General features: G+C 36.5%; 3 protein-coding genes, 1 long non-coding RNA gene and 2 pseudogenes across 21 annotated transcripts, besides 9 other annotated features; 3 read left to right on the plus strand and 3 right to left on the minus strand.

Annotated features, from left to right (window-relative positions):
* Positions 1-6,089: 6,089 nt before the first annotated feature.
* LOC105377008 (uncharacterized) lies at positions 6,090-53,873 on the minus strand. The gene is made up of 3 exons (XR_940674.3): positions 53,667-53,873; positions 49,674-49,951; positions 6,090-8,235 (listed from the first exon to the last, which is right to left on the minus strand). It is a non-coding gene; the product is annotated as an uncharacterized LOC105377008 (long non-coding RNA).
* Positions 68,631-68,700: a silencer, noted in NCBI's record as "silent region_14155". NCBI's record gives its function as "represses an Ori minimal core promoter by ATAC-STARR-seq in GM12878 lymphoblastoid cells {active_cell/tissue: GM12878}" and the evidence as "EXISTENCE:reporter gene assay evidence [ECO:0000049][PMID:35858748]".
* Positions 89,059-89,148: an enhancer, noted in NCBI's record as "active region_19620". NCBI's record gives its function as "activates an Ori minimal core promoter by ATAC-STARR-seq in GM12878 lymphoblastoid cells {active_cell/tissue: GM12878}" and the evidence as "EXISTENCE:reporter gene assay evidence [ECO:0000049][PMID:35858748]".
* Positions 115,907-117,106: an enhancer, noted in NCBI's record as "BRD4-independent group 4 enhancer chr3:28240525-28241724 (GRCh37/hg19 assembly coordinates)". NCBI's record gives its function as "activates an origin of replication core promoter dependent on BRD2, P300/CBP, MED14 and CDK7 cofactors, and independent of BRD4, by STARR-seq in HCT116 cells {active_cell/tissue: HCT116}" and the evidence as "EXISTENCE:reporter gene assay evidence [ECO:0000049][PMID:35650434]".
* CMC1 (C-X9-C motif containing 1) lies at positions 158,492-242,015 on the plus strand. 7 transcript variants are annotated; one of them, NM_001331185.2, is made up of 6 exons: positions 158,492-158,685; positions 169,862-169,958; positions 170,604-170,638; positions 180,164-180,253; positions 233,206-233,296; positions 236,382-242,015. In NM_001331185.2, exons 1-6 carry the CDS (start codon positions 158,667-158,669, stop codon positions 236,500-236,502), a joined length of 453 nt encoding a protein of 150 aa, NP_001318114.1. In that variant the 5' UTR covers positions 158,492-158,666; the 3' UTR covers positions 236,503-242,015. The 7 variants fall into 7 exon arrangements, 6 of the variants coding, with proteins under 6 accessions (NP_001318114.1, NP_001318118.1, NP_001318115.1 ...); NM_001331189.2 differs by lacking the exon at positions 169,862-169,958; NM_001331186.2 differs by lacking the exons at positions 169,862-169,958; positions 170,604-170,638 and adding an exon at positions 211,307-211,402.
* Positions 158,705-158,784: a silencer, noted in NCBI's record as "silent region_14156". NCBI's record gives its function as "represses an Ori minimal core promoter by ATAC-STARR-seq in GM12878 lymphoblastoid cells {active_cell/tissue: GM12878}" and the evidence as "EXISTENCE:reporter gene assay evidence [ECO:0000049][PMID:35858748]".
* AZI2 (5-azacytidine induced 2) lies at positions 237,920-265,697 on the minus strand. 9 transcript variants are annotated; one of them, NM_001271650.2, is made up of 9 exons: positions 265,474-265,697; positions 258,385-258,469; positions 257,275-257,474; positions 255,366-255,488; positions 254,810-254,909; positions 253,610-253,758; positions 249,242-249,300; positions 243,705-243,823; positions 237,920-241,327 (listed from the first exon to the last, which is right to left on the minus strand). In NM_001271650.2, exons 4-9 carry the CDS (start codon positions 255,366-255,368, stop codon positions 240,915-240,917), a joined length of 843 nt encoding a protein of 280 aa, NP_001258579.1. In that variant the 5' UTR covers positions 255,369-255,488; positions 257,275-257,474; positions 258,385-258,469; positions 265,474-265,697; the 3' UTR covers positions 237,920-240,914. The 9 variants fall into 9 exon arrangements, with proteins under 9 accessions (NP_001258579.1, XP_005265449.1, XP_047304674.1 ...); XM_005265392.4 differs by having other exon boundaries at positions 257,275-257,495; XM_047448718.1 differs by having other exon boundaries at positions 257,275-257,495; positions 265,034-265,527.
* Positions 265,564-265,623: an enhancer, noted in NCBI's record as "active region_19621". NCBI's record gives its function as "activates an Ori minimal core promoter by ATAC-STARR-seq in GM12878 lymphoblastoid cells {active_cell/tissue: GM12878}" and the evidence as "EXISTENCE:reporter gene assay evidence [ECO:0000049][PMID:35858748]".
* ZCWPW2 (zinc finger CW-type and PWWP domain containing 2) lies at positions 265,594-443,231 on the plus strand. Of its 4 annotated transcripts, NM_001040432.4 has the most exons (10): positions 265,594-266,076; positions 307,371-307,490; positions 329,929-330,273; positions 351,983-352,142; positions 395,687-395,804; positions 409,000-409,046; positions 430,937-430,995; positions 432,427-432,494; positions 437,865-437,989; positions 441,400-443,231. In NM_001040432.4, the coding sequence occupies exons 3-10, from the start codon at positions 329,942-329,944 to the stop codon at positions 441,559-441,561; spliced, it is 1,071 nt and encodes a 356-aa protein (NP_001035522.1). In that variant the 5' UTR covers positions 265,594-266,076; positions 307,371-307,490; positions 329,929-329,941; the 3' UTR covers positions 441,562-443,231. The 4 variants fall into 4 exon arrangements, 3 of the variants coding, with proteins under 3 accessions (NP_001035522.1, NP_001311098.1, NP_001311099.1); NM_001324169.2 differs by lacking the exon at positions 307,371-307,490; NR_136708.2 differs by lacking the exons at positions 307,371-307,490; positions 395,687-395,804.
* Positions 265,811-266,791: an enhancer, noted in NCBI's record as "NANOG-H3K27ac-H3K4me1 hESC enhancer chr3:28390429-28391409 (GRCh37/hg19 assembly coordinates)". NCBI's record gives its function as "activates a minimal SCP1, AML or CMV promoter by ChIP-STARR-seq in naive H9 embryonic stem cells {active_cell/tissue: H9 hESC(naive)}" and the evidence as "EXISTENCE:reporter gene assay evidence [ECO:0000049][PMID:30033119]".
* Positions 265,891-266,185: an enhancer, noted in NCBI's record as "tiled region #24; K562 Activating DNase unmatched - State 1:Tss". NCBI's record gives its function as "activates a minimal TATA promoter and a strong SV40 promoter by Sharpr-MPRA in K562 cells {active_cell/tissue: K562}" and the evidence as "EXISTENCE:reporter gene assay evidence [ECO:0000049][PMID:27701403]".
* Positions 266,224-266,303: an enhancer, noted in NCBI's record as "active region_19622". NCBI's record gives its function as "activates an Ori minimal core promoter by ATAC-STARR-seq in GM12878 lymphoblastoid cells {active_cell/tissue: GM12878}" and the evidence as "EXISTENCE:reporter gene assay evidence [ECO:0000049][PMID:35858748]".
* Positions 344,836-345,317, minus strand: CIAO2AP1 (CIAO2A pseudogene 1; annotated as a pseudogene).
* Positions 364,567-364,988, plus strand: RPL34P11 (ribosomal protein L34 pseudogene 11; annotated as a pseudogene).
* Positions 421,651-422,583: an enhancer, noted in NCBI's record as "OCT4-NANOG hESC enhancer chr3:28546269-28547201 (GRCh37/hg19 assembly coordinates)". NCBI's record gives its function as "activates a minimal SCP1, AML or CMV promoter by ChIP-STARR-seq in naive H9 embryonic stem cells {active_cell/tissue: H9 hESC(naive)}" and the evidence as "EXISTENCE:reporter gene assay evidence [ECO:0000049][PMID:30033119]".
* Positions 443,232-473,455: the final 30,224 nt, after the last annotated feature.

Genomic DNA, 473,455 nt, shown 5'->3' on the forward strand with positions numbered 1-473,455 from the left:
AAATTTTGACAGCCAATGGTCTAAAATCAAAGATAAAATTATGCCCTCTCTTTTCCCTTCAAATTGAGCCCTTTCACCACTTTTAAAACAGGTCTTTGATGTGCAAGAGAAATGCTTTAACACTGCTATTGAAAGATAACTCTTAGACAAGATCAGGTGCATTCAGGGTGGTATGGCCATAGACAGCTAATGGCTCCTCTAAAGACTAACTTTATTCTCTTCTAGTAATTATGTCTTTAGCTATAAGCTTACTGAGAATACAAACCGTGACTTACTTTGTATAATATCAGATTTCAGGCAAACCAAAGGGCTTGGGCCAGCATCAATGCTTAACCAATGTTTGTAATTAATGATAAATTACTGATAATAAGTGAAAGCTCAGAATTCTGCCTTCTCTGTGCTATTCATTTTTTTGTACATTTCAATTATGGAAGACATTGTTAGGATTATATCTCTTCATAAATATTAGAAGCTCTTTGAAATGCAGGAACACATTACTTCTTCTCCCCCCCATCCAAATATATAATATATTAATAAATACAGAGCATATATTCAGTGACTCTAAATCTCATTTAATATCCTTAAGTTTTGATGAAACTAGAAGGCAGGATTTTTACATAAGAACATTTGAATTTTTGTAATTATGAAGCATGCATTACTGGGAGTTTGCTGCATTTTACATAAGAACTTTTTAATTAATGAGAATTCCTCAGGAATGAAAAAACAGCTGTCAATAATAATTTTCTTAAAACTAATGTCTTCTAAGATATGTCATAGATTTAGAATATATTCAACAGAGTACACTGCACTTTACTTTCTATAAATCTGTGCAGTGAGTTTCTGTGTTTGGAATGATTACACTAGACAAGGGGTTGGCAAATGTTTTCTGTAAAGGACCAGGTAGTAATTTTTTTTTCTTTGTTTCACCAGCCATGCAGCCTCTGTCACACCTATCTACTCTGATATTGAAAACAGCCGTAGACAATAAGTAAGCAAATTCTTGTACTTGTGTCCTAAAAAACATTATGAGAACAGGTGGATTTGGCCCACAGGATATAGTTTTTCAACCCCTACAGCTGGATTATGTTAAGAGGTAAATGTGGAGTAAATTATACTTACAAAGGCAAAATAAATTAGTTTTGGTAGAAACTAGAGTATAAACAACTGCCAAACAATGCAAACACACATACTTAGATACTATTTTCACAGAGAAAAGGAAACTATAAATCCTTACCAAATCTTTCAGAGCTAATGTGGGGGTGGAGAGTGAGAAAATGCTCTGTTAACTTGTAACCTTAAGAAATATATAATTAACCAGGACATGATATTACTCAAATAGTCATATTATTCACAATTTTCTGTAAAGATCGTAGCAACAAAAGACTGTAGGATGACTTCTTCTCCACTATGGAGAGAATCAAGTGATGACTTCAGTAAGTGAACTGGAAACATAACCCACCTTAGTTTTCCAGCGGAAGTAGGGCAACGAGAAAGTCAGCCAGGAGCTGATGGAAACACCTATAGTCAAAATAATGTCTGTTATACTGTAAAAGCTCTTAGTCTTTTGATTTGTGCATTGATCAAAGACCATTTCAGGGTTGAAACTGTTGAATCCTAAGTGGATAGGTAAAGAGCTTCAGGTTCCCTGGTAATTTGGAGATTCCTTCCCTCAGAGGACATAGTAATTAGCCAGGAGGATACTCAGCCAAACCTAGTATGCTATTGTGGGTCTCTTAACAATGTCTAACTCAATGGCCTTCACCACTCATGACACCAAATGCACACACAAGAAAATGGATTTCTCTAGCAAATAAGATGTTAAAATATTAGCTTGGTCTTAACAGATGGTCCTCCAAGTTTAATCTGGTTTGATAATTTCAGAAGACATAAATTTTTGTTTGATCAGAATTGATTATCAGAGCACACTCCTGGTTAAATATTCTGGATTTGAAAAAGAAATTTAGTTTCACTCAGGGGTTCAGCAAGCTGGTGTCTGGTTTGTTGTTGTGATGGTGGTAGTGGTTTTCTTGTGGGGTTCGGTTTAAGACCCACCTATTAAGCTCTTTACCATCTCCTTCTTTCTTCCTCATTCTAGAAGTATTTCTCCTCCAGAGCAGAAGGTGTTTAAACAACACGTGCTAATGAGCTAGAAAGAAGCATCTATTAATTTGGTAACGGACAAGCAGTAGTTACATATTTCGGCCTGAGAATTGGATGTTGCTTTAGAGGCGATGAAGAATCTCTAAGGAAGTTTCTTAGATTTAAACCTCCCTTACAATTTCTGGCTTCATGTTAAATATGTAACAGTTTCCCTCTCATACCATTTTGTGGAAATTGGTAATGTAGATGGCCATTTACAAAATGGGAACTGGGGTGAATACACACATGACTTTGCCTGGGACATCTCACATTTCTATGCCAATTATTTTATTAAATTCTCACAATATCCCTTGGAGAGTTTACCTTTGGTTTTCACTTTATAGATGAGGAAACTTAGTATAAGAGAACTGGAGTTACATGGATTGTAAATAGCAAAACCTAGATCTTAACCTATGAGAATGATTCTAAAAGAATGTTCAACCACAATGCTCCATTTCTCAATTAAAAGCTACAGTATACTGCAAAGTGCCAGGGAATTGTTCATCTCTTCTGTTTGGGAGAAATTGTATTTGGAGAGTAGGTAAGAGACAAAGTTAGAAAGAAAGGTGGAAGCTGCATAAATATAATTTTATAAGCAATATTAAAATTTCTACATCTTTATTCTCCTTAGTTGGCTTAGTCTGGGATATGACATGAAGTTAAAACGTGCATTTCTAGAGGGGGTTGTGCACATATGTATACATCCAGGTCTGTAGGTGAAGAAGAAACTGTGAAGAAACTAGCAAGAGACAAGGTGGTATTTGCCATTAAGTTTACAATGAGGACCGTAATGTGTTCCAGTTAATACCTGTTGTAGATCAAATACTATGTCTTCATTATTTTAGTGCCTTTTCCCCCTTTCACTCTCAAACATTTCCCAGTTTGGGCAATAAATTGTATTGCAGTCGTATCTATAATAAAATATTCAAATAATTTCATTTTTGTTTAAGTGCTTTTGAGGCTTTATTGAAATCTTAATGTATCCTTAAATATTTCTTGGAATATTTTATTTCTAGGAAAACAGACTTGATCATTCCTTCAGATATTTGTTGAAAGCACTGAAACAGCCACTGAAGGGTGGGAATGAATCCACAAATGAAGGTGACAGCCTATGAGCAAAAGCGATAATGACGAGATGATTATAACAGAGGTAGGTAGAGCCATTTCCGGAAAGAAGAGGTTTGATCAAGGATAGGAGCTTTGTCCTGGACATAAAATATGTGAACAAGAGTTTATGTGGTGGTCGTTGTAGCCGAAGAATATTGTAGAAAAACAAGTGAGCAAAAACATACAAGCCCTCAGCAAACTGAAGGCTATCATGGGCCAGAGTAAGGGGCCAGCTCTTTCTGCCTCCAACGCCGAGCGGCAAGAGGATAGAGAGAGGGGAAAAAAGCAGCAGGAACTTCTTTCAGTTTCTCTGGTCATACATAAGGACTCTCCTTTCTTGGAGTTTTGGATACCTGACCAGCCACCACTGCAATTGTCACCACCACTGCCATAGAATTTCCTGGGAGATAGAACAGTAGAAAACATAAATTCTCTTTGATCCCATGAGGCCCCCTTTCTCCTTCTTTAGACTAAAATTAAGTGGGTTTTCTTGGAGTTCATTTTGTCTGTACCTGATGTATAGTTCCTGTTTTCCAGCTGTCTCGGTCCTGCAGCAGGAGATGCCAGAGGGGAAAAGTGGTTCAGTAGTACTTCAGGTTCTGGTTTCTTTCGTTAATCTACCTGCTGCTACTTACTTTACAGGCTCCTCAGAGAAATGCTACATACATTCCATCCAGGGTTTTAACTTCCTTCATAGAGAGAGACAGAGTGGAATATGTTTACTCCACCTTGACTAGACATCCCAGAAAGGACGGGATATCCCAGAAAGGATGTCTTCATTACTGTAAGAAGATTGGCTTCATGACTAAAAGTATCCAGAAACTTTTTATCTGAAACTTGAGAAAGTCATTGGACCCATCTTAGATTTCACCCGAGAGCTGGGGGAGAAAAGAATAAAGTTGTTTTATGAAGTGTCTTTCAACTTAATGCTTCCATATGGTTAAATTTTTAAAAGGAATATTTACAAGTATTTCACCTTAGTAATCAATTCTACAGAGCCAGCAGGAAAAAAAAAAAGTCAGTCTGAAAATACTTGAAATGCTTAATTATTTTTCAGAGTAGACAGTAAGGAAGAAAAGGCCCCAGATCCTAACTTTGGCTCTCCGCTTCACTGAATTACCAAAATAAGGGAAGTCTTCAGCCATGGCTTCAGATCAGGACAAGAAGGGAACTTCATCATGCCCGTGTTATTGTTGGGGGATTGATCCAAAAAGAAAAGACCTAAGTTTCAGCTGGTCCCAAACCATGGAGAATTTTACCCACACAAAGCCCCCATTTGCCAATGCAAATCTGGTAATTGGACACTTAATTACCCTATTTGCACACATAAATGAGGGGTGTTCCTGCAAGAAATCAGAGTCCACTCTTACAACTTTGGCCGCAAGCAATGAAACCACATGCTTTTGTCAACAGTTAAGTTGATTAGAATTGTGTTTATTTCTGCTCGTGTTAGGCCACATGTATTTTCATTGGAGCCTGATGTCTATTGAGTTAAAAGCTTAGTTTAAAAAACCTATGTTATGCAGAAAACCTAGATAGTAATTGCCAACTATGTGCCAAGAATCCTTTCATCATGTAGAGAATACAAGGTCTGAATAAAAAGAAATATTCTTTGCAACCTCATATGCTTGGGCAGACTCAGCAGTCTTATCGTCATAATAAAGACAGAAGGGCCTTTTAAAAGAATACTTTCAGCAAAATTTCCAGCATGGATTACTCTTTTGGGTAAATGGCTCAAACATTGAATTTTCCCATTTCCCTAGGGCAGGTAAAGGAGTGAATTTTCTCTGAATATCTTCTAGCTAGACAGTGTCCTAACAATGTCCTTAGGGGGAAAAACGTTCTTTCATTTGGAAGCATGTATTGTGAGTAGGCCCATCTGGGTTTCCTCCCTGTGAATAGAAACACCAAGATTTGGCCGTTTTCTGATCTTTGATTATATGCAGGCCTGAGTTCTAGTCCTGGCTCTAACTCAAACTGTGTACTATTGGGGACAGATTCAGTTCCTTACAAGTGCTGAAAAAAAAATGGTGAAGGGAAAGCTTGCCAGGGAGAATCAAGCAGTAAGTCTGGGAAATGGAGGCAGGCACGGGAGGCCTCTAAGGTAGCAATGGTGGAGGAAGATGAGCAGTAAGGAATGATCATTAGATTTGGTGATTTGAAGGTCAATAGTAACTTTTTTCTGTCTTGGTCACTAGGTGCTTAATAAATATATTTTGAGTGAATGACTTAATTATCAGCACAATTTGTTGAGCACCCCTTGCCCAGGAAGCACCATGCAAGGAGTCCAGAGTACTCAGAAAAAGAAAATGGGCTCCTGCCTACAAGAGAGTTGTGAGAGTACTCGCCAAAGAGTAAAAACTAGCCAAGGTGAAACAACTGAGCAAGACAGTCAAAGATGTAATGTGAAATGAGGGAGCAAGATGAGTTCTTACATAGTGATAGGATGCCTAGTGTGTATTGCATTCCATAGAGGGGCTCCCCTCCCTCCTGAAGTACAGGGGAACAAACTATGGAAAGACGGAAGCTGGCTTGTCTTTACCACTGCTGTGATCACCTAAGGTTCAGTAGATGCCAACCAGTGCAGAAAAGCTGTGCACCCGGGGAGGCCCCACCCCAACACGGTGAAAACCAGAGGACTCTGGAACCAGGCCTGGATTCTGGCGGCCCAGAGGTAGAGTACTTGATTTCATCACTTCTTTGTCTCTCTGCATTATGGGGCATCAGGACTCTCTTACTTGGGCTCCATCTTCTTTCATTATTTCTCATGTGGACATGTGGGATACACACACACACAGACACACACACACACACACTCTATATATAATAAATATAATAAATGCTATATTATTATTGTTTTATTTCCAAGGCAAATATTCAAAAGAAATTCTACTAATGTGTTATGTGTGAAAACGGTTATGTGTGAAAACTGTTAGTTTGAGAACAGAAACAGAAGTACGGGCCCTGTCTGTCACATCCATCACTATAATCAACTTCCTCACCATCCCATCCCTCAATAAGACATGTTTTAAAATCTTCATCATGATTTTTTTCCTTCTTTCCTCCTTCAATTCTCTTTCTTCCTTTCTTTCTCTCTCTTTCTTTCTTTTCTTTTGAGAAGCTGCAAGTGCTATTGTGATGGGCTTGACCGGAAATTACTGAAAAGTGACTCTTTTAGTTGAACATAGAAGTAACAGTGCTTAAAGATGTTTTATCAGTGGCTAAACACTCTGACCAAACTTTAGAGGTCAGGGGGTTAAGAAAAATATTTTTTCACTTTTACAAACCTGTGAACTTCAGCTGTGTCCTGTTGGTTTAGAAGCGGAAGAGAGGAGAAGAAATTACCTTTAGTAAGTGTTGACTAGATTTCAGGCTCATTAACCAAATTATCTCAGTTAACTCTCTCTGCCACCTTCAGGTAGGTATTAATATTTACTTTATAGATGAAGAAGAGTGTTGTTTAGAGAAGATTGGCAACTTGCATAGGATTACCTAGGGAAGGAAAAAAATCAGAAGGCGTGTTCTATGACCTTAAAACACATCCAAAATATTGGTGTTTTTTCAAGCTGTGGGTCAATAAGTCAATTTAATGTATCATGACTAGAGATTTTTAATTAAAAAACAGACTAAAATATATTTGAAAATATCCAAGTACCATTTCCTAAAGCTTTTGCTTTATCTAGTGTATGTGTGTGTGTGTGTGCGTGTGTGTGTGTGTGTGTGTGTGTGTGTGTGTGTACTACGTTATGATGAAAAATGTATTTCTCCCTGAGTTGTAGTCAAGTTTGAAAGCCACTGCAATTGCCCATACTGGTGCTATACAGTAAGAAAAAAAATGTCTAGTTAATTGTCATTAGGGTAATTACATAATTTATAATCCAAACAAGAACACTTCGGAAAATGAAGGAAATTTTATCATTAACTACAGGAGGTTAGCAGACTTAACAGGGATTGTTCTGGGAAAAGTTAAATGAGCATTCACCCCAATAAACATTGCTATGGTCTGAATGTTTGTGTTCCTCCAAAATTCATATGTTGAAGATTAATCCCCAATGTGTTAGTATTAAGAAGTAGGGTCTTTGGGGAGGTGATTAAGTCATGAGAGTGGAGCCCTCACAAATAATATTAGTGCCCTTGTAAAAGAGGGCTGGGGGAGTTTGTTTGCTCCTTCCACCATGTGAAGATATAGCAAGAAGGATGGAGCCCTCGCCAGCCAAACCCCACCACAGCCTTGATCTTGGACTTTCCAGCCCCCAGAACTGTGAGAAATAAATTCCTGTTGTTTATAAATTACCCAGTCTAAGGTATTTTAGTTATAGAAGCCCAAAAGGACGGAGACAATCACCCACATCCCATCCCCATATCTTACATTTTAGCAACAAAATGACTGGTAAAAATAGAGAATACATTTAGGAGAGAATGTGTGACATATTTTGTACTCAGGGAGGTAAAACAACTATTTCAGGTTACAGATACATGTTTTTTCCCCAGCACACTATTAAAGTTCTAAATCATTGTATAATGGTGCAAAGAATATATTCTTTCTCCTATTCAGAGACTGCAATGTTTGTCAGCACAATCTGGCATTATTAATGCTTTGTTAGTAATTAAACTATGAAAATATCGAATAAATACCCATAATGTAAAATGACAACTTTCTTGTAACAGGGGCATATAGGGTATCACAGTTTTGTGCTTGTAACTAATTCTATGCAATACCTATTGCATTTTTATGGATAACAGCAAAAGCATTGTAAGTTTAACTTCACCCGTTTATCTTCACTACATTTTACAACATGTGTGTGATATCAGTATAAAGGCTGACATTCTAAAGTAAATGGCTGGATAGCAATACATGGAGGATCAAAGATCATATGACTTATACTATGTGAAAATATGAATGTTCCATCTGCAGACAGTGCTTAGTGACTTTTGGAGAATGTGTGGTCTTTCATCATTCCCTGCTCCTCTTCTGCTCACCATTGATACCTGCAGGAAAAGAATAAAAAATGTCAAGTTATTGGGAGTACCCAGCTTTTTTGCTACCATATTCCATCCGGGTTTTTTTTCCTGTAATTTGTTCATTTAATAGATGTAATTATGATCTATATGCTAGTTACTGTGCTAAAACACTAGGAATAGAAAAATGAATTAGAATTTTTCTCAGCCCTTGAAGGTTGTATAGTCCAGAGAGAGAGGAGGAGAAAGAGAGAGAGAGAGAACAGATAAAACACCACACAATATGACAAAAGCTATAAGAAATGAGCAGAATTCTGTGGACACTCAGATTGCTAAAGAGACTCTGCTGTGGACTGAATGTGTCTACTCCAAAATTCATATGTTGAAACTTATCCCCAATTTGATGATACTTGAAGGTGGGGCCTTTGGGAAGTAATTAGGTCATGAGAGTGGAACCCTCATGAATGGGATTAGTGCCCTTACGAAAATAAGAGACATGAGCTCTTTCTTTCTGCTCTGTGCCATGTGAGGCTACAACAAGAAGGTGGCCATCTACAAACCAGGAAGTGGGTCCTCATCAGACACCAAATCTGCCGGAACTTTTATCTTGGGACTTTCTCACCTCCAAAACTGTGAGAAATAAATGTTTGTCATTTAAGCCATCCAGTCTATGGTAATTTATTATTGCAGCCCACACTAAGACAGACCACCTCTGCCTAGGGAAGTCAAGAAGGCACAGAAAGAAAGAGAGAGAGAGAAAGGGGAGGTGGGGTGGGGGTTGGGCAAAGAGAATGTATTGTTTCTAGCAGAGGAAAAAACATGTGCATGGCCTGGAGTCCTGAAATGATAAGGTATGTTCTGAGACTGGTATAGCTTCTTACAGAGGAGTACTGGAAGTGAGGTTTAGAATACAAAGTGGTGCTAGATTGTGAAAAGTTATGTTACAAAGCCCATGTGTATTGCACAGATAGAAGTCAGATAATAGATAATGTCAAGTGTGGGAGGAAAATAATCGAGATTAATTTTTATCTTTAATAGAAAGAGAACTTCATAGGAGGATGGTTGATGGGCTGTAATTGTAAGAGTCTGTGATATTATGTCCAGCAGGAGATGAGAGCTACAGCAGGTTAAAAATAGCTAGGTAGAGAAGAAGGTCCATTCCTCTCTCCTTGAATCACTGACTGCTTTGACAAATGGATTACAACCAAAGTGTCACTGTACCTAATTCAGACCTAGCCATTAAGAGGACTGGAATCTTCTGCCTTTGACTATTGAAATTCTCAATCGCCACATAAGAAATCCAACTACATTGCATGGAGAAGCCACAAGTCCACAGTCCACAAGTATTGATAAATTACAATTAATTAAATGTCATAGCTTGCTCAGATTTTCTTAGTTTTTACCTAATGTCCTTTTTCTGTCCCAAGTTCCCATCCAGGATACCAGATGACATTTAGTTGTCATGCACCTTAGGCTCCTCTTAGCTATGACAGTTCCTCAGGCTTTCCCTGTTTTTGATGACCTGACAGTGTTGAAGAGCACTGGTCAGGTACATTGTAGGAATGCCTCTATATTAGAATTTGGTATTTTCTCATGATTAGACTGGGATATGAATTTTTGGGAGAAAGATCACAGAGGTAAAGTCTTTGATCCACTTTGAGTTAACTTTTGTATGTGGTGTGAGGTAGGGACTCAATTTCATTCTTTTCCCATGGATATACAGTTGCCCCAGCACCATTTGTGACAAAAACTTTGTTTTACCTTTTTAAATATTTTTTTTTGAGAGGAGGAGGAGTATTCTGGATGATTTACATTTTTATGTGAATTTTGGGGTCACCTCGTCAATTTTGGCAAAATTAGTTAGGATTTTTATGGAAATGGTGTTGAATCTGTAGGTCACTTTGGGGAGTATTGCAATAGTAATAATATTAAGTCTTTCAATCCTTGAACACAAGATGTCTTTCCATTTATTTAGGCCTTCTTAAGTTTCTTTCAAAATGTTTTCTTAATTTTATTTTCTGATTGTTCATGCCACGTATATAGAAGTACAATTAATTTTGTATGTTGATCTTGTGTCTTTCAATTTTGCTGAACTTTATTCATTATAATAGTTTTAGTGAAATCCTTAGGATTTTTCATATTCAAGATTATGTCATCTGCAATTATAGTTTCACTAATTTCTTTCTAGATGCCTTTTATTTCATTTTCCTTCCTAATTTCCCTGACTAGAAATGTAACTGCCCAATGGTCAGAGGCGTTTGAACCAGAGCAACTCCATCTTGAATATGGTCTGAGTGAAATGAGGCTGAGATCTACTGGGCTGAATCCCTAGACAGGCATTCTAAGTCACAGGATGAGATAGGAGGTTGGCACAAGATATGGGTCATAAAGACCTTGCTGATAAAACAGGTTGCAGTAAAGAAGCCAGCTAAGACCCATCAAAACCAAGATGGTGATGAGAGTGACCTCTGGTCATCCTCACTGCTACACTCCCACCAGCACCATGACAGTTTACAAATGCCATGGCAATGTCAGGAAGTTACCCTATATGGTCTAAAAAGGAAAGACATGAATAATCCACCCCCTTTAAAGCACATAATCAAGAAATAACCATAAAAATGGGCCACCAGCAACCCTTGGTGCTGCTCTGTCTATGGAGTAGACATTCTTTTATTCCTTTATTTTCTTAATAAACTTGCTTTCACTTTACAAACTCAACCTGAATTCTTTCTTGTGCGAGATCCAAGAACCCTCTCTTGGGGTCTGGATCTGGTCCCCTTTCCAATAACACAATGAGTTCATTTTTGCCTACTGCCCAGATGGAGCCTACTTACCAAGGCAGGGGAATTGCAATAGAGAAAGAGTTTAATTCAAACAGTGCTGGCTGAACAGGAGACTAGAGTTTTATTATTATTCAGATCAACCTTTCTGAAAATTGAAAATCAACCTTTCTGAAATGGCTAGTTTGGTGGGCAAGTGAATAGGTGCTGCTGATTGGCTGGGGGTGCAATCATAAGGATATGGAAAATAGTTCTCATGTGCTGAGTCCACTTCTGGGTGGGACCACAGGGCTGGCTCAAGTGGAGCTACTGGTGGTCATAAATGCAAAAACTGGAAATGACATCTCAAAAGGCTAATCTTAGGTTCTGCAATAGCGATGTTATCTGCAGGGATAATTGGGGAAGTTGCAAATCTTGTGACCTCTGGAATAAAGGCTGCTAATTTTTTATATCTACACCTTAGCAGAATTCCGGCTACTGTCATACTTCTAACCTGATGGTCTTTTATTAGCTTTACAAAGGTGGTTTAGTTTGGGGGAAGGGCCATTATTATTTAAACTATAAACTAAATTTCTCCCAAAGTTAGCTTGGCCCAAGCCCAGAAAAGCCTGAAAACAGTTTGGAGGTTAAAGGCCGGAGACTTGGTTAGATCAGATCTCTTTCATGACATAATTTTCTCACTATTACAAATTTTGCAAAGGTGGTTTCAGAAACTCCAGTAAAATTTTAATAGAAGGGATGACAGCACATACTGTTGTCTTGCTCCTGATTTTAGCAGAAAGCCATTCAGTTTCTTGCTGTCAAGTATGATATTATTGTGAATTTTTGTAGATCTAAATTATTAGATTCAGAAAGTTTCTTTCTACTCTTAGTTTGTTGTATTTTTATCATGAAGTGGTACAAGTTTTGTCAAATACTTTTGCTGTAATCTGATGATTATGTGGTTTTAGTACTTTATTGTATTAATATGTTTATTACATTATTGATTATCAGATGCTAATTCAAACTTACATTGTTGGGATAAATCTCACTTAGTCATGGTATGTAATGTTTTTATATGTTGCAGGATTAGGTTTGCTAGTATTGTGTTGAGGATTTTTGCCATGTATGTTTATAAGAGATGTTGGTCTGTAATTTTATTTTCTTGTGATGTCTTAACATGTTGTTTTTTTTTTAATACTTTAAGTTCTGGGGTACATGTGCACAATGTGCAGGTTTGTTACACACGTATACATGTGCCATGTTGGTTTGCTGCACCCATTAACTCATCATTTACATTAGGTATTTCTCCTAATGCTATCCTTCCCCCACCCCCCTCACCCCATGACAGGCCCTGGTGTGTGAAGTTCCCTGCCCTGTGTCCAAGTGTTCTCATTGTTCAATTCCCACCTATGAGTGAGAACATGTGGTGTTTGGTTTTCTGTCCTTGCAATAGTTTGCTCAGAATGATGGTTTCCAGTTTCATCCATGTCACTACAAAGGACATGAACTCATCCTTTTTTATGGCTGCATAGTATTCCATGGTGTATATGTGCCACATTTTCTTAACCTGTTTTGTTTTGTTTTAAATCAGAGTAATATTAACCTCACAGAATGGATTGTGAAGTATACTTTATTTTCTTTTCTTTTTTCTTCTTCTTTTTTTTTTTTTTTTGAGACAGGGTCTCACTCTGTCACCCAGGCTGAAGAGCAGTAGCACCATTATGGCTCACTACAGCCTCAACCTCCTGGGCTCAGGTGATTCTCCCACTTCAGCCTCCCAAGTAGCTGGAACTAAAGGCACATGCCACCATGCCCAGCTAATTTTTTGTATTTTTTGTAGAGATGGAGTTTCACCATGTTGCCCAAGCTGGTCTTGAACTCCTAGGCTCAAGTGGTTCACTCACCTCAGCTTTGCAAAGTGCTGGGATTACAGGCATGAGCTACCATGCCTGATTTCTTTTCTATTTTTTGAAAGATTATTATTAATTTTTCTGTAAACATTTGGTAGAATTCACTAGTAAACTGATATGAGCCATGGCTTTTCTTTGCAGAAAGTGTTTTGTTGACTAATCATATCTCTATTTTTTTATAAATATACTCAGATCTTCTGTTTATTCTTGAAAAAGTTTATGTAGTTTGTCTTTCTAGGAACTTATTCATTTCATCTAGATTATCTAATTTGTTGGTATACATTTCCTCATACTGTTCTTTTTAATCCATTTTTTTATTTCTGTAAAATTAATAGCAATATTCCCTTCTTTATTCCTGATTTTAGCAACTTGAGTATTCTATTTTTTCCCTTTTGTCAGTCTAGCCAATAGTTTGTCAATTTCATTGGTCTCCTGAAATAACCAAGTTTGGTTTTGTTGATTTTTCTCCTTTTTTTATTTCCCATCTTATTAATTTTATTCTAATCTTTATTATTCCTGATTTTTCTCTGTTGCTTTTCTATTTCCCATTTTATTAATTTCATTCTAATTTTTATTATTGCTTTTCTTCTGCTAGATTTGGATTTAATTTGTTCTCTTTTTTTCAGCTTTTTGAGGTGGAACTTTGTTATTGATTTGAGACTTTTTTTCTTTCCTAATCTAAACATTTAGTGCTATAAAATTTTCTCTTGGCATTGTTTTAGCTGCATCCCATAAGTTTTATGTGTTTTGTATTTATTTTCTAAACCTCAAAGAATTTTCTAACTTCTTAAGATTTCTTTTTAGACCTATTGGTTATTTAGGAGAGTGTTGCTTAATTTTCACATATTTGTGATTTTCCCTATTGTCTTTCCATTATTAATATCTACTTTCATGCCACTGTTATCGAAGAACATCTTTTGTATGATTCCAATTCTTTTAAAAGTATTGAGATTTGCATTATGGCCTAGCATAGAGTCTATCCTGGAGAATTTTCCATGTGCACTTGAGAAGAATGTGTGTTCTAATCCTGTTAAGTAGAGTGTTCGATAGACATAGATTGTAGTTTATTCGTAGTGTTTTTCAGATCTTCTATTTCCTTATTGATCTTCTGCTTAGTTGTTTTATCCATTATTGAAAGTGGAGTGTTGAAGTCTTCGACTATTATTGTTGAATTGTGCATTTCTACTTTAAATTCTGTCAGAGATTGCTTTGTTTATTTTGAGGTTTTGCTGTTAGGTCTATGAATGTTTATTATTATTATTATTATATCTTCCTGATGGATTAACTCTTTAATTATTATCTCATGTTCTTCTCTATCTGTAGTAGCATTTTAAACCTCTTTTAAAAATATTATTATAACTACACAAGCTTTCATGTGGCTGCTGTGTACATGATCAATCTTTTTCCACCCTTTTACTTTCAACTATTTGTGTCTTTGTATCTAAATTTTGTCTCCTATTGATGACATTATAATTGGATCATGTTTTTATACCCAGTCTATTTCTGCCTTTTGATTGGGTTGTTTAATCTATTCACATTTAATGTTTTTGTTGATATAGTTAGATTTATGCCAGCCATTTTGCTTTTTGGTTTCTATATGTCTTCTGGCTTTTTCCTCCTTTCCTCTTTTACTATTGTGTTTTGCACTGAATGCATATTTTCTACTGTAACATTTTAATTCCTATAATTTTTTTGGAGTTGTAATTTATTTATTTATTTTATTTTTATTATACTTTAAGTTCTAGGGTACATGTGCACAACGTGCAGATTTGTTACATACGTACACATGTGCCATGTTGGTGTGCTGCACCCATTAACTCGTCATTTATATTAGGTAGATCTAATGTTTTCCCTCCCCCCTCCCCCAACCCCATGACAGGCCCTGGTGTGTGATGTTCCCCTTCCTGTGTCCAGGTGTTCCAACTACAGCTTTTAACTTATTTTCTTAGGGGTTGTTCTTGAGCTTAACATATACATCTTACCATAACCTACTTAAGATATATATTGTCTCGATTCCAGAGAGATAAAGAAATGTTACTCCCATAGAGCTCCATTCCCTTTCCCCTTTTTTTGTGCTATTGTTACATATATATTACATCCATATATATTACAAACCAAACAATACATTATTATAATTATTACTTTATATAACTTTATGTCTATTAAAGAAGCTGAGGAAAGAAAGGAGAACAAATATATGTTTACAGTTTGTTATACTAACCTTCTTTTGAAATGTTTCTTGTTATTTTAATTTGTTCCTGTGGATTCAAGTTACCATCTGGTGTCATTTTCTTACTTCCATACACCTTTACTATCATTCGCCTACTTTGTAATGTTAATTGTCAAGTATATTATATCTTTATGTTTTAGGCTCAACAGTTTAATTATATAGTTTTATTAAACTACTTTTTAAATCACTGAAGACATTGAAAGAAAGAAAATATACATTTATACTGTCTTTTAATAGTGCCTTTATTGGTACTTTTTAAAAATGGATTCAAATGACCATCTGGAATTATAGCTTTCAGCCTGAAAACTTCTTATAGTATTTTCTGTAAAGTATATCAGCTACCAATAAATTCTATCAGTTTTTGCCTATCTGATAATGTTTTTATTTCACTTTTGGTTTTGAAGGATAGTTTTACTGAATGTAAGTCTCTTGGTTGACACACTGTTGAGATTTTTTTTTTCCTTCCAGCACTTTTGATACAATTGACCTCTGAACAACACATGCTTGACTGTATTTGTCCACTTACACATGGATTTTCTTCTACCTCTACCAACCCTGAGATAGCAAGACCTCTTCCTACTTCCCCCTAGCCTATGTAATGTGATGACAATAAGAATGAAGACTTTTATGATGACCTAATTCCACTTAATGAATAGTAAATATATTTTCTTTTTCTTATGATTTTCTTTTTTTGTTTGTTTCTTTAAGACAGAGTCTCGCTCTGTTGCCCAGGCTGGAGTGCAGTGGTGTAATCTTGGCTCACTGCAACCTCTGCCTTCTGGGTTCAAGTGATTCTCCTGCCTCAGCCTCCTGAGTAGCTGGGATTACAGGCGTTCACCACTAGGCATGGCTAATTTTTATATTTGTAGTACAGACAGCATTTCACTATGTTGGCCAGGCTGGTCTCAAACTCCTGACCTCAAATGATCTGCCCACCTTGGTCTCCCAAAGTGCTGGGAATACAGGCGTGAGGCACCACACCTAGCTCTTTGTTATGATTTTCTTAATAACATGTTTTCTCTACCTTACTTTATTGTGGAAAGAGAGTATAAAATACATATAACATACAAAATATGTGTTAACCGACTTTATTTTAATAGTATGGCTTTTGGTCAAGAGTAGGCTATTAGTAGTTAAGTTTTAGGAAAGTCAAAAGTTATATGAGGATTTTTCTCTTAACAGGAGATTGGTGCCCCTAACTTGCGTGTTGTTCAAGGGTCAACTGTATATTGTCCCACTGCCTTCTGACTCTCATTGTTTTTTATGAGCAGTCAGCTGTTTATATTATTGGAATTCTGTCATATGTGTTGTCATTTTTCTCTTTGATACTTTCAGAACTTTGTCTTTCAGCATTTTTCTATGATGTATACTAATGTAAATTTATTTGTGTTTGTCTTACTTGGAGTTTATGGAGCTTCTTGGATGTGCAGATTAATATTTTCAGCCAATTTGGAAGATTCCAGTCATTATTTCTTCAATTTTTTTTTTAAAATTATCTCTTCTTCTTCTGGTACTCCTATTATCATATGTTGATGCTCTTAATGGTATTACATATTTCTGTGAGGCTTTATTCATTTTTCTTCTTTTTTTCTTTCTATTCTTCAGATTTTATAATCTCTATCAATGTATCTTCAAGTAAATAGATTCCTTTTGTCTGTCAGTTCAAACCTGCTGCTGAAACCCTCTAGTGAATTTTTTATTTTGGTTATTATGCTTTTCAACTCCAGAATTACCACTTGGTTCTTTTTTATAATTTTCTTATCTCTTTTTTTGTTGTTCTCTATTTAATGAGATGTTGTCACATCTTCTTTCACCTCTTTAGACATATTTTCTTTTAGTTCTTTGAATATATTTAAAATGGCTCTTTTAAAGTCTTTGTTAAATCTGACATTTGGGCCCTTTTACAGTTAGTTTTTGTTGCCCTCTTTTTTCCTATGTATGGGTCACAATTTTCCGTTTCTTTGCATGTCTTGTGATTTCGTTAATTGTTGTTGAAAACTGGAAATTTGTTAAAGCAGCTCTGGATACTAATTCACTTCTGTCCTCACCAGAGTTTGTTTTTGTTGCAGTTTGGTTGTTTTTTGTTTGTTTGTTAGTTTGTTTTTTGTGACTTCACTAACCTATTTTAGTGAGATCTCTTTCCTCTGAAATGTAGCCTCTGTTCTAATTTCTCAAGGGTGTAGTCTTGAGTATCTGCACAGACAACCTGGGATGACTGATTTTGGTAGCACTCTCTTTGAGTGTTTCTTTTATGATCTTTCTGTTAAGTTGTCTGCCTTTGGTATTACACCCAGCTGTTTTGTCAGTAAGGGTATAGCCAGGCAGATTCTACCATTTAGTGAATTGAACTTAGGCCAGTTAGTTGCCTCTCTAAGCCTTACTTTCAGAGTGATATTAGTCAAATGACTAATAATACACATTCTAATATATTATGCCAGTTAAATTAAATCATGGAAATAAAATCATCACCATAGGATCCTTGGCCCAATGCACGTAGTTAATGCTTAGTCCCTGTTATCCAGACTTCCTCAGTACATATAAAGTTGATGAGTGCATAATAACAAGACTTCAAAATTCTAAACCACAAGTATTACAGAAATAATGATTTTCTTCCCAAATCTGGTTTGGCTATCTGCTTTATTGGCTGATAGCAAATATCAACTAGAATTAAGCTTCTCATTTCTACTCTATATTCATTGGGTATCAGGGAAGTTCCAGGATGTATTTTGTTCAACATTTGCATATAGCAGGTTAACAGTCAGATTCATCTGAAAAAAAAATCTTTACTGTTAGTAATTATTGATATGTTCTTCCCTAAAGCATCAGCAGAATCAGATTTCTCCTTTAGAGGAAAAATAGTAATGCTAGTCATTCACTGAACAATTATTAAGTATCTGGTATGTTTGAGGGAAAAAAAGATGCTAGAGATAAGGGAATAGAAAAGGCAAATATTGCTCTATCCTCATGAAACTTATAATCCAGCAGAGTCCAAGCATCAAGGTATTTCAGAAGCACAAAATTTAACTGCTTATGAAACTAAAATTTTTCTCAAGAATTGAGATCAAATTAATGTTTTTGTAATGATATCTTTATAGTCCTGAACAGGGTTTATAAGATATATGGGAAATGGCCTATAGCATTTGGAAGGTAGAGCCAAACTTTTACTTCAGTTGAAGTCTCAAATTGCCTAAAATTCAAAGATGAATAACATATACTATCATCTACCTCCAGGAAATTTTGAATTCATGTGGGAGATAGGCAAATAACATCAAAACTACATAGCAGTGCCCCTGGCACAAAATGATATGTTCAATAATGGAAACAAATATAATTACTACTTTCTAAGTGTAGAAAGGTGCTTGAGGAATAAAATGTAAGGTGCTTATGCCATATGAAGTATGATCAAACTTGACCTCTGGGCACAAAGGAAACAAGAGTCATCTAGATTTGCATTAATTGTGTACCTTTACTTGTTCAGCACTACAATGGGAACTCTGGGGAAGATAAAACCACCTGTCTTCAAGGTGATTATACTGATGAAAAGGACTCAGGACAGAGAACTCAGAGCCAGACCAGTTGCTCAACAACGAGTTTTAGAACTATGAAGACTTTATCTACTCTGAGCTTCCATTTCCTTGTCTGTAAAGTTAGAGTAAACATATGATCACCCAGAGCTGTTGTAAAGATTAAGTGCAATAATGGATTTAAAAGGCATGTGAAAATGTGTTCTGCAAATGTGGAGGTTATTGTTATAATCCAACAGGAGAAATGCTGAGTTCCTTTTAAGCCAATGAGGCCATCTCTGAAGACCTGAACTCTGTGTGCTCATATAAAGTAACCAAGTTACCACATCAAACATGCCTGCCCTTATTGGAGGTTATTGTTACAATCCAGGAGGAGAAATGCTGAGTTCCTTTTAAACCAATGAGGCCATCTCTGAAGAACTGTACTCTGTGTGCTCACATAAAGTAACGAAGTTACCACATCAAACATGCCTGCCCTTCTTTCTCTAACCAGCTCTATAGTCCTCATTCAATGTAAATCCAACATTGATCATGTGGATGAAATGAATCTAAATGTGGTAGCTTTTCTCCACTTGGAAGCTTGAGCCTGAACATGGCTAATTCTGTACCCACTCCATACTGTCCAATTTCCATCCCCTCTATCCCCACCAATAATTTGGTTTCATTCTCCCATATTAAAGTCACACCCCACCAAATTATATGCTCCCCAAAGAGTCACTCTCTTCTTGCATTCATCTCTTCATCTTCCAGGGTTCATAGCAGAGTGATTTGCATGTAACTCGTGCTCAATATTACTTTTAATAAACTTACAAAAGAAAAGACCATTTTAGCTGCTGGTGTTTAGTAAAGTTATCTCCAGTATTGTTTGATGCTAGCTCTTATGTTTTCTGATGTGTTACAACTAGTATGCAACATTAGCCAGAGGGATAATTCATTAGTTCTAATAATATTTGTTGAGTTTGAACTACATGATAAGTGTTAGGGTTACAATAGTGAGCAAAGCCAAACCTGACTCTGCTTTCATAGAGCTCAGGTTCTGTTTGTTGTTCATTGTAAACGAAAACCAAGAAAAATTTAGAAGCAGACTTGGCATTTAGCTAGAACACACAAGTACAGCTGTGTATATGGCCAGAATCTATCTCAGCCAGTGCTTAGGCAACAAGGCTTAGGACATATTTTTATTATCACTTCTAACCAAATATTAACTCTTTAATTCAAAATGTCTACTGCAAAATAGATAAAAATGGCACCACTGATCTGGCCACTTGTAAATAGAATGTTTCAAACATTTTGATTTACAGTATTAGGTGTAAGATGACTTCTCCTGAATGGTCAATGTCAGCCTATTCCTGAACAAATGCAATGCAAATGGGGACTCACGTCCATTGTAAATGTACCCAATCAGATAACCTCTTTTACCTGGTTCGAGAAAGTGTTTCCTAGGGTATATACTTTGTAAACTATCCTCAAGAAATGCTTTTCAAAGCATTCCATGATCAAAATTAGAGAAAAAAAAAATCTATATATGTAAGAGAACACATGAAAGCCCTGAAAAGTGCTACGGTAAAATTAAATTTTAAAAAAGGTTTGACTTATAACCCAGGTCTCAAAACATTTATTTCACCACAGAACCATTTTCCCAAAACACACATATAAGTATACTGAAAAAGTAATATTCTAGGCAAGGTACTTTTGGATACTCTGCTTTAACTTATTCAGATCCTACTCTGGTAATTTTCTTTCTTTCTTTTTTTAAATTGCCATCATAGGATCTGCATAAATGCATTGAGTTGTTCTCTAAGTTCATTTTGATCAGTTATGTCATTTGCCGAAGTGGCAATCAAAATCCTATTTTGTCTTTTAATAGAGTAAGCAGTTGAGATGAGAGCAATAATAATGGCTGTTTAACACCAGAAAAAGCCAGAGAATGATTCTTTTCTACCTGGATATGTACAGAAACCTGCAGAGGATTCATCCTGCAAGTTCATATGCAATTCATTTTCATACTTTTATTTCATATTTATTTTTATTGTACTCTTCTTTACTTTGGCAATCTTAGATTAAGTTTCCAATTTTCCAAAATTGCCTGCGGTGAACTCCTATCCCCAGAGATTTTTTTTTTATTAGTCTCTTAAGCAAGTTATACAATTCAAATCACCTCTCCCTGTCCACCCATCTGCTTGTTTTTGCTTTTCTTCCTCTCTGCTGGATTCAGTGTAGAAATCCTCTATGCCTCCTCTCTCCCCTCCCTGTCCACTGCCCTAAACTCTCCCCCACCGTTCTGTCTATCCTCTCTGTCAGGGTCCAGGGGCCCCTTCTGTTCACATGGCTCTGGGCCCACCTGTACCGGCCCCATCTGTCAGCAAAGCAGCCTCAGCATCCCACAAACCTGGTGGAGGAAATTCTCCTCTGAAGAATTGACGTCACTAGGTGTTCTCCTGAGAGTTGTGCCCTGAAAAATTAGCTACATTGAGAAAGAATAAAGGGCATTTCAGCATGGAATAGAGGTGTTCATCCCACTGGCATTAATAAAATACTTCTTCCACACGGGACCACATTTCAGTCTTTCATTTTGAGCATTATTTAACATCAACCTGACAATTTTTTAAAAGCAGGAATTTAAAAAAGATAATACCTTCAGGATAAACAGAAGTTTTAAAATGATTATTTCTATTATTAAAAATGCATTTTATTTACTAGACCTCCTTATGCAATGTAATTATTTAGAAAATACATTTTTATTAGACCTCTTTATGCAATATAAATAATTAAAAATTATAAGTAAAAATATAAATAATTATTTATATTGCATAAGGAAGCCTAGTAAACAAAATGTATTTTCTGAACCTATCATGACAAAACATATTTGCAAAATTATTTCCTCATATTCTTCCAATTCAAGTAATGCAGTAATCTTTTTGGAAGAAGTCATTCAGTTATAGTTCCTTGGCACTATTTGTAAAGGAGTCAAGGAATCATATCCCAAAGGAAGTGTTTCCTTGAAAGAAAAGCTTATCTCTGATATTTAAAATCCCCTGTCCCCAAAACATATACGCAGTGAAAAAAGTGAAGATCTACAATTGAATAATACAGTAAGCCTTGGCTCCCTTTTTCCTGTCTGAAATTTGATTCATATTTAACCCAGATTTGTGTGTCGATTTAGAGACCAAAGTGCCAAGAGGAGAACAGAATGGTCACAGCCAGCCATTGTAGAGAGTATTTGGTGCCAGGACTGAACAAGGTCTCAAAAATGTTGATGGCACCTGAAATTCATACATTAGAACCCTTGATGTACAAGCCGGTCTCTTGGTTCTGATGTTCCCTTGCCTGTTTCCTGCATGTGAGAGAAGTGCTGCAGCGACCCTGTTTATCTGGCCCCTGCACAACATTGTCAGGACACATTTCCATTTTCCAAGTGACTGCTGCCACTGGGCCGCAGTCTGTGCTCATTTCTCGAGTAGCTAAACCCTTTGACACTGTGGTTTTTAATTAAAATTACATTAAAGTTAATCAACCAGAAAGAGGCTGCTGTAGAAGGAGGTTTGATTGCAACCTGCAAAGGGCACGAAGGCTGCCAACTTGCTAAAGATGTGCCTGCAGATGCCAATCTGCGCACATGAGCCCCACGGTTACAGAGCTGCCGAGGAGAGGTCAGTTCTGTTTGCATTTTCCCTGGAACTGTCAAAAAAATTGCGATGGCCGTGGCATGGCATAAAGTTAAAAAAACAGGCAAGCCTCTTCAAAGCACACCATTCCAGCATTTCTGCTACTGCCCCAAACCACTGATGTGAAGCTGTCATGTCCCAACTGCTTCCTCTTCAGATGCAGTTAGGCTCAACTGAGAGCCATTAGGTTTGTTGTTTGAGGAGGCTATAGATACTCTTAGAAGATCTTGTCTTCTACAGGCTAGGTTTCTGGCATATGATGCTGTGATTGGCTTTGCTTTGCTTTGAAAGGGCCAGAGAAAATACTTGAATGCTTCGGGATTCCTTGTTCATCTTCAAGTTCTTTGCAAAAGGGATTCACTGGAAACTGATTACTCATAGCACAGCATATCTTTATGCATTCTGAACCAAGACACTATCAAATAAAAATTCATACATAGGACTTTTTATTTGACACTTACTAAATGTTGCAATGGTGTTGAGTCTAAAATATAAATTATTTTATGTTCATTTCTTATATGATTAATTTACTTATATCTAGTTCTTGAAGTACCTCACACTTGGTGAGAGATTGGTTTTAGATAAATGAACAAATGAATGAATGAGTGAATGAATTAAAAGAGTGCATCATCTGTCAGAACTAATTCTATCTGTACTTCTTCTCTAAAGCTATATAGTCATGTACCATGTAACGATGTTTTGGTAAATGATGGACCACATGCAACTGTGGTCCCATAAGGTTATAATGGAGCTGAGGAATTCCTATTGTCTAGTGATATCATAGCAATCATAACATCATAGCACAATGTATTACTCATGTGTTTGCAATGATGCTGGTGTAAAGAAATCTATGCTGCCAGTCATACATGTATAGCAATTTTGTAGAGCACATAATACTTGACAATGATAATAAATGACTATTAGTGATTTATGTATTTATTATATAATTTATTATTATTTTAGAGTGTACTCCTTCTACTTATTAAAAAAAAGTTAACTGTAAACAGCCTGAGGCAGGTCTTTCAGCAGGTAGTAACAATGCCACAAGAAGGCATTGTTATCATAGGTGACAGCTCCATGTGTGTTATTGCCCCTGAAGACTTTCACTGGGACAAGATGTGGAGGTGGAAGACAGTGATCTTGATGATCCTGACCCTGTGTGCCTAGGCTAAACTATGTGTCTGTGTCTTAGTTTTTAACAAAAACAGTTTTAAAAAATAAAAATAACTAATAGAATAAGGAATAAGGATATAAAGACATGTTTTTGTACAGCTGTACAATGTGTTTGTGTTTTAAGCTAAGTGTTATTACAAAAGAGTTAAAAAGTAAAAATGTTACAGTAAGCTAAGAATAATTTGTTATTGGAGAAATAAAAAGGAAAATATTTTCCATAAATATAATGTAGCCTAAGTGTACAGTGCTTATGAAGTCTACAGTAGTAAACAGTAATGTCCTAGGCCTTCACGATTCACTCGCCCTTCACTCACTAGTTCACCTAGAGCAACTTCCAGTCTGGCTAGCTCCATTCATGGTAAGTCCCTTATAAAAGTAAACTATTTTTAATATTTTATACCATGTTTTTACTGCACTTCTATATTTAGATACACAAATACTAATTATTGTGTTACAGTTGCCTCACTATTTGGTACAGTAACATTCTGTACAGGTTTGTAGCCTTGGTACAAAAGGCTATACCATATAGCCTAGGTGTATAATAGGCTATACCATCTAGGTTTGTGTAAGTGCACTCCATGATGTTTACACAATAACAAAATCACTAAAAATGCACTTCTCATTAAGTGACTGTAAAACCACCATTACTACAAAAAGTTAGATGTCATTTTAAGTGTCAACTCTATTCATATCTGATGCCTAAATCACTATTCTAAGAATTCTGAGGTTGTATCCAAGTAATAAAGCAGAGAGAATGATTTCTGTCAAGGACTATTCTAGTGCTATGGTTTGGGGAACAATAGAAAGATTCTACCAGAATTCCATGGTTGCTTGGGAGCAAGTGGACAAAGCCTCATTGCATGAGGCTTTCTACAGGAAAGGGAAGAATGAACTTTGAAGAGGAAATGTAACTAACTTTACTGAGTTTCAAGCTCTGAAAGCTGGCAAACATTTTCTTCTATATATCCCTGAGAGGCTTCCTGAGTCCATTCCTGATTCTGATTAATCCATTGGTCCCGATATTATTTACTTGCCTATGTATATCTATGGGTCTGTCTGGGTGCTCCATTCAGTAGCAAGTTTCTTGAATCAGGTGAGCCCCAGGTGCCATGCATACCATAGCTGTGAATGTTAAAGAGTGGCAAAGTGTCTCCCCATAAAAAGCTATTTATAAAAACACAGTTTTGTTCTTTGAAAAAGTTAATTCTTTTGCTATAATGTTTAACATTCCTTGGAATCTCAGAAAAGAATTTTTGTGTATGGATATGGTTAATTCATCATCACAGTATCCTCTCCTTATTGATCATATCACGAAAAAAATTGAACTAAACTCTTAAATACCTCTTTCTTTTAATGAAAACTTATAATCTTTTACTCATAAAATCAGTCAGTATAAATGTTCTTTAAACAGACTTTTAGGGATAACACTTAGAAATAAATTGTCTTCTCTCTTTCATAAAACTGATTTTTTAAAAACAGAAATAAAATGTAAGTTTCTCAATTAGACGTTAACATTTTCTATCCTCTCTAAATCACATCCCTGATGAGATCCATATAAATATATGATTTTCAATACAATTTCTAGGTCAAGCAAAGTATAATGTAGTATGGCCACATCCTCCAGCTTACCAGAGAAAAGTCGAGTTATTAAGTATTACAAATATTACAAAGTACATTAAGTCAACCAGCTAATACTTACTGACCATCTACCATGGGGTAGGTACTCTTTGGTGTGAAAAGCATAGCAGTGGTTAAAGATGATGATGTTCTGCTCCCATGGAGTTTACAGGCTACATATGAGAGAGCAGCTATATAAAATGGCTGTCCTGGAAGCACTATAGGCCAGCTACCCATTAGACATTTCCTTGCTAATAGAATTTCAGTTTGGTTTGGGAAGGCATTACTACCAACATGGCTGCCCCCTTCATTTCAACCACATGATACTTCCCAGCTTTGAGCTTGGGATGGCCATGTGACCCAGTTCTAGCCAATGAGATCTACTAGGAAGTCTGCTGGTAGGGAAGTGGGTTCTTCAAAATATATTTTCATCTCTAATAACAAGAGAATAACCCCTGCCAGGAGTTATTCCTTGCCTCCCTTACCAGCCCACTGTCTCTGCCTTTGATGGAGCCATCCTGTAATCATGGGGCACAAGCACCAAGACAAAAAGCCAAATTCTGAGGATAGTAAAACAGAAGGATGGAAACTTGGGGTTTCAACAACATTTTAAACTGCAGCCTCCAAACCTGAACTTCTAGATTTCTTGTTACATAAAACAATTAAATGTCTATCCCTTAAGCTAGTGTTAGTTGGGGATCTATTATTTGCAGCTAAAAGAATCCTAATTGATATAATTGTCTTGTTTTCCAACATAGAAAATAAAACCTTCCAATCCCATAGTCTACTCCACTTCTTCCACTTTAACATTTTACTTATACTGTATCTGTATATCATGCTACATCAAAAATCTGTCTGTTCCTTATGGAAGTCCCTAATGGAGAAACATATCAAAGGTTAGCTCTTTTTACCTGAGCAGGTTTTTGGAGTAATATCTCTGTATAGGTCTTTGGCAGGCCTCCAAAAGCTTTCCCCAGTTAATATATACATTTTTTTTTCTCTTTTCTTGCTTTAAATCAAATAGGAATTCTCTTGTCCATAAGAATGTAATTTTCCCATGCCTCCATATGAATGAACCAATCAGATCATTCTCTGGATTTTGAGCAAAGGCATTAAAGAGGCTGAGGACATATGTGATTAGTTGGGCAGGCTACAATTCATGAAGGAACAGAAGGATGAGGTTGAACTTGTCATAGGCAACATCTGAAAGCATTATGACTATTCCAGGCAAGATTTTGAGTCCTACTACTACTCAGGTATGCTGGCCATAAGAACCATCTGGAAAGCTGACAAATTTTGACACCTACATTGACAGACTGAACTAAAAATATCTACCTATATGGTTTTCACAAGAGACTCCTGTAGGGTATAAAGACACAGAAAATTGAAAATTACAGATCAGAAAAATACTAAGTATAAGAAAGCTGAAATAGGCTGGGCGCAGTGGCTCTCGCCTGTAACCTCAGCAATTTGGGAGGCTGAGGCAGGTGGATCACCTGAGGTCAGGAGTTCGAGACCAGCCTGACCAAAATGGTAAAACCCCACCTCAACTAAAAATACAAAAAAATTAGCCAGGCATGGTAGCAGGCGTCTGTAATCCCAGCTACTCAGGAGGTAAGGCAGGAGAATCCCTTGAACTTGGGAGGCAGACGTTGCAGTGAACTGAAATGGTACCATTGCACTCCAGCCTGGGCAACAAGAATGAAACTCCGTTTCAGAAAAAAAAAATTCAACTGAATTGCCCAGATATGTAAATATTTGATATCATAGTGAGCATCTGGGAAGTGACTCAACTCCCTCCAATGGTGAGATCAAAGTGGAATGTTTGCTTTGGGAATGGCCTTCCCATGCTTCAACTCTGGAAGTGAGTTGAAGCTCCAGTTAGCCAGTTGAAAAGGCAAGAAAGGAAAAATAGATGATTCTTCCCCAATGGCAGTTGGCCTATGTGCAACTAGTCTTAGCTCTTGGTGGAAAGGTTTAGAGAGTGGTAAAAATTTTTTTTTTGATGACAAATAAAAGGAAGATTAAAGTATTGATTAATACTATAAAATAAGACACAACACAACACAACAAAAACCTCCCATGAAACTATAAATAGAGCTCATAGTTATGTATTTAATGGTGTAAAATATAAGGTTTTTATTTTGGGAATATTAATAATATGACTAGGGTGAGCCAGAACAGGTAACCTATTGAGAAGTCTGTGGGTTTGAATACTCCTTATCATTTGTGTCACATCTGAATTTTTGTTACTGGTTAGTATTATGAGGTGTTACAGTTTGGATTCTCTCGAACAGCAGATGCTAAGACAGAGTTTAGATTATAGAATATTTATAAGAGCTGAAATCAACCCAAGTAAAAGGAAAGGGGAGTATCTTGGTCTATTTTTTGCTGCTGTAACAGAATACCACAAGTTATGTAATTTATAAAGAAAAAAAGTTTATTTGAGGCACAGTCTGGGGGCTGGGAAGTTCAAGAGCATAGCATCTGGTCAGCACTGGTGAGGGACTTCTTGCTGTGTCAAAACATGGCAGAAAAGCAAGTAAGTGAGCACTCAAGACAGAAAGTGAAATGGGGCCAAACTTATCCTTTTATCAGGAGCCCACTCCCATAATAACTAAGCTACTCCCATAATAACGGCATTAATCAATTCCTTAGGGCTTCACCCCCAGGAAGTAATCACCTCTTAAAAGTCCTACCTCTAAATACTCTCACAATGGCAATTAAATTTCAATGTGAGTTTTGGTGTCATTCAAGCTATAGCAGGGAGAAAGCAAGCTTAAGCAGAGGGAAATGTCAAACTGGGAAGCAGACCTGACAGATCCTTGGCCAACCTGGCAGGGTACTCTGGCTCAGCATTTCTCTGTCTTGGGCCAGAATGTGTGGGCCTGTACACCACTGTCTTGCTCAGCCATAAGATGCAAGATGCCACAGAAAGGATGTGACCTCAACCAGGTCAGCTCTCTGCAACTGAGGCCAACCCTAAAAGAGCTGCCAGCTGGAGGTAAAATTATGAATGCATATTGTTAACTATTCCAAGTGACAGTGGCTGTTTCTGATTTCCTTTCTTTATTGAGCTAGTCAAGATATTATTTGCCAAATAAATGACTACATACCATGTTTTGGAGGCCCTATTTATCTGCAGTAGCAAAGATCACATTCAGCATAATGGCTGCAATCAGAGCTAATACTTCATTGTGCTAATGGTACTTTTCAGTAGGATTTCTCAACCTCAGCACTACTGACATTTTGGGCCATATAATTCTTTGTCATAGGTGGCTGTTCTTTATATCATAGGATACTTAGCAGCAACCCTGGATTCAATCCACTAAATGCCAGTAGCATCACTACACATATACACAGTGGTGACAACCAAAATGACTCCTGATATTGCAAATGACCCCTGGGGTTCAAAATCACCACCAGTTAAGAATCACTGATTTCAAGTTGCCCTTCAGAATTCATCTGGTTTCTGCAGCACCAGAATGCTCAGTCAGATGAAGATATGTTGGAAATGATTACCCCTGCATCCCTTAAATCTTTAAAGTTATTACTAATCTGTACTGTAGGCTTCCCGCTTCCAGGATGCAATATTGATTTTGATTAACTATCTTGGTCATTGGGTGGGCAAATTTCAAGGCTTCTACTTGGCTTTCTCCACTATGATTGCTCTTACTCCATAGACCACAAAATCCCAATATGGGGGTCACAGAATCTGACAATATGTCCAACTCAATGACAATTCAGGGGCAAGGGAAGCAACTTCCAGGAGGTCTATAGACCCAGTGGATCCTGTAAGAAATATGGTGGCCAGGACTCCATTTATCACCTGCCTGCCATTTGTTCCTACTCTATCCAGGGGAACATGATGACACTTCATGTCTTTGGCCATCAGCGTCAACTCAGACCCTATGTCCATACATCTTCAAAAAGTATGGAAATTATCCTTACCTCAGTGAACAGCTGCCCAAGTAAGTGGCCATAAGTACCTTTTAAGGACTGAGGGAGTAATTATCATGTATACCTGTTATGGTATTATAGGATCTTCCCTGCTTTGGACCAGTTCACCTCTTTGGTCAATGGATTCTGAGTTTGAAACTGGAATGGGGATTGTGACTTTTCAGTGGGGGTCTGCTCTCATTTTCCTGGTCAACAGCTCTTGATTTCTCCTGCTGGTACAAGCTGAGTAATACCTTTGTTGGATACCTCTTTTGTCCTTAGTACTCACATTACATTAGCTGTCTCAAAACTCTCTGCAAGTCAAGCTGTCATGGCTAGCACTTCAACTTTGCCAGTCATAATAATAATTGTGCCCCTGGCTTCTGGGGGTCGAGCATCACCACTGACCTCTGTTTTTTGTGTTCCATTATACCCATTGCTATTTGGGAGTCAAGTTCTGTAACAGCCTTTCTTATCATCAGTCCTGGCAATCCCTACAGCTGGGAAGAAAATGCTGTTTTGACAGAGATGTGAGCTGCACATCTCTGTGTCTACAACATAGGGTTTCATTTTAATCATACTAGATAATGTAATTATTAATTTAAGATGTTTTGCTATCTAAAGTCACCATTGAACTTTCTATTACCTATGGAAAAACCTGAGTCCAGAATTTTTCCCAGAGTCAGGGAAAATTTCTCCCCAGTGAATATATTTCAAAGACTAGAAGAAAAAAATAAGGATGCATTTTTATTGCCTCTCGTGAGACATGCTTGTTTAAGCGTCTGTTTACCTATGGTAATATCGGACAAAACACTCTCTAAGGCTAAAACCATTACTAGAGATAAAGACAGACATTTTCTAATAATAAAACATACAATTCATGGGAATATTTCTTAAAGTCTAAACTTTTATGGACATAATAACACACCCTAAAATATATGAAGCAGGCCAGGCATAGTGGCTCATGCCAGTAATCTCAGCACTTTGGGAGGCCGCGGCGGGCAGATCACAGGGTCAGGAGATCGAGACCATCCTAGCTAACACAGTGAAACCCCATCTCTACTAAAAATACAAAACATTAGCCGGGCGTGGTGGTGCATGCCTGTAGTCCCAGCTACTTGGGAGGCTGAGGCAGGATAATCACTTGAACCCAGGAGGTGGAGGTTGCAGTGAGCCGAGATCACACCACTGCACTCCAGCCTGGGCGACAGCGAAACTCTGTCTCTCTCTGTCTCTCTCTCTCTTCATATATATATATATATATATATATATATATATATGAAGCAAAAACTAAAAGAAGTAAAAATACAAATTTACAAATCCACAATCGTGGCATGATTTTACCATACTCACTGTCACAGTTAACAAACAAATAGATCAATAAGCCTATAGAAAACTTGAACATCATAATGACTGTCCTGATCTTATAAGCATATATAGAATCCCAAAACCAATGATTAAACAGTACACATCCTAGACAGAAAGTTTATGAAAATTCATCACTTGCTAGTCTACAAAACAAATCTCAAAATGTTTTGATACCAGGTGTCATGCAGATTATGTTCTCTAACCACAATGCAAAAGAGATGATTTTTTTTTAATCTAAAAAGCCAACATGTTTAGTAAATGAAAAAACACATTTCTAAGTAAGTCAAAAAATATATACTGGAAATTGTATGGGCCATTATAGACCATCCTAAACTAATGCCTTCATATTAAAAATGGTGAAACCAACACCCGGGGTAGTTAAATAAATTGCTCACACTCACATTGTAAGTTGGTAGCAAATAAGGGGACAGCAGTGTGTAGTTCAGTGCACAGGATTTAGGGCACAGGCCATGACTTCAGACTAGTTCCTAATCCTCCATTTACTAACACTGTACCCTGGGACAAGTGACAAACCTCTCTGAACCTGTGTTTTCAGTTAAGATAACAGTATCTCCTTTGGAGGCTTGCTTTGAAAATAAATCGACACAATGAATGTAAAAGCCTAGAAGGCAATTGAGAAGGGGAATTGCCTTTAGCAGACCCCAGAAAGTGTGGGAACGTTGCCAGTGATCCCAACTGAGCTGAAGTTTAAAGGGCTAGGTCCAAATTAAACGTGCAGTGGGGCAGAGAATGCAGTCAGCAGAAACCAAGAGCATCCCCTGGAATGAAGTGGACAAAGGCATGCATAGGCAAGGCAAGACAACGTAAGGTAGGTGGCCATACAGCTGGGAAGGTACAGGCCATGCGTCTGGCATACCCATGGAAACCATAGGCAAAAGAGCAGCCACAAGTCTGAGGCCACCAACACCAGCCCTGCCTGAGAGCTCCAAGGATGTGGGGGTGATGTCAGTAGTTTCCATTTTGGCTCCCCAGGAAAGTTGGCCACAAGGCCTTCCTATGGAATCTCTAGGGAGAATTATTTCTAATTTTTAATATTTATGGAAATGCAACCTTCTAAAGAAATGTCTCTCACATAACATCAAGTATAGTGTATTCAGTGAATAAGTTTACTTATTTGTAAATTCAGTAAATATTTCTGGAGCCCCTTCTATGGGAGAGATATGATGTTAAGTACATAGGAACTCAATATCAGTTGCTTGATTAGCATTGCCCTCTAAGAATCTTTGCAGCCAATTGCACGAAAACAACATTAAGGGCTATATTTGTTGTTTATTGCCGCAATAATACTGTGTAACAAGAAACTACCAAACCTCAGTGGCATACAACCATAAACGTACATTTTGTTCACAAATGTATGGGTTGGCTGGTGGTTTTGATGATTTGCTCTGGGATCAGCTGGTCTCAAATGAGCTGGCTCATGCATCAGCAGTTAGCTGACAGATTGACAGGTCTAGGATGTCCTCAATGGGGGGACTCAGCTCTGTTCCGTGTGGTCTCCATCCTTTAGCAGGCTGGGCTAGGCTCATTCACGTGGTGAAAGGTCCAAGAGACAGAGCGAAAGTACACAAGGCTCAGGCTCAGTGTTTGCAGTGTTCTGTTGACTAAAGCAAGTCACAAGGTCAGCCCAGCTTCAAAGAGTCAAGGAGTGGGGAAATAGAATCTACTTCTTGAGAGGAGGTGCAAAGTCACGTGGCAAACAGCAAGGACAGAGAGAGGGGTAGAGAATTTGGAAACATTTTTGCAATCAATCTATCACCAGGGCTAAATTACTCCTTGGCAGAAGCTACAATGGTGATGACATAGAAAGTAAAGTGGATGTATATCTCATAAGAAGAGTGAGTATTCCCTTAAAAAGCTGCATGTGTTTTCCACTTAAAGCAGGGGTCCCCAACCCCAGGGCTGCAGACTGATACTAGTCCCTGGCCTGTTAGGAACCAGGCTGCACAGCAGGAAGTGAGCAGGGGTGAGTAAGCATTACCACCTGAGCTCTGCCTCCTGTCAGATCAGCAGTGGCATTAGATTCTCATAGGAGTACATACCCTATTGTGAACTGCACATGTGGAGGATCTAGATTGAGTGCACCTTATGAGAATCTAATGCCTGATGATCTGAGGTGGAGCAGTTTCATCCCCAAAACCATCCTTCCAATCCTACCTTCCCGTCTGTGGAAAAATTGTCTTCCAAGAAACCAGTTCCTGGTGCCAAAAACGGTGAGGAACCACTGCTTTAAAGGAATCCATACCTCCAAACAAAGGTCAGATACAAAGAACTAAGTTGATATATGAAATAATAATCAATGAAAGAAATATAAAAACAGTTGCTGAGGTTTCATGAGCTAGGACAAATCTAACTTTAGACTTGAAGATCTGAATCAAATTATTCTGTACAGAAAGATAACATTTCTAAAACCCAACTTGTTTGGGTTGGATACAGAGCAAAATATTGACAGACAAATTAATGAATGTGAATGGCAACATATTTTGGGTAAATATTCTCATTTAGACTGCATGGTTCTAACATTTAAATAGTAATAATCTTTTAAGGACTATGCCTTCTGGTTCAGAAAATAAAGTCTCTGCTTTTTGACTGAATATCTAAATTATATAATGAGTCTGGAATATCACATCTTATGCAGTTTTTATGGATGCAAGTGCCTTTTTGTATTGTATGTTTGGTACAAAGACATAGCATTTATTACAGCATGGGAGAATAAAGGTAGAAATCCTTATGAGCATAAAACAGCATGAGAAATGTAATTTTCACTTCCAGCACACTGAAAGATACATTATAAACACTCTTGAAGATGCTGTCAACCACCTATCCAAGAACCAGGATTCCAGAGGGATCAATCTATACATTTTAAAAAGTAATTTTTAACTCGTTAAATAGTACATTTAAAATTCCTGATAAGCAAGACTTTATATTTTGAGGAACAAATTAAAATATATTTATTATTTTTTAATTATAATTTCAACTTCTATTTTAGATTTGGGGGTACATGAGCAGGTTTGTTACATGGGTATATTGCATGATGCTGAGAACCTCTTTTTTTAGAGCAAACAACATGTCATGTAATTTTGCTTGGCTTCTTGCACATTTGTTCAAACTTTGCCCCACTCTCCACTTGTAAGAAATAAAAATTACGGAATAAACATTATCTAAAAAGAAATGCTTATACAACTCTTTTCAGGAACAACAGTAAACTGTATTACTGACAGAATCAGCAACTTAATTAAAAGTCTATTAATGCTGGTGTTAATAAACCTGGCATATTTTCAGTTTAGATTGACACTACTCAAACTGATACTTGGTAATATGTCACAAAATCTGGATGAGAATATTGGCTATATGAATTAAGCTTTGATTACTTGAAAAATCTTAGAGGCTATTACAGATGCTCCATAATCAAATTGTATTTTTTAATAAATATACTCTACTTAGGAAGCCAAAATGAAGTAATGGGCTGTGTACTATTTACCTTCTGATTAGAGAAAAGTCACCAATACAAAATTATTCATGACATTAAAGTTTTAAGTAAACAAACAAATTTATTTTTTTAAGGATGGATATGTGCACTGTTTGGATTTCAAAACTGAATAAGTGGTTTATTACTTTCATTCCTTTTGCAAGTACTTACTGAGCTCCTATTATGTGCCCGGAACTTTTGTAGAGGTCAGAGAAATTGTGGAGTAGGAGACAAAGATGTCATGCTCATGTAATTTACATCCTAGAGATTTTATTATTAAATTTTAATGAGCCTTATTAAAGAATGACTGGAACACTGTAGTAACACGATGGCTTGTTGGAAAGCTATGATGATGATCTAAAATAAAAGTTTTGACAAAGGTTCAAGTATTTCTAAAGAGTTGTGTCAAATAAACCTGTATGTCAGTTAGCACCTCCTTGCCTCTAATGTCCTCAACCGCTAGCAATTCCTATGTTCCAGAAGTTCAAAGTACTATATAAAGTTTCTGAGTTGAGAGAGGGAAATGATGGCTTGTATTCTCAGAGCTAGCGCAAGTTTCAGACCCCTGAATTCTAGAAGTTTTTTCTCTTCTACTAATTTCACTATATGGAACTCAGTCCTGCCTTACTTTCCACAACGATGATGTGCATCATTTCCTAAAACTGCCTGTTTGCACTGCTCTCAAGGCACACTGTCCTGTTTTCTGTTTCTTAAAGGTGCCAAATGACTTCAACTTCAGGGGCCTTTCACTTGCTGTTCCCTCAGCCTGGGATGGGATCCTCCCAGATATCTGCTCAGGTTGCGCCCTCACTGCATCTGGATTACCACTGAAATGCCACCTCCTCTGACCCCCCTATCTAAAGTAACACACATGCACCCTCCCACTCTCTACCTCAATACCCTGCTTTATTTCTCTTTATAATATTTGATAGTAGCTAACATGCTGTATATTTATTTATCTGTTTACCCTCTCTTCCCAACTAGAATATAAGCTCCATGAGATCACAGACCTGGACATAGTCACTGCTGTAACCTCAAAGGCTAGAATATGCTGAGAACATAAAATTTGTTCAATTAATATTTGTCAAGTAAATGAATGAATACAAAAACAAATGAAAATAAGTTTAACAGACTTTCTTGAAAAGTTCTGGGCTAAGATGAAAGAGGAGCTCAAACTACACTAAGGTAAATAAACTTAAAGGGAATTCTAAGCATCCACACTCTTAAAAATGTCCTGTGGCCACTCACTTCCCTTTCCCTTTGAGATGCAAAACAACATACTCCTGCCCTTGTTTTACAGCTGAGTTCCTCCCTTCCTTAGAAGTTCCAGCACCAACTCACACCGAGACTCTCTAAGGGCTCACCTTCTGCACAGTCACTTCTTCATGTATTTTTCCAAAGACAGTTCATTCCTTTAGAGAAAATTACTAAGATCTACTATTTAAAAGTTAAAAATCTTCTTCACCTCATTGCATGATTAATTAAAAGCAATGCAAAATCTAATTTTTGAGTTAAACATTTTTCCAGATAGAAACCATTTGTCTGGTTAAGACATGTATGTCAAAGACTATCCTAATTCCATCAAGTGGGACTTTAAACCATATTTACAGCTTGAATTTTTCTGGGGGGAAAAACATATTTAGATGAGTCTAAGATAGTGGGAGCAGTGAATAAGACACCAGGGGATAGAACTGCTGAGTGAGAAGTAGCACAGGGAGTTTCCTTGTAATGATAAAAGAGCTCTGTGTCTTGATTGTGGCTGCATGAATCAATACACAGGATAAAATTACATAGAACCACACACATGCATGCACACGCAGGGAAATGAGTTCATGTAAGAATTGGCAAAGTCTGAATACTACTCAGTTTTGTATTGTATTTTACCAATGTCAGTTTCCTGATTTTGATATTGTACTATAGTTATGCATGATACTGCTATTGGGAGAAGCTGGGTAATGAGTACCCAGGGATCTCTGTATTATTTTTGCAGTTTCCTGTGAGTCGGTATTTGTTTCAAAATAAAAAGTATAAAACAAAACACAAAACCACAATTGAAGTATCTGTGAAAGAAGTTTCAAAAAATCTATTTCAGACCTAAATTGTGATTCCAAATATAAATATATGAACTGTCAAAAATTTTACAAATCTTTTGGAAAAACAGGGCACACAAGGCATGAATGAGAATGAATTGCATATTTTCTTTTCTTACACAACTGTCCAAACTAAAGGCCTTCCTTCACTGAACCTGCGTTTGGTATCACCACATTTCAGGATGCAGAGAAAAGTGTTAGGCCTGGGAAGGGGTTATTCCCATCAATCTACAGGGGTTGGGAAGCCAATTTGTGGCTCTTAGTGTCCTGCCTATTGGACGTTGGTGTCTTCTATTCTTTGGGGCCAGAGTTGACAAATTTTAGAGGATCATTATATTCACGTGCTGATAATATATTAACCAGCTGTAGTGACAATTGCTGTGATGTAATATAATGTTCTTTGATTATTTTCAAAGCCAAAATTCCCTTTGCCTTATGTGTCTTTAGAAGGATTGGACTTCCCTTAAGAATGCATCTTTCTTGTATGTCAAGAAAGATCAATATTTTAAAGAAAAGTTCTTAACCATCTTACTAGGAGTATGATGACTACACTAGAACGAAGCCCTAATAAATATCTGATCGTATTGTTCAGTGAGATAGAATGCTTCATTTTGTTCATCCTAAATTTGGAATATGTTACCTGTAAACTATAAATGCATCTGGAAGAAGAGAAAGAAATAGATTAGGATGAGAATAAATTGGAAGAAAGGAGAAAAATCCAGACAGTGAAATCCAAATAAGGTCTATATTTTAGTTAACAGTTTATTCAAATATCAATTTCCTGGTTTACACGACATAATATAGTTATATGGCATCTTTGGGTGAAGCTGGGTGAAGGGTGTATGGAAATTATTTGTGCAAATTCCTGTGAGTCTTAAACTATTTCAAAATAAAAAATGATTTAAAAAATTAGAAAGCAAAGAAGCTAAAAATACAGGGTAACTCCCAACACCCACAAATTAATTTACTGAAAAAAGCTTCATATACTGCCCTTAGCTACAGATGGCCAGTGACTCCAAAGCAGATTTTACAGTAATAACATCTATTTTCTTTTACTGGCTTCTTATTAAGAGCCAAACACTATGCTAAATGCTTTATACACATTTTATTTAATCTCCACAACAACCCTCTCATAGGATCAGTTAATCTTCCAAAGAGCTATTATTCTCATCTTCACCGTACCGACAAAGAAACCAAGATTTATACAGGTTCATTTTCCAAAGCCATGTAGCCAATAAGTCATGGGTGTAGGAATTGGAGCCAGTCTCTGTGACTTTGAACTTCATGTGCTTTGTGGCACAAGGGACTTAACTTCCTTCCTTTCTTTTGCTAAGATTAATTTTGCATTATCTTTAATTGGCACATAATAATTATACACATTTATGGGATACAGTGTGATATTTCAATACCTGTATACAATGTGTAATGATCAAAATCAGGGTAATTAGTACATTACCTCAAACAATGATCACTTTTTGGAGTTGGGAACATTAAAAATCCTCTCTTCTAGCTATTTGAAAATATAAACTAAATAATAACTGCTAATGATAGTTACCCTACTGTGCTGTAGAAAAATTAGAACTTATTCCTCCTACCTAGCTATAATGTTCTATCCATTAACCAGTCTCTCCCTATCTCCCTCGCTGTATCCTTCCCTATCTCTAGTAATTACTATTATATTCTCTATTTGTGTGTGATCAACTTATTCAGCTTCCACATAGGAGTAAGATGTAGTATTTATCTTACCCATGCCTGGCTTATTTTACTTAACATAATGTCTTCCATGCTCATCCATGTTGCCACAAATAACAGGATTTCATTCTGTTTTTTTAGTGACCATACTTTCTTGATACCTACCCAGTGGCTTAGATAAAGAAAGTAAAATTATTTTGTTTTCCTATGGAGAATATACAGATTTAATCAGACAGGCTCTAGCAAATCCTCATTTCCTTACATAGGCCCAGGGAGGGAGAAGGCAATGTCCCCTTTGAAGAAAGTGGTCACAGATGGTTCCTTCCTCATAGGTTTCTCTCCTTTGTGTCCTATGGACATAATACACTGCCCATAGCTCACACGACCATGAATTCATAATGTAACATAGACTACCAACTCTGTTGTTGAGGCTGCTAAGTCTGAAGTTTGGTTGACTCTGATGCACATCAAATTGGGGTCCTGAGTTCAAACTAAGAGAGTCCAGCTGCTTATGATATGGAATGGTGTGGGAACTCTGCCCAGCTGTAGTGCTCAGTATTAGGTGGTTATTAAGTAACTCAATTATATCTTCCTTTGAGGAATTTTGAATACTAAACACACAAAGAGAAACAGACACAGCAGAGCGAATCAGAAACAGGAAAAAGCAAGTCCTGAGAATAGCGTTGTCTTCAGGCAAAAGGTCAATGACCACAAGCTGCTGAGAGAATGGCTAGATTTTTAAAGATACCCCTGAGTCATAAATTGCAATTATTGATGCTCCGAGGTTCCAAAGGTCTGATTATGTCATTTTTTCTAGTTTTCCTTACTTTTTGTAAATCCTCACCTATTTTGGTTTTATAAATAGGAGTTTCTCTGAAATTGGAGAAACAGAGAGAGAAGTTCCTTGCAGTTAAGAAATAGAAATCAAAAGAACATACTTCTATATAAAATTCTTAAATATTTTTCACAACCAAAATAGTATTGTGTCCAAGATTATAAAATCATACATTTGTTTTCACACAAAGCAACTGTTTTAACTTTTTTTGAAACTATTTCAAACATAAATTATAAGAATAGTACAAAGAGATTTTACCTAGATTTACCCATTGTTAACATTTTGCCACACTTGCCTGATCATTCTTGCTTTAACTGTATATATGCATACTGATTTTTCTGAACCATTTGAGAATAAATTGCCAATATCATTCCCTATTACCCCTTAATCATCATTATTTATTTCTTAACAGTATTATTTTCACTTAAGCACGATGTAGTTATTGTATTTAAAAAATTTAACATTGATACAATATAGATATTAGATAATATAGATATTAGCTATTAGATAATATCTAATCTATAGTAAATATCTCAGTTTCACTAACTGTCCCAATATGTCTTTATAGGAAACTTTTCTGGTTCAATATCCAGTCTAAAACCACACACTGCGTTTAGTTGTCCTATTTTTTAGGGCGCCTGTAATCTGTAACGGTTTCCCAGCCTTCCCTCTTCTTTCATGATATTGACATTTTTAAGATTACAGACAATTTCTTTCATAGTACACTCTCAACTTTTGGCTTGTCTGATGTTTTCTCATGATTAGACTCAAGTTTTTTTTGGCAGGAGCACTATATATGCAATTTCCTTCTTCGTGCATCACATAAGAGGCATATGAAGTAAGCTTGAAAACCACCACTGTTGCAAACTTCATGGTAATATTTGACCCAGACAAGAATTATCAGTGGATGCTAAGTTAGTGTGTAAAAATTTGATGAGAAACAGAATATTTACACAATCTCAAAGTATCTCCTTATAAATACTTACTAATCTTAAAAAAAGAAATAGTAGTTTTGCAACGGAGAAAGATGGTAGATACCACCTTAGCAAAGTGATCAGAATCATATATTCTTAAAGATAATAACTAAGTACATAGAATATTCCTTGAATATGTTTCTCGTTTTATTTTGTATCATCTACATGGAAAATTACATACAGAAATGAAAACTAACAAGAAGAGATAGTGAGACAAAATACAGCAGCAAAGAAATAGCACCTTCCTTTCACATAAATCCTAAGTAAATGGATCTTATAAGGTGAGATATTTCTACATTAAGTTTCTAGACTAACTAGAAAATAAGTACCCAGAAGTCTGCCTGATAAATTTCAAAACCAGAAAGGGCATGCATCTGACTCCTATGTTCTTCATTTGTAATAACACTTGTAGCCCCAGGGATGGGAAGGGGGCTAAGATGTGATATTCAGAAACTACTGGGTTTCTGAGCAAAGGTACTATGTGGGCCTTAAAGAGAAAAAGGAAAACAAAGACAGCCAGAAGACCTGTAATTAATAGCTGTACCTGCAAAACCAAAAGACTTGAAAAGAGCATGGAAAGATCTGCTGGTCACATTTCCATTTCAAGCAGAAATAGCATACAGCACTGTTCAATAAATACTTACCATCTTTTATGTGCCAAACAATGGGATACCCTTGGGAATCCAAACATTTAAAAAATATCAACCCTTTCCCCTAGATTTTACCCTTTAGGAGGGAGAGTGAATTGGAAGCATTTGGCTGGGGGAAAGCCAATATTATAGGCACTGTGATGAGAAAAGTCGAGAGTCCAAGACTATGAAGTATTCAAAACGCCTTCATAGAGCAGGTAATGGTTGATCTGGCCTATTGGGGAAATTGATAGCAGTTCAATGTGGCTAAAGAATTACTCTTCTCATGACACTTCTTAGGCAATTATTATGAGGCTTTGTCCTAATCAATTTGCACATGTTAATCCATGTAACTCATAGCAATTGAGGAGATAGATGCTATTATTATCTCTCCATTTTACAAATGAAAGTGCTAGAGGAGTGGGATGAAGTGTTGTGCTTAAAGTTTTAATCAAGAGTCAAATTATGGAAAGATACATGTCCTATACTAAAAGGTTTGAAGTTTATCCTACAGTCTGTAGGATAAAATGTATTGTAGATTTTTTAGAACAGAAGTGACATGTTTAGATTTGCATTTTAGAAATTTATTCTGGCAGCTGTGTAAATGGTGAATTAGAGTTAGGCAAGACTGGGAAAAAAGGAGCCAACAAGAAAAGAGAGGAGACAATTACAATAGTCCTATAGAACAAGAAGAGGACATAAACTATGGCAGAAGAAGAGGGCTAGAGAGGATGGTTTGATAACAAAAGTTGTATCAGTGGGATTCATGATTGATAGGAATTCCAATAAAGGAATTTACAATTTTTCCCAGGATCTAGTTTAGTCTATTAAATGGTTTCTAGTGCAACTGATTGAGTCTAAGTTTATTGGTCCAGTGCCCACATATGGTCATTAGCTTGGATTAATCTCTCTGGTCACAGACCACACCACTTATCAGACTTCAGTTATAAGGGGCACTGGGTGACACCGGATGTTTCTGGACAAATCACTGCCTCTGATAGGGAGGAACATCCAAAATACATATTAAAATGTAAGCAGGTCTGTCAGATCAGTAGAATCACCTTATTATATGGAGTGCAGTGCATGTCAGAAACTTCAGGGAAAGTGTTGAACACAACTTATTTCTGCATGTCTTGTGAGCCATGCACTCTCCAACCTTTTCCCAGAATATCATTTCAAAGATTTTTGTATAATGAAAATCCTTGGAAGATGGAGATCATATCTCCCTCCAGGGCAAAGGGTAGGTTTGCTTATAGCTTCGGAAGCCAATATCTTCCTCCAAAGTGAAGGGCTGATATGTTTATTGGCCAGCAAAAATAAATTCACATTCCCTAAGCTCAGGGCTGCTCTCCTGTAACACAACCTACTGCATCCGTCTAGGCCCGTATTGCCCTTGTGGGACTTAAGGACAAAGAGAACAGGCCAAATATGCAGATACTCATGCTGCCTGCTGTGCCGTGCCTAATAAAGTCCTCTGTCTCTGACCCAGAGAGTCTCATGTTTTCTACCAGCATCCATGAAATTGTGGCAGGCTAACTTATGAGGTTTTAAGGAGGTTAACATCATGGACACTTTACAGTACTTGCTAGAAAGTTACTCAAGATTCCTAATCGTGGCACACTCAGTGTGAAAGAGTGACCAAACTAAATAGTTATTGAGCTTAACAAATTGTACAGTCTTTTCTGTAAACCTTTGCTGAAACCATATCCCCATACGAGCCCAGAATCTTGCCTAAGATGTAAATAAACTCACTTTCTTGGTGATTGATTTCAATTTTCGTAATTTTTTAATAGAAGTGATAATGAGCAAGTTTGACCTGCCAAAAAACCCTCACAGAAAAACAGGAAATGATGGCAATTCTCAGATGTCTATTTCAGTATTCACTAGTGGAGACTGTTCTTCTTTTCTAAAGGAACAAATTCCCTGGGGGTCTGAAGATGACTTAGAAAGTGCACAAATAACTTACCTTGAGATTAAATGTACAATGGCTGTTATCTGAAATGAATTTCCTTTGAATTTCAGCTAATATACAGAGGTGCTAAGCGGGGAGGCTTGTTCTTAGACTTATTTAACCATATTATGCGTGTGGCAAGATGGTGGCAACTGAGACTGGATCTTAAGAATGTTGGAAACATCAATGAGTTGATTCTGGAAAAACTGTCACTTAAAAGTTATAAAGCTCTTCTACCTTTTGTGAGGTAGAGACTAGAATTTATTTTTGAAGCTGTTTGACTTTTTGTTTGGGGAAAATGACACACATGTAGAGAAAGATTTATGAAATGCAAATATTTGAGAAGGGCAGTTCCAAAAGCCACACTGTTCTGAGAAATGATGTAAAACCTTATTTTTATAGTGATTACAATGCATCTCTTAGATTATATTGTTAAAATAATTGAAAATGTTTGTTTTTTGGAGCAGGTTTAGGTTTACAGAAACAATGAGCAGAAAATACAGAGTTTCTGTATGTCCTCTCACCCCTCCACAGACAGTTTCCTCTATTGTTAACATCTTGCATTAGTATGGGACATTTGTGACAATTGATGAGCTAATATCGATACATTAACTAAAGTCTACAGTTTACATTAAGTTCATTCTTATTGTTGCACATTCTTTGGATTTTGGCAAATATACAATGACATGCATCCACCATTACAGTATCATACAGAATAGTCTTACTGCCCTAAAATTTCCCTGTGTTCCACCTATTCATCCCTCACTCCTCCCATCCCAGCTTCTGGCAACCACTGGCTTTTTTTTTTTTTTTTTTTTTTTTTTTGAGACGGAGTCTCGCTCTGTCGCCCAGGCCAGACTGCGGACTGCAGTGGCGCAATCTCGGCTCACTGCAAGCTCCGCTTCCCGGGTTCACGCCATTCTCCTGCCTCAGCCTCCCGAGTAGCTGGGACTACAGGCGCCCGCCACCGCGCCCGGCTAATTTTTTGTATATTTAGTAGAGACGGGGTTTCACCTTGTTAGCCAGGATGGTCTCGATCTCCTGACCTCATGATCCACCCGCCTCGGCCTCCCAAAGTGCTGGGATTACAGGCGTGAGCCACCGCGCCCGGCCCAACCACTGGCTTTTTTACTATCTCCATTGTTTTGCCTTTTCCAGAACGTCATATATTTGATATAATACAATAGATAGCCTTTTCAGATTGGCTTCTTTCACTTAGCATTATCCACTTAAATTTCCTCCATGTCTTTATGTGGTTCATTAGCTTATTTATTTATTTATTTATTTATTGAGACAGAGTCTTGCTCTGTCACTCAGGCTGGAGTGCAGTGGCATGATCTTGGCTCATTGCAATTTCCGCCTCCCAGGTTCAAGTGATTCTCCTGCCTCAGCCTCCCGAGTAGCTGGGATCACAAGTGCCCGCCACCATGCCCAGCTAATTTTTGTACTTTTAGTAGAGACAGGGTTTCACCATGTTGGCCAGGCTCGAACCCCTGACCTCAGGTGATTCGCCCACCTCAGCCTCTCAAAGTGCTGGGATTACAGGCGTGAGCCACTGCATCTGGCCTATTTATTTATTTATTTATTTATTTATTTATATTTCCTGAAGGACACCTTGATTGCTTCCAAATTTTGATGATTATGAATAAAGCTGCTATAAACATCCATATGAAGGGTTTTGTGTGGATGTAGGTCTTCACTTCGTTTGGGTGAATACTAAGGAGTATGACTACTGGAGCCTATGCTTAATTTTGTAAGAAACTACCAAACTACTTTTAAAGTGGCTATATATTTTGCATTCACAACAGGTAATTTTTTTTTAAGGTATTGATTTAGACTGTCTTCTATCTGTATTTTCCTTAGGAAGTGTGTGTGTGTGTGTGTGTGTTTTCAAACAATTATTCCTAAAGGATTAGGACAAGAGATTCCAAGACAGCTAAAAGATATTGTGATAGGCAGAATAATGCCCCGCACAAAGTGGCTGTGCCAGAATCTGTGAATATGCTATGTTATGGTACATGTAAGGCAGAATCAAGATTGCAGTTGAAATTAAGGTTGATAATTAGATGACCTTAAAATAAAGAGATTATCTTAGATTACTTGGGTGGGCCAAATGTAACCACAAGAGTCCTTTAAATGTGGAAGAGAGAGTCAGAGTTACAGTGATGCAGCGTGAGAAAACAGGGGGCTTTGAAGAGGGAAGTGAGCCACAAGCCGAGCAATACAGGCAGCTTCCAGAAGCTGGAAAAGGCAAAGAAAGAGATTACCCTCTAGAACCCACCAACACCTGGTTTTTAGCTCAGAGAAATCCATTTTGGACTTCTGACCTCCGGAACTGAAAGATAATAAATTTGTGTTGTTTTAAGTGTAAATTTATAGTTTGTTACTACAGATATGTAGCCTAATCTTCCTATCATCTCGAACTGGGGGAGAGATTTTGAAAAGGGTCTAGGTTGGACTGTTCATGACCCACATGTAATTCCAAGATTGAATGACTCAGAATTAAAAACATATGTCTACATAAAAACTTGTACACAAATGTTCATAGGAGCACTATTCACAATAACTAAAAAGTAGAAATAACCCAAATGTTTATTAGCTGATGAGTGGATGAAAAAATGTGGTGTATCCACACAATTGAATATTATTCAGTCATAAAAAATAATGAAGTGTAGATACATGTTACAGCATGGATGAACCTTGAAGACACTGTGCGAACGAGCCTGGTTGGAAAAGGTCACAAACAGTAGGATTTCACTTATATGAAATGTCCAGAATAGGCAAATTCATAGAGACAGAAAGTGGTTGGAAGAAGCTGAAAGTAGGGAGTTATAAATGGGAGTGACTGCTAATTGAGTATAGGGGGTTTTTTGGGGATGATTAAATGTTCTAAAATTAGATAATGGTAATGATTGCACAACTTTGTGAATATACTAAAAACTACTAAATTATATATGCTAAAAGGGTGAATTGTATGATGTATGAATTATATCCCATTCTATCTCAATAAAGCCATTATTAATTTAGAAAACCCCCACATTTTTGGAAATGTATTAATGATCAGTTACTGAGTTCTGATGTGAGTTGGTAACAGGATTTTCTCTGGGAGAAATGAACAAAGGAATTTCTCACTTGTAATCATTTGGGAGGCAGGTCTTGGACTGTTGTGAAAGAAAAACTGTTTTCACTTTTCTGACCTTCAGGTTATTGGGAGCTTAGATTCTGGATGTGTCAGTCAATTTAAGTTAAGGTATATCACATAAATACCAAATAAAACAAAACAAAAACTAAATTAGAGACTCTTAATAGCACAAGTTTATTCCCTGCTCATCCTTTATGTCATCACAGGTCATCAGGCGACTCTATTCCTTGTCTTTTTCCCTAGAACTTGGATTGATGGTACAGCCATCATTCCAAAAATTGTTTAGCTCACAGCAGAGGGGTCAAGCTCTTGAGTTCTTACAGTGACAATTACATGCTTTAGCCTGCATGAGTTACAAGTTACTTTTACTCAGTGGCCATAGCTAGCTGCATCCTCCACCCAACCAAAGGTAGTCAGGTAGTGCAATATTACCATTGCCCAGAAGAGTACAAATTGGAAACATTTGGGGAATAACACCAAAGACTACAGTTGTAGGCTGAATAATAGCTCACAAAGATATCAGGTTCTAATCCTTGGAATCTGTAAATGTTACATTATTGGAAAAGAGTCTTTGCCAATGTGATTAAGCTAAGGATCTTAAGAGTGGGAGATCATCGAATTAGGCCCTAAATGACACAGTATGCATCTTTATAAAAGGAAGGCAGAGAGAGATTTGACACAGGCAGAAGGGGAAGAGGCAACGTGACCATGGAGGCAGAGACTGGAGTCAGGCAGTGAAACAGTTGGTCACCAGAAGCTGAAAGAGGTAAGAAATTTTCCCCTAGCACCTCCAGAGGGAACGCAGACCTGCTGATACCTTGATTTCCACCCAGTGAAATCTGATTTTGGACTTCCAGTTTCTAGAACAGTGAGAGACTACATTTGTGTTGTTGTAAGCCACCAAACTTGTAGTACTTTGTTACAGCAGCCACAGGAAGCTAATATAACTGTCATATTAGATATGGTAGCTGTGTTTTGGGTACTTTATTTAGGACAACTAAACTCATCCCTTTTGCATAGTCATATGTCCATAACCACACTAAAGCCAAGCAAAAGAGCTAAAGAAAGAGGAACCCAATAGTGACCCACAATCAAAAAACTTAAACCTGTGAACTCACAGGACTGACAGAATCAAACCAGTCACTTTTCACTGGAATCACACTGCACTATCCTCCAGACCTTAGGAAACTCTCACTGAAGGTTATGGTGCTGTCTTTACTAAAAATAAGAAGGTGGCCTAAAATCGACAAGAAGAGAACAGCAATAATTATATTGCCTTGGCCTGTGGTCAGAGCAAGTCAGTTGGCTGAAATGACAAATGACAACCATTCTGGATCTTGGAACATATAGGCATTCCTCAAGTATTCCTTGAAATAATTGGGAAAGAAAACATTGTCAACATACGGATTTCCTGATGTCTGTCAAGCAAAATGGAATTCAAGCTGTACTGGCTTGGGATATTTAAAGGAAGTGTGACACTATAATAAACTTAAATTTTTAAATAGAGGTGCCCTTGGAGGAACATTTAGCACTATTAATTCATTATGCTAATGAAAAACCAAAGCTCGCAGGAATTGTTAGAGCCTCAGTTCCTCGATCTTTAAAATAGAAAGTTTGACAAGACCATCTTAAGTAATTCAATTCTTAAAGACTTGGGACTCTATAAATTAACTTGATAACAAGCTCTAGCATTCAATATTGGAAAGAAATCCAAAGTAGACCTGGATACTTTAAAATTGTGCATATGAGATAAAATTAGCATGCTTTTTAATTTTTTCTTCTTTCTTTCTTTCTTTCTCTCTCTCTCTCTCTCTCTTTCTCTCTTTCTTTCTTTCTTAGAGTGCAGTGGTATGGCTGACTGCATCCTCAAATTCCTGGGCTCAAGCAATCCTCCTGCTTCAGCTTCCTGAGTAGCTGGGACTACAGGTGTGCATCAGCATGCCTGGGTGATTTTTGCTTTTTTTTTTTTTTTTTTAGATATGGGGTCTTTCTCTGTTGCCCAGGCTGGTCTCCAGCTCCTGGGCTCAAACAATCCTCCCACCTCAGCCTCCCAAAGCATTGGGATCACAGCATAAGCCACCACACCTGGCCTCATAAGCAGTTTTCTTTCTTCTCAGGAATGTTTCTGGGGTCAAAAGTGATTATTATAGAAGTAATAATCATCATTAAGGATGGTTTAATGCTAAATATAAAGTGGCAAATTACTAAAAAAAAAGCTTATGAAAATATGCCTTGGAACATTTTGGTAAATAGTGGATGAGCAAGGGAGTGAGTGGGCAAATAACATTTTTAAAAATCTCGAAAACAAAAGCATATAGTCATAGTCTTTCATCTAAAGTGCTTTAGAAAATATGGCTCTACCTCCAAAATATGTATAAATCTGATCACTTACCACCTTCACCGTTTCATGTTGATCTAACCACCATCATTTCTTGCCTGTGTTATTTCAGTCTTAAACGGTTCCCTGTTTCCACTCAAGCCCTATAGTCTATTCTTAATACCACAGCCAGAGGTATCCTTTAAAAATGTATCAGATTGTCACTCCTTTGCTTAAATGTCCCTTCACCCAAATAGCTTCTCATCTCATGCAGATTAAAGCTAAAGTCCTTCCAATGCTTACAAGTCTCCTCTGAGCTGGCTGCCCACTACCTCATTAGCTCTTTCCTACCACTCTCCTCACTCACTGGCTTTGGTCTAATCACACAGGCCACTTCTATTCTTCAAACACACCATGCAAGCTCTCACCTCAGAGCATTTACATTTCTCGTCCCTCTGCCCAAATGCTATTTCAAGTCACATAGTGGCATGACTCCCTCCCTCATTTCCTTTATTCCTGCTTAAATGTCACTTTTTCCTTACGGTCTTCCCTGATCACCTTATGTAAAACAGCAACAATAACCCCTCCCCAGCTTGGCACTCTCTATTTCTCCTCACTTAGCTTTTTCTCCATTGTGCTAATCACACAATGAATATGTTCATTGTCTGTCGCTTTCTGTTAAAATGGATATAAGAACTGTGTTTTATTCACTGCTGTATCCCTAGAGCTTAGAACAAAGTCTAGGACAAAAGGGATACTCCATAAATATTTGTTGAATGAATAAATGAATGCAACTTATTTATTTGTTTGTTTGTTTGTTTGAGACACGTCTTGCTCTGTCGCCCAGGCTGGACTGCAGTGGTGCAATCATGACTCACTGCAGCCTCCATCTCTACAGCTCAGTTGATTCTCCCACTTCAGCCTCCTGAATAGCTGGGACTACAGGCACGTGCCACCACATCAGGCTAATTTTTAAATTTTTTTGTGGTGACAGGGTCTTCCTATGTTGCACAGGCTGGTCTTGAACTCCTGATTTCAACAGATCCTCCCACCTTGGCCTCCCAAAGCATTGGGATTATAGGCATGAGCCACCATGCCTGGCCACTAATGCAGTTAAATATTAGGAATTTGTTATATAATATTACAAGAAGTTAAGAGGTAATTTTCCACAAGTCTGTCTCAGTTGTTCAATGGTGTCATCAAAGACCTTCCACTATGCCATCTTCAGGGTGCTGGCTCCTGTCATATGGGTTGCTTCAAGGTTGCAAAATGGCTGCTGCAGTTCTAACCATCACAGTCACTCACAAATATTTGCATGCAATCATTCAGTTAGTAAGTAAATTTTATGAGACAGTACTAAATACCAGGCATTATTGTAAGCATGGGAACATAACCATAAACAAAACTGAGGAAGTCACTACTCTCATGAAGCGAGCCGGGCTGGAGTACAGTGGCACAATCACAACTCACTGCAGCTATGACCTCCCAGGCTCAAGCCATCCTCTTGCCCCAGTCTGCCAAGTAGCTGGAATTGCAGGTGTGCACCATCCTGCCTGGCTAACTTTTGTGTTTTTTGTAGAGACGAGGTCCCACTATTTTGACCAAGCTGGTCTGGAACTCCTGGGCTCAAGCAATCTGCCCACCTCAGCCTCTCCAAGTGCTGGGATTTCAAGCATGAGCCACCGTACCTGGCCCTCTTTATATAACTTTTAATCATGAAGAAAAATATTTCTCTGAAGCCACCAAACTTCCTTCATGGGTCAGCATTATGTCACATGAGTAACCCTCCTTATAAAGGAAGCTGGGAAAGCAAGTCTCCAAAATTTTCGGCCTCTATCATGACAGGTGGTCATGATAGAGGAAAGAAGAAGTAAAGGGAACAGCTGCCCAAGAGGCAACCAACAGTATTTGCTACAAATCATGCTAAGCATAGGTAGTCATTCAGTATCTGCTTTTTGATAAAGCATTAAGGTTGACAATTATTGCCCTGTGGCTGAAATTTAATATTTCTCTCTGAAAGTTTTTGCCTTCTAAGTTTCTGTCACTTATTCTAACAGCCTTAATCATGCAGCAGCTCCAACATTCTAACAAACATGCTTTGGAAATTCACCAAGAAATGCTGGCTTGCTCCCAGGACTAAGTGATGGCATTTAATTTGCTCACCTGGAAAGAAGGACAATTCCAGAAAAGACCATTTCTTCTTGTATTACTTATTGGTCAACCAGCAACCTTTAAGTCAAAGCTGTGAATATATATAATCTGTCAGGCTTCTCTATGTTTTCTTCAGGACCAAGCCTCAGTTTCAAACTTCTTTTGTCCAGTGTAACTGCAAGACCCACTTTAGACTCTTCACTTCGCTTCTCCGTGGGCAATAAAGCAGCAGTTCCATCACCATTGTCCAAACAGCAAATGAGAAGTGATGTTTCAATATAAGCTACTGTCTGGAAAAGAAGAGAAAGAGGCAGCTTTTCTGACAGAGCCGTTCACACTTTTCCTGCACAGCTGGGAGACATTAGCTGAATTTCCCCAGACTGGTCTGCTTTCTGGCATGGTAAATTAAAAACCCTGAGAGCCTCCAAGGTAAGCTGGATTTCTATCATACACATTTAGCAGCTAAATCACCAAAAGTCACTTTCGAAAATTCACGCAAAGCTGCATCTTTACCCAAGGTCAAGAGTTCAGCAGAAGTTAGCACAAAGGGGATTGTGGGCAGGAGGCAAGAAAAGGGAGAGAAAATATCGATAGATTATCTCTATTCAAAAGCTGCTTTTATTTTGAGGAACTTTGTGCTCAGAAAAGTAGATAGAAGATAGTTCTGCAATAAATAGTATAGGACATATATGAAAAGAATAAATAATATTTCAATGTATGTCAATTTCCATTTCTGCCACCATATTAAGGAGATGGGAAGAGCATTAAAAGAGCCATAGGCCCATCACATTGGTTCATGCCTATAATTCCAGCACTTTGGGAGGCCAATGTGGGAGGATCACCTGAGGTCAGGAGTTTGAGACCAGCCTGGCCAACATAGTGAAACTCCATCTCTATTAAAAATACAAAAACTTAGCCGGGTGTGGTGTCGGGCACCTGTAATCCCAGCTACTTGGGAGGCTGAGGCAGAAGAATCGCTTGAACCTAGGAGGTGGAGATTGCAGTGGGCCAAGGTCATTCCACTGCACTCCAGCCTGGGTGACAGAGTGAGACTCTGTCTCAAAAAAAAAAAAAGCTAGATTTTGGTCCCACATCATGACTAATTAACAGTGAGATTTTGAACATGTCATTTAGCTATGGGGCTCAAAGTCCTATCCCCTTCACTTTATGGGAATTTAGTTATGAAAAATTCTATTTCCCCAGGTATTTTGTGATCTATTATCAGCTTTTGATTCCATAGATAAGGACAATCTCTGGGCTTTTTGTTTACATTCTGCCTTATTCCACAAGGAATCTCAGGCTGCTCTGTGGGCCAACTTACATGACTTTGGTGTAGATCTCAGATTTTAAATGTTTATCTAAATCAATATGGCAATACCAGAATGGATTTTGAAAGAGTCAATTCTAATTTTAAATGGCTTAAAACCAGACTGCACCTAAACATTTTTATTTATAATTTTTGCCTAAGTAATTTATTCTGGCTCAAAAGATCTATATATTTTCTCCTATATATGCCCCAACATATAGATAAACATAGAGACAAGCATCCTTCCCTATGCTGATGATGTAATCTTACTATTATAAGAATATCCTCAAGAAAAATGGAACCTGCTGGCAAATTGCCAATTTGAATTTAAAGAAAAAAAGAATCTTATCACAAAGAGACCATACTTTTTGCATTTAGATCTGTGGTTTCTCTATTTTGTGAACAGGGGGATCTCTGGGGCAGGGCTAAAGAGAAAGAGAAGAGGCAAGTGGTTGTGGCTCCAGCCTCACCCCACCCCGAAAGAGGAGTGTTTTTGTTTGGTCATGTGTTTATTTATTAGACTTCTACACAAATGTTATTCAAAAAAAGGAACTCACTGATTTAAAAAAAAATCTGATCTAGGTGAAAAGAGGCAAAATCAGGAGCCACTGGAATGAATCTTGCCCATGGAATTTTTTGTCCTGTAATACATCATTAAAATGTTTAGATATGTTGCCAATATTTAATTATTTTACATAAAAATTCTGGATTTCTGGGTCTTTTGACAATTGGGGAGGACTGGAAACACTGAGATGCATTCCCACACAACAATGAACTGGAGCTGTGTATTAGCTGAACAGCTTTAGAAAGTCACACACTTTCTAATTCACTATGTCCCCGCTACTCCCTAGTTTTTATCCACCTAATTGTATTCACACATTTATTTCACTTGTCTCACACTTGGGGGAATTCTGGGAGGTGGCCCTAATCTACATGTATCTCAACACCAGTACATTCTGGTATGTTGACTGGGATGTGCTCCTACTTAAAATTAAACTTCTGAGTTGGCCACATTGAGTCTATGGGACAGGATTCAGTAGCTTCAACAAAGGGTTTGTTTCAGCATTTGAACAGATCCATGGACTTTGCCCTGCCTTAGCTGCTTTGAAGTGTTTTATGAAGAGGAACTGGTTCCATCTGGGCATAACTTCAAGTGGAACTAGGAGGCCGTCAGTTTTCTCATAATCTCTAAAGAGGTATGATTGCAAATCTGCCTTTAAACAGCAGCTCAGAGCTTCTTCACCCTTCTACACTGTACAGCAATCTCAGACAGAATCGTAGTCAAGAGGAGACATACTGGAAAATTGTCTAAAGCAGTGCTTTTCAAACTTGTTTTTACTACAACGTGCAGTAAGGGATGTATTCAGCCACAGGTATACACACTTCCACATGCACACACACACACTCATATACACACACACAAGTTTTATGTTACAGTACTTACCCTTAATACAAATACTCTATTTGTACACATGTACATATGAATACATATGAAATCCATTTTTTCATTCCTTAAAGTGCTGTTGGTAACCTACTATCTAGATCTCACAAATTGTAGGTCATAATTTGCAGTTTGGAAAACATAGGTTTAAAGAACATGCTGTTAATTCATCTCCTAGATTTTTAAAGTTCTCTCTTCATATTAGCTAAATTATAAAAACATGCCTATATGATATTATTTTAGTTCTCTATGGACCTGCATCTCTGAATTATGAACTAATATATTACCCTTGCTTTTCATCAGGTGCTGTGATAAGAAATGGCCATTTTCTTGCCAAGTGTCCCTTGTAGGGCAATATTCCTTTATAGTGTGACATACTGTGTTCCTCTTGGAGTCCAAGAAAAGTTGATTTTCCTGACTGGTGTGTAATCTTCTACTAGATAATCATTATTGAATAACATCTTTTATTTCCCATTTTACCGTAACTGTTAGCAAACTTACAACTTTAGTACTTGCCTGTTGTAGCTTTTCTTCACCTAGATTCTCTAGTCTTATTATTTCTTTCTCCATGTCTGCAATCTAACTGCCTTTGCTTTCGTCAGTTCTCATCTAAATTACTACAATAGTTTCTAGTCACTTTCCCTGCCTCCTCTCATTCTAATCCTTATTCCACACTGCTGTGGAATGATTTTTCTAAGACACAAATGTGATGACCTAAAGAGAAAAGATTATTCCCCTGCTTCAAATTCTTCCATGGACCTCCTTGAACATCAGTTTCAAGTGCTGTGGCTTGCACGTAAGGATTTTTTTGGAAACTAGGTTCGATAAATATTGCTTATGTAATATTAACATTTGTAATTCTCAAAAAACTTTGATAGAAAAAAGAAAAACATCTAAAGGGCCAATAAACAATGTTGATCAAATGATTGTGATATGATTTTTGGTATGTGCATACGGAAGTTTAAAATGATGCCTATATACCTAAGAATATTCTTAACTATCCAACGAAAGAAAAAAGTCTACATATGGATCTTAAACTAGCAACTCAAAAGCCAGATTCATCCCTCGTTTAGCTTGTCATGAACAATGTTTTAGATATTGGATATCTTTACATGGGCACTTGGTTTCTAGTTCACTACTCTCAAGCTTCCTACACATAGTTCATCACATTCATTTTAGTTACCTGCCAGATCCCTAGTGGCTTCAGAATTTATCGTATTTGTTAGAAAGTTGAAAGGTTCAAGAGAGGTTTTCTCACCTTAATCTGTTCTTCTCCCAAATGTTGGTTTTGCTTCTGCTTTTTGTATCCTTTCCAGGTTTGATTCTAAAAGCATCTGAAATCCTAAAGATAACAGAGTTGTCTTCCTATCAGCTCAGGAAAAAAGAAAAACAAATAAAAACTTAGGTAAAGTTTTTGAAAAAGGCGTCTCTGATGAAGTGGCATTTAAGCTGAGAAATGAAGAATGAGGAGGAATGGGCTATGCAAAGCAACAAAGGATGTTCTAAGAGAGGTAACAGCAAGGGCAAAGGGCCTGAGACAGGAAAGAGGTTAGTGTGTTAGGTCAATGTGAGCTGGACTTAGTAAGAAACAGAAAGAACTGGTAGCATGTTAAAAAACATTGCCAAGGTTGGGAACATGAAGCACTCCATAGGCCATGATAAGGAGTGTAGATTTTGTTCAACATGCAACAGGAACCCTTCAATACTTTTGGGTAAGGAGTAATTGGTATGATTTCAGTTTTTAAAAGATTATTCTGCTGCCATGCAGAGAATGGCTTGTACAGGGCTAATAAAGGAAGCTAGGAGACCTTCTAGGAGGCTACTGCAATAGAATAGGTGAAGGATGATGGTGGCTTGAGCTAGGTGACAGCGGTGGAGGTGGAAAAAGTAGATGGACTTGACATATATTCTGGAATATAAATTGTAGGAATTGCTGATTGGCTACATGTGAAGGTGATATTTAAAAAAGGACTAATTTCAGGACCATTTCCCTGGTTTCAGGTATTATTAACTGAGTGGATGATGGTAACATTTACCATGAGAAAACTGAGGAAGGATGAAGGTGTATGGCAACTGTGGCCAGGGAGCAGGGAACAGCCATGGCTAAGCATTTTATTCTAAGCATGTTCAGTCTGAAATCTATCAGTCATCAGATAGATGGGATTTAGAGGAGAAGTTCTAGTCTTGAAACACAGATTTTACAACAGATAAAGACAATTTTGAACCTTAGTCAGAGAGTATAAATAGGAAAACAAAGGGAGGAACTCAATCCAAGATCAGTGAAACTACAACAGTAAGAGTTGGAGTAAAGGAAGGAGAGCCAGCAAATACTACTGAGAAAGTGCAGCTAAAAAAGAAAGAAGAAAACAAGAAGACTCTGGTGCCACCAAAACCATCTAGAAGGAAAAGTTTTTAACCTTACTGAATGATGCTGAAAAGTTAAGGTAAGATCTGCATAGGATTTTGCAAACTGAAGGTGGTTGGTGAGTAGTAGAATGGAAGCCAAATAGAAAGGGGTTGAGGAGAAAACGTTAAGTGAAAAACTGGTGATGGCATATGTAGGGATAAGCTGAGCTTCTCAATGAGTAGCTTTGCATATCTGCATGGGCTCCTTGGGTAGCTTAAAGCATTACGAAAATATGAAGTTGCAGAACATGGTTTTACTATGTATTTACCATGAGAGTGCCTTTCAGTTTGAAGTCACGTTTTCTCTTGATTCAGTTGCTGCTAATGTTTTTCATCCAGCTATTCTTTTCAAAGACAGTTTTACAACTTGGCTGAGATCATTCTGCTTGTCGATACACTTCAGGGCCTGAGGTTATCTCAAGATGGTATGTTGGAGTCTGTACAAGTTTCATTTATTTAAAACTTGGACTTGGTAAAAGAATCTCATGAGATTTAACACCTCGCTCCCCTGGCAGGCTTGGGGAGGGGGAAAAAATCATACACAGCAAGTATCATTTACACCATTCTAACACATTCATAGCACTCTTACCAAATCCTAACGAAGGAAGAAAGAATGTACATGCAATAGGGAAGTTTGATAAATGAGAACTATATGGTTATTTTAAGAATGTATAAACAAATGAGAAAGGGAAAGATACTGACTAAAATAAACAATGTTCTTTTTTTATCTTGAAGAGATATAAGTATTTAGAATGTCAAGATCTAAAAATAAAGTGGATTCTGTACCTCTAAACAAGAGAAAATACTATCATTTTGTACCTTTCAGTATCTAAGCAGCTATTCTCTTCTCTGAAAATGATGCATGAATCACACTGGCCAGTAGAGTTGTAATGGTTAGACTTTTAATATTCCTCATTTTAGAAATTTGGATCTAGCCAGAACATTGCAATTTATCTAAACGCAAATTAAGTCCATTTTAAGATAAGAGAAGAAATTTGTATCTTGATCCTCAGACTACCCTATTGTAGAATCACAGGAACTTCAACTGGAAGAAATCCTAGACATATCTAATCCAAGTTCCTACCTGAAGAACAGAGGTCATCCCAATTCTGCATGAAAATCTTCATGATGGGGCATTCACTACCTCATAGAGATTTTGAGCAGATCTCATTAATAGCAAGTTTGCTGTTATTTCACTAATAATGTCCTCTGTACACGCATCACAAAAAGTCTCTCCATTAAAATGCTTCTTCTTCTGTGCAAATAAAGATGACAAATAATTGTTATCATTTTTGAATGTTTACATGCCATGGAAATTATTTCACGTTTCTTCCCACTTAATATTTACAGTAATATTCTGAGATGTACAAGAGGGCAGGTCTCCAGATGACAGATCATGTTGGCTGACCCAGATCTTCCCTCTCTTGCATGTAATTCTCAGGCAGAATGTACCGAGAATTCAACATCCTGAGATAAGGAGGAAATGCCCAGAACAACCCAAACTGTGTCCTCGTTTCTCCTAGAACAGGATGTTCTGCAATGCTTGAGCTTAGCGTGCCAAATGTCACCCAGGTTATATAAACCCAGGGCAGCATGCTTTTCAGGGTCCCTCAGTTGTGGTGCAACATGGGACATGCACACACGGAACTCCATCCACCCTGGGCAGCTTTCCTGAGCCTTAGGAAGCTGGCTTGCTCTGGTTTCTAGGCTTCTGTTTATCCTTGCTGCCTATAATAAATCTGTGATAAAATAATAATCTACTTTGTCCTACTTGTACATGTATTCTATCTCATCGGACTTAAGCAATTGGTAGACAGCCTTTGCAATGCCGGTGTGTTCAGCTTTGTTAGTGCCATCTTTCTTGCCTGTTCTCCAGCTAAAGAGGATATCAAACCAAATACTTTGTTTCCCAGCCTCTCTTACAGCTAGAAGTGGCCTTGGAATTCCATTTTGGCTACGAAGGCATAGAAGAACATCTGCTAGAGGGATTCTTGGAAACATTTTTTCTTCCTTTGAAAAGAAGAGAGACATGTTTGGAGGGTTTTCTCTCTGTCTTACACCCCCACCTGGTCTCACTTCTTCCAGATTTTGGACTTGAAATTATGAAAATGAGATTTCTGGAGCCACCACTGCCATTTTCAACAGTGGAGGTAAAGTCGGGAAAATCATAGAGAACCTAGAATCCTCACATTGTGGAACCACCAGACTAACCCTAAGCCATGTACTTCTAGATTTCTCATTAAGTAAACAAGTGACGTCTTTGTGAACTGAGCCAAATTACCTGGCTTTTCCATTACCTGAAGCTATAATTATACTAATTGATATAGTAGGCAATGTTATTATCTTTGTTTCATATGTGAGGAAACAGAACAAAGAAATAAAGTAAAAATATTCCAAGGTTGCACGGAGGGCAAAGAGCAGAACCATGACTCAAGCTTACATAGCCTCAGAACAAACACGTAATCTCCTCCAGTTTGTTGAATCAATTTTCACGTATTGTGTTTTTCAGATTCTGCATTATGCTGAATAGCCACATGTTGTCATATTTGGCTTTCTCAATATCTCTCCTAAGTGAGGTTGTTAAAGCCAAGTACAGTCACTCCTAAATCAAAGTAGTGTAGAGAGTAGCAGAGATTATCTTGTTCTGAATACTTACATGAACACAGGCTGGAATCCTATGGGCTTTTTACTCAGTCTCATCACCCTCATATCAACTCAGGTCAAGCTTTATTTTGGCCAGGTGCAGTGGCTCGCGCCTGTCATCCCAGCACTTTGGGAGCCTGAGGTGGGCATATCACTTGAGCACAGGAATTTGAGACCAGCCTAGGAAACACAGCAAAACTCCATCTCTAAAAAAAGTTTTATAATTAACTAGGCACGGTGGCGCATGCCTGTGGTCCCAGCTACTCTGGAGGCTGAGGAGGGAGGATTGATTGAGCCCAGGACATCAAGGCTGCAGTGAGCTGAGATTGCACCACTGCACTCCAGCCTTGGTGACAGTGTGAGACCCTGTCTCAAAAAAACAACAAAAAAAAAGCTTTATTTTTTTTCCCCTCAAGTCCTTCTCACTCTTTAATATTTAGGTAATGAAAATAACTTTAGAGAATTGAAAGAGGTTGCTGAAGAAGCATTTCCTTTACTCATTTGCCTTCACACATACATGCAAGATAATACATAATTCTTTCCAAGGAAATGATAGTCTCTCAATCTTTAAAGGCACAGGGATTCCTAATCTCACTTCACTGCTCCAGTGTTTAAAATTTTTATGATCTTCATTAACTGTATCAGTAAAATGTAAGCACCACAAATGCAGGGAATTTTTGTCCCTCTGCTGTATCCTCGGCATTTTAGTATAATATTTGGCACATATTAGGCACTCAGTAAACATTGATTGAATGTGAATGAGTCTAAGAAATTCTTTCTTCTATTCAGTTTAAGTTTTATTTCACTATATTTTTTGCAAGTGGAAATCCCAAAAGGAATGGCCTAAGGTACAGATGCCTTGTGAAACCCTGATTAGCAGATGGCTATATCTATGCCTTTAATTTGTTCTCTCTTTAATCCATCATCCAGGGAAAGTTTAATACCATTTTGTACACCACTGATGACACTATTTCCTAAGACATTCCATCTAACCAGTCGTTTTTGGATCTCTAGCTGCTGATCTGTCCAAAACACATGGTTGGTCAATGAATATGTCACATGGGATAGAATCAAGAGCTATGTTGGAGCCAGTGAACAGGCTGAATGAGCAAATGAATGAATAAAACCAAGATCTATGCAGTTATAATTTCTGTTTGGTCTTCAGTCTTATCTCCTATCACAAGAGGATTTGTTTCTAACCAAACCTTTTGGTATTTTCCTAATACTCACGTCTCTTTTTTATGTTCTCCTATTGATGCCCACTGTTTTCATAGAAATCTAAATTAGATCTAAGTTTTCCTTGCCTCCCCTAATAACACATTACTCTTCCTTAACCAATCTTAAAAATTTTCACTATTTTTTAATAGTAAAAAAGTATTGATCTCCATGAGTAGGTAATTGCACTGAGATTAGCCAAGGAGTCAGTCCTTTATCTCAGATTTCAGAAGATCCTGTAAAAGTGAATCCATTTACTCCTCGCATCACTTTAATCAACTTTCACCCCTTTTGTTCAATTATTGTACTTAGTCTTTCATGGGAAGCCTATCCTAATTTTTGACCCACTTGCTGTGATTAGGAAAACCCTTTAGCCTAAAAGCCAAATCGAGGCTGAGAGAAGCATATCTAAAGTACCTAGAGTTATGAAAAGAGCTCATCAAAACTGAAACTAGGAAGGGATTTAGGAAATAATGAATTTATAAAGAATGTTTGTATTATTTGAAGTGTGCCCTCTTAACTGGTAAAGATGATCTCAGATAAGGAAAACTAAGATGTGGGTTTCTCTGAGAACATACTCAGAAATATTTTATTGCTCTGAATTTAATCTAACCTAATTGAGTGTTGTACCATTTGAGGATCCTCTTCATAAGCAACAATTACAACTTGGTTTGCCTGCCCAGTGGGTGGAAAAATGTGTGAACTCTTGACCTAGTTGAAGAAGAACCCAGAGTTTGAAGCTACACATCTAAAGTCTTAAGCTAACAGAAACCCAGGTAACTATGGAAACAAAGGATACCCGAACATTGTTAAAATATTACTGGTGCCATTTATCTTTAAGACATTATATGAGTTAAACACCTAAAGGAAAGACAATCATTGCATGCCCTAAGGTTGTGGTTAAATTTCCAACATACCATAGGTAAAGGGGCTTGTCACAAGAGCCACCACCCAGGACTCCCTGTGCCAGAGAATTACTCTAATGAAGTGTTTCCTGGACACTATTTATTAGAAGAATTTCTAACATCCTGACCTACACTTCCAGGGTTCTGGTGGAAGATTCTATGCCACCCCTAAAAACATAAAACCAAACACAGACATTTTTACAAAGTGGAAATAAAAGGACGATGAGTCAGGAAAATGACAGCGTTCTGTTAAATTTTGGCAGGGAGAATTACAGAAAAATCAAAAGTGAAGAAGATGTTGGTAACAGTACTGTAAATGTGTTCCTAGTCTTCTTTCAAATAGATCAAAGTTCCAGGGAAATACATATGTTTGCCAGATACAGCTGTCACATATTCTTGGTGGGAATGGAAATTGATGCAACTTCATTGAAGGGAAATTTACCCAAATTCATAAAAATTTAAAATGTGCTTCCCTTTGGCTGAGCAACTTTATTTTTAGTAGTCTATGCAACAGATATCATCTACATTTTCAAAACTGTATACGTACTGCTTATAAGAATGAAAAGTGATAATATGATAAATGCCCATCAGTACAGAACTGGTTAAAGAAATTAAGGTACATTCAAAAAGTGGAATCCTATATGTCCTTAAAAATATGAGTGATAGGACACAAGCTCCAAATATATTAAGTGAACCAGTAAAATCCATAGCTTTCTCCCCCTCTCTTGTATATGCAGTGAATTTTTCTAGAAGGTGGCACACAACTGTAACTGCTTCTGGACGGGGAAACTAGGAGACTGGAGGAAGAAGAGGAAGGAAGATTGCATTTCACTATACAACAGTTGAGATTTTTAACATGTTTATGTATTTCTAATTTTAAAAATTAATTTAATAAATGTATGTGTCACCATATTCAGAACTTACCAGAGGAGACACCTCACCATAAAATGGTGTCATCAAAACCCCTAGGGGAGAAAGTTTTCACAGGCCAAAATATCTAGACTCCTGAGGAGCACAGACACTATAAAACAGACAAACTGAGCACATGAGGCAGATCTGTGGGGCTAAGGGCTTCATAGATAAATGAGAGTTTTAGTAATTTTAAATAGAACACAATAGCATTGAAATTCAATAGGCAGCAGAAATCATGCCTACTGTCAAGGGAGACAAGTTTGTCACTCATTTGCCATTAAGTCCATGATGAAAGCTAAATATTAGTAAAGTTGCCATAGTTTTTGCAAACTATTCTCTGAGGTATTAATAAAAGAGCTAGAAGAGGGGGCCCAGAGTAATAAAAACCAACCAAGCCAAGAACCAAACAACAGCCACAGTTAGTATCAATCATGGAGGGCCTCCTAGAGCAGGGCTACGAATTAGAGCTTTAAGATGGAGAAAAATAGGGGTTGATAGAAAAATAAAGAGGTTCAGGCAGACAGACAATATGGATGACAATACAAAGGTAGGGCTGAAAAAAAAATCCAGACTTGAAAATAGTCTGACTTGAGCTGAAAAAGTATTAAGAAGAATGAGAAAAGAAGAAAACATTGATGTCAGTTATTGAATAAAAGATTCAGTTCAGATTTTATATGCTAGGCAAAAGGAAGCTACGAGAGATTCTTAAGCAGGTAATTGATAGATTTCCATTTTACAACTCTTATATAGAGGAGAAAAAATACACTTAAAATCACATTCTCAGGCTTCCATTTTAAATCTGCCCTCATTAATGACCTAACATCAGCTATACTATTAAAGTCCTAAGAAATCACCAGTTTTCTGTTGGAAGACATGGTGGGAAACACAGGAGTTTTAAGATTTCAATGGTAATATATTCGGATTTTTCTTCTTAGTAAATCTCAGTTTCCAGAAAATTCACCCTAAAAAAGATTACTCTTAGAATTTTTGTATAACTATTGACATCCTAAAATGTCATGGTCAAGATGTTAGGTTTTACTGGTATTAAGTCATCTTTGACAAATTGAACATGAAAAAGTATTTCTTGCCAGTCAATTAGGTAGTTTTCTCTGCATGCTTAATGATTTCAGGAGTCTTTATTGTGAATTCTGAAGGTAAGATTTGAAGTGTGACTATAGTTGCTTTATAAAAGGCACGGTTGTATTGTATTCATGATAGCTATGCATTTTGTGCTGTTTTCAAATCCAACCATGAATAAAGGCTCATACACTTATTAATTACTATTTTTCACTTCATACTATAACCTGTATATATATATGTGTGTGTGTGTATATATATAAGGTATATATATATGTGTGTGTGTGTGTGTGTGTATATATATATAGGTGTATGTGTGTGTGTGTGTATATATATATATATACACACACACCTTATAATTGGGTAGTTCCCAGGTTTGGGGCCCCAGAATTGTTTGTTTATGTATTTATTCTCTAAACTGAGAGTTTGATAAGAATTGAATATTAAATAATTTGAGGTTATTTTCTTGGAAAGGGTTTTTTCATTTCTTTTTAGCATATAGTACATTCAAGTAATTTTAGATGTCAGAGTGCTAAAAAGGCTTCTAATAAAAACCCAGCCATTTCTTGTTGCCTCTCTTCCCCACCCTTCATTCCTGTGCCCAGAGTAATTTCTGGCTTTTTTCATTTTCTCCTCTGGCATTTGCATCAATATTTTAAAGTAACATACACAACCTGTTTGTTCTAGATTCTGCCTAGAAACCAGACAGAGCTTCTGTTGAATAAGATTAATTTACTTCTTATTCTTGTTTTTTTAAAATGTAACCACTTTTCAAGATTTTTTTTTGTCTCTAATGTTCTGAAATTTCACAATCACATGCCAGGGTATAGCTTTCTCATGCTTTGTATTAGTACTCATCTTTCAGTTTTGAGAAATATTCTCGTATTTCTTTCTCATTATTTTCTTTATTTTTCCCCCTGGAACTTCTATTTATCAGATATTGCACTTCTAGTTTTCTTGACTATTCCCCTATTATTTGTTTTTGTTTGTTTGTTTTTGTTTAACTTTTGGGGAGATTTTCTCATCTTTATCTTCCAAAGCTTCTTTGGGTTTATTCTATTTACTTTTATATTTTAAATTTCTCATTTATTGTATTTATTTTAATAGTATCTCATTCTTGTTTTATTTGTGCAATATTTCTCTTATATTTTGTGTTTTCTTTGAAGTTTTCCTCTTCTTACATTTTCTTTTCTTTTTTTTTTTTCGTGAGCTCTATTTTTCTCCCTTTGCTTGTTTCGGTCTCTTTCTTCTTGGAGATTATCCTCAAATATCTGGTTATCACTGACTGTCCTTTTATGTTCAAGAGCGAAGCGCTAAGAAATTGACTGACATCTTCTTGTACAAGGGTGGCGTTGTATGATGGTGGGTTACACTGCAGGGCAATAGAGAGGCAGCTGGCTTTTTACTTGTGAATCTTCTATGTCAATATTAGTATATCTTTTCTCTGGAGTTATTGTCTCCACAAAAGGAGATTCCAGCTCCTATTTGGGAGATGAAGTGGTGACAAGAAAAGATAAATACACTGGCTGCTGGTGCTCTTCTGGTGCTGGGTAGGGAAAGGAAACAGGATTATCAACATTCAGAACTTTCTTATTCACCTAGTTATACTGTTGTCAGTATGCCACTGCCTTCCACTACCTGTCTGCTGTGCCTGGTGTTTCCAATCCAGAACCTCTACTTTGGTTAATCTAGAGAATAAACATCCAATTTCCTGCTGGAGTAGAGTAAAGGAAGCACTGTGACAGTGCAGGATAGAAGTGACAAGAAATGATCCCATTTTCAGAACCTACCTCCAATCTCTCAGGCTGTCTCAGGTCTATACAAAATATCTGCTTGCTCCTGGTTGTCACCCTCCAAATGTGTGCACACACATCCACACTCACTTAGACGTGGACCTTCCTCCCACCTGCTACATCATTTATGATGACTCCATCTTTTTTCTGTGTTCATGTTTTATTTGAATTAAACATCTCTTGTCTCATTGGCAATGGAATATGTGTTTTTGTTTCTTGTTCCTGTTATTGTTTGGGGATGATCTTTGAAGACGAGGAGTCAAAGGTATTTTAATTAAGCTACCTTGAAATAAAAACTTCCTGGAACATGATTGAAGAGTAGATAATTTCTGTGACTGTTGAGGACTGCCTCAGTTTTAGATCAGCATTGTCCAAAAAAAATTTTTGAGGGAACAAAAATATTGTATTCTGGCACTGTACAATATGGCAAATACTAGCTATATATGGAAATTAAACACTGAAATGTGACTGAGGAACTGAATTTTTTATTAGATTTCATTTTTATTAAGTTAAACATTAATTTAATACCCACATGTGGCTACTAGCTACTGTATTGGGCTGTGCAGTTTTAGACAGTAAATAAGTTGAGAAGCCAAACCAAGATTCCAGGTAGATAGATAGCTGTTTCCAATCTGGCTGTAGATTTGGTCTGTTCTCACTCATAAATGTTTAATTCAATTCCCAAAGTACTATCCTCTACACTTCTACAATATTGTGGAGATTACTTTTTTCCCCCATATCTTAATGCTCAGAAGAAATTACTCTATGCTGCAAGTCCTATTTGTCATTCGTCACCTCTATATAAAATGTCATGAGCATGCCAACAGAATATTTAATTATTTTTAAGAAACTTTTTAAAAAATGGCCAGAATTAATTGACTACCAGTGGCCCTCACCTCTCCAAAGTATGAATTAACTTTTCTACTATAGGAATAATATTGACTATGTATTAACTAAATTTTAGATAAAATGTGCTAAAATTAACTTTTTAGTTTCAGAATAATTAATATTAAATTATCTTATGGCACTTATTGAAGAATCCTTTATTCTCTGAGGCACCTCAACATTCACTGTCATAAAAACACATAATTTATATACAGAAGAAATATTATTTGTTCTACCTGTTGTAGTCAAGAGGCATATATTTACATAATTCTAAAGCAGTTTAAATCATTGAGATACAGGATTAAGAAAAGTACAAATAGGATGGGTGAGGTAGCTCATACCTTTAATCTCGGTACTTTGGGAGGCTGAGGCAGGCAGATCATTTGAGGTCAGGAGTTCGAGACCAGCCTGGCCAACATGGTAAAACTCCCATCTCTACCAAAAACACAAAAATTAGCTGGGTTTGGTGGTGGACGCCTGTAGTCCCAGGGAAGTTGCGGCATGAGAATCGCTTGAACCCAGGAGGTGGAGGTTGCAGTGAGCTGAGATCACACCACTGCACTCCAGCCTGGGTGACAGAGTGAGTAAGACTCCATCTCAAAAACAAGAAGAAAAGAAAACTACAAATACCACAGCTCCATTTTGAGCTCAAAAGAGTAAACAGACTATTTCTGTGGAGTCTAATTCTCATATTAGTGACTAGTAAATAGGTTTCAGGGAATTTTAAGTAACTAGGAGTCTGTATTGATTCTTTGCGAGTCATTCGTTATAGTTCCTACCTCTGGAACCAAATACCAAGGAGATGTATATAAAAGTTGAAAAACATATTATAATAATTATAATGTTATAATAATATAATATATGCTGTAATTATAACAAAATAATAATTTTTAACAGATTTCTCCATGGGATAATAAAGTATAAAAGCATAATCAATGATGAAAGAGCCATTCCAGAGACCTGCTTCCTCTGTGTAAACTATTAGCCTGGGAGACCCAGACTTGCAGGTCATTTAGGAGTCAGCTGGAATAATGTAAAGCTGGGATTTTCATCAAATCGATAGTTCCACACTTGGGGAGTCATGAAATATTATCTTTTTATTTGTAATAAGAAAAAATTATACTGTTAATATTGTACTCATGGAATCCTAACTACATTCACTGTTCTTCAGTAAAAATTTCTTATCACAGTTTAGTTGTTAACAATAATCATTTTTGATACAAAGGTAAACAGAAATACCAAAGAAGCATTTTTTGCATTACCAGGGCCTGATGGTGACTGCTTTGTTATATGTAATATTTGTGTTAAAATTGAAAAGCTGAATACTTATTAGATTCTGCAATTGAGAATATTACCAAAAACATGAATTTTGGTCCCACTTTTAAGCTATTATTCTATTGTGATAATTTGTTAGTCTAAATAAAGGTCTACATCTAAATCCCAGAAAATGATGGCCTAAACCTGGGCCCCTGTGCAATGGGAGTGATGTGTGAATCAAACACACTTATGAAACCCAAGTGTTCTCTGTATACTGAAGGGTACTAATGACTTTAATAAGACTGAAACGTTGTGCTTAAAGCAAACTGATTGACCTTGACAACAGAAGTGTAAACAAGAGTCTAATGAATATTAATTTTTCTTCTTTCCTGCATTAGCTGTAGCTGTTGACTGATTAGCTCTGACACCTACATGGTCAAATTAACAAGCACATTTGTAAGACATTTTCCATTGTTTATAATGTCAACAAAATTTCTGAACCTTGGTAGGTGACTATTAGTAAGTTATCATCATTTCTTAGAAATCTACCAGATTACATTTAAAACAATCGCATATTTTAGCTCCCATAATGTATAAGATGCATATTTTGAAATGGATGCATATAGTTCCAATAATTTATGATGGGATTTCAGAGGCTAAGCCAAAATGTAATAATTATTCCATTATTAGACTTACACATGAGCTGGATTAGTTATCAGCAGCATTGATGCAGGGCAGGTTTGATGTATCCTGAGCTACCATATTGAACTAAGTGCCATTTCCCATTGTGCCCTTGCCATCTGTATAATGACATCAAAGGAGAGAAGGCAGGAGCAGATGGCATCAATGGCATACAAGAGCAAAAGTCACACCCACAGCATGCTGCTGAGTAATGAAAGTGAGGTGATGTGCAGGCAGAGAGCAGACGGAAATTAAGAAAGGTCATGGTGGTGCTATGGACTGCTTAGCTCCTACCATCATTACAAGAGCAGCATGCTCCACTCATTCCTACCTTCCTTTTTATGAGAAATGCTCTTCTACCATTCCTAGCATGTGCTTCTAGCAGGGGTTGTCGTGTTTTACAGGACCCCCTTCTTTCTGGCCATAGTTGATTATCCAGGAGGTCAGACCCTGACCCCATTTGGACCCCTTTTGTCCAGAATTTGAACTAGGTAAAAAGAAGTATTCTCTCTTCAATTAAGGAGGGACACAAGATGAAAATGTGCGATCTGTCAGTAGTCATGTCTCCAGCCATGAGTAGAGACCCATTCATTCTACAGTGAGAATGACAAATGACATCACCATGAGGTGAAAAGCGAAGACAGGAAATATTTGAGGCTGGGTTTCAAAGAGTAAAAAATATCTGAAATGGAATAGAGATGGAACTCAGTTGAAACTGTTTCTATTGATCCCTGTTCATGCAAGTAAAGACATAAACTTTTACAGGCCATAGTGGAAATGTGTAAAAACTACAGCCTCCAACCTTGTCAGCAACAGTCAAGACTGGCCAGAGCAGCACCTAGATCATTTTCTTCCCCCTATCTAAACCTGTAAAATAGGCTGGGCCTTTTTATAGTTAGCCACTTTTCTCCCAACAAGGAAGACAATTTAGCTTATGCCCAACAATGCCTGACTGTCTTCAAATTTTACTTCATTCAGAAAACTGATTTGGGACTCTTGAAGTGTTTGATTAATACTCTAGATCTAGTAGAAGCAGACCACTACTATAAATAGATCCTTAGAGATCAAAACATTGGAATGGTTGGGTTCTCTGTTGTAAGCATAATGTGGGTTATCTCTGCAGAGGATTAGAGTTAGGGAGAGAGGTAGTAAGCAAGAGGGAATCTTCAGTGCATCTATATTGATTTCATTATTTTATAGTGATAACATTGTAATAATGATGTGTGAAGTTTCCTGGTAAATAATGTATATATATTACTTCATTATATTCTGGCAACAACCCCATAAGGCCAATACTAAAATCATCACCATTTTATAGATGAGGAAACTGGGCCACTGCCAGATGAACTTACTCAAGGTCATATGACTAATAATTGACAGATCCCAGGTGCTAACAAGATAATCTAGAGTCTGTGCCCTTAACTGCTATGTCCTACTATGTCTAACATGAAGGAAATTTATTCATGTATTAGTTTTGTTAATATCAAAGTAATAAAGGCTTTATATTTTTATAAGTTTGGAAACATGTACACCAAAATGTGAACAGTAGAAATCAATTTTTAAATATTAGGGATAATTGTTATTTTATTTATTATTTTAAAAATTGTTATTTATTCTTTCCAAATAGGTATGCTTTACTTCTGCAATAAGAAAAAATACCATAAGTTTTCATAGTAACACAATTCAAACCATCTTGTGAGACTTTCCACTCTGTCACAAGGGAACTCTAAAGTATGCAGCAGCTTCCTTTCCAACTGGTAATTGGGTCATTCTGTTCTATGCTGATTGGCAGCAAGAGTAAGATTTTGCAGAGATGTTGCACATGTTCTTTTTAACCCCTCTGGCACAGTGTGCTATTTGGGAAAATGTATGTTATACCAAATAAATATGAAGATAGATGTAACAAGGTTGGTTTGCAACTGATACCTGATTAATACTATAAAGTATGAGCCCTGAAAATTTTCTCATGGTACAGTGAATATAATATCTGTAATTTCTGTAATCTCTGTCTGGGAAAAGTCATGCCTAACAACTTGACTAATACGGAGTAGCAGCATGAAACTGAAAAGAACATGAGATTGGGAATTAGCAGACTGAGATTTATGGAGAATGGGTAATTTATCCTGTTAGAAAAGGTTTTAATTCCAACGGACCTTAAATTTTGTGACCTTGTGCAAGCCATTTAATCCTGTTGGCTCTTAGTTTTCTTGTAAATATTTAGTAGATTTTAATTTTAAAATTATAATATTCCATGATTATATGCTAATATATTTGGTCATGTCTGAGGAACTCACTGTTATACTTTTGATTAAAAGTGAAATTTCCTGATCATTCAAAAACTGAAATTTCCCATCTTTTGGACAGATGTATAACACTCCCTCAGGGAAACAGGCTGCTATAGTTACTTAAATGTGTTTTTTTTTTTTTATCTAAATGAAAGTCAAGTATACACATCTGAAAAGGCAGGGCTGGCTGGTGAAAGTAACCCATGAGACATGTGAGTTTCAGGCTTGTTATCAACAGCACAATGGATGCCAGCTTTCAGCTCACATAGAGTAAGCAGCATTTAATATTGATAGCTTCAAGTCAATGGTTTCTGACACAGATTCTAGCAGAAAAGAAAACAGACATGTATAAATATTAGTTTCTGCCTGAAGACAGTTTATTTAGTAATGGGATGGCCTATTTCTAAAAAACTTTATTTATCTCTCTAAAAAGAAAACTGAAAGTAAAAGGGATCAGTTCTCAAAACATGGAAATTGCTAATGAACACAGGGGAACTTGAGAGTAAAGGAAATGTTCTATTTCTTGATTATGGTGGTGGTTACATAAGTGTATACATTTGCCAAAACATTTAACTGTATAATTAAGGTGGCTGTATTTGATTATATCAATAAAGTTGATTTTTTAAAGAAACCTCATGGGTACATGTCAGCATATTCATATAGATTCCTTTTCATTTATTTGTGCTAAAGATAATCAAAAATCCCAAAATGCTTAACTTAAAATATGCCTACCTTTCAACTCAGAAATTTCAGCTCAATAAATTATCATTGTAACGAAACACTAACTGATGAGAACTAAAATTTATTTTCAAGGATGTTCCCTGCAATGCTGCTTATAATAGCAAAAAAAAAAAAAAGATACAATGTAAATTAACTATGGAGAATGGCAGCCGGGTGAATAATTAAGACCCCAGACACTGAAGCCAGGATCTTCAGTTCAAATCCTAACTGTTGCTTAGTAGCTGGAAACGTTAACAGTTTCTTAACATCTCTTGCCTTAGTTTCCACATTTCTAAAATGGGGTTAATAATGGTGCCTATTTAGCGGTATTATTATGAGGATTAAATAAGTTAATATTTGGAAAGTGCTTAAAACCATGCCTCACATATAATAAGTGCTGAATATGCATCATTAAAGTGAGCAGTGTTTTTCTTCTTAAAAAGCAGGGTTCTAGCCTTACAATAGTTAAATTTAATATAATTTCTTCCACTAGGTCTATGCTAACATAATAATCTTATACTAAGTGGATCTGAATTTTAAGAATAAAAATAATATGTTATTTTTATTAAATAACTTTTTTAATGAGTAGTACCTTAAGATTTGTGAAGATCTGATATGTGGAACTTTATTTAAGAGCAGTCTAAATGCTGTCTTCTTCAGAATAGTATGTATACTGTGCTATCTTTTTGTAAAAAAGGAGGAATATAAAGGTACTTGTGATTTTTTTAAATGAATGAGTAAACCGAAAATAAATATAAATGGTTATCTATCTATAAGGTGAGATGAAAGAGATGAAAGCTAAACTTTTCTGAAAGCAATTAGTTTTATACCTTTGTCTTTGGACTCATGTAAATGTTTTATATAACAAAAAAATTAACCTAACATTTAAAAAAATTTCTAAAAAATAAATAAAAATGAAACAAATCAATATAACTATGTAAGTTGTTGGCTTAACCACACAGATAGTAATTAGTCTAATGACTTTAATTATGTATATGCTTTATCTGTAACTATAAATCTATATATTTATAAGTATATTTACATATAATTAAAATAAACATTGATATATCACATGTATATTTAGTAACACATATTTAGTGGAATACTAAAGACAAAAACTATAAATAAATCAAACAATATTTAGTAATTATATTGCTGGTAATAATATTGGTATATAATTTTGAAGTTTTACATTGCTAGCATAAAGCAAAGAAATAATACATTTATGTCATTAATAACAGATTTTTCAGTATATGAGAAAGGAACTACAACTGTAAAATCAAATAAGTTAAATAAAAATTCTGAATTTATGTTGGAAATATTACTATGAACTCATGATGTAATTTTTTGAAAACGTAAATATTTTCTACTTCTGTCTGTTGGAAAGGCCTAGAAACAGTGACCAATCCTGTGGCAATGAGCACCTTTAGTGCTCAGATTATGGTTTCTAAAGACCACTTCCCATTGAAAGGAAACAGGGTTCCTTGGAGAAATGGCTGATTGTAGACATGAGTAAGTACAAAATGAGGCTCTTGTCATTCCAGAAAGCAAGGAATCCCATGAAGATATCAGAGGAGAGTCAAAAGGAACATAAAGCCAACTTGAAGGACTCCCTTAGGGCAAAGATGGACAAATTTGTGCATTTAAAATATATGTTATTTTATTTCAATGTATTGAAGCACATCAAAAATTTTTAAAAATCCATGAATTGCTAATAGACAATTTTTAAATATCCTGATTAAGCATTTCTTCTATACTTCTTTAGTAAACTATTGCCTCAAGGTAATGGCCAACTTTAAAACAGTTGGATCAGACTAACAGCATGTGAATTCAATCATCATCACCAAAAAAAGAGATAACCAGACATTAAATACCTCCTGATATTACATAGTAAGACTCAGCCCCACTCATGAACTATTCTTGAAGAAAAAAATCTAATCTAATCAAGCCTCTAAGTCTAATTATTGGTTTGTTGGAAACTCAGGGGCTAGGATAACATGTTACATAACAATTAATCAGTAAATCCAGAAAGTGGAAATTTATACATAACAAATGCCCTGGTTCTTCACAAAATAAATAGCAAGCAAAAAAAATAAAAACAGTGAAGAATCTATAAATTAAATGAGACTTAAGAAGTATATCAACCTATTTCATGTGTGATTCTTATTGCATCTTCATTTGAACAACAACAAAGGAAAACTGCCATCAAATAAAAATTATAAGACAACTGGAGAAATTTGAACAATAACTAGATATTTAGTGAATTGATGAATTATTGTTACTTTTATTTTACATATCATAATGGCAATCTATCTGTTTTTTAAAAGTTCTCTTTTAAAGATAAATATTGAAGTATTTATATGTGAAATAATAGGATGCCTGAGATTTGCTTTAAAATAATCTAGGTTGAGTATCAAGGGTAAAAAGTAGGTGTGGTTATAAATGAAACAAGTTATGTCATGTGATAATAATTATAGAAACTTAGTGATGGGTTCATGGAGTTTTTATACTAGTCTTCCTACTTTCATACGTATATATTTGAAAAAATCCATAATTAAAAGGAACCACCTTTTTCTGATTTCTAATCTGGTTTTTAGATTCTTTGTTCTTTTTGGACTATTCCTGGTTTAGGGTAGATGTTTATAATTAAATTGTCGGCTGATGCTTCTTACAATTGAATCAAAACAAGGCATGGGAATGGAGTGATATGTAGGAAGCCACAGGTATATTAAACCTAAAAATCTTCTAGCTTCCAAGTAACTATATATTACTATATAATTACGTGTGTCCTCACTTTTGTTTGACTTCAAATGAAGCTGCATTTCTTCAATTGCCTGCCACTGGATAATAGTGTGAGATGAATGTCAAACATAATTAAAACATAGCAGAGCACAACGAGAGACATTGTCAGCAGCCAGTGAATACAGTGCTGTTCTCAACCAGTAAAAAACTGTGCCACAGGCAGATGAACAGATGCTACATTTACCTCAAAAGGGTTTATAGTAAAAGGAAGCAATTTCACAATACAGTATAACCCTGTTCATTTCATCTCCTGGTCCTTATTAACTGAACTATTCAGAGGGTCTCTTACCTGTTTTCCTTGCTTCGAGACTTTCCCACTCTAATTCTTATTTTCCTAAAATTTGCCTGGCTCAGATCCTGCCCTTGGATACTCAGATCCCGTACAACCTGCTCAAGTCAATTCTGTTCCTTATCCTATCATTCAAAGCCTTCCACCATCTGTCTGGAACCTTTGTTTCGGGTCCTAACTCCAGCTACTCATTATTTCCTGATCACAACCAAACTCTTCTTGTAGAATTGCCACCAAGTTATACCCATTTACTCCCCAACTTTACACTTCACTTCCTACCTCCCCCAAACCATAGTCACTCCATTTACTCTGAAAGCTTCTTTAAGAAAGCAAACAAGACAGACAAAAAAAGCTTCCAATTTTTAGCTTATGTCAGTTCCTATCTCAATGTCTGCCAGTAGTCTTTCAACGTCATATATAAATATGAAATCAACTTTCTCCTTCAAATTCCAAAGCCATCTGTCAGTGTTATTTTATTTTCCTTATATCCTTTTTCTCCTGCCAGTTCCTTCTTTCTAGTCAAACTCCCATTTCACCCTGTATTTGGTGGGTTCGTATATTCTTCCTCTGTGATAATTACTTGAACAATGTGTATCTCCCCAACTAAACTATAAATTCTACATGGCAAGGACTATGTTTGTCTTTTTCACATTGTAATCCCAGGACCTAGAGCAAAGAGACAAAACAAGTATTTTCAGTGATTGAATAAATTCAGCAACATAAACATAATTTTCATCCAATATTAATTTTGTTTTCTCCTTATGTTAGGAATCATCTCACTCTATATCACGAATCATCTTTTTCTTTCCTTTTCTCATTCGAAAACATTTTTAAAATAGAAAGTTCCTTTATAAAATTTTTTTTCAAACGGAGTTTGTATGAACTCCAGCAATCCTAAAACACCCAAAAAGCATATTTTCTTTCCCTTATATATCCATATTAAGGCTCCACAATAGAAAAATTGTAAAATAAATACAGGTGACCCTCTAACAATCTAAGAGTTAGGGGCACCAACCCCTACACAGTCAAAAATTGTAATATAACTTTTGACTCCCCAAAGCTTAATTACTAATAGCTTACTTTTGACCAAAAGCCTTACTAGAAACATATGATCAATTAACACATATTTGGTATGTTATGCATTATGTACTGTATTCTTTTTTTTTTCTTTTCTTTTCTTTCCTTTTTTTTTTTTTTTTTGAGACGGAGTCATGCTCTGTCACCCAAGCTGGAGTGCAGTGGCACCATCTCGGCTCACTGCAAGCTCTGCCTCCCAGGTTCACGCCATTCTCCCGCCTCAGCCTCCTGAGTAGCTGAGACTACAGGCGCCCGCCACCACGCCTGGCTAATTTTTTGTTATTTTTCAGTAAAGACGGGGTTTCACCGTGTTAACCAGGATGGTCTCGATCTCCTGACACGTGATCCGCCCGCCTCGGCTTCCCAAAGTGCTGGGATTACAGGCATGAGCCACTGCGCCCAGCGTATGTACTGTATTCTTACAAGAAAGTAAGCTAGAGAAAAGAAAATGCTATTAAGAAAGTCATATAGCCAGGCATGGTGGCATACACCTGTAGTCTCAACTACTCAGGAGGCAAAGGCAGAAGGATGGATTGAGCCCAGGAGTTCCTGAATTTAAATACAGCTTGGGGAACATAATGAAACCTCATCTCTTAAAAAAAGACAATCATAAGGAAGAGAAAATATATTTACTATTCATTAAGTAGAAGTGGATCACCATAAAGGTCTTCATTCTTGTCATCTTCATGTTGAGTAGGCTGAAGAGGAGGAGAAAGATGAACAACTGGTCTTTCTGTCTCAGGGGTGGTAGAGGCAGAAGAAAATCCATATCTGGACCCTGGCGGTTCATGCCCATGTTGTTCAAGGGTCAACTTTTTATGTTTGGGGTAAAGTTAAACCTAACCAATGACAGTGATATGTGTATAGACTTATTATGGTCCCAGCATGGTGGTATAGACACAAGCTGGTTTCACTCCCCTATACAGAAAACTAAAAACAAATGCACAATGCTGAAATTATTACCAGCAATACCCAAGAATTCAAATGTGAAGATGAGACAGTTCCCAGAGAACTGAAAAAGAGAAGTGAAAAAACTCCAAGCAGACAGGAAGAGAGTCAGGCTTCCACATTTGAGACCTCCTTCCCACATTCTCCCTGGCACCAAGCACGAAGAAAATTTTCCTTCAACTTAGCTTCTATGCTGGAAAAAGTGAGATCAAGGTGAACAGCCAGTAGACATCTTGGAATTGAGACGTATGTTTGCTGAACTGAAAAATTCAATGGCAGAATGAATCAAACAAAGAAAGGAACAGTGAGCTCAAAGACAAGCTATTCAGAAATATACAGAGGACAAAAAACAATAAAAAGCAACAAAGAATGCCTATGAGATATAAAAAATTACCTAAAATGAGCAACCACCAAACAAAGAAAAAACAAGCAAAAAAAACTTCTACATGTTAACTTCACCCCCCTCCCCACATTTTGACTTTTGTCACAATTTATATATTTTTATATTACTCAATAATAGCTATAGGTCCCTGTAGCTATTATTGTTTTTGATAAATTTATCTTTTGGGCTTCACACTAGAGTTATGAGTGGACTGCCACACCACAATTACAAAATTAGAGTTCTGGGTTTCTCTGTTGTACTTCATTATATCAGTGGGTTTTATACTTTCAATTTTTTTTGCATGTTAGTATTTTATGGGTATTTTTCTAATGACATCAATGCTGAATTATACCAAACATTTAAAGAACTATTCCAAATCTGCTCAAACTCTTCAAAAAATCTAAGAGGAGATAATACTTCTAAATACATTCTGCAATGCTAGCATTATCCTTGATAATAAAACCAAACAAAGACACAACAACAACAGAAAAACTACAGGCCAATAACACTAACGCACATACATGCAAGAAAGCCAAATTCAGCAACACATTAAAAAGATCATTCACCATGATTGAGTGGGATTCATCCCAAGAATGCAGGGATGGTTCAACATACTGTATCAAATCAACAAACATGATACATCACATTAACAGAAGTGAAACAAGAACTATGTGATTATTTTAATAGATGCTTTAAAATCAATAAAATTGTACATCTCTTTATAATAAAAACCCTCACTAAACTGGGTATAAAAGAAATATACCTCTAAAAATTAAAGGCCATATTTGACAAACTGACTGCTAAGATCACATAAAATTAGGAAAAATTGTATACTTTTCTTCTAAGATCTGGAACAAGACAAAAGAAGGCCACGTTTATCACTTGTATTCAATGTAGTACTGGAAGTCCTGGCAAGAGCAATTGGGCCAAGTAAAGAAACAAAGGACATCCAGGTTAGAAAAAAAAGAAGTTAAATTAGCCTTGTTTTCAGATGCCATTATCTTATACTTAGAAAAATCTAAAGACCACCAAAAAACTGTCCGAACTGATTAAAAAGTTCAGTAAAGTTGCAGGATACAAAATCAACATACAAAAATCAGTAGCATTTATCTACACCAACAGTGAACAATCTGAAAAAGGAATCAGGAAAGCAATTCCATTTGCAATGGCTTCAAAAAATATAAAATACCGAAAAATATATGTAACCAAAGAAGTGAAAGTTCTATAGAAGAAAAGCTATGAAATGATAAAAGAAATTAAAGAGGATACAAAAAATTGGACAGATAGTCAATGTTCATGGATTGGAAAAAGCAATATTCTTAAAATGGCAATACTTTCCAAAGCAATTTACAGATTCAATGCAATCCCTATCAAAATACGAATGACATTCTTCACAGAAGTAGAAAAAAACAATTCCAAAATGTATATGGAACCATAAAAGACCCTAAATAGTCGAAGCAATCCGGAGAAAAAAGAACAAAGCTGACAGCATCATACTATTTGATATAGTTTGGAAATCACTACAATGCTGCCATGTGAAGAAGGACATGTTTTCTTCCCCTTCTGCCATGATTGTAAATTTCCTGTGGTCTCCCCAGCTCTGCAGAACTGTGAACAACTAAACCTCTTTACTGTATAAATTACCCAGTCTCAGGTATGTCTTTATTAGCAGCATGAGAATGGGCTAATATAGTAATCAACCTAAGTGTTCATCAACAAATGAATAAATAAAGAAAATGTGGTATATATACACAATGAAATATTATTTAGCCATAAAAAAGAATGAAATCCTGTCATGTGCAGCAACATGGATGGAACTGGAATTATGCTAAGTGAAATAAGCCAAGCAGCGGAAGACAAATATCACTTGTTCTCACTCATATGTAGGAGCTAAAAAAGTGACTTTCATGAAGATAGAGGTATATTGAAAGAAAATCAGGCAGAAATTCTGGAACTGAAGAATTCATTGAGGGAAATACATTCAAAACCTTCAACAGTAGACTAGACCAAGCAGAATAAATCATTTCAGAACTTGAAGAAAGGTATTTTGAAATAATCCAGTCAGACAAAAATAATTTTAAAAGAATAAAAAAGAATGAACAAAGCCTTTAAGGCATTTGGAACAATATAAAGTGACTGAATTTATGAATTATTAGTGTTCTAGAAAGGAAAGAGAGATAAAAATGTTTAGAAAACCTATTTAACGAAATAGTAGATAAATACTTCCCAAGCCCAGCAAGAGATTTAGACATCCAGATAAGTAGGCTCAGCGATTCCCATGCAGAAACAATGAAATAAGGACTTCACCACAGCACATCAGAGTGACATAAGACTGTCTAAAGGCAAAGGGGAAATAGTGAATTGTAGAAACAGCAAGAGAAAAGTGTCTGGTCACCTGTAAAGGAAATCTCATCAGACTAACAGTGAACTTCTCAGCATAACCTCACAGGCCAGAAGAGAATGGGATGATATATTCAACGTGCTAAAGAAGAAAAAAATAACTGGCAGTCAATAATTTTATATGCAGCAAGATTAGCATTTATAAATGCAGGAGAAATAAAGAGTTTTCCAGACACGCAAATCATGTGGGAATTTTCATGACTAGACTAGATCTACAAGAACTACTGGGAGTCCTAATCTTGGAAATGAATAGACTTGCTATGATTAAAAAAAAAAAAAAAAAGAAAATATAAAACTCATTAGTAAAGCAATCACACAAAGGAGGAAGAGAAAGGAGTCCAATGATACCACTACAGAATTCTAACCACAATGACAAACACTAAGAGAAAAAGAAAGAAAGAATTTATAAAACAACTAGAAAATAATGGCAATATGACAAGAACAAAAGTTCACATATCAATAATAACTTTGAATGTAAATGAATTAAACACTCCACTTATAAGAAATAGATTGGCTGAATGGATTTTTTTTAAAAGATCCAACTATATACTACTTACAAGAAACTCACTTTACATGTAAAGACACATAAAGACTCAAATTAAAGAGTTGGAAAAATATATTGCATGTAAACACAAACCAGAAGCAAGTAGGAATAGTTATACTTACATCAGATAAAACAGACTTTAAGTCACAAATGATAAATAAAATTTAAAAAAAGACAAAGTAGATATTATTTAGTGGTGCAGTTATCAATTCAGCAAGAGCATATAACAATTCTAAATTTCTATGCAGACAACACTGGAGCATCCAGGTTCATAAAGCAAATATTACTAGACCTAAAGAGAAGGACACACCACAACACAATAATTGTGGGGGACTTCAACACCCAATTCATAGCACTAGATAGATCACCTAGAAAAAAACAACAACAAAGAAACATTGGACTTAAACTGGACTTTAGACCAACTGAAACTTACAGACATTTACAGAACATTCTAACTAACAACTGCAGAATGTACATTCTTTTTATCAGCAGATGGAACATTCTCCAAGATAGATCATATGTTAGGTCACAAAACAAGTCCCATCAAATTTTTAGAAATGAAAATCATATCAAGTATCTTCTCAGACCACAGTGGAATAAAACTAAAAAATAATACCAAAGGGACCTTCAGAAATTATAGATACATAGAACTCAAACAACATGCTCCTGAATGACCCTTCAGTCAATGAAGAAACTAAGAAATAAGAAAAAATTTTGAAACAAATCAAAATGGAGACACAACATACCAAAACCTGTGGGATACAGTAAACAGTGCTAAGAGGTAGATTTATAGCATGAAATGCCTAAACCCAACAAGTAGAAAGTTTACTAATTAACAATCTAATTATGCACCTCAAGGAACCAGAAAAGCAAGAATAACTCAAACCCCAAATAAGCAGAAGAAAAAAAATAGCGAAGATCAGAGCAGAACTAAATAAAATAGAGACTAAGAAAACAAAACAAAGATTCAACAAGACAATAAGTTGGTTCTTAAAAAAGATAAATAAAATTGATAAACTGCTAGCTAGACTAACCAAGAAAAGAAAAAAATAAACAAACTCAAAAATGAAAAAGGAGACATTACAACTGATACCATAGAAATACAAAAAAAAGATTATCAGAGACTTATGAATAACTATATGCTCACGAACCAGAAAATCTAGAGGAAGTGGATAAATTCCTGGAAACATACAACCTCCCACAATTGAACCAGGAAGAAATGGAAAACCTGAACAGACCAATAATGATTTCATCAGTAATTTTAAAATCTCCCAACAAAGAGAAACCCAGGACCAGATAGATTCAAATTCATGCCAAATTCTACCAAATGTACAAAGAACTAATATCAGTCCTCCTGAAAGTATTCCAAGAGTTGAGGAGGAGGGAATTCCCTCTAACTCATTCTACAAGCCCAGTATCATCCTGATACCAAAACCAGACAAGGACAAAACAAAAAGATAATATCCTTGATGAATATAGAAACACAAATCTTCAACAAATTACCAAAGTGAATCCAACATTACATCAAAAAGATAATGTACCATTATCAAGTGGGGCTTATACCAGTAATTCAAGGATAGGTCAACATACATGAATTAATAAGTGTGATAAATCACATTAACAGAATTGAGGACAAAAACCATATGATCATCCTAACAATACAGAAAAACATTTGATAAAATTCAACATCCTTTTCAACAACTGGGGAAAAAAAAATCCAGCAATGCTTTATGATAAAACCCTCAACTGGACATAGAAGAAACATACTTCAAAATAATAAAGATAATTTATAGGCCAGGTGCTGTAGCTCACTCCTATAATCCCAGCACTTTGGGGGGCCGAGGTGGGCAGATCAGCAGGTCAGGATATCAAGACCAGCCTGGCCAAGACGCTGAAACCCTGTCTGTACTAAAAATACAAAAAAATTAGCTGGGCATGGCAGCACGCGCCTGTAGTCCTAGCTGTGCTGGAGGCTGAGGCAGGAGAATCGCTTGAACCCTGAAGGCGGAGGTTGCAGTGAGTCGAGATCGCACCACTGCACTCCAGCGTGGGCGACAGAGCGAGACTCTGTCTCAAAAATAATAATAATAATAATAATAAAAAGGTAATTTACGAAAAACCCAAAGGTAACATCATACTGAATGGGGAAAACTGAAAGCATTTCTTCTAAGAACTGGAATAAGACAAAGATTCCCACTTTCACCATTTCTATTAACATAATATTGGAAATCGTAGCTAGAGCAATCAGGCAAAAGAAAAAGTAAAATACATTAAATTTAGAAAAGAAGAAGTCAAATTATCCCTGTTTGCTGATGATATGATCTTGTTTACAAAAATCTAAAGACTACATTGAAAAATTCTTAGATTTGATAAATGAATAAATAAAGTTGCAGGATACAATATCAATGTGCACAAACCATAGCATTTCTAAACATCAATAATGATCTAGCTGAGAAAGAAATCAGGAAAGCAATCCCATTTACAAGAGCTACAAAAATATAAAGTACCTAGGAATAAATGTAACCAATGCAGAAAAAAACCTCTACAAGGAAAACTACAAAACATTTTGAATATAACACAAATGGAAAAATGCTGCATGCTCATGGATAGAAAGAATTAATATTGTTAAAATGATCATGCTGCTCAAAACATTGTACAGACTTAATGTAATCCCTATCAAAACACCAACTTCATATTTCACAGAATTAGAAAAAAATCCTAAAATTCATATGGAACCAAAATTAGCTCAAATAGCCAAAGCAATCCTGAGCATAAAGAACAAAACTGGAGGTATCACACTACCTCACTTCAGAATACATTACAAAGCTATGGTAACCAAACAACATAGTACTGGTAAAACAAACAAAACAGACACATAGATCAATGGAACAGAATAGAGAACCCAGAAACAAAGCCACATATTTATAGCCAACTAATCTTCAACGAAGCCAACAAGAATATACATTGGGAGAAGTCAGTAAACGGTGCCAGGAAAATTGGATATTCATATGCAGAAGAAAGAAACTGGATCCATACCTCTCACTATACACAAATATCAACTCAAGGTGGATTAAAGACTTAAATGAAGACCTGAAACTAAACAAATACTAGAAGAAAACCTAGAAAAAACTCTTCTGTACATTTGTTGAGATGAAGAATTTATGACTAAGACCTCAAAAGCACAGGCAACAGAAATAAAAACAGACGAATGGGACTTAAACTAAAAACCTCTGCACAGCAAAATAACCAATGGAGTAAAGAGACAACATGTTGAGTGGGAGAAAATATTTGCAAACTTTGCATCCAGCGGGGACAAATATCCAGAATATACAAGGAACTCAAAAAACTCAACAACAAGAGCAAAACCCCCACAACTATTCCCATTAAAAAGTGAGCAAAGGGCATGATAGATGTTTTTCAAAAGAAGATATACAAATAACCAACAACTATTTGAAAACTGCTCATCATCCCTAATCATCAGAGAAATGCAAATTAAAACCACAATGAGATATCATCTTACTCCAATCAGAATGGCTATTATTAAAAAGACAAAAATAACAGGTGTTGGTGAGGATGTGTAGAAAAGGAAACTCTTATACAGTATTGGTAAGAATGTAAAATATGCATACATTTAATATATGTATATATGTGTATATATATATATGTATATGTGTATATATATATATACACAATGGAATACTATTCAGCCATTAAAGTAATGAAATCATGTCTTTTGCAGCCACATGGATGGAACTGGTGGTTGTTATACGAAGTGAAATAAGCCAGACACAAAAAGACAACTATTGCATGTTCTCATTCGTAAATGTTTGCTCAAAAACGTATTCACATGGATGTAGAGAGTGGAATGATAGATAACGGAGACTTAGAAGCGTGAGGAGGGTGGAAGAGGGGAGGATGATGAGAAATTGCTTAATGGGTACAGAATACATTATTCAGGTGATTAATACCCTAAAAGCCCTGACTTGACCACTACTCAATCTGTGCATGTAACAAAACCGCACACGTATCCTATAAATTTGTATAAATAAATAGGAAATAAAAGCCACAGTCATTCACTTACATATTGTTTATAGCTGCTTTTGCACTACAATGACAGAATTTTTTTTTTTTTTTTTTTTTTTTTTGAGACGGAGTCTCGCTCTGTCGCCCAGGCTGGAGTGCAGTGGCGCGATCTCGGCTCATTGCAAGCTCCACCTCCCGGGTTCACGCCATTCTCCTGCCTCAGCCTCCAGAGTAGCTGGGACTACAGGCACCTGCCACCACGCCCGGCTAATTTTTTGCATTTTTCAGTAGAGATGGGGTTTCACCATGTTAGCCAGGATGGTCTAGATCTCCTGACCTCGTGATCTGGCTACCTCGGCCTCCCAAAGTGCTGGGATTACAGGCGTGAGCCACCACGCCCAGCCACAATGACAGAATTGAGTAGTTACAACAGAGACCTTGTTGCTCAAGCAGCCTAAAATGTTTACTCTCTGTTCCTTTAGAGAAAAACCTGTGGTATAAAAAAATTAGTTTTTGAAAGATGATGCTGAAAGGAATTGTGACTCAGTCCCTACCAGGGAGAAAGACATTTCAAGGTAATACAGTTTTAGCTATATACAGATCTCAGTGAACTCTTTGCAATGTCTAGTAAACTCCTCAATAAAAAGGAAAAAAATTAAGATGTAATGTTATAAGGAAAAGATATATGCCTAAAGGAAAATAGTTCATTGTTAGAAAAACAGCAATAACAACAGAGATGCTGTTTCCAGTTTGAGAGAACTTGTGAAGTATTTCCAATAATTTTCCAAGGAAATTATTCCAAACCCACATTATTGTCAAGTGTGCTGCCCTGAATTATCGGAGAGTTTGCTTTTGATGTTAAACTAGCGGTTTTTTGGTGATTTGGTGGACAATTCTCAGAATCACAATTATATTAGGAAACCAAGGAATAGAAGAAAGTAGTGAGCAGAGAATGAAAAGTGTAGAGGGGGCACACAGCTGGTTGTCCTTGGGCAAATGAGTTCACCAACAACTCTGAGCCTTCATTACTGCACATGTGAGATGGGAGATAACATTACATAAAAGCTTAAAGAAGAAAATGTATGGGAAAGTGTCTGGCATAATTAAATAAATATATCTGGCTAGACTAAGTGGAACACTACAATTGATAACGAATGGTTTTGTAATAATCATGGATAGTGACAGAGTAAACTCTCCATAAATAATAGTGTTTATTTTTACAGTAAGAATATGTATAAATGTCCATACAGGGTTGCTTTTCCTCAACCAGCCATAGAAGCAAAAGTATTGTACTGTTTCTTATATGATGTGGGTAGTAACCGAGCATTGTCTCACAGACATGACAACTTGCCATTTTTTAGTACTAATTACCATGATATCCTCTCTGTGAAACTGTACTATCGCTTCTGTCTAAATGATTAATTTTATGAATCCTCCTACTCCCCAATAACCTGGAATTAGTGTTACATTGTCCCCCGATCTCCAAAGTCACGTAAGAAAATACTGACCATGTGAAATTAAATAAACAAGTAGTATTACCTACTTCACAGTCTTTCCTGCTCTTCCTTTAAGAAAATCTCTGTTCTGTTTGACAATGACTCCTCTAGAAGACCAAGGAATTGCACTTAAATGGCATTTTTCTTTGCCCTTCTACAGGGAGCAAGATTTCATTGGTTCATTGATGGTGCACAATGTGCCAGAAAGTCTTCTAAGTGCACAATACTGAATGTTCATATTTCTTTTTTCCTTTTCTTTTTCTTTTTCTTTTGAGAGGGAGTCTTGCTCTGTCGCCCAGGCTGGAGTGCAGTGGCATGATCTCGGCTCGCTGCAACCTCCACCTCCCAGGTTTAAGCAATTCTCCTGCCTCAGCCTCCCTAGTAGCTGGGATTACAGGCACATGCCACCACACCTGGCTATTTTTTTTGTTTTTGGTAAAGATGGGGTTTCACCGTGTTAGCCAGGATGGTCTCAATCTCCTGAACCTCGTGATCTGCCCACCTTGGCCTCCCAAAGTGCTGGGATTACAGGCGTGAGCCACCATGCCTGGCCAAATATTCATTTTTCTTAAGGTAATGCAAGCTGCTGTAATGAATAAAACTCCAGATCTCATTGGTTTAAACAAACAAACATGTATTTCAAATGAATGTGTATTTCTGGCTTCTGTAAAGTCTAATCACGGGAAGGAGAAGGGGGCACTCTGCTCCACACGCTAATTCAGGGATCAGGATGATAGAGGCCTTGCCAACTTCTATACATACATTCCAAAAAGGTCCTAAGCTTTGACATTCAGCTAGCAGATTAAAGATAAGATAGCAAGAAGGATGGTCCAGAGATATTATAGGACAGGTCTGGAAAGGGGTATACCCTACTTCCATCCACTTTCCACTGGCCAGAGTTTAGCCATGTGGCTCCACTAAGATTCAGAACATGCTGAAAAATGGTGTATAGGGCTGGAAACTCCTTTCCTGCAACAATTCTATGCTGTTAAAGGGCAATATGAACTTTTGCCAAGGGCTGACCATACTGCAACCTTCCCTATAAATGTGAGGCACTATTAACAGTGACATGCATAAATATGTACATGGGATCTGAGTTCTGAAAAAAGCAAGCTTGTCAAAGAAATGCAGAAGTTCACATTTTCTATCACAAAAAGGCTCACTGAGAAATTTTAGTATGCTGTATCAAAGCTTCTGAATGCAACCCATAGGTGATTTCACACCAAAAGCAGAAGAGGACAGGTAGGCATAAAACAAAGGTTAATACGGGTTTTTCTTTTTTTTAGTGTAACTTTATTTTACCACTTTTATTAGATCATTTGGTTGTTTTCTCAAAATTTTTCCTTCTTGGATTTATTACTATAAACTCAGAGGATGCTTGAATGAATAAATAAATAAATCTCTGTTGGAGATTTGCTTGATGAGCATCTGTCACGGTGTTTAATTATATATTAACAGTAACCCAAAAAAAGTCTTAATGGCTCTTTCAATTTTGAACTGTTCATCATGAAATTGTGTTGATCATGCGTTGTTGTACTATGAAGTTTTTGTCAGGAAAAAAAAAGAAGTTTCTGATATCACAGGAATTCTGGGTCCTAATTAAGCAATCAGATTCAACAAAGTGTATATTAATTTAAGATCACATACCTCAGGGGCATTGAAAAGCTGAAGGCTGTTCTCTGAAAGTCATTTACAATTTGTAGTGTCACAATATCGCTGTAAAGTGTCCTAAATTGTAACTGAAAGTATCTCCAGAGGTAAGCAAAGGGAGAATATTTTAATCCTGTCACTGTAGGTCACTCAGTCTGAAAGAAATTTACTTCTTGATCCATATATAATTTTATTGTGTAATAGTTCTGTCTGCTTTTACCTAACAATGTAAGTATGTAATTATTTATTGATGTCCCTTTTACGTTACATTATGCCAGGTAATGTTATTTGTCAGCTATAATGATGAAATACAAAAAGATATAATATTTAGAAAAGAACACATTTACTGACAGACGGTATGTTTCAACAGGAGCAATAATGTTCCTTCAGGGTCTTCAGAAATATGTGAGGGCATATTTGGTTGTCCCAATTATTGGAAGACACTACCTAGTGGGCAGTGTCCAGGAATGTGAGACATCCTGCAATGTGCAGAACACTTCTATGGAATGCAGAATTGTCCAGGAGTTCACATAGCTTTAGCATCCCTCCAGACATCCATGAAGATGACATACCTTCATTACATAAGCTTAGAAGCTAACTTTGTTTTATATATTAACACAAAGTCTATCTTTGCACAATTTAAAGTTTTTTATTTATTTCTTTATTTTATTTATTTATTTATGATGGAGGCAGAGTCTCCCTGTGGTGCCCGGGCTGATCTCAAACTCCTAGTTTCCAGTGATCCTCCCATCTTGGCCTCCCAAAGTGCTGGGGTTACAGGCATGAGTCACCGCACCTGACCTATGCTTGCACAATTTATAGATTCACAGACCTTTCCAGAAATGTAACTACCCTGTAAACTGATAGAAGATTACTTTTTGTTTTGTGCAGAACTTTACAAAGAAATATTTATTTCAAAATACCATATATATCATTTCAACAAATTATGTTTCTAACTGCAATGCTGGTTATGGTATTTGAATCATCAGTACTGGACAGTCAGCATTGTTAGCTCTACCATTTGTGTGGACTCTAATTTTAAGTAAACATGTGACTACATTTTTGTTTTCTTATACAGTCTATGCCTGAACTTTCGTAATTCTTTTATTATATACTACTATCCTTTTATTTTCTTTTATCATTTATTTGTTGGTAGGGTTTTATAGTTTTGGGGTTTTTTAACATACAAATATCAGAAGACTTAAAAATCTTTGTGGCACTGAATCTGAGAGAATTGAGAACCACTGTTTAGGACAGTGTAGGTTTTCAGGATTGCAATGAAATCATAATTATAATAATAGCTGCAATTTATTGATTGTTGACTATGTACCAAGCACTGTGCTGATCAGTTAACCACTCTGGAAAAGATTGATTATTGACTGAGGGAATAACCAAAAGCAAGTAATAACTGTAAGTCTGAACTATCATTGCTTTCAGTGCAGCAAAACTATTATAGTCTCCTAATTTCAGGAGATGAGAAAGACCCTAAAAAGTACTACTCAAACTTACCTGTGTACTGCTGAACACACTCACCTGGGGATCTTATTAAAATGTAGATTCTGATTCAGTAGGTGGCTGCTGGTCTACAAATCACTTTCTAAGAAGCAAAGATCTAAAAATAAGTTTCAAATATTAATGCATCACAGGTGTACAAAATTGTTAATATTAATATAATTAAAGGAATTTTTAAATGCAAATTAAAAAGGACATGCAACACTTTCAACTTTTTCATAAATGAACATTTGCATTACTATGAGGTAAAAAATAAGAAAATACACTAGAACAAATCAGAGAAGTTAGTGAACATAACATAGAACTTGTATATATAATGAGGGACTCTCACCAAAACCTCAAAACATAAGCCCCCAAATTAGCATATATTTAACATAGAAAAATATAAATATTAGGCAAATACAATATATACTAGCATATATATAAAAATAATAAAATATGTCAATTGATCTAATATAAATATATTAAATATTATTTATTAGACTAAAACATATTAAAATAAGCAATTAGCCATAATTTTGCTCCCAGTATGCTAGCTAAAATATAGATACATATCTACTAACTTAAAGCCAGTTAAGCTGTGGAAAAATGTGTACATTGGAATTTCTGGTTGCAATATAAACAAATGTGAATATTTTGTTAGGATACTCCCAACTATTATTAAAAACCATTAAAAAGTTCATACTCTATGACTAAAAATTATTTTTATACTAAGCTACTTACAGTACCCAATAATTTACTCTGAGAAAAGAATTCACAAGAGAAAAAGATGTCTAGCGCCATAGATTAACAAATATTAATTGAGTACCTACTGTGGTCTATGCTTGAGGCATTGTTGTAGGTACCTGGGGTACACTGGTGAATGAAAAAGGTGAAGGTCTCTGCCTAGCCAGGGGAACCAGGCAATAAATGAAAAATGTAACAAGGAAATTTTATTATAGTATGTTAGAATGTGATCAGTGCTGTAGAAGAAAAAGAAAGCAGAGGAGGTTAAGAAGCATCAGACTTTTAAGATGAGGGTATAGTCAGGCACTGTGGTGCATGCCTGTAGTCCCAGCTACACAGGAGGCTGAGGCAGGAGGATCACTTGAGTGCAGGAGTTGGAGGCTGCAGTGAGCTATGATTGAGCCAACTCACTCTGGGCAACAGAGTGAGACCCTGTCTCTATAAAAAAAGGAAGAAGAAAAGAAGATAAAGGGCTAGGGTGAGGCGGGCAGGGATTATCTCAGGTTTTTAAGCTGCATGCAACATAGAACCCTTGTAGGGTCCTGAGCAGAGGAGGAGCAACAATAGTTATAATATTGCAAAAATAAAAACAACTGACAATGTGTGTTAAAACAAATGACACTGTTCGAACACAGAAGAAGAGTTTAAGACTTTGAAGATAATAGACTCCATGGAAAAATACAAAGTATTTACAATAAAATAAAAAATAACAGCACTATTTCTAGATTGAAATCATGGGACATGGAAAAGATAAAATAAAATTGAATATAATCTTTGTTTATCACCATATTGAAGTAAGAGATAAGATAGTAAAAAACAGGAGTAAGTGAATTTTTTTACATACATATAGTATAGGTGTTTTTACCTGACCAAGTGGCAAAATAAAGAAAAAAAGAAAAGAAAAGGAAAAGAAAATCTCTACATCAACCAAGTAAGTCCTCAAACTAGTAGCACTGTACGTGTGACAGCATAACATCAAAGTCACCATGACACACATTCCTATGGTCTTCTTTCCACACACTAAAAGTAGATACATTCAGGCCAAATATACAACAAAATTAAATCTTTCTTAAGGTCTGCAGAGTTCTTCCCCCTTGGACTCTTTTTTCACCTTTATATTTTACAGTGATAGATATAAGTTTCTTTCTAACTAAAAATCTATGATTCTTTGGTACTTTTACAATTAATTTAGGTGCAAACCTCTGATCTCTATCTCTGTGGCACCTATGGCAAGGCTCAAAGCTATCAGGAGAGGCAGAAAGAAGAGCTACGGGTATACAGAGTTAACAACAAACTTCAAGTATAGCTGCTTCTCCCAATTTAAAAGTAAAAATGCAACAGAAGTCTCCAAGGTCAAAATCTCCTCTGTTCTGCTCTTCTCCATGAACAACTTCTTTTTATACTCACGCAAAACCTTTGACCCCTAAGAAGCCTAACAGCCTTCATAATGATGTCTCAAAAATAACTCTTTATATGGTATCCAGTGCATAATGGATTCAGAGACATGAATAAAACATCTTAATTTTCAAGTATTTCTTTTTAAATTAATTTTTGAAAGAAAAATGTCTTGTAAAGAAAGAAGGTTTTTTTAAGGCATGCAGCTCTTGCATAGAAGGATATAGTTTTCATGGCCTGTCTTGTTAAAAATGTCCTAGTACCCATCTGATGCACACTTATTTATGGATTTTAGACTAAAAGCTCTTTTTTGCCGGTTTTCTTCACAAGCACTTATCTCGACATCCTCATTAGGTGTTTTTTTTTTCTTTTCTTTTTTGTTGAGGCCTAGTCATGCCCTTGGTACTCTCTTTTGTTCCATGCTGCAAAAGGAATGGTTTTTAAAGGCTCCCTCTCCACCAGTCCCACCTTTTTTTTCTTTGTAATTAGCCTTATTTGAGGACCAGAAAAGCAAAAGACTGGAAAAAATACAAAAACTATTGAACAAAAGATAGGATGTTTTTTCCCCCAACCATATGCCGTACAGCTCATGTACAACCTGGGTCAGATGACTTGCATATATGCCTTTAAAATGAAAAGTGAAAGAAAAAAGAAAGGAAAGGCATTGACTTACACAGCAGCTGCATTGGTATAAACAGGCTCAGAGTAAATGTCACAATGAAAGGAGAATAATACATTTTATCTTTATTGCAAAAGTAATTCACTTTAAAACCAAAGAACATGATGAAACTAGGTGCCTGATGACAATACTTGCAGGTAGCCATTTGAAATATCTTAATATTAATTTGGTTTAATTAGAATGAGAGAAACAATTTTCTTTCTTCAAATGCAAATGCTTTTTTATTGGAGCAACACACAACTGAAATTGTTCAGCTCTTTCCTTTAAAATGGGTTCATTAGAATTGTTTTGATGCAGTGATGATTAATGAAACATTTTTTCTGCCTTCTCTTTCCTTAGTTTACTTACTATTTAACAGCCTATGTCTAAGTAAAGGGCCAAGGGATTTATACTATCCTTGCCTCTAGAAACAAAATTCTAGCTTTCAAAATATTAAAATTTATAAATAATAACTGGACTTTTGGGCCTATAATAGAGTTGCTCACTTCAAAAAAAATTTTTTTGTACAAATATGGTTCTATGAAAATGATTATCAAAGGCAGCTTTAATGAGAGAAATGTTAGGAAAACTAAGGATTCTGGAAATACAGTTGTCAAGAAGCCAACCAGTCTTCTTCCCTCCTCTAATCCATGAAGAAAATACTTTATCAAAATATGGGCTTTCTTTGTTGTTTGTTTTCCATGCTGATTAGGCAAGCATGAGTCAATATCCAGAAGGAAACATAAGGCATACTCTCACTGGGTAATTTAAGGAGAGTTCAATACACAGACTATCTCCAAAGCTATGAAACAGGTTCAGGAAAACCAAAAAGGGGTAGTGTTGATATCAACTTCCAATCCTAGGCCTGAAGGGGAAAAAGAAAGAAACCACTATTGAATCTACAGAGGTAACTATGTGAAATAAATATGGCCTTTGAAAGAGACTTGTGGGCAACCCACAAGACTTGGCAATGCAGAAGGTAAAGGAACACATGCACCATCCATTCTCTCCTCCTGCCCTCTGATTTTCTGCAGATGTTTCACATTAGACAATCTCACCTGGGAACCAAAGAACAAGGAAAGCCATCCACATAGATAAACGTTCCAGGCATCAAGCAGTTGGAGACAGAATCAGAAGCAAATTAACGTTATCCTTATTTTTTTTAAGTCATCAATAAGTACCTCTTTTTCTCTGCTTTTTATTATAGATACAGCCATCTATTCTCCTTAAGCTTTCTTTTCTTTTTACATCAAATCAGTTTAATTAAATTTTTTAGGAACAATTTTGAACAGTGAGCTTATATCCTCTTAATTATTTTAGCAATTCAAAGAGCTCAAGATACCTAAAAATGTTAATGCTTTCTTCTCACCCCTATTGGGTGTACATTGATTAATGGATATAGCCATTTCACTCAGCAAGTATTTATTGAGTACTTACCATATGCAAGGCACTATCCGAGAACCATGGGGTACACAAAGGTAAATCAAGTAAGGATGCTATCACTAGCATATATCTCTGGTTTTCTCTTTCCTGCATCCCTTTCTGTTTTTTTTTCTGCCACCCATGATCAGACACAAGATTGGGCACATGATTTAGGCCTGACAATCAGTATGCCCCTTCCTCCTGACCAAAGTGATAAGCCAAGACAGACAAATTGCCTAAGTTAGATCACTACAGTTTTATTTGGAACTTTCCTGCCATATTTATCAAGAAAGAGGTACTCTTTCAAATGGAATTGTTCAGTGAAAAACATGCAGTCAAACTGAGATAAAGAGCTGAAAAGGAGAGAGAGACTAAGACTCCAGCCCAGCTATTCCTGGCCCCCATTCAACTTCTCAGTGTTCTGAGACAGTAAATTATCTTGTTTGGGATAATACGTTAGTCAAATCTTATCTGGTTACAAGGGATAAAATCATATGATTTTATCCGTTGTTACCAGATAAGATTTGACTAACGTATTATCCTCAAGAAGTTTATATGTAATAGATAAGATATGTGTGTATGCAAAACACAAAATATAGTTATAAATGGATTTTTTAAAAGATAGAGTTCAACCATTTGATTCAGCACTCCCACAACTGGGCATCTACCCAGAGGAAAAGAAGTCATTATACGAACAAGATTCTTGCACACACATGTTTATAGCAGCACAATTCATGATTGCAAAAACATGGAACCAACCCAAATGCCCATCAATCAATGAGTGGATAAAGAAACTCTGAGAGGTACATATATATATATATGACGGAATACTACTGAGCCATAAAAAGGAATAAATTAATGACATTTGCAGCGATCTCGATGAGATTAGAGACTATTATCCTAAGTGAAATAATTCAGGAATGGAAAACCAAACACTGTATGTTCTCACTTTTAAGTGGGAACTAAGCTATGAGGATGCAAAGGCATAAGAATGACACAATGGACTTTGGGGACTCAGAGGGAAAGGGTGGGAAGGGGTGAGGGATAAAAGACTACAAATAGGGTGCAGTGTATACTGCTTGGATGATGGGTGCACCACAGTCTCACAAATCACAACTAAAGAACTTACTCATGTAACCAAACACCACCTGTTCCCCAATAACCTATGGAAATAAAAAATTTTAAAAAAATAAAATAAAAGATAGAGTTCAAGGAGGCTAGGTTTACTTACAGAAGCAATTATCTGAACAGTCGAGGCAATTAAGATGTCATCTGAACTAAGACCTAAATCATAGATGAAATTGTGGGCAAGTTGTTCATTGGGGGGAGGGGCACAGAAAGAGGTAGCAGATGTGGTATTTGTGTATTTGTATTTCACAAAGAAAGTGAGGTGAATAATACAGTGGGGAACATGTTACAATCTATTACTTGTGAGAACACAAACATTTAAACAATGTATATGACTCCAAGAATATATAGAACATTATTTAACAATGGTTGAATTTTGATAGTAGGACTGCATATAATTTTTTTTCTTTGTGCTTTTCTACTTTTCAGACTGCAGTTTGGAATAAGTAGAAAATAGAATTATTTATTACATGAAAAAATGCCAAAATCTATCAAAAAAGGGGAGGGTGTCACAATTAATGTTGAGTTTTAGAAATATTAATTCTTAAGCTCATTTAGTTTTGAATTGTTTGAAGACTGACGGTGCATTGGTCAACAACAGTTCTTAATTTCACGCCCACAAATTCAAGGGTAGAATTCACTCAGACCATTGCAGCTCTAGGCTTCATGCCACTTACTGTTTTTACAGGTTGCCTAAGATCAATGTATGTGTCAGGGAACTTGTTATCACACTTTTTTATCACTTTAGGAAACTAGATTTTTAGTACACAGTTTTATCAAGGAGAGCCCAAAATTCAAAGAACATAATGGCATGAACCTAACAAAACCATCAAAACCTGATAAATTCAAGCAGATTATGTAAGTGGTGGGGCTGCATCAAAAACTAGGAAGAGTTTGAGCATTCGTTTACATGAGGGAAAAATTGATTTTATTTGTGTAAAACTAAACAGGACTAAATGTGAACATACCAGCCTCCATCCATTTGAACTGACAAAGTGAAAACAAAATGCCTTTAAAAATTAATTGAGGTATTTTAAAGACTATGCCCAGTTTAGACTCAAGAGGAGTTAACAATCTTCTCTCTTCTGTCACTCCTGAAAAATATTTTTTAAAAAGCCCTCCAGTGTATCTTAGGCTGTTATAGACACTATTATTTTATCAATTAACCTAAACAGGCTTATAATCAGAATTTAGAAAATAAATTATTAGCATCCTTCCTCCCCAGCCGACTTTAATCTTCTCAACAGTCTTCTTTTTCCTTTAGTTTTAGGTGGTACTCATTAGCTTTTAAGGGCTAGGGAGTTTGGGAAAGCAGAAAGAGAAGGATTTAGATCCCTCAGAAAATAAAATTGAAGACTATTTTATGGACATCACAGAAATATTTTGTCAGGTTAATCTTTATTATTTCTTTCAGGTATTGTTTGTTTTGCTACTAGAGCTTCTTTTTATAGTTCCAAGATGAAATATGATTTGTATGTATTTCTTTTACAAAATGTCTAAGTATGCATTAGTATTTTGTTGGTCCAAATGTAATTGCGGCTTTTTGCCATTAAAGTGGCAAAAACACTAATCTGATAGATTAGACAGATATATATATGTATATATATACATATATATATACATACATATATACACACATATATATATATAACCCTGCTGTTTGACATATAGGATTTAATTATTTCAAATTTTGGAGTGGGCTGAACAATTAACATCACTATGCTAAAGAAAGACTCATGATAATTTCAAGAACCATGCTAATGTATGAACAGAAAAAAAAATCAATGGAAGAAATAGTGTCTGAAAACAATCTAGGTAACTTTCAGGGTCTTAATAGCATTTTAAGAAAGCAAGAAAATGGCAAATTATTCAATAAATAGTTTGGGGACAATTGGTTATCCACTTGGAAAAATAATAATATAACCTTTACAAAAACAACCTCCAGCTAAATAAATATTTAAACCTATTTTTTGAACTGTGAATGTTCTAAAAGAAAATATACTAAAATAATTTTTAAATCTTATTATAGGAAAAATCATTAAAAACTTTGCCAAAAAATGTAAAAAACATGAAGGAAAACTCTAATTCCTGACTTTATAAAATTTTATTTTTTATCTTTGTAAATTGAAAGACACCATAACCAAAAATATGTGGTTTATATATCAATACATTGGAATAAAATATTTTGCATACTTATCTCAAAGGGCTAATATTCTTAATACATAAATGCTTCTTAAAATCAATAGTGAGAAAAGCAAACAACCCAATTAAAAATGGTCCCAGAAGAGAGAAAAGTAGGTGTTAAACTCATATAAAGATATTTAATGCCACTCATCAAAGAACTCTTGTTAAAATAGAGCTTCTAAAAATATAGAAGCTTAATAACAGAGTATTGGCAAGGATGTAGAGAAATAAGCAATGTAATCAAGTATTGGTATAAGTATAAATTGAAATAGACCTTAGGAAGACATTATGACACTATCAATATGTTAAATCCACATTCTCAACTACCCAGTAATCTCACCAGGGAGATTCTATGTTATAGAAATACAGGCATGAGTGTGCAAACATATCTATAAAAGAATGATGATTAGATCTTGTTTAAAATAGCAGAAAAAGTACTAATTTATATATTAATAAGACACTAGAAAAATGAATTATATTGTATCTATGTGTTTCAGTCATCTATTACTGTCTAATAACACTCCAAAACTTATGGCTTAACACAACAATTCTGTGGGTTGGGAATATAGACAGTTCTTCCTTTCTATGTAGTATTGACTATGGCCAATCGCATGCCACAACAGCTGGTGACTGGCCCATGCTGGAATTTCCAAAAGCCTTCACTCATTCATGTCTGGTGCCTCAATGCTTCTCCACATGACCTTGTATTAGGCCATTCTTTGCACTGCTATAAACAAATACCTAAGACTGGGTAATTTATAAAGAAAATAAATTTAATTGGCTCATGGTTCTGCAAGTTGTACAAGCATGGCATCAGCATTTGCTCAGCTTCTGGGGAGACCACAGGAGTTTTACTCATGGCAGATGGTGAAACGGGAGCAGGCACTTCACATGCCACACACTTTTAAACAACTAGATCTTGCAATAATTCACTTACTATTGGGAGGACAGCACCAAGCCATGAGACATCTGTCCCCACAGACCCAACACCTCACACCAGGTCCCATCTCCAACATTGGAGATTATATTTTACCATAAGATTTGGGTGGAACAAATATCAAAACCATATCAGCCTAGTTGAGCTTCCACACATCATCTCACAATAGTCAGACTTCTCACATGGCAGATGACTTTCAAGAGAGAGCATTCCAAGAAGATAAGCCCTGACATAGAAGTTCTTATCAAGTTTTGCTATCCCATCAGTCAAAGCAAGTAACATGGCCAACCACAGCATCAGTGTATGCTGATGCAGCATCAGCATCAGAGCAACCTCAACTACATATAGGCATCATTACCAGGAGGTGTGATTCTTTAGGTATCACTAACATAATAGTCTCCTAAACATGCAACAGAAAATAGCAGAGCCATTTTTTTAAAGGAGTAAGACATTTGTATATTTTTTGATAAATAGAAACTTGTTCTGGATGTATTTTTAAGTGCAAAAAGCAAGTTATAGAACAATATTCATAGTCTGATCACATTTGGTTTTTCTAAAAAGCAAAATTACTGCATGTGTATATAATACATATGATATATATATATGTGTATACACATGTATGCATGTGCATGGGTATACACACACAAATAGATATTGAGAGAGAGAGAGAGTGATCAAAAAGGATATGCTCCATATACTCCAAGCTGGTATTAATGGTGATTACTGGGGATTAGGATTGGAATGAACAAAGGTTTTTTAAAACAATTATTGTTTGACTTGGGTTATAATTTTTATTTTATCTCTTGTATTCTTTAAATTTAGTACAACTAGCATACGTTATTTCTGTGTTTTTTAAAGAGAAAGTATTCAGAACAATCTTTAGTTCATGCTACAGACCTATAAGCAGCTGCAATAAATCATGTTGATTGTGGTCTGCCAAAGCAGGGCACTAAAGAAGGGTGACAGGTTAGTAAAATAGTACAGGCTCATCAATTATGACAGGACAATCTACCATAATATCTCTTTAAACAGCTTTAAAGCATGAAGAGTTACTTTGATAATTTCTCCCTTTCCTGAAAGTGATTTGTCTTAGGCAAAACCCAAGTATAATTTTGGTAGTAATTAAAATTTTATTTGTTTTGACACACACACACAAAATCTACTAGATGAACTTTTAATTTCTCTTTCCTTGTCGACTGTGTAATAACTAGAATGGAATGATGATGGTGATGATGATGATGATGATGTTGATGATGATAATGACAAAAATAGTGCTTACTTACTAAGCATGTCACCTGCACAACAACCTGATAGGGTATCTACTACTGTTATGTGCATTTTGCAATCAAGGAAACTGACACTCTATATCATATAGCCAGCATTGTGGAAACTGAGATGTGACCTCAGGTAGCCCTGGTCCAGAGCTCTTTTTATACTGCTTCTCCTGGGAATGATGATAGATGATCTCTGTGTATATACAAATATCCTTAAAGAATCAGGAGTCCTATTTTTAATACAAATGAAGAAAGAGTAATAAAAGTTTTCGCTATTTAAAATCCATTTCCGATTACCTTTTAGGGTATAACTAGTAGAGGTTAAGCATTCATTTATGCCTATGATCTTGGTTTTGGCATCACACTAAGTCAAAGACAACTCAAGTTGTCTAGGCTGCTTCTATAACCACATATAAGTCTCTCTGTGCCATAAGAATTCTCTGTGCCAGGCTGAATTCAATCTACCAATATTCTAACACTGAAATTAGAGAGCTCAAACAACAGCTGATTGCACACCGTGAGATCCACTAAAATCTGACAGCAGGTGCATTCACCAACTTTGACCATAATGATGGCAATAAGGAGACTCTGTTAAAGGGACAAGAGCACAGATATCTGGCACCAGGACCTGGAAAAAAGCAAGACAGTTTTAAACAAGTACCACATGTGGTGACTCATTAGATGTTGAGAGCTAATAAGAGGCTGAAGATTTTTAGCTTAGCACTGATGCTGTGGACAGCAGGATATCGTAACATCTAGAAATTGAGAATGAATCAGGAGGTAGTGATAAATCCTGTGCTGATACCTGGTATGTAGAATGGTTATATTTTCAGGATAAATGCAAAGATGTAAAAATTAAAGAGCATGCTGGAGTGAAGCAAATATACAGCGAGATCTGCACATTTGTGGATTCATTCATTCACTAAGCAAGTACTATTTGATGGTAGCATCCCAGGTTTCAAAACATAGAAGCAGACCAAAAAGACATGGCCCTTTTCTTATGGAGCTGAGAGTTTAACAGAAATGAAACAACCAGATAATGATTATAATGTGCAATGGGTGTTATGATACTAGAAATATAGGATATCATGGGACCATTGTCTAGAGAAGTGAAGAAATTCCAATGGAGGTGTGGGTCCAGGACAAGGACAAGGAAAAATGCATTCATGGAGAAAAAGCCCATAAATGTGGATATCAGCATGTAAGGAGGTCAGAGATGTCAGGAGCTAGGTCATAAGTGGTGAGAAATGAGGAGATGGAGAGATGGACAGGGGCCAGATGTTGGTGTTCCATGAAAAAGCATCTCTGTTTTTACAGACATGAAAATTATTTTAATAGCTACTTTTATTTAGAAGCAGCCAGCAAACCAATATTTATGAAACTACTATGTGCCTCACAGTGAACAAGACAGTCTCTGTCCTCAAGGAGCTTATCTATTAGTGGAGGGATCCAGACAAAAAAAAAAAAAAAAACTCATAGAAAATACAAATAAATATCTAGCAAGTGTTAAGAAGAAGAAGAAATCAAATTCTATGAAGAAGAATGAGTGAAGGGGCACATTTTAGCTCCCGTGGTCAAGAATGACCTCTCTAGTGGAAGAAATATTTGAATTGAGATCTGAACAACTGAGAAAGAGGGAGGCACGTGAAGGTCTCGAGAGAGCATTCAACGCAGAAGGAACAGCAAGGGCAAACAAAGGGGGGATCAAAGCAAGTGTGTGTTCAAAGCTCAGAAATTAGGCCAATGTGGCCAAAGACAGTGAATGAAAGGAGGTGTAAGGGAGTTGATGTCAGAGAAATAGCTAAAGGACAGATCAGGTAGAACCTTAAAGAAAGACCAGCTAAGCATCTCACTTGCCCAAGATTATCCCAGTTACCATTCTTTAGCTCTGTTTAGTTAAGAAAGCCCATGCTTTACTCAGAAGTTTATAGGGTATGGCAAAGAGCTTAGACATTGCAGTTCTGATGAAAGTCACTGGAGGGTTTTAAGCAAGACAACAACATGATCTGATTCACACCTTAGAAAAGTTGCTTTGGTTGGTTTTGAGTGAGTTTCTTAATCCTGAGTTCTAGTTTGATTGCACTGTGGTCTGAGAGACAGTTTCTTATAATTTCTGTTCTTTTACATTTTCTGAGGAGTGCTTTACTTCCAACTATGTGGTCAATTTTTGAATAAGTGCGATGTGGTGCTGAGAAAAATGTATATTTTGTTGATTTAGGGTGGAGAGTTCTGTAGATGTCTATTAGGTCCGCTTGGTGCAGAGCTGAGTTTAATTCCTGGATATCCTTGTTAACTTTCTGTCTCATTGATCTAATGTTGACAGTGGGTGGTTAAATTCTCCTATTATTATTGTGTGGGAGTCTAAGTCTCTTTGTAGGTCTCTAAGGACTTGCTTTATGAATCTGGGTGCTCCTGTATTGGGTGTATATATATTTAGGATTATTGGCTCTTCTTGTTGAATTGATCCCTTTACCATTATGTAATGGCCTTCTTTGTCTCTTTTGATCTTTGTTGGTTTAAAGTCTGTTTTATCAGAGACTAGGATTGCAACCCCTGCCTTTTTTTGTTTTCCATTTGCTTGGTAGATCTTCCTCCATCCCTTTCTTTTGAGCCTATGTGTTTCTCTGCACATGAGATTGGTCTCCTGAATACAGCACACTGATGGGTCTTGACTCTTTATCCAATTTGCCAGTCTGTGTCTTTTAATTGGAGCATTTAGCCCATTTACATTTGAGGTTAATATTGTTATGTGTGAATTTCATCCTGTCATTATGATGTTAGCTGGTTATTTTGCTCATTATTCGATGCAGTTTCTTCCTAGCATCAATGGTCTTTACAATTTGGCATGTTTTTGCAGTGGCTGGTGCCAGTTGTTCCTTTCCATGTTTAGTGCTTCCCTTCAGGAGCTCTTGTAGGGCAGGCCTGGTGGTGACAAAATCTCTCAGCATTTGCTTGTCTGTAGAGGATTTTATTTCTCCTTCACTTATGAAGCTTAGTTTGGCTGGATATGAAATTCTGGGTTGAAAATTCTTTTCTTTAAGAATGTTAAATATTGGACCCCACTCTCTTCTGGCTTGTAGAGTTTCTGCTCAGAGATCTGCTGTTAGTCTGATGGGCTTCCCTTTGTGGGTAACCCGACCTTTCTCTCTGGCTGCCCTTAACATTTTTTCCTTCATTTCAACTTTGGTGAATCTGACAATTATATGTCTTGGAGTTGCTCCTCTCGAGGAGTATCTTTGTGGCATTCTCTGTATTTCCTGAATTTGAATGTTGGCCTGCCTTGCTAGGTTGGGGAAGTTCTCCTGGAAAATATCCTGCAGAGTGTTTTCCAACTTGGTTCCATTCTCCCAGTCACTTTCAGGTACACCAAAAAACTCACTCAAAACCACTCAACTACATGGAAACTGAACAACCTGCTCCTAAATGACTACTGAGTACAAAACGAAATGAAGGCAGAAATAAAGATGTTCTTTGAAACCGAAATGAGAACAAAGACACAACATACCAGAATCTCTGGGACACATTTAAAGCAGTGTGTAGAGGGAAATTTATAGCACTAAATGTCACAAGAGAAAGCAGGAAAGATCTAAAATTGACACGCTAACATCACAATTAAAAGAACTAGAGAAGCAAGAGCAAACATATTCAAAAGCTAGCAGAAGGCAAGAAATAACTAAGATCAGAGCAGAACTGAAGGAGATAGAGACACAAAACACCCTTCAAAAAATCAATGAATCCAGGAGCTAGTTTTTTGAAAAGATCAACAAAATTGATAGACCACTAGCAAGACTAATAAAGAAGCAAAGAGAGAAGAATCAAATAGAAACAATAAAAAATGATAAAGGGGATATCACTACCGATCCCACAGAAATACAAACTACCATCAGGGAATACTATAAATACCTCTATGCAAATAAACTAGAAAATCTAGAAGAAATGGATAAATTCCTGTACACATACACCCTCCCAAGACTAAACCAGGAAGAAGTGGAATCCTTGAATAGACCAATAACAGGCTCTGAAATTGAGACAATAATTAATAGCTTACCAACCAAAAAAAATGTCCAGGACTAGATGGATTCACAGCCAAATTCTACCAGAGGTACAATGAGGAGCTGGTACCATTTCTTCTGAAACTATTCCAATCAATAGAAAAAGAGGGAATCCTCCCTAACTCATTTTATGGGGCCAGCATCATCCTGATAACAAAGTCTGGCAGAGACACAACAAAAAATGAGAATTTTAGACCAATATCCCTGATGAACATTGATGCAAAAATCCTCAATAAAATACTGGCAAACCGAATCCAGCAGCACATCAAAAAGCTTATCCACCATGATCAAGTGGGCTTCATCCCTGGGATGCAAGGCCAATTCAACATACACAAATCAATAAACGTAATCCAGCATAGAAACAGAATCAAAAACAAAAACCACATGATTATCTCAATAGATGAAGAAAAGGCCTTTGACAAAATTCAACAGCGCTTCATGCTAAAAACTCTCAATAAATTAGGTATTGATGGGACGTATCTCAAAATAATAAGAGCTATTTATGACTAACCCACAGCCAATATCATACTGAATGGGCAAAAACTGGAAGCATTCCCTTTGAAAACTGGCACAAGATAGGGATGCCCTCTCTCACCACTGCTATTCAACATAGTGTTGGAAGTTCTGGCCAGGGCAATCAGGCAGGAGAAAGAAATAAAGGGTATTCAATTAGGAAAAGAGGAAGTCAAATTGTCCCTGTTTGCAGATGACATGATTATATGGTGGTGATTCCTCAAGGATCTAGAACTAGAAACATCATTTGACTCAGCCATCCCATTACTGGGTATATACCCAAAGGATTACAAATCATGCTGCTATAAAGACACATGCACACGTATGTTTATTGCAGCACTATTCACAATAATAAAGACTTGGAACAAACCCAAATGTCCATCAATGATAGACTGGATTAAGAAAATGTGGCACATATATACCATGCAATACTATGCAGCCATAAAAAAGGATGAGTTCATGTCCTTTGTAGAGAGATAGATGAAGCTGGAAGCCATCATTCTCTGCAAACTATCACAAGGACAAAAAAAACAAACTGCATATTCTCACTCATAGGTGGAAATTGAACAATGAGAACACTTGGACACAGGAAGAGGAACATTACACATTGGGGCCTGTTGTGGGGTGGGGGGAGGGGGAAGGGACAGCATTAGGAGATATACCTAATGTAAATGTCGAATTAATGGGTGCAGCACACCAACATGGCACATGTATACATATGTAACAAACATGCACGTTGTGCACATGTACCCTAGAACTTAAAGTACAATAAAAAAAAAAAAAAAAAAGAAAAGTTGCTTTGGCTACAATTTGAAAACGTTCTGTAAGGAGGAAGGACAAGGCTAAGAGCTTACACTTTCATTAATTCTGTTTAAGGCCCAGATACCCAAATAACTTTTTTGATTTCTCACAGAACTCCAGAATCTTGGAATTTGGAAATAATTTTGGAGTTTACTTTCTCTATTCTCCTATATCCTGTAAGAATGCCTCATACAATAGCTGATGCCTATAACTGGCTTTAATGAAACAGAAATCAGTGTCAGATTTTAAAGAGAAAACTTCCACTGGATAAAAAGGCAGGAGACTTAAAATAAAAAGAGCACGGTCATTGGAGAAAGACAGAGCCAGATGTGTGTCCTGACTGGTTAGAAGCTTTTTAACCTTAGGCAAATTTCTTAACCATTCTGAATATTCAATTTGCCATTGTCAAAATCAGGCACACCAAAGGAAACTTTTATATAGTTTCATAATACGGAAAGAAGAAAATTATTGAAGGTCTCTAGCAATCACTGCAATAATGTTTTGCAGGCCATATGAATTTTTTGTCCTGAAAAATCTAGACAGGGCTGACTGTTGATGAAATATACATTCGCATGGTCTCCTTTACTGTTACAACTAGGATAAGGCAACCCAAATCTGTGTGATTTACCACTGGTGCCAAGAGACTAGACCACAATCATCAACACCTCAAGGGGCCTCCTTTTTCAGAAAAATATACTAGCTCTAGTAAGTCACCATGAAGATATTATAGACACTTATATTAGTTTTCTAGAGCTGCCATAACAAAGTACCACAAACGAAGTGGCTTAAACAACTAAATTTATTGTCTCATAGTTCTGGAGGCTAGAAGTCTAAGATCAAGGTGTTGGCAGAGTTGGTTCCTTCTGAGGGCTGTGAGAAAGGATCTGTTCGGTGCCTCTTTCCTAACTCCTGGTGGTTTGCATCTTTGGCATCCATTGGCTTATACATGCATTGCCCCAATCTTTGTTTTCATGTTCACATGATGTTCTCCCTGTGTTTGTGTCTGTCTCTTCAAACGGAATTATTTTCGAATGGACACCAATCATATTGAATTATGGGCCCACTTTACTCGGTATGACCTCATTTTACCTTAATAAATTACATCTGCAATGACCCTATTCCCAAATAAGGTTACATCTTATTTGGAAGTACTGGGAGTTAGGACTTCAATATATGAATTAGGGGGCAGGAGAAAATTCAATCCATAACAATGCTGAAATAAATCATCTTTATTTTACGTTAGTTGATGTCCCCTAACCCCCAAAAAACATTCTGTTTAAACTTTTCTAGTGAAGAAAAAAACATTTTTAGAATTACTTAGGACATTCTGTTTTAAAAATATTTTCTAAAAGCATCTACCTTGTTAAAAAATATATATACAACATTATAAAAAGGAATTAAAAATGGAGATGAATTTGATGCAGACCTCCCCACAGGGCTACCACTGCCACCACTTGTTCTCAACATTGACATTTGAATCTCAAGGGCAATCACAAACATGGAACTCATTCTGAAAATCTCTGTTGCCCTGTTGGAACAACTGTTCGTGTTTATAAGGCACATGGTATGATGAAGATTATATTTATTTTATATTAGTCTGGGGGCTGGCATTGTTGTTCTAAAAGTCTGAAGATGAAATTACAAATTTAAATAGTTCCTCTTTGTAGCAAAGCCTGCTGTTTGCTATAGCAGATGCTGACAGTGTTCTGCCCATATCCTATAGGCACTCATTCTACTGAAAGCACCTGTGAGTCTCTGCCAGAAGGCTTTCTTTAAGCCTGTGTGTAGCGCAGACTAGAAGTGCTGGGGGTTAACACCACTGGGAGCACCCCTCAGCCAATGCTAGATGGGAGTTGGCAGATAAATGCTCCATTTTCTTTGCAACTTGGTTGGAAAATGTCTGCACTGACTTCCAGCAACTCTAAGAAATGTCTACCCTGACTTGCAGTGTTCCCAGCTGCATTAAGCTTCCGTTGCCCATTCTTGCAACTTGATTTATAATGTACCTTTTTTTAGCCGCCTTCCTTTTCTTCTCTCACTTCCCTACATACCCAGAATTTCCTAGTTTCATCCCCTAAATAAACCACCTATACAGTTGATCCTTGAATAAAACAGGTTTTAACAATGTGGGGTCCACTTATATGCAGACTTTTTTCAATATATTAGAAAACCTTTTGGAGATTCGAGACAATTTGAAAAAACTTGCAATGAACTGCATGGCCTAGAAATATTGAAAAATTTAAGAAAGTCAGGTATGTCTATTTTATCATTTGCTATCATAAAATGAACACAAATCTATTATAAAAATTAAAAGTTATTAAAACATATGCACACAAACACAGATTACACATGGAACTATTCACTGTCAAGAGAAATGTAAACAAGTGTGATGATGCAATATTAAATCATAACTGCATAAAATTAACTATAGTACATATTGTACTACTTTAAAAATGTTATAGCCACCTCCTGTTGCTATTATGGTAAGCTCAAGTGTTGTATTTGCTTAAAATTCCATGTGTATTAGTCCATTCTCATGCTGCTATGAAGAAATACCTGAAACTGGGTAATTTATAAAGGAAAGAGGTTAAATTGAGTCTCAGTTCCACATGGATGGGGAGGCCTCAGGAAACTTACAATCATGGTGGAAGGTAAAGGGGAAGCAAGGCATCTTCTTCACAAGGCAGCAGGAAGGAGAATGAATGCAGGAGAAAATACCAAGCACTTATAAAACCATCAAATCTCATGAGAACTCACTATCACAAGAACAGCATGAGGGAAAATGCCCCCATGATCCAATCACTTCTCACCAGATCCCTCCCACGACACGTGGGGATTATGGGAACTACAGTGAGGACACAGCCAAACCATATCACATGTGAGGCTAATCATTACCGCATGAGCAGTTCATCTCTCCAGTAAATTTCATTTTGCAGTAAAGAGTGATCTCTTGCAGTTCTCACGTATTTTTCATTGTGTTTAGTGCAATTTCATAAACCTTCAAAAACACCAGGGGACCCATAAAAGCTACCACTAGTGATGTTGGAAGTGCTCCCAACAAACAGAGAAAAGTCATGACATTAACAAGGAAAAGTTGAATTGTTTGATATGTACCATAGATTGAGATCTGCAGCTGTGGTTGCCCGCCATTTTGAGATAAACGAATATAGTGTAAAAATCATTGTTTAAAAAAAAAAAAAAACAGAAAAGGAAAAGAAATTAGGGAAGCTGTCTCTGCAGCTATGCCAGCAGGTGTGAAAACTTTGCACTTTTTGTGTGAAATACTTTATCTCATATTGAAAATGCAGCTTTATATGGGTGAGGATTGCTATTAAAAAGGCATACCTACAGACTCAAACATAATACAACAAAACATGGTTGGCTGGGCATGATGGCTCAGGCCTGTAATCCCAGAGCTTTGGGAGGCAGAGGCAGGAAGACCATTTGAGCCCAGGAGTTCATGACCAGCCTGGCCAGCGACCCCCACCTCTACAAAAATTTTTAAAAATTAGCCAGGTGTAGTGCTGTACACCTGTGGTTCCAGCTAATCAAGAGGCTTAGGTGGGAGGATCACTTACGCCTGGGAAGTCAAGGCTGCAGTTAGCTGTGATTATACCACTGTACCCCAGCCTGAGTGACGAAGCGAGACCTTGTCTCAAAAAAAGAAGAAGAGGAAAAGAGGAGTCATTATATGACAACTTAGAGCAAAAGGAAGGTGAAGGATCTAAAGTGAGAGAATTTAATGCCAGCACAGGATTGTCTGATAATTTTAGAAAGAGGTTTGTCTTTAAAAATGTCAAGATAGTAGGAGGAGCAGCAGCAGACAAGTTCTATGACTATATGCCATTAAGAAAATTGAGAAAAAAGGATATCTGCCTGAAGAGGTTTTTAATGCAGATGAAAGTGCCTTATTCTGGGGGAAAAGTGCCACAAAGGACATTTCTTAGTCAGGAAGAGAAGTGAGCACCAGAATTTAAGGCAGGAAAGGATAGGCTAACTCTAGTGTTTTGTGCAATTGCAGTCAGGGTTATCATCAGAACTCCCTTATCTATAGAGCTGCTAATCCCAGAGCCTTGAAGAGAAAAGATAAACACAAGTTGCCAATCTTTTGGTTGTACCAGAAGTAGTCCTGGACAATAAGAACACTTTTTCTGGATTGGTTCTATTGATGCTCTGTCCCTGAAGTCTGGAAGTACCTTGACAGTAAGAGACTGCCTTTTAAAGTACTTTTGATATTGAACAATGCCCCTGGTAACCCATAATCCTATGAGTCAACACCAAGGGAGTTGAAGTGGTCTACTTCTTCCAAAATGCAACATCTGTAAATCAGCCTCTAAATCAGGAAGTCATAAAGATCTTTAAAGTTCATTACACAGAGTACTCTATGGAAAGGATTAAGGTCTGCGGTCAGCATTACGAAAGAAAACCCCCCAATATAGAGAACATCCTAAAAGTCTGCAGAGATTAACCATTGAAGATGCTATTGTAGTTATAGAAAAAGTTGTGAAAGCCATCAAGTTTGAAACAATAAATTCCTGCTGGAGAAAATTGTGTCTAGATGTTGTGCATGTCTTCACAAGATTTGTGACAGAGATACTCAAGGAAATCATGAAAGAGATTCTGGATATGGCCCCCCAAAAATGGTAGGGAGTGAAGGATTTCAAAATATGGATCTTGGAGAAATTCAAGAGCTAATAGACACCACATTAGAGGAATTAACAGATGATGACTTGATGGAGATGAGTGCTTCCGAACAAACGCCACATGATGTGGAAGAAGATGTAGAAGAAGCAGTGCAGGAAACAAATGGACATTAGGTAATCCAGCAGAAGAGTTCCAATTATTCAAGACTGCTTTCGACTTCTTTTACAACATGAACCCCTTCTTTGATACAGGCACTGAAACTAAAGAAAATGGTGGAAAAAAGGTTTGTACCATATAGAAACTTTTAGAGAAATAAAATAGCAGAAAAGTCAGACAGAAATTATGATGTTATATTGAGTATGCCTGCCTCTCCTGTTTCCCATTCCGCTTCCTCTACCTCTTCCACCTCTGCCACTCTTGAGACAGCAAGAACAACTCCTCCTGCTCCTCCTCTGCCTCAGCCTACTCAGAGATAAGACAATGAGAATGAAGATCTTTATGATGATCCACTTCCACTTAATGAATAGAAAATACATTTTATGATTTTCTTAATAACATTCTTTTTTCTCTAGCTTACTTTATTGTAAGAATACAGTATATAATACATGTGATATACAAAATATGTGTTAACTTACTGTTTAGTCATTGATAAGGCTTCGGGTCAACAGGAGGCTATTAGTTAAGTTTTGGGGAAGTTAAATATTAGGCATGGGTTCTTTTATTGCAATGGGGGAATTGGCACTCCTAAACCCCTTGTTGTTTGAGGGTCAACTGTACATTGTTTAAGCATTTGCCTCTGGCATAATTCAAACTAAGACCATTATCTTCTTAACAGCTATTCCCTTCTTCCTTATTTACATGACTTCAATTTTGTGAAGTTCCTATCCTCCTCTGCAGTGCCATAGACTTTAAGAAAGGTTGGCCCAGTCCCATCTCTGGAAAGCATCCTGAGTGATCTAAATTGATAATGATTTCTTATTTTTCTAGGCATGAGCAGGCAGCTCAGTTATGACCAATGAGAGACATGCAGGAAAGTCAGCTATAGGACTCTGGAGACATAGAAAACACCAGTTTATTTTCAGCCTCTGGATTTTGTCATGTCTAGATGAGATGCTAAAACTGTTGCAGCCATCTTGCAACGATGAAAAGAGGTATTGGGAGGACAGAGCCAACACAGTGGTAGGGGCAGAGCCATGAGAATACCCAAGAAGAGCCGGAGCTCTAGTTACACTGAACCTGGAGCTGCCCTTTCTTTAGAATTCTTGTTATGTGAAATAACTCTCATGCTTCTGATCAGTCTAGTCAGGGTTTTTTGTTACTTCAGGCAGTAAGCATCTAATTAATACATTTATGAGTAGAGAAAAAAACTTCACAATCCTTAGGCTGTGTAGAAGCTGGATGTGGCCACTGAAGCAGAAATCAAGAGCCAAAAGGGGTCAAACAGACATCAGGACAAACAGACCATGGGCAGGAGGAGAAAATAGGGAATAATGGTCAACAAGTAATAATGGTGAACAAAGCTAAAATGCACAGACTCCAAAAAAGTAGGCATCGAGGTTGGAGAATCTTACAACCTGTCTTATTTCTTTCCTCCCTTCCTTCAACTATCATTCACTGAGCACATACTGTATTCCAGTGCACATTTAGGAACTGGACATTCAGAGGTGGACAGGAACAATGGGGCCAGAGCCCTTGGGAGGCTTGCATCCAAGAGAATCACTGGCAAGTTAGGGCCTAGGATTACATTCTGGAGCAAGAAAAAGGAAAGTGGACACATGCACAGGCCCAGATAAAACTCTGGTTGCAGCTGAGATGCTATTTCTGCTGCTGTCTTCCACATGTGGATACCTCCATCTAGGCTTCAAAGGAGCCAAGAATGACTTCTGACCGCAGACAAAAATATTAGGGAATAAGCCATGCTAAAGAAAGAAAACTCTTCAGAAGGCCACTATGGAAACCCTGATATTGGTAAAACAGCCCTCAGAGAGAGAAAAGTCACTTTTATTAAAAATATAACATGAGGTGGATAGTGGTGCTTGGCAAACTATTTTTCTCCTCAGGTAAGCAATAGTCTAAGTTGAGGAGGTCAAATAAGATCAACTGAACAGCTCCGTGGAAATCTGTTGGTAAGTTCATTCTCAGTAGGAGAAAAAAATGGCAGTAATGTCTGCCATGGGTACAGAAAAAATGGCAGCCATTTGGAAACCCATTTGCAATAGCCTAACTGCAGGAAAATGTGAAATAAGAGAAGTTTTGACTCCCATTCCTATGGGAGAAATTATTTTGTAGCTGAGAGAAAAACAGAGCCAAAATATAAAACTATACTTATTTTTCTTCTTGTGGTCAAACTTATGCCATAAAAACTGCGAATCTTGACATTGGCAAGTACGCATTCCTGAGTGTTGAGCAAAAAAATGAATCAGTTGACCTAAGCATCTCTTAAATGCAAAGTACAATATTACTTATACAATTTAAAAGTAGATTTTACCATATTATTTATGATCCTGTGAGATTTACTTAAAGTGTACTGAATGTTTATCATTTGTACATTAAATCTGATAACACCTTTTCTTTGCATTGAATTGCAAATGGCTGTGTTACCTAATGTCGTTCTACTTTGCATATGCTCTACTTTATTTACAAACATATTAAAAATATCCACTTATACACATTTATGCTCTCTTTTCAAGGCAATATGGCTAAGCATTTTATTAAAATGTATAATTATTGCTAAAAATAATTGTGTTTGTTAGCACATTATGAGAGCATAAAGACTAGTTTTTATTCATTTATTTATTCACTCATTCAACAAATATTTGTGGAATACCTATTAATTGCCAGGTGTGAGAACACTGGGTTAAAAGCTAGATTTATCACCAAAAGTCTGTTTATAAACCTAATTTTCTACTGCAGCCTTATGATGGAACCAGTTAACCATGAATTATTTGTACCAAGGTCTAAATAATGAATCAACACAAGACAAAAAAAAACCTTGATGGGACATGAGAACTAAGTTTTGGGGGCAAAAGCAGAGTTGGGGCAAGGCCAGATTCAGATCCTGAGAGTATTAGAATGAACAATACAAGATAGCGGCTGGACATGGTGGCTCATGCCTGTAATCCCAGCACTTTGGGAAGCTGAGGCAGGTGGATCACCTGAGGTCAGGAGTTGGAGACCAACCTGGCCAACATGGTGAAACCCCATCTCTACAAAAAAAACACACAAAAAAATTAGCTGGGCATGGTGGTGCACACCTGTAATCCCAGCTACTCTGGAGGCTGAGGTGAGAGAATCACTTGAACCCAGGAGGCAGAGTTTGCAATGAGCGGAGTTCACGCCACTGCACTCCAGCCTGGGCGATAAATCGAGATGCTGTTTAAAAAAAAAAAAAAAATACAAGATAGAAATAATCAAAAGAGACTATGAAGACCATGGAAAAATCTAAAGCCAATGACTACAGAAACTTACAAATAGCAAGGAAAGCACACTTTAATCTGTGCTTGGTTTGTGTGAGCAAATTCTCATTGACAGAGAACTGTGTTGAAAGCTCTGAGCTCCATTCTCTGAGAGGTGCATCTAGTAGCACCTACAAAGTACTATTTTCAACTACTTGAGACTTTACCACTTTGTCACAGAAAGCTAATCCTTCTATAATCTCTGTTTTATGTTTGTTCCTATCAAGTTTCAGTTGATTTCCAATTCAGATGCAGAATTCTGACACTATTAGAAAAGGTGTGATACGTATTTCTTCTCCCACATTAGACTATGGTACATCTTCTTTGACTCATGACCTAGCATTCACTTAAGCAAACATCCCTATCCTCTAAGATGCAAAAAACAGAATATTATATCATCAAAGCCAACAAGTTAGAAAAAGGGAGACTTGAAAACAGTAACAAGTTCCAAATTAAAATAAGCTCATATAAATGTACAAGGCTTAATGGGTTGGGTAGAAAAGGTTGGCAGGCTAATACTCAGCGAGTCCTGGAATTGAAAAGGCAAACTCTGAGGCCGGGCACAGTGGCTCACGCTTGTAATCCCAGCACTTTGGGAGGCCAAGGTGGGTGGATCACTTGAGGTCAGGAGTTCAAGACCAGCCTGATCAACATGGAGAAACCCCATCTCTACTAAAAATACAAAATTAGCCAGACATGGTGGCACACGCCTATAATCCCAGCTACTTGGAAGGCTGAGGCAGAAGAATCCCTTGAACCCATGAGGCGGAGGTTGCAGTGAACTGAGATTGTGCCATTGCACTCTAGCCTGGGCAACAAGAGCAAAACTTTGTCTCAAAAAAAAAAAAAAAAAAAAAAAAGGAAAAGGAAAACTCTGTTCAATGGTATAGACACAGAAATTCTTTATTATTATTGTTCTCAGAGCTAATCAGGCCCTAGAAGCCGACATATATTAACTATCTCAGAAGAGATAGAACTATGTATCAGTAAGTCAATTACTTTTTTATGAGAAGAAATGGTCAATATCCTTACATCTCCTTTCCCAATTTCAAGGTATTTCTAAATCTCATCAACAGTTTTTTTGGGGATCACAAACTAAAAATAACAAAAGTCAAAGTTTCTTGATGAGTCTTTTATTCAGGCCTGGTGATATGACCATTCCATGTCATTAAACTCTCATGCCTAGCAGGTGGGGCTGTGGGGCTCTGAATAAGGCTTCATTTCCAAGTCCTACAGTTTTAAGAGTCAAGAATGAATACTGGAATGGTGTTGAGCTGACCCAGAAACTAGTTTGTATGAAGCAAGTAGAGAGATAAAGATGGAGGTTTTCAAAAGGAAAGTCATAACTGAGAAAAAGGAATAATTAATCTTTGAATAGACAGGAAATAAAGTCCAGAGGGAGACTCAAAGTGCTGGGTTAGAGTCCAGGACTCTTTCCTGGGGGCACTTATGGGCCTCATCAATAAATGGAAAAGATCTGTCGAGGTTGCCAAGTAGTTCAGATACATGACACGGGAATTCCATTGACTGGAAACTTTGTGCTCCTGGAGTCTGTTGGATTAAAACTGACAGACTTACCTTCTGTTTTATTAAAGTCTGAAAATCACTACCTTTCTTTATACAACCTATGAATTTTATTAAACATTAATGGCAAGGCCGAAGTACCAAAAAGGATGGACCTGACAAGCTGCTTGCTCAGTTTTACTATGCAATCCTGATGACATGAAAAAATAGATGATAAAAGTATTTAGTAGTATATTCTCATAGGCATTTTAAAGATTATGGATTAAGCCCAATACAGCACACAGATTATCTCTGCTAGATGTTCTGTGTTTGCCCCTCAGCATCCACTCTGTACCTCATCCACTCTACCCTGTGCTGCAGGAAGCTGACATTTATGGATACATCAACCAGGTTAGCTCCTCTTCTGCCTTCCACTTCTGTCTGGCAGATGGGAACTACTAGCAGTAAATCAGAAAGTGGAAGAAGGATGAGATTATAGCAGCATAATTGAAAGACTGTGGCCTCAGAACTTATTAATACCCTTAAAAATTGTGTTCATTGATAAGAGAAACTAAGACAAAAATTATATCTATTGATTTTACCATATGAGAAATTAAAACAGAAAAATTTACATTGATATAATTTATTTTAAAAAACAAACTCATTGTACATTAATATAAATAACATGTTTATATGAAAAGTAACTCTATTTTCCCACACAATAGCAATTAAATTGGCATTGTTTTATGTTTTTGCAAATCTTCTTAATACCTAGCTTAATATAAAACAGCAGGATTTTCATATCTACTTCTGCATTCAATCCGTTGCAATATTACATCATGTGGTCCCTGGAAAACTCCACCATACTCTCATGAGAACATTAGAGAAAATAAGGCAAATAACATCTCAGTATTAGTATAAAGATATTTTTGAAAATAGTTATCAGAGGTCTTGAGAACATCCAGGAGTCCCCAAAAAAACTGCTGGTTAGACTATGCCCCTGGGTCCGCTCTGCCAAGCTGCAAGTTGGCAGTGGCAATGTTCCCTTATCAAAACTGCATCTCCTATTGGGCAGCCAACCCTCTCCTATAGTTATAGGATAAATATTCCATCCCCTAGCCCTCTCTCCAAACCCCGGGGGTGATAAAGGCTCCCTGTTGTTGCTAGTCCTAGGGTGTTTCAAGATTCCTTGACTTGCCTTAATCTTGCCCATACCTTTGTAAGTAGGCCCTTAATTAAACTCTCCTCAATCTTTTGTATGTATGCCGGTGGTAGACAGATGTAAGTTGGACCTCAATGATCTCCATCTCCTAGTATGTGCCTTTGTGTAATCTCATCCTCTTGAGTGAGGGAGGACTTGTGACTTGCTTCTAACCCACAGAATGTGGCAAAGATGATGAGACTTCACTTCCATAGTTTTATTGTGTTGTGCAAGACTCTGTCTTGCTAACAGATGCATTCTAGTGATGGACTTGCTGACTTGATGAAGTAAGTGACCATGTTTGGAGATGTGGCCATATGTCAAGGAGCTGTAGGCAGCCTCCAGAAGTACAAGGCAACTTCTAGCCAACAGCCAGCAAGATGCTGGACCTCAGTCCTGCAGCCACAAGTGAATAAAATGTGCCAACAATGTGACAGAACTTGAAAGCAATTCTTTCCCAGTTGACTCTCCAGATAAAAACACAGCCTCATCAATACTTTGATTGCAACCCTAATAAGACTCAAAGAGAGGAGCTGCCAAAAATGTACCCAGATTCCCTGATTCACAGAAACTGTGAGATACTAAATGCATATTGTTTTAAGGTGCTAAATTTGTGGTAATTTTTTACACAACAATAGATAACACAGTGCCATTTTCTCCCTAAAACCCTAACTCAATACACACCAATTAAAAAAAAAATTCTTTTTACCACTGTCTTCCTATTTTTATCAGCCTTTCCATTTATTTACATATTACCTAATGTCTACAAAGCCACTAGCAACTAAAAATGTGAAGAAGTATGTAGTGATGTTGGAGTTAAGCATTTTAATCATTTAAAATCTTGCTCCAGTTGACTTTTTCCTGAGTTGAAAAAATTTAGTATATACTAGTCATACAAGCAAGGCCCATTTGTTTTTAACTTAACAATTATTCATTATTCATTTACTCAACACATATTTATTGAAGGCTTACTTTAGATCAGGAAGTATTATAGGAACTGTGAATGCAGGAGTGAACAAAACAAGCCAGCTAATCTCATAGAATTAATGTTCTACCAGATGGAGACAGGCAGTAAACAAGAAAAATAGGTAAACTATATAACACATTGGAAACTGATCAATACAGTCAAAGAAACAATGTCATACAAGGAAGGAGCATAGGGTGCATTGGGGTGAGGAAAGAGGTACAATTTTAAATTAGTTGGCCAGGGAAGTATTATCTGAGAAGAAGACATCTGAGTAAAGTCCTGCAAGGAGGTAATAAAGGAGCCACGAGAAATCTGTAGGAAGAACAATCCAGGAAGACCAAATAGCAAGTGCAACAGCCCAGAGATGGTAGCACATCTGGTGTGGCTGAGCAAGGGTAAGAGTAATGGAGTTACAATCTGTAAAAGGGGAATGGAGATCAAATAGGGCATTTAGGTCATTGAAAGGACATTGACTTTTACTCCAAATGACACAGGAAGCCATTGAAAGGTTTTGAGCAGAAGTATGATATGACTTGACATGTATTTTTAAATGCATCACTGGCTGCTGGGTTGAGATAGTCTACAGGGGACCAAAGAGGGAGCAGGGAAATGTTTAGGAAGTAAAGGCAATAATTTAGGCAATGGATGATGTTGGGTAAACCTGAATGATAACAGTAAAGGTGATGGGATTTCTAGACTGAGCAGCAGGGTTTGCTGGTAGACTGGTTGTTGGTGGAGAAGGTGGCAAACGTGTGAGAAAAAGAGAGTTGCCAAAGATGACTCCACCTTTTTTGGCTTGAGCAACTGGAAGGGTAGAGGTGGCATCAGTTGAGCTGGGAAAGGGTGTAGAAAGGGTAGGTTTGAGAAATAGTCAGAGAGAAGTTTGGATATGTTAAGTTTGAAATATCCATTAGATGTCCATATGGAGATGTTAAATGCTCACTTGTATATATGAGAATGAACCTCAGCACTATCGGCATTGGGCCAGGTAATTTTTTGTTGTTGAGTGTCGTCCTGTGCATTGTTAGATGTTTAGTGACATCTTTGCCCTATGCCCACTAGATGCAAGTAGCACCTTTCCCCCCATCCTCCAGTTGTGACAGCCAAAAAGGCTCCAGGCATCCCTAAGTATCCCCCAGGTTCAGGGGTGAGGGACATAATTGTCCTGAAGTAAGAACCACTGTAATGAAATGAAGTTATGAAGAGAAGTCTGGCTGAAGATATAAATTTGAAAGTCATCAGCATAAAGGTGATATTTGAAAGCATTAGACCAGTTGATAGCACCAAAGTGTAGCAGAAAGAAAAAGAGGTTAAAGAACTCCAATATCTGGAAGTCAAAGAAATGAGGAGGGACCAGCAGAGGTTCAGCAAAAGAAACATATAAGGAGCAGTCATGTGTGAGGAAAACTAAGAGACTGTAATGTCAAGCATGGGGGAAAAGATGTGCACAAAAGAGAGAATGTACAACTGTGTCAAATACTGTTGATAAATCAAGTAAAATAAGAACTGAGAGTTAATCGTTGGGCTTAACACAAAGGTTACTGATCATGACATTATCTATTTCTGGAGTAAATGGAGCAAAAATACATCCTAATTGATTTCAGAAAGAACAAATTATAGACATTGACTAAAACCATATAAAAATAATGATAGATGTTGACTATTTTTTCAATGAGTTTGCTATGAAGGGAAAGAGGGAAATCAGGCATCAACTAGAAGGATAAATGAAATGATGGGGAAAACAGAAGAGCATGTTTTGGTACTGATGCAAAGAAAAATTCAGTTCAAAGAAAAAAATTTGAAGCTGCAGAAGAGAGGAGAAAATTATTAGAGTGATATCATTGGATAAGCAAGAGATAATTGACCATGACATGTAAGTCATAATATATACATGTCAGTATATATAGTAGATGCCAAGGATGTTAAGTTTGAGATGCATATAGCAAATGCCCATGTTCTCTTGGCACTCTCCATCCTATACATGCCACAGCTCCTACCTCACGCACAACATGAGGGCCTTCACTAACTGGAAGAGCAAGTTTAGTCCACAGGTGTTGACCTCATCTCTTCCAAGCGGCCCTCAGCCAATGACAGATGGGTACTGGATATAAATACCTAAGGAAGTTTCTGTACCATCTCTTAGAGGTCTCCAGTAGACCTGGGCTCCAGTTGTCCATGGCAGCAATCTGCTCATTAGCACACATTTCACTTGCTGCTTTCCCTTCTCTGTCTGACTTCATCTGCTGATAGCGCTAGTGCTTCCCGGGATCACCTCCCAAATAAGCTACCTACACTCAGACCCTTGTCTCGGTGCCTGTATCTGGGGAAACCCCACCCAAGACAGTGTAAACTCAAATGATTTTTAACTAAGCCCTACCTACTAGTTAGTAGTACAGTCCTTCCTGTAAGAAAAATTGTCATTCCAGGCTAACTTCAAACAATGCCTTTCTGCCTTAACAAATTTCAATCCAGACTATAACACAATGGATTATTTATCTTGACTAAAATGGCCCCATATCTGTGCTTGAGTGTCAGTCTTTGTCACATCAGTGTGATAGCACTAAGTGTTTAGCTCGAATAAAGTGGTTCCCCGTCCTTTGATAATACAACATGGGTCCAGAGTTCTCTTCGCTACAATTTTCAGCTCCATCAAGAGTAGCCTAAGACATCTCAGAATTCCCAGAGATTTTCAAAGTGTGTTTCATTTATTCTATTATGCACTCATTCTGCCTTGTCCGTTTGAACTGGATTCACCAGGGAATACAATTTAGTTAGCCATTTTTTTTTCTTTTTGCACTCTCTAGCCTGCCATTTTATTTTTACTTTAAATTGCGCTGCTTCCTCATTCTTCACCCACTCCACCTCACTCAACCTACACTTAAAATCTCATAGAGTTGGACAACTATAATGTAGTTCCTTCTCTTTTCTTAACACCTGAAATTTCAGTTTGCATAGTTAGGTAATACCAATATTTATGTAGTGCTTCATACGTGCCAGACACTGTTTTAAATGAATCAATTTTTTCTTCACATCAACAGGTACTATTATTATCTCCATTTTACAAAATTGAATTACTACTGATTTTAATTGGGATTTTGAATTTCATAGCACCTCAGGGCTAGAACTAACCTTGAAAGTTTTGTGTCTGGAATTGGTGGGTTCTTGGTCTCACTGACTTCAAGAATGAAGCCACGGGCCCTCGCGGTGAGTGTTACAGTTCTTAAAGGTGGCGTGTCCGAGTTTGTTCCTTCTGATGTTCAGATGTGTTCCCCTTCTGGTAGGTTTGTGGTCTCGCTGGCTCAGGAGTGAAGCTGTAGACCTTCGCGGTGAGTGTTACAGCTCTTAGGGCGGCGCATACTGGAGTTGTTCGTTCCTCCCGCTGGGCTCGTTCTTCTCGCTGGCTTCAGGAGTGAAGCTGCAGACCTTAGGGGTGAGTGTTACAGCTCATAAAGGCAGTGTGGACCCAAAGAGTGAGCAGTAGCAAGACTTATTGCAAAGAGCAAAAGAACAAATCGTCCACAGCGTGGAAGGGGACCGGAGAGGGTTGCCACTGCTGGCTGGGGCGGCCTGCTTTTATTCTCTTATCTGGCCCCACCCACGTCCTGCTGATTGGTAGAGCGGAGTGGTCTGTTTTGACAGAGCGCTGATTGGTGCCTTTACAATCCCGGAGCTAGACACAAAGGTTCTCCACGTCCCCACCAGATTAGCTAGATACAGAGTGTACACACAAAGGTTCTCCACATCCCCACTAGATTGGCTAGATACAGTGTGGATTGGTGCATTCACAAACCCTGAGCTAGACACAGGGTGCTGATTGGTGTGTTTACAAATCTTGAGCTAGATACAGAGTGCCGATTGGTGTATTTACAATCCCCGAGCTAGATATAAAGGTTCTCCAAGGCCCCACCAGAGTAGCTAGATACAGAGTGTCCATTGGTGCATTCACAAACCCTAAGCTAGACACAGGGTGCTGATTGGTGTATTTACAATCCCTGAGCCAGACATAAAGGTTCTCCACGTCCCCACCAGACTCAGGAGCCCAGCTGGCTTCACTCAGTGGATCCCCCACCGGGGCGTGCAGGTGGAGCTGCCTGCCAGTCCTGCGCCGTGCGCCCGCATTCCTCAGCCCTTGGGTGGTCGATGGGACTGGGCGCCGTGGAGCAGGGGGCGGCGCTCATCGGGGACGCTCCGCCGCACAGGAGCCCACGGAGGGGGTAGGAGGCTCAGGCATGGCGGGCTGCAGGTCCCGAGCCCTGCCCGGCGGGAAGGCAGCTAAGGCCCGGCGAGAAGTCGAGCGCAGCGCCGGTGGGCTGGTACTGCTGGGGGACCCAGTACACCGTCCGCAGCCGCTGGCCCGGGTGCTAAGCCCCTTATTGTCCGGGGCCGGCAGGGCCGGCTGGCGGCTCCGAGTGCGGGACCCGCCAAGCCCACGCCCACCCGGAACTCCAGCTGGCCCGCAAGCGCCAGCGCGCAGCCCCAGTTCCCGCTCACGCCTCTCCCTCCACACCTCCCTGCAAGCTGAGGGAGCCGGCTCCGGCCTTGGCCAGCCCAGAAACGGGCTCCCACAGTGCAGCGGTGGGCTGAAGGGCTTCTCAAGTGCCGCCAAAGTGGGAGCCCAGGCAGAGGAGGCGCCAAGAGCAAGCGAGGGCTGTGAGGACTGCCAGCACGCTGTCAACTCTCAGTTTGTTTAGGTAAGCTTTTCTTTTCTTTTTTTTTTTTTCTTTTTGGAGACCAAGTCTTGCTCTGTCACCAGGCTGGAGTGCAGCGGTGCAATCTCGGCTCACTGCAACCTCCACCTCCCGGGTTCAAGCGATTCCCCTGCCTCAGCCTCCCGAGTAGCTGGGACTACAAGCACACACCACCACGCCCAGCTAATTTTTTTTGTATTTCAGTAGAGACCGGGTTTCACCATGTTGGCCAGGATGGTCTTGATCTCCTGACCTTGTGATCTGCCCACCTCAGCCTAGGTAAGCTTTTCTTGATAGAGATGTGTCCAAGCACCTCTAGGATAATTATAGACCTAAATCTTATTAATAGCCTGCAGATTTCTGTAAGACTTAGCCTGGCCTTTCTGTCCTGCCAATCTGCCATAAATGCTCCTTTGCTCTAACGCTTCAGTCACAGTGGCCTCATTCTGTTTCTCCAGTGAGAGAAGCTCCCTCAATTTCAGGATTTTGATCAATGCTTTCCCCTCTGCCTGCCACTCTGTAGTAGACATAATAATAGCCTGCAAAGAAGTCCATGTCCTAATCTTCAAAATCTGTGACTATGTTACTTCATGTGACAAAGGGACTTTAAAATATGATTAAGCATCCTGAAATGGGAAGTTTATCTTGGATTATTCAGGTGGGGCCAATGTAACCACCAGAGTCCTTATGAGAGGGAGGCAGGAGAATTAGAGTCAGTAAAGAAGATATGATCACAGAAGTAGTGGTCAGAGTGTTGCCATCACTAGAAGAGAGACTTTAGCCCTGGGATGTGAGCAGTCTCTAGAAGCTGAAAAAACAAGGAAACAGATTCTCTCCTAGAGCCCCCAGAAAGAATGCAGCCCTGCTGATCCATTTTAGAATCTAAACTCCATAACTGTAAGATAATAAATTTGTATTCATTTATGCCACTACGTTTGTGATAATTTGTTACAGCAGCAATAGAAACAAAAACACTCTATTTCACCCATCTCCCCTCTTCATTTTCCCTCTTACTAGTCTTTTAGACTAATAAGACTAAATATCTCTTCCTCAAGGACACTACCTTTATCACATAAACTCACCAAGAAATGCCCCTGTTACATTTTCAAAGCATTCCATACTTTCCCTTCATGATACTCAACAATACTGTTTGATTATTTAATTAATATCTTTGTAACCTACCAGACCACAATTTCCATGAGGGTAGAGTCTATTATGTTTTTTTCTCATCATTATATTCCAGGCATCTCACACAGTAATATCACAAGCAGTCAATAAAGTGTTGTTTAATGAATAATTAAATAAGCAAAGTAATTAATATAGGATCTGAAAATGATTTGATAGCTCTAAGGCATGTAAAGATTATTGTTATAACTAACTGGTTAGCCCTCCAAACGAGAATCAATGCTATATACCAAGGGTACCCTAGGAGGGCAGGGCCAAGATGGCTGACTAGAAGCAGCCTCTGACCATCAGAGGCTCCCATTGAAAAGAACCATAATACTGTGTGAATCCCGCACTGTCAACCAAGGTATCCAGGTTCTCCCAACAGGAATGATTAGGCAGCTGCTGTGATCCACAGAGAGGAAAAAAGAGCAGTGTGGTGTGGCAGCCCACCTGAGAGCCACACAGGTCAGGGGAGCCCTTACCCCCCAGCTAAGGGAGGTGGTGAGTGAGCATGCTACCCAGCCAGGGAAACTGTGCTTTTTATATAGAACTGTGTAACCCCTGGATCAGAAGATCCCACTTGCAAACCCATGCCATTGGGGCCTAGGGTCCCAACTCTGGAGCCATGCAGATTCTCAACAGCCTCTAAACTAGAATATGCTTAAGCCTGCTGAGTTCACAGCGGGGAGGGGGCAACCAGTACCACATCTGTGGCTTCCTGCTCTCTAAGCCATTTCAGCTTCTTGGGGAAGGGACAGCAGCCAGCACTGGGACTCATAACTACCTAACATGATAAGCTCCCTGCACTGGGGAAAGGCAGCATGCATCTCTATAGCTCCAGGCCACACTTTTCCTCTGTTGGAGCCAGTGAGGCTGGACAACTTGGTCCCAAGAGGTGTCCCCCACAGCCCAACATACCAGCTGTGGCAGACTGTGGCCAGAATGCCTCTTTAGGACTGACCCTGACCCATCCTTCCACACTGGAATGGACCTCCCTGCAAGAAATCTAACAACTCCAGCCAGAGGCTCAGGGACAGAACCCTTATCTCCCTGGGCCTGAGCCCCTAGTGGGAGGGGCAGCTGCAGTCTCTGTGGACCAGCAGACTTAGCCTTTCCTCCTCGTAGTTCTGAGGAATCCAGGCAGCCCAGACAAGTGGGTTCCCTCCAGAGAAACACACTCCCTCCACCAAGGGACAGTCAAAGTGCTTCGTTAAATAGGTCCTGTTCCCTATGCCACCTGACCGGGTGAGACCCTCCAACAGGAGTTGTCAGACACCCTATACAGGAACAATCCTACTGGCATCAGATTGGTGCCTCTCAAGGTCAGAGATTCCAGAAGAAGGGGAAGGCACCCATCTTTGCTCTTCTCCAGCCTCGAGTGACATCTCCAGGTGTGGGAGCAAATCAGACGAATAGGGCCTGAAGTGAACCCCCTGCAAATTTTGGCAGCCCTACAGAAGAGGGACCTGACCATTGAAAGGAAAACAAACAAACAGAAAGCAATAACAACAGCATCATCAACAACAAAAACGTCCCCACAAAAAACCCATCCAAGAGTCATCAGTCCTAAAGATCGAAACTGACAAACTCATGAAGATGAGAATCAATGAAAAACTGCTGAAAACCCAAAAGACTCTTCACCTCCAAAAGATCTCAGTACCTGGCCAGCAAGGGCACAGAACTGGATGGAGGATGAGATGGATGAATTGACAGAAGCAGGCTTCAGAAGATGGGTAATTAAAAACTCCACTGAACTAAAAGAGCATGTTCTATCCCAATGAAAACAAGCTAAGAACTTTGATAAAATGTAAGAGGAGCTGCTAACTGGAATAACCACTTTAGAGAGGAACATAAATGACTTCTTGGAGCTGAAAAACACAGCACAAGAATTTTGTGAAGCATACACAAGTATCAATAGCTGAACTGAACAAGCAGAAGAAAGGATAGCAGAGTTTGAAGACCACCTTGCCAAAATAAGGCATGCAGACAAGATTAGAAAAAAAAAAATGAAAAAGAATGAACAAAGCCTGCAAGAAATACGGGACTATGTAAAAAGACCAAACCTACAATTGATTGGAGTACCTGAAGGAGACAAGGAGAATGGTTACAAGCTGGAAAACACACTTCAGTATATTATCCAGGAGAACTTCCCCAACCTAGCAAGACAGGCCAACATGCAAATTCAGAAAATACAGAGAACACCACTAAGAGACTCCATGAGAAGATCAACCCCAAGACACATAATCATCAGATTCTCCAAGGTCGAAATGAAGGAAAAAATGTTAAGGGCAGCCAGAGAGAAAGGCCAGGTCACCTACAAAGCAAAGCCCATCAGACTAACAGTGGGTCTCTCAGCAGAAACCCTACATACCAGAAGAGATTGGGAGCCAATATTCAACATTCCTAAGGAAAAGAATTTTCAATCCAGAATTTCATATTCAGCCAAACTAAGCTTCATAAGCAAAGGAGAAATAAAATCCTTTCCAGACAAGCAAATGCTAAGGAATTTTGTCACCACCAGGCCTGCCTTCCAAAAGCTCCTGAAGAAAGCACTAAATATAAAAAATGAAAAACCAGTAGCAGCCACTGCAAAAACACACCAAAATATAAAGACCAATGACACTATGAAGAAACTGCATCAACTAATGGGCAAAATAACCAGATAGCACCATGATGACAGGATCAAATTCACGCATAACAATAGTTACCTTAAATGTACATGGGCTAAATGCCACAATTAAAAGACACAGACTGGCAAATTGAATAAAGAGTCAAGACCCATTGGTGTGCTGTATTCAGGAGACCCATCTCATGTGCAAAGACACACATAGGCTCAAAATAAAGAGATAGAGGACAATTTACCAAGCAAATGGAAATACAAAAAAAGGAGGGGTTGCAATCCTAGTCTCTGACAAAACATTTTAAGCCAACAAAGATCAAAAAAGACTAAGAAGGGCATTACATAATGGTAAAAGGATCCATTCAACAAGAAGAGCTAACTAGTCTAAATATATATGCACCCAATACAGGAGCACCCAGATTCATAAACCAAGTTCTTAGGGACATACAAAGAGACTTAGGCTCCCACACAATAATAGTGGGAGACTTTAACACCCCACTGTCAATATTATACAGATCAATGAGATAGAAAATTAACAAGGATATTCAGGACTTGAACTCAGCTCTGGATTAAGTGGACCTAACAGACATCTACAGAACTCTTCACCCCAAAGCAACAGAATATACATTTTTCTCAGTGCCACGTGGCATTTATTCTAAAATCAACCACATAACTGGAAGTAAAACACTCCTCAGCAAATGCAGAAGAATGGAAATCATAAACAATCTCTCAGACCACAGTGCAATCAAATTAGAACTCAGGATTAAGAAACTCACTAAAAAACAGACAATTACATGGAAATTGAACAACCTGCTCCTGAATGACTCCTACTCCTGGGTAAATAATGAAATTAAGGCAGAAATCAAGAAGTTCTATGAAATTGATGAGAACAAAGAGACAATGTACCAGAATCTCTGGGACACAGCTAAAGCAGTGTTAAGAGGGAAACTGATGGCACTGAATACCCATATCAGAAAGTTAAGAAAGATCTCAACTGGACACCCTAACATCACAATTAAAAGAGCTAGAGAAACAAGAGCAAACTAATCCAAACGCTAATAGAAGACAAGACATAACTAAGATCAGAGTAGCACACGTATAACTATGTAACCAACCTGCATGTTCTGTATGTGTATCCCAAAACTTAAAGTAAAATTTTGTTAAAAGGCACCTTGTCTATAAAGCGTTATTCCTATATTTAAAAGGTACCAGAGGATGGGCACAGTGGCTCATGCCTGTAATCATAGCACTTCGGAAGGCCGAGGCAGGTGGATCACCTGAGGTCAGGAATTTGAGACCAGCCTTGCCAACACAGTGAAACCCTGTCTCTACCAAAAATACAAAAATTAGCGGGCATGGTGGCGCACACCTATAGTCGCAGCTACTCGGGAGGCTGAGGCACGAGAATCGCTTGAACCCTGGAGATGGAGGTTGCAGTGAGCTGAGATTGCTCCACTGCACTCCAGCTTGGGTGACAGAGTGAGACTCCATCTCAAAAAAAAAAAAAAAAAAAAAATAGGCATCAGAAGTTTATGGTCAGAAACATTGCTGGTTAATGAGAAATTGGAAACTCCTGCCTTGATTCCCTTGATCACATTTCAATGTTTCTGTTTCTAAATTGTGTATTTTTCTTGTTTCCACCAATTCAAATAAATGAAAATTTTGAAAAGAACGTTAGTTCTGTAACTGCTTTAATAACTCTATTAGTCAAGATAATCCCTGCTATTTAGTAAAAAAAATCCCCAAGTCTCACCAGTTTTATACACAGATAAAATTATTTCCTGTGCTTACAAAGGCTGAAGAGAGTCAGCAGAGTTGTTCTCTGTCTGTGATTCAAGAATTCAGAGTCCTTTCACCCTGTGATGCCACCATTTCAACCTCTGACTTCCAAGGCTATTGTGTCAGGCAAAGTACAAAGAACTCGTAGTTCTTGACTGCCTTGGTCCAGAGGTGACACAAATCCTTCCACTCACAAGACATTGGCCAGAACTTGAAACTTGGCCCAACCTAACTACAAGGTAGTCTGGGAAATTTAAGGGGACACCGGGAATATTTGGTAAGCATCATTTTCTTTTCTACAATAGTTATAAATGTTTTTGGCAATGTTTCACTATTTATAAGTGAAACAAAATGTTGCTTCTCCAAGTATATTTTAATGCACATAGAAAATTCCAGCTCTTCAAAGAAGTACAGTGACACATTTGTAAACAGTCTTTTTGAATAATCATTTCAAATTTTTCTCTTTTAATGAAAGATGTGTTCATATTGGCTTTTCTTAAAATAGCATATGCAGAGATGTGCTGGAGCTGGCTCGCACTAGTTCTGAAGCTGATTTTGCACCTCTTCGTAACTCCCAACTTCGTGTTAGGTGATATCGTAATGGTAGCTTGAACGTGGTCACAAGTGAAAGTATTTACACCATGGAAATCAGCAAATGCAACAAATCAGGACTTTTGTTTGTTTTTCAAAGAGTCAGTTGTTAAACATTTGCTAGCATGCTACTATGTACACTGGTATTTAAAATGATTGTTTGCTCCTGGAAATCAGATTGTAACAGTGTTAAAATGACTGAGTTCTAAAATTTTAAGACCAAATTTTTTGTTCCTGTGTGTCTGGCAATGCAGCATAGTAAAAGGCTCTAGTAGAAGGGTCAGAAAATCAAATCTATTCCACATTTCGCCACTAATCATTCATGAGTCCTTCACCAAATCAATCTCTCTTGGATGCGGTTTCTCTAGTGTAAAAGAAGGAGATTGTGACAGCTAATCTCCCAAGCCCAGTTCCAGGCTGAGTCAAAACATGACCTCTTACTCTGTGTTAAGATTGAAGCTACCTAGAAACACCTAATTATTTCAAGGGCAGAATATTGCAGTTTATTTCTGGATGTTTCTGTTAGAATTTGTTTTTTACTCTAGAAGTAGTGTGTGGGAATAGCACAAATATATATATATATATGAAATAATGGTGCTGTGTTATTGCAAATTGAATAAAACATTAACATTGCAAGGAATTCACAATTTAAGCTCTGTCGTCTTGAGAATTAATCTACCACATCAGCAGCATTTCTTTTTTCTTTTCGATCATGTTCCTTTATTGGCTTTTGTTTTAACTATACATTGCTGCATAATATCATCCCCAGACTTAATTACTTAAAACATAAACTCGTTTACTACAATTCACAATTTTCTGGGTCAGGGATTCAGGCATCAAATAGGATTGGTAGGTGGTATTCAGCTGGTGCTCGGCTGATCTAGACTATCCAAGATGGCTTTATTGATGTGCCTGGTAAATTGTCAGGGACAGTGGCAGGGCTGGGTTCACCTTGGCCTCTCTTTCATTCTCCAGCAAGATAGTCAGACTGCTATATGGCATCTCAAGTTTTCCAGAGACCAAAGCTGAAGATGCCAGTTCTTGAAAAGGCCAGGTCTGAAATGGACATATGTCACTTCTCCCATATGCTTTTATTGAAGCAGCCACAAGCCAGCCCAGATTCAGTGGGAGCAATGTCAAGTAATTTGTGAGCACTTTTAATCTTCTATAAAATCAAGACATATCTTAATACCACCAAGCCTTCATGAAGACCCTCTGCAATCCTGACTTCTCCCAAATATGCCACTGCCACCAACAACAGCAGAGAGAATAAATCTCTCTCTTAAGCTCCCACTACATCACAATTCCTGTTTTAAGGCCTGTGTTTTTTTATTATAGCTACTTTGCATTCTTGCCTTAGTGTCACCATTCATGTTAGGTGTTAACACTATGCTTTGCCCCTCTATACAAGCTTTGCTGCGTTTACCACAATATTAGTATATAGTAATTATACAAAAACATGTTAATTGTATCAATACATTACAAAATATTGTTTGTCTACAAAATTGTATATATTATGGCTAGAAACCCTGGTGCTTTATTTAACTTCTAGTAAAGAAAATATAGAATACACCCATGACCTTGCCAAAAATTTTGACAAAATCAAAATTTAAATAAATCTGTATCACAAAATACCATAAACAAAGTTCAAAGAGACATGAAAGATTTGGAGAAAATATTTGTAACGTATATGATTAGAACATGAATTAGTATCCAAATTTTACAAGAAAACCTACAAAACAATAGAAAAAGATAAACCACACAAGAGAAAAATGTGCAAAGGATATAAATAAACCATTCACAAAAGTAAAAATACAAATGACCAAGAAAAGATGCTAAATCTCACTAATAAACAGGGATTTGCAAATTACAATCACGATAATAGCATTCTGCATTTTAAAACTTGGCAATATCAATTCTTAGCAATACTCTAAAGAAATGGGAACTGCTATATAGAAAGCAATATTCTAAAGAAATGAGAACTGCTGATAGAACTGAAATTGGTACAGATACTTTGGAAGCTAATTCAGCGGTATTTATTGAAACAAAAAATATATATATATACACCCTCTGTGACCCAGTAATTCCACTTCTCATTAACTTTCCTTGTTCCCATGCAAAAGGAAACATTTTTATATTGTCAAAATTATTGACAAAGTTTATTATATTTTACTATACTTTAAAATAGCAGTTAAATAAAATGCCTGTTGTACTAGCCATAACCTACACATTTTTGTAGGCAGGTATTATCTTGAGTGTATTAATATAATTGATCTCTTTCATATAATTATTATGTGTAAAGAATTATGTTAAAAGTTAGTAAGTTATATAGAATTATTTTTAAACATGAAAAAAAAAAAAAACAACCAGAAACAACCTAAATGATCATCAATAAGGGAAGTGCTAAACAAAAGTTATTATAATCTCAGGTTTTAAAATGGGGGTATATTTTTGTGTATTAACATGTACTGGTCTCCAGGACAAATTACCAAGTAAAGTAGAACATGGTAGAACATGGTAGAACATTATATATATAATTCATATATATATATATATATATGAATTCTATTTATGTTAAATAAAAACAATACAATACTATATATTGTTATGATTTTGTAATAATGACATGTAAGTGCAAAGAATAAGGTCTGGAAGAATATTTAGAGAGTTGTTTATAGCGGTGAACTGGAGAGACAGTGAGAGGGGCTGAAATTCAAAGCAGAGATTAAAAAAGGACTTTAGTCCCATGTTTCAGTTTCTACTAAGACAATATATTTATTTGTGACAAGTAAAAATAATTTTTAAAATTAATCACAAATATTTTTATTTCAGAACATTTGAAGAGGTAGGTTACTATATATCAGTAACAAAATGAGATGTCCACGTTTTATTTTTAAGTGAACAAAGTATGTTTCAGAGCAATTTGTGTAATACAACTTCATTTGACTAAAGAAGGAGAAAAAAATCTGTTACATTGACATGTGTTGTATTTAAGTGGGAAATACATGGAAATGGAAAGATTCCCACAAACTGGTGTTGGTGATTACTTTGTAGGGGAAGAGAGTTAAGATGATAGGTAGAGAGGACAGGAGAAGATTTTTTTTTTAAGTGCTTCTGTACTGTTTCAATTTTATGAGCATGTACTATTCTTATAATTTTTAAAAATCCAATTTAAAAAGTTAATTCAGGGTAGCCTACATGGCTAGTTATAAAACATCCTAAATTTCACATCTAAACCATGGACTATTTACAGGTCTCATTTTTGCTTAAAAGATGGAAGCATTTGTATGTAAGGGACTGACTTGAAGTTTATGCATTAAATCAATAGACAACAATCTTCTCAGTTCATGTGTTCACTGATCGGCCTCCTCCATCAGGAGTGAAGGAAATAGAAAAATGCAATGATTCTTTTCTAACGGTTAGGGAAAATGCTCTAAAAGGGACTCATGGCTGGGTGTGGTGGCTCATGCCTATAAACCCAACACTTTGGGAGGTTGAGGCAGGCAGATCACTTGAGGTCAGGAGTTCAAGACCAGCCTGGCACATGGTGAAACCCTGTATCCACCAAAAAAATACAAAAATTAACTGGGCATGGTGGCATGTGCCTGTAGTTCCATTTACTCAGAGGCTGAGGCAGGAGAATTGCTTGAACCTGGGAGGCAGAGGTTGCAGAGAGTGGAGATTGCCCCACTGCACTCCAGCCTGGGCAATAGAGTGAGACTCCATCTCAAAAAAATAAAAATAAATAAATAAATAAATAAATAAAAGGGACTCATTACTTTTTATTATGATTGCTTTGTAAATCTTCAGGCAAAGGGTGTAAGAGCTAAATAATCTGAACAAAATCTGGATCAAAAAATTTGATATAGACCAAATTATAAAGCAAGTATTGGAAGAGACTGTAGTAATTGTGCAATCACCTTAATTAACATAGTCACTAAGGGGTAAGTGTATAAACTGACATTGTTACTGTCCCACCCCTTTTTGCCCTCAGAAAAAGAAAAAGAGTTTTACAGAAAGTGTCTGTTTTGATGGTATCAAACATGGTAGGAAGAGCCTCTTCCTTTTATCATTTCCTGTTTGTCAGTTTTCTATCTAGGTGTCAGGTTTAAATTTGGTACATGCAGTATGCAGTGAATTATTCTCAAGCAAAAAAAGGCAAAGACAAAGAAACAACACCTCAGATTATGCATTTGAAAATAAAATATAATTTAATGCATAAAGCAATGTTATTTTTTATAGTTTAATAACTAATCTGCTATAAATTGAGTTAAAATACGTAATGCCAGTGAGTGCCAGAATTAAATATGGCTCTAATTGTTTGTAAATTGTGAGACTGTGATTTGAAGCTTGATTTGGGAAATGCTGACATTGCAAGATTATAAAGTAAAAGTCATAATGAAGAATGATAAATTCCAAAATGGAGAAAAGTCAAAGTTGAAATGCCAAGAGAAAATATAAGGCAAGAACCTCCAAAGAAAATGATAAGAAGTGAAAGATGGCCAAGCACAGTGACTCACACCTGTAATCTCAGCACTTTGGGCAGGCCAAGCTGAAGATTGCTTGATCCCAGGAGTTTGAGGTTAAAGTAAGCTATGATTGCACCACTGCACTCCAGCCTGGGTGACAGAATAAGACCCTGTCTCTAAACAAACAAACAAACAAACAATAAAACAGTGAAAGAGTATTCTAACAGAAAATAAGAAATACAATAGCACTGATCAAATCACAGGATTTGTATTGGATTCACATGTACAAAAATGTAGCTCCCTCTTAGCTATTATGCAGAGAAAAGGAAGAGGGAAAAACCCTATTAGGTCTTCCTGATGATTGACCCTAAGAATAATGAAGCACTAAGAGAATTTTCTCTATGCCTGTGATATGGTTTGGCTGTGTCCTCAACCAAATCTCATCTTGAATTGTAGCTCCCGTAATTCCCACATGTTGTAGGAGGGACCTGGTGGGAGATAATTGAATCATGAGGGTGGTTCCCCCATATTGTTCTCATGATGGCAAATAAGTCTTACGAGATTGCATGGTTTTATAAGGGGTTTCCCTTTTCACTTGGCTTTTATTCTTTCTTCCCTGCCACCATATAAGACATGTCTTTGGCCTTCTGCCATGATTGTGAGGCCTCCCCAGCCATGTGGAACTGTGAGCCCATTAAATATCTTTTTCTTTATAAATTATTCAGTCTCAGGTATATTTTTATCAGCAGCATGAAAATGGACTAATAAAGCCTGTGTGTGCCTGAGTAAATAGTAGAGTATAGCCATATCTGGATTTTCTAGTACAATACCAGTTTATTTATTTTTAAATGTGAAATAATTGACACAGTCAAATGCACAAACCTTTAGTGTATAGCACAATTAATTTTACATATGTATACATCCATGTAACTATTATCCAGGTCAATATATAAAAGATCCTATCACTATAGAAGATTTTTTAAAGTGATCCTTCCTAGTCATTTCCTTTTCCTCCAAAGGTAACCAGCCATACAACTCCTGTTATCGTAGTTTAATTTGCATGTTTTTGAACTTAATATCAATGAAATCATACAGTATGTAGACTCATGTGTTTGGCTTCATTCATTGTTTAATGACATTTCCATTGTTTCCATTTGGGAATCATTATGAATGAAGCTACTATGAGCATTCTTTAAGAGTGTTTTGGTGGACATATGTCTTTATTTGATATTCTTTGAGTATATACATAAGAGTAAAATTGCTGACTCATAGGTCGGATGTATGTTTAACTTTATTAGAAATTGACAAAATTTTCCAAATTAAGAATTGTGGTATGCATTATATATTAGCCTCATTCCTGATCCTATTTTCTGCTCATCCTTGATTTTTCATATATATTTCTCATACTTTCATACTTTTTTTACCTTACTCTTTATCATGACTGGCTAGGTATTTAATTTTCAGAGGTGGAAAGATAACCAACAACTCAATGATAAATTTATAATTCATATGTCATGGTTTTCTGGTTATCTATTGTTGTATAACAAACTCCTCCAAAATTTAGTATCTTGAAACAACAAAAATTATTTGTTTTGCTCACAAATCTGCAATTTTGTTAAGGCCCATTGGAAATAGCTTGTCTCTACTCATCAGCTTGAATGACTCAGCTGTGGCTGGAGGGTCCACTTCCAAGACAGCTCACTCACATGGTTGACAGGTTGATGCTTATTTCAGATGGGTGCTCAATTGAAGCTGTTAGACAGGGATCTGGATATCTTTCCCTGTGGGAAACCGTTTCTCCATAGGGTTGCTTGAGCTTCCTCACATCATGGCAACTGGTTTCTAAGAATAAATGTTTTGGAAGAAAATAAGGAAATGGAAATTCCGATTTCTTAAGGCCTGGACCCAAAACTGACAAGTGTCACTTCTGTATTCTATTGGTCAAAACAGTCATGGAGCCTCCCCAGATTCAAGGGGAAGGGATATGAATGCCTACCCCTCAATGGGGGAAATAGCAAAGAATTCTCAGTCACTTTAATCCACACCATATACTCTTTGGCAAAAAATAAAAATTATTTATATTCCCCCCACATGTAAAATACACTCATTCTCTGCCAAGAATGTCTTAGCCCATTACAGCATCAGCCTCAGGCTCAAGGCATTAAATATTGTCATCTAAATAAGGTTGTATTACCTAGCTCAGGTCGCCATAAAAAAATACCATGGACTGGATGCCTTAAACAACAGAAATATTTTTTCTCACAGTTCTGGAAGCTGCAAAGTCCAAGATCAAGATTCAACAATGTTCATTTCTGGTGAAGGCTCTCTTTCTGGACTGCAGATGACTGCAATCTCTCAATGTCATCACATGGCAGAGAGAGAGAGAGAGAGAGAAAGCGCTCTCTTCTTCTCTTCCTCTTCTTATAAGGCCATAGTCCTATTGAATCAGAAGCTCACCCTTATGACCTCATTTATCCTTGATTACCTCCTAAGACCCTATCATCAGATATAGTCCCACTGAGGGTTAGGGCTTTATCATATTAATTTTGGGTAACACAGTCCAATCTATAGCACACATCTAGCTGCTGATACTCAGGTAACGTTTCTTGAGTATAGGTCACTGAGTGTAGATCCTGTTGATGAGAACCTGTAAGTTAACAAGAAAAGTGTTCTCAACCTATAATAGTGAGAAAGAGATTGGATAACTGTAATAGACAGTCCCACTCAAAAAGGAAGGGAACAAAAGCATAGCAGTCACAGATCCACAGCAATTCTGAAGCCCAATCTGGCACATGGCACCAGTCCCTTTGATAAGGGTCTAGTTCTGCTGTGAGTGATTAACCGTGGCTCTTAGCTTTGACCTCTGGGCTCTAGGATCTTCCCTCTGAATTATTTCACATCAATTTAAAAAGGTCTGTGTTTGCAGCAAGGTAGATATCTTAGCCTGCTTCTTAACCATATAAATTAATTTTATGTTATCTCTCATTCCAAGCTGCTTTGATTCCTTTAACAATTTTATAGAGTTGTATATCAATTTATAAAAAACTCCCATAAACAAAGGTACGCTTACATTTTTCTGAGATGAGTCCTTCTATATCTGGGCCATGTGTAAGTCTGCTGTGGAGCAATAACTTTAAGATTTCTAAAATCCATATTCTTTAGCTGAACGGTCTATAAAAGGCTGTCTTTAAATCTTTTTGAGATATTAACAAAGGGTCTTACATCTACATACTTGAAATATTTACTCTGAAATCATGTTCTGATGATAGCTCTAGATTTTATCTTGCTGTTTATTACTCTGAAATATTTTACTGCAAGACACAGGGGATGGAAAACAGTTTTATCTTCAAGACAAGCAAGTCCTGAATATTTTCTATTTCCTCTAAATTTGACTCAAAAACTTAACAGTTAATTCTTCATTTCCTCTCTCTCTTCTTACAAGCAGTTAAGAAGTTAACTTATAAATTATCACAATCAGTAGAAGCAGCCAGTTGGAACTTTCTACATTCTGCCTGGAAATCTCCACAGCCAAGTCCATGAGTGCTTTATATATTTATTCTTTCTATTTTCCCAGTTACCACAGACAGCAGTGTTGACAAACCATGTGACACAACATAACAAGGATCGTTTTCCCCTCATTCTCAAATAGCACTTTCCTCCCCTCATTCTCAAATAGCACTTTCCTCCTCATCATAGGAGCCCTCAGCAGTGGCCTCTTGAGGCCCTTTGAGCTTTCGTTTCCAGTCTCCTTGAGGCTCTTTCAACATTCACCCACTGCCCAGTTCCAAAGCCAATATCATATGTTTAACGTTTTTGTTATGGAGCATCCCTTTTCCAGGAACCATTGCTGTACAAGAAATTATGCCAAAATGTAATGGTTTTGAACAACAGTCATTTAATTATACCTCATTTTTTTGTGGGTCAGGAATTTTGGCAGGGCTCAGCAGAGTGATTCTTCTGCTCCATGTTACATTGACTGAGCTAACTCAGTGGTACTGAGTTGCAGCAAATGGGTTGGTTTGGAAGGTCCAAGACAGCTTCTTCATATGTCTGAAGCATTTTGATGGGGGTGGCTGGAAGTCTGGACTTAACTTGAGTACCTACATGTGACCTCTCCGGCATAACTGCCTCAGGGAGTTGGAATTCTTACAAAGCACATTAGGACTTCCGGTGAATGTATTCCAAGGAACCAAAGCAGAAGCTCCTAAGCTTATTCTGACCTGGGCTTGGAAGACCTACAATGTATTCCTTCTGCCACATTCTACTAGCTATGAGTGAGTCACAGGACCTGAAGGCCAAGGGCGAGGGGGTGAAGAGAAACAAGGAAGTTTGGTTCATTGGGGGACAATCTTTGGACACTTGATATATGGTACAAAATTAGTATGTTACTTGAAGACTAATAAGAAGCATTGCAATGTCACCATTCTTTATCCAACCAACAAATTAGCATGGCCTACTTTTAGCTATTATGGGCATTCTCTGTGTTGTGTAATCACGGGTAAATTATTTCAACTTTCTGTAATTCATTTTTGTCATTTGTTAAGTGTGGTTGATAATACCTATGTCATAAATTTGTTGGGAGATTATAAAGTGTTTAGTTGAGTGTCTAGCACAGAGTACATGTGAGGCATAAAATATAAATATGCAATATTATTCATCATTATTCCTATAGGAATTCTATCAAAAAGGAATTATATGTAACATAATAAACAAAAAAAACAAACACAGAGAAAGTACTGAGAGCTAACAAAAGTGATTTTGTTTTATTGTTGAATCTCAGATATTTATAAATGGTATTTATAAATAGTGAGTAGAAAAGTGAAAGGGCATTGATACAGTTGAGCTTACCTTAGGGCAATACTAATTTATACTTCTAAATCTCTCAATGATGCTGGTAGGTCTCAAAATTGTTCTGGAGAATGTTCCAAAGATGAGGTAAAAAGAAGATTCATGTCATCCATAGAGTCTTCTCTGGTTTAGACTATTCCTAAGAATGAAAAGTCATCTGCTTTACACCCTCAGGGAACTAGTCTGTTTAAGAACCAATTGTAAATTTAAGAGGAACTTCAGAGTTATTAAATTTTTTACCCCAAATCTGAGAGCCTATAGATAATGAGGCCAGCCAATGTTTGCTCTAATGAGCACATTGTTAAATGTGATGCTCTTATGAAAGTGTGCTCTACTTTTGGAGTTGGTCAAAGCATTCAAAATCTTTTCTCTTTTGTTTTCTTTCGTTTTCTTGAGATGGAGTCTCCTTCTGTCACCAGGCTGGAGTGCAGTGGCACAATCTCGGCTCACTGCAACCTCTGCCTCCCGGGTTCAAGCGATTCTCCTGCCTCACCCTCCCAAGTAGCTGGGACTACAGGCATGTGCTACCACACCCAGCTAATTTTTGTATTTTTAGTAGAGACGGGGTTTCACCATGTTGGCCAGGATTGTCTTGATCTCTTAACCTCGTGATCTGCCTGCCTCGGCCTCCCAAAGTACTGGGATTACAGGCATGAGCCACCACGCCCAGCCAGCATTCAAAATCTTAATCCTCAAGATTTCCTCCAAAGGAAGACATCTTCATTTCCAAGACCGCAAACAGACCTTTCTCTCAACCCATTTGCACTTGCTCTCTCTTAGGTCTGCAGATGGCCAAGTAGTAGGGCTGAAATAAGCTCATGAGGGCATGGCACTCCCCTTCCTCAGGAGACATGCTCAATGAAGACGAAGTTTCTTTTCTGGAATCTCTTTGAGAGGCACGAGTCACTGGTCTTGGTCACATTTCCCTCTCTTCTTTTCAACCAATTTTCTCTCAACACAGACATGTTTGCTGTCATAAAGTTGTAAACATATCTGTGATGCTGCTGGAGCTAAGCATTTTCAGATGTGTGGTTAATTGAGGCCTTCTAGGAAGGTCAGATTAGGCCTGAGAACTAAAGTGTCCTACATGTAAGGGGGGTCATGGTGATAAATTATAGTCATTCTTATTTATTGACTGGTAGTACAGTAGCATGGAGTTGAGAATTTAGATTAGGAAAGAGTAACTAAATATGAATTGACTAGCCCATGTGCAATGATGCAAAATAATATGTTACCAACAGACTGATTAGAAATGTGGGAATGCTATGCTCCTGGTCCAGCTACTTGGATTTTTATCTCATTTTTCTTCTACCAAAAACCTAGTGGCTTGAATTTGCTTGCCTTATGTCATACCCAAACCAAGAGGAAAGGAGCAATTTGGGGCTATGGATTTATAATGGGAGGCACTTAGAAAACAGTTGGAAAGGCATTGACCCAAGCTTGCAGATCTCTGAGCAACAACCTTGTCTGAGTGTCTTTCCATACAGAACCATGCCTGGAAGAATATTTGCATCCACATATCTAAAGAAGCAAGAAAGCATATGAGATGAAAGAGTCATTTTTCTGAATGAGAGAAGCAAATTTTAGTTCATTTTCAGTGCTTGGTTTACGTTTTAAAGAAGACTAACAACATTAATGATCAAGTGTAGGACCGAAGCTAATACTAATCTAGAAATTGTTATCTTTCATGGTGGATTAAAATCTGAGCTTATTTTTACTTCAAAAATGAATGTGGTTAAAGGTCAACTTCTATCCCTTAGTGTCTCATTTCAGTCACGACACCCTTCACATCAAAGCTAATTCACTGAAATAGAAAAATCAGATCTCCAAAGAAGTGATGAGGCAGATTCTAAATTAACAGACTTCATCATTAGGGTAAGGGAGCAGCAGCAAATCAAAAGTCAGTTGGAGAGCTCATTATTATTATTGTGCTTATAATAATAAGTTCTCCATTATTATATTTTCATTATTATTTTGAGTTACTTGACTGCTTAGAAGTTTCGCTGTATTTAATTAACCTTTCAGAGGACAAGTCTATAATTTCTGACTTTGCCCTATTGAAGTTATAGCAATTGTTAAAACCTGAAAAAGAGTTTCTGTTCCATTTTCTAATTCCATGAAAGACTGACTCATTTGTAAAATGCCTCCACATTTGTAACTGAAGATATGCACCAATTCACTCAGGAAACAAGCCTTGCTATACATGAGAGATCAATTGTTTTATGAAATGAAATTAAAAGTGTAAATGCTGTTAATGTTTTAAAGATCAATTGAAAGTACTCCTTAAGCTCATTTGACCAAGCAGTTTTTTTCCCATTTTTTGAAATCACACCTGTGTTAAGGCATGCACTCTTTTCCTCTATCTGGTAAGCACAAGGTGTGGGAACTGGTGCAATAGATAATTAATCTCTATTGCTATCTATAGTTTCATAGTTAACACTGTCTTAGCAGAAGTGTGAAAACACATTCACACCTTTGAAAATGGATGATTAACTAATCAAATGACAATATGAATGTCAGACAAAATTACAGAAATGACTGCAAGGCAGAGCTATTTATGATTATAACATTCTATTTAATTATTAAGGGTGGATTGTTCAGTATAATCTGTGCTCCTCAAACATCTAGGCAGATTCTCAACTTTTTAATTGCAGGACTCCTCAAAAAAGAATGAAGAAAATTTTAGATTTCCCCTTAATTAAGGAGTTTTAAATACAAGAGGTTAAAAAGGAAAAGAGAGGTACAGTTCAAGACCACCTGCAAAAGGGAGCCAAGAAGCGATAATCACATTTGAGTGAACTGTCAATTTTTTCCTCTGGACTTTGTAATTTCCATTTAAAATGCAGAATAATCTGAATACATATTTGAATATTCAGTCTATCACAGCAAAGTCTCTTTTGATAGTCTGATGTGTAAAAATCTAAATTGGGAGGTGTATTAGTTCATTTTCAAGTTGCTAATAAAGACATACTCGAGAATAAGTAACTCTTAAAGAAAAAAGTTTAATTGAGTCACAGTTCCACAGGGCTTGGGAGGCCTCAGGAAACTTACAGTCATGGCACAAGGGGAAGCAAACATGTCCTTCTTCACATAAGGGCAGGAAGGAAAGAATGAGAGCAGAGCAAAGTGGGAAGCCCCTTGTAAAACCATCAGATCTTGTGAGAACTTACTATCACGAGAATAGCATGGGGAAAACTGCCCCCATGATTCAATTACCTCCCACCTGGTCCCTCCCACCACACATGGAAATTATTGGAACTACAATTCAAGATGAGATTTGGGTGGAGACATAGCCAAACCATATAAGGAGGTAGGACCCTATATTCATTATCTTGCTAATTTTCTAAGTTAACTGTGTGTAAAGTTTAAGAAATGATCATTGGAAAAAGACAATGACACTCTTGGAGGAATGCAGATCTAATAATCGAATGTTTAAAACCAATATTCCATGTACCTTGTATTAAAAGCCTTTAGAATAAAAGTATCTATCCATATTTATATTTTAAAGCCAAAGTGTATATTAGTGGCTCATATATCATATTGCCTTATAGTGTAGTATTTTAAGGACATCTTAACTGCCCTCTAATGCCTTGAAATCTGGCTACATATCTGACTTATTACCCTGCCCCTAATTAGTAGTGTTTCATACTAAGTAAGCACTCTCGTCTATTGAATAAATGCTAATGGTAAATGATGAGACAAAAGTTGCCATCAAGTTGCATTTTTATGAAAAAAAGTGGTTATGAAAAGCAAGAAAAAGCATGATTTTCAATTTATAAATTAGTCACACATTTCTTTGTTATACAGAAAATAAAAATTATACTAATTAGCAATCATTTATTAGCACCAAGTGAATATTCTGTCAGCTGTTTGACCTTGTAGTTATTATTGCCCACCTTGAATGTGTGTAGTGATGTAGGTATATACACATACCTATTTTCCCACCTGCAACCCACTGGTAACTTCTGTTGCCCTTTCTTTCCTGAGACCACCCTGGTCCAGATCTTTCCCATTTTTCTTCACCTTGACTTCTTAATAACATTCGACACCACACAATATCCTTCCTTTTTGAAACATTAGTTTCTCACCTCCAACATCAGAGATTATAATTCCACATGAGATTTGGTGGGGACAGATCCAAACCATATCACATACACATGTACACATGCATGCACGCATACTTAGGGCACCACTCTCTGCTCCCAAGCCTACACCTACACTAGGCTTTCTGCTCTTGGTGACTGAAGAGCTATTCATTCAGCCACCTGGGTGGATACCTAGGTGTCGCCCTTTACACTTCCCGCTCATGCACCCACACACCTAATCTCTCACCATGTTCTATTAATTCTACCTCCCAAACATTTCTTGGATTTGTCCCCTTCCATTCATCCTCACTGGCCTGCCCCAGTCTGGGCAATACCTGTCTTGCTTCATATATCACAACATCCTACTAGCATGTCTTGTTGCTTACATCTTGCCCCTTTCTGTTCATTCTCCTAACCAAGCCAAATGTCCAACAATGATAGACTGGAAAATGTGGCACATATACACCATGGAATACTATGCAGCCATAAAAAATGATGAGTTCATGTCCTTTGTAGGGAAGTGGATGAAGCTGGAAACCGTCATTCTCAGCAAACTATCGCAAGGACAAAAAACCAAACACCGCATGTTCTCACTCATAGGTGGGAATTGAACAATGAGAACATATGGACACAGGAAGGGGAACATCACACACCGGGGCCTGTTGTGGGGTGGGGGGAGGGGGAGGGATAGCATTAGGAGATATACCTAATGTTAAATGACGAGTTAATGGGTGCAGCACACCAACATGGCACATGTATACATATGTAACTAACCTGCACGTTGTGCACATGTACCCTAAAACTTAAAGTATAATAAAAAAAGAAAAAAAAATTTAAAATGAAAAAAATTAAAATAAAAGATTTTTTAAACGGTGGTCTTTAAGCTTTTTTGCCTACAAACCCCCCAATAGAAATTTTCAAAATTATATGTAATGTTTAATTATATGTAATGTTTAAGTAAAACTTATTTTACTGTAAATTTAAATAATTTCAAAGGCTAGAATATCTGATACAATGTAAACAGTGATACAGAAAATATAAAGAACATTTATTTGGATACATTCAAAAGAGGACACAGTTGTGTCCTCAAAAGTCATTTAATGCCTGCCATTGGCCTCTTTAAAAATACCTGAACAAGTTCACAAGTTCTTCTCTAAGAGTTAGTGATTTTATGGTTTTTTTCTCAAACTTATATTTCTATTATACTTCCTCCACAGATTTTATCTTAACAGAATAATTTTTAGTCTTTTATTGATTATTCTGTTACTGCAGCAAAAGCATATATATATATATATATATATATATATATATATATATATATGCTGAAGTTTTCATTTCCTGTGTCCATAAGGCTCTAAGTATTAAATAATTTCTTACAGATTGATTTACTATTATTCATATCATTCAATATAATTAATGAAAACAACAAATATATATTTAGAAAAATGCTTACTAAATATAAGTAAAATATTACATGAAAACCACCTCTTAATGAGATAAATATCTTTTTTAAATTAGTTTATGTGCCTATGGATAAACATTACTTATTTCTAGAATTAGGATTCAGAATAAATTCTATGCCTATGTTTGACCTTATACATATAATTTTTGAGAAGCATTGATCCCATAAATACCTATATGGGCCAAGAAAGAATTTTATTATAGCAATGACAGCTATTTATTTAAATGTTTTCCAAGTAACATACCAAAAATCACATGATAAGTTATTTAAAATTACTTTACAATGATTTATGAGTTAGCAACTTAATTAGGTCCTCCTTTAATCTTATGAAAAGCAAACCATTGGACATCCTGTAACTTGTGAGTTTTACCAGTCATTAGAGTTCTTTACTTGGCCAATATCTGAGAAGTATACTAAAAAAGCTTCAGCTAAACTCATATGACAATTAGTTTTACTCTTTCATTTGAAGATGTCTTATTCATGATTCTAAAATTAGTCAAAGTCAGGCACATGCTTGTACTCTCTCTCTCTATGTGTGTGTGTGTATATATATCTATATATATTCCCACATTTCACATTAGGGTATTTTCTGTCATCTGTTTAAGAAAATATCTTAGCATTTGTGCTGTGGTTTAGTTTTCCAGGTCATTTCCTGATGCTTTAAAAAGCATAGCAGGTTGACATGAAGATAGGCTCTTGAGAATTATTATATTTAGATAGTACAGTAACGTAATTTCATGGTGAAAAATACAGAACTAGAGCAGCAAATGCACATTTGAGACAGTAGAATTAATCATAATAAATGGAGGCAGATTTTAGGTTCAGGACATTGGATAAATGTATTTTGCAAAAATTAGTAGCAAACAGAAGAGAGGGTATCGCCATGTATTAATGATGGCTGGTCAATGTATTATTTATAGTATAAGCTACAACATATTTATTTTGTTATTCTTATTGTAATAAATAGGAGGAATGTATAGATGACTAAAGATGTTGATGACTGACAGCAGGAACCTTGGTCAAGTAAAAAGTTAGTGTGTTTACAGTATTCAGTAATTTCTTAGGAAAAATAATGAAATTGTTTCTCCACAATCTGAATCAAAATGTAAAACAGAAACTTACCTTTGTTATATGTTCCTTTCACTGAAGCTGTAAAATCTTTAGAAAATGAATCAATTATTTTCCACTCTTTTCTCCTTGAAATCAGACCAACAAGACAGCTGAAAACACAGGTGAAGGGGAATTCTCTCGTTGGTATTGGTATTCTTTCTCCTTACCCAGGAGGGGGAAAATATCCAGAGGGTTCACTCTGTTGCAGATGCTTACTTCCTATGATGCTTTTTACAATTTGGAATGCTCCAATACTAAAATAGATAAAGCAGGGATCTTTGACTTGCATTGTTTCCTGGATGAAGTGAGGTGCCACCCTCATCAATGTGTTTAATCAAATTTTTTTTCTTTTCAGGTGCATTGCATTCTTTGATGATAGTTCAGGAATGAAAGAGACAAAACCAATAGGTAAAAATTATCATTACTCCAGCATCTTTGCTCTGCAAGATATCTGATTCCAAAACATTCTAACACCCTATTTCTGATACCACATTTTGCCCCTAATAAAAATATTTTTAATACAAGGACAAATCTCAAATCTTCCAAGTGAGTTTATTGTGTCTTGACAAGAGGAGTCTTCACCAGTACCAGTATTCTGAATTGTCCATCTGTTTGGTGCCCCTGGATAACTCACCAAAGCAAGGTTCAGAATGAATGAGTGATATGCCTCATAAAAAAATAATAATAAATAAAAATAAAAGAGGGAGAAAGATAATTATGCTAGGGCAAGAGGAAAAGGAAAACCATATGATGCCTTCATCACAAGTGTGTGCATTCTCTAGTAGAAGGAGTACAAAAGGAAGGTGACCACCTTAAAATTAATTACAAAAAACTGTTCATGCCTCTGACACCTTGAACCCCAGTGAATGAGCCTACCCCATTTGGAAATCTTTTGTTCTAAAGACAATTTCATATCATCTCACTGCTTAACATTTAAGTGGCCTCCCTTTGCTGTCAGGATCAAGGCCAACCCCATTAATTTTGCCTATAAAGTAAAGAGGTCCACTTTAACCTCTTCCTGTGTTTGCAACCTCGCCTTTTACCCTTGCACTTGATCAGCCAGATTGAAGTTCCTCAGACTTTTCCAAACCTACCAAGACTTCTTTCCTTGAGAGTCTTTGCACACTTTCCTCAGTTTGGAACATTTTTCTCTTCTGTTCTTTTTAGCTTGACTTGCTCCTGTTGGTCTTGCGTTTTCAATGTTAATTCCTCTTAAAAACCTTTCTGAACTGTCCACCCCTAGCCACATCCCAATCACTGAACTGGATTAGGCATTTATCCTATGCACTATGTGCTGTTATTGCCTCCTATCCCCACAAGGCATTACCCACTTGTATTAGTCCATTTTCACGCTGCTGATAAAGACATACCCAAGACTGGGCAATTAATAAAAGAAAGGTAGTTATTGGACTTACAGTTCTACATGGCTGGGAAGGCTTCACAATCATGGTGGAAGGTGAAAAACACATCTCACCTGGTGGCAGACAAGAGATGTGTGGGGAAACTCCCCTTTTTAAAACCATCAGATCTTGTGAGACATAGTCACTATCATGAGAATAGCATGGGAAAGATCTGCCCCCATGATTCAATTACCTCCCACCAGGTCCCTCCCACAACATGTGGGAATTGTGGGCGTTATGATTCAAGATGAGGTTTGGGTCGGGGCACAGCCAAACAGTATAACCGATTATCAACTTTATTGTAATAATTAAAATCTTACTTGTAGACATAGCATCTTAGGGCCAGGAGCACTGTTTTATTCACCACTCTATCATCAACTCCCATGCCAATGTCTAACATATAAGACTTATTCAATATTGAGCGTAGTTTTCAACAGACATAGAGAATTTACATATTCAAATAAATCCAGACTTTCAAAGTACTTTTTTTCTTTCTGTTTATTTTGTTGTTGTTGTTGTTATTAATATCAACAAAAATGAGCTTAAACAAAGTGGTAACACTATCTTTTAAAATTATTTTTATTTATTTATTATTATTATTTTTTGAGTTGGAGTCTCACTGTATCATCCAGGCTGGAGTGCAGTGGCGTGATCCTGGCTCACTGCAACCTCTGCCTCCTTGGTTCTAGTGATTCTCCAGCCTCAGCCTCCCAAGTAGCTGGGATTGCAGGTGGGTGCCACCATGCCCAGCTAATTTTTGTATTTTTAGTAGAGACAGGGATTCACTATGTTGGTCAGGCTGGTCACAAACTCCTGACTTCAAATGATCTGCCCACCTTGGCTTCCCAAAGTGCTGGGATTACAGGCATGAGCCACAGTGCCTGGCCTCAAGCTATCGTTTTATTCCATTGCTTAAAAATGGGAATTCCTCAGCATGAAACATACACAAACCAGTTATAATGATCCCAAGAATGCCTATTAGGAATTCTGGGTTCTAGGCTTGACTTTGTCACAGACTACATTTCCACTGGGTAAGGCATTTAGGATCTACGTACCACTCCACTTTTAAGTCCTGTAGTTTCTTCCTACTGTTTTACTTTAATGTATATGGTCACCAAACTCAGCTATGGGCCATGAACACAGACTGAGATGCCTCACATGTACATGGAGAGACTTAGTAGGCAACATGGTGCTACTTTGTATTTGTGGAAATAGTTGGTCTTTAAAGAAGGGGTATGTAATCATGATGAAGTGTCCTGGAAGAAAACAAAGTATCTCAAAAATGTTTTGGAGCTATTTCATTCTTCCTTTTAAGAGCCACCACTTTTCTGAAACTTTCTGTAAATGCAATAAATTGAGGGTCCAGAAGGATAGTGATAAGTAAGAAGGAATAAGATTATAAAATAAAGTTATGCCACATGTAGGCCTGTTGGGCCTGTAAGTTTGGAAAATCTGGAATCATTGAAAGGTTTTGGCAAGTAATAACATCATGAGATGAAAAAGGAGTTTAAAGGGTTTAATCTGGCTGGGCATAGAAGGAATTGGAGAAAGAAAGCCTAAAGGTCTGAAATAGTTGGGAGGCTACAAAAATAGTCCAAGTGGAAAGGGGTGTGGTCCGCACAAAAACATTGACTGTGAGAAAATAAAAATATATGGTATTAGAGAAGGTTACGCAACATGATTTGGATTTAGGGAGTGAAGTGCAGAACTTAGGTTCAAAGATAATTGAGGTTTAAAATATGAGTTGCGTTGAGAATATTGAGAGAAATATGGATGACAGAGAGTAAGACTTTTTTCAATGTGCTAAATTTGAGGTATCAATACAACATTTAAATTATTCAGTAAAGAGCTAGAGATGTAAACTTAAAATTGAGAGAAATCAAAATTCTAGTGTTATTTGGGAAACCTCCACATAAAATGCAACAGTTGCAGTCCCCAAGATGAATCAATCTAAGAGAAAGACCACAGAGAAGGTCCAATTTCTCAAGATAAAACACAGTAGAATGGTCAATGTTTAAAAATGAAAAAGGGTGACTCAGAGAGTAAAAAACAAAACACGAAAACAAACAAACAAAAACAGAATTCATGGTAGAAGTAGGTGAGTCTAGTTCAGAGGAACAAAAAGGTTTTCAAAAAGCCCAGGCTTGGTGGTGGTGCATGCCTGTAATCCCAGTTAATCAGGAGGTTGAGGTTGGAGAATTGCTTGTGCCCAGGAGGTCAAGGCTGCAGTAAGTGATGTTCATACCACTAGCCTCTAGCCTGAGCGACAGAGTGAGAGCCTTTCTCAAAAAAAAATTAATAAATAAAAAATAAAAAAAAGAGAAAGAAAGAAAGGAAGAACCTTAAGCTCCCTATATAACTGAGAAATACCATAATACCTGGGAGTAAGGACTTTCTAAGTGAATTTATTTGGTCCAAGTACAGTTAAAACTTGTAGTTTGAAACATGATGCAGTGGCTTAGCTGTCATCAGTAACATCTAGTTCACTAGAAGTTGACAGTTTTTCTTTGTTGTTTTTAAGTTATTTAGCTTATAGGGGAAATATACTATCATTTATACTTAAACCTGACCTACATATTAAAAATAACCTACTAGTTCAATAAGGTGTATTTCAACCTGAAAGTAAATAATGTATGCAATCTTCATGGCAAGCAATTTATATAATTGGAACACTTTCACTATAATTAGTGAAGAGTTGAGTTATTCTTCTTTTCTGAGAACTCATCTGCTGCTGCCCTCTTAATGCTAAGTTGAAGAGGCTGTCATTAGCAATATTTCACAGGTGGGTTGTGATTAAAATTTATTTATTTATTTTTGTATGCCCAGACTTTTTTCCCTTTTATGATTTCAGAGTAATAAGTAGCTTAAACCAGAAATATAAAGCCATACCTATTGTCTCCTGCAAGCCATGAGTCGAAAAATGAATTGAAGAATTATTCAACAATAAATCAAGGTCAGGAAAATGTGTTGAAGAAGAGCATTAGGGAAAAGGGAAAAAGGAGGGAAGGGAGGGAGTCTCAAGCAGGGGCTTTCCTCCAGATGACACTAACCGTAGCTGGATAGGCATTCATCTAGTGGTTATAGCTGATTTCAAAATTCAGGAATCAATGAGCCAAATCAGATCAAGCAAAGTGGTTGTGCTATTTTGGTAGGAAGTGGAGGTCCAAGAGGCAAGTGAACGGAAAGCTAGAGAACCTAGTTTGAACCTCAAGAAGCAAAGGTATAAGCCAGAGAAAAGGCTGGACAGTGCTAGACAAAAGAATGATCAGCAAAGCCTGGGACAGAAGTCAGCTGCATAGGCATGTTGAATGTAAGAGCTGATGAATAACGCAGTAGCTGAAAGGAGTTGAAATGCTCCTTGGTAGAGTTTTTAGTCAGATTCTAACAGAGTGAAAGGAACTTTAGAAGATGTCAGAGTGATCATATATCTCATACATGATTGAACCCTTTTACAAATAATTAAGTTAAATTAACTTTTAATTAAATACTAACGTAATATAGGCCAAGGACCTATTCTTTCCAGACAGTATGTGAATCATCAGAAATACAAAAGTGAGGTATGATCCCTATTGTTAAACCTCATAGTCTAATGAAAGAGAAAGCCTTGAAAACAATCTAAATAAAGCATTAATATAAAACATTGATACGAACACAGTGTGGGATTATCATTAGACTACCCTAAGAAAGTAAGGGAAAACTGGAGAGAGGAGGAGTATATGAGCTGGGTAGAAAAGACACTTTGTCAGGTATGAAGGCATTCAGTACAACAGTGGCTGAAGTGCTCTAGGCGTGGAGAAAACATGGGGGTGGAGTGTGAGGCATATGATGTGAGTGGAGTGCAGATTGATAATTGGGAGAAGCAAACTAGAGCCAGACAGAGGCAAGAGCTGCAGTTAGTCTTATCCATAAGGCAGCAGTTCTCAGAGTGTGATCCCAGGTTCAGCAGTGTTAGCATCACCTGGGAACCAGTTAGATATGCAAATACTCAGGACTCAAGCCAGCGCTAGGAAATTACAAACTCTGGCGAAGTAGGTGGGGCCCAACAATCTGTGTTTTAATGATTCTTCTAGGTAATTCTGATGCACAATGAAGTTTGAAAACTACTGTGCAGGGAAAAGTGAAACCGTAGAAAGTAGTTTAGCAAGGCAATGAGAAGGTCTTATTTTCTTAGGATGAAAACTAGCCAAAGTATGGAGACTGGACTAAATGAGTGGCTGAAGACTATGGCAACTGCAAAATACAAGAAAGAGACGGTAAAATTCAAATACCTTAAATGAGAAAATATGAGTCAGAATTTGACATGGTGTGGCTAAGAAGGTACTTTATGGTCCGGCAGTGATTTGAAGTCTGTTAATTAGGGGAGCACCAAATAATCTTCTCTCGACATGTTTTTAGTCGTTGAAGCACTACTTTTTATTAAAAAAAATTTCTCATACCTTTCATTTCAACTTTTTCTATTTCTTATTTCTTACATAATTGGACACAAATGACAGCCTAACTTTAAGAAGGGGAGTTCAGGAAGCCCTGGAGAGCCCTGCAGTCCTGCCTAGGGTAGATTCCCCTAAATCTTTGTGTCTTTATAATAAGCCGTGGAAATCTATTTGTCACAGATGAAGTTATGTCCCCTGCCTTAAAGCTCACATGTTGAAGCTGTAACCCTCGATGTGACTGTGTTTGGAGACAGGGCCTGAAAAGAGGCAACTAAGGTTAGATAATGTCATAAAGGCAGGACTTTAATTCAATAGGACTGGTGTCATTATAAGAAAAGGAAGAGACACCAGATCTCTCTCTCTCTCTCTCTCTCTCTTTTCCTGTGTGCACGCAGAGAAGAGGCCATCTCAGAATACAGTAAGAAGGTGACCCTATAAGCCAGGAAGAGAGGCCTCACCAGAAACTAATCCTGATGGCGTCTTGACCTTGGACTTCTAGCCCCCAGAAATGTGAGCAAATAAATGTATGTTGTTCAAGCCACCCAGCCTGTGGTATTTTGCTGTGGAAGCCTGAGCTGATTAATTATTATAGTAAAAAGAACGTGGCCTCTGAACCAAACAGATGCGACTTTAAATCCTAGCTCTGTCATTCATTAGTTGTATCTTTGTGTCCCAGTTTCCTTATTGTCAATATAGGCAACGAGGATAGTATTGCCTCCTATGGTCATTTATTTATTCAACAAGTATTTACTGAGTGCTTTTTATGTACCAGGTACTCAACAAATAATTGCTGTGCTCTTGAGGCTACAATGGCAATTAAGAACAAAAATAATCCTTTCCTTCCTGGAACTTATGATAGAGAAAGAAACAGATAACAAATGAATCTCACAAATTTATGTTAGTTTGTAAGTATAATCAGTGCTACAGCTTCTATTAAAAAAGCATGTCTTTTCCAAAGCCATGCCCCCTTTCCTAGAGCAGCCTTCTATCAATGATCGGTTAATGCAGTAGTACAAAGTCCGGCTCCCTTGCTCCAATTCAGGACAATTGTGAAGGGCCATCCCAGCTTTAGAGCTTTATGTGGAGTTGGCTTAGTTCTTATTATGACTGTACCACAGCTCAACTTCTCCCTCTCCCTAATGCTGTTTCTTTCCCTTCTTTTCCATAAGTATTAGCTTTCCAAAAGTAGAGCACTCACTAACAAATTTCCATGTGTTAATCTTCACCTCAGAGTGTGCTTCCCAGGGTCTGACCTGAAATAGCAGGTTCATAAGGAATAAATGTAAACTTGCTCTGCAACCAAGATGGGAAATGAAGATTCTTTAGCTAAACCTGAGAGTGGGATATGGGCTCCCTCCCACAGCCCATTCCTCATCTGACTGCCCACAAACTAGAAGCCAGCAACCACAGACCAGGAATAGACAGGCAGGTGACACTGTTCCTTGTCCTGACATGGACAGGTCACATATCCTGTTTTGCACCTTTGGTAAGTCCAGTGGTCAGATGTGCAGAAACAAAGTCTCAATCTGGAAAAGATGAAAATATCATGTGTACCCTCACCTTATCTATCTAGAATTTCTGTCAGTTGAAAAGACCAGGATACATTCACAGAAATAAGCAGGGAGATGGACAGAATAAATAGTCTAGAAACAGGCCCATGATGAGAGAAAGAACTGAAAAGGAAATGGTAAATTATTCAGTAAATATATCTAGAAAAATAGTGTTAAAAATTTGGTTAGTTATTTGGAGAAAAATTAAGGTAGATATTCAATTCTCACCATAAATAAACAGAAATAAAGGTAAGAAAAGAAGGTAGATGTAAAATAGAAATCTATTTCTTTCTTTAATTTGTGGGGCTTTTTTATGCCGCTTTAAGTTCTGGGATATATGTACAGAAAGTGCAGGTTTGTTACATAGGTATACATGTGCCATGGTGGTTTGCTGCACCTATCAACCCGTCATCTTGGTTTTAAGCCCCTCATGCATTAGGTATCTGTCCTAATGCTCTCCCTCCCCTTACCCTGGAAATCTATTTTTTTTTAAAAAGAAAATATTGGGGACAGGATGGGTTATCTCTCTCTAAGAATTAAACAAATCAAAATTACAAAGGAAAATACTCTATACATGTGTAAGTCTGTCAAATTAGTATAAGTAAAAGAAAAACAATTACAAAGAATTAATGCTGCAAAAAGGATAGAAAAAGACAATACCCTTGACATAGAAAGACAATATATAAATCAGTAAAGAAATAGAAATAGTATAAATTAAAATGGGAAAGAATATAGATCGACATTTCACAGAAGGCCAATTAAAGGGCTAGTAAATACATAAAAATGTTTATCAGTACTAATAAAAAGTAAAAGGTTGTAACAATATGCCTGTTTGTAGCAATTTTACAAAAATATTTAAGATGACTTTACCTATTGCTAACAATTTATCCATAGTAATTAGCAAAATAATTTTACTCCTAAGAATTATCCTTCAGAAATAAACAGAGCTAGAGATAAAAGCTTTATTTTTAGAATATTTATCTCGGTGTTAATTGTGAAAGAAAATTTAGAAACAACCTAAAACATCAACAATAAGTAAAAAGTGAAATAAATTTTGGTATCCATGTACAGCTTTGACGAAGACTTTAATTTTTTCTAAGCTTCTAATAATACAACTAAAAGGAAGTATGTATAGATATATTCAGTATATGTTTTATATGATTGATAATGATTCAAGCATAATCAAGTGAATGATTATTTCCCTTTAATCTTTGCTTTTAAGTACCCAGAAATCAATACCTTTATAAATTTATCCAACAGATATTTGGTGAGTGGCTTCTATGTCTTAGGCACTGGGAGAAATGCTAGGTGAGGGGCTTTGGCATTTGTGAGTCTTTGGGTCTCTAGCTTACTGGCCACCATATGATATGGAGCTGAACTATGTATATAGAACCAAATCCAGAGAAAGTGTGACTGTCACACCTGGAGTAGCATAACACATGGGTCTTCAAAGAAAGAAGGCCTGGCATGAGTATTGAGAGCTAAAGTATTGAGAGCTAAGGGATTTTCAGCCAGAGAAGGTGAAAGCAAAGAAGAGCAGATTACAACAGGCAAAGAATAGGCAAATAGTAATATGGGGTCATCCCGACAAACTAGTAGGCTGCTTCCTGTGCTTGGATTTTCATGTATTCTCATCCAGTTCTGTTGCTTGTATGATCTTATTCTATGGGCATTGAGAGAACCATTGCAGGTCTTTGTATTAATTATGACAATGTTTTTGAGTAGCAAGAGGCAGGAACCAACTTAAACAAACATGGGAAACAACGAGCAAGTGTTCTTTTAGACCAGATTGCATGCAGATTGATTGTCTTGGAATATAATCCCAAGAAGCAGGAGTGAGGAAGAGGGAAGAGTGAAAGAGGGAAGGACAGAAAGATAATACATGAATGTATCATTAAGTTTCCTACTTCACAGGTGACTGGTGTGGTTTACCACGAGACCTTTGCAGGAATCTTTAAAATGTGTTTCAAGATTGTCTGCCTGGGGAATTAAAAAATGGCGCACATTTATCCATTGGATTCCATTCACTATTAATCAAGGTAGTCCTACCGGCGTTAACTTCCCCTACACTTCTAGATTGTATATGAACTGCTACTGAGAGGGTGCCTGTGCATGTTCCATGGTGTAGTGTCAGAAGCAAGTGAGAGGCACAAGGCTGAGGCAAGGTGCTGTCAAGTTGCACCTACATGAAGAAGGTTGAAGGAAGCTTGAAAAGAACCAGCCCCATGTATAAGATTTGGGCCAAAAGTATTTGAAGTGGTGCACAAGAGGTGTCCTATGTATGTCTGTTGTGGCTCAACAAAGAGCAAAGACACAGAAAGGCAGATATAGAGCTGAGCCTCACAGAAACTGCAACTGGAAACCAAACTTCTTCTGGACTTTCTCAGTCTTAAGTCTCTGTATCTCTTTGGTTGGGCTTCACCTTTTTCCTCTCCCTATAGGTAGCTTTCACTACATGGCAAAAACTAGTCTTTTAATGACTTCTACATATTTTGCATTTAACAATTGCAGACTCAGAATACAAACTGAGATGTTAGACTCACATCTATAATTTCTAGGACAGAGTTTCATCAGCCTTTCATAGGCCAGGTATCCATTTTTGGACCAATGAATATGGGTAAAGAGAGATGTCATGTAAGGACACGAGGACACTGGTAGAAACCATATAATAAAGTAGGGAAGGAACAGAAGAGCAAGATGCCAAGCAGACAATACCAGAAATGTGTACCTCATGTCCTGAGTTAAGAAAACATCTCTTAAAGTATATAGAACCTGGAAGTACCTATAGCAAATAACCAGAAAGGACGAAAATAGTGTCAGAATTAAGGCAGGAGTTAGGGACAGGGAAAAGAACAGAAATGATATTAATAAAGAATAATTGATGGGCCATGTGACCCACTTCAGTTTTACATGGTGCCCTTACATTCTCCATTAACAGGAATTTGTGCAAGAAGCATTTATGATGCCAAGTCCTGTGAGAAATGTAGGGGACTACCATAGCACATAAGACACAATCTCTTTCCTCAGAAAGCAGATAGTCATGTGACTTAGTAACAACAGCAATACCTTATTTTTATAGGACATCTTTCATCTACACTTTGAGATCCCTGGCTCCATGACACAGAATCAAATTAATAGAAGTTAACATAAACACTCTTCTTTACTAAAGGTCAAGGCCTGAGTTCTTTGGGATGTCTTCATTTGGACTTAATGCTTCATGTCTAATTGGTAAAGATACCAGAATCAGTGATGTGGGATTGTTTTGTTTGAGCATAGCACTGGGAAGAAAGCATTGAAACTTGATAGCAATACTTAACATTAGATTTTTTTTTTCTTGTATCTTCTTTGGCTCCAAATAGTAGTGGATAATCTAGCTATTTTAACCATATTCATAGGGCATGGCACTAATCCCACACCTATTCTACATGGTAAAAGCTTTGTCAATGAGGACTCCATTTGCCTTTCTCTTGTTGAAAATCTAATTATTCTTTAAGACCTACTCGAACATAAGCAAGTATATAAAGTCTTCTGAAAGTCAAATTAATTTATCCATTCTTTGGGCTCCCATATCATCATCTATCAGTTGAATTGTAATTATTTGTTCATATATTTTTCTATCTCCCTCTAGACTTTGAGTCCTTAAAGGCAGAAACCTCATCTTACTGATCTTTATTTTCCCAGGATTCAGTACAGTGAGCGGCATACAGAAAATTCTCTGATCTGAAGGAGGAATGGTGCTCAATTAAGACATTTGTCTTCTTTCAGATTAGCAGGGTGGAGATACTTGGTGTTAAGTCACTAAAGTTTTCATAACTTTGTTTCCTCTAAATGAGCAAAAGGTCTCTGACTTGTTTTCAGTGCAGTTGACCCACTAACTGGTATGTCATTGATGTTTCAGGCTCGGTGTACAACAAAAAACACTCCTGTGTTTTCTTCGTCAGTTCCTATGAGAAATTCTACAGAGGATCATAGCACCCACACAAAGCCAAAATAGGAGAAATCCAAGATAAGTCATGTCATAGTATTATTATTACTTTTGAAAATTATTTCATTTTCTAGGAATAGAGCCTCTGACCCCAGAGAATATTGTGGTCTGTCTCAAAGGAGGCCACCCAGAAAACCATACACAGTAAAAACAAAACATAAAATATAGAAAGCCTTCTGCAGAGGTGAGAGGTGATATTTCACACTTTTTTTTCTCACCTGATAAATGATAGGGCACACTGCTAAATCTCCTTTCTTCATTTGAAGGTTGTTTCACATAATACTGATTTAAACCCATTGTTGTCTAGATTTCAATCCTGAAGGCAGAGTAGCTCTGAATAAAACATTTTTAAAAACTACATATCCTGTAATAATAGTTTGAAAGAACAGTTTTCAAAAGTGAAAATAGAGAGGACAATCATCATAGTAACAATTACTATAGTTTAAGAATGGCCTACTGTGTGCTGGACACCACTGTCAGCGTTTGTAACAGGGCATCATTAAGGCTCAAATCAATCATGCGGAGGTGGGTTATATTTGTACAGATGAAAAAATTGAGGCTCAGGAGGATAAACAATTTACCAAAAGTTACATTTAAAGTAGCAGAGCAGCTATCTCTATATATACAACAACATGAATAAATCTCATAACCATGAAGTTGAGCAAAAAAAAGCCAGATAGGAAAGACTACACACTGTATGATTACATTTATATAAAGATCAAAAACAGGCAAAACTAATCAATGCTCAGAGAAGTTATGAGAGTAGCTACTTTTGTAGAGAGAGGTTTTACTAAAAGGAGATAAAAAGGAAAGTTCTGGATGACTAGAAATGTTCTATATTTTGACAGAACATTATTCTGGGTGGTAGTTCAAAGTGTATAAACATGTAAATGTTCTATATTTTGACAGAGCATTATTTTGGGTGGTAGTTCAAAGTGTATAAATACGTAAATACTTAGCTGCACAAAGATTTGTAGTCTTTACTGTATATAAGTTATATCTCAATTTAAAAAGTTAAGTAAAGTAGGGGAGAAAAATGAGTTTAGCTCTGTGTATTAGGCCATTCTCACGTTGCTCTAAAGAAATACTAAGACTGGATAATTTATACCAAAAAGAAGTGTAACTGGCTCATAGGTTGGATAGGAAGCATGATGCTGGTATCTGCTTGGCTTCTGGGGAGCCTTCAGGAAACTTATAATCATAGTGGAAGGTGAAGGAGGAGCAGACATGTCACATGGCCAGAGCAGGAGTGGGAGAGAGAGGAGGTGCCACACACTTTTAAACAGATCTCACAAGATCTCATTCACTATCGCAAGGACAGTACCAAGAGGATGGTGCTAAAGCATTCATGAGAAATCTGCCCCCATGATCCAATCACCTCCCAACAGGCCCCACCTCAAATATAGGGGATTACATTCAGCATGAGATTTGGGTGAGTACATACATCCAAATTATATCACTCTGTTTAGTTCCAATGGTCCTAGTGAAAACTAGATACTTTTTCTGCATCAGTTTCAAGTTTTTATATTAACTACAAACTCTTACCCATTTTTCCAGGATAGCCCAAAGAAGTCTTTACAGGTAATTTAATAAACCATTGTATGTAAGTTAATGTAGCAGAAATTGCAGATTACAAGGAGGTTGGTTACGAAAAGTTGATATAGTAATCTGGGACTAAGTTTATAAAGAGTTTTGTGAACCTTACTAAAAGAAGGGGTTTGAATTTTATTTATATAAGGAACTACTGAGGATTTATATATGTATGTATGTATGCATGTATTTGTTTCAACTGGCAAGTTAGATAGTATATATTTATAGTGTACATCATGACGTTTAAAATACATATTGTGGAATGACAAAATAAAGTTATTTAACATATGCATTACTCTACATACTTATCTTTTTTTTGTAATGGGAATACATAAAATTTATTACAGAGTAGCAGTTTTCAAATAGACAATATATTGTTACTAACTGAAGTGATCATGATGTACAGTAGATCTCTTGAACTTATCCTTCCTGTCTAATGGAAATTTTCTATTTTTTTAATTAACATTTCCCCAAGGTCCCCAAACCCCTAGCTTCTGGTTACCACCATTTTACTCTCTGTTTCTATAAGTTTGGTTTTTTCACACTGCACATATAAGTAAGATCATGCGGTATTTTTCTTTCTGTGCTGAGCTTATTTCACGCAAGAGTCTTTCAAAATTGAAGGACACATAATGTCCTTCAGGTTCATCCATGTTGTTGCAAATGACAGAATTTCTCTTTTTAGAGCTGAACAGTATTCCATTGTGTATATATACCATGTTTTCTTTATCCATTCGTCTATTGATGGACCCTTAGGATGATTCCATGTCTTGGCTATTGTGAATTATGCTGCAATAAAACATGGGAGTGCAGATATCTCTTCAGCATGTTGCTTTCATATCCTTTGAATATATACCCAGTAGTGGGACTGCTGGATCATATGATAGTTCTGTTCTTAAGTTTCTGGGGAGCCTCCAGACTGTTTTCCATAATGGCTGTACTAATTTACATTCCCACCAGCAGTGTGTAAGTGTTCTCTTTTCTCTATATCGTCATAAATGTTTATTATCTTCCTGTATTTCTGCTATTCTAACAGATCTTAAGTGATATCTCATTGTGGTTTTAATTTGAATTTCCCTGATGATTAATGATGTTGAACATTTTTTCACATACTTATCATTTATATGTCTCCTTTTGAGAAATGCCTATTAATGTCCTTTGCCCATTTTTATATTGGGTTATTTGTTTTCTTGCTATGGAGTTGTTTGAATTCCTTATATATTTTGGATATTAGCTCCTTATCATTTGTATGATTTGCAAATATATTCTCCCATTCCATAGGTTGTCTCTTACTGGGAATTTTATATAAGAAATTTTATAATCATATTTGCTGTTGTGGGTGACATGGAATAGAGAGAATAAGTGGGAGGAAGAAATGCCTAGGAACAGAGAGCCAGTTCAGAACTATTACAATAATATCAGCACAAATGGGCAGACCTTGGACTAGGAGTTATGACTCTGATTGGCAGATGAAATAAAGATATATTAAGGAAGGAGAACTGACTACATGTTTTGATCAATCAGATGTAGAGAAGGGACAGTCAGGAGCTGATTGAAGTGGATAGGTGAACTGAGTCAGATTAAAACAGGCCCTATTCAACAGCCAGGAAAACAGGGACAAAGTATTTTATTCTGGTGACAGGCTAACACTAGACAGGTTCTCAGGGCTCTAGTGAAGTGATTTGGGATTCAGGGAATAATTGTAGTCCTTTAAAAATATTTCAATGCTTTTATCAGTTGAACTGTGTCTCCCAAAATTCTTGTGTTGAAGTCCTAGCCCCCAGCACCTCAGAATGTGACTGCATTTGGAGATACGGTTTTAAAAGAGGTAGTTTAGACAAAATGAGGCCATTAGGATATTCATTAGAGTTGGTCCCAATCCAATATGGCTGATGTCCTTACAAGAAGACATTAGGAGACACAGCCACACAGAGGGAAGACCATGTGAAGACACAGGAGAAGATGCCATGTACAAATCAAGAAGAGAGGCCTCAGGAGAAAGCAACTCTGCCGACATTTTTGATCTCAGACTTCTAACCTGCAATTGTGAGAAAATATTTCTGTTGTTTAAGCTACCCAGACTGTGGCACTTCATTATGACCACCCTAGCAAATAATAGAAATGTCAACATGGACCTAAGTCCTTTTAAACCAGAGAAGGCACAAGCCATGCAAACTGGGTGCTAAATAATACAGCTCAGAAAGTAGGCAGGGCCACCAGGGACCCTTGATTAGTGATCTTCTGGCCGAGAACTACTTCTAAATCCTATCCTCTGGTAGAGATGAGGCGTCTAATATTCTTTCAAGTTTGATTCTTACTGACTCAAATTTGAAATCTCATTGATTTCAAGTTTTATTCTCATCTGTAGCAGAGCCAAGCTGCAGATGAAAAGTCTTTACTTCTGATGCTAAGAAGAGGCAGAAGCAAGGAGGGGCTGACTGATAATCTCAATTTCAAAAAACAACTAGCTGCATATCAACATATAGCATAAAGGAATGTTAGATCCAATTCAGAATTGACTCAAAAATAATCAAGATACTTGTTTCTACTTGCACATTCCTTTGCCTTCACATACAAAGAGAAATTCACTGTGGTTCAACTACTGTTATTACCCTGCATTACTGCAAATTTCTCTGAACTGATCTTTCTGTTTCATTATCGCCACTGTTAGCCCCCAATAATGAGGATCAAGGCAGATCATTTCAGGCATGAATAGGCACATTGCCATGATTTTCTCATTTGTCTGTATACATTTGCCAAAAAAAGGAATTATCCAGAAATCTTGACTCTTTGTCTTAGTCTTCTAAATCCAATTTCAAAGGATAGATTCTTCCTTTGCAATTACTCTCACATCCATCCTTTTATATATCCCAGTTGAGGCTCTTTTCATATCTTGCCCAAACCAGTACAATAGCCTCCTTACTTTTCTGCTTGCCTTTTAGCTCTTTCCTCGCTGCCTACATTCATCCTGCGCAAAACTTTTATAAAACACCTTTAGAAAATTTTGACCACAATGCTCTTTTCCTATATATTAACCTTCAACAGATTCTGGTTGCTTATAGTAACACATTCAAACACACCTCTGTCTAGTGTTTAAGGCTGTGGGAATCTGGACTTTTCTAGCCAATGCATAACTGCCCTAGCTTCCCAAATCCTAAAATGCATTGAAGTAGTTTCAAGCATTGCCCACCACATGCCTGCCACACAGCCCCGTGGTGCTTCCTGCCACACAGCTGGGTGCTTCCCACCCCTGTGCTTTTGTTCATGTGATTCCATTCCTTAGCCTGTACTCTGCCATGCTCCACCATGCTCTTTCAAGAACAGTTCAAATCCCAGATGCTTTTGCTCTCATTTTTCTCCCAGCATGAGATGCCCTTTTTTCTGTCTACTCATTGTACCCATCGTTCAAGGCCGAGCATAACTTCTAACTTATCTCTGAAGTCTTTCCTAACCATTGCGGCATTCAATCCTTTGAGAAAGGCTTTTGTGGGGTCACCAGTTACCAGACGTTGCCTGAGCTCTAGGGATCACAGCTGGGTAAGACACTGTTCCTAATTTCCAGGATGATGTCCTCTCCTCTTTCCTTGAGCTCCTTTTGCAGTTACTACCCAAAGAATTGCCTATTAATAATGCGATGCCTCAGGAAATTTCTTCTGTTTTTAATTGCCAATTACATTCGCTTAACTTAAAAAATGACTTATCTTCCCTAGGTATAGATTGTAAAGACTCAGTTTCCCCCCAAAGTATCTGGTTTAACATGGGAGTAGAGAGAGATATACTATTATGTATCAGGTATTGGGCTACCGTTTTTGCTAGTGCTTCTCCTGGTGTGATACGTCTAGCAGTTCATTCTATGGGGCACACAAAACCCATGATATTACAGATACTGTTGCTTAGGATAAGGCTAAAGTAAATAGTGCCTATTTAAGTGTTTTTAAAAATGTGTTGATTTAAAAACAAATGTTAAATAGTAATGTTTCAAGTAATAGCTATGGCAGAAATGGTAGAAGTGGTCCTTTAAAGTCTTTCAAATGCATTGTATGATATCACATTTATTCCTCAGAACAACCTTGTAAATTGGAAACCAAAGTCCAGAAAAATAATAGAACTTACTCAACTCACTAAGATAACAGATCAAACTTTCCTCCTTTACCATAATACCCTTTTGCATATAGAAAGATTTAGTTTAATTCTTGAATATGGGTGTCTGACCTGTGTTTTCATACTCCATCTCCTCAAAAAGATTGCTTTAGCTTTCTAAATCAAATCCTTCACCTTCAGAACAATAAAAGAGGCATACCAGAGTCATTTTGGTGTATTTCTAAGCATATTTACAAAATATACAAGGAAAAGGACCTGATTCCCTGGCTGGGTGAGTGAAACGTTAATTCTTCACCTTGGCACCTCAACCTACAGCTGTAATAAGGGCCGTTATGCCCAAATAGGCCCTTAAACGGAAGACCTGCTGAGCAGAGACCCACTTTCCCAGCCCTGCTCAACTGCCTCAGCTTTTCTGCCAACTGACCAGGCGGAAGCAGCAGCAGGGGAGGAGGGACTGCAGGTAGGTGGGGAGGGGATCATTTTGAAAGCCCTGAATCCCTTGCAGGGAAGAAGCAGCTGCTCCTTGTTTTTCTAAACATCTGTCCCATCTGTCCCAGGCCTCAGCTCACCCTTTCGTGGCTCGAGCCAGTTAAACGTGAATTTGACAAGGAAGCACTTCTGAAGGCTGGTTTGTGAGTGGAAATGAACCTAAGTGCCACCTAGAAAGTTTCTTCTATTGAGAAGAGGTGAGTAGTGGGTCTTCAGCGGGACGGCTATTACCTTCCTTCATTTTACTCTCACAAAACATACAGCTTTTACTGATAGAGGCAGGATTTGTAACATCACCCAAATCATACTGTACGTCCTGAGGATATTATTTCACAACATAGAGGTACTTCTAGAGCCCATATTTTAACGTCTAGGAGAGCCACAGTCTTTGATTTGAAGGAGAAATAACGATATTGCACACACCATATCACCTTTATGGTAGAACAAGCTGTGAACAACTAGTGCGTGTGGCGTTTATCACATTTAACAGCGTGTTGCTTTTATTTGTCTCCTCTGCCACACTGCTCCTTGAGAACAGGGACGTTATTTTTATTGTTATTTTCCCCTCGTATTCAGAACCGTGGCTGGAACTTGGCAGGCATGAAATAGACATTTATGAATGAATGAACGTTAACGAAGAAAAAAAAAGGAACTGGATGATTCATTTGGTTCTCCGAAGGCGGGTATGGGGGACGGGGCTCGGACTTTGGCCCAGTCACCGAGTGAGGCACAGTCCCAAAGTCCTGCAGGTCCGCCTCCAGTCACGGCCGACCCGGGTCTGCAACTGGTGCACAAGCCTCCTGAAGCGAGGCTGCGCGCGTCCTGCACGGTCCCGCCCCAAAGGCACGCAGACACGCCCCCTTTCCTGGTCATTCCCCCTGCGAAGTCAGTTCCACTCTAGTTACAGGATTGGGGCGGGGCCAGAAAGGCGCAGGCGCAACGGGCGGCGGAAGTAGGAGCCTGGGAAGGAAGAGGGAACGGGTCCTGGCGGTGCTTTGCAAAGGGCCCGTGTTTCTGTTGCGGGAAGCTCCCGGGGGTCGCACGTGCGTCCGAGCCCAAGCCCCTCCCCTCCACTCCCCTTCCTGCGTGCCCCGGAGCCGCCAAGCGGCTACGTTCTTCTCGGCCCGCCGAGATGGCGCTCGACCCCGCAGGTACCGGGGCGGGAAGCGGGGTTTGCCGAGGGGCCTCGCCCCGGGTCTCACGCCGCGGGCCATGCGGGCTGGATGCCGACCTGGGAAAGGTGCAGAGCTCTGGGTAGCATTGCTTCCACCAGCGTCTCCTCATACCCGGCGGCTGCTTCGCCCGGTCTGAGGTCATCTTCTCACTTGTTGGGGATTATGGTTATCTGAGGTTGCGTTTGTTGTCTAAAGTATCATCCATTGTGGTTTCCAACTTAACGCGACTAGTCTCTTCATTGTCACCCTCTTTTCGCCCCTTAAGGTCACAGATGCATTTAATGTATGCTGCAGACACTCTGGCCCCAGAAAAATTTGTATATTTGTTCTGGCGCACAGTTTTACATTTCTGTTTGGGAGTTCATGGACCCCGAGTTCATCCTTGTAACCCAACTTAAAAACATATTTCAAAGGATCCATCACTATGGCAGGAGTCAGTTTCTTTGGAAAGGATCTTCAAAATCTTGAATGTTGTTTTAATCTCTTTGCTTCCAGCCACTTCCGTTTGCAGCAATAGTTAACTTACCCTCGAATTCCCGTCCTTGTGGAAGGTCACCTGCAGTATCTTTGCGTTAGGCTATTTTTGCAAGGGAATAGATAACATTTTTGGAGGGAATGGTAGTTGGTCTAGTCCATTTCTTTCATTTTATGGATACAAAAAGTCAAAACATTGAGAGGTAAATGGCGTCAAACTTGGGAGATTCAGAAATGGAAAATGCTCTTTCGGAGCCTTCAAGGAGCATGGAAAATATATGTAGCACAGAAATAATGTTTTAATTGAACATGTTATTACCATGCTAAGTGTTCTCTATTATCCAACAATAATATGTGGTATGGTAGGTCCTTTTAGCTCCATTTTACAGATTAGGAAACTGAGGCGAAGAGAAGTTAAGTGACTAGTCCAGCAGGTAGTGGTAGATCAGGGAGTACTCTAATTTGAAGCATAGAGGAGTTCTGGAACATAATGATCATATTCATTTTGGACTAGGTGGTTATGAAGCAGTTAGCAGTTGATCTGGGCTTTGAGGGATGGAATTTCCAGTGGTTGGAGCTGGAGAAGAGGCAGCCCTATGAGCAAAGGTTTAGATAGTAAGGTGCACTGTGCGATGCTTGGTTTCAGGATGACTACCATGATTTGGTTCTTGAGGGTAGAAGGGGTAGAGTATAAGTGAGGGGTGAGTAAGGAAGGTTCAAGTTTAGGCCCATATAATTTATGGTATCTTTTTTTTTTATTTTACTGAAACGGAGTCTCACTGTCGCCCAGGCTGGAGTGCAGTGGCGCTATCTCGGCTCACTGTAGCCTCCGCCTACTGGGTTCAAGCAATTCTCCCACCGCAGCCTCCTGAGTAGCTGGGATTACGGGCGCCCGCCACCACGGCCGGCTAATTTTTGTATTTTTAGTAGAGATGAGGTTTCGCCGTGTTCGCCATGCTGGTCTGGAACTCCTGACCTCAAGTGATCTGCCTGACTTGGCCTCCCAAAGTGCTGGGATTACAGGTGTGAGCCACCGCACCCAGCCTAATTATGGTACTTCTGAACTTGAAGTGACCTTTAAAGTAATCTCATACGGATGAGGAGACTGAGAATGAGAGAGGTTAAAGATTTCCATATATCTACACTTTTTGAATTTAGACAAGGAAATTTGGGAAAAAAGTCTTCATACTTGCTCTCTTCACTTGCTTACCTTCCAGTTACTCATAAGCCACTCCAATCTTGTGTTGTACCCAAGGCCACACAGCTAGTTGCTGGTAGAGTCAAGTCTGGTTAGAACCTAGGTAATTTCATTTCCAGTCCAGTGCTGTAGACCATGCCACCTTTTGAGTATTGATTAAACAAAGACTTGTTGAGTGTCTGGTATATGTCCCATATTGTTCTGGACCCTAGGGAACAGTAGTACATAGGACAAACAAAATTCCTGCTCCCAATAAAGCTTATCTAGTGGTAGAAAAAACAATTAACACCCCCTTTTCCCCCTACACAGACACGTGCGTGGGCACACACACATACACACACACATTTTTACAGATTGTGATAAACATGAAGAAAATAATGTCATGTGGTAGATGGTGAAGAGATTAGTCAGTGAAGAGCTTTATGAGGAAGTGTCATTTGAATTGGAATCTGAGGGATGAGAGGAAGCTAGGCAGAGTGTGCTTGGCCATCAGGTAGCAAATACTTAAAATATTTAACTTGAACGTGGGTCAGAGTGTGGAGGGGATCCATAAGGAAAGATATTGGGAAAGTAGGTAGTCACTAAATGCCTAGATATTGCAGAGGCTGCAAGTCCTCAAAGGCTGGCTGTGATAATAAAGCATTTGGATTTTTTCTAATGGCATCAAATGCCTTTAGAATCTTTTAAAGAGGGCAGTAACATAATTTATGTGTTTATTATCCTCGCTACAGTGGTAGCATGCATTGTAGAGGGGTCAGGTCATAAGTGGAAGAAGGGAGACAGGTTAAGGGATAGGAGCAGTAGTCCAGGCCAAATATGTTTGTATCTTAGCCCAAGATGGTAATAGACAGATGGAAAGAAATATACAGCGTCATGAGGAGAAATTGACAGGACCTGTGGTTGCATTGAATAAGGATGGTGAGAGAAAGGGAGGAAACAGTGGGCACCGTGGCTCATGCCCTTAATCCCAGTGCTTTGGGAGGCCGAGGCAGGCAGATCGCATGAGCTCAGGAGTTTGAGACCACCCTGGGCAACATGGTGAAAATCCATCTCTACTAAAATACAAAAAATTTAGCCAGGCATGGTGGCACACGCCTGTAGTCCCAGCTACTCAGGAGGCTGAGGAATGAGAATTTGAGCCTGGAAGGCAGCGGTTGCAGTGAGCCGAGGTTGCGCCACTGCACTCCAGCTTGGGCCACAGAGTGAGACTTCGTCTCAAAAAAAAAAAAAAGAGGAAATAGGGATAATTCCAGTTTTTGTACGTCAGCAGCTGGGTGGAAGGTCATGGTCAAATCTAACAATGTGATTATTGGAAACTTCATCAAAGGAAGGAATGGAAGCAATGGAGAGTAAAAAAGTGGAGTCAGCAAGTAGGAAGGTTTTTTTTTTTTTCCCTAAATTGTTTTGTCTGTTTAAATTCCAGAATAAAATGTATGGAAGCCAGTTTTTTTTTTTTTTTAATTTCGTGTTTATTTGGTTCATACGTTGAAGCTTAGTTTCACATTTTGATGTTTTACTGCTTTGTACAGCCCACGATGGTATTTGCCCATATTGAGTAAGTGAATAATAGATACACCAATTGAGGTTCATTTAGCAAAATCTGTTTTCCTATTGGTTTATTTTGTATTTTCTGTGATCTTTATAGAAGCTTGATTTTCATTTGGCAGCAACTTTTAATTAACTTTGTAGGGTCTCTGTTTTCCTCAAGAAACTGTGAACCCAGCGAAAAAATGCAGGTTACATGCTTATACATAGTTTTATTTACATTATTTTCCTTTTTTTTGTTAATGTAGCAGTAATAACAGCAATCTTTGCTTATTGCCATGTTCCGGACAAATTTTCAGACATGATTATATTCTCAGATGATGGCCCATAGGAACCTGCACCTGATAAATTTGATTTTTCACTTTCTCTATCAACTAAAGTAATTCCTTTCTCCCTTCTTTGACCTTTCCCCTTTTTAGTTAGGTTCTCTTCCCTCTGTCAACATAGATTCATTCTCTACTTATGCAGAATGGGGCATGGCAGCCTAAGGGAAGTTTCCTTAATCAGGTGTGTGTGTGTCCCTGTGTCCTTCTATTGCTGTTTTTTTCCGGGAACTTAATAAAAGGAGGAAGATGGGACAGAGATAGGGCTTAGGGGGTGGAAAGTGGGTTCAAGAATTTCATGACATTCCATGAGAAGGTGTTTAAGGTATATGTGTCTTGGGAAGATTTAATTATGGATGTTCTTGGAACATTTGGGTTGCAGTACTCCAAGTTGGGGTTCTTTCAGTGGTTCCTGTGGGAATGTAGGTAAATTACCTTTAGGGGTACAGGAACAGTACTAGCCCTTACATTTACTAGAAAATTTTAAGTTAGACATGTAAACAAACTTGAAGAATCTTTTTTGAGCATTGTATGTTTAATATGTAAAAGGTTGTGGAGTTGATTAGAAAAATTTTTTATTTTTTTTAGTGATGGGGTTTCACCATGTCGCTTAGGCTGCACTTGAACTCCTTGCTCAGGAGCACTTGAACTCCTGGGCTCAAGTAATCTGCCCACCTCGGCCTCCCAAAGTGCTGGGATTATAGGCATAAGCCACCCTGCCTGGCCTATAAGAAAAATTTTGATTTTATTATTGCCGCCATATCTCTAGAGTATCTTCTTAGACATAAATTACGTTGGTGGCTCAGAACAAAAAAAAAAAGACCTAACATCTACATTTTGTATATTTATAAATTAAAAGCATATTTGCCATAGAAAATACATTATTTTTGTCTCATCGGATTAACAACTCTCTGATGGTTGCTCTGTGAAATTTGAAAAACACAGGCTTAAGCAAAGACAATAAGAAAGAAGAATTGAGATCAAAGAGGAGTATGTGCCATGGCAGTGGGTTGGGGGTTGGGATTTCAGTTTTGAAGCATGAAATGATCTGTAAACCATTTCAAGGATTTTGAATTTTATACTAAGAACAATGGGAAGACACTGCAAGTTTTTAGGTAACGGAGTGACAAACAGAACTCTCCTTATTTTGTGTTGATCTGACTTTTGTTTAGATCAAGAATAACCTTGATCTCAGCCACATACTGCATACATGATGTGTCTTTCCAGAGTATCCCATCTGGAGGTACATGGGTATCTGTCTCTCGTAGGTGATGTTAATTTTGATTACCCACTCAAGGTTTTGCCCTGTTTTGTTGCCGTATTTTCTCTGTTTTGCAATTAGTAACTAATCTGTGGGAAGGTTAAGACCTTGTAAATATTTGCTTCTCATCAAATATTTCTCTTTGATTTGGGGTCCATTGATTTTTTTTTTTTTTTTTTTTACCTGATTCAGTCTTTCCCATAATGGTTGCAAAATAATGATTTTCTACCTCCAGCACACTCCCTTCACATTTACTAGATGGTTGTTGACATTTTACTGTAAGCAAGAGATTGCTTTGTTTCATTTTCATTGATTTATGAATTTATTATTGGTATTTTTGGTAAGGACTCATGAACTGCTGTATTTTCAATCGTTTGTACTCTGTTAATGTACATAAGTATTTTTTGTGTTCAAATTTCCCCAGATTTGGCCAGAGTTCCCTTTAAGCTAGCTTCTGGATCTTTGTCATATACTCTCACCATTTTTTTGAGCATTTCCTTTTTATTCCCTCACACAAGGTATCACTGCTTCATCTTGTACCTACCCTGGCCAATCCATACAATTAGTTATTTCTCTGAGAAGCCCTGGTTCCTTTTATTTGGGCACAGTATTAGAGAGTAAGAGCTGGTCACTAGAACTGCATGTAATTTGGGTGGTTTATTAATAGATTGCCTTTAGGAAAAGAAAAAAAAAACCCTTAAGAGAGTAAGGAAAATAGGAGACGGGAGGGGAAAAATCTGAGCAAGGATGTGGTTTCAGGTCTTAACCTAATCAGCTCTGGTGTACCACATGGTACATACAGTTTATTGTGCCTTGGAGGCAAGGGAGCTGGGCTTTCATGCCCTTTTTCAGTCATTGGTTACTGTAGTAGTTGGGAGAGGGACAGCAGCAAGGAAAACAGCAAAGGGCTACCATGGCCAGGGGCAGTCCTGAGAAGGTTGCAGATGTGAATGCTCCAACATTCTCTGCTGCAGGAGGGATACCAGCTCTATCCTAAAAATAATTTATCTGAATCTGTTAGGAATCTTAGTTGGATAGTAAGAGTTTTGATAGTAGTGAGAGTTCAGATAGTGACAGGTCAGATAGGAATGGGTACTTGCACACATGTATACATACACACAGGTGTGTGTACTGCATCCAGTAAAGTGTCACAGGTTGTGGTTAACAAGTTTGAATAACACTGGCTTAAGATATACCTAAGGTAGGCTAAGCTGTACTTTTTTTTTTGTCTTCTAGGCCATCGTACATGCTGTTCTCTCTAGAATTTCTCCCATCTTCCCTATCCCCAGGTCTACTGAATTCTTGTTCATTTTTCACAACTCAATTTAAAATCAGTTTCTTAGGAGAGTTTTCCTGATTGCCACCACCTCCAGTTAAACATTTTTTTTTAAGGTTTAGGATTAAAAACTCCACCAAAATATCATATAACCTATGTATAGAGTTGTTTTCCTTTTAGATATAAAATCCTTTTCTTTGACGAATAAAAGGAAACCTTTTATTCAGATATGATGCGCCTATATGTAACAAATAATTGGAGAAATAAAGAAAAACATAATTTGAAGAATGGGAATGTTCTACCTGTGTAATAAATAGTAAATATTTTTCATATGAATCCACCTCTTTAAATTCATTAGAGACCAGATAAAAGGATAGGTCAGTTAATTTCACCTAGATTATAGAAGATTGGCCACCTCCTCCCAGGGAGGTAGTGTACTGTTGTGGAATCAACACCGAATTTGGGAGTTAGTAAGACTGACTTATTGTCTCAGACTTTGTCATTAACCTGTCCTTAATGACATAATATGAGGTTTGAGGATGAGAAGTAGGGAAAGAGATGTATCAGATAATTGCTAAGGTTGCTTCAAGCCTTGAACTTTTATGATTCTAAATATTAATACTTGTCATAGGTCTCAAGGGGTTCTTGACTCCACACAGAAATAAATTCAAGTTTGTGTCTTGTTGCCTGGATTAGTATCTTTTTTAATTTTTTGTTTGGGGTGTTAAAATCATATGTGTAAAATTCTGTAGATGTCAAAAATATGAGAAGTATTACCTTGTACTTGATATAAGTGGACCAAACAAAATTGTGCCCAAATAAAACTATTGATACCCAAGTTAACATTCTCCCCGACAATCCTCTGTTCTATTTTTGCATTTTTTCTTTTTTTTTGAGACAGAGTCTCGCTCTGTTGCCCAGGCTGGAGTGCAGTGGCGTGATCTCAGCTCACTGCAAGCTCCGCTTCCTGGGTTTGTGCCATTCTTCTGCCTCAGTCTCCTAAGTAGCTGGGACTACAGGCGCCCACCACCATGTCCGGCTAATTTTTTTGTATTTTTAGTAGAGATGGGGTTTCACTGTGTTAGCCAGGATGGTCTCGATCTCCTGACCTTGTGATCTGCCTGCCTCAGCCTCCCAAAGTGCTGGGATTACAGGCGTGAGCCACTGCGCCCAGCCTATTTTTGCATTTTTAAGTAAGAAGATTGAAGGAAAAAATTGCTAAGAATGTGGTGTTTACCATCCTGCATTGTGTTTTGCTAAAGAACTGTTACTGGGAGATTCTTACAGATCAAAAGATATGTTAATTACCTAAACATGACTAATTGGAATGTAGAGTATCACATGTTTATGCTGCAGAGTAAGGAACCTTGCTTGACTGATTCATTATTGTATACACAATCCCTGGTGTGGTGATTGGTACATAATAGGTACATACGTATTTGTTTACAGTGTATCTGTAACTATCAAATACTAAAACTCTTTTAAATATACGTGTCATTTGTTAAACAGTTAAAACAATTTTATTGCATATTTACCATATGCTAGGAGTTAGAGGGAATTACAAAGATGAGTTAGACGTGGTCTCTGACCTCATTAAAGTTAACTTTTACTTGCAGTAGTTCTCAGTCTAGCTGCATATTATAATTATTTGGGGAGCCTTAAAAAATATCAATGCCTGGCTTTTACCCCAGCATTTCTGATTTAACTGGTCTGGGGTGGGGCCCAAGCATTAAGAATTTTGTACAGCCCTCTCAGGTGGTTCTTGGGTACAGCCAGGGTTGAGAGCTTCTGGTACCAAAATCTGTCTTAGTCTACTCAGGCTGCCATAACAAAATCCCATAGACTGACTTGAGTGACCCACACAACATAGACTGGGTGGCTTAAAAAATGTACATTAATTTTTTTTACTATTCTGGAGGCTAGGAAGTTCAAGACCAAGATTCAAGGAGATCTGGTTGCTGACAAGGACTCTCTTCCTGACTTGCAGATGGCTGCCTTCTCCCTGTGTGTTTACATGGCAGTGAGCGGGGAGGGATGGGGGAAGAGGAGGTTGAGGGAGGAGGAGGAGAGAACGAGAAGGAGAGAGAGCCCTCTGCTTCTTATGAGGCCACTAATCCTATCGAATTAAGGCCTCACCTTTATGACCGCATTTGACCTTAATTACCTCCCAAAAGCACTGTCTCCACATACAGTCACATTGAGGGTTAGGGATTCAACATATGAATTTGGAGAATGGTAAACACAATTCAACTCATGCCAACCACTGATCTAGCAGGAGAAGATTGGATATATAGTGTGATGTGATGTGTTTAAGTCCAGGTGTGATTATAGCAACAGAACGAGTGCAGGCAAAATCTTGGGGTTAGAGGAAGGAGAAATCACTTTTTAGTGCTGGAGGTCAGGAAGAACTTTGGGATGGAGAAATGTTGAATTGAGTTTTAAATAAGTAAACTTTGATAACAAAAAATAAGAGGTTGAAGATGGAAAATAAAGACTGAGATTGAACTAGAGTTTGGCTTTACCTGTTACTTGCCGGGTAATGCTGCAAGATTGCTTTGAGCTTTCTGAGTCTTAATTTCTTTGTATCTGCTTCTAAATGAGATGATGTTTGTAAACCAGTTCCATCCACCACCCTTTTCTTCTTTCTGTAAATATTTATCGTGTTGCTTCTGTGTACTATATAACTATAAGCCGATTTTTCAGGTAAGAAGGGTAACATAACCACTAGGTTGGCAAAATGAAGGTTTACATTGTAGGAAATTTAAGTTGGAATTGAGCTGCTGGTGGGACTTAGAAACCACCAGTAGATAGTTGAAAATGTGGAAAGTTGGAGATGGAGATGAGCACTGAGAACTCAGTATCATAAACACTATCTTTAAAGGTGGAACCTTGTGGGATTGCCCCAGGAGGATTAAGTACAGATATTACCTTGGAAGTGTGTATAGTTCTAGTATTGTTACCATTGTTCAGGATATTTTTGAAACTCCTTTAAGATTTCCCTTTGGATTCTTCAGTACACTCGTCTTAATATCCTCATTTTGGCAAATCTTTGTTCTGAAAGTTAATTTGAATTTCAGCCAAGGTTTAACCAGAGACAGTCTGGTGAAGGTGATAGACGATCATCCTGGGAAATGCTGCCTCTTCCCTTGTCTCAGTTTGTTTTATGTTGCTATAAATGAATACCTTAGGATGAGTAATTTATAAAGAAAGAAGTGTATTTAGCTCACAGTTCTGCAAGCTATACAGGAAGCATGGCATCTGCTTGGCTTCTGATGAGAACATTTATGCTGTGTCAGAACATGGCAGAGAAGATCAAAGGGGAAGCGGGCATGTGTGAAGAGGGACCAAACGTGAGAGGTGTCCTGACTTTTACAACAATCCAGTCTCTTGGGAACTAGTCATTTTCTCTGAGAACCAGCCCACTCTGAAGAACTAGTCCACTCCAGCAAGAGCAGGAATTCATTACTGCTAGAAGGGCACAAAGCTGTTCATGAGACATCTGCCCTCGTGTCCCAAACACATCCCATTAGGGACCACCTCCTTACACTGCCACACTGGGGATCAGATTTCAACATGAGATTTGGTGGGGACAAACCATATCCAAACCATATTGCTCCCACCCCAAAAAAGTTATATTATGGAACTGGTTTTCATGTTTACTTCAGATTAGCTCTGAAGCCATACCAAGAAAGATGATGTGATTTGAGCAAAGGCTGAGTCTTTGAAATAAGTGAAAAACCCTTCAATATAAAAATAATTCTCCTATTCCATTATCAAAGTATTATATTTTCTTTATAGGAATTCTATGAAATATTGTAAGATAAAAGAAGAACCAGTAGTAACATGGTGGAGAGAGGCTTGAGGAACATTCATAGGATTGAGAATATTACACAATCTTCTAGATTTATATGAGGAAAAAAAGTAAATCAGGCAATGTATTGCTAAGAAGGCCACAGGTATGCTGTCATTTATTACTTTCTCAAATGTCTGCTCCTGTCCCATAACACTGCTGATTTTCTGCCGGATATCAGTGGGAAATTGTGCTTGTAGGCGCAAAGACAGTCTTGAAGTTTTACCAAATAAAGTAAATGTGAAACTTGTTCATTTAAGAAATTATGGCCACAATGGCGGTTGTAACACAGTTCTAAAATTGGCATGTCTTATTGCATAAGTTAATTTCCTGCTTTGGTATACTTTTAAATATGTTGTCCCTTTCTGGCCTCCTCTTGGTTAAAGCAGTGTGGGTGGAAGAGGAACTTTTCACACCTAGCAATCTGCAGAATCTGAGGTCCAAGAAATAGGTGCTATTGGGAAATGGGCACATCTAGTGTGAACAAGGTGGTTAATTAACAGTGAAAGCTGATAGGACAGAGAAGCTCAGATGAAGCATACTATTGTGGGATATGGGTGTTACTTGACCCAGAAGCTAAGCAGAAATAGGCACATCTACCTCACTGATGTACTTTCCGTATTTTGTAAGCGTTTGAGCTTATACAAAATTAGATTGTTAGTGGCTGACCTAATATTTGATGTTTATTCTCTTTGAATGTGTTTTTCAGCCAGCTGACAAATTGCTCCCCTTGCTTTTAAAAATATTTTTTTCCCGTGGTAGGAAGCAGAATCAGAATTCCCTTTGATTTTACTTTCTGATAAAAAATTGAGAACTGAATTTTCAAATTTTGCTGGTTCAAATGGTGCTTCTGAAACACAAACTTACTGTCTAAAGGTTGTTTCCCTGCTTCAGCATAACTGTGGAAGCTCATTTAGCCTTGTTTGCTTAAGTCTCCTAAGGCCCCCACTCCATGTGCATGGTGGTGTCATTGAAGGTTTAGAGCCTGGGTTACATGATCTTGGCATTGGCACTTTATTAGAAGCTTGGGTCATTTCACCTCTGTGAGCCTCCACTTCTTTATCTGCAAAATGAAATCAAAATACTTACCTGAGAGAACTGTTATGAAGACTGTATGTATTCATTGCCCTCATCTTCAGGTTTCACAGACAGGCAGGCTGGAGCATTGCGGGGAAGAAAACATCTCTCCTACTCTTGATTTCCCTTTTTGTTTTTGTTTTGTCAGTTCTAGTATGGCTTGAAGGAAAGAAGGTGAATTTTCCTATTTTAAGATGTCTCTTCGTCTACCCTTCCTCATTTTACTCTGTCGTTATAGCAAGAAGGTATGAACAAACTGGCAAGAGGAATATCTGGTCATGAGCATACATATCTTTGTGCTGTTGAGAAAAACTGGAGTCTGCCTAGATTCCTGGTGTGAAGCACTTAGTGAGAACTAACAATTGAGAACGCTGGTCTCATTGTATTGTATATCATGCCTTCTTCCCGGGGCTCTGCCTTTTGAGACTCTTCATAGCTAGTAAAGAAGAGGGACCAGTCGGACGTGGCAGCTCACTCCTGTAATCCCAGCATTGGGGAGGCTGAAGTGGGTGGATCGCTTGAGTCCAGGAGTTTGAGACCAGCCTGGGAAACATAGTGAGATCCCATCTCTATAAAGTACACATAAAAAAATTAGCTTGATGTGGTGGTGTGTGCCTGTGTTTCCAACTACTTGGGAGGCTGAGATAGGAGGATCACTTAAACCTGGGAGGTAGAAGCTGCAGTGAGCTGTGATCACGCCATTGCGCCCTATCCTGGGTGACAGAATAGTATTCTGTCTCAAAAAACAAAAACCAAAACCAAAAAACCCCCCAAAAAACTCCCCCCAAAAAGCTAAACAAACAAAGAAGAGGGATCCAAATATAGAAACTATTGCTAATGAGAACACTGTTGCAAGTTTATTACAAGCATTTTTCATGTTTTTCCTACAGAGTAAACAGTAGCACCAAACTGTCTTCAGGAGCAAGTAAGTGTTAACTAGTAAATTTTTTAAAAAATGGCATTACCTAAGTAAGTATCAAATTAGTTAAATTAGAATGTTTTCATTATTGAAAGGGCATAACTTGCCCTTCATATATCACATTCTTTGCTATTAAAGACTCTGTAATATTCTTATTTGCTTCACTGTTGTCTTTGTGGATTCATAGCAAGTGCTGTTGTCAGTAGCCTTATAATCTAGCACTGCCATATTGCAAGAACACATGAGCCCCAAAGCAAAATATGAGCTAACAAATTCAGCCAGTGAAAAAGGTGAAAATTGACTTCCAGGTGATGATAGAATGTTGAGAAGTTAGAGCTTTGGAAATTTTCCCTGATGGTGTTATCCTGATTCTTTAATTCAGTATAAATTTATGTGACTATACAGTAGCAAACTTTCAAAATTTAATTTTTAGTTTTGCAACCTCTGTACAAATGTATAACATATATACACCAGATTGAGATTAAGAGAATCACTTTGTAATATTGTGAATCAAAATTGCCATTTCTATAATATTTGTAATGTTGAAGATAGCTTTTTCAAAAATTATAATTAATAAATCATTGATATTTAGTGGCTGGTATGCTATCAAGTGGGAAAATCTTTAGTAGAATTTTCATATTTTTAATACTGTCATTTCTGATTTAATACCAAGAATTTGGAAAATTGAAATCAATATTAATACAATTCTGGAATTATTTATTTGCCCTAGGAAGTTTTAGAAGAAGGATCAGATGTCTTGACAAGCCGTTTTAAAAATGTGTTTGATAGGAATATTATAGCTTAGAATTCGTAATGTAGGTAAATTTCTGTTATAATTTATTTTTGGAAAAATGGTTTGATATTACACATCTATGTCTGTATTCAAGGAATTGATTCAAAATAATATTGCCTTAGTTATTTAAGACCATTGGAAGATTTATAGAGCAAATAGAAGATTCATCAGGATGCATTATGAATAAGTTGTATAGATGAAAATTATATATGTGAAAAAAAGTAACAATTTGAAATTAATTTTGTAAATTTTGAAAAAATTTTGTAATTTTGTATAATCCAATGTCTTCTAATCTGTTTAGTAATTACACTGAATAGTTACTGATGTCTAGTTATGATTTATTCTGTAGGCAAGGCAAAGAGGAATTTGTGGAGATAGTCTCAGTTTTATTCTTTTCTCTGTAAGTAAGCATCAGCTTTCCACTCTACAAGATGTGTCACACAGTCCCTTCAAATTCCACAGGTCCGCAACTGAATTTCTCTCTTATCTGATCCTTCTTTTGTATTCCCTATCTCAATAAATGGTCATATCCTTTTACTTGAGGCCAGAAAACTAGCAGTCCTCCTTGAATCATCCCTTTCCCTCATCCCCTTTAGGCACCATCAAGCTTATAGGACCTCCCTCTGAATTTGTCCTTTTCTCTCCAACCATGCTTCCAGTTCCTTCTCAGTGCTTTGTTTTGTTTCCTCTTTTTTTTTTTTTTTTTGAGACAGAGTCTCGCTCTGTCTCCTAGGCTGGAGTGCAGTGGCATGATCTCGGCTCACTGCAACCTCCGCCTCCCGGGTTCAAGCAATTCTCTTGCCTTAGCCTCCTGAGAAGCTGGGACTATAGATGCGCGCCACCATGCCTGGGTGATTTTTGTAGTTTTTTTTCACTAGAGACAGAGTTTCATCATATTGGCCAGGCTGGTCTTGAACTCCTGGCCTCAAGTGAGCCGCCTGCTTCAGCCTCCCAAAGTGCTGGGATTACAGGCATGAACCACTGTGCCCGGCCTGTTTCCGGTAGCTTCTGGCAAAGCTAAGGAAAAAGAGAATGTGTAAATAAATGATACAGCAAAGAGTTCAGCAAATTATGACCTATGGGCTAAATCTGGAAAGGCCTATAAGCTAGGAACGGTTAGTAACATTTTTGAAACGTTGTTAAAAAAAATGTATATATATACATGTACATACACACACACACACACACACACACACACACACGCGACAGAGATGATATGTAAAGCTTAAAATGTTTATACTCTGGTTCTTAGCAGAAATAGTTTGTCTACCTTTACATAGGCAATGAAAATTAGAATACAACCACAGGTGTTGTAAAGAGAAAAAAAGTCATGTGAACACCTTCATATCATTTTTTTGTTTGAAAATTAAGGCGAAATAGATAGGGTCATTGAGAAATATAATTTTGCTAAAACTTCAGCTGACTCTAGAATTAGTAAAAAGCCCTTACAAAATTGAAACAATAGTTACAATTCTCTTTGTGCCTGTGTGTCTTACACATGCACACATACATACACCAAAACGCAAGCCCTGATAGGTTGTGTATTGGTCAGGATTCCACCATGGAAATAATCAGTAGGAGAAAAAACATATATATATATCTTAAGATGGGTATATATATATACACACATATGCATATATGTGTGTGTGTATATATATATATATATGTATACGTGTCAAGAGATCTTGCAAGAAATTGGTTTATGTGATTGTAGGGACCAGTTGGGCAAATCTGAAATGCACAGGGCAGGCTGTCAGGAAGGGCAGGCTTGGAATTCTTGATCTTGAGCTGAAGCTGCAGTCAGCAAGTGTAATTCTTCAGGAAAACCTCAATTCTACTCTTAAGGCCTTTGAACTGATTGTATTAGACCCACCCAAATAATCTTTGATAATCTTCTTTATGTGAATCTGCAAAATACCTTCACAGCATCACCTGAATTAATGTTTGCGTGAATAACTGGGGGCTATAACCCAGCCGAACTGACACATAAAACTGACCATCACAGGTGGTTTTTAACAAACTTTCAAGGAACTGAGAATAATCTTTGTTTTATACACAATGTTCTAGATAATATAAAGGGAGAGGAAGGTCCCTAATTTATTGTTTAAATAATGCAACTTTAACACCAAAACAATGCAAAGATAAGGGAGGAGAGTCATAGGCAAACACCGACATGGTGACAACTTGAAAAGATTTTAAACAAAATTTGAGCATCCAAGACAGAGGTCTTGCTAGTTACTACTTAACCACTTTTCTAAAGGATGTAGCCAGCAAGAATTAAAAAAGAGGATGCAAAACTGTTTCTGATTGTCTACATAGAAATTGGAAGAGAATCTTTTGTCAGAATATTAAAATTGAGAGAGGTTTTATTGATTATAAGGACAACATAAAAAATCAATTGAACCTAAACACTAGCAGTAAATAATTACAACAGGTTATTTATGGAAAGATATATTTACCAATAGAAATCTAATGAAAGATGAACAGTAACTTTAAGGAGAAAATTATGAATCTTTTTGTCTACTTAGTAACCTAATTTCTAATAGTTATGTGTTGAAATCTCCCACTATGAGTGCAGATTTCTATAAATTTTTAAGCTAATCGATTTTAAATTGAGGTAAAATATACAGTGAAATTTACAGATCTTAAATGAGTTTTCATAAATGTATATATCCTAATTAAGACATTTTTCAGAGAGTACCTTTTCAGCTCCCATATATAACCACTGTTGTAATTTTTATCACCATAGATTAACTTTGCATGTCCTTGAATCATGGCAGTATGTACTCCTTTGTCTGCTTTCTTTTGCTCAAATGTTTTTGAGATTCACCTAGGATAGATCACCTATCCTACTGATAGTAGTGGTATACAAATAGTATCATTGTTTTTTATCACTAAGTAGTTTTTGGCTATTCTGAATAATGCTTCTCTAAATAGACTTGTACAAGTTGTCTTCTGGACTTATATTTTCTTTTTTTTGTTTTTGAGACTGAGTCTCACTCTGTCGCCAGGCTGGAGTGCAGTGATGCCATCTTGGCTGACTGCAACCTCCGCCTCCTGGGTTCAAGCGATTTTCCTGCCTCAGCCTCCCGAATGGCTGGGACTTTAGGCGCACGCCACCATGCCCAGCTAATTTTTGTATTTTTAGTAGGGACAGGGTTTCACCATGTTGGCCAGGATGGTCTCGATCTCTTGACCTCGTGATCTGCCCGCCTCGGCCTCCTAAAGTGTTGGGACTACAGGCGTGAGTGAGCCAGGACTTATATTTTCATTTATCTTGCATAAGTGAATACCTAGGAGTGGAACATATTTAACTTTATAACTCAGCAGTTTTCCAGAGAAATGTATCATTTCACAGTCCCATCAGCAAGATATGAAAGTTGCAGATGCTTCACATTCTCTCCAACGTTGGTGTTGTCATTATTTTTAATTTTAGTCATTCTTGTGCATACAAAATGATATAAGGGGTTTCATTTGCAGTCTCTTGATTAATGATTTTGAGCACCTTTATATATATATATATATATATATATACTTACAATTTGCATATCATCTTTTGTGATGTGTCCATTCAAGCCTTTTGTCCATCTTTTATTGAGTTTTTATTATTGATAGTTAGGGGTTCTTGATATATTCTGGACTCAAGTCCTTTGTTATATATATATGAAATAAATTTTTCTTCCTGGTCTGTGGCATGCCTTTTTAAAATTTTCTTAATTGTGTCTTTTGATAAACAAATGATTTCATATTAGTGAAGTCAAATTTATAATTTGTATAATTTATTTTTACTGCCTTATGCCCTTTTTGAGAAACTGTCTACTCCAAGGAATTGAAGGGTCTTTTTTGTTTAATAGTTTTAGTTTTTACATTAGGCTTATGATCCATTGCTAATTAATTTTTGTGGTTACTGTGAAGTAGGGGGTCAAAGGGTTTAGCTTTTTTTTTTTTTCCATGTTAATACGGTTCTGCCACCATTTGTCGAAAATAATTTTATTTCTTCATAAACTAGCCTTGGTGCATTTGCCAATAAATTGATCGTATATACATGGAAGTATTTCTGGATTTTTTTTTTTTTTTTTTTTTTTGAGATGGAATCTCGCACTGTCACCCAGGCTGGAGTTCAGTGGTGAGATCTCAGCTCACTGCAAGCTCTGCCTCCCGGGTTCATGCCATTCTCCTGCCTCAGCCTCCGGAGTAGCTGGGACTACAGGCACCCGCCACCAAGTCCGGGTCATTTTTTATATTTTTTTTTAGTAGAGACAGGGTTTCACTGTGTTAGCCAGGATGGTCTCGATTTCCTGACCTCGTGATCCGCCCGCCTCGGCCTCCCAAAGTGCTGGGATTACAGGCGTGAGCCACTGTGCCTGGCCTTGTGGATTCTTTTGTTCTCTTTTGTTACATTACTCTTTTTGGCTACCCAAATTATGCCAGCACTACGTCGTCTTGACTTCTGTAGTTTTGTAGTATGACTTGTAATCGGGTAGTTGCTGCATAGCATCTAAATTTGTTCTTCTGTTTTAGTGTTGTTTTGGCTATTCTATGTCCTTTGTGCTTCCTTGTATGTTTTTTCACTTTTTTATTATAACTTTATTTTTTAATAATATAATAATAATAATAGGAAACTACAAAATCATGCAGTTTCCATGTACCTGCCTTCTTCCCTTTCCCTAATGATGCTATCTTACATAACCATGATATGTATATTCTCAGTGGGTGTGATAACTGCCTTCAAAAGGATAACAATTGACATTGGTGGAGACAGAAATATTACTCTCTTAATGTATAAAACAATGTTACACCCGCAGTGCATAAACATATATGCTATATCTGTGATATTAACATTTCATAGGGGTACATTAGGAAAAAATGTCAAAAAAGGGTCCTTTTAGGGCAAAAATTAAAAAAGGTTGGGACAGGCTCCTATAATTAAATGTGGACAAGGAAACTGGGAATTGGCAATGGTATAATATTGTTGATTCAGGTACTAATCTTAGTCGAATTTCACCACTTTTTACATGCATTTTTTTTGTTGTTCTGTAATTATATGACATCTGCATCATGAGGATTTTCTCCTGTGATTGTTTCTAGAAGTTTTTTTCTTTAACTTTTTATTTTGAAATATAGACTCACATAAAATTGTGAAAAATGCTATATAGTCTTGAGTGTCCATCTCATAGCTTTCCCCAGTGGTGACATCTTATATATCTGTAGTACAATATCAAAACCAGGAAACTGAAGTTGATACAATACTGTTAACTAGATTATAGATCTTTTCAGTTTTCACCAGTTTTTACGTGTACTCATATGTGTGTGTGTATAATTCTGTGTAATTTTATACCATGTTTCTTTTTTTATAGGGAAAGCGTTCAGAGTTTTAGTATTAAGTATGATGTAAGCTAGAAGATTTTTTGTAGATGCCCTTCATTAAAGAAGTTCTCTTCTGTTCCACGTATACTGATTTTGTTTTTTATGAATGCATGTAGAATTTTGTCCAATTTTTTTTGGCATCGATATGATTATATGGTTTTCCTTTTTTGGACTGTTAATATATCTCATGGATTACATGGTTTGAATTTTGAATGGTGAACCACCCTTGCCTCCCTGGAATAAGTCCAACATTTTTGTTATGTGTCTTTCTTTTTATGTATTGCTGAGTTTGATTTGTTAATATTTTGTTGAGGATTTTTGCATCTGTGTTCATGAGGCATACTGGTGTGTAGATTTGGTGTGTGTGTGTATGTGTTTTGTAAATACCGTTCTTGCTTTTAGTATCAAGGTATCTGTGCCTTCTTGAGTGAGCTTTGGTTGGTTTGTAGTTTTTTTAAAGGAATTTATTCATTTCATTCTAGTTGTCAAGTTCATTGGCCTAAATTTGTTCATAATATTCCCTTATTATTTAAAAATATTTATCATTTCTGATGTTTGAAATTTGTGACCTTAGTCTGGCTAGTGGTTTATAAATTTTATTGATCTTATCCTCTCGAACCAGCTTTAATTTCATTGTTTTTTTTTTCTTTTATTTGTGTGGTATTCTTTATTTCATTGATTTATATTTTGATATTTATCTTTTCCTCTTTTGCTTGCTTTGTGTTTATTTTACCCTTTTTCTGGTTTCTCAAGGTAGAAACTTAAGTTAATACAAGACCTTTTTTCTTTTTCTAGATAGGTTTTTAGTGCTACAAATTTCCTGCCAAGTACTGTTTTAGCTGCATCACATAAATTTTGATATATTGTGTTTTTATTTTCATTCATATCAAAATACTTTCGCATTTCCTTTTTGGCATTTTCTTAGATCCATGGGTTATTTAAAAGTGCGTTATTTAGCTTACAAATATTTGGCGATTATCCGGAGATCTGTTATTGGTTGCTAATTTAATTACATTGGTGTCAGGGAACATAGTTTGTAGGGCTTGAAATTCCTTCAGATTTATTGAGATTTGTTTTATAGCCAGATTGTGGTTTATCTTAGTAGATGTTCTGCTGTTATTAGGTAGAGTATTCTATAAATGTTAGTTAGGTCAAGTTAGTTGATAATGTTGTTCAAGTACTTCACAGTTTTAACGAACTTAAATATATGTTTTTGTAATATGACATATATTTTACATTTGTATATCATGCGTTCAGTTTTTTTTTTTCTATCAGAGCATATTCTCTGTTACATCTTGTGAGAGATTTTATTTTACAAAGAAGGTTACAAAATTATCTCCCATTCTTCATGCTTTTCTGTAGTGTGGTTTTGTTACCAAGAATAGAATCTGATTTCCTTCCACCTGAGTGTGGGCTATCCTTAATGACTTGAAATCAGTATAGTGTAGCATGAACGAATGGTGTTGCATGGCTCCAGGTAGAGAGGCCATTGGTAGATGTTCTGGTTTACAGTCCTAACTGAGCACTTCTTTTGGCCATTCCAGGCCAGATGTCAGATACATATATGAAAAAAGAAGTAATTTTGGAAGTAAATCCTCCAGCCCCAGCTTTTGTAGCTGGTGGGACTCTAGAGCAGGTGTTCAATTTGCCATTTTAGTCCAATTTTGGAAGTTGTGTTTAAAATGCACACCAGAGCCACCGGAACTTTGAGTCTTCCCAGATCAGGCCCCTCTGACCCATAGTTTATTGTTTATTGTTTTACATCACTAAATTTGATGAGTAGTTGTTGCACATAGTAGTCATTCCCCAGTGTACGAAGGGGATTGGTTTCAGGAGCCCCATATTTACCAAAACCTGTGCATTCTCAAGTCCCACCATGGGCCCCTCAGAACCCATGTGTATGAAAAGTTGGCCTGAAAAGTTGGTATACCATATAGGTTCGCATCTCCAAAATATTGTATTTTCAATCTGCATTTGGTTGGATAATATCTGAGTATTAAGTGGACCCCCACAGTTCAAACCCGTGTCGTTCAAGGATCAACTGTAATAAGGAGATTACTTCTTTTTCTGTAGGGTTTGAAGGTGGTAAGCATTTTAGTTCCTATATATCTGAATGTCCTTAACCTCACTCATAATTGGTAGTTTAGAGACTCTAGAATTCTTTGTAATTCTTTATAATTCTCTCTCAGAACTTTGAAGTTATTTCTCCATTGTCTTGTTGCATCATGTCTTGCCAGTGAGCCATGATGTAAATCTGATTCTCATTCCTTTATGTAGGCAGTGTTTATTCCCTTTTGAAGCTTTTAGGATTTTGGGGTTTCAGACATTTCATCAGAGTGCATTTAGGTAATCCATGGTCCATTGCTGTCTGAGGACTCAGGTCTTTGTATTTGCCTCAGTATATTTATTATACTTAATAATAATCTAAAATCTTCTTTCCTATATTCTTTTAATGGGAAACTTTCTGGTCTTTTGGGGATAAATACCTATATATACTTTTTTCACCCGTGGCCTGAAGGCAGCAGAGGAGGTGACCATTTGGCTCCTACTGAGTCACTTTAATTAATAACTGTTTAGTTTCCTCCAGGGAAGTTTTCTTGCTTTCCATATTTGCTGCTTCAGAGCATGGAGCAGCACCCACTTTTGGCATGCGTGTTTTTCCTGGATACTCTATAGTAATATGATTACCTCATTTAATCTGATCTAATCTGCCTTTTTTTCTTTCAGAGATTCCTCATCTTTTTTGGTTCACTGAAGGCACTTATCCTTTGTTTATTTTTCAGGACTCTCTTAGCATTTAAGGAGCAGGTGGGACTCTAGAGCAGGTGTTCAATTTGCCATTTTAGTCCAGTTGTGGAAGTTGTGTTTAAAATGCAGAGAAATCACACACGCTTTGTTTTCATATGGACTTGTAGTTCCACCTTTTCTTCTGTTAGTTCTTTTTTAGGCTACTCTTACTACTAGGTAGAAAAACTACTTGTGTGTCTCTTAATCTTGTATCTCTTCATCTATTCTTGGATCTCAGTATCGGTGAAAATCCTCTTTTGTGGATTATATTAATAAGGGAATGATTTAGATGCCAACTTTGACAAGATTGCATGGAATATGTTATAAAGTAAAGATGTTGTAGTATAGTTTGCAGAAATTTTAAGAAACATGTTGCTTGTATTCCTCACATTTTTGTTGTTGTATATAAAAAAACATTGCAAATAGGATGAGTTTTAATGACTAAAATAATCACAATTTCATAAGGTTGTAAGTTTTGAGTATATTTGCATAGGCTTTTATTTTAAGTAAACCAGAGTCTTATTTTTCCTTTAATCTGGTGATTTGCTTGAGACTTTATTAAAGAAAGATCTTTTTTTTTTCAGACCAGCATCTCAGACATGTCGAAAAAGATGTTTTGATCCCTAAAATAATGAGAGAAAAGGCCAAAGAGAGGTGTTCTGAACAAGTTCAAGGTAACATTCAAATATTCATGTAAAGATCAAATTTATTTTTAATAATATGATCTGAATTTAATCCTTAGCCCCAGAATCAAGTAGTCAATGAATTAATATGTATGAATTGCTTCTCACCCTTTCGCTGAAATACCAGTATTTCAGCTTTCAGAACTTCCAGTGATGTTCAATTCATTTACAGTTTAAAAATATTTCCCTAAATTACTAGTAAAAAACATTTTTTGTTTTTTTACCCTCAGAGGTACAGTTATATACATGGAAAAACTTGGTATGAGTAATTTGGAGAAACAAGTTACTCTTACGATTTTTATAGGGGAGGAAGAAACATCAAATCTAACATATACCTGTTTCCCATCTGTCACCATATTCGCATACATATATATATTCTAAGGTGATTTTCTTTGGTGTCATTGTCTATTACTGAATTGTTAATAGAATCCTGATAGGACTTACAGTGAGTCTGGGGTTTTTGTTTTGTTTTATGTTTCTAAGTGGAAGATATTTATGTAAATACATACACTAGACAGCTACAAGTGTATGTTTTCTTTGGAAAATGTTTTAACATGAAATACTCCTATAGATCTAGAGACATCAGTGATTAATATGTAATATTCTAGTGAAACATGTAAAGAAAGCAGTGAAAGGTGAATAGTGAGGCCATAATACATTTGTAAATGATGAGTTATTAGAAAAGCACATGGCAATATTACTTTAGAAATATCTTTAAAAAATTCTGTCTCTTGGAAGGGCCATCAAAAAGAAGTAATAAACTTTTATGGGCATAGGCTATTTTCCTGGCTTTACTTCTTCACTTTCCCTGTGGTCATCTTTATTGAGGGACCACAATAATTTTTAGTGAGGATGATGGGCTGCACTTCCACTGCAAGCTTCACTACAGGGGAGCAGGGCTGTGTCAACTCTAATTTCAGGACTGGGTCAATAACATTTGGATACTAGGAACGCTTTTGTTCCCTTCCCTGTCCTCTGCCCTTAGAGAGGACCTTTGCAATTGATGAATGGAGGCAATAAAATAAAGAGTAGTTCTTTGGAATCAACAATGTGTGATGGTAATTTTTGTTTCTTCAATAACTTATTATGACCTATTCCATTTTAAAACTCATATAAATAACCATCCAATGGTTTTACTCTTGATTCTTGTGAGTTAGTTTAATCAGAGTACCTTTCTTTAACACCTACCCCCAGATGTCTTGAGACGTCAACCTATTGACACCTGCAGGTAGTGCATGTATGGCATTGGTAGGTGTCATGTTTATGGTCACAAGAGGTACATCCTGCACATTCCTCATACAACTTAAAAAATATATATCCTGATTCAGGTGAGGGGAGATAAAACTTAAAAACCCTATAATAAAGTTGTAGGGCTTTTTACTGCTAGGAAAATTTACTTATTACTGATATATCAGTCTAAAGTTACACATATAAGTTGTATGTGTGCTGTCATGTAGCATATTGTCTTTATACCTAGAATGAAAGAAAGCTAGCTAACTCAATTACAGATTTAATTTTTACTGACATAATTCCAAGGAAAATGCAGAATGATTGTATGACTTTGAGTTTTATTTTTGGTTTTTGAAATGAAAGCGTAGAGTATAACTTTAAAATATTTATTTGTGTTACAAAACTAGTGTTTTATAATGGTACAGAAAATAAAGTGTTTAATTTTCACTTCATCAAAAGTTAAGTTGTTTAGGATGTTGACGTAGTTAAGTTTTTGCTGTTTTAATATACTTACGGTTTCTGAAGACTGAAAGCATCTTAAAATCTGTGACTCATTTGGATTATTTAAATGTATTCATCTATATTAGAATGTAATAATATAATTTGAATATCTTATAGATAATTATGTATTGATTTTTTAGGCCATGTGATTCAAAACAATATTTTAGAATCTAAAATTGATAAGAGAATAAGAAGTCTTTAGTATTTTCTAACCATATAAATTAGGAAATCATATACATTAGAATTATTCAAGCAGCAGAAGAAAACTTCATTTAAACTCAACAGTTATACATAATTTAGAATCGGGACATTTCCATTGTAGTTTATTTACTGTTTATAGCTTTTGCTTTATTAAATAATTATAGGATTTTATATAAAAGCATTATATATGCCAATTGTATGGTTCTTAGATAAAAGATACAGGAATTTTAATAAGTGATCTGACTTTCTGCTAAATGCCTAAAACATGATTATGTAGGAAAGCTTTTCCGTTAGATTTTTTTTTTAATGTCATTTCAACCCAGCTGATCATAAGAATTGGGTCAGACTGCCAGCAACTTAGGTTTGTGAAGGGAATGGAACAGCTTTTCCATGGACAAAGAGAAATGAAATCACTTTCAATGAAAGAAAGATGCCTCATTATAGTCACCAACAGCAGTTATTGACAGCTACACTTCCTATTAACAAGGAGCATTTAACTAAGAGTTTGGCTGTTGGATCTTTGGACTTGATCTAATTTGCTAGCATTAATTAGTTTCTTTTGAGCACAGACACTTGGTGCTCACAGCTATAGATTTGCAGGGCTAATTAGGATAGAAAATTGAACAGAATTGGGTAAGGCATTAACCTTCAACCATTACCAGCTGGGACACTGATAAAGCCCACAGAGTCCAAATGTTACCTATTGATGTGAGGAGTACCCTAATGAATATCAATTTCAGCCAGGTTGCTATATTCTTACTAGTTCTGTCTTCATTTTAATTTTTTAACCAGCTTACATGATACCCTCTTTATCTATACACCATTGGTTTTTACTTAATGTACACTGAATTAGTCTGAGTTGCATATTTCACCTAATGTTTAAATACAGTTAAAATTTGTCTTAAGCAATAGATAACATTTAGAATGTTTCATCATTATATACCCTTATACTTCTAAAATTTAATTTTAATCTGGAATTACATGATTCTAATTCTACAGTGAATTTGTATAAGTTCCAGTAACTATGCCATTTCAGTATAATGAAAACTATAACGTAATACAAAAAAATTTTAGCTTTTGGGTGACAAATAGTGTTCATATTATTTAAATGGTGTCAACTCTTGAATCTTGGTCTTTATAAAATATATTTTTAATAATGTAAAATAAACACAAAAGTATATGGTTTTTTTTTTTCCTTTTTCTTTGAAATGGAGTCTCACTATGTTGTGCAGACTGGTCACCAACTCCTGGGCTCAAACAAGTCTCCCACCTTGGCCTCCCAAAGTGCTGGGATTGCAGGCGTGGACTACTGCGCTCAACCTATGTTTCTTTTTGAAGAGAAGAATAGTGCTTAGCACCTTTCCTTTTTGAACTTTGATTTGATTACAAAGGAGAATCCTGATCTTGCTATTGGGGAAACTTTGACAAGATTATAAACTCTGTTGATATCAAAAGAAAAATTAATTGATTTAAATATAAAATTTAATTTTATAGTATTCTTTCTTTGCTAGTGATATTGTTGGTGGTGAATAAAGCCGCTAAAATAAATGACTGAAGTATACTGGTAGATATTAACACAGTGAACACTGAGTACATTGGGAATGGAACTGAAGGAAAACCCTAGAATGGCCAAATCGCTTTCTTACTTCCTCCCACTTTCCTCACCTTCCAAAAGCCAAAACAGTAACCTCCCACCAACTGTAATGATGAAATCATTGCTTTTTCTTGGATCTAGGAGTTAGCACCTTGTGTCTTAGGGAGATGGTTTGACAAACTCTGGATTTCAACTTTTGTCTTTTTCTAGCTGTTTGACTTCACTAATTAAATGATTTATGTTTTCTGTTAGTAATATTTAAAAAATATTGTTTGCCGTATATAGGTAAAGTGTGCATACTAGTATTAATACATTTTTCTCCATAAGAGGAAGAGTCACTGAATTGTATAGTGTTTTGTAAAAATTCCTCATTATATTTCTTTGCTTTTTTTGAAGTGCATAGTTGACATTTGCTATAAAGTCTCTATATTGGATAATGACGTTTGCTTTAGAAATAATAACAGCCCTTTCTCTTTTTTCCTTTTGCTATCACAGGTAAAGACAGAAAAGTATTTTGTCATCAGGGATGGGCTGGAACTTTCTTTAACCTAGCTGTATTCTCTTACTGACTCCTTTCATCCCTTGGGCCCTCTTTTCCCTTATTTTAATGTTTCTTTTGTATTTATGTTGCAGTCTTTATGATCTGTTGTCCAATAAGTGGGATATAGCTCTGAAAGAATTACATAAAGTACAAGGAAGCATGGGTTATTTGTTTGTTTGAAACATCACAGAGCTGTAGGTAAATAACAAAGAAGCTTGATAAAATGCGCTCTTCTGTCAATCACACAGAACTGAAGTATGTTGTATTTTGTGAAATTCCAAAGATAAGTGAATGAACAAAAAACAATCAAGTCAAGAATGCTTAGAATGTTCTTTAGGAAGTTTACAGGCAGGTAATTATCAGAACAGCATTGAAATAGGTTGCAGGGCTGCAGACTATATACATGGTCAAAGTAATCACTCTTCTGTCCAACTGTGTTACTTGAAGCTGCCAAAAATCTGCCTTTTTATTTGTTGTTTGAGGTGTACCACTCTTATTACATGTATTTTTGTCATTAACCAGTGCACCAGTATTAACTAATGCTGAAGTGGATATGCAACACATCTTGAGACTGGTTTTGATATACTAAAAGGAAAATAATCACCGCATATGATGAATAGCTGTTATATATGAGTATATTATACAGTCTAAGAAATACAAGTAGATATAAGGCACAGTTTCTGCACTTTGGACTTACACTGAACTATCTCATGGGTTCCCAATCACCATTGGATTGGTTGATTCACTAGGAAGACTGACAGGACTCAGCATATAATCCTATTCATAGCTAAAGGTTATTACAGCAAAAAGATACAAAGCAAAATCAACAAAGGGAAAAGGCATATGGGAAAGTTCAGAAGAAACCGTGGCACAAGCTCCATGAGTCTTCTCCTGGTAGAGTCACTCAGGGTGTGCTTAATTTCTCCAGCACTGTATTGTGACAACACATGTGAAATGTTGTCTACCAGGGAGGCTCATTAGAGACTCAGTCCCCAGAATTTTTATTGAGAATTTGTTCTCAATAAAACATTTGGGAACCCTCTGCCTAACATGTACCAAAATTTCAGATTCCCAGAAGGAAAGCAGGTGTTCAGCATAAATCATATTGTTTGTACAAACAGTTTGGGCACAGTGAGCCACTCTTATCAATTACGAAATGGGGACACTCCCAAGATCCGAGTTCTCCGATGCCACCTAAGGGCCAATCTTGCAAGCAAGCCTTTTAAGGATAGCAGTGTCATGCCTGCTATGTTAACTCTTTTCTGCACATGGACATAATAAAAGTTACTTAGCAGTAACTATTTGTGTATGCCTATCATGCCTGGTGTTATGCCAATGGAATCATGAGTAATAGGCTTATATCAATCATAAATACAGCTGAATTATTTTAAAAATAACTGAACAAAGTATATAGCAGTCCTTCTTATTTGTGGTTTCACTTTCCATGGTTTCAATTACCTGTGGTCAACTGAGGTTCTAGTTTTATCATTTCATATCATCATCATAAGAAGGGTTAGTATAATAAGATATTTATAGTACAATAAGATATTTTGAGAGAGACCATATTCACTTAACTTTTATTGTTACAAACATTCTATTTTATTAGTTGTTGTTAATCTCATACTATGCCTAATTTATAAATCAAATTTTATCAGGGGTATGTATGTAGAGGAAATAAACATAGTATACATAGGATTTGGTAGTATCTGCAGTGTCAGGCATCCACTAGGGGGCTTAGAACGTATCCCCCATGCATAACAGGGGACTACTGTATAATGGTTATTACTTACTGATCCAGTGGTTCTCAATTGTATGTGTTAGCTCATATGCTCATTATCAGACTCAATAGCTTATTATGATTATCTTGTTTCTGAAAACAGGACAGTTTTGCAATAAAATTATATGTAGTTGGACATAAATACCCTTGAATAAAATGGCTAGTTTTCTTCTCACAGAGGAAGATGCAGTATATTTTGGTTTTAGAAATAAATGAAACTTTACTTTAAGTTCTGGGATACATGTGCAGGATGTGCAGGTTTGTTACATAGGTAAACTTGTGCCATGGTGGTTTGCTGCACCTATCAACCCATCAACCCATTACCTAGGTTTCTTTTTTTTTTTTTCTTTGAAACCGAGTCTCTCTCTGTTGCCTAAGCTGGAGGGTAGTGGCGCAATCTCAGCTCACTGCAACCACTGCCTCCTGGGTTCAAGTGATTCCCCTGCCTCAGCCTCCCAAGTAACTGGGACTACAGGCGCACGCCATGACGCCTCGCTAATGTTTGTATTTTTAGTAGAGATGGGGTTTCGCCATGTTGGCCAGTCTGGTCTCAAACTCCTGACCTCAGGTGATCTGCCTGCCTTGGCCTCCCAAGTCCTGCCATTGCAGGTGTGAGCCACTACACCTGGCCAATCCATACCTAAGTATTAAGCCCAGCATGCATTAGCTATGTATCCTGATGCTTTCCCTGCCTCCCTGCCCCCAACAGACCCCAGTGAGTGTTGTTCCCCTCCCCGTGTCCATGCTTTCTCATTGTTCAGCTCCCACTTATAAGTGAGAACATGTGGTGATTGGTTTTCTGTTCCTGCGTTAGTTCCTGCTGAGGATAATGGCTTCCAGCTCCATCCATGTCCCTCATTCCTTTTTATGGCTGCATAGTATTCCATGGTGTATATGTGCCACATTTTCTTTATCTGGTCTATCATGGATGGGCATTTGGGCTGATTCCATGTCTTTGCTATTGTGAATAGTGCTGCAGTGAACATACACATGCATATATCTTTATAATAGAATGATTTATATTCCTTTAGGTATATACCCAGTAATGGGATTGCTGGGTCAAATGGTGTTTCTGGTTTTAGGTCTTTGAGGAATCACCACACTGTCTTCCACAATGGTTGAACTAATTTACATTCCCACCAACAGTGTAAAAGTGTTTCTGTTTCTCCACAGCCTCACCACATCTGTTGTTTCTTAACTTTTTAATAATTGCCATTCTGACTGGCATGAGATGGTATCTCATTATGATTTTGATTTGCATTTCTTCAATGACCAGTGATGTTGAGCTTTTTTTCATGTTTGTTGGTAGCATAAAGGTCTTGAAAAGTGTCTGTTCATGCCCTTTGCCCACTTTTTAATGGAGTTGTTTGTTTTTTTCTTATAAATTTGTTAAGTTCCTTGTAAATTCTGGATATTAGACCTTTGTCAGATGGGTAGATTGCCAAAATTTTCTCCCATTCTTTAGGTTGTCTGTTCACGCTTATGATAGTTTCTTTTGCTATGTAGAAACTCTTTAGTTTAACTAGATCCCATTTGTCAATTTTTGCTTTTGTTGCAATTGGTTTTGGCATTTTCGTCATGAAATTCTTGCCCGTGCCTATGTCCTGAATGGTATTGCCTAGATTTTCTTCTAGTGTATAGTTTTGGGTTTTACATTTATGTCTTTAATTCATCTTGAGTTAATTTCTTTTTTTTTTTTTTTTTTTTTTGAGATGGAGTTTTCGTGTTGCCCAAGCTGGAGTGCAATGGCACGGTCTTGGCTCACTGCAACCCTGCAACCTCTGCCTCCCAGGTTCAAGCGATTCTCCTGCCTCAGCCTCCTGAGTAGCTGGGATTACAGGCATGTGCCACCATACTCGGCCGAGTTAATATTTTTTTGTTTTTTGAGATGGAGTCTCACTCTGTTGCTTAGGCTGTAGTGCAGTGGCATGATCTCAGCTCACTGCAGCCTCTGCCTCCTGGGTTCCAGTGATTCTCCAACCTCAGCTTCCTAAGTAGCTGGGACTACAGGCATGTGCCACCACACCTGGCTAATTTTTATGTTTTGATAGGGATGGTGTTTCACCATATTGACCAGGCTGGTCTAGAACTTCTGACCTCAAGTGATCCACCCACCTCAGCCTCCCAATTGAGTTAATTTTTGTATAAGGTGTAAGGAAGGGGTCCAGTTTCAGTTTTCTGCATATGGCTAGCCAGTTCTCCCAGCACCATTTATTAAATAGGGAATCCTTTCCCCATTGCTTGTTTTTGTCAGGTTTGTCGAAGATCAGATAGTTGTAGATGTGCAGTCTTATTTCTGAGTTCTCTATTCTGTTTCATTGGTCTATGTGTCTGTTTTTGTACCAGAACCATGCTGTTTTGGTTACTGTAGCCTTACAGTTTGAAGTCAGGTAGCATGATGCCTCCACCTTTGTTCTTTTTGCTTAGGATTGTCTTGGCTATATGGGCTCTTTTTTCTGGTTCCATATGGATGTCAAAATAGTTTGTTCTAATTCTGTGAAATTTTTCCAATTCCGAATTCTAGTGGATGCTTGACAATGGTAGTGTAATGGGAATAGCATTGAATCTATAAATTACTTTGGGCAGTATGGCCATTTTCACGACATTGATTCTTCCTATCCATGAGCATGGAATGTTTTTCCATTTGTATCGTCTCTGATTTCCTTGAGCAGTGGCTTGTAGTTCTCCTTGAAGAGGTCCTTCACTTTCCTTGTAAACTGTATTCCTAGGTATTTTATTCTCTTTGTAGCAATTATGAATGGGAGTTCATTCATGATTTGGCTCTCTGCTTGTCTATTTTTGGTGTATAGGAATGCTTGTGATTTTTGCACATTGATTTTGTATCCTGAGACTTTGCTGAAGTTGCTTATCAGCTTAAGGAGCTTTTGGGCTGAGACAGTGGGGTTTTCTAGATATAGGATCATGTCATCTGTAAACAGAGACAGTTTGACTTCCTGTTTTCCTATTTGAATAACCTTTCATTTTCTTGCCTGATTGCCCTGGCCACAATTTCCAATACTGTGTTGAAAAGAAGTGGTGAGAGAGGGCATCTTTGTCTTATGTTTGTTTTCAAGGGGAATGCTTCCAGCTTTTGCTCATTCAGTATGATGTTGGCTGTGGGTTTGTCATGAATGGCTTTTATTATTTTGAGGTATGTTCCATCAATACCTAGTTTATTGATGGTTTTTAACATGAAGGGATGTTGAATTTTATTGAAGGCCCTTTTTTGCATCTGTTGAGATAATCATGTAGTTTTGGCCTTTAGTTCTGTTTACGTAATGAATTCGTTTATTGATTTGCATGTGTTGAACCAGCCTTGCATCGTGGGGATGAAGGTGACTTCATCGTGGTGGATAAACGTCTTGATGTGCTGCTGGATTTGGTTTGCCAGTATTTTATTGAGGATTTTCACATTGATCTTCATCAGGGATATTGTCTTGAAGTTTTCTTTTTTCTTTCTTTTTTTTTGAATTGAAGTCTTGCACTGTCACCCAGGCTGGAGTGTAGTGGTGTGATCTTGGCTCACTGCAAACTCCATCTCCCAGGTTCAATCGATTATCCTTGCCTAAGCCTCCCAAGTAGCTGGGATTACAGGTGCCCACCACCACGCCTGGCAAATTTTTTTGTGTTTTTAGTAGAGATGGGGTTTCACTATGTTGGCCAGGCTGGTCTCAAACTCCTGACCTTGTGATCTGCCCACCTTGGCCTCCCAAAGTGCTGGGATTACAGGTGTGAGCCACCACGCCCAGCCTTCTTTTTTTGTTGTATCTGTGCCAGATTTTGGTATCAGGATGATACTGGCCTCATAAAATGAGTTAGGAATCCCACCTCTTCAGTTGTTTGGAATAGTTTCAGAAGAAATGGTACCAGCTCCTCTTTGTACCTCTGGTAGAATTCAGCTCTAAAACCGCCTGATTCTGGGCTTTTTTGGTTAGTATGCTATTTATCACTGCCTCAATTTCAGAACTTGTTATTGTTTTTTGTTGTGAGCACTTAGTGCTATAAATTTCCCTCTTAACACTGCTTTAGCTGCATCCCAGAGGTTCTGGTATGTTGTCTTTTTCTTCTCATTGGTTTCAAATAACTTATTTATTTCTGCCTTTATTTCATTATTTACCCCGGAGCCATTCAGGAGCTAGTTGTTCAATTTCTATTTAGTTGTGTGGTTTTTAGTGATTAAGTGGTTTTCTTAATCTTGAGTTCTAATTTGATTGTGCTGTGGTCTGAGAGACTGTTTGTTATGATTTCAGTTATTTCGCATTTGCTAAGGAGTGTTTTACTTCCCAATTACGTGGTAGATTTTAGAGTAAGTGCATTTGGTGATGAGAAGAATGTATATTCTGTTGATTTGGGGTGGAGATTTCTGTAGATAACTGTCAGGTTCACTTGATCCAGAGCTGGGTTCAAGTCCTGAATATCTTTGTTAATTTTCTGTCTCGATGATCTGTCTGATATTAACATTGGGGTGTTAAAGTCACTCATTATTATTGTGTGGGAGTCTAAGTCTCTTTGTAGGTTTCTAAGAACTTGCTTTATGAATCTGGGTCCTCCTATATTAGGTGTATATATATTTAGGATAATTAGCTCTTCTTGTTGAATGGATCCCTGTACCATTATGTAATGCCCTTCTTTGATCTTTTTGGTTTAAAGTCTTTTGACAAAAAGTAGGATTGCAACTCCTGCATTTTTCTGCTTTCCATTTGTTTGGTAAATTGTCCTCCATTCCTCTATTTTGAGCCTATGTGTGCCTTGGCATGTAAAGTGGGTCTCTTGAATACAGCACACTAATGGGTCTTGACTCTTTATCCAGCTTGCCATTCTGTGTCTTCTAATTGGGGGCATTTAGCCCATTTACATTTAAGGTTAATATTGTTATATGTGAATTTGGTCCTGCCATCATGATGCTAACTGGTTATTTTGCCAACTTGTTGATGTAGTTGCTTCATAGTGTCATTGGTCTTTGTACTAAAGTGTTTTTGTTTTTTTCTTTTTTTTTTTTTTTGCAGTGGCTAGTAACAGTTTTTCCTTTCCATATTTAGTGCTTCTTTCAGGAGCTCTTGCAAGGCAGGCCTGGTGGTGATGAATTCCCCCAGCATTTGCTTGTCTGAAAAGAATCTTGTTTCTCCTTCACCTAGGAAGCTTAGTTTGGCCAGATGTGAAATTCTGTGTTGGAAATTCTTTTCTTTAAGAATATTGAATATTAGCACCCAGTCTCTTCTGGCTTGTAAGGTTTTTGCTGAGAGGTCCACTGTTAGTCTGATGGGCTTCCCTTTTTAGGTGATCTGGCCTTTCTGTCTGGCTGCTCGTAATATTTTTCCTTCCTTTCAACCTTGGAGAATCTGATGATTATGCACCTTGGGGTTGATCTTCTTGTGGAGTATCTTACTGGGGTTCTCTGAATTTCCCTAATTTGAATGTTGGTCTGTCTTGCTAGGTTGGGGAAGTTCTCCTGGATGATATCCTGAAGTGTGTTTTCCAGCTTGTTTCCATACTTCCTGTCTCTTTCAGGTACCTTAATCAGTCATAGGTTTGGTCTTTTTACATAATCCCATAGTTCTCGGAGGTTTTGTTTGTTCCTTTTCATTCTTTTTTCTCTGATCTTGTCTGCCTGTCTTATTTCAGCAAGATAGTCTTCAAGCTCTGAAATTCTTCCTTTCAGCTATTTATACTTGTTGCAAATTCTCAGGTTGTGTTTTTCAGCTCCATCAGGTCCTTTATGTTCCTTTCTAAACTGGTCATTCTGGTTAACAGCTCCTGCAATGTTTTATCATGGTCCTTAGCTTATTTGCATTGGGTTAGAACATGCTCCGTTAGCCCAGTGAAGTTTGTTATTGCCCATCTTCTGAAGCCTACTTCTGTCAGTTCATCCATTTCAGCCTCAGCCCAGTTCTATGCCCTTGCTGGAGAGGTGTTGCGATCATTTGGAGGAGAAGAGGCACTCTGGGTTTTTGAGTTTTCTGTGTTTTTTAGTTGATTCTTTCTCATTTTCATGAGTTTATCTAGCTTCGGTCTTTGATGTCCTTTAGATGGGGTTTTTGTGAGGACCTTTTTGTTGATGCTGTTATGCTGTTGTCATTGTTACTGTTAGTTGTTTGTTTTTTTTTTTTCTTTTTTTTTTTTTTTTACAGCCGTCTTCTGTAGGGCTGTTGTGGTTTGCTCGGGGTCCGCTTCAGACCCTATTTACCTGTTTCCCTCCTGCATCTGAAGGTGTCACCAGTGGAGGTTTCAGAACAGCAAAGATGGCTGCCTGCTTCTTCCTGTGGGATCTTGGTCTCAGAGGGGCACCGACCTGATGCCAGTGGGAACGCTTCTGTATAAGGTGTTTGGCAACCCCCCGATTGGGTCTCACCTAGTCAGGTGGCACAGGATCAGGGACCCATTTAACAAAGCACTCTGGCTGCCCCTTGGTGCAGGGCATGTGCTGCTCTGGTGGGAATCCTACTCGTCTGGACTGCCCCAGTTTCTCAGAGCCAGCAGGGGAAAGACTAAGTCTGCTGATATGAGGAGATCGTAGCCGCCCTTGCCCCCAGGGTCTCCATCCCAGGGAGATCAGAGTTCTGTCCATAAACCCCTGACTGGAACTGCTGAAATTCCCACTGGGAGGCCCTGCCCAGTGAGGAGAGATGCATCCAGGTTTGATCTAAACAGGCAGTCTGGCCACTATCTGCCACAGCCACTGGGCTCTGCTGTGGGAAATTCCTCCTGGTTCCAAACCACCCAGTCTCCCTGGCACCGGCAGGGGAAAATGGCAGACTGGAGCTGCAGTGGTGGCTGCTGCCCCTTCTTCTGGGAGCTCGGTAGTGTTAGGCAGCAGCCATCATCTGCAGTGATGGCAGCCACCCCTCTCCCCGGGAACTCAGTAGTCTTAGGCAGTCCCAACCGCCTAGCCAGTCCCAGTGAGAAAACCTAGATACCTCAATTCCCAGTGCAGGATTCACTTGCCCTTTTCATTCTTGGTGGGAGCCTTTGACCGCAGCTGTTGCAGCTGTTTCTAGTCAGCCATCTTGGCCCCAATGAAATATTTAAATGCTAAAAATTTAAATGACAAAATTAGTGAGAATTTTGTCAGGATGGATGAATATAGTTTTTTAAACAGTTTATGTAACTCATCTTTCAAGGTATAATTGTGTAAAATCTACATTTGAACACAAATGTGAAGAATTACGTATCTTGAAATTTTAAAATATTGTTAAAATGAATATATATTATTATAAAATGTCATAGCTTTTTTACTAATACTTCATTAACAATATTTTATTGTTCTAATCTTCCTAGACATTAACTTTGAATTATTTTGCTATAATAGACTTAAATACTTTCATGAGAAATTAATCTAAAATTAAATATGGCCTTTAAGCAGATGTGCTTGTATATACAATCTGAGTAGAAGATCACACTTCACTTAAGTTACCTGATGATCCTGCAGTTGCAGTTGGCATTTTTTCCTGGTAATCAGAGCCTGACACTGGTAAACATTTTGCAAATACCCACAGATAATCATATTTTACTGAAATACATTTTTATAGGAATCTTGTATATCTGTTGGAAAAATAACAAAGGAGGCATTTTGGTTTCTACAAAACTCTGGAATGTATTAGACTCTCAGATTTAAAACCAGTTATTAATAGCCCGTTTTTGAGGGTCTGGGGACAGAATTTGCTTTGAAGCGTAATGTACAAAAGAGATAAAAGCAGTTTTATTGTATTGTGCTTCATTTTGTTACATTTATAGAGCCAGCACATGACAGCAATGTGTGATTTTGATGAAGCAGATTTTAAATCAGAAGTTATAGGTGACAGTTGCAGCCTAGTATGTATCTCCTTCCACTTCCTTTTTGTGGTTTTCTCTTTTGGGAGATAGAAAGTATAGAATAAATTCTAAATCCTATAAATCAGCAGTTTTAAAGAATAATGATTTCTTATGATTTATTCAAATTTTCAGAATATTAAATAAAGGTGATAGAGATTTTATTCTGAGGCCCATAAACAAGTTTATCTGGTGTCATATTTTAATACATTGGTTGTCTCCATTGTATTTGCGTTTGGTAATACTGTTTGCATATATTTTAGTGTTAGCCAAATATTACATCACTAAAAATATAATTTTACAAAGCAAATAAAGAATTTTCTGATTCCTTTGAGCACTTGAACCTTAGCGTTATGTGGAATGTACTCATTTAAAATATTTATTATTCCCTGTATGTCAGTTACCATTTTATAACAGTGAATAAAATAGACAAAAATCTTGAAAGTTATGAACTTTAGTGGGGGAGGGGAGGATAAATAATAAACATTATTAGTAAATATAAGTGCCTTAAAGAAAAATAAATTTTGATAAGGTCAGTGGGGAGTGCTGATGTTGAAAATGAGGCTGCAGTTTCTAATACGTGATCAATATAGGTCTCACTGAGAAAGTGACATGTGGACCAAATTCTTGAAGGAGGTGAAGGAGTGAGATAATTCAGATATCTCTGAGAAGAATGATCTTGGCAGAAGGAATATCATGTGCAAAGACCCTGAGGTGTAAGTGAAGCTGGCATGGCTAAGGGACACCAAAAAGGTCACTGTGGTTAGCTTGGAATGAATGAGGGGTAGAGTGAATAGGGAGGAGTTCAGCAAAATGATTGGAGGCAGAATCTTTCAGGGTCTCCTGGGTACTGAGGACTTGTAGCTAGTAAGGAGAAAAATGGAAAGATGAAGATTGCTTTGAACAATGAAAAGAGACAGGGTCTGATTTATAATCAGCTCTCATTGCTATGTTAATAATAGGTGGAATAGGGACAAGGGGAGAATTAGAGACACCATTTTTGTCTGATTGTGTGATTGATGTGATTGTGTGATTGATGTGATTGAGATACTCCAACTGACAGATGATGGTGGACTGGAGGGGTGGTAAAAATGGAAGTGGTGAGAATGAGCACATTTGAGATATATTTTGAAAGTAGAGGCAACAGAGAAAGAGATGGCTCCTTATTTGTCCTGAACAAGTAAAAGAGGAGGAGTTATAGTTAGCAGAGATGAAGAAGACTGTGTGTGGAGAAATTATATTATTTTATTTTATTATTGGTGGTAGATGGACTCAGAGTTTAGTTTTGGATATGTTAACTTTGAAGTGTCTTATTAATTATTGCAGTGTGAAACCACTTTATCAGACAGTAGTAAAAATCTCTCTTATAAAGGGAAACAAAGGAGTAGAATGTTTGTACAATTGTGGTGGTTCTAATGTTTTTGTGCACATTATGCAGGTTCTATTTTCTGTTAGTGAACTATCAGTAACATGTTCAACTTGGATAGTGATAGATTAAAAATTGACATTTGTATTCCTTTGCCTTCCTCTTAAGATTTCAGATAGACCACTCTCCCTCCAGAAGAAACCATAACTACACTGATTTGTTAATTCAACAAACTATCCTTCAGTACTACTATGTGCAATACATGGTGTTAGATACAGTGGGGAATAGAAAGACATGGTGTCATAGCTCAATAAAAAGAGTAAATTACCTATTCGGTATCAACTGACTTGTTAATATAGCAGGACCATTATTAGAATTCAGCTATCTTTATTCCCAACCTAGTGTGTTTTCCATAATAATGTACCTTTTAACTATGTCAAAGATAGCAAATACAGTTCATCTGTGTCAACTTTAATCAGTTGATAGTGGCTGTCTAGCACATTGTGAATGGGGTCAATCAGAAAGAATGTCATTAGATCAATTAGCTATTACTTTATATTACCTAAACTTAGTATAATTTAAAATTTGATAATGAGTTTATTCAGTTTATAAAGAGTTCTGTTTTTGGCATGGCCTAGTAGCTCCATTGCACAATTCCTTCTGCAGAAAACTACTATAACCTATGAACAAAATAGGAAAAATAACTACCCGAAAGCACTGGAGAGCAAACAAAAGCAGACAGAAAATAGAAGTCAAACATTGAAGGAAGGAAATAGCACTGGGTGAGTCCCCTGCCAGGTAGGGTGGCTGAAACTCTTGACAAACAAAACCCCTCAGTCTTGTTGGTCTGAAGAACCAAGGACAGGGTTTGGTGTAGCTGCAGGCCTTGGAAAGTGCGTGTGCATGCATACTCAAAGTAAATTAAATTGCCTGCTTAAATGAAAAAGAAAAAAATTATTCAGAAAAAACAGAACCCAAACTTTCTACTCGTATTACTCACAACATTTGCAGTAGAATGCAAAATTATTCAGTGTACACAGAAACAAGAAGACATGAACCATTCTGAAAAGAAATCAATGGACTAACTTCAAGATAACTCATATGTTGCTATTAGCAGACAAGAATCTTAAAGCAGCTGTTGTAATTGCTTAAGAACCATAAGGGAAAATATGTTTGCAATGAATAAAAATAGGAAATATTAACAGAGAATTTGAAGTAATAAAAAAGACCCAAATATAAATTCTAAAACTGAAAAAAAAAAAACTGACATAAAACTTTTAGAATGGAAATGAATAGGAATCATAACCTAAAGATAGATCAAGGAAATACCTAAACAGAGAGGGGAAAAAAAAAGATTTAAAAAATGAGCAAAACCCTTACGGACTTGTAGGACAATAACATAAGGACAACCTTCATGTAAATGGAATGGCATACTTGCCAGAATGGCTACAATTAAGAGCACTAACAACATTCACAAAACACACATCTGCCCAGTGACCTAGCAACTCTTTCCAGGAGAAATGAAACTACGTAAACAAAAAAGGCCTGTATGCTAATATTTATAGTAGTGTATCTATCAGTAGCCAAAAATTGAAAATAGCCCAGATTCGTCTCAAAAAAAGAAGAGATGACTAATTGTGGTGTACTTGTACAATGGGCAATAAAATGGAACAAACTACTGTTCTGTACGACAGTTGAGATGAATTTCAAAACTATTATGCTTAGTGAAATATAAGTGAAAAAAGTGTATACTCTTTTAATATTATGTTCTAGAACAGGCAACATTTATATAGTGTTTCAGAATAGACAAAACTTATATGAACAACAGTTGCACTACGTGGGAGTGGGACAAGTATTGATTGAAAAAGGATATTAAAGGAAGTTTCTGGAGTGATTTTAATATTCTGTAGTTTTCGGTGGTTTGTATTGCACAAAGGTATACTTTTGTTTCATTGAATGGTATATATTAATACTCATTTCATTTTAGATCAGTGTTATCTAATTAGAAAAATGTAGACAAATATTGAACTCTTATCACATGCATGATGAAGTATTTCTGGGTAAGAAAACATATGTAATGTATAGTGTTGACAAGATTTTGGAAAAGCAGGTATTTACACTGCTGGCCAGGAATAACAGCATGAAAGGAGCTTGTATTTAAAAAATTCACAAAAATTCATAAATGTGGCTACTCTCTTACTTAGCAGTTCTACCATTAGGATTTTATCTTAAGGAAATGATAAGAGATGTACAATAAAATATGCATAAGGATGTTCAACATAGCATCATATATAATATGGAATATTGCCAAAAATGTAGTTGTCAGCAGAGTCCGATTGCTTATATAAATTATGGTACAGCCATAGGATATAAGATACATACATTTGTAGTCACAGTAAGTGTGTTGATCAGAGTGAGAAACTAGTTAACAATATATTGTATTTATTCAACAGTTGGCAAACTGCAGCCTGATGCCCAGATTTGGTCCACCACCTATCTCTGTAAACAAAGTTGTTTTGGAACACAGCCATGCTCATTTACTTATGTATTGCCTATAGCTGCTTTCACACTACAGCAGTAGAGTTGGGTAGTTGCAACAGAGACCATATGGCCTACAAAGCCTAAAATGTTTACTCTTTGGCTCTTTACCGAAAACATTTCCTGACTCCTGGTTTAATCAAATTAAATTCTAGAAACACAGGAAAGGCTTGCCTAAATTAACTAATTCCGTAAATTTATGAATACTTACCATGTATCCAGCCCTGCACGTAAGCTGTCTACATAAATGTGACTGAAACAGATTCAGTCTGCATTCTTATTGAGTTTAAGTATGGCAGGGGAGATAGTTATCAAATAAATATTCAAATTAAAATTGATTCTATAAAGGAAGAGTGCAGTGAGGAAATGTTAACAGGTATTATTTCTAAGTGTTGGTAATATTGGCAATTTTAAAACTTGATTCCTTTTCTGAGTTTTTTCTAGGATTTAAATATATTTCATTGGAAAAAGGTAACAAAGATTGAGTAGATAACTAGACATTGCTTCAGTAATTTTTAAAACTTCTGATATTGCTCTGAATGCACAGAATTAAGTTTAATTTACAGAATTAAGTTTAATATCATGTCTGTTAAATATTATTGGTTGCCTATCACATGTTCAATACTGTGAGAAGTGCTGTAGATACAGAGTTGAAGTCTGAGACTTGCTTTTGAGTACCTTATTGTGTGGTTGATAAGAGACAAACCAGGCACAGAAAATAGAATTACACCATATTAAACAATTTATAATAAAATACCTACATGTTACTTTAGAAAAAAATAAGCCAGTGAATTCTGATATAGGCAGGTGAGACTTAATGAAGTATGTGGGTTATCAACTGGACCTTGAAGTACGGCTAATTATTTGGCTAAGTATAGGGAAACTGGAAAAACATTTCAGACCAGAGACCCAGGATTTAAGGCACAGAGGTGAGAATGGGCATGTTTGTTGATACAGCAGCAAAGAGATTGACCTTAGGAAACCAGTGGTGCATTAGGGGATTAATGATGTAGATAAAGACTGAGAGTCAAGGCTGATTTTGGAGTGTCTTAACAGTCTGAAACAGAAGTTTAGATTTGATTTCTGGTTAAAAAAAATCAGAAGAATTTGAAATCTGTTCTTTCTACCTCCCTTTATTCATTTTTTTCCTCTTTCTCTTCTGTGTATTTCCCTTCCTAGGAAAATACTTCATACAAATAAAACGGAAAGATTAATTTTACCACCAAATACAAGACAAATTACAAGTTTACTTTTTAAATTTTGGCTTTCTGCATTCTTTTAAAACTAGAAGCTGTTTTCCATTAACAGTGACAGACAGCAGTGTAACCATGTGTGTTTGCTAGAACTAAAGAGACGTCCCTATCTCAGATTGCTGTGGCATAACCCGTGGCATTTATTCAGAGTGAGGCTGTTTTAAGAGAATGAGCATTAACTGCAATGTAGTCCTACAGAGATAACTGAACAGTCTTTTTGCTATTGTTCTTACAGGTGTCCTACGCATTATTCCTTACCTTCTCTGGAGAAATTGATTCACCAGATTTGTCAGATTTTTAAATGTAATATTTTGTTTTATTTGAAATCAAAGCTAAAGAAATATGTTCTTTGCTCTAAGAACATATTTTAGCTATGTTTAGCTAAATAGCTAAACACAGTTTAATCTTTTAATTTAATGGCTACTGACTTGTGCTTACATAATCTGAAAGTTCACATTGTCAGGCTGCTTTTTTCCTTCTAATCAACACCAGTAATTTTACTCTGCATTCTAATATATTACCTGTGTTATTATCTTTAAAATGCATCCACGAATGATCTGTTTACATTTAACTTTTTCATCCCTTTGATTCTTCATCATAACCTTAAAACTTTGGTTTTAATGACAATCAAATTCAAACCAGAACGAATTTAACTCTAAGTTCATATTATTAGATATCTTTCCTTATTTCAGCTATCTCTACCAGCAGAGCTTAAGAAAATCCGATTTGACTTGACTAGACTTACTAGGACATATCTTTCTGTAAGATTTCCAGGTCATCACACACAGCTCAGCTTCTTTTTGACTTTCTGAACTTTGCCATGTATTTGTTGCAAAGTATTTCCGTAGTTCAACCCTGTACTCATACCTTCCTAGTCAGTGACATTGCCAAAGGACAAGTCTTGCATAGAATTAAAGTGATGGGCAGAATCTTTATGATATTTTTCAAAGTGCTTTATGTAAAATATTAGGTAATTGACTAGCTTTAGGTCAAACCATGGGTAAATATCAAGCACATGATTAGAAACCAGTTCTTGGCCAGGTGTGGTGGCTCACGCCTGTAATCCCAGCACTTTGGTGGGCTGGGGTAGGCAGATCACTTGAGGTCAGGAGTTCGAGACCAGCCTGGCCAACATGGCGAAACCCCATCTCTACTAAAAATAAAAAAAAAAAATTAGCCAGGTGTCATGGCGCATGCCTGTAATCCCGGCTACTCAGGAGGCTGAAGCAAGAGAATCGCTTGGATGCAGGAAGTGGAGGTTGTGGTGAGCTGAGATTGCACCATTGCATTCCAGCTTGAGCAACAGAGAGAGACTCCATCTCAACAGCAACAACAACAACAACAACAACAAAAACAAAAAAAAAAAAAAAAGAAAAGAAGAAAGAAACCAATTCTCTGCAGTAATATATTGTCTTGCTTTTATAGTTGTCTTTTTAAGCCTATTGGGTCCTTGAGCATTTTATGTGGTGATTTCATTTCCATTCTAACTGACTGTTCCAGACAGATGATATGCCTTTATGGTGACGGAATACCCTGGCTTTATTGACTCAGTAGGAACAGTTGTATTCCATCTCAATACAGATTACTGCAGTTACAGTGTCTGCTTATTTCTTGTCACTCACCTACACAGACTGAACTAGACCATCCTAGGAGAAAAGTCAAAGCTATATTTGGAAATTTGAAACCCTCTTTAAAAGCAGCTAGATGTTCATTGAATCCTAGATTGTGTCAGTACAGTGTACAAATTTAAATTTAGGATATGTTGCATTGTATTTTTTTCCTGGTATACCTCCCATAGATATATTTTATGCCTAGATCGCAAAATTTGAACTTTTGGAAATTAGAATATCTGAAGATTTGACTTAAGTGTACTTTGTGATGCATTAGTGTGAAAAATCTTAATTGTTCCTTTCCCTCTCATTTTGGCTTCAGAGATCATCTGTGGTTGACTTATTTATTGTTGAGCATATTGAGGAGCTCTTTCATTTCATTAGTACCCAGTGATTTTCAGAGTAGACCTAAATAGGTCTACTATTTACTGCTTCCGTGATTAAGGCTTCATGCAACTTCTTTTGTGTTATCTTTTTCTTTCATATCTTCCCTGGTGAAGTCTGTTTAGATGATGAGATTCAAATTGTCATATTCTTAGAGTAGAACCTTTACTTTGCCTGTACAATCGATGTGTATTGGATCCTCATCTCTCACACACAGGCTAAATCAGTGATCCTCAAACGTTCATTGTACTTCAGAATTATCTAGGAATTAAAACAAAACAAAATAATAGTGCACATGTTTCTCTCCACAGAGAGATAATTGCATTTTTTTTCCCAAAGCTTTCAAGGTGATTTGAATGTGCATCCAAGGTTGAGAAATAATGGATTAGCCAAAGGAACAGAATGTCTCCTTAAAGCAGCCCATAGCAACAAACCATATAGATTTTGCTCATTTGTGTATCTTAAAGTTACATAATTTATTATCTAAAGCACTCTTCTATATAAGCCATAAGTTTTTGGCTGTTTTTGTTGTTAGATTTCTGTGTGTGTGTGTGTGTGTGTGTTGGCTATTTCTTGACCTTTACTTCCCTTACTTCCATCTTGGAGGTTAAAAGCCAAATTATCTAGGCTAGGTGTCAGGTTCTTTTCCAGTAGGCCAAGGATTCTTAGCAAACTCTTAGGGAATAAGAAAGTATGCTCTGGCAGCCGTAAACCTTGACCTCTTTTGTATCCTGTCAATTATATGGCTGCTTCCTTTACTAACCCTGTTGCACACAAACTTCACCTTCTTTAGCAGCTTCTTCCTACTCTGTGTTCCATCAGTGCATTCTTTGATGTTTCAGTTTTCATATATGGATTCTAATCCAAATGAGCAGAAATTGCTTTGTGATTATTGAGATTCCTAAGTACTTAGGATGTAATGCTAATAATTAATTGATGAATTTAGTGAAGAAAATGATTGTGACATGGAGAAAGAGTCTTTAACCAGCATGTGTGTGTATTCTCTGTCCTTACCAAGATGATGGTTCTGTTGCTGAGTACAGTAGCTAAGGAGGTACTGGTGACCTTCTCTGCTGGGGAGGAAGGACTTGTGACACAAAATACATATTTTCCTTCAAAAGCTGTTTATGGATGGAATTATAATTTTGTTCCAGTTAGTGAATACATATTGTAGTATGAGATAAAGAGAGTTGATTATGTAAAAGTCTTATTTGGGTTAAAAAAAAAACACATGACTTTCTGTCAAATATCACATGTTCTCACGTATAAGTGGAAGCTAAGTAATGTGTACATAAGGGTACAGAGAGTGGAATAATAGACATTGAAGACCAGGAAAGATGTGAGGGTAGGAAGTGGGTAAGGGATGAGAAATCTATTGGGTACAGGGTACTGTATTCAGATGATGGTTACACTAAAAGCCCAGACTTCCTCCCTACACAATATATCCATTTAACAAAGCTGCACTTGTACCCCCTACATCTATACAAATAAAAAGTGAAAAAAAAAAACCCATGACTTTTGGACCAAGTTATCAGTTAGTTATTATTATTCTGTATATTGTCCAGGTAAATTCTCAGCATTTTTTTTTTTTTTTGAGACAGAGTCTTGCTCTGTCGCCCAGGCTGGAGTGCAGTGGCGCGATCTTGGCTCACTGCAAGCTCTGCCTCCTGGGTTCACGCCATTCTCCTGCTTCAGCCTCCCGAGTAGCTGGGACTACGCGCCTGCCACCACACCCGGCTAATTTTTTTGTATTTTTAGTAGAGACGGGGTTTCACTGTGTTAGCCAGAATGGCCTTGATCTCCTGACCTCGTGATCTGCCTGCCTCGGCCTCCCAAAGTGCTGGGATTACAGGCATGAGCCACCGCACCTGGCAGCATTTTCTTTTATGCTACCTTTTTTGGTACATACATTTTATACTTGTATATGTCTAATTTTTGAGTTTCATTAAAAAAGGCTGAATCTAAGATATCATTGTTGGCCTTGCTAGCTAGTACATTTTTATATTGATAGAATAACTTTTTTTGCTATGTCAGTATTTTGTGTGGGCCTGTTTGAATATCAGTACTTCTTTCTAATGAAATAGCGTTAACTTAGTCGGGCAGCAAGGAACCTCTTGACATTTTGACTTTGAAGAAGCATTGTTTTTCCTGTAGTGTTTTATACTGGATAGTTTATATAGGGTTGTTATTGAAATTGGATTCTTCACTTTTTTCCCTGTAAGTTTTAACATGTCATTTAGTGAATGTAAAGTTATGCAAAACGTTTATATTAAATAGACTTGTTAAGTATGTCTTTCTTATCTGCTACATGATTCCTACTGAGAGTGTTAATATTCACATATTCATTTATGAAGTCTGTTATTCAGGAATATACCTATTTGTACCATAGTCTTCATTGTTGAATGATTGCTGTTAAAGAATGTATTACATAATGATATTTTGCATTAGTGAATGGAATATATCAATTTTCTTCTTTCCATTTCCTTTTTGTATTAGAGGAAAAGTTCCAAGATATAAGGAAGTAGGTCATGGTATCTATAAACTGCTGAGGAACTGAAGTGTATATTATGAAGTAAAGATTGAAGCTCAGTTGCCCTCTAGGGGTTCAATTTTAACACAGCACATGTAGAAATAATTTACTGAGATCTTGGGGGAAGGGTAGATCTGCTGAATGTGGGAGCCTATTTTTCATTTTCTGTTAGAGCCTGACTGGTCATTAAAAAGCTGGTTTTGATTATTTATTGCAAAAGAGAAGAATATATCCCAGTTTTGTAATATACAGACAGTTTAATGAAACATCCTTTTTGTTTGCTTAATTTTAAAGTCAGGGCTTTTGTGCTGGAATAATCCAACCGTCAACACATTTTCAGGTATTATTTGGTGACCAATTCTCGGATTCTTCCTAACACTCTTTTGTCTTCTCAGTGTCACCTCTATAGCACTTTTAAATCAGCTTCCTCCCTTATTCTGCCCAAATCCAAGAACAGACTCCAGTGAAGTGGCTTCTTCATGAATCCTCTCTACGTTTTATGAGATGTGATCATCATGAAACTTTTCCTTTTGGTTTCAGCACCTTTGACTGGCATCTTTGTCTGGATTAGTAAGACTATTTCTCTCAGTTTGAAACAGAATGGCTACTGGCTCTCTAGTTTAATTGATACCCAACTTTGTATTGATTGAGGTCCACATAATTTATGTTGGAATCTTTCTCTGGTGCAAAGTGCTCTACTTTGTAATTGCAGAGTTAGACTCCTACTGTTTTGGTAAGAGGGAGCAAATTTTTTTTTCCTATTATTGAAAATGTTAACTTTGACTTGTGTAAATAGTAAATATGTTTATTGTATGTGCAGATATTTACATGTTTTAAATAAGCACATTTCTATACTAAATTTGAAAATTCACATGGTTATTGGTATACTTTAAAAAGATTTGTGTGTTTTAATATATGCTCTTTTATTCCCTTCGAAAGATGCTATAAACTTTACTCCTTTTAATATATATTGGTTTTTATTTTTACCGTTATATTGAGCTTTTCTATTTTTTTCCTGATGATTTTGGAAAAACCTCCATTATTAATGGTCAGAATCTTTAGTTTTTATCATTGATTTATAGTAATTTTATTTTTAAAGTTCAGTTTTTATGTGTTATTTTACACTCTGAAAACCATGATTGAATTTCAATGTATATTAAAATATTAAATTGGCTATAATATAGCTCTGTGCTGTCCAGTATATTAGCCAGTAGTCACATTGCCTATTTAATTTTAAATTAATTAAAATTATATAAAATTTAAAATTGAGTCTCGTAGTGGTACTAGCCACATTTCAAATGCTCAATAGCTGCATGTGGCTTGTGGATACCACATACGACAATGCAGACATCAATCATTTCCATCGTTACAAAAAAAATTATTGAACAGCTCTGGTATTGATATATGAATCTTCTTCAACGTGTTTTTAAAAATACGTTAATACTGGTAGTTTCCTGTGTAAAATGAAACATGAAAATGTTATATGTCTTTATTTTATTAAAAGATATTTTGGAAATAACTAAATTAAAAATGATCACATGTGAAGTGAGTTTACCTTTATCATAAAGAGTAGCATATATTTCTGATTATGAGCCAAGTGATATCAAATAATTTAATAAAATTATATATTTTGACGTGTGTAAATACATCTACTTTATCTCCATCTTGTGGTAGAAGTATCTGAAAATCCTGTTAAGAATATCATTAAAGCTTATTCATTTTTACATTGACTTATCCTTGCTCTTTCTCATTACCGTAAATGTAACATTAAGTGTTAAATGTTTCTTTAGGAAATTTTGGGTCTTACTAAAGGAGCCAACTGAAAATAATTTTAGGTTTTATAGTTACTATTGAAGGTAAATGTACAACTGCAACTGCCACATTTTGACTGTGTGTTGGAATATTAAAACAAGGAATATAAACATTTAAATCATAGTTGAGAGGAAAAACAAAAAAGAAAGCTTTAGCTGCTTCATTGCAAATGTAGCTTTGTGTTGTTAAAGAGGATTATGATGAATACATTTGTGTGATAAATTTATAAAGTTTGATAAATTGTTTCATACTGACTAATATTTTTTATAATTTTTATTTTTATAATTTTTTAAAGTATACTCACAGTCCTTTTGTGGATAATTATGATTGTAAGAATATTTTTGCAAGTAAATGAAAAAGTGATTATTAAAACACTTTGTAAACTGTAGCATTTTATACAAATACATAATCTTATCTTTTAAAAATATATAATATGAAATATTTGGTTGGGAAGACCATCTCAGAGGTTTAAAAACATATTTCCAATCAGGTCTATTTGTATCATTCTTTTATTTTCTTTTTATTTTTTTGATGAGTTTCTTTAAATATATTTTTAAAATTTTATGTTCTTTGAGGTTTTTTTTAAGTTTTTGAATTAAGACTAATACAGTCTGCAAAGCAGTATTAATTTAGAGTTATGTTTCAATATAGAAAAGTCTCGATGAGTGCTCTAAAAATTCTGAAAGAATTTTTTTAGTTAAATTCTAAGATTTCAGGAAGAATTTTGTGTAGCAAATAAACTTTAGCTAGGTATCATTTAGATAGTTTCTTTTTAAAATTCGTTTTGTTTATCTTACTAAGTATTGGGGAAGGAATAGTCTGTGAAATGGAAACACCTAAATTATTTATTAAAAGATATTCCAAGTAGGTAGTAAGATATAAAAGCCGAGTATAACATGAGATATTTGTAGGACAATGAGAAGGTTAGTTTAATTATATAAAACAATTTAGTTGCCATTTAGGGTCGTATTTTGGTGCTCCTTGAAAGCCAGGCAAAGAATTTTAGAAGTCATATAATAGAAAACAGGGATTTTTATGCTGCAAAGATCTTTATTTAGGGAGAAAGTCTGTGATCTCAGAAACTTAACGTTAGATGAAGCCTGTGAGGTTAACTACTACCAATGCAGGAATCTTTCTAACAATATGTGAGACTTCATTTTCAATACCTCTACTCTACTTCAGGCTTTCAGTATTTACTTCCTTTTTGCATTTTATTGTTGTGGGGGAAAACAACATCATGCTTTTAATAAAAAGGATATTCAATTTATGTAAGTAATGTAGAAAATATAAAATGCATTCCAAAAATTACTCTAAATTCTACCATTCACAAAGACAGACATCTCTCTGGGAACAAAAGGATAATACAAAGGGATTATATTATATACACTACTTTTTTAGTGGAATTTATAAAACAAAAGATTTGCTAAAGTTTATGTAAATGTTTCTTGATAAAAGGTTACTTGCCTCCATTACAAGAAAACATATGAAACCCACTGACAAGTTTGAGTGATTATGTTTTAACTCCATATTCTAATTTTGAACAGTATTGAGTGATTCCCTTGTATGAAAGTACAGTTATACTTCCCCCACCTTTTCTCTTTCAGGTCCCAGTTTCTGTAAGTTGTAATTTTACATTGTCATAATTTATAATACTTATATTCTTGTCTGTAACCATAAATCCAGTGCTCATCACATTTTGTCTTTAAAAATTTTTTTTTGATCTGTTGCTTGATTTTATTGCCAATAGTTAATTTAATAAGAGTCTTTGGGTTCTAGAATCCTTGATATCTTTCATGGTTGGGAATGACTGCTTGTTGCCTAATAGATTTGTGACATGTAGAGTGGATATAATATTGTCAGGTCGTATTTTCTGTACCTCAGAACTTTGTAGATACACATTGCATCAGTATTTTATGACATTAAATGTTGCTCTGGGAAGTCTGAGAGCAGCCTGATTTTCATCCCCACCCCACCTTGCAATCATCCTACCATAGGTGACGTGATTTTTCTGGTTGGATCCTAGAAGAATTCTTTCTGTATCCTTGAGTTTGGAAGCTTAACTGTGATATATCTTGTATCAGTTCTTTCTGGAACATACTGTGCCCTTTTGGTTTGTACATTTTTTTTAATCAGAAAACTTTTCTTAAATTATAATTGAAAATGTTTTTTGTTTCCTTTTTCTGGGGGAATTTTTTTCCTCAGAGATAACCAATCATCCTTGGAACTTTAAAACGAGGATTAACATTTGATGGTATTTACTGCATAACTAATTATTCCAAAATGTAGTGGCTTAAAAGAGCACATATTTATTAATCTCATAGTTTCTGTGAGTCAGGTATCTCGGTATGACAACTGGGTCTTCTGCTTCAGTTTCTCACAAGGCTGCAATTAATGTGTTGGCTAAGGAGGGTCTGTGGTCTCATCTGAAACCTTGACTGGGGAAGCATCTGCTTTGAAGGTCACTCATGGTTGTTGGCAGCATTCAGTCTTCTGTAGGATGCTGGGTTGATAGCCTTACTTCCTTCCCACATGAGCCTTTTCCACATGGCAGTTTACTTCATCAAAACAGGCAAGCCAAGAAGACCAGAGAGAACATCTGGTAAGACATGCCACAGTCTTTTGTAACTCAGTCATAGAAGTGACATCCTGTCTGCATTACCATACTCTTGGTTAGAAGCAGATCACTAGGTTAGAAGCCTGCTTAATGGGAGGGGTGACATGGACATGAAGGACATGAACAATAGGAAGCTGGGATCATTGGAGGCCATCTTGGAAGCTGTCTTCCAAAATAGTTGCCTACCATGCCTTGGTTTTCTCTGTTTGCATTAACCTTTTTTTCCCCTCTATATTTACTGTGATTATCTTGAGTAATTTAAATAAAATTTTTCATTTGAATTTTAGCTGTGTCTATGCTATTTCTTTTATGTTTCTAATATATTTATTAGCACTGTTACAGATTTGTTTTGGTCTTCAATTTATCTCTTCTGTCATCTCACTCTGTTTTATCAACTATTCCTTGAAGTCTAGTTTTCTTGAATTTATGTTTTTATTAAGTTCTAATAGAGTGTGACATTTGAGATGAATCTTCTTTTTCCTTAGGCATGTTTGCAGAGTTGCCTTGCTGTTTCTCTGAAAAATTGTGGGTGAATGCTCTTTAACACTTCTGCCACCTTTTTCTGATGTTTGTTTTCTCCTGTGGGCTATATTGTGAAGGCTGGGGTGTTCTTTTATGTACTTTCCTGAAGCCTGAGGGAGGGGGAGAGGGAGCACATGGCCAATGCAGTGTTTTTGTTAAGTAGCCTTCAGGAATGTTTCCTCTTTTCTGTGGGGTTACCTTTGGGTTATCTTCTCTATTAAGTGTGGATCCCTGAAAAATGGCATACCCTGGTGGTTTTTCTAGCCCCTGCTGAAATCCTTTGAAGGTGGGTAAAGGTTTTTTTATACTAAGTGTTTTTGTTTTGTTTTGTTTTGTTTTTGTTTTTGCTTTATTTTTCTGTGGGCTATTTGTGCCCTCAGTCTACTTCTCTCAAAAACAAAGAGTGTTTTTAGCGGGAATTTGCAAGGTATTTTAATTCATTTTCTTTCCCCAGTGCATTCTAGGAGCTAGGATCCATGGCATGTTGAGCCTTGCCAAAATCTTTCCTTTTTTCCTACTTTTTGAAATTTATAGTATAATACTATCACCCTTTTATGGCATAGGGGCAGCTAGCCAATTTTTGTCTTTTTAAAACTCTGTTTATCTTATAGAATATTGAGGAAGAGTTTAAGAGCTTACAATATCTTGCAGTTTTACCCAAAACTGTCTTCAATATCTTTTCAATTATTTTATTAGCATGAAGACTAGTTTTTTCTATCTAGAAAATTTCTTTTTCTCCTTCTTCCCTGATTTTACCCTTATCCTAAACGTTGTTGCTAGGTAAAGCTTTTTCAATTGATCATTTTAGTTCATGTCATTCCCCACTGCTTATGATCAAGCCTAAGCTCTTATATTTAAGGTCACCTGGGTTTTTACTTCAGCTTACTTTAGTGATGATAGTCTCATTCCCTTTCTTGAATTTTCTTTTCTGGATAAATTTAAATATTTTCTATTTTCCCATAGATGCCTTAGGTAGATTTCTAAGATGTGGTTAGTATATAATAGGATGTTTGTATACATTATGGTTTTTAAAAAGACCCCTTAATCTCTTTATTGCCTTTCTGTAGGAATGTACTTATTTGTCAAGATTCGTCTAAAAATGTGGTCTCCAGAAATGAACATAGATGTGCTGTGAGCTCCTTGCAGTTGTGATTGCGACACTGATAATTAAGATTGGTTTAGTTGTTCTGTTGTACTTCATCAAATTGTTGATTCACATTGAATTTATCAAACGTCATTCTATTCTAAAATGTGAAAGTATTTTTAACTTAAATGTAGGAATTCGCATGTATCCAGGTAAATTTTACCTTTAAACATTTTTTTGCTCTGGTTGTCCATACTATTGAGAGTATTTTGAATCTCCAATCAGTTCTCTCTTGTATCTATATATGCTAAACATACCTTTAATGATTTCCTATACATCTCTAAATAGTAATTTTGTGGGAACGTTAAGTGCAGTAGTTCTATTACTTTGCATCCTTTTAATTTCATATAGTTCTGTTTTCTTCCCCGTGTCTGCCTGGGTGACATGAGAGATTAAAGACTGTGGTTGTTCTGTGTATGGGCTCAAGCTGGATGGAGGAGTTGATATTAGAGAAAAGAGAAGCTTTCCATTTGATTAAGCTACAAATAGAGGGACTTTTTTTTTTTTTTCGAGTGGCTGGGGAGGTGACAGAATGGGAAGCATCAAAGGGAACTTTGGCAGAACTTGGTAATTGAAGAGAAAACCACTGAAGAGAAGCATGATGATGCCAGGAGTTTGATTTCAAATGATTTGTAAGAAACAGTGAACCAGGACACATTAAGTTTGAGGTAGATGGTTGTAAGATATCAAGAAGATACTCATCTTTAACGAAAATTTGCTTTTGAGGCTTATGTTCTAGATTTTAAAACAAAACACACAGTCTTTTAAAAATATTCTTTCTTTTTTTGAGATGGAGTCTTGCTCTGTCACCTATCCTGGGGTGCAGTAGTGTGCTCTCGGCTCACTGCAGCCTCTGCCTCCTGGATTCAAGTGGTTTTTCTGCCTCAGCCTCCTAAGTAGCTGGGATTACAGATATCCACCACCATGCCTGGCGAATTTTTGTATTTTTAGTAGAGACCGAGTTTCACCATGTTGGCCAGGCTGGTCTCAGACTCCTGAGCTCAAGCGATCCGACTGCCTCAGCCTCCCAAAATGTTGGGATTACAGGCATGAGACACCATGCCTGGCTAAAAGTATTCTTTTTTTTAACTTGAAAACCTGTGTAGTTCTGTAAAATCTTTGTTAACTGTCTTCCTAAGACCTTTTATATTTTACATATAGCATTAAATTTGAACTATATGGATTTCAAATAAAAGAAGAGAATAATTGCTATTTTCGAAGAACTCATTTTAATTGGTTAGAGTAAATATGAAGGCAGTGATTTTTGTAAAATGGCCTTTAACATATTAATGTCTGGTTATGTAGAAAGTGCTGTAACAGGATCATCTGTTCTACTATAACTTCATGTATGCCTATTAATGATACATAACTGTGGAGCAATAATGTAAGTGAGCTCTGTCAAAAAAATTACATAAATGAATTGCAGTCAGGAGAACCTTACTCAGTGGTTATGTATACAAAATTTACCCCCCCTTGATATGAAAAAATTTTTTATAATTGCTTTATTTTCTTACGGAATAGGCTTCTAAAGTTGCGAATTGTATTATTGTTAAGTAGCAAAATTTGGGGGTAGTATTTCCTTTTTGTCATGTGAAATAAATTTTTCTCTTTTACAATACAGGACAAGTAAATTTTTGTGAAACATTGCAGATGTTAGATGGATTTGGGAGAATTTTCCAAACTAAGTGGACGAACTTATATAGCTACATAAATAGTAGTGAGTACCAGAAGTTTATTAATTTGCTTATATTACATAAAAATAAAATGCTTTAGTCATGAGTTAAAAAGCTAATGGAAACTCATGTAGGCAAGTTAAAGTCAACATAAAGTAATAATACCAGAAATCCTAAATTTGCTGTATTTCAGTCATTTTTATGAATTAAAAAAATCTTTTTAACTTGTGGTTCTTTATTTTTTCCATTTTCGCTTTAGGAAATTTGTTTGTGTTCATTGAGTTGGGTAAAATAGAAGACTTAGGTTCTTAGTGCATTTTGATATGACTCCTTCTAGATTTGTCATTCTAAAACATCAGACAGGATTCGGGTTGCCTATTACTCAGAACTAGTTATATTAGAACTCAGGCTTTGGGTATTAACTGAACCCTTCTTTCTTTGTTACCCATAGAGAAGTTACAGAGATGCTTAGTTTACAGTGCTGATCATTATTGTTATTTTTTTTAAAACAAAACAAAACAATCTGTAGACAGGAAGGAGCAAAGAATGCAGTGTTCACGCTGTGCTACCCCAGAAATACCTTTAGTGAATAATGTTTTTCTAACAGACTCATTTTAACGTGAGCTCGTTTTTACTCTTAAGTGTGTAAGCCATTTTTAATGTATGTCTTTTGTCTCCTTAGCCTTTACTTTCATTTTAGTGACATTGTGAAATTAAGCCCTGTCTGATTCCCACAAGAGTAACTTAGGTACTTTTACATTAGCGTTAGTAGCTATGCCTTCTCTTTAGACTAGGCTACCTTACCCATGTTGTGTTTAGGAATTCGTATGAAAATTTATTCTTATCTACAGTTATTTTTTTCTTCATGCCCATTTTCCTTGAAAATATTTAAAAAATATGTCTTGTATAGAATTAGAAACTTCAGTATCGGTATCACATCACTGGCTATAAAAACTATGTTACTGATTTATTTACTTCCTTTAAGTTTTTCCCCAAAAATCTCCTTAGAGGGGCCTACCTGGATGACCCTACTGAAAATGTAACCTACTAGGTCCTTCCTCCTATAACTTCCTACACCCCTTAACTTCTCTCTCTTTTTCTGTAACTCTTACCACATTGTAACATACTGCTCAATACTCCTTTTAGAATAAGAGATCCTGGTTTGTTTTACTCATATATCCCTAGAACCTAAAACAGGCTTGGTACATAGAAATGTTCAGTAAATATTTAACAAAAGAATGAATTAAGAATATACAGTTTCCCTCGGTATCCACAGGGGATTAGTTACAGGATGCCCGTCCTTCTCCAGGAAGCCAAAACCTAAATCCCATGAATACTGTATTTTTTATCTGTGTTTGGCTGTGGATATGGAACCCACAGATAAGGAATGGTATTTATTGGGGGGGAAAAACCCATGTATAAGTGGACCTGTGCAACTCAAACCCATGTTGTTCAAGGGTCAACTGTATCATCTGGGTTATATTTCTCCTATTATATAGAATAAGAATTTTCATGCCCTAAACCAGTTACTTTCAGTTTCTTTTCACCTGGTCCATAGTAAGAAATACAGTTTAAAATACAACCCTGAGTACACATACATATGAACAGATTGTTAGAAATCTGAATTACTCTCTTCCCCCAGCTGTTGTAAGACTAAACAGGCCAGGAATTATGCATATATTCAGTAAACTAGAATGTGACAGATACTTCCTATGAAAAAATGTAATGCTGAGACTCCTTAAATGGTTTGTTGATCACCATTGTAACCATGTAATATTTTATACTAAAACCAGATGACTTAGGAAATAACTTCCTGTTTGACATTAAAAAAATATGATTCTTTAGTTTTAAAGTTTATACATTTTTGAGGAAGCTCTTTTTAGCTTAATGTCAGCAAAGCAGCTGCTGCTTGAATTTACTTTCTAAAACACTGAATTATTCATTTCCATAAATAAAACTTCCTTAGTAATTATTTAGCATTAATTTATTTCTCTTTATTTCAGTCAACCCTGTTGACATTCTGTTTTAAAATTAAAAATATTCTTTGTGGAATTTAACAAATAAGACTGTGACAGCCACTTTCTTTACTTTCTTTTGTTTTCATAACAGGATTTCCAGATCCTGAGATGAGCTGTGTCTTATTATTTTTATTATTTTAATAAATGTTAAACTAATAAAATGTAGAACACAAGTAAATTCTTATTTAAAAATGTCTTCTAAGTAGCTTCTAAGATGAACTGCTATGATTATGACTTATTTAACATATATTGAATTCTAACAATGTAAACTTATTAGAAATACTTTAAATAATTATTTCATTGTATTCACCAATTGTTTAATAGAGTAATAGGGAAAAAAAGTAAGGTTTGTTGTTTTACATTTCTTGGCACTCTTCCATCTATTTTTGCAAATATGGGAATACCTCCTTGAATTTTGTGCTGCCTTTCTAGTAGCCTGTGGTGAGCCCTTCCACCTTCAAACTCTTATTAGTTATTTATGTGGCCTCTTTGGGCTATCAGTCTTTACTGCTGTGTGATATTTCTTGCCATCTTTCCAGAATTGCTGTTTTATTTATTTGTTTCTTTGTTTAATTTTAAATGTGTCACTGCCTTGCTGCTCCATTGGAGACTTCCTGAGGGCAACAGACAAACTATTTGATAGCTGAATACATATTTGGTAAGTTAAGAGAGGAGGGGAGAAAACCCCTTTATAAAGTAGCATCCATTCAAATGAAACATTCTTACCTAAAGTGCTTCTTGGAGCATATATTTAGAGAGGTTTAGTAACTGATCCATAAGACAATCAGTGTGGGCTTAAAGAAAATGTAAACTTTTAGGTAAGGGCCCATCTGAATCCCTGTTGAAATGTACTATAGCCACCATTACTGTGGCAGCCTCATAGGACCATGGAAGAGAATGAGGCCTATGGAATTAGAGATGGGAAAAGTCTCCATTTAATTCCTCTGTCCTAGGTTCTACAATGCTATTTAGAATATAATTATGGAGACCTCTGCTTTAATAGTTGTTGAGTGGGTGACAGCAGTTTTAATTGGAATAACCACAAGTGTATAATTATTTTAGAGCTGAAATGTTTAAGAAAGCTTTTCCAGCAGATGACACAGACCATCAGCCTTCAGCTGGGAGCCATTACGCAGACATGTTTTGTTTTTCCTCTGCAGTGTTTTAGAAAACAAAGTTGGCTATTTACAATTGTGAGATTTTACATAAAACAAAAATTCCAGCTTAGAAAAAAGGTAAATCCTCAGATCTGATGATTCTGTATTTCCAGTCCTACAAGACGAACAATGATCTGGAATAAAGTAACAGCTGTACCTTTAAACATGGACATGTGTTGTAGTGGTTCATTACAGTTTTTGTGCTTGCACTGTTCATGTATTTGTATACACACACATTATGTATTTATATGTATATAATATATATAAAGATAGATACATTTATATGCAAAAACATATTTCTCTGAAACTGTGCTCCAGTCATAAGAAAACCAAACTGAGATGTTGGTCTGGTTCAAGAAAAACAGGATGGAGCCTTTTGTGAAGGTAAAGAATATTCTTTTGTGTTTAACATGCAAATGGCTCAGCTTCCAAGTTGCATAGGTAGCCCAGCCTGAGTCTACAGGACTCTACCTGTAGAGTAGAGTCCTACTCTACAAGTCTTGGAGAGTATCAGATCTGTCAAGTTTTGATTTTTATGCCCTTAATTATAATCTGTAGGTAACTCATATGGCTCATTGGATATGAATTTTGGAAATCTATGCTTCCAGATTACTTTGCTTAATTCTTGCGTCCTCATACTTTTTCTGTGAAGGGATATATACCTAAGACACTAGGAAAAGCACATCCGAGGTAAGTAACACTGATGAATATTTAGTACATGGTTAATAACCTAGTTTGTGAGGTTTAGAAATAGTAAATTATATTTTATATATAATATTCTATATAAAATATATTTTTATATATAAAGTATACATATTACATATATAAAATATAGTATGCAATGTTAGTACATACTAAGTATTCTCTAAATTATTTTTATTTCTAATAAAGTGTACATTTATCTGTGGTTCTGCTCTCTTAAATTTATTTTTTAAAATTTGAACATTTTCATCTGAATTTTTGAGTTTGCTAACAAGCCAAAAATCATTTCTATTTGATTAATCCAACAAATAATTTACTCTTCTTTATCTTAAATTTGAAGAGAATTAAGAAATAAAAGAGGAGGAACATCTATTTCATGTTCTGTTTAGTAGTAACAGTTGCAAATATGTAAGCATTTTATTCTTGGATTCACTAATTTCCCTGCTCAACAAAGATGGGTCAGTATGTTCTGTTTTTTTTCTGGGAAAGTCTGTAGAAATAATTTGGTTGTTTTTAAGCACCTGCATGCTTTTTGGAGGCAGTGGTGGTGGAAAGAGTATGATGTAAAAGGAGCTGTTTCTTTACCTACCTTACAAATATCTGTGCCTGAAACAAGCCTCTTCTCTGAGCATAATCAGTCTCTAATAAAACTGTATTCCTAACTACTTGAGCTGATAAATAGTGAGGTTGTTTTAAACAAGTCAAGTTTATTTTATGTCAATTTTCTATTTGCCCTGTGTAAGATATATTTAATTACTTTACTCCATCTCTGTGTTCAAATTAATCAGATTCTGCCACATATTGGTGCTCAAAATAGAATAATTCTTTAATCAACTGTGTTATCCATGCTATGGTAGAGTAGAATAGAAAATCTACTCGTGGCATATTGAAGATGCATGCATTTTATTTTCTATTGTAATTTAAAAGTAAAATCAGAAATACTGATTTCTACTTGACTGGAGAGATGATTTAGTTTGAATATCAGCCTGATCTTAATCAGGTGAGAATTAATTGAGTTGGAGGTATTAGATATTCAGTGATGTTAACTGAACCATGATCCATCTAGAGAGAAGCTTTCTTTTGTACTGTGTTAGAATTATCAAATAGCTCATGCACTACAATGTAAAATAATCTTTTCATGTTCATCCTTCTACCTTCTTGTCTCATTAAATGCACCACTAAATTCATTCTATACACAGACTAATCTTTAAAGTAGCAAGCTAATAAATCACAAGTTAATAGAAAATTAAAAGCATAATAATTTTGTCATAAGATGCTGCTGTCACAATTTTATAATGATATATTTTCTAGTTACTAATTTTAAAACCAAGTGATTAAACCTCTGCTTTTCAAGTATACCTGGGACATTAAAAAAAACTCTTAGTTTACTTTTTTTTATGTTCAACATTGCAAGAAGAAAGTGAGCAATTCAGAAGTATTTTAATGTTTATCTTCAGAAATAAAAATAGAGTCTGTAACATTATAGTGGTCTGAAATGTGGCATGGGCTTTTCATTTATTTTAAGAGTGTGACAGCAATATCATAAGTGTTGTGAAAATATAAATGGTGAGATAACACCTCCATGGGACTTGCTCTTAAGTAGTAAAATTGTAAATTCTTTAAATAAACTGCAGCTAGAACTGAAAGCATCGATTTGCCTTGTTAACTATGGATACTATACTTATTAAGTGTCTAATTAAATTTAGTATAACATGTCTGTTATTTCCTCCTTTTTTTCCCTTAAAACTGAAAATTTGGACTTATTTATTAGCAAAGTATCACGTTATCATTGTCAGATTTCTTCGATTTTGGCAGTTGGTGTGACAGTGTTAAATTAAAAGAAAGCCAGTAGTGTGACTTTTGATAGTGTCGTTTTACACTGGAATACTGTTTTTTGCTTGGTATTGCTATAATGGGAATATTCGAATCTATGTAGCTGTATATTTTGTGAAAAGGAATATCCAAATTTATATTCGAGAACAATTAGCATTTAATAAAATTAAGCCATAATTGCAGAAACATTCCTAGAGTGCGATGAACAGGGAATTCTCACGAGATACAGTAGGGTTCCCCACCTAGTTGTTACTAAACAGCAATTTAGGGCAGAATGGCCTGCTTAGGAAAAAATGAGAGAGAGGGAGCTGGCTTTTTCACTCTGCTCTTCAAAGCCGAGGCTTCTCTTATATAGACCCCACTCTCCCCTCTCCAGCACCCAAAATGATTTCTATCTCTCTTCCTTCCTTCCTTCCTCCCTCCCTCCCTCCCTCCATCCCTTTCCCTCCCTCCATCCCTTTCCCTCCCTTTCCCTCCCTTTCCCTCCCTTTCCCTCCCTTTCCCTCCCTCTCACCCTCCCTCCTTCCTCCCTCTCTCCCTGCCTTCCTTCCTTCCTTCCTTTTTTTTTCATAATATTCTGTAAGATGTAGAGAGTACCAAACCACAATACAAATGTGTTTTTTTCAATTCTTGTCCCTGCCAGTTTTCCTCCTATGAAATAACCACAGTTATCAGTTTTCTTACATATTCTTTCATAGCCATTATGTACTTGCAGACATACCCCCCCGACGTGTACACATGCACACCCCCCAAACACAGAAATGATAACGTTCTGTACCTTGCTGTTTTCACTTTTAAGTCTTAGGGGTCATTCCCTATCAGTGTGCTATTTTTTTTAGTGGCTACATAGTATTTCGTGATACAGTGTTAACATTTAAGCAGTTGATGTTACTGTGATAGATTTGATGACATCACCAAAAGCCACATTCATATAAAAATACTTTTTGCTTCAGGTGAGAGAAGACAAGATGAGGAATGGCTAATAATATGTTATTCTTTTCATGATTCCTTACAGATGGGAACCTATTTATTTACTATTTTGGAGACAAGGCCATGCTCTGTTACCTAGGCTGGAGTGCAGTGGCATGATCACAGCTCACTGCAGCCTTGACCTTCTGGGCTCAAGCGATCCTCCCACCTCAGCCTCCCAAGTAAACAGTACTACATGCGTGTGCCACCATACCCAACTAATTTTTAAAATTATTTGTAGGGGCGGGGCCTCACTATATTCCTGAGGCTGGCCTTGAATTCCTGGATTCAAGCGATCCTCCTGCCTCAGCCTCCCAAAGTGTTGGGATTACAGGCGTGAGCCACTGCACTCGGCTTACTGATTTATTTTTGTTAAGAAAGACATATATGTAGTCTATATCTGAATTGCATGAAAAATTCTACTGCGATCGAATTTGGAGAATTTACTGTCCTTATGGATGCTGTTTTTTTTTTTTAAAAAAATAGGAGATGCTAATGTTTTTTAAGCCAGTTGTTAAATAAATAAATTTGACAAATGAGCGTACTATAAAGTGGGTGACAAGGATTTGTTAATAGTCTGGAAATCACATACCTTGAGGAGGCAGCAATGTTTAAACTGGCGCTGAGCCAGGAGAAGAGAAAAAAATATGAATGTTATTTCCTATAGTGTATGATGAAACGGCAGCATTAGACTACCTTTTTTCAGCCTATAGTACTCCCATCCCCCATCAACACACACCAACCCCCATCAACACACACACACTATGGAACTGGCTACCTTGCGAGTTAAGGAATTTTCTGTCACCACAAATGTTTAAACAGTAAGATGGAGTAGGAAACACTTTGTGAAATAGATTAAGTGACCTCTAAAGGCCTTCACACTCTAACCTTTTTGATTCCAGAAGTCTAGAACAAGACAGCTGGTCCTGTCCAGGGCCCTCGATAAGTAGTATTTAATGGTCACTGTTGGCTCATACTTATTGCCAGAATGGGCTGTAGACCACTTGCAAGTATGAAAAAGTCCAACAGGTTCGTTTATTACTTGTGTCACTAAAAACACGGATCCTACTTTCGTTTCTCCATTGTGTAAGTGATGAGAGAAGGCAAAGCATCTACTAGTGGCAAGAAATCCTAGAAGGCTCCATGTTCAAAAGTTTGCCTGTTTTGTTTTGTTTTGTTTTTTGTCAGTTGCTTTTATCAATACCTATCAATGAATTGGCCTTTTAACATTGGAGACTATGTGGGACAGCAAAGAGGGAATATGTAAGAAAAGTGTGTTTGGGGAGACTTAGGGAATCTTCTATGTGATCTTTTAAAAAAGATAGAGGGATTTGGTGCTTTCATTGTCCACACCAGGCTGTGTGAATGTCTCTCTTTCAAATTCTGGTAGCACTTAATATCTGAAACATGAAATTTAGCACTTCATTATATTTTGTTTGAAGAAGCCCCTTTCTAATGTGTAAAATCCTTATTTTAAATATTTAAATATATTTTATAGGAATACTGGAAAACAGTATGGAATCGGAGAGTTGAGGTATCTGATGCTATTTGATTTTATATGGTTGCTAAGTGGTCATTTAGCAAAAAACCAGCAACAGTGTCTACCTTATTCTTTCCTGTGGTAGTGATACAATGTGATGAACCATTGCCACTTGCTTCCCAGGTCTCATTTGTGACCTCATGTGTGAGATACCTGGCCTGGGTTAAGTCTCTATTGCGTGGGCATGGAAATTTCTGCCAAGCGTAGGAGTTTTTCATGTGTTCTGGAAAGGAATAAGTGAGATCCAATAGTAATTACAGATAACGTTTCTGAAGTTAAAAGACCTGGTTCTAAACCAATCTATGTATGCCACACTAATCTTGGAAATATGATGTAGCCTATTTAAAGTTCATTTTATTCATCTGGCAAATGAAGATAAAAATAGTGCTTACTTGATCGTGTTTTTGTACAATTCAAGTGAGCTAACACGCATAAAGTACCTAGTATAGTAGTGCCTGGTACAGAGTAAACACTCAGTTTATCTTAGTTGCCATTTTCATGTTTTTATTGCTATTACTACTGACATTATTAACTACCTTGCAAAAAATGATTAGGAAGTTGTCATGGGAAAATGGAAAAACAAGAAAAAGGCCACCTGAAATAAGACAGTTTCTATTCAACATTATTAATGTATTCTTGAATTTTGGTTTTCCATCATGTATGTTCCTAGTGTTTTAACTGCTTCTTGTAAGAATCACATTTTAATCTCAAACTTATATTCTAATCAACTGAGATAATGAATCTCAGTATCCTCCTGAAACTTTTTAATTTTGCTATGAAACCCCGAAGTTTTGTTACTGTTTTTTTGAATTTTGTTTATGAATAAATGCTGAGTACAGCCTTTACTAAACTGAAGAGATAGTCATGATAAAGTACAATGTTGGAAATTTTGATCTTTGTCAAAGAAGTTAGATAACAGTAATGGCAGAGATTATTTAGCAACATATTTTAAAATATTAGAGTGAGTTAAATCAACTAAAAGCTGGTAGAAAATGAGAATTATTAACACTCCTTCAATTAATTCACTTATTCAGCTATTTGTTCGATAAATATATATGAATATTTACAGTTATTCATTTATATACAAATGCACAAATATTTATTGAACAAATATAAGCTAAGCAAGTAAGCTTTGCTGAATGATTATTTTTTACCTTAGTCTTTATTTTCTTAAATATTTTATTTTGATTAGGTATTTTAATAGGCTTAAAAAGGATCAGTGGATAAGAAAATATGTTCCAAGGAAAGATATGGAAGATAACTAAGCCTAGAATGATCATAAGTTATAAATCATAAAACAGTAGCCAAATCATCATCAGCCACCTGTTTGCATCTCACCTGAAGTATAAGGAACTAAAAATGTCTTTAGCTATGTTGTCCAACATGGTCACCATTAGACATACATGGCTATTTTAATTAAAATGAAAAATTTAGTTATGCAGTCGCATTAGCCACATTCAGCTTGGGCAACATAGTGAGACCCTGTCTCTTAAAAAAATACATCTTATTTAACCTAATATATCAAAAATAATATCTTTTTAACATGCAGCCAATATAAAAATTTTTAATGAGATATTTTATATTCCTTTTGTCACTGGATTTTTTTTTTCATTTTCTGCCTATGTTAGGTAGAATAATAGTCCCCAAAGATGTCTCAGTCATAATCCCTGAAACCTGTGAATATGGATATAAGGAACTAACTGTCCTAGAGAATTGAAAATAAAAGCTATGTTTAATGCATCACACATAAGAAGTAAGGATTTTTATCTGTTCTAATCCCCTCACTGGAATTATGTGAATCTAAGGTATTTCTGGACAGTATCGCTTAAAATTTTAACATAAAAACTGTTGGGTGATTTTCACTCATCTTAGTAGACGTCTCAACAGCATTTGACAATAATGATTATTCCTTCCTTGACCCAAACTTTCCCAGAAAAGATAGTCATCTGATGGATACATTTTGTTAGTTTTTATATTTTAAAGTTGTATTCAAATAATTTATAGAAGAATGAAGACAATGACTTTAGAAAGTATAATAAGAATTTAAACATAGCAAGCCCCAATTTTTATTCCCTATTTTACTTGTTCTGAAAGTTTTATAACTTGGAATGGTTTATGTCCTTTGATTGCCACTAACTGCTTATCATGAACCTGGAACATAATCTATTTTAAAGATTCTGACTCCATATAGCTCTAATAGGTTCTAGTTTACCATTAATCTTTAAAATGTATTTTCTTTTTACTTTAGATTTGAGGGGTACATGTGCAGGTTTGTTACATGAGTATATTGTATAATGCAGTGGTTTGGGCGTCTATTGAACCGTCACCCAAACAGTGATCATAGTAACCAATAGGTAGTTTTTCAGCCGTTGTCCTTCCTCCTTCCCTCCCATTTTGGACTCCCCAGTATCTATAATTTATATCTTTTTGTCCCTGCATACCCATTGTTTAGCTCCTACTTGTAAGTGACAACATGCGGTATTTGTCTATTTCTCTGTTAATCCACTTAGGATAATGGCCTCCAGCTAAATCTATGTTGCTGCAAAGGATGTGTTTTCGTTTTTATGGCTGTGTAGTATTCTATGATATATATGTACCACATTTTCTTTCTCCATTCCACTGTTGATGGACACTTAGGTTGATTCCATAACTTTGCTGTTGTGAGTAGTGCCGCAATAAACATACAAGGGCAAGTGTCTTTTTGGTAGAATTATTTCTTTTCCTTTGGGCAGCTATCCAGTAGTGGGATTATCCAGTTCTGTTTTTAGTTCTTTTAGAAATCTCCAAACTGCTTTCCACAGGGATTGAACTAATTTACATTCTGTTTATAAGCATTCCCTTTCTCCACATCCTCAACAACATCTCTTAGTCCTTTGTTGGATGCATAGTTTGCAAGTATTTTCTCCTTTTCTCTAGGTTGTCTGTTTACCCTGTTGATGGTTTCTTTTGCAGGGCAGAAGCTCTTTAGTTTAATTAGGTCCCAATTGTCAATCTTCTTTTTGTTTCATTTGCTTTTGAGATCTTAGTCATAAATTTTTTGCCTAGGCCAGTGTCCAGAAGAGTTTTTCATAGGAATTTTTTTTTTTTTTTTTTTTTTTTTTTTTTTAGTTTGAGGTCTTACGTTTAAGTCTTTCAGCGATCTTGAGTTAATTTTTGTATATGGTGAGAGGTAGAGATGGAGTTTCATTCTTTTGCACATGGCTAGCCAGTTTCCCCAGCACCATTTATTGAATAAAGTATCCTCTCCCCAGTGTTTATTTTTATTTACTTTGTTGAAAATCAGTTGGTTGTAGGTATGCAGCTTTATTTCCAGGTTCTCTGTTCTGTTCCATTGTTCTGTGTGCCTATTTTTGTACTGGTCCCATGCTATTTTGGTTATGATAGCCTTGTAGTATATTTTAAAGTTGGGTAATGTGATGCTTCCAGCTTTGTTCTTTTTGTTTAGGATTACTTTGGCTATTTGGGCTCTTTTTTGGTTGCATATAAATTTTAGGATAGTTTTTTCCAATTCTGTGAAAAATGACATTGGTAATTTGATAGGAATAGCATTGAATCTATAGATTGCTTTGTGCATTATGGGCATTTTAATGACATTGACACTTTCAATCCATGAGCATGGGTTGTTTTTTCATTTGTTTCATCTGTGATTTCTTTCAGCAGTATTTTGGAGTTCTCGTAGAGCTCTTTCACCTCCTTGGCCAGATGTCTACCTAGGTATTTGTGTGTGTGTGTGGCTATTGTAAATGGGATTGAGTTATTAATGTGGTTCTCAGCTTGAACGTTACTGGTGTATAGAAATGATGATTTTTGCATGTTGATTTTGTGTCCTGAAACTTTACTGATGTCATTTATCAATGCAGTAGTCTTTTAGAGGAATCTTTAGCATTTTCTAAATATATAATAATTGTTGGTGAACTACTTACATCTTTAAAATGAAGAATTTTTTTTTTTTTTTTTGAGACAGAGTCTTGCTCTTGTCACCCAGGCTGGAGTGCAGTGGCATGATCTCAGCTCACTGCAACCTCAGCCTCCTGGGTTCAAGCAATTCTCCTGCCTCAGCCTCCTGAGTAGCTGGAATTACAGGCACCTGTCACCACACATGGCTAATTTTTGTACTTTTAGTAGAGACAGGGTTTTGTCATGTGTTGGCCAGGCTGGTCTCCAATCCTGACCTCAGGTGATCCGCCCACCTCGGCCTCCCAGAGTGCTGGGATTACAGGTGTGAGCCACCATGCCCAGCCAAAATGAAATATTTTTAAAAACACCAATGACTCATAATTTTGTTGAAGTTAAGATGGCCATCTTTTTGGCTCCATAGTTTTAAAACATTTTCACTTTTAGATTTACAAATACTATTTCCTTTTAATCACCTTTTAAATATATCTGTCTTTAGCATTTGGATCAAGTACATTTCAACACACAGATATCATAAAAGATGAAAGAGTACTGCGTTGCCCTGTTTTTAGCACAATGGGATACAAGTTTTTGTTACATTATACTTCATGAAAAATCACTCCTGTTAAATGTCTAATGGGATGAGAATACTATATTTCCTTTTTGTCCTTAAAAATGTATTATTCAGGCCAAGTCAAGAGAATTGTTTGAGGCTAGGAGTTCAAGACCAGCCTGTGCAATATAGCAAGACCTTGTCTCTAGGAAAAATAAATAAAAAAAATTAGCTAGGTGTGGTGCTGCACACCTGTAGTCCTAGCTACTCGGGAGGCTGAGGTGGGAGGATCACTTGAGCCCAGAGTTCAAGGCTACAGAGAGCTATGATCTAACCAGCGCCCAGCCTGGGTGACAAGAAAAAAAGTATTATTCACGCATCAGTTCCTGATTTTGAGAAAATTCATCTGGGATACTGTCACCTGAAGACTTATAGTCAATATGATTATGTGCTTATATGATCAATTTCATCATCTTCGTTAAAGTCTAGAGTGCTGCTCTTGGTTTCTTTGCATTCTTCTAATTCATCTAATAATTGCAAAACATCTTTTAGCCAGTTTTTCCCCCCACTGTGGTAGTATATTAGTTTTCTATTGCTATTGTAACAAATTATACAAACTTAGTAGCTTTATTAAGACAATACAAATTCATTGTATCATAGTTCCGTAGTTCTCAAGTGTGACAGGTCTCACTGGGCTAAAATCAAGGTGTTAGCAGAGCTGTGTTTGTTTCTGGAGCCTCTAGGGGAAAGTCTGTTTCCTTGCCTTTTTCAGCAAAGATGCAAGTATTCTCTTTTTTCCATCTTTAAAGCCAGCAAGATAGAATCTCTCTGACTCTGCTTCCATCATCTCATCTCTTTTCTCCTGTTCTCTTCCGCATCTGTCTTTCACTTTTAAAGACCCTTGTGATTACTTTGGGCCTTCCCAGATAACCTCCCTATTTTCAACTGATTAGCAAAGTTAATTCTGTCTGCATCCTTAATTCCCATTTCCTGTGTATCTTAACATATTCATGGGTTTCAGAGATTGTGACTGGGACATCTTTGGGGACTATTATGCTACCTAACATAGGCAGAAAATGAAAAGAAAAATTCAAACCTTAACTGTATTCAGTGAAAGCTTTAAAAAAAAAAGAAAAGAAAAAGCTACTTTTATATCTTCATGAACGGTAATACAATACATTGAGCAATATAGTAAATGTGATGTAATAATGGAAGCTTTATTTCACTATTGCATCCTTCTAGGGGATTTCATCATTTTCTTTTCTTATCGTAGTTATTTTTAGCATAGTTGGAAATAACTGACAGGCCATGATGCAATAATTTCTGCTATGATGAAATAAAATGTTTGAAGATACAGGAAAAATAAGATCAATAAGTTATATATTGAATCTTAGCTTTACACGAAGATCAAATGATCCTAGTTGATAAAATGAATTTTATTGTATTAAAAATATGTCCATTTTCTTTAGATTTTTGGAGGCCTCTAAGAAAGAATAAAGTCTTAAATTATTCTTGAAATAGTTATGGAATTACTTATAAATGAAATCTACAGGCTGAGCATGGTGGCTTACGCCTGTAATCCCAGCACTTTGGGAGGCCGAGGTGGGCGGATCACAAGGTCAGGTGATCGAGACCATCCTGGCCAACATGGTGAAACCCCATCTCTACTAAAATACAAAAAATTAGCCCTGTGTGGTGGCGCATGCCTGTAGTCCCAGCTACTCGGGAGGCTGAGGCAGGAGAATCGCTTGAACCTGGGAGGCGGAGGTTGCAGTGAGCCAAGATCATGCCACTGCACTCCAGCCCGGCGACGGAGCGAGACTCCGTCTCAAAAAAAAATAAATAAATAAATAAATAAGCCTGCAAAACTAAAATTGGGTCTAGTGGACCCTGATTTTATACTGAGGGTCAAATGCTTGGTTTCCTTGCTTTCTCTGGTGCCACATAGTCCTCTGTATTTTTCCAGTTTCTTCTTTTTCTCCTAGCGTTAAGTGTTAGGATTCCTCAGTGGTTGTCCAGGGCCTCTTTTCATTATTTTTGTTAAGTTACTACTATCAAAACAGTATCTTCAGAACCTGCTTCCAACTCATAGGTAACTGCCTTCTACTTGGATGTTTCACAGGCCCCTTAACTGAACATGTCCTAAATTCATTGTCATCTTTATTCCATCTTCCTCCACCAAAACAGAACAAATTCATATGCTATTCCTTTTTGGTGAGTGTGTGTTATGTAAAACAGTGCTTTTGTTTGTTTTTCTGGTGTTTTTTAAGTCATCAACCTGGGCCATCATGCACCCAGCAAGAAAATTAGGGGTTATCCTTGACTCGTCCTTCTATTACACTCATAAATAACTATATTCCAAGTCCTGTTAGTTCTCTCTGGTTTCATTTTTATTCACTCACTTCTGTCCTTTCCTGCTTTGTCTGCCACAGGTTTAAATGTTTTTAGCCCCTTGGACTATTGTACTAACTTTCTATCCAGTTTTCTTATTTCCAGTTCTGTTTCCTCTGCCTACTCTAAGGTTCTGTGCAGAAGAAAACATGATCTTGTCATTCCACTGTGCAAACCCTTTTGAGGATTTCGATAGCCCTTAGAACACAGCCTAAACATTTTAACATTGCCTACTGGTCGTATTTGGTACATGCCTTTTCTCCTGCAGCTGATATTTACCACACACACACACACACACACACACACACACACACACACAAGCTAATTGCAAATATACATTTTAACATTGCCTGCTGGTCATACTTGGTACATGCCTTTTCTCCTCCACCTGACGTCCACCACACACACACACACACACACACACACACACACACACACACACACACACGCTAATAGCAAATGTACAAACCATTCTGAATTATTCTCTGTAATATGTCCTGCCTGTTCATCTCCAGACCTTCTGTGCCCTTCCCTTTGTCCAGAATACTGTTCCCTCTCTTCATTTGCTAACACAACACAGTGTACATCATAGCTTAAGAGTATTTCACATTGGAATTCCCTCCTGAGTGTGTCTGAGGTTCCCGTTCTGTGCTTCCATAGCACCCTCCCTGCCCAGAGCAGGTATCAACTCAACTGTTAGCATTTGAAGATTACTTGTCTTCCTCAGGGACTATTGTTAGCTCCCACAGAGTAGGAACCCTCTCTTTCTTACTCTACATGGTAACCCCAGAAGCTAGCACAGTGTTTACACAGTAAGTACTTTGAAAATGTTTGTTGAATGAATGAGTGATATTTTATGAGCCCCTGAATAAATGAGAAAATACTTAAATATTGTAATTTATTGAATCAGCTAAAACGTGAATCATTAATTAACTCATTGGACAGTGTCTATTATAAACACAATAAATATTAGCTATTGTTGCTATCATGAAGACAGGAATGTAGATAATTTTTTCTTTTTCGTTCTACTTTGGTAATTAAAGAAAAACTAATGCAGTATTTACAAATGAATCTTTTCTTTAAAATTAAGGTAATGATTTGGTGATTTCCCATCTGCAGTGTATAGATTTGCCTTTGAAAATGGAAATGTTTTTAAAGATGTAGTGCAGTGAAGAAGCCACTGTTTCAATATATGTCTTGTGAGATAGCAATCCCCAACCTTTTTGGCACCAGGGATCAATTTTGTGGAAGACACTTTTCCAGTGGTTTTGGGATGAAACTATTCCACCTCAGATCATCAGCCATTAGTTAAGAGTCTCATAAGGAGTGTGCAGCCTAGATCCCTCGCATGCACAATTCTTCACAAGAGGGTTTGTGCTCCTATGAGAATCTAATGCTGCTGCTGATCTGACAGGAGGTGGAGCTCAGGCAGTAATGCTCCCTCGCCAGACGCTCACCTCCTGCTGTCCCGCCCGGTTCCTAACAGGCCATGGAGTAGTACCAGTCTGCAGTCCGGGATTTGGGGGACCCCTGTTGTAAAAGATGTTTATCATTTCTGGACATTATATTTTTCCATTTGAACTAATGGTTTTATGGATCTTTAGAAAATTGTCTGTGGTACTCTTTTTTTTTTTCTGTAGGGATGGGTGGCTAGAATGTTTGCTGGAAAAGATTTACTGGTGCACTTTTTTCAGCTTACTTGAATTTATCCTAATTTACTTCTCATCCAGTCTGGAATTAAGTTATATTTGGCTTTGTCTATAGGTTGGATTAGATTCTTTCCAAAAGCCAAACTACTTAGGTCATTGATGCAGAGGTCGCAGGGAGACCTACAATTGTGTTACTAAATTTTATAGACGAATGTATATAAAGTCTGAACCTCATGAAATACTGTTCATGCTGTTGGTTATACAGAATAATGTGCTGTGTGTCCCTGTGGCCTTGATTTTCTTCAGCTGAGCAGTCATTAGAAAGAAGAGGACAAAAATACTATCTTCATTGTCTCTGCTTTGGTTCAGACCTTCCTCCCTGCATTGAAAACTGAGGGTGACCTCCTGTTGTCTTCAGGCACTTTTTACTTCACAGCTTCCAGAAGGGATGATGATTACTGAGAGTGGCGCAGCACTTAGGCGTCGTCTATAGGGACCTGACATTAGACTGTTCACTACAGAAGTCCTCACATAAAAGATAGCTTTTCTTGAGAAAATTTATTTGTAGATTTTAATTTATGTTACAGATTTAAAACTGCAGACACCTTTGTCTGAAGGGAAATCTTACTAAAAGTCAGCACTTAGACCCTCTTTCAAATTGTATCATTTTTAGTCCTATATTTGTAAAACCTCTTATAATTCAATAACTGTTCAAAAGATCTTTTCTACATTATGTTTAAAGTACCTCTCTGCTTTTATTCTTACCTAGTTTTATGGAAGCAAAGTTTTGTGATTCAGATTCCTATTTGTAGAGTTGATATGATGTATTATGAATTTAGGGTGATTTTTAAGTCTGCCCTACTATGTTCTTTAATAAACAAGATGTCCTAATTTTTTCCACCTATTAAGATGATGGTGCAGTTATGGAAATATTGCCTATAGCTTATATGTTAAAATTCTAAACTGTATTGGTATCCAAATATGCCTTTGCTTTTTGTAATGCTAGGAGAAAATAGGCATTTTTTGATGACTTTACTAGCTGAGGACATTAAAGTACTGAAAAGTTAGGAATAAGTGCTGTGTCTAAAGACAGTTGTGAAAAAATTCATTTTAAAAATCAAATTAATGGAGATATGAACAGAGTGGTTCTAATCAGAGAAATGAAATAATGGGGATTATTTCTTTTAATTTGATGTGTTTTAAAATTGTCATCTCAGTGAATGCTTTAGTTCTAACTGGATAACTGCATTTGCAAAGTAATGATGTTGCTTGAAACTGACTATGTGCAGAGAAAGTGTAAAAGATGAACTATCTGCTATTTCTAGTTCAATGCACAGTTGTCATATTTATCCTTTGCTCAATTAAGGAACCATATTATTGGGGATTATTTAAGTATTAAAGTATATCTGGAAGTTCCATAAATTAAATAAGTTAAAAAATAAATCACTTCTGTTAGTTTTATATGGAAGCTCCCAAGTTTTTTTCATATCATAGTTAAACTGTACTATGATATGACTACTTGTACTTAATTATATAGACTACTTGTACTTAATTACAATGTGAATAATTATTTTGTCCATTATGTTAAAGTTAGGAGAAGACTTTATCTCTTTATGTTTTTTCCTAGATAATCTTGAGCCAAATTTAATTATATCCAAAGAATTTTTTTTAAATTTTTTTTTTGAGACGGAGTCTCACTCTGTTGCCCAGGCTGGAGTGCAGTGGCATGATCTCAGCTCACTGCAGCTTTCTCCTCCCGGGTTCAAGTGATTCTCCTGCCTTGGCTTCTCAAGTAGCTGGGATTACAGGCGCCTGCCACCATGCCCAGCTGATTTTTATATTTTTAGTAGAGATGGGATTTCACCATGTTGGCCAGTCTGGACTCAAACTCCTGGCCTCAAGTGATCCACCCACCTTAGCCCCCAAAGTGCTGGGATTACAGGCGTGAGCCACCGTGCCTGGCTTCAAAGAATATTTTTACCAATAGTATATGATATTACGTGGTTTCTTTGAGATAAATTAAGAGTTTACAAAAGAAAGACACAGACTTTTATGTTCTTGATATCTTAAAGAAAAAAATATACTGAGTGCTCATTACTTTAAACCTTTGAATAACTTTTAACAATCTCTCCGCATTCCTACTGTTTATTGATATTCTTTTGTATTATCTTAAGATAGACTGAATTGAATGAAATTTGAATTTTATAGTTTTTAATAGTAATTAAAATTATTGATAGAATCAGATATACAAGCTCTTTAACATTTAATGTAAATTAAAAGATGGAACTGATTTAAATTGGATTTGTTTCAGAATTCCATTTTGGAAATCAGTTGGCAGTATTAGCAACATCACTATTATATGAATATATGCTAATGTAGAATGAAAGAAAGGTCCTCATTAAAATCTTGTTGCTAAACAAGTGACAAAAACCTTGCAGACAGCTTAAGGCTTCAGGTCAGTCATATTTACTCCTGAAGATATTTGGACAAGTGTGAAAGTATATAGACTATGCCTTTATTGTGATCAGAACACATAAATGCTAGTTTGTACCAGTTCCCTACCAAGGACATTTTTACTAATATTAGACAAAACAAGTCTTAATGCAATGCCTAAGCATCCTATTTATCTAAGTAAGTTAAAATATTGGGTTTGTTAAATCAGAAAGTAAGCATTTGCTAACAGCCGTTGTGTCTGTGTTTTCCGGAAAAGGACTGAGGTTTGGTCAACTAGTGTGTTTTCATGAGACAAAATTCATGATCTAATTACCTTTCTACCAAATATTATTTGGGTGAACTGGTCTGGTATAGGTATAGTAAGGTGACAGTAAAGGTAAGGTGGTGCAGGGGAATCCAGCCCATGGTTCATTACCACTATTGAACATGGCAGTTCTCTTAAAGAAGCCTTTAGCTAGCTTTAGCTAATTCCGGATTAACTTTATATACATATTGTTTGAGGATTGCCCATGTCTTTTTATTTGGGATCGTAGTCTTTGCTTATGTAAAGGTAGATCTTAACATCATGCTATAAATAGAAAAATTAACGTATAGGAATAGATAGGCATTCCAGAGTGAAAGTTAGTTGACTTTTAGATAGCCATGTGGCTACCCTTCAGCGTCTCCACTGAAAATGAGCTGGCTATAAGTCTGCTTTGCCTTTTGAGTGTTAGAGAGTCCTTAGTCAAAGGGCACAAAGAATTTCCCTTGGTTTGATTTGACCTGTGTGGCCAGCTCATCTGCGTCAAGAGGAACAAGAACATTTGCAGTTGGAATAAAGAAGATACTTGATTACGTTTAGAGTCTAACAGGCTGGGTTGGGAATGAGAGAGCAAATGTTGGGACTGCTGAGACTAGTGAAGCAGAAGCCAAAGGGAACTAATCCTGTGTGTCCTTGAAGGGGAATACTATGTATCACTCACTTCATGTGATCACACACATTAAATTATTTGAATTAAAGTCATTTCTTGCATCCCTTGTTCCTTCTTCCTATTCCACCAATTTTCTTGGAAGTATCACTATGATGTTGTGAGTGGATACAGGTATCTATGCTATAGGGCTCTTGTCCCAGCAAGGCCCCCCTAATGAATTTTTTATGCATTTAATAAATCTCATTTTTGGTTGCTTGTGGTTTAAAAATATTTTTGTTACATAATTATGTATTTTCATGGACACTCCTAAGATTATCTGTCTAAGACAATTATAAATAATTTATAATCCCAAGTACCTGGAAGGATAACACATAGCTCAAGAAAAGAGAGGAATCTTGATTATTTTGTATTTTCAAAGTTACAAAAGATATTGAGAAAACACAATACACAATTTATTTTTATTTTCATTTTTTTGCCTACAGCTTCTTTGTAAGGACGATGTTTAAGATCTCACTTGGAAATAGTTGCTTACTTACAGTAGATGAGGGGTGGCAGAGTCTGGAACTAGGGCAGCCAGTGGTCAGAAGGAGGGACCAGAGTAGTTCATGAGAGTAGCTGCAAGAGATGAGGAGCAAAGCATATTGTCCTGTGTAAGGGATAAGACAGGACTGAGTCTGACCCAAAGCAAACACAAGACAGAGTAGTAAGTGGCCCACCTGTGGGTAGCATAGGTACCAGGCTTTTCTGGGTTTGTGGTCCTGAAAAGGCAGAATACCCAAGGTGCCAGTACAATTTAAAGAGCAAACTAGCAGAGTGGAAATTTGACAGAAAGCCATTTGAAGTATCTACAGCACCTAGAACTTACTTGGGAATGAAATGGGGGTCCTGTTATTAGAAGTTAAGAAACCATGGCAGGGTTGTGTAAAAGCAAAGGGATGCCTTGCTGCCATCAGGTGGGAATCCACCGGCTTTTGTTGCCAGGTACTAAGAAGACATGCAGAGACTAGACAACAGATACCAATGTCTGGAAACAATTCCCTTTCAAAGGAAGAGTCAACTCTTTGTATTTCTCCTAGAATATACAGTCGTGCACTGCATGACAGTGTTTAGGTCAATGACAGACTACATATATGATGGTGGTTCCATAAGATGATAATGGTGTATTTTTACTGTACCTTTTCTATGTTTAGAAATGTTTAGATATACAAGTACTTACCTTTCTGTTATAATTGCCTGCAGTATTCAGTACAGTAACATATGGTACAGGTTTTAGCCTAGGCTATACAAAATAGCCTAGATATCTACTCAGCTGTACCATCTAGGTTTGTGTAAGTACACTCTGATCTTTGGACCACGATGAAATTGCCAAATGATGCATTTCTCAGAATGTATCCTCATTGTTAAGCAGCCCATGATTGTACTGTTTCTCTACTAGAAATCCTATCTCTACATCCTGTCTCTATGAAGTCTCCTTGCCCTTCATCTCAGAAGTCCTCTCTCCCTCTTCTCAAATCACATTTATTTATACAAAGTGAATATCACTCATCTTATTCTGCCTTTTACTGGTGTACATGTCTTTTGTTGAGCACGGTACCATGTGCCAAGCACAATGTACATAATAGATGTTCAAGGCTGCAGTGAGCTATAATCATGCCACTGCACTCCAGCCTGGGTGACAGGCTTTCTTTTTTTTTTTCTAAAAAGAAGAAAATTGTGTGTGTGGGTATTTATATAGATATAATTACAAGTAATTTTTTCCTTCCAAATTTATTTCAGATTTTACCAAATGTTGCAAGAACTCTGGAGTTCTTATGGTAGTAAAATGCCGGAAAGAAAATTCTGCATTGAAAGAATGTCTAACTGCTTAGTAAGTAGTTGTCTCAGCGTTTGTGCTTGTATGTGTATTTGTGGTAGATAAGAGTATGTTACTTAACTCATTACATGTAATATATTCTGTACCTCTCCATACCAAATTTATCATATTGTTGGCTGAGTCTAAAGTTCCAGTACAGTCTTAAAAATGCAACATATTTATGAAAGAGTCTTTTCAAATTTTCTCAGCATTGTATCTGATTAAAAAGATGAAGTCAGCAGACAAAAATATATGATTTTTCACTATTTAATAAATCTTTTTTCATGAACAGTTTGATCTGTAAAATATAGTACAGACTGATTTTTGTTTATTCTGTTGTAAAGATAACTGAATGAAAATATCTCTGAGACTTCCTCCAGCCTTGTGATTTGTTGGATTAATATAATTTAACTCCTAGAAAGTTGAGATAAATCGTATGGATGATAAAAAGGTAAATTTAGATTTTTGAAGTTAACCAAATTTACTTTTAAAATAATTTTATAATATCGTGTTCACTAATATTTTGTTGTAGTTCCTTAAATTTAAGTAAAAATGTGTGAAGTTCTTTGAATTCACATGCTGATTTATTCACCCATGTTCTATTGCCCACATTATTGACAGATAAGATTGCAGAATACTTTAGTAAGTATTGTTAATTGAATGTTGAGAGATCTTAGTTTTGGTAAGCCTTTGTTTCCTTTAATTTCTGTAGCCTGTGCAGCGTATATGTCAGTATGGTATGTATCTTAGAGGATTAAATAAAAATGTAATGAACACCCGAACCCTACATTTTTTTTTAAATAAAATATGTACACATAAACTTATAGACCTTTTTTTAGAATGGTGGAGTTGGAAAAGACTTTAGAGATTATGTAAACTCATCTCTATATTTGCTATATTTGTAAATGATGAAACATAATCAATATTGATTTTTTTTCTTAAGTTAATAATATCAAAGCAGCCCTTATTTATGGTCCAGGTATTGTACTCAGTGCTTTACCATATAGGAGTAAAAGTTCATTCTGTGACTTAATATTCTTTCAGTTCTATTCTCAAGTGCTTCCAAGAAATGTTTACTGAGTAAACGAATCTCTTAAACTTTTGTATGACTGAATTATTAAATTCTGTCTTATACATTGATTAAATAATTTTTATATCTCAGATTCAGTCATCATAATTGTTATTGCTAGTTTGACATATTATCCTTCACTCCAGTTGGGGGAGCTCTAGAGCAGAGTAGACAGGAGTATAGACTGCAGAGAGGGCAACCTGGGTTCAGCTTCTGTATCAGTGAGAGCTTAGCTAGTCGTGTTACCTTAGGCAGGCTCCTCATTGTAAGAAGGAATAATTATATCTTATGGAGTGATTGTGAGGTACTGCATGTAAACACATTTACCATGATAGGTATTCAGAAAATGTTAGCTCTTTTTTGATTAGTATTTGTTATTATTTATCTGAATATTAATCATTTGAATATCCTTCCCTCTCTCACCCCCTAGAAATACAAGAAGAAAATAACAGATTCTAGTCCATCTGAGGGGAGGAGAGGGGCTAGGAAGGATGGCTGTTTCTGCTTGTTTAGAAGAGATAAGCAGTGGATGTGACATTAACTGAAAGTAAATGGAAAATTATTAGGGAAAATTGTACTTGACTTTGAGTCCCCAGATACACTAAGAAATAGTATTTATTCATCTTTAAATAAGAAGGTGTTCTGCTTTGTTAATTACTATTGACATTTCCATGAAATGAACGTAACTGCTATCCTCTCTCATTTTGAAACATTGTTTTTGCTCCTTTATTTCTACCTCTTACTTTCATTTTTTTCCTTAATACACTATGATCTGATTTCTGTCCTCACATCACTGAACCTGCTCTTTTTAAAGACTCTGATGGGCTGATGGTAGACAAATCCAACAAATTGTTCCTTTTCTTTTACTGGACCTGTCTCTGGCAATCCCTTCTTAAAAGTCTCCTCTGTCTTCCCTGATAATATTTTTTCCCATTTTCCCAAAATCTCTTTGTACTTCTCCATGTTTTTAATCTACTCCTTAATGTTGGTGATTCCCCAAGTTCTCTTCTCATTCTTAAATCTGAGGAAGTTTAGTTTGCACCCATGAATTCAATTACTTACTATAGAAAGTAACATTTGTTTCTTTGTTCAAGTCCAAAAATGAACTGGGCTCCTTTTGCTCGTCCTACAACGTGTCTTTGTGAATTATACAGTAGTCTAGTATCTACAGTCTTGTCTCCTAACTCTAATTGGTTATTTCCTATTGATTTCTGAAATTTCCTGCACATCATCTCTTCCTTTTCATTCCTACAGCTCCTCCTTTGGCCTGCGCCTTCCATCATTTTTGCCTGGATTATTTTAACAGTTTATTGGCTATCTTGCCTCTAACCTTGCTTGCCTCCTTTTGTCCTATCTGCCACATGTTGTCAGATTCATCCAAGACACAAAACTGATCTTACAGGTGAGGTGCTCTATTAATTGTGCCCCATTTTCTTCAGGATTGATTTTAATTTCTGAGTATAGCATAAATGGCACATCATGATTTGACTTTTGCCCATTCCATCTTCATTTCAGGCCTTTTCTCCTATGTGCATAATCTGCTATAGTGGTACCTATCTACTTGGCAGGTTTTCCTGCATTAATTTTTCCTCATCCATGTGTCTTCCCACACTTGCCTTCTATATGGATTTCTGTTGGTCTTTCAAAATACAACGCAAGCATTTCCCCTTGAAACCTCTGCCCTCCCCATTTCTTCCTTGTTTCCATGGTGCACTGGGCCATACCTCTGTCACAGTATTTTGTAGATTTAATTTTAATCCAGTCTTTACTTGTCCTTTACACCGTGGGTTCCCAGGACAGGAGCTGTGCTTCTCATTGCTCTATTCTGTGACAGTGCTATATAAAAATGAATGATTTGGTCTTTAGTTTGGTAGCATAAAGTTAACAGTGAATTTTTAACCATTACTAAAAGTGTACTTCTAAAGATTGAGCCTGATGAACCAGATGTCTGAATATTAGTAATTAAAGTAAGCTTACATTTAACACATGCAGGATTATTTACTTGAAAATATTTTCATTTCCTTCTCATAGCTATAATGATCCAGCCTTTTATGAAGAATGCAAAATGGAATACCTGAAGGAAAGGGAAGAATTCAGAAAAACTGGAATTCCTACAAAGAAAAGGCTACAGAAGCTTCCAACAAGCATGTAGGCAGATACTCAAATGACATTCAGGAACTCTAATATTCATGGAAGTCATTTTATAGTCCTTAAATAATGGACTCAAGCATATATGTTTGCTTTACCTTAATTATGGAAATATTAACTTTATCTGAAATAAATATTTTATTTCAAAGTTTTGGTTTCTTAAATGGGAAAGGAGTAGTTACTGAATTGGGATATGGTTTTCCTGGTCATTCTGGACCTTTTGAAAGTTTTCCCACAACTATAGTTCTATAACAGTGATACTGATTTTTTAGAGTTCAATATGGTCCTTATATTATTTTTTTCCAGTGTATATGCTAATGGCTAATCATGGGAGCCAAAACTAAAGAAAAGCAGGAATGGACAACCTTCAAAGGTGTTAATAATAACTAGGCAGTATAGCAGAATGGCTATGAACCAGAATCCTTCCTGATTCTACCACTTATTAGCTATACAGCTGTGGAAGTAAATCTAATACAGTTTGTGAGGATGTACTGAGTATTGCATATAGCAGGTACACGTACAGTGTATAAGACAGTGCTTCAGACCTGGTACATGCTCTTATATTGGTAGTTACTGTTAGTAGTAGTAGAGGCTTATTTGGAAACTATCTTAGTCCATTTTCTGTTGCTATGGGAGAATACCCAAGACCAGGTAATTTATAAGAAAAGTTTGTTTGGCTCACAGTTCTGGAGTTTATTTGCCAGCAGCTTCTGGCAAGGGTTTTCATACTGCATCAAAACATAATAGGGTGTAAAAAATAGAAGGACAAACAAGTGTGGGCAAACTTTTATAACAGCCCGCTCTCTTGAGAACTAATACCTGTAATAATGGCATAAATCCATTCACGAGGGCTCCAGCCTCATCACCCTATTACCTCTTAAAGGCTCCATTTCTTAGTCCTGTTAAATTAGCAACTAAGTTTCCAACACATGAACTCTTGGGGGACACATCAAACCATAGCAGAACCATAGATAAGGAGATACCTACTTATATGAATTAATTTTACTTACATCTTTGATGTAGAATTTTCTAAAACATAATGTTCTTAACCTGATAACTTGTTAGTCCTTTAATCTTTCATTTTGAAAAGTTATATTTCTAAGTGAATTACCATTCTGTAACATAGTAATGGACTCAGGAAGTAGTATAAAAAATTTATGTCCCAATTTAATAATTTGAGCTTTTATATTAAAAGTTATTTTTTCCCCATGAGCTGTTAACTCTTCCACAGCCATTGTAACTAGTTTCAAGATAAGTAAATTTTACGTATATTTTCACAGTCCTCATTAAAATCACAAATAGAAATTACTACCCACTAAGACAAGGTTTAACTTTCCCTAATCCCATGCAATAGATCTGAGAGATTTTTTTTTAAGAAAGAATTTAAATAGGACACTAAAGAATCAATTCAAGTTCCACACTTTACTCTTGAGTGAACCACTCAAAAAACTATTTTACTTTTATTTGAAATACAAAGAAACCACATTTTCCCAGGCCACAGATCAAAAGGAGGGAGATTACTAGAGCAGACAAAAGCAAAGCAAATATAGAAATCTAGAGACCACACAGCATAGGGGCAAACATGCCCATATTTCCACATTGACCTTTGGTATTGGTGCATTTCCTAGAGCACAGGAAGTTAACTGTTTTTAGAGATAAATGAAAATGGAAGAGTTACTTTAAGAAGCTAGTGAAATATACAATCTATTTTATAGCTTTGATTAAAATCAGAAGTAGCCCACTTCATGTAGAAAATTCACTTATGTACATGTTGCTTTCCCCATAGAAGCCAGATTAGATTACACAGTATAAATAATATGTTCATCCTCCTTATGTCAAAGACTAAACCATTCATTGTAGCCTTCAGAATACCCATGTGTATCCATACTGAAGATTTTTTTCACCTGGTACATCTGTCTCAGTTGTGTCTTGCTTGCTTATGGGTGCCTCTGTTGATATTATTCCCTGTTAATATGTGGTAACCCACAGGTTTTTTACCCCTTAAGATACACCTTCTCCAAGTAGCCTTTCTGAATTAAGATCAGTACTTTGTTGTCACATGATTCAGCTCTTCAAGTCTGAATTTTCCCATTTATTTTGGTTTTCTAATGTTTCACATAGGCATGTTCCTGCTTTTAAGAATTCAGTTCCATTTTGGCAGCAACTCAGTAAGTCTTACAGATGTAAATTTTACTTTAGCTAATAAGGGAGCAAGAGGAAGGAATAGGTGGCTTTTTGTTATGTTTTCTTCATTCTGTCGATTTATGGATGTACTGAATTGAACCTTATAAAAAGAAATCTAAAGATTCCAAAGGAAGCTCTTTAGAGCAAGTTTCAGCTAGTATGAAAGAAGTCAACATAAAATATTCAATTTTAAATAGATTCATAAGCTACAGATGGGCCACTGTTTTTTGGTTGTTTGAATTTTACCTAGAACAGAGATATCAAGTGTAGATTTAAAAGCTTCTAGCTGGGTAAAAAATTTTTGGCTAATCTTTCCTTACTAAAGAACCTTATACATCATTTGTCTAACACTTTAAACTGTCACAGTCACTGACTTTTTAGTATACCTGTTTGATAGCTATCATCACTGTACTGTTTAAATGGAAAATAATTTTCTCCACTCAAAAGCTGGTTTAACAAATGTCTATTGTATGAATCATATTAACAACCAACAATTAGTACTAGATTTTGAGATCTATAGGCAAGGACAATATTTCACATCCACTTCAATTTCAAACAAAAATATTTATTTTAATTAAACAATTTCTTGGTATTGTTCAAAACATTAATCAAGCAATTATCTCATAAGACTTTTTTTCTTTACAAAGGAAAATTTCCAATTTTGGTTTTAAAAAAGGCAAACCAGTAAGCTACATTAGAGATCAGATATAATATACAGCCTATGCAGCCACATGAGAAATAGTTTTTGCTGCTTTGTTATTACACAGGTAGTTGCTTCCTTCAGCTAAAGCCTGGAGTATTGTATTTCTTTTATGCATATTGGGTTTGGTTCTATTACTTGGCAGGAGATTGTACTCCCCTGAGTCAGCTGTGTTCATTGGTCAGAATAAATTCCAGCATCTGACACCAATTCCATTAATCACAGACAAGCTTGAATAAGTGTAAGATAATAGAAAAAAATATCTAGTGAATGGCGAACATTGTCTATGTATGTATGCTATTCAGTAATACAGTAGAAGAGATCTGAGATATTGAGTTCAAGATATATGAAACTGTCTATCAAAAAGGATAAAAGTCCTCCTACATGAAATACTTTAATTCAGGCAAAAGGTGTATGAACCAAGTAAATCTCCACCCTGAAAGAACTTAAATTTCCATGTGAAGCCATCTTTATTTCCTTCTTTATTTCCAAATAATTGGCCACTTAGAATAAGTGTGGACATTTCATGATCGACAATATCAATACAGCCCAAACCCTGATTTCTATGATTAAAAATAATAATTTTAAATCACTTTCTCAATAAATAGAATATTACATTTCAACACAAAGTCTAACAATTTAGAAGCTGCTCTACACAATGTGCAGCTAGCTGTAGTCTCTTTGAAGAAAATGACTTTTTATCATTACACACATTTATGTTTATATTATGGCCCACAGAAGGGCAGATTAGACTGAAATCTGTGTGATGCTCCTTCTACTACTTATTGAATAGTGTGTAGGGTTACAATCATTTGTTTACACCCCAGAGTTTTTCAACTATTTCATTTTTTTTTTTTTTTTTCCCAATTAGGACTTAAGGAATGTGCTGGGACAAAGTTGGCTTCAGTGATCAGGTTGTTTCAAGTCTTAGAATTCAAACTTCAATTCTAAAAAAATTTTATCAACAAAACACTGTGACCAAAAAATCACTTTAAATCTTAAATATTGAAACGCAATAGCATATAAAGATGGTATAACCTAAGATGCTTTTATTTCATTATATTTTCAATATCTTTACGCATTATAACAACAGAAATGTAACCTACTCACATTGCCATTTGTTCCATTATGCAATTTGAAGAAACATGTTTTCCTTTTATTTTTATGAACAGATATTTAGACATTTCACATTTTGTAAAACCACGTCTACAATCTCCAATTCCATTCTTCTGAGAGGCAAAATTTTACAATTAATATAGAAGGCAGAGTTTTTTAAACACCTTAAGTTTACTTATTAATTAGTATAGTAGCATATTTCAGATTCTTAGAATATGGAGCTAGAGGGTGCTCTTTCATACTAGAAAACCAACTATGTTGGTTTTTGTACTATTGTACAGTGTGTTCAAATATAGATACTGAAGACCTCTGCAAAATTTTAATCAAAATCTCCTTTCAGTTTGTTAAATAATTTCTTGGGAGGACCACTGAAAGAGATAAGTGTCCTCATGGTGAAATCGTGAATCTCTTCCAAATTAATTCTTATAAAGGCAGTTCTGATTATGTTGATCCAAGTAATGCAGTGGTGGAAGGTTGGGTAAAGGCAAAGTTTTAGTTTTAGTTTCCCCAAATGCTGTCTCACTTGATTTAGGAGGACTTGGAAATACCCAGGAATTGTCTTCCAGAGAATTTCTGCCATAAGAACTGTGTTCCTGAAAGCATGTACCATCATTAGGAATGGATCTCTCATTGTCTGTCCATGATTGGAGGATTGCTTTCTCTGATAAAACCTTTACATCTCCTGGTAAAGGGGAAGATGTGGTATGACAAAGAGCTTTGCCATTTGGTAAGAGAGGGGGATGTCTTGTGTATGTTGCAGTAAAATTCATCAAGTGCAGTTTTGTGCTGTCTCTTCCAAGGTCTTCACTGCATCCTACAGGGGCACAGGCTAAAAAGAAAACACAGACTAAATGTCAGTTTTCATTACATTTGTGATCATAAAATTCGATAACACTTCACCAATTTGAATTCTAGAACTGGTGATGAAATTAAGATTTCCAAGTTAGTGTGATCATTGAGGCACTGTGACTAGGAGATAAATGACAGATGATCTGAGTTTTAATCCTGGATCAGCAATTTACTGTGACTTTAGATATTTGTCTCTTAGCTGCTCCTGATGTCTCTTTCCTTGTCTGCAGAATGGATATAGAATTCCTGTCCCAACTATGTCATAGAGCTTTTAAAAGATGAAGAACTACATATTTTTAAAAGTTGGAAACTAATACAGTTAAAATACAAATAAAGATCCTGTTCTTGGCTCTTATTGTGGCTGGAGAAGGATTGCAGACTGTTCACATGTCAGTGGGGACTGAGACAGTTCTTAAGTTTTAGCATTTTTTAGTTAAATATAATATTCCTTTGCTCAAACTCTTTGTCCACAGGCAGTCCAAAAGCAAATTTTTTAGAAATAATTGCATTTTTAATTGGTGAGACCCAAATGAAGTTTTTATATATCAAAGGCTTTTATGGATAAAGCAGTTTAAATAAAATTTGTGAAATCTTGTTTCTTGTAAAACACAGCAAATGTTAATGCTACTGTGGTCACAATGTAGGTAAAGTAAAAAAAAAAAAAAAAACAGCCAAAAAAAAAAAGTTTTGTACAAATGCAATGGCCTAGAAAAAGACTACTTAAAAGCTATTATTTCACCACAGCCAGCACATTGGTAATACAGGTTTCTCCACTCCCTCCAGCTCAGCCTACCAGTGTGGAAAGGTAAGTTTATCCTTAGCTCAAGAAGGATGGCCAAGTGTAACTAAGGCTTGACTTCATGTAATTTTAGAAGAAACAGATTGAACGACATTATAAAATAAGTTCATTGTTTTTCCTGGGAGGGTGGATATGGATGGAGGAGAACTGGAAGTGTAGTGTTTGGCTTTGGAAAAAAGGTGATACAAAGGTCAGGAGAAAGGTGGTTCTAGTCTCATCTCTGTACTCCTCAAAGCAATGAGTTCTGTGTAAGGAGTGGTGACCTTGAGCCTACCACTGTCATAGGAAAAGTGCTAGAAAACTTATGTTCCAAAGCACCGAAAAATATTAATCAGCTAGGAAGGAACACAAGGATGAGCCATGTCCAAGTATGAAAAGAGCATTGCTCCTTTATTATTCTTTGGTAGTTCTATTTATCATGTAAACAAAGCTACATTGAAAACTCAATGCAGAATTACTCTGTGAGTCCCTTTATAGAGAGATCTTATTTGTACATTCAACCTTTGGTCTCATATATAACTCTGACCACTGGAAAACTCAAGGACAAAGTGAACCAAAAATTAAGCTGGACTTGCTAAAACACCATACTATTTTCCCTGATTTATATGTAACCAACTCTCTAAAAATGAAAAGGAGTTCTACATTCAATTTTCCTTCCCAAAATTTAACATTTTTCCTCACTAATAAACACTCCTGAGGAGAACTATTTATGACACAATCCTCTTGTGTCCTCTTTAAGACAATGTGAAATATAAATAAGTAATTTTAAACTAGATGGTGATAATCTTTTATAAAAAGTCCTATCTCATTTTTAAAAAGTAAATTTTAGGGCATTCAAATTTGTATCACACAACTTTTCAGAAATATACCTGTTATGTAATACTAGGTACAAATGTACTGATTTTTCTCCAAGGTATAAAAATAGCTTTGGCGAAAGTAGCTACTACTAGTTAACACAAAACTCAAGAAGTTAAATCAGTCAAGCAGTTAAATATGAAAGGCAAAGCAATGAAAATTTTTGTTTGGTTGAAGGGCATAAGGGGAGAACACCTAGTCTTCGTTGTAATCAGCTATATCCTTTATGGAAAGAAAAGCTTATAAGAAATGCAAAAACCCAAATAATGAATCAAAGTTTGTTTTCTTTTTCAAAACAACCTAAAAAGCTAGGTGTTTGGTGTATTCTGTAGCACTGGAATGAAAATTTGCTTTTGGTGTCTTTTTTTTTTTTTTTTCAAATATATGAAGTAGCTGTGGTAAAAGGTCAACTAGAGCAAACTTAACACCTCAGTCTTATACACATAAGCAACACTTGGCTGAGAAAAGCCACAAGGGGAAAAGAATACAGTACTGAAGAAAAAACACATCAGCAACACCTTTATGTGTGAAGTTGACCAGTATGAGACTGAAGCCAAAGCAGAGAATGGGTAGGCTGCGAATGTACTATATATACTTTGGCTTATCAATCTCTCATTTGATGAGATTTTGATAAGATATGACAGCTAGTTGCTCTTCAGGCAGTTTGGCTGGAATCAGTGGTTTCCGGTAAACAGTGACTTGCCTTTCTTGATTGCAGTTGAGGTTTTCAGTTTTCTTAGTAGTTCAGCTTGTACTTGAGTCACCAGATGTAAATTAGACATTTCTCTCTTCAGTTCCCAGTATGCATGCTGCATATTATCACTGAAATAAATTTTTTTACAAAAAGTTAATACTCATCATTCTTTTTTAGACAAAAGGGAATAACTTTAGAAATATGCAGATCAAGTTTCTGCTCCAATTAGTTTTGAGATGATGTAAACTGAAAAAAACAATTGAAAGATATTTAACTAGGGCATTAATAAGTGAAAAGATCTTGAAAGAATAACACTGTCCATCTGATATGTAGCAATTAACTATTATATTAAACGGTATAATAAAAATAAAATTATAACTGATAAGAGCTTCTTGCAGAGTCTCAGAACTGAGATTTCATTTTAGGCTGTAATGTGCAGCTATTAATTAGTAAGTAGTAAGAAATACATTCTTTATTTGCAAATCTGATTAAGAGTAAAGTTACATTCATTCAAATATGGATCAATTTGTATTTATCTTTTGATTGTTTTGACACTGTGAATTGAAATGATATATCAACTGCTGAATATATATCCAAGTCTACATTAAAATAAAATTTAGGTTTCATGCATTACATTCTTTATGTTTGACTGGGCTGTCTCATAATGTTGGTTCTAAACCAATGTGACATGACAGCACAAGACATGAAGAGCCAGATGATTTCCTGGTAAGGAAAAAGAAGCTAGAGAGGGAAGATTATATGAAACAGAAATAGAAACTTCAAAAATGCCTCTCCTGTTTTTATAATTAAAAGTATTTTACCTCAATTATCTAAGAAATTATAATTAGTGATTTTAAATCTAATTTTTATAGATTTTGTTTTCCATTAAACATTCATATTCAGACATTCATGATTTTCTTTTTTTGCTGCTTAATTGCCAACTAAATGAAATTAAAATCTTCAGCACATATTCTCATTTTGTTGTACAGGAATATCACAAAATATTAAATGTAAGACTAAATCTTATAACATTAAAAAAAAATTATTACCCCTTAGATACTAGTGTAATTTTAATAGTACAGAAATCAAACTAGACAAACGTGTCACCTTATGCTTCAATTTTTGTGTTGCCATAAACACTTAAACTTCAAAAGGATAACATTTTTGAAATCTAATATCTCAAATTACAGAATATAGTTTATATTTAATATATAATATATAAAATATTTTGAATTCTGTAAGGTGAAATACCTTTTTGTCAATAAACTTTACACTGCTTTTCAGAAAAATCTGCTTTAGTCTGTTGTAAACATCATTTGTTAAGTTGTAGTATATTAGAAATCAGAGCTCTTTGCAAGTTTTTAATAGGTGTCAAATAATTAGTTCACAAAATTAACCATGTCTACTTCACCAAAAAACATCTGAGTTGTTTGCTACAATGAATGTTTCACATAGGAACCTGTCTTAAGTGTGAAGAGAGTTGTTGGTTTCTTGGTACAATTCTAGGCATTCAGTATGCTTTCCGAAGAGTTACTCACATTATATAGCAGTAAGTGTAAACACTGAACATGTGCTAATTCATTCATTCAGTCATGGTATGAATAATACAGCTTAAAAATAGTTTATTATTGGTGCGAGACAGTAAATCAGTGCCTGTTTTAGAGAAAAGAAGAGCAAATACTGAAGACAGTTCTGAGTACTAAAATACACAGCTAGGCATGGAAATAAACAATTCTAGTAACGTTTACAGTGCCTAATAAAAACTTTTCAGTTCAATTTAATGAAGACTGCTTAAAACTTAGGTTTAGTTAAAAACTAGGTCACTGAGTTTAATACACATGTAGTCTTGTTTTTTGCTCTTAATGTAACCTGAATTTAAAACTACAGATAGACAAATCTAAAATTATTACTAAGTATAGCTCTCCCTCTTGTGGATAAGAAAATAACTGCAGTTAGTGTTTCCCACTTTACAGTTAACATTAAAAGTGCTACAATCTTCAAAGTGTGTAAAAAATTATTTTAAATTCTATCTACTTGAACAAAATGTTTAAACCATTATTTAAATGATATTGGAAAAGGCAAGTTGTCATCCCTAATTTTTAGCAGGCTTCCAATTAAACCTCTTATCTAGGTATTTCAAAGACAATGTATAGATTGTGACCTTCCTATCCTCACCGCAGTTCCCCAACTGGGAGTATAAAGTTTAGTTTTGCTTTAAATGCCACACAAGCAAAATGCTAGTAATATATATAGTTGTCTATAAAGAACTTATACAACTACTTAAAATATTGAAATGTTACACTGAAACTTCTCAAATGAGAACTCTAAAAACAGATAAAGCACAAATAATGATGGCTGAGCACTTATTATATACTAGGCACTTCACCTACATTGTCACACCAACTTGGTAAAGTGAGTAACCTCATTTTACACACGAGGAAATGGGTTGAGAAGTCTACTCCAGTCTGCCATGTTGCTGTTCAAAGCTGTCTTTCACTTAACCCGGTCTAATGACTGATCACTGCCCTTTTGGAGTAACATTTTTGATATCATCATCAATTACCAAGCACCTACAATATGCTGACTGCCAACACAATCTTATAAGTTTTATACTTCTCAGTATAAAACTTCACATCTCTGACTTTTAAGTGAAACCTGCATGTCCACAACTGAAGGAGGGAGTACATGTCCTGCTTACAAAGTGTAACAGCTAAAAGCCCAGCTTTCTTAATTGACACTATATATGGAACTCTTTAATACACAAATAACTATTCCTTGTATAAGAAAAATCCACTTACTTGAGTTTCTACTTCAGCCATACATATTTTTCTTTAGCATTTGAAAATTTACTGAACTATTACATCCTCCATCATCACAGTAGAATTAAACTATGGGATATTCTTAGCCAAGAGTTATAGACTTAAAAGTGTGTATTTTGACAACTGCGGTTCCCCCCAAACAAGTGGCTCTCATTTTTTATTGCAAGGCACAGCAAGAATCATTTTACACTGCAACCCAAAGAAAACAAGTTCTAAGAAACCATACTTACCCTTATTGTGTGTAATGCACTCTGGTATTGGTGTGTTCTTTCTGACTTATTCCATATTTTTATAATGCTTATTATAACTAATAAAATTTCACAGCACTAAGGAAACACAGAAGAGCCTGATAAACACTAACCTAATCTTTTTTTTTCTAAACCTGGAATTTACATTTTAGGAAGTCATCTGTAACACAGTTCCACAATGTAAGTTTACAGATGATGAGCAAAAGAAGTACAGCGACTCCCTGTCTAGATCTGGTTTAAAAACTGAAGCCATCAACCTAAAGCCAAAATCAAAACAGGACACTGGCAAGACATTGGTTAAATTTCTGATAGGGCTATTATTGTTAAATGATGTTTTATACAAGGAGTATCATATAAAAGGCCTCCAGTAATTAAAAGGTTCACTCTATCTTAAGATAGAGAAACAGTATACTACACCTCATTTGCCTAGCAATATGATGGAAGAAATACAAAAAAGGAGAGTTCCAAAAAAGCAAGTTATCTAAATAACTGAAAAATATTCCTTAAAAATATCTAAACCTTTAGTTAATGGTTTAATGGAAATATCCCTATATACTTTCTCCAATATAGTAAACTAATCTGTCATCTGAATTGTTCCTCTTAAAAGTGGATGAAGTAACTTACAAAGATTAACAAAACACAAGAACATAAACTGCAAACAGGCAGAAATGATGAGGCGAAAAATAGAAAACAAAACAAAATGCAGTGGAGAATGAGGTTAACATAAAAATGCATGATAAAAGTTGACCAACAGTAGGCCACAAATTTGGTTATAAGTTTTCTAGTACATAACCAGAAGAGAGAAACCTAATCAGTTTTGCAGTTCACATTGTCTACCTGATACAAATGCAAACCAATTTGCAAAAAACCACAAGTGTATATGAGCACTAAGAGAGCCACTGGAACATGCTGTAATTACACAATTCTTTACATACATACTGTTGGTATGGCTTTAACGTGAAGTAACTTTTAAACTGAATTTAAGGCAATTATTTCTAAAAACTGTCCTCTGAATTGATACTGAGCTTTAAAGAATTGCGAGACTATACTCTGGAGCCACAATTACAGCTTTGCAGCCTTGAAAATATCTCCTTGGGACTCAACTTTCCCCAAATCCTGGCACAGAGATTTTTTCAGTATTTTGTTAGTTATCTGATGCCTTCAAACAGGTATTTTCTGGGGGAGTCAGGTTTTCAAGAAATTCTTAGTGGATATGACCCAAATTATGTAATCTCCCATGAATGGAAGCAGAAATTCCATTCTATATCACATGCTTCAAATGTACTATTTATATAGCCCCTGTATTTGATCTCTTTTGATGATATTATTCATTCTCTACTCCTTTCTAAACTGATTAGAAGTGGCTTATAAAAAGGACAATACAGAAAAATAAGGGGAAACCTAGGTTGACAGGAGAAAAGATAACAAGATAATTTTAAGGAATAGTTTACATGGATACTATACTAGACACATTTTTCAAAAAAAGAAAAAGTTTCCTTGCAGTAAACTTAGATAAAATTCGAAGGCATAATTGAAGTACTGTTCAAATGGCAGAGTTAAATAACAACAGAGACTGTACTGCCAGCTCACAAAGCCGAATAAAACAGTTACTGCTGGCACTTTATAGAAAAAGTCTGCCAACCCCTGATCTAGAAGAGTGGCTGTATCTCATTTCCTCAAATTGTTTTTCCTAATTGATCATTTCTCTAAAGCAGGTTTTTGATAGAAATTGGCCTGACACAATTCACATTATTTACTTAGGTCAGTAAACTTTGGAAGCCAAATGATAAAACAATGAAGTCAGATCAGTATTTTTTATTGGATGGAGGGTAACAATGTAGAGAGGCTATCTTAACATAGTAGAAACAACAATTATTAGATAGCTTAAAACACAGAATTGAAGTTACTTAAGTAAAAATGATACGTATTTGAGGAAAAAGGGTTGAAAAAGTATATGAACTCTGATGGCTACTTCTATTCTTATGCGAAGAGGGAACAGTCCTCAAAATTCATGCTATCCCATGATTGCGCCACTGCACTCCAGGCTGTGCTACAGATACTCTGTCTCAAAAAACAAAAAACAAAAAAAAATAAATTTCATGCTATCCCAAAGACTAACAATGGCCAAGTAGGCTCTTAAGACAAAGGAATGTTATTATATATAATGAATAATTCTTCATGTACAAATTCAGTATTACAGAATACCTCCACATAGCTAGTTCCCTAAAATCATACCTAAAATATTACTAAATGTTCAGAAAGTTTAAGGCATCCTGTTTTTGTATTACTTAAATTCAAAGCTGTTATTAACAATTAAATTTTATTCTACAAATTTATTGTGATCAGAGGTTACATCAGTATCCAAACAATATCCATTTTTTGTTTTTAAGGTTAAGTCATAAAAGAAATCTAAGGACCTACACAAAGTGACTTATGGAAGAAGACAACGTATTGTCTTAATGCTGAAGAGTGGTCATACCTTGAAATGCTTAGTTTTTGGAGATCTCTGCTCTTCAGATTGTCTTCCTGATATGGATCCTGTCATTTGTTTAAAAAAAAGAAGTTTAAAAGTTGTAATTTTTACAATTTATTTAGTCTCAGCTCTTTCTTACCAGAGACATGTTCAGGTTTTACAGAATATATCTGTAAGTGCAAAGAATACAATTAGATTTTATACTCAATTTTAATGAAATACCTCCAATCTATAACAAATATCTCTAAATCACGTCCAATGGTTTAAAGTATTAATGCTTTAATTTTCTTTAAAAGAATAAAATTGCTCTCATTCTGTAAAAGACCTTGTAATCTTACAAAATATATTTCTAAAGACACCAATCTGAAGTGTATATTCAAAAAAGTGTTACACATTTGTCACATTTCTGTTTACTTATGGTATGGGTGAATGAATTCTATGGGAAAATGGAAGTTTTTTTGGTATTTCACTTTTTCGTAGTATTACCAAAAACACACCAGAATTTTAACAGGTTACTGTTGTAAAACATCAGCATACATTTCCTCCTTCCACATGGATTAAAAATGACCTGGCAAGGACATCATAAAGTCCTTATATGCTTTTAAATTCAGTTGATTTAGGTTGCAGATATGACAGAACCTTCAGAAGATATTTTTAAATGACTTAGTATGTTTGAGACAACTCTAACACACTTGTTTGCAATGCATTCTCATTTAAGGATCTGTAACAAATGAAAATGATTATCACAGGTACTAATTCTCCTGGCAGATGTGGCCAGTATAAGCTCAGAATACAAATTTTAATTTTATTATTTCTTACTAATACAATCTAAATTATATAATTTGCAGTGAAACATTAAAAAGCAACACAAGGACTTCATGAGTACTCTCAACTTGAGAGTAAAATGTGAAAAATACCTAATCTTATAGGAGTTAAAACATTTCTGGATCTCTGATTTTAATACTCTAACAGTTAAGTTAAATCTTAGGGAGCCCTAAGGAGAGGGGAAACAGAACTGGCCCACAGGTCCAGGAGGTTTGACCACTAACGAGACACATGTCCTTGGACCTTGTTTTTTCCTGTGCCTTACAGGAAATAATGGAATCTGATCAGATCACTTTTAGTATCCTTGTATCATGAATTAAAATTTTTTTTTTAAAAATTAGTATATACTTATGCATATGTTCATTGAAAACCTTCCTCATTTTTAAAGCCAACAATATAAAAAAATTTGACAGTTTGAGTGGGAAAATGTTTTTCCAACTACTATCTAACAATTCAGAGACTCTAATGTACATCAGCAGTAAGCTCATAGAGACTGTATCTAGTATTCAAAGACCCTTTTGTTGGCTAGTAATAGATCACCTATGTCCTAAAGGTGGTAATGGATCTGTTCCCTAACTAGTGCCACATGATGTGGGAGTTTCATATAAGGTGAGGCCCATGGCTACAAAATCTTGGGAAATAATGTTCAAGTTATATAGGTTTCTATACTATAGCAGAACCTTTAATATACTACAGTACACTGTGAATCTCTAACTGGGCTACCGTTATTAGGGACTTTAGACGTCTTCTAAACCAACTTAATTTTACTGATCTAGTATCTCTTTTACTTCTTTGGCCCTAGAGTCTGTATTTCTCACAGGATCAATGGTTCTGAATATAAATGGCTGGAATATTAGGGGACACAGAAAGTCTAAAAGGCCCATAGTGGAACTGCCCCTGAAACCTCACTAACATGAAATATTAATGAACTGAGTTCCCTCACTAAATATTTAAAAAACAAACAAACAAACTAAAACAACACTATTATATCCATGTAGGATGCTATTACATACTTCAGAAGGTTTTATAAAATGCTTCACTGAAAGCATCATCTTAAAAATTTTTTTTAAAATGGCTAGACTAATGTGAGCTAGAGTAATATGGCTAGAGTATTGTGAACATAAATTTCTCTCCTTGGCTTCCTCTCAGATTCCTGTCTCCAAGAGGATTCTGATCAGCAACATCACTGAAACAAGATTTGAAAGTATGCATCAAGATTTCAACTTGGAATCCTTGATAAACTTTTATTTCCACTCTTCCTTTTCTTTGTTCATTTCTTTTAGTTGTGAGTGAGCCCTTTTTAACTTCACAGCCTCACCCTACCCCTAATAAATGCCTGTGAAGGTGGGGGCCATGTTATAAATATTTCTTTTTCAATATTCCTCTCTTAGCTCATCTTCAACTGTTTAAAGTTTCCTGTCTCTCAGATTTAACTTAGTCATCAGTTAAAGAAAGTGATTTCTTCTACCTCTAAAAGTCTGTTTCTGTGATTTGGTTACTTATGACAGATGAATTTAAACTAAAAGCAAATTTATTCCCTAGCACCATCTAGTGGAAAAGAATAACTAAAATGCTAAGAATAGAAATTTCAATACACATAAATACCTAAAAGTACTGCCCTTCTGGATTACTCTAATCAAATTTTTTAAAAAAGCATTTACCTACTGAACATACTATATAATGGCCACTATGATAACTGGCTGTGATTAATATATTAAGTCCTGTAAGCATGATAGTAATGTTTGATCAGGAGCATAAAACTGTGTCCCCTAATATTCCAGCCATTTATATTCAGAACAGTTGATCCTGTGAGAAATACAGACTCTTGGGCCAAAGAAGTAAAAGAGATACTGGATCAGTAAATGAAGTTGGTTTAGAAGACGTCTAAAGTCCCTAATAACTGCTTTATATACACTAATTTAACCTTCATGAAAAAAGGTATTTAATGTCTACTTTACAGAAAACAACTTCCCAAAAGTAAAATGGTGTTCCTAATGTTAACAGTTAATAAGCAACACCAAAATTATGAGCTAAGTTTCCGATTCCATGGTACTGCTTGCTACACTACAACAAAATATCTATCACGTATAAAGGCTATCAAATTTCCTTTCAAACAGAATATAAATAATGACAATTATAATTCAGAATTTCAAGGTCCATATCTTTTCCTGTAAACCCATCTTTTGAAAAGAGGCTTCTCAGTGGTGATGGTAACTGAGCTGTAGAACAGGATGCTGAGTCTTTGAAGGAATTGTGGTGTGTGGCCACAAGCTCAAAGCTGGGGGAATCAACTTTGTAAGTAGGAAAAAAACCACTTTGACTCTAACGGGAGTTGACAGTAATTTTTGTAGTGTTTCCTTTTATCAGGGATGGGGGTGCCAAAGGGAGTTCTCATTGCCCAGTTCAGAGGAATTCATTTGGCCAAGGACTAGGCAGACTGCTATATTATTCTTAATGTCTGGCTCATTCTTATCGAGTGGTCACCTCTCATAAAAACTACATTAGAGAAGAAAGAAGTATCAGCTCCATCTAAGAACACTTGAGATTCAGGGCAGAATCTGGAAAGCAGTCAGGAAGTATGGGATGGAGTTCCCCTTTCAGATGGTGGCATCCCAGAGGAACAAGAAGAAACACAATTCCTCAATAGTGTTAGAATGCTTTGGTAGGCAAAATGGTTGAGTGGAGAAACATTATATAACTGGTTATACCTTAGTTTGAGATACATGAATGCATAAAATGGCTATTTGCACCAGACTACTAAGCTTTTCAATTTCTTGTAATAATTATTTAAAATCTGCATTTGGTGCATTGCTCTCACACTACCTTGCTTCTTTATCATTTCTTCTTTTAATCTCAGCACTGTCATGATGTCTGAAAACATAGATCCAAGCTTGTTAGAACCTGATGTAAAATACTGGGCAAACAGACTCTTGGTGAGGACCTAAAAGGCATCTTGTTTTAGTGGTTGACTTCAGGCTAAACACACTTCAGCAACTTGGCAGGTTTTTGTTATTTTTTTCCAATTCTTGAATTCTCAGATATTTGCTGGTAGTTAAAGATGCCCCCAAAGTATTAGTCTTTTGAAAATAAGTAAGCTCTGTCATGTTTTCTTTGTTGGTCGTGTTTTTCTTTGTTGTTGTTTTAATTATAAAAATCGAGTTGTCCCTTATGATATCTAAATTAATGAAACTATTAAGTAAAATAATATAGGACTTAAAACCTGAGTTCTCTTTAAACTTTACAGAGAAAAGGAAATTGAAGGAAAGAGAGTCTGAAAGAACAGTTATAATAAACTAATAAGCTTACTAAAAATCAACCTTTTAAAAAACAAAATTGTATAATTTTGTGACAGACTAAAAGTATATGGCATGTCAAATTTTAGCAGAAATGCTTAAAGAGGTAGATAAACAAGAATTTTTTAAGGAATAGAACATTCTCTAAATAATTACAATTTATTTTAACTCTATGGTTTAATACAATCTTAGTTATAAATCCTACATATGATACACAAAAAATACTGAAATTCTCAATTTAATAATTCTGTAATACCGTTTGTTTGGCTTTCTGTAGTTCTATTTTGAGATCGCTACATTCTTTCCTCATCAGTTCCAGCTCTTGTTCCAAACCATGGATCTTCAGGTCACAGCTCAACTTTTCCACCTCCCAGTTTGATGAAGGTGGATTTAAATTCCTCATCACTACAAAAAGGATGGACACTGAAATTGTTATCTTTTCCTTCTACATTGACTGCAATTCTTAAAAATAGGTTATTCTGGTAAAATGTAGATAATAGAAAAACTAACATAAAACATATATGATCAATAGTTTTTTAAAAACAGTAATTATTAATACTTTCAAATATCTATGCTAAGGAGAATGAGAAATCTAGCAATCTTGTTTTAGAATTTCTAAAGACAACTACACTAAAATAAGCATATGCTAAAATTGCAGACAGATCAATATTCTGCATAAGGTTAAAACAGTGATAAAAATAATAAACTGAATAAACTGAGGCTCAGCTAATCATTCCATCCAGTCCTCTCAGAGGTATGAAGTTTGACCAACAAGCTCAGAGCATGATGTCAAAACAATTTATCCTTAAACATTCCACTGCAGAAACTCAATAAACTGGATACTGCTTTATTCTTTAATTAGCACCTCAGTCTCTCTAGCTACAAAAAGCTCCAACTAGCTATGCTAAGAGATTGCATCTCAATCTCCTATCAGAAGGTCTCTCAGACCTTCTTAGCTTGTCTCATCATAATGAATATTCATGGGAGCAGGCTATTTATCCATATGCCCCAGATCCAACTTTCCACCCCAACATTTCATCTGCACCTTTTAACAACCTTTGGAAAGAAAAAGAAATTGTAACAACTTCACAGCAGTGTGTTTAACTGTGGGCAAGATGTTCAGTAAGAAAGAGAAGCCAGGACAACCAGTGGGCTAGATGATTTCACTTCTACTTCTTGCTTCTGGGCTTCTACTCTTTTCCTCTTCTGCTTCATCACAACCTAGACCTGAATAAAAACCATCACATTTTCTCTAGGAAAAGTGCAATATATAGCTAAGGAAAAGTTAAAGGAAGTTGATATTATGTGAAGGTAGAACAGAGAAATTAACATAAACCTAAAAATTAAAAAATAAGTTAAGGTCTTAGCATATGGATACAGAAAACTGTTGATATTACAAATAAATGGAAAAATATGTTAATTCTGTTAGAATATTTATAACAAGTAACTGGCATACCCTGCTGAGTTTCCACCTCTGTCCTCAGCTGGAGGAGTTCTACTTCTTTAGATTGTAGCTGCTCATTCAATACTTTCAAAGATTCAGAGTTGTCTTTATTCTAGTTAAGTAGGGAAAATGCCAAATTACATTCAATAAAATCTACACGTTGGTATATTGTAATTTTCAGGAAGATACTGAAAAAAACACATTCTTGTCTTTAAAAGCAAGGTGACAAAATGAACTCAGTTTCTCAGAAATGTCTTTTTTTCTTTTCCTAATTTAGGACATCATTATTCACTGGCTTAAAAAAAAAAAAAGACTAAATCTACCATGTCATAGTTTTTCAAAATAAGTCGGTGGTGTTAGATGTATTTAAGTCCTAAACATCATTACATACTAAATATTTTACATAAAAATAAGTTAAAATATTACTAAAATTTCCATTTTGCCTTGAACATGTATACAAAATTTTAATTACTAAATGTAAATATTTAACTTACTTCTAATTTTAAACCTCTTGAAGGAGAAAATTCATTTCCAAAATGCAGATGTCATTCGCTTCAAATCAACTTACCATTTTGTCCAGTTTGCTCTTCAAATTATCTCTATCAATGCAAACCTCTCGATATGCATGATAGGCCTTATTTACTTGTTCTCGTCCCACGGAACTTGTTTCTTCTTCAAATCGAGCTATTAGCTAACGGTATGAAATTAGAAGAGAAAGCTTAAGAGAGTATTCTATAGATAAAAAATAAGTCAGTGTTCTGATGGCTCCATATCTTACTTCAATCGTAATAAGGGGATAAAGCCTGGATTCATTAGGTGAGTATTTCATTTCCACAAATTAATCTTTACATAGAAAGCAAAAATGTGTAGAATATTTTTTGAAGCCTTCTATGCTTTTACATAATCAGTATTTTATAATTCATGGTGTCTGTTTTATAACATTAAATCATCATAATCACAACAGAGTATAGATGTGATACACACTGCTTAGATGTTTTTTAAATTAAAAGTATCTAATTTCTATAATCAGAAAAAGCAGCACCTTAGGGCATACTTGACTTTTTTTTTTTTTCGAGACTGAGTTTCGCTCTCATCACCCAGGCTGGAGTGCAATGGGGCGATCTCAGCTCACTGCAACCTCCGCCTCCCAGGTTTAAGTGATTGTCCTGCCTCAGCTTCCGAGGAGCTGGGAATATAGGTGCACCACCACGCCCTGCTAATTTTTGTATTTTTAGTAGAGACAGGGTTTCACCATGTTGGCCAGTCTGGTCTTGGACTCCTGACTTCAGGCAATCCACCCACCTCGGCCTCCCAAAGGGCTGGAATTACAGGTGTGAGCCACCGTGCCCAGCCAAGGCATACTTGACTTTTTAAGAAATAGATGTGTGTGTTAATTTGTTAAATCCTTTATATTACAGGATAGGAATTAATAGGATTGTTGGTCATGAAGTACAGAAATATTTCCAATGTTAACTATACATAAAATCCCATTTTTCTACTAAACTTTAAAATAAAGCTATGTGCCCCAAAATGTTACCTTCTCTCACTGTATGCCAATATGTTACAAATTTACATAATCAACATTAAAGTAAATATAATTCATATGAATACAAAGAAATTATAATTATTTTACAACCGACTCCTTTTCTCTTACTTCCCACCAAAAATGAATCAAACTCTACCAAGCCCCATCTTCAAGTTTTTTTTATATAGGATAATTCATTTCCTTGGATAATTAATTTATATTACACAGGACAATGCATTCTTTACCCTTTGTGGTAGCTGCTCTTTGTAGGATAAAAATGCTCTTATCTGAGCTGAAAAAATACAAACTAAGCTAAGTTAAAACTTTAAAACTCAAAAATAAAAGGATGACTGAAGAATATTCCTCATACATAAAGCCAAGTAGATTGGTGCTTTATATTGAATCAGCTACCTTACTTATATATTCTGTAACAGTTAGATGTGTCACAATTATACATGGAAAGGTAAACAGAAAACATCAGTTGATCAATTAAAAGCATTATTCCTATTACATGTGTTAAAGAAGAGAAAGAATGTTGAAGTAAAGATTTCAGCCTTGGTAAAGATATTATTAAACCTATTGGACAATGTTCCAGAAGCTTCCTCCTTTGATACTTAATTTCCTTTGTTGGTATATCTTTTTTTTTTTTGCCCAGATTTGAAAATTCTGAATAAAATACATACAGCTATGGAGGTAAGTAAACCTGAAAATGAAAGAAAAATATTTGGAATATAACTCCAAGTTGTTAAATCCTCTCCTACAAATATTTACCAAGTACATGGTATGTGAAACACAGGATAAGTATAATGCCCAGAGTTTTCAGATTAGCAGTGAGTTATTCTTGGAAATTTAGTACAATCATGGAAGACAGGACAAAAAGTATTCAAAATTTCAAGTATTTTGAATTATTCCTTATGTCACAAACGCAATGAAGGTAAAAGATAAAAATTACCTTTTCTTCCAAAAATCTTATTCTCTTCTTTAACAAAGAGTTCTCTTTCTCTGAATCCTTAAGTCGTTTTTTGATGTCTTCATATGCAGTGACAAGAGCAAAATGGGAAGCAACAGATTCATCTCCTGAATATATTGAAACTGGAGTCACTGTATCTCTCTTATGGGCTTTTTCATGATTCAGAATACAGATATCATCTTCTACCAGTGCATCCATGACAACTGTTTAAAAGAAAAAAAATATGAGTGACAAATGTCTCACTGAATAAGTGAAAAGGAAAAAAAGTTATAGTTAAGAATAATGTAAATACTAGGACAATGTTTAAAAACCAGACTGCCTGGGTTGTATTCTAAACTCTACCATTTAGTGTCTGACTTTGGGCAAGTTGCTTAACCTCTATGCCTCAGTTTCCTTATTTATAAAGTACAAGAAATAACAGCAAATACCTCATAGAGTCTTAAGAATATTAAATTATATCTATAAACCACTTAAAACCATAATTATTAGTATGTTCTATAAAAATCTGAAATATCAGTTTCATTAAAACAATCAAAATTTTTTAAAATACTTCATCCCCAAATATATCTTCTCCTAACATTTCCACTTAGATCTATTAGTAGCAAGTTTCATAGCTTCTCAATTTATAAATTTTCAAAAGTTCTTTGAGTATAATTCATTACAACAACATATTAATATTATATTATAGAAGTCTTAATGCATACTCTATCTTTCCATACCAGTAATTGGCTATGTTTGTTGTATATTTAGAATAGAAGACAAATTAATTAACATTTGAGTGTCCAATATGTCCCACTATAATGCACTACATTCTTTTAATATTATCTCTTTTAATTATCTGAACAATTCTATGAAATATGTATCATCTATATTTTATAGGTAGGTCTTAGAAAGTTGAATTAGCCCTGTTAAATCTAGAAGAATGTTAAGCTCTGTGAGGGCAGAAGCTTTGTCTGTTTTGCCCATCATTTGTGTCCCCAACTCATCACTGTGTAGAAGTTGCTCAATAAATATTGATTACTGAATGAAGAGTGGGTAGAGTAGGATTCAAATCAAACTCTGACTCCAAAACCTAAGAGAAGAGCTCGTTACCTTCATTGTTTAACGAAAAACTGACTTGCTCTGAACATCTACTTTTGCTGTTAGGTTCAGCATTACTTCTCTGAGAGTTAGGTTCCTGAAAAACATGATGGAAGGAGAAACTGTGGCTAAAACCTTTTAAGACCTCCTGGGAAAAACAGAATAAGAGGGACTTTAGACCATGCAAGAGAACCTAAAAAGTCCTTTTAAATATTTTTTAGTTTAAAATAAAAAACTAAATATAGCACTCTAAATAAAGATTATCAATTGAATTTCATGTATCTTAGATCAGTAATTATTACTAGAAAGTGAGTTTTTAACTATCCCTTGCTTGAAATAAAATTTGGTTACTTACTAATATCAGTCACTGTTCAAGAACATTATAGATGAAGAAACTGAGGTAGGAGGAATTTAAGTATTTTTTCCAAAGTAACATAGTAAGTGGAGAGTTGAGATGTAAACATAGGCAATTTAACTACAGCCACGTTTCCAACCCGTGTTTCACTATGCCTGCTTTCTTCCAAAATGTCTAATCTCCCTCCTGTGTCAACTAATCCCTTTAACATTTCTTTTGCCTTATTTCAGATCACATGAATACTAACAAAAGGTTTTGTGTTTTTCTGGGTCTGGTCTTATATCATTATATTTTTGCTTTTCTAATTGTACAATTAAAAACTTCCAATTGTCAACTAAAGCAACAGCTGGGAGCATCTAAGCAATTTGTATCTAGAATTATAAGAAAGGCAGGTTAAAATAAATGTGTATACTACAAGTCTTGAGTAGGTAAAACCTGCCATCCAGTCAATCTTCATTAACATCAATTTAACATTTTCTAACCATACAGGACAACTCCCACTCTTAAGGTACAATCTTTCCCAGTTTTTCAATAAAGTCCAAGAACAAGAATAGACTATGCTATCTACAGTATACCAAAAAAGTGGCGGATTCTCAGAACCATAATTACTCATGCTGCTTCTGATGCAAGCTGCATTTTCTCCTAATGATGAAAAGTTTAACTTTTCTTCCTCTAAAAGAGTTTACTTTTCAGTCTCCAGATTCAATGATATTCCAAAATAAGAGCAAACATCATTCCAGTCATGCTACTGCTAGCTGAAACTCTCATTATTTCCTTTCAAAATAAAAGTGCAGGTTATTCTCATATTGCAAACTGAAAGTATGCATATATATCTTCATATAAGACTCTTACACATGCACACACACACACACACACACACACACACACACACACTCCCCTTAAAAGTAGAGCAAGTAAAATAGTCACAGACGGCTAGGTAAGTGGTAGAATGCAGCCTGGTTTAAGGAGAGGTAAAATTGTACCCACAGTAGACATTTGACTTAAATAATTTAATACTCAACCCAATGGGCAGGATTTATTCGATGTGGATTTTTTCTAAAGACAGCTGAAAACAAGAAATAACATAAACTGCTCTGCGAAGTCAAAAACAGATACCCTGCAGTTTGTGTATTTTAAGGATTGGGCTCACGCACTTCTGTTTTACACAAACTTCTAACTAGCTCAGCTGGGATTTACTTGTTCATTTTTATCATGAAACAATCATTTACACAGCAAGGAAAACCCAGAGAGGCAGAGTTGTGCAGAAAAATTATTATTATACCATAAAGGTAGGTAATAAATTTGAAACAACAGAATGTTATGGGGGGTCTGAGGGATGGGGAGAAAAAGTGGTTTTCAAAGAAGATACCACAAAAGAGCAAATGTCTCTTAAGACTGTACTCTCATGTGAAGAGGATGGTTATTTTCATTGTACTGTACTTATTGTACTTACACCTTTACAGTTTGTTAACTTCCAGCAGGGGAACAAGTTCAAAGATCTAAGTGTGGGGAGAAAGGTTGAGAAGAGGAGTGGCAGGAGATGAGATTAAAAAGGCAGGATGGAGACAAACTGAGATGGTCCTTCCTGGTAGAGGCACTGTGGATTTTGGTGCTTATTCTGCTGAATTTTAAAAACACAGGCCTGGACATGATTAAAGGGTGTGAATACTTACAATGTTGATTTTTTTTTTTTAATTCACAACCAGTGAACTACTTAGCATTATGCTAAATGTTTACAAACATTATCCCATTTAATTCTCAAGACTACCCTATGAGGTACAAAATCTTATCAAACTCATCTCACAGATGAGAAAACTGGGACCTGGAAAGGTAAAGAAGCTTAGCTAGGATCACTTAATTAGTATGAACCAGGACTTGGATTTTAGAGCCTGAGCTATTAATATTTTCCCCTCTCCAATGAATCTTTTACAAAATCTTACACTCCTACAAATCTAGGAACCCCTCAGAAGGCTTACAAAAGTACTTTACATGGAAGGGGGTATATTGATACAATAATGTCACATTTTATACAACATGATAGCTAGTCATTTTTAAGACAATATGAGTAGTCAGACTGGTTTACCTATTGATATGCTACCTTTTTATTTATAAATCAAAAGTTGCATATATTATGTAAGAAAACAATGGCATAAAAGGATTTTTCAAGTTTTATACCATTATTCTATATATTTATTCTATACACTATAAACATTACTTAGAATACGCGGAAAAGCAGCATCAAATTGCTTATCTGTCCTAAAAGTTATGTAAGAAATAGCCATATATTAAAACACACAATGTGCTAGCACCACATATATGTATCAACTTTTATTGTTTTAAAATAACTGTCATTTAAATTTGTTATAAAATGGAAAATTAAAATTTTAATTACTATCCCTGCAAAAATTAATATGAAATCACAAGCATGAGAATATTAATACTTATCATATTAGTCTGTACAAACCAGACTTCTGGAGAGTAAAAGCTACAGGTCCAGGGAAAATGAGATCATAGAAAGGAAACAATACAAGGCAGATATCCCATTATATTTATTAATATAATGAAAGGAAAACTGTTAGCAAAGTAAAAAGTAGGCTATGTGTTGCCTTTGGTGTTATTGCTACGCAAGCATCCTTTATAAAATGTATTTCTACAGAGAAGTAAAGGGAGCTGTGGTAATCAGTCTCATAATAAAGATTCAGTTTTAAACACTTTTGTTGCAATGAAATGGCTGTGTGTGTGTATCCAAATCAGCTGGCCCATGAAGTCTGATTTTCTAGATAAATGGTAAAAGTGTAACTGGCTATTATTCTATTTGACAAACTAGACCAAGCTAGTTATATCATTTAACATTTGAAGAAACTTAACATTATACTGAGTCTTATTTATCATAATTTAAATGCTCTTAAAATAATAAATCTTTGTTAGCATTAATCTTTAAAAAATAAGTGCCATGAGCAGAATATTGTTATCAAAAATTAAAATTACCAAAGACTAGATAGTATTTTAAATAGTCTAGCAGAAACTGAACTTTCAAAACTTAACAAACATCAAAACACTGTCCAAAGACAAGCTTAAGTGGACTTCTCTCAGTGATGAAAATCAGTAATAAATGTATTCCACAGGGACATTCCATAAATAAATTTTGCTTTTCCAAGGGCATTCTAAGAAGCTGGAGATGACTGAGGGCAGTGTTTGACAAAGGTGTGGACCACTGCCTTAGAATTCCTCTGCATTCTGTTAAAAAATACTGATTCCTAGCTTCCACTGCAGATCTATGCAAATCAGAATATCTGGGGTGAAAAACTGCAAAGTGCACTCTGAATAAGCACCCAGGTGATTTTAAGTCATATTCCAATTTGAGAACCACTCATCAGAAAGAACAAAGCCAAGCAGTTACCACGTAATTTACAGAATTCCAATTCTTAGTATCCTTGAACATTTGTGGGCACAGTTAGTTCTATGTTATGAATTAGTAAACACCCTTTAGATTTTATTTTTAATATTATAGAAAGTAATTTCACATTCATCATCTCATCACAATATAGTGGGGTGTTAAATAAAGCACATTTATAGGCAAATGTATCTATATGTACTCATGCAAACATTTTATATATTTGGCAATTAAATTTTGTTTCTCCTTAGAGGTTTACTTAAATATAAAAAGCGAATTAGAAAAGATTGAGGTAAACACTATTGACAATTATTTTTGAGAACAATGAAATTTCCAAGAATGATAAAAAAGAAAGGGCACAATTTGTCAGATAAAGTAGGTAGAAATAAGAACAGTACTACCTGAAGCTTGGGGAGAAACACAGGAAAAAAAAGATTCAAACATTATTTATTAGAATTATTTTAGAAGATCTTAAATTTCAGTCTTCATCATGGCAATCAACACCAAGAGAACTCTCAGTTGTTCATATGCTACGTATGTCAAAGTTTGGGATACTAGAAAACATATCTGCTGATATCAGACTGGTCTTTTTTCTAGGAATAAATATGATTATCCTGTCATATTTCATCATCTTTATATCTGCCATTTTCATATTTCATCATCTTTATATCTGCCATTTATTGATCACTTACCATATGCCAGTCACTAGTGCTTTCACATGCATTTTTCTACCACTTAGCTAAGTACTGTTATGAAGAAAGTCTTAGAAAAGTTAAATACCTTACCTATAGCTACACAGCTAATCAGTGGCAAAGGTGAGATGTGAACCTAAGTAAGCTGTCAGAAGTCTATGGTCTTAATACAACATTCAAAGAGGCAATACAAAAGGGATTCTGGTTATCCTAAGAATATGGACAAGGCATAACTATGTCAAAAAGAACACTTTCCCAGGATTCAGAAACACAGATTCTAGTCTAGGATTTGCAACCCTGATTATAGTTTAGTTCGCTTTACCTCTCTAGATCAAAATTTTCCCACCTATACAGAATGATAGGGTTAGACTACATCACTAAGATGCCACCTTACTAAACTGTGAAGGCAAAAGTTTAATACAAATACAGAACAATGGCAACCTAAACAGAGAGAAGGGAATTCACATTTATGCCAGGAACTGCATAAAAGGTATGGTACACACATTATCTCAAGTCCACACCAAACTTGGCAAGAAAGGTATTAGCACCATGATAAATGGGGAAATTGAGGCTCAAAGAGGTGAGGTAAATTCACCTCACCACAGCAGTATGTGACAAAACTGAAGTTTGAATCAAGGCCTATATGGTAGGCTCTTTATTCCATATTGCCTCCTGAAGTAAATCATATTTAGAATTTTCACCACCTTTCTACCTCTGAAAAGTTAGGATATTCCCGAACCTATTTCGTACAATCAGTCAAAATACTATGGAGCAAGGATTAAGTCTTACGAAGACGAACAGACCAATGCTTATTCCCCTTTCTCAATTTGTAAAATAGCCTAACTAGTTTATAAAGAAGGGTCATCAAGTACCTCTTTTCAAAACATCATCTCTTAATCTGTGTACATTAGCAATAAAAAGCCCTGTAATTCAATAAATGTCCAAAAATGTACTCAACATTAGATATACAATATGAAGAAAAACTCCAGTTCCATTTTTATGACTCTTGAGTTATCCAACAAACTGCGTTAGTCCAGAAATCAGTTTGTATTGCACAGATCAAGACTCTTCCAGAGTTAGCATAGGTATGAAGAGCAGTCTACTTCTTTTCATCCCTTTCATACAGTAATACCTCTAATGCAACTAAGCATCTACTATACATTCAATGTTACTGGTGTTATTGAAAATTATTTTCTAACAGTGATAAGGCAACTATACTTGCACTCTGAATATAAGTGCCATAAAAAAGAAAAAGATTGGTTCTATTACTTCATGGATTATAAAAAAAACTTCAGCATTTTACTTAATAATAATGACAAGGTTCTGCATTGGTAATTAATAGTAGCCAAGCGTTTATGGTATACCAAGCAGTGTGCTTCACCTTTTGGAGAAACTATCTCATTTGTTCTTCATAAGCATTCAGTAAATCTATGTAATACCTCTGAGGTTGTAAAGAATCTCCTCAGATTACAGGTGGAGAAATTGAGACATGAAAACATTAGAAAGTAGGGGAGCCAGAAATGAAAATCAGGCAGCTGACTCCAGAGCCAGCATAACTCTTAGAAACTATGCTTTGGTGCCTTAGAGTATGTATTACACCCATTTCAGAGATAAGGAAAATGAAGAAAAAGTTTAGCCTCTTACCCATTGTCAAGTAAATGGAAAAATCAGCATTCAGATACTGGTGTTCTGACCTAATCCAGTGTCATTTCCCATTATGTTATGCTGTCTCTTTAATATTAAAACCTTCTACTTGCGTAAGATGTCTGGCTTACAAACAATATCACATTAAAATTTGGAAATATCCTGTAAAGGATGCACTGTTCTCAATTTACAGATGATGAAATGATCACAAGATTGGGCAATGAGATATGGCGTTTTTAGAGAAATGAAATTCTGCCTTGAGATCTTGCTCAATCCAATTTGAAATTCCAATCTAAAAACCAAAATGTCTTCTACACATAAGGCGCAAGGGTCAATTTTAATTCTGGTACGTCTGTCTTTGATCACCTTAGCAAATTTCCATCACCTCTTGGAGCAACTGATGGTTTGATTTGTACTAGAGTTTTCGTGGGTATTTTATCTCGCTTTCGAGTATTGGGGTTTCTTTTGTGTAGAGGGTGTCAGCCTACCTTGCACGTAGTAGTAGTTACTCAACAAACAGCCGAAGGCTGGAATGAATACCGTATACAGGTTAGACATTGGAGAAACGACGAATACCTGTTAGCCCTCGATCAAGTGCAGGGGGTCGATATTCACCACTCAGATGCCCCAGGGAGTACCGTCCTAGCCAATGTCCCTCTTTTCTTTCCGATAATTTGTATCGGAAAGAAGCATTTAGCAGTCTCAATGAATGAAAAAAAACTGAAGGCGCCCCAGTAAGAGTACGAAAAGAAAAGGAGTAATTAGAGAAGTGAATGACCAAGAAGGGCCTGGACAGCTGGGGGTGAGGGTGACAGGGGAAAGGGTGTGGACAGCTGGGTGTGGGGGTGACTGGGGAAAGGGATGCCCAGGAGTGGGCCGCTCCCTAGTCAAAGGAGGGGGCGCGGGAGGGAGTGAGAAAAAAATGACGTGTCTTTTTGGACCGGCAACAGCTACGGAGGTTGGCCGCGGCATTGCCCGCATCCCTATCCTCCACCCGTCCCTGGCGAGTCACTCACCCAGAAGCCAGGCTACGTAGGGCCGCCCCCAAGGCCGCCGAGTTTCGATTCCTTAGTGTTTGGAAACGGACCGAAAACAAACCGGGTCGCCAGGGGTCACCACGGGCTTCCGGTTTCTTCGAAGACACCGCCGCTTCCACAGCGAAGGGAGCTGCTCCGGGCACGTCGCGGAGGGAGTCCCATTTCTTCTGACTCGGCAGGAGCCCGGGACGTTCTGGAAGGAGGGACGAGCCGAGGCAGGAGGGGCCGGGCCGACGCGAGAGAAGGCCCGTTACCCAGCAATACGCGCGCGAGACCCAGGCCCGCCGTCGGGACCAGCACGGGCCGGAGGGAGGGGAAGCACTCCGGAAAGTGATTGGAAGTGTGGATGAGCTCTCAGCCGGAAAAGGGGCTGCCGCTGTCCGCGGGCTCGGCGCCAGGGACGCGCGAGGAAACCGGAAGTCAGGCCCGAGGGAGCTGGGAGGGCGTTAGCGAAGCCAGGTTCGGTCGTGGGGGTGGGGAAGTGCAGGAGTGGCGCGCGGCGTACTACATGTCCCGTGAGCCTCCGCGGCGGGACGGGGCGGGGCCGCGGGACGCCAGGAGGCGGAGGCGGAGTGGAGTTAGGTAAGAGCGTTACCAGCCGTCTTGTCTGTTGGGCCGAGGTCCCCCTTCAGGGGCGCCCTCTGGTGCGTCTTTTTCACTCAGTGTCCTTTTGGGGGGTCCCCGGGCCGTGTGGTGCGTGCTGGCTCGGCTCAGTAGCGCTGTTACAGGCTTACGAGCTGACGTGGCTGGGAACTGGGAAGTCTGTTAGAAGCCGTTCCTCTGTAGCCTCTGTTTTCTAAACTACTTGCAAGCCCTCAGGCGATCACTTGAGGCACAAGCTCGACGAATTGCGTAGGGGTCTGTAATTATTCACAAACGACACCACGACTTCTAGCACACTGCTCAATTTATGGAATGAGAGACAGGGAGAAGATGCCAGAGTACTGGAGTTGCGCCCGGCTTCCCTGGAGTTGCCACCACCTTGGTTATTTCTAGATGATAGACCGTCCCTAGCTGTGGAGTCACAAGTAGTTGAATTAATTAGTCATTGAAGGTCGCAGCCAGGTGGAACCCCTGTAACTCTAAGGTATTATTGGTTAAATAAACAAATAAACAAGGAACAATAATTATAGAAAATTTAACGTCACTAACCGCCGATTAGCAATACGGACATTACTCACCACCCCCTTAAAGTAGTATTTTGTCATCTGTCCGCTTAACTATCAGCCCAACTGTCAGCCCAATAGGATGGATTTCACTCAAGGGTTTATATGAAAATTCGTTTTTATTGTTGTTGGTTTTTTTATTGTCTTTTTTGGTTTAGATTTAAGTGAAAATTTATAGCTGTTAGGAACAAAGACCACAAGTTGAAGTTTTATGACATTTCTAAAAATACTTAGAAATCTGTGTTAATGTTATCGTTGAGAAAGGAAACGATTTGCTTCAATTTACTGGGCTGGAGAATGGAAGAGAGCAGTGTTTTTAATATTTTGAGCAAGTATCAGTCCTTAAATTTTTTTATTGCTTCCATGATGCATTTTGAGAATTTTCAATTTAAAACAACCATTAGGTGTATGTTTTTACAAGTAGAGTTTTGAAGAATGCTAGCAAAATTGGTTGAGGCATCACAAGTTATTAGAAATAAAGTGGTAACCTGGTTTTTAATTTGAAGGTGTAGAAATATTTTTGAATCTTCGTTCACAATTTAAAATAATTTAAGAATTGTTGAAAAGGCAGGGGACATCATTTTTATCTTTTCTTTCTGAGTAAGTAAAGATAAAATGTCATAAATCAGTATTTTGAAGTTTATCTGGTGAGAGAGTCAATTTTTGTTTCACAGTGCACACTACACAGTGGGTTTATTAACATATAATGGGTTTATTAAGAAATGTATTTGCTTAACCAGGATGTACAAATTTTATTATTTTAGTCAAGTAAAACATCTTAGTTTTTCTTTTTGGGTTGTAGAACCCCTGCTAGATTATGACAAAATATAATCCGTATAGTCATTGGATTTAGCTGCAAATGGTCACTTTCCACCCTGTATCTGCTTCAATTAACTTTCTCAAATAAAATAAATTGTTAGAGAAAACTTGTTACACAGTTCATATATAATCATGTATTAAAGGTTTATTATCAGGGAAAGACCTCTGATAAGTTAATTAAAAGATACAGTCTTGATAAGGACATTTTATAGGAAAAGAGAATGGTTAGATAATTGTTAAGCTCTAAGAAAGAAAAGAATTTAGGGGTCCTGAATGATAATCTTAACTGATAGCCAACTAGTTCAGTGAGTGGTTGGTTTTCCAGAGCATCTTGATTCCATTGAAATTTATTGGAACTTTGCTTAGGGATTTTTTTCAGGAATTTTCATATTTTCCCAAGAGGGAGTTGTGAATTACATCATCTAAAAAGCTGTGTCCAAGGCCAAGTTTGGGACAGTTTCTTTTCTTTTAAACCATTACATTTTTTGTAGCTACAAATTTAATCTGAAATTTTCAAAACAAGTCACTGCTTTAAAAATATATATATATTTTTTAGAATGGCTGTTTTGGACTGAATTGAACACTCTTGACACCAGGCACTTTAAAAATTGTCCTGTCTACATGTTGTCGCTCATTATATAAAAAATATATATATATACATATATATATTACAAAAGCTCCTTCTCCACTTTTTTCCACCCCCTACACCAATTCCAAGATCTAGATGTTCTCCCATCAGGGAAAGGGCTCCTGAAGGACATGATACTGGCCGAGACTGGGTTCCCTTTTTCACTGAATTAGCTTGGACTTCAAAGCAATATCTTAACAAAGAATATGGGCCCTAGTACAACTTCTGACTGTAGCTTAGCCTTTTTACTTATTTTTAGGTAATAAGGTGCATTTTTAGAGCTTCAAATCTTAGGCAACATGTAAAAATAATGAAAAACCTTTTTTTTTCTTAAATGAGGACTTTGTCTATATCTGAGCTGTGAAGAATATTTACAGTAAAAAGAAACAGTAAGTGCAATTTTTAAGAAAATTTTTTAAGTGAATTTCTGATTAGTGATTTAAATTGTATATTTAATTTGATTAATGTCATATTACCTCAGGGGTCATATTTTTTGTTTCTTTGTTGTATATTCTGAGGACTGTGCTTTGGTGCACCCGAGATAGATGTGGCTCTTGATTGTCAGAGGAAGAAGACTTAATATGTCAATACCACTAAATTGAAATGGCAGTGTCTGTCTTTTCATGTTCATATCAGCTTCAGTGTCATTCCATCGGTGTTGTTTCAGAAACTTCTTCCTCTGTTTTCCTGACATATCACATGTTCAGGTTACTATCTTTAGGGTATGAGAATAGTTTTAGTGGCAAGGATAAAAATGATTTCAAGAATACTACCCAAAATAAAACCTGGTATTTGGGCATACACAGTTGTCTTCCCTGTTTTCCCTGTACTTTCTCCTTCCCCCGTCTCCTTTGTCTCCTTACCCCTCCTTTCCCTCTATCTCAGATGTATGCACACACACACACACACACACACACACACACACACACACACGAGAGAGAATTATGTATGCCTTGCAGTGCATGACTTCTGTTAAACTGTGTGTATCCAAACCTGTGTGCATCTTAAACCGGCAGTCTCTGAACTGGGCAACATACATCCTTTACCCTTAACCTTGAGAGGAACATAAAGGCTTTCCCGGGGGGGTTATATAGTTAAGGATAGTTTAAGAGTATTAATTCTCAGGTTGTCAACTTGCATGTATTCATTCCTAAGATTGATCTTCCTCAGAGTGTACTGAACTAGACATCTTTTTGCTTTCCTCTTTAGCAGTTGTCCCTCTCTCACTGACAAATATGGGGATACCTTATCTGACCTAAATCTTGATAGTGGTGTTTAGAAAGTAAATGACTGTGATGAATGAGTAGTTAACTCTTTGGCAAAATTGGTGAGTTACAGTTGCTTTAGAAAATAATTGCAGAAGGACCAAATTGACTTATCAGTTGATCATTAAAAATAATTTTTGAAGCATACCCATGTGTGATTTTTGGTATATAACTTATGAGTTCACACAAATGATTATTGCTATAACCAGAAATCGTTACACTTGCAAATGTTTGGAATGGAAGAATAAAACATATAAAAATAGAATTAACCTGAATTCTGTTTCTTTCTAGCAATAAGTAATATTTATTTTTGGGTATATGGCCTAATGAGGGAGGGGGCAGAAGGTCCTGTCCATTTTTTTTATGACATGCATTTCCAATAAAAGCTTTTTATATTTTATAGGCCAGGCACAGTGGCTCATGCCTGTGATCCCAGCACTTTGGGAGGCTGAGATGGGCCAATCACCTAAGGTCAGGAGTTAAAGACCAGCCTGGACAACATGGCAAAACTCCATCTCTACTAAAATACAAAAATTATCCAGACATGGTGGCTCACTCCTGTAGTCCCAGCCACCTGGGGAGGCTCAGGCACGAGAATTGCTTGAACTCAGGAGGCAGAGGCCACAGTGAACTGAGATTGCACCACTGCACTCCGGCCTGGGTGACAGACCAAGACTCCGTCTCAAAAAAAAAAAAATCCTTTATATATTTTATGATAATTATAATTTGTTATATGTTTAATACTCATCAAAAGTGTTCTAGTCATTTAATGAGGTCACAGTATTAGAATTTATGTTCTTGGAAATTTTAAAATTTACTTTTTTTATTGTAGGGAAGTATGATAGGGTGATCAATTTAAAATATTTTGAAACACTAAAATATATTATGTTGGGATAAGCTAATGTGGAGGAAGTGAGATGGAAATATGAATTCAAGGAAAAGAGGCATGATATCCAGTTCCCAGCTGCTAAAGGAGAGCTTGTTCATGTAATTTTCAAAAAGATGCATGATGGTAGATTTTAAATTACCATGGCATTTACATTTCATTTATAAAAGAAATTATGACTTTGACTCCAGCAGAAAGTTGTGTCCTAGACATACAATCTGTGCTTCGCTAAGAACTTTTTGACTTAAAAATGTTTGCATTCAATAGGAATTGTTTGCTGACAGAGGTTTTTTTTTCTTTTTCCAAAATAAAACATGAGTGCCATAATTGTCTGCACAATGATAAAATGCAGTGATTTTTCTGGCAGAAACATGGTGAAGAAAAATTAATGGTCCTAGAAAGCCTTTGACATGAACAATCATAGGGAGAAGAAATGTGAGACCAACCAACAGGAGAACAGCAACAGAGGAGGTTGGTAGATTGTAAGAGAAGACTCAGTGGAGGGAATCCTATACTTCTTATTAAATGAAGTAAGAGAAATGCTCGTCTGAGGCTTTGCAGTTATACTCTTTTGCTAATTGAGATATGAATTTGTTCATTTATTCAATATTTGACAAATTATTGAGCACCTATCATGTGCCAGACGCTGTTTTAGGCACTGGGATGAAATAGGCAAAATGGCTTTTTTAAAGTACAAGGAGGTAAAACGTATTAGAGAAGCCAGTCACATTGACAAAGAGCTGTGTGAAATTTAACAACATGATAAGAAATTCCCTTTCATGGGGATATCACCACCGATCCCACAGAGATACAAACTATCATCAGAGAATATTATAAACACCTTTAGGCAAATAAACTAGAAAATCTAGAAGAAATGGATAAATTCCTGGACACATACACCCTCCCAAGACTAAACCAGGAAGAAGTTGAATCCCTGAATAGACCAATAACAGGCTCTGAAATTGAGGCAATAAAGAGCCTACCAATGAACAAAAAGTCTAGGACCAGACGGATTCACAGCCAAATTCTACCAGAGGTACAAAGAGGAGCTGGTACCATTCCTTCTGAAACTATTCCAATCAATAGAAAAAGAGGGAATCCTCCCTAACTCATTTTATGAGGCCAGCATCATCCTGATACCAAAGTGTGGCAGAGACACAACAAAAAAAGAGAATTTTAGACCAATATCCCTGATGAACATTGATGCAAAAATCCTCAATAAAATACTGGCAAACCGAATCCAGCAGCACATCAAAAAGCTTATCCACCATGATCAAGTGGGCTTCATCCCTAGGATGCAAGGCTGGTTCAACATATGAAAATCAATAAACATAATCCAGCATATAAACAGAACCAACGACGAAAACCATATGATTATCTCAATAGATGCAGAAAGGCCTTTGACAAAATTCAACAACCCTTCATGCTAAAAACTCTCAATAAATTAGGTATTCATAGGATGTATCTCAAAATAATAAGAGCTATCTATGACAAACCCACAGCCAATATTATACTGAATGGACAAAAACTGGAAGCATTCCCTGTGAAAACTGGCACAAGACAGGGATCCCCTCTCTCACCACTCCTAATCAACATAGTGTTGGAAGTTCTGGCCAGGGTAATCAGGCAGGAGAAGGAAATAAAGGGTATTCAATTAGGAAAAGAGGAAGTCAAATTATCCCTGTTTGCAGATGACATGATTGTATATCTAGAAAACCCTATCGTCTCAGCCCAAAATCTCCTTAAGCTGATAGGCAACTTCAGCAAAGTCTCAGGACGCAAAATCAATGTGCAAAAATCACAAGCATTCTTATACACCAATAACAGACAAACAGTCAAATCATGAGTGAACTCCCATTCACAATTGCTTCAAAGAGAATAAAATACCTAGGAATCCAACTTACAAGGAATGTGAAGGACCTCTTCAAGGAGAATTACAAACCACTGCTCAACAAAATAAAAGAGGACGCAAATAAATGGAGGAACATTCCATGCTCATGGATAGGAAGAATCAATATTGTGAAAATGGCCATACTGCCCAAGGTAATTTATAGATTCAATGTCATCCCCATCAAGCTACTAATGACTTTCTTCACAGAATTGGAAAAAACTACTTTAAAGTTCATATGGAACCAAGAAAGAGCCCGCATTGCCAAGTCCATCCTAAGCCAAAAGAACAAAGCTGGAGGCATCACACTACCTGACTTCAAACTATACTGCAAGGCTACAGTAACCAAAATAGCATGGTACTGGTACCAAAACAGAGATGTAGACCAATGGAACAGAACAGAGCCTTCAGAAATAATACCACACATCTACAACCATCTGATCTTTGACAAACCTGACAGAAACAAGCAATGAGGAAAGGATTCCCTATTTAATAAATGGTGCTGGGAAAAGTGGCTAGCCATATGTAAAAGCTGAAACTGGATCCCTTCCTTACACCTTGTACAAAAATTAATTCAAGATGGATTAAAGGTTTAAATGTCAGTCCTAAAACCATAAAAACCCTAGAAGAAAACCTAGGCAATACCATTCAGGACATAGGCATGGGCAAGGACTTCATGTCTAAAACACCAAAAGCAATGGCAACAAAAGCCAGAATTGACAAATGGAATCTAATTAAACTAAAGAGCTTCTGCACAGCAAAAGAAACTACCATCACAGTGAATGGGAGAAACCTACAGAATGGGAGAAAATTTTTGCAATCTACTCATCTGACAAAGGGCTAATATCCAGAATCGACGAAGAACTTAAACAAATTTACAAGAAAAAATCAAACAACCTCATCAAAAAGTGGGCAAAGGATATGAACAGACACTTCTCAAAAGAAGACGTTTATGCAGCCAAAGGACACATGGAAAAATGCTCATCATCACTGGCCATCAGAGAAATGCAAATCACAACCACAATGAGACACCATCTCACACCAGTTAGAATGGCAGTCATTAAATAAAGTCAGGAAACAGCAGGTGCTGGAGAGGATGTGGAGCAATAGGAACACTTTTACACTGTTGGTGGGACTGTAAACTAGTTCAACTGCTGTGGAAGACAGTGTGGCAATTCCTCAAGGATCTAGAAGTAGAAATACTATTTGATCCAGCCATCCCATTACTGGGTATATACCGAAAGGATTATAAATCATGCTACTCTAAAGACACATGCACACATATGTTTGTTGCGGCACTATTCACGATAGCAAAGACTTGGAACTAACCCAAATGTCCATCAGTGATAAACTGGATGAAGAAAATGTGTTACATATACAACATGGAATACTATGCAGACATAAAAAATGATGAGTTCATGTCCTTTGTAGGGACATGGATGAAGCTGGAAACCATCATTCTCAGCAAACTCTCGCAAGGACAGTAAACCAAACACCGCATGTTCTCACTCATAGGTGGGAATTGAACAATGAGAACACTTGGACACAGGGTAGGGAACACTACACACCAGGGCCTGTCGTGGGGTGGGAGAAGGGGGGAAGGATAGCATTAGGAGATATACCTAATATAAATGACGAGTTAATGGGTGCAGCACACCAACATGGCATATGTATACATATGTAACAAACCTGCACGTTGTGCACATGTACCCTAGAACTTAAAGTATAATTGAAAAAAAAGAAAAAAATAAATTCCCTTTCATTTATTTTTTGCCAATAGTTTCTATATGTGCCTATAAAGAAAAAAAAATCCATTTTTTCCTACTTAAAATGGGAAGAGAAGAATAATTCTGTTTTGAGGCTTTCATTTACATTATAAAAACCAGGAAGACAAAGCAATTATTCAGAGGAGAGCCATTTTATAAAGCTACGAATAAATAATAATGAAAGGATGACATTAAAGTTCATTAAGATCTATAGAAGGAAGTTAAGCTACATTTTTCAAATACGTTGTGTAGCAAAGGAGAAGGAAAACGTCCAAACTCACAACTCACAAAATACAGAAGTGAAATTTTTGATTTGGTGTGATGGTTAATTTTATGTGTCAACTTGAATGTGTGCCGTGGGCTGCCCATGTATTTGGTTAAACATTATTTTTGGGATGTCTTTGAGTGTCTTTAGATAAGATTAGCATTTGAATAGTAGATGGAGTAAAGCAGATTGCTCTCCACATTGTGAGTGGGCAGCATCATCCAATCCACTGAGGGCCTGACTAGAACCAAAGGTAGACAAAGGGAGAATTCGTGCTCTCTCTGCTTGAATATTTGATCTGGGACGTAAGTTTTCTGCCTGTGGACTAGAATTTATAGCATTGGCTCTTCTGTTTTGCAAGCCTTTGGACTTATACTGAATTATACCACTGACTCTCCTCGTTCTCTAGCTTATATATGACAGATCATGGGAGTTTACCTCCATAATTGCATAGGCCAATTATATATACATATAATATATAGTTGGTATATTTTATATATATATATATATATATATCTCCATACATATATATCTGTGCATCCTATTGGTTCTGTTTCTCTACAGAACCCTGACAATATACTTTGTAGTAATTACAAAATTAGATATGGTTTCCTAGAGTGAAGACAAAGACTTTGAATTGCCTATGAATCAGTACTCAAGTGATTCTTAAGTCTCCCTCAAAAATGTGTTATTTATTCACTGAAATTACCTTATTAATTATTTACTCTTGGTAGTCATTCTATATCATTCCCTTTTGGCTTTAGTAATCACTTCCCTCATCCCACAGTCAAATCTGTTCACCTAGTTTTATGGGTTTTACTCCTTAGCTGTCTGAACTATTGCAATAGTTTTCGTTTAAAAATTTTTTTCTTCCAACACATTCTTTATATTCATTTCAAAGTGATCTTTAAAAACTGTAAATGTTATCATTATACTTCTCTTAAATTCCTGAAATGACTCCTTAACATTTTTTAAAAGGACCTTCTTAATATAGCCGAGCCTCTTTCTCCACCAGCTCTTATAAATACTGCCAACGTAGGCACTGAAATTGGATATCTTTACACACTTAAAAGATTTTCATTCAAGTGACTCTGATTATTCTTTTACAGTATTTAATGTCTTGGATTATCATTGATATTATAAAAATAATTGTCAAATTCTCAGAGAATTGGGGAACCCCAGGAAAATTCTCTAACATCAGTTTGAAAATTATGAATCTGGTTCTCACATGTTTGTCCTAGATGAAAACATATTTTCAAGGGAATCTTATATGTCTGGATAAGGAATTTTACTAGAATACATTGAGTCTTAAATTTATTTGGAATATGTACCAATAAAGCATCATCACTTTTTCAACATCAAGTGTTGTGTAGTAGAATTCAAAGCGACACATTCCCTTTGTACTTGAAATAAAAAGGTTTTTCTCCATAGACCATCCAAAACTAAGAATCCTCTGAAATCTTCGTAGTAGATTAGATTGCTATCTGAATATTATGGTCAGAAGTTGGAGGAGGAATTTATATCTCATTTTACCCCCCCCAACAATCCTTTTTCTGAAATAATTCAAATTTTCTGTTTGAAAATTGTTTTGTTTTCCTAACAATTTAATTTATTTATTGTCTGAAGTGAGATAATGTGTACAAATAGCTGTGCTAGATAACAAGTTTAAAGATCAGAGAAAAGACTGAAAACTATTACTTCCCAGAAATACTTAACTGTACATTGAGAAAGTCATTGATATGTTGAATCTAGTAACTGAGGTGATGGCTCAAAATTAAGTAATTGAGTTTTAGAAGCCAGATTATCCTTTACTTGTATTTTTAAGTTTGATTCTTAATACTGTATTGGATGAAAGTGGAAATGGTCAGATCTGCCACCCAAATTGTTGTGTATTTTAAATTCAGGATTTATTAGTAACAGAAATAGGATTTAAAATTATTTGTAGCATTTACATTTGTGAAAAATATAACTGTTTTTTGACAATAAGTATTGTATTCATTAAGTTTGAACATTTTTCTATTTTGGTCAATATTTTCTTATGAAGGTACAAAACACAGTATAAAGAGTCTAAGACAATTAAAATTTGTTCTATGCAACGAAGCAGAAGACAACTAGGATTTTCTAGTAGAGCTAACTTACTTGACAAAAATAGGCATGAGAGTGTCTTTGATTTCATGGATAAAAATAATAGCTTGAGTTGAAGAAAAGAGAAAAAGGCCTAGAGAAAAATATGTATCTTGGCATTAAATGAATTATCAGAATACTTCGTAATCCTGACTTTGTAAATATAAATTAGCAACAAAAAAAGTTTGAAAGTTTGTAAATGATTTTCATCCTTACAAAAAACTGTAGAACAAGTTATTCATTGCTTTTTAGGAGAGAAAAAACTATAGCGCAATCAGGAAATCATCAACTATAAAATGTAGCATTAGGCATATTTATGAGATACGTTCATGAAACATTCCCTTATGTAAGAGGTAATTAAAGATAGTGTCTTTTTTTCCCCCTACACATTGTAGATTATGATCGTCCCATCTTCTCTTGGCTAAACTTTTGAAACCTTAAATATTGATTATAATTCATAATTTCATTTGGTCACTTCTCATGTTTTAATAAGAAATTTTAGGAAAAATTAGAAATCATTGAAATTTATTTGTTTTGCTAACAGGATGATATGTTTAAAACCAAATATATCAATAATTACATTAAATATAAGTAGACTACTCGAAACAAAGATGTCACTTTGGATTAAGAAAAATCATTGTGTACTGATTATAAGAGATGCATGGGAAAGAGTGAAGGAACAGAAAATATTAATAATGTATACATTAATGTAGCTTGGTATAATTATAGTAAGATGAAACAAAGCAGACTTTCAGGAAGAAAAGTATTACTTCCTCCAGAAGACAAAACAATTCTGGCCGGGCGCGGTGGCTCACGCCTGTAATTCCAGCACTTTGGGAGGCAAAGGCAGGTGGATCACGAGATCAGAAGATCGAGACCATCCTGGCTAACTCGGTGAAACCCCGTCTCTACTAAAAATACAAAAAAAAAAAAAAAAAAAAAAAAATAGCCAGGCATGGTGGCGGGTGCCTGTAGTTCCAGCTACTTGGGAGGCTGAGGCAAGAGAATGGCATCAACCCAGGAGGCGGAGCTTGCAGTGAGTCGAGATTGCACCACGGCACTCCAGCCTGGGTGACAGAGCAAGACTTTGTCTGAAAAAAAAAAAAAAAATTCTGTTTGTATGCATCTAAAGAAACAGCCTCATAAGAAATGAAGTAAAAATTGATGAAACCAAGGGGCAAATCTAAAAGTAGATTTTAATATACATCCCTCAGTAACTGATAGAATTAAACAGGAAAATAATGCATTAAAAAAAGAGATAACTGGATTTAAAATGATTTACATCACAGCCACTAGGATGGCTATTATCAAAAAAACAAAAACAAAAACAGAAAATAACTATCCTAAAACTCATATGGCATGTCAAGGGACCTTGAAAAGAAAAAAAAGCAGGAAGACTCCTACATTCTGATTTCAAAAATTACTACCAAGCTACGTTAATCAAAACAGTATGGTACTGGCATAAAGATAGACATATAAACCAATAAAATTAGAATAAAGGGCCCAGGAAAGTTATTTATGTTTCATATGCACCTAACACACATAGCCCAAACGTAATTTTAGGCTATATGTATTAGGTACATATGAAACATAAATAAATTTTGTGTTTAGGCTTGGGTCCCATCCTCAAGATGTATCTTTATGTATATACAGATATTCTAAAATCAAAAAAAAGGTCAGAAATTGGAAATGCTCTGGTCTCAAGCATTTCAAATAAGGGATATTCAACTAGTACTGGCATAAAGACAGACACACAGACCAATGGAACAGAATGGAGAGCCCAGAAATAAGCCTACACACTGTGGTAAAATTATCTTCAACAAAGATGCCAGAACTACATAATAGGTAAAGGATAGTCTCTTTCAACAAGTAGTCTTGAGAAAACTGGATATTCACATGCGAAAGAATGAAATTGGACCTTTATCTTACACCATACACAAAAATTGACTCAAAATAGATTAAATGAAGCATATGAAAAAATATAAGGAATTAAACTATAAAACTCTAGAAGAAAATGTAGGGGAAGAGCTTCATAACATTGGTCTTGGTGATGATTTCTTGGATATGACACCAAAAGCACAGGAATAAAAGCAAAAATAAACAAGTGGGACTATATCAAACTAAAAAGTATCTTCACAGCAAAAGAAACAACAGAGTGAAAAGGAAACCTATAGAATGGAAGAAAATATTTGCAAACCATGCATCTGATAGGGGATTAATATCAAAAATATATAAGAAATTCATACAATGTAATAGCAAAAAAAAACCTGATTAAAAATGGCAAAGGGCTTGATTAGACATTTTTCTAAAGAAGATATGCAGATGGCAAGGTTATATGAAAAGATACTCAACATCACTAATTATCAGGGAAATGTAAATCAAAAACAATGAGCTGTACCCTCATACCTGTTAGGATGGCTATAATTTTTTTTAAAGGCAGAAAGTAAGTGTTGGTGAGGATGTGGAGAAATTGGCATCCTTGTGCACTCTTGGTGGGAATGTAAAGTGGTGTAGCTGCTGTGGAAAATGTTATAGAGGTTTCCCCCAAATTAAAAGTGGAACTGCCTTGTAATCCAGCAATCCTACTTCAAAGGTATTTATCCAAAAGAATTAAAAAGAAGATCTGGAAGAGATATCTATATTCTCGTGTTCATTGCAGTCGCTCACAGTGACCAAAAGGTGGATACAAACTAAATGTCCATAAGCAGATAAATGGATAAAGAAAATGTGGTGTATAAATGGAATGGAATATCCTTCAGCCTTAAAAAAGTTTAGTTATATAAGATGAAAATGTTCTTGAGATCCATTGTACAACAGTGTGAATATAGTTGACAATACTGTACACTTAAAATTTTTAAAGAATAGGTTTCATATTATATTATTAAAAAAATAGTTCAATAGAAGCCACAGAATGGGAGATATTATCCAGAATCTACAAGGAACTTAAGTGTACAAACAAAAAACAAGCCCATTAAAAAATGGGTAAAGGGCATGAACAGACACTTTTCAAAAGAAGACATACATGCGGCCAACAAGCATATGACAAAATGCTCAATATCATCATTACAGAAGTGCATATCAAATCCACAATGAGATACAATCTCCCACCAGTCAGAATGGCTATCACTAAAAGGTAAAAAAATGACAGATGCTGGCGAGGTTGTGGAGAAAAGAGAACACTTATATACTGCTGGTGGGAGTGTAAATTAGTTCAACCATTGTGGAAAGTAGTGTGGCAGTTCCTCAAAGAACTGAAAATAGAACTACTGTTTAACCTAGCAATCTCATTTCATACCCGAAGAAATATAAATTGTTGTATTATAAAGACACATGCATGTGTATGTTGAACACTATTCAGAGTAGCAAAGACAATGAATCAACCTAAATGCCCATAAGTAGTAGTATGGATAAAGAAAATGTGGTACATATACACCATGGAATACTTTGCAGTCATAAAAAAGAATGAGATGACATCCTTTGCAGGAACATGGATGGAGCTGGAGGCCATTATCCTTAGCAACTAACACAGGAACAGAAAACCAAATACCACATGTTCTCAGTTATAAGTGGGAGATAAATGATGAGACCACATGGACAGAAAGGAGAACAACAGACGCTGGGGCCTACTTGGTGGGGAGGGTGGGAGGGAGAGGTTCAGAAAAAAAACAAAACAAAGCTGTTGGGTACTATGCTTAGTACCCGGCTGAGGAAATAATCTGTACACCAAACTCCTGAGTCATGAGTTTCCCTGTCTAACATGTACCCCTGAACCTAAAATAAAAGTTAAAATATTTTTTAAAAAAAGAATAACAAAATAACTGATATCCAGAATATACAAAACTTTATTTAATAATAACGCAATGACAACCAAGTAGAAAAATGGTCAAGAGACTTAAACAAGTACTTTACCAAAGAGGATTTCCCAGTGGCCAATAAAAAAGAAAAAGTACTCAGTTTTTCTTATAATAGCACTGGGCTTATTCTCATTCTTGGCAGATTGTTTCTACACTTTGAATGAACATATTAATGTTAACCATATCTTTTACCTTTTATATTCTGATGCTTTGACATTCTGGTGTTTTGCTGACCCTAGAAGCACAGCCCCACTCAGTGTTTGCCCATTTGTAGAGATAGTAAACGACTGGCCTTGGAATGTACTTTTCAAATGCAGACCAACCAATCCAGAGCCCACACCCCACCCACCTCCTTTATCAAGCTCTCACTCTCCATACCACTATTTACCTGTGCTAGTCACCCCAGAGATAGGTACCAGAAAACTAGGGTCAGCCCTTATGTCCTAGAGCTTCCTGAAATCATTCAAACTAGCCAATCTTAAACCTTATGGCTTGCCTTTCCAACTCCTTCTCATAGAAACCACAATTAAACTTCTTGCTCACAGTCCTCCCTCTCCCTCTGCCTCCTGACTGATCCTACTCCTTCCTCATCTAGCCCTCTGTGGTGGTGGACATTCCCTCCTTTTGTGAATAATAAACTGTCTTTTCACAATGGCAATTATCTTGTGATCTGTCAGACTTACTCTATCTCAAATTTCCTGTTAATAGCCTATATTTTAAATATAGTCTTCCTATAATCCATACTGTCCTAATCCATATTCAGTTAGTCATCTGTTAAATGTAAGTAGCATCACAGTAAGATCACTACACACCAGAATGGCTAAAATGAAAAAGACTGATAGTATCAACTAAGAGCAAAAATGTGGAATGACAGAAACTTTTATATATTCTTCATGGGAGTATAAGTTGGTACAACCACTTTGGAAAGTAATTGGCATTATCTATTATGTATGACCCAGCAATTCCATTTATAGGCATATATCCAACTGTTAAGTGTGCACATTGCACCAAAAGACATAGACATATATAAAAACATTCTTTTTTTTTTTACATCACATTTTCTTTATTTCTTCATTGGCTGGTGGGCATTTATGCCCATTCCATATTTTTACATTGCAAATTGTGCTGCTATAAACATACGTGTGTAAGTGCCTTTTTCATACAATGACTTTTTTTTCCTCTGGGTAGATACCCAGTAGTGGGATTGCTGGATCAAATGGTAGTTCTTCTTTTAGTTTAATCTCCATACTGTTTTTCATACTGATTGTATTACTTTACATTCCCACCAACAGTGTAAAACTATTCCCTTTTCACCACATCCATGCTAACATCTATTATTTTTTAATTTTTAAATTATGGCCATTCTTTTTTTTTATTATACTTTAAGTTTTAGGGTACATGTGCACAACATGCAGGTTAGTTACATATGTATACACGTGCCATGTTGGTGTGCTGCACCCACTGACTTCCACAACGGTTGAACTAGTTTATATTCCCACTAACAGTGTAAAAGTGTTCCTATTTCTCCACATCCTCTCCAGCACCTATTGTTTCCTGACTTTTAATGATCGTCATTCTAACTGGTGTGAGATGGTATCTCACTGTGGTTTTGATTTGCATTTCTCTGATGGCCAGTGATGATGAGCATTTTTTCATGTGTCTTTTGGCTGAAGTGTCTGTTCATATCCTTTGCCCACTTTTTGATGGGGTTGTTTGGTTTTTTCTTGTAAATTTGTTTGAGTTCATTGTAGATTCTGGATATTAGCCCTTTGTCAGATGAGTAGATTGCAAAAATTTTCTCCCATTCTGTAGGTTGCCTGTTCACTCTGATGGTAGTTTCTTTTGCTGTGCAGAAGCTCTTTAGTTTAATTAGATCCCATTTGTCAATTTTGGCTTTTGTTGCCATTGCTTTTGGTGTTTTAGACATGAAGTCCTTGCCCATGCTTATGTCCTGAATGGTATTGCCTAGGTTTTCTTCTAGGGTTTTCATGGTTTTATGTCTAACATTTAAGTCTTTAATCCATCTTGAATTAATTTTTGTATACAGTGTAAGGAAGGGATCCAGTTTCAGCTTTTACATATGGCTAGCCAGTTTTCCCAGCACCATTTATTAAATAGGGAATCGTTTCCCCATTGCTTGTTTTTGTCAGGTTTGTCAAAGATCATATGGTTGTAGATATGCAGCATTATTTCTGAGGGCTCTGTTCTGTTCCGTTAGTCTATATCTCCGTTTTGGTACCAGTACCATGCTGTTTTGGTTACCGTAGCCTTGGAGTATAGTTTGAAGTCAGGTAGCGTGATGCCTCCAGCTTTGTTCTTTTGGCTTAGGATTGACTTGGCAATGCGGGCTCTTCTTTGGTTCCATATGAACTTTAAAGTAGTTTTCTCCAATTCTGTGAAGAAAGTCATTGGTAGCTTGATGGGGATGACATTGAATCTATAAATTACCTTGGGCAGTATGGCCATTTTCACAATATTGATTCTTCCTACCCATGAGCATGGAATGTTCTTCCATTTGTTTGTATCCTCTTTTATTTCGTTGAGCAGTGGTTTGTAGTTTTCCTTGAAGAGGTCCTTCATCTCCCGTGTAAGTTGGATTCCTAGGTATTTTATTCTCTTTGAAGCAATTGTGAATGGGAGTTCACTCATGATTTGACTCTCTGTCTGTTATTGGTGTATAAGAATGCTTGTGATTTTTGCACATTGATTTTGCGTCCTGAGACTTTGCTGAAGTTGCCTATCAGCTTAAGGAGATTTTGGGCTGAGACGATGGGGTTTTCTAGATATACAATCATGTCATCTGCAAACAGGGATAATTTGACTTCCTCTTTTCCTAATTGAATACCCTTTATTTCCTTCTCCTGCCTGATTACCCTGGCCAGAACTTCCAACACTATGTTGATTAGGAGTGGTGAGAGAGGGGATCCCTGTCTTGTGCCAGTTTTCACAGGGAATGCTTCCAGTTTTTGTCCATTCAGTATAATATTGGCTGTGGGTTTGTCATAGATAGCTCTTATTATTTTGAGATACATCCTATGAATACCTAATTTATTGAGAGTTTTTAGCATGAAGGGTTGTTGAATTTTGTCAAAGGCCTTTCTGCATCTATTGAGATAATCATATGGTTTTCGTCGTTGGTTCTGTTTATATGCTGGATTATGTTTATTGATTTTCATATGTTGAACCAGCCTTGCATCCTAGGGATGAAGCCCACTTGATCATGGTGGATAAGCTTTTTGATGTGCTGCTGGATTCGGTTTGCCAGTATTTTATTGAGGATTTTTGCATCAATGTTCATCAGGGATATTGGTCTAAAATTCTCTTTTTTTGTTGTGTCTCTGCCACACTTTGGTATCAGGATGATGCTGGCCTCATAAAATGAGTTAGGGAGGATTCCCTCTTTTTCTATTGATTGGAATAGTTTCAGAAGGAATGGTACCAGCTCCTCCTTGTACCTCTGGTAGAATTCGGCTGTGAATCCATCTGGTCCTGGACTTTTTTTGGTTGGTAAGCTATTAATTATTGCCTCAATTTCAGAGCCTGTTATTGGTCTATTCAGGGATTCAACTTCTTCCTGATTTAGTCTTGGGAGGGTGTATGTGTCCAGGAATTTATCCATTTCTTCTAGATTTTCTAGTTTATTTGTGTAGAGGTGTTTATAGTATTCTCTGATGGTAGTTTGTATTTCTGTGGGATCAGTGGTTATACCCCCTTTTAACATTTTTTATTGTTTCTATTTGATTCTTCTCTCTTTTCTTCTTTATTAGTCTCGCTAGCAGTCTATCAATTTTGTTGATCTTTTTAAAAGACCAGCTCCTGGCTTCATTGATTTTTTGAAGGGTTTTTTGTGTCTCTCTTTCCTTCAGTTCTGCTCTGATCTTAGTTATTTCTTGCCTTCTGCTAGCTTTTGAATGTGTTTGCTCTTGCTTCTCTAGTTCTTTTAATTGTGATGTTAGGGTGTTAATTTTAGATCTTTCCTGCTTTCTCTTGTGGGCATTCAGTGCTATAAATTTCCCTCTACACACTGCTTTGAATGTGTCCCAGAGATTCTGGTATGTTGTGTCTTTGTTCTCGTTTGTTTCAAAGAACATCTTTACTTCTGCCTTCATTTCGTTATGTACCCAGTAGTCATTCAGGAGCAGGTTGTTCAGTTTCCATGTAGTTGTGTGGTTTTGAGTGAGTTTCTTAATCCTGAGTTCTAGTTTGATTGCACTGTCGTCTGAGAGACAGTTTGTTATAATTTCTGTTCTTTTACATTTGCTGAGGAGAGCTTTACTTCCAACTATTTGGTCAGTTTTGGAACAGGTGTTGTGTGGTGCTGAAAAGAATGTATATTCTGTTGATTTGGGGTGGAGAGTTCTGTAGATGTCTATTAGGTCCGCTTGGTGCAGAGCTGAGTTCAATTCCTGGATATCCTTTTTAACTTTCTATCTCGTTGATCTGTCTAATATTGACAGTAGGGTGTTAAAGTCTCCCATTATTATTGTGTGGGAGTCTAAGTCTCTTTGTAGGTCTCTAAGGACTTGCTTTATGAATCTGGGTGCTCCTGTATTGGCTGCATATATATTTAGGATAGTTAGTTCTTCTTGTTGAATTGATCCCTTTTACCATTATGTAATGGCCTCTTCGTCTCTTTTGATCTTTGTTGGTTTAAAGTCTGTTTTATCAGAGACTAGGCTTGCAACCCCTGCCTTTTTTTGTTTTCCATTTGCTTGGTAGATCTTCCTCCATCCCTTTATTTTGAGCCTATATGTATCTCTGCACATGAGATGGGTTTCCTGAATGCAGCATACTGATGGGTCTTGCGTCTTTATCCAATTTGCCAGTCTGTGTCTTTTAACTGGAGCATTTAGTCCATTTACATTTAAGGTTAATATTGTTATGTGTGAATTTGATCCTGTCATTATGATGATAGCTGGTTATTTTGCTCCTTAGTTGATGCAGTTTCTTCCTAGCCTCGATGGTCTTTACAATTTGGCATGTTTTTGCAGTGGCTGGTACCGATTGTTCCTTCCCATGTTTAGTGCTTCCTTCAGGAGCTCTTGTAGAGGCCTGCCCTACAAGAGGCCTGGTGGTGACAAAATCTCTCAACATTTGCTTGTCTGTAAATAATTTTATTTCTTCTTCACTTATGAAGCTTAGTTTGGCTGGATATGAAATGCTGGGTTGAAATTTCTTTTCTTTAAGAATGTTAAATATTGGCCCCCACTCTCTTCTGGCTTGTAGAGTTTCTGCCGAGAGATCAGCTGTTAGTCTGATGGGCTTCCCTTTGTGGGTAACCCGACCTTTCTCTCTGGCTGCCCTTAACATTTTTTCCTTCATTTCAACGTTGGTGAATCTGACAATTATGTGTCTTGGAGTTGCTCTTCTCAAGGAGTATCTTTGTGGCATTCTCTATATTTCCTGAATTTGAATGTTGGCCTGCCTTGCTAGATTGGGGAAGTTCTCCTGGATAATATCCCGCAGAGTGTTTTCCAACTTGGTTCCATTCTCCTTGTCACTTTCAGGTACACCAATCAGATGTAGATTTGGTCTTTTCACATAGTTCCATATTTCTTGGAGGCTTTGTTCATTTCTTTTTATTCTTTTTTCTCTAAACTTCTCTTCTCGCTTCCTTTCATTCATTTGATCTTCCATTACTGATACCCTTTCTTCCAGTTGATCAAATCGGCTACTGAGGCTTGTGCATTCATCACGTAGTTCTCGTGCCATGGTTTTCAGCTCCATCAGGTCCTTTAAGGACTTCTCTGCATTGGTTATTCTAGTTAGCCATTCGTCTAATTTTTTTTCAAGGTTTCTAACTTCTTTGTGATGGGTTCGAACTTCCTCCTTTAGCTCGGAGTAGTTTGATCATCTGAAGTCTTCTTCTCTCAACTCGTCAAAGTCATTCTCCATCCAGCGTTGTTCCGTTGCTGGTGAGGAACTGTATTCCTTTGGAGGAGGAGAGGCACTTGATTTTTAGAGTTTCCGGTTTTTCTGCTGTTTTTTCCCCATCTTTGTGGTTTTATCTACCTTTGGTCTTTGATGATGGTGACGTACAGATGGGGTTTTGGTGTGGATGTCCTTTCTGTTTGTTAGTTTTCCTTCTATCAGTCAGGACCCTCAGCTGCAGGTCTGTTGGAGTTTGCTGGAGGTCCACTCCAGACCCTTTTTACCTGGGTATCAGCAGCGGAGGCTGCAGAACAGCAGATATTGGTGAACAGCAAATGTTGCTGCCTGATCATTCCTCTGGAAGTTTTGTCTCAGAGGAGTACCCGGCCATTGTGAGGTGTCAGTCTGCCCCTACTGGGAGGTGCCTCCCAGTTAGGCTACTCGGGAGTCAGGGACCCACTTGAGGAGGCAGTCTGTCCGTTCTCAGATCTCCAGCTGCGTGCTGGGGGAACCACTACTCTCTTCAAAGCTGTCAGACAGGGACATTTAAGTCTGCAGAGGATTCTGCTGCCTTTTGTTTCGCTATGCCCTGCCCGCAGAGGTGGAGTCTACAGAGGCAGGCAGGCCTCCTTGAGCTGAGGTGGGCTCCACCCAGTTGGAGCTTCCTGGCTGCTTTGTTTACCTACTCAAGCCTCAGCAATGGTGGGGGCCCCTCCCCCAGCCTCGCTGCCACCTTGCAGTTTGATCTCAGACTGCTGTGCTAGCAATGAGCGAGGCTCCGTGGGTGTAGGACCCTCCGAGCCAGGCACAGGATATAATCTCCTGGTGTGCTGTTTGCTAATACCGTTGGAAAAGTGCAGCATTAGGGTGGGAGTGACCTGATTTTCCAGGTGCCATCTGTCACCCCTTTCTTTGACTAGGAAAGGGAATTCCCTGACCCCTTGAGCTTCCTGGGTGAGGTGATGCCTCTCCCTGCTTTGGCTCATGCTTGGTGCGCTGCACCCACTGTCCTGCACCCACTTTCTGACACTCCCCAGTGAGATGAACCTGGTACCTCAGTTGGAAATGCAGAAATCACCCGTCTTCTGCATCGCTCACGCTGGGAACTGTAGACTGGAGCTGTTCCTATTTGGCCATCTTTGCTTCACCCCAAAAAACATTCATTGTCGCATAACAACCCTAAACTGGAGATCTAAATAGCTAGCAGTTTTAGAATAGATAAATAAGTTGTGGTATATTTTCATAATGGAATATTCTATGGGAATGAAAATTAATAAACTAGCTACAAGCAATAGCATGGAGGCATCTCATATGGGCACAAAAGAATACATTATGATATACTTTATATGAAGATCAAAGCAGACAAATAAAACTATTAGAAGTCATGATAATGGCTACTATTGGGGAGAAGAAAGACGGTAGTGACTAGGGAGAGGTTATAAGATATCTAAGGTGGTGTTTATGTTCTAATCCTTAAACTGGATGTTGGTTACATGACTATATTCACTTTGTGATGATTCATTGAGCCATGCAGTTATAATTCATGAACTTACTCTGCTAATTTTCATAAAGGTTTTTGTTTTTGTTTTTGTTTTTGAGATAGAGTTTTGCTCTTGTTGCCCAGGCTGGAGTGCAATGGTGTAATCTCGGCTCAACGCAACCTCCACCTCTCCGATTCAAGAAATTCTCCTGCCTCAGCCTCCTGAGTAGCTGGGATTACAGGCATGCACCACCATGCCCAGCTAATTTTGTATTTTTAGTAGAGATGGGGTTTCTCCATGTTGGTCAGGATGGTCTTGAACTACCAACCTCAGGTGATCCGCCTGCCTCAGCTTCCCAAAGTGCTGTGATTACAGGTGTGAACCACCATGCCCAATAAATTTTTTTTTTAACTATAATTAGTTACAGAGTTATGTTTCCTTTAAACATCAAACATTCTTAGGTTTGGAATATTAGACTTTAAATTTATCGTAGTATTGATAAATGTATACATTTGAGAGTAAATCATGTAAAATATTCTACCTAAATTATGTGTTGATGCTTATTGCTTGATTTTATTACAACATTCTACCAGTTTTGTTAAAGAAAAAATTTTTCTGACGCTTGTTAAAATGGTAAGGAAATCTTTATCCAAGACTGTTGCAATAGGTATATGGTAATAGGTGAGAGAAATCAGAATAAAACAAGAACAACTGGGGATTTACAGCCAAGGAGCATGGTAAAGGGGTCAGTGGATAGAAAATTACTGGGAGGAGAAATCAAGTGTAGGGGGATTTTGTTAAATTGACTTGATAAGAGTCTTACTAAAGGCCAAGGAGTTACACATCAAAGGAAGTTGAACAAATATCAGGAGTGATCAGCTTGGTATAGTGGCTCATGCCTGCAATCCCAGCTACTCAGAAGTCTAAGGTGGGAGGATCACTTGAGCCCAGGAGTTTGAGGATACAGGGAGCTATGATTGTGCCACTGCAGTCTAGCCTGGGCAACAGAGAAAGACCCATCTCAAGCAAACCAACAAATAAATAAATAATAAATAAATGATTGATCAATATTAAGGATGGAAGGACTCTCAGTAAACTAACTTAACAGGATTCTTTGCTAAGACTGGGCTGCAGAGGCCAAAGACAGGACAGGGTGGGTGGGGGTTGGTGGCGGATGTGGTCATGCTCCAGGCCTAGGGGAAAAGAGGCCTTAGAGGAGCCTGATTAAAGTTTAGTCAAAGGGAGAGTCTTTGCCAGTTTCTTCTTCTCTTTCTCCTGCTTTCTTCTTCTCTTTTGTTTGTTCTTTCATCTTCCTTCTTCTTCTTCCTTCTTCTTTCCTCCTCCTCCTCCTCCTCCTGCTCCTCCTCTTTCTCCTCTTTCTCCTCCTGCCCCTCCTCCTCCTTCTCTTCCTGCCCCTCCTCCTCCTTCTTCCTCCTTTCTTCATTTTTTGCTTGTAATAATATGGGCTTAATCTTGTTCTTGGCAGAATGGTTCCATACTTTAATTACCTTGCTAAAATTCATACTACCATAATTATATTCAATTAATATAGTAATTGAAGGACTTATATTGATAAAAGACAATAATTATGAAGATTGTTGGATGTAGTTAGAGATTTATGTGAAATATTCACTTAGCCATAATATTAAAGAACCGTAGTCTATAGTATTTTTTTTGTGATATAAAGACATGGAAGTTTTTAGAAGCTTAAGAGAATCATCAGTGTTTTTAGAAAAGGAAAATAAGCAAATCATGAAATGTTAACAGCCCAAATATCTAAAGATTGAATATTATTTCATGAGGGAATGAAATAATAACTTTTTAAAAATAACTTTTTTTCTTCAATTAGAAAGGTTTAAAAAGTGCCTATTGAACAACTGGCAAAGTAAAACTACAGTGTAGCCATTGATATTAATACATTTTGAAGTACATTCTGCTAGTATTTTTCTGTGCATTATTTACAACCTTTTTTGGCAACTTGTCCTTTATTTTATTTTAATAAGTTCAGAGGATACAAGTGCAGTTTTGTTGCATAGATAGATATATTGCCTAGCTTTGATGTATTGGCTTTTAGTGTACCCATCACATGAATAATGAACATTGTATCCAACAGGCAATTTTTCAGCCCTCACCCCTTTCCCTACCTCTCCGTATTTAAAGTCCCCAGTGTCTATTATTCCCCTCTGTAGCTCCATGTGTACCCATTGTTTAGCTGTCACTTACAAGCGAGAACTTGTGGTATTTGATTTTCTGTTTCAATTATTTTACTTAGGATAATGGCCTCCAGTTCCACCTATTGTTGCAAAAAACATGATTGCATTCATTTTTTCTGGCTGCATAATATTCCATGGTCTATATCTATATATCCATATCTATATCTATCTATCTACACAGACCCCCTACATTTTCTTTATCTATTCACCCATTGATAGACACTTAGGGTGATTCCATAATTTGGCTATTGTGAATAGTGCTACAATAAACAGGAGAGTGAAGCTATCTCTTTGATACAATGATTTCCTTTCTTTTGGATATGTATCCAGTAGTGGGATTACTGGATCATATGGTAGTCTTTAGTTTTTTGGAGGGACATCTATGCTCTTTTACATAGCAGCTATACTAATTCACATTTCCACCAAAAGAATAGGAGGGTTCCCCTTTCTCCACATCCTTACCAGCATTTGTTATTTTTTGTCCTTTTAATAAAAGCCATTTTTACTGGGGTGGGATGATATCTTATTGTGGTTTTGATTTGCATTTTCCTGATGATTAGTGATGTTGAGCCTTTTTTCATATACCTATTGGCCATTTGTATGTTGTTTTTTTTTGTTTGTTTGTTTGTTTGTTTTTTGAGATGGAGTCTCGCTCTGTTGCCCAGGCTGAAGGGCAGTGGTGAGTGGTGCAATCTCTGGCTCACTGCAAGCTCTGCTTCCTAGGTTCAAGTGATTCTCCTGCCTCAGCCTCCCAAATAGCTGGGATTACAGGTGTGCACCACTATACATGGCTAATTTTTGTATTTTTGGTAGAGATGGGGTTTCACCATCTTGGCCAGGCTGGTCTTGAACTCCTGACCTCAGGTGATCCACCCTTTCACCCTCCCAAAGTGTTGGGATTACAGGTGTGACCCACCGCACCTGGCTCCATTTGTATGTCTTTTAAGAAATGTCTACTCAGATCTTTTGCTCATTTTTAAATTAGATTTGTTTGTTTTTGTTTGTTTGTTTTTTGCTGTTGTTTGAGATCCCTATAGATTCTGGTTATTAATCCCATCTCAGATGGATAGTTTGAAAATATTTTCTCTCATTCTGTAGGTTGTCTCTTCACTTTGTTGATTGCCATGCAGAAGCTTTTTGGCTTCATGTGATCTTATTTGTTTATTTTTGCTTTTGTTGCCTGTGCTTTTGCTGTCTTATGCGATAAAATGTTTGCCCAGACCAATGTCCTCAAGCATTTCCCTAATGTTTTCTTATAGTAGTTTCATGGTTTCACATCCTAGATTTAAGTCTTTAGTCCATTTTGATTTGATTCTTGTACATGGTGAGTGATAGGACACTAATTTTATTCTTTTGCATATGGTTATCTAGTTTTCCCAGCACGATTTATTGAAGAGGCTGTCCTCTTCCCAGTGTATGTTCTCAGTACCTTTGTCACAAATGAGCTGAGTGTAAATAGGTGGTATTATTTCTGTGTTCTCTATTCTGTTTAATTAGTCTATGGGTCTAGTTTTATGTGGCTTTGGTTACTTTGGCTTTGTATAGTATATTTTGAACTCAGGTAATGTGACGCTGCCAATTTAGTTGTTTTTGCTCAGGATTGCTTCAGGCTCTATTTTGGTTCCATATAAATGTTAGGTTTACTTTTTCTATTTCTATGAAAAATCTCATTGGTAGATTGATAGGGATTATATTGAATTTGTAGGTTGCTTTGGGTAGTGTTATCATTTTAATGGTATTAATTTTTGCAAACTATGAGTATGGGATGTCTTTTCATTTTTTGTATGTTCTTTTCATCAGTGTTCTCTTCCTCAACTGGTTTTTCTTGTATAGATCTTTCACTTATTTGGTTAAATTGATTCTTAGTTATTTTATATTTTTTGTAGATATTGTAAATGGGATTGCTTTCTTGAGTTCTTTTTCAGATTGTTCACCGTTGGCATATATAAATGCTACTGATTTTTGTATGTTGATTTTGTATCCACAACTTTACTGAATTTGCTTAACAGGTTTTCGTTAATTTTTGTTGATTTTTCTTTCTGGATGATCTGTGTGTTACCAAGAGTGAGGTGTTAAAGTTCCTTACTATTATTATATTACGGTCTCTCTCTCTCTCTCTTTAGATCTTTAATATTTGCTTTGTATACTTGAGAGCACCAGTGGTAGGTGCATAGACATTTATAATTGTTTTGCTGAATCCTCTTGCTGAATTCACGCCTTTATCATTATATAATGATCCTCTTCATCTCTTTTTAGTCTTTGATTTTTACTGTATTTTTCCTGATGTAAGTATAACTACTTGGTTTTTTTTTTTAGTTTTTTGTTTGTTTGTTTGTTTCAAGTTGTATGTAATACCTTTTTCCACCCCTTCACTTTGTCTATGTGTCTTGATAGTTGAAGTGAGTTTCTTGTAGGCTGTATATATTTGGATCATGTTTCTTTATTAATTCAGCCACTCTCTGCCTTTTAATTGGAGAATTGAGTTCATTTAGTCAGTGTTATTATTGATAAGTAAGGACTTAACTACTGCCATTTTGTTGCTTGTTTTCTGGTTGCTTTGTAACTCCTCTCTTCCTTTCATTCTTTCTTACTGTCTTTCTTTGGGGTTAAGTGATTCTCTCTGGTAGTATGTTTTAATCCATTGCTTGATTTTTAAAACATTTTTGTGGGTACATAGGTATATATATTTATGGGTTAACTGAGATGTTCTGATACAGGCATGTAATCTGAAATAAGCATACCATGGAGAATGGGGTATCCATCTCAAGCATTTATCCTTTGAGTTACCTATAATACAATTACATTCTTTATTTAAAAAATACAATTAAGTTTATTATTGACTATAGTCATCCTATTGTGCTGTCAAATAGTAGGTCTTATTCATTCTTTCTATTTTTTTTTTTTGTGCTCATTAACTGTCCACACTTCCCCTACCATCCCCCGTCTACTGTTCCTAACTTCTGGCAACCATTCTTCTACTCTCTATGTCCATGAATTCAATTGTTTTGATTTTTAGATCACACAAATAAGTAAAAACATGAAATGTTTGTGTTTCTGTTCCTGACTTATTTCTCTTAATAACATAATGTCCAGTTCCATCCATGTTGTTGCAAATGATGGATCTCATTCTTTTTTTTATGGCTGAATAGTACTCCATTGTGAATATGTACCACATTTTCTTTATCCATTCATCTATTGGTGGACAGTTAGGTTGCTTCCAAATCTTAACTATTGTAATCAGTGCTACAGCAAACATAGGGGTACCGATGTCTTTTTGATATACTGATTTCCTTTCTTTTGGGTATATACCCAGCAGTGGGATTGCTGGTACTTGATATTTTTAGTGAATCTATTATAGGTTTTGGGGTTGTGGGTATCATGAGTTTACAAAAACATCTTATAGATGTTATTTTAAGGAGATGTCAGCTTATCTTAGAATAGAAACAAATAATGAAGAAATAGAAAAAACAATCTCTACACTTTAACTCCATTCCTCTCACATTTTGACTTTTAATTATTGTATTGACATATTTTTATATTACCCATATCTTTACAGATTGCTCTAGCTATTTTTTGGATAGATTTATGTTTGGAGTTTCATTCTAGAGGTATGAGTCTATTGCACCACCAACTTACAGTACTAGAGTTCGCGGTTTGTCTCTGTACTCAATTTTCCTAGCACACTATGTCTGGCAGATTGTGGGAGGAGTGTCATGAACATAGAAGTCTGATTCTCTATACTGTCTGCTCAGTGTTTTCACTTCTCTTTGGACACAGGGATTGCTTCATCCTCAGATTTCAGTTCTGGGATATTGCTCATCGTAATCTTGGCAGAAGGTATTTGTTTTTAGTTTTCTCTTAGGGAGAAGTGAAGCTTGATTCCTTGTACTCCACCATTTTGGTGATGTAACTTTTGTCGCAAAATGTATGTTGAAATCTTTTGTTCACTGATAACTCCCTAACCTTTTTTTCTCTTTTATGTCTTAAGTGTAATTTTAATGGAAGGAAAAGATAAATTAATTAGTCTGTAATCTTAAACAGAACTGGACAATTTGCTTTCTTTATTTAACAATATATTGTGAACATACTGTTTAAGCATAGGCATGATTTTAGTTTTGAGGTTGAAATTATATTCTTTATTCCTTAGTTATGTATTTAGACAGTTCTAATGAAATTCAAAGTGAAGACAAATATTTTTCCAATATTGAACTCACTGCATGATGATTTTTTTTTTTGTATTTTGTTAGTGATTTCTTTAGAGACCTTTAGTTTGTTTTGTTTCTTTCCAGAGAAAGAATTCCAAATTTTCCTATCCTCAACCTGTTGTTTTACTCTGCAGATTCATATGTCATGCATTAAAGATGCATGCTTTCATTTTTGCATCATGCAATTTAAAACTACTTCCATTTTTACATTCTAATTTTAAAACTTGTGGTAGAGTCCTTTTCTTAATATTTGTGTCGTGATTCTTGAAACAATCATTATGCAGTTCTCACTAGAACTGAGAGTAAGAACGTTATTACTCTTTGTTAGGATTATGACATTTATTTCAAAAACAAGGAAAGTAAATGACAATGTATAAATCAATTTGAATGTCAAGTTACAATTTTCTAATTAGATTAGCTCAAGATTCTATTTTTTGTGTATTATAGTTTAAGGAAAGTGGTCAACTGAATTAAAAACTTTTTTCACATTAGGGCAACAAAATTTTACCTTTAAATAAATCAGCTGTATGACTTCCATGACAATATAACTTAAATCCAAAGGTCAATTGAGAATGGGCACATGCAGGAAAAAGTAACTAAGCCGTCTAAATTTTGTATTCTGATTCATTCTATCCATATAATTTTTTATTTATAATGCGACTGTATTTGAAGACAGTCTGAAGAACTTAATTTGAACTGTCTTGTTAGATCTGTTTTATTCTTACAAGTCTTAATATGCTGAATAAAATTGGCAGCCATTCAATGTAGACCTAAAGCATATAGCTTGATTATTAAGATTTGGAGTTAGCATTTTAGCACAATTTATCAAATTTCCAATTATTTACTTTTCCCTTGAAAATATTTAGCACAGCAGAATATAGTTGCCGCAAAAGACACCAGCCATTAAATATGCCAGTATGCTGTTTTCGTCCTTTCTACCTTCATGTCTGACTTTGGATGAAACCTATCAGTTATCTGTATTATTACAAAAGAAGATCTTTATTAAGCTTCTTGGAGCTATGCCAGAAATTATCCACCAGTATCTGCATAAACTAGTCTCTGAATAATAACAGTTTTGCATAGATACAGGCTCTTAATAAATTTTTGTAGGATCATTAAGTATAGGGTTGACATAGGAGCGTAAATTTCTTAATTAGGTAAAAGAACGAACAGTGAAAGTTAAATATACATCATAGAGAAGATTAAAGATAAATGTAGTTTAAAGATTAGAAGAAAACTAAATAATTATTTGTTGAGCACTTGAAAAAAATCATGAAAGACAAAGTAGAGTGCTCTCATTCTACTTTGGTTTTTGCACATTTTAATTTTCTTATCTAACTAGAAATATAACTCACTTAAAAGCAGTCTAGAAAGTAAATCAAACATTTATTATATCTTCAGTGTGTCCCAGATACTGAAATGGGTTTCATATGCTGCTTAATTTCATCATTAAAACTATCTACGAATTAACTATTATTACCATCAACATATACATATGATAAAGAGATGTTCAGATCATTTAACTGACTTGCCTTAATTTGAAAATCTTGTAGGAAACGAAGTGAGAATTTAAGCCCAGACCTAGGGATGATGTTCAACTGATACACATGGCCATGATTGTTGTTAAATATTTTGAATATCAGCACTGCCTAAGCCAGTCTAATTCTGAAGTTTATATTTTTTTCATTGTTTCATGCCTTATAAATATTCAGTGCTTCTCTTTGACGAGTGTTCATTTAGATGCTAGGGATAAAGCAATTAATAAGATAGATATGAGCCTTGTCCTAAGTGGACTTGTCTTGTAGAGGATGTCACTACATAAACTATAATACAATGTGTTAAGTGGTATGCAGAGGGAGTGGAGATTGCTGAGGCATATAATAGGGATACTGACTCCTACTTATTATCTTTCTGATTAACTTAGACATCACTTCTCCCAGGTAGCTGGACACTGCCTGAAAATATCAGGTGTGCCTTATGTGCTTCCATAGTATTCTATATTTGGCCCATAATAGTACTTATCATCACTTGTGGAGAGGGGTCTTGTATTTACCTTTTCATTTTATACCTGGTTCATAGCAAACCCTCAAGAAAAAGTTCTAGAACAAAGAAAATAGAATCAAGGTCTGAGACTGCAGCAAATCAGTGACAGAGTAGTTTTAAATAAGCTTTTATGTATTTGGATGAGAAGTGATGGAGATATCCTTGTAAAGCCAGAGGAAAATTTATCTTTTGAGAATGAGGAATATGGTCTAGAATGAAAAAGATTTAGAATAATCACTGAGGGGATGCAAGAGGAAAAAGAGAAATAATACATTAAAAAGACAGCCTTAAACAAGTGCTATAGAATGAGGGTAAAATTGCTGAGGTTAAAACAAAAAACAGCAAAAAATGCCCTTAAGAATGTTACTGTGAATTCTTTCCTGAATATCAACAAGTAGAAAGTTTGTCTGTGTGTTTTTCTGAAATCTACCTTTATAAAATAAATATCTTCTGCATTAAAATGGGTCATTGAAACAAAAGTTTAGAAGGAAAATACCTCTCTGTTCTATTTCCAAAACATTTTTTTTTTACACTGGATGTATTAACACCAGTCATTATTTGAGCAAAATTAAGGAACTTAGGACATACAAGGAAATGATTGTACTCTTTAAATGGGTGACTTTTGTGAAATGTGAATTATATCTCACAATAAAGTTGTTAAATAAAAAAAAATGAGAACCTTTTCCATAGCAAAACTAGAGAATAGAAAAACGTGACCATTTGTAGCTCAAGTAACATATCAAGAAGTTTCTTAGAAGGTGGCTTTCTGTTTTGGGGGTCAAAGGGACAGGTGAATTATAATGGAGTAGACCTAATCTTGGAACAAAAACATTAAGTAAGTCAAGTTTATTTTTATTTTTAATGTTTAATTTTTTTATTTTTATTTTTTTAGTTTATGTATTTTTGAGATGGAGTCTAGCTCTGTCGCTCAGGCTGGAGTGCAGTGGCGTCATCTCGGCTCACTGCAAGCTCCTCCTCCCGGGTTCACACTGTTCTCCTGCCTCAGCCTCCCGAGTAGCTGGGACTACAGGTGCCCACCACCATGCCTGGCTAATTTTTTGTATTTTTTTAGTAGACACGGGGTTTCACCATGTTAGCCAGGATGGTCTCGATCTCCTGACCTCATGATCCGCCCACCTTGGCCTCCCAAAGTGCTGGGATTACAGGCATGAGCCACCACGCCCGGCCAGTTTATTTTTTTTTATGCTGGACTCCTTCCCCTCACCACCCGTATAAATGTATGTCATAACTTGCTCTGACCCCACAACATTTTCCAGCTTGCTCTTTTCTTTGCATTTCCTCACTTCCACAGAAACGTGCAAACAAACAAACAGAAACAACTACTCAAAGAATCACCTGAATTTGTTTTATCCATTTCCTTGCTTTATCATTATGCTTTAGCATGCTCCAATGAGAATTTCATCTTTACTATAAACCTGCCATTGCTCTTGTCATGTCGTCAATGATTTCCATGTTGAAATTCAATGGCAACTTCTCTGTCTTCATTCCTGAAAATTCTAAGTAATGTCCAACACAATCAACCATTTAGTTTTTCTGGAAACATGAATGTCACTAACTTTTATCTGATTATTTAGGTTGAAATCTTAGTAGTCAAACTTGATTAATCTCTTTCCATTTTTCCCTACATGGAATATGTCAGTGAGTCCTGCATATTTGACCTCTGAAACATATGCAGAATGAGTCCACTTTTTTCAAAGCTCTGTTCCCACCCAAGGCCAAAACATTATCTTTTTCCACAAGTCTATTCTCTACCTAATAATGTGCTATGTTTAAAATATATATACTTTGTTGAACTTTACCAAATATATATATATTTGGTATATATATATATATATATATATATATATATATATATTTGGTATATATATATATATATATATTTGGTATATATATATATATATATATTTGGTATATATATATATATATATTTGGTGTATATATATATATATATATATATATATATACAGAAAAGTAAAACAATTATTAATTTAAGTCTTTACTGAATTCTCTTGAAAGGATGGCAGATGGGGAAGTACTTCATTTAATAGAAAATAAAATTCCTTACTCATTTGTCCTCCTCAAAGTTCCAAACTATGCAGGAATTGCTTGCCTCCCTAAAAACTTCACCAGTAGCCTATTGTTGACTGAAACCCTTAACAATAACATAAACAGTTAATTAACACATACTTTGTATGTTATATCTGTTGTATACTGTATTCTTACAATAAACCTAGAAAAAAGAAAATGTTACCAAGAAAATCATAAGAGAAAATATATTTACTATTTATTAAGTGGAACTGGATCATCATGAAGGTCTTCGTCCTTACTGTCTTTATGTTGAGTAGGCTGAGGGTTGGTTTTGCTGTTTCAGGGATGATGAAGGTGGAAGAAAGTCTGCATGTAAGTGGACCCATGCAGTTCAAACCTATGTTATTCAAGGGTCAACTGCGTATGTGAATGTTAGAACACCACCAGCCTGGGTGACACAGTGAGACTATGTCTTTACTAAAAATAAAATAAATTAGATGAGCATGGTGGCACACGGCTGTACTCCTAGCTAGTCAGGAGGCTGAGTGGGAGGATTGCATGAGTCCAGGAGTTCGAGGCTGCAGTGAGCTATGATCCCACCACTGCACCCAGGCCTGGGCAACAGAGAGAACCCTTATCTCAAAAACAAAATTTTGGAACAATAAAGTGGCTGTATTAATTTGCTAGGACTTCTGTAACAAAGTACAACAGATTGGCTGGCTTAAAGAACAGAAATTTGGCCAGGCGTGGTGGTTCACACCTCTAATCCCAGCAATAGGAGGCCAAGGTGGGCGGATCACCTGAGGTCAGGAGTTCGAGACCATCCAGACCAACATGGAGAAGCCCCATCTCTACTAAAAATACAAAATTAGCTGGGTGTGTTGGTGCATGCCTGTAATCCCATCTACTCGGGAGGCTGAGGCGGGAGAATCGCTTGAACCTGGGAGGTGGAGGTTGCAGTGAGCTGAGATTGCACTAGTGCATTCCAGCCTGGGCAAGAAGAGTCAAACTGCATCTCAAAAAAAAAAAAAAAAAAAGAGAAATTTATTTTCTCACAATTCTGGAAGCTAGAAGCCTGAGATCAAGTCTGAGATCAACCCTGTTGACAGGATGGGTCCCTTCTGAGAGCTATGAGGGAAGGATCTGTTTCAGACCTCTCTTTTTGGCTTGTAGATGGCCATCTTCTCCCTGTCCTCACATAGTCTTTCCTCTGTATGTGTCTGTGTCCAAATTTCCTCTTCTTCCAAGGACACTAGACATATTGGATTAAGGCTCACCCTAATTACCTCATTAAATTTAATTACCTCTTTAAAGACCCTAACTCCAAGTAGAGTAATATTCTGAGTTACTGGAGATTAGAACTTTAACATGTGAATTTTTTTGGAGAGGAGGGCAAACAATTCAGCTGATAATAGTGGTTTTCTTGCTTTTGTTTTGAATACTTACTATTGTGCCAAAGACAATTTATAGAATCCTTTTATTGGTTATTTTCTCCATTTTCACAAACTCTAAAGCTTAATCTAGTTTAATAAAAGAGAAAAAAGGTACATATAATATTTAAGATACTGAGTCTTTGATAGGAAAGCTGGATCCTTCTGTAAAGTGCCCTTAAGTCTTTCAAAATCCTGTCCTAATGAGTAAAATTAAGGAAATTTCAGGGTACATAGATATTATATTAATTGTATGGTAAAACAAATGTTAGTTTCAGTCTTTCCACATTAAGAAGTAATAGTTGAAGCATTTTCAACGATGACGGGCTATACTTGTTTTGCCTCATAATAATAAATTTATAATAATGAAATCACATGGAATTGACACTAGCAGTATTTGTTAACAATTCTGAATTAAGGTTTTGCCAAGGTTTTGATCACTCAACCCTGTACTATTGAAATATTAATCAGGGCAGACTTAGCTTTCTAGTGCAAATACCTTGAAGGAGAGGGTAATTCCTAAATATACAGAGGTAACTTGACTGTCTATGTTGCATCCTGTGTCATCTCCCCAATATTAATACTCAATAAGGTGTTTAATTTATATAAGACATCTAAAGCAGAACCACAGTTCCTTTTGGGAAAATGGCAAATGTTTAGGATGAAAGAACCTATGCAAATAGTACCAAAGCATTACCACATAGTAGCTAATACACTCTATTAAATGTTACATATTGGAAAAATAAAACATGCAAGTCTTAAATATGACACAAAGCAAAGGTTAATGCTTCTTGGATTACATTTCTTGTTATCCGTGGGCTTATCATGGATATAAATAGTTAACTATTTTATTTGTATTATGTGACTGACAATGTCACTGAAAACCTGCACAATGCAGTTTTAGCTATGGATTCAATTAGCCTTTATGAAGGTTTTACCTGTGTAAAATGGGCATTTGGTGTGTTTAACCTATTAGGGTATATTTTTTTTTCTACTTTATAAGTAAAAAAAAAAATCTAGAAGATAAGAGGTGTGTGTTAAAGCTGAGTGGGCTGGATTTTGGGTGGCCTTTTTAAGTCAAGACATTCTAAATATTGGGATGTTAGGTGATTAATGAATTCTGAACGTGGACCTCTTCAATTCTAAAATTTTCATTAAAAGCCTCCCTCACATGAACCTAAACCAAAGTACTCTTTTTGCCACTTTTCTGAAAGTTCAGGGGAAAAAAGTCAGTTCACACTTTTTATAATGAATGAAGAACATTTGCCTATTTTATAAAAATGTGACTCAATGCTTACTTTTAAAACTGGATTTTTAAAAAATTGGATGGTATGGGTACCCTGTAATTTTATAATTATTCATCTAAACTTAAAATTTAATATTTCTTCCTTTTAGAAAAAATCAATATGCTCCATACCACCATATACACAGACCATGTAGTGAATTTCCTGGGCTCTCCCACAGCTTTAGAGGTATATTACTAGAGCCCTAGCCATTATCATTTTCCTCCATATTTTAAATTTGGGTAATACATTTCTGCTGGTATTAATAGTAGAATATACTATAATGTGGATTATCTCTACTTCTGTGTTTATTTATTTGTTACTAGACCCAACCACAGTCTTCTTTCCTTGCTTTCATCTTTCTCTACCCATGGAATATGTTATATGTATTTATACACTTTGTATTAATATGTTAGAAATCACAAATCTGTTTTGTACTTTTTATGTTATTAAATACTGCTTGTCAAACTTTTGCTTTTATACTAAATAAAATTAGTCTTACTAGAAAATTTTTTAAAAATATTCTAAAAACAAGAAAAGCAACCTTACGGCTTCCCTGCTTTCCTGAAGCTTTTCTACTGAGTACATTCACTTCAGACTATGTATTCTGGGTATTAATTCATGTGTCTGTATACTGAAAATATTTCATTCTGGTTACTTGCCTTTCAATTTACTTTATGGTTTTAATTTTTCAGTGTACCTTTAGTTACACAGAAGATTTAATCTTGACACATTCAAGTTGACCAATCTTTCTTTCTTTTTTTTTTTTTTTTGAGACGGTGTCTCACTCTGTCACCCAGGCTGGAGTGCAGTGGGACCATGTTGGCTCACTGCAACCTCCATCTCCTGGGTTCAAGCAATTCTTCCGCCTCAGCCTCCTGAGTAAGCTGGGATTACAGGCACCCATTTCCACGGCCGGCTAATTTTTTTATATTTTTAGTAGAGACGGGGTTTTACCATGTTGGCCAGGCTGGTCTCGAACTCCTGACCTCAAGTGATCCACCCGCCTTGGCCTCCCAAAGTGTTGGGATTACAGGCGTGAGCCACCGTGCCCGGCCAGCCAATCTTTCTTTTATGACTTTTGTGTTTTACATACATTTCTACTTCAATATTATACATATTTTATACTGTTTTGTCAGTCTAGAATTTATGTTTATAAGTGGTGCTAGGTTAAGATTAAACTTTATTTTTTATTGTAAGAATCACAAATAGATGTTGAATTTCTCATGCTTTTGGGGGACATATTAAGATGATCATATGGTTTTCCTTCTTTAATCCATAATGTGGCATGTCGTGAAAACAAGACAAGTAGTCAAGACCTGCACATATCAGACCTGTTGAAACAGTATTTAATTTACTGGAGAAAGCTCAAAGGGACAGGGGTCAATAGCTCAAAGTGTGAGTCTCTGTGACACCATCCCACTCTGAAGCAGACAGTGCATAGCAATTTTTAAAGGCCATATGAGAAGTTCCATTAGAGGGATCTTGACTGTTGGCCTGTATAGCTTTTAATTAATAATTAGAGAAATACCACCTCATCCCCTGGCATGATCAGGTGCCAGAATACAGTATGATGTGGAAGAACTTTTATTCCAGCACTATTCTGAAAGCATGGATATTCAAGGTTGACGAGATGTCCCAGCCCAACTGCATCCAGGCCTTATGGTTACAGCTTTAAGATAGTGCAAGATAAGAGTAGGATTGACCATATCAGTACACATGATTAGACTAGCACCAGCTCCTTCTCTGGCATGATAAGGGTTGAAGGTGACAGTGGCATCCAAACATTGTGGTTGACCAAAATTGATTGCTGTAGGCTCTGGGCCATAGTTAGTTTCTATGGAGCTTTGTAGGACATCATATCTTTGGGAGGCTAGCCTGCAGGGGACCATTCTTGGATTAATTGATTCTTACTCTTATTACCTATTTGGCCATGGTGAATTTTTTCTCTTAATATTCTAACAGATTTGATTTACTGTTTTAGTTAGGATTTTAAAAATCTACTTTCCTAAGTGAGATTAACGTAACCTTTTATTTTCTTGTTTCTTACACTCTCTTTATCTGGCTTTTAAGCTTTTTTTTTTTTGAGTTAAATATATACATTGTATCCTTTAGCAACTTTAAAATTTTTGTTTCTATAGTTATATTTCTCATACAATTTATTTGTTTTCTCTTTTTGAAGAACCAGCTTTTGCTTTTGTTGATTGTTATAAACTGAATGTTTGAGTCTCCCCTAAATACAAATGTTGAAACTCTGACCTCCAGTATGGCTAAATTTGGGGTGGAACTCCTAAGAAAGTAATTAGGAATAAACGCGTTCATAAAGGTGGTATCCTGATCTGGGAGGATTAATGCCCTTATAAGAAAAGACACCAGAAAACTCACTTCCTCTTTTCTTGCATACACGCCAAAGAAAAGCCATGTGAGGATCCAGCAACGAGGCATCAGTCCGCAAGCCAGAAAGAGAGCCCTCACCAGAAACAAAATCAGCCAGAACCTTTACCTTGAACTTCTAGTTTCTAGAACTCTAAGAAAATTAATAAGTTGTTTAAGTTATCCAGTCTGTGATATTTTGTTATTCCTCCCCAAGCAGACTAATAGATTCATTGTGTTTGTTTTTTCCTTGCTTTTTAGTTTATTCATTTCTCTTATACATCATTTTGTAAAGTTCAAGGTGCATCCTATGAAAAATTATTAGCTAAAGTTTGCCTCACATTAATATTTATTTTTTATTATTTTGATAGCCTATCCATTTAAACAATTTTGATGGTCAAATTTAAAATATCTGTGATATTGTATTGATTCTTTTAAAAATAAATAGCCTTTTATATTTCTATTTTTATGAGTTAAGGTTATATGATTATAGATATTCTAAAATGCTCTACTGTTTATTAAGCCTATGTTTTATAGGATACCTGTTTTCTCTTGTTGGATTTGTTTCTTCTCTTTTATTGTTGGCTCTTCTCTTTGATTTTTGTGATTGGGTGATCAACTGTATTTTAGATTCATTGTTAGTCTGTTTATGAGTTCTCTGCTTACTTTAGTTTTTCTCCAAAAAGGAGAAGGAGAATTGGTGGGGCAGACTCCTGGATAGGGTGAGCCAATAGCTTCTTCTGAGCAGTAAAAACTTCCTGTTCCTCCTGAATATCAGTAGACTACCGAAGGTCCTGTTTTCCCCCTTCCGCCCAGCATCAGCTCTCTCTGCTTTACCTGGCAACAGGCATCTCTGTTGCTTTTTCTTGGCCAAAGAGAGATTACCCTATATGCTGTTACTTCAATACTCAAACCAATCACTCTTGGTTTTCCCAGATCCCTCCAATATTCACTATCTGTCACTTGTAGGCTTAGCAAACCCTTGGACCACCTCTCATCTTTGTAGGCGTTTTCTTCTGTGCATGTTCTGCACATGGTTTTCTTCTCTTTGTTCCCATCTGTCTTCTTTCATGGAAGGATTCCCCATCATTTCTACAGATCTGAGGGTACTATTTTTTTAAAAAATTATATATTTTAGAAGATATGAAAATTTACTCTTCTGTAATTTCCTGGCACTTGAAGTGAGATGCGAAGGCTCTGGCAAGTATTTAGTCATCTGTCTTAAACCAGTCTCCAAGACAGTTACACTTTAAAAATTGTTTTATTTTCATATAATTTCAGAGTTACAGAAAAGCTGCAAAAATAGTAGAAAGACTTCTCAGTTACTCTACATCCAGTTTTTTCAAATATTAACATTTTATTAGATTTGCTTTATTTATCTTTATGTTTTTGTGTACATCTATCTACTCTATCTGAATCATTTAAGAGGAATAATTTAAGAATAAGTTGCAGTGATATCATAAAAAATGGCAGAATAGGAAACTCAAAATAAAAGCTGTCTGCCCACTATAACAATGATTAAACTGGCAAAATCTTTCAGAATTGACTTTTTTGGCGCTCTGGAATGTAATTTTAGAATCTAACCAAAAACTTAGTAACACCCAGAAGAGTGTGCAATAAAGAAGGAAGCTGCTAGATTTCAGTAAGAGAGTTTTATGGCATTTTCACTTACCTTCTTCATTAGTCAGGGTTCTACAGAGAAACAGAATCAAGAAAATGTGTATGTATAGAGAGAGATTTATTTCAAGCAATTGGCTCATGTGATTGTAGAGGCTTGGCAAATCCAAAATATGGTGGGGTAGGTTAGCAGGCTGGAGACAGAAAAGAGTGGCAGTTTGAGCCGAAAGGTAATCAGTCTAATGGTATAATTCCTTCTTGCTTGGGGCAGGTCAGTCTTTCTTTTATTAAGGTCTTCAACTGAATGGATGACGCCCACCTACATTGTGGAAGACAACCTGCTTGACTCAGAGTTCACTGATTTTAGTGCTAATCTCGTCCAAAAACACCTTCACAGAAATATCCAGAATAACATTTGACCAAATATCTGGGCTCTGTGGCCTAGCCAAATTGACACATAAAATTAGCTATCACAAGTCCCCCCCTTGTCAACCTGACACCCATACACATCTCCTTAAACAATACTTAATCTGCCACTAAAGACTCTAACAAGATCGTACTTTTGCCTAATATGATACAACTATGTTGCATACAACTGAAAACACACTAATCCTTTTTCCAGAAGAGGTTGCAAAGTCCATGTGTGATGTTTTCCCTTTTCCTAGATATCCTGTAACACAAATACTTTGATGTAAAGTTAATAGTACTTAAATACTATGACATAAAGTCAGTATATCTTATATTACAAGATAATGGGATATTAGGGGAAGAAAACAAAGATATTTGGCTTATACTCACATATATTCATAATAAAATAAGGAAGAACTACTCATGACAATTAAAATTCTCATTTCTGTAACTGGTCATGTAGTCATAACTGGCACCTTCTGCCCCTACCTATTTTGTATTTTCTTTGCACCTTCAGCCAGCATCTCAGCTGATAACCCAGTCCTTCATTCTTGAGTGATGTGGGCCATTAAGTACTCCTGCCTGTTTTGGGTTATTATAATTTTCTCTTAACTTTAGTCACAGTACGTGGTAATACTGAGATGCCCTAAAGGATTTCTCTTGTATTGCAGACATACTGTTTCTCTTCCATTGTGAAGCAGTATCCCAGTTTCTTTTTGGAAGTCAGGATCAATCAACTGATCCATCACAGCTCCCTTCTTTGTTGATTTAGATCAATAAGGAGCCCCTCAGCCTAAACTTCCAGTTCAATGGAATCATTGTTGTGTCTCCTAGTGGAAGCATTTTTCCCTCTGGAACTAAGACCTCTAGGCCGACAGAGCATGGCATCTTGGGAACAGGAAGCAAAAATGTTACTAGTGGGCCACTAGGGGTAATAGTGAGTAGTGATACTCCCATTGCCACCCCTTGATTCATGGATACAAGATATAAGGGTCCCCTTCAGGGCAGACCTAGAAGCTTTCAGATCACTGATGGAGAACTTGAGCTAGAAATTTGAGTCCCTGAGCTCATCCTTTTTCTTTTTTTTCCATCACTTTGTCCAATAACATGAGGAAGAACCATCCAATCTCATTATACTCATTAGTTTGACAAAAATGTTTGAAGATACTATATGCATGGTTGCCCAGATCTTGGCTTTTATAAGTGCTTAATTAGGAGCATCCATTGGTGATATTTTGCTTACCTCTATTGCCATATCATGCCATGGACTAAAATTGCTCTCTTTAGTAATGGAAATGGAGTTATTAGTGTCTTTAAATCTAATCAGAGACCAATTACAGAATTCCCAGAACCAATTTAGGAAACGCATCCTTAAGATTTTGTTCTTTTAGAACAATTCCCAGTACCAGAATCTGTCTTAGAGTTCTTCAGAGAAACAGAACCAATAGGACATGATATATTTATAAAGAGAGATTTAAGGATACATCTCATGCAATTGTGGATACTTGGCAAGTCCAGTTTCTGATGGGGGAGGCCAGTGGGCTGGAGACTCAGGGAAGAGTTGCAGTTTGAGTCTAAAGTCAGTCTTCTGGTAAAATTCCTTCTTACTCAAGGGATGTCAGTGTTTTTGTAATTAAGGCCTTCAACCGACTGAATGAGAACCACCCACATTATGGAAGTTAATCTGCTTTACTCAAAGTTCATCAATTTTAGTGTTAATCTTATCTGAAAACACCTTCACAGGAATATCCAGAATAATGTTTGGTCAAATACCTAGGCACCATGGCCCAGCCAAGCTGACACATAAAATTAACCTTTTTTGACATCCTCCATTTCCCAGTTTACAGATGGCCATGGGAATGTCAGCCCACATTCTTGATGTGAGTTGCTAGTGCCAGAGAGGGCAACACAACAAAGAATATCATCTTCACAGAGTAAAAGTGCGGATGTGATCCCTCTTACTACTTCATGGTGTATTTCAAAAAACAAAGAATTATTTTTATTATTACTTAACCATAATGTAGTTATCAAAATCAGCATCTTAACATTGATGAAATACTATTACCATATGAGTATGTCTTAAAAGTACTTATTACAAATTCCAAAATTTCCTACCCAAAGTTTTTACCAAATTTATGCTTTTGTCAGTGATATATCAGAATTTCAAATAATTCTTTATTATTTTAAAAATGTGGGTATTATATAGTTTTAAATTTGCTAGATTGATGTATAACTTCTTCAGATTCATCCCAGTAGAACGCCTGCCTCTTTAGTGACTACAGACCTCACTTCCCTTCTCTGGAGTTTTGGAGTCTATTTTCTTCATGGAATTTTGCTAGGAACAAAAGAAAAGTCTAACTCCGTAAGTACTTGAGAAACTCCAAAATGTTTTTCTCTAGTACATAAGCATTTTTATTCCCATCACTGTTCTCTATTGCATATATGCAATTTTAAAATGTAAAAAAATTCACCTGTATAACTTCTCTATGAAATAATAATTTTTCAGATAAAATTAAAATACTAGGAGGTTAAATGACTTTCCCAAAGTTAGCCACAAATTAGAAGGTTGTGGAATCTTCTTACACTTTCTGACTTTGAAGTGGATAACATCATTTTGGGTTGGTTAGGTGGAAGAACAGTGAAACACTCTATCAACATTTGCCAAAGGGAATTCATATCTGCTGTCTTTTGTTTTAAAGACAGTGATAAAGGCATCTTTCATGAGAGATGAGAGGTACCAGGCTAGACTAGGGCCCCAGATAGGGATTGAAGGTGATGAAGTGTCCTGGATGTTAATGATTGACAAGAAGCACAACTTTTAGACTAAAATTATTTTCAAGTTAAGGGAGATTACATAAGAATTGGAGATAGAATAAACTTGAAGCCCAGCACATACTGCAAAGTAGATAAGGTTTTTAGCAAGTCTTCAGAACTAACAAGACTTAATGACACAGTTGTGATCAAAGGGTGACTGATGAAATTTGTAGTCTGATACATGGTTAAAAAGAACATAGAAGAGGATATAGCAGGCAGTCATGCCAGCAATATGGAGCACTACATGATTCCAGCCTTCAGTTCCATCAGTCCCCTCTCCCTGCCACACACACACACACACACACACATGCACACACACACACACACACAAAGCCAATGAGACAGCCACCCATGAATGAAAATAGCCCTGGGAGGGCTCAGGAGTCCAATTAACAACATCCAGCAATGCAGTGGAACAAATAATAGACAATATTCTGAAAGAATAATTGCAGAAATGGGCATACCTGAAATGCCTGGAGATGGCTAGGGATACAAAAGAAGGGCAGGGGCTACTAGTATCAGCAGTGTGGCTTATGCTACCACATGGCAGCCCCTGTGGAAGCCATGGACACCTTGCAGTTTTCACGGAATCCTCTTAGTGTTTGTCAGCATGACCTCTAATGCTCTGCTCCACAGAGGATACTGACAGCTTTCACAACTGAGGTAACCAATAACATTGCCACTGCAGACACCCAGAGAGGGAAATGCTTTTGGGTCCCTCACCCTCATCCCCTAAGAAGGAGCCACTATTTTGCCACCCCAGGACCAGGCCACCACCCACCCAACCCAGTGCATGCCCCAGCCCCTAGAGAAAGACAGGAAGAAAGGAGCAAAGGACCCACAAAACAGCCAGAAAAAATTTAACAAAATGGCAATAGTAAGTCCTTACTTACTGTTTGCTATTTACCCATCAATAATTACATTGAATGTCAGTGGATCAAATTCTCCAATTAAAAGACATAGAGTAGCTGGATGGATTTGTTTTAAAGAAAGATCTGATAATATGCTGCCCATGAGACTCACTTCAGCTTTAAGGACATATAGACTGAAAGTGTGGAAAAAGACATTTCATGCAAACAGAATCCAAAAGAGGCCAGGGCTACACATATTAGACAAAATAGACTTTAAGTCAAAAACTGTAAGATGAAACAAGGTCATTATATAATGATAAAAGAGTCAGTTCATCAAGAAGATATAACATCCATAAATATATATGCACCCAACATCATACTACCTAAATATATAAGGCAAATATTAATAGATCTGAAGGCAGAAATAGACAGGAATACAATAGTAGTAGGGAATTTCAGTACCCCACTTTCAACAAGGGAGAGATCATTCAGACAGAAATCCAATAAGGAAACACTGAACTTATACTACACTTTGGACCTAATGGACCTAACAGAAATGTAGAACATTCTATCCAACAGTAGCACAAAACACATATCCTTCTCACACATGCACAGAACATTCTCTAGAGTAGAGATAATATGTGAGGCCATAAAACGAGTCTTAACAAATTTAGGAAGATTGAAATCATATAATTTCTGACCACAATGGTATAAGATCAGGAACCAATAACAGGAAGAATATTATAAATTCACAAAATGTGGTAATTAAACAACATGTCCCTGCACAACCAATGGCTCACTGAAGAAATCAAAAGTGAAATGAAAAAAAAATATTTTGAGATAAAGAAAAAGATATCATACCAAAACTGATGGGCTGATACAAAAACAATACTAGGAGAGAAAAATTTATAGCAATAAATACATACATGAAGAAAAATGAAAGAGTTTAAATAAAGTTTACACCTCAAGGAACGAGGAGAAAACAAACAGCCCAAAGTTAGCATAAGGTGGGAAATAAAGATTAGTGCAGAAAAAAAAATAGAGATTAGAAATATACTAGAAAAGATCAAAGGAGAGAAGATCAAAGAAACTAAAACTGGTTTTTTGAAAGGATAAACAAAATTGACAAACCTGTAGCTCAACTAAGAAAAAGGAGAGAGAAGACTGAAATAAAATAAGAAATGAAAAAGGAGACATTACAACAGATACCATAGAAATACAAAGGATCATAAGAAACTACTATGAACAATTATATGACAACAAATTGGATAAGCTGGAAGAAGTGGATAAATTCCTAGAATTATGTAACCTACCAAGATGGAATCATGAAGAAATATAAAATCTGAAATAGGCTAATAATAAGTAAGGAGTTTGAATCAGTAATCAAAATTTCTCATCAAAGAGATGATAACTTCGCTGCTGAATACTACCAAATATTTAAAGATGAATTAATATCAATCCTTCTTAAATTCTTCCAATAAATTGAAAAGGAGGAAACACACTTCTAAACTCATATTACAACATTAGTGTCACCCTTATACCACAATCAGACAAGGACACTACAAGAAAAGAAAATTACAGGTCAATATCCCTGATGAACGTAGACGCAAAAATCCTCAACAAAATGCCATGAAACCAAATTAAACAGCACATTAAAAGGATCATACACTATGATCAAATGAAATTTATCTTTGGGATGCAAAGATGGTTCAACATATGCAAATGAATAAATGTTATATGCCACATTGACAGAATGAGGAACAAACATTATATGATCATCTCAATAGATGAAAAAAGCATTTGACAAAATTTAACATCAGTTTATGATAAAAACTCTTAACAAAATAGATATAGAAGGAATGCACTTCAACATCACAAAGGCTGTGTATCACAGTTGTATGGCTAACATCATACTCAGTGGGGAAAGGTCTAACGTTTTTCTCTAACAAGACAAGCATACCCACTCTCACTCTCACCACTTCTGTGCAACATACTAGAAGTTTTAGCCAGAGCAATTAGGCAACTAAAAGGAGTAAAAGATATCCAAATAAAAAAAGGAAGATGTAAAATTATCTCTGTTTCCAGAGGACATGACATTATGTATAGAAAACCCTAAAGACTCCATCATAAAACTGTTAGAACTAATAAATTTACAAAAGATACAGGTTATAAAATAAATATAAAAATTAGTTATGTTTTTGTACACTAACAAGAGCTATCAAAAAAGTTATTCAGAAGAAAATCCCATTTACAATAGCATCAAAAAGAGTAAGATCCTAGGAATAAACTTAACCATGGAGATGAGAGATCTGTACACTGAAAACTATAAAACATTGATGAAATAAATTGAAAAATAAACAAATGGGAAGATATTTCATATTTGTGGATTGGAGGAACTAATATTGTCAAAATATACTTATGATCCAAAACAATCTACAGATTCAATGCAATTTCTATCAAAATTCCAGTAGCATTTTTCACAGAAATAGACAGTAAAATCCTAAAACTCCTTTGGAACCATGAAAGACTCTAAATTTATAACAGAAGCAATCTTGATCAAGAAGAACAAAGCATCACACTTGCTGATTTGAAATTATATTACAAAGCTATAGTAAGCAAAACAGTATGGTGGCATCATAAAAATAGACATATAAGCAAGAGGAAGAGACCAGAAATAAACCCATGCATATACAACCAATGGATCTTTCACAAAGGCAGCAAGAATACACAATGGGGACAAGAATAGTGTCTTCAACAAATTGTCTTAAGAAAACTGGATATTCACATGCAAAAGAATTAAATTGGACCATTATCTTACATCATACACAAAAATCAACTCAAAATATATTAAAAAATGAGACATAAGACCTGAAACTATATAACTCCTGAGAGAAAATATAGGGGAAATCTTTATAACATTTGTCTTGGCAATAATTTCTTGGATGTGACACCAAGTGCACAGGCAATAGAAGCAAAAATAAAGTGGGACTACATCCAATTAAAGTGTATCTGCTCAGCAAAGGAAACAATCAACTGAGTGAAAAGGCAGCCTATGGAGTGGGAGAAAGTATTTGTAAGCCATACATCTGATAAGGGGTTAATATCCAAAATTTGTAAGGAATTCATACAATTCTGTAGCAAAATATCAGATAATTTGGTTAGAAAATGAGCCAACGACTTAAGTAGGCATTTCACCAAAGAAGACATATGAATGTCCCACATACATTGATGTTGAAAAGATGTTCAACATCAATAATCATCAGGGAAATGCAAATCAAAACCACAATGAGATAACTCTTCATACCTGCAAGGGTGGCTATTATCAAAAAAAGCAGAATGTGTTGGTGAGGATGTGGATTGGCATCCTTTTGCACTGTAATGTAAATGGGAATGTAAAATGGTACAACTGTTGTGGAAAACAGTATGGAGTTTCCCCAAAAAGTTAAAAATAAAACTACCATGTATTCCAGCAATCTTACTTCAAAGGTATTTATCCAAAAGAACTGAAAACAGGACCTGGAAGAGGTATTTCCAATCCCATGTTAACTGCGGTGGCATTCACATTAGCCAAGAAGTGGAAACAAACTAATGTCCATCAACAGACAAATGGATAAAGAAAATGTGGCTTTTACATACAATGGAATATTATTTAGCCTTAAAAAGGAGAAAATCTTGTCATTATGACAGCTGAGTAAGCCTGGGGTACATTATGCTAAGTGAAATAAGCCAGACACCAAAAGGCAAATACTGTACGATCCAATTATATTTAGAATTTGATAAAGTTGTACTGATGGAAACAAAGTAGAAGGGTGGTTACCGGAGGGCTTGGAGTGAAAAATAGGGAGATGTTGATCAAAGAGTACAAACTTGCACTTATAAAATCCTTAAGTTATAGAGACCTAATGTACAGCATAGTGACTATATTTAATAATATATACTTAAAATTCGCTAAAATATTAGGTCTTAATTTTTCTTTTCAGAAAAAATAATAGATAACTATGAAAGGTGATTGGTTTATTAACTTGATTGTGGTAAGTATTTTGCAATGTATCTATGTCAAAACATCATGTTATATACCTTGGTATATACAGTTTTTGTCAATTATACATCAATGAAGCTGGTAGAAAGGGCAAAGGAGCTGATAATGCAGCAGGGTCAGTAGAGAGTTTTTGAGGAAAATTGGAAAAGCCAGAATGGATAAATCATGAAACATTAGAACACAACAAATTTCAGAGATCATCTAGCCCTATTCTCTAATTACAGATAAGAACACAGAGGTCCTCTAGAGATTATACAGCTAGAAAGTTGAATAACCAGTATGAAAAATTATACTTCATACTGGTTATTCAACTTCAATTCTTGATATTTTTCTGCTGTCTCTAAAATATTACAAAAATTTAATCCATATCGTTAGAATTATTTTATTAATCACTTCAAGTTCTTTCTGGAGGTAGGCAGGACACAAATAAGTAATATTCTTTTAATCCTGTTAATACTTTAAAAATGGCATTATGTGAACATTTCATTTTTAAAATGAAGGTTTGACTGAAAACACATTATATGTTCAGTATTGCAGTCTTATAAGCATTGTTTACAAGTGAGATATTATCTAGAAAGTGAAAACGATGAAAATTAAAATTATAATATCAAAATTCTCCAACTCTGAAGACAGTGGTGATACAGATACTGTTGTTTTTCTCAAACCCAGGAGAGTTGCATAATCTGTGATAGCCTGCAGCTAAAAATGGATATATATCTTCCTATAACCAAAGTATTGTAGAGCGAAAGTATGACAACTTTGGAAGAACAATCATTTTTCTCATTCACATGCAAACAATAAAACCAATTTCTATCATAAGTAGCCGTTTATCTTCATTACTATTCCATATGTATTTATTCATACTGTTTCATTAAATTCTAGTATTGGGCTGGGTGCAGTGGCTCACACCTGTAATCCCAGCACTTTTGGAGGCTGAGGTGGATGGATTGCTTGAAGCCAGGAGTTTGAGACCAGCCTGGCCAACATGGCAAAACTCCGTCTCTATTAAAAATACAAAAATTAGCTGGGCGTGGTGGCACATGCCTGTAATCCCAGCTTCTTGGGAGGCTGAGGCATGAGAATCATTTGAACCTGAGAAGCAGAGGTTGCAGTGAGACAAGATCACATCACTGCACTCTGGCCTGGGTGACAAAACCATACTCTGTCTCAAAAAAAAAAAAAATCTGGTATTATTCAAAACTCCTTGCATGTGTTGTGATTTTACCTTTTTGGGTACATCAGTCACAAAATAGATATACATTGTAATAAAAATGGATGCTTCATAAGAATTTATATTGGCTATACTCCATCTTAAATACCTTTGTTTTAATGAACGCAAAAACTATGTAATATTTTAATTCAGGAAGAATTGATCTTATTTTTTAATTTTTTCAAATTCTGCTATAACATTTAAAAATAACATGTATGGGCTGGGCGCGGTGGCTCATGCCTCTAATCCCAGCTCTTTGGGAGGCCAAGGCAGGTGGATCATTTGAGGTCAGGAGTTTGAGACCAGCCTAGCCAACATGGCGAGACCCTGTCTCTACTAAAAATCCAAAACTTAACTGGGCTTGGTGGCAAGCACCTGTAGTCTCAGCTACTTGGGAGGCTGAGGCAGGAGAATCACTTGAAGCCAAGAGGCAGAGGTTTCGGTGAGCCAAGATAGCATCACTGCACTCCAGCCTGGGTGACAGAATGAGACTTTATCTCAAAAATAAATATATAATTAAATAAAAATAACATGTATGTAATACAGAAATCTTTGTAGAATTTATGTAAAATCAACACAGACTTTTCTTACTTTTTATTTAGCTTATGAATGTCACTTAAAGCTATACATACCTATAATAATCGTACTGTTATTAAGTTGCTTAGAACTATTTATTAGGACTCTACAGGCCTTGGTGTTCTCTTTAATAAATTCAGGTGAACTAGTAATGCTTATTTCTGCATCATTTCTGTTGTTCTAATGAAGTTCTCATTATGTTTTGTATGCACAGTTTAGTAGCTTTCTTAGTAGGTAATTATTCTGTTTCTGTTTTCTCTGCATCTCTTCCAAAACACAAATTAAATGTAAGACATTGTCAGTCTGGCTGCTATAACAAATTACCGTAGACTGGGTGGCTTCAACAACAAACATGTATTTCTCACAGTTCTGGAGGCTAAAAAGTCCAAGATCAAGGTGACAGCAGGTCCTATATCTGATGGGGGACTGCTTCCTGGTTTTCAGATGGCTATCTTCTCACTGTATCCTCACATGGTGAAGAGTCGAGGTAAAAAGAGCAAACTCTGTGCTATTTCTTATTGTAAGGACATTAATCCCATAATGAGGGCTGTCCTCTAATGACCTAATTACCTCCCAAAGTCCCCATCCTCAAATATAATCATCTTGGGGGTGGGACACAACACTTTCTTAATTCCTAGAATTTTTACTTTATAGTTATTTAAAAAGTTATTTTGGATGGTGGACGGGAGGCAGGACTAGATTGCAGCTTCAACTCGGATGGATAGAACAGTGTGCGGAGGCTCACATCATGAATTTTTGATCCAGAACGACTGCAGGAATAAATCAAGAAACCTGAGAGGATCCACAGACCCTCTGAAGGAACCAGATTGCTCCTGCAAGACCTGGAAGACACCCCAAATACTGTGGGTGTCCAAACTGTGGAAGTGGGAAAGGGAAATTGTCTGCCCCCAAATACACACCCCCATGGAGGAAACTGAAGATCTAGATTACGGGAGGAGATGCCGTCCTTACCTGGAGCTGAGTCCATTTATAGAGCCGAGTGAAATACAGGGGTAGCGGAAGCAGCAGGAAAAGACCTGTGAGCTCGCTGGGTCCCCTAGAAAGCCATATCTGCCTGGCCTCACAGGAGTCCTTCAGGAGGGTGGCCAGAAGCACTGAGAAAAGGCCACAGGGAGAAGGAAATATCCAGCTGAACTCTGTAACCATTTGAACTGATCGAGAGGCCTCCTTGCCAGAACTCAGAGGAGGGCATGAATCCAGTGTGCAGACTCTACAGGCGGGGAACAAGGAAAGCCATATTTGCTTTTGCAGCTAGGAGGCAGGTAGCCTGGGGCAAGTTCTCAGCCCCATTTGCCCACTGCCTGGAAACAGACTTGGTGATGTTGCTGGGGGCATGGTGGGGGTGACACTGGCCCTTCAGATTGTTTGGCAGCTGGGTGAGGCCTGTGACTCTGGTTTTCCTCCACTTCACTGACAACCTGCATGACAGTGTAGACAGCCGTAATCCCGCTAGGAACATAACTGCTTTGACCTGGGAACCTTACCCCCATCCTCCACAGCAGCTGCAGCAAGACCCACCCAAGGAGAGTCTGAGCTCAGACATGCCTAGCCTTACCCCCACCCAGTGGTTCTTTCCTACCCACCCTGGTAACGGAAGACAAATGGCATATACTCTTGGGAGTTCTAGGGCCCCACCCACCACCTGTTCCTTTACATACTGCCACAGCTGATGCTCTCTGGGAAGTGTTACCTCCCTGCAGGAGGCCAACCAGCACAAAAGTAGTGCATTAAACCACTGAAGCTAAGGAACCTCCCAGAGTCCATTTCATCCCCCTGCCATCCACCAAAACAGGTGCTGGTATTCATGGCTGAGAAACCCAGAGATGGTTCACATCACAGGATTCTGTGCAGACAACCCCCAGTATCAGCCTGGAGCCTGGTAGACTTGCTGGGTGGCTAGATCCAGAAGACAGATAATTACTACAGCTCAGCTCTTAGGAAGCCATGTCCATAGGAAAAAGGGGAGAGTACTACATCAAGGTAATACCCCATAGGACAAAAGAATCTGAGCAACAGCAATTAACCCTAGACCTTCTGTCTGACAGAGCCTACCCAAATGAGAAGAAACCAGAAAATCAACTCTGGTAATATGACAAAACAAGGTTCTTTAACACCCCCAAAAAATCACACTAGCTCATGAGCAATGGATCCAAACCAAGAAGAAATCTCTGATTTACCTGAAAAAGAATACAGGAGGTTAGTTATTAAGCTAATCAGGGAGTCACCAGAGAAAGGTAAAGCTCAATGTAAGGAAATAAAAAAAAATGATACAAGAAGTGAAGGGACAAACATTCAGGGAAATAGATAGCATAAACAAAAAAACAATCAAAACTTCAGGAAACAGTGGACACACTTATAGAAATGCAAAATGCTCTGGAAAGTCTCAGCAATAGAATGGAACAAGTAGAAGAAAGAAATTCAAAGCTTGAAGACAAGGTCTTTGGATTAAACCAATCCAACAAAGACAAAAAACAACAACAACAAAAAAGAAAATATGAACAAAGCCCAAAGAAGTCTGGGATTATGTTAAATGACCAAACCTAAGAATAATTGGTGTTCCTAAGGAAGAAGAGAAATTTAAAAGTTTGGAAAACATATTTGGGAGAATAATCAAGGAAAGCTTCTTCAGCCTTGCTAGAGACCTAGACATTCAAATACAAGAAGCACAAAGAATACCTGCAAAATTCATCACAAAAAGATCATCGCCTAGGCACATAGTCATCAAGTTATCTAAAGTTAAGATGAAGGAAAGAATCTTAAGAGCTGTGAGACAAAATCACCAGGTAACCTATAAAGGAAAACCTATCAGATTGACAGGAGATTTCTCAGCAGAAACCCTACAAGCTAGAAGGGACTGGGGCCCTATCTTCAGCCTCCTCAAATGAAAGAATTATCAGCCAAGAATTTTGCTTCCAGCAAAACTAAGCTTCATATATGAAGGAAAGATACAGTCTTTTTCATACAAACAAATGCTAAGATAATTCGCCACTACCAAGCTACCACTACAGGAACTGCTAAAAAACGCTCTAAATCTTGAAAGAAATCCTGGAAACACATCAAAACAAAACCTCTTTAAAGCATAAATTTCACAGGCTCTATAAAATAAAAATACAGCTTAAAAAAACAAAGACGGCTGGGCATGGTGGCTCACGCCTGTAATCCCAGCACGTTGGGAGGCCGAGGCAGGTGGATCACGAGGTCAGGAGATCAAGACCATCCTGGCTAACATGGTGAAACCCCATCTCTACTAAAAATACAAAAAATTAGCCGGGCGTGGTGGCAGGCGCCTGTAGTCCCAGCTACTCGGGAGGCTGAGGCAGGAGAATGGCGTGAACCCGGGAGGCGGAGCTTGCAGTGAGCTGAGATTGCACCCCTGCACTCCAGCCTGGGCGACGAGCAAGACTCCATCTCAAAAAAAAAACAAACAAAAAAGACAAAAAGAAACAAAAAAAGCAAGGTATACAGGTAACAGATAGAAAGATGAATGGAATGGAACCCCACATCTGAATACTAACATTGAATGTAAATGGCCTAAATGCTCCACTTAAGAGATAAAGAATTGCAGAATCGATAAGAATTCACCAGCCAACTATCTGCTGACTTCAAGAGACTCACCTAACACATGAAGACTCAATATGCACCTAACACTGGAGCTCCCAAATTTATAAAACAATTACTAATAGACCTAAGAAATGAGATAGACAGCAACACAGTAATAGTGGGGGACTTCAGTACTCCACTGATAGCACTAGACAGGTCATCAAGACAGAAAGTCAACAAAGAAACAATGGTTTTAAAGTATACCCTGGAACAAATGGACTTAACAGATTTATACAGAACATTTCATCCGACAACTGCAGAATATACATTCTTTTCAGCAGCACATGGAACTTTCTCCAAGATAGACCATATTATAGGCCACAAAACAACCCTCAATAAGAAAGTTAAAATTATATCAGGCACTCTTTCAGACCACAGTATAAGAAAACTGACTCCAAAAGGAACCTTCAAAATTATGCAAATACATGGAAATTAAATAACCTGCTCCTGAATGATCATTGGTTCAAAAATGAAATCAAGATGGAAATTTAAAAATTCTTCCACATAAACGACCATAGTGATACAACCTATCAAAACCTCTGGGATACAGCAAAGGCAGTGCTAAGAGGAAACTTCTTAGCCCTAAATGCCTACCTCAAAAAGTCTGAAAGAGCACTAACAGACAATCTAAGGTCATACCTCAAGGAATGAGAGAAATAAGAAAAAAACCCAAACCAAGCAGAAGAAAGGAAACAACCAAGATCAGAGCAGAACTAAATGAAATTGAAACAAACAAACAAAAAAATACAAAAGATAGATGAATCAAAAAGCTAGTTCTTTGAAAAGATAAATAAAACTTTTAGACTATTAGCAAGATTAACCAAGAAAAGAAGAGAGAAAAATCCAAATAAGCTCAATATGAAATGACATGGGAGATATTTTAAATGACACCACAGAAATACAAAATATCATTCAAGGCTACTATGAACACCTTTACACACATAAACTAGAAAACCTAGAAGAGATGGAAAAATTCCTGGAAAGATACACCCCTGTTAGCTTAAATCAGGAAGAATTAGATACCCCGAATAGACCAATAGCAAGCAGCAACATGGAAATGGTAATTAAGTCCAGGATGAGGCAGATTCACAGCAAAATTCTGCCAGACATTCAAAGAATTGGTACCAATCCTACTGACACTATTTCACAAGATAAAGAAAGAGGGAACCTTTCCTAAATCATTCTATGAAGCCAGTATCACCCTAATACCAAAACGAGAAAAAGACATAAGCAAAAAAGAAAACTACAGACCGATATTCGTGATGAACATAGTTGCTGAAATCTTTAACAAAATACTAGCTAATCAAATCCAACAACATATTAAAAAATAATCTGCCATGATCAAGTGGCATATCAGAGATGTAGGAATAGTTTAACATATGCAAGTCAATAAATGTGATATACCACATAAACAGAATTAAAAAGAAAAATCACATGATTATCTCAATAGACACAGCAGAAGCATTTGACAAAATCCAGTATCCTTTATGATTAAAACTCTCAGCAAAATCAGCATACAAGGAGCAAAGTTCAGTGTAATAAAAGCCATCTATGACAAACTCACAGTCAACATAATACTGAATGGGAAAAAGTTGAAAGCATTCCCTCTGAGAACAGGAACAAGACAAGGATGCCCACTCTCACCACTTCTCTTCCACATAGTACTGGAAGTCCTAGTCAGAACAGTCAGACAAGAGAAAGAAATAAAGGGCATCCAAATCAGTAAAGAGAAAGTCAAACTGCTGCTGTTTGATGATGATGTGAGTGTTTACCTAGAGAACCCTAAAGACTTCTCCAGAAAGTTCCTAGAACTGATAAAATAACTCAGCTAAGTTTCAGGATACAGAATTAATGTACACAAGTCAGCAGCTCTTCTATACACCAACAGCAACCAAGCTGAGAATCAAATCAAGAACTCAACCCCTTTCACAATAGCTGAAAAAAGAAATTACTTAGGAATACACCTAACCAAGGAGGTGAAAGACCTCTGCAAGGAAAACTACATAACACTGCTGTTAGAAATCATAGACAACACAAAAAAATGAAAAAACATCCCACGCTCATGGATGGGTAGAATCAATATTGTGAAAATGACCACACTGCCAAGAGCAATCTACAAATTCAATGCAATTCCCATCAAAATACCATCATCATTCTTCACGGAATTAGAAAAAAAATTCTAAAATTTATGTGGAACCAAAAAAGAGCCCACATAGCCAAAGCAAGACTAAGCAAAAAGAACAAATCTGGAGGCATCACATTAACTGATTTCAAACTATACTATAAGGCCATAGTCACCAAAACAGCATGGTACTGGTATAAAAATAGCCACACAGACCAATGGAACAGAATAGAGAACTCAGAAATAAACCCAAATACTTACAGCCAACTGATCTTTGACAAAGCAAAAAAAACATAAAGTGAGGAAAGGACACTCTTTTCAACAAATGGTGCTGGGATAATTGGCTAGCCACATGCAGGAGGATGAAACTGGATCCTCATCTCTCACCTTACACAAAAATCAACTCAAGATGGATTAAGGACTTAAATCTAAAACCTGAAACTATAAAAATTCTAGAAGATAATATTGGAAAACCCCTTCTAGACATTGACTTAGGCATGGACTTCATGACCAAGAACCCAAAAGAAAATGCAATAAAAACAAAGACAAATAGCTGGGACTTAATTAAAGAGCTTTTGTATGGCAAAGGAACAGTCAGCAGAATAAAAAACCCAGAGAGTGGAAAAAAATTCTTCACAACCTATACATCTGACAAAGGACTAATATCCAGAATCTACAATGAACTCAAATAAATTAACAAGAAAAAAAAAACATCAAAAAGTGGCCTAAGGACATGAATACACAATTCTCAAAAGAGATATACAAATGACCAACAAACATACGAAAAAATGCTCAACATCATGAATAATCAGGAAAATGCAAATCAAAACCACAATGCGATACCACCTTACTCTGCAAGAATGGCCATAATCAAAAAATCAAAAAACAGATGTTGGCATGGATGCGGTGAACAGGGAACACTTCTACACTGCTGGTGGGAATGTAAACTAGTACAACCACTGTGGAAAACAGTGTGGAGATTCCGTAAAGAACTAGAAGTAGAACTGCCATTTGATCTAGCATTTTCACTACTGGCTCTCTACCCAGAGAGAAAAAAGTTATTATATGAAAAATGTACCTGCACATTCATGTTTATAACAGCACAATTTACAATCACAAAAACATGGAACCAACTCAAATGCCCATCAATCAATGAGTGGATAAAGAAACAAGAAACAGTGATATATATATAATGAAATACTACTTAGCCATTAAAAAGAATGAATTAATGGCATTCACAGTGACCTGGATGAGATTGGAGACTATTATTCTAAGTGATGTAACTCAGGAATGGAAAACCAAACGTCATATTCCTCACTTACAAGTGGGAGCTAATCTATGAGGATGCAAAGGGATAAGAATGACACAATGGACTTTGGGGACTTAGGAGGAAATAATGGAAGGAGGGTGAGGGACAAAAGACTACAAATAGAGTGCATTGTATACTGCTTGGATGGTGGGTACACCAAAATCTCACAAATCACCACTTAAGAACTTACCCATGTAACCAAATACCACCTGTTCCCCAATAACCAATGGAAATAAAATATTTATTTTGAACTCATTTAGACATATATTCTTATCACATCTCACATAAAAAAAGAAAATATAAGTGAAATAAATGTGGTTATGGAATTCCTAAAGCTTATTCATATAAACGTACTTTTCCTAAGTCTCTTTTCAATTCAGTCTTTGATGTTGATCTTTCCACATAATATTGCTATGGTCTGAATGTCTGTGTCCCCTGAAATTGATATTTTGAAATCCTAACCTCCAAGATATTAGGAGGTAAAGCCTTTGGGAGGTGGCATTAGGTGGTAGGCCTTTGCAACCTGAACATACTAAGGCAGGAAATTGGTACTGAGAAGTGGAGGTGCTGCTGTAATAAATTCCTAAGAATGTGATAGTGGATTTAGGGTAGAGGCTTGCAGAGTTTTGAGGGGCATGCCAGAAAAAGCGTACATTGCTGTAAACAGAGGTTTTTGTTTGTTTGTTTGTTTTTTTGAGACAGAGTTTCACTCTTGTTGCCTAGGCTGGAGTGCAGTGGTGCAATCTTGGCTCACTGCAACCTCTGCCTTCCAGTTTCAAGTGATTCTCCTGCCTCAGCCTCCCAAGTAGCCAGGATTACAGGCACCCACCACCATGCCTGGCTAATTTTTGTATTTTTAGTAGAGACGGCGTTTCACTGTGTTGGCCAGGCTGGTCTCTAACTCCTGACCGTGTGATCTGCCTGCCTCAGCCTCCCAAAGTGCTGGGATTATAGACATGAGTCACCCCACCCGGCCAACAGACTGTTAAGAATGATTCTGGTGAGGGCCCAGAAAGAAAAGAGGAGTGCAATAGAGAATGTCTCAATCTTCTTAAAAAATACCTAAGTAATCCTGAGGAGAATGTTGGTAGAAATATAGACAGTAAAGACCATTTAGGTGGGAGGCCATTCTCAGATGGAAATAGGAACATATCATAAAGCAATGGAGGAAAGGCCATCCTTGTTATAATGTGGCAAAGAACTTGGCTCAATTGTGTTCATGTTCTAGTGTTTTGTGGAAGTAGAACTGTGAGTGATTAAATTGAATATTTGACTGAGGGAAATACCTGAGCAAAGTGTTGAAGCTGTGGCTTGGCTCTTCTTGACTGCTAATAGTAAAGTATAAGAGGAGAAAAGTGATTTAAAGATGGAGTTGTTTATCAAAAGAGAAGCAGTACTTAAGGATTTGGAAACTTCTCAGCCTACACATATAGTAAAGAATGAGAAAGCATGTTCAGGAGAGAACATGAAGGGTGTGGCTAAATGACCATCTGATAAAGAAATTGGCAATCTCAACAGAAGCCAATATCTATTATCCAAGAAAATGGGAGAATGACCCTGCAGACGATTCAGAAATCATCAGAGTTCTTGAAATGCTTTTGTAGTGACTGTTGTCCAGTCATAGCATGAGAAAACCATATCTGTGCACTTTTGGGTGAGCTTATACTTTAAATTATCAAGTCTATTCATGTAGAGGCAATGACAACTACATCATGACTTTGAGAGGATATTGACTGGAAGATACAGTGTGGTTGCTGAGATGTTTAAATGTAAAAATATGTGCCTTGGAAATTATGAAGTATCTTATTTTTTGTGATACTCTTAGTTTTAAACAGACAATGACTCCTCTTTGCTTCCAGGATAATAAGGTCGATTAACCTAACATGGTAAATAAGACTCTTCTGAGGTTTTTCCACCCTCGCCTGCTATGACCTTTGCTTCCCTTAAAAAGTGTTCTAACAGCTCAGCTCAATATTTTTGTACGTTACATGCATGCATGTTTTCATGGAATTTCCTTTTCTTTTTTTTCTTTTTTTTTTTTTTTTTGACAGACAAGGTCTCGGTCTGTCACCCAGGCTACACTGCAGTGGCATCATCATAGCTCACTGCAGCTTCCAACTCCTGAGCTGAAGCAATCCTCATGCCTCAGCCTTCTGAATAATGGGAATATAGGTGTGCCCTATAACACCCAGCTAATTTAATTATTTTTGGTAGGGATTGCATCTCACTATGTTGCCCAGGCTGGTCTCAAACTCCTGGGCACAAGTGATCCACTCACTTTGGCCTTCCAGAATGTTGAGATTACAGGCATGAGCCATTGCACCTGGCGAGTTTCCTCCTATGTGCTCCTTTGCTCCATCACCTTGGTAAAGTGAACTACTTATCTTTTCAGGTTCAGCTCAAATGCTAGCTGCTCCCTGCATCCTTCATGGAGCCCTCTTATTTTAAGAAAATTATTTTCTCATTTGTGTTCTCCTAGGTATTTGTACATCTAACATCACACTGTATTACATTTATCAAGTATTTTATGGAACTTGGTATCTATGTTGTTCTGAGTCAAGAACAGGGATTGTTTCTTTTTCATCTTTTGTTCCCAGTGTCTGACTTTTAATAGGAACTCAATACTTGTTTGAATTGATGTTTAAAGTCATCCATTTATTCAAAAAACATTGAGTATCTATAGTGTGCAAAATAATATGCTAGGAGTTCAATATAGGGTAATAAGTAGTACTCTTATTATCCCCAGGTAAGGGATCAGAGATTTTGAGTGGTTAACTAATTTGCCTAGTAAAGAGTGGTAGAGTTGTCTGGCTGAAAATTGAGTGTCCATAACCATTCATATACATTTCCTTGAACTCAAGACTTTATAATTTTAAATAGCCATTCTGTGTTTTCTATTTTTAAAATTTAATATTTTGTTTTTCTGCATTTTCTAGTTCAATATAACTAAGTTATGAAATAAAAAATTAAAAACAAAAGTTGAATGAAGCAAATATTGTACTCAGCATAGCTTTGCATTTGTCATTGTCTTTATGAACTAATTCTGGTCTACTTAGGTATGATTATATAGGGATCCCTTCAAAGGCTCTAGCATTCTTGTGAACACATTCACTTCCTCATTGTCATTTGCATCTTCTCTATGTGGCAGGAGTTTTGAAAACCAGCAAAGTGTTGGAGAAAATGTAATGGAATCAATGAGAATCTGGTTTGAAAAGAATAAGCATTTTATGATCTATATTCTAAATTCTGGTAGCCTGGATAAAACGTATCAAATCTAAAATACCAAGAGGTTTAAGTTAGATGCAATTGAAAATGAGTATCACTATTTAAGTAATAATGACATTTTCTTAGTGTTAGTTTATCTTCTCAGCGTTATCCACTATGAGACCCAACATCCTAAGAAAATTTGAAAACCTTATCTACCATTTAAAAGTAATCTTTTAATCCCCTTAACATTTTATAATAGACTGTCATAATGAATTTTCATAAGCTTTCCATTGATGTGATGCCACAAACTTTCCCCTTTATAGCAACCCATTGGTTGCAAGTTGGACAAAATCCTACATGATTGAGTGACAGTAATTACTTTCTTCTTTCTGTCATCTCTCTCATACTTCATTATTTGCATTATTAATATTGTCTAGTTTTTCTGTTTCTTTTTAGAAATTTTCTAAAGTAACTTTATTTTGTGAGGAATAGTTTAATCTAGATAATATATTCTATAAACTAGTTAGTTAAATGTAACTCCAATACATTGCATAATAGTAATTGTAAATGAGTAACTGAAAGGCACATTTGTGAAGCCCTCTTAAGTTATGGCATCTCCCACCTTTTCAGCAGGAGACCTCACATATGACCAGCTTACATATGGTCTTAGTAAAGATTCCAGTGTCAATTTCATATTAAGTATTAGTAAAGCCTATTTTTCTTACTTATTAAACAAAAGTAAATAGAATGTCCTTGAATGAACTCGTTATTGATAATCTCATTCTTTCTAGATCTGTACCCCAACTATTTTCCCTCAGCTCAGTTGTTCACATAGACTGTCAATACCTGCTTTAGACTTAGAATTATCTGAATCTCTTTTGGTACAGGGAAAGACATCTGAAAGAAAGGAATACAGAGCCCAGAAATAGATTCATATGCACATATGTGAATTAGGGTAAAGAGCCATTTCGGACCAATTACTAAAAGATGAAGAATTAAATAAATATTATTTGATCATTGGTTAACTACTTAGATAAAAAGTAGAGTCTTCCATCTTATTCATTCACAAACACAGAAAATATTCCCGATACTCCAGATGGCTTAATTTTTTCTTTTTCTTTTTTTTTTTTTTTTTTTTTTGAGTCTCACTTTGTCACCCAGGCTGGAATGCATGGTGCGATCTTGGCTCACTGCAACTTCTGCCTCTCTGGTTCAAGCGATTCTCCTGCCTCAGCCTTGCAAGTAGCTGGGATTACAGGCGCCTGCCACCACACCTGGCTAATTTTTGTATTTTCAGTAGAGGCTGGGTTTCGCTATGTTGACCAGGCTGGTCTTGAACTCCTGACCTCAAATGATTCACCAGCTTCAGCCCCTCAAAGTGCTGGGATTATAGGCATGAGGAACCATGCCCGGCCACTGTTTTCTCCCTTTCTCTCACTATCCTCATTCAGTGAATACTGTTAGGTAGCAAAGAAACTGGAAAACATATGGAAAAATCTAAATGAATATTGTAGAAAACACACTAGTGATAATTATGACAAATTTTGAGGTATAAATGCAAAATAGAACTATGATGCTGGCAAGAAATGAGATAAAGGCACAAAGGTCATCTGGATTAAAGCATTCTGTTATTCTGAAGAAGGTAGAGATATTGATTAATTTATACCTTGTTAAATCATGTATTAAGAGTAGTATTAAGGGTAACTATTGTAATAAAAATAACATAAACTTGTCAAAACCAGTATAGAGAAGAAAAATATTAATTTGTTTTAATACAAGTTAGGAAAGGAGAAAATAAGTAAAGAAATAGCATAATAAATAAAAGGTGCACAAAAATGCAAGTATATCAGTGTCAAAGTAAATGAACTAAAATCACTGGTTAGCAGATCATATCTTAGATTGGATAAAAATGCAAATCCCAACTATATATTGTTTACAGGAGGCAGAGATAAGGAAACCCATAATATTAGAAAGGGTAAAAGTAAAGGGATGGTAAAAGTTATAACTAGGACCAAGCCAATCAGAAACATAACTACTATCTTAATTGCTATGTTAATAGTGGACCAAGTAGTTTGGTTCCACTAATTAAACTAGTAGATTGGCAAAGAACATTATTAGGGATAAATTGCATCATTACATAAGATGAGGAAGAATTCACCAACAAGATGTAACAAATCTGAACATGTATATATTTAATAAGCAAAGAAACCTGACAAAATTATGGGGATAAATTGACAAATCCACAATTACTATGGGAGATTTTAACATAGCCCTTTAAGTAATTAATATATCAACCATTTAGTATGGATAGAGAAAATTAACCCCACAATCATAAAATTTTATTTATAATTGTTGATACAAAGCTTGGTATAATGATTAAATGTACACCTTGCACCCAACAATTGAAAAATATGCATCATTTTTTGCACACATATAACATTCACAAGTGTTGTTAAGTAGGGCCACAAAACAAAACAAATGCCAAAAAAATCAATATCACACAGATTATATTCTCTAACCAAAATACAATTACATTAAAAATCAATAATAAAATCTCTTAAATACCCCTACCTTCTGAATTTTTTAAATTAAGTAACTCGGGTAAAAGATGAATAGAAACCTTGTGTTTAAAACTAAATAATAAAGCAATACTGAGATAGGAATGTATAACCTTGAATGCTTGTATTAGAAAAGACTGCAAATGAATTAACTAAGCATCAACTTAAGAAGAGAAAAATAAGAGCAACAGAGAATGTCCAAAGAAAGTAAAAGGAAAGAAAGAATTAAGAAAAGTGCAGCTATTCATTAAATAGAATTCAAAAAACTGAAGGGACTCAAATTCTGGTTGTTTAATAAACTCTGACAAGATAAATGAAGAAAAAAAGAGAGGGCATAAACAAACTTCAAAGCAAAAGAGACAAATGTAGTAGATATACTAAAATTCATAAAATTTATGTTAAAATTAGAAAATTCCTCCCTTAGGCAAACTTTCCCAAAATGGGGGAACATTTTTTACTTTATTTAATGAAGTGATTTTATAATCTTGATATGAAAACCAGACAAAGACAAAAGGAGAAATAAAATAATAGACAAATCTTATTTATACACACATGTAAAAATATTAATTATTAATAAACAAAATACAGCAATGTATATTAAAAACTTATGAGGCATAACCAGGTAGGGATTATCCAGAATACAAATATAGTTTATTATTCAAAAATTCATGAATACAATGTGTACCCAATTAATACATTTTAAAAGAAATCCATATATTTATCTCAGTATATGCAGAAAAGAATTTGATGAAATTAAACACCACATTATGATTAATATCAACAAAAAAAATCCTTTTGGTAAGCTGGTAATAGAAGGAAAACAACTTTCTGTAGCCTTTTAATGGTCTCTACAAAAACCGTACTCCCAACATAACAAACATTCGAAGCATTCTCTTTAAAATTAGAAAAAAAAAAATCTACTATCATGGCTTCTAGTCAATGTTATATCTGTCTTAGCCACCATAGTAAGACAGCATATGAATATTGGAACTAAACAAGCAAAAAAAGTTGTTACACACACACACTTCATGTGAAGTGAAAGTCTAGCAAAGGGCAGAGACTCTGTAAGTAACACATAACCTGGCTCCAAAGTCTAACCTCAGTCACTTCTGCTTTACTGACTGGTGACCCAGAAAGTAGAGAAAAAATTTATTCACTTCAGTTGCAATCCACATTGCGTTTTTGCCTTTATGCATTTTCTCATCAATTAAAGAATTAAACACATTAAAACAAATATCATTAGTAAAAGTTTATATCTTCTGCTAGATTTGATTCTGTTTTTAGACTTTTTCACTCTTTCAACATGAAAAACAGTGTTACACTGAATGTTTTTGGTCTTGCTATGTATTGGTTGGTCTTTTTAAAATTTATTTTATTACATTTGCATGAGTGGGATTAGTAGGTCAAAATTTTCGAACTATGGCTATTGAAATATATGGACAAATTTCTAAAGCAATTTGCAGTGGCCCTGGTAAGATATGTGACAAATGTAAGTAAGTGAGCTTCTAAATATATGATTAACTTATAAATTAAAGGATTCTTTAAATGGTGCTTATACTTGGATAGTATGGTACATTAGTCTTTTTATTTTTAAGAAACAGACTTTGTATTGCAAAATAAGTTGCCAATAATTAGTTCTACTTGTATTTTATTTATATTTATTTATTACTATATACTTTTTTATTGAAGCCAGAATTTGGGGGCTTTGTTACACAATTCAAACTTTTTATATGTTTAAAATTTTTCTAACAAAAAAGCTCTGAGAAATTTAATTAATAATAAATAAAAGCTGAAACTATATGAGATTTATTTAATTTTTAAAAATCTTGCATTTTTGTATGTTGAAATATTTTGCTGCATTTGATTTCCTGAGACAGAAGAAGAAAAGGTTCATTTAGTCATGCAATATATATACTCAAGAGGCAGTACAAACTAATGGGTAAGATCACAAACTTAGAATCAAACTGCTGACATTTAAATTCCAGCTCTACTGTGTACCAGTTCCAGGACCTGAGACAAATTGCTTTACATTTCTTAGCTTCAGTTTTGTCTGTAAAAATGAGCATAATAAGGTTGTTGGGAAGACTATATGAGCCATGTGTATAAAGCACTTAGAATAATACCTGGTGCATAGTCAGCATTCAGTAAGGCTTAGCTGTTATCATGGGAAAATGTACTTGATGTATACCAGATGTGTGCTATATATTAGGTTAATAGAAATTATAGTCACCTCTACTCCCCTTTGGCTCCATCATATTTTTCTTATTTTTAATTTTGGTGCATTTTATGCTCAGAGTGATTGTTGTTTCTATTTTGTTCCTTTATTTCTGGGTAGGTGGAAACAACGTGTTCAACATATGTAGTCTTTGTAGGATAGAGAGGGGGTGGGCATAGAAGATATCAAAGAGGAATTTCTCTGATTTTTGGTTTGAATTTTCTCTCCTTATACTCTTGAATCCTCATTCTGTTATTTTCCTCTTTCTTATTTTCCAGATTAAATGCCTTAATGGATAAAGAAAAATTGGATGTTAAGATTGAATATTGTAACTATGCAATGGATTCCTCAGTGGAAAACATGTATGTAAACAAAGTGTGGGTTCAATGTGAGAATGAAAATTGTTTGAAATGGAGATTGTTATCAAGTGAGGATTCAGCCAAGGTTGATCATGATGAACCATGGTACTGCTTCATGAACACTGATTCAAGATATAATAACTGCTCAATTTCTGAAGAAGACTTCCCTGAAGAGTCTCAGCTTCATCAGTGTGGATTTAAGATTGTCTATTCACAGCTCCCTCTTGGAAGCCTGGTTTTGGTAAAATTACAGAATTGGCCAAGGTAAGGTTTGTGTAGTTTTATGACTTTTGAAATGTAGTCTTGCTAGGTTTATGAATATTAAAAATCTTTTTGAAGACTAAACATTTTTCTTTTGTCTACTTGTTTCTTGATTTATCATTGCTCTTTTCCATACTTCTTTGGATTTTTTTCTAGCTTTTTAAATGGGAAAGTTAGGTAACTGAATTCGAATCTTATTTTCCTCCCAATATAGGCAATTAAAGCTATAAATTTTTCTCCAAGTAGTGTTGTAGCTTCCTCCTACAAATTTTGATATACTGTGTTTTATTATTCATTTTGAAATATTTACTGATTTTCTTTGTGATTTCCTTTTTGAAATCCGTTTTTTAGAAGTGTGTCTTTAAATTACCAAATATTGGGGAATTTTAATGTGTCTTATTGCATTCTAATTTAAATCTGTTGTAATCAGTTCCACTGATTCTGATTGTATGGCCCACCATACCTTCTTGTGGCATATCTTATTAATGTTTCACAGTCATTTGAAAAGCATGTATTCTATAATTGTTGCCTAGATACCTAAAATATTTTTTTCTTTAGATTTATGTAGATTTATTATATTCCAATATTTCCCATTCTAGGTTGGTTTTCCCAAGTATGCAGTGTGCACTTTCAGTATATAACTTCAAGTCTTATTTTTAGCTAAGGTTTATTAAATTATAACCTATTATATTTGTTCTGTTGCATTGCTTTGATTTTCTTATTTTAGGATTTTGATATTACTTATGGTGGCTATTTGTCTATCGTTTGTATTACCTTTTCTTGAACTGTTTTTCTCTTTTCAATTTTTATAAATTTAATTTTTTTTCTTTTTTTTCTGAAGGTATTATCAATTGTTCTTGTGTTTCTTCTAGTTTAGTCTTTCTTGTCAAAATTACAAAAAAATTTTTCATTAGTCATGTTTCTTCTCTTTTCAAATCTTTTTCTCTTTCTTTTAATTTTAATTTTAGGTTCCGGGATACATGTGCAGGTTTGTTGTATAGGGAAACTCGTTTCATGGGGGTTTGTTGTGAAGATTATTTCATCAACCAGGTTTTTTTTTAATTTTATTATTATTGTACTTTAAGTTTTAGGGTACATGTGCACAACGTGCAGGTTTGTTACATATGTATACACGTGCCATGATGGTGTGCTGCACCCATTAACTCGTCATTTAGCGTTAGGTATATCTCCGAATGCTATCCCTCCCCCCTCCCCCCACCCCACAACAGTCCCCGGTGTGTGATGTTCCCCTTCCTGTGTCCATGTGTTCTCATTGTTCAATTCCCACCTATGAGTGAGAACATGCGGTGTTTGGTTTTTTGTCCTTGCGAAAGTTTGCTGAGAATGATGGTTTCCAGCTTCATCCATATCCCTACAAAGGACATGAACTCATCATTTTTTTATGGCTGCATAGTATTCCATGGTGTATATGTGCCACATTTTCTTAACCCAGTCTACCCTTGTTGGACATCTGGGTTGGTTCCAAGTCTTTGCTATTGTGAATAGTGCCGCAATAAACATACGTGTGCATGTGTCTTTATAGCAGCATGATTTATAATCCTTTGGGTATATACCCAGTAATGGGATGGCTGGGTCAAATGGTATTTCTAGTTCTAGATCCCTGAGGAATCACCACACTGACTTCCACAATGGTTGAACTAGTTTACAGTCCCAGCAACAGTTCCTATTTCTCCACATCCTCTCCAGCACCTGTTGTTTCCTGACTTTTTAATGATCGCCATTCTAACTGGTGTGAGATGGTATCTCATTGTGGTTTTGATTTGCATTTCTCTGATGGCCAGTGATGATGAGCATTTTTTCATGTGTTTTTTGGCTGCATAAATGTCTTCTTTTGAGAAGTGTCTGTTCATATCCTTCGCCCACTTTTGATGGGGTTGTTTGTTTTTTTCTTGTAAATTTGTTGGAGTTCATTGTAGATTCTGGGTATTAGCCCTTTGTCAGATGAGTAGGTTGCAAAAATTTTCTCCCATTCTGTAGGTTGCCTGTTCACTCTGATGGTGGTTTCTTCTGCTGTGCAGAAGCTCTTTAGTTTAATTAGATCCCATTTGTCAATTTTGGCTTTTGTTGCCATAGCTTTTGGTGTTTTAGACATGAAGTCCTTGCCCATGCCTATGTCCTGAATGGTATTGCCTAGGTTTTCTTCTAGGGTTTTTATGGTTTTAGGTCTAACATGTAAGTCTTTAATCCATCTTGAATTAATTATAAGGTGTATATTATAAGGTGTAATTATAAGGTGTATAATTATATATTAATTATAAGGTGTATATTAATTATAAGGTGTAAGGAAGGGATCCAGTTTCAGCTTTCTACATATGGCTAGCCAGTTTTCCCTGCACCATTTATTAAATAGGGAATCCTTTCCCCATTGCTTGTTTTTGTCAGGTTTGTCAAAGATCAGATAGTTGTAGATATGCGGCATTATTTCTGAGGGCTCTGTTCTGTTCCATTGGTCTATATCTCTGTTTTGGTACCAGTACCATGCTGTTTTGGTTACTGTAGCCTTGTAGTATAGTTTGAAGTCAGGTAGCGTGATGGTTCCAGCTTTGTTCTTTTGGCTTAGGATTGACTTGGCAATGTGGGCTCTTTTTTGGTTCCATATGAACTTTAAAGTAGTTTTTTCCAATTCTGTGAAGAAATTCATTGGTAGCTTGATGGGGATGGCATTGAATCTATAAATTACCCTGGGCAGTATGGCCATTTTCACAATATTGAATCTTCCTACCCATGAGCGTGTACTGTTCTTCCATTTGTTTGTATCCTCTTTTATTTCATTGAGCAGTGGTTTGTAGTTCTCCTTGAAGAGGTCCTTCACATCCCTTGTAAGTTGGATTCCTAGGTATTTTATTCTCTTTGAAGCAATTGTGAATGGGAGTTCACTCATGATTTGACTCTCTGTTTGTCTGTTATTGGTGTATAAGAATGCTTGTGATTTTTGCACATTGATTTTGTATCCTGAGACTTTGCTGAAGTTGCTTATCAGCTTAAGGAGATTTTGGGCTGAGACGATGGGGTTTTCTAGATATACAATCATGTCATCTGCAAACAGGGACAATTTGACTTCCTCTTTTCCTAATTGAATACCCGTTATTTCCCTCTCCTGCCTGATTGCCCTGGCCAGAACTTCCAACACTATGTTGAATAGGAGTGGTGAGAGAGGGCATCCCTGTCTTGTGCCAGTTTTCAAAGGGAATGCTTCCAGTTTTTGTCCATTCAGTATGATATTGGCTGTGGGTTTGTCATAGATAGCTCTTATTATTTTGAGATACATCCCATCAATACCTAATTTATTGAGAGTTTTTAGCATGAAGAGTTCTTGAATTTTGTCAAAGGCCTTTTCTGCATCTTTTGAGATAATCATGTGGTTTCTGTCTTTGGTTCTGTTTATATGCTGGAGTACGTTTATTGATTTTCGTATGTTGAACCAGCCTTGCATCCCAGGGATGAAGCCCACTTGATCATGGTGGATAAGCTTTTTGATGTGCTGCTGGATTCGGTTTGCCAGTATTTTATTGAGGATTTCTGCATCGATGTTCATCAAGGATATTGGTCTAAAATTCTCTTTTTTTGTTGTGTCTCTGTCAGGCTTTGGTATCAGGATGATGCTGGCCTCATAAAATGAGTTAGGCAGGATTCCCTCTCTTTTTTTTTTTTTTTTTGAAAAGGTCAACAAAATTGATAGACCGCTAGGAAGACTAATAAAGAAGAAAAGACAAAGGGGATATCACTGCTAGCAAGACAAATAAAGAAGAAAAGACAAAGGGGATATCACCACTGATCCCACAGAAATACAAACTACCATCAGAGAATACTATAAATACCTCTACACAAATAAACTAGAAAATCTAGAAGAAATGGATAAATTCCTTGACACATACACCCTCCCAAGACTAAACAAGATAGAAGTTGAATCTCTGAATAGACCAATAACAGGCTCTGAAATTGAGGCAATAATTAATAGTTTAGCAACCAAAAAAAGTCCAGGACCAGATGGATTCACAGCAGAATTCTACCAGAGGTACAAGGAGGACCTGGTACCATTCCTTTTGAAACTATTCCAATCAATAGAAAAAGAGGGAATCTTCCCTAACTCATTTTATGAGGCCAGCATCATCCTGATACCAAAGCCTGACAGAGACACAACAAAAAAAGAGAATTTTAGACCAATATCCTTGATGAACATCGATGCAGAAATCCTCAATAAAATACTGGCAAACCGAATCCAGCAGCACATCAAAAAGCTTATCCACCATGATCAAGTGGGCTTCATCCCTGGGATGCAAGGCTGGTTCAACATACGAAAATCAATAAACGTACTCCAGCATATAAACAGAACCAAAGACAGAAACCACATGATTATCTCAAAAGATGCAGAAAAGGCCTTTGACAAAATTCAAGAACTCTTCATGCTAAAAACTCTCAATAAATTAGGTATTGATGGGATGTATCTCAAAATAATAAGAGCTATCTATGACAAACCCACAGCCAATATCATACTGAATGGACAAAAACTGGAAGCATTCCCTTTGAAAACTGGCACAAGACAGGGATGCCCTCTCTCACCACTCCTATTCAACATAGTGTTGGAAGTTCTGGCCAGGGCAATCAGGCAGGAGAGGGAAATAACGGGTATTCAATTAGGAAAAGAGGAAGTCAAATTGTCCCTGTTTGCAGATGACATGATTGTATATCTAGAAAACCCCATCGTCTCAGCCCAAAATCTCCTTAAGCTGATAAGCAACTTCAGCAAAGTCTCAGGATACAAAATCAATGTGCAAAAATCACAAGCATTCTTATACACCAATAACAGACAAACAGAGAGTCAAATCATGAGTGAACTCCCATTCACAATTGCTTCAAAGAGAATAAAATACCTAGGAATCCAACTTACAAGGGATGTGAAGGACCTCTTCAAGGAGAACTACAAACCACTGCTCAATGAAATAAAAGAGGATACAAACAAATGGAAGAACAGTACACGCTCATGGGTAGGAAGATTCAATATTGTGAAAATGGCCATACTGCCCAGGGTAATTTATAGATTCAATGCCATCCCCATCAAGCTACCAATGAATTTCTTCACAGAATTGGAAAAAACTACTTTAAAGTTCATATGGAACCAAAAAAGAGCCCACATTGCCAAGTCAATCCTAAGCCAAAAGAACAAAGCTGGAACCATCACGCTACCTGACTTCAAACTATACTACAAGGCTACAGTAACCAAAACAGCATGGTACTGGTACCAAAACAGAGATATAGACCAATGGAACAGAACAGAGCCCTCAGAAATAATGCCGCATATCTACAACTATCTGATCTTTGACAAACCTGACAAAAACAAGCAATGGGGAAAGGATTCCCTATTTAATAAATGGTGCAGGGAAAACTGGCTAGCCATATGTAGAAAGCTGAAACTGGATCCCTTCCTTACACCTTATAATTAATATACACCTTATAATTAATATATAATTATACACCTTATAATTACACCTTATAATATACACCTTATAATTAATTCAAGATGGATTAAAGACTTACATGTTAGACCTAAAACCATAAAAACCCTAGAAGAAAACCTAGGCAATACCATTCAGGACATAGGCATGGGCAAGGACTTCATGTCTAAAACACCAAAAGCTATGGCAACAAAAGCCAAAATTGACAAATGGGATCTAATTAAACTAAAGAGCTTCTGCACAGCAGAAGAAACCACCATCAGAGTGAACAGGCAACCTACAGAATGGGAGAAAATTTTTGCAACCTACTCATCTGACAAAGGGCTAATACCCAGAATCTACAATGAACTCCAACAAATTTACAAGAAAAAAACAAACAACCCCATCAAAAGTGGGCGAAGGATATGAACAGACACTTCTCAAAAGAAGACATTTATGCAGCCAAAAAACACATGAAAAAATGCTCATCATCACTGGCCATCAGAGAAATGCAAATCAAAACCACAATGAGATACCATCTCACACCAGTTAGAATGGCGATCATTAAAAAGTCAGGAAACAACAGGTGCTGGAGAGGATGTGGAGAAATAGGAACTGTTGCTGGGACTGTAAACTAGTTCAACCATTGTGGAAGTCAGTGTGGTGATTCCTCAGGGATCTAGAACTAGAAATACCATTTGACCCAGCCATCCCATTACTGGGTATATACCCAAAGGATTATAAATCATGCTGCTATAAAGACACATGCACACGTATGTTTATTGCGGCACTATTCACAATAGCAAAGACTTGGAACCAACCCAGATGTCCAACAAGGGTAGACTGGGTTAAGAAAATGTGGCACATATACACCATGGAATACTATGCAGCCATAAAAAAATGATGAGTTCATGTCCTTTGTAGGGATATGGATGAAGCTGGAAACCATCATTCTCAGCAAACTTTCGCAAGGACAAAAAACCAAACACCGCATGTTCTCACTCATAGGTGGGAATTGAACAATGAGAACACATGGACACAGGAAGGGGAACATCACACACCGGGGACTGTTGTGGGGTGGGGGGAGGGGGGAGGGATAGCATTCGGAGATATACCTAACGCTAAATGACGAGTTAATGGGTGCAGCACACCATCATGGCACGTGTATACATATGTAACAAACCTGCACGTTGTGCACATGTACCCTAATACCGAAAGTATAATTAAAAAAAAAAACAGCTCCTGGAATCATTGATTTTTTGAAGGGGTTTTTGTGTCTGTATTTCCTTCAGTTCTGCTCTGATCTTAGTTATTTCTTGCCTTCTGCTAGCTTTTGAATGTGTTTGCTCTTGCTTCTCTAGTTCTTTTAATTGTGGCGTTAGGGTGTCAGTTTTAGATCTTTCCTGCTTTCTCTTGTGGGCATTTAGTGCTATAAATTTCCCTCTACACACTGCTTTGAATGTGTCCCAGAGATTCTGGTATGCTGTGTCTTTGTTCTCGTTGGTTTCAAAGAACATCTTTATTTCTGCCTTCATTTCATTATGTAATCACCCCGGTATTAAGCCTGGTATCCCTTGGTTATTTTTCCTGATCCTCTCCCTCCTCCCACCTTCCACCCTCTAGTAGGCCCTGTGTCTTTTATTCCCTTCTACATGTCCATGTGTTCTCATCATCAAATATTTTTCTCTAATCACTTTCTCACTTTTTTTTAGTTTTTAATTATACTTTATGTTGTTTTTTTTTTCATTACTTGTATTACTTTCTTAATTTCTATTTTCTCAACTTGAACTTTCAGGTACAATTTTGATCTTTGTAAGGCCATGCTGCTGTGATAAGCTTTCACTTTTTGGTAGGGGTATTATTTATTTTTACCATAACAACTTTATATTAGACTCTACTGTAATCTTTTCTTCTTGAGTACTTTTATATGAAATGAGTTCTTATTTGTTCGGAAGGCAAGAGGGAGTAATAACTTTTTTTCAGTTCATTTTCTCTCTGTTGTTCAGATTGGTTTATTCCTATTGTTCTCTTTTTAAGTTCACTGATTCTTTTCTCTGTTATATTCATGCTGTATTGAAAGTATCCATTCAGCTTTTAAAAATATTGTATTTTCAGTTCTGAAATGTTCATTTGGTTCTTTATATTTCCTATTTATTTACTAGACTTTATATTCTTTTCATTTTGGATCTTATTTAAACCTATTTAGCAGGCTGCTTTTGCTACTGTGTCAGCAGGATATGTGGGAGCACCTCTTTGTTACTCCCACATGGGAGTAAGAGTCAAGGTTCCCCACTCAGCTTCTATTGATTTCCAAGGGAGGGAAGGGTGCCTCAATTCCACTGTGCAGAGGTGAGAGTTCAAGCTCCCCACTCACAACTCTAGGTAGTAGGGGTAGGATGACCTTTTTATTGTTGCCAGGTGAACTTCACTGACACCATAGTGGGAGGGTCTTATTAACCCTGGAAGGTGGTAAAAATCTTGGCTTCCTACTAAGCCTTTTCTGCCACCACCTGAGCAGGAAGGGTGCTCCATTATTGCTGGGTGATTTGCAGTCCAGGCTCACCACTGGCCTTTGGTATGGGGGTAAATGTGGAGGCCATATATTTTCCATGATGTTTTTCTGGGATAAAGCAGTTATTCTGTGTAAGTTTTCTGTCTTGCTAGGCTCCCCCTATCCTGGTCCTTTGGCTAAAAAGAGCAGGCTTCATTGGAGCTTTTTTTGTTTGTCTGGTTGCACTCACTGGTGTTTCTGGGTTGCTGACTTCTTCAGTACCCAGCTGAGGAATATAAAGTGCAAGAAACTCACTGCCATGTCATTCCTCAAGTCACAGGATCCCTAGCCAGTCTATCGTTTTCTCTTCAACTTTGAGAATCTTTTTATGTTTTTTTTTTCATATATAACATGCAGATTTTTTGATAGAGGGAGAAATAGAAAGAAATGAATGTGCTTCATCTTGTTGAGAACCATATGTTGGAGAATAGTTTGTGTGTGTGTGTGTGTGTGTGTGTGTGTGTGTGTGTGTGTGTTTAGCTTCTTTTCACCTAATTCAAAGTTCCAGAGCCCTTATTTTATTGTTTTCTCAAAGTATCAAAAATATGACCCGTGTTCTTAAATTTCCTAGGTTTTTCTCTCCCCCATGTTTATTTTTAAATTTTTAACACTTTACATTTTTATTTATTTTAAGTAATTGACTTTATCTTTTAGAGTGGTTTCAGGTTTGCAGAAAAATTGAGTGGAAAGTATGGAGAGTTTCCGTATGTCCCTTTCTCCCTCTGACACCCACAGCTGCCCCACCCTCAATATCCCACACTGGTGTGGTACATTTGTTATAATCTATGAAACAGCATTCACTTATCATTATCAATGAAGTCCATAGTTTACATTAGGATTCATTCTTTGTGAATGAATATTCACAGAATATATAGTCTGTGAATTTTGACAAATGTATAATGACATGTGTCCACCATTATAGTATATACAGAATAGTTATATTGGCCTAAAAATCCTCTGTGTTTCTCCTATTTACCCTTCTATCCCTCCAAACTCTTGGTGACCATTTATCTTTCTACCGTCTTCATAGTATTGTCTTTTCTAGAATGCCATATAGTTGAGATTGTATAGTATTTAGCCTTTTCAGACTATCTTTTATTTAGTAATATGCATTTACGTCTCTTCCATGTCCTTTTATGGCTTGATTACTCAGTATTTTTGCTACTGAATAATAGTCCATTGTCTATACATAGGACAACTTATCTATCCATTCACCTACTGAAGGATATCTTGGTTACTTCCAAGTTTTGGCAGTTATGAATAAAGCTTCTATACACATCCATGTGCAACCTTCTATGTGGACCTGTTTTCAGTTCCTTTGGGTAAATACCAAGGACTGCAATTGCTGGACAGTATGCTATGAGTATGTGTGTGTGTGTGTGTTTTTTTTTAAGAAAATGCTAAACTGTCTTCCAAAGTGGCTGTATTATTTTGCATTCCCAACAGTGTTGCTTCACCTCCCTGCCAGCATTTGGTGTTACCTGAATTTTGAATTCTAATAGGTGTGTAGTGGTATTTCATTGTTTTAGTTTGTATTTTCCTAAGGACATATGCTTTTGAATATCTTTTTATATGCTTATTTGCCATCTTGTATATCTTCTTTGGTAGGGTGTCTGTTCAGATATTTTGCGCATTTTAAAATCTGGTTATTCATTTTCTTATTGTAAAGTTTGAAGAGTTCTTTGTATATTTTGGATATCACTGTCTTATCAGATATATGTTTTGCAAATATTTTCTCCCACTCTGTGGCTTGTCATCTTATTCTTTTGACAGTGACTTTGCAGAGCAGGTATTTTTTTATTTTAATGAACTCTGCTTTATCATTTTTTTCTGTCATGGTTGGTGCCTTTGATGTTATATCCCCACTTTTATTTGTATCTTCTTTTTCCTTTGTTTCTTATTGATCCTGTCCTCTTCAGTTTAGATTTTGCTCCCAGCAGTTTCTCATCCTGTGAGCTATCTTTTTTTTTTTTTTTTTTTTTTTAGACAGAGTCTCACTCTGTCGCCCAGACTGGAGTGCAGTGGTGCGATCTAGGCTCACTGCAAGCTCTGCCTCCCGGGTTCACGCCATTCTCCTGTCTCAGCCTCCCGAGTAGCTGGGACTACAGGTGCCTGCTACCACGCCCAGCTAATTTTTTGTATTTTTAGTAGAGATGGGGTTTCACCATGTTAGCCAGGATGGTCTCGATCTCCTAACCTCATGATCCTCCCACCTCGGCCTCCCAAAGTGCTGGAATTACAGGCTTGAGCCACTGCGCCCGGCCCCTGTGAGCTTTTATCCTGAAACGGATCTTGGTTGTTTGCTTCATAGGGCCCACACTTTTCCAACACTTGCAGATTTTGTTGCAATCCACCTCACAGTTTTGGCTGCTGTTCTTAGTTCAACTTGCTGCACTTTCCAGTAAATGCTTCTTGCAAGTTTGAAGTCCTCATTCCTCCTCCTCCCACCCTCCTTCCTCTCAAATAGATGCTAATATTATATGGATCATATAATTTTTAGTAGTTTGTGCCCATTTGCTCCTATTTTGGTGTTCATGTGGGTAGCTTACCACTTAGTTTCATCATAGGTGGTGTGTGTCAGGTTTGGTTTTGCTATTATAGTTGCCCTACCTGTATTTATGGGGAAATTTCAGGATATTCTAAAACTATACCACCATTGCTGCTATCTTTCCAGAATTCCTTACTATTTTACATTGCGTTTTTCAACCTAACATTCTTAAAGCTGTATATTCTGGCTCACTACCTTGTTTTCATTCATGTTCAACTATTCTCCATGAAGAAAATAGGATGTTGGCTTTCATAGAGAGACTGTGGTGGTCTTATTCCAACACACACACACACACACACACACACACACACACACACACAGAGCCTTTAAATCAATACCTAGATGTATGTTCTTGCTCTATCACTTATGGTTATGGACTGAATTCTGTTCTCTCGAAATACATATGTTGGAGTCCAACCCTCAGTGCCTCAGAATGTGACCATATTTGCAGATATGATTCTTAAAGAGGTAATTAAGTGAAAATGAGATCAAAAGTAAGAAGGGCCCTAATCCAATATGACTGGCATCCTTATAAGAAGAGGAGATTAGAACACAGACGTGCACAGAAGAAAGACCATGTGAGGACATAGCAAGAAGGTGGGCATCTATAAGCCAAGGAGAGGGGCCTCAGAAGAAACCAAACATGTCAATGTATTGATCTTATATGTTAATCCCCCACAACTATGAAAAAATAAATCTCTATTGTTTAAGCCACCCAGTCTGTGGTATTTTGTTATGGTAGCCCTAGCAAACCAATGTGCTTACTGTCTTTGCACGTATGGGAAATCAGGGAAAATGTGGCCTTTGTTACTGAGGGCTTTTCTGAAGATCAAATGTGATAATGTTGTTTAAAAATTATATTGTTAATTAGCTTCCATGTGATAATTAGGAGGGACATCAAGAGGCAATAGATATGTAAGAAAAAATATTTTAAAAGACATGAATATGAACACTTATTTTATGAGAACTTATGAAGGTATTTGTAGTCCCACATAATTTTTCTTGTCTCTAATTAACATTTTGGAAGCACAGTATTTGTATTCTCTAATGAAAATTCTGAAGTTTTAATTCTAACTCAAAAAATTGATTTTTTTGTCACTATGTCTGAAATGCTGTGTTAGAAATTTGATTAAAAATTTTCTTTTGCAGTGTTGTGCTAGTCGCTGAGGCTTAAGACTTAAAAATGAAACATGTTTTACCCCAGTACCTCAATTATCTCTAATCTATGATTAGGGACATCAAAATGCCCAAAAAATAAGCTGTATCTACCTTCTTATTTACTGGAGAGTAGAATGCATCTGGCTAATTTGTCACATATATTCCTCTTTATAAACTAAGTTGAGCACACACCTAAAATACAGATTAAGAAACTCAAATATACTTATATTGCTTATTCAGTAACACAAATATATAGAAAGATAATAACAGGATAAATTACAATAGAAAAATATAAGGATAGCATTAACCAACTAGAAACAAATATTAGATCTTAATTAAGCAAAGCCATAGATGTTGAAGCTCCAAGTGGAAAGATTAGCTGCTGGCCTCAGAGATACCTAGTGGTGTAGCATTATCTGTGTCAATTCTCTTTAGCCCATGGCCTTACATGTAGCTTCTAAGGCTCAGAAACTCAATCTTGTCAACATTTCAGAGTTATTCTTTCTCAAAAAAGTTGACTCTCTGTAATAAAGCTAACTAGAAACTGATACAGAATCTAGAACTGCTTTATATCTATATAATAAAAACAAATAATTGTCAAGAGAATAGCACTTTCTTTTCCTATGTGCAGACTCCAGGAATAATCAAATTATAACAGTTATATCTACTTCTACATTCTGGCACAGCATATATTTATGTACTTATAAAAATATACATGTAGGCCAGGTGCGGTGGCTAATGCCTGTAATCCCAGCACTTTGGGAGGCCAAGGCGGGAGGATCACCTGAGGTTGGGAGTTCGAGACCAACCTGACCAACATGCAGAAACCCTGTCTCTACTAAAATTTCAAAATTAGCTGGGCGTGGTGGCACATGTCTGTAATCCCAGCAACTCTGGAGGCTGAGGCAGGAGAATTGCTTGAACCTGGGAGGCAGAGGTTGCAGTGAGCCAAGATAGCCCTATTGCACTCCTGCCTGGGCAACAAAAGCAAAACTCTGTCACAAAAAAAAATTATATTTATATATATATATGTATATATAGCATTTTGCCTTTGCGTTTTACCTTTATATACTTGAAGATGGAAACATCTGTATGTACCAGAAAGATAAAACTCTCCACAATGTTTAAGCAGTCTTGTTTTTTTAAAAATTGATCATATGCTATTGTATTTGGCTAGGAAGAGTCTGGACTCTTTAGAGAAAAAAAATGGTGCATATCTCACTTAATTCAGGAAGATACATTGTCAAGCAGAAACTAGGCTCTGTTATGGTAACTACTTCAGGAATGTTTACACAGATATTTGACAAAGCTGTGTCATAAATATGAAAATTAATTTATAGAAAATATGTTTGCATTATATTGTAGTCCAGTTTGGTAATAAAATATGGCTTTAAGTTAACAAAGCAATCAAGTGATACTTTTTAGACACAGTATATAAATTGATAAATTGAGATTTCTACTGGATCCTTTCAGTATTATAAAGTATTAATTGATTACTTTTCATTTGCATTATTTTGCATATCAATTAATATACTAATAATATGTGTATCTGAAAGGAAAACTTCCCTTTTCCATCAGCCCCTGCAATTAGGTACAGTCCAGAGATTTCTTGGCAAATATAATATTTAGTCATGATTCCAACTCATCCATTTTGTTTCCAACAGTTTAGGGAAAAGCCCCAAGTAAAGTTTGCTCTCCACTTATACATCCAAACCACTATTTAAACATGAACTCATGTATTTCTAATTGGCTACATGGCAACTGAAACCATGATTAAACTTCAGCTTCTATGGGGGCAATAATTGTCTTATTAAAGATCATTTCTACTGGATAACAAATATGTAAGACATGAGTTTCTTCCTGATACATTTGCATTCCCTTGAGCCTACTTGTCCTGCCAAAATTTGCCCTTTCCTCCGATGGATTTCAATGACTGGTATCTATCTGATTTTGTTGCATTTGTGCATTTTACTTCTCACCACCCACAGATTCCAAAATTGATCGTATACTTTTCTTGTAATTCTGATAAGTTACCATTGGGTTGCCCACTCCTCTCCCTTTCATCATTAAATCTCCTGATAATGCTTCAGAATTTCTCATCCGAGTAAAAGGAAAAATAGAGAAATGGAAGTGCACAATGCATTATCATGGTTGACAGTGTCTGAACTCAGAATGAGGTCAGTGTAAGGGCAAAAAGTGGACATCAGCTTTCTTCAAACACCTCAAGTCTGAAAAGATGATGAATGTAGGAGATGAGGAGAAGTAATCATGTTTTCTACATCTATTGTCTCTGCTCAGCTTTTCCTTTAGTTTAGCACATTCATTTTTAACTGTGATGTACAGACTGAGTCAGAGAATTTCCCTCTGCCTCATGAAGAAATACTGAAATGCCCCATTTATTTGGCCATGTGACAATATCTTTCACAATTTGTCTTTAGATCGGCATGCAAGATTTTCTATAATTTAATATGTTTAAATATGAACAGAAGCTTTCTCTTTCATTAGCATCCAATTCTTTTTGAGGGTCGTCTCTGTTTTTATTTATAAAGTAATAATTTAAAATGAATACTCTTGGGCCCAATAGAGATGTGATTTATCAAAGACTATCAAAATAGCCATTCATGTTATACATAATAACTGCAAAATACTTCCCACTTTTATGACTTAAGTGTGAGAAATCTTGAGACTATTTTATGCTGAATGGAGTAGGTGTTACTTTTAATTTGATATTGCTTGACAATAATCCTTTTAGAAATTTTAAATCACCAACTATTAAATATAAACCCCTTACATTTTACAGTTTTAACACTGTAATGTAACAATTATGGATTGGTTGCTTTTAAAATAGATGTTAATTAGCTTGAAAGACCCATTGTTTCTAAATTTCTGTTAAGTTGGGGTCTCCATTGCTGCTGCCATGGAGTCTCCATTTCTGCTTCTTAGTGAGGTCTTCTTTCTAGTGGGTTCCTTCAGTAATGTAAATTTCCAATGTAAGTTTACAAGGTAAACTCCACTCAAGTTTGCTCTTAAGGACAGCCTAATAACAGTCGCCAAACAATGAGATACTGTGGTGTGTGAACCTGATAATAACCAGAGAGTCTTCTTCATTGAGGTCCTGACGCTACAATTGACTTTCTGTTATCACTTAGAGTTCTTTTAACGTATTAGGCTTCTTTGGGTTCCAGATAGTTGGAAACAATGTGTAATGCTCTAGACCTTCTTCTTCTAAAATCTATGACTGCCAGGTAGTCCTCTACCTGTGCTTTCCCTAACTCAGAGGCACAAGAGCCATAGGACTCTGCTCAGCCTCTGGGGAGCAACTGAACATCTACTTCATTCTCACATTCCACCATCTCTGTTGACCGTGCACCCATGTCACCACATCCTGGCAGTAGAGTTGGGACTCATCAACTTCCTAGAATCCGAATTTTTATGTCACTAATACCAGGCATGAAATATTTTTATTAGTTTACATTGTTCTGTTAATTATGATCAGTAATGACACAATTTGGCTCTGTAACCCACCTGAATCTCATCTTGAATTGTAATCCAAACTGTAATCTCCACGTGTTGGGGGCAGGACCTTGTGGGAGGTAATTAGAACATGGGAGCAATTCCCCCATGCTGTTCTCATGATACTGAGTCAGATCTCATGAGATCCAATGGTTTTATAAGGGACTTTTCCCCCTTCACTTGGCACTATTCTCACTTCTCTCTCCTGCTGTCATGTGAAGAAGGATGTGTTTGCTTCCCCTTTTGTCATGATTTTAAGTTTCCTGAGGCCTCCCCAACCATGTGGAACTGGGGAGTCAATTTAACCTCTTTCCTTTATAAATTACCCAGTCTTGGGTATTTCTTCATAGCAGCATGACAACAGACTAATACAGGAAATTGGTACCACACAGAGTGGGCTGCTGCTATAAGGATACCCAAAAATGTGGAAGCAACTTTGGAACTAGGTAGCAGGCTGAGATTGGAATAGTTTGGAGGGCTCGATACAAGACAGAAAGATGTGGGAAAGTTTGGAACTTCCTAGAGACTTGTTGAATGACTTTGACCAAAATGCTGATAGTGATATGGACGATGAAGTCCAGGCTGAGGTGGTCTCAGATGAAAATGAGGAACTTCTTGGGACCTGGAATAAAGGTGACTCTTACTATGCCTTAGCAAAAAGACTGGCAGCATTTTACCCTTGCCCTAGAGATTCTGTGGAACTTTGAACTTGAGAGAGATGATTTAGGGTATCTGGTGGAAGAAATTTTAAGCAGCAATGTGATCAAGAAGTGACTTGGGTGCTCTAAAAAGCATTCAGTTTTATGTATTCATTCACAAAGATATGGTTTGGAATTGGAATTTATGTTTAAAAGGGAAGTAGAGCATAAAAGTTTGGAAAATTAGCAGCCTGATGATGTGATAGAAAAGAAAAACCCATTTTCTGAGAAGAAATTCAAGCCAGCTGCAGAAATTTGCATAGTAACAAGAAGCCAAATGTTAATCACCAAGACAATGGGGAAAATGTCTCCAGGGCATATCAGAGGTCTTCATGGTAGCCCTTCACTTCACAGGCCCACAGGCCTAGGAGGAAATAATGGTTTCACGGGCCGGGCCCAGTGCCTTGCTGCTTTGTGTAGTCGTGGGACTTGGTGCCCTGTGTCCCAGCCATGGCTAAAAGGGGTCAAATGCAGCTCAGACTGTTGCTTCAAAGGGTACAAGCCCCAAGCCTTGGCAGCTTACACATGGTGTTGGGCCTGCAGGTACATAGAAATAAAGAATTGAAGTTTCAGAACCTCCACCTAGATTTCAGAGGATGTATGGAAATGCCTGGATGTCCAGGCAGAAGTTTGCTTCAAGGACAGAGCCCTCATGGAGAACCTCTGCTAGGAGAGTGCAGAAGGGAAATGTGGGGTTGGAGCCCCCACACAGAGTCCCCACTGAGGCACTGCCTAGTGGAGCTGTGAGAAGAGGGCCATCTTCTTCCAGACTCAAGAATGGTAGATCCACTGACAGCTTGCACCGTGCAACTGGAAAAGCCACAGACACTCAATGCCAGCCTGTTAAAGCAACTGGGAGTGGGACTGTACCTTGCACAGCCACAGGGGTGGAGCTGCCCAAGGCTGTGGGAGCCCACCTCTTGCATCAGCGTGACCTGGATGTGAGACATGGAGTCAAAGGAGATAATTTCAAAGCTTTATGATTTGGCTGCCCCACTGGATTATGGACTTACATGGGGCCTGAGGCCCCTTCGTTTTGGCCAATTTCTTATTTGGAATGAGTGTATTTACACAATGCCTTGTACTCACATGGTATCTAAGAATTAACTAACTTGCTTTTGATTTCACAGGCTTATAGACAGAAGGGACTTGCCTTGTCTCAGATGAGACTTTGGACTTGGAATTTTGGGTTAAGCTGGAATGAGTTAAGACTTTGGAGGACTGTTGGAAGGGCATGATTGTGTTTTGTAATGTGAGGACATGAGATTTGTGAGGGGCCCGTGGCAGAATGATATGGTTTGGCTCTGTGTCCCCACCCAAATCTCATCTTGAATTGTAATCTGAATTGTAATTTCCACAGGTTGGGGGTGGGACCTTGTGGGAGGTGATTAGATCATGGGGCAGTTCCCCTATGCTCTTCTCATAATAGTGAGTTCTCATGAGATTTGATGGTTTTATAAGGAGCTTTCCCCCCTTCACTCAGCACTTCTTTCACTTCTCTCTCCTGCTGCCATGTGAAGAAGGACATGTTTGCTACCCCTTCTGCCATGATTGTAAGTTTCCTAAGGCCTCCCCAGTCATGTGGAACTGTGAGTTAATTAAATTTCTTTCCTTTATAAATTACCCAGTCACAGGCAGTTCTTTATAGCAGCATGAGAATGAACTAATACAAGTAATAACTTTTTTATTTGGTTATGAGTTGCATAGATTTATTTTATAACTTTGATATCAATTGATAATTTAACAGATTAATAACCTACAGTCCTCAAATTCAAGCAATTTATGGATATTTTATTTTTGTGATTTCAGATTCTTTACAGCATGATATGTATACTTTCTTTAGATTTTAAAATTATCTAAACAATTTAGTTTACAAATAGTTACCTTAATGAAGCAAATATATCTTTGTATCATTTTTCCTCCTCTCAGTTGTACCAAATATCTTATATATATATGATTGTATTTGTTTGCTAGGGCTGCCATAACAAAATGTCACAGACTGGGTGGCTTAAACAACAGAAATTTATTTTCTCAGTTCTGGAGGCTAGAAATCCTGAGATTAAAGTGTCTGCAGGATTAATTTTTTTTTTAAGACCCTCTTCTTGGCTTGCAGATGGCTATTTTCTTGCTGTGCCCTATCATGGTCTTCCTTCTGTGCATGTCTGTCTTCATTTCTTCTCCTTATAAGGAGACCAGTCATACTGGATTAGGGCCTACCCTAATGAACTCATTTTAACGTCACTACCTTTTTTAAGGCTCTCTGTTCAAATATGACCACATCTGAAGCTAGGACTTCAGCATACAAATTTGAGGGTGTGAGGAGGACAAAATTCAGCCCATAATGATGTCACTTTACAATTTTTTAATTTGCCAAAAACCAAAAATGTGTAAAGTATATGTTTGTTTGAACTTTATAACAACACAGTGAGGAACCAGTTACTATGAGGTCTAGATACGTGCTTGGTGCCTGTATTAGTTTGTTCTCACACTGCTAATAAAGACATACTTGAGACTGGGTAATTTATAAAGAAAAGAGGTTTAATTGACTCACAGTTCAGCATGGCTGGGGAGGCCTCCAGGAACTTAGAATCATGGTGGAAGGGGAAGCAAACACATCCTTCTTCACATGGTGGCAGCAAGGAGAAGTGCTGAGCAAAGAGGGAAAAGCCCCTTATAAAAGCATCAGATCTCATGAGAACTCACTCACTATCACAAGAACAGCAGCATTGGGGTAACCACCCTCATGACTCAATTACCTCCCACCATGTCCCTCCTACAACATGTGGGGATTATGGGAATTACAATTCAAGATGAGATTTGGGTGGGGACACAAAGCCTAACCATATCAGTGCGTCTTGTCTGGTTTATGGCAAAACCAGAGAAAAATGTTGCTGGTCAAGAGACTTGAGCATGTGTTGGCCTTTGCTGTACCACTAGGAAATGTTGGAAAAATCTAAGCATTCTGTGTCTCAGATCACTGAACTATAACATGTGGGGGCATACGAAAGGTAGAGGGGTACAGGATTTGGGATTATGCACATCATTGTCTAAATGGGACTTTACAGTGCTGCAAAGTGAAGTAACACTTGACAGCTGTACAGATTTTTGAATGGTTTGGTATATTAGGTATGCATATTTTATATCTTGATCTGTAAAACTCGATCATATTTCTACTGTACATTCCTTAATCATAGCTTACTGACCTTATTTGCTGTCTTCCCTTCCTGCTTTATTCTCTGAACAGTAGGTCAGAGTGTAGAATGATTGGTTAATTTTTTAACACTTAGTTGATATATAAGTGCAATTTTGCCATGGATGGTTTTAGCCTAATAATTTACATTGTGCTTTTAAATACAAGATGATAATTTTGATTTTAGAGTTGTAGTTTTTAAAATAAAAAGTCAATTTTTTGATACATTAATACTAAGTATTTAAGAAATTGTAGACTTAATATATATGTAAGATAAATAAAATATCTAGCTATAGTTACAATGTATTATCTGAATGAAAAAAATAGATATTACTGAGACGAACTCATCTGTATCTTTTTCAGTTTTATTTCACTGAAAGCACACCATCATTCTATCCCTGGTCTTGATACAGTAGCAATCCTTATTGATCAAATATCAGATAAGAAAGGCCTTTTGTTATTTTAGTAACTTTACTCTTTTGACTATGGTATCAGATAATCCTCATCAAATTGATTTTATCATAGAGCTAGAGAAAACCAGAGATCATATGGTTGCCCCACTTCAATAAGCAAAGCATATTCTTACACACACACACACACACACACACAAACACACATACTCCCTACACTATACACCACACATACTTTGGTACTCTTTATCAAATGGTTGTGTAGGCTCTTAACCAGCAAGGAAATGTAATTTATGAGGCTGAATATTCCATCTTTGGGCTAATTATTCTTAAGTCCTTTTCTTTTTTTCCTTTCTTGAGTTGAATATAGCCTCCCTGTGGTTTCCCTCCCTTTGGTACTGATCCCGCTTCTGAGCCATGACTGTGATCTAATCTAGTGGAAAACATTTGGGTTTTGGCATTAGAAAGTCCTTTTTCAAACCATGTTTTCACCTTTTATTAACAGTCTTCTTAAGAAAGTTACAGAATAGCTCCAAGACTCAGTTTTCATTTAAATAAAGAAAACAGGCTGGGTGCAGTGGCTCATGCCTGTAATCCCAGCACTCTGGGAGGCCAAGGCGGGCGGATCACTTGAGGTCAGGAGTTCGAGACCAGCCTGACCAACATGGTGAAACCCCATCTCTACTAATTAGCCAGGCATGGTGGCAGGCGCCTGTAATCCCAGTTACTCGGGAGACTGAGGCTGGAGAATTGCTTGAACCCAGGAGACGGAGGCTGCGGTGAGCCGAGATCACACCATTGGACTCCAGCCTGGGTGACAGAGCAAGACTCCCTCTTAAAAAAAAAAAAAACAAAAAACAAAAAACAAAAAAAACTTACTTCATCACTTCATCAGGTTGGTGGGAGGATCAAATTGATAATCAAAGCCTCAAAGGAGTGCTGGGAACACTGACATCATTAACTTGCCTCAGTAAGTTGCCTCTTCCAATTCCACCCCAGTTTTTTTTTTTTTTGACCACTTTTAAATATCTGTGATATTCCTCCTCAGTTTCTCTTATAATACCCTTGAATCAATTTTCATTTTACTGTTTAAAATTACAGAAATTATTTTTAAAATATTGAGCAAATATATTACTTAAAAATTCTAATTTTCTTAGTGCTAAATTTGTTTTTATTTACATTCACAATCAGGAATTTTTACAGTGATTATGTTCCCATAAATTTTCAGTTTATTTCAAACTTCCTTTTAAACAGAACATGATAAACCAAATAAAATGAATAACTTCTTAGGTGTGGGTTTTCTCACTTCAGAGGTTTTTCAGGACTATTCTCTAATTTCCTGTTCAGACTCCATATAGAATTATTATTTCAGTTTTTGCTTATCAGGGGTGTTAATGACAGGAGCTCTCTGCTGCATATTATGAAATAGAAAAACCAAATACAACAAAAAAAAGTAGAATAGAATGGGTAAAAGTGGGAAATGAAGACCAAAGAGAAAAATGAAACATATCAATAAATTTGTAGAGGTTTATGTCATGAAATAACATATCTCTAAATGTTTGTTTTTAATAAAGAATAAATTTTATTTTCAATGTTGAAGATTTTTTAACAATGTGGTCACCTGGCAATGCAGCAGATGGAGGAAGGAGACAGGATGGAACTGCAGAGCTCTATTTCTGCTTTTCCCACAGTAGTTTGACTCCACAGCATTGTCAAAGCCTGAGCTATCAGGATTCCTTTGGCAGACCTGGCTCAGGAAATACCAGCTCTCTCCCACGCCATCAGAAGCCATGCTTAGTGGGTTAACATTTTGCTAATTAATCATTTGATTTAGAGTTAATTCAGCTCTACATGAATTTGAGGAATCTTTTTTTTTCTCTTATCTTTTCTATCATCAGTGCCTAAATATCTCTTATTGTCCCTGGAGATCATTCTTTTGCTTTATAATTCTTTCCTCATGTCTTATCTATATCTTAAACTTGTGACCATTTCAAAGCTTTCTATAACTATAAAATACAATTTATTACTTGTATCAAACAAATATCCTACCTTTGAAAGATATAAGTAGGAATATATGTTTTGTGAAAAGGCATTAAAATTCAAAGGAGGAAGTTAATATGCGATTGATAGACGTGTTGATGTCTACCTTTTTAAAAGCATCAAAATAATTACAAATATTTTCTTTTGAAAGTTGGCCAGGAATACTTTGCCCTGACCGTTTTAAAGGGAAATATGTAACTTATGACCCGGATGGAAATGTTGAAGAGTATCACATAGAATTCCTGGGCGATCCCCATTCAAGATCATGGATAAAGGCAACATTCGTTGGACATTATAGTATCACATTAAAGGTAGGTATCATAACATCAAAACTTTATTCTTCTTGCACTTATTTTTAGTTATGGTAATTTTTATCTTTGATCATAAAATATGTATAAGTTGCTTTTAGATTGATATAATGTATGCTGTTTATTTAATTCAAATATTTGTATTTTTAGTGTTTTTCTCAAAGAAAGTATGGATATAAAATAGTTGTGAGAGTTTTAAATTTTATTTTTCTTTCTGTCTTTTTTTTTTTTTTTTTGGAGACAGAGTCTCGCTCTGTCACCCAGGCTGGAGTGCAATGGCGCGATCTCGGCTCACTGCAAGCTCCGCCTCCTGGGTTCACGCCATTCTCCTGCCTCAGCCTCCCACGTAGCTGGGACTACAGGTGCCCGCCACCATGCACGGCTAATTTTTTTGTGTTTTTAGTAGAGGCGGGGTTTCACCGTGTTTGGCAGGATGGTCTCGAACTCCTGACCTTGTGATCAGCCCGCCCCGGCCTCCGAAAGTGCTGGGATTACAGGCGTGAGCCACTGCGCCCAGCCTTAAATTTTATTTTTCTAATGGTAATATAATAAAAATCAACTGAAGACTTTATGTGATTGCCTTTTGAAACTATTTTAAGACTATCATTTGGTAGTTTTTAAATTCTCTTGAGAAGAGGAGACTCTATGTTATAGCCATAGCTCACAGGAAAACTTAATTATGGATTGCAACCAGTTTTTCAATTTCAAATGGAATATTTCATTTATACTAACTCCTTCAGTATCTTTTTGACTCTTTTTAAACTTTAAATCTCACATTATAATTAATAGATAGATTATTAGATTAGTGTAAAAGTAACTGCGATTTTGCTATTACTTTTGCACCAACCTAATAGTTTCTCAAATTTATGAGAATAGGTAAACTGGACCTATTTCCACATATTTGGTTTAATAAGTATAAATCAATTAAATGATCTGTGTTTATATTCTAATATTGAAACTTTTCATCTGCAAATCATGCTTTCATTAAAACTTGATAAAAAGTGGATGTCAGAAATGTGGATACCTTTTACTCAATTTGAATATTTTCTTTTTTTTCTTTTTTTTTTTTTTTTTTGTGATGGCCAGCCTTGAATTACTGGGCTCAGGTGATCCTCTTGCCTCAGCCTCCCAAGTAGTTAAGTCTACAAGCAGACACTACTGTGCCCAGCTGGATGTTTTTTGTTTGTTTTGTTAATAGATGTGTACATATTTAGAAATACAAATAAGTACATGTACGTATTTAAAACATGCAATTTAATCCACAGTAAAATTAAATCTGTGAAAATTAGGGGTACTTTTTAATGGGTTTTTACTATATCTTTGGCAAATATATAGTAAAAACTATGTATTTTATACTATTTTGTTTGGTGTTTTATACTATTCAGTTTGAAGCAGGTAAGAGGGAAGGCTGTTTTTGTGAAAACATTAAGTATGGAATAACACCATATAAATCAATTTCATGCTAGTTGTGATCCAGTCATCGTTATACGAGGCATCTTCTCTGCTCTGACGTTTTGAATGTGCTCCTAGATAGTTCTGCTGGCAACCACAGAAGACAGGATAGAATATTCCATCTTGGCCGCTTTATAAAGGATACGGGAATCTTTTAGCTGCTCATGAAGCTGACCTTAGAATCTTACCTCAGGATAGCTGAGATTTCCTTTTCTTTGAAGATGGAGATTGTATTGACTCCAATTTACACTCTATTGTCTAGACTTCCTAGGGATTTAATCTTTTATGGTCCTTTCCACTTTGGAGCTCCTATATCCTCAAATGCTGTCTCTATACTGCACCACATTGATCTAGATATTAAATACATGCTCCCAACTTCAGAAAAAAGGACAAAACCACTTACACAAAAAATACTGTATATTTAGACAATGTAGAGTTTTAAAAATTTTTTTCTAGAGGAGAAGTATGTAAATTGTACAAGTTGTCTGATCACTTTTTCTAAAACCAGATGAAGAATGATAGTCATGTATAATTTTCACTGGTTATTGCTAAATCTTACTTCATACACTATTTCAACATCATTTTCCTCTAAATTAATTCTTCTAAATTAATTAACAACTAATTAATATTTCAGGATTTTCACTAAATATGGATTCTCTATATTTTTCAGTGCATATGTGAAGGTGGTATAGACATAAATTTGCCTACAAAGACCTGCATTATATGCATTTAAATTAAATTTTTTTTGTTTTATTATGAAAATTTTAACTATTTTATTTTGGCTCAATCATGTTTGTCTAGTCTTTTAAATAGTTAATTTAATAGGTGCATGGTTGCCTTATGAGACCTCTGACTTAATTAATTTTATTAAGAGCACAACAGTACTCAGTCATTCTCTAGTCATACAGATGATAGTGTTTTCCCCTAATAAATGGAACTATTCATTGATACACTGAGATACACTCCAGAAAATAGTTGAAGGCAATATTTTTATTATAGATTTATAACTGATGTTAGTTTATATATTTTAGTTTTTAATCAGTATCTATAAACATAGCTGAAATCCAGCCTCCTCTCTTATAAAGAAGCCTTGTTATTCTTGAAAGTATTCAGAGATGGGATTCTGGGAAGATGGTAGAGTAGGAAGCACCATGAATATGTCTCTCCACCTAGACAACAATCAGACACTGGCAGAATCTGTCTAATGTAACTATTTTTGAACTCTGGAGTCTATTGAAGGCTTGAAACTTCCAGGAAAAGGCTTGGACTGTATGCTGCAGTTAATTTCCATCAACTTCAGCTCTTAACACAGTAGCAGCTACCAGTCCCCATTCCCAGCCCTGTGGCAGACAGTTGCACATGTTTCTGGAGCATCTTGCACATAGCTTACAGGAGCTGAGGTGGGCAAAGATGACCCTGTTTTTCAAATATTAGGGATCTGTGCTGTAATCACTGATTGCTGCTTATGATCACAAAGGTACAGACAATGAAAGGGGCAGCTAGCTACTGTTATTGTAATCTCCCTCATTTGTGCAAGCCCTTCCCCCTTCAGCTGAAGTGACTTCCAGGAGATTGAAAGGGCTGGCACCCTTTTGCACCACCACTTTCATTTTTCCATTTTTCCTCTTGTGAAAGCCAGACATTAAACATAGGACATTTTAAACCAACTGTATATACAGGGAAAATTAGAAAGTGACTGCGCAGGCAGAGGGAAAGGTGCAGGTTCAGAAAAGACCTGAGTGGACTTAAAGTTTTAGTTCAGGCTGATCCTTGGCACAAAGATAGCCGACAACAATAAAAAGATAAACAAAAACAATAACAAAAACAGCAAATTGTGGGGAAGATGATGAATCTGATTTTCAAACTTACCACATTATTAGACTTATATGTCCAGTTTTCAACAAAAATTCATAAGACCTGTAAAGAAACAGGAAAGTATGGCTCATTTAAAGGAAAAAAAATCAACAGAAATTGTCCCTGACAAAAACTTGATGGCAGATCTACTAGACAAATACTTTAAAGCCACTGTCTTAAAGATGCTCAAAGAACTAAAGGAAGATATTGAGAGTCAAGAACATGATGTATGAACAAAAGACAAATATGAATAAGGAATTAGAAAACCTATAAGAAAACCAAAAGAAATTTAGGAACAGAAAAGTACAACTGAAATGAAAAGTTCACTATAGGGATTCAAAGACAAATTAGAGCAGAGAGAAGAATCGGCAAACTTGAAGGCAGAACAATGGAAATTATTGAGTCTCAGTGTATTAGTCAGGGTTCTTTAGAGGGACAGAACTAATAGTATATATATATCCTAGTATATATCTATGGTGTGTGTGTGTATATATATGTGTATACACATATATATACACATATATACACACACACACACCATAGGATATATATATACACACATCATAGGATGTGTATATATATATATATATACCTACATATAAAGGGGAGTTTATTAAGTATTAACTTACATGATCACAACATCCACAATAGGCTGTCTTCAAGCTTGAGGAGCAAAGAGAACCAGTCCAAATCTCAAAACTGAAGAACTTGGAGTCTGATGTTTAAGGGCAGGAAGCATCCAGCACGGGAGAAAGATGTAGGCTGGGAGGCTAGGCCAGTCTCTCCTTTTCACATTTGTCTGCCTGCTTTATACTTGCTGGCATCTGATTAAATGGTGCCCACCCAATTAAGGGTGGCTCTGCCTTTCCCAGCCCAGTGACTCAAATGTTAATCTCCTTTGGCAACACCCTCACAGACACACCCAAGATCAATACTTTGTATCCTTCAATTCAATCAAGTTGACACTCAGTATTAACCATCACAAGCCCACCCCTTGGCAACTGGAACCTATACACATCTCCTGAGATCATACATAATCTTCAAATAAAGACAATAATGAGATCATAATTATGCCTAACATAATACAACTATCCTTTGTATAATCGGAAATTCACCAGTGCCCAACCCAAATACTCTTACATAAAGTTAACAATACCTAAATGCTGATATGAAGTCAATAAATCTTATGTCACATGATAAAGGAAAAAGGAAATAAAATGAAGATATTTTCTTAGTACAAGTGTATACATGAACGAACATGTTTTTAACAAAGAAAGAGCAAATACTCATGACAATTACAGTCCCATTTCTGCAGCTGGTCATGTGGTTGTAGCTGGTATTGACAACTACCTTCTTCTACTACCCATTCTGTATTCCCTTTGCCTTCAGCAAGCATCTTGGCAGGTCATGGTTTTTTTTCCTGGTGAAGTGACCAAAACCTTCATTCCTGAGGGGTCTGGGCTATTTGTAGTCCTGCCTGGATTGGGCTGTTGTAGTTTGCCATTGACCTAATCACAGGGCATGGTAATACTAAGACAAACTCTCATAGATCTCCTGTATTCCATGCATACTCTTCCTTACCTCCATTGTGGAGTAGTAGACTGATTTCATCTTGATAGCCCAGGTCAGTCACCCAAGCCAACATTGTAACTCCTTTCATAGCCTGTTGACTTAAAGGTAGGAGAAGCCCAAAGTGTCCAGGTGGCAATCTTGCAGTTTAATGGAATCGTTGTTGTGTCTCCTGATGGCAGCATTCCTCCCTCTTGAACTAAGACCTCTAGGCCAGCAAAACATAATGTTGCAGAAACAGGAAGCAAAAATTTTACTAGTGGATCACTAGCAGTGATGGTGAGTGATGCCACTTCCATTTCTACCTCTTGATTCCTGGACCTGTGAATCCTGGCTGTGGGAGAAACAGTACCATATAATGGATGCTGATTCAGAACATATGCAGCCTTCTGGAGAACTTTGGCCAAGCCCTGCAAAGTATTGTCACCTAGTTGGCATTATAATTGTGACTTCACATGGCTATTCCACTGTTCTATCAATCCAGCTATTTTAGGATGATGGGGAACATGGTATGACCAGTGAATTTTATAAGCATGAGCCCACTGCCACGCTTCTTTAGCTGTAAAGTGAGTGCCTTGGTCGGAGGCAATGCTGTGTGGAATACTATGATGGTGGATAAGGCATTCTGTGAGTCGATGGATGATAGTCTTGGCAGAAGCATTGTGTGCAGGTTAGGCAAACCCATATCCAGAGTAAGTGTCTAGTCCAGTGAGGACCTCTGCCTTTTCCATGGTGATAGAGGTCCAATATAATCAACTAGCTACCAGGTAGCTGGCTGATCACCCCAAGGAATGGTGCCATATCGAAGACTCAGTGTTGGTCTCTGCTGCTGGCAAATTGGGCACTCAGCAGTGGCTGTAGCCAGGTCACCCTTGGTGAGTGGAAGTTGATGTTGCTGAGCCCATGCATAACCTCCATCCCTGCCACCATGGCCACTTTGTTCATGGGTCTATTGGGTGATGACAAAGATGACTGGGGAAAGAGGCTGAGTGGTGTCCACAGAACAGGGTCATCCTATCCACTTGATTTTTGAAATCCTTCTTTTCTGGCGTCACCTATTGGTGAGCACTCACATGGGATACAAATATCTTCACCGTTTTTGACCACTCAGAGAGGTCCATCCACATACCTCTTCCCCAAATTTCTTTGTTACCAATTTTCCAGTCATGCTTCTTCCAAGTCCCTGACCATCCAACCAAACCATTGGCTACAGCCCTTGAATCAGTATATAATCACACATCTGGCGATTTCTCCTTCCATGCAAAGTGCACAACCAGGTGCACTGCTTGAAGTTTTGCCTACTGGGAAGATTACCATTCACAACTCTCCTTCAGGGATGTCCTAGAAAGAGGCTGTAGTGCTGCAGCTGTCCACTTTCGAGTGGTGCCTGCATATGGTGCAGAACCATCTCTTCTTCTGTCAACTGATCATAGGGAATTCATCATGAGGCCATTGGTGCAAGCTGGGGGAGAGAAGGCAGGGTGGCAGGACTGGAGACCGTGGGCATTTGAGCCACTTCCCCATGTACCTTACTTGTGCCTTCAGGACCTGCTTGAGCCCGATCACATGTACCACTTCCATTTGATTATGGAATGCTGCTGTGCACAACCCATTTTATGGCTAGATGGGTCAGAAAGCACCCAGTTCATGATAGGCAGTTTAGGTCACCCGGGCACTTGATAATCCATAGTCAAATATTCAGTTTCCACCAAAGCCCAGTAACAGACCAAGAGCTGTCTCTCAAAAGGAGAGTAGTTATCTGCAGAAGATGGCAGGGCCTTGCTCCAAAATCCTGGAGGCCTCCACTGTGATTTACCTATTTGGGCCTGCCAAAGGCTCCAGACAGCATCCTTATCTGCCACTGACACTTCAAGCAACATTGGTTCTGCTGGGTCATATGGCCCAAGTGACAGAACTGTTTGCACAGCAGCCTGGACCTGTTGCATAGCCTTCTCCTGTTCTGGACCACACTCAAAACTGAGAGCCTTTTGGATCACTGACTAAATGCACCAGAGTAACACACCCAAATGAGGAATACGTTGCCTCCAACATCCAAATAAACCCATTAGGCATTGTGCCTCTTTCTTGGTTGTAGGAGAGTCCAAATGCAGCAACTTATCCTTCACCTTAGAAGGAATATCTCAACAAGCCCCACACCGCTGGACTCCTAGAAATTTTGCTGAGGTAGAAGTTCCCTGAATTTTAATTGGATTTATTTCCCATCCTCTGGCAAGCAAATGTCTCACCAATAAGTCCAGTGTGTTTGCTACTTCTTGCTCACTGGATCCAGTCAGCATAGTGTCATCAATATAATGGACCAGTGTGATATCTCATGGAAGTGAAAAGCGATCAAGGTCTCTTGAATAAGATTATGACACAAAGCTGGAGAGTTGATATACCCTTGAGGTGCGACAGTAAAAGTATATTACTGGCCTTGCCAGCTGAAGGCAAATTGCTTCTGGTGGGCCTTATGGACAGGAATGGAGAAAAAGGTATTTGCCAAGTCAACGGCTGCATACCAGGTATCAGGAGATGTGTTAATTTGCTCAAGCAATGAAACCACATCTGGTATAGCAGCTGCAATTGGAATCACCACTTGGTTACACTTATGATAATCCACTCTCCAAGATCTATCTGTCTTCTGCACAGGCCAAATGGGAGAGTTGAACAGGGATGTGGTGGGGATCACCACCCCTGTGTCCTTCAAGTCCTTGATGGTGGCACTAGTCTCCACAGTCCCTCCAGGGATGTGATATTGTTTTTCATTTACTATTTCTCTAGGTAGAGGCAGCTCTAATGGCTTCTATTTGGCCCTTCCCACAATAATAGCCCTCACCTTACCAGTCAGGTAGCCAATGTGGGGGTTCTGCCTGCTGCTAAATATGTCTATGCGAATTATGCATTCTGGCACTGGGGAAATGACCGTAGGATGAGTCCAGGGACCCACTGGACCCACTGTAAGTCAGACCTGAGCTAAAACTCCATTAATTACCTGACCTCCATATGCCCCTACTTTAACTGGAGGACTACAATGACATTTTGGGTTCCCTGGAATCAACGTCAGCTCAGAGCCAGTGTCTAGTAGTCCCTGAAATTTCTGATCATTTCCAGTGCACAGTTACCCAGGTGAAAGCCCAGAGGTCTCCTTGGGGACATGTGGAAGAAAGGTTCACTGCATAAATTGTCGGTAATTTAGTGGGGTCCTTCCTCAAGGTGACCCGGCCTCCCCTTCATTCAAGTGGTTCTGGGTCTGTAAACTGGCTCAAGTCTGGAAATTGATTGAGGGGGTGTGGTTCTCTGTTTTTCTAATTCAAATTAGTCTTTTGTCCATTCAACCTAGAAGTTTTCTGCTTGTATAAATTAAGTAGGAATGCAGTAGGCTTCGTATCAATTGCACTTCTAGGAACATTGTGATTAACTAGCCAATACCAGAGCTCTACACAAGTCAGACTATTCTGATTACTGCTTTGCTTCTGCTGTCCATTACAGTAGCTATGCCCACCTTGCCTTTAATGGTTGAGTATCATCACTTGGCCTCTGCCACCTTGGGATCCAATGATCCTCATTGTATTTAAATTTTGTAGTTGAGTAACTGTGGTTCCCACTGTTAGATCTGACATACAGAGAAGAGCAATTACAGGGCTCCTCAAAATTGCAGATGCTGCCCTCACAAATCTGTTTCACAAGGCATTGGTGAAGGGTATATCTTCTGGACCCTTCCAGCTAGGATGAGTAGGTCTAAGTGACTAATCCACTCCACCATCCCAATCTCCCTAAGCCTTTGGACCCCTTCCTCTACATTGAACCAAGGGAGATTAGGCACTTCCAGCTCACTCACAATGAACCATCTTTTAATCCATGTTTCATGTGACCAAGCAAATAAACTATTAGAACCTTTTTTTAACTCCCCAAGCTGCAACATTAAAAGCAGAATCCCTACTTAGTGGTCCCAAATCAACAGATTCAGCCTGATCAAATTCTGTCTTCCTTCCGCCATTATCCCACACCCTTAATATTCATTATTATGCTTGTTCACCAGATTTCTGTTTATATAAATTAGAGAACTCAAACAGCCCTTCTTGAGTGTAGCACGCCTCCTCATGGTCACACTCTCAACCTCACCTCTAGGGATCTACCAGGACTTTAGTCTAGTTATAGGTCTAGAAGATAACATGAGTGTTGAGGGTGGCTCCTGAGGAGAATCAACATTATTTTCCCTGGCAGCTGCATCAGGGGAGGCCATCACTGTTGTCTCAGGCAGTGTAGGGTTTATCTCCTCAGACAAAGGCAGAAAGGATGATGGCAGCATGGGTCAGGGAAGGGAAGTTGCCACTACAGAGTTTATAAATCTAGTGTCCCCAGCTTCATCAGGGTCCTCCCACATGTCCCCATTCCACATTGCAGGGTCCCATTCTTTTCCAATCAATGCCTTCACTTTTAGAGTAGACACCTGGTGAGGCTGTGCATGCACCTTTCTTTGCAGGTCAGTCACTCGCATGATAAGAGCTTTCCACAATTTCAGCTCTTCCTCTACAGGAGATAAGACTCTCACTTAGGGCAATCTTAGCAGATTTGAGGCTCAGTATCTGCTTCTGAAGCCAGGAGTTAGAATCGCTGAGTTCATCATTTGCTTTCATCACTTTGTCCACTGAACCTAGGAGGGACCAACCAGCTTCATTATAGTCCTTGGTTCTCCAGATATGGTCAAACGTATTATGTATAGAGTCACTAAACTTCTTGCCTCACATGGGCAGTGAATCAGGAGTGTCAAATGCATTTATTTGGCTGTCTAAAGTGTTCACACCAAGGAGTATCAGTGTTTCTATACTGATATGCTCTATAGAAATAGAGTCCTTAGCATTCTGGGGTCTATCATATTAAGCAGCCAACTCCAGAAACCCCCAAACCAACAAAAGAGCTCCATCCTTAATATTCTATTCCTCTGGAACCACTCCTGGTACCAAAATCTATATTAGTCAGGGTTCTCTAGAGGGATGGAACTAATAGGATATATAGGTATATATCCTATTATATACCTATCATATATATATATATATATATTTGAGTTTATTAAGTATTAACTCACCACTTGGGTTACAGAGTGAGGCCCTAACATTATTAGTCTAAAAGCTAGTATATGTAACTTTGGTTTATAGCTCCACATTTTGTTTTCTGCATAACTTAAGATACTGATGCACTGCAAAGAATTATTAGTTTATATTTTTGGGCAAACAACATATAAAGATGAAATTTCGTGACAACAACTGAAAGGGGTGGGGATGAAGCTGTTAAGGGAGCAGAATTTGTGTATGTTGGGGAAGATAAGCTGGTATAAATTCAAATTAAAGTGTTATAACTTTAGGATGTAATCCTCGTGTTAAACACAAAGAAAACAGCTATAGAATATATGCACAAGGAAATGAGAGAGGAATTTAAATGTTTCAGTATAAAAAATTAAACACAAAAGAAGCCAGTAAGGCAAGAAATGAGGAACAAAAAGCTGTAAGACATGTTGAAAACAAATAGCAAAATGACAGAAATAATTGCCTTATTAGTAATTATTTAAATGGGTTAAACTCCCCAGTCAAAAGACAGAGATTAGTAGAATGAATAAAAAGACACGATCTTACTATCTGCTCTCTAACAAGAGATTCACTTTAGATCCAAAGACACAAATAGACTGAAAGTGAAAGAATGAGAAAAGATGTTCCGTGCAAATAGTAACCAAAAGAGAACAGGGGTTGCTATACTAATATTGGACAAAATAAACATAAATGTTACAAGAAACAAAAGAAAGATATTTTGATTAATAAGATGTTCAATATAGCAAGAAGAGATAGCTATTATAAACATGCATCTGTTAAAAGATTATTAAAACATATGAAGCAAAATCTTCCACAACTGAAGGGAGAAATGGACAGTTCAACAATAATAGTTGGAGACTTAATACCCCATTCTCAGTAATGGATAGACCACCAGGCAGAAGATAAGTAAAGAAATAGAGAGCTCAAACAACACAGTAAACCAACTAGATTTAACAGGCATGTACAAAACACTCTACCCGACAGGACTAGTATACACATTTTTCTCAAGTTCACATGGGACATTTTCTACAATAGATGACATGATGGACTACAAATTATGTCTCAGGAGGTTTTTAAAAGATAGATATAAGGCAGAGTATTATCTCGGACCACAATGAAATGAAGGTAGAAATAATAACAGGTAAAATTAGAATTTGTGGGAATTGAACACCCCAAGACAACCAATGAATCAAAGAAAAAATTGTAAGGGAAACTGGAAAACACTTAGAGATGAATGAAACACATCTTAGAGAAAGTGAAAACACAACACACTAAAACTTAATAGTATGCAATGAAAGCAGTACTGAGGGAGAAATTTATACCTACAAACACTTATTAAAAAAACAATAAATATTTCAAATCAACAACTTAACTTTACAACTTAAAGGACCAGAAAAAGAAAAACTAAATCCAAAGCTACTAGAAGGAAGGAAATATTAAAGATAAGAGCAGAGATAAGATATATAATAGAAAAACAATAGAGAAAATCAATGAAAACAGAAGTTGGTTCTTTGAAAAGATCAATAAAACTGTCAAACCTTTAGCTAGATGGACTAAGAATTAAAGAGAAAAGACTCAAATTACTAAAGTCAGAAATAAAGCAGGGACATTACTACCAATTCTACATAAATAAAAATGACTATAAGAGCATACTGTGGACAGTTATACAGCAATGAATTGGATAACCTAGACAAAATGGACAAATTCCTGGAAACACAGAATCTAGCAAAACTAAAGCATGAAGAAATAGAAAACCTGAGTAGACCTGTAACTAGTAATGAGATTGAATTAGTAATCCAAATCTCCCAACAATAAAGAATCTTAGACATGATGGCTTCACTTTGAAGTCTACCAAACACTTAAAGAACAATACTGATCCTTCAAATCCTACTTTTCCAAAAATAGGAGGGCACACTTCCTAACTCATTCTATAAGGCCAGCATTACTCTGGTACAAAAGACACATAAAAACACTGCAAAGAAAGAAAAGTATAGGCCAGTATTCCTTATTTACATTGATGGAAAAAGTCAACAAAATACTAACAAACTTAATTCAGCAGAATAGTAAAAGAATTATACACTATGGCCAAATAGGATTTATCTTGGAATGTAAGAATAGTTCAATATATAAAAATCAACTAATGTAATACACCACATTACCAGAATGAAGAAAAAAAATGATCAGCTTAATTAATGTAGAAAAAGTATTTGACAAGATGCAACAACCTTTCATGATTTAAAAAAAAAAACACTCAACAAACTAGGAATGGAAGGCTACTATCTCAACATAATAAAAGCCATATATGAAAACTCATGGCAAACATTATATTCAAAGATGAAGGATTAAAAGCTTTTCTTCTGAGATGAGGAACAAAGCACAGATGCCAACTTTCACCATTCTATTCAACATAGTTCTGAAAGTTCTAGCCAGAGCAATTAGGCAAGAAAAAAGAAATAAAAGATATCTAGCTTCCACGAACGTTGTCTAGAGGCACTCAGAATGGTCCAGCATTTGACATACCATCGTAGGGTTTCCTACAATACAACCACTAATAAAACTAGGCTTTCCTGAACCCCTGGCAATAGAATTGTTTACCTTTATACAAAGAAGGTTGGGAAAGCACCAAATCTGCATGTGGTGTGTGCCCAGGCAGACTTAGAGGGGTTCGTGCTGTGAGGCCTAAAGTTCTTATGAGATTGTCCAAAACAAAAAAACATGTCAGCAGGCCCTATGGTGTTTCCATGTGTGCTAAATGTTTTCATGACAGGATCAAGTGTGCTTTCCTTATTAAGGAGCAGAAAATTGTTGTGAAATTGTTTAAGGTACAAACACAGAGTCAGAAAGCTAAATAAAAAATGAAGCTTTTTTTAAGGGTAATAAAAATTAAAAGGCTTAAAAAAAAGATCAAAATTGGACAGAAAGAAGTAAAATTATCTTTGTTTGCAGGTGATATGATCTTCTGAGTAGGAAACCTTAAAGATTCCACAAAAAAATTAGAACTAATAAGTGAATTCAACAAAGCAGCAGGATTCAAATACAACAAAGAAATTCAGTTGCATTTCCATACACTAAGAATGCCAAAAGATAATTATAAAAATGATTCCATTTACAATGGCATCAAAAAGAACAAACTACCTGAGAATTAACCAAGGAGATCAAATACTTGTACAATGAAAACTACAAAACATTGGTGAACAAAGTTAAAGAAGATATAAATAAATAGAAATATGTTCCATGTTCACAGACTGGAACTTACTATAGTTAAGGTGTCAATACCGGCCAGATGTGGTGGCTCATGCCTGTAATCCCAGCATTTTGGGAGGCTGAGGAGGATGTAACACTTGGGGCCAGGAGTTCGAGACCCGCCTGGCCACCATGGAAAAACCCCACCTCTACTAAAAATACAAAAATTAGCCAGGCATGTTGGCGCATGCCTATAATACGAGCTACCCGAGTGGCTGAGGCATGATAGTTGTTTGAATCCAGGAGGCAGAGGTTGCAGTGAGCTGAGATTATGCCACTACACTCCAGCCTGGGCTACCAAGTGAGACTCTGTCTCAAAAAAAAAAAAAAAAAAAAAAAAAAAAAAAAAAAAAAAAAAAAAAAAAAAGGCAATACTACCCAAAGCAATGTACAGAGTCAATGCAATCCCTATTAAAATCCTAATGGTATTTTTGCATGAATAGCAAAACCCATCCTAAATTTATTTGGAATCTCAAGGGACCCTGAATAGCCAAAACAATCTTGAAGAAGAACTAAGCTAGAGGACTCACACTTCCTGATTTCAAAACTTAGGACAAAGCCACAGTAAACCTATAGACAAGTGGAATAGAATAGACAGCCCAGAAATAAATTCTCACGTAAATAGTCAAATTATTCTTGACAGTGGGGCAAAGACCATTCAATGGGGAAAGGACAATCTTATCACCAAATGGTGCTCAGAAAAATTGGCTAGTCACATGCAAAAAACTGAAGCTAGACCCTTACCTAAAATCATGTACAAAAACGACCTCATAACAGATCAAAGACCTAAATGTAAGACCTAAAATTCTAAAGTCTTAGAAGAAAACACAGGACAATAACTAGTGGCATATACCAACAATGGAATATTATTTTGCCTTAAATAGAAAGGAAATTCTGACATGACACATCATGAAAGAACCTTGAGGATATTATGATAAGTGAAATAATGCAATCACAAAATGACAAATACCATATGATTCCATTTATATGAAGTATTTAGAATAGTCAAAATTATGGAGACAAAGTAGAATGGTGCTGCCAGGGGCTGAGGGAAGTAGAGAATAGGAAGTTATTGTTTAATGGACACAGAATGTCAGCTTTCAAGATGAAAACAGTTATGGAGATAGAGGGTGGTGATGATTGCACAACATTATAAATGTATTTAGTAACACCAAACTGTACACTTAAAATAGTTAAGATGGTAGATTTTATGTGTATTTTATCATGATAAAAAATTACAGAAGTATGTTTTCAGTATTTATATTACTCTAGTAATTACTCATAGAAATAACCATGAACATGTGCTGCAGGGCTATTTTTTTAAGCTGATGCATGGTATAGAATTCTTCCCCATTAGTACAAATGATTTTTCTTTTATATTTAGTAGGTACATATCTGTGGAACCCATGATTTAAAAGTTTATTTTGTAGCTTGATAGATTACATGATTTAGTGTAGTGTTTTAGTGTAGAGTAATGTAGTGTTTGCTCTTCATGCAAGTCTTGCTGTGCATTAGGAAGCTTTACAAAACAAAAACAGTAAGAAAAACACAGAAATGTCTGAGCCTCACTCTACTGGATCAATTAAATCAGAATCTCTTGGAAAAGGGCCAGGCATAAGCACTTTTAAGTTCCTTAAGCATTTGAAGTTCCTTAAGTTTTAAGGAGAGAGAACCTCTGATTAAGTTTTTCTCAACTTGAGGCATTACAGTTTTGTTGGTTTTATCCCTACTAGTGTAGTAGTCTAACTTTGGTTATGGTTTATAGCTTTCTGTTGGCTTTCTTTGGAGTACTTCTTTTGTTAGCCTTTCTCTTTCATTTGCCTGGACTGGAAATTATGCTCACTGCCATAAGCTTACATGTCTAACCCAATAGTAATCAGTTTAACTGAGCACAACGTTGAGGTCATTCTTGTCATTCAATATTATTTATAATTTGTAGATATTGCTGATTCAGAATTTTGACTTAATGTTTATAGCATGTTTAAGTTGATCAACCAGCTTGTAGGTGGCATAGAGCCATTATAATTTTTCTTGGGCATAAATAATGTATTCCTATTAGCAGTATAGTACAACCAGTAATTGCTTAGACTGCACTTTTGTAGTTTTTTTATGTTGCCAAGAAAAAGTAGATGGTTCATCTCTGATGCTATGATGCTCCTATAGTAAAAATGTAGCTTGTCTTATCCATGATGTGAGTGGATGTTTTTGGCCATATATCTTAGTGGTCTGCTTATCATTGTATGTAAGATATTCCTATATACATATAGAACTATTTTGGGGGGTACCAGAGATCATTTGGGTGTTTATCCATTGTATTATGACGTTTACCCATATTGTCTAGGGAAATGGAAAGGGAGCTTTGCCATATTGCTAAACTTGAGCTTTATAGCTCCAATAATGCTGCTTTCTAATTGTGATAGTCATTAATATTGTTGATCAGCTTTCCAGATCTCTGCCTTCCTGCTGCAAAATAGACTTGCACATTTGACACCCTTATTGTAGGTAGGACCAGTGGCTTGTGAGTGAAAGTGATGAATATCACTTGTTTGAGCACTTCACTGCTAGTGAAATATCATCCAGAGTTCTTTCTTTCCATGGCACAGTGACTGGTAATGTTTGAGGTGTCGGTTTGCTGTTGCCTCAGCCTGGATCCTGAGGGACTGCATTCAACATGTGCTGTGATGACTCCAATAACAAAAAGAGGCCACTAATGTTTATATCAATCATATATTGAGTCTATATATGTAGGCTAAAGATAGGTAGATCTTTTAAACATAATATTTAAAGTCTAACAGCCATCCCTTGAAGGTAGACATCATCACTATTTGACATATGGAAGAAACGGAGACTCAGCCTACATGTCTTCTCCAATGTCTGTCAGCTAAATGACAGGGCAATGGTTAGAATCCATATATCAAGTCCAAATTCTTTTCTCTTTGTACACTATGCCAACATATATATGCATAAGCAGTGACCTAATTTATTTTTGAATGTTTTCTCACATTTGTACCTACAATGAGGAAATTTTTTGTTTTTAAATACATGTTGAATGATGGAAGTCTCTGGTAGACTTGCTCTTTACTTGCTGCTCAATGCTCCCCTATGGAGGAATAAAGACCAAGAAGAACAGGCAGAATTCTTATTTTCAAATTCCATTTGCAGTGGTCATTTGACTAGTACATCTGGATTAACATCTAATTAAAAAGTGTTTTGCTTCTAAGATTCATTAGGATCCCAATTCTAAGATGTAGTCTGTGATAAGGATTAGTAAACAAGTTTATAGCTTCATCATCTGGCAGCATTTTGCCATCAGAGTAGTGGAGTGAAACAGGATACAGATTTATTAGCCGACACACTGGAAAAATACGTTGGAAAATAAAAACTAAAAACTAAAAAACTCTTGCACCATGTTCCTACTATCAAATAATCTTGTACAGCTACCAAATTCTCAGCAAAATTTTATTAAACTAATCCCATAGTTGGCATAAAATTTGCTGTAATTTTGTGATTATTAGATTCAACCTTTGTTTGTTTTCTAAACATCATTTTAGGTTTTGTCCTGGAGAAAGGTTGAAGGAATTAGAGCATGACTCTATAACTGTGACATATTTGTGAATAATCTTCCAAGAAAAACTTTGGTAGTAATTTACAATAGGAAAAGAATAAAGTTGTCAAAGTGGTTAACATAGTGGTTAAAAAGGCAGACTCTAGAATCAGGTTCTTTGGCTTGAAGGATAGCTCTGCTACTTACTAGTGCTTGACCTAAGACAAGTCACTTAACTTTTCAAATCCCAGATACCTCATCTTATTTATTTATTTATTTGTTTATATTTTGAGACAGAGCCTCACTCTGTCACCCAGGCTGGAGTGCAGTGGCACAGTCTCGGCTCACTGCAACCTCTGCTGCCCCAGTTCAAGCGATTCTCCTGCCATTCTCCTGCTTCAGCCTCCGGAGTAGCAGGGATTACAGGTGCCTGCCACCGTGCCTGGCTAATTTTTGTAGTTTTAGTAGAGACGGGGTTTCACCAGGTTAGCCAGGCTGGTCTTGAACTCCTGACCTTGTGATCCACCCACCTCAGCCTCCCAAAGTGCTGGGATTACAGGCATGAGCCACTGTGCCTGGCCACCTTATCTTTAAAATAGAAATTGTGATAGCATCTGCCTTATAAAGTGGATATGAGTGTTAATTGAGATAATACATGTAAAGCATTTAGCATGTGCTTGTCATACAGTAGGCTCTCAATAAATGTTAGTTGTTAGTATTCGTTGGAAGTAACAGGTTAAATATATAGTCAAATTATCTATTTCCTTTCCCTAGGACCCCATCTCTATAGGGGAGAGTACCAAAAAGATGCTGAGAACAATAAGGTGGAGAATAGTATCTTTTATTTTGACTTAAGATCATATATAGAAAATTACGTGATTTTAATGGTCTTTATCAACAAACACAATGCTCCCAGAAATTGAGAGAAGTAGAGCTAGTTGATCATCTTATTCTTTGATTCTTCAGTACATGACTGAAATGAGACCATTGCTGCAATGTTTTCATAGTTTAGCGTAAACAGAAGTGTCAAGAACTATTGAAAGCAGGAAATAAGTTAGAGCCTTCTTAATCTGACTCCTTGGTGAATGAATAAGCCCAATATCAGCAGTGTCTCCAGCATACTTTGGATTTGTTTGATGGAATTTGGAAGGAGAACAGGAAATACTATATTTCATGTTCTTTGCAACTGAATGAAACCAGTTTCTTTCCCTATCTCTATTCTGCTTTTTGGATTCACTCACATTTATATATGCTGACTTCGCAGCACCAACTAAATTGTTGAATTCACCTCTATCATCTCTCAACTTCATCTCTTATGAATTTAGATAGCTGTGAACTTGTACTGAAGTTAAAAGTCCAAACTAAATAATATGACCAACTTCACTCAGTATATAAAGAATGGAACAGGTGGCTACCTTTTCCATCATCAAATGCATGAAAAATGTATCAATTAGGTTTATCATATTGACCCTTCAATGGAACAGCAATATTCTTTTCTAAGAAATTGCAATATATAGCTTTCTCAATTTTCTAAAAGTGCTTATTTTCTGTTAAAGAAAAAAAACATGAATCAGGTCATTGTTTTTAAGCCAATATACAAGACTCACAAAATTGCCCTGAGAGTCATTTCCCTTATATGTAAAGTTGCCTTATAATGAGATTTTTTGTGTTGGGGTTCTTAAATTAGTAAATAGCTGGAGAGTAACTTCTTGTTACATTCTTCCATCAAGAATGGTGAAGTCTAAAACTCAAAATCGTATAATTGTGAAAGTTTATAATTGTGTATATTTATTTATTTATTTATTTATTTATTTATTTATTTTTATTTTTTTTATTATTATTTTTTTTTTGAGACGGAGTCTCGCTCTGTCGCCCAGGCTGGAGTGCAGTGGCGCGATCTCGGCTCACTGCAAGCTCCGCCTCCCGGGTTCACACCATTCACCTGCCTCAGCCTCCCGAGTATCTGGGACTACAGGCACCCGCCACCACGCCCGGCTAATTTTTTGTATTTTTAGTAGAGACGGGGTTTCACCGTGTTAGCCAGGATGGTCTCGATCTCCTGACCTCGTGATCCGCCCGCCTCGGCCTCCCAAAGTGCTGGGATTACAGGCGTGAGCCACCGCGCCCGGCCAATTGTGTATATTTATAATTGTATATATTGTTTATCATTTTCCTTTCATTAATTCTTCCTTCTACCTTATTTTTACACATCAAAAGGAGTTTTAATAAAGCTTGACATATATATTGCATTAATAGTGCTGATATCATGAAGCAGGACTTATGTAGGGAGTATGATGTCCTAGCATTTTTAAAAATGAGATATTAGGTCATGCAAATATTTGTAAGAAAGAGGAGGATATACTATTAAATTTTGTGGATTTCCTCCTTTGTTATCTTTGTCATTACAGGCAAGTGTTATTCCCTTTCATGAGTACGCATTATACTTCTTCATCTTACTTTTTCACTTCTAACTTTTATTTTAAGTTCAGGGGTACACGTGTAGGATGTGCACGTTTGTTACATAGGTAAGTGTGTGCCATGGTGGTTTGCAGCACAGGTCATCCCATCACCCAGGTATTAAGCCCAGCATCCCCTATCTATTCTTCCCTATCCTCTCCATCTTCCTATTCCCCACCCTCTGACTGGCCCCAGTGTGTGTTGTCTCTCCCCTTGTGTCTATTTGGTCTCATGTAGCTCCCACTTAAAAGTAAGAACATGCAATATTTGGTTTTCTGTTCCTGCATTAAATGGCTAAGGATAATGGCCTCTGGCTCCACCCATGTCTGTGCAAAGGACATGATCTCATTCCTTCTTATGGCTGCATAGTATTTCATGTTGTATGTATACCACATTTTCTTTATCCAATCTATCATTGATGGGCATCCAGGTTGATTCCATGTATTTGCTATTGTGAATAGTGCTACAGTGAACACATGTGTGCATGTGTCTTTATAATAGAGTGTTTTTATTCCTTTGGGTCTATACCTAGTAATGGGATTGCTAGGTCTAATGGTATTTCTGTCTCAAGATCTTTGAGGAATCACCACACTGTCTTCCACAATGGTTGAACTAATTTACATTCCCACCATCAGTGTAGAAGTATTCCCTTTTCTCTACAACCTCACCAGCATCTGTTATTTTTTGGCTTTTTAGTAATAGCCATTCTGACTGGTGTGAGATGGTCCCTCATTGTGGTTTTGATTTGTATTTTTCTAATGATCAGTGATGTTGAACTTGTTTTCATATGCTTGTTGGCGGCATGTATGTCTACTTTTGAAAAGTGTCTGTTCATGTACTTGGCCCACTTTTAAATGGGGCTGTTTGTTATTTTCTTATAAATTTGTTTAAGTTCTCATAGATGGTGGATATTAGACTTTTGTCTGATGAATAGATTGCAAAAAGTTTCTCCCATTCTGTAGGTTGCCTGTTTACTCTGTTGATAGTTTCTTTTGCTGTACAGAAGCTCTTTAGTTTAACTAGATCCCATTTGTCAATTTTTGCTTTTGTTGCAATGGCTTTTGACTTTTGTCATGAAATCTTTGCCCATGCCTATGTTCTGAATGGTATTGCCTAGTTTTTTTTTTCCAGTGTTTTTATAGTTTTGGGTTTTACATTTAAGTCTTTATTTCATCTTGAGTTAATTTTTGTAAATGGTGTAAGGAAGGGGTCCAGTTTCAATTTTCTAGATATGGCTAGCCAGTTCTCCCAGTAGCTTCTATTAAATAGGGAATCCTTTCCCCAGTGCTTATTTTTGTCAGTTTTGTTTAAGATCAGATAACTTAGATGTGGGGCCTTATTTCTGGGTTCTTTATTATGTTTCATTGGTCTATGTGTCTGTTCTGGTACCAGTACCGTGCTGTTTTGGTTACTGTAGCCCTGTAGTATAATTTGAAGTCAGGTAGCATGATACCTCCAGCTTTGTTCTTTTCGCTTAGGATTGTTTTGGTTATTCAGGCTCTTTTTCAGCTCCATATGAATTTTGAAAGAGCTTTTTCTAATTCTGTGAAGAATGTCAATGGTAGTCTAATGGGAATAGCATTGAATCTATAACTTACTTTGGTCAGTATGGCCATTTTCATGATATTGATTCTTCTTATCCATGAGCATGGATGTGTTTCTATTTGTTTCTGTCCTCTCTGATTTCTTTGAGCAGTGGTTTGTCGTTCTCCTTGAAGAAGTCCTTCACTTCCCTTGTTAGCTGTATTCCTAGGTATTTTATTCTTTTTATGGCAATTGTGAATGGGAATTCATTTGCGATTTTGCTCTTGGTTTGCCTGTTGTTGGTGAATGCTAGCAATTTTTGCATATTGACTTTGTGTCCTGATACTGTGTTGAAGTTGCTTATCAGCTTAAGAAGCTTCTGGGCTGAGATGATGGGGTTTTCTAGATATAGGATTATGTCATTTGCAAACAAAGATAATTTGACTTTCTCCTTTCCTATTTGAATACTATTTCTTTCTCTTGCTTGATTTCCCTGGCCATAATTTCGAATATTGTGTTGAATAGGAGAGATGAGAGAGGCAATCCTTATCTTGTTCCAGTTTTCAAGGGAATGCTTCCAGCTTTTGCATTCAGTATGATATTGGCTGTGGGTTTGTCTTTTATGGCTCTTATTATTTTGAGGTATGTTCCTTCAATACCTAGTTTATTGAGAGTTTTTTACATGAAAGGATGTTGAATTTTATCAAAGGTCTTGTCTGCATCTATTCAGATAATCATGTGTTTTTTGTCTTTAGTTCTGTTTATGTGATTCATCACATTTATTGATTTGCATATGTTGAACCAACGTTGCATCCTGGGGATGAAGCCAACTTGATCATGGTGGATAAGCTTTTTGATGTGCTGCTGGCTTTGGTTTGCCAGTATTTTGACGAGGATTTTTGCACTGATGTTCATCAAGGATATTGGCCTGAAGTTTTCTTTTTTTGTTGTATCTATACCAGGTTTTGGTATCAGGATGATACTGGCCTCATAGAATGAGTTAGGGAGGAGTCCCTCCTTCTCTATTTTTTGGAATAGTGTCAGTAGGAATGGCATCATCTCTTCTTTATACCTCTGCCCTCTATCTTTCCTTTAAAGTATCTTCTAGTAAAGGATCAGGTCCGGTCCATGAATTAGGTGAAATCCAGTATCCCCAAATCCTAAACAGTGCTGACTAAACTAGTTTTGAAAATAAATTTAGAATTATCACTTCTTTACCATTTGTTTAGCTCACAGAATATGTACTGATTCTGCATCACATATTTAACCATCTTCTTTACCTAGATTTCCCACCTGCCCTTATGATTCTATCATTAAACATAGAATCTGAGCACCTGTTTGTAATAAACACAACTAGAGTTTCACCTTAAACACATATTCTATAAAAAATAAGCAAATATGGAGTAGAAAATAGCATCCAAGTATACTAACATTTTTTTAGGTTCAGGTCTTGATATCCATTAATATTGTGGCTTAAAATTTTTTAGGCTAATCCTGAGTTTTTAAAGGCTTAGTGCAAATGAGTGCATGCTTATTCCATGGCTGATTTAAACCTGTACACTTCTTGCAGTTCTATTTAATGTCTCTACCTGCAGCAGTCTGCCTGGCTAGAGCAGTGGAAGATAGCAGCACTTTAGATAAGCACTGGCCTTAAAAACTATCTATTGACACTATGCTCATTTGCTTCTTGTGCGGTATTCATCAATATATTACTAATACTTCACTATCATTTTACATAGCAGAGTTTACAACTTTTTTTTGCTACAGACCTGATGAATTTCAGTTTTGTTAAAAATAAAAATTCTACACCTTGAAAGCAGAATATATAAAATACTTTAAACTGTACACAGTGTTTTTATTCTTTTTAAAAATTGTATTAAAATAGATATAAGATAAAATTTACCATCTTAATCATTTTTAAATGTACAGTTCATTGGTGATTTAAGTTTTTAACTATGATTAATTGTCCTAAAATTTTTTTCCTAAGCAATATAAAAGTGACCTGATACAGAAAATGACAAATGGCAGTTTCTCATCATTTTCAACACCACTTATTTTTTTATGATATGGGCTAAGGAACTCTTTATAACACCATCTTTGATAGTTAGGCATTAGAATTACCTTGTAGTGAAACAATATCGTTTTGTAGCAGCTTAACACACAAACTCTCTAGGTTGTCTGTTATGAATTACAGCTCTGTCTTACTCTCTATGTAAACTTATGCAAGTTCTAAACTCAGTGCCTCTACTTTCTCATCTGTAAAATGAGGATTCTAGTGCCTACTTTATAAGCTTGTTAAAAAGCTAAATGAGTTATTTGTGAAGCGCTTAGGATGGTGCCTGTCAGTACTATATGAGCATTGAAGAACTTAGTAAGTTTAAAATATTAGGTTCATTAAATTGTAGAACTCCTATAGAAATTAAATATATACACAGCCAACTTCTCTCTATTGTGAATAGAGTGCCTATCTCATTTTTTGGACTGTAGACATCAAATGATAATCTCACATAGTCTTCATTTGTTGTTAAAAATGCTGAGGTTCAGGTTAAGTGACTTGCCTGAGGTTACACAGCAGCAGAACCAGGACTCAAGCCCAGATCTTATGATTACAAACTCCAGATTTTTATACTGTATGTCAACCTGCTTGAAATTTACATCGGGGCATCTGCTTCTCATCTTCATAAGCATACCAAATTCATAATAAGCTATCATTTGTAAACTGGAAAGCCGCACAGGCCTTCTTATTGATCAACTGTTGTTAATTCAGCCAACCTGATTAATTAGCTTAACCTTTAACCAGGGTCTTTCAAAGTTGGAATAAAGATGTGAAAGGTCTTTTCGTCATGCTTAGCGCATTGATTTCTTGCCATGGATTTGAAGGCTCTTCATGTTGTCATTAAAACCTAGGATTTATTTCATTCCCTTTTAACATAGCAGTAACTGGTTATTATTAATACAAATGTTGTTATCCTGTTGCCATTGTTCGTTTTGTGTTTTTTTGTTTGTTTATATTTGTTTGTTTTGATCTACTCTTGGTTCCCAGGCTTGCTGGTCGTCACATTCTGCTGTAGAGCTCCTTAAAAATACCTATTCTTGGCCAGGCACGGTGGCTCATGCCTGTAATCCCAGCACTTTGGGAGGCCATGGCGGGTGGATCATGAGGTCAGGAGATTGAGACCATCCTGGCTAACACGGTGAAACCCTGTCTCCACTAAAAATACAAAAAATTAGCCAGGCATGCTGGCAGGCGCCTCTAGTCCCAGCTACTCAGGAGGCTGAGGCAGGAAAATGGCGTGAACCCGGGAGGCGGAGGTGGCAGTGAGCCAAGATTGCGCCACTGCACTCCAGCCTGGGTGACAGAGCGAGACTCTGTCTCCAAAGAAAAAAAAAAACAAAAAACAAAAAACGTATTCTTGAAATCACTCTCCTTGGTAAATCTCAAGAACCACTGTATAGCAGATTATTTTCCCAAAATATCTTCTGTGTGGTACTGGAATTAACTAAAGAAGATATTTATGTGAAAGTGTATTGTTTGTATTGTGTTTATTGTGTTTACTCTATGGAATGTATGAAAGTATTTATGAAGCTGTGGTACTGAAGAAGCCAGGAAAATCTTGGGCAGGATTGTGACATTAAACTCCCTTGTCCTTTTAAATATGTTTCTTCTTTTGGTGGTGCCTGATTTTCTCTCTGCTGTGACATCCAGAGCCCTCTCATTTTCTCTTCTCAAAATCTGATTTCAGGTCTATCACACTGTATGACTGGCATATTGGTGATATAAAAATTGTTTTCCAAAAGGATGTCACTCCAGATAGTGGACAAACCTAAAATGTCAGATTGGGGCTTCTTTAAAAAAAATTGCCACATGTAGCAGTTGTTTATTCCTTCTAGATAGGAAAAGAGCTTAGATATTCAAAACTTTTAGTAAATATATGTTAAAGTCTAGGTGAATACAAAGCTTAATCTAGTACCTTGTGATTTTTCTGATTGGTTCATTGGAGCCATTTTATCATAAACTGCTTCATTTCCTACCTCCCCAGCCCTACCTGCAATGTTGCAGGGAGTACCCAGTTAGGAATTTGGTCTTCTGTCTTGATATTTTCCAATATTTCAAGCCAAGTAATGGAATTACACTATAAAGATTTGACTCCCAAATTTTCTAATTATTTTTCTCTGGCTAATTTCTTCTCTAGTGCCCATTGCATTCTTGGCATTATCTGTCAATCTGATGTAAGGGGTCACACTAAACAGAGCTAGACTTTTTTTTTTTTTTTTTTAGCTTTAATAGTTTACACTTTCCAGTGGCATGAAGAGTGGGGTACATAAGTTGTTTTGATCTTAAAATTCTGCTGGGTTAAGGAAGCAAAATTACTATTTGTGTCTGTAGGAAACTTAAGCAGAGTAAGCAACAAGTCAGTAATAGTTTTTAAGCAATATTTGCTTCAAGTATTCAATAATTTGAATAAGCTGTCTAAATAAACCATATTTGATTATTTGAAGATTGTATGAACCTATGTTAAAGTGACAGGTGAGTGGGAAGGCAGATATTATTAGAAAGCCAAGGAGGCTAACTAAATCTATGGATTCTCTGATGCACATGGGTATAATGTGGCAATCTTCCAGTTTGTATCAAAGGAACAGGAATGTTCTTACTGTCTGGATTACTGGTTGCTGTTGCAGAAATCCAATTTAAAGAAGACAAGATATCCTAGTGATTAAGTTTCTACTGAACTGCTTTAAGTGAAAACGATCTGCCCAACAGAGGAAAAGAGCGATAGCTTTGGTACAATAGTAAATAGAATGATGCGTCAGTGCAATACATGGTTAGAGTCAGCTACACTGCAACTTTGAATGTATAAATAGCAGTAATTGACATAAATCTCTAGGCAGATACTTTATAATAGGTGGTAGTGTTGGTTTTTAAACATTTAGTGGTGATGCAGTCCAAAGGATAATAATTTTTTATTTCTTTAGATTATGAGATCTATGACTTATATCCACATGTTGCTACAGACATATAAGAAATAATTTAAAGTAATGATCAATATTTGAAATCATACCAATGAATTTTTGAAGCTCTATAAAGAAGATTGTAAGTATGTGTGATTCCAGTTTTCCAGATTTTAAATATATAAACATTGTGTCTAAAAGATAAATTTTCTAAATTGAAGGTGCTTATATTTGCAGTTAGCTTTAATATTGATATTTGAATTGATAATTTTAGATTATAGATGTTGTCATTGTACCTAGAGTGTTGTTATGAGGTTCTCCCACCCCCCAGATTGGTCATACTAAGAACATTTGATTGAATTACTTTAGTTTTAAAGTTAGGTACCATTTTTTGTATAATATTATACTTGACATTAGACACACATTTTTTTCAAGAAAAAAGTGCTACCAATACTAGAGGATAAATCAGTGACCTATGAAATACTTTACAGACCTAAATTGTTTACCCAAAATGAAGTTTTATATTATTTTAGTATCACTGTAATACCAGGTGATCATTATGTTTATAAATTTTTCTTTTTCCTTTGTAGAGGCTAATCACATAATTCAGGATTAAAAAATGTAGCAGCCTTTCATTTTCATCTCCAGTTTCCTGACTGGGTTGTTTTTCATGCCACCTTGAACGAAATATATCTATTTATACTACTCAATAAATATTTACTCAACTCCTATTATTTGAAATTCTTCTAGGTTCCAAAGTGAACAAAATAGACCAAATTGAATGCCCTCATAAAATTTAAATTAGTGGAATAAGACATGTAATAAATAAATAAATAAGAAAAACAGTATAGTATGTTAGTTATTTTTGAGTGCTATGTAGAAAAATTAGGGGAAAACAATAGGCAGAGTTAAGAAGTAGAATACCAAGGGGTGGGAAGGAAAGACTGTCACCTCCCTATCTATTCTAATATTCAAAGCCACATAGCTAGGACATTCTTCCCTACAATTAACCAGACACCAGTGGTTGGTTGTTAATAATTTTTTCTTGATTGTATTTTTCTCTTTCTTTTACTGCGAAAAGTAGTCAGGCCCCTTACATTCTCATATGTCAGGGGAGTTTTCTGTTGTGGTGGTCAAAAGCAGGGTTTCCTTGTTTTCCGGATCTGAGTTCCTTGAGGGTGGGCAGGGCAGACTGGGAACACAAAGGCCAGGGCCACTGCGAGGGAGACACAGGAATAGCAAGACAGAGAAGATAGTCTCTCACACTTGGAAGAGAACAGAAGTCTGTCAGTGCCCTGGGCATGTGGCAGTACCCTGAAGAAGAATAGCACCATGGTATACCCAGGGAGGTTGAACCCATGCTATCAAGGCTCCTAGACTCTGAAAAGATTCTTTTGTGAAGGTGTGGCAAAGAAGGTGTTGGGCTGCCTAACTTCGAGGGACTTGAACAAAAATAATATTCATGTAACCATGATGGGCTGAAGAGCAGTGATCTGCCCTCATTTTTCAAGCACCTTTTAGGCACAATGACTTTCTGATTTATGTGAACCTAGGGAATGTAAAAGGTGGCCCCAAAATGACAGAGATCAAATTTCTTATTATCCTGGTTGGATGAGCACTGTCACATTCAATTTGATTTTGCAAATATGAGGTAATATGACATTGCTTATACATTCAAGTTTGAAAATTAAGATTTATCCTGCTACAACCCCAGGTTATTATTTATTACATCTTGATTATTTCTCTTGTAGAGGAAAAAAGTCTTAAAATAGGAAACAACAGAAGACATGAATTTCTGCCAGATTGCAAATTTCTCTCCACGGGCCTCACTGGTGGACAAACCCTTATGTATTTTTTTCCTTGAATTTTGTTACTCCACATTAGTATGCAGAAATAGCACAAACCTTGTTCAGCGAGTCCAAAGTTATTGAAAAGAGACATTCAACTTCTTCCTTAAGGAAATGGGAAAGGAAAAATGAGGTTAAGGCTTTCAGTTGGTCAATAATACCTGATTAAAACAAGATCACATAGAACAGTGGTTTACAAACTTTTCACTTTTGGACACAGCTAGGGATTTTCTCAGACATAGAGCATTATCTTCTCTGTCTAGCCGTATGTTTAGTCTCAAACCTCACTCTTGCTCCAAACATTTCCATGCTTATTCATTTATCAAAAATAATCTTATTTATATTCATAAGTTTACATAAATTTTTAGTCTAAGTGTCTTTCTTCTCTTTCTATAATTATTACTTCCTTTATCCTCCACTGAAAATTTAATAAAACTGATTGAGAAAACTCAAGTTGCCAAAGTAATATAAACATATTAAGGATATAATATCCTTTCTTGGAATCATAGGATTTACTGGAATGTGATGATCATGATACCCACTCCTTCCTATGGTCTCATCTGGAGTTACTGGTATTAACCCTTGACTTTATAAGCTAGGTTCTTGGAAGTTTTTACTACAGAGCTGCCTTGAAAATGTTTAAATTTAAATTTTAAATTAAAAAAATTAAAATTTGTCTGTTTTGCTGTTGGGAGAGAAGCTTATTTGAAAATTCTAAAATTAATAGATATACTCAGATTTTAGTGAAAGTCTTTAGAACCTCAAGCTAAGTACAAAAATAATTATTTTTGCATTGCAAAGTGAGGTACAAGAGTATGTATGCAGGATTTACAAGGAGGTGCCAAACTTGCTTGGCATACCTTAACCCAATTTTATAAAAGGGTGGAGGTTGAACATACAGAAATTTTTTGGTGGTGGTACATGCTTGTAGTCCTAGTTACTTGGAAGGCTGAGGTGGGAGGATCCCTTGAGCTCAGGGGTTCAAGGGTCCAGTGAGCTATGATCATGCCACTGCAGTCCAGACTGTTCAACAGAGCAAGACCCTCTGAAAGAAAGAAGGAGGGAGGGAAGGACAGAGGAAAGGAGGGAAGGAAGGAAGGAAGGAGAGAAGAAAAGAAGAAAGGGAAGGGAGAGAGAAAAGAAGGGAAAGAGAAGTAAAGGGAAGGGAAGGAAAAGAGAAGGAAAGGGAATGAAAAGAAATCAAAAGGAAAATTTTGGGGGAGGAAATTTTGGTATATTGTGGCATTTTCTCTATACCTCCTTCCTCCCTATCTTGGGGAAAAGAAGATGGCCATTTTTCTTTACCTCATGTGTAGTACAAGGGTGTTTTTTTGTTTATTTTATTATTTTTTATTTTTTTGAATGCCTGATGAATGTGTCTTGGAGCTTGAGCAATACAGTATATTGATATAAAACTTCTCCCTGAGAAATCTACACACTGAAAACTGAAGACAGATGGTAGCACTGGAATGGCCAGCATTATTCCAGTTTTCAGGAGCAATGATGCAGACAACATGGGAAGAGCCAGGGGTCAGTTTAAAAGGGTCTTCACCCAAAAGGGCTTCCTGCCTTCATGCAACCTAAGCAGAAAGAGGCAGAATATGATAATGAGATATAGGTTGAAAGCAACCAACTAAAAAAAAGACATTGTTCCTCTCGAGGAAGTTGGCAATCAGATGTTCCTAGTTGGGAGAGAAGACCCTCTAACAACCCGCAAAGCACACTGTAGTAAAAAAAAAATACTTCAAGCCCAGAGAGCACCAATCCTAGATTGCCATAATAGAAGACAAATAAATATATTTTCTGCAATTTCTTTTGTATTCTCCATATCTAACTCTTTCAGCCACAGAGGACTCAGAACATAGTGGGGGAGAAGAAGAAGCATAGATGGACAAGGAGAACCACTGGCAGCCTGAAGTGTACCCCTAGCTTGTAGGGCACAGGAGCTTTAACTTGAAGTGAAGCTTAGAATTTTGTTTCTTACATGCTAGAGGACACTTTGGATTTTTAATATTGGGGGGAGTAAAACTAATTTCAGGACATTTTATTATTTTAGTGTTATCAGAAACATCACAGGAACTGCTGTAGATTTTAGCCATGGCTTAAGAAACATCTGGATTACAGTTGAAAAAGTTTGAATGGCAGTTGCTTTCTGCTTAAGCTTGAATCCTATTTTGAATAGTATTTGTCTTTGAGAATAATTATTTGTTAAATATGAACTTAATTATCTATTTGATTGCTGGTTAGAAAGGTAAATGTAAATGTTTCCATGCTTTCAAAAGATAATTTTTCTAAATGTAGTTTTTACCTTAGTTTTACCTTATTTATAAAACAGCTTTGTTTCCTTTGCTAATTTGTTTCTAAAATATAATATAAATGTGTTCCAAACCAAATATTTATCTCTTTAAATGCTATTGTATTTTAAGATGGAACTTAACCATAATGGTATTACTGTAGTTCATTCAAGCATGATGTTCATTCATCTTTCACAAACTTTATCCAGTAATTAGTATATGGAATGAATCTATTATATTTAGTGAGATGCTGAGTCTTTGCTTCTTTCTTGTCAATCCAGAAGCCTTTCAGTGAAAGATTCAAATTGAAAGATTATGATAATGTCTAAAAGAGCTAAGTTTATGAGAATGATTTCAAACAAACTTGTTTGTTAACTTCTCAAAATAATGGAGTTAAATAAATGCGAATTACTTCAACATCTCACGAAAAGAACATGAACTCATTTTACATTTTTATTTTAATTAGAGAAAAAACTGGTTGTTCAGGTGGGAAATTTGAATTTTTAAAAGTAGGTAGGATTGCTACTATTATGTAATATTATTCTGGTCTAATTGGCTAATATAATTAACCAAAGAAAGAATCAAAAGTGCCCACACAAGAAAGGAAGAAGAAAAATTACATTATTGTAGACAATTATATACCTGTAAAACCCAAGGAACTCAAACAATCAAACAAAAAAAAACTATGGTAAACAAAACTATTATAAACAATAGGAAAAAACGATTAAAAGCATAAGAAAATTCAGTAGTGTGTCAGGTCATAGTCTTTCTGCCTTAAAGACACAAGCCCATGAATGTTCATCACAGCATCATTCACAATAGCAAATACATGGAATCAACCTAGATGCCCATCATTGGTAGGCTGGATAAAGAAAATGTAGTACATAGACACTATGGAATACTACGTAGCCATAAAAAGAACAAAATCATGTCATTTGTAGCAATATAGATGGAGTCAGAGGTCATTATCCTAAGAGAATCAGTGCAGGAACAGAAAGCCAAATACTGCATGTTCTCACTTCTAAGTGGAAGCTGAACATTGAGTACACATGGACACAAAGATAGGAACAGTAGACACCAGGGCCTACTTGAGGCAATCTTCTAGTAGGGTGGGAGGACAATGAAGATAGAAAAACTACCTATTGGGTACCGTGCTCATTGCCTGGGTGATGAAATAATCTGTACACCAAACCCACATAACACACAATTTACCCATGTAATGGACCTGAACATGTGCCCCCTGAACCCAAAATAAAAGTTGGAAGGAAAAAATAAAGAAGTAACCATTTTGAAAATATGAAGAGACTAAAATTCTCATTTATAATAGCAACAAAACATAAATAATACACTGGTGTAAGCCTAAGAAGCAATGTGCAAGATCTGTGTGAATTAAACTTCAAAATGCTGCTAAGAAACAGAAAATAAAGCCCGAGACTGGCTGTGGTGGCTCATGCCTGTAATCCCAGCACTTTGGGAGGCCAAGGCAGGCAGATCACCTAAGGTCAGAAGTTCAAGACCTGCCTGGCCAACATGGTGAAACCCTGTCTCTATTAAAAATACAAAAATTAGCCAAGTGTGGTGGCACACACCTTTAGTCCCAGCTACTCGGAAGGCTCAGGCACGAAAATTGCTTGAACCCAGGAGGTGGAAGTTGCAGTGAGCCGAGATTGCACCACTGGACTCCAGCCGGGGTGACGAGCAAGACTCTGTCTCAAAATAAAAATAAAAATAAAAATAAAACATGAGTAAATGGAAAGATATAATCCTCTTCTCTTCTTGATGTGGAAGATTTAATATGGAAGATGTCAGTTCTCCTTAAATTAATTTAAATGCCATCTCAATTAAAAAAAACAATTGAGACTTTTGACAAACTAATTATAAATTTGTTGGAAGGTTGAACAAAAGAGAGAGTTAGGCCTATAAAATATGATAGATATAACAAGATGTCACTAGTTAAGGCAATATGGTACTAATAGTGATTTGACAGATTAATAGAAATATATAGAAATTCCACAAATAAACTCAAAAGTACTTGAAAGTATAGTTAATGGTTCAGGTTGTATTCAAATAAGAAAAGTTGTATTGTTTAATAAATGGGATGGGTACAAATAGTAACCTGCGGAAAAAAATGTCCAAACTAGTTCTACAAGGAAGAAAGACTTACATGAACAAAAAAGAAAACACAAAAGTACTAAAATACAAACTACAAACAGAGGAGAATATTTGTAGTACATAGAGGAAAGGGATATTTAAAAAATATATAAAAATATTATTTTACAGTCAGTAAGAAAAAGACCATTATACGTACTAACACAGGACTTGAATCATCATTCCATATAAAAGAAAATATAAATGGCTTTTAAAAAACAATCACAACCTACTGATTGTAGATCTCTATGGCATTGAGAGAACATAGGCAGTAGCCAGGTAGTGGTTACAGTGGGCCTTGGGTGAGACCCAGTACTGTGCTGGCTTCAGATCTGACTCAGTGCATTCCCAGTGGTGGTGGCCACAAGGGTGCTTGTGTCACCTCACCCCCAGCCCCAGGTGACTCACAGAGAGCAAGACTCTGTTTGTTTGTAAGTAAGTCAAGGAACATGAGTCTCTGCCTGATATTCTAGAGAATTCTTCTAGATCTTATCCAACACTCTATGAGTCTGCAAGAGCCATAGCATTACTAGGCTTACGGGGCTCACTAATGCAGATACAGCTTAGATCACAACACTCAAGCTCTTTTAAATACCTGGAAAGCTTTCCCAAAAACAGCAGGTGCAAACAAACCCATATCGTGAAGACTACAATAAATACCTAACTCTTTAATGCCCAGACACTGATGAACATGCACAAGCATCAAGACCATCCAGGAAAACATGACCTCACCAAACAAAGTAAATAAAGCAACAGGGACTAATCCTGAAGAGATACGTGACCTTTCAGACAGAATTCAAAATAGCTGTTTTGAGGAACTCAAAGAAATTCAAGATAACACAGAGAAGGAATTTCGAATTCTATCAGATTAATTGAAGAAAGAGATTGAAATAATTGAAAAGAATTAAGCAGAAGTTCTGGGTTGAAAAAATGCAATTGACATAGTGAAGAAAGCATCAGAGTCTCAATAGCAGAATTGATCAAGCAGAAGAAAGAATTAATGAGCTTGAAGACAGGCTATTTGAAAATACAAAGAAGAGACAAAAGAGAAAAAAAAAGAACGAAGCACACCTACGATATCTAGAAAATAGCCTCAAGAGGGCAAATCTAACAGTTATTGGCCTTAAAGAGGAAGTAAAGAAAGAGATAGTGGTAGAAAATTTATTTAAAGGGATAATAACAGAGAATTTCCCAAACATAGAGAAAGATATCAGTATCCAAGTATGAGAATATTATAGGATATCAAGCAGAATTAACACAAAGAAGACTACTTCAGGGCATTTAATAATCAAACTTCCAAAGGTCAAGGATAAAGAAAGGATCCTAAAAGCAGCAAGAAAAAAGAAACAAATAACAAACAATGGTACTCCGATATACCTGTCAGCAAACTGTTCAGTGGAAACCTTACAGGCCAGGAGAGAGTGGCATGACATATTTGAAGTGCTGAAGTAGAAAAACTTTTACCCTAGAATAGCATATCTAGCAAAAATATCCTTCAAACATGCAGGAGAAATAAAGATTTTCCCAGACAAACAAAAGCTGAGAGATTTCCTCAACACCAGACCTGTCCTACAAGAAATGATAAAAAGAGTACTTCAATCAGAAAGAAAAGGATCTTCCTGAGCAATACAACATCATCTGAAGATCCAAAACTCACTGGCAATAGAAAGTACACAGAAAAACACAGAATGTTATAACACTGTTAACTGTGTTGTGTAAACTGCTCTTCAGTGGAAAGACTAAAAGATGAACCAATCAAAAATAGTAACTGCAACAACTTTTCAAGACATAGAGAGTAAAATAAGATATAAATAGAAACAATAAAAAGTTAAAAAGAGGGAGGAAGGAGTTAAAGTTCAGAGGTGTTTTCTTTTTGCTTATTAGTTTGTTACATGTAAGAACATGTAAGCAGTGTTGTTATCAGCTTAAAATAATGGGTTATAATATTTACAAGCCTCATGGTAATCACAAATCAAAAAACATACAACAGGTACACAAATTAAAAAGCAATAAATTTAAGTTTGCTACCAGGAAAAATAACCTTCATTAAAAGGAAGAGAAGAAGGAAGGAAAGAAGGAAGACTGTAAAACAACCAGAAAACAAATAACAAAATGGCAGGAGTAAGTCCTTTCTTATCGATAATAACATTGAATGTAAATGGACTGAACTCTCCAATCAAAAGACATAGAGTGGCTGAATGGATATAAAAATAAGGTCCAATGATCCATTGCTTACAAGAAACATACTTCACTTATAAAGACACAGGTAGACTGAAAATAAAAGATGGAAAAAGATATTCCATGCCAGTGGAAACCACAAAAGAGCATGAGTAGATATACTTAATACCAGACAATATAGGTTTCAAGACAAAAACTGTAAGAAGAGACAAAGAAGATTATTATATAATGATAAAGGAGTTCATTCATCAAGAGGATATAACAGTTGTAAATATGTATATATATATGCATGTATATGTGTGTATATATATATGATATATATATGTATATATATATGCACCCAACACTGGAGCACCCAGATATATAAAGCAAATATTATTAAAGCTAAAGAGATAGATAGGTCCCAATACAGTAATAGCTGGAGAATTCAACATCCCACTTTCAGCATTGGATAGATCTTCCAGACAGAAAATCAACAAGGAAACATCAGACTTAGTCTGCACTTTGGAACATATAGACCTAATAGACATTTACAGAACATTTCATCCTATGGCTGCAGAATGCACATTCTTTTCCTCAGCACATGGATGATTCTAAAGATAGACCATATGTTAGGTCACAAAACAAGTCTTAAAACATTCAAAAAAATTGAACGTATGTCAGGTATCTTCTCTTACTACAATGCAATAAAACTAGAAATAAATAACAAGAAGAGTTTTGGAAACTATATAAACACATGGAAATTAAACAGTATGCTCCTGAATAACCAGTGGTTCAATGCAGAAATTAAAAAGGAAATTTAGGCCGGGTGCAGTGGCTCGCGCCTGTAATCCCAGCACTTCGGAAGGCCGAGGCTGGCAGATCATGAAGTCAGGAGACCGAGACCATCCTGGCCAACATGGTAAATAAAACCCCATCTCTATGAAAAATACAAAAATTAGCTGGGTGTGGTGGCGCATGCCGGTAATCCCAGCTATTCGGGAGGCTAAGGCAGAATTGCTTGAACCACTGAGTCAGAGGTTGCAGTGAGCCGAGATCGCGTCACAGCACTCTAGCCTGGTGACAGAGCGAGACTCCGTCTTAAAAAAAAAAAAAAAAAAAAGGAAGGAAATTTAAAAATTCATTGAAACAAATGATAATGGAAACATGACATACCAAAACCTATGAGATACAGTAAACACAGTACTAAAAGGGAAGTTTATAGCCATGAGTGCCTAAATTAAAAAAGAAGAAAAGTTTCAAATAAACAACCTAATGATACATTGTAAAGTACTAAAAAAGCAAGAGCAAACAAAACTCAAACTCAACTGATTTTCTTTTACTCAAATTAGTAGAAAAAAATAAATATTGAAGATGTAGAGATGAGATAAATGAAATAGAAACATAAAATACAAAATATCAACAAAACAATTTTTTTTGAAAAGCTAAAGAAAATTGACAAACCTTTAGCCAGATTAACTAAGAAAAAAAGAGATAAGACCCAATAAATAAAATCAGAGATGAAAAAGGAGACATTACAATCAATACTACAGAAATTCAAAGGCTCATTAGTGGCTACCATGAGCAACTATATGCCAATAAATTGGAAAATCTAGAAGAAATGGATAAATTTCTAGACCGTACAACCTACCAAGATTGCACCACAAAGAAATCCACAACTTGAGCAGACCAATAACAAGTAACAAGATAAAAACTATAATAAAAAGTCTCCCAGCAAAGAAAAACCAAGAACCTGATGGGTTCACTGCTGAATTCTATGAAACGTTTAAAGAATAGCTAATACCAGTTCTACTGAAACTATTCCAAAAAATAGAAGTGGAGGGAATACTTTCAAACTCATTCTATGAGGCCAGTATTACTCTGGTACCAAAACCAGACAAACACACATCAAAAAAGAAAACTACAGGCCAGTATCTCTGATGAATACTGATGCAAAAATCCTCAACAAAATACTAGCAAATATAATTAAACAACACATTAACACGATGATTCATTATGATCAAGTGGGTTTTATCCCAGGGATGCAGGATTGGTTCAGCATACACAAATCAATCAGTGTGGCATATCAAAAGAATGAAGGACAAAAACCATATCATCATCTCAATTGATGCTAAAAATGAATTTGATAAAATTCAGCATCCCTTTATGATAAAAACCTCACAAAACTGGGTATAGAAGGAACATACCTCAATATAATAAAAACCACAGACACACAGCTGGTATGTATCATACTGAATGGGGAAAAACTGAAAGCCGTTTCTTTAAAATACGGAACATGACAAGGATGCCCATTGTTATTCAACATAGTGCCAGCTAGCACAATTAGAGAAGAGAAGGAAATAAAGGGCATCCAAATTGGAAAGGAAGAAGTCAAATTATCCTTGTTTGCAGGTGATATCATCTTATATTTAGAGAAACCTAAAGACTTCACCAAAAAGCTGTTAGAACTAATAATCAAATGCAGGAAAGTTGTAGGATACTAATCAACATACAAACATCAGTGGGATATTTATATGCCAATAGTGGACAATGTGAAAAATAAATAAAACAGTAATACCATTTATATTAGCTGCATATAAAATAAAATACCTAGGAATTATCTCAACCAAAAAAGTGAAAATTTTTTACAATGAAAACTGTAAAACATTGATGCAAGAAATTGGAGGACAGAAAAAAATGGAGACATATTTCATGTTTATGGATTGTAAGAATCAATATTGTTAAAATGTCCATACTACCCAAAGCAATCTACAGATTCAATGCAATCCCTATGAAAATACCAATGACATCCTTCACAGAAATAGAAAAAAAGAGTCCCAATATTTATATGTAACCACAAAAGGCTCAGAATAGCCAAAGCTATCCTAAGCAAAAGGAACAAAACTGAAGAAATCACATTACCTGACTTCAAATTATACTATAGAGCTATAGTAACCAAAATGGTATGGTATTGGCATGAAAGCAGGCACACAGACCAGTGGAACAAATGGAGAATGCAGAAATAAATCCATACATCTACAATGAGCTCATTTTTAACAAAGGTGCCAACAACATACATTAGGAAAAGGACAGTCTACAATAAATGTTGCTGAGAAAACTGGATATCCATATGCAGAAGAAAAACTAGAACCCTATCTCTCGCCATAAATGAAAATCAAATAAAAATGGATTAAAGACTAAAATCTAAGACCTCAAACTATGAAACTACTACAAGAAAACTTTGGGGAAACTCACCAGGACATCAGTCTTGGCAAAAATTCCTTGAGTAATATACCCCACAAGCACAGGCAACCAAAGCAAAAGTGGACAAATTGGATAACATCAAGTTAAAAAACTTCTGCACAACAAAGGAAACAATCAACAAAGTGAAGAGACAACCCACAGAATGGCAGTAAATATTTGCAAACTACCCATTTGACAAGGGACTAATAACCAGAATATATAAGAAGCTCAAACAGTTCTATAGGAAAAAAAAAACAAACTAATAATCTAATAAAAAAATGGGCAAACGATTTGAATAGACATTTCTCAAAAGAAGACATACAAATGACAAACAGGCATATGAAAAGGTGCTCAACATCATTGATCACCAGAGAGGCAAATTAAAACTACAATGAGATATTATTTTACCCCAGTTAAAGTGGCTTATATCCAAAAGACAGGCGATAACAAATGCTGGTGAGGATGTAGAGAAAAGGGGATCCTTGTACAGCGTTGGTGGGAATATAAATTAGTACAACTACTATGGAGAACAGTTTGGAAGTTCATCAAAAACTAAAAGTAGGCTGGGTGCAGTGGCTCATCCCTATAATCCCAGCACTCTGGGAGGCCAAGGTGGTTGTATCACTTGAGGTCAGGAGTTCAAGACCAGCCCGCCCAACATGACAAACTCCATCTCTACTAAAAATACAAAAGTTGACCAGGTGTGATGGCACATGCCTGTAATCCCAGCTACTTGGGAGGCTGAGGCAGGAGAATTGCTTAAACCCGGGAGGCAGAGGCTGCACTGAGCCGAAATCATGCCACTGCACTCCAGCTTGGGTGACAGAGTAACACTTTGTCGCAAAAAAAAAACAAAAAAATAGAGCTACTATATGATCCAGCCATCCCACTCCTATGTATATACCCAAAAGAAAGGAAATCGGTTTATTGAAGAGATAATCTACACTCTAATGTTTATTGTAGCACTGTTCACAGTGGCCAAGATTTGGAAGCAACCTAAGTATCTATCAGTATATGAATGGTTAAACAAAATGTGGAACACACCGTGGAATACTATTCAGCTATGAAGAAGAAGGAGATCCATTCATTTGCAACAACATGGATGGAACTGGAGGTCATTACGTTAAGTGAAATAAGCACAGAAAGATAAACTTTGCATTTTCTCACTTATTTGTGGGAGCTAAAAATTAAAAGAGTTGAACTCATGGATATCAAGAGTACAAGGTTGGTTAACGGGCTGGGAAGGTTAATGGAGTGTCAGGGGGATGTGGAGATGTTTAATGAGTACAAAAAATAGAAAGAATGAATAAGACCTAGTATTTTCTAGCACAAAAGGGTGACTATAGTTAAAAATGATTTAATTTTACATTTAAAAATAACTAAAGAGTATAATTGGATTGTTTGTAACACAAAAGATAAATGCTAGAGGCGTTAGCTACCCCATTTACCCTGATCTAATTATTACACATTACATGCCTGTATCAAGATACCTTATGTAACCCATAAGTATATACACCTACTATGTACCTACAAAAATTAAAAATTAATAAAAGAAAGATTGGCAAAGATGTCAAAACTCGGAACAGAAGTGTTCTGCAAGGTGTGGGGAAATATATTAAATATATTGCTTGTGGCATTGTAAACTTTGACCTCCTCATTCAAAAGTGATTTCACAATAACCTCCAAAATTTAAAATATACATACATTAAACCTGTAATTTTATGTCTTGGAACTTATCTTTCAGTATACTTTCAAGTGGGCAAAATGACATATGGACAAAATGTTTTTATTTCAGCATTGCTTCCAACAGCGTATTAGGAACAACCTAAGTGTCCATCAGTTGAGCATTGTCAAATAAATAGGGGTACATATATGCCACATATGTGGATATACATACATCTGTTTTCTCATTCTTTCAGTTCTCTCATCCATATTTCTTGCCTTTAAATACAGCGTGTGTGTGTGTGTGTGTGTGTGTGTGTGTGTGTGCGCGCGCGCGCGCGCGCACATGCGCATTTGTGTATGTGTATATGTAATTCCTAAAGTTTATCTGCAGGTAAGTTTTCTGTCCTGAATTTTCATATCCAACTGCTACTTGACATCTCCACCTCGATGTCATAATTATCTTCCTCTTGGGTATTGAGAAGTCTCATGTCAGTATGTCTGAACTATTTGTTGTTGTTGTTGTTGTTGTTGTTGTTGTTGTTGTTTGTTTGAGACGGAGTCTCGCTCTGTTGCCAGGCTAGAGTGCAGTGGCAGGATCTCGGCTCACTGCAACCTCCACCTCCCGGGTTCAAGCAATTCTGCTGCCTCAGCTTCCCGAGTAGCTGGGACTACAGGCACATGCTACCACGCCCGGCTAACTTTTTATTATTATTTTTTTTATTTTTTAGTAGAGGCAGGGTTTCACCATGTTGCCTAAGCTGGTCTTGAACTCCTGAGCTCAGGCAACCTGTCCAACTCGGCCTCCTAAAGTGCTAGGATTACAGGCATGAGCCACCGCGCCCGCCCCAAACTCTTGATCTTCCAACAAATCTTTCTTTCTTGACAGACTCTTCATCTCAGTAGAGAGCAAATTCCATCCTTTTGCCCGCTGAGTTTGAAAGTCCTAGAGTAATCCTCCATTTCTCCCAAAACCAGTTTTCAAGTGGTCAGGACGTGCTTTTTGCTCTATCATCAAATTATGTCCAGAATCCTAACACTTTTTACTACAGTAACTGTTACTGCCCTGGTCCACACTGCCATCATTTCTTGCATAAATTATTGCAATAGCCTCCTAATTGTCCTACTTCTATACTTGCCTCTGTATAGCCTTTCCTCATCAAAGCAATGAGAATGATTTCTTTAAAAACAGGAATTCAAATCAAATATTACTTTTATGCTCAGAACTCTGCCATGGTGCCATTTTCACTCAAAGTAGTAGCCAAAGACCCTACAATGGCTTGCAAAGGCCTTGATGATGTGGCCCTTGTTAATTTTCTGAAATCATTTCCTATTACTCTCTCTCTTCATCGTTTAGACTCAGCTACACTGGATTCTTTGATGCTTCTTTAATATACATGTACTCTCCCACATTAGAGGATTTTTTTCTCTGCCTGGAGTATGCTTTCCATGGATTTATATATGGCTAACTTCCTGCCCTCCTTCAGGGAGATCATGGCCTAAATTCACCTTTTTGATGAGAGTTACCTTGACCACTCATTACCCACCCCTCAGCACTCATGATCACCCTGACTTTGCCTTACATTTTATTACAGAGCACTTATCACCTCTTACACTATAGCCTTATGTTTTATGCTTGTTATATATTGTCTCTTCTCATAGGCTACAATGTAAGCTTTGTCTGTTTTCTTCAATGATAGATCCTGAGAGTCTGGAATATGTTGAATCAATAAATTCAATCTGCAAGAAAATTTAAAAAATCAATTATATATAACTATTCCTAACATTCATTATATATTTATATGTTGTAGAAATATATAATATTATATAAATTGTATAGTTCTATAAATATATAATATCTCTGGAAGACTGTAAAAGAAACTAGTAATAGTAATTTTGGGAGAAGTAGTACCTGGGATGGGAAAGAAGGCACATTCTATATTGTGAGAATTTGCACCTTATCCCTTCTTCAATTAAAAAAAAGTAATTTAAAAATGCAAAGCACAGTTGAGCCTAATTTGGAAATTAAAATTCCTCTTAAAATAGATCCTTAGTTTTTTGAGTTCCTTAGGAGGTTTTAATTTGTAGTACCACTAGGTGGCACATGCCTACTGATAAGTTCAAAGACTCCCAGACACAAGTGTTAAAACAAACCTTTTCAGTTCCCCTAAGTCATCAAAGTTTATTTTAGCTATATGGCACTGATTTTTCTCAAGAATTTTCTTTAATTATTTTCTTATACTATTTCTGTAGGGCAGCAGTCTCCAACCTTTTTGGTACCAGGGACCAGTTTCATGGAAGACAATTTTTCCATGGACTGGGGGAAGGAAAGGGGATGGTTTTGGGATGATTCAAGCACATTACATTTATTGTGCACTTTATTTCTATTATTATTACATTGTAATATATAATGAAATAGTTATATAACTCACCATAATGTAGAATCGGTGAAAGCACTGAGCTTGTTTTCCCGCAACTAGAGGGTCCCATCTGGGGGTGATGGGAGACAGTGACAGATCATCAGGCATTAGATTCTTATAAGGAGCACACAACCTAGATCTCTCCCACGTGCAGTTCACAATAGGGTTCATGTTCCTATGAGAGTCTAATGCCACAGCTGACGTGACAGGAGGTGGAGCTCAGGCAGTAATGCTTGTTCATCCCCCACTCACCTCTTGCTGTGCCGCCCAGTTCCTAACCGGTCATGGACTAGTACTGGTCTGACCCCCTGCTTTAGGGAATATTATAGCAACTGTTCCTACACTATTCCTATATACAGAATAGTGTAGGAACTGTTTAGTGCTATAAGCTTTAAAGTGATTTTTCACCATAATTTCTAATTTAATATTATAACATTTGACTTGCAGAAATGTCTAAAATCTGTGAAGGCTAGCTTAGACATCCTTAAAATAATTTAAAATTTCCAATATTTAGTGAATTGTATCTGCCTCTTTTCATCTGTTTCCTATGAAATAACTTACTTAATGAATGAAATTCATAGATTATGTGTCCAAAAGTAGAGTTTTGTTTGATCCTATTGTTTCACTGCTTTTATGTCAAGTTAATCAGTGCCCAGGACCAAATGCAATTTATCAGCCTCTTTCTGAATACTTTGTATAATATACCATGAGGTATAGGCAAATGGGTACTGTGGAGGATGCAAAGATAAAATATTATGTATTGCCTCCATCTTCATGGACCTTTCATTTTATGGGTAGTGATGTCATGAACACAAATAACTGTAATAGAAGTCAGAAAGTAGTAAATCAATAAATGAAAGTATTTATGTGTAGTGGGAGCACAGAGTTGATATTAATTTGGGGACTCTAAGAATATGGTGACATTTGAGAAGAGCTTTAAATATATAGTTTCATTCTCTGAATTAATTCAATATGGGTCTTATATAGATTTACACTTCTGTGTAAAGGGTGAATTATCTTATACATCTGAGAGAAAAATATAATCTTTATAGATAGGTGTTAATTATAGGTTAATAAAATAAATAGCCATATTCCTTTTGCTGGTATTCAAAATGAAAATGATGGCATGCATTTTATAAATATAACATTTAAAAACATTATAAAAATCCTTTTTGCTGAGTTTTAAAATAACACTGAAAACATTATTGGACTAGGTCAATTTAACATTTATTTTTGACCCAGATATTTTTTCATTTTGTTTTTCTTCTTAAAATATATTTTTTGAAAATTAAATATGCATTTAGAAAATGTGCTGTATCCAAGTAAAATAACTTACTGAGTTCTTATTATGCCATGAAACTATAATCTATTATTTTATTTCATACTCATGAAACCTTATGATGTATGTAGTGTTATCATTCACAGTTTTTAGATAAAGAAACTAGGGCACAGAAGGTTTAAGAAATTTGTATGCATATGTTAATATCTGCTGTAACACTAAAACTAGATGTGAATAGAATTTTTTATTTTTTATTATTTTATTTTTTGAGACAGAGTCTTACTCTCTCACCTAGACTGGAGTGCAGTGGCACAATCTCGCATCACTGCAGCATCTGCCTCCCAGGTTCAAGCAGTTCTCCTACCTCAGCCTCCCAAGTAGCTGGGAATTACAGGTGTGAACCACTGCACCCTGCCAAATTAATTTTCTTCTAATAAGAAACTTGATTTTCAATTTGTACCACTTTAGTATAATTGCTATGTTTTTTAAAAGGAAATCAACATTATTCTTATTAAATCTATTAATATTAACTACTTTGTGACGCTGAGGGCCTTTTTGTAAGTTCCTAAGTGTGAGATGAATAACATTATCATGATTATCTTAGTGAACCAAACATCTGACCCTTTGACTATTAACTTGCAAAATTTTCACAATTTTGCCGAATTCTAAAATAATATTAAAATAATAATTAGATACGAAAGTCTAAGAAATACGTTATACAATGCTCCAAATTAGATTTTGTTCCAGCTTAATAAGTGGATTTTAAAACAAAGTTATATATTTAAAAATGAATTTTTTTCTTTTTTCTGTATTTATATAGCCAGAAAAGTGTAAGAATAAAAAGAAGTGGTATAAAAGTGCACTACAAGAAGCATGTCTACTCTATGGATATTCTCATGAGCAAAGACTGGAAATGTGCTGCCTATCAAAACTACAAGGTGTATAAATATTTTTTCTTTATTACTCTGAAATAAGGATTTATTCAAATGCATGTTTTCCAAAATATGTTTGCTCATTCAAAAATCTCTATCTCTTTCTCTTCATAGGGAAATAGTATATCATTGTTTATTTGAAAATTATTTTTATATCAATGAATAGCATATATTTTGTCCCCTAAAACAATTTTCAATGACTAAACATACACTCTTTTTAAATGCAGGAGTTCTTGTTAGCACTTTTGTTATCTATCTTCTTTACCGTTAGACTGTCTACATAGATGCCCTTGTGTATTTCAAAGGCATATATTTCACAATGGGAACCATAGCTTTAAATATATTCCTGGCATTAAAATTTCACTTGGATATGCTGTATTATTACAGAACAAAGTATTTTCAAAATATTGCATTTTGAAATAAGTTCAGGGCAGGAATAGAAGAAAAACTTCAACTTTAAAAAAAAACTAGGTGAAAAATTGTGATAATATTTTAGGTTATTTTCAAAGAAAGTTCTATTGAATTCTCAATACTATGGTATATAGTTAGCTTTTTAAGTGAAACCATTTGAAAGATTATAGTAGGTTTGACATTTTTTGTATATATTTAACTTCTAAGTTCAGGGGTACATGTGCAGGCTTGTTATATAGGTAAACTTGTGTCATGGAGATGTGTTATAAAGATATTTCATAACCCAGGTATTAAGCTTAGTACACATTAGTTATTTTTCCTGATCCTTTTCCTCCTCCCACCTTCCACCCTCTGATAAACCCCAATGTGTGTTGTTCTTCTCTATGTGCCCATGTATTCTTGTCAATTAGCTCCCACTTATAAGGGAGAACATGCAGTATTTGGTTTTGTTCCTGCATTAGTTTGCTAATGCTAATGGCATCCAGCTCCATCCATGTCCCTGCAAAGGACTCATCTCACTCTTTTCTATGGCTGCATAGTATTCCATGGTGTACAGGTACCATATTTTCTTTATTGCAGTGTACAGGTGCCACATTTTCTTTACCACATTTTCTTTATCCACATTTTCTTTATACCATTGATGGGCATTTAGGTTGAGTCATTGTCTTTGCTATTGTGAATAGTGTTGAACATATGTGTGCATGTGTCTTTATAATAGAATGATTTATATTCCTTTGGGTATATACCCAGTAATGAGATTGCTGGGTTGAATGATATTTCTGCCCCTAGGTCTTTGAGCGATCACCACACTGTCTTACACAATGGTTGAACTAATTTACACTCCTACCAACAGTGTATAAGCATTCCTATTTCTCCTCAACCTCACCACCATCTGCTATTTTTTGACTTTTTAATAGCAGCCATTCTGACTAGTGTGAGATAGTATCTCATGGTTTTGATTTGCAGTTCTCTAATGATCAGTGATGTTGAACTATTTTTCATATGTAGGTTGGCTGCATGTATGTCTTCTTTTGAAAATTGTCTGTTTGTGTCCTTTGCCCACTTTTTAATGGTTTTTTTTTTCTTGTGAACTTGTTTAAGTTCCCTATAGATGGTGGATATTAGACCTTTGTCAGATGGTGGATATTAGACCTTTGTCAGATGCATAGATTGCAAAAATTTTCTTCCAGTCAGTAAGTTCTCTGCTCACTCTGTGGATAGTTTCTATTGCTGTGCTCTTTGGTTTAATTAGATCACATTTGTCAATTTTTGCTGTGTTGTAATTGCTTTTGGTGTCTTCATTGTGAAATCTTTGCCCATGCCTATGTCCTGAATGGTATTGCCTGAGTTGTCTTCCAGGGTTTTTATAGTTTTAGGTTTTACATTTAAGTCTTGAATCCATCTTCAGTTAATTTTTGTATATGGTATAAGGAAGTGGGGCAGGGTCCAGTTTCAATTTTCTGCATATGGCTAGCCAGTTCTCCCAGTACCATTTATTAAGTAGGGAATCCTTTCCTCATTTTTTTTCTTTTTTTTTTTTTTTTTTTGAGACAGAGTCTTGCCCTCTTGCCCAGGCTGGAGTGCAATGGCGCGATCTCAGCTCACTGCAAGCTCCACCTCCCAGGTTCAAACAATTCTCCTGTCTCAGCCTCCCGAGTAGTTGGGATTACAGGCACATGCCACCATACCCGGATAATTTTTTGTATCTTTAGTAGAGATGGGGTTTCACCATGTTGGCCAGGCTGGTCTTGAACTTCCCATTGCTTGTTTTTGTCAGATTTATTGAAGATCAGATAGTTGTAGGTATGCGGCGTTATTTCTGAGTTCTTTATTCTGTTCCATTGATCTATGGATATGACACATTTTTAACTCTAAAAAGGAAATGATTGCCACATAAAATGATAACTTTTATTTATTTATTTTTTTAGATGGAGTCTCGCTCTGTTGCCCAGGCTGGAGTGCAGTGGCGCGATCTTGGCTCACCGCAACCTCCGCCTCCTGGGTTCTAGCAATTCTCCTGCCTCAGCCTTCTGAGTAGCTGGGATTACAGGTGCCCGCCACCACGCCCAGCTAATTTTTGTATTTTAGTAGAGACGAGGTTTCACCATATTGGCCAGACTGGTCTCCAACTCCTGACCTCAGGTGATCCACCCACCTCAGCCTCCCAAAGTGCTGGGATCACAGGTGTGAGATAGTTTTTATTAAACTTAAATATGTTTAAATTGTTTTCTGCTTAGTGATTATGATCATTTTATATTTTACAAGCCCCTTTTTGTCTTTATTACTTTAAGTTCTAAACAGATTACTCTATGGATAGAAGGATCCGGACTTTGATGCTGACTGAATTTTCAAGTAGCAATGATTTTTTTTTTCTCCTTTGGAAAACTTTATATTTACAAAAAATGTATATGTGAAAAGATTTTATTTGAGAAAAAATTTAAATTTCAACCCAACCACCTAAGTTTAGGATTTAAAGCAAATAAGTAGGTTTGAAAAGAGTGGAAAATGAATGACAAGTTCACAGAAGATTGAGTGGAAAGTACAGAGAGTTCCCATATATCTCCTCCTCACAATCCCTAAACACACAACCTCCCCGACTGTCAACATCCCATACCATGACATCTATTTGTTACAATTCATGAACCTACACTGACACGTCATTGTCACCCAAAGTCCTTAGTTTACATTAGGGTTTACTCTTGCTGTTATGCATTCTGTGTGTCTGGAGAAATGTATAATGACCTGTATCCACCATTATAGTATCATATAGAGTAGTTTCACTGCTCTAAAAATCCTTTGTGTTCCAGCTGTTTGTTTCTACCTCCCCCTTATTCCCTGGCAACTACTGATTTTTGTTATCTGTCTCCATAGTTTTGGCTTTTCCAGAATGTCATATGGTTAGAATCATATGATATGTCACCCTTTCAGATTGGTTTCTTTCTCTTAGTAATATGCATTTAAGTTTCTTCCGTGTATTTGCATGGCTTGATAGATCTTTTTTAAATTAGTGCTGAATAATACCCATTGTCTGTATGTGCCGTGATTTTTTAAAATCATTCACCTATGAAAGGACATCTTGGTTGCTTTTAAATTTTGGCAACTATGAATAAAGCTGCTGTAAACATATATGTGCAGGTTTTTGTCTGGACAGATGTTTTCAACTTCTTTTGATAAATACCAAGGAACACAATTGCTGATCATATGGTGAGATATGTTCAAATTTTAAAGAAACTACCAAACTGTCTTCCAAAATGACTGCACCATTTTGCATTCCCACCAGCAATGAATGAGAGTTCCTGTTGCTCCACATCCTCATCAATATTTGGTGGTGTCAGTGTTTTGGGTTTTGGCCACTCTAGTAGGTGTGTAGTGGCACCTCATAAGTGTTTTAATTTACAATTTCCTAATGACATATGATGTTGAACATCCTTTCATATACTTATTTGCCACCTTTCTATCTTCTTTGGTGAGTTGTTTTCTGAGATATTTTGCTCATTTTTCAATCGGATTGTTCATTTTTTTGCTGCAGAGGTTTTAAGAGTTCTTTGTATATTTTAGATGTCGCTCTTTTATAGGTCTTCTGCAAATACTTGCTCCCAATATGTGGCTTATCTTTTCTATTCTCTTGACAGAATCTTTGGCAGAGCAGACATTTTAAATTTTAATGAAGTCTAGTTTATCAATTATTTCTTTCATGGACCTTGCCTTTGGTGTTGTATCTAAATGTTATTGCCATACATGAGGTCATCTAGGTTTTCTCTTTTATCTTCTAGGAGTTTTATAATTTTGCATTTCGCCCTATGATTCATTGTGAGTTCCTTTTTGTGAAAGGTGTAAGATCAGTGTCTAAATTTACTTTTTGTGTGTGTGGATGTCCAGTTGTTCCTGCACCACTGGTTGAAAAGACTGTCTACTCCATTGTATCACCTTTGCTCCTTTATCAATTATCTATTGACTATATTTATGTGGGTCTATTTCTGGGTTCTTTATTCTGTTCTGTTGATCTATTTGTCTGTTCTTTTGCCAATACCACACTGTATTGATTACTGCAGTTTCATAGTAAGTCTTCAAGTTGGGTAGTGTCAGTTCTCCAGCATTGTTCTTCTCCTTCCATATTGGGTTGGCTATTCTGGGTCTTTGCCTTTCCATAAAAATTTTAGAATCAGTTTGTTGATTTCACAAAATAACTTGCTAGCATTTTTATTGGGATTATATTGAATTTATATATCAAGTTGGGAAGAACTGACATCTTGACCATATTGAGTCTTCTTATCCATGAATGTGGAATATCTTCAAGTTTATTTAGTTCTTTTTTGATTTATTTTATCAGAGTTTGGTAGTTTTTCTCATTTAGATCTTGTATTTCTTTTTAGATTTATGCTTGACTAATTCACTTTGAGGTTTGCCAATGTAAATTCTAATGTGTTTTCATTTCAAATTCTACTTGTTTGGTACTAGTATGTCAGAAATCTATTTATTTTTGGATATTAACCTTGTATCCTGCAACCTTGCTATAATCTATTATTAATTACAGGGTTTTTTTGGTCTATTCTTTTGGATTTACTACATAGACAATCATATCATGTGCAGCGAGAGTTTTATTTCTTCTTTCCAAATGTGTATATCTTTTATTTTCATTTATTGTCTTACTGCGTTATCTAGGCATTCCAGTACAATATTGAGAAGAGTGGTGAGGGAGAAAACCCTTGACTTGTTCTTCATCTTAGCATGACAGCTTCTAGTTTGTTACCATTAAATATGATACTAGCTTTAGATATTTTGTAAATGCTCTTTATGAAGCTGAGGAAGTTCCCGTCCTCCTTGTTTCCTGAGGTTTTTTTTTTTCATACGCTTTTCTGTGATCTGCTTACATGGTCATGTGATTTTTCTTCTTTATGCTGTTGATGTGATTAATTGATTACATTAATTGGTTTCCAATTTTTGAACTACCTTGCATTGAATGAGTTAGGAAGTACTTTCTCTGCTTATATCTTCTGGAAAAGGTTACGGAGAATTGGCATAATTTCTTCCTATATGTTTGATAGCATTCACCAGTGAACCCATCTGGGCTTGCTGCTTTTTGTTTGGGAAGGTTATTATATTGATTCAATTTCTTTAATAATTGTAGGCCTATTCAGATTGCCTGTTTCTTTTTGCGAAAATTTTAGCAGAGTGTCTCTTTCAAGAAATTGATCCATTTCATCTAGGTTATAAAATTTGTGGGCATAGAGTTGTTCATAATGTTCCTTTATTTTCTTTTAATGTCCATGGGATTTGTTATAATGTCTACCTCTTTCATTTCTAATATTAGTAATTTGTGCCTGCCTGCCTCTCTCCCTTTCCTCCTTCCTTCCTGTCTCCCTCCCTCCCTTCTTCCCTTCCTTTCTTCCTTCTTTCCTTCCTTCCTGCCTGCCTTCCTGCCTGCCTTCCTGTCTTCCTTCTGTCCTGTCTTCCTTCCTTCTTGCCTGCCTGCCTGCCTTCCTCTCTAGAGTCTCAATTTTACTGATCTTTCAAAGAGCTAGCTTATGGTTGTATTGATTTTTCTCTGTCTACTGTCTTCAATTTCATTGATTTCTGCTCTTTTATTTTTTTTCTTCTGCTTACTTTGGATTTAGCCTGTTCTTTTTCTTCTAGTTTCCAAAGTAAAAGCTTAGATTATTGATTTTAGAGCTTTTTTCTTTTCTAATAGATGAATTCAATGCTATAAATTTTCCTCTGAACATTGCTTTTGCTGCATCCCATGATTGATAAGTTGCACTTTCATTTTCATTGAGTTCAAAATATTTTAAAATTTTTCTTGAGTTTTTTTTTTTTCTTTGATCTATGTGTTACTTAGAAGTGTGTTCCTTAATCTCCAAGTATTTTGGATTTCCACCTATCTCTCTGTTACCAGTTTCTGGCTTAATTCCATTTTGGTCTGTGAGAGGACATTGTATTATATCTATTCTTTTAAATGTGTTAAGGTATTTTTTATGGCCCAGGATGTGGTCTTTTTTTCTGAGTGTTTCATGTGGGCATAAGAAGGATGTGTATTCTGCTGTTGTTGGATGAAGTAGATTACAGATGTCAAATATATCCAGTTGATTGATGGTGCTTTTGAGTGCAACTGTGTCTTTTTGCTGGATTTGTTCATTTCTGATAGAGGGCTGTTGAAGCCTCTAGCTATAATAGTAGATTTATTTATTTCTCTCTGCAGTTCCATCAGTTTTTGCCTCTCATATTTTGATGCTCTGTTGTTAGGTGCATGTACATTAAAGGTTGCAAGTCTTCTTGGAGTATTGACCTCTTTATTATTATGTATGACCCTCTTTATTCTTGATAACTAAACTTGCTCTGAAGTCTGCTCTGTTTCAAATTAATATAACTCCTCCTACTTCCTTTTCATTAGGGTTAGCATGATATATTTTTTCTTTTAATTCATCCATCTGGGCCATTAATGTTTAAAATGATTATTTTTAATATCATGGATTAATAGTTGTCATATTTGTTATTATTTTCTATTTATTGCCCTTTTTCTTTGTTACTGTTTTTGTCTTTCACTCTTTTTCTGTCTTTGTGATTTTTAGATTTTATATAATTCCATTTTCTTCCCTCTTGACATATCAATTATCAATTATACTTTTTTAAAACTTTTTAAAGTGGTGCCCTTTTTCTTTGTTACTGTTTTTGTCTTTCACTCTTTTTCTGTCTTTGTGATTTTGAGATTTTAAATAATTCCATTTTCTTCCCTCTTAGCATACCAATTATCAGTTATACTTTTTTAAAAACTTTTTGGTGGTTGCCCTAGAGTTTGCAATGTACATTTACAACTAATTCAAATCCCACTTACAAATAATTATCCTGTTTCAGGAATAGTACAAATATCTTATAATGACAGACTATGCCTTCTCATCCCTGGTATCATTGCTATCATTCATTTTACTTATATATAAGCATATATGCACACACACACATAAGATGTATGCATAAGTATACATAATTAAGTGTATCATGATTATTTTAAACAAACATCTATTAGATCAATTAAGAATAAGAAAAGTAAAAAGTTTTTACTTTACCTTTACTTATTCAGTTTTCAGTGCTCTTGTTGTCTTTGTGTAGATCTGAATTTCTAACCTATATTATTTTTCTTCTCTTGGAAGAACTTCTTTTAGTGTTTCTTGGAAGGTAGTTCTATTGGCAACAAATGCCTCCATTTCTTTTTCTTTGCCTGGGAAAGTCTTTATTTCTCCTTCACTTTTGAAAAATAGTTTCACAGGCCATGCACTGTGGCTCAGGCCTGCAATCCCAGCACTTTGGGAGGCTGAGACAAGAGGATCACTTGAGCCCAGAGTTGGAGACCAGCCTGGGCAACACGGTGAGATTCCGTCTCTATAAAAAATTCAAAAATTAGCCAGGTATTCATCTGTAGTCCCAGCTATGCAGGAGACTGAGTGGGAGGATCGCTTGAGCCTGGGAGGTCGAGGCTGCAGTGAGCCATGATTGTGCTACTGCACTCTGACCTGAGTACAGAGTGAGACCCTATTTCAAAAGAAAAAAAAAAAAGGTAATTTCAGAGTGTAGATTTCTAGGTGGCTGTGTTATTTTGTCAACACTTTATTTTGTTCAACTCTTTTATCGATTGCATGGTTTTTGAGGAAAAGTTGGATGTAATTTTTATCTTTTCTATTGGTAAGTTTTTTTTTCTCTGACTTCTTTCAAGATTTTATTTTTAATCTTTTATTTTCTGAAGTTTGAATATGATATGTAGATTTTTGGCATTTATATTACTTAGTGTTTCCTGAGCTTCTGGATATATGGTTTGGCATCTGATATTAATTTGGGGGAAATTATCAGTTATTATTGTGTCAAATTTTTTTTTGTTCCTGCATCTCTTTTCATTCTGGTATGCCTATTACATGTATGTCACACTTTTCTAGTTGTCCCACAGTTCTTGTATATTCTGTTATATTATTTTTTTCAGTCTTTTCTCTTTTTCAGTTTTTTAGTTTTGGTGGTTTTTATTGATATATCCTGAAGCTCAAAGATTGTTTTCTCAGCCATGTCGAGTCTACTGATGAGCGCATAAAACACATTCTTCATTTATGTTGCATTACTTTTGCTCTCAACCATTTCTTGTGAATCTTTCTTAGAATTTTCATTTCTTTGCTTACGTTACCTATCTGTTATTGCATATTGTCTACTTTTAACACTGTAGCTTTTAGCATATTAGTCATGGTTGTTTTAAATTCATGAGCTGATAATCCCATCATCTCTGCCATATCTTGATCTGGTCCTGCTGCTTGCTCTGTCTCTTCAAATTTTCTTTTTTGCCTTTTAGTATGCTTATAAATTTTTATTGAAAGGTGGGCATGATGTTCTGGGTAAAATAACTGCAATCATGATAGTTTAGCAGTGCAGTGGTAAGACATGAGGGGGAGGGAAAGCATTCTATGTTCCTATGATAAAGTCTCAGTCCTAGGCTGTAAACTTCATAAGGGCTTTCCTCCAACCCCCCTTTTTTTTCTTCACCTACATAGATAGTAAAGGATGGCTAGACGGGGCTGGAGTTGAGTATTTTGCTTCCCCCAGGTCAGGCTGGGGTTAGGCTTTGAAAATCCCTCAATAGGTTAGGCTCTGGTAAAATAGTTTCTCCTCAGGGCAGGCCTTGCTAAGAAGTACAGAATGGTCTGACATATTATTTCAAAATGGTTACTTTTCTCCTCCCCCTGATGGAAGCCAGGAGATATTTCCCTAATCTTCTCTGTGAGAACCTGGTAGAGCTCCTACACGTAAAACTCAATAAAAGGGTGTCCCTCCCACCATGACTAGGTCCCCCTGGAGTTTTTGTCTCAGGCTTGTTCCCACAGAGCTTCTAGCAATTTGTCAATTAAAGTTCAGGTTTTCCTACCCCTATACTAGTTTCCACCCTGCTCAGGTTGGTTGTGATTCTCTGTATTTACCTGTCTTTTTCTCCAAATTTGGGGACATCAGTTTGCCCTGTGACCCCACTTCTCCAAAGGATCTAAGAAGAGTTGTTCATTTTTCGTTTTGCTCACCTTTGTACATGTTGTTGGACTCTAGTGGGGACTTCTAATTTCCTTACATGCCAGACCAGAAACTGGACTGTCCTCTATGTTTTTACGAAAATGCTCTCAGCTATCACATTTAAACAAACAAAAACTGACAATTTTTTGAGTCCATGAATACACAAGGTTTAAAAAAATTATTGAAATAAGATAAATCATTGAATTATGTTAATATTTGTATTTCTCCCTAATATGGTTGTAAGTAAAAAATCAATAACATCTGTTCTGGGTCATGAGTCAAAACCACCTCTACTCATTTAGAACATTTTCATTTACTACCTGCAGCTCCTCTTTTGCACTTTAAAAATATGACTTGGATATAGCTCAAAGGAGGAGTGAAGGCCCTTTTCATTATCCACATCTACATTTCCTGTTAACTGCTTTTCACTCTTTATGATGAGAGTCCCTACATGCAGAGATTTCTGAAGGAAGGAAATTAAATCTTTCTCACAAGAGAAAATTTAGCTTTTAGAAAGTTGTTAATTTTTGCTAAAGTTGAACATAGACCTACTGTTATTATTAGTAAAGAAATTACTACTGATCATAATGTTTTAAGTATTACATAAGAATTTTCCTTTGGCATTTGAAAATCAACGTGGTTGTTGATATTCCCCAAGATACTCTACTTTTATTGGAAGATGGTTTTTATAGCTTTTGAACACAAAAAGCTCCTTGAACAACAGTTCACATATTTCTGTTCCCAATTTATTGCCTTGTTAGAAAATTTACATAAGAATGAGGTATATTTTGACAGGAAACATAGCAAACATCCATTTTGGTTAACTCTCTCTATACCATCCAGATACATAGACTCCAATTTTAGTTTTTGAGTTTCTTTTTGTTTAATTTTAACTATTTTTAATGATTGATATTTCATTATGACTTTTATCCTTATTAGAGGTTTTCAAAAGAACAAAGAGTAAATTTACTTTTTTTTAAAGATACAACAAAACTTATTCCATCTTGTAATTACCATAAGGTTCTACTGGGCCCTTTACACATGATTAATCCCAAAATATACTATGAGATTTTAGTGATCTTATTTTTTCCCATTTCTTGAAACACGCTGATATTTTATTATTACTCATCAATTATTTCCAACTATGTTAAAAAGATGAAAATAATTATTTAGATAGAAGAATGGTGGAGTCACCTAAAAAGATGATACAATAGTGAAATATATAATCACTAAAGTGTTTTTCCTAGTATTCCAAAGATCAAGATCTCTCTCTTTCTTTCTCTCTCTTTCACACACACACGCGCGCACACACACACACACACACACACACACACACACACACCCCATGTCTACTAGCTAAAATGGAAGTGAATATTTGTTGATTATCTGTTATCTTCAGACATTGTTTTAGGAGTTTTAATTAAGTAGATTATATTATTTAAATCTCACAATATTCTAGTGAGGTAATCATTTTTACTCCTGGACCTAATTAAATGAAAGAGCTTTTGTACAACAAAGGAAACTATCAACAGAGTAAATAGCCTACAGAATGGGAGAAAATATTCGCAAACTCTGCATCTGAAAAAGGTCTGATGTCCAGCATTTATAATAAGCAAAAAATAACCCCATTAAAAAGTGGGAAAAGGACATGAACAGACACTTTTCAAAAGAAAACATATATGTGGCTAATGAGCATATGAAAAAATGCTCAACATCACTGGCCATTAGAGAAATGCAAATCAAAACCATAATGAGATACTATCTCACACCAGTCAGAATGGTTATTAATAAAAAGTCAAAAAATAACAAATACTGGCGAGGTTGCAGAGAAAAGGGAATGCTATATACTACTTGTGGTAGTGTAATTTAGTTCAGTGACTGTGTAAAGCAGTTTGGCAATTTTTCAAAGAACTTAAAACAGAACCATCATTTGACCCAGCAATCCCATTTTTGGGATCTATACCCAAAGAAATATAAATCATTCTACCATGAAGATACATGCACACATATGTTCATTGCAGCACTATTTTCAATAGCAAAGACATGGAATTAACTTAGATGCCCATCAATTGTAGACTGGATAAAGAAAATATGGTACATATTCACTATGGAATACTATGTAGTCATGTAAAAGAACAAAATAATGTCCTTTCAGCAACATGTTTGGGACTGGAGGCCGTTATCCTAAGCAAGATAATGTAGGAACAGACAATCAAGTGCTGCATGTTGTCACTTATAAGTGAGAACTAAACATTGAGTACATGTGGTCACAAAGAAGGAAACAATAGGCACTGGGGCCTACGTGAGGGTGGAGGGTGGAAAGAGGGTGAGGATTGAAAAACTACCTATCGGGTACTATGCTATATAGCAAACCTGTACATGTACCCCTGAAACTAAAAGTTTAAGAAAAATAATTATTACCCCTGGTTTATCAATAAAGAGAGTCTAAGAGCATATACATTGTTTTATATCTTATACTGTCTAATATAGTAGCCGATACCAAGTAAATGATCAGTTTATTTTAATTAATAAATTACATTAATTTTTTAAGGTAAAATGTATATTTCAGATTCATATGAGATTTTGGATGAAATACATATACATTTTTAATTATAAGTATTATTGAACACTTACTGCATATAAAATGTGGTCCCTGCTTTTGAGGAATATTTTAGTTTCACAGAATACTTAGACATGTTCATAACTAACCATAATACAAGGAAGAAAGTTTCATGGCTTTATATGACTATGATTTTGCAAAAGAGGTGGAGTTTTATCCTAATCAGAGGAATATCTGTAGTAGCACCTAACCTTATACATTCATTAGTGGAGAGAAAGGGTGTTCCAGAAAGAGGGATCATCTTAAATATACAGCTGGATATAGGAAAGAGGATAGTTTACATGTAACCACCAGGTTGTAGGCATGAATATAGTAACCTGTTCCTCTGAGTTTCTATATTTTATGACAACAGTTGTAACCAATAGATACATATACACACATACATACTTTAGCACATCTCAAAATAATATCCTGGGATAGTTTTTTATGAACTATTTCATTACTAATTATTCTGTTTTTAGGAGTGGTATAATGAGAAAATGTACTAAATTTAGGAGTGGCATAATGAGAAAATGTACTAGTAGTTTCCATTCTTGCTGAATCTTTCTCTGAGGCACTGTTGGCAGCTCAGTGGTCCCAAATGGAGACGGCAGACATTCTGGAAAAATTAGAGGCTTGCGATCAGATGGTTCTGGCCAAGCTGCATGACCTCAGGCAGGGTACATTATTTATCTCAGCTGTGAAGTGAGGAGGGACTGCGTACTTTACAAGGTTATAATGAGAATTAAATAAGATATCTATATAAAGTCCTTGTCCCATGTCCAGCATATAATAGATAGATATGAAAATGGAGGCAGCTGGGATTCAGTTCTAGATCCTATATACTCCAGAGCACACAAGCTCCCCAGAACCTAGAAATAAGATATACTAGACACCAACTTGAGGACATCCAACTAGCCAACTTTAAGAGAGGAGATCTGCCAAATAAGTATAAAAATGTTCATATTATTACTTTTGGATTGCATTGCTCTACTAAACAATGGACAGCTCAGTTTACTAGCATATTAATTAAAGGGACAACGGGAACAAAATACTGTTACAATAGTAATGAGAAAGTAGAAAATTCTAATTGTGTAATTCAGTATTTATTTGAACAGGAACATAGGCACTTTTTTGAAGCAGCCATGTTTCATTGTCTTACAGATAAATCCGAAACACATGACAAAGTTGCTGCACTGGTCAAGAAAAGGGTAAGATTGTGTTTTATTATATAAAATATACAAACTTCAAATTTCATTTAACACTATTCTTTAAAGAAAATTATATTATTTAAAAACAAACAATGACATACAATCCATTTTTTCTTCTGAATGTTACTTTAGTATATGTTTCCTTTCTTAGGTTAATACTAGGAAATTAATATTTATGGTTACTTATATTAATGTTATCGGACTGTCAGAAATTAGAACAATAGAGAACTATAAGTAAACAAGTAAATGAGTGTTTTTACTTAAATTATATTTCATATACATACTCATATACTAAAATATTTTCATATACTATATTACTCTAATGTGTATACACAATCTCATAGAAAATTTAAGTAGAATTTACAGCTCAACATGGTGTCTACCTTAAACTTAAGTAGAGAACAATATCAGCCATCTTAATGAATTTTCTGAACCTGGAATTTTGTAAATGAAAATTGTCAACAGCATTTTTAAAGAATTATTACAATTTAATACATTATTTTGAATATTGCATTCAGAGAGTTGTTTAACTCTACTTACTGGCAAAAACTTGGTTGGGATAGGATGAACCTTGACATTCTCCTCAAGAGATGATGTTCTTACCACTAAACAAAGAGAAAGAGTTGGTGCCTAAAACAAATACTTGTGGACATATACTAGTGCCACAATAAAAGGAATTATGATAGAATGAAAAGCCTATGGTGAGATTTCCCGTGTTGAGTGGTGAGGCAGAGCAGATCAAGGGAAGGTCAAGTGTAACCTCAAGGAACAGAAAAGGGTGTTGGGCATGTATCTATAGATGATTAGGCAAAGGATGAGCATCATGTTTGTATTCTTTGTACATTTTATGAGTCCTTCTAAAATCAGGTTTTGTTTTATCTTTTTGCTTTTTGGCTTATAAATATAGGAATCTTGGCTTTTCTTTTTTTTTTTTTTCTGGTTTATCTTTATTTTTTTTTATTTTATTTTTTTTAATGTTTTTTTTTTTATTATACTTTAAGTTTTAGGGTACATGTGCACATTGTGCAGGTTAGTTACATATGTATACATGTGCCATGCTGGTGCGCTGCAGCCACTAACGTGTCATCTAGCATTAGGTATATCTCCCAATGCTATCCCTCCCCCCTCCCCCGACCCCACCACAGTCCCCAGAGTGTGATATTCCCCTTCCTGTGTCCATGTGATCTCATTGTTCAATTCCCACCTATGAGTGAGAATATGCGGTGTTTGGTTTTTTGTTCTTGTGATAGTTTACTGAGAATGATGGTTTCCAATTTCATCCATGTCCCTACAAAGGACATGAACTCATCATTTTTTATGGCTGCATAGTATTCCATGGTGTATATGTGCCACATTTTCTTAATCCAGCCTATCATCGTTGGACATTTGGGTTGGTTCCAAGTCTTTGCTATTGTGAATAATGCCGCAATAAACATACGTGTGCATGTGTCTTTATAGCAGCATGATTTATAGTCATTTGGGTATATACCCAGTAATGGGATGGCTGGGTCAAATGGTATTTCTAGTTCTAGATCCCTGAGGAATCGCCACACTGACTTCCACAATGGTTGAACTAGTTTACAGTCCCACCAACAGTGTAAAAGTGTTCCTATTTCTCCACATCCTCTCCAGCACCTGTTGTTTCCTGACTTTTTAATGATTGCCATTCTAACTGGTGTGAGATGATATCTCATAGTGGTTTTGATTTGCATTTCTCTGATGGCCAGTGATGATGAGCATTTTTTCATGTGTTTTTTGGCTGCATAAATGTCTTCTTTTGAGAAGTGTCTGTTCATGTCCTTCGCCCACTTTTTGATGGGGTTGTTTGTTTTTTTCTTGTAAATTTGTTTGAGTTCATTGTAGATTCTGGATATTAGCCCTTTGTCAGATGAGTAGGTTGTGAAAATTTTCTCCCATGTTGTAGGTTGCCTGTTCACTCTGATGGTAGTTTCTTTTGCTGTGCAGAAGCTCTTTAGTTTAATTAGATCCCATTTGTCAATTTTGGCTTTTGTTGCCATTGCTTTTGGTGTTTTGGACATGAAGTCCTTGCCCATGCCTATGTCCTGAATGGTAATGCCTAGGTTTTCTTCTAGGGTTTTTATGGTTTTAGGTCTAACGTTTAAATCTTTAATCCATCTTGAATTGATTTTTGTATAAGGTGTAAGGAAGGGATCCAGTTTCAGCTTTCTACATATGGCTAGCCAGTTTTCCCAGCACCATTTATTAAATAGGGAATCCTTTCCCCATTGCTTGTTTTTCTCAGGTTTGTCAAAGATCAGATAGTTGTAGATATGCGGCATTATTTCTGAGGGCTCTGTTCTGTTCCATTGATCTATATCTCTGTTTTGGTACCAGTACCTCTCTCACCTCTCCTATTCAACATAGTGTTGGAAGTTCTGGCCAGGGCAATCAGGCAGGAGAAGGAAATAAAGGGTATTCAATTAGGAAAAGAGGAAGTCAAATTGTCCCTGTTTGCAGACGACATGATTGTTTATCTAGAAAACCCCATCGTCTCAGCCCAAAATCTCCTTAAGCTGATAAGCAACTTCAGCAAAGTCTCAGGATACAAAATCAATGTACAAAAATCACAAGCATTCTTATACACCAACAACAGACAAACAGAGAGCCAAATCATGAGTGAACTCCCATTCACAATTGCTTCAAAGAGAATAAAATACCTAGGAATCCAACTTACAAGGGATGTGAAGGACCTCTTCAAGGAGAACTACAAACCACTGCTCAAGGAAATAAAAGAGGACACAAACAAATGGAAGAACATTCCATGCTCATGGGTAGGAAGATTCAATATTGTGAAAATGGCCATACTGCCCAGGGTAATTTATAGATTCAATGCCATCCCCATCAAGCTACCAATGACTTTCTTCACAGAATTGGAAAAAACTACTTTAAAGTTCATATGGAACCAAAAAAGAGCCCGCATCGCCAAGTCAATCCTAAGCCAAAAGAACAAAGCTGGAGGCATCACACTACCTGACTTCAAACTATACTACAAGGCTACAGTAACCAAAACAGCAGGAATCTTGGCTTTTCACTGGCTGAATAATGTTCAGCTCCTTTGCAGAGAGGAATTCAATATCATAGAAAACAAGGTTGCCCTTTATAAAAGAAAGGATATAGGTCTTGTGTGTTCATCTGGAGATTTAGACAGGAATATGTGAAGTAGTGCAGTATTGTTAATGTGGATAGGTTTATTTCAATCTTTGCTAAATGATATTTAGAATCAAAGACTATAAAGATAGTAACTAGTGTTTCTATATATTGCTTTTATTTGTACCAGTTGTTCTTAACAAAGGCAATACTATTCTCAGGCTCAGTGCCATGGGCCAGATCTGACCTTTAAACTATTTGTTGGTCTGCAATGAGATATGTACAGAAAGTAAGAGTAATCATTTATGAACTTGTATGGTAATTTGATAGAATTTTTTTTTGTCTGTTGAATCTGATAGCATAAAATGGAGCTTGTATTTTTTAATATGTCTTTGTTTTTTATTTAATTTTTTCTCTAGTAACTCATTTTTATTTTATTTAATAAAAGTATGGATCTCAGATAGACTGGGGAAAAAACTGATCCTTTACCACAGATAGTTTGAGAGATACTGTCTTAGGGGACATTTAAGAAATTTTTGGAGATGCTGTGGGTTATAGTAATTTTGGAGAATACAAGGTGTTTTACTAGGCAAGGATTAGAGACACTAGATATTCTGAGATGCATGGAACAGGGCTGTGTAAAACAACTGTCCAACATTTGGGATGATTTTGGATGTTCTGCTGGACTCGACAAACTACAAATATAATTTTATATTGAGTTAATACAAAATAATACTGAAACACAGCATGTTAGGCTAAAAGCCAAGGAATGAGAAGGCTTGTTATAGAGAGGCAAACTGTCATAGAATAGACAAATTAAATGGTTCTCGAAATTATCGACTATTTTACTGAACACTTGGTAACATTTTCAACTACATATTTAGCCATAAAAGGTAAAAGTGTAGTTACCGAGAAACCGTGGAAGGAATTTACAGATATGTAACAGGAAATTTGAGATGGCTTTTGTCTTAAAACTAAATATTACTTACTAAATTAATAGAGATACATGAAATGCATTGATTTCACTGAATTTTTAAAAATAAACATTTAGAAATATTTTTAGTGTTGCTAGCAAGATTATAAAACATTTCCACAAACATTGTCTTTCACTTCAGACCCCGAGGGGAAAACAAGGCAGACATTATTATCATTGTTTTATAAAGAAGGTCATTTGTGGTTAGAGAAGTTAAGGAACTTACTCTAGCCACATGGAACTTTTAGATATTTTTATTTAATCTTAATTAGTTTTTCTTAGTTCCTATTAAAATATTGACAAGGTAGCCTCATTAAGATTTGAATGTTAATTTCACTTAGTAAGGTAGCTTTTATTTTTCTTTACAGTTTGGTTTTATAGATATTGAACATAATATTTTTAAAGACAGCCTGTTTTATATAAAATATTATAGATGTATAAAAGAAAGCTGTTGGTATGAAAGCAAAAGATAATGGCAAAATATATTAGGTAATTACTAAGTGCCAGGCACTACATACATGTTGTTTCATTTTATTCCAACAGCAATTATGGGGCATATTCAATACGATCTCTGGTTCACAAGTGAAGAAAACAGGCATAGGGATGTTGACCACTGCCAAAAACACAATGCAAAGATGGATGATAAAAAGTAAGTAACTGCTTCTAGAGCCCCTCTTCCTGGGTTGAAAATCTTAGTAGTTTGTATTTTGTTTATTTATATAAATACGTAAGTACTTATATACATTATATAATACATTATTTATGTAATACAGGGTATTTATATACATTATATAATACATTATTTATATAATACATAAGTATTTATAGAAATAAACAAAATACAAACTGTTAAGATTTTCAACCCAGGGTGAGAGGCTCTAGAATCAATTATTTACTTTTTTATCATCCATCTTTGCATTGTGTTTTTGGCAGTGGTCAACATCCCTATGCCTGTTTTCTTACTTGTGAACCAGAGATAATATTTATATATTTATATAAACAAATGTGTATATACGTGTAAATGTTTTGTGATTTTTTTTTTACAATGAGATCTTATTATATATGTTACTCTATAGATTTAAATACTTTAGATTAACAAATATAGACCTGTTTTTAACATTCTGCATAGCATACCATAGTAGATGTATCAAAGTTTTATTGACCAGTCATATATTGATGAATATGTAGATGTTTTCAAATTCCCGGTGTGGTGTGGTGCTTCTATAAGAAATGACTTAGTAAACATCCTTGGATATATATCCTTAAATGCTGGTACTATTATTTCTATAGGATAGATCCCAAAGAAGAATTGATGGATCAAAGCTACTCACAGTGTTTCCCTGCTTCCCTTGAATCAGGAGTGGACCTTGAGGAATAAGTTGTTAAAGTTATGCGTTGGCCTGTGCTGAGTTGTAGTATCAGTTGTTGCCACCTCTTTGAACCAAGATTTAAGAGTGTTGCCATCTTCAATACTATTCCTAAGTGCCTATTTTGATTGGCATTCCTGGGGTCAAGTATGAGACTTCTATCTACAAGCTTCTGCCCTTCACTTAACTCCCTTTTTTAGCTCTTCAGCCATGTGTGATAGAGGTGTGTAGTACACGTGCACCTGCCTGATCACCTCTGCCCCACTGGCAGCAGTCTGAATGAAAGAGACTCTGAGTAAGTCACACTAATCTCTCTGAGTTCCACTTGATAAAAAGGAGTGGGTCTAGATTCTGTAAGTCCCTTCCTACTCTAATATCCCGTGAACTATAAGATATTTACAACAGCTCATTAAGTATCTGTAGAATATCATAATACTTGTGCAGGCCAGAATTAATAGATATAATAAATATCTGAGTCAAGTGGGCCTAAGATAAATAATAAAATAAGGACTAAAAAACAATAGTGTACCCAGCTGATGGTGTTACCTGTAATAGATTTTGAAAGATGTTTGAATAGATATGTACATGTATGTATATATATTTATATACATATATACGTGTGTGTGTGTGTGTGTGTGTGTGTGTGTGTGTATTCAGGAAACAGTGTACTGTGGTGGAAGAATACAAACTTATAATTGAGACAACTCTGTCTGCAAGAGCTAGTTCTGCTACTTCGTTGTTGTGTCACCTTAGGAAAGTTAACCTAAACATCTTTTAGCCTCATTTAATCAGATCTCTCTAAATTGGCAGTGATAATAATTACCCTGTATGATTTTTATAGACATTAATATACAAAGCAATTATAATAACATATAGTTACTATATTATAATAGGTGGTTAATAAATGCTAGTACTTTTCTTCCAAATTTCTCCTTAGAATGACATAGGAAGTCAGGACTTAAGAAAATTTTAAATTCTCAGACTTACAATAGTATCATAGTTCTATTAGACAGTTAGGATTAGCTATGCCTTTTTTTTTTTATTATACTTTAAGTTCTATGATACATGTGCAGAACGTGCAGGTTTGTTACATAGGTATACACGTGCCATGGTGGTTTGCTGCACCCATCAACCCGTCATCTACATTAGGTATTTCTCCTAATGCTATCCCTCCCCTAGCCAGCCACCCCCCAACAGGCCTCAGTGTGTGATGTTCCCCTCCCTGTGTCCACGTGTTCATTGTTCAACTCCCATTTATGAGTGAGAACATGTGGTGTTTGGTTTTCTGTTCCTGTGTTAGTTTGCTGAGAATGATGGTTTCCAGCTTCATCCATGTCCCTGCAAAGGACGTGAACTCATCCTTTTTTATGGCTGCATAGTATTCCATGGTGTATATGTGCCACATTTTCTTTATCCATTCTATCATTGATGGGCATTTGGATTGGTTGCAAGTCTTTGCTATTGTGAACAGTGCTGCAATAAACATACGTGTGCATGTGTCTTTATAGTAGCATGATTTATAATCCTTTGGGTATATACCCAGTACTGGGATTGCTGGACCAAATGTTATTTCTGGTTCTAAATCCTTGCGGAATCACCACACTGTCTTCCACAGTGGTTGAACTAATTTATACTCCCACCAACAGTGTAAAAGCGTTCCTATTTCTCCATATCCTCTCCAGCATCTGTTGTTTCCTGAATTTTTAATGATCACCATTCTAACTGGTGTGAGATGGTATCTCATTGTGGTTTTGATTTGCATTTCTCTAATGACCAGTGATGATGAGCTTTTTTTCATATGTTTGTTGGCCACATAAATGTCTTCTTTTGAGAAGTGTCTGTTCATATCCTTCCACCACTTTTTGATGTGGTTGTTTGGTTTTTTTCTTGTAAATTTGTTTAAGTTCCTTGTAGATTCTGGATATTAGCCCTTTGTCAGATGGATGGATTGCAAGAAATTTCTCCCATTCTGTAGGTTGCCCGTTCACTCTAATGATAGTTTCTTTTGCTGTGCAGAAGCTCTTTAGTTTAATTAGATCCCATTTGTCAATTTTGGCTTTTATTGCCATTGCTTTTGGTGTTTTAGTCATGAAGTCTTTGCCCATGCCTATTTCCTAAATGGTATTGCCTGGGTTTTCTTCTGAAAATTGCCTAATTATACCCTTACCCATTTTTTCTTAGGCTTATATTTTTTCTGATTGATTTGTAGGCATAGACACTTATTAGTTATTAATAATTTGTTGATATGTTACAAACATTTTCTGATTTTCCTTTTAAATGTTTTGTAGTTCCTTTTCTGTATTTATATAGTAAAATTGTCTCTTTTGGGGATTTCAGTGTTTTTTTGACATGCTTTAAAAGACTGCTCTTTTATTAATATAAAATATGTTTCACAATTCACTTAACCTTTCTTCTATTGTTATTGGTAACACTGATGAAAAGCTTTATCAGTATAGCTTCCTCTCCTACCCTATTCATGGAATTGTTTTTTTAAGGACAATTCCCAGTAGAAGGATTATGCTGAAGTGCTCTCACCATCAGTGCTTGCAAATGCCGTAATTGTCATTGACAGGTATTAGTATAATAAAGATGTTGTTGCCAGTTTACATCATAATTTGTTGTTGTTTCTATGATGTGAAGTAAAAGAAATCTATATACTAATTTAGGGAAAAATTTCATGTTTATAATACTACATGCATCCATGTAGAAACATAGTTTGGTTCTCTATCCATTTTTATTTAGTTTTTTCAATAGAGAATTTTACATATTTCTAATTAACTCTATCCCAGATATTATTACCAACTGGAAAAGGATCTGTTTTTTAATTTTTTGTTTACCTACAGAAATTATGTGTATCTTTTTCCCTAACACTTATTAATGCCAATAATTTAACTTACTATTTGAACAACAAAATTAAGGACCATTTTCTTGATTTATACATTTCGATATGAGGAATTTCAGCTATTATGTTTTCTGATAAAAAGTATTTCTCTCCAAAGTTATTACAAAAAAATTTCATAACAAGCAGAAAATTTTCATTAGCCCAATTAACAGGATAAGTTGCTTACATTTTATGACTAGATGTCTGGATATTTGTGGTAATTGCTAAGCTTGCTATTAATATGGAATTCATGTACTGCAACTCACTTAATTTATTTGGCTTTATATGCATCCTTCCCAGAAGATAAATATATTATAGCAGATTCCTACTGCTGGGTTCTAGCCCTAGGCAGAGAGAAATCTCAGAAAAGAATAGCAAGGAGCAGAACCCCTTGGGAAGAGTTGCAGTCAGGCTTCAAAACCCATTTAATTTCCTTTTGTATTCTACTTTGTGGGCATCATTCACCTTTCCATAGGCCAGTGTTCCCCAGACTTGAATCATTCAGGTATTCCATCACCATTTTGCCATTTTCAGTACTATTACTATAGTTTTCTTTCAGTTTTCAGAGAAGAAATTTTCAACAAGTTGAGTTTAAAGATCTAATTGACTTTTATTAGCGATTCATGAATCTGGCAGCATCTTATCTATGAAATAGAAGGGTGCTCTGCTGGGATTAGCAGAATGATCAGCTTTTGTAAGGCAGCTCCAGCAGGAAGAAGGAAACAGCATTGTGCAAAAAATGAGATTGGTTAACATCAGGTTACTTCAAGTTACTCTCCTTGTGTGGCTTAAAGCAGAAGAGACTTTCTTATTATGCCAGCTCAGATTGACTGGGACCCTTGTTATTGGTTGCTGTGAAATCTCCTGGTTTTTGGAAGACAGGCTTATGTCTCAGTTCAGTTTGATTACATGACACCTAGTGCGAGTGACTCCATTCTAGTTTGGTTTGGATTATTGGAGCCTAGTGCAGGGGCACAGTCCACAACGACGACCTCCTATAAATTTTATTTAGCCAACTTGACTCAACTTTTTCATAATTTATTTTTTTATTGAAGTAAAATTTAAACACAGTGAAATGCAGAGATCTTAAGTGTATAGTTTGATAAATTTTTCTTAAATATATTTACTCATAAAACTATCATCCCCAATCAAAATAAAGAATTTTCCTTACCCAGAAAGTTTCCTCATGTAAATTGTTATCCATTTTATCCATTTATTACTTTAAATCATCAGTGTAAATCTTAACATACAAAGTTCATTTTTCTTTTTTTGAGACAAGGCTGTCGCCCAGGCTGGCATACACTGGCGTGAACACGGATCACTGAAGCCTTCACCTCCTGGGCTCAAATGATCCTTCTGCCTCAGCCTCCCAAGTAGCTGGGACCACAAGTGTGCACCACCATGCCTGGCTAATATTTGTATTTTTTTTGTAGAGACAAGGTACTCCTGGGCTCAAATAATCCTCCCACCTTGGCCTCCCGTAGTGCTGGGATTACAGGCATGAGCCACCCACATCCCACCAGAAAGTTCTTTTCATACTAATTTCATTTGCCCTATGCTCAAAATCTGTAGAGGGAAACTGCCTCCTTACAGAGCAGTATTAAAACGCCCTTCCAGAGGGTGATTTTAACAAGATACTCTTTAGTAACTTCATAACTAACCCTGCTTGATTAAATTGCAAGATTTACCTCTTTTATCTTGAATTAAAGTCTATAGGAGTTCTATAGGATAACAATTAGTAGTAAAATATTACAATTAGAGAAAATAGATAAATCTCTGATTCCAAATCCTTTTATACACCATTTATGAAGGCAAGCAAAGAATCCCTTGCTTCAGAATACCAATTTTCCGGTGCAGATTATTGTATTTGCTCCTTAAGTTAAAAAAGAAAAAGTCTATGTTGAGACTTATATATTTGCTTAACCCTTTTTTATATTTGATTTTTGCTTCATGGATCTGTCTTCAGCCAAACTGCCTACTTGTGGTTTTCACAAAATGGCCAGTGGGAGTGGGAGGAGCTGAGAAGTACAGGGTAAATGCGTGTCAAGGGTGAGTATAGCAGAGTTGAAAACTCATTTGTTTTTCTCCCCTGGAGAGAAAACAATAGTATGTTGTAGTGCGAAGACCACATTATTCCCCGAGTTCATAGGGCAAGTAGTGTAAGAAATGTTGGCTAGCAACTAGCTATAAGGGGAAGTTTTTCCATCCACAGGGCTGCTGGGCTGCTTATTGTCGCTAGGGTTGCAGTTGTAAGGGGCTGTTCTAAGAAAGTAGAAGTGGAGAGGGGTATAGTGATGCCTTCCTAAACCAGTGTTTCTTTCCCAGTGCAGTGAGCGGTTTGTCTGAGAAAATTCAGAGTTTAATTATGCAAATCTGGTTTTTGGTAAACAAAAATTGAGGTTTATCTATCTGTGATTTTCTCTAGTCGTTTAAAACTTGTTTTCATCCTTATTACTAAAAAGCAAACCCAAAAGTATCCTTTTTGAATGTCACTGTTTATAATGACTAGTTTTGTATTAATTTTTCTCCGTACATAATGCCCATTTAAAAATTCAGTTGAGATTAATTTACTTGGAATTTGAATTTGATGATACTTAAAATCTGGTGCTGCAGATTCTAAAAATTTGAAACTTTTCAACCATAAGTCTCCCTGTTTTCTATTCTATATTTTAACTTTGAGCCAGAAAGCAAGAAATATGATTCCACAAAATGTGGCTGCCGTTTTTTAAGAAACAAAATCTTCCTCAAGTACCAGTTATCAAATGGTGAACAGCTGCCAGATGTTGTCCTTTGTTATTTGGACCTAAGGTTGTGGTATGCAGTTTTCTTCAATGCATTTTGCTGATTATATTTATTGAAAATGTAATCCTTTCTCTCTGATTCAGAGACACATAAGTCCTGTTTCCAACTTCAGACTCCACACAAAATGAATCTGAGTTTCCTCTGAAGTCTGGAATATTTCTTGCTCACCATCATCATCTTCACTCCATTCCATCAAAACCAAAACCAGTATTACCAATCAATAGGTTATTGATATAATATAGAATAGGAATTTGAATAATGAGTTTGTATTTTATAGATTGTAGCAATTACACTAGTTATATTAAGTGATTTTTCTATGCCTAATAGTTACACTACTATTCTGCTTGCAAAGGGGAGAGATATCACTGGAAAAAATACAATGTCAGTGAAAAGAAAATTGGCTTATAGCAGAATTCAAGCCTACGGTTTCAAATTTATAAGCATTTGGCTTTTGTCCACAAGTCTTTTGACTTTTCATTTATGTTAAATGACACAGACCTATTTTCTTTCTTTAAAAACCTATAAATTACTACTTCTAAAATTATTTAAAATTATAATGATTTTGAGATGCTATTTGTCTTTTTGTTTATGTAGTTAATACCTTTACTTTGCCAAGCAGGGTGGCTCATGCCCATAATCCTTGCACTTTGGAAGGCTGAGGCAGGTGGATCGCTTGAGCCCCGGAGTTCAAGACAAGCCTGGGTAACATCGTGAAACTTTTTCTCTACTAAAAATTCAAAAATTATGCCAGGTGTGGTGGCGTGCATCTGTGGTCCCAGCTACTCAAGAGGCTGAGGTGGGAGGATCCCCTGAGCCTAGGAAGTTCAGGCTACAGTGAGCCAAGATTGCGCCACTGCACTCCAGCCTGGGTGACGGGAGTGAGTCCCTATCTCAAATAATGATAATAATAACAATAATTCTTTCACTTTGTTCCAGAAATAATTTGCCGTATCATGAAATATTTATATTAGAGATACATCTTAAACTTATACTCTACTATACTAGACAACATTTTAAAAATAATTTTTAAATGTTTTAGTTGTGCTATTGTGGAGAGTCTGTCTATTCCTATGTATGAGAGAGATCTTCTTATGCATCACACTGAAGGTAAATGCTTAAAGCATTTGACAATGATCCATGGGTTGAATAATCAGGCTGGTTATCCTTACTATTCTAGCTGATATAGAGAAAAATTATAAAACAAATAATGAAACATTTGACATTCATTCTTTTGTCCAGAAAAATAGCATAATGTGGATACTATAACCACTGAATATTCTCTGCATCAGCTTTTTAGAATTTAATTGAAACACATAGATTCTAGAAAGTCTTCCCTAAAAACAGTATGTTCTCCCAGCATTCCCCTTGCTAAGATATCTGTTGTTCTTAGGAAAAATCTGTACCCAAGTAGGAATTGTTTCAACTGATTTGGATTTTCAAAAAGTCTACAATTAGAGGTCAAATAATCTAATTTACTGGTTTTATTCAATCAGCTAAGCAACTGTGTCACAAATTCTGCTTTCCATGGGGTTCGTCCCTCCCCGGACACCCTGTCTGGATTAGTCCTTAGTATTCTTAAACTCTTTATAATTATAAGTGAAATCTGTTCTATTACAAAAAGAAATACCTGGATTTTCATGGTCTATCTCTGGTATATATAGTCAAAGACCGCTAAAAAATAAATTAAATGTAAGGCTTTAAAAATTATTAGTGAAGCACCAAGTCATAGAGCTCCTTGAAGTTTCCTGGTACTCCTATCCTCAGCCAGGATTGTAAGTGTTAATCAAAGCCCTTTTATGCCTTTTGTTTAGGGTGGGCTGGTGATCAACTGCTATTTTTAGGGAAAGTGCTCTCATGTCTCAGCTCACTGCTTGAATACACACTCCAGTGTTCTCTTTGATAAGCCCCTCAAAGCAGAGAAATCCACAGTGCTTTATTGTAAACTTACACATGGCTGAAGAAGAGAGTGCAGGGAACGGCAAGATATTTATAAGTCTTATTGCCAGGGACTGGTCTCTCACATTGTTCAAATCTCATAGGAATGCAGAACTCTATTAAAGGTTGACTAGACTGGAGCATGTAGCAATTGATGATTGACATTTATATAAGAAACACTAGATTTGTGTTCTTTCTATTGAAATAGTGTCTAAAATAGGGCCACCAAATGATCATTTTAATCCTCCCCTCTTTTTCAAAGGAAAGTTGAAAGCAATCATTGTCTAGGCCCAAAGACTTAACTATATTATCTCTACTGTCTGGATACTCAGATTAAGTAATAACCATCATTTGCAGTGCTACATGTAACTAGTTTTCATCCTTATTCTAAGCAGATTTTTCAAAGGGAAATGAGGATATTGGCTTTTTCTTTTATATGACTTTTAACAAGGAGTTTGTGTACATTATTCAAAGCACACAGATTCACTTTTAGAAATTCTGTCAAAGCAAGCAGCTCTTTAGTGATTATTGACTGACAATTACTCTCAAAAGAAGATTACAAAACATATTTATGTCTTCCCTGAGCATAAAATACTGAATCAAAATTTCACACCCTCGCATTTAAAAGAACTAACAGACTCATTCTTTTTGTTTAAAAATTAAAAAAGAAAACTTCATTTAGCTGAATAGTGACTTAAGGAAATGGGCAATGTCAAGTCAGTTTATGCAGATTATATAAATCTAATGTAAACACAGTTCTATGGATTTTCTGTCCTTTGCAATTAAAGGCAATTCTGTCATTTGCCATTCCAGTCAGCAATCCTAATTATCATTAAATATATATATTATATATATAATATATAATATATATATTTAACAAATATATATTTTTAATATATATATATAGTCTTTCCATGTAACCACATTGTTTTTTACACTCAACAAGGAAAGCATTAATACTTATTTGGTTTATTTAAAATCAGTGACACCTAGTGTTATATTTGTGTGGATAGGTGGAAAGCATTAAATTAGTGCCTCAAAAACTTTAATTTGCTTGAGAGTCATCTAAGGAGCTTATTTAAACACAGATTCCTGGGCCCAGTCCCAGAGTATCTGATTCAGTAGGCCTAGGGTGGGCATAAAAATTTGCATTTCTATCAAGCTAATTCTGGCCGTTACTCTGAATAGTACTAGGCTAGACAACATAGGAGAATCAGCTATGCAACAGTAGTGAGAGAGGTGGAAGGGATGGGATAGGTAAATATTACAGTATCTACCTGTAGTGGGTTGAATAGTGGCCCCAAAAAGATATATCCATCTGGAACCTTAGAATATGACCTTGTTTGGAATAATGGTCTTTGCAGATGTAATCAAGGTAAGGATAGTAAGATGAGATCATCTTGGAGATGGTCCCTAATTTTAATGTGTCACCAGATACAGATTTCTATCCTATATTACTATAAGATAATACATTTCTCTTGTTTTTCCATTTGTGATAATTTGTTACAGCAGTCCTAGGAAACTAGTGTACTACCCAAGCTCCTACTATACCAGAATGCTAAGTTCCCTCGGTCATATGCTATAAACAAAAAGGGTAGAATCTGGACACTGGTCCATAGGTAAACAATGATTGAACAACTAATTGGCAAGCAGAGTTGGATATTTTCTGAAATGTTATTTAATCTTCCCTCAAATACTTTGAGGTAGATATTTTTTGGCATCATTTAACAAAAGAAGACCTTGAAATGCCAAATAGTTATTTAGGCCACAAATATTTATTGTTTACACCAGACTTGCTGGCTATTGGAGTGGTCAGGTGACTTACAAAAATGACATAGCCAGTAAGTGCCAGAATAAGCACTTAACTCTAGATCCTGTTATACCAAATGCTGTGCTCTTCTCCATCACATTTTATCAAAGGCTCATACTAGGAAGGCAGAGAGCATTTTGGTAAATACTGACTTGTTCATTTCAGTCATTGTGGAATATTTAACAAAGTAGAAAAAGAATTAATTTTTTTCAGCAGGAATCTCTGTGATTTATGGTAACTGTTTAATGGTATTTCCATTAGTACCGATAAAGTACTTTTCACTTGTTGTTATCTTTTAATCTTATTTCCTCCTGTAGTAAACCTTTTTACTTTATATTCAAACATGCAGATAATTTAAGATGATACTTAATAACAATATAGAAATAATAGCTCTACATTGTCTTTGGAGATGGTGGTCAGTGATTTAGACTTATCAATATTCTTTTTTTTTTTTTGAGATGGTGTCTCCCTTTGTGGAGTACAGTGGTGCAATCTTGGCTTCTATGAATTTATTACAAATTTTAGTTAGCTACCTTTTGGGTTTTGATTTCACATGTTATTGCATTTTTGTCAGTGAATGTGGTCTATAAAATAGCGATTACTTTAATATTTTTGAGACTTCCTCTGTGAACCAGTAGGTGGTCAAATTTATAAATGTTTCAGGCTTGGAAACAATATTTATTCTTTAATTATTCAATGCTAGGTTTAATATATGTTCATTATATTAGGCCTATTATTTTTGTGGTTGAATTATCCTATTCACTATATTTTTTCTGCTTTATTATTTTTTGAGAGGTAAATTGTGTAAGAAATTTTAAGAGAGGTAAAAAAACCCTGTAGATTCAGCATTTTCTGTTTGTAATTCTGTGTTTTCACTTTGTACATTTTAAAGCTACGTGTCTTAGTTCATTTAGTGTTGCTATAAAGGAATACTGGGTAATTAATAAAGATTTATTTGGCTCAGGGTTCTACAGGCTGTACAAGAAGAATGGTACTGGTATCTGCTCAGCTTCTGGTGAGGGGCCCAGGATGCTTCCACTCATGATAGAAGGCAAAGGGGAGTCAGCAGGGCTCTTTTTAACAACCAACCGTAGTGAGAATTAATAGACTGAGAACTCACCCACAAAGGAGGGCATTGATCCATTTGTGAAGGATTTACCCCTATAACCCAAACACCTCCCATTAGGCCCCACATCCAACACTGGGGCTCAAATTTCAACAAGAAGTTTGGAGGGAACAAACATCAAAATTATTGCACCAATATTTTAGATAATAGACAGGTCAAGACAATTATATTTTCTGAGTTAATTTTTTTTTAGCATTTGGTAATAACCCTTTTTATCTCTGATTGTGCTTTTTGACTTAATGTCTGCTTTTTTCTACATGAAAATAGCTACATGAGGTTTCTTTTGTTAATAATTATGAATATGTTCCAGCTCCTCACTTTCAACCTTTTTGTTTTGTTTTGTTTTGTTTTTGTTTTTTTGAGACAGAGTCGCACTCCATCACCCAGGCTGTAGTGCAGTGATGCAATATTGGCTCACTGTAACCTACACCTCCCGGGTTCAAGCAATTCTCGTGCTTCAGCCTCCTGAGTAGCTTCAGCCTCCTGAGTATTACTGTTGTATACCATCACACCAGCTAATTTTTGTACTTTTAGTAGAGACGGGGTTTCACCTTGTTGGCCAGGCTTGTCTTGAACTCCTGACCTCAAGTGATCTGCCCACCTTGGCCTCCCAAAGTGTTGGGATTACAGGCGTGAGCCACTACTCCTGTCCCTTTCAACCTTTCCATGTCATTCCGTTTTTTAAATTACAGATTTATTGAGATTTAATTTGTATATCATACAGTTCATTTTTTTTTAAATGTACAATTCAGTTTTTTCAAAGCTTTGCAACCAACATCACTAGCTAATTTTAGAACAGTTTTTCATCACCCTGAAAGGAAACTTTATATCCATTAGCCATCACTGCCCATTTCCCACCTTGCCCTTTTCCGTGGTAACCACGGAATCTATTTTCTGCTTCTATAGATTTGCCTTTTTTAGACATTTTAGATCATATAATACTTTTATGCCTGGCTGTTCACTTTTCATCTATATTGTGGCATGTGTCAGTACTTCATCATTTTTAATGGCTGAATAATATTTCATTATATGGATATACGACACTTTATCCATTGGTGGACATTTGGGTTGTTTCTACTCTTTGGCTATTATAAATAATGCCATTATGAACAATCATGTACTGGTTCTTGTATGGGAATATGCTTCTATTTTTCTTGGGTATATACCTAGGATTGGAATTATGAGATCATAGGGTAACTCTAAATTTGAGGTTTTGAGGAACTACTAAACTATATTCCAAAGTAGCTGTACCATTTTATATTCCCACCAGCAATAAATAAAGATTTCCATTTCTTCACATCCCTGTGAACACTTGTCATTGTCTATTTTTTAAAAAAATATTAGCTATCCTAGTGGGTTGAAGTGGTATGTCATTGTGGTCTTGATTTTCATTTCTCTAATGACTAATGATATTAAGCATCTTTTTGTGTGCTTATTGGCTGTTTATACATCTTCTTTGGAGAAATGTCCATTCAAATTCATTGTGCCTATTTTAATTGGCTTATTGTATTTTTATTGTTGTGAGTTCTTTACATATTCTAGATACAATTTCTTATCAAATATATGATTTGAAAATATTTTTTTCTCATTATGTAGATTTTTTCACTTTCTTGATTGTGTCCGTTAAAATCACAGAAGTTTTAAAATGTTGATGACATCCAATTTATTCTTTTGTTGTTTGTGTTTCTGGTGTCATAGCTAAGAAACCATTAACTAATCCAAGATTATAAAGATTTGCTCCTGTGTTTTCTTCTGAGAGTTGTAAGTTTTATCTCTAACGTTTACATTTTTGGTCCATTTTAACTTTTATGTATGATGTGAGGTACAGGTTGAACTTCATTTTGCATGTGGATATCCAGTTGTCTGAGTACTATTTGTTGAAAAGACTATTCTTTTCTTACTGAATTGTCATGGCACCTTTGCTAAAAATCAGTTGACCATATACATGAGAGTTTTTTTCTGGACTCCCAATTCTATTCTATTGATTTATTCTTCTGTTCTTATTCCAGTACCATACTATCTTGATTACTGTAGCTTTATCATAACTTTTGAAATCAGGAGATGTGACCACCTTCTTTTAGCTACACCCTTTGCAATTGCTCCTTCTAAAGAAGAGTATATTGCCCCACTGCATGCCTTTGGCTGAACTTTGTGACTTACTTTGGCCCATGGAATAACGTCGCAGTGACAGTGCGATAATTCCAACGTAGTCCTTAAGAGGCTTGTGTATTTTTGCTTTTCTTTTGACTTTTGTAAATCCTCTTTTTCTTTACTCCATTACCAATTTGTCTTTTTTTAGGTCAGTGTTTATTTAGATTTACATAATGTTGAGCACTTAATTTACTTATCTTCACTTCTTTTTCATTTTTCTAGATTAATCTTCTTCCTCCAAAGTACATTCTGTAGTAGCTCTTTCAGCAAAGTTCTATCTTTTTAGCTCTACACTAACCCAAGTTTACCCAGTGGTCTTAGGAAAATGCAAGTCATGTAGGGCAGAGCTACCTACCTCAGCCAACCCTAGACCTACAGGAGAGCATTCCTAGCTGTTTCACTGTGCATCAGAGATGCCCCACCAAACCAAGAGGAACCTCAACCAACCTGAGGACATAAGAAAAGAAGCCACCAGTTTCTGTAAGGAAAGTCAAGGATCTTCCATGAGAAGATGATGATGTACAAATGTCTTAACTGTATTAGTCATTTACAAACACTGTGCATGTCCACTGAGGATTAGTAGGGAATGAAACAATTAGAACAGAATCTCTACTCCATGGTCACTAAGGGAACCAGATTGAGTCTCTACCACCTGGTAGCTACATTCTGGAACTTGTAGCCTTTTCAGCTATCAAGATGAGAGTCAACGCTAAGAATCTACCCCAGATGTCAAGAAAGACCCTGGGCATAATCAATGCTGAAGTGAAAAGGATCAACACTGGAGAGAGAAGAGGGGAAGAGGTAAATGTATGACAATCTGGAAGATGAATTGAATTTCACGGCAGTAAGGGAACTCAGGAAGTCATTCAACTATCCAGATGTTAACCAACTAGGAGCAAATGTCTATTCTTTATATGGGTCATATTGTTGGATCCTAACTCATGGGAACTAATAGCTTAAAGTGAGTTTCGAACAAAATTATGAAACTTGAAAATACAGCAAATGAATGTACATAATGTAAACAAGATTTTAAATGGAAAGTACTTAATTTGAAAAATTTTTTCAAAAATGTTAGCAGCAAATTCTAATAATAAATGTGCTGAATAGACAGGCATTATCTGTCTATCCAAGTGTTAAATCTATGAATTTTTCTATCCATTGAAGTACATATTTTTAGACATAATAGAAATGAATTTTCTTTAAAAAAATACAAATTATATTTCTCTTCTTTTGGTGATTATCCTTAAATATGAACATGCTTAATGGGTTTAACAATGTAAACCTAATCACCATCACTCTTCTTCTGAATAATTCAAGGTTCTTAAGATGCTTTCACCTTTGTCTAACCCCTTTTCCTCTTCCATTCAGTTGTCTACTTTTGTAAATCCTCTTTGTTCTTTACTCCATTACCAATTTGTCTTTTTTTAGGTCAGTGTTTATTTAGATTTACATAATGTTCAGCACTTAATTTACTTATCTTCACTTCTTTTTGATTTTTCTAGATTAATCTTCTTCCTCCAAAGTACATTCTGTAGTAGCTCTTTCAGCAAAGTTCTATCTTTTTAGTTCTCACTCTTGAAAAATATTATTTTAAAAATTGTAATTTTTTTCATAATCATGGAAATCAACAATCACAAAAAGCAGAGAAAATAGTATTAAACCTTTTTATACTCCTCAGTATCAACAAACACACACATATGGCTACCTTCTTGAATTTTAGTTTTATTGGATATTGTTTAATTGAAGATATGTTCCTGGATATTGTTTTGATATGGTGTCTATTACAGCCTAATTGTCTTACCTTTATAGCTTGGCACCATGGGCTTTTACAAATTGACATGAAAAATTCTTTTTTTTTTTTTCTTTCTTGAGACAGAATCTTGCTCTGTCACCCAGGCTGGAGTTCAGTGGTACAATCTCAACTCACTGCAGCCTCCGCCTTCAGGGTTCAAGTGATTCTTGTGCCTCAGCCTCCCAAGTAGCTGGAATTACAGGTGTGCACCACCATGCCTGGCTGATTTTTTTATTTTTTATTTTTAGTAGAGACAGCGTTTTGCCATGTTGAGCAGGCTAGTCTCAAATTCCTCACCTCTGATAATCAACCTGCCTTGGCCTCCCAAAGTGCTGGGATTACAGGTGCGAACCACCATGCCTGGCCTAATTCTGGAATATTCTTAGTCATTATCACTGCAAATATTTTATCTTCCATTTTGTTTCTATATTATTCTTATGCAACTCCTTTCAGAAATATTCTTGACCTTATCATTCTATTCTCCATGATTCTTAGCTACTTTTCCAAAAAGTATTTTTGTCTCTCACTGCTATAGATTTGGCGATCTCATCAAATCTACCTTCCAGAATAGTTATTCTTTCTTCAGTGTATCTAATCAGCTCTTTAATTCATCCATTGAATTTTAAATTCAATGACTTGACTTTTTTTTTTGATTCTAGAAGTGCTATTTGGCTCTTCTTAAAAATTCTTTCATGGCTCATAGATATCATAGAAACCTGAAGTTGTTCATTATAGTTTCTAATCCATTTTAACCCTTTAATAACTTAAATACTTATTTTTAATTTAGGTTTATTGCTGTAATACAAACTTACAAAATGAAAATCATAAATGTAGATAAAATTAGATGAATTTTTATAAAATGAGCATTCCCCTCTAACCAGCACCAGATCAAGAAGCAAAACATTTCCAGAACTCCAGAAGTGTTCTCATGCCCTCTTCTAGTCACACTTCCTACCTCCAAGGTAACTGCTATCCTGACTTGTAGTGCCACAGTTTAGCTTTGCCTGTTTATAGTTTTATGTCAACTGAACTATACAGTGCAAATATAATTATTTTATGGGCTTTTTCTTCTCCAAATGATCTATATGCTCTTAATACTTGTGAATTACAAAGACCCTGTATACATTTTTACATTAATTTCTTGGCTCTTTTGCTTACTTTTGTCTTGGTGATTTTAGAAGTCCTAGCTAAGTCTTCGTGTTAATTATTCGATTGGGAAATCTCAGGAGACATGAAATTGGATTTCTCACTTTAATGGTGTAGACCTAGTGTTTTCATTCTTTTAGGATTATTGCTTTTTGTCATCTAATTCCCCATGTCAGACTGCGTACTACCTTATTGCTTTTGTGTCCCGGTGAGTGAAGTTTTTCCTATTTTCTTGTTATGGACAGAAAAAATCCTTGGAGTCCCTAGGCTTTATGGAACATTATTAGCACAGCTCTCTAACCAGTGTCACCCTCAAAACATGTCACTTATCTTTGCCTAGACATGAAAAGCCCAGCTCAAACTCCTTTGGCCCCTTATCCTGGTACAAATTTCTTTTGGGCCCTCACTATGTCAGTTTCCACCTATATATTAATAGCTTTGCATTTCATGTGCTTCTGGCATTTGATTTTTTTTTCTTTATCTAAAGGTTATATATGTGTGTACAACTTTAACGTGTTTTTATTACTATTTTTATGTGTTTGTGAAGTTATGTAAGGGAGAGTGGATAATATGGGAGGTAGGCATCCAAATCAAATCAGTTTAGCACTCCTGAAAGATGAGCTGATCCATGCAATTGCCGTGACTATGCAGTGGTTGACTAGACGTAAAGATGTTGTTTAGGGTTATCAGCCGGGGTGTTTCTTCTGACCAAATTACTTGAACTGCATGGGACCCATTATTTTACTGAGCTGATTTAGTCCTATATGAACTAACTCATATTTTTGTTTTTGTGTTATAGAAGCAGACTTCTAAAAATAATATTGAAAAGAAGAAGCCCAAATTTAGAAAAAGGAAAAGGTATGCTTTTTGAAATTAAATAGTATTATGATAAAATTGAAATATATATTGGATTTAGTTTAGAAACACCCCGGCTAATAACCCTAAACAACATCTTTACGTCTAGTCAACCACTGCATAGTCAGGGCAATTGCATGGATCTGCTCATCTTTCAGGAGTGCTAAACTGATTTGATTTGGATGCCTACCTCCTATATTATCCACTCCCCCTTACATAACTTCATAAACACATAAAAATAGTAATAAAAACACGTTAAAGTTGTACACACATATATAACCTTTAGATAAAGAAAAAATATCAAATGCCAGAAGCACATGAAATGCAAAGCTATTAGTATATAGGTGGAAACTGACATAGTGAGGGCCCAAAAGAAATTTGTACCAGGATAAGGGGCCAAAGGAGTTTGAGCTGGGCTTTATTGGAAACAGAATCTCACAATCCTTGATTCTGTTTCACTTGGAAAATACTGTGTTTACAGTTTTCTAAAAGAATTAATAGAATTATAAGTAGTAGTCTTAGAAGTACGGAAAAAGCTTTATATTCATGAAATATTTTGAAACAGAACTTTTAAAGATTAATATCTTATGAGCAATCAGAAGAGAATGAGGTTTTTAGTTTAAAAATAGTTAATGTAAACCAGAAACAGGTTTTCATAGTGAACAAATAAGCCACAGATGACAAGTTTTAGTGTTTATCGTTGAACCAGTCATTTTTTAAAGAATGGTAATCAGTGCTGTGTTAGGAGGGGTCCTACTCAAAAACAAGGACTGACACCAATAGGTAGCCCTTCTTTGTACTTTTTCAGAAGATGAATAACTAAATTTTAAAAATGGACTTCCACTGCCTTATTTCATTACACTTCACAGTAACCCTATCAAATTGTTAGGAAGTATATTATAATCTCCATTTTAAAAAATGAAGAATCCCTAGCTTGGAGAAGTTAGTGACTTTCTCAAGACCTTATGGTTAGAGAAAGTACATTTGAGCAAACTTTTTTCTGACTCTGTGTCAGCAACATAGAATTGTGGAAACAGTATGGATTTTGCAGTCTGAGAGAGTTTAGTTCTACCATGTTCCACCATTTACCTAAGTTGTCAAATTTCTTGTTTTTCTCTGATACCTCAAATTCTCAGTTTCTTTATATAATGACAGTAACAATTAGTAGGTGTTTTGGAGGAGGATTATGAAAAAGCCAGTGTAAGGTGCTTGGTAAATTGTTAATGCTTTGCACCTAGTGAGAGCTCAAATCAGTATTAGTCTTTTTTGTTTTTCACTGCAACATACTTTGTTACTACATAAAACAACCAAGAGAATTACCTTTAGAAAATATATGCATTTATAATCTACAGTTACCAATGAATAGGCACAAATGGTCATTTAAATATTCATGATTGATCTTTTGAAACTAAATCTGTCAAATTCTTTTTCTAGGAAAGCAATTTTAAAATGCTCTTTTGAAAATGTTTATTCTGATGATGCCTTATCAAAGGAGAACAGGGGTATGTGAAAGCCTGTCCTGCTTTTAGTTCTTTAACCTATATATAATTCCACAGAATGTAGTTGTAGTCCTTTGAAGGAAAAAAAAAGATTTCCTGTGTGTGTGTGTGTGTGTGTGTGTGTGTGTATACACATATATACATGTGCGTACATATGTATACATTTTTACACATATATATGTGTGTGTGTATATATACACATATATATGAGAAATATTAATGAATCATTTTTGTTACTGATTTACATACCAGGGCTTTTAAATTTTCTTTAGGTTTCTATTTCCTTGAATTGAATTTTCTCTGTCTCAGTCATGTATTTAATTTTTTAAAATAACACACCAGCCAGGCACGGTGGCTCACGCCTGTAATCCTAGCACCTTGGGAGGCCAAAGCAGGAAGATGACTTGAGGTCAGGAGTTCAAGACCAGCCTGGTCAACACAGTGAAACCGGTCTCAACTAAAAATACAAAAATTAGCTGGCCGTGGTGGCATGCACCTGTAATCCCAGCTACTCTGGAGGCTGAGGCAGGAGAATCACTTGAGCCTGGGAGGCGGAGGTTGCAGTGAGCCGAGATCACACCACTGCATTCCAGCCTGGGCGACAGAACAACAGAATGACAGAACAAGATTCCCTCTCAATAAATAAATAAATAAATAAATAAATAAATAAATAAATAAATAAATAAAGCACCAGCAGCTGTGGGAAGAAATACCAACAACTATACATTTCAATCCAGACTTCTTCATTCCAAACTTACTGGGATCCTAGGAGTGCCAAAGGGAGAGAAGAAAGAAAAGCAGAAGACTGGGGCTTCCAACTAAATTGTCGTTGGTTAGAACACAGTAGAGTGAATGTGGAATGCAGGGAGAAAGTTTTAGTTTTCAAAGGCAATTTCCTCCTTCTACATTTTCTTTAGTCTTGAAAAGCAGTGAAATGCTTATTTGCAATGTGGAACTTTGGCAGTCATGTTCAAAGCCCATTAAACCCTGAGGAGTTATCAGTGATATATTCCCTTTTCCTTGAAGCCACTCCCAGGGGATCCTATGGCATTGCATTTCAATTGGCTAAATAAGTCAGTCGTTGTAGTCTTATTAAAAGAAAGGAAAGCCAGGTGCAGTGGCTCATGCCTGTAATCCTAGCACCTTGGGAGGCTGAGGTGGGAGGATCCCTTGAGCCCAGGAGTTAAAGACCAGCCTGGGCAACACAGTGAGACCTCATCTCTACTAAAATTAAAAAAAAAAAAATAACTGGGCATGGTGGCACATGCCTGTAGTCCTAGCTACTGGGAAAGCTGAGGTGGGAGGATCACCTGAGCCCAGGAGTTTGAGCTTGCAGTGATCTATGATCACGCCACTGCACTCCACTCTGGGTTACAGAAAGGATGAAGTAGTTATTTTTAAAAAATAACTTCTTTTTTTACATCCAGAATGTAAAGTAGGAAAAGTTTTAGACTCTAACACCTTTCTTTTAGAAAATAAAAGAAAACTAAGTACTTTTTCCTCCTCATCACCCTTCTCTTTTATTAAAACACTTTCAGAATTTCAACATTGACATAGCCGTGCAAATTTATTTAGGATTTTTTTTTCAGTGCCAGCTTTGGGGTAACCCAACCAGTAGCTACTATATAAGGGAATGTGTTAGTCTGTTCTTGCATTGCTATAAAGAAATACCAAAGACTGGGTAATTTATAAGAAAAGAGGTTTTAATTGGCTCACAGTTTTGCAAGCTTTCTAGGAAGCATGGTGCTTGGCTCCTGGGAGCCTTCCCAGAAGGCTTATAATCATGGCAGAAGGTAAAGGGGGAACAGGCATGTCATATGGCAAAAGCAGGAACAAAAGAGGGGAGAGTTGCCACACACTTTTAAATGACCAGATTTCATGAGAACTCACTCACTATCACCAGGACAGTACCAAGGGGATAGTACTCAATCATTTGTGAGAAATCTGCTCCCGTGATGCACTTACCTCCTACCAGGCCCCACTTCCAACACTGTAGATTACAATTCAACATGAGATTTGGGCAGAGACACATATCCAAACTCTATCAGGAGGAAACAGCTTCTTAAACATTTAATAGATAAGTCGAGGTGAAAGAAAACTCCATAAATTTTGTATTTGAAAGTTTTTAAAATAGTGACTGAGTTATTGAGACAAACTGTGAGTTATTTCTTATCAGGAATGGAAAAACAACACTGATTTATTTTCTACACATTAATTTTTAAAAACTAGATATGGGGCTGGGCATGGTGGCTCACGCCTGTAATCCCAGCACTTTGGGAGGCAGAGGCAGGTGGATCACCTGATGTCAGGAGTTCATGACGAGCCTGGCCAACATGGTAAAACCCTGTCTCTACTAAAAATACAAAAATTAGCTGGGTGTGGTGGTACGTGCCTGTAGTCCCAGCTACTTGGGAGGCTGAGGCAGGAGAATTTCTTGAACCTGGGAGGTGGGGGTTGTGGTGAGCCAAGGTTGTGCCACTGCACTCCAGCCTGAGTGACAGAGTGAGACTCCGTCTCAAAAAAAAAAAAAAAAAAAAATCTAGATATGGACTTCGCTACTACAGATACATATTTTTTCTTTCATTTCTTTTTTTTTTTTTTTAACTTTCTCTGAGTAATGGAGTGGCCGTAATGCTACCACTTCACTCTCAACAATAAATTGAAACAAGTCAGAGAAACTACAAGATAATCAGTGTTGACAGAAGATGATTGGTCATGCAATCAGCAAAGGCATTCATTTTGTCCGTATCTTTGGAGGATATCACTGACCAATTTTGATAACATAGTTTGTAGATTAAGGTAACTGCTATTTTTTGAGAATTATTTTTTAACTTCATTTACAATATAGGAATACTTATTTAGAAAAGCAAACTTCCCACTGCTCTGGAAGCAGAAGCTGACAGCAGTCAGGTTGGTGTTGTAAACCCTAGTTGACTTATGAAGTCATCCATTACTTTGTCTAATTTTGATCAAAAGGCAGTGTACATATTTCTTCAGATCACTTGAAAACAGAGAGCCTACAATGCCATTTCGCAATGATATTTATTATCATAAACTGATTGTATTTTAGCCTGACATTAGAAATATAAAGATGTTTGTTTGCCGTTTTTTCTTTTACAGCATAGCTTCAAATCTATCTTCTCAACAGTGTATTAAATGTCATTGTCAATTTCCATAGACTCAGAATGTAAAGTAGGAAAATGTAACATTTGTGAGTGGAACTGGGGAATTGGTGTGAAAATAACCATGAGCAGTCATCTATTAACAGGTTACTAAATAAGAAATCTGTCTTAAAGAGGGCGTTAGTTTTATTAACAAAAGTGCTTCAATAAAAAACTTACATTCCTCTAGAAAATCCTGATTTGATAGACATGACATTGTTATATTTTTAAATAAACTCCCCAGGTGATTATTATGCCCACACAATTTTGAATGCCACTGTTTTAGAATCTAGCATTCTATACTTTGTGTTCTTAGGCCTTAGCAGTAACCCTAGAACACAGATCTATGTGGATGCAACTAACATGTTAATTACAGGCTTTGCTTGTTTGTTTGTTTTTAAACATGAGAACATTTTATAAGATGTGGAGTTGCTTATCAGAAAGCTTGTTTCAAACTATTTTGAAAGAGGTTTTCCATAGAGAAAACCTGAAATTGACTAGAAGGAGGTGATAGCTAGGAAGGCTTATTAGTCTATGCCTATTTTCTTGTGTTCCTGCCCCTTAGTAGGTAAACAGTAAATATTTGTTGATTGAGTATGAAAGTGCTTGGGGAAAGCAGTAAATATTGACAGAAAAATTATTTTCAAGATGAACTTGTGTTATGAAAAATATAAACTTAAAGTAGTTTTCCAGTACTGTAATGACAACCAAGAAAGGGAAACCTATCATAACCTGCTATGATTTTATTTAACATTATTTAATAAGTACTTTAGCAGAATTTAAAATTTTCCTACTTATGTCCTGTTTGGGTATTTTCATTTTCCATGACCTTTCAGCTGCTCTACTAGGTGTGATTTTTGCTGACTTGCCCATGAACTGCAGATAATAGAAGGTGGTATATTAGATTTTACTAAAAAGTGGAAGATGAAGGGATGTGTACTCACAGCCTTTCTCTCTGAATTACGTTGTTTTTGGAAGAGCTTCTTAGATGCTCCATCTGCCTCTGGTGCAAGACAGCAGGCCACATGTGGCCTCCTTTCTTTGAAGCAAAGGCTTCACTAGGCCCTATATCAAATGAAAATGTTTGTTTTATTTAAGTCAAGAACTCAAATGCATATTTTTAATCAGTAGTTAAGTCTAGAGTTATAGTAGGCTTTTATTTCTTTGGTGGGGATATTGTTTTATCTCAGCAAGGTCAATGAATTACCAGATTTTTTTTTTTTTGCCTATTTTTTTTTTTTTTGAAATGGAGTCTTCCTCTGTCGCCCAAGCTGGAGTGCAGTGGTGTGATCTCAGCTCACTGCAAGCTACGCCTCCCGGATTCACGCCATTCTCCTGCCCCAGCCTCCGGAGTAGCTGGTACTACAGGCACCCACCACCACGCCAGGCTAATTTTTTTGTGTTTTTAGTAGAGACGGGGTTTCACCATGTTAGCCAGGATGGTCTCAATCTCCTGACCTCGTGATCCACCCTCAGCCTCCCAAAGTGCTGGGATTACAGGCGTAAGCATGTCACAGTGACACAAAAAGACTTTTATAAATGCAGTATTTTTTTAAAATAAAATTAGATTAGGCAATTAAGATGTGTTGCAATTTGGATTGGGAAGGCACTAGCCTGTGTTCAGCCTAGCCACTTAATTACAAAACTTTTCCTTTTAAACAGTAGTTTAATAGTCTATAGTAGAGATTGGCAAACTGTGGTCACCAGCTGCTGCCTGTTTTTGTAAATAAAGTTTTATTGGAACATAGCCACTCTCATTTGTTTATGTACATGTCAATGGTTTGTGCTACAATAACAGAATTGAGTTTTTGTCACAGACCATCTGGCTCCCAAAGCCTGAAATATTGGCTCTCTGGCCCTTTAGAGAAAAATTTGCTGACACTTTTTCTATAAATAATATAATTTAGCTTGGTGCCCTTGGCCCCTAATTAAAAAAAAATTCTAATAAGCTTTTGATATTTCACTTCTACTTTATGGTTTATACATAGCAAGACTATCACCTACATTTTTCAAGGAAGAATTGTAAAAGACTCACCTTGAAATTCATAATAATTTTGTATCAGGAAGAAGTCATGTATGAAAATTATATGAAACATTTATATTTTACCTTGTAGCATTTAAAAGATTTCTTCTTTCTGGGTAGTTAAGATTATGAATTAGATTGAATTAAGTGAGATGTAGCATTTTTACTGTATTAATCCTGTTTTTTTAGTTGTCTGTGAGACGGAAGTTTTACTAAAAGAGCTGGAGCAAATGCTGCAGCAAGCACTGCAACCCACAGCCACACCTGATGAATCAGAAGAAGGACATGGAGAGGAAATAAATATGGGAGAAAAGGTAATATTGATAGTTATTTTCAGACCTAAATAACAACTTCAAATTCTTTAAACAGCAGAATTGTTCCTAGTTGTACATTTTAAATATATAAAAAACTCTTTTCATGTCTGAAATTTGAGTCCTTGATTATCATGAGGTAAATAATAAACTAGTAACCTGTTAAGAAATCAAAACACATCTATCAGGATTTGAAAAACAATCTGTGTTTAAGTAGAGGAGTTCTTTTAATTTTAAATCTTTGGGATTGGAGTGAAGAAAGATGGATGATGCTCACTATAGCTGAAGTAGGCCACTCCAGAGAGAATTCCTCCTTGCTGCCAATCTTTACAGTCAGGAGAGGGGGCCAGGATACCAAGAGCTCACTGGAAAATCTGCCCCGTCTGGATTATGTACCAAGATAATCTCTACAGGGACAAACCTTATCATTAACATACGGGAAGTAGAATTTTTCACTGGAATAAGTTTTACCATTTATATGTAGACTCCTCCTTTTTTAATTTTTTCATTTGGCTTTCTATGTTGAACTCAGAAAGGCCAAATGTGCTTACTTTATTCAGTGTCTCTGCAATAAAATGAGTTTGTGATACAAGGCTCATGCCATTAGTACAGAGCAGCGATGTGGTAGGTATGAGAAAAAGAAGTCATAGGGTAGACACTTTCACGTGGCAATGCAGCTGTTCCCTAACTAGGAAAAAAAATGGCAGTGAGGAGTTCTGTAACCTTAAGGCTTTATTCATTCATTCATTTAGGTACACAATGTGCCTGGAGTCAAGAGAGCATATTGACACTGACTCTGAAATATAATCCTGTGTCCCAATCCTGGTCCTGCCAATAAGGACTTATGTAATTTGAAAAAGTGGCTTATCACTTACCTCAGAGGATTGTTTTGAGGATTAAATTTGGTAACAAACACCGCATGTTCTCACTCATAGGTGGGAATTGAACAATGAGAACACTTGGACACAGGAAGGGGAACATCACACACTGGGGCCTGTCATGGGGTGGAGGGAGAGGGGAGGGATAGCATTAGGAGACATACCTAATGTAAATGACAAGTTAATGGGTGCAGCACACCAACATGGCACATGTGTACATATGTAACAAACCTGCATGTTGTGCACATGTACCCTAGAACTTAAAGTATAATTTAAAAAAATGGTAAACCAGGAAAAGTGCTTTGCATAGGAACAAACACCCAAGGTTTGGCTATTATTAAAGACTGAAAATTGGCAATGGCAGTTGCTAGAGAGAATAAGTGCTTAGATTTTCTTACTTCATCTCTCTTTTCCCACATTCACAATTTGAGCAACTGCCTATCTCGAAGTCTGTCTGTTCCTAGATGTAGAAAAAGATGGATTTATAAATGGACAAAGGGGTTTATACCTTTAAGCAGACTGCCCAGTTGTATGATTTCATTCAGAATGTCAATAAAAATAGATTATTCGTAAACATGTCCTTTATTGAGTTAGAAATTAATAAAATATACAGAATGTACTACTATGGAGATTATTATGCTAAAGGAAAGTAATATTAACGTTAAGAACTCCTACTTAGTTGAAAAACATAACTTTCTTAATCAGCATCAGCAATATCAATTTTTACCTGAATGTTCATGGGTTGTAAATGCTACTTTTCCAGTTGGGTTCCTTTCCAAAAAAAAAGACTTGTTTTCTATGTATGGGTCTTTTGCAGAACAAGACCTGCAGATTGGTATCATACATCCTATATACGTATAATTAATATACAAATTATTCTTTTTCAGCAAATGTGTGTTTTATTCGAATACCATATGGTTTTGTGCAGTGTTTTTCAGTGTTAGCGGTTTCTTTTCAAAAATACAGCCAGATTGATCTTTATAGCGATGTCCTGGAGCTTTTATAGGCACAGAATTGACTTCTGTTTTGCCATTATAAGTAGTAACTTGATAGAACAGAGAAATACTTCTGATTTTTATTTCTTAAGGTAAAATACATAGCTTTAACCCATCACCAGGCAGGAGACTGCTTGTTGTTTTAGATTGTTGTATTATTTTATGCTTTCAAACAGCATTTCAGAAGTGTAAAAATTAGCAATTTTAACTGGCTAGTGTGCAGGTGAGTGCCTCCTGGTTACTGATTCATAAGCACTCTGCACCCTGAGCTTTGTAAGTCTGGCATTCATGCCAGATTCAGGATATTTGGGTTCTTGTTCACTTTTAAATGAGGAGAATAACAGTGAAACCAACTAGCAAAGCTGGAGAAATTTCAGTTTAAAAGTAAAGAAGTAATCACATGTTGGATTTCATTTATTTATTTATTTATTGTTATTAGAAATAATTAATATGTCTCCCAAAAACAACTCCACTTAAAGCTGGAGATGTGTTGTTTTTAGGGGAGGGTGGCCTCTTATAAGTTAAGTACTCCAAAGAGACCTCTAAGAATTTTAAAGTCCTGAGCATGTTGATTCTCTGAGCAGATATTGTATAAGCTGTTTTCAAAGTTGTAAATTTGATAATGTTTTCATCATTCATTTCACCTGTGAGTTTTCAATTGGATTATCTCAGGCATTTACATCAATGGATGAGAGTAAAAACATGGAAAAAAGCTTATACACATAGATAATCAAAACTCATTTCTATTTGTCATTGAAATGTTTTATGAAATTATTTTCCTACATAGAGTCACCTTCCTAATTATGTTCTTCTTAAGCTAATATTAACATTGGGTGACATGCCTTGACTTGGCAAGCAATCGGAGGAAATAAATTTTAGATTTTTATAAATCCACCTGAATAATTCACAAATTGAATAATCCATACACAAATAAAACAGAGTTTACTGAAAAATTATTTCTATAAAAGGGTACATTTTTGTTATGTGAAAATATTTATATGAACTACATATATACTTTTTCCCTTGAATTACATGGGAAGTGAACCCTATCTTTAATAAACTCTGAAGTTATAAATCAAATAAATCCACATATGCATTGTTTTTACTAGTATCCTTTCCCACTAAGCAAGAGCAAATTATCACTATTTTTAAGTAATGCAGATGACCTTTTGACAAGATGACCACAGAAAATGTGACTAAAACAGTCACATTTTAAGTTGTATTCCCTATAACAATAATGTAAAAAATAAAACAACATAGAAAACTCACATAGAATTAGAATTATCACATTTTTCCAGAGCATAAAATTAAAACTAAAAATGTATAAGGCTGGGGAATAGACACAGACCTAAATAATAACTTTTTCTTATATTAACACATTCATCCTGCATTATACTATATATAGTGATTATTATTTGAACACTAGAATAACAGAAAAGTTTGTGTAGCTAATGTGGCTTGCAGAATTACTACTTTATGTTTTGTTCAATAATCAGGTAAATTTGACATAGTTCCGATTAATTATATGGTTGTTTTGCAGTTATCTAAATGCAGCCCAGAAGCTCCTGCAGGCAGTCTGTTTGAAAACCACTATGAAGAGGACTATCTTGTAATTGATGGGATAAAATTAAAAGCTGGAGAATGTATTGAGGATATAACTAATAAATTTAAAGAAATAGATGCTTTGATGTCTGAGTTTTAGAACATTATACATTTTTCAAATTAATTATAAAAATATTGGCATCTTTATATTTATCCAAAGTTAAAACTTTAAAAATGTTTAGTGAAATAGGTATAAATTATACCAAAGTTTATATTTGCGGTAACTTTCTACTTCATATTTTGAGAATGGCCATGATTTTTAGAGCCAGTCAAATGGTATTTAAGTTAGTGTTAAAAATTTAGAATTAAAAAACCCTGATATTTGTATTTATATATTTCTTGTTTGCCTTAATTTTTAAATGGTTTGTGAAATTTGCCTAACAAACATATGTTTTACAATGATTGTTTAGGCCCTTTGTTCAAAAATGGATAACTTAAAATGGCTGGCCAAGCTATTATAATTCTCAGAGGTAATTCAAATCTAATAAACTTAGAGAATGTATATTTGCAGTGGAATCAAACTATTACAAAATAAAAGGAAATAATTTTTTAAATAATTGTTTAATAGAGTTGAAACTTTTCCTAAAAAGCAAAATTTCACTTGCTACTTCTACTGGAATCAGTTATTTCAACCATGGTACCCAAAACTGACTGCTTAATAGAGTCTCTGGGAGATTTTGGAAGATCAAAATCCTGGACCCTTCCCTGCTGAATCAGTGTCTTTGGAGGTATCATCAGGAAGATGGAAAAATGTAATTTAAAGTGTATAGAGAGAAGTTAAACATATTGATTATAAGAAATCTAACAATATAGAAAGTAAAAACTCATCATTTTTCAGGGATTCTCATGAACAGTTTTAGTAGATATCCTTCTAGATATGTGTGGGCATTCACACCTATCTTTAGTTCCTGCTCTATCTCTTTCTGGTGGTACGGGGTGGGGAAAAGGGCATTCCAAGCACATAAAAACCAAAGCTTGAGGAGAGAAGAAGTGCACGAGAGCATCACCACAGCGGTGAATTTTATTGTGAGTTGCCTCATATTGCTTTAACAAGGAGGCAGCACATGTCTAGATATTAAAAACAAATAAGACACCAAACAACCAACGTGTCACTCATTGAGTGGGTTGCTTCTTTTAAGTATTTTTAGATTCTATGATAATTACGTAGAGTGGAGAGTGGAGATAGACTCACAACGGTGAAATATCTTATTTGTCAAAGTAAAGTATGTATGTATTTCTGTCTTCCTTGTTTTCCTCATGTATTCCTTAGCATTCTGATATTGTGTCATAGGATGTTGAGTTGTAAAGCCTATCTGGGTTCATATTTTACATACTAGCTTGTCTTAAGTCATATAACCAGTAAATAGAAGGCCTGGAAGTTGAGTACATCTCTGTCAGGTTCCAGATCCCATGCCATTGATTATCATCTATAATGTCTTGATGAAGCTTTTAACTAGCTGGGTGGTGGAATGATAATCTAGTTTCCTCATATGTAAAATGGGGATGGAACTATGCAAACCAAGCACTGTTGTGAGGAATAAATGAGATATTTTTTGTGAAAGTGGTTTGTAAATCAATTTGATCTTCTGTTTACTCTTTGCAAAGAGAACCAAGTATGTGTTTAAATATATTGCAATTAATAATTACTGAGATAAAATGTAACTATACATTTGAAATGATCAGTTTTCTTTCTGTTATATCATTTAATCTACTACTCATCAATATCAGAGTTCTTTCTTTCTCATTTATAAAATTAATCTTTGGAAACCATCACAAGCAACATTATGATCTTCTGTCTATCTTTTAAGGTACAGCTCACTGTTGAGTTTTAGAAATGGCTTTAAATAACTTTGCTTTCTTAATAGACATTCAGTTAAAAAGTGAAAGGTGGGGGAAAGTCTTAGTTTTGATGAGTAGTGGCTGGTTTCTGTGTCATTTTGGATCCACTTCAGCAAATGGCCAAATGCCTTTTGCAGGAAAGCCATGCTGTTTTTAAGGATGTGTTCCTGCAGCAAGTTGGAATTTGGGCCCAGGCTCAAAATAACTTTTGAAAATCAGGAAGTTCACCAAAATATTTGATCAGCATTAGGCTCCTTCATTGTTGACGCTTCCTTATTATGACATGTAGTGAATTTCCATAAATCTTAAATTTTATGAAATGAACTTCTTGCAATTTGCAGAGGAAAAGGAGAAGTCAGGAGAGAAGTGTATGTATTTACTTTTATTTATTATACTTTAAGTTCAGGGATACACATGCAGAATGTGCAGGTTTGATACATAGGTATACACGTGCCATGGCGGTTTGCTGCACCCATCAACCCATCATCTACATTAGTTAGGTATTTATCCTAATGCTATTCTTCCCCTAGCCCCCCACCCCCAACAGGCCCTGGTGTGTGATATTCCCCTCCCTGTGTCCATGTGTTCATTGTTCAGCTCCCATTTATGAATGAGAACATGAGATGTTTGGTTTTCTGTTCCTGTGTTAGTTTACTGAGAATGATGGTTTCCAGTTTCATCCATGTCCCTGCAAAGGACATGAACTTATCCTTTTTTATGGCTTCATAGTATTCCATGATGTGTATGTGCCACATTTTCTTTATCCAGTCTATCATTGATGGACATTTGGGTTGGTTCCAAGTCTTTGCTATTGTGAACAGTGCTGCAATAAACATATATGTGCATGTGTCTTTATAGTAGAATGATTTATAATCCTTTGGGTATATACCCAGTAATGGAATTGCTGGGTCAAATGTTATTTCTGGTTCTAGATCCTTGAGGAATCACCACACTGTCTTACACAGTGTGGAACTAATTTAGTGGTTGAATTAATTTATACTCCCACCAACAGTGTAAAAGTGTTTCTACTTCTTCACATCCTCTCCAGCATCTGTTGTTTCCTGACATTTTAATGATTGCCATGCTAACTGGCGTGAGATGGTATCTCATTGTGGTTTTGATTTGCATTTCTCTAATGACCAGTGATGATGAGCTTTTTTTCATATGTTTGTTGACTGCATAAATGTCTTCTTTTGAGAAGTGTCTGTTCATATCCTTGGCCTACTTTTTGATGTTTTTTTTTTCTTGTAAATTTGTTTAAGTTCTTTGTAGATTCTAGATATTAGCCCTTTGTCAGATGGGTAGATTGCAAAAATTTTCTCCCATTCTGTAGGTTGCTTGTTCACTCTGATGATAGTTTCTTTTGCTGTGCAGAAGCTCTTTAGTTTAATTATATCCCATTTGTCAATTTTGGCTTTCATTGCCCTTGCTTTCGGTGTTTTAGTCATGAAGTTTTTGTCCATGCTTATGTCCTGAATGGTATTGCCTAGATTTTCTTCTAGGGTTTTTATGGTTTTAGGTCTTACACTTAAGTCTTTAATCCATGTTGAGTTAATTTTTGTATAAGCTGTTAAGGAAGGGGTCCAGTTTCAGTTTTCTGCATATGGATAGCCAGTTTTCCCATCACCATTTATTAAATAGGGAATTCTTTCCCCATTGCTTGTTTTTGTCAGGTTTGTCAAAGATCAGATGGTTGTAGATGTGTGATGTTATTTCTGAGGCCTCTGTTCTGTTCCATTGGTCTATATATCTGTTTTGGTACCAGTATCATGCTGTTTTGGTTACTGTAGCCTTGTAGTATAGTTTGAAGCCAGGTAATATGATGCCTCCAGTCCACCTTTGTTCTTTTTGCTTAGGATTGTCTTGGCTATACGGGCTCTTTTTTGGTTCCTCATGAAATCTAAAGTAGTTTTTTGTAATTCTGTGAAGAAAGTCAATGGTAGCTTGATGGGGATAGCATTGAGTCTGTAAATTACTTGGGCAGTATGGCCATTTTCACAATATTAATTCTTCCTATCCATGAACATGAAATGTTTTTTCATTTGTTTGTGCTCTCTCTTATTTTCTTCAGTGGTGGTTTGTAGTTCTCCTTGAAGAGGTCCTTCACATGTCTTGTAAGTTGGATTCCTAGGTATTTTATTCTCTTTGTAGCAATTGTGTATGGGAGTTCACTCATGATTTGGCTCTCTGCTTGTCTATTATTGGTGTATAGGAATGCTTGTGATTTTTGCACATTGATATTGTAACCTGAGACTTTGCTAAAGTTGCTTATCAGCCTTAGGAGATTTTGGGCTGAGATGATGGGGTTTTCTAAATATACAATCATGTCATCTGCAAAAAGAGACAATTTGACTTCCTCTCTTCCTATTTGAATACCCTTTATTTCTTTATGTTGCCTGATTGCCCAGGCCAGAACTTCCAATATTGTGTTGAATAGGAGTGGTGAGAGAGGACATCCTTGTCTTTACTGGTTTTCAAAGGGAGTGCTTCCAGCTTTTGCCCATTCAGTATGATATTGGCTGTGGGTTTGTCATTTGTCATAAATAACTCTTATTATTTTGAGATACATTCCATCAATACCTAGTTTATTGAGAGTTTTTAGCATGAAGGGATGTTGAATTTTATCTTATGCCTTTTCTGCATCTATTGAGATAATTATGTGGTTTTTGTCATCGGTTCTGTTTATGTGATGGATTACATTTATTGATTTGTGTATGTTGAACCAGCCTTGCATCCCAAGTATGAAGCCGACTTAATCATGGTTAATAAGCTTTTTGATGTGCTGCTGGATTCAGTTTGCCAGTATTTTATTGAGGATTTTCACATCAATATTCATCAAGGATATTGGCCTGAAATTTTCTTTTTTTGTTGTGTCTCTGCCAGGTTTTGATATTAGGATGATGCTGGCCTCATAAGATGAGTTAGCGAGGAGTCCCTCTTTTTCTATCGTTTTGAATAGTTTCAGAAGGAATGGTACCAGCTCCTCTTTGTACCTCTGGTAGAATTTGGCTGTGAATCCGTCTGGTCCTGGGCTTTTTTTGGTTGGTAGGCTATTAATTACTGTCTCAATTTCAGAACTTGTTATTGGCCTGTTCAGGATTTGACTTCTTCCGGGTTTAGTCTTGGGAGGGTGTAGGTGTCCAGGAATTTATCAATTTCTTCTAGATTTTTTAGTTTATTTGCATAGAGGTGTTTATAGTATTCTTTGATGGTAGTTTGTATATATGTGGGATCAGTGATATATACCCAAAGGATTATAAATCATTCTACTATAAAGAAACATGCACATGTATGTTTATTGCAGCACTGTTCACAATAGCAAAGACTTGCAACCAACCCAAATGCTTATCAATGATAGACTAGATAAAGAAAATGTGGTACATATACACCATGGAATACTATGCAGCTATAAAAAAGAATGAGTTCATGTCTTCTGCAGGGACATGGATGAAAGTGGAAACCATCATTCTCAGCAAACTAACACAGGAACAGAAAACCAAACACCACATGTTCTCATTCATAAGTGGGAGCTGAACAATGAGAACACATGGACACAGGGAGAGGAACATCACACACTGTGACCTTTTGGTGGGCAGCTGGCTAAGGGAGGGATAGCATTAGGCAAAATACCTAATGTAGATGATGGGTTGATGAGTGCAGCAAACCACCATGGCACGTGTATACCTATGTAAGAAACCCACAACTTAAAGTATAATCAAAAACTTTTAGAATGAATAAATGAATTCAGTAAAGTTGCAGGATACAACTTTAGTATACAAAGATGAGTAGTGTTTCTGCACACTGATAACAAACTAGATGAAAAAGAAATCAAGAAAGCAATCCCGGCCGGGCGCAATGGCTCACGCCTGTAATCCCAGCACTTTGGGAGGCCGAGGTGGGCAGATCACGAGGTCAGGAGATCGGACTATCCTGGCTAACATGGTGAAACCCCGTCTCTACTAAAAATACAAAAAATTAGCCAGGCGTGGTGGCGGGCGCCTATAGTCCCAGCTACTTGGGAGGCTGAGTCAGGAGAATGGCGTGAACCCAGGAGGTGGAGCTTGCAGTGAGCAGAGATCATGCCACTGCACTCCAGCCTGGGTGACAGAGCAAGACACCGTCTCAAAAAAAAAAAAAAAAAAAAAAAAGCCATCCCATTTACAATAGCTACAAAAACTTAATAAAATAAAATACCTAGAAATAAACTTAACCAAGGAGGTGAAAGACCTCCTACAAAACTACAAAACACTGATGAAAGAAATTGAAGAGCCAGAAGTAAAAAGACACCCCAAGTTTATGGATTCAAATAATTGGTATTGTAAAAATGACATTACTACCCTAAGCAATCTACAGAGTCAATGCAATTGCCATCAAAACACCAATAACATTCTTCACAGAAATAGGAAAAAAATTATAAAATTATAAAATTTACACAGAATGAAGAAAGAACTCAAATAGACAAAGCAATTCTGAGTAAAAAGAACAAAGCTGGAAGCATCATACTACCAGATTTCAAAATATGCTACAAAGCTATAATAACAAAAACCACATTGTACTGGCATAAAAACAGACATAGAGACCAGGTGAAATATAATAGAGAATCCAGAAATTAATCCATGCATTTATGGTAATCTGATTTGTTATAAAAACACCAAGAACACTCTGTGATGAAAGGACAATCTCTTCAATAAATGGTGCTGGGAAAACTTGACATCCATATACAGAAAATGAAACTGGACCCCTATCTCTCACCATATATAAAAATCAAGTCAAAATGGATTAAATACTCAAGACTCAAAGCTATAAAACTATTAAGAGAAAGCATAAAGGAAATGATTCAAGATCTTGGTCTAAGCAAAGATTTTAGGACCAAGAATTCAAAAGCACGGACAGCATAAACAAAAATAAATGGGACTATATTAAATTTAAAAACTTTTGCATAGCAAAGGAGACAATTAACTTAATGAAGAGACAAACTGATAACCTGTAGAATAAGAGGAAATATTTGCTCATTTGGCAAGGGACCAATATCCAGAATATATAAGGAACTCAAGTATTCGACAGCAAACAAAACAATTAAAAAATAAATAAACAATCTGATTAAAAGGTGGGCAAAAGTTCTGAATAGACACTCCTCAATGGAAGACAAAAGGCCATCAAGTATATGAAAAAAAAATGCTCAACATCACTAATTATCAGGAAAAATGCAAATTAAAACCACAATGAGATATCATCTCATCCCAGTTAAAATGGCTATTACAAGCCACAAAAAAAAAAAAAATGCTGATGAGAACGCAGAGTAAAAGGAACTCTTTAACACTATTGGTGGGAATGTGAATTAATACAGCCATTATGGAAAACAGTATGGAGGCTTCTAAAAAATCTAAAAATATAACTACTACACAATCCAGCAATTTCATTACTGGATATTTATCCGAAGGCATAAAAATCACTATATCAAAGGGATACCCATACACCCATGTTTCTTTCAGCACTATTGACAATAACAAAGATAGGGAATCAAACTTGGTGTCCACCAACAACTGAATGGAGAAAGATAACTGTATATATACACACTGGAATATTACTGAGTGGTAAAAAGTGAATGGAGAAAGATAACTGTATATATACACACTGGAATACTACTGAGCTGTAAAAATGAATGAAGTCCTGTCATTTGCGGCAACTTTGGTGGAACTGGAGGCCATTATGCTAAGTGTGATAAGCAAGGCACAGAAAGATAAGTATTTCATACTCTCACTCATATGTGGGACCTATAAAAATTAATCTTATCGAGGTAGGAAAATGGAATGACAGTTACCAGAGTCTGGGAAAGGTGGGGGAGAGGATGAAGAGTGATTGGTTAATGGGTACAAACATACAATTAGACAGAAGGCAAAAGGTTTAGTGTTTGATAGCACAGTAGGTTGATTATAGTTAAAAAAATTATATATTTCAAAGTAGCTAAAAGATAAGAATTTAAATGTTCCCAACACAAAAATATGATAAATGTTTATGGGGATGGATTCGATCATTGCACATTGTATGCATATATCAACATATCACATGTACCCCATAAATATGTATAACTATTACCTATAAATAAAATAGACTAATTTATAAAAGAATAAATCTGGCAGTCAAGGGGGGGAAATTAAATGTTAAAAGAAATGATGTGTCACTTGATTTAAATGCTAAATGTCCTTTTTGCCAATCACTGTTGTGATGAATACTAGTGCAGAGTCATTGGGTTAATAAACATTTTGGTGAACTGATAGAATTTAAAGATCCAGAGAGTTATATTCCAGTTTGGACAGGGGTAGGGATTTGGAGATGCTTTAGAGAATGAAGCCAGTGTTTACAGATTCCTTTTATGAAAGTGGTCATGTAGCTTTCCTTCCTATATCATAGTCATGATCAGTGAATTTTTTGATATTAAATTACTTAGCTGATAATTTTTAAAATCCACTTTTCTTGGATTAAATTGAAATTTATTGCAATGAGAGCATGAAAACTATTTCATTTTTCATTCACATATTTCACCACAAATACACATATTTTGTGTGTTTGTAGTCTCTGTTTGTAACGTCTAGCTTTGTATGATGGTTCTTGCCCCAGCCCTTGCAGTAAGTATTTAAATTCATTCAAAACCATTATTGCTCATAAATTTTACCTTACACAAAATAGATCATAAATACTTTTAGGTCAGGGTCTGGGACTTATGGATTTTATAATCCTTTGACCTAGCACAGCAAGCAAGGGCTTAAGAAATATTTGTTTAATAAATGAATAAATCAAGTTTATGTTATTAAAATGCCTGGAACAAATACCCTTGCCCAAGTGAAGCTTAAATTTGCCATCTAACTTAGCCTTTCCAATTATGTAAGTCTAAATTCTCAAAACTGGATGAACCTTGAATGTTTTCACATTTTAGCACTCACACATGGCCACGTATGCTTTATTACTTATTTCATGTGTGTGTCAGCCAGTATTTAAGATGATTCTCAACTTCTGGTATCCAAACTCATGTAGTCTCTTTTTACATTGAATAGGGCTGAGCTGTATAACCATTAAGATATTGCAAACATGACAGAATGTAACCTCCAAGTTTCAGTCATAAAAAACAGTGCAGCTTTTACTTTGTTCTCTTTTGGAGAAGTCATCTGGAGGAATCCAGCTGCCCCACCATGAGGACACTCTAGCAAGCCTGTAAAGAGGTCCAAGTGGTAAGAAACTGAGGCCTCCAGCCAACAACCAGCACTAATATGACAGCCACGTGGGTGAGCTCTTTTAGAAGTAATCCACCAGCCTCAGTCCAGCCTTCAGATAACCACAACCCAGGCTGACATCTTGACTGCAACTTCATGAAAGACCCTGAGCCAAAACTTCTCAACTAAGGCTTGCCTAGATTCCTGACCCACACTCATGTTTTGGGATAATTTCCTACACATCAATATATAAATAATGCAATATTTGATGGGCTTGTCTTACCAAATAGATTATAAGCATCTTAGAGAAAAGAACCATATGTCTCATTTCTCACAGTGCCTGGAGTAGCACTGAGATACTTGTCTCAATAAATGATGTTAATGCTTCACAATTACATTCTAGTCAAGTCAACAAATATTTATTAATATCTACCAGATACTCTTCTAGGGGCTAAGAAAAGAAGTAAACCTAAAGGGACAAGGTGAAGTCTAATGGAGAAGACAGATAATTTAAAAATAGATATGGATCAGGTCAATGAATCAATGAAGATATGAAGCTAAGAAGAAAACCAAAACAAGGATGGGGGATGATACTTTATATATTTTAGACAAGGTGTCAGAAAGGCCTCTCTGGTTAGACATTTGTGCATAGAACTATGCATGTATCTGGGAAAGAGCATCCCAGGCAGAGGGAACCACAGGTTCAAAGGTTATGATACTGCAAAAGCATGGCATATTCAATAAGGCCAATATGGCTAAGGCTGAGTTCACTATTTGCTTCAGATTTCACTATTTAGTTAATTGAGCTTCTCACGAATGCACCTTTACATTTGAATCTCTCACAGTGCCTTGGATCCCTCTCTTCCTGAATTTGAACATGGCACCAAATATTGGTCTGCAATAAACAGATCTGTTCATGTAAGTTAGTCATTTTATAAACACATGAATATGGCTAATAAGTCAAAATAAGCTAATATTTGTAATTGGAATGAAGAATTAGAAAATTTACTGATTGCAATCTTCCTGTTATTATTTCTGCTCTTTGAAGCTTTCTGATTTTGTTAAAGCCATTAGTGCCCACCAATAAATTATATAGCCTTTGTAGTAACACAAATATGTTTGAATGTTACTGACATTGCAGGAAAGAATCAGGCTCAATCAGTATATGTTTATGAAGAAATAACGTCTCAAATTGGCAAGTGATTAGCTCTCCCAACAGAAGAACAAATAAAATTCTGTCATTCTATGCTGTGGACTTTACTTCTTTTCCTTCACTTCTGAAACACGTATCATGTTGAATCAAATGATCACTGAATAATGAATTTGGCCTTCATTACAGTGTGTTAGTTACCATAAATAAATGAAATTATGTGTGCATTTCATGGACATCCAATTTTTTTAATCTTATATTTCACCTTAGATAACCAAGTGAAGTGTATCCTTATTTTAAAAGTAAACACTCCTTTCAGAGGCATAATGCAGAATTTAAACTCACATTTAACATTTTTAATTATATGTAAATAAGAACTCCTGCAGGGCGTGGTGGCTCACGCCTGTAATCCCAACACTTTGGGAGGCCGAGGAGGGAGGATCACGAGGTCAGGAGATTGAGACCCTGTCTCTTCTAAAAATACAAAAAATAAATTAGCCGGGCATGGTGGCAGGCGCCTGTAGTCCCAGCTACCCGGGAGGCTGAGGCAGGAGAATGGCATGAACCCGGGAGGCTGAGCTTGCAGTGAGCTGAGATCCCACCACTGTACTCCAGCCTGGGCGACAGAGCCAGACTCCATCCCCAAAAAAACAAAACAAACAAACAAAACTCCTCATAGTTTTACTACGACAGTAGCTGGTGTTCTCTCTTTAAAAGATGAGTGATTTTCTTTCTTTCTTGCTCCCTTTTATAAACATAATCTTGGCAAATTAATGAATTATTTTATTTGTGCTATAATGCTGAAGAGTAAACTTCACAGAGGACACATGGGGAAAGTTGGGAATAGGGAATAATAAGGCAGAACAAGGGAGAATCAAAAAGAGGAAGCCAGAAAGAGAGACACAGAGATAGAAAGATACAAAGAAAAATTCTGTAGCTTGTGTGCATGTGTGTGTGGGGAGGAGGAGTAGGTGTGCATTTGTGTGTGTGTGCAGGCAAGACAGTGAAGAGGTAACTACTGAGATATAGCCAGAATGGAAAAAGGACCACCATTTAAAGACTAGGATTTGTTGGTGAGAAAGAAGAGTAGTTTGTTATTTTTTAAAAACATAATACTGAAAAATGTAATTACCATACATGCTTTTTCTTCTTAAATAAAAATGAGGCCATTCAAATTATAAAAGGAAAAATATCAAAAATTCCTAAAAATAAGTGCATCTATTAAGTATTTTACCTGGAAGCCTACTACCATACATTTTTATCAAAGCGAATTAAAAGGTATGAGGGCTAGGCATGTGTAGTGTCATTTATAATTGAGTTTTCCCAGCTCGATCAGAATTTCTTTTGATAACCTAATTAGATACAGTCAAAGGTATTTTAAAAATCTTTCTGTGATTCATATTTACTTAATATGAATTGTTTCACTTTGAGACACTCGGCTCTGATAATAATTTATCAAAAAAATTAACTTTGATAGAATCTAGTAAATGAATTTGTAAAATGTAAACAAATTTCAAACTTACAACTTTTTTTCATGAGTTATAATGCATACATTTAGCATAAACTTAAGCATATGCTGAAGTCTATTCATCTTAAATTGCACAATTTTTAACGATATTTAATCTTTAGCTTCAGGACATTCAAACAATTATTTGGAATGTTCCAAACCCCTAGAATTTGGTTTTCTAAGTAGCAAGAACTTTAAAAATTCATTCTCCATAGAAATGATTATCTCTTAATGACAATTTTAAGAGAATTTTGGTATGCTTTTATTGAAGAGAAGAGTTTTTAAGAATCCCACCAATGTTTTAAGTAGAAAAATAAAAAACAACCAAAGAAGTAAATCCTCACAAATATTTTCCCTAAAGGACTTCCTTCTTTTAGAAACTATATTTCAAGGGAAATCTAATCTGTGTGTACTTGATTCATTTATACACCTTCAGAGACATTTCAAATACCAACACTTTTTAAGAGTCTTCTTATAAGTCTTTTCCAAGATATTTTTATTTGGACTAGAGGTTCATGTTTTGTTGACACTAAATGGAGCTTGGGATGAGAGAGAAAAAGTTAGCTCAGAGCCCACAGAGTTCAAGTGACTCCAAACAAGGTCAAAAGCATTCTTCTAGTCTCAAATAAGATTGTAGTGAAGAATAGAAGTGTTCACTATGTGATAGCATGTTTAAGCCAAAGATTTAACAAAGAAATAACACATTATCCTGAAACCATTAAATACGTAAGGCCTAAAGCAAATTCTATACAAAGTAGAATAAGTTGGAAATTCTTACATTTGCTTGGTTTGTGATTTAATTATTATTTTTTTTTTAGACAATTTTTTTTTTTGGAGATAGAGTCTCACTTTGTCACCAAGGCTGGAGTGAAGTAATGCAATCTTTGCTCACTGCAATCTCTGCCTCCCAAGTTCAAGTGATTCTCCTGCCTCAGCCTCCTGAGTATCTGGGATTACAGGTGTGTGCCACCATGTCCAGCTAATTTTTGTATTTTTAGTAGAGATGGTGTTTAACCATGTTGGCCAGGCTGGTCTCAAACTCCTGACCTCAAGTAATCTGCCTGCCTCAGCCTCCCAAAGTGCTGGGATTACAGGCATAAGCCACCCAGCCCAGCCAAGACAGGTATTTTTAAAAACACGTTTTTGTAGTTTTCGTATTTCTATTGCTAATTGTCTTAGTGTTTCCCCCAGAAACAAATATTTGGGGGGTAAGTGTTTTATTTGGGAGTTGGTGCTAGACAATACTGGGAGGCGATGTGAAGAAGTGACACAGGGAAGGTGGACACTAAGGGTGTGTTATCAAGCAAATTCCCATCATGGGCAACTAAAGCTCAATGCTGCTGGGGAACTCTGAGAGCCAGTGTGGGACATACACCTCAGAACTGTGCCACCCAGAGTGTGAGGAAGCTAAGCTATTTATATGCCACTTCCCATTGGTCACTGGTTAGAGACTGTTCCTGGAAGGTAATGATTCCCCATGCTTCTGGCCTGCCATATACAGCAGAATGGACAGAGGTGGTCAGAATCAAGGTGATGTGGGATGCCTGGACAACATCTACTACTCTGATATCTGTTCTATTTTATTTCAGAATAATAACCAAAGGAGGTTTATGGTGGAGGATGAAGAAAAGCTCTGTCTGAGTTAGTGAGTTTGTTAAAGCAATTTTTCAAGCAAAAGAAAATTTGTGATTGAGGCCAAAGAGAATTTGAGAGCCTCAATTACTCAGATTTTAAAAAACAACACTTAATGTTTACACTTAGTGTTTGACGCTTCATTTTCCTTCATATGGATAATAGCTAACATTTATTAAACACTTCTTATATGCCCGACACTGTGCTGAGTGGTTTAGCTTTTAATAAAACATTTAGTCCTCACAACTACCCAATGAGATAGACAATATTGTTATCTTTGTTTCACAGATGAGGAAACTGACACATAAAAAGATTCTGTAATTTGCCCAAGATCTAGTAGCAGAACAGGAATTATAGTTCAGTCTGGTCTCAAAACCATGTGCAAAAGTTCCTAGGTCTAGCAGGAAGTTTTGCACAAACCCAGCTACCAGAGAATAAATCTGGTCAGGCAGAATACTCACACAGCACATCAGGCAAAGCAAATTTATTACTCATAGACAGGCAGCAAGGATAGATAGAAGCCTGGAATCCATGAGGAGCCAGTTCTTCAAGATGCAGGAAAGCTGCCCAGAGTGGAGAGAGTCTGGTCTGTGCATGCCCCACTTTGCATTGCAGCTGAGGGACCACTAAAAGCACTTTGCTCTGGGTTTTATACCCTGGGTGTCACTTGAGTCTCTGAGTGCAATCACTGCAGAACATCCTAATTTAGGAGGAATGAAGGCATGGTCTAGGATATTCTGACACTTCCTTCTTATTTCAGAATGTTGCATTCTCAGTACATTTGGCCTGAGAATTGCAAACAAGGGGGAAAGAGCTGGCTTGGCCAACGCCATCCAGGGATCTGCCCTCCTGCACTATGGTCTTCAACACTGCATATACTGTTTTGTTAGATAATCTAGCATTTGTGGTACAATGGTTAACTCTGTTTCAAATTGATTGTGCCAGTAGGGTACCCAGACTAAACATGATTTCTGGGTGTGTCTGTGAGGCTGTTTCTGGATGAGATTAGCATTTGAATTGGTGGAATTGATAAAGTAGATTGACCTCCTCAATGTGGCTGGACATCATCCAATCTGTTGAGGGACTGAATAGAGCAAAAAGTCAGAGAAAGAAGTAATTCACCCCTTTTTGCTTTCTGCCTGCCTGTCTGAGCTGGGACATCAGTCTTCTGCTGTCCTTGGACTGACCACCATTGTCAGTCCCTTGTTCTCAGACCTTTCAACCTGAAGTAGAATTATACCACCAGCTTTCCTGAGTCTCCAGCTTTCTGACAGCAGATTGTGGGACTTCATATATAAATGAAGGTATTTACCATGAAAAAATGGCTCACACAGTCATGGAGGCTGATATATATATGCTTCTATTTCTCTGGAGAACCCTGACTAATACAGATTTTTGTTTGGGTACCAAAAATGGTTCCAGAGGAACATAATTTTAAGGATGACTTTTCTAAATTGGTCAAAGTGTTTCTGAAATTGGATCTCTAATCTACTTAGATTTGAAGATGCTAATGACTCTATTTTCAGTAGTAAAGAGAGCACTGATAGTCCATAGTATGTAGTATTTATAGAGATAAAATATCTCCATTTGATACCCTAATCAACCACTTAAAGGAGCAAGGAGTTGGGTGACTGTGTATATTATATGTATAAATATTTTTAGAACTCTAATGAATGTAATGAGGTTGGCTGGTTGTGCATAATGTCCCTGGACAAAGTGTTGAAAGTAAAGGATAAGCTCAGGGATTCTCATTCCCAGTGCAAGTGCCGCATACATGACCTGAAAACATCTATGTGTGCCCTGAAGAAGATCCTTATTGCCTGTAGCTTCAGGACTGAGATTGCTGAAAAATCAAATAAAGAATCTTATCCTGTTATTGGTTGAATTACAATGCAAGTTGAACTCCTAGCCTTCTAGCATGTCTGCTGTTAAACTGAGGGCATTGATTGGGAAGGAATGGGGTTCTCTATGTTGAAACAGAGATGTGTGAAAAGACCCTGATGAATCTGGGGACCCTGACCCCCTAAATTCTGATTAGTGTTTTTGCCAGTAGAAGTCACCTCGCTAGTTATGGTGGCCTTTCTACCCTCTGTCTGAGGGTATTGACTCTGTATTGCCTGAGGAAACTATAATAGCCTCCTCTGATGCAGTTGCCATGCAAGACAATGCTGACTGTCCTCAGGACCCACCCCCAGAACCCCTCTTTGCTTCTATAATGATAACTAAACTCAAGCCCTACCAGCACTTTAAAGGTGAGGTACAAAGAATGACCCATGAGGAGTTGCACTACACTACAAAAGAACTATGTGAGTTTTCTAATTTATATAGACAGAAATGGGGAGCATATGAGGAAATGAATGTTGAGGGTGTGGAATAATGGTGGAAAAAACATAAAGTTGTATCAGGCTGAATTTGCTGATATAGGCTTACTAAGCAGAGATTCTGCATTTAATGTTGCAGCTTGGGAGTTAGGAAGAACTGTAACTGTTTTGTTGTTTGGCTAAAACTTGGACTATCAGGGGAACCGGCCCCCAATATTTCGATGTAGGTTCTTTCTATTTTCCCTAAGTGTCAGCCGGTCTGAGAAATAAAGAGAAAGTACAAAGAGAGAAATTTTACAGCTGGGCCGCCGGGGATGACATCACTTATCGGTAGGTCCATGTTGCCCACCTGAGCTGCAAAACCAGCAGGTTTTTATTAAGGACTTCAAAAGGGGAGGGAATGTATGAACAGGGAGTAGGTCACAAAGTTCACATTCTTTAAAGGGCAATAAAGATCACAAGGCAAAGGGCAAAGCAAAGATCACAAGGCAAAGGGCAAAATTAGAATTACTGATGAGGGTCTATGTTCAGCTATGCATGTATTGTCTTGATAAACATCTTAAACAACAGAAAACAGGGTTTGAGAACAGAGAACCAGTCTGACCTCAAATTCACCAGGGTGGGGTTTCTTCCCCATCCTAATAAGCCTGGGTACTGCAGGAGGCCAGGGCGTATTTCAGTCTTTATCTCAACCACATAAGACAGACACTCCCAGAGGAGCCGTTTATAGACCTCCCCCAGGAATGCATTCCTTCCCCAGGGTTTAATTATTAATATTCCTTGCTGGGAAAAGAATTCAGCGATATCTCTCCTACTTGCACGTCCGTTTATAGGATCTCTGCAAGAAGAAAAATATGGCTCTATTCTGCCCGACCCCGCAGGCTGTCAGACCTTATGGTTGTCTTCCCTTGTTCCCTAAAATCACTGTTATTCTGTTCGTTTTCAAGGTGCACTGATTTCATATTGTTCAAACACACATGTTTTACAATCAATTTGTACAATAGTGGTCCTGAGATGACATACATTCTCAGCTTACGAAGATAACAGGATTAAGAGATTAAAGTAAAGACAGGCATAATAAATTATAAGACTATTATTTGGGAACTTATAAATGTCCATGAAATCTTCACAATTTATGTTCAGAGATTGCAGTAAAGACAGGCATAAGAAATTATAAAAGTATTAATTTTGGGAACTGATAAATGTCCATGAAATCTACACAATTTATATTCCTCTGCTGCGGCTCCAGCTGGTCCCTCTGTTTGGGGTCCCTGACTCCTGCAACATTGGACCAAAAGGTGACCTATGATGAGGGAATTAGAAAGGCCAGACCTGCCTTGGTTGAATGTTGAGGAAGAGATTCAATGGCTTAGAGAGATTGTAAGGTTAGAGTGGAGTTTTCATTTAAGACCTACTAACCCACTGTGGGAAAGCCCAGAAGATGTACCTTTCATCAATACTTTGAGAGAGAAATTTGTGAAGGGAGTCCCAGCTACCTCTTCAGAATTCCATGATCACTCACTCCACTCATCACTCTAGGCCAGACCTTACAGTAGGGATTGCAGTGATTGAATTGGGAAATTAAAATGCAATGGGAGTAATTGAAGTAATTGAATCCCTGGGTGGCAAAGGCCAAGTGGCATCACGCAACTGCTAAAGGGAAGGAAGACATTGTTACCATAATGGACAGAAGAGTCAAAGTGGCAATTAGAATAGCCTGACTCACAAAGACTTAGGGTGTTGGCTAATTGATCATGATGTCCCTAGAAGTGAAACAGAAAAAAGCCTACTAAATTCTTATTGGATCTGTATAAGCAGAAATGTTCTAGATCAAGTGAACAAAATTCTAATTTGAATCATAAACACAGAGTCACAACTCCTCAATCAATTTCCAGACTTGAGCAAGATTATAGACATAGAGTGCCATGAATGAAGGGGAGGCTGGGTCCTCTTCAGAAGAGACCATGGGACACTGCCAAAAATTTACTGTTAACCTTCCTCATAGACCAAAGGAACTTTTGGCCTTTTACTGGGGTAACTGTGCACTGGGGAGAGGAAATAATCAGAACTTTGGGGAATTACTGGATACTGGCTCTGAACTGATACTAATTCCAGGAGACCCAAAATGTCACTTTGGGTCCACCGGTGAAAGTAGGGGCTGATGGAGGGGTCAGGTAATCAATGAAGTTTTAGCTGAAGACAATTTCATAGTGGGCCCTGTAGGTCCTCAACCCTAGCCTGTGGTTATTTCTCCAGTTCCAAAATGCATAATTGGAATAGTTGTACTTAGCAGCTGGTGAAATCCCCACACTGGTTCCCTAACTTGTGCTGTGAGGGCTATCATTGTGGGAAAGGCCAAGTGGAAGCCACTAGAACTGCCTCTACCTAGGAAAATAGTAAGTCAAATGCTGTGTGAAGCTTTTTGTTTTTTTAATAAGAACCTTAATCCTATTTATAAGGGAGAAGCCCTCAAGATCTAATCACCTCTTGAAGGTCCCACCTCTTAATACTATCACATTGGCAACACCTAAATTTTGAAGGGTATGCATTCAAACCACAGCTTAGCTCCTAAACCAGATGTGGTTTTATTGCTTGAGTAAATTAACACACCCCCCAACATGGTATGAGGTTAATAATCTGGCAAAGGCCTTTTCTCCATTTTTGTCAATAAGGCCTTCCAAAAGCAGTGTGTTTTCAGCTGGAAAGGCCAGTAATATACCTTTACTGTCCTACCTCAGGGGTGTATTAACCTTCCAACCTTTTGTCATAATTTAGTTCACAGGGATCGTGATCATCTTTACCTTCCATAAGGTATCACACTAGTTTATTACATTGATGACACTGTGCTGATTGGACCTAGTGAGCACAAAGTAGCCAACATTATAGAATTATTGGTAAGACATTTGCATGCCAGAGGGTAGGAAATAAACCCATATAAATTCAAGGACTTCTACTTCAGTTAAATTTCTCGGGGCTCAGTGGTGTGGGACATGTCAAGATATCTCTTCCAAGATGAAGAATAAGTTGTTGCATCTAGCCCCTCCTACAACCACAAATGAGGCACAATGCTTAGTGGGCCTCCTTAGATTTTTGGAGGCAATATATTCCTCAGTTGGATGTGTTTCTCTAGCCCTTTTACTAAGTGACCTGAAAAGCTTCTCATTTTGTGAGAAGCCCAGAGGAAGAGAAGACTCTGCAACAGGTCCAGGCTCCTGTTTAAGCTGCTTTGCCACTTGGGCCATATGATCCTGCAGATTCTATGATGCCTGAAATGTCAGTGCATATAGAGATGCTATTTGGAGGCTTTGACAGGTCCTTATGGGTGAATCACAGTATAGACCTTTAGGATTTTGGAGCAAAGTCTTGCCATCATCCACAGAACTATGGTCCTTTTGGGAAATACCTCTTGGCCTGCTACTGAGCCTTAGCAAAAGCTGGGTGCTTAACCATGGGCCACCAAGCTACCTTGTGATCTGAGATGCTCATACAAACTGGGTTATTCTTTCTCCCAGCCTGCACCTCTGGCTTTTTGGGGAATTCCCTATGGTCAGTTGACAGTGGAAGAGAAGCCTTGGCCTTTGTTAACAGAGAGTTCTGCATTACCTGCAGGCATCACCTGAAAGTGGACAGCTGCAAACCTATAGCCCCAATCTGGGATGTTTCTGAAGCACAATGGTGAAGAAAAATCTTCCCAGTGAGCATAACTTCAAGAAGTGAATCTGATTGTTCACTTTGCTTGAAAGGAGAAATGACCAGATGTGCCATTAGATTCACTAGCCTAGCCACTGATTCATGGGCTAGGCTAGTGGTTTTGCTGGATAGTAATGAGAGATTTGGACATGACTGGAAAATTGATAACAAGGAAATTGGAGGAAGAGGTATATGGATAGATCTCTCTGAATGGACAAAAACCATGATGATATTTGTGTCTCATGTGAATGCTCACCAATGGTGGCCTCAGGAGAGGAGGATTTTAATAAGTAAGTGGTTAGGATGATTCTTTCTGTGGATAGCAGTCAGACTCTTTCCCAGCCTCCCCCGTCATCACCCAAAGGGTTCATGAATAAAGTCATCGTGATGGCATGGGCTCAGCAACATGGACTTCCACTCATCTAGACCAACCTTGTTACAGCTATTGCTGAGCGTGAAATCTGCCAGCAGCAGAGACCAACATTGAATCCCTGTATGGCACCATTCCCTGGGGTGATCTGCCAGCTTCTTGGTTGATTACATTGGACTGCTTCCATCATGGAATGAGCAGCATTTTGTTCTTACTGGCATGGACACTTATTCTAGATACAGATTTGCCTTCTCTGCATGCAATGCTTCTGCTAAAACTACCATCATGGACTTTTAGAATATTTTATCCACACTCATGGAACTCACAGCAAAAAAAAAAAAAAAAAAAAAGTGTGGTAAGGAGCCCATGTTTATGGAATTCACTGGTTTTATATTTTCTACCATCTGGAAATGGTATGGCCTTTTGAAGACTCAGTTACAATGGCAGGGGTGGGACAAGGTTCTGTAGAAGGCTGTATATGCTCTGAATCAGTGTCTGATATGTGGTGCTATTTCTTCTATACCCAGGATTCACATTTCAGGCATCAAGGAGTAGAAATGAAAATGGCAGTACTTGCCATTACCCCTAGTGACCTACTGGCAAAATTTTTGCTTCTTGTTCCTGTGACTTTATGCTCTGCTGGCCTAGAGGTCTTAGTTCCAAAGGGAGAAATGCTTCTACTAGAAGACACAACAGTGATTCCATTGAAATAGAAGTTAAGACCGCCCCCAGCCATGCTGGACTTCCCATGTTTTTGAATCAACAGATAAATAAGAGAGTTACTGTGCTGGCTGGAGTGATTGACCCTGACTACCAAGGGGGAATTGTACTACTACTCTACAATGGAAGTAAGGAAGAGTATGTAAGGAGTCTCTTAGTATTACCATGGCCTATGATTAATGTCAGTGAAAAACTACAACAGTCCCATCCAGGCAAGGCTACTAATGGCCCAAGACCCTTTAAGAATCAAGGTTTGGGTCACTCCAACAGGTAAAGAATCATGACCAACTGAGATGCCTTTTTCTACTCATTTTTTTTGCACAGGACTGATAGGAGGGAGTTTTTTTTTTTTTTTTTTTTTGAGACGGAGTCTTGCTCTGTCGCCCAGGCTGGAGTGCAGTGGCAGGATCTCGGCTCACTGCAAACTCTGCTTCCTGGGTTCACGCCATTCTCCTACCTCAGCCTCCCAAGTAGCTGGGACCACAGGCACCCACCACCATGCCTGGCTAATTTTTTTGTATTTTTAGTAGAGACAGGGTTTCACTGTGTTAGCCAGGATGGTCTCAATCTCCTAACCTCATGATCCACCCGCCTCGGCCTCCCAAAGTGCTGAGATTACAGGCGTGAGCCACCATGCCCTGCCCAGGAGGAAGTCATTTTTTGAAGCACGCATTCTTCTTTCTGTACTTATACTTTCACCTAGTTTTCAACCCTATGGGAACTTGTGGTTACCTTGAAGTCAAAATAAACTTAAAAATAAAATTATGGAACAGAAAAGCACTTTTGGGACCAAATAAACCCTCTATGTGTGAGAATTCTGAAACATGCAGAAATTGCATACATTCAGTACAACAGACCGAAAAGTTATAGACGAGGCCACCTCTTTCTTGTTCCTTAGCATGTAAATGACAGCAAAAACACTTTGGGTTATTTTATACATAGTGCATAAGTTAAATTTATTTTATATGCTATTTTATGACCTGAAACTGTTTAGTAAATTGGCTAGCATGTCTCTGACTAATACGGTAATGTCAAAATATCATTCCTTGCAGCTTATTCATTTATGTATTTTTAGATGAAAAGTTGTTTATATGCCGCCCAAATGGGGTGGTGGGTTGGGGAGGAGGTGTTGTAGGAAAAGCAGTATAGCTTCTCAAGAGCTATTAAGTCAACAGCTTAAGTGAGGTAAGACTATGTATTGGCTTTTTAAAAATTTAAGATAAATAAAAACCTGGCACGTGGGGACTTTCATTTATAATTTTGTATACTTTTCAGAGTTATAAAAATGTTGTCTTTAAATTTTAAATTTTTATAAAAAAGGTGGAGGGAACCAGCTTAGGCTCTATTTTGCCCTTCCATCTTTTCTGCCATGTGACAAGATTCATCCCCTCCAGAGAGCACAGAAACCAAACACCATCTCAGACAGAGTGATATTCCCCTCACCAGAGACTGAACTAGCCAGAAACTTGATCTTGGACTTCCCAGCCTCCAGAACTGTGAGAAATACATTCTGTTTATAAATTACTCACTTTGTGGTATTTTGTTTTAGGGATACAAACAATCTAAGAGAGTGGGGAGACAGACTCTGCCTCTTAGAGAGAGGAATGACAAATTCATATGACATGGGGAGGTGAAGAACGAGGGTCCTTTATGCAATTTATCACGGGGCTATGGCAGAATATTGGTTGTGTTGATTGCTGATTGTTGTTTGCCCCATGTCCATTCAATACATTAGTTTCTTTTAGCCACCTCAGAAATAACAAGCAGGAACCACCTTGGACATTGCTGCATGCCAAGTCCAGCTCATAAGTATTGCCAAAGGAATTAGCTCGACAGTGTCCTGGTTTAAGATCCAGTTCTCATGACCATGGCACTAGGTAGGGAAGGCAAAAGACAATGAACTTAAGTCTGATTTCTTTACACTGGTGGTTCACTGGGACAGTGGGAGGAAAACAGGTCTCTTGTAATCCAGGGCATCTCAAAGAATATGCTTGAGGTTTAGTTTTTATTCAAATCCCTAGACTTCTCTTTTAACTCCACCTACGTTTCTACCTGACATCTTCTTTGGGGAAGTCCATACCCCTGGACATTCTGGAAATGCTACCTAGTTCCATTCTCAAATTAGGATTTTTACGTTCACCTCCTTGTATCACCATGTCATTAAAATATAGGAGGGGGAATTGCTGTCCTGGGACATTTTATTTGGTGGTGGCATCTTCAGGGATGAAGGTTACAATGGAATATGCTTGCTTACGGCAGGCTTTACCTGTCTAGAGAAATGCACACCTTTTTCTAATTTGCACACAGATGTTATATAGGCCAACAATAGCCCAGACTTTCCTGGTTTTCCCTTGGTGACAGCTCTAATGCTGGTGATTTTCTTCCAAGTTAGTACAAACCACAGATGCCTTTGTGGTTCAAATTATTCAAAGAGCAACTTTTACCTTCTAGTATGTAGTCACCAGTTGCTCTTAAATTAACCTATATTTTTCCTTGTATTATTGTGCAAACCTATTTTCCTTCAGAATGTTAACTCTACTAATTTCCCAAGTACTACTTGAACTTGAGCATGCTAATATATTTTATTCTCAATTTTACTGCCCATCTCTAGCTGAAACTGATTCCCGTTGCTTGTATGAGAAAGAACCTTAACTAATACATTAGCTAAAGAAATACCGCAAAGAAACAACAGGATTGCTTAATCAACATGGCAGCTTGATCTGCAAAAGTTAAAAAAAAAAGTAAAAGAAAAAGTCAAAGTAGTCTTGGCTGTATTAGCAACATCAGGCAATTACAGAATCTGCTGCAATAAATGGCCAAGGTTATGGCACCCATAAAGTTTAATTTGCATTCTGAATATTACCATGTGTTCATGGAGAATGCAAAGCAGGCTCTGCAGGTTGTGAGCAGCTGAATTACAGTGCATTTCAGGATTTCTTTGGTCCATGCATGGGCAGGAGGAGAATGGCTTGCTGGTGTGTGGTCAGCCTCAACCTTTGCCTCCTTCAGCAGGACATACGGAACATTAAAGCAGATGGCCCTTCTGGGCTACCCTTGGAGGACATAGAATCACCAGATGGTCTGATGTAAATTGTCACTGGGTGCACTGCAGCCAATCAGATTATCTGGGTCATTTTGGGGATTAATGTAGATGGTCAGAAGATTGATTAGGTTGCCTTGGTTGGAACCTGCTGGTATGGAAATGAAAATGATTTAGCCAATTGTGCCAAATGTGTGTTATTCCAAGTTGCCCAGTGAGAAAGCGAGCTGGCCTTGTGCAGAGACACTGAAATTGGATGAGAACCTCATTGCTAGAGAACATACAGGAAATTATATTTCCAGATAAATGAAATATGTAGGAATCATACCACTACAGGGGGAAAGGGTTCTAAGCCCAGAACATTTTCCCACAGCTTCCTCACACTTACCTATCTTGCATGCATCCATGGCAAGAGAGGAAGTCAGGGCTCTGATTCGTTCTGATAAACTTCTCTGCTAGGCTGTATGGATCTCCTGCTCATCTTTCCATTCCTGGGCACCTTCCACGGGTCAGCGTTTCCCATAAACCCATGTGGAAGCACTCTGTTACCAATTGCCCAGGTTGTATAACTGGGATTGTCCTTCCAGGATGTCTGTCTGCTCCACTCCTAACTGCTCTATCACAGCCATGAGCAGAACAGGCATCAGACTTAGAAAATCATAGGGAATTCCTTTTTAGTGAAACAATGCATAATTTTAGGATACGAGGAGAGAGTGAGAGAGGAAGGGTGAGAGGGAGAGAATGGCCAAAAGTGTTTCCCTATTCTTTATTCCTTAAAAAATTGCAGTGCCAAGCCACATTCAAACATAACCCCACTAGAAGGTGAATCTTCAGTTGTCAGATTCTCCAGCACCTCAAGACTGGCTGAGTTCCCTCAGTCTTGTAGGTGTTGTGTGGCTAGAGAGGGGAGGAGAGAGGAGCAGAAGGTAGGGGTGCTCCTTACCTGAGGTTGAGCCCCTTCAGCACCAAGGCTGACCATTCTAGCTGGGGAGCTGTCCTGGCCCATTTTGTTGCAATGCTGAGGGCAGGAACTGGGGACCATCTGTGACATCCAAAACAGAGCTTTCACCTCATTTGAGATGCTGATGAACAAGGATTTAAAATATTTACCTCATTTCTTTAATAAGTGAGTTAACATCATTTTTGAAAAACAAGGTTTGTTTTTAGGAAAGAATTTTAGTTGTAGATCTCTTCTGTAATAAAGCAGAGTATATATATACATCAAGAAAAAATTTTAAAAAGGCTACATAAATGAATGATGCACACTAAACAATTTAAAATTATTCCTATATAAATCACTCAGAGAAAAATATAACATAGGAATAAAATAAAAATCTTCATAACCTCCCAGTGGGGTTTTAGTATATTTCCTTCTAGTCATTTCTCTATGTGTATGAGAAAACCTTTTTAAAAATTGGATCATTGGTGTATATACACACACCACACATACATACTTTTCCAATCAATCTGTATTAGTTTACTATGGCTGCCATAACAAAATATCACAGACTTGGTGGCATAAAGAACAGGAATTTGTTTCTCACACTTCTGAAGGCTGGAAGTTTGAGGTCAAGGTGATGGGAGGTTTGTTTTCTCCTGAGGCCCCTTTCCTTGGCTTGCCGATGGCAGTCTTCTCTCAGTGTCCTCATGAGACCTTTTCTCTATGCACTCCTGGTGCTCTTCCTCTTCTTATAGGGACACCAGTCATATTGGATTATGCCTTTATTGAACCTAATTACCTCTTTAAAGACCCTACCTCCAAATACAGTCACTTTGGGAGTTAGGGTTTCACCATATGAATTTTGAGGGGACACAATTCAGTTCATAACACTGTTTAACATTATATAATAATCTTTCCTCTATATCATTAAAGTCTTGAAAATATTTCAGTGGCTATACTATAACTTACACAATCTTTTCCTATTATTTTAGTTGTTTATAATAAGCAAAGTGTTATTTTACTTATAAGTAATATTGCAGGAACATCTGCTTGCATAAATGTTAAGTGTGAATATTTGCCTTTCAAGTGAATTTTAAGCTGTTGGGTAAAAGGCATCAGGGAGAGAGCTGTGGTGCGGGACAGACCCAGGGGTACCTACGGGTAGATTGTCTTAGTTTTCTCCATTTCACATCCCATTCTTGGACTACAAGCCATTGACCAGCACAGGCCCCAGGCCCACCAAAAGATACTTACCCCCTAACTGTGATCCCATCCCAGTGACAGGAGGTGCTTGCCAGCTCCCACTTGTCCATCTGTGGTGTGGTCCCTGTTATTGACTTTTCTCTGATCCTCTACTTCCCCTTCTCTGGAACTTTACTTCTCTAGCTCTTCTCATAATTAGGCAAGGTCTCCTTACTTTGGCACACTCCTTACTCCATAATAGTAAGAAGAGTTTACTATATGCAGAAGAGCTTACTATATGGTAGGGTGCAGAACCGCCTTAATAGTAGGGTGGCTCTCCATTCCTAGTTGAACCCTAACTGATACAGGCAATTTGTCTCTCTGTACTTCAATACCCTCATATGTAAATTGAGGCTAATATATGGGGCGGCATTTAGATGTTCTAAGGTACACTTAGAACAGTGCCTGGCACATAAAAAAAACTCAATGAATTCAGTCTGTTATCTTCATTATTGTTATCACCTTATACCCAGGTACCTGCTTTAGATTTGTAATTTAGTCCAAGTATGGCTGTTAGCTTCTTTCTTGATTCCAATAAAAATTGGCTTGCAGAAACATTTGCAAAGCATAGTTAATTTTACTGGTCAGGTGTAGGAAGATATGAAGGGAATTTTACATCATGGTATTACAAGGAACTCCAGGTTGAAAAGCTAACTTTCTTATTCTTAAATTTTCTTCTTCTGCATGCCCCTGGGCATTCCCACTGGTACTTTACCCAAACAACCCAAAACACCTACCTCATGCCTCTCCCCAGATGTTCCCTCCTTATCTGCTTTCCTCATCTCCTCAAGTCTTTTTTCTCCCTATCTTTCCCAAGAGCAAATCCTACTTTTTCTTGATTTGTCCTGTCAAGCAGCTTGGCAATGGTTTTATTACTTAAATTGTTTCTGTGGTCCTTAACCAGGGGCAATTTTAGTACCAATGGGGTATTTTGCAATGTCTAGAGACACTTTTTGGTTGGTTGTCACAACTGGGAGTGATATTGGCATCTAATCAGTATAGGCCAGGGATGCTGAAAACATCCTACAACAAAGAATTATCTAGTCCAAAATATCAATAGTGCTGAGATTCAGAGACCCTAAACTAGTGCAACACTCATGTTCTCAGAGCCTTAGTGTTACCCCAATTAGCTTACCAAGACAGTTTTCCAAGAAAAGACAGCTCTCTTTCCTATACAAATTTTGGCCCTAGCTATTAAGAAAATACATTTCCGCCCAGGTGCGGTGGCTCACACTTGTAATCCCAGCACTTTGGGAGGCCAAGGCAGGTGGATCACAAGGTCAGGAGTTCGAGACCAGCCTGACCAACATGGTGAAACTCTGTCTCCACTAAAAATACAAAAAAAAAAAAAAAATAGCTGGGCATGGTGGTGCACACCTGTAACCCCAGCTACTCAGGAGGCTGAGGCAGGAGAATCGCTTAAACCTGGGAGGCAGAGGCTGCAGCAAGCTGAGCTTGCAAAACTGCACTCCAGCCTGGGCGATAGAGCAAGACTCCATCTCAAAAAAAAAAAAAAAAAAAAAAAAAGAAAAGAAAATACGTTTCTATCTCTGCACAAAGAGAAGTTGTAGCTTTTCCTACACTATTATGCAAAACATGCTTCCCTTGTTCAGCTCTAGGATTAGCTTCTAGATCTGTGCTGTCCAATATGACAGCCACTGTATACATATGGTTATTATATTACCAAAAGTTAACATTAAAAATTCAGTTCCTCAGTCATACTAGTCACATTTCAAAGTGGCTACCAAATGGGATAGTGCAGATATAGAACATCTTCATCACCCCAGAAAGTTCTACTGGACTGTATGATTGTAGAGCTTCTTACATTGCCCCTAGGCATTCCTTATCATTCTTCTTTTAAATTTAACTTTTAAGTTCAGGTGTACACGTGCAGGTTTGTTACATAAGTAACAAAAGTAAGTGGCTTGTTGTACAGATTATTTTGTCACCCAGGTATTAGGCCTAGTACCCATTAGTTATTGTTCCTACCTTCTCCCTCCTCCCATCTTCGATCCTTTGATAGGCCTCAGTGTTTGTTGTTTCACCATGTGTCCATGTATTCTCATCATTAATCTTGCACTTATAAGTAAGAACATGCAGTATTTGGTTTTCTGTTCTTGCATTAGTTTCCTAAGGATAATGGCTTCCAGCTCCATCCATGTTCCTTCAAAGGGCACGATCTCATTCTTTTTTCTAGCTGCATAGTATTCCATGGTATATACATGCCACATTTTCTTTATCCAGTCTACCATTGATGGGCATTTAGGTTGACTCTGTGTCTTTGCTACTGTGAATAGAGTTGCAGTGAACATACATGTGCAAGTGTCTTTATAATAGAATGACTTCCAGTCCTTTCAGTATGTACACAGTAATGAGATTGTTGGGTCACATGGTATTTCTGTTTTTAGGTCTTTGAGGAATCACCACACTGTCTTCCAACATGGTTGAACCAATTTACACTCCTCCCAACAGTGTATAAGTGTTCCTTTTTCTCTGCAATCTCGACAGCATCTATTATTTTTTGACTTTTTATTAATAGCCATTCTGACTGGTGTGAGATGGTATCTCATTGTGGTTTTGATTTTTCATTTCTCTAATGATCAGTGAAGCTGAGTTTTTTTCATATGCTTGCTGGCCACATGTATGTCTTCTTCTGAAAAGTGTCTGTTCATATCCTTTGCCCACTTTCTAATGGGGCTGGTTTTTTTGCTTGTTAATTTGTTTAAATTCCTTATAGATTCTGGATATTAGACCTTTGTCAGATTCATAGTTTGCAAAAATTTTCTCCCATTCTGTAAGCTGTCTGCTCACTCTGTTGATAGTTTCCTTTGCTGTGCAGAAGCTCTTTAGTTTATTTAGATATCATTTGTCAATTTTGCTTTTGTTGCAATAGCTTTTGGTGTCTTTGTCACGAAATCTTTGCCTGTTCCTGTGTCCAGAATGGTATTGCCTATGTTGTCTTCCAGGATTTTTATAGTTGTGGGTTTTACATTTAAATCTTTTTAATCCATCTTTTTTTGGATTAAAACAACACAGATTTATTTATCACTCACACTTCACGTCTAAAGCATGTCACTTGAGGGATGCTATATTAGCATTGTCACTCAGGGACACAGGCTGACAGAGAGTTGGCCATGTGACTGACATCACCGTCTCAACATTCTAACAGAGGAGAATGCAAGGGGAATCACATACGAGCTTTGAAGTGCTTCCATCCAGGAGAGACACCTGTCACTTCCACTCTTCTTTAACAGGCCAAAGGAAGTCACACAGCCATGCCTAACTCCATGGGGTTAAAGAAGCATAATCTTCCCTTGTGTTGGGAGAAGAGGAGAACCAGAACTACTAGTAAACACTACTGACATGTGCCTCACCATCCATAATCTACCTCCCTAATTCCTTTCTCCCCTTCTTCCCTCTCTGATCTTCTATCTGAACTCCATCCCATGATCCCTTGCCATTCTAATGTTATCCCCTTCCATCCCTTTCTTTGTTTTGTTTTGTCTTTGTTTTTTTGATAGTGAGCTCTTTTTTTCTTGAATAAGTTTTTGGGGAACAGGTGGTGTTCAGTTACGTGAATAAGTTCCGTAGTGGTGATTTCTGAGATTTTGTTACACCCATCACCCAAGCAGTGTACACTGTACCAAATGTGTAGTCTTTTATCCCTCACCCCACTCCCACTCTTTCCCCCAAGTCCCCAAAGTCTATTGTATCATTCTTATGCCTTTATGTCCTCATAGCTTAGTTCCCGCTTATGAGTGAGAACATACAATATTTGGTTTTCCATCCCTGAGTTAGAATAACGGTCTCCAATTCCATCCAGTTTGCTGCAAATGTCATTATTTCATTTCTTTTTATAGCTGAGTAGTTTTTTGTATATGGTGTAAGAAAGGGGTTCAGTTTCAATCTTCTGCATATGGCTAGCCAATTCTCCCAGCACCATTTATTGAACAGGGGATCTTTTTGCCATTGCATGTTTTTGTCAGTTTTGTCAGAGATCAGATAGTTGTATGTGTGTGGCCTTATTTCTGGGTTCTCTATTCCCTTCCCTTGGTCTATGCTTTTGTACCAGTACCATGCTGTTTTGGTTACTGTAGCCCTGTATGATAGTTTGAAGTTTGGTGGCATGGCCTCCAGCTTTGTTCTTTTTGTTTAGGATTGTCTTGGCTATTCAGGTTCTTTTTTGGTTTCACATGAATTTTAAAACAGTTTTTTTTCTAGTTCTGTGAAGAATGTCAATGGTAGTTTAATAGGAAACTATAAATTGAATCTATAAATTGCTTTTGGCAGTATTGCCATTTTTACACTATCGATTGTTCCTATCCATGATCATGGATTGTTTTTCCACTTGTTTGTATCATTTCTGATTTCTTTGAGCAGTGCTTTGTAGTTCGCCTAGCAGAGATCTTTCACCTCCCGGGTTAGCTGTATTCCTAGGTACTGTGTGTGTGTATGTGTGTGTGGCAATTGTGAATGGTATTGTGTTCCTGATTTGGCTCTTGCCTTGACTGTTATTGGTGTATAGGAATGTTAGTGATTTTTGCACATTGATTTTGTATCCTGAGATTTTGCTAAAGTTGTTAATCAGCTTAAGAAGCTTTTGGACTGAGACTATAGGTTTTTCTGGATATAAGATAATGTCATCTGCAAAGAGAGATAGTTTGACTTCCTCTCTTCCGATTTGAATGCTCTTTATTTCTTTGTCTTGCTTGATTGCCCTGACCAGAAGTTCCAATACTATGCTGAATAGGAGTGGTGAGAGGGCATCCTTGTCTTGTGCCGGTTTTCAAGGGGAATGCTTCCAGCGTTTGCCCATTCACTATGATGTTGGCCATAGATTTGTCATAGGTGGCTGTTATTATTTTGAGGTATGTTCCTTCAATACTTAGTTTATTGAGAGTTTTTAACATGAATGGATGTTGAATTTTATTGAGGGATTTTTCTGTATCTATTGAGATAATTATGTGTTTTTTTTTGTCTTTAGTTCTGTTTATGTGATGAATCACTTTTATTGATTTGCATATGTTGAACCAATCTTACATCCCAGGGATACTTGATCATGATGGATAAGCTTTCTAATGGCTGCTGGATTCAGTTTGCCAGTATTTTATTGAGGAGTTTTGCACTGATGTTCATCAAGGATATTGGCCTGAAGTTTTCTTCTTTTTGTTGTGTCTCTGCCAGGTTTTGGTATCAGGATGATGCTGGCCTCATAGAATGAATTAGGGAGGAGTCTCTCCTACTCAAGTTTTTGGAATAGTTTCAGAATAAATAGTACCAGATACCCTTTGTAAATCTGGTAGAATTCAGCTGTGAATCTGATTCTGGGCTTTTTTTGGTTGGTAGGCTACTGACTACTGACTCAATTTCCACGCTCATTATTGATCTGTTCAGGGATTCAGTTTCTTCCTGGTTCAGTCTTAGGAGGGTGTATGTGTTCAGGAATTTGTCCATTTCTTCTAGATTTTCTAGTTTATGTGCATAGAGATGTTCATAATATTTTCTGATTGTCATCTGTATTTCTGTGGGATCAGTGGTAATATTCCCCTTGTCGTTTCTAATTGTGCTTATTTGAATCTTCTCTCCTTTCTTCTTTATTAGTCTAGGTAGCAGCCTATCCATTTTATTAATTTTATCAAAAAACTAGCTCCTGGATTCATTGATCTTTTGAATGATGTGTGTGTGTGTGTGTGTGTGTGTCTGTGTGTCTGTGTCTCGATCTCCTTCATTTCAGCTCCGATTTTGGTTATTTCTTGTATTCTCCTAGCTTTGGGCTTGGTTTGCTCTTGGTTCTCTAGTTCTTTTAATTGTGATGTTAGGTTGTTAAACTGAGATCTTTCTAACTTTTTGATGTGAGCATTTAGTGCTATAAATTTCCCTCTTAACACTGTGTTAGCTATGTTCCAGAGATTCTAATATGTTTTGTCTTTATTCTCTTTAGTTTCAAAGAACTTCTTAATTTCTGCCTTAATTTCATTATTTACCCAAAAGTCATTCAGGAGTAGGTTATTTAACTTCTATGTAATTTTATGGTTTTGAGTGAATTTCTTAGTGTCCCTCACCATTCTTTTTTGTTCACTTCTGTAAATCTCCATGTCTTTCGTGATCCAGTCAGCAAATCACAGCAGGTGTCACTCCAGCACCAGAGTGAGCTGAAAGTGCCTCCCCTGGGAAGGGATTCTGCCTCAGATATTAGGAGAGTAACTCAAAGACACTTGGGTCCTTTGAAGGGAATTGTAAACTCCTCAAGGCCAGGAGTTTACAATTTCTTTCCCTAAGGACCCAAGGTACATAGCATGGTGTCTGACACATGGGCAGCATTTAATAAATAATTA

The sequence above is a fragment of the Homo sapiens genome, chromosome 3 (assembly GCF_000001405.40).
Source record: "Homo sapiens chromosome 3, GRCh38.p14 Primary Assembly".
Taxonomy (NCBI): Eukaryota; Metazoa; Chordata; class Mammalia; order Primates; family Hominidae; genus Homo; species Homo sapiens.

Coding starts and splice junctions, on each gene's coding strand:
- AZI2 (XM_011534009.3), bottom strand. Junction 243,824..249,241: donor CAAAAACTAAGCATTTCAAG/GTATGACCACTC, acceptor AATTTATTTCAG/TGATAATATGCAGCATGCAT. Junction 241,328..243,704: donor CTCAACTGCAATCAAGAAAG/GCAAGTCACTGT, acceptor TTTTCTTTTTAG/CCTGTGCCCCTGTAGGATGC.
- ZCWPW2 (NM_001040432.4), top strand. CDS start 329,942: ATGGATAAAGAAAAATTGGATGTTAAGATTGAATATTGTAACTATGCA. Junction 409,047..430,936: donor CTGCACTGGTCAAGAAAAGG/GTAAGATTGTGT, acceptor TTTGTGTTATAG/AAGCAGACTTCTAAAAATAA. Junction 430,996..432,426: donor AAATTTAGAAAAAGGAAAAG/GTATGCTTTTTG, acceptor TTCTTTTTCTAG/GAAAGCAATTTTAAAATGCT.
- CMC1 (NM_001331185.2), top strand. Junction 180,254..233,205: donor GTGTTCTGAACAAGTTCAAG/GTAACATTCAAA, acceptor AATTTATTTCAG/ATTTTACCAAATGTTGCAAG. Junction 233,297..236,381: donor AAAGAATGTCTAACTGCTTA/GTAAGTAGTTGT, acceptor TCCTTCTCATAG/CTATAATGATCCAGCCTTTT.